General features: G+C 39.9%; 5 protein-coding genes and 1 non-coding gene across 12 annotated transcripts; 1 reads left to right on the forward strand and 5 right to left on the reverse strand.

The window, feature by feature from the left end:
- Positions 1-2,468: 2,468 nt before the first annotated feature.
- On the reverse strand, positions 2,469-7,241 carry BBS10 (Bardet-Biedl syndrome 10). Of its 2 annotated transcripts, none has more exons than XM_019960205.2 (2): positions 6,428-7,241; positions 2,469-5,842 (listed from the first exon to the last, which is right to left on the reverse strand). In XM_019960205.2, the coding sequence occupies exons 1-2, from the start codon at positions 6,610-6,612 to the stop codon at positions 3,862-3,864; spliced, it is 2,166 nt and encodes a 721-aa protein (XP_019815764.2). In that variant the 5' UTR covers positions 6,613-7,241; the 3' UTR covers positions 2,469-3,861. The 2 variants fall into 2 exon arrangements, with proteins under 2 accessions (XP_019815764.2, XP_019815765.2); XM_019960206.2 differs by having other exon boundaries at positions 6,382-6,570.
- Positions 7,242-10,743: 3,502 nt separating this feature from the next.
- On the reverse strand, positions 10,744-177,676 carry OSBPL8 (oxysterol binding protein like 8). 5 transcript variants are annotated; one of them, XM_070788839.1, is made up of 24 exons: positions 177,303-177,676; positions 112,627-112,735; positions 94,881-94,917; positions 86,097-86,234; positions 57,519-57,589; positions 50,559-50,636; positions 48,668-48,769; positions 46,990-47,193; positions 45,529-45,613; positions 43,849-44,020; positions 41,001-41,238; positions 40,256-40,440; positions 36,739-36,820; positions 36,360-36,458; positions 34,642-34,738; positions 31,772-31,870; positions 28,577-28,674; positions 26,656-26,745; positions 24,772-24,908; positions 22,580-22,765; positions 22,144-22,231; positions 19,258-19,363; positions 17,421-17,523; positions 10,744-14,940 (listed from the first exon to the last, which is right to left on the reverse strand). In XM_070788839.1, exons 2-24 carry the CDS (start codon positions 112,666-112,668, stop codon positions 14,808-14,810), a joined length of 2,670 nt encoding a protein of 889 aa, XP_070644940.1. In that variant the 5' UTR covers positions 112,669-112,735; positions 177,303-177,676; the 3' UTR covers positions 10,744-14,807. The 5 variants fall into 5 exon arrangements, with proteins under 5 accessions (XP_070644940.1, XP_070644942.1, XP_070644943.1 ...); XM_070788841.1 differs by lacking the exon at positions 94,881-94,917; XM_070788842.1 differs by lacking the exons at positions 94,881-94,917; positions 177,303-177,676 and adding an exon at positions 102,674-102,712 and having other exon boundaries at positions 112,627-112,716.
- Positions 177,677-186,319: 8,643 nt separating this feature from the next.
- LOC139182974 (uncharacterized) lies at positions 186,320-351,813 on the reverse strand. The gene is made up of 4 exons (XM_070788698.1): positions 351,772-351,813; positions 351,287-351,665; positions 350,654-350,749; positions 186,320-187,356 (listed from the first exon to the last, which is right to left on the reverse strand). The coding sequence occupies exons 1-4, from the start codon at positions 351,811-351,813 to the stop codon at positions 187,010-187,012; spliced, it is 864 nt and encodes a 287-aa protein (XP_070644799.1). The 3' UTR covers positions 186,320-187,009.
- Positions 219,693-219,751, reverse strand: LOC139183339 (U7 small nuclear RNA). Its single transcript, XR_011566934.1, has one exon. It is a non-coding gene; the product is annotated as a U7 small nuclear RNA (small nuclear RNA).
- On the forward strand, positions 351,716-452,144 carry ZDHHC17 (zinc finger DHHC-type palmitoyltransferase 17). Of its 2 annotated transcripts, XM_019960209.2 has the most exons (17): positions 351,717-351,904; positions 377,877-377,980; positions 381,368-381,490; positions 403,230-403,307; positions 403,929-404,073; positions 409,404-409,468; positions 410,105-410,267; positions 417,063-417,188; positions 432,477-432,619; positions 434,212-434,312; positions 439,087-439,211; positions 440,458-440,520; positions 443,048-443,141; positions 444,026-444,109; positions 445,299-445,456; positions 446,421-446,515; positions 449,303-452,144. In XM_019960209.2, exons 1-17 carry the CDS (start codon positions 351,812-351,814, stop codon positions 449,439-449,441), a joined length of 1,899 nt encoding a protein of 632 aa, XP_019815768.1. In that variant the 5' UTR covers positions 351,717-351,811; the 3' UTR covers positions 449,442-452,144. The 2 variants fall into 2 exon arrangements, with proteins under 2 accessions (XP_070644945.1, XP_019815768.1); XM_070788844.1 differs by lacking the exon at positions 444,026-444,109 and having other exon boundaries at positions 351,716-351,904.
- Positions 452,145-457,931: 5,787 nt separating this feature from the next.
- CSRP2 (cysteine and glycine rich protein 2) lies at positions 457,932-477,636 on the reverse strand. The gene is made up of 6 exons (XM_019960210.2): positions 477,522-477,636; positions 466,180-466,292; positions 463,372-463,540; positions 459,605-459,734; positions 458,865-458,958; positions 457,932-458,242 (listed from the first exon to the last, which is right to left on the reverse strand). The coding sequence occupies exons 2-6, from the start codon at positions 466,289-466,291 to the stop codon at positions 458,166-458,168; spliced, it is 582 nt and encodes a 193-aa protein (XP_019815769.1). The 5' UTR covers position 466,292; positions 477,522-477,636; the 3' UTR covers positions 457,932-458,165.
- Between the last annotated feature and the right edge of the window lie 99,080 nt (positions 477,637-576,716).

The following is a 576,716-nucleotide window of genomic DNA, read 5'->3' on the forward strand; positions in this document are numbered from 1 at the left end:
GGGTGAGAGGAGAAGGGGACGAGAGAGGATGAGATGGCTGGATGGCATCACTGACTCGATGGACGTGAGTCTGAGTGAACTTGGGGAGTTGGTGATGGACAGGGAGGCCTGGCATGCTGCGACTCATGGGGTCGCAAAGAGTTGGACACGACTGAGCGACTGATCTGATCTGATCTGATCTTAGTCACTCAGTTGTGTCCAACTCTTTGCGACCCCATAGACTGTAGCCTGCCTGGCTCCTTTGCCCATGGAATTCTACAGGCAAGAATACTGGAGTGGGTAGCCATTCCTTTCTTCAGGGTATTTTCCCGACCCAGATATCAAACCTGGGTCTCCTGTATTGCAGGCAGATTCTTTACCGTCTGAGCCAGGAGGGTTGGTACTAATCTCTTGCTATTTACAAAGCTCCATCCTAGCCTCACTCCCCCCAGTGCTGTGATGATGGGAAAAACATATTCTATTCCTTTTGGAAGGAAATGAGTAATTTCTGATAAAAGTTCAGGCTCAAATTGAACTCTTCCCTGTCCGTTTTAGTCTAAAACATGGATATCGTAACATTTCCAGTGTAACATGGTTAAACAACTCTTTGGCTAAAGCCATTGAAGGATGTTCAACTATTTAATGCCTATTGTTTTGGAAATAAAAATGGATTGTGCTGGCCCAATGAGAAAAAATAAGGGGTTCGTAAAAGTTATTGGGGAGAATGTGTTTGTGGACGGTAGACTGACATATAACTACAGAAAACAATAATAAAAACCTCAGTTGAGAAGCTTTTCTCTCCCATGGTATAGCAGATTCTGTTTTCCAAAGATAGCTGCCTCAGCATATCTCATCCCACATGCTGTTCCTATAAGGTGACATCGACATTTCCCATTGAGTGGTGGGACCTGTGTTCCCTCCCCTTGAATTTCAGCTGACCCTTATGGCTGCCTGAACCGACAGAATACAGTGAAACTTGTCCAGCTAAATCCAGGCAGCTCTCAGAACCATGAGAGGCAATGATTCAGTGATTCAAATCAAGTACAATTTGAATAAAATTTTTGAATGAATAAAAATATTCATCATGCAGCAATAAAAACAGAACACGGTCTTGATTTTAATCATCTTCTACATTTTCTTTGGTCTTCTTTAATTTTTATTCAGATTTTACTTTAGTTTTATCTATTTTTGTTGCAGGTCACCTCAAACCCTTTGTGGAAGTGGGTTTAACTATAACATAACCACATTTTTTGAAATGCTCTTTTATCTAACTCAGTAATGTGAACTCTCTAGTGTTATTCTGCAAAGGACAAGGATGACCCATGAAAGCTTTATCACCATTTTTGAGGATGTTTTTAATGAAAATAAAAAAGATCGCTTTGTATAGACCTGTTCTACATTTTCTGCTTCTTTCCCCTGCAAACAGATTCTTTTCCATGAAAGTTTGATAGAAATAATTAGGGCCTCATCTATGAGGACCAGAGCTCCCTAACAGACATTTATTGGCTACTACTATGTGGCAGATATTAGATTAGGTACCAAACACAAACATTCCCAGCTTACAAAGGGGCTCCTGGACCAGTGACTATTTATAGCTATAAATGCCTACCAAACGCAAGGCATGGGCATGCATGTTTTTGAATGCCTTCACTGATGGAGAAGTATTTAAAACAACAGCAGCAAAATAAAGCAAAGTTATCAAGAGACCTGACAGGCAATTTAAAAAAGTGAATGAAAAAAATGATACAATAATTTTAGAGTACATCTATGTATCTATGGATTTAGTATAAGAAAGAGAAATAATACATTCTCTCTATAATCACAGAAGTGAAACAGTGTTATCACATATAACATAATATGTCCAGAGTGGCTTGGCTCAGATGGTAGGCTAAGATGGTAAAGAATCTTCCTGCAATGCAGACCTGGTTCGATCCCTGGGTCAGGAAGATCCCCTGGAGAAGGGAACAGCTACTCATTCCATTATTCTTGCCTGGAGAATTCCATGGGCAAAGGAGCCTGGCAGGCTACAATCAATCCATGGGGTCTCAAAGAGTCAGACACAACTGAGCAACTAACACTTTTGCTTGCATATAACATAAACCTTACAAAAATAAAATTTTACTTAATATAAAAGATTTGCAGGGATGGAACGTTAGATTTTTGGGTGTCACCCTGTGCCAGGCTCATGCTGATCTTATGGATCACATTTTAGTATGTGTGCCGCCCAACTGAGCATGGGACGTTACTGTCTTTTAATATATTGTCAGTCATTGCTTTTTCAAGTTTAATTGTAATGAAATTTTAAAAATTGGTTTTCCTCCATTTAATTTCAGTCCAACTGGTGTCACTACCCACTACACATTAACCTTTAAGGAAAAGCGCCTGAAGGTAGGAACCATATCTATTTGTTTACCACAGCATATTCAGCATCTGGCACACAGCAAGCACTCAAAAAGAATTTGTTGAATTAGTAAACAGGAAACACATAATTAGAACAGATTAAAGAAAACAGTTTTATTCAACAAGTGCTTCTGAATACTCGGTATGAACTTAATACTGCCTGGGGTGTTACAGAGAACTACCAAAAGTAGAAGATATTGCCCTTATTCACAGCTAGAATCACAATATTTTTTTGCATTTATAAACCTTTAAAATATAAACATTAAAAAATTCATATTAGACATAAATATAGCAGTCTCTCGGTATCCAAGGGGGATTGGTTCCAGAACACACACCCAGCCCCGCCTCCCAGCAGACACTAAAATCTGTGGATGTTCAAGTCTCTTATAAAAAATGGCACAGCATTTGCATATAAGCAATGCACATAGTCTTTGTACTTTAAATCATAGATTTAGATATATATATACATAGATATAGATATATATATAATCATAGATTATAGATTACTTATAATCCCTAATACAATGTAAATACTATGTAAATAGTTGCCAGTGCACCTGGCAAATTAAAGTTATGCTTTTGGGAACTTTCTGTAAATTTTTTCCCTGAATATTTTCAATCCACAGTTGGTTGAACCCATTGATGTCCAACCCACAGATCAGAGAGCCAACTGTAACCCTCAAATTATCTATTACTACTGAACTATGGCTATGCATACAATACAAGAAAGCCCAACAGATACATGAACTATCTTGCAAGCTCTTAGAGAACAGGAGAAAATGATAGTATGATTTTCATATTCTTTTTGGAATTATTTCAACTAAAGAAATGAAAATAAATACAATCCACAAAATCCTATTTATGGTAACATATTCAATGGTGCATGAATGGTGAAAAAAATCTATCCAGGCTCTAAATAAGGGGACAATTAAAGTAAAAAATAATTTTACTTATATACTGTTTGAGAAAAAAGAATGAGACTTTTGCTATAGAAATTATGAGTAGGGAAAATGAATCATTTTCAATAAGCAAATAATATTTTATGAACTAAAGTAGGATGGCATTTGGAGACTTCATCCAAATGTGAAATTATTCTATTAACTAACTATAGAAAGGCAAGGCAGAAGGGAAGAAGAGTGAAAAAAGATACAGAAAAGTAAAAGGGAGCTATGAAAAAACACTTTCCCTCCAAACCACAGACTAACTCAAGAGCCGAGACACAGGGACACTGGGGGAAAAAAGATCCACTTACTCAGATCCTGGCTTCACTCAGCCAGACTTCCTCCTCAGAACTGTTCCATAATGAATGCAGTCTACAATATTCATATCTGAACGTCTGGTGGCCTCATGTACTTCTAAGACTTTAAAGTTCTGCTGTTTTCCTAACTAGGTTGAATTAACTTGAAAATCAGTGGTCACATGCCTGCCTTGTTTTATGGCTTGAGTTGGATTAAAACTCTGGTTAATAAAAAGCTTTCCATTTTATAGTTCCTCTTCTGAATCTTGATCATAAACTTCCTGAGGCTGTCTCTTAATACTGATTACTAAGTCAACAGTCAAAATGTTTGTCAAGCACTGAAGAACTGAAGTTAGTAATTGGTATTTACCAGCAACTGATTCCAAACCTGTTTGGTTGCTTATCATGGGTTGATTGGTTTGCAGTGCCTGGAGAGCTCTTACATATACTTGTGGAAAGCTGTAATTTCCTTTCTTAGACTTATACAAGATTTTGGGAACGCCTAAAATTGCATTGGCTATTATCCTACTAACCATGGTTTGTTCTGATTGCTGGCATTTTTTGGCATAGTTGAGAAGATAGTAATGCAATAAGATCTCAAAATTACCACCCACAGGCAAAACACAACCAGCTGGTATAGATGAGGAATAGTAACTTTGGGAAGTACACGTCTCTAGTGACTTATACCTCAGTGGTAAAATGCTGTCCTTTCTAGCAAGTTTTGCAACCTGTAAATTTTCATAAGAAATTTCCCTTCTGGTATTTTCTGGTTTTGAGTTAGCAGAATTACTCTCAATAAAGGGTTCATGGTCATCCATTATCCTCCCTTTGTTTGGGGATGAACATCTCAATGTTTCATCTGTCTGGTATGAATCTGTTACTGCCACTTTTGGTGTTGAACACAATACATTTTGCTCTAATTTGACGCTTGGAACTATCAAATTTGAACATACTTTTAAATTCGTTTGAGTTTTTGCCAGTTCACCTTTGTTCTTTACAACAGTGTCCTGATACGACCTTTGTATTGAGCTGTTAACTATTTTTGGTAACTCATTACTCTCTCTACTATTCTTATATATACAAGGACCTGAGGTACAACTTTGGTCACTGGTTTGTGTCACACAATTTAGATCAAGGTCTTTAAATGCTTGCCGAAGCATTTTAAACGCTCCATGTAAAGCATTCTCATGTTGTTCCACAAGCCCCTGCACCGGTGCACACAGAGCTATACAATGTGGTGCGAATGAACAGGTGCTCATCAAGCCAAGATGAACAAACCTTTTGGATCTAAGGATGAGGGGTTTACAGAATTTTGCCAAAGCAGTGTGAGAGAGTTCATACTGAGAAGAGGCCTCTGGTAGTACAAAGGGAGCAAGACCAATGACTCTCTGGATCAGAGAAAGTTCTTCAGATGATAGACACTCCACCACAGATATGCCATTCAGTCCCGCACAATAAATTACTAAGTCTGGTTGTTTCACAGTAGATAGGAGTAATTTTACATTCTGATTCTGTAAATGTTTCACTATTGCTTTTGTTCTTTCTGTAATCCAAAACTGAGATGTCTGAAACTGTGCTTCTGAATTTAGAGGAAACTCTGATCCAGAAATTGAAAAAAGAGGCTGAATGGTTTCTGTTACTATCACTATTCTTATGTCACCATCTGCTGGACAGTACACAGAAAAGTCTCTCTGAAGCACAAGCCCAGCTATGATCCTGGAATCGGAAACGGGAAGGCCAGTGACACCAACTTTCAACTCAACAAAACAGTCATCCACTAGCTCCAGTACTTCTTCAAACCTACTTTCACAAGCTGTACACTTGAAAACATAGTCACACATCAACTGAGACATCAAGCTGTGATTATTTCTTCCCACTCTTCCACAAAAGTATGCTCCTAAGAGCATCTCTAAAGAGCTCCTACACAATGTTCTTTCTTTAGTGCATGAAGAAAAGATGGACAAGAAGTGTCTACTTAAGTAATGGTCCATAACATAGTCTAATATTTGTGTCTGAAATGTTAGAAAAGCTTGGGAAATGAATTTCCACCGACAGCAATTTTTCCAATGCCTTCCACAGGTTTGAATATTTTCAAAAAGGAAAGAATCCTTTTCCTTGTCTGTGATCTCACGAAGTCCTCTGAGTAAATGGCAAAGAAAGATAATAAATGTTTTAGCACCATCTCCTGTTTTTCTTAGATGACTGGAAACACAGGCCACCATCACCCTGCACAAGAAAGAAAGAAAGCAACTCAGATTTTCAGAGGGCTGCCTTTCCACATCTGAATCAAGTTGAAAGCATGCTTTTACATCTATAAAATGAGAATACTATCGCCTTGATGTACTTAGTTTGTTTTTTCCCTTTTAAAATTTACTTAAATATAGGCTGAATGGTTTCTGTTACTTAAAAGGGAAAAACAATAGAACCACCATTGTGCTATTTAAAGATTCTAGGGTTGGGTCGAGCTGGAAGGAAAGGAGAAACGCTCTTTTCAGTTGTGGAATGTTCCCTAGGACAGTGCTCTAACTCTGAGCGTACACTGGTCTCATCCAAGGTCAGTTTTCTCCAGAAATAGCTCCCGAGAAGCCCTGACCTCTTTACCATCTTCCGGGTTATTGGACCTCTAGCTTCCACTGGCAGAATGGCTGGGCTTTTTCTGCTGGGCGAGAGGGAGAAGGTCAGTTTTCCCAAAGAGCAAAACCTTACGGACAAGAAGTCCAGGGAGATGAAGTGAGGTGTCCATCTGGAGTGCGGGACGTGAGTACCTAAGTAGAGGATGCTCTAAAGGGCTGCAGCCTGCGTCGCGGGTACCTGGCTACGGGATGCTCTAAATGTAGCGCCTTCAACAGGCAGCCTCCATCCCGGCTGAGCAGCACCTCGCCAGTGGGCTTGGTACACAGAACTTGCCGCCCTTCCGGCCCCAGGCAACCGCTCACGATGGTTTCTAGCACTTCCGCCACATGCAACGCCACCGTCACAGACCCCGCAGCGGCCATAGCCCTTCAGGTTCCAGCGGCCTACGCACGCCGCTTGCAGAAAACCAGGATTGCCTGGAAGGAATAGAGCGCGGGTACCGCCGGAAGCGGAAGGGGCGGGTAGAAGACCGGAAGCCGGGGCAACTAGGCTTCTTGGTTGGGCGAGGGTCTGCCGTTCCGCCCGTCCACCGGAAATTGCCCCGCAGTTCGGCCAGTAGAACTAGCGGTCCAAAAGCCCGCTAAGGTAGAAAAAAGGTCGGGGCTTTTCTGAAGCTGTCTCTGGAGAGGAAGCTGAAAGCCCTTCCCCAGCTCCCTAGGTGAATTCATTCCTTTCCTGGAGGCTTCAGCTGCCACCAGATCTCTCCTTTCCCAGGAGCTCGGCACGATAGTGGAGGGACTGGGCCCTGCGGCTAGAATTCGGTTCGTTTCCAACTGCCGTCAAAAATTCGTTCCCAAACCTCTGCCATGAGCTTGTGCATATCCTGTCCACATTCTGCACCAGCGGTTTTCTTTCGCGGTGTGGGCCAGATGAGGAGGGCCTGGCCACGGTCACCAGCTGCAGGCTTCATGCTTTCTGCAGGTGGCTTTGCCGCATTTCCTGGGCTTGAGTATCAACAACATGAAATCCTCGCCACCGCAATTTTCTTTTTCTTGAGCAGAGGTGATAAATGTGAGGACTTACTGGTAATCAATAGTATGCTTTAAAAACAGTGACCCAGGATTATTGCACACAATCCGACGGCAGGAAAAAAAAAATACTGTTAAGCAGAAAGAACATACTGTTTCGTACGTTAAGACACGCCCCTCTCTTTTAAGGATGAAATGGTAAAGAGCATGGGCTTAAGATTTACCTGTGTTTGTTGTGCCATTTACATCTGTGACATTCTTTGTCTCCACTTTTCTCATCTTAAAAGAAAAAATGGTGATATGTAATGGTGGCAGTGGACAGTTTACAAAGCTGTGGGATTTGGGGGGTATTTTTTTGGCATGGTGTGTCATAAGTACTAGGCACTCAACAAATACAACATACTCAACAAATTACCGTCAAGTGTCACCAGTGTAGGGACCCACTATTTCCACAAGAAAGGGATATTTTGTAAGGTTCAAAAGAATTATCAACCCAATACAACTATATAGGAGTTTGGTCAACATCAGGAAAATGACCTTTTAGATGTTTCATTGAGGTTGAACAGTGAGGGGCTATTTTCCCTATCCTTTACTCCTATGTATAGGACAGGAGACACCTGTAAGCCCTCCCATTCCCGGCAGTAAGACAAAACTAACTCGCTCTTAGCCACAAGCAACTGAGGGGAGCAAATACTGGGTTGGAGGATGAAGGAGGAAAACTAGAGGAATGATATCTTGTAACATATGTGATGTTGATGTTGACTCAGTTGGGACTAATAGATAATTTGTGGGGGAAAAACGTTTTCATGTGAGTTTTGTTATCTATGTTTATGTAAGCAAACCATTCAATATCATGGTAATCCAAGTCTATGCCCTGACCAATAATGTGGAAGAAGCTGAACTTGAACGGTTCTATGAAGACCTACAAGACCTTTTAGAACTAACACCCAAAAAAGATGTCCTTTTCATTATAGGGGACTGGAATGCAAAAGTAGGAAGTCAAGAAACACCTGAGTAACAGGCAGATTTGGCTTTGGAGTACAGAATGAAGCAGGGCAAAGGCTAATAGAGTTTTCCAAGAGAATGCACTGGTCCTAACAAACCCCTCTTCCAACAACATAAGAGAAAACTCCACACATGGACATCACCAGATGGCCAACACCGAAATCAGATTGATTATATTCTTTGCAGTCAAAGATGGAGAAAGCTCTATACAGTCAGCAAAAACAAGACTGGGAGCTGACTGTGGCACATCATGAACTCCTTATTGCCAAATTCAGACTTAAATTGAAGAAGGTAGGGAAAACCACTAGACTATTCAGGTATGACCTGAATCATATCCCTTATGATTATACAGTGGGGGTGAGAAATAGATTTAAGGGACTAGATCTGATAGACAGAGTGCTTGATAAACTGCAGATGGAGATTCATGACTGTACAGGGGACAGGGATCAAGGCCATCCCCAAGAAAAAGAAATGCAAGAAGCCAAAATGACTGTCTGAGGCCTTAAAATAGCTGTGAAAAAAGAAGCAAAAAGCAAAGGAGAAAAGGAAAGATATAAGCATCTGAATGCAGAGTTCCAAAGAATAGCAAAGAGAGATAAGAAAGCCTTGCTCAGTGATCAGTGCAAAGAACTAGAGGAAAACAATAGAATGGGAAAGACTAGAGATCTCTTCAAGAAAATTAGAGATACCAAGGGAACATTTCATGCAAACATGGGCTCTATAAGGGACAGAAATGGTATAGACCTAACAGAAGCAGAAGATATTCAGAAGAGGTGGCAAGAATACACAGAAGAACTGTACAAAAAAGATCTTCACGACCCAGATAATCAAGATGGAGTGATCACTCAGAGCCAGACAAGCTGGAATGTGAAGTCAAGTGGGCCTTAGGAAGCATCACTATGAACAAAGCTAGTGGAGGTGATGGAATTCCAGTGGAGCTATTTCAAATCCTAAAAGATGATGCTGTGAAAGTGTTGCACTCAATATGTCAGCAAATTTGGAAAACTCAGCAGTGGTCACAGGACTGGAATAGGTCAGTGTTCATTCCAATCCCAAAGAAAGGCAATGCCAAAGAATGCTCAAACTACCATACAATTGCACTCATCTCACACGCTAGTAAAGTAATGCTGAAAATTTTCCAAGCCAGGCTTCAGCAATATGTGAACCGTGAGCTTCCAGATGTTCAAACTGGATTTAGAAAAGGCAGAGGAACCAGAGATCAAATTGTCAACATCCGCTGGATCATTGAAAAAGAGTTCCAGAAAAACATCTATTTCTGCTTTACTGACTATGCCAAAGCCTTTGACTGTGTGGATCACAATAATCTGTGGAACATTCTGAAAGAGATGGGAATACCAGACCACCTGACCTGCCTCTTGAGAAATCTGTATGCAGGTCAGGAAGCAACAGTTAGAACTGGACATGGAACAACAGACTGGTTCCAAATAGGAAAAGGAGTGAACCAAGACTATATTGTCACCCTGCTTATTTAACTTCTATGCAGAGTACATCATGAAATGCTGGGCTGGATGCACAAGCTGGAATCAGGATTGCTGGAAGAAATAACAACCTCAGATATGCAGATGACACCACCTTTATGGCAGAAACTTTCCTCCTTGGAAAGAAAGTTATGACCAACCTAGAGAGCATACTGAAAAGCAGAGACATTACTTTGCCAACAAAGGTCTGTCTAGTGAAGGTTATGGCTTTTCCAGTGGTCATGTATGGATGTGAGAGTTGGACTATAAAGAAAGCTGAGCGCTGAAGAATTGATGCTTTCGAACTGTGTTGTTGAAGACTCTTGAGAGTCCCTTGGACTGCAACGAGATCCAACCAGTCCATCCTAAAGGAGATCAGTTCTGAATGTTCATTGGAAGGATTGATGCTGAAGCTGAAACTCCAATACTTTGGCCACCTGATGCGAAGAGCTGACTCATCTGAAAAGACCCTGATGCTGGGAAAGATTGACGGCAGGAGGAGAAGGGGACGACAGAGAATGAGATGGTTGGATGGCATCAGGCCTGGCGTTCTGTGGTCCGGGGGGTCACAAAGAATCGGACATGAATGAGCAATTGAACTGAACTGAATGATAGCAAGGTTTTTTTTCCTTATCCATCACAAAGGGGTTACTTGATTCGAGCAACGGACTATTACAAACATTTAAAAGTAAAGTGCTTTGATCAGAGTTCTGTTTAAGTGTACAGTGGAAAGAGAATGGACACTGAAGTCAGACCTGGATTCAAACTTGGGCTTGCTATCACTCTTATTATGTAGCTTTCAGAATGATGTAACTTCTATGAGCCTCAGATTCTTCATCTCTAAAATCTAACTTCCATTTATCTGGAGGTTATTATGGGTGTTCAAGAAGAGTGAATGTAAAACATCATGTAAAGCATACATTAGGGACTCTAGCTGTTAAATCCCTTCACCATCATTCACAACTACTCCCCAAATGACTTTTAACTAAAAACTCATTACTAGTTTTTAGTCACCATGTTATATTCAAAATCATTTGATCAGTTTGCTCTTTTTAAAAACTTTATTTAGAATGCCTAGTTGAAGTTAGCATCATTTTACAGATCATTAGAAAAATTCAATTCTTTTGTCTCTGCAAACATTTATAGTAGGTTAGGAGTAACAGATTAGAAATGTAATACATTACAAAACAGTTGCCTATGACTATCTGTACATTTACTATGCACCTTAAGGAAAATAACTTGACAGTGTGCTGTACTTACACTGCAAATAACATACTTTTATTCTGTTTTACAAAACTGACCAGTGTTTGAATTTATAAATGATCATTAAACAGGATATTTAACTTAGATGTATAGTTAACATGCTAAAAAGTAAAAAATTTCAACTGAAGTTGTGTGGCTCATCAGTTCAAATGTTTCATGGCATTTTTTCTTTAAATTTAATATTGTAAGTCTCAAATAATTTTTCATGATAAATTCAGAAAGAAAATTTTCTAAATATTTTATAAAGTATATTCACATTCATTTTGTCATGGGTTTCTTGTGGCTCTTCTAAATATGTTAATCATATTAAGGAGACACTGGTCCTATTCAATTTTAACAGTCCATCTTCAATTAAAACTGTAACAAAACAAACAGCATGTTAAGAGTGACAAAAAGTAAATTTAATATACTAAATTCACACTATAGGTACACAAAATAAAACCAAATTACATAATAGTGGCAGGGTACAGGTTAAAGAATCTTTTTCCACGTAGTCAAATAAGATAGAAGTTCAAATGTAAACTTAGTGATCTGTGTGGGATTCCTCCCCTCTCAGCTACGGTTCAAATTGGAAAATTTGGTATAAATGCTGATTTTAATATTTCTGTGCATTTAACATAATTCAAAATCATCTGCAGCATCATGCATGGCTCATCAAATGTCATTATCACTGTATGTCAAACAAAAACCCCCAAATATATTCACTGTTCACTGGAAATGTGAAACACTGGAAAAAATGGAATTTTACACATTTGTTTTCTTAAATATTTGACCAAGATATTCTTCAAAAAGTTAAAACTGCCTTCTCCACATAATTTTGTATACATATGGCACAAGTTGACATCCTAAAACAGTGTGAATTCCGTCGAAAAGGCACTGTTTAACAATACTCAGAATAATCTGACAAGTCTAGTTCAGTGATGTCTGAAAGTGAAGAATATATTTGAGATAGGTAAATGGACAAACTCTTATAAAAGTATGGCATTACTGTTTAAACATACTATAGCTATATAAAAGGAAATAAAGTGACACAGAGAAATGACCCTTTTATGACAATTAAGCCTATAAACACTTTGAATCATATTATAGTTCTGTAACACAAAAATGACAAAAAATTATTTTCTTAAAGGCACAAAAGCATGAATACTAAATGAGAGTTGTATTTTACAAGGCCAACTTTTTCAATGGAATGGTAACAAAAATTACACTGTACCTTTATAAGTAATACAAAAAAAGTAGTGATATGAAATACAAATGAAATATCTACTGCTGAAACTTACTTATATCACACACCCTAATTTACTGTCTTTTCTTGGGCCAGCTACCTCTCACTAAATGGTGGATAACTGAAGGCATAGTATATTTAATAACTAAAACAAAAATGCACATGTCAATAACTATTACTTATTTAAATTTTTCAGTGAAAAAATAAAATTTTTGATTAAATGAAAAAAAGAAAAAAAAACTGGTTATAGGTCTTAAATCCTAGAAACCATCATGAGACTCTCAGATAACTGGGAACTGTAAATCATAATTTTTATGAGTCCATGTGTGAAGGAAGATTAATCTCAGGTAGAGAACATTCAAAGTCAATTACATACATGGCTAAATACAAAGTTCATTATGTATTTTAAAGGATTCACATACTAAGCCTAGTATAAGAACTGATCTAAAACTAAGCCACCAATTCCTGAGTTTTGTATTCAGTTCACAGAAAGGAACTCATATAACTAAAAGCGTAAGACTATTAGATTAGACATATGCTTTTAGTGTATAAGAAACAGCATGAGTAACCCTGCTCTTTCTCATGAAATAGTTTTTGACTCCTGGGATAATAAGAACCCATAACATTTGCCCTAACAAGAAAAGTTTTAAAAATAAAGAAAACAACTCCCTCTCTAGTCTTAGAGGATAACCATACAAATAAAACACTAAGACCAAATGAAAGTAGCATACAAGTAGATAAGCCTAAAGCCCCAAAAGGGAGTTTACCAACAAAGAAACATTAAGTTTTCAGGGTTTAAAGATGAAATTATTATTGTGATCAGCCAATCAACTTATATAAATTAATTCTAATTTAAGCCATAAAAAAGGATCGAGTTGTACAATATTTACAAAATATATATTAATGAATAGGCAGTTGAGCATAATATTGGTAACAGAGAGTGAGTACAAAAATGATATCAACAAGTATGAAGTACAAACAAAAAACCCACCTGTTTAGTGTAGTCATACCTATGCTTATATTGGGTATAGGTATATCTTATTTACGTATAATCTATTTAAAAAACATTTTCACAATTATTGTTTTGCCAAAAATACATGAGAAATGGCTCCTCATAAAACCTAAGGAGACTAAAGATCACTGTATTGATTAGGAGGAACAAAGCAGGCTCTTCTTATCATTTTCAGTTTTTAATAATTTAGTAATCTTTCCTTTATTGTATGCTTAGCATGGCATAAACATTGACTATAACTTCACTAGTATCTCACAGTCTCTTCTTAGTCAAGGGCAAATGTAGCCAGAGCAATTATTTCCTCTCTGACCTTCATTTTCATTTCAAAATCTACTTTTGGAATTCTAAGATACATAAAGTAAAAATATTAAACTGATAAAAAATTTAGGGAAAATGTTTGCCTGAGCCTGAACAAAAGGAACCTTGAGGAACTGTGGTTTTGCCACAGACTGCAGTTACTGAAAGCAGAGAACAGAGAATTAAACTTCGGAACTTGATGCTCTTCTTAGATGCTCAACGTATTGCACATTTTAAAGAAACCAATTTTAAAATGCATAATTACCACCACACTAAGTGTCTTTTCTTATCACTCTTCTCTTATTTGGCTTTTGAAGTAAAATATGGGAGATATATGTATATATATTTTCTATTCTACTGTTTCACTGAACACACCAGAATCTAAATGAAAGCTAAAGAAAGGTTTTCATAATGAAAAATCACGATTATCAGCATTTTATATGCCCTACAAACATCTCTAGAATTTAGCCTATGTTATTGGACCAACTGAGTTTAAAAAAATAAAAAAGGACAGCAATCAAGTTTGACCACACTTTTTTCCAGCAAGTGCTTAAGTGGGTATTATATACGTACGATAAGAAAGATAGAATCAATAGATCCAAGTAGCTGCATACCAGTTTTCTGCTGTTGATATACACATATTTATACTTGTATCTATAAATATTAAATTCTAGGGATTAAAAAAATCTTGTGTAAACTTTTGAAAAAAGCAATTTGCCACTTTGTCTCAATTTGACCACACATTTTGTTTGTTTTCTGTAAGAAGACAGTCGAGCTGAATGCTTTGGAAATGATCTTTTTTTAACAGTACAGTGTGTTGAACTATTTATGCCTAGTATCCCATTATTTCCCATTCTGTAACTCCTTACTGATAAAAGTTTTGTGCCTGTTTTATGAAGAAAATAGATTGTTACATATATAAGATCGATAGTATTTTTGTTATGACTGACATTAATGCTATATATTTCATTACATGAACATACCATAGACTACAAAGATTACTGTTAAGGTATATATAAGACACAATTGTGTATACATGTGGATTTATTATACTCACATGTAGACACATTCTGACAAAAGCTAGAAACATTCTGGCACTTAACACATAGTTCACTTTAATAATCAAATAGAATAGCTCTTGTTTCAGGTTAAGGATAAAAGGTATGAAAAATCAACACTTCTACATTTATTTCTAAGGTTTTCAGTTTTATAAATATTGTGATGTTTTAATAAAGACCAAACCAACTTCAACATTGGTCCCAGGCCAAATCTGATCATTCCAGTTCATTAACTCAATTGTAAAGGACTTCTACTTAAACATGAAGTTTATTATGACTTGAAGCAAAATCAGGAGAAAAATGATGATGTAGTCTTTTTGTTGAAGAAAATAGTCCGTGGCAGGTGTGCTTGAAATTAAATGATTTCGAAGAGCCATAATATTTCTACAAAAATAAGGAACAATAAATGTAATAATTACTTATAAAAAATGATAGCAGAGAAATCACAATTTGATATATGGCCACATAATTCAACTGTATAAAATTCAATTGTATCCAGTTCCAACAGTTACCACCCCCTGAACAGGGAACTGATCATGCTATGTGGAAGCACTAGTAGGTTTTGCCTGAATCTGTACTGCACACTGTACCAAATGTATGACTTCATGATGTGTGTTAAGCATGGTTTCCCTGATGACTGTGGGTAAAACATCTGTCTGCAATGCAGGAGACACAGGAGATGCAGGTTTGATCCCTGGGTTGGGAAGATGTCCTGGAGAAGGATATGGCAACCCTCCAGTATTCTTGCCTGGGAAATCCCATGGACAGAGGAGCCAGGTGGGCTACAGTGCAAAGGATTATAAAGAGTTGGACATGACTGAGTGAATAAGCATGTCAAACATAATTCTTAAAGTTTGCAGACTTTAAAATATATCACCTTCTTTGTTATCACAGTGGTTTTAAAACAAAAATTTTGCTTCTCAGTTGGTCCACTAAGATTCTTTTATCTTTTTTTAGGGAGACAAAGGTAGAGATGGATAAAAATCCTTTATTTATCAGGAAAAAAACAAATTTTATGATATTTCTTACTTGAAGAAAGCTCGGTAGGCATTTCATATGCTAACAAAAATAAAATGTTAATTTAGTCGCAATACAAGCTTACATTATCCTCGTGCAACTCTAAATACTTTGCCTAAAACAAGCTGATTAGTGAAGATGTTTTGTTTTTATGCCTTCTTTTAAAGTGTTTTCCCAGTATAGAAGAAGAAAGGAGGCAAAATGAACAAGTAGGCTCATTAATTTATAAATATAATGAAATTAGGAAATGTGATCACTTTATATAAGGACTGATGATGCCAAGATGCAGAAGACATGCTCCCTGCTCTCAGAGAGCTCACAGTCTGACTGGGTGGAGTGGGAGCAGGTAAACAGACCCACAATCAGCAACTCTGTAGTACAGTGCGGAGAAGGCGATGGCGCCCACTCCAGTGCTCCTGCCTGGAAAACCCCATGGACGGAGGAGCCTGGTGGGCTGCAGTCCATGGGGTCGCTAAGAGTCTGACACGACTGAGCGACTTCACTTTCACTTTTCACTTTCATGCATTGGAGAAGGAAATGGCAACCCACTCCAGTGTTCTTGCCTGGAGAATCCCAGGGACGGGGAAGCCTGGTGGGCTGCCGTCTATGGGGTCACACAGAGTCGGACACACTGAAGTGACTTAGCAGCAGCAGTAGTATAGTAAAAGACTAATGGGAACCATACAAGCCAAGTGGAAGAGTTAGAAACTCTGTGCGGAGAGGATGAGTGATCAGAAATGTTACAAAAAGGGTAGCATTTGAATTATATTCTGAAGGATAAACAGGGATTTTCTTGAAGGGCAAGGTGGGAGGAAGGGCAGTTTAAAAAGTGGATTCACTGTGGGTAAAGATCCAAAGAAAAAAGTGTTAAGTCACTTAATCATGTCCAACTCTTTGCAACCCGATGGACTGTAGCCCACAAGGTTCCTCTGTCAGTGGAATTCTCCAGGCAAGAATACTAGAGTGGGTTGCCATTCCCTTCTCCAGGGGATGTTTCCAACTCGGGGATCAAAGCCAGGTCTCCTGCATTGCAGGAAGATTCTTTACCATCTGAACCACTAGGGAAACCCCTATATGAAAGGGCACACTATATTCTGGAGATGTGGGAAGTTTCATAGGACTAGAGCACAGGGTCAGTGTAGAGGAATGGCAAGAGATGAGGTTGAAAACAGCAACTAAATATAAGCTATAAAATCACCAAGAATAGAATAAATATCTTTAAAAAAATCCTCCAGAACAGTTAGCACTGAGTGCTGAATACACAAAAGCAGGTTGGCCAATATAAAAAATTTTAACATCTGTTATAGCAATGGGATACAACTAATCTGAACTTGTGCTGGCCTTAGTGATAGATAGGAACCTTCCCTTACAAGGAACTTCCCTAGGTGTTACAACCTTTCAGTGCTGGATCATCGGGGGGTGAGTGTGGGGGAAATGCAAAGGCAACACTCGAAGGTCTCACCCACTGTTATGAACATACTTTGGTATTTCAACAACTGGTACATTCCAATTAAAATTAGCCATGTACAAAGGACTGTGGAAGCCTTGACGTTCTCAAAAACCATCCCACTTCCACATTTAACTCAGCTACATTCCTATAGTATGCTACAGCAGTCAGATGAGATTCCAATTCTAGCCTCCAGATGAGACAAAACAACCTCCCTCTCTCCCCCAGTACTTCAGTGCCAAAGGAATTTCCTATGTTTCAGTAATCCGGTGTTAGAAGCCAGGGTTCTGGTTTAGCTTAGAAATGTTATAAAAATGTAAAGTTTGCATATGACTTCCTACGTAACAGGATTTTTAACTCCTCTGGACTCAAATGAATAGTCACTGTCAGTATAGATTACCTTTTAATTTCTTCCTGTGTTTGTTTAATAGATTCAATTGAAGTTTGAATGTCTCCCAGTTCTATCCCTTTCTTTCTTCTTGCACTTGGTTTTACTGATTGAGCTAAAAAGACATTGAGAATAAACACAGTGAAAATAGTGGACATATTTAATTATAAACAATTTACATTTCAGATTAATGATTCTCATGTAATAAAAATTTTCCTAGACATTATTTTTATGGTTTAGAGACTAACATACTACTCCTAATACTTGGGATTTTTGAAGTTTCAATCATAGTTCAAAACTAGAACACTATAGATATATGACAAGTAACCATAAACTAGTTAAATTTTGGGTTGAATCAGTTTTATTTTTTAGCCAATTAAAATAGACAAAAATATTTCTTTAAAAATACATATATTAATCTGGAGGAGGTATTACTCTTCTATCTCTTGCCTACTTGTAAACATATGAAGAAGTCAGCTTTTTGAGCACCCTTTTCAGTTTTTTAAAATTAAGTGTTAATGCCATCTTTATTTCCTTAGTCACCTACATTTTAAAACTTTTCTGTTGGTTTTAGTATCTCTTCTACAAATTTTTATTGTCAACCAACAAAGTGTATGGTATTTTTTTAATCCCTTCAAGTATCCATTCCTTCCTTTCCATTTTTGTTTAGATCTTAATCTCTCGCCAGGTCTCAGCTATCTCATTTGTAAACTTAGGATAATAATAATACTCAAAACTTACACGGTTGTAGTAATGTGTGTTTAAACATCCAGTTTGGCTATGTTAGGTACTGAATAAATGTTAGCTGATACATTATAGGTAATATAGTGGAGTGGATAAGACAATGAATTAAGGAGCCAGAATATCTGCATATATAACATATATATACTGCATTACAGGGTATATGACCTTGGGCAGGTTAACCTGTGCCTCAGTTTCCTTTACTGTGAAATGGGAACAACAGCATAAATAATATTCTCCTTTTGAGCACAATGGTACCACGTGACTCCTGCTTTTAGAAAAACTTTATTCATTTTACTCCTCTTTTATCTTGTCTACTCACCTGTATCCCTCAAGCCCAGATTGCTATCATCCATTAAAAATCCTAATAATTCATCAGAGTTCCTTTCCCCTCAAGAACCTTCCCTCAAACTGAATTCAGCTCCCTTTCCTTTAAACTCTTTACTATTTGTTATCTACTGATTTCTTAGCACTTACCATTTCTTCGTCTCTAGTATTATCTCTGTAAAACTGAGTTCCCCAGCTTTAGTGTAAGCTTAGTAAAGACTACGGCTTTAACAAAAAACCTTTATTTTCTCATAACATCTCAGACATTACCTTAATCTTTGATTACATCTCAGTGTAGTCCAAGACAGCTTATAAATTATGTGACTTGGAAATGGCACACTTGTTAATTTAGTTCATAATTTTGATACAGTTATATTTTTACTTGTCTGTGATTTCTAAACACCACAGTAACTTACTATGAGAATGAAAACCTTCTGAAGCATGGAACTGAACCCAAAACTCGAGAAATGGTGCCTGTGCTGAATCTAGGAAACCAACAACAGTTTTCCAGAAGCTAACAAGGCATAGGAGCTACTACTGCTGTGGTTCTTGATTTGCATGCTTCCCCTTTTTTCATTTCTACGACTTTACCTTGTGGCCTGGTTTTGAAATTTATCTATAATCTAAAAAAGCTTTTCTTGCACATCACCCCTATCCCCTACCAAAACTTACAAATCTTCTTGAGTTAATATGAAAACCATTTTAATATATCACAGTATAGTAATATCCTTTTAAAAATTTAGACTCTTTATAATCAATAGTCTGTAATAAATATTTTTACCTTCACTTCCAGACGAGTCCTGGATGTCAGGTTCTGGGGAGGAATAGCCTTTTGCCACTTTCTTCTGTTGCCTGGTAGGCTTATGCTTCATTTTTGGGACACTAACCTGAAAGCAAAAGATCATGTTCTTATGTGAATTTGTGCTGAATTTTGTAACTAAAGATCAATGTTGTACAACTGTCAAAACTGTTCATGGGCACAATACTTAGAAATAAAAACAAATATGAAACTTAACAGGATGTGATACACTTAACTTAATTAAATTTAACTTAACTTAATTAAAACTTAACAGGATGTGATACACTTATACAAAGTATTTCATGTTAATAGGAAATATTAATTTGGCACAAACATTGAAGAGTATAAGAAAATTTATAGTGAAGTGGTTTCCTCCCCACTGTTGATCCATATATACCCAGTCTCTCCCCCACTAAAAAGATACTCAATGCTATTAGTCTGTGTATCTTTCAAGAAATATTTTTATGCACACACAAATATGAATACAGATACCCTACTTTTCTAACTGCACAGTTAGTACATTTGGTATCATCAGAAAAGTGCATTGCCATTTCCTACTCCAGGGACCTTCCTAACCCAGGGACTCAACCCACGTCTCCTGCGTCTCCTGCATTGGCAGGCAGCCTCCTTACCACTAGCGCCACCGGGAAGCCCAAGTTAGCACCTCTAGTTGAATGCTAATTTAACAGTGCTACTTTAAGATCATGCCTGTTTCCAACATTACAAACATTCTCACCGAATGATGCTGGGTTTCCAACAAAATTATTTACCTAAAAGTTTTAATAATACCTGGATAATGTAGAAAGCATCTTACAATAAATGGAAATGATATTATTGTCATGCAGAGCATAATTTAAACTTACTGTAAATATCTGAGTAAATGTACAAAATTCAAAAGTGTATTTAACCATCAATTAGGACTAAATTTTCCTTAGAATAAAATATGTGAGAAGAAACTAGAAATAGAAGGGCAAGGCAATTTATATGCTTATAAAAACACAGAATCAGTGGTCTTAAGTCTTTATTCTCATCTGTTTACTGTTCTAAATAGGAATTATCCCCAGTTAACTATGCCTTGAAATAATTTTGCAAATCTTACTCATTGGCTTCAAATTGAAATTTGTATAATTTTATTACAGAAAATAAAAAACAAGGCAGGTTCTAGATTGAGCCTACACTGTGCCCTCATATTTTAAATCATGGAAACCTAAAATTTTATAACATTTAGAATCCAAATCCACATTCTTAGAGAAGTAGGTCAAATAGTAGTTCAAGAGACTGACATGGCCTGATGCAAAGATAAGGAGATTGATAAGGCCTGGTGAGAAGTTATTTAAAATGAGACAGGGAGTCAGTAATCTAACTCTCAGTAGACAAAGATTTAATGTGATCAGTAAACTCTACTGATAGGAAATATAGATGCCCTATATGTCGCTATCATGATAGTGTTGTTAAAGGAAGAAACAAAATTTAAAATTTAAAAAACATTCTAAATTGTGATAACATGTATATATGTATACACACACCTATATACACACACACACACATAAAAATTTTTTTTTGCCATTTTAACCATTTTAGGTGTACAATTCAGTTGTATTAAGTGCATTCATAATATTTTGCAACCATCACCACTACTTCCAAAACATATTCATTATTCCAAAGAGAAACTCTGTAACAATTAAGCAGTAACCCCTATTCTCTCCTCCCTTCAGTCCCTAGTAACCTCTTTCTATGAACTGCTTATTAGATATCTTATATAAGTACAATCAAACAGCATCAATCCTTTTGTGTTTCATTTATTTCACTTAGCATGTTATTTTCAAAGTTAATTCATGATGCAGCATGTAACAGAACTTCATTCCTTTTAAAAATGGCTGAATAAAAAAAAATAGCCTGTTGTAAACATATACCACATTTTGTTTATCCATCTGTTGATGGACACTTGAATTGTTTCTGCCTTTTGGCTATTGAGAATAATGCTGCAACGAACACTGATGTGCAAGTATATGTTTGACTCGGTTCTCAATTCTTTTGTAGTAGAATTGCTGGCTTATGCAATGTTAAGCTTTTTGAGGAACCACCAACTCGTGCTGCAAGCAGCCGCACCACTTCACATGCCCACGGGCAATGCACGAGGGCTTCAATTTCTCCACATCCTCTCAACACGTATTTTCTATTTTTAAATTATTACCATGCTAGTAGGTGTGTAGTGGCACCTCGCCTCCTTGCAGTTTTGATTCGCATTTCCCTTATGACGAATGATGCCGAGCGTCGCTTCATGTTTGTTGGACATGTGTCTATCTTCTTTGGAGAAATGTCTATTCAAGTCCTTTGTTCATCTTTCACTTGGAATGTTTGTTTTTGGTTAAGTAATGAGTCCTATATATACCCTAGGTATTAAACTCCTACGAGATCAATTATTGCAAATATTCTCTGTTGTCTTTCACTTTGATGTGCCTCCTTAGATGCACAAAAGTATTGATTTTGATGAAGTTCAATGTATCTGTTTCTTCTTGTTGTTCCTCCTGCCTTTAATGTCATTGTGTGTGTGTGTGTTTATGTATTGCTTAATTTAAAAACTATTCATACTAACAATAAAAAAGAATACAGGGCCAAATAAAAGATTATGAAGATTTACTCCTTTTTTCTTCTCAGAGTTTTATAGTTTTAGCTCTTATTTTAGGTTGTGAATCCATTTGGAGTTAGTTTTTGTGTATGGTTTGAGGTAGGGGATCCAACTTCATTCTTTTACATGTGGAAATTCAGAACTATTTACTGAAGACAAAGAAGCAAAGGAAGTGCAGGAGAACTAAAGGGAGGATGTTCCTCTAGGACTGGCAGTCTAATTACTTTTTGAGTACGTACCATTGGAGTGCGATGTTTCACTTTGGTCTGGATAACACCATCTTTTTCGTATTGTATCATATCATTAAGTGGGTCCCATGGTCGAGTACTACATAAATGAAAAAAACACCACTTGTTTAATGACTAAGCAAAGCACTCAAAAACTTTTTTAGAAACTTTCTGTTCTACAATTAGATTTTCAATGGTAATTATAAACTTAGCCATAAAACTAAGATCTGTTATATCTAATCTTCTGATCCTCAGCTTATTTTATAGGCTAACTCTTATCACAGAGTCAGATTTATAATGAACATCAAGGGCAAAATCTCATACTTTGTGTGTGCGTGTGTGTATGTATCACTTAATTTAAAAACTATTCATACTAACAATAAAAAATCTAGAAATAAAGGCAAAAAACTATGAGATATTATTTGTAACATACTTTTTAATTACTTACTCTGCAAACTTGTAATGCCATTCTCCTGTAAGTGAGTCAAGTTCAAATAACTTGCAAGTCCACTCTTCATTTTTTGTTTTCCGCTCTCTGGCAGCTTGTCTTTGAGCTTCTTCTAAAACATACTTTTCTTGAGTAGCTTCTGTTTGGTCTTTGGCATTTATGGCTCGAGTTACCCGCTGCCAGAGTCTAATTCATGTGCAAAAATAACATTGAGAAAACAACAGAAAATCAAATCTACATGGAGTAGGTTTGAGTCCCCCTGAGAGGAAATGATGCCCATGTGGGTTTTTGGCTTTGACAAAGCTAAAGCTCAGATGCTTAGAAACAAGTCAAGATATAAAAAGTAATGCCTTAAATACAGCAAGACAGTGGAGACTAATCTTTTTTCTTGGCAAGAGAAATTTATTACATGAGTTCTTAAATATACGGAAATAAATGGTGCTGACCCATGATGATACAACTCTAGTGAAGGCTCAATAATCTACATTTTTAACAAGCTCCCCAGATGATTCTTGTACATGCTGATTAAGATCCACTGGCCTCAAAGATACAAAAGTGTAATGTCATGTTTTTCAATCTTGGATGCAGCATTTGTCAGGGAATTTAAAAAATCGGAATCTATGGGAGTGGGCCCACGTATTATTTTTGTAATGTTTCCCAAGTGATTTTAATGTGCAGCCAGTGTTGAGAATCACTGATTTAACAAAAAAGACTACTTTTCTATTAGAAGTAAAATCTTTTCCCCTACTAAAGTTTAGTTTTATATTAGATACATAAAAATATATCTATATTCTACCCTTCTGGCAAGACAGTATGTTGGGGCTGAAAAAATAAAGGCTATAGAATCAGATAATCCTAGATGTGCCTCCTCGTGGCTGGGGAACTTACAGTTACTTACCTTGTCCAAAACTCACTTTCTTCATCGTAAACATATGTTAAATTATATCCATGTTTTAAAAATAGTTGTATGCCGTGGCAATGTTTCACTCTTGATGGAGAGCATCATGTGGTTATAGTAAAACAGAATTTTTTCTTTTAATGTGAACATTTTTTTAAAGTTGTTATTGAATTTGTTACAATATTGCTTCTGTTTTATTTCTGTTTATTTTTTTGGCCATGAAGCATGTGGGACCTTAGTCCCCTGGCCAGGGATCAAACCCTCACCCTCTGCACTGGAAGGTCAAATCTTAACTACTGGACTGCCAGGGAAGTCCCCTGAAACAGAATTTTTAGAACATGGCAAACTCAGTTTTTGAGTATAGAAGGAAAGTGGATGTAGACTTGAATCCTCATGAGAAGAGAATGATATGTGTGCAGAAACTCATACTGAGAAGTCAGCTGCATAATGTATATAAAGTACCTAGTAGACTGTCTTTGACACAGCAGCCCCCTTCTCCTAACACAAAGAAAGGAATAGAAGAATACAACTGAGCAGTATGTATACCATATTTTTGAGGTACTTCCCTAGTGTTTCAGACAGTAAAGAATCTTCCTGCAATGTAGGAGACCTGGGTTCAATCCCTGGGTTAGGAAGATACCCTGAAGAAGGGAATGGCAACCCATTCCAGTAAAGTATACCAGATTGAGCAAGAATTTTATGATTTAAGAAAAGAAATTATGGCCTTAATTATTCTCCAACCAATAAGTCCTCTAGAAGCTGCACATCCAGTGCTGTAATTTTTGTATTTTAGAAAATAAAACAAAAGTAGATTTTGTTCTGCTCCCTCCACCTAGAGTTTCACATGCTCAACCCGGGTTAGAAAATGGCTGGATAAAAACCAAGAATCATTAGTCCCGTATTTTTCTGTCTTTTTAGTTCCCTGATCAGGGACTGAACCTGTGTCCCTTGCACCGGGAGTGAGGAGTGTTAACCACTGGACTGCTAGAGAAGACCTAGTCCCGTAATTTTATGCAAGCAAAAAAAGTTTTGTTTTTTTTTTTTAAATAGGCCCTGGAGCAGATAAGAAGAGAAAGGAAAAAAATAGGAATCCTTAATTTAGAGCAGAAGAGCAACAGGACTTGTATTGTAATTACTTGATATTCACATACACCAAAGCAAAATCCTGTCACATCTCACAAACAGTAAACTACTTTGCTGAATTCAAACAGAAAAAAGTGATCACACTGTTGAGGGATTAAAAGAAAAAAAACTCTGGATTTTCATGAAGTTAACTGAAAAATGGTATACTTACTTCTCTGATTCAAAATCTCCCTGCTCTTCAAATTTTACAGTGTGCCTTATTAATCTCCACTGCTTAATGTCTGGTGTTGGATTCCAGAAAACCTCTGAATTATCAGTCTTTTTGTCAGTAATAAAAACTTCACTATCCTGTATTTAAAGATATTAAAAATTAATGTAAAGAATTATCTTTATTTAAAAGGGAATTATGTAGTTCAGTAATAACCATTTCTTCTTGACACTTAATCCCAGTAAAACACATTTCTAAAACAAATACAATAAGTACTTTTCTAAAAGCCCCAAATCTCTTGTTATGAAAACATTAAGAAAGCTGTGGTACATATACACAATGGAGTATTACTCAGCCATTAAAAAGAATTCATTTGAATCAGTTCTAATGAGGTGGATGAAACTGGAGCCTATTATACAGAGTGAAGTAAGCCAGAAGGAAAAACACCAATACAGTATACTAACGCATATATATGGAATTTAGAAAGATGATAACAATAACCCTGTGTACGAGACAGCAAAAGAGACACTGATGTATAGAACAGTCTTATGGACTCTGTGGGAGAGGGAGAGGGTGGGAAGATTTGGGAGAATGGCATTGAAACATGTAAAATATCATGTATGAGACAAGATGCCAGTCCAGGTTCAATGCACGATACTGGATGCTTGGGGCTAGTGCATTGGGATGACCCAGAGGAATGGTATGGGGAGGGAGGAGGGAGGAGGGTTCAGAATGGGGAACACATGTATACCTGTGGCGGATTCATTTTGATATTTGGCAAAACTAATACAATTATGTAAAGTTTAAAAATAAAATAAAATAATAAAAAAAAGAAAACATTAAGATTAAATATATAATACTTGTCCTTAAAAGTCTGGTTGAATAGACAAAAAGTTTGTGAGTTTTCACAAGTTTCACTTAATATCTGAATCGTCAAAGTAGCATAGTGTTTGCTATAGGTACTGTAGACCAGTATGAGGTGCTGCAGACCACCTGCGTATTCAATATACGTGGAAAAAGCTAAGAGCATTTCTTGCATTAAAAATCTGAGCACAATCTCATAAATTTCATTTTTTTAAAAAGAGTTCTATCTTTTTTCCAAATGATATTCAGATAAAAGTAAATTCTAAAAATAACAGAGCATTGTGACCTCTAAGTTGAGTTTCTAGGTCTACCTTCATTTTAACATCATATTTCCCATCATTTCTGATTATAATGCAGAAAAAAGCATATACTAGAGTTAACAGTTAGAATGCATTTGGCACTAGCATGATATGATCCTTTTTTTTTTATTAATTTAATAAGCTCCTCTTAGAAAAATTACATAAATGTGAATTTAGGTCATCAGAGAAGTAAATAAAAGCCACTGGTCTCAAAAAACATTGTATCTTTTCCCAGTTCCTCAGAAGGAACTAGAACTCTTACTGGAAATGCCTCTTCTGGTGAGAGGCAGTATACTGTGATGTGTAAGCACAGCCTTGGAACCAGAGTGTCTAGGCTGGGAATCTTACTTCACCACTCTGAACCAATTATTTAAATTCTCTGTGCCTCAGTGTCCTCCTCTGTAAAATGGGGACAAAATAATAACACTCACCTCATAAGATCACTATACTAAATGAGTTAATATAAGTAACATTTTTAAACAATGCACTCCATAATAAGTGATATAAAAATGTCAGCTATTTTTATTGATTTAAGGTTTTAGAAAGCTCAAATATTAAACTAAATATTACTGATAACAGAGCAACACCAAAATATTTAAGTTGAAGCTTACGTTGAATAGTCATGCTTTTAGAAATGGAATAAGTGAACTTATAAAATCTGATGTTTAATTTTTTCCCACTGAATAAAATTCTTTTTGTAAAGCTAAAATATAAAAATACTTACCCAATGTCCTTCCAAAGTAGCTAGTACTTCTTTTCCCAATTTTAGTTTACCTGATATTTGATTAACACAGTCACTACTACCTAGAAATGGCTTTTAAAAGAAAAAATGTTGAAGAAACATTTTACTTTTAATATATTTACATACAATGTAGACAAAAAAACAAAAACAAAAAACCAACCGAAAAAGTGACTGTATAACTATTCAGTGCTGTTGAGGCACAAATGGTGAAATACTGACTCAAATTTTAGTCAGATATATTCAGTAAAAATTTTAAATTTATTGCTGTGTGTAAACAGATAAAAGCAGACTATACAGGTCCAAGTAAACACGCTAAGAGAGCTAACACTGAAATAACTGGCTCGTGTCTTGGGCTCTCTCGACGCAAGACTGCACTCTATCCATGCTGCAGGATTTTACACAATAACAACTCAGTAAACATAAGAGACTAAGTCATATATTTAATAGGAACTCCTCCTTTAAAACAAACCAATAAAACAACACTCAATCTAAATACTTCTGAAATTCAATTAGAAGAAAAGACCTTTTCAGTCATGATTTTCAGTATCATTTGCCAAGAAGGAAAAAAATCAAAGGGCACTGCATCAGATAATACTTAAAGAGATCCTTCTTATTAGAGCAAAGCTGCTGATCTGCTGGATATCAAGATAGCTGATACTTACAACTAATATTTGGTTGTAAGCATTAAATAATTCATAGAAATATTTTTATCTAAAAATAATGCTGTGCTACATCAACAAATGATACTGTGAAAGGATCTTAAATTTCCCTTCCAGGCTGAGGCAGACAGAATTTTCCAAAGATGACCTCAATTATATCTCTCCTCCCTCCTCAGCCCACACACTCTTCCTCAGTGAGAGCCTGGCATCCATCCTCTCGCTGAGAAATGGTGGTCTATATCCCTTCCCCTTGCATTTAGGTGGGTTTGTAACTCTTCTACTAGTAGAGAATGGTGGAAATGATGTAATTTGATTTCTGAGGCTAGGTCATGGACAGCAATGTATCTTCTGTCTTGCTCACAAGGACACTTGTACTTGGAATCCTGAGCCCAGCAGAAGTCTAACTATATAAAAGTTCCCTTGATGTGAGGAAGACAAGATCACATGCTCAGATCTGCAGTCCCAGTCTTTCAGTCACTCCAACATTACTTACATGTCATCAGTCATGTAAGTGATGAGCTTTCAGATGTATCGAGCCCCCAACTGTTAAGTCTCTCACAGCCTGCGTAACTGTTGCCCCAGGCATCATGCAGCAGAGACAAGCCATCCCCAATATGCCCTGTCCAAATTCCTGGCCCACAGAACCATTAAGAAACAGAACACAGTTGTTTCTACGCTTGCAAATTTCAGAATATGTTAAGTCAGAAATAATAAGTAATACAAATCCTTCAATGTACACAGCTATAGCTCAAGCTGATACATACTTCTTTTCAGATATATATTTTTTGGTATTCTGTAAAGCAGTGCTTCAATTTACTAAGAAATTTCCATTCATTCTCTTCTTAAATTTCCTATGGACTTACCTGATAGCTCAGTTGGTAAAGAATCTGCCTGCAATGCAGGAGACCCCAGTCAATTCCTGGGTTGGGAAGATCCCCTGGAGAAGGGATAGGCTACCCACTCCAGTATTCTGGCCTGGAGAATTCCATGGACAGTATAGTTCACGGAGTTGCAAAGACTCAGACACGACTGAGAGACTTTCACTCACTCACTCACTCGCCAACAGTTTTATTAACTAAGAAAATCCAGCTTTCTATTGATTTGAATCTTCCAAGGCTGCCTTTTCATTAATTCTGTGTTCTTATATTTAGTTTTCAAATAGGAACAAAATTGCGCTCTTTGTTCAATATTTATAGCATAGCTCCTCTTTAACTAGGTGATACTTCCTATCATTCTCTACTAACCTTTAGTTTGAATTCAAGTATTGCACTGTATCCAGTTTTTTGACATGTAATATTGACTGTTCCACCAAGCTCCAGTGTCATTGTGCCATAAAGAATTCCTAAACAACAAAAAAAAATTTTTGACAAAAGTTTGAAGAGAGAGACACTGGCTTATCATAAGCAGAACTTTACAATTTAATCTCCTTCTAGTAGAAACTAATAATCCAAGAGGATTCTATCCTATCCAATAACAATCTATAATATAAACACAAAGTTGGTTCTGAAAGATTTAAAAAGATAATAGTTGATCCACATTATCTGCAGATTCTACATTTGCAAATTAATACTCTCACTAAAATACCTTTTTTTTTTTTTTAAAGCTGTACCACACAGCATGTAGGATCTTAGTTTCCAGTTCCCCCACTAAGCATCAAACCCATGCCCCCTGTAGTGAAAGTCAAAGTCCTAACCATGGAATTCCCTATTCCCACCAGGGAATTCCCTATTCTCACCAAAATAAGTTAGTAGTCCCTACCCAGAGCATTTTTTCATTTTTGCAGTCATTCATGGATGTGTGCAGAGTGGGTGAAATATTTGAATTGTCCAATGCGCACACTGGAGTTGAAGTCAAACAAGGCGAGATGCTGACTTCTGGTTTCACTGCTCATGCAGAGTCTTTTATGCAGTGTATTCAGTGCCACATTTTTGTACTTCTTGTTGGTGATTTTACTATTTACAATCCCCCAAACGTAGTGCTAAAGTGCTCTTTGGTGTTCCTAAGCACAGAAGACTGTGATGTGCCTTACAGAGCAAATATGTGCGTTAATGCTTGGTTTAGGCATGCGTTATAGTGCTGCTGGCTATTAATTCCATGTTAATGAATCAAAAACATATGCCACGATAAAGAAAGCAATCCTTGTCTCGAAAGAATCTGCCTGCAATGCGGGAAACCTGGGTTTGATCCCTGGGTTGGAAGATCTCCTGGAGGAGGGCATAGCTCCATTCCAGTATTCTTGCCTGGAGAATCCCCATGGACAGAGGAGCCTGGCGGGCTACAGGGCATGGGGGGTCACACATTGACTGAGCGACTAAGCACACAAATAAAAACAAAGTTATGTTTTGACTGGGTAATGAAAATACAGTGACAGAAGGCTCACGAGAACCTCACCATGTGTTTCCTCTAGGAGCAATAGTTTGGCATTCATTAATTTCACATTGGAGTGTAACAATAAGCGTAACAATAAGCATTATGGTGACATTATAAAAAGTACTGCAAACAACAATAATCAACTGTGTAAGATAAATTTAAAAATCTCCCCATTTTGGCACTTGACTAAAAGCTGGGGAAATTCTGAGTTTGATGAGTTAAACAGCCTGTGTGTATGTGTATGTTCTTGGACTAATTTCCATAGTTTGTATATTTTTACCATGTATGCACAGAAACTATATAAGCTCATTTTGCATAAATCATACTATAACAGGTCTTTCTTCAATTTGATTTTTTAAACAACATTTCAGATTGAATTTTTAAAAATTTAAAAAATTTCATACAATTTTTAAAAGATTATTTTCCATTTACAGTTATTACAAAATCTTGGTTATTTTCCCCATGTTGTATACACATCCTTGAGCCTATCTTACACCCAATAGCTGTGCCCTCTACTTCCCGACCACTAAAATCCACTCCAACTGGTAACCACTAGTTTGTTGTCTATATCTGCCAATCTGCTTCTTTTTTTTGTTGTATTCACTAGTTTGTTGTATTTTTTAGATTCCATGTATAAGTGATACACTGTATTTGTCCTTCTCTATCTGACTTTACTTCTTAGCATAATGCCTTCCAAGTTGGACTGAACTCCCATGGCAGTCTTTAATATGTAAATACACAATGCTAATTTTCAAGAGAGGAACAGACTATGCAATGTTTCCAAGTTATTTGACTATGGAATTCTTGCTTTATAAAATAATTGGAGACTACTGATTTAGGGAACACATCTTAGAAAATATATACAAAGGTAGAAAATAATAACTTCCTCATTCACAAGAGGCTATAATTTCCTTTTTTCCCTACAATATAAGCAGTGCTATGAAAAGTTTTCCCTGTTGCTATTTAGGTCTGGCATCAGGTATTTATCTACATAAAATATCATTTTACTTATTCCAAAATTTAAAAAATATATTTATCAAATCATGATTTCAAGTGTTTCACTTCCTGCTTATTTCAAGAACCACACGTGAAGCTCCAAGAATCATCCAGCCTCAGGCCACAAGCTGGCACTCTTGTGCTTAGTACCAGGTAGATTCATGGTACAATGGATGGGCTCAAATAGCCCAGAGCTTAGTCTCAGCATTCTTACTAACTAGCTGGTCTGGTTTTAGGTAAGATTCCTAACCCTTACAAGTTTTTTCATCTGTGAAATGAGGCCATATTAAGTAATTTCTATGTTGTCATGAATCAGTTCCTAAAATAGAGGATAATTACCCTAAAAGGCTATTTTTAAGAAATGGGTTGGAAAGGATGGTATAGGTAATGATGGAGCACAGTGTTTACGATGATGCCATACAGAACTACAGTACAGACTGCAGAGCCTGTGCTAACCGCTTTCTGCCTTGTTTGCTTGTCCATCAAACAAAGATAATATTACCTCATTTATAGGGCTACTGGCATGATTAGATGTGTTTATAAATGTAGAGTGCACAGAATAGTTGAATGCCTGTCCTGTCCTGATAGTTATTATTTACTATCTTTATCTGTACACTGAATAATGAGAGAAAAGCATAATACATTAATTTTTAAGAAATTGCCAAATAAGGATGAGAAAAAATTTTAAGGAGCCTGTTATAGTGAAAAGCAGTAAATTAACATTTAAGGAATGGGTAATGGTACAAAAAAATGAAAATCACTTGCAAAGATTCTGAAATAATAGTCTCATCAAATTTTGCAACTTGCAGATAAGGCAAATGAAATTCCATTATTATAAATTAGTCTCTACCAAACTAATATACATGTCACAGAAAGTCTATTGTGGTGAATTAATTCACCATAGAAGTATTCAGCAGATGATAACAATGATCTTGCGTATCTGTAAATCAAGGACACTTTCAAACAAAAGGCCAAGTAACTCCATCAATCTCAAAACATAACAAACTACAGTCAAATACATTTACTTAAAAAGAAGATTTAGGGGAAATCTAACAAGTATAGAAAATATTTACCTTTACAATGAGCATATGGCATTGTCATTACATAATCTTCACCTCTATTCAAGAAAGTTAACCGTGCCTCTCCTTCTAATATTGCAGATAATGAGTTTCCTGAAATAAATATTGCTTATTAAATTTAACAGAAAATAATTTAACCATTCCAAAACAAACTAAACATATTGAGGACATCTATCAGATATCTACAGTAGAGGGAAATTTACAACTTAAATTAGAAAACAAGAAAAATTCAAATCAGTGATCCGACTTTTGACCCTATGAAATTAGAAAAAGAACTAATTAAATTCCAAGTAGGTAGAAGAAAGGAAATAAGGATGAGCAGACATCAGTGTATAAAGTGGACAGATAATTCAGAAAATTAGGGAAGCCAAGAATTGATACAGACAGATCAAAATAAAGAACACAAATCAGGAACAAAATGAGCAGAATCGCGACAGAGCCTACAGACACTGAAAAGAGGGTAAGAGAATACTGTGGATGATTTTACAACAGTAAATTTGAGATCCCCCTCTCTGGCCCTTTTCCTTTTCAGATTCCCATTCTCTGTCCAGTGGCCATGGTTTCTTCGAATTCAGCGTTTGGTGCTCCAGGCTGGAAAGGCTGCAGTGTTTCTACCAGCTTACCCTGTTGACCGTACGTAACCTGAAGCTGAGAAGCAAGGGTTCATTCTGGGTGATTTCTGACCTATGACTGTGGACTCCCACTGAATTTGCCTGCATCTGCTCTCTCTTTAATACCTTCAGGCAGCTGCCTTTGGTATTAGGGCCAGAGGTAGAGAGAAGGATGGTCCAGGAGGGCTTTATTCAGGCATTGTTGTCCATATACATTTTTAACACAGTAAAACCACACAGATCTTTTGCATTCAACTGTATACATGTACTGGCTTATCATTAAATCATTTATCTTTTATGATATAGTATTCATAGCCATATTATATCTTAAAATAACTGTTTCCTTATTTTAGAGGAAATATGTGTTCTTCATGAGCAAGTTGAAAAATCAAAAGATAATTATCCATAATTCTATAATTCAGGTTAATCATGAAATCTTGATTTTTTTTCCTAAACATGAATGCATGTTTACTTTTACTTTAAAAACATGAATACTTTTAAAGTAGAGGTGACTCAGAGCATAGATGTATTCTGCTTTTCATTTAACATTGTATCATAAGCTATTTCAGATTATAGTGTACATTAGAATTACCTGAGGAGATTGTAAAAATTACATTCTTGAGCCCAGTGATTTTGATTTGGTAAGTCAAGACTGGGGTTCAGAATTCCAAAATCTTAACTCGTATTCTGATTATGAAATTGACGGTTCATGCATACTATTTGAAAAACAAGAGCAGCTGTCCCAAATGATGATAAATTATTTAACCCATAGCTAAGTACCTATATTTCACCTGCTCCACAAAATATAGGAAACCCATTTAAAAATAAATGGTTCTTAGGGCAAAGACTAGTGGTACAAGAAAAAAAACAGACCAACAGACCTGAGAAGACAGAACCTGAAATAGAAAATAATGACACTAAAAATCATTTATAAATAGACACTGAGAAAATTAATTGGCTTTTAGGAAAAGAAAGTTGTGTTCTTGCTTCACTCCATTCACAATATATACATCAAAGTAAATTCCAGGCAAATTAAAGATCAATGAAAGCATAAAAGTATAAGAATATATAAGTGAATTATTACATAGCTGAAGTGAGAAAGGATTTTTCTGTGACATCAAAAGCAAAAACCATCAAAGGAAAAACTGATAATTTAGTACATCAAAATGTCAAGAGGCTACTTGTTAAGAGGAATACACTCTGCCCAGATGTCATTAAATTTAGCTTAATTTAGATTCAAGAAAATGCACCAATTCCTAAAACAAAATAAATTATCAAACTCTCCAAGCAAGAAGTTTTTATATGAGGATGTCAATAACCAAAGAAGAAATGAAGAAGTTACCAAAAAAACTGCCCCTACAAAGTCTGAACTTAGTAAATTCTTTCAAATTACAAAGGAACAGATAGCTCTGATATACACAACTATATTCACTATAACACTGAAAAAAAGAAGGCTAGCTGCAAGTAATCCTGGAAAGTGTAGCTGGTACTCAATAAAAATTCTACAAGGGTAGAACACACATTCACAAAAGCTATCTACACTATAGCCAGGGAAGGGACATGAAGAGATGAAGGGTACAGTGGGGAAAAACTCAAATACATGCACTTTCAGAAGAAAATGATCACACTCTGAAACAAGCAGAATATAAAACTAGGCAAAAAAAATCAAACTCAAAAGCCAAACAAAAAGCATCAAGCGATGCTCTGCTTGTTTGAATTGTCACAGGTCTTAGATTAAGATTTCCTACTGTACATATTTCTTTATTTTCCTTTTTTTTTCTTTTACAAAAGTTTTTAGTAGTATATTACTTGACTCAAGGTAAAAATATCATTACTTTCAATATTGGACTCTGGACAAGTATTCTAACTATATTTAGATTCTCTCTCTCTCTAGTCAAAGACTAAATCAAAAGATCAACCCCTCAGGTACAGTGAGATGAAACAAAAAATCTTAGTAGAGCTAAAGGCAAAAGAAATATATTGTGGGCCAAAATGGCGAGCTACAGTGGACAGTCATTATTCTGTCTTTTGATAAGTGGTGTTTGCAGTAAATTTACACATAGATGAAACCTCTATTTATGAATGAGCAAAGAAAAACAACAAAAACGAAAAGGCATTATCCAAGGAAAACTGTTACTTAAAATGACACACAATCCCTTGCTGAAAACAGTACAAGACATTGTCTATATTAAAGCTCACCAGAAACTACTACATCCCAGAAAAGGGTATAGGTTGAGACATGGGTAGACTCACCGTAGAACTTGGACTTGGCCAGGATACTACCACTAAGGCAAAATCCATCTTTTCGGTTACTGACATAAAAGGCAGATATTGGTGGATGATGAGACACCTATTGGATACAAGAAACATACATGAAAATATAATAATTCTAAGCATATTACTGTGATATTATGCAAAGCTCAAGTCTTAGAAGTATATTCTAATAATGAATTAAAAGAAATATTTGGTAAGTATTTAACAGTAAAATTAAATACTGATGAGTGTAGGAACCAATCTCCAAGATGTGTCTCAAGGAAACCCACCTCCTGGTGTCCACAGCAGTAGACGAGCTCCCGGGTCAGTTTGTGTGGAAGTCATAGTATGTTACCTCTGAAACTGGGCTATAAGGCAGCGTGTATCTTGGTGTGTGCACGTCTCTCTCAAATCATTAGCTCTGAACAGCCAGCTTCCATGTTGTGAACAACTATGGAGAGGCCCATGTGATAAGGTACTGACCTCCTTGCAAAAGCCATGCGATGACCTTGGAAGCAGAAGCCTTCAGAAGATTGCAAAGCTGGCTGACATCCTGACCTCAACCTCAGGAGAGATCCTGAGCCAGAACCACCCAGCTAAACAGCTCTCAGATCCCTAACCTTATTATACGATGTAGTAAGTGCTTGTTGTCTTACGCCGCTGAGTTTTGAATTTGTTACACAACAATGAATAACTAATACAGTGCCTACTCTTCATGTAGATTACTGAATAGACCTAAGAAGCTAACAAAAGCATTAACAAATGTGTCATTTTAATAATTAATATTTTGATACATATACATCTTAAGGTTTCTAAAATGAGCCAAAGGTAAAATTAATCACTTCTCAAGCTTTTCAACTTAGTGAAGAATTACAGCAAACTAAAATGCAATCATTTAAAAAACTAATACAGATAAAGTGCTTTCAATCTGAGGAGTACATCAAAATTTATTGGGAAGATGAAGGTTTCTCAAATAACACATTGTATTCTCATCCTCCTTACATTCCCTATATTAAAGGTAAGCAGGCCAGAATTTATTTACATGAATATCTGGGAAGAAATAGGGTTGGAGAATTAAATTTAAAAATAATGAGGCAAAAAAGTGCAATATCAGGTTATCTAATTGTGAATGCACAGATTAGACTACTGTGGAGTGCTTACAAAGGCAGGTGAGTGCAAGTCGCTCAGTGGTATCTGACTCAGTGACCCCATGGACTAAATGGTCCATGGAATTCTCCAGGCCAGAATACTGGAGTGGGTAGCTGTTCCCTTCTCCAGGGGATCTTCCCAAACCAGGGATCGAACTCAGGTCTCCCACATTGCAGGCAGATTCTTTACCAGCTCAGCCACCAGGGAAGCCCCAAAAGGCCAGCAATGTAAGATAAATTTAGAAAGATACAGAAGACCCTGAATGTTAGAGAAATGGCTTTAAATTTGACTCAGGAATTGGAGAACCACTGAAGTATCCAGCCACAAAAACAAACAAACAAACAAACAAACAGCAAAGCAAGAAAAATAAAGACTCATTTTGATTACAGGATTCTATGAGTGTAAGAGTATGGTATTTAGTAGTTGTCAGTATTAAGAGGTTAAATGCTTATCAAATGTTCACTAATAAGAAAGGTTAATCAACAGTGAGTTTACTGAGTTAATATTTTCTCTAAAAAAAATCTTAACTTCCAAATCAGTTTTCCTTCTATAACAAGCATTTCTAATACCTGTTCAGCAATATAAAAAGTTTTGCTGTTTGTTCTGGGATGAATCCACAAACAACGGAAAGTCTCACCAAGTATAGGATTATAAGGTTTCTTCAGTCCCTAGTAAAAAACATACAAGTTTCAAATTATAAACATGGAAGATTCAAAGTACTAACTTAAACCAGTCAAGATGGGCTTAACTGTATCATCTGAGAATTATCCTTATAAAATTATAATGACATGAAATAAAACTAAATGACTTCAATCAGAATATAGGTCTAAACAAGTATTTTGAAATTTTGCTAACTGAAAGAGGGCTTGCATAGTAATTATTCATAAATAATCTAAGATAACCCCCCCAAAATATATAAGGCTAAAGAAAGTAAAACATAAACACTACCTTTGGCTTTTTATAGAATCCTGACAAATACCATTTCACTACTTTCTTCAAACGGAAATAAGGATTTTCTTCAAGAGCAGCCCTAAAAAACAAAATGACAACATGCAAAAATTTTATAGAACATATCACTAAGTCTCCCTAATATTAATGAAGCCAACAACTGAATATGAAATGATAGGAAAGTACACAATTCATATTTAAAACAGATGGTAAAAGTAACCATGTCAATCAGTATGCAAGAGTCATTTTGCATAATCTAGTTATTTCTCTCCCCATTTTTCTTATTATTTGATATATTGCCCCAGCCTCTGCTTAAGTAGTTTTTGAAAAGTCTCTAAACCAAGGTTTCTCAACTCGGGTTCTATAGAACCCTAGATATTGCTAGAGTTCTATTTGAAATTGTGATTGAAAAAAATAAAAATAGATTCTGAGATTCACACACTGCATGATCCCTAGCATTTGCAATGATGAAGCAATGGCCAAGCAGTCTTGCTAATGATTTCATTAGAAGTCTTTGGTCCTTTTGTCAGAAAAGGACCACGTGCACTTGATCTAGCCTATTTTCAGCTGGTGATGTTAATTAGAAGCGATCAATAGTAGCTGGTGAGCGCTATAGTACATCAGCCTCTTCCATGAAATTGCCTCTCTGAAGCACATGACTATGTCCCTTTTAGTCCCTAGTATAAAATGCAGAAATTTCAAATCACCAATATGGAAGACAAAATAACTTATATCAATCAAAAAGGTTTTAATCCCATCTTTAGACTTGAATCTCCCCTATTTGCTACCAACTGATTTTCCAGAGTTATTTAATAACTACCAATTTAATAGATAAAGAACAATTTTCATTTTAAAAGAGACAGTTGTAGAAGCTATGACTTACCTGTCCTCTTGCCCTTCTGCTATTGCTGGAAATAGTAAAACACTGATTGTGTTGTTTTTCAGAAGTCAATCTGAGAAGTTTCATACATATACATATACACACACACACACACAAACATAGCAATTTAACTATTTATACTACTCCCTTTAAGCATGTCTAAAGGTCCAATATGGTGAGTTTTGAGATAAAGTATGAGATGGAGGAGGCTAGGCCTAGGCTTGCTGACAACTGTGCAACTTAAAGTCCTTGAACTTTTCGGGAGTTTTCCCTCTGATTGTGCTCTTCTTTTCTTGCTTTAAATTCTCTTATTATGAAATTTATTTAAAACTTTACATGCATGTAGAATACACAGTTCAAACTCCAAAGCAATATAAAAAAGTATATAGTCTTGCCATTGCCCCATGGCTCCATGTTCTTCCTACTTAACCTGCCATAGGCAACTTTCTTTTAAAAATGTTTCTTTTTATGCACAGTTTTCTTAGAGCATAAAGAAGTAAATATAATATATAGCCTTTTTCTTTAAAAGGGAGAGGAAACAATGCCTTCTTTTGTACTTTCGTACTTTGCTTTTATTTTTTTTTAACATACACACACACATAAAATCCTGATGATCCCTCTAAATCAGTCTTAGTGTGATAAGCTCTTCCTTAGTGTGGATATACCATACATTACTTAACCAGTCAACTGTGGCTGGACACTTGAGTTATGTAATCTTTTGCTATTTCAAGCCCTGCTGCCACAATTTTGTATGTGTATCATTTTGTATATGTAGACTTGTATCTGTAGGAGTTATTCTCAGATGTAGGATTACTGGACAAAGGACTGAATGCACTGACATAATTTTGGTAAATACTGCCAGGTTTCTTTCAAAGGCACCGTGCAAGTCTGGATGAGCCAGCAGCAGTCTATGAGCGCCTGCTGCCCCTCACAGCCTCCCCAATACTTTGTGTTGCCTGAAGTGCAATCTCTCAATTTGGGGAAATGGGCATCTCTGAAGATCTTATTGTGATTCATCGGAACCTGCCTCATATTTTGAGAGAGATAAGTTTCTAGGTAGATAAAAAAGGAGAACTGAGGTACAAGAAAATTTAGATTTTTGGTCAATGAGATGGATGAAAAAATAGATCTTACTATGGTTTGAATTTGCACTTTTCTTATTTAAAGTTAAGTTTACATGTTTAAGGACGTGTCTCTATTGTGTGTGTTATCACTCAGTCGTGTCCAACTCTGTGTGACCCCATAGACGGTAGCCCACCAGGCTCCTCTGCCTGTGGGATTCTCAGACAGCAAGAGTACTGGAGTGGGTAGCCATTCCCTTCTCCAGGGGATCTTCCTAACCCAGGGAGTGAACCTGGGTCTTATGCATTGAAGGCAGATTCTTTACCACCTGAGCCACCAGGGAAGCCTTAAGAATCTGCCTGCAGTGCAAGAGACCTGGGATCGATCCCTGGGTTGGAAAGATCCCCTGGAGAAGGGAATGGCTACCCACTCCAGTATTCTTGCCTGCAGAATTCCTTGTTCCTATACTTCATTTTTAAACTTCCTGGTCATTTCTTCCATTCTTTTTTCTATTAAGTTATTGATCATTTTCATTCACTAGTTAAGAACTCTTTTTATTTTAGGGAGCTTAACACTTCATGTATGATTTAATTTGCAAAAATCTCCCACAGTTTTATCAATTATCCTTTGAATCAGCTTATGCTTTTTTTCCTTGCAATATTCATTAATAAACTAATTCACTAATAAACTGAATAAAGATACTGATGAAGAATCTAAAAATCCGGTCACAAGGCCAGAACCTTGTATCTCAGAAAACACAGCGCCTTGAAACTGCTGCTGGAATGGGGGCAGCAGGTGGAACCTTGAAAAGTATGGTTCTTCAAGAAACTGCTGGGAAGGAGGCAGGCAGATCCTCCTCTACCTCCTTCAGGCCTGCCTTTTTCAGAATTACACCCAGGATCAGCTGGCAGGAAGAAAAACAAAGAGAGTGGGGATTTATGCCATGAGCCAGCAATTGGCAGGGTGTTCCAGATGCAATAAGCTGCACACGCCTTATTGCGTACAGAGAGGATAGCACAGACACAAGCAGAAGCCCCAGCACAGGACCTGCACGAGGACTCAGGTGAGGAGAACACAGAACGCCAACCAGCTCTCCCTGTGCTGGGTTAGCACACAGGTCAGGGAGCCTGTGATGGCAGTGCTGTCAAGGCAGAGGCGGAATTCCTGTCTTCCTCAAGCTTGCGATCACCTCATTTGACCTCATAAATAGAAACATCACAGCAAAGCATTAAACTTACTTCTCATTAAGGTCAACTATACTAGTGGTGGAGAAGAGAGAACAGGATCTCATCAGAGCTGGATTTTGGTACAGCATAACATGTCTGACACTCTGCGACCCCATGGACAGCCCACCAGGCTCCTCTATCCATGGGATTCTCCAGGCAAGAGTACTGGAGTGGGCTGCCATTTCCTTCTTCAGGGGATCTTCCCGACCCAGGGATCGAACCCAGGTTTCCCGCATTGCAGGCAGACACGTTACTGTCTAAGCCACCGGGGAAGCCAACAACTGAAAACAGCACTCTGAAATATCTCTAAAACCACGAAGCATCTTTTAAGAAATGAGAATTTACTTACTCAGACAGGAAATCTGCATGATAGTAGTAATCTGAAAGTTTATCCAGGAAAGAACGGGGTTCCAAAATAAATGTAGGCAGGACCACCCTGGATAGATCCATACCAGGACGAACTTGTTTCAGCAAAGTCCAGATAAGGCTTTTATTTTCTTCAGACACAGTTTCTGTTTGCGATGCTTCCCCTGCCTTTTGCAATTAACAAATAATACTGAAATATCGTATTTATTTCAGAAGCATAGATATGTATGTAGATAAGACAGCTAGTGCAGAAAAAAATAATTCACTATAGGATTATTCCAAGCATTCTCAAAATGTGAAAACAATCCATTAGGCAATTAGTCAATAGCTATAAAATTCAGTAAAAGGGTAGTTGCAAGAGACACTAAAGTGAATGATATTTTCAAAGAATCCATTACAAAAAATATCATACTCTATTTAGACTATGTTTACTTCTATGCATTAGCAACAAGAAAGTTATAAATTCACACTTCCCTGCAGTTTACTTTGTATCTGGCAATAATATCAAGGAGTATCTTATTTCAAAAGAAAACCTGAAGAAAATATAAACTTTAAATTCAATATACTACATTGGCATTTGTATGAGTATATATATTTAGTGGTTTAAAGTAAGTATTATATGAATACTATTCTCTTTTAGGAAAATAAGCAATAGGTTATACAAATATCTTCAATTACATCTATAAATTCATAGAAAATAAAAATCCTTGAAAATCACAAGCTGTTACCTCTCCGAGTTCTTCATGGCTCTGCTCAGTGTAGGTAGTCTCCTTTAAAGGCTCAACAGGCTCAGGCTCAATGTATGAGTCATCCTGCCTTTCTGATGTGTCTGTGTCACTTTCTTCACTTTTCCCCAACACCTCATTGTCAGACTCATCATGCTCTTGATCATTTTCTTTATCAGATTTATCAGAATACATATCTTGGTCCTTAAAATGCTGTCGTTCAATTTCACTATCATTTAACCTTAAGGGAAAGAATTATTAGCAGGAAGGATAAAGGAGGTTAAGAATATTTAATTTTTAAGTAAGAATGATATGTAACACTTACTGAGAATTTACTATGTGCTGGACACCATTCTAAGTGTTTTATATATAGTTTAACTTACTTAATTGTAAAAATGCCCTATGAGATAAGTAAAATGATTATTCTCACTTCACAGATAATTGGGGGCGTAGAGAAACTAAAACTTGGAAAATATTAAAAGATGACACTCTGAGCTCTTGCTTCTCTATCCTTTAGGTCTAAATTTTTCAAAACAAAAATTTTAGACTATTTCTTGCTAGACTTTTTTCTTAGTTTTATAAACATCACTTGAATGTTTGAATCAACCTATCACTTCTGGTCTAGAGAAAAACTTCGGGTCAAAACCACCAGATTTTCAAGTGAACACAAATGAATTATGATTTTCTACCTGTAAAGGTCTCCAAATTCACTCATAGTAATTCCAAAAATAAAGGAGAAAACATATGAGGCAATTATGTTGATTTAATACTTGATTGATAAGTTTAACCCTGGAAAAAAATCCAGGAAGAATTAGAAATGGAAATTTCAGCTTAAGGAAATGAACTTTCAGCCTAAAATTGTTAAGCTGCTAATACCCAACCTTATTCTTACTTACATGATTAGGGTTGCTAGTCTGTGTAAAAATGAAATAATGAAACAAATCATTTCCAGAATCAAAATTTTTTAGAAATTTCTTATTTGAGAAAGTACCTATGTGTTTCATTTGTATAAAAATTTTATAAAGCTCTTTACAAATGACTACATGGTGCCATTATATATGACTGATACTTGAATAATGCTGAGGTAAAAACAGGCCCTAGAAGCGCCGTTTGATTCTTACTTTTGTGTCTATTTTTTAAAATCTTCCTATGTTTAGATTTTAATCAGAGAACTCCTAATACAAATTCACTTTTTAAGAATACTTGCTATTTCCTTTCTTATCCTTTACAATCACATGTTTTTAAAAAACATTAAGTCTAAAATTTCTGTCTTTGCTTTCTTACCATTTAGTCTCTCCTTTACCCCTCACAGTGTGGTTTTTATTTTCTTTTTTGTTTTATCCTCTCTTCCCCTTTGGCAAGCTATCCAGTTTCAAGACTTCATCACTTCTATTTGATGATTTCCCGTGCTTGCTTTTAAATGCTCGGCTGACCATCTACATGTCCAGAAACCACTGCTTCTTCAACATGTCCAATATTTATATTATCCAATTACATACAAGGAAAAGAGACTCAAATTTTTTTAATGAATATATATGTGGAGCAGATGAATTTTTAAGATCCCCACATAAGAGTATTTAAGGATTACCTGGTATTCAATAACACCAGGGGAAGAGGCCCCCTCAAAAATCCATTCCTGTATAAGTTGCACCTCCCTCCCCGACATCCTATCTCATTCAGGCTCCTATACGAGGATAAAATAAAGCTACGCTGCTCAGTCACTTCAGGTGTGTCTGACTCTTTGTGACCCTATGGACTGTAGCCCGCCAGGCTCCTCTATCCATGGGATTTTACAGGCAAGAACATTGGAGTGGGTTACCATTTCCTTTTCCAAAAATAAAGCTATAGGTTACATTAATAGATCTACAAAGAAAGCTTGTAAAAGATCAGGTAACGGTAGTTTTAAAACAGAGTAAAGAAAAATAGTTAAAAGAAAATGAAGAAAAAAGTTCAGTTCCGATTACAGGGAGGAGAGGAGAGCAGCAGCTTCACTTTGAGAATAACCTCAAAGCTGGTATCAGTAAGTGACTACAGAGAAGCCAAGGGTTGGGGCCAGGGAGGAAACGGGGAGGTCTATTTCTCTTGCAAAGCAACAGAAGAGATCTGAACCACAACAAACCTCTGAACCTCTTCTTTCCTTGGAGAAAATTCTTTTTACTATTAACTACAACAAATGCTTCAGGGGAAAAAAAAAACCACAAAAATATACAGTTCAAACTTGAAATACCATATAACAGAAGAATTCCACAAACACCAGGTACAATAAGCCAAGTCCCATTTAAAACAAAACAAAAAAAATACTGTTATAGAACAGCAATAGAAGGATGAATTACATCTCATTTTTATGAGGCAAGAAAGGCTTCACATATAATATTTGAAATTGAGATTGGCCTTGAAGAAAACACAGGAGTATGATAGAAAAAAAGCAAGGAGGACTAGAAATCGTTCTTAATGGAGGGAACACCGTACACAAAGACAAGATTGCTAGTATGGTTGTATTTAGGAAAGAACAAGTAAGTCACATTAGTTGGAATCAAAGAACTTTCTACACTTCATCACAGCAACTAAACAAATTTTAAACTAGGCCATAGGAGTTTAATGGAGTAGGAAATGGTAACCCACTCCAGTATTCTTGCCTGAAAGAGCCCATGGCAGAGGAGCCTGGTGGGTTGCGGTCCACAGGGTTGCAAAGGGTCAGACACGACTGAGTGACTGAGCAAGCACACAAAGGGGTCTAAAGCAGATGAGTTTCAATCCTAAATACAATACAAAAATTCTCTGCCTGCCGACTGACCTAGTGAGTAACACAGTCTTGAAAATAATCACCATATTAGTGGCAATATCTACTTACTGGAAATTGTCACCACTGTGGAGATTGTTAGCACGTAATAAGCCATACAAAGTCACATGCGTGCTCTCTGATGAGATGCTCAGGTCATGTTCTTTTCCTTCCCTGATCATCGTACGTTTAAGAAGACTAGAACATTTCAAAGCCAACTCCAAAGCATCCATCCAGCACCTTCCTAGAAGAATGCAGATTCAAAAGCGGTGTAACTCAAGGAACTAGAAAAACTAGCACCAACATAATTTATCACAGTTAACTTCTGAACATATTACTTCTCTCAAAACATGCACTGTAAAAGCTAATTAAAACATAAAATCCTTCCAGGACTTCTTAATGCAATTCTTCAGCATAATAAATGCTTTTTGCATTCTAAATATCTAGAAACCACTGGTCAATAAATAGCATTAATGCACATTAGGAAATACACTTAATCTAAAATAAGTGTACTTAATTTTTAAAAGTTTCTAATAGTATAATTTGAAGGTACCAAAAAGGTACATAAAATATACCTAAGAATTACGTTTCTACTAGGAAACAAACTAAAATAATATTTTGTTGTTGATAAGACATCTACCCCAGTTTTAGCACCTCAATTTTAAGTCAGAAAAATGCCTGTACAAATAATGTTATTGTCATATTAGTCAGGAGAAACATTAACAACTTAATTTTTTAATGTGTGGTTGACTATATTTTTTAAAATTTTATTTTATATTGGACTATATAGTTGGTTTACAGTGTTGTGTTTCCAGTGTACAACAAAGTGATTTAGTTAGACATATACAAATATCTCTTCTTTTTCAAAACCTTTTCCCATTTAGGTTGTTATAGATTGTTGAGCAGAGTTCCCTGTGCTATTCAGTAGGTCCTTGTTTGTTATCCTTTTTAAATATAGGAGTGTATACATGTCGATCCCAAACTCCCAATTTAGTCCTCCTCTCCTACTATTTTTGAAATTAAAATTCAGAACAGTATTAGCAGAAAAAAATGCTAATTGCTCTAAGAAGTCATATATATTTGTTTCAAGATATACTAAAAAATCAGCCAAATAAATCATTGTCATAATGAAAATGCATGCATATGATATTTTAATTTAAAAAATAATCATCTAGTGAAAGGAAACTTTAGAAGGTTACATGACTCCCTAAGCTAAGATGGTCTAAACTATAAAACATAAAAGTTGGGGGAAAAAATCCATTATCAGTTATTAAGGGTTTAAAGATACCTTGCTCTCATATAAGTTAAACCCTCCCTATGTTTGTCTCAGGAAGGAAATATTAAGTAATAAAGTACATAAGAGGAGCTCGCATTTGAATGTCTTACGTAAAGAAAAATAATGCGCGTGGTGTCTCATGTTAATATTTAGTGATAAAGTATAAATATGATTAAATGTGTTTCTAAAATGACAAAACTATGAATTACCAGAGAACAGACATGTCATGAAAGATGAGGTGGAAACCCCAGGCTGCTAATGTATCACTCAATTATACAACGCTTCCTTTCTATCAGATAGCCCTGTTTGTCAACCAAGTTGATGATATAAATACTTAGTGTTTTAAATAATTTGTGATTATAATACCTTTATTGAAATTCCATACCAAAGACAAATTTCCCAAAGGAAAACACAGTCATATATGAAATAAACCCTTAAAAATGAGGATCGAAATCCAACCCATTATTTCTATTTACCGTCTGACTCTGAAGTGGCTCGGATGATCAAATAACTGCTAGGTAAGGGCTGAGTTATGGATCCAACTGCTTCACCTTTTGGACCCTTAAAAAGCAAAATAACAAAATAAACGGTGTATAGTATTATGAGATCTCAACTTTATATTATTCATTATTACCTGTAATAAACTAAGTAAGGCACGGAGTATAATTTTTAAAAGCAAGCAAGCGTTAATTTCATGCTTCTTGAGAGCAAATGTCAAGTAGTCAGGAAACCTTTCCTCTTCCACCAAACTTAACTTCCTTACCAGAAAACTGAATTTATAGTTAACACTTAATATTATCTCTGCAGATGGTTTACATATTTTAAAAAAGCCTAAAATTTAACATACTAGACCAAATTTTAATTTAATGGAGAATTTCCACACTACAAAAACTACTAGCTAAGAAACACTAAATTTCTGGAAGCCTAAATAAACAGCTGGAAATATAAGAAAGAGAGAAATGAACTTTTACTAGGTCTTGGGAAAAATAATTTTTTAAGTTGTCAGATCAAAGAATAAACGGATTTTAAGAAGCATATACATCAGGAAGTAAGGAGGAACATTTAAAATGAAAAAAGTAGAAACAAATCAATATGATTTCAACAAATCCTACAGTATCCCCTTGTTGTTTTCAAATGGCTTTATAATTTATGGTCCAGGTCCTAGAACCACTATAGAGTAGGGCCATGAGTCAAATTGCCTGGTTTCAATCTAGTATGACTCCAAGAAAAATTACTTAAGTAACTTCTTTAGGCCTCAATCTCTTTATCTGGGTAATAAGAGAAATTTGTATCCTCCTTACAGGTAGAAGAATTTAAAAAAAAGATTCCATATAGTATGCTGAAGAGTCCCTGACACAAAGTAGAAATTTACAAACATTATTCTGTTCCTATTCATAGCAGTGACCACAGTCATGCTTTTCAGTTATAAAAGCGTTAGAGCTCCATCTTCCAAGAAAGCTGCCTCTTAAGAGTAAATAAGACCACTCCTGTTTACAGGCTTCCAGTCCCAAGTTTACATCCCTGCAGGAAAGACCACCAAAAGAAAAGGTAGCTTCTGTTCTAGGGAGTCTGACAAATTGATCAAGAGAAAAACAGTCACAGTAAACCAGATACAATATTACAAGGCAAAGCTCATAACTGCAAACTAAAAAACAGTGCAAACAATCCACACAGGCAAGAGAGAAAAGGGTACAACATAAATGTGGGAAACATTTTCCGGAGAAATTTTTAAGTCTGATCTTAAAGGTAAAATAAACTAAGCACTTTGGTGCACATTTCATTGTGGGCAGAGACGGAAGGAGGAACAATGTGACTGCAGACAGAAACAAAGCCCTAGCAGAGGACAGCAACCGCTAGGCGGTCACTCACTGATTTAGCTGAGTTCTACTTACAGATTGTCATCCTTATTTTTGCCTGGGTAACAAGTGCTTACTTACCTTCACTGCCCAAATAGACTGCTCCAAAGGATGGAAAAGTTTAAAACAAAAGCCATCCTTTTTTGATGGACGTTCAATGATCTCACAGGCATTCAGAAGGACTGTTCCTACCCACTGACCGTTTTTCTGGGTTTTATAGATCAGTAGCACACCAGGTTTCAACACACACCACAGTTTGGTCCAGCTCTTTAGGGTGCCACGAATCTACAAAAAGATAAGTTTATTTTCAGAAATAAAGGTCTGTTTTTCTGCTTCACAAGATACTAAATGAATAGAGACAAATACGGTGTTTTAATCTAAAATTTTCAAAAAAATGTACATTTAAAATTCACTAGATGTATATTTGTTAAGCTACTAATTAGCCAGCACTACAAATAAATGTGAAAACAGCATGGCTGCTACTTCTGCTGCTGCTGCTGCTAAGTCACTTCAGTCGTGTCCGACTCTGTGTGACCCCAGAGACGGAAGCCCATCAGGCTCCCCCGTCCCTGGGATTCTCCAGGCAAGAACACTGGAGTGGGCTGCCATTTACTTCTCCAATGTGTGAAAGTAAAAAGTGAAAGTGAAGTTGCTCAGTCGTGTCTGACTCTTTGCGACCCCATGGACTGCAGCCTATGAGGCTCCTCCATCCATGGGATTTGCCAGGCAAGAGTACTGGAGTGGGGTGCCATTGCCTTGTCCGGCTGCTACTTCTAAGGAACTTAAATTCTAGTGGGAGACTGCATCACATCAACAGTTTCAAAATAATCCTAACCTTCCTGGCCAGGTCAGGGGCCATTAAAATATACTTTCTTAGTACCAAGATCTGGAGCTTAAACACTTAGTAAGTAGAGCCAATATAAGTCCAAAGGTGTTTTCAGAATAACATGCAAGAAGACCTCAGTATTACTTCAACTATCAAGGAAATTATCACTAGACTCACATTTTGGTAAGAGAACTTTCCTGACAGATCTCACAAAGATTTTAGTTTGAAGGCTGTACCTACCCTTGGGGAAAGAGAAAAGCTTTTCAGGGCTGGGGTGATTTTTAGGTGAAAGCCACGTACTGAAACGTTCTGGGAGTCAGGGTCTTACAAAATCATTCTCAAAGTTAGCATTAGTCTAAAAAATTCCTACCAAATATCCTACAAATAACAGTGATACAGAGAATAGAGTGACTAGGATGATAGAAATGGAAATAAAAATAAGTAGGAATACCCAGAGGCTAAAAGAATAAGATATGGAAAAAAATAAGATATGGAAATAGCAATACGTATGTTTTTTGGAAAATTAAAGCTTTTCAAATGACAACTTTTACACTAACTTTGTCTCATATCTTCACCAAAATGCATATACACCAAGTCTACAACCATACTAAATGAGAATTTGAACAGCAAACAGAACATTTCTTCACTTCACATTGATTGGACTATGTCCTGTCATATATATCACAAAGCTTTTTAAAAGCACTGCTATCCATATTTGATGTTGCTGTCAAGAGAGCCAACATTAAGGTTCCTGCTCTCTGTTAAGACTGGAACACAGACCTTCTGGGATACAATTAATGGCTTCTTCGTCAGTGAAAAAAATCATCCTAGAGTTGTTTTTGTCTTACAAGCTTTTAGGCAGGTGCACTCTGGGCTTTCCTATGCCAGTTGGTAAATATCCAGCAATTTGAATTCAAGACAATACAAACCGACCTTCAGCCAATCAGCCATAACAATAACAGAAGGATCTGTGATTGTACTGAGTAACTCCTTTGTGGCTCTTTTCTTTTCTTCTCGGTAATTTTTCTTTTGTACCTATTTTACAGAAATAATAGAAAAATAAAAAGCTTCATTAGAAACAGGCAATTTCTTTTCAATTTTTTAACTTTATGGAATGTAAAAATTTTATACTGTAAAATAAAATTTTAAACCTCTTTTAGAATTCTAGCATCTTAGGACAGAAGAGCTTTTTTTTTTTTTTTTTTTAAAGAATTTTAACCCTTTTAAAGTTACACAATACATGAATATGAACTCATGGTAAAAATTTCAAACAACAAAAGCTAAAAACCATTTTTAATATACCCTCTCCTATTCTGACCCCCAGAATTGATCACTGTTAACCTTCAGGAAAACACTATAACATTCAGGAAACACTATACACTCAGGTCTTTTCATATACATAGCTTTTGTGTTTGCTTTTGCTTTTTCTAACACATAAAAAAAGGTTCTCCAATATTTCTTGGAGTATTTCAACTCTATTTCCATTCCTTGCCTACCTCATTCTTTTAACTGCTACAAAGATTCTTCCTATGAATAAAACAATAAGAGGTAACATTTACTGGACACCTTCTGTGTACCTGTCCCTACTGTTAGCACTTTACATGTACTACCACATTTAATACTTACAATAACCTTGAGGAGTAAGACTATAATTATCCTTATTCCCTAGATGAGAAAACTTGATACCCAGAGAGTAAACTGCTCAGTGTCACATCGCTAAGTAAGTCGTGGAAGCAGAATGCAAACAGAAGCAGACCGGCTCTAAAAGACACGTCTGAACCACCATGCTATACTGCTTCTGTAATGTTTCTTAATATACTCTCTGGCTGATGGTAATCTACTCTGTTGTCAGTTTTTCATACCACAAACAATGCTATAACTACTTAGGATGGACAATCTTGCTCTCTTTCCTGACACTAATACATAAGATATAAATAATTAAGAAACCACAACAGTGAAATTAATACATTCAAATTATCAAAGTTTTACCCTTCCTAAGTCACTTCTGAGATAATCTGGGAAAGCAGCAGTGGAGCAGCCTTATTATTTATTACTTTGCATTGCTTATGAATAGAAGATAACCTATCAGTGATTTTTCTTAAAGTAAAACACAAAATTTTCCTAGTTGCACTTAATGGTAAAGAGACTACATACACACAACAAAATTTTAATAATTATACAGTCAAAAAAAATTTAGACTTTGGTCTTTATTAATGTGCATAAGCGAATTAACAGATTTAATATATGATTATAAATGTAAATACATATGGGATCAGATATGGAAAAGAGGAGGGGGGTGGCAAAACAGACTGTATGGGAATCAAGAATCAATCAGAAAGCACGAGCTCCTTAAGCTCCAGGGTCTGTGGCCATTCTGGAAGGCAAGTCCGGTATTACCTATTTCTTAAGGGAAGCTAAAAGCCTGGACCTGTAATTGTTGGCTCAAATTTTTAAAACATTGTGTAGGTCAAACAAAATGTATCTACCTGTGGACCAAATTCAGCCCATGACCTAGCAGTCAGGAAACTCTAAGTTCAAAGGGCAGAGAGCTTCCCATCAGGAGTTCCACAGCACAGCGATGTGCTGGACTCAGGCCCAACTGTGCAGACATCCCGTCCTCAGCCCCCATCCCACGGAGGGCAGAGCAGCGCTGGGACGTCATCAGAAAGCCTTTTCAGCTGACTCCAGCATGCCACGCAAACACAAACATTAACAGTTTTTTTTTTTTTCCTTTAGGAATACAAATACTTCTTTCTTTATTAGCCTACTTTCAAAAGCACAGGTAAAGCGTAACATTAGTTATAAAATAACTGTGGAAACTAACCTTGAGAGATTCCTTTTTTGTAAGCTTGCTTGAAGCTGAACTGTCTTTCTCTGAGCCATTATAAAGTTTAGATTCAGACTGAAACCACACAGACAGGAAGAAAAGAGAAATAATAATTAAAATTGCCACTTATTCTCCACATACACATGGCACATAAAACTGATATTCAAATTATGTTTGTGACCTTCCCATTCATTACTGTGATTTTAGGCAAATATCAATTTTCAAATACTGATTTTTCTTATACAGTATTTGGGTTTGAAAACTAATCCACATTAAAGCCACAGAAACACAAAAATAAAAACTTGTCAGTAAATCAGCGTACAACGTAAGGTTAAACAAGATCATTTGAAATTCTCTGCATTCTGTTTTCGGAGAAGGCAATGGCACCCCACTCCAGTACTCTTGCCTGGAAAATCCCATGGATGGAGGAGCCTGGTGGGCTGTGGTCCATGGGGTCGCTAAGAGTCCGACACGACTGAGTGACTTCACTTTCACTTTTTACTTTCATGCCTTGGAGAAGGAAATAGCAACCCACTCCAGTGTTCTTGCCTGGAGAATCCCAGGGACGGGGGAGCCTGGTGGGCTGCCGTCTATGGAGTCGCACAGAGTCGGACACGACTGATGTGACTTAGCAGCAGCAGCAGCGTTCTGTTTTTCAGAATACTTCTAAAGAATATAGTTATTTTATACAAAATAATTCTCAAGACAAGCATATCCAAAGCAGTGTAATTTTTTAGACTGAAATATTCTAAAACCCAAAAAACTAGCAAATTGCTGCAAACACTGCCCTGTTACTACTCCTTCTTCAAAGGGAGTAAATACAAACATCTTCAGGAACTAGAACTGAAATACCCTCATTTGTATAGTGTTTAAAAAACAGAATTCCCAGCACTTCTTTCTAACTATCCAGTGCCTCGAAAAATAAATATTAACGCCTCAAACTTGTTTTCTGATTTTGCTTATACTTGATATTTCAGTTTGATCCTTGTAAGAATCTTGAAAAACAGGCATAACAAGTGGTTTTATCTCCATTTTACAAATCATGAAAGGGAGGCTCATGGACATTGATTTTCTAAATAATCAATCAATAGCAGGGATCAGAACCTAGTGCTGTTAATCCAGTCCTCTTTCAAGGAGACTACTTTCTTCTACCAGAGTAGAAGAATATAAAACTAAAAGCTGCTTCTATAAATACTGGAACAATAAAATTGAACATAATCCTTCACTGTCCTATGAATTTCATTTTTATCTATTGTTAGACAAGGTAGAAGGTACTTCAAGTTCACAGCATTACTCCTAGGGCCAAGAAAGTATATGGGACTTGATTTAAATGGTAGCTTTCAAGTGTTTAAATGGCCAGATCTGTATAATATCACTAGATGTGATCAAGGAGGAAGAACATTGGGAAATAAACTCCCTCACTCAATTTTAAGATCCATGAACACAAGGACCATGCTTATTCAACCATTGCAGCCAGATAGCACCTGGGGTAATTTGGGCTTTGCAGGTGGCGTGAGTGGTAAGAACCCACTTGCTAATACAGGAGACTTAAGAGACCTGGGTTTGATCCCTGGGTCAGGAAGAACCCCTGGAGAAGGGCATGGCAACCCACTCCAGTATTCTTGTCTGGAGGATCCTATGGACAGAGGAGCCTGGCAGGCTATGGGCCATAAGGTCGTGAAGAGTTGGACACAACTGAAGTAACTTAGGGGAGAAGGCAATGGCACCCCACTCCAGTACTCTTGCCTGGAAGTAACTTAGTAAAGCAAGGGCTCAATGAATACCTTCGGAATTATCAAAATGAAACTAGCATTTGCAGTTCATCTCTCTTAAAAATGCCTCTGCTATTTAGTACAAAATACGTACTATTATGCTGATGGTAAAATAAGTGGCTGAACTGGAAGGGAACTGTAAACTACACTCAATGTAGAAGGTGGGGATTAACCTAATTAAATTTTTGTTAAAGTTACTCCTTTGAGAACTGCACTTGAAACATTACACGGCTTACTTTCATGATGACAAGATATACTGTGATATCAAAACCATTTCACAAAAGTCATCAAGCCTAATAGGTCTCTGTCCTCTCCTTGCTGCTGGAAACTCAAAGATGACACAGCTACTGTCAGAGGAATATAATGGTTTCTATGTCCCACAGCTTAATAGGAAAATGTATATTATAATGTACTTTTTAGATATTATTAAGTAAAGAATTTCCATAGTGTTAACTTAAAAGTTAGTGAAAATGAACGGTTGTTTGACTCTTTACCAAGTACTGTAATAAATACTTTATGTGTTCTGCCTCTTTTAATCCTCAAAGCCACCTTATGAGACAGTAGTCGTTTCTTCTTCTGCTAATCAGGAAACTAAGACTAACAGATTAAATAACTTTCCAAAGTCACAGAGCCATAAACAGATGATCTGGGATTTGGACTCTGGTGTGCCTAATTCTCAGTCTCATGCTCTTAGCCCTCTCACCACATTTATTGCTCATCTTTTTACAACTATTCATATAGAATCTCAGACTCAAATTTAAGACTTGTCTTTATGAACAACAAGAAATCTATTTCCCTAGACATGGCAAGACTGGCTTGGAGGTTCCTAAATGATTCTGGTATCTAAGGGACCAGTAGGCCAAATGGCTACACCAAGAGCTTGCTAAATGACAGCACACGTACTTCAAAAAATCCTGCCAAACAGTGTAGCTAGTTTGGGGGAAAGAAAAGAAATCCAGTGACCAAGTTCTATATTCTTTTCAACGTAATACTAAGTCTCATGAACCAACAAGTTATCTTTTAAATATCAAGAATCATAAACTGTTTTTATTGGAAATATTTTATTAAACTAAGTTTCCTTCTTTGATAACCTTACTGACCACTGTCTTAATGACAACACGTTATGGGCTGTGTGACTATGGGAAGATATTCTCTTCCAGTCCTAATTGCCTTATTTATAAAATAAGGATATTCCTACTAACTCCTAGCGCTGCTTTGGTAATGAGGCAGTGTGCACGTGTTTAACACAGTACTTGATATGTATTGTGTTTCAGATTTGTGACTATCTCCTAGACTGCAAGTGCTGACAGAAATATAATCTTCAGATAAATGGAACATTAACATAACTGGAATACTTTCAACTTGCTTTGAAAACTAAAATACTGTAGACATAAGAATAATAGCAATTATGATGTTACTATGATTCTACCAGATATTTTGATTTGGAAAGGTATTTTTTTTAATATCCAGGTAAACATATTTTTTACAGCAAGTGATAGATGACTTAGCAAACCTACAGGCAAGGAGACTGATGACTGGAGAATCAAGTCAAAAGATCTCAGCTCAGAAACTCCTTATCCTTGTAATAGGATTCCTTTTATCCCACTAGAAATATTATTCATGCTCGTAATTCCTTACATTGAGATAGACAATTAAAAATTTATTTAAAAATGCTAAAAGGAAGAAGAGATGATCTGATTAACTGCCTTCTTCAATTCACTCATTTACAGGATGCATAAGAAACAGGAACTGCTTTTATTTCTAAAATGGTGGGGGCTGAGGTAAAGAAGGGTTGTGCCTATTGGTCTCAATTATGTATTTTTAAGAAATAACACTTAACTGCAAAATCAATGACCTAAATGACAGTATTGATACTTTTTGCATCAAATTCATAAAAGTATAAAGTTAAAATTATTTAATGGCCTCAGTTATACAGATCAATCATAGAAGGAATAACAAGATTTTGTTTTCCAAAGTTACTTGGGTAAGAACAAAATCTTCATAATTCCATGAAAATAAGGCTTGATATAAATGCATACATTTTAGGATTCTTCCAAAAAGTAATACAGTAGGATATATGTTAAACTATTCAAAGACAAGCTAGTGACTGTATCTCTTAAGGTAACAGAATAAACTGAGATTAAGAATCAATAAGATTCAGCTCTTGGAAAACAGAACGAGTACAATTTTACTTACACTAAATAGTTACCACACCAAGAAGCCCATTCATTCACTGTAGCTCTTTATTCAAAGGAAGAAAAATGAGTTCTCAAATACCTATTATTAACCAGGTACTTTGTCAGGCACTTACAGTATCACAATCTGTGAGTTAGATTTTATCTCCCTTGTACAGAGAAGAAAACTGAAGCCACTGTGAATTCTAGCTCTAACACTTTGACCCTTGGAGAGCTATCTAACTTCTCTAAGCTTCATTTATAAAATGGGGCCAATAATACCTGTCTTCTAGTATTGTTAAGAGTTAAAATGACACTTAGCAAGCTCTTAATACAAACTAGTTATTAATATCATTGTAATTAGCATCTAAGAAATCATAGGCAACGTATGACAATCAAGATTCAAAGTCACTTTTTTAACCTTAAGGTAGTCGGTGCTTGGTGTCCAGTAGACCTTTCTGAATAACAGCAATATTCTATATCTGAGTGGTTAAATATGGTAGCCACTAGCCACATATGGCTAGTGAGTTATTGAGATGTGGCTTGTGCAACTGAGGAACCAAATTTCTAATTTTACTTAAAGTTCATATACAATTCGGTGCTATTACACTCAAGGTGCAGTCTAGTTTCCTTGTTTTTCATTAATCCGCACTGCTTCCCTTTCCATGCTCCCTCTCCTTCCGACCCCTTCCGCTCCTCCCTCATTCTCCTGTTTAGAGACTAGGAGGCTGTGGCAGGTAGGGCCGGAGTTTAGGCTTCTGAGTAGGAATACCAATTAAACATACATTCACCAATGCTCGTATTAACTGCTTGAAAATAGGTTTTTAAAATTCCATAAATTTCACTGCATTTCGAACCATGGCAGAACCAAGACAAACTACCTCCTTGTTAAGTGAAAGTGAAAGTGAAGTCACTCAGTCGTGTCCGACTCTTTGCGACCCTGTGGACTGTGTAGCCCGCCAGGCTCCTCCGTCCATGGGATTCTCCAGGCAAGAATACTGGAGTGGGTTGCCATTTCCTTCTCCAGGGGAATCTTCCCGACCCAGGGATCGAACCCAGGTCTCCTGCATTGCAGGCAGATGCTTTAACCTCTGAGCCACCAGGGAAGCCTTGTTAATTACGCATCTTATATAAAATGATTAAGGCATTTCTCATGTGTTTCTCTTTGTATTTTATACATCAAAGTATGACACTAAACTCTCCTTATATACTTTTACCCATATTAAATATAGGATGGACTTTTATGTAATGAAAAGTTAAATGTGAATAAAATTTGTATAAAACATCATGGAATCCTCTGACTCAACCACTCTCAAGAATAGAACAAAAAATGTCTGGTTTTACAAGCAAAGCCTATTCTAAGAACAGCAGAGAATTCACTAGCTTAAGAAACAGATTTTCTTACAGTTATTGAAGTTTGAGTCCATAAACAAAAAAGCTTCTTCTGCTACTAAACCTGACCAGAAATAAGTCAAAAGTCAAATCCATTGACAAATTATAGAAAATCTAGTGAATTACAAACCCATAGGAAAGCCTATGCATCATCCAGTACTTCTCAAATTTGAATAGTACTCTTAGAGAAAAAATTCTCAACAGACCTAAGAATATATGTGTTAGTTGCTCAGTCGTGTCCGACTCTTTGTGACCCCATGGACTGTACAGCCTGCCAGGCTCCTCCGTCCATGGGATTCTCCAGGCAAGAATACTGGAGTGGGTTGCCATTTCCTTCTCCAGGGGAATCTTCCCGACCCAGGGATCGAACCCAGGTCTCCTGCATTGCAGGCAGATGCTTTAACCTCTGAGCCACCAGGGAAGCCTTGTTAATTACGCATCTTATATAAAATGATTAAGGCATTTCTCATGTGTTTCTCTTTGTATTTTATACATCAAAGTATGACACTAAACTCTCCTTATATACTTTTACCCATATTAAATATAGGATGGACTTTTATGTAATGAAAAGTTAAATGTGAATAAAATTTGTATAAAACATCATGGAATCCTCTGACTCAACCACTCTCAAGAATAGAACAAAAAATGTCTGGTTTTACAAGCAAAGCCTATTCTAAGAACAGCAGAGAATTCACTAGCTTAAGAAACAGATTTTCTTACAGTTATTGAAGTTTGAGTCCATAAACAAAAAAGCTTCTTCTGCTACTAAACCTGACCAGAAATAAGTCAAAAGTCAAATCCATTGACAAATTATAGAAAATCTAGTGAATTACAAACCCATAGGAAAGCCTATGCATCATCCAGTACTTCTCAAATTTGAATAGTACTCTTAGAGAAAAAATTCTCAACAGACCTAAGAATATATGTGTTAGTTGCTCAGTCGTGTCCGACTCTTTGTGACCCCATGGACTGTACAGCCTGCCAGGCTCTTCTGTCCATGGGATTTTCCAGGCAAGGATACTGGAGTGAGTTGCCATTTCCTTCTCCAGGGGATCTTCCCGACCCAGGGATCGAACCCGGGTCTCCTGCATTGCAGTCAGATGCTTTACCATTTGAGCTACTAGGGAAGCCCAAGAGTATATACAAGTACCCAATTTGAAAACTACTAATTTAGGGAACTCTGTCTTATTCTAAGAAACTGTCTTTCAGTTGCATGCTGCTATAGTAAAAGATATTTGGTCTTTAACTGTTAAAATGTACATGTTTTTGATAGTCATTTGAATGAACCCAAAACACTTAAAACTTAAAAAAAAAAAAGAAACCTGACTGTTTCTCCAGATGGAAGCCTCAGACTTAAGTCTGAGATGTGTGCTGTGGCAGACATACCACAACAGTATCACTCAGGAGAGAAGCCTGATTACCAATCGGCTGTATTTCCGAATAACCAACACTCCTAAACCAGCCCCAGGGGAATGTTCCTTTTCTCATAAATACTACCTGGTTTAGATATACCAACATGAACACATCCTGTAAAAATCTGGTAAGATTTTGGTGTTAGTCCACTCATCTTAAATATTAGAAAAATATTATGATCATATACTTGAGGACAATATGCTTACCTTGCTCTTTGACATAGAAAGTGAAGATTCATCCTTATTTTGAGAAATGTCTTCCTTTCCTCTTTCAAAACCTTTAAAAACATAGTCATTATTTCAGTATTACCACATTTGAACATATACAGGCAATAAAAAGCAGATACACATAAGTTATTCAATTTCAAATATACATTATACAATATTTGATATATATCAGTGCAAGAAACCTAGATTCAACATACAGTTTTAAACTATTATAGTTTAAAGACTACTAAGGGGTCATCTCTAGTAATTCTTTAGAATAAATCAAGGCTTACAGAGGTACTGGTGTCTTTCCCTGAACCCATCAACTTAAGATAAATACCTCTTTTCTCTGCTCATTCACTTGGAATGAATTCAGTGCTCACAGAATGTTTATTTCAGTTAGTTGTTTTCTAACAAAGAGCCAACCCAACATACTTTTCATGCCCCTTGTCAAACTGGAAAACAACTCCAGAATTGGTGATAAAAGAAGACTAGGGAAATGAATCTGAATTGAAGGACAGACTTTTTAAAAAAAAATCTAATAATGTGCTTACTGTGAGAATTAAATAAGGATGCCTAGAAAGCAATTAGCATAGCATTTGTGCACAGTATATATTCAATTAACATTGATCCTTAATATTATCATTGGCACTGACTACTGTTATAGAAATTCTAAAAGGATAAATATGAGTGCATTGGGATATATGCTCACATCTTCCCAATCATGTAACATTAATACAGCACTATGTATTCGTGTTAGTCACTCAGTGGTGTCCAACTTGTTGAGAGCCCAGGGACTATAGCCTGCCAGGCTCCTCATGGGATTCTCCAGGCAAGAATACTGGAGTGGGCTGCCATTCCCTTCTCCAGGGGACCTTCCGGACCCAGGTATCGAACCCAGATCTCCTATATCGCAGGCAGATTCCTTACCATCCTAGCCACCAGGGAAGCCAATATAGCACTATGCCAAAAGCAGTTAGCAAGTTAGTGTTGTACGGGTATATTCAGAGAAATGCTAATGCTGAGATTCGTGTGGCTGCCATAAGTGGAGCAGTGCCCATTTTATTGAAGCTCTGTCTATTTTTGTGGACAAGTAGCATTAACTGTTCTCTACAACCATTTGTCCTGAGTCCAATAAAGCCTATATAAAAATGTACAAATAATCATTCATAGAACAGTGCTTAAAAAGTTACCAGCAGTATCAGTGCCTGAAGCATTTAAAAATCACTTCTAACATATCAGTGAGACCATTTATTTGATTTATATTAGCTAAAACAAATCCATTCTATTTTCTTAATTCAATGATTTTGCCAAAAATTTTTTTTTTTTGGTAATATGAAAAAGAAATCTTTTTGTTTCCTTCTCCATCTTTGGTACAGAGCAAGATCAGGCAATTTTAAAATTGAGGAGGGGAAAAAAAATCTTATTAAATCTAACATGGAATTTTAAATGAAACTTAACAGAATTTGAAACTTTAGTGTAAAGCAAATCGAAGTTACATAATTCAGCTTAAAAATTCTAAAAATATTTATTCAGAGTAATAAACATAGGCAATTCTTAATATTAATGAATTAACATTAATTATTTCAAAGATCTAAATATATGTATAAAAGAACAAAGATTTTCTAAAAATATAATTATGAATGGAAAAAAGATAATATCTTCCTTTATTTTCATAAGAACAAGACTATTCAATTTCTCCAGTGTGGTTTTGGCTTCAGATAAATGTATATCAATGCATTTATTAGACTAATAAAATGGCTACTTCACTGTATCTATCTTCACATATTATTTTAACAACAGAACAGGAAATTAAAACAAAGTTATAAATCTGAATAGACTTTTTTTGAACATGCAAATATGTCTTGCAGAAAGTTTCAAATATTGGAAAAGGACACACAAAAACAAGACTAAATAAAAATCCCCCAAAATACAAAAAGAATAGGTCACTCATAAAACTAGGTTATGTCAGACCAATAAATGAATACCATTTTAAAAGATTTTCTATACCTCAAACTTGCAAATCATTATTTTAAAAGGTGGCCCTGATGACTTCCATATTATTTAACTGTATTTTTTTATTGTGACATTTATAAATAAAATCCTGAAGCCTATAATACATTATTGACCGTTATCAATAAAATGCATGGGTTTCCCCCCTGGCTCAGCAGTAAAAAGTCCACCTGCAATGCAGGAGACATAAGAGATCCAGGTTCGATCCCTGGGTCAGGAAGATCCCCTGGAGGAAGGCATGGCAATCCACTCCAGCATTCTTGCCTGGAGAATCCCACAGATAGAGGGGGCTGGTGGGCTAGATTCCACAGGGTCACAAAGAGTCAGACATGACTGAAGCGACTGAGCATGGCACACAGCACACAATACATTACTGACCATTATCAGTAAAATGCAGAACAGTTTCAGTTCATGACTTTTACCAAGTTTGCTCATTAGTGATATCAGGCAGTAAATTCTCTTCCTACTATCCTCCTCACTGCTACCACAAGATAGAAACCTACATCCCCACCCAAATGGCTAAGATTAAAAGGACTAGGAGCATCCAAATACAGATAAGACTATGGCACAACTGGAACTCTATTCACTACTGATGAGAATGGCATAATCACTTTGGAAAGCTATTTTACAATATCTGCTAAAGTTAAAAGTACTCATATTCTAGAACAGAGCAATTCTGATCCTAGATGTACTAAACAGAGATGAATGCGTTACACGGTCATTAAAAGACAGGTACAAAATGTTCACAACAGTTCTATTCATAATAGCAAAATCTGGAGCCAACTCAAACGACTATTAATAGTAGAAAAAATGAATCCCTTATGCTACAGTCACACAATGGAAAGATAAACATCAGTGAAGAAGAACCAATCACCACTACCTAAAACAACAAACAGAACACCGAGTGAAAAGAGCCACCTCTCGCCACCAAAAAAAAAAGCACATACCGTATGATTCCATTTATATAAAGGTCAGGAACTAGCAGGAGAAGGAAATGGCAACCCACTCCAGGACTCTTACCTGGAAAATACCACGGGCAGAGGAGCCTGACAGGCTACAGTCCACGGGGTCACAGGAGTCGGACACGCCTCAGCAGGATAAACAACAACGAGCAAACCTAACCTATGGTGGTAGAGGCTGGAACAGTGGTTGACTTTGTTGCAGGAGGGAACTGACTTGGGCTGGGCCTGAGAAAGTTTTCTGGGGACCTGGGGCGTGGTCACACATGTGGCTGAGTGCTGCGCTGTGCTTGGTTGCTCAGTCACATCCGACTCTTTGTGACCCCACGAACTGCAGCCTGCCAGAGTCCTCTGGGGGTTCTCCAGGCAAGAATACTGGAGTAGATACATAACTAAAAATTCAAAAAGTTGTGAATGAACTATGTGTAGGTTACGCCTTGATAATTTTTTAAAAAATTCATATGTGCTCTACTAGGTCGCTTTGGTCATGTCTGATTCTTTGCAGCCCGATGAACTGTAGCCCACCAGGCTCCTCTGTCCACGGGATTCTCCAGGGAAGAATACTGGAGTGGGTTGCCATTTCCTCTTCCAGGGGATCTTCCTGATGCAGGGACTGAACCAGTGCCTCTTGTGTCTCCTGCAGATGAGTTTTTTACTACCGGCACCACACTCTTTCCTTAATCTTCTAATTTATTAGACCGCTCTTGCTATGGCATCCTTTCTTACTCTATACCCCTTTAACATATCCTGCTCTGGGCCGATTCTGATTCATCCATAACCATGATAATTAAGAAGATAATTAACATAATATTAATGAAAACAATACAGCAACCAATATCCATTTGTAGGAACACTTGCAATTTTAAGACACTTTGATAATTTACTCCTAATCTTTAAAATCCAGCCCCCCTCACATATCAGGTATATTCTATATAACTGAAAAAACTGAGGCTTACAGAAATTAAGTAACGTGACAAATGTCAATAGGTGACAGTATCAGCGCTAATTTAAACTTAGATCTAACTTTAAAATTCATGGTGTTCTAGAATGTCAGAGTGCTTCTCGAGACTCAAGGCCAGCGTCTTCCGGGAGGCCGTGTTTAGACTGCATAAACACAGCTAGCTGTCTCCTCTGAGACGCAGCACTTGGTACACTTGCACTACTCTATTTATCGCAAAATATTTCAATTGCCTGTTCTCACGTTCACGTCCCATACTTGACTGGGAGTTCCTGAAAAGAAGGGTCTCGCTTCTTATTCATCCATTCAAATTTTGATAAACTGATCCAAAGATGAATAAAAATGGACTCTACTTTTACATGCAGTGGCTTTTTAAAATATGTGAAAAACGCATACTTCAGAAACATACATAAAGCATAATTTAATATATACAAAAACTATCTGCATAACCACCACCCAAATCAAGAATTACAGAATTGTCACCATCCTGTGAGAACCACCCCCTACGCCGCTCCATGCCATTCTTGACCCTATCTACTCTTCTTTCCCTCAGAAATAACTACTTTGACTTTTACGATTATGTACCAGCATGCCACAACTGGTATTTCATGCATTTTCACTGCTGATTAGAATCCTATTGCATGACTATATCACTATTTATCCATCTGCTTGTGTTGTTTCTAGTTTGTTCCTCTTACAAATATAGGTGATACAAATATTGTTGGCAACGCATCCCAGTATATCCATGAGTATCTCTAAGGGTTAAACCAGAAGCAGAACTCCTAGGCCTGAGTGTACGTGCGTCTTTAAGAACACCAAATTGTTTACCATTTGTTTATTTTCCCCCAACACTGTATGATAGTTCTCCTTTTCCCACATCCATGGTAACATCAATATTGACAAATTTTTTATTATTTTTGCCAATCTGTTGGGTGTGTCAATGGTAAATCAGTGAGGCTTTAGTTAGTGTGTTCCTGATCACTAATGATATTGAGTACTATCTCATATATTACCATTTTAATTTTCTCTTTGTGAAGAAACTCTTCAGTACATTAAAAAAAAAAACAAAACTCTGTACTTTTTCTTGATTTATATAGGAATTCATAATGTTTCCCAAATATTGGTTCTTTGCCAGTTATATTTATTACAAATATCTCCCCACTCTATGGCTTGTCTTTTAATTCTCTGCATGGTCTCTTTAGATGAATGTCTCTTAATTTGAACACTGCCAAATGTAGCAACCTCATTCTTTTAACAGTTAGTGCTTTTGGGTCTTAAGAAAGTCTTCCCTAAATCTGTGGGAAAATAGCAGAAGATATTTTCCAGTAATATAGTAGTAAAACTTTTTCCTACTAATTCAATGGAATGTGATTCCTGAATAAATTAGTACACTGTCCCTAAATTCTTATTAACAGATGAAAAATGCTATCATCACTGATAAGATATAACTTTTTATATACCTCATTAAAAATTGGTTCAATAACGTTTAGATATAATAAAGCAAGTTTTATACTGCTTCAGCCTTGTTAAAATCAGATTACATACACAGTATCTAAAAATGTAGATTCAGTAAATATTTACAAATATAGAATTACTGCATTAACTAAATTGAACACAGCCAAGAATTAAGAAATTGTACAAGAAAAAAAATTCAGAGAAGTCAAAATATACTAAAAAGATCTAACTATATACTAAAGCTTCTACAGAGTGTCTGTAAATGTCTTTGTTCAAAGTTTATTTCAATTTCTAGGTACATGGACAAAGGGTACCATTCTATTTTATAACTCTATCATACAGAAAAAGGTCATACCAATTTGTTCCTTAAGGTAGAAGTGACCAAAAAAAAAAAAAAAAAAAAGGGCGGGTGGATTTTCCTAAGGAAAATGAAAACGAAAAAGGGTTGTGGTCAAACCAGTAAAACAAACAAAGCTATCTTTAAATATCACTAATGTATAACCTCTCTTTCTCTAATGATGTCAGATAAAAACAAAATGTCCCAGAAAAAATTATATTTTTTACTTTTAACTTAAAAAAGCCACTTCTTTGTAGTACCTAATTCTATTCAACTATTCTACCTAGCTGATAAAACATATTAGAAAGCGCTTTTGTTTTAATATTATTGTTAGTTGCATTAAGAGGACTATGGAAGCATCCTTATGAATATGACCTTATCTATTTCAAGAATTAGAAAACAAAGCCAAACATCTACTTTTCCACTAAAAGAAATCTATCTGGATGACCTTCAATATTCTCTTTGACAAGAGAAACTCACAACTCTGTCTTAAATTAAATGAAGTAAAAACCAAACTTCTAAAACGTTAAGTTTTCTATTGTTAGGTAAGGTCACCTGATTATTCTCTACATTAAGTAGACTCATAGCATGAAGGTCAGCAAACACGTGCCAGCAAGCTTGCTGGCTTAAAAAAAGAAAAACAAGGAGCCAAATCCAGAAATGGAGCTAAGTCAACGTTGAAAAAGCAAGTAAGTATTCAACCACATTAAAAACTTGTTTGTTGTATTTTCAGTCACTTCTAAACAAAGACAAATAGTAAAATTTACAGCACTGTGAGAACGTTAAGAAAGAAACATGATAGCAACCACGCTACACTAAGAAGACTAAATACGGATTATGAATGCTGTTTAAAGCTTATGTTACTCAGGCAACAGTTCAGGACTATGGTTTCCAATACTTTTCAAAACATTGTTAGAAAAGAAAATGAAGTCAGTGAATTTATAATAATTTATTTAATTGTCCAAGTAACACTGTATCTCAAGAGAATGTATGTCCTACCTATCAGCATGAGTATTCACAAAAAGCTAAGAAGAAAGGCTAGTGTGAAAAATGAAAATATAATTCAAATTTCACAAAATGAGTGTCAGAAAATACATAAACAATTAAAACAAGCACCAGTTCAATCAATATTTGTCATGAGGATTAAAAGAACATTTTTATTTTAAAAGAAAAATATAACTTTAAAAGAGTAGATATGATTATGTAGCAGTTTAATATTCTGAAAAGAAAACAAAGATTGCTTATATCTTAACATCTACATCCAAATATTTTCTACAATAAATCTTTTTCAAACAATAAAAGATCAGTTAACAGCTACATCTCATTGACCAACTGTTTAACGTCTAAGTCATAGGTGTCAAATGTCTAATTTCATTTAATAAATTTTGCCCTAAAAATAACATTTTCTAAGCAAAAACTGATCATACATAAACACATTTAACAACATGAAGTAAGGCATTTCAAAAATTAAATTACACAGATAACTTCATGTTAGTCAGGACTTAATCTATTAAAGCATAAACTAAATGTCAATTTTCACAGTTACTATTTTGCTTGAGAATAGTCAAACAAATATTAATATTAAATATGTGGGTTTCATTTGCAGAAACCTCAGAACAACTGGTTTATTTATAGAATTTTATCTCAAATCTACAAAGGGCTTTATTTTTATCAAAGGGTTATAATATTAATTTCAATAATTAAAGTAAAATCTCATGCTATAAGCACTCAAGATTCATACTTCACTGAATCATTAGCTTTCAAGTTCAAGCATAAGGACACTGTAAAAGAAAATATGGAAAGCCAAGCCATATAGTAGCAGTTACTAAAATCTAACCTTTCATTATAGAATTGTTTTGTTTAAAAGAAAGCAGCTTTAAGACATTAAGATGTCCAGTTTATTTTAATGAAAAGTCTATAAGAAATTAAGAAAAGAATGCAAGATTAAACAAACCAACCTGGCAAAGAAGGAGAAAGTTCATTGTATCCTCCAAATGAAGCGTTCCGGACAAGCTTTCGGCCATCAATTCGTGGAGGAAATAAAACAGGCGAAACCACAGTACAGGAAGAAAACCTACGTTGTTGTGAGCTGTCTTCTTTCATGGCTTAAAAGGCCTATGTAATGTATACCCTCACCCAGAAGGCTAATTAGACCAGTATGGCAATAACAGGCTTTTCTTCACATCCAAATACAGCGAACCCACCAGCACAAACAAAGGACACACACATTTAACAGCAAAGGAGAAGGACCAGAGACCGTCAAATCAGCAATAAACAGATAGAGGCTGACAGAAAAGGCATTAAGCCATGCTGCTGGGTGTTTTAAAAGAAATGAGCTGAAAAATAAGGAAGGCTATTCCACTGTTTTACCTTTTTATCAAACAAGTAATGCCCTGCACCGAATTACTGCCTTAGTAAAACAAAAGCAAGATCAATACTTAGAGATTCAGATGAAATAATAAACTCAGTTTCTCTCTTCTCAAAATAACGCAATCCTCTTCTCATACTCATTATGCTTTTATAGTATCTGCCACACTTCCCACGTCTTCCGATGCTTTCCAGTTTTTGCTTACTTTAAAAATGGATATAACACTTGTTTATCTTTCCTGAAGCTTCTAGATTTATATCTAATCTACTGCTTGCTTTAGCTATGATTAAGAATTCATAAGGGAAGATATTCTTTCAAGTACATTTTTGATGGATTCCAATGGGTAACGCAGAGAATAAACATTTAAATTTTACCTCTAGTAGAGATACACGTGTCATTAAGACACTGCTAATGTAAACCATTAACACAAAAGATTAAAAGGATACCACTAATAATGCTGTATCTCCAATATGTTTCTCTGAAAAGAGATGCTATAGTTCCTCATTACATTTAAACTTTTCAAAACATATAATCAACCAATGAATATTTTCCACTTAAAAATCTTATTTAAAAAATACAATTTTATTATCACAGTAACAAATATAAATATCTTTTTTTTTTCTGGGTTAAAACTAAGTGACTAGGATGATCCCATATCATTAAATCTAACAGGAAAGTACCTCTAGCCAAAATGATACAGTATGTCATCTCTTTATATCTAATCTTTAAAATTCCAAGAAGACTTTCCTAGTTATATTAAAATCCATTTACTTTACACCTTAACTAAAGTTAAAAAGCTTTAAGTCAGTTATTTTCTTTCTATACCCTAGACTGGTTTTTCTAACCACAGTTCTTTCAACCTGGAAACACACCTTCTTAGACAACAACAGCTCAATTATAACTGACTTGGTGGTTCATTTTTACAGGCGCCTTACTGTAAGATCTCCGTCTCCTTCCTCATTATGCATACACTTCAAGGCTGGCTCTCCATTCATACACAACAGCATCCCGCAAAATCTAAGACTATTTCTCTTCAAAAGAAAGGACATTTAAACAAACTTAATTTCCTGTACATACTATTTCTTTGGCAAAGGCATTTAAAAATCAGTTAGTGATAAAAATGGTTTATGGTTGATACCCACAACCATAACAGGTTTTGGGTTTGGGAGTTTTCCCCCCACTTTTCTCCCTTGTCATGAAATATAAACTGCCATTTAATATAGGCATCAGGGAAATACTTATAAATAATTCACAGTGTTGCCTACCTCTTAAAGCATAAAGAATATAACATCACAAAAGGCATTTATAGTGCAATGGTTAAACAGGATTTGAAATTAAAGTTGCGTGGGTTCAAATCCTAGTTCTAACCTAGTTGGATACATTAGAGCCATTGACTTAATTTCTCTGTGTCTCTGTTTCCTCATCTATAAAATTTTAATAACATTATCTATATTACAGGACTGTTATAAGCATCAAATAGGATAATAGATGGAAAATCAAGAAAGGTTCCAGGTTAAAATGGTAGAATGAAGATAGTGACATAATAATGTATTCTCTCCTAAAACACGACAAAATTTCTAGGAGTGGAGTATTTTTTTAAAAAAAGCATACACAAGCGTGGGTGTGTATTCCACAAGTATGCACATAAGAGAGGACACAGCAACACATAACTTGCCCTGGAAAGCACGAGATGAACTTGCTGTCAGTTGTCCTGCAGGTTCAAGAAAGCTGAACCACACATGAGCGGTAAAAACTGAGAACCAACCCTATGGCAGCAAAAAAATCCTTCTACAGATAATTAACAGCACCACGATTAGGAATCAGACAAGCTACTGATATCAGCAACACTGGAACCAGGACAAAAAAATAGGCAATGTCTTCAAAACTAGAAGGAAAATGACTTCCAATTCAGAAGTACATATCCAGTCTAATTATCAATTACATATTAGGGTAAAATAAAACATTTTTAGATATGCAGGGTCTTAAAAATTTACTTTCCATGCATGTTTTTAAAGAATTTACTAGAATAATCATTCTTACCTAGGGTTCTACAATAGAATTGAGCTTAATGAACTAAAACATCCACTCTTTAAAATGAATTAACTCTTTTCTCCTATGTATCTATTATAGCTGTTGCCATGCACCATATTCTTGGGAGAATTGAGAAATATTCACCTATATTATATGTTATATGCCTTCCTCATTTCCCTCTCAGGAATTCCCTTGAGAAAGAATATAAAAGAATATATACTCTACCAAAAAGTGATAGCAAATCAAGGATACATAGAATACAGGAAATTAAAAGATGCTTGCTTGTTGGAAGAAAAGCTATGACAGACCTAGACAGCATATTAAAAAGCAGAGACAATACTCTGCCAACAAAGGCCAATCTAGTCAGAGCTATCATTTCTCTAGTAGTCATGTATGGATGTGAGAGTTGGACAATAAAGAAAGCTGAGCGCCAAAGAATTGATGCTTTGGAACTGTGGTGTTGGAGAAGACTCTTGAGAATCCCTTCGACTCCAAGATCAAACCAGTCAATCCTACAGGAAATCAGTCCTGAGTGTTCACTGGAAGGACTGATGTGGAAGCTGAAGTTCCAGTACTTTGGCCATCTGATGCGAAGAACTGACTCATTGGAAAAGACCCTGATGCTGGAAAAGATTGAAGGCAGGAGAAGGGGACAACAGAGGATGAGATGGTTGGATGGTATCACCGACACGATGAACATGGGTTTGAACGAGCTCCAGGAGTTGGTGATGGACAGGGAAGCCTGGCATGCTGCAGTCCATGGGGTCACAAAGAGTCAGACATGACTAAGTGACTGAACTGAACTGAGAATACGGGAAACAGGTTACTCAATATAAAGAGCTGTCATCATCAAAATGTCTCCTCCTATCACTGCACTATCTCTTTTTGACCAAAGACAAATTCTATGAGATTTACCAACATTCTTTCCTGATGTTGACATGTCCTGACAGTATGCTGGTGAGGTTTATTCTCTTTTCCTCATCTCCTGATGTATAGATAAACTGAGGAGACTTCAAATACATGGAAATGTCTGTTGTTTTTTTTTTTAAACTTTTTTAGAGCAGTTTTAGGTTCATAGCAAAATTGAGAGGAAAGCACAGGTATTTCCTGTACCAGTTAATGTATTTTGAAATTCCCTAACACTAAAAAGAACTAATACCTCTGAATATATTATCTTTGGTCTAGGGGTTCTTTCCATATTAAAATGGCAGGTATTTGGGCAGAGGCAAAAACCACAGCATGTACAGGATACAGTGACCAAAACCATCTCAAAGAAGAAAAAATGCAAGAAGGCAAAGCAGTGGTCTGAGGAGGCTTTACCAATAGCTGAGGAAAGAAGAAAAGTGAAAGGCACGGGAGAAAGTGAAAGATATACCCAACTGAATGCAGAGTTGCAGAGAACAGCATGGAGAGATAAGAAGGCATTCTTCAATGAAGAATGCAAAGAAACAGAGGAAAACAACAGAATGATAAAGACGAGAGATCTCTTCAAAAAAATTAGAGATGTCAAGGGACAATTTCATGCAAGGATGGCTACAATAAAAGACAGAACCTGTAAGGACCTAACAAAGGCAGAAGAGATTAAGAAGAGGTGGCAAGAATACACAGAGGAACTACAAGGAAGGTCTTAATGACCTGGATAACCACGATGGTGTGGTCACCCACGATGGTGTGGTCACTCACCTAGAGCTGAACATACTGGATCATGAAGTCAGGCGGGCCTTAGGAAGCATTACAACAAACAGAGCTAATGGAGGCAATGAAATTCCAAATGAGCTTTTTAAAATCCTAAAAGATGATGCTGTTGAAGTACTGCACTCAACATGTCAGCATATTTGGAAAACTCAGCAGTGGCCACAGGACTGGAAAAGGCCAGTTCTCATTTCAATCCTAAAGATGAGCAATTCCAAAGAATGTTCAAACTACCTTACAGCTGTGCTCATTTCACATGCTAGCAAGGTATGCTCAAAATCCTTTAAGCTAGGCTTCAGCAGTACAAGCTAGGTTTAGAAAGGCAGAGGAAGCACATATCCTGAATCATGGAGAAAGCAAGGGAATTCCAGAAAAACACCTACTACTGCTTCACTGACTAAGCTAAAGCCTTTGACTGTGTGGACCACAATAAACTGTGGAAAATTCTTCAAAAGATGAGAGTACCAGACCACCTTACTTGTCTCGTGAGACACCTGTATGCGGGTCAAGAAGCAACAGAACCATCATGGAATAACTAACCGGTTCAAAATTGGAATAGGAGTATGACAAAGCTGTATATTGTCACCTTGTTTATTTAACTCATATGCAGAGTACATCAAGTGAAATGCTGGGCTGGGTGAATCACAAGCTGGAATCAAGACTGCTGGGAGAAATATTAATAACCTCAGAAATGCAGATGATACCACTCTAATAGCAGAAAGTAAAGAGGAACTAAAGAGCCTCTTGATGAGGGAGGAAAGAGGACAGTGAAAAGGCCAAGTTGAAACTCAACATTCAAAAAACTAAGATCATGGCATCTAGTCCCATTACTTCACAGCAAACAAAAGTGGAAAAAGTGGAAGCAGTGACAGATTTTATTTTCTTGGGCTTCAAAATCACTGCAGATGGTGACTGCAGCCAGGAAATTAAAAAATGCTTGCTCCTTGGAAGGAAAGCTGTGACAAACCTAGTTAGTTAGTTAGTTCAGTAGATTAGTCGTGTCCGACGCTTTGCGATCCCATGAATCGCAGCATGGCAGGCCTCCCTGTCCATCACCAACTCCCTAAGCAGCATATTAGAAAGCAGATACACCACGTTGTGGACAAAGGTCCATACAGTCAAAGCTATGGTTGTTTCAGCTGTCATGTACAGATGTGAGTTCAGTTCAGTTCAGTTGCTCAGTCATTTCTGACTCTTTGCAATCCCAAGGACTACAGCACACTAGGCTTCCCTTTCTATCACCAACTCCTGGAGCTTGCTCAAACTCATCTCCATAGAGTTGGTGATACCATCCAACCATCTCATCCTCTGTCATCCCCTTCTCCTCCTGCCTTCAATCTTTCCTAGCTCAGGGTCTTTTCCAATAAGTCAGTTCTTCGCATCAGGTAGCCAAAATATTGGAGCTTCAGCTTCAGCATCAGTCTTGATTTCCTTTAAGACTGACTGGTTTGATCTCCTTGCAGTCCAAGGGACTCTCAAGAGTCTTCTCCTACACCACAGTTCAAAAGCATTAATTCTTCACCAGTTGGGCCATAAAGAAGGCTGCTGTGCTTAGTCGCTCAACCGTGTCCGACTCTTTGCAATCCCATGGACCGTAGTCCACCAGGTTCCTCTGTTCATGGGATTCTCCAGGCAAGAATACTGGAGTGGGTGGCCATGTCCTCCTCCAGGGATTCTTCCCAACCCAGGGATCAAACCCAGGTCTCCTGCATTGCAGGCGGATTCTTTACTGTCTGAGCCACCAGGGAAGCCCTAAAGAAGGCTGAGTGCCTAAGAACTGATGCTTTCCAATTGTGATGTTGCAGAAGACTCTTAAGAATCCCTTGGCCTGCCAGGAGATCAAACCAGTCACTCCTTAAAAAAAAAAAAAAAAATCAACCCTGAATATTCACTGGGAGGACTGATGCTGAAGATGAAGCTCCAATATTTTGGCCGCCTGATGTGAAGAGCCAACTCCTTGGAAAAGACCCTGATACTGGGAAAGACTGAAAGCAAAAGTAGAAGGGGGCAGCAGAGGATGAAACGGTTAGACAGCATCACTGACTCAACGGACATGAGTTTGAGCAAACTCTAGGAGACAGCAGAGGACAGAGGAGCCTGGAGTGCTACAGTCCGTGGGGCCTCAAAGAGTCAAACGCAACTTAGTGACCGAACAACAACAACAACAAAACCCACGAAAGGCCATAACAGAAAGAACCCCTAGATTCTCCTGCTGTGCCCAAAGAAAATGCCCAGCTTCAGTTTTTCTTTCTGTAGAGCCAAAAGATTAGGACAGGAGAAGGCAGCTCACTGCTCATATTAGAACTCTAATGAGTTCCCTGGACAAATTCCAGATCAGCTTTATTTAAAAAACAGATGACTGGCAAACATAGCTGATATTTTGAAATAATCTAATTCGGTAGCTGGAAAATCCACTTAAGCCCTATAAAGTTCCATATGCACATTCAGGATAAAATATATTGGCTTAAGTTATTATATTATAAGAACTATATAGTTTAATCTTGAATCTCAAGATAATTATCGAGGTTTTAAGAGATTTAAAATTCTTAAAGCAGCACGAAGAATTGGGAAAAGATCAAAATACTAAAAACAAACATCAGTCAACAAGAATTTAAGAAAGTATCACACCCAAACATGAACAGAACCACCACCTTAGAAAATGAACTAAATGTCTGACAGTGGTACTATACAAACTCAGCAGTGTTTCCCTACAGAGCACAAAATTTTAAAAATAATATAGTTGTTTACTATTAATTAAGCAGCTCAGTCTTAGCAAACAAGACTACTAATAACCTTTCAAAGGACATACAATTTGAGATGGCTGACAATGATCTTTGCTTTAAAAAAGAAAGCACAACAATAAAGCTCTCAATTTCCATCCTCCAAAGAGACAAAGTAAGTTCTTAACTGTAATTAGTAAAATTTCACTGATGAGTATATGGCACACAAAGCAATTTTATTTATCCCGCATTTATAATGAGAAAATTATTCTTGTAGATTCTCAGTACTAAATATGTTCTCAACAGCACATGCAAATGCACATACAAAATTAAAAGGCTGGCTTAAGATAATTTTAGACGGAAGAGCATTCTTGTCTATATCCACACTCACATCAGCAAGCATAAGACAGTACTTTCCTCTGGGTGGAAAGTTCTTTGTAATTATATTTGTATATCAAATAATCATTCATTTAATAAAAAATGTGATGAGCATATACTTTGGGTTAGAAATTATGTTAAGCACAGACAGTTATGATATAATACCCCCTAATTTCTGCTCTTATTGAGCTTTCAACATGTGTGAGTACATGGTCATTAAAAGTTGACTGAAACTCAGGGTCTATTCCCACAAAAGAAATGCTAAATGAGGTGCTTAGGTTTCTTTCTAAGACTGTTCACAAGAATCTATTTAACTGAAAATGTACTAAGAGCATCTATGAATGTAACCTTTATTAATACTATCTAAGAATTATACAGTAATAAGTTTTCAAAAGTGTTCTCACATATGTTCTCAATAGATTGAAAGAACAACAGTATCTTGGTTTTACAGGTATGGCTCAGACGGTAAAGTGTCTGTCTGCAATGCAGGAGACCCGGGTTCAATCCCTGGGTTGGGAAGATCCCCTGGAGAAGGAAATGGCAGCCCACTCCAGTATTCTTGCCTGGAAAATCCCAAGGACCCAGAGCCTGGTAGGCTACCGTCCATGGGGTGGCAGAGTCAGACACGACTGAGCGACTTCACTTTCACTTTCAAACTTGGAGGCATGGGCTTCCCAGGCTGTGCAGTGAAGAATCTACCTTCCAATACAGGATACGTAAGAGATATGGGTTCAGTCCCTGGATGGAGAAGATCCTGTGGAGGAGGGCATGACAACTCATCCAGTATGCCAGCCTGGAGAACCCCATGGACAGAAAAGCCTGGCGGGGTATAGTCCATGGAGTCACAAAGAGGCGGACGTGACCGAAGCGACTTAACCCGTACACGAACTCTGAGCAGTACAGGCTCAGAGCCACACAGTAAATGAGCGATACGCCAGTGAGAATCCAGCCACGGAAGCAGTGTTTACTTTCCCCCATCTCCTCATTCTGCTTTCCCTACGCCCACCAACACAAATACCAGCATCAGGCAATTTTGTGGTAAGCTGAGACTCAAAGAGTGGGGATAAAAAACCACCATCCCAGGGTCTGTGGTAGGAAGGGATAAAGCGAGAAATATCTTAATGATGGTGAAGAAGAAAGGAGAGCCTATAGGACAGAGACCACTCAATTGGATCGGCTTTCACATATAGGGACGCTTCGTAAATGAAGGACACAACTCAAAACTTTAAACATCTACTTCTCAAAAAATTTTCCACTAGAAAGCTGTGCAAATATCATGCTAGAAAAAAACTACTATACTTTTTCCTTCACTTTTTACTACACATGATAGCAAATATCATGCTAAAAAAACCTATAACTGAGTTCTCAAAACATAATAGATAAAAAAAATTCCACTCCTTTCCAGCCTTCTCTTCAAGCATGGGAACCATGTTATAAGACAGCACTGCTTACACATTGTTCTAGGATGGAAAGAATGAATATGGATCTCTCTTCCTTCTCTCTCCTGACTGATATTCAAATATTGGTGCCAATGCTCACATCATTTTACTTACCCACTAGAGACTCAATCCAACTCTATGGAGGCTTTGGAGTTGGATACAATTTAAATTATTGGCTGCCACACTCCAGATATTTCCTAATGATGAGCCTAATAAGGTCCTGAAGAAGCTATTTTGATTCCACAGTTGTAACCACATATCTAACTAACTTCACGGCCCATGACTCCATCCAAAGCACAAGGATTTCCTTATCTTTTACCCCGATATCCACAATCTCCTCACACAGGTAAATGACTATGTGAGGTAGGTAAACCACAGGTAAAACTACGGTTCCTAGATTTTGAATCTGTGGACCAAAAAAATTCCCCCTCCCCAAACTGTAGCACTGATATTACAGTTCTCAACTTGGTAAGACACAGTATTTTTAAAATCTAAATTCACAGCCTTCAATTCAGAAAGGGATGTTAAATATGATACAGCAGGAAGACCATCGTCTCATAATAAAGGGCAGTTCTGTAAACTGAAGGACGTTCCCTTAGTGAACACTCCTACCAGTGTATGTATTTTTCGCTTGTGCACAAGGAGATCAGCACACGCAGTGGCACCGGCCCACAGTCTATACACAGAAACAGGCTCAGCCTCTCAGACTGTGGGAACAAAGAGCAGGCGGAGGGCGGGGCATCCCATCAGAAAAGAGCCCAGAAACAAGCGCACATATTATCTGATAACCCTTTACTGTTATCTTAATAAATAAACTGTTATCTTAACAGCTGTTATCTTAATAAAGTAGGGAGGAAGGAATATATGAACGTATATGTTTATGCGGAGAAAAGCATCCTTTGTTGTTCTTAATGTTCATCTTACTGCTTTCTTAAAGAAGCAATTAATAAGGCCCGGCAAGGATAAGACAGACTCTCTTATCTTTGTAAAGATGCTTAAAACAAAGCTGAATTATTCATTCTCACTGAATTTTCAACAAATGATTTCAAAGTATTTCATATTTCCCTATGGGAATAGTTGAAGAACACAGATACTGCAACATTTAACAAGAGAGATTTATAAAAATATTTTATTCTTATTTTCTTAACATGCCAAATATTCCTCTTTCATTACATAATAGGTACTTTCATAGCTCTATGAAGCAATTATCCAAACACAAGGAATTTCAAAGCAGAAAACAAGTATGTCTTAAGATATAACTTTGGAAATCTAACTTATTTAGGGCTCAGAAACTCAGAGGAGAAAATCAATATAGCCTCTAATTTATACTCTTTCTAAAGAAAACAATTGACCAAAGCACAGCATCTAGGGGAAAAAAAGAAAGTGGGGGTGGGGAAAAAATTCAAGTCTTCTTTCAGGCAAAACAATTTTCATGAAATATAAGACATATATTCAGGAACACACTTGTTATGTGTGTCTGGTCTCATATAGTTTCAGAACTGATCCTAGAAACGTCTTACCAAGGACAGAGGAACTGCTTCGGTTCATGGAGGAAACTGATCTAGGTCTCCTTTTGTCTGAGCCACTCTAATGAAGCTACTCTGTGTTAGTCACCTGAGGTTATCCCAGCAGTGTTTCAGACTGTCACCTGGGGAAATCTGTACGACATCTTCACAATAGTAAACTCTCAGTTAAAGTTAGAAATATTAGATATAGACCCATCATGTCACATTCAATGCTGTCAGAGCACTCAAGGTGAAGGGACTTCACAGGTTTAAGATTTCCTAGAGGATAAGAGAAACACAGTACTCAGTGTAGACATTTTAACTCAAGCCTAGATGAACCAAACATGGCTTAAATTAACTTTGATAAAACTGATTAAGCAGGTAAAACTTCTAGTTTTAAAACGTTAAACACAAAATTAGCTTGAAATGGATTCATATAAATTTTGGCATGGCAACATTTTATATTCTGTCACAGAGCACTATAATTGAAAGATGGTTTTTTAAAAATAAAAGCATGAAAAGAGCTTTTTATGACCAAAGAACCAAGGGTGGCTACAAGATAAAAGTCAGGAATTCATCCAGTTTTGATGATAATCTCAAACGTGATCTAGAGGGAACAGAACATGCAGCTGTAAGATAAGCTATGATGTAGTCTCCAGGGTGCTGTAGCATCGTCCTTACTCACAAGTACAGGGGAAAAGGGAGACGACAAGCCTAACTAACTACAAGTCTGTCTTTCTTGGTAAACAATCAAAATACATTATACTCAAATCAGCATGAAACAAATGTCATCCTACTCAAGGGACTGTAATAATACTTAAGTTAAAACTACTTGAAATAAACTAGTACTTAGTCTTCAAACAAGGGAAAAAATCTGGCAAATGCACAATTTTTAGAATAACCTGATTCAGCATCATAATCTAAACATAAAACAAAAAGAGTATCTTGGGCTTTAGTGAGGACAGCCAGAGTCTCCCTAGTTTCTCCAAAAAACCAACCAAAGGAAAACTTAAAATGATGGAAGGAAACCACATTGCAAAAAACCAAACAAGCTATTTTTAAGGGAAAGTGACCCATATTAAATTGGTATGAATCAACATGTATAAAGGAGACTCAGCCAGAAAACAATGAGAATCTTTGCCATTGTTCTCACAAATTTCTAGCATCATACCATGCATAAAACAAAAAGAAAACAGCTCATCTGTAATTCACTCCAGTACAGTAGAAAAAACACCATGGGCTTGGATGGTCCTGAATTTGAAACCTGCCTCTGACATTTACTCGTTTCGTGAATTTGAACAATTTCTTAACATCCTCATTTTCAGCTGTCTCACTGATAAAGCAGACACAGTAATTGTGTTTGTATCTTGTGGGGTTGTTTCAAAAGTTAAATATAAGTTGGCATATAAAACTTTCAATAGTCAAACTCAGTAAGTGCTTGATAAATGGCAGGTATTAGTATGAGTCCAGGAAATACCACCAAAATAAATGCCATTTGAAATAAAAAAATAAATCTATCTACCTATCTACTTGCCTGGTCATCCATTCTCTCTCGTCAGGAAACAGGAGTAATACATGCAGGGTTCATGTCAGAGAAGGGCTTCCAACACATGAAGATCATCTCCAAAATTTCATACTCATTAAAATGTGAGCCTGTAACCTTCACAATGGCAGGGAGCAGCACATAAGAGGTGCTCAATAAAGATACTTATTCATTTATAAACACACAAGTGCTTATGTTCCAGGTACTATGCTAGGCATGGGGGACTATACATAAGCACATCCACAAGCATTTATTTACTACCAACAATTCTCTTCCTTGTACACCAACCCTGTTAGTTTTATCAGTTCTGTGTTCATCTGTAAGAGAGCCCTTGCTCCCACAGCTCTCCACTCCTGCACAGTGCTCCTCAGCTGTCCACTGACTCCAGCATTTCCTCCAACAGATCCTGCCCGCTCCACCAAAGCAGTCCGCCCAACTCATCCGTTAAGCCTCGCCTCCCTTACCAGTGTCCCATACGGACTCTGCCACCATTCTTTCGTTGCACACACCTAGCAAAGCCTACCATTACAGGAGAAAATCCCATACTAGGTCAGGCTGATACCAACTTCAGCATTAGTTGGCACACCCAATTCTGTGGTTCCTCCACTTTGCAGCTGGATTCCTAGTCCAGTCAATCCCTAAATCTTCACACCTGACTCCATCCCTGCCGCCTTCTCTGAAAACCTGCCTTATTGATTCTCCTAACTTCCTCCTATCGGAGAAGGCGATGGCACCCCACTCCAGTACTCTTGCCTGGAAAGTCCCATGGATGGAGGAGCTGGTGGGCTGCAGTCCATGGGGTCGCTAAGAGTCAGACACGACTGAATGACTTCACTTTCACTTTTCACTTTTATGCACTGGAGAAGGAAATGGCAACCCACTCCAGTGTTCTTGCCTGGAGAATCCCAGGGATGGGGGAGCCTGATGGCCTGCCGTCTATGGGGTCGCACAGAGTCGGACACGACTGAAGTGACTTAGCAGCAGTAGCAGCAGCAGCTTCCTCCTATAATATTTCTCTTACTGACTTTATCCTTTCAATGTCTGAATATGCTCAAATGTCTCATCTTACAACAAATCTTTCTGTCCTCTGTTCTTTTTCTTGAAGTGCTTCTGTCTTGCTGAGAGGCACTGTAAATCTTTCTGAGGTCTCAAACCAAAAAAATCTTACAGAAGCACTCTTGATCTGATCTTTATGTTGAGGCCATTTTTCCTACACCCTGGGAACTGAGAAGAATTTAAAATTTTATTTATATTGGCCCGCACTGGGTCTTTGCTAGGTTTGGGCTTTCTCAAGCTGCGGTGTGTGGGCTTCTCACTGCAGTGACTTCTCTGGTTGGGGAGCAGAGTCTCTAGGATGTGGGCTTAGTTGCCCCGTGGAATATGGAACATTCCCCAAGCAAGGATCAAACCCATGTTCCCTGTACTGGCAGGTGGATTCCCAACCACTGGACCACCGGAGATAAGCACTGGGGAGAGGATATTCCACAACAGAGAAGCAGAATAAATAAAAGTACAGTCTTCTGTGGAACAGGGAAGAAAGTCATCTAGCTGAGTTCGTGATGGGAAAAATACAAAATTAAATTGGAAGGGAAGAATAAGATCAGAAACACTAAGAGCGCTGACTACAACATTACAAAATCTGTAATTTATGCCCTCTATTGCTGGTTTCTGCTTGCTGATCCAAATGCTGCTGTACCAGATACACCTGGAAAACTTTATAAATGCACAGCCTCACCCTAGAGACTTTGAAAGGCTGGAGTAGAATCTGCATCTAATCAAAGAAAGCTCCAGGTGATTCTCAGACACAGCCACACCTAGGAGCCACTGCTCTAGGCGACAGTCAACCACTGACTTTTTGAGAATGGGAGTGTCATAAATGCAGATACCTTATGAGGTATTCAGTTACAAGCTTGAATAAAGATCTGTATTTTCATTTATAATTTTCTATTTCCATTTATTCATATCATTTCCCTAAGAGACCTACTTCACTGGATCCACGTGTTCTCTGCCCACATACATCCATAAAACCCTAATCTTACCACAGTCTCACCTTACAAAGTAATAATAATTTTCTGTTTGGTTGTCTTGTTAAGAAAGATGAGCCTTGTTATTGGAAGGCAAAGCCCTAAGAGAAGTTAGAATACTGTGGTACTATGTAATGTAGGTGTGGAGTAATAAGGACCTGACCTAAGATGATGATAGTTAAGAAAGACAATGAAGATAAAGACCAAAGCAGGGACAGTCTAACACTTCTAGAAGAATTGCAAAAAAATGTTCTTTGAAACTTTAGGATAGACAAAGATTTCTTTAGTTGGGATGTGGCAGGGAGCTTGAGTCATGGGGGAAAACCTGATAAATTGAATTTCATCAAAATTAAAAACATCTGTTCTTTGTAAGAAGTCATTTAGACAATGAAAAGGCATGCCAAGGCTAGAAGAAAATATAATGTATACAGTTAGCAAAGGAGGATGCTGAAATATATTTTTAAAACTCTTAAAATTCAGTAAGACAAGCAAGCAAGCCAAATTTTTAAATGGGCATAAATTCTAATCTGACACTTCAGATATACAAGTGGCCAATGAGCATATGAAAAGATGTTCCACACTTAGTCAACAGGGAAATGCAAATTAAAATCACAATGTGATATTACTATACACCCACTAGAACGGCTAAAATAAAAAATATCAAGGATATAAAGCAACAGAAATCCTCATACACTGCTGAGAGAAATGTAAAATGATATAACTACTTTGGAAAACAGGCCACTTCTATAAAGTAAAACACACTTATATGATTTCATAACTGTACTCCTACATATTACTCAAAAGAAAGGAAAAAAAATAAACTTCACATAAAGCATTCACGACCCAGATAATCACGATGGTGTGATCACTCACCTAGAATGTGAAGTCAAGTGGGCCTTAGGAAGCATCACTACGAAAAAAGCTAGTGGAGGTGATGGAATTCCAGTTGAGCTATTTCAAATCCTGAAAGATGATGCTGTGAAAGTGCTGCACTCAATATGCCAGCAAATTTGGAAAACTCAGCAGTGGCCACAGGACTGGAAAAGGTCAGTTTTCATTCTAATCCCAAAGAAAGGCAATGCCAAAGAATGCTCAAACTACCGCACAATTGCACTCATCTCACATGCTAGTAAAGTAATATACGTGAACTGTGAACTTCCAGATGTTCAAGCTGGTCTTAGAAAAGGCGGAGGAACCAGAGATCAAATTGCCAACGTCCGTTGGATCACCGAAAAAGCAAGAGAGTTCCAGAAAAACATCTATTTCTACTTTATTGACTATGCCAAAGCCTTTATGTAGATCACAATAAACTGTGGGAAATTCTGAAAGAGATGGAAATACCAGACCACCTGACCTGCCTCTTGAGAAACCTATATGCAGGTCAGGAAGCAACAGTTAGAACTGGGCATGGAACAACAGACTGGTTCCAAATAGGAAAAGGAGTACGTCAAGGCTGTATATTGTCACCCTGCTTATTTAACTTATATGCAGAGTACATCATGAGAAATGCTGGGCTGGAGGAAGCACAAGCTGGAATCAAGATTACTGGGAGAAATATCAATAATCTCAGATATGCAGATGACACCACCCTTATGGCAGAAAGTGAAGAAGAACTAAAGAGCCTCTTGATGAAAGTGAAAGAGGAGAGTGGAAAAGTTGGCTTAAAGCTCAATATTGAGAAAACTAAGATGATAGCATCCGGTCCCATCACTTCATGGCAAATAGATGGGGAAGCAGTGGAAACAGTGTCAGACTTTATTTTTGGGGCTCCAAAATCACTGCAAATGGTGACTGCAGCCATGAAATTAAAAGACGCTTACTCCTTGGAAGGAAAGTTACGACCAACCTAGACAGCATATTAAAAAGCAGTGACATTACTTTGCCAAGGTCCATCTAGTCAAGGCTATGGTTTTTCCTGTGGTCATGTATGGATGTGAGAGTTGGACTGTAAAGAAAGCTGAGTGCCGAAGAATTGATGCTTTTGAACTATGATGTTGGAGAAGACTCTTGAGCGTCCCTTGGACTGCAAGGAGATCCAACCAGTCCATCCTAAAGGAGATCAGTCCTGAGTGTTCATTGGAAGGACCGATGCTGAAGCTGAAGCTCCAATACTTTGGACACCTGATGTGAAGAGTTGACTCATTTGAAAAGACTCTGGTGCTGGGAAAGATTGAGGGCAGGAGGAGAAGGGGACGACACAGGATGAGATGGTTGTATGGCATCACCGACTCAATGAACATGGGTTTGGGTAAATTCCGGGAGTTGGTGATGGACAGAGAGGCCGGGCGTGCTGCGATTCATGGGGTCACAAAGAGTCGAACACGACTGAGCGACTGAACTGAACTGAAAACATTGTACACATAATGGGGTTATATCAAAAGACACAGAAGCCAAGTTTAAGGTTTGGAAAAGTTTAGCCTCAAAAAATCTAATGACTAAATTGACTGAAACCTTAAAAATATAAAACTCTGTAATTATACCTAGGTTCAAGTTTTAGCTCTACTACATACTAAATATGTAAACCAGGCAAGGAAATTTCCCTTACCAACTGCCCAGTTTCCTCATTTGTGAAACAGAGACAATGATTTATATACCATAAGGTTCTTATAAGAATTCCAGGAGCTAATGCATGTAAAAAGCACATAAAAGACATGAGGAATTTTAATCATTATTACTGTTAATAAGCTTTTGGAATTCTAATTCTTTCCATTCAGGAATTGAAATACTGATCTACAGTATAATACTTGAGTTATGGCAGACCTATCAAAGATATTTTCTATACATGTTAATTTCCAACTATTTATCTTCACAATAAGCAAGAGTTAATAGGTTTAGCTTATTTTAAACACATCTCTCACTTCTGAAAACTATCATATGGAATCATGGTAAACCAGAGGGAGATATTGTGCATTACAAAAACACAATAAGCTGACTTTAACAAAGAAGTACATTCAATATGTAATTCACACTATAAATATTAATTTACCCATAACTTACCCAAGAACATTTAGGTGTAAATCAAGATATATCTAATACTATGGCTGATGTAAATCATGAGGTCTATGATTTACTCCAAATATTCCAGCCCCACCCCCAAATAAATAAAATACAACAAAAGGTTAATAATTTCTTACATCTACCTGATGGGTTTATTAGTGTTAACTGCATTATTCTTACAAACTCCCTGCTTGTCTGAAAATGTTCATGATACATATAAATACAAGAAGCTTTAGTAACTAACCCCTTTGTTGTTTCATTAAATATCAAGTTAAAGGATTTCTCTAAATATTCTAGTACACAGATATATGAAACAGATGAACCATATTCATTACAGTCAAAATTCTGGTGCACAGAACCAAAAAAAAAAAAATCACATAAGTTGCATCCTTCCAGAACTTTATGTTACAGTTTTTTTACAATGTTATGTAAAAATGTTTCCATCTAATACTTGACTAGAAAAAATTTTCTACTGGAGTAAATTAGAAAATGGTCATGTAACTTACGATCAACCAGTTAATACTCATTTAAAAAGAAGTAACTAAAGCCTACCCCAAGGGATAATTCACACAGTAACAACACCAAAACCCAACTAATTATGTAGACAGTATAACATAACACTTAAGACTCGCTAGTGGCTGATTCATGTTGATGTATGGCAAAACCATCACAATATTGTACAGTATCCTCCAGTTAAAATAATTAATTTTAAAAAGTTTGATAATCTAAGTATGTATTGGCTTTTAAATACCAAATTTAAGTTCTTAGCTTTAAAAGCAGAAGTCTTTCCCCCTAGTTATCAGTAGTACTGATAACTGATTGGGGATCAGTAATTATCAGTAGTACCAATAACTGATAAGGAGAGTTCAAAGTATATGATCAAATAAACTTCAGCTAAGAAACAGAATCCAATTTAAAAAATGTATCAATTATGAATTAAAAATTATCATAATCACTGTAGTTTCCAAGACACTTTCAAAAGGTCTGCAAGGTCAAAACTAGTTTCCTAATACTCTTTTATTGTGCTGACGTTTTCACTAGTCGTGCAAAAGCAATGCTAGATGAGACCACTGGCACCTTGGCCCATATCAGAGCAGAGGCATCCGACCGTAGTAGTAGTCACTGACTTCTTCACTGCCATGCACTTGCAGTGAAAGAAGGTCGGTTTCACTGACAAATATCCTTGATAAAGCTAGACATAAATTAGAAAGATTTGCAAAAAATGTAAAACAGTAGTTCTCAGCCAGAGACAATTTTGTCCCACAAGGGATATTTGTCAAGATGGCAACGCACTCCAGCACTCTTGCCTGGAAAATCCCATGGATGGAGGAGCCTAGTAGGCTACAGTCCATGAGGTCGCAAAGAGTCAGACACGACTGAGCGACTTCACTTCACTTCAGGGCTAATTCTAGTTGTCACATCCAGGAAAACTGCTATTGGCATCTAGCGCATTGAGGTCAAGGATGCTGCTAAATACCCTGCAATGCACAGGATAGCTCCCCTCAACAAAGAATTATCCAGCCCAAAATGACAATAGGGGCAAGGCTGTGGGACCTTGGAGGAAAAGAATACCACTCTTCTCATTCTCACTCAACTCTTCTTTGGTGGGGAGGGGAGTCAGTTATTGTTCATAAAAATATGTGATTCATATTAGCCTATAATAGGTTTATTATTATAATTTGAAATGAATTAAGGGTAAACATTTTAAATAAATTATTATGTATAAAATAAGCTACAAGGCTATATTATGCAACACAGAGAATGTAACTGATATTTTATAATAACTATAAGTGGAGTATGGGCTTCACTGGCAGATCAGCTGGTAAAGAATCCACCTGCAATGCAGGAGACCCCAGTTCAATTCCTGAGTCAGGAAGATTCCTCAAGTGGGACAGGCTACCTACTCCAGTATTCCTGGGCTTCTCTGGTGGCTCAAATGGTAAACAATTCACCTGCAATGTGGAAGTTCGATCCCTGGGTTGGGAAGATCCCCTGGAGCGGGGCATGGCAACCCACTCCAGTATTCTTGCCTGGAGAATCTCCATGGACAGAGAAGTCTGGCAGGCTACAATCCATGGGGTCACAAAGAGTGTGACTGAGTGACTAAGCACAGCACAGCACATAAAAGGAGTATAATCCTTAAAAATTGTGAATCACTAAACTATCACACAATTGCACTCATCTCACATGCTAGTAAAGTAATGCTCAAAATTCTCCAAGCCAGGCTTCAGCAATGCGTGAACTGTGAACTTCCAGATGTTTAAGCTGGTTTTAGAAAAGGCAGAAGAACCAGAGATCAAATTGCCAAGATCCGCTGGATCATGGAAAAGGCAAGAGAGTTCCAGAAAAACATCTATTTCTGCTTTATTGACTATGACAAAGCCTTTGACTGTGTGGATCACAACAAACTGTGGAAAATTCTGAAAGAGATGGGAATACCAGACCACCTGATCTGCCTCTTGAGAAACTTATATGCACGTCAGGAAGCAACAGTTAGAACTGGACATGGAAAAACAGACTGGTTCCAAATAGGAAAAGGAGTACGTCAAAGCTGTATACTGACATCCTGCTTATTTAACTTCTATGCAGAGTACATCATGAGAAATGCTGGGCTCGAAGAAGCACAAGCTGGAATCAAGATTGCCGGGAGAAATCTCAATCACCTCAGATATGCAGATGACACCACCCTTATGGCAGAAAGTGAAGAGGAACTAAAAAGCCTCTTGATGAAAGTGAAAGAGGAGAGTGGAAAAGTTGGCTTAAAGCTCAACATTCAGAAAACTAAGATCAGGGCATCCGGTCCCATCACTTCATGGCAAATAGATGGGGACACAGTGGAAACAGTGGCTGACTTTATTTTTCTGGGCTCCAAAATCACTGCAGATGGTGATTGCAGCCATGAAATTAAAAGATGCTTACTCCTTGGAAGGAAAGTTATGACCAACCTAGATATAGCGTATTAAAAAGCAGAGACATTATTTTGCCAACAAAGATCCGTCTAGTCAAGGCTATGGTTTTTCCAGTGGTCATGAATGGATGTGAGAGTTGGACTGTGAAGAAAGCTGAGCACCGAAGAATTGATGGTTTTTAACTGTGTTGTTGGAGAAGACTCTTGAGAGTCCCTTGGACTGCAAGGAGATCCAACCAGTCCATCCTAAAGGAGATCAGTCCTGGGTATTCATTGGAAGGACTGATGCTGAGGCTGAAACTCCAATACTTTGGTCACCTCATGCGAAGAGCTGACTCATTGGAAAAGACCCTGATGCTGGGAGAGATTGGGGGCAGCAGGAGAAGGGGACAACAGAAGATATGATGGCTGGATGGCATCACCAACTTGATGCACATGAGTCTGGGTAAACTCCGGGAGTTGGTGATGGACAGGGAGGCCTGGCGTGCTGCGATTCATGGGGTCGCAAAGAGTCAGACATGACTGAGTGACTGAACTGAGCTGATACTTACACCTGTAACATACATATGTATATCAAGTGTAGAAAGTGTCAGTCACTCAGTCGTGTCTGATTCTTTGCGACCCCATGGACTGTAGCCAACCAGGCTCCTCTGTCAATGGGATTCTCCAGGCAAAAATACTGGAGGGAGTTGCCATTTCTTCTCCAGGGATCTTCCCAAGCCAGGGACTGAACACGGCTCTCCCATACTGCGGGCAGACTATTTACCCACTAAGCCACCAGGGAAGTCCACATGCATATAGCTGATAAGTACATCAACTATACATCAATTCAAAAAACAAAGTAAACATTTTTTTAAAGTTTCAGTTTTAATATGCAGTACAGTATGTATCAACAGGTTAATTAATCCACATAAAAATTCTTTGGGGTCTTCAGTAATTTTTGACAGTATTAAAGGAGTCCTGAGACCAAAAGTTTGAAAATCACTGAATTAAAAGAATGGTATAACTAACCAAATATTTTAGAGAATGTAAAGAGAATTAAAAAGTACTCCAAAGGAAAATGCACTCATTTGAAGTGTATTATGGATGACCAAAACAAAACAAACATAAACCTCTATAAAACCAAATAGTCAAAAAGAAAAATCATGATACACCAGCAAAGGACAGACCTGCCTAAAAAAACAAAACAATCCATACACACAGAGCCCACCATCAGTAACAACAAAAAACATTAAAAGTACAACTCCGTACCCGGGGTATGAGGACTTGCTGGACTGAAAGATGGCTGATACAAATCTTTGGTTGGCGTTGGAAAAGCCTCTTTCCCTTGGCGCTGACTCATCCTTCCTGGTGTCAGGTGTTGAGTATCGTCACTGTTTGCTACCACAGCTCAAGGAAAGAAGGGAAAAAGAAATTAGTACTTAAGTCACAGATTTACATAACAGCATAGTTAATAACATGGACTAGAACTGTGATTCGGAGAAGGCAATGGCACCCCACTCCAGTACTTTTGCCTAGAAAATCCCATGGACGGAGAAGCCTGGTAGGCTGCAGTCCATGGGGTCGCTAGAGTCGGACACGACTAAGCAACTTCACTTTCACTTTTCACTTTCCTGCATTGGAGAAGGAAATGGCAACCCACTCCAATGTTCTTGCCTGGAGAATCCCAGGGACGGGGAAGCCTAGTGGGCTGCCGTCTATGGGGTCACACAGAGTCAGACACGACTGAAGTGACTTAGCAGTAGCAGCAGAACTGTGATTGACATGGCCTCAATGGTTATATTCATTTCATCAACTCAATACTCTAATAATACTTTAATAAATTAAATTACTTTAATAAATAATTAATAAATGTTTTATTTTTAGTTTGCTATCAATTCAAGAGGAGTTTATAGTCATGAGTCAAATTACACACCTCATAAAAATGAAAACACATATTCTGATAATGAAAGGTCCTCCAAGGTTTACTATCAACCTTTCATTGCGTTATTGACTCTATATATTTGCCAACAAAGCAATAAGCAAAAGACAATGCAGAAGACATACAAATGGTCAACATACATATGAAAAGACAGTCGACCTCACTGGTAATGAGGAAACATTCCAGTTTATAGCAGCATAAAATGGCGTGGTGGTGGTGGGTTAGTCACTAAGTTGTGTCGAGCTCTCTGTGACTGGCCTGGACTGCGTGAACTCTGACCACGTGGACTGTGGCCCGCCAGGCTCCTCCGTCGATGGGATTTCCCAGGCAGGAATACTGGAGCGGGTGCCATTCCCTACGCCAGGGGATCTCCTGACCCAGGGACCGAACCCAGGTCTCCTGTGCTGCAGGCAGTCTCCTGCATTGCAGGTGAATTCTTCACCAGCTGAGCCACAAAATAGTATTTCATATGTGCTAGAATTTCTAATTTCCAACTTTCATGGAAAGTAGGTGTGATTCTTATTTTAAAGTTGGGGAAACTTGGAGGTTCAGAGATTGCCTTGCCTAAAACTAATACTGGTAATATTCTAACAAAGGACCATTTGGTTCAAAGTCTGGTTTCTTAAGAGCCTGCTGCCTCAATGATAAATCTAAATAGTGTTTAGGGCTTCTAGTCACCCGTCTGACCAAGCTACTGATAGAGGAAAGCAATGCCCAGTTCCAGAGAGGACAGAAAAGAAAAAAATACTGATTGAAGGAGCAGGACAAATTGTGAGCAAGTCCACAGTGCCCCAGGATCTCCATTCTTCGATTTTTATGTAACTGTGCTTTCAGTCTACAGAAACCTTAAGCTTTATCTTGAGAGAGAATGATTCTGTCTTCAATCTAGATGTAATTTCAAACTTAAGCAGAACTTAGGCTGATATTTTTAATCACCATATCTTTCAAGGAAAATTGCTTCTTTAACATTTTAAACAGAAATTACCTTTAACATAATCATTAATGTACTTTTGATGGTGCTAAAGTTTTCAAAATTATATTTTAGCTCCTTAAATTTTAAAGTAAAAATTCAAAAATACTCTTCACTTATCATCCAAGTAAAGTTACAAAGAATTTATTTTCCCATCAAATCAATAAAAAAGCATCCTACACTGATGACTACTAAATTTATCTCCTCCTAAACTCAAAAACTCACACATCAGTTGCCTGCCTGTATTACTTAACAGACATCTCAAATTTATCCACAACAGTCTTTATTTTGTTTATCCTCCAGATTTGCCTCTCTCCCATCTGTTTGGAGAAGGCAATGGCACCCCACTCCAGTACTCCTGCCTGGAAAATCCCATGGACAGAGGAGCCTGGTGGGCTGCAGTTAGTGGGGTCGCTGAGGGTCGGACACGACTGAGCAACTTCGCTTTCACTTTTCACTTTCATGCATTGGAGAAGGAAATGGCAACCCACTCCAGTGTTCTTGCCTGGAGAATCCCAGGGACGGGAGAGCCTGGTGGGCTGCCGTCTATGGGGTCGCACAGAGTCGGACACGACTGAAGTGACTTAGCAGTAGCAGCAGTAGCATCTGTTAATGGAATCACTATTCTCCTCTTCCAGTTTCTCAGGCCAAAAACTTTAGACGTATTCTTTGATTTTTCTCTTTCTCTCACATTTCATACTCCGTCAATCTGTGATATCTTTATCTTCAAAATTTATCTGGGATCCTCCTACTTCTCTGCACTTCCACAACTACTACCCTGTTCCAAGACACCATTACCTTTCCACGGATCACAGCAGCATACTTCTACCTAGTTTCTACCTGTATCATCTTGCTCCTTGCTTGTGTAGAGTTCATTGTCTGTACAGAAGCCTGAGCAATCTTTGAAACCGTGAATGCAAAGAAGTAAAACTTGAAAACTTTTAAGAGAATATAAATTTGGGGTAGGCAATGATTCCCTTAAAAAGACACACGAAACACTCACCAATAAAGAAAGCGCAAGGTGGGGGTGGGGATTAAGAATTAACCTAATCAAAAGATAAAAAGAAATTGGGGGAGGGGAAACCAAGAGATTTGTAACACATATAATTAACGAAGAGTTGGAATTCAAAATATGTTGAAAAAAAATTCCTGTAAATCAATTAGAGAAAGATCAAAAAGGTAAAAGAAACACAAGGGTAAAGGAATGCATCAAAAAGAATGCCTAAGAATAAATTTAACCAAGGAGGTGAAAGACCTGTACACTGAAAACTGTAAGAACCCGAGGACAGACACTGAAGAGCACAGATACAGATGGAGAGGTGCACTACATGATGGACCGGAGGAGCAACACTGAAATGTCTACACCTCCCAAAGCAGTGCAATCCCTCTCAAGATTCCAATGGCAATTTGTTTTTTAACAAAAACAGAAAAAACAATTCTAACACTTGCATGGAATCACAAAAGACCCCAAATAGCCAAAGCACATGGAATCACAAAAGACCCCAAATAGCCAAAGCAATCTTGAAGAACAGAACTAGAGGCATCATACTTCCTGATCTCAAATTATATTACAAAGCTATGGTAATCAGAACTCCGTGGCACTTGCATAAAAAGGCACATAGATCAATGGCACAGAACTGAGAGCCCAGAAATAAACCTATATGTATATGGTCAATTAGTTTCTGACAAAGGAGCCAAAAACATACAACAGGGAAAAGGCCAGTCTCTTTCATAAATACTGTTGGGAAGCCTGGACAGCCACACACAAGAGAAACAAACTGGACCTCTATCTTACTGTTACAAAAAAATTAACTCAAAATGGCTTAAGACCTGAAAATATAAAATTCCTAGAAGAAAACTAGAGGTGAGCTCCCTGACATCAGTCTTGGCAATGATTCTTTTAGATTTGACACCAAAAGACAATAAAGGCAAAAATAAAGAACTGAAACTACGTCAGACTAAAACATTTCTGCACAGCAAAGGAAACCATCAATACAATGAATGGCATAAAATGCTTGCAAATAGTATATCTGATAAGGGGTTAATATCCAAAACACATAAAGAACTCTTATAGCTCAATAGTCAAAGTATACATGAAAGGATGATCGACATTACGATTCATCAGAGAAATGCAAATCAAAAGCACAGTGAAGTATCACTTCCCACCTGGTAAAATCGCTATTATTAAAAAGATAAGAAATAATAAGTATTGATGAGGATGCAGCGATAAGGCAGCCCTTGAGCACTGTTGGTGGGAATGTAAACTGGTACAGTCATTATGGAAAACTGCATGGAGGTTCATGGGAAATAGGATGGAGGTTCCTCAAAAAGGAAACCTAAAACTACCATATGATCCACCAGTTCTACTTCTGGGTATTTATCCAAATGAAATGAGAACCCTAATTTGAAAAAGATACACGCAGTCCATGTTCATTGCAGCATTATTTACAACTGCCAAGATATGGAGACAACCTAACTATCCATCAATGGAAGAACGGGTGAAGACAATGTGGTGTATATATAGTCAATGGAATGCAACTCAGACATAAAACTGAGCTCACAGATAGAACAAACTGGTGGTTTGCCAGAGAGGGGGATGGGGTTGTGGTTGTGCAAAATGGGTCAAAAAGTACAAACTCCCAGTTATGAAATAAAGAAGTCATGTGGATGTAATGTACCGCATGGCAACTAGAGTTCATACTGTACTGCATATCTGAAATGTGCTAAGATAGTAAATCTTTTTTTTTAATTGAAGTGTGAGAGTGCAAGTCACTCAGTTTGTGTTCGACTATACAGTCCTGGGAATCTTCCAGGCCAGAATACTGGCGTGGGTAGGTAACCTTTCCCTTCTCTGGGGGACCATCCCAATCCACAGAGCAAAGCCAGGTCTCCCACATTGCAGGCGGATTCTTTACCAGCTGAGCCACCAGGGAAGCCCAAGAATACTGGCCTGGGTAGCATATCCCTAGAGTGGGTAGTCTATCCCTTCTACAGCAGATCTTCCTAACCCAGGAATTGAACTGGGGTCTCCTGCATTGTAGGTGGATTCTTTACCAGCTGAGCTACCAGAGAAGCTTCCCTTGTGGCTCAGCTGGTAACTGAACCATAGCTTATAATGTTTCGGGTGTACAGCAAAGTGACTCAGTTATGTATCTACCTATGTTCTTTTTCAGATTCTTCTCCATTATAGGCTATTACGAGAGTACGTTTCAAAAGCTGTCATTATAAGAAAAAAAACTCTGTAACAATCTATGGCGATGGATGCTAAGTAAATGTACTGTGATTATCACTTCATAGTATATACAAATATGGAATCATTATGTCACACACTGGAAACTAATACAATGTTGCATGTCAATTAAACATCTATTAATGTTTTTAATTAAAGAAAAATGGTAGGAAAACATGAACAATTAGTTCATGGAAGAAGAAATGCAAACGGCCCATAAATGTACAAAAAGATTTTGATCCTCCTTAGTAATAAGGGAAAAAAACAAATGAAGATCACAATGAAATAAATATTTTATACTCAGTAAAACTGAAAAAAATTAGTAAGTCTGATACTATCCAATGATGGTAAGGATATGGTCAGCGAGCCAACACACGCATTGCTGATGATAGAGTATGAACTGACACAAGCACTTTGGAAAACCACTTAGGTCTTATAACATTGAAGTTTAGCATAGTCTATGGGTCCCAAAATTCCACTTTTAGCTTTATACCTGGAATGTGTATACCAAAAGACAAGGATAAAAATGTTCATAGCAACACTGTTCATAATAGCAAAAATCAAAATAAATATTCATAAACTGAAAACAATATGGATTCATATATTGAGGTATACGAATATAATGGAATAGTATGTAGCAGTAAAAGCAGATGGTCTTATCTATACCCAGTAACATGGCTCAAACTTAGAAACACAACGTTAACTACAAAAAACAAGTCCTAGAAGATGACGTAGAGCGTGACGCCATTCTTGTAAAATTAAAACCCTAGTAAAATTTAGTGATACATATGTGACCTAAAAATAACCAAAAAATATATTTTTGAAAAAGCAACGAATAAACAAAAACAACAAAAATGAATTAACCATCACCCCTGGGAGGACAGGCACAGCCGTGAGAGATTCAAGTTCTTAAGTCAGTGGTGGGTTCACTATGTACTCACTGTATGAATGTACTTCATAATTTTCCTATGCTTCATATAATCTTTTGTAGTCTTAGTACATTTAAGGCTGCTTCAAATACATTATAAAGGGACTTCCCTGCTGGTCCAGGGGCTAGGACTCCACACTCCCAAAGCAGGGGCCCAGGGTCAATCCTTGGTCAGAAAACTGGATCCCACATGCAAGCAACTAAGAGCTTGCATGCCTCAGCTAAGACTCAGTGCAGGTAAGTAGATAAATATATATAAAATACATTATCAGAACAGCTAACAGAATTAGAGCGTGCTTTAGTATTTCATCAGAAAGACACACGTAAATAAGTCTTAAATAACTTGACTATATAAAAAAAGAAATACAAGTGCAAATTTAGTTCTATTCACCTCTTGCTAACTCCTTACTAAGGTATTACTGTTTATAATTTTGATAACGTTGAAATGAGAGGAGTTGTAGAAATAGCAACATATGGAGTATATTTCCTTATAAAAACCAGGAAGCCTATTTTTCTATTTGTTTTTTCTTACATCATTCACAAACATTAACTATACAGAAAATTTGCATAATATAAAAATCATTTTGATGCCCTGCATCATTCGCACACTAGTAGAATATTTGTGTATAAACTCAGGAAAGACAGTGACTTTTTTTTTCATTTGTATTCTTTGGCATAAAACTGACAATAAATACTTGCTAAATGCCTGGATCAATATTTGACCAATGAATCACTACAGGATTCCAAAACAGTCTCTGGTGATGTAACCACCAGCCTCCCTGTCTAAAGACAGCATTACAGTGCCTTCTTCTGGTTCCGCTTCGTAATGAAAGTAAAGCAAAGCAGCCTACTTTGCTGAATGTCATATTAAGATAGAAATTAATCACACTGGAATCATCCATAGTAATATAATTAACAAATCAGCTGCAACTTTTAAGGAGGATATGATTCTGTAACAACCATTCTTTTACTTTCTGAATTTAACTCATCAGTACAAAGTCAGGAGAATTTTACAAGCTTCAAAGTCTGGTTCTTGCCCTTAATCTAAGTAAAAACTACTAAAAAGAAGTTAAGTCTTTTAAAGTCATAAATGATCCCTTAGAAGAAATCCTAAATATGCCCTTACAGAGAAGATGGTATACCTTTTCTCAAATACATTAGTAATTTAAATATGTTGCTATGTATCTTTATAGTTTTTTCACTGAATAGCATAGATCCTAATGAAGAACTAAATAGAATTACATTTCACTCAAAATGATATATGGTCTATAGTAAATAACACAGCCACAGTCTTCTAATAGTTGGCAGAGTACAATACAAACTCTAATATATAAATTACAATATAAACTCACCTCTAATATATGTTATATATTTTAATTCATATGTGCTTAAAATATATAACTATAATGAATGTCTTCTATTTCAAGTATAAATTAAAGACCCCCATTTATAAAACCCAGGTCCTAAGAAGAACCACTTCAACTGATATTAAAAATGCAATTCTATTTCTAAAGTTCAGCAGTGACAATAAGTTCACCTGAGTCAACATCTAAATACATGAGGTAATTAAAGTAACTGAAAAATGCATTAAAAATATCTACCAGGTATCATAAGTAAGGCTGAACAAGAAAACGAAAACGTTTTGGGATGCGTATACTTTTTCTACTTCAAAAAACTTGTTTTAATTTTTTGTTATGTATTGGGGGATAGCCAATTAATGCTGTGGTAGTTTTAGGTGAACAGCGAAGGGTCTACTTTAAAATTTTACTACTCTAATAATGCCATGAACTACTCAATACTATGAATTGTTACAATTAGAATAAAAATGGAATTTTAGCATATTACTTTAAATTACCTCTCTCTTTAGAAAACAGAATTATAAACGTACTATATCCATTATCAGAGACAAACAGGGACTGATCTAGACCGAAGCGCTTTGCCATTATCTCGCTGGGTCCCCTTCTTCAACCAGTGAGGAAAACGAGCCCCAAAGCAGTCAACTGACTTGCAGCAGTCACACAATTATTTAGGAATAAATACGAAAACTTCCTGAATCAATATAATTTCCATGTGGGTTTTGAACAAAGTTAAAACCTTTGATTTATAATGCAGCAATGTTTTAATTGTTTGGTTATACTTAATTCAGTGAAATGATAGCTTTATTCTGATTTTTGAAAATCAGAAGATGGCTACTAAACTAGTAACCAATTCTAACTCCTTGGGTATACTTAAGATCTTAGCTTCAGACTCTTCATCTACAAAAATTAATGCTTTATTTAAATGATCTCTGAAGTTTCATTCACATCAGTACGTTTAATATGTCACAAAGCTTTGAAAATTACGTATTCACAGGTCTAACTCTCCTACTAGTATACAATGATCCTTAAAGCCAAGGCACATGTTTTATTCATTGTGTATTCCTCAAAGCTAGCACCATATCTAGTCAAAAACAGATTTTTTTAAAACATAAATTTAAAGGATGTAGTTTCTAAATCCCTAGATAAAACAGGCTTCACTTATGAAATTACCAAAGTAAAAATAATTTTTTTCATAACCAGATTATCTATTACATAAAAGTTCTGACAAAAATAAAACCGTATTTCTCACTTCATATGGCAGTGACTTTGTTACACCTTGTCCAGCCTCAAAGTAGTCTGATCTGTGCTTTGTGATGATTGTAGAAAGGATACTATAAAAAAACATTAATTCATGATTTAGGAATTATGAATTTATAAATGGTCAATTAGATAACTAAGTAAATAATCCATCTTTAGATAATTAAGATGTAAGTACACAAACACCATTAATCTCAGAGGGACACTGACAACAGATGGGTACTGACTGACCATTTATAGTCTTTCTATTTCAATGCCTGGAAACAAAGTAGAAGACTCAATAATCAAACGGAAATACCATATACCTTTTATAAGTACAAATCAAAATATTATCACGTCTGCAAATATGCCATTCAAACTTTAACTACTTACTTGATGGCCCAAGGACATCTTTGCTATCACCAAGAAGCTTTTAATGCAGGATAATTGAGCAGCAAACAAATAGAATCCAAACCAGGAAGAAGCAAAGTGTATCAGGATTGAAGCAGCAGTGAAACAAAAGGACAAGGAAAATAGCATTAGTTTATAAGTGGAAAGCACATGCTAATAATCATAATTTGCAAGGAATTTTCTTTTTCACACATAAAAAGACCCTGTCTTAGGCATTATCTAATGTCTGTTCTAATTTTGGAAAATGAAAGTAGAAAGAGAAAAATGAAATCACTCAAGTATTTTGTTTTGAAAATTACTCAAGTGAAAAATTACTTCCAATTACGATTCAAGGTATGGGTTAGGAGTGATTAAAAAATTATTTAGAAATGCAAAGGATAGCCAAAAGTTATTCATCCTTTAAATTCAAATGGTATAAAAATATATAACACTCATGCACTATTAAATATTAGTTCTGCATGTCATGAAAACACTTAACACTATGTAGAAATTCAGTCTGTTTGTTCTACAAAAAGAAAGAAGGAGTTTACTGAGCACTTAAGTCAAGCATTGTGCAAAGAGCTTTTATAGAGACATCAACAAAGCAGCAAAAACCAAAGAGAAGAACAATCAAGTTAAGTTAGACAAAACTTTCCTAGGACCCACTATTATCAAGCATAGCATCTAGAGCTACTAGTCTCCCGGCAGATAGAAGATCAAATTCTTGAACGATTAACTTGCAATCAACCAAAAGAAACAGGAAAAATTGCTGACTGTTTATCTAGTAACTATTTTAATAAACAATATGACACTACACATCACCCACAGACAAGTGTTTTGGTCTCCCTTGGCAGGAAAAGAGTCCTTAGTTCTCTTCCCTTCATGGATCTGTATCAGAACTAAAGCAACAACAAAAACAAATAATTCCCACTGATGACATTATTGTTTGGTCTTATTTAAAGGAAATGGGGAGTCTTACTTAACTGGTTTTGCATTCACCCTTCAAAAAAGTTGCAGTTGTTTGCTTTGGGTTTGTGTTTCCCAGAGGGAAAATAAGCTTGGCCCTGTTACTTCCTAAGTGAAGCTTATTTCACAATACGTAAAATTATGTTCTAATTCCTCTAAAAGCATTTGCTTTATTTATTTTTCGGTAGCTGCCCCTTTAAGCTCATTCTTCTACAAATGCATTTCAGTTTCACTGATAAAACTAAAAAAAAAAAAAAAAAAAAAATACAGTTTTAGGGACAATGAAGTAATTGTGCTCAAATCCTTATTACTGAAATGGCCATGTTATTATAGCTAGCAAGCATGTGGAAAGAGATTAAAACATTTGTGGCAGGCAACTTCTAAAATGACCCTAGTGATCCCCACTTTTTGGTGTATAATTCCTTCTCTTTGAGCATACACTGGATGTGCTGAATTGCTTCTAATAAAGAGAATACGGCAGAAGTGAAAATGTCATTTCCAAAATTAGACTGTAACAAGACTATAACTTCCCTTTTGTTTGGGGTCTCTTTCTCTCCTCTCACTCTCCCCAAGACAGATCATCTTGGGGAAAACCAGCCACTGAGTCATGAGGCAATCGTGCAGAAAAGCCCAAAAAGGAAAGGAACTGAGGTCTGCCGACCAGCCTTCAGTGAGCCTGAAGGTGGCTCTTCCATCTCCCCTGACACCCTCAGCAGCAGCTCCTTCCCCAGTCCACTGACCATATGAAAGGTTTTGAACTAGAGACAGCCAGATTCTCTCAGATTCCTTACTCACAGAAACTGTAAGGTATTAAATGCCTGTTTTCTACCACTTAACCTAGGGATGATTTGTTACATACCAATAAATAACTAAGACAATACTTTGGAAAATTGAAGGAGGTTAGGAAACTCACAGAGACAACTATGGCATACTTTACAAATGCTTCACAGGCATCTTTGGAAAAATCCTCCTGTATTGATACAAATAATTGTCAGCTTCCTTAGACTGACCTAAAGGAAACTTTAGGTAACTTCCTAAAGGAAAGCAATGGTTTCCTAAAGGTAACTTCCTAAAGGAAAGCAATGGTTCTAACCATATATACTTAGTCAAGAGTATTTAATTTCACAGGGCCAGTCACATTTGACGTTCTCAAGCTGGTCTTCTACTTAGGATAAAAGATTAAGTTCAATTTCATTGCAGAGCTGTATATAATTCTTAAATTATGTTGATTAAAAGCACTATGTCATCTGTGCAGCTGTACACCTTGCATTTTTACTAGCAGAAAAAAACCCTTAGCATATAAGCAACTTCTAAACAACTTATTTCAAAGTATGTTTTCTACAGTATTTGCTCAGGCATATCTGTGTCATATAAACCCGATTCTACTGGATTAACTCAGTATTTTTTGCAGACTGAGGCAAATCAAAGTAAACACTCTCTACTCTTATCATTGATCTATCATCTATCCATGGATCCACCCACCCAAATATTCATTCAGTACCTACTATACAGACAGGTATCATTTTAGGCACTGAGGAATAGAGCAGTGGACAACAAAAATTCTGCCCTTGTGGCAGTTACGTCTAGTGGGAAAGATAAAACAGTAACATAATAAACAAGTAAAATTTTGTTGTATATTATATAGTATAAACACTAAGGAAAAATAAGCAGAAAATGAAGACATATAAAATGTTAGAGAGAGGGCGTTAAAGTTTTAGATAGGGTGGCCTAAGGAGGCTTCACTACGAAGTTAACTGAATAAAATAAGGAAACGTCCCATAAAGACATAAAGGAGCAGAGTACTCCAGGGAGCAGGAAGATCAAGATTAGAGCAGAGGACTTGGATGGGAGCAAGTCTGGAGAACAGCGAAAAGGTCAGAGGACTGGAATACAATGCAAGCAGGAGAGCGGTGGATGAAGCCAAAAGAAGTAAAGAGTTGCAGGACTTTATGGCACCTAGTCAAGACTTTTGTTTTATTCTGGATGAGCTGGGAAGCCACTGGATGGTTCTGAGAAAAGCAGTAACATATATGAGAACGTTATAACAGGACTGCTCCAGCTGCTGGGTTGAGAACAGATCAGAGGGATGAGGGTATTATCAGTTCAGAAGTTACAGCAATATTATAGGGGAGAGATGATGGAAACTTGGACCAAGATGGGAAAAGTGAGAGGGACGAGAAGTAGTTAAATTCTAAATATATTTTGAAGATGAAGTCAACAGAATTTCCAAATAGGCCAAGTATGAGGTAAAAGAAAAAAGGAATCAAAATGAAGTCAAGCGTTGGACTTTGAGCACCTGGAAGGATGGAACTGCCGTCATCTGAGATGGAAAAGACAGTAAGACAAGCTCATTTACAGGGAGAAATGTAACTACAATCATCCCTTGGTATCCAGAGAGAACTGGTTCCAAGATATCCCCCACCCCCACCCCAGGGCAATACCAAAATCTGTGGATGCTCAAGTCCCTTATTTAAAATGGTGCAATATTTGCATATAACCCATGTACATGCTCCTATATACTTTATATCACCTCTAGGTTACTTATAATATCCAATACAAAGTTAATACTAAGTAAATAGTAGTAAATACAATGAAAACACTACAAATCCCACAGACGGAGGAGCCTGGTAGGCTGCAGTCCATGGGGTCGCTAGGAGTCGGACACGACTGAGCGACTTCACTTTCACTTTTCACTTTCATGCATTGGAGAAGGAAATGGCAACCCACTCCAGTGTTCTTGCCTGGAGAATCCCAGGGATGGGGGAGCCTGCTGGGCTGCCGTCTATGGGGTCGCACAGAGTCGGACATGACTGAAGCAACTTAGCAGCAGCAGCAGCATGTGGCAACTTCAAGTTTTAATTCTGGGACTTTCTGGAATTTTTTTCCCCAAATGTTTTCCATCTGCAGATGGCTGGATCCATGGATGCAGAACCCTCAGTTTTATATGGAGGGCCAACTGTCTCTCAGTTTGGAACAGGTTAAGTTTAAAATGTCTGTCAGACATCCAAGTCAAAATATCAAGTAGGCAGCTGGACATGCAGACCTGCATGAACATGTATGTGTACAGGGAATGCTTTAGGCTGGTAAGGAAATAGTATAAATTATGGTATGTGTGAGAGTTAGGGTATATGATCGGAATGGCTTCATCACAGGAGATTAAAAAATACTCCAGAAACAGGCACCAGAAAACATATATTTTAATGGAACAACAATAGAGCCAAGAGTTACTCTGAAATATTACAAACAGAAGCAGAAGACACAAGAAGACACTTAATCACTTCATCACTTCCCAGAAGGATGTGATGTAGATAAAAAGGCACTAAATTGAGACGCAAGTGAAATCATCTCTCAGAATTGTTTGCAAGTGACGCTAATTGGGAAACGAGATCTTATTAAAGATTACATATTAATTTTACCAAGTAACTGACATAACTGAAGACTTCTACACACCACTGGCCTACACACTACACTTCTTATTCTTACTGCTTTTAGGACTTGGGCTTACTTTGTGCAGTTCCATGTTGTGTAACACACAAATAAGACAATATGAAGATACTGATGTTGAAATGCTCTGTACAAGTACCTTTTACAGATGGCTAACAAATACATGAAAAGATGCCCAACATCACTCATTATCAGAGAAATGCAAATCAAAACCACTACGAGGTACCATTTCACGCCAGTCAGAATGGCTGCGATCCAAAAGTCTACAAGCAATAAATGCTGGAGAGGGTGTGGAGAAAAGGGAACCCCCTTACACTGTTGGTGGGAATGCAAACTAACACAGCTACTATGGAGAACAGTGTGGAGATTCCTTAAAAAACTGGAAATAGAACTGCATAATGACCCAGCAATCCCACTGCTGGGCATACACACCGACGAAACCAGAATTGAAAGAGACACGTGTACCCCAATGTTCATCGCAGCACTGTTTATAATAGCCAGGGCATGGAAGCAACCTAGATGTCCATCAGTAGATGAATGGATAAGAAAGCTATGGTACATATACACAATGGAGTATTACTCAGCCATTATAAAGAATACATTTGAATCAGTTCTAATGACGTGGATGAAACTGGAGCTTATTATACAGAGTGAAGTAAGCCAGAAAGAAACACACCAATACAGTATACTAACACATATATACGGAATTTAGAAAGATGGTAACGATAACCCTGTATGCGAGACAGCAAAAGAGACACAGATGTATAGAACAGTCTTTTGGACTCTGTGGGAGAGGGTGAGGGTGGGATGATTTGGGAGAATGGCATTGAAACATGTATAATATCATATAAGAAAAGAATCACCAGTCCAGGTTCGATGCATGATACAGGATGCTCGGGGCTGGTGCACTGGGATGACCCAGAGGGATGGTATGGGGAGGGAGGAGGGAGAGGGGTTCAGGATGGGGAACACGTGTACACCCGTGGCGGATTCATGTTGATGTATGTCAAAACCAATACAATATTGTAAAGTAATTAGCCCTCAATTAAAATAAATTTATATTAAAAAATAAAATAAAATAAAAAACTAGCCACTCTTCTTGGCTTTTGTTAAGAGAACCAAAATACTACTAAAATTTCAAAAAATCCAGGAACTTCTCAGCTTGTTCAGAAAAAGACCACTAAGGTATGATAGAACAATGTCCTCTCTCTGAGCAGCTCAGCATGTTTACCATCATCCTCTGAACAATGTCCACAGTCATCATCTCAATTTTTTTTATCATTTAAATAAATCTCTACTTCAGCAGAAAGCATGAGCTGACAAATAATAAAAGAGTAAAATGCCTAGAATTTTTTAACTTAGAATTCACTAGTATATTGTATACATAGTATATACTAACAGTACTTTAAAGAATGAAATATAGCTATTATCTAAATCTTTACTGATTTTAGCTTTAAAATTTCAGGAAAAGAGCATAATGCAAAAAATGTGATTTTATTTTAAAATATTTCTAAGTATTTGCCATGTCATCCATAATTAGCATAAAACTTAGGATCTTTAAGAAAGATAAAGGGAGAAGTAGAAACTCCTAATGGTGCCCTTCATTCTGAGAAACCCCTCAGTCCTAAACTATCTAGGACAGATGGCCACTGTCTGTGTATATAACACAGAAACAATACCAGGGGATCTATGCCTTGATTCCATTGCCTTTAGCACAGCAACTCCCCCTTTTATCGATTTGACTTAAGTTTGCCTGGAAAATCCCATGGACAGAGGAACCTGGCAGGCAACAGTCCATGGGTCGCAAAAGAATCAAACATGACTTAGCGACTAAACAACAAACAACAAAAAAATCTGTTGAGCTTAAGAGAAAGTCCAAATAGCTTATCAACCACTGATATGAGCAGAGTTCAAAATAAACTCGCAGGCAGATGGCACCTCTTTCCCCAATACTGCTGATCAAGCTGTACTCTTGAAGATTGCAGAAGCGATCCTGCTCCCAGATTCTGGGATTCTGGGCTCCCAGAAGCCACAATTCTAAAGAAGGGTTATATAAAGCATCTTAAGACTGCTCTCCTTGGCGTTATCTTCAGCTCTTAGAGTAAGCAACTTTAGTGAGGAATATACTATGCAGCTGAAATCTTTTTGTCCTATAAACAGGACTCATTACACTTAAAATGAACTTTTTCATATTCCTACAATCATCTGCAAAACACACATGTTCACATTTCATTCCTGAGTTTTGCAGGAGAGATTTTAAAGGAGTATTTTTCTGGGACTAGAGTTTATCACTGTTAGAGAATATGATCCAATCTGCCAGGCAGTTAGTTGCATTTTTGATACGGCAATTCCACTACTAGGAATGTATACTAAGATGATCATTCAAAATGTTTAAAAAGATGTGTTCAAAGATATTTATCACATCATTTATAGTAAATGATATACTTAAAACATGGAATTAAATAAATGATAATATATTCACATAATAAAATACTATGTAGTCATTATAGTTTGGTTTTATTTTTTCAGGGACTGAAAAACATCCATTACATATTGGCTTTTAAAAGTAGGTTATATTGAATCACTTTGTTGTATGGCAGAAATTAACACAACACTGTAAATGAACTATACTTTAGTTAAAATAAATTTTTCTTAAAGTACTGATATAGAATTTGTATGCTATGACCCCACTTTTATAAAATTTTATGTGTAAGATATACACGTGAATACACTTAAAAGTGAAAGTCGCTCAGTCGTGTCTGACTCTTTGCAACCCCCATGGCCTATACAGTCCATGGAATTCTCCAGGCCAGGATACTGGAGTGGGTATCCTTTCCCTTCTCCAGGGCATCTTCCCAATTCAGGGATCAAACCTAGGTCTCCCGCATTGCAGCCAGATTCTTTACCAGCTGAGTCACAAGGGAAGCCCAAGAATACTGGAGTGTGCAGTCTATACTTTCTCCAGTGGATCTTACCAATGCAGGGATCAAACCAGGGTCTCCTGCACTGCAGGTGGATTATTTACCAACTGAGCTATTGGAGAAGCCCTGATAGCTGAGCACTTAAGAAAGAGGCCACCAAAATAATAACAGTGGTTATCTCTAGAAAATAAATTTTATTTACTATATTTTTCTTTATTGTTTAATTATGCCACATTGTTATATATTATTTTTATAATAAAAAAAGATGAAATGTATTAACATATTGGGCAAATGAAAATGCAATTTTTAAAGTAAGCTTTTCAATTTACATTAGCTACTTTTTGTACTAACAGAATCATCTAAGATTAAACATAGAAGAAAATACATTTTAAGAATTAACTTGAAACCCTAAAAAAAAAAACCAAAAATGTTAACATTTTGAACATGGCACCATGTATTACTCACTGTCTCTTGAACTTCAGCAACTTTTGAACATGGCAAGATCTAAAAAAAAAGACAAATTTTCTCAGGAGTGATTTAACTTTGTATACCTGAATCTGAATCTGGAGAGCACTCACAGTTTATAGAAGGAATTAAGTGCTTCATTAGTCATTTAAAAAGTGGCAAAAAAAAAAAAAAAAAAAAAAAGATCAATAGTATGTTTACACTGAAACTAAACCTTTGAAAAAAATGTCCAAGACGTCAGGAAATTACAGAAAGAAAGTGAAGTCGCTCAGTCATTGTCCAGCTCTTTGCGACCCCATGGACTGTAGCCCACCAGGCTCCTCCATCCATGGAATTTTCTAGGCAAGAGTACTGGAGTGGGTTGCCATTTCCTTCCCCAGGGGATCTTCCCAACCCGGGGATCGAACCCGGGTCTCCCGCATGGCGGGCTTTTACCGTCTGAGCCACCAGGGAATCCCCTGGTGGATTCCCAGGAAATTACAGTCAACCTACCAATCTGTCAAGTCTTCTCTGGCATGTTTTGGGGCTTTTTCACAATTCTTAAACTCCTTGCATATATTTAATTATATCAGCCTTTCCACCACACAAGCCCTCTCTTCCTTTAGTTTCTAAAACACTCCACTGTTCTGGCTTCCTTTCTCCTAATTTCCCACCTCCATTCTGTCCTTCCACTCAATAAAACATGTGGGCTTCACCAATGCTCAGTCCTCAACTATCTGTTCTTTTCTATATGCTCTCTTACTGCAGGTTCCAGTCATATTCAAGGCTCATTTGCTACCTTTACTCAGACAACTTCCAAGTTTCTTCTTCAGACCTAGCCTATTTCCAAAACCTTATCCTAAAACATTGCTTACCTGTACGTTCAGACATTATTGCAAATTAACTTCTGGTTCTAAAATTCTGTTAACAAACTTTAGTATCTCCAGATCCCTCTATGCTCCTAGAAATTGCCAAAGACTCCAAAGAGTTGCTGTTTATATGGATTATACCTATTCATATTTGCTGAATTAGAAATTAAAGGTGAGAAATTCACTATCTTTGCTAGCTCATCACGGGCAAGTCACAGTGATAAGCCAAGTTGATAGTATACATACTTTCCCATAATCGTGTGGTGAAATGCCATTTTACCTCTGTAGTCTCCTCCCCAAAACCCAGTCTAATCATGAGAAAAGTATCAGACAAATCCCAGTTGAGTGACACTGCAAAATATCTGACTAGTACTCCTCAAAAATGTCAAGATTATCAAAAACAAGTCTGAGAAATTTTAACTGCTAAGAGGACCTTATGGAGATGTGATGACTAAACGTAAAGTGCTACCTGATGGGATTCACACACAGAAAAAGAATATTAGGTAAAAAGTAAGGAAATCTGAAACAAAGAGCAAAGTATGGACCTCAGGTAATAACGTATCAGGATGGATTCATTAATTGTATCAAATGTCCCATTCTAGTATGTTACTAATAGAGGAAGGAAACTGAGTACAAGCTATATGGAATTCTTTAGGTTCACAAGTTTTCTGTAAGCCTAAAACTCTTATAAGAAAACGAAGCTTATTTAAATTAAAAAACCACTGCTTAGGAAAAAAATCAAACTAAGAAAATTTGAAAACACAAGAATACACAAGCATACACTCCATTAGCCGGCAGAGCAATGACATTACACTTTATGCGGTCTTAGGTAAAAAGTGCACTAGACGTTCACGAGAAAGAGAAACAAAGCAAACAACATCAAGCACCATGGCATTACTACACAAATAATCCAGACCTCACAGACCTCTGAAAAGATCTTGAGTTCCACAGTCCTGGGAACGCGCTGAGAAAATCTCCAAACATAATGGAAATACAAAAGATTTCTGACTTGGAATTTCTTCTACTTTTTCAAAGTTAACCCTTTCTCCAATTTAGCTCCCCAAACTTATTAGAGTCCCACCATATACCTGGAAAATGTTTACATTATTCAACTTATAAGAGAATCAAGGATAACGTTTAAAAGTCAAAAAAAAAAAAAAAAAGGAAGACATACTAAGAATCTAAGCACTCAAACAATAGAAAATACTGAGTGATATTTTCCCACTTGGGCAGTTCAAACATTACAAATATTTAAGTGTATTTAAGTACTGCTATTAATTTATGCTCCTATTGAATTAACAGATATAAGTGATGATCATCAATGGCCATAAAATTTTTTTAAATTACTGATACATAAGTTTGTATGCTATGACCCCACTTATAAAATCTCATGCATAAGATATACTCATTAACACATTTAGGAAAGAGGCCTCCAAAATAATAACAGTGGTTACCTCTAGAAAATTAATTTTATTATATTTTTCTTTATTGCTTAAATATGCCACACTGGCATGTATTATTTTTATAGTCAAAAAAGATTAAATGTATTTACATATTGCTGCTAAGTCACTTCAGTTGTGTCCGACTCTGTGCGACTCCATAGACGGCAGCCCACCAGGCTCCCCCGTCCCTGGGATTCTCCAGGCAAGAACACTGGAGTGGGTTGCCATTTCCTTCTCCAATGCAGGAAAGTGAAAAGTGAAAGTGAAGTCGCTCAGTCGTGTCCGACTCTTAGCGACCCCATGGACTGCAGCCTTCCAGGCTCCTCCGTCCATGGGATTTTCCAGGCAGGAGTACTGGAGTGGGGTGCCATTTACATATTAGGCAAATGAAAATGGATTATATGCCTCCTGATGGCCATACACAACACCATCGATGAATTAATTTTGTTAAAAAAAAACTGAACCTGAATCTGAGCAAGCCTCAGGTTAAAACTGTCTACTGACCAATTTGCAAGAAATATAAGTAACTGAGGAACACATTAAATAATGATCATGGCAGAGAATCCAGATTGTGGGAAACCTACAGGACAGCTACCTTATTTCTTCAGTAAATTGAAAATAAAAATTAAAACTGAAAAGGAAAAATCAAAAACAGATGCAGGAGAAACTGAAAAGATTTTAAAAAGACAAAGTGACTTATCAACCAAGCCCAATACAAAGACAATAAAACTAAATTTAAGCAATAACTAAATATTTCATATCAAAGAATTACTCTTTTTTTAGAGTAAGAATGGTATTTATGGTTAAAGTTTTAAAGAAAAGTCTTTATATTTTAGAGATTATACTGAAATACTTATGAATAAAATGATGCATATGGGATTTTCTCAAAAAAAAAATATCAGGTGGGAAGGCAGGACTATACATGAACAAGACTGACCTGAACTAACAATGCTGAAGATGAGTGACGGGTACATGAGGGTTCATGATACTAGTTTATCTTATTTTTTAAACACGTTTGAGGGCGCTCCCTACTGGCCCAGCGGTGAGGACTCCGCCTGCCGGTGCAGGGCACATGGGCTCCGTCCCTGGTCCGAGAAGATCCCACACGCCATGGGGCAGCTAAGCCCACGGACCTCAGTTACTGAAGCCCAGGCGCCCTAGAGCCCATCCTCTGCAACAAGAGAAGCCACCGCAATGAGCAGCTCACACTGCAGCCAGAGAGCAGCCCCCATCTCCACACCTAGGGAAAGCCCTCATGCGGCAAGGGAGACCCAGCACAGCCAAATATGCACACATGCATTCAAAACTTCACATAATAGAGACTGCAAGGAAGGTCTCTATTATCATTCTTGCACGTGTAATTAAACTGTTATAGTTAGCAAATGGTTATTAGGAAGGTGAAGCTATTTTCATATAAAAGACAATGAGTATGTAGGTAATACATTGGTGACTAAAATGTCTAGTTATTTTATTTTACATAAGAAGATCTCTGCCACCTAAGAATTTACCTAATTTAGGAGCTTAATCTAACTGGCAATTCCTTAGGTGAGATGCCCCACCAGACTACCTGATTTTGGATTATTTGGCAATAGGGCCCACTTCACTAGGCTGGGATGCACCAGAGGTTAGCACTATGACGATGGTGGGTAGAATAATGGCCTCCCCAAAATGTCCACATCCCAGGAATTCCCTGGCAATCCAGTGGTTAGGACTGTGTACTCACACTGCCAAGGGCTCAATCCCTGGTCAGGAAACTAAAATCCTACAAGCTCAGCTTCCAGAAAAAAAAAGATATTAGAATCTGTGACTGTTTAGAAGCCTTAGGATCTGTGAATGTTACTTTACATGAGGCAAAGGACTCTGCAGATGTGATTAAGTTAAAAATCTTGAGATAGAGCAATTACTCTGGATTACCTGAGTGGACCCAAAGTAATTCCAAGGGTCCTGACAAGAAGGAGAGAAGAAGGTGAGTGTAGCAGGAGGTGTGACAACAAAGGCCAGAGGCTGAACGGGAGGAGGAAGCCACGAGTCAGTGAAAGACTGCTACCTCCAGGTCTCAACAAAAAGAAACGGACAGTCCCCTCAGAGCCTCCAGAATGAACACAACATCTTGCTTTTGGACTTCTAATATCCAGAGCTCTAAGATAATCGGTTACTGCTACTTTAAGACTACATTTGTGGTAACCTGGAGCAGCAAGGGAACCAGCACAATGACTTGAGGTGCCTTCTGAGAAGCGGAGCTTCCTATAACTACGTGACTTCATGCCGAGGCTGGATGACCTCAGTCAGGGGGTACTGTGGACAGAATCATTACGTTAGACAGACTATTGGACTAAACGATCTCTAACAGTCTCCCACAAAGACTAAGGGGGAGAAGTAGCCACAGGACTCAGAGGTTTGCAAAAGGCTCTGCTGATAGCACAATCTTTGTTAAAGTTGAAAAGAAAAGGCCTCTACGAGGCAATCCTGAGGTATATAAGCATTAGGAAACACTTAGCAGGCAGGTCTCAAAGGGTATTCAAATATTAGATGAGCATATGTACCAAATTTGGTGACCCATTTATTATAGATAAGAAACTTCACAGCCTTTCTCCCTCATTTCCACTTAGGGCTGAGAAGGGGGATCTAATAACAACCAAGTGCCATTGTACAAGAATACTTTGTGAGGATTAATTGACATGTGGATAATTTATCATTAGACTTGAATGCATAAATGTCTTAAAGGTCAGTTATTGAGAAACTGTGCACCAAAAATACTGTCCTTATAAATCCAGGAGATCTTTCCAATCCAGGGACGAAACCCAGGTCTCCCTCATTGCAGATTGTTTACCATCTGAGATACCAGGGAAGCCCCCAAACGAAAACATACAATATACTAAATCAATAATGGCAATGAAGAAACTAAATTAATGGTACGGCTGACCCTTGAACACGAGGGTGTGAACTACACAGCTCCACTTGCAGGCAGTTCAACACTAAATACTGCAGTGCTACAGATCAGTGGTCTGTTGAATCGCAGATACCAAAGAACCATGGCTCTGTATCAAGTGTCAGACGCTCCACCCCAACCCATCTCCAAACATTCAAGAGTCAACTACATTTAAACAAGAGAAAAAAATAATAACCTTTAAAACCTATGACCTGATCAAAAATAATACTTAATGTTACCAAAAATAGGCAATTTCATTAATTTACATGCCATATACACAAGCTGTATGTTGTCGTCAAATGTTACATATATATAGTAGCCATACTTCTTGGAATATGATTTAAAGTGCTCAGTAAATGCTAATAAAATATCAATTTTACTTTATGAGCACTAAATCATAGTAATCAGTAAAAATTCATCTAGTAAATATAAAACTCTAAGTTTCAGGAAGCTGGGTCATCTGTAGGCCCCTCAAGAAGATACTTACTCATTTACTACATTCTAAGAATTACTGAGCTAAATCATCTTCACCATTCTTTCCACTTCAGAAAACATGTGACTCAAAGTGTCCAATTTAAAGTAGAATCTTAAGAGTTTCTCAACTGAGAATTCCTAATAATACTACAAAGATTTCTACATGTTTTTAAATTTTTATTCTCTTCTAAAAAGTCATTTATATAATCAATTTTTAATACAACAAAAGATCTTGACCTTTAATAGACTTTATAACTTATTTTCCTCTGATAATAGCATAGTATACAAGATAGTCAAAAGACAGGACTTTACTTAATGTAAGGAATTTTTTTAATCTACTTCACTTATTTGGTTTACCTCAATCTATTAATAAATATTTGACCCCTGCATTTAAAGGATTTCTCAGTGGTTAATTTCCAAAGTGTTATGAGTTCTGCCCTTTTACAAAATATTTTAATACATATATTAAATGTAAACGTGTTCCAAAGTATATTTAGTATAAAGATTGAATTCATATTTTTTAGTATTTACTACCTAAGACATAAAACACTACCACAAAAACAGAACTATAAACAATAAATAAGCAAATGAATTTTTTTTAAATAGGAAGCATAATCTCATGTAGGAGAAGAAAACCGAATAAGTGGACACTAAAGTCAACTGAGTCCCAGCTTTCACCACCTTCACTAAGACTACAAGTAGTCTCAATCAGTACCTGTATCTCTCTCTCTTCTAAATCATCTCATATCCTGCGGCTCCAGATTCATCCTGTCCACTTTCATAAAACTATTCAGTGACATACCACTGTCTACAGAATCAAGTTCAAAATCCCTGGTCTGGCACTCAAGACTTCCATAAGTTTGGTCTCTATCTGCCACATTGATCATTATTCTTAAAACAACATTCAGTTCATTTCAGTCGCTCAGTCGTGTCTGACTCTTTGTGGCCCCATGGACTGCAGCATATCAGGTCTCTCTGTCCATTACCAACTGCTGGAGTTTACTCAAACCCACGTCCATTGAGTCGGTAATGCCATCCAAACATCTCATCCTCTGTCGTCCCCATCTCCTCCTGCCCTCAATCTTTCTCAGCATCAGGGTCTTTTCAAATGAGTCAGCTCTTCACATCAGGTGAGCAAAATATTGGAGTTTCAGCTTCAACATCATTCCTTCCAGTGAACACCCAGGACTGATCTTCTTTAGGATGGACTGGTTGATCTCCTTGCAGTCCAAGGGACTCTCAAGAGTCTTCTCCAATCCACAGTTCAAAAGCATCAATTCTTCTTTATAGAAAAAAGCATCAATCTTTCTTTATAGTCCAACTCTCACATCCATACATGACTAGTGGAAAAACCATAGCCTTGACTAGACGGACCTTTCTTGACAAAGTAATGTCTCTGCTTTTAATATGCTGTCTAGGTTGGTCATAACTTTCCTTCCAAGGAATAAACAATATTACCTTCCAATTTCTCTATGCGTTTCCCCTGAATAAACCCTGTGCAATTAATTTCGCTTTTAGCCTTGCCTCTTGCCATCCTCCCTTCCTAGAATGCTCTCCTTGCTCATTTTCAATCCCATGACCCCTATACCCTATTCACAGTTTGTGTTCTCTTAAGAAACCTTTCTAACTACCCCAGTGTACAGCAACCACCCAATTTTCACAACTTGTGTAACTATGCCTTATGTCCCTCATTTGACACTTAGTAAATGCTTATTACTGCCTTATCTATCCATCCCTCTATCTAGTCTTCTCAAAATAAACATAATTCAGACAGACTACATTTTATCTCTCTTAACATCCCCTTCACTGGCCACAGCACTTTGCACAAAGACTGCACTCAAAAGAAGCTAACTAATACTATCTTAAAAATTAGTACACACAATAAGGTTTTATACAACACTGCCACCACATACTGATATGTTGCTTTATATTTTCAAAGAACTTTCTGGTTTCACTAGATCATATTGTCCCTGTCAAGTAGGCAGGATGAGCATTCTTGTTTATGTATTTTTCATTGAAGTAGAATATTTGCCTCAATATTTTAAACAGTAAAAATGAGATTTAGAGAAACTGCAAATCCAAAATTACTCAACAGTGCAGGACTTTTAAAAATGTGTTTTGTTGCGTCTTCTGCCTCTAAATATTTATCTTTTTGGAGAAAAGGCTGAATATTAATAGTTATATTAACAATAACCATAGTAGCTTTTATTTACGGGGTATTTATAATGTGCACAGATGTGGAAAAAGGCATTTTATAGATACATTATCTCAATTAAAATCCAAGTAAATATTAAGTAGATAGTACTACTAATCTTTATTTCAAACCTGAGGAGAATTGGAAACCCTGAGAATGTAGCTAAGTGACAGAGCTCAGATTTTAACACACAACCAAGTATCTACAAAGCCCATGTTCTTATCCACCTCTCTTAAATCTAAACTAACTAGCTTAGGCCATGCAGTTCAAAGGTGATATTTCATTAATAGATAACTCAAAGTGGACCTCAAGATTAGTTTCGAATAGAGAAAATTTCAGCAGTTCATACTGAAATCAGTGGTATTACTGTTTCTAAAATAAGCTACAATATTTCACCGAAGAAACAATGAAGAATAAGAAGAAAATTGATCTCACTGCGTTTTAAGTAACTTGCTCTAACCTCTCAATATCAATAGAAATAAGAATAAAAAATGAATAAAACTTTAACAGTACAGTGCAGACATTCTGGTATAGAATTTAATACTATCTACTTAGATACTAAGTTTAAAAAGATAACAATAAATTTTAAGCAATTCTATCCAGAAAGACAGGTATGATGTAATCAACATGTTAGTGGCAAAGGAAAATGTTTAGAGATAGATCTCAGTTGCATCATTTAAGATGTAGCTTTTAGAGAACATAATCAACCTCCCTGAGCCTATTTCCTTGTCTTTAAAAGTGAGGATAAGCAAATATCTACCTTTAATGACTGTTGTGAAGACAGTCTGAAAAAGTGTATACTCAGAAAACAGCAATTGCTATTACTGATATTTATATATCATAACCAAAAGATTTAAAATATTTTAGCCAAAAATAAACCTTCAGGAAGTCCATCAGCTTTAAATAAGAAAATATTTATGATAAAGTAAATAGTATGTTCCAAGAAAGGCTTTCATCTTTTTTTTTTGAAGACAGTAAAAACAAAATAACCTACCATCAGTTTTCCATTTAAAATCGTTACGATAACCTTCTTCATAAACCAAGTTCTGTCCATGTCCATTTTATTCTCTATTAAGAAGCTATCATTTTAAAGTTTAACTTTTTTTGACCATTAAAGAAACAAGTTTGGACCAGAAATTCAGGAAAGGGTGGGACCAAGTTAACGCAAGTAAGCAAAACTGCATTTTGCTGTCAATCATTACTGATCCTACATTGGAGCCTGAACAAAGAACATGCACTAAATTAAAATTCACAAACATCTCAATTTAGTAGTGACTTTCAACTTCACAGCAGTATGAAAGAAAAGCTGGCCTCTGCATCATTCCAATAGTGTAACTCTGTCAAAGAATCTACCACCTAACAAGCCACAGAGCTATCAGCTGGCTACATTTTACCCACTGGCACCTTGACTTTAGGTAGTACAAACATTTCTAATAAAGAGTCTATAAATCAGTATTTAATGGCATCTTTAAAACTGCAACAGAAAAAATGAAAATGAAATGATCCTTGAGCAAAATGTCTCTATGTGTGACAAAGCATCATTTAATTTACCCCACTGGTTAATTTTTATTTTTATTTTTTTACTTATTGGAGAAGGTACACTTAATTTCAGAATACAATTCAATCACAGGCAGCAATACTTATTAAATCTTCACACTTCTATAGAAAGAGTATGTATGGCAACATATATTAAGAATTAAATCTTAATTCTTTCATTCTGTCCCCAGCTGCACAATTTAAGATTTCTGGGCATTTAATTTTTTCAATTGTGAATAACCTCTTGATTTCAATAAGACAAAGTTTCTTGAGGAAAACATGAACACCAACTATTCTATCAATATATCTTACTATATGGCCAGGAAAACAAGGAAAAAGAGGTAGGAGATAGGGTGGAAGTGGCAGGACACTGGGTTATGCTTCAACAAGCTTTAAACTACCTATAATTTTTATATCAACTTTTTTGGAAGTTCATTTTAAATACATTTTAAAAATAAAACGATGGCTTAAATCAAACACTTCCCAAGATAGATGGTAGTACCTTATTATGCTGTATTTGAATCACTCACCAAAATTCGGTCAGGTTCTCCATCTGCCAAACTTGCCTCCATAGTGAAAGAAGATAGGCTTACACTTCTCTTCCCATTAATGTTTAGCCATCCTGTAAACTTGGAAATCCTAGAAGAAGAAAACCATACACGTTAGTTCTGGTATAAAACTGTGATAAGTGAAAAATAAAACATCAAGTATATAAGGATGCAGATATCATTTTAGGCTGAGCTTATCAGGAAACATCAATAATGGAGAAACAGATTTTGACGTGGGCCTTGAAGAGTGTTAAAAGTTCAGAAAAAAATGAACGACACTATTCCAAGTGAAGAGGAAAAGCGAGAGCCAGGTTAAATATATGAGACTGTTCAAAATTTGAAAAGACGCCTAAACCTACTTATAATTGAGAAAATAAAATTAGATTCTTTCTCATTATTACATTGGCAAATACTAAAAAGTATGCTACCATCTGATGTTGGCACAAATGTAGGAAAACAGATGTTCTCAAACACTTTTGTGAATAGAATATAAATGGAAACAATTTAGGAGAGGACAATTTAATGAGAGAACATAATATAGAAAAAAACTTTGTGCTTCTGAATGTTTCATTTTTACAATGAACATCTATTATTTTTATACTTATTTTTATTTTTAATAGTGTTAGAATTATGCCTTCACAAGTCTTTTCCTTTGAGCTTTTTAACTAACAAAGCCTCCAAGATGAACTCCTATAGTAATTATATATATCCAGAAGTCTCTAATAATAATTCTTTCTTAAAGCAATTAACAAAATTAAAACTGAGAAATATGTAGATTTCTAGTCATTTCTTGGAGTTCCAAATCATTTTCTTGTTTTTGCAAGTATAAAAAGCTGCAGTGAAATATAAATACAGGACGACCATCCTGTGGATACGAGTCAGCATCTTTCTCCAGCCAACGCTGTCATTGTCCAATGGGTTCACAAAGTTGCCATGGTAGAAGGGATGAAGGTTATACACGGGCTCAGCAGTATGACCCTCCACTTACCAAGACAAATTTGGCTACTGCCACTGCTGAGTGCCAAATCTGCCTGCAACAGAGACCTACACTGGGTCCCCAATATGGCACTGTTCCCTGGGGTGATCAGCCAGCTACCTGTGACAAGTTGGTTACACTGGACTTCTGTCTCCCCTGGTGGCTCAGATGGTAAACAATCTGGCTGCAGTGGGGGAGACCCAGGTTCGATCCCTGGGTCAGGAAGATCCCCTGGAGAAGGGAATGGCAACACACTCCAGTATTCTTGCCTGGAGAATTCTACGGACAGAGGAGCCGGAGCCTGGAGGGCTACAGTCCATGTGGTCACAAAGAGTCAGACAAGACTTGGCAATTAACACACTATCATGGGAGGGGCAGTGCTTTATTCTAGATGAAACAGATACTTACTCTGTATACAGATTTGCCTTTCCTGCACAAAATGCTTCTGCCAAAACTACTATCCACAGACTTACAGAATGCCTTATCTACTTCCTTCTATTCTATAAAGCGCTGCTGATCAAGGAACTCATTTCACAGCGGAAAAAAAAAAAAGTGTGGCAATGGCCTAGGGAAATCACTGGTGTTACTATAATCTCTATCATCCTAAAATAGCTGGTTTGATAGAACAGTAGCATGACCTTTTGAAGACTCAGCCAGAACACCAGCCAGGTGGCAATACCTTGCACGCCTGGGCAAAGACCCCCCAAAAGTTCCATGTGCTATGAACGTCCAATATATGGTGCTGCTTCTTGCATACCCAAGATTCACAGGTCCAAGAATCAAAGGAGGAAACAAGTGACATCACTTAATGGCCCACAAGCAAAAATTGTGATTTTATTATTATCACAATGTTGTGTTAGTTTCTGGTGTACAGCAAAGTGATTCAGATATAAATACACACACACACACATTCTTTTCTGTTATGGCTTATTAGAGGACGCTGACTATACTCCTTCTGCTATCCAGCAGGACCTTGCTGTTTATCTATTTTATATAAAGTAGTTTGTATCTGCTAAGCTCAGACTCCTCATTTATCTGTCCCCCACTCCCTCTCCCCCTTTAGTAACCTAAGTTTGTTTTCTGTATCTGAGGCTGTTTCTGTTTCGTAAGTTCATGCCCTATTTTAGATTTCACATATAGGTGGCATCATATTCCTTTCTCTTTCTGACTTACTTCACTTAGCATGATAATCTTTAGGCCCATCCATGATGCTGCAAATGGCATTATTTCATTCTTTTTTACAGCTAAGCAGTGTTCTATCGTGTATATATACCACATCTTCTTTACCCATTCATCAGTAGATGGACATTTAGGTTGCTTCCATGTCTTGGCTATTGTAAAATGTAATTAGAGTTTTCTCCAGACATATATCCAGGAGTAGGATCCCTGGATCACATGGTAATTCTATTTTTAGTTTTCTGAGGAACCTCCATACTGTTTTCCATAGTGGCTACAGCAACTTACATTCTCACCAACAGTGTAGGTGGGTTCCCTTTTCTCCACATCCTCTCCAGCGTTTCTTATTTGTAGACTTTTTTAAAATAATGGTCAATCTGACCAGCATGAGATGGTACCTCATTGTAATTTTGATTTGCATTTCTCATACTTAGTGATGATGAGCATTTTTTCAGTGCCTATTGGCCATCTGTATGCCTTCTTTGGAGAAATGTCTATTTAGGTCTTCTTCTCATTTTTGTTCGGGTCGGTTTTTTGTTACTGAGTTGTTATCAGCTGTTTGTATACTTTAGAAACTAGGCCCTTTTTGGTCGAATTGTTCACAAGTATTTTCCCTAGTCCCTATGTTGTCTTTTCACTTTATTTATGGTTTCCTTTGCTGTGCAAGAGCTTACAAGTTTGATTAGGTTCCAGTTGTTTATTTTTGCTTTTATTTCTATAGTCTTGGGAGACTGACCTAAGAAAACATTGGTAACATTTATGTCAGAGGATGTTTTGCCTGTATTCTCTTCTAGGAGTTTAATGGTGTCATGTCTTACATTGAAGTCTTCAAGCCATTTTGAGTTTACTTTAGTGTATGGTGTGAGGATGTGCTCTAACTTCACTGATTTACATGCGGCTGTCACGCTTTCCCAGCACCACTCACTAGTAAAATGCTTCTGTCTCCTCTTCCCATGACCTTTGCTCTGCTGGTCTGGAGGTCTCAGTCCCAAAGGAAGGAATGCTTCCACTGAACTGGAAGTTAAGCCAGCCACCTGGCCACTTTAAGCTTCCCGTGCTTCTAAATCAGTGGGCAAAGAAGGAACTTACTCTGCTGGCCTGGGTAACTGACTAATTATAAGGGGAAATGGACTACAATGCCACAATGGTGCTAAGAAGAGTATGTCTGGTTACTGGAAATCCCTAAGGGCATCTCTTAGTACTGCCATGTCTTCTGATTAAATTCAACAGAAAACTTCAATAGCCCAACCTAGGCAGGACTACTACTGACTCAAACCCTTCAGAAACAAAAGTCTGGGTCACTCTACCATAAAGAACTATGGCTATCTGAGGTGCATGCTGAGGGCAAAGGAATACAAAAAGGGTAGTGGAAGAAGGAATCTATAAATCTCAGATCCCACTACATTACCAGTTACAGAAGTGAGAATTATAATTGTTTTGAGTATTTTTTCCTTATTATGAAGGTTGTATATGGTATGTTATATACGCTGTGTATACTTATCAAATAACTGGTTTCTTCTCTCTTCTTATCATATAACATAAGATACACTGACTTTACATCATAGTAGTTAATTACTCTTAACTTTATATCAATATTTAACTTACAGGATATCAAGGACAGTGAAGGTCACCCAGGGACTTTGCAACCTGCCCTGCAATTTCAGGCTTGCCAGCCCCCACAAGCACGTGAGCCAGTTCCTTAAAATAAATCCATGTCTTTCTTCCCCTCTTTCTTTCTGTATATACGTTTATCTAATTCGTTCTGTTTCTCCGGAGAACACTGACTGATAAAATAAGTATGCGTGTATTCATATCTTATCCATATAGACATAGATATATTTATCTCATTGTTCATTCTCACCACCTTCCGTATGCTCCTCTGTATCTCCTCTTCCACAAAAGCTAAAAGGATGAGAACTCCATTTTACAAATCTTTAATCCCAGAATTCTGTATGTGTTCACATTCTGCAAATGCAGTGCATTTACACAGCATTTGGAAGGCAGAAGAGACAGAAACAAAGCCATTCTTCTGAATGCAGGAGACACCTGGACTGTGACAGATATGAGGTTTTACAGTAATCACCGAATGCTCCCCTGCCAGCTCCCTATGCTGGCACTACCCGCAAGCCATAGCAGCAGCAGCAGTGAAAGCTGAGAACAGTCTTTCAAGCTCCACACCTACAGCTTTCCCAATAAGTTTTAAGAATCTAAATCCCCTTACTAGTTTTCCTTTTGCTTTAAGTATCTATAGTGATTTGTTCTCCTCAATGAACCTGGCCTGACGAGAGTTTTTTAAAACTAATAATGAAAATATATTGTTTATTAGATAGTAATCAGTGTGGAGAAGAAAAATTAGGAAGGGAGCAATTATATGACATGTACAGTAATAGGGAGAATTTTAGATAAGAACGAATCTGAGTCAAGATCTCAGTAACTGAGGGGGTGAGCTGCTCAAGTATCTAGAAGACCCTTCCAGGCAGAAGAGGAGACAGCAAACACAAAGACCCTAAGGCAGGAGCATGAGGCATGCTTAAAGAGCAGCAAAGAGAGCCTTTCTTGGTGCTTCCAACGTAGTGGATGTGAGTTTGACACCTGGTTGGGGAATAAGATCCCACATGCTGAGCAGCATGGCCAGAAGATTAAAAAAAACAGAAAAAGGTTTTTGAATTGGTTAACAAAGCAAAATTCACATTATGTAGTTTATAGGCACACACCCAAAACAATACAAATGGTACTTTATAATGCAAAAGGTGAGAGTACAGAATAAAGATAAAATATTAAAAAAATAAGATAAAGAACATCAAGAAGACTAATATGGCGAGTAGAATAAGGAAAAGAGCAATGGGTAATAAGAACAGAAAGATAACTATGTTCCAAATCGCCAACAGCCTCATAAGACAGAAGGACTCCGGCTTACTTACACTCTGAACGAGATGGGAAGTTATCTGTTGAAAAGAGAGCAGAGAAGTAATAGAATCTGACTTACGCAGGATTACTCTGGCTACTGGCTGAGAAAACATTAGCAACGGGAAGACCACTGCTATATAATGCAGGCGTGTGCCAGAACAGCAGCAAGCAATGTGGCAAACAGTGTTAAATTATTTAAGTATTTTGAATATGGAATCAAAAGGATCTGTTAATGAACAGATATAGGATGTGAATTTAATGAGAGAGACAGACAGAAGTATGTGTGGGGGAGTAAGACCTAGATGGTCTGTGTCCTGAGCAACAAGAAGAATGAAACTACCACTAACATATGTTGAGTACATTATAGGAAGACTTGACGAAGAAAGGGCTGAATATCACAGCTCCTTTTGGATATATTTACTGTGAGACACTAGTTAGACATCTGAATAGAGATATCAATTGGATATAGTTAGACCTATGACTGTGAGGTTAAGAAGTCAGGGTAGAAATGTAAACTGAGAGTCAGCATACAGATGGAATTTAAAACTATGAGACTAGTGAGATCTCCTTGGGAATCAGTGTAGGCAGAAAAGAGGATAGAGTACAGAGCTCTGGGGTATTCAATATTAAAGAATCAATATTTAGAGAATGAATAAATCCCAATTTTTGCTTTTCAATTTTCAGATCTACTCAATATCATTATTTTATGTAAAAACAAAATCACTCTATATAAAAAGCAAAAACAATTTTGAGAAAGAAGACCAAAGCTGAAGGTATCATGCTCCCTGACTTCAGACTATACTAAAAAGCTACAGTAATCAAAACAGTATGGTATTGCCACCAAAACAAACACATAAATCAACAGAACAGAATAGGGAGCCCATAAATAAACCCAGTCAACTGCAGTCAATTAACACAACAAAGGAGGCAAGAATATACAATAGGGAGAAGACAATCTATTCAATAAATGGTGCTGGGAAAACTAGACAGCTACATGTAAAAGAATAAAATCAGAATATTTCCTTACACCATATACAAAAAAAAAAACAAAAAACTCAAAGTGGATTAAAGATCCTGATGTTAGACCAAAACCCATAAAACTCCAAGAAGAAAACATAGGCAGAACACTCTTTGACATAAATCATAGCAGTATTTTTTGGATGTGTCTCTCAAGGCAAAGGAAATAGAAGCAAAAATAAACAAATGGGACCTAATTAAATTTAAAAAGCTTATGCACAGAAAAGGAAACCACTGACAAAAGGAAAAGACAGCCTACAGAATGGGAGAGATTCTTTGTAAATGATATGATCAATAAAGGGTTAAAAAGCTCATACAACTCAATACCACAAAAAATAATACCATCCAATTAAAAACTGAGCAGAAGACCTGAATAGACATTTTTCCAAAAAAGACATACAGATGGCCAACTGGCACATGAAAACATGCTGAACACTGCAAATCATCAGAGGAATGGCTGCAAATCAAAACCACAACAAAATATCATCTCAGAATCTGTCAGAATGGCTATTACCAAAAACCCCCACAAATTACAAATGCAGATGAGGATGTGGAGAAAAGGGAACTCTTTTATTCCCACGGCTCGTGAGAATGTAAACTGGTGTAGTCACTACGAAAAATAGTATGGAGGTTCCTCAAAAAACTAAAAATGGAACAACTATATGATTCAGCAATCCCATTCCTGAATATATATCCAAAGAAAATAAAAATACTAATTTGAAAAGATACACGCACTCCCATGTTCATTGCGGCATTACTTATAACAGCCAAGATATGGAAGCAACTTAAGTGCCCATCAACAGACGAATGGATGTTTATATGAGATTATATATCTATCTATATACATGATATATATATATATCTGTATCTTAATCTCTCTCTCTATATATACACATATATATACACACATATACACACACACATTGAAATGTTACTTAGCCATAAAAAGGATGAAATTCTGCCATCTGCAGTAAAATGGATGAACCTAGAGAATATCTTGCTTATTGAAATGTCAGAGAAAGACAAACACTGTGTAACATCACTTATGTGTGGAATCTGAAAAATAATACAAACAAATCTTCATGTAAAACAGAAACAGACTCACAGATACAGAAAACAAATGTGCGGTTTTCAAAGGGGAGAGGTAAGGGAGAAAAACCAAGTTAGTGGTTTGGGTTTAACAGATACAAACTACACAACAAGGATATACTGTATAGCATAGAGGATTATAGCCATTGTCTTATAATAACCTAGGATGGAATAGAATCTGTAAAATACTGAATCACTATGCTGTATCCTGAATCTGGGCGCTTCCCCTGTGGCTCAGTGGTAAAGAATCTGCCTGCCAATGCAGGAGATACAGGTTCGATCCCTTGGTTGGGAATAGCCCCTGGAGAAGAAAATGGAAACCCACTCTAGTATTCTTCCCTGAGAAATCCCATGGACAGAGGAGCCTGGAAAGCCACAGTCCATAGGGTCACAAAAGAGTCAGACACAACTTAGCAAGTGAACAACAATACCTGAACCTAATATAATATTGTAAATCAATTATACTTTAAGAAAAAATAAATTAGAAAGGGAGCAGGAAAAGAAAAATAATTGCCCTAAATTCCTCACAGATGAAACTAGGGAGGTGAGATGCTACTAACATGTCAAGAAACAAGTTCTTAGTATTTTCTTTGAAATCAAAGACTATAACTGAAAATGTATAATGAAAAATCCCCAGAGGGTGATTGACTGGAAGCTTAAAGTATAAGCAGACTTGTTTCCCCCGTTTCCCCCTCTTTTAAGAGTTTAAAGCTAATCTGAGAATAAAAAGTACATTTTTAAAAGTTAAAACAGTGATTAAACGCAGACCTAGTGGCAGTAGGCTCTAGGGAACAGCCTTGAAGAGAAGAAAGGCAGTCTCCTATTTTAACTCTTTCTAAACAGTGCATGTTGCTTCTATAACCAAAAAGAATGTCTAAGTTTTTTGTAAAAAGGTACGGTGCATCACAATCCTGAAGACTTCTTTCTCCAAACTGCCAAGCTAAAGCTAGGCCTGCATCCTAATTTAAACATGATAGCTGGATTCAAAGTTTAAAGACTCTGCTCCCTCTCTTGTTCCTTTGTTATCAGTACTCTAGATATCGTTTGGGGGCACTGGTGCCTCACTGTCTACCCTTAAACTAACAGAGTTCCTAGAGGAAAAAAAATGTATAAAAATCTTCTCTATTTTGGGCTTGAACTGTTATTCCAGTCACAGAAAAAATGAAGGAGCATCTACTAAGCAAGACTAATGACTTTAACGTATGTCATTTAACCATAACAACTTCTTGGCACTGTTGAATGATGGCTGTCTCTGAAGGCAGTTACAAGTTGTATAGATTAGATTGTGGCTCCTATTTCACAGGACGCTATTTTGTTTTGTTAAATGCTTAAGTTGTAAAAAGCAACAATGCCTATCAATGAACACACCATACATCTAAAGATTAGCACCGCCTTCTTATCACTGGAAACTAGGATTAAATTCAATAATCTTAACCTCATTCATTGCCAATTTGATTTTTAAAAAAAGACTGCAAATAAGAGTAATTTGGTCTAGTTAGTCTGAACTAACGTAGAGTATTTATAGTAGATTAAATCCTAAAGGAAAGTCTAATATAATGAGAAATTAATGATACAAATGTGACATCCCAAAAAGCTAGCACCAACATGTAATTCATAAGCAGTTTGAAATATATACATGTGCGTGTGCACACTTGCACACACACACACGATTGCTTTATTAGAGCAGCTTATCCAAATGGCTTTCAAAACAGTGTAGTACATATTTTTCATGAAATGTATTCACACTTTGGCACCTATGAATTATGTTAAGATGTTTTCCATTCTAAATATAACAACAAGAATGATAGTGATGGTTCTAATGGAAGACTGAGAGGCAAGCAAAAAGCTGGAAAGGGCAAGAGGGAAGCATGGTTAGAGTGTAAAAGGCAAATTACCCTACTGTGGCTGTACAACCCTAGGGAGAAAGATGAGAAAGATGTGTCAGGGAGACACACAGAGAGAAGAAATAGTCTGAGCTGTCAGACCGTGTCTTGGAAAAGAGAAAGGCATGGTAAATTACCTAAAGATATAAAGTTGAAAGGAGAGAAAAAATCTAGATGATTCCTCTTATCTGGATTTCTCTGGAGTATGAGGTATATAGGCATTTTCAAGCACTGCCCCTCCTAGAATACCCTCATTAAAAGTACCTCATTTCACAAACATGAGGCTTCCCTGGTGGCTCAGACAGTAAAGAATATGAATGCAATGCAGGAGACCCGGGCGATCCCTGGGTTGGAAAGATCCCCTGGAGAAGGGAATGGCAATCCACTCATGTATTCTTGTCTGGAAAATTCCACCGACAGAGGAGTCTGGCAGGCTACAGTCCATGGGGTTGCAAAGAGTCGGCAGTGACTGAGCCGCTTTCACATGTGTGTCTATTTCATAAAGTCACTATAATCTAGTTTGCATTTATCTAATGACTGCCTAACAACACATTAAAGCCCAATCAATTAGTTAAATTCTGAACTAGAAAGGCGTCCAAATACTTTTTATATCTCTGATTTGGCAAATTCATTAAACAGTTCAACTAGATGCACTCTTTTAGACAGATGTATACATGTGTGTATTTCAGATATATTTGGTCTTCATCCACCGTTCCTTGTTCAAGGCTCCTAAAACCTTTGGAACTTTCTAAGCACAAAAAAGGGGGGTGGTGGCAGATAATACTTGATCTCTTGTCCTCAGTCCCTGAAAACTCTTCCGGGAAGGTGACTTTTGGATCTCACCCAAGGGTAGGGGCTGTTTGCCAGGAGAAGCGACCATGTGAACAGAGGGTTGGAACTTTCAGTCCCACCCCTTGATCTTCAGGGAGGAGAGAAGGGCTTGAGGTTGAATCAACTACCATTGGCCAGTGATTTAGTCAATCATTACTATGTAATAATGCCTCCATAAACACTCCAAAGAACAGCTTTTTGGACCCCTTGTTTTCCAGAGAGCTTCCACCTCTGGGAAACAGACTCTGCCATGCTACCATGCTGAGCCCCAAGCTTCACAAGAACAGAAACTCCTTCGTTCAGGACCCTGTGCTGTGTACATGTTCATCTGGCTGCTGATTCATATCCTTAGATATTCATTTACATCACATCAGTAATCTAGTAAGTCAACGTATTTTCGAGTTCTGTGAGCCATTCTAGCAAACCAGTCAAACCCAACAATGGGGCGTGGGAACCTCTGACTACAGCCAGAAGTTCAGATAACGACTTGGACGTGCAACTGCATCTGAAGTGGAGAATGGGCCTGTGGGACCGAGCCCTTTCCCTCGGAATCCGACTCTATTTCCAGGTACGCAGAATTAGAAATCAGGAGAATTCTGACGTACTGGTGCTGTCGAAGAGTTAATTGCTTGTTGGATTGGGGGAGCCTACACACATACATGATGGCATCAGGTCTGGGAGACCTTTTCAGTCCATACAAGTGACAACGGTATTACTAATAAAAAGCACAAAGAAAAAGATAGTAAAGATTTTCTTGATTTGTTGCTTTACAAAATACATACTGTTGATGTGAAGTACAGACAAAATGATACTGTAAGCACTTCGCCCAGAGGAAAACCAGGAAACCACTACTACCAAATTTCTGACAGGAGACAAAACAAAGCTCCATATACTCAAAGCTATGGTTTTTCCAGTAGTCATGTACAGATGTAAGAGTTGGACCATAAAGAAGGCTGACTGCCGAGGAATTGACGCTTTTGAACTGTGGTGCTGGAGAAGGTTCTTGAGAGTCCCTTGGACTGCAAGGAGATCAAACCAGTCAATCCTAAAGGAATCAGCCCTGAATATTCATTGGAAGGACTGATGCTGAAGCTCCAATACTTTAGCCACCTGATGCAAAGAACTGACTCAATGGAAAACACCCTGATGCTGGGAAAGATTGAAGGCAGGAGGAGAAGGGAGCAGCAGAGGATGAGATGGTTGGATGGCATCACTGACTCAATGGATATGAGTTTGAGCAAACTCTGGAGATAGTGAAGGGCAGGGAATTCTGGTGTGCTGCAGTCCACAGGGTCACAAAGAGTTGGACACAACTTAGTGATTGAACAACAACAAAACAAATTCCATCTCCCATTATGTCTGGACCAACCACTAATATACATAATTCATAAAATATATGGTTTATAAACCCTTAATATCTATTGTTGCTTCACCATCATTTTATATGTCCTTTGTAGGACTCAAAACACATTCATTAAATATTTACTTCTTGTCGCATAAGAGACACTGTTCTAGATTCTGGACATATAAAGAATAAACATCCTGTCCTAGCTAAAAGACAGCAAAATACTACTATGATTAAATACTGACTAGCATACTACTGTGTAATGAGCCTTATGACGAAGGAATGTGCGGTCTGTACCTGCAGCAGCACATGCAGACATCAAACCCAGATTTCTGCAGATGGTGGAGCAAGAGTGCCCCCTACTCTTCCCCAAAAGTCCTTCTATGCCTCTTTATATTGAAAAAAACAGTAACTACCAGAAGGAAAACACAGAAATAAACCCAATTAGTACGAGCAAAGAGTAACAAGGAGTCTTTTGTAAACATTTACAATCTAAAGGGCTTCTTAAACAGTCTATTTTGAACTCAGGTTTATACTGTTTTTTAGGTTCATTTATTTGCTTTTAGATTTAGTCACAAACAAAACTAGTTCAATTATCTTTCAAATTGATATAGAATTCTACAAAAGAATAAAGTAAAAAGGAACAACTGAAGTAATATTAAATTATTGTACAGCTTATGATTTTTCTTAAAAATGCGTATGGAAGAGGAATAGATTAGAAAATTAATTTTCTAGTTTGAAGATAAACTGGTTACAGTAAGATTCTATCATATATATAAAACCCTGGACATTTTGCAGAGTTGGATACAGAGAAGAAATTATTTATGAATGACAGAACATAATTCAAAGTCATTTAAGCTTCCCTAGAGATATCAAGCCAACCTGCAGAAAGCTGCACTAAGGCCTCCCTTACTGTACATTCCTATTTCCCCTTTATTACTATACATTGCTATTTCCCCTTTAAAACTTGAAGGCAAGAAAAAATCATTCCAAAGCAAACTATGTAGCTCTATGTGTTTTAAAAGAAATCAGTTCACTTTAGTTCAGTCGCTCAGTGGTGTCCGACTCTCAGTGGTGTCCGACTCTTTGCGACCCATAGATTGCAGCATGCCAGGCCTCCCTGTCCATCACCAACTCCGGGAGTTTACTCAAACTCATGTCCATTTAGTCGGTGAGTCATCAAACCATTTCATCCTCTGTCATCCCTGTCTCCTCCCACCTTCAATCTTTCCCAGCATCAGGATCTTTTCAAATGAGTCGGTTCTTCGCATTAGGTGGCCAAAGTATTGGAGTTTCAGCTTCAGCATCAGTCCTTCCAATGAATATCCAGGACTGATTTCCTTTAGGATGGACCGGTTGGATCTCCTTGCAGTCCAAGAGACTCTCAAGAGTCTTCTCCAGCACCACAGTTCAAAAGCATCAATTCTTCGACGCTCAGCTTTCTTCACAGTCCAACTCTCACATCCACACATGATTATTGGAAAAACCATAGCCTTGACAAGACGGAACTTTCTTGGCAAAGTAATGTCTCTGCTTTTTAACATGCTGTCTAGGTTGGTCATAACTTTTCTTCCAAGGAGCAAAAGTCTTTTAATTTCATGGCTGCAATCACCATCTGCAGTGATTTTGGAGTTTAAAAAAACAAAGTCTCTCACTGCTTCCACTGTTTCCCCATCTATTTGCCATGAAATGATGGGACCAGATGCCATGATCTTAGTTTTCTGAATGTTGAATTTTAAGTCAGCCTTTTCACTCTCCTCTTTCACTTTCATCAGAGGCTCTTTAGTTTTTCTTTGCTTTCTGCCATAAGTGTAGTGTCATCTGCATATCTGAAGTAATTGATATTTTTCCTACCAATCTTGATTCCAGCTTGTGCTTCATCCAGTCCAGTATTTCTCATGATGTACTCTGCATAGAAGTTAAATAAGCAGGGTGACAATATACAGCCTTGACGTACTCCTTTTCTGATTTGGAACCAGTCTGTTGTTCCATGTCCAGTTCTAACTGTTGCTTCCTGACCTGCATACAGATTTCTCAGGAGGCAGGTCAGGTGGTCTGGTAGTCCCATCTCTTTAAGAATTTTCCACAGTTTGTTGTGATTCACACAGTCGAAGGCTTTGGCATAGTCAACAAAGCAGAAATAGTTGTTTTTCTGGAACTCTCTTGCTTTTTTGATGATCCAATGGACGTTGGCAATTTGATCTCTTGTTCCTCTGCCTTTTCTAAATCCAGCTTGAACATCTGGAAGCTCATTGTTCACGTACTGTTGAAGCCTGGTTTGGAGAATTTTGAGCATTATTTTGCTATCATGTGAGATGAGTGCAATTGTGCGGTAGTTTGAGCATTCTTTGGCATTGCCTTTCTTTGGGATTAGAATGAAAACTGACCTTTTCCAGTCCTGTGACTACTGCTGAGCTTTCAAATTTGCTGGCATATTGACTGCAGCACTTTCACAGCATCATCTTTTAGGATTGAAATAGCTCAACCGGAATTCCATCACCTCCATTAGCTCTGTTCATAGTGATGCTTCCCGACTTCACATTCCAGGATGTCTGGCTCTAGGTGAGTGATCACACCATTGTGGTTATCTGGGTCATGAAGATCTTTTTTGTATAGTTCTTTGTATTCTTGCCACGTCTTCTTTATACCTTTGCTTCTGTTAGGTCTATACCATTTCTGTCCTTTATTGTGCTCATCTTTGCATGAAAAGTTCCCTTGGTAGCTCTAATTTTCTTGAAGAAATCTCTAGTCTTTCCCATTCTATTGTATTCCTTTATTTTTTGCATTGATCCCTGAGGAAGGTTTTCTTATCTCTCCTTGCTATTCTTTGGAACTCTACATTCAAATGGGTGTATCTTTCCTTTTCTCCTTTGCCTTTCCCTTCTCTTCTTTTCATAACTGTTTGTAAGGCCTTCTCAGACAAGCATTTTGCCTTTTGCATTTCTTTTTCTTAGGGATGGTCTTGATCACTGCCTCCTGTACAATGTCATGAATCTCTAGCCATATGTTCTTCAGGCACTCTGTCTATCAGATCTAATCCCTTGAATGTATTTGTCTCTTCCACTATATAGTTGTAAGGGATTTATTTATGTCATACCTGAATGATCTAGTGGTTTTCCCTACTTTCTTCAAATTTAAGTCTGAATTTGGCAATAAGGAGTTCATGTTCTGAGCCACAGTCAGCTCCCAGTCTTGTTTTTGCTGACTGAATAGAGCTTCTCCATCTTTGGCTGCAAAGAATATAATCAATCTGATTTCGGTGTTGATCATCTGGTGATGTCCAAGTGTAGAGTCTTCTCTGGTATTGTTGGAAGAGGGTGTTTGCTATGACCAGTGTGTTCTCTTGGCAAAACTCTATTAGCCTTTGCCCCACTTCATTCTATACTCCAAGACCAAATTTGCCTGTTACTGCAGGTGTTTCTTGATTTCCTAGTTTTGCATTCCAGTCCCCTACCATGAAAAGGACATATTTTTTGGGTGTTAGTTCTAGAAGGTCTTGTAGGTCTTCATAGAACCATTCAACTGCAGCTTCTTCAGCATTACTGGTTGTGGCAGCAACTTGGATTACCGTGATATTGAATGGTTTGCCTTGGAAATGATACTGTGTTATTGAAAGGTTTGCCTTGGAAAAGAACAGAAATAGCAAAATACAAATGAACTTATTTACAAAACAAGCTCACAGAAACTGAAAACAAACTTATGGTTTCCAAAGGGGACAGTGGGAAGGAGATGAGGACTTAGGATTACCATCTGCACACTGCGATACATAAAATAAGTAAACAAGGACCTACTGTATAGCACAGGGAACTATATTCAATATCTTGTAATAACCTATAAAGGAAAAGAATCTGAAAAAGAATATACATATGTATTGAGTGTGTGTGTGTGTGTGTGTGTGTGACTGAACCACTTTGCTGTACACTTGAAACTAACTCATTATAAATCAATTACAAGAAATAGCAAGATAGCCCAGAGAAGAAATAATCAAGTCAGTAGCAACCAGACGCCAGCACCCAGTCTGTGGTCTCTAAACAACATTTCTCATTAAAAGAAACCAGGACTTCTTGAAGAAATGGCACATTCCAGATCTAAGACAACAAATCCACAAAATGAGCCTAGAGCATTTTGTATTTCAGAGAGCATGAAAGCTATCAAAAACACTGTTAAAGTCATAGAGTGAAGACTCAGGAGCCAAGTTGAAGGGGCCACCATCGGCCAAACAAGGGACAAGTTAAGTACTGGGAAAAAAAAATAATAAAGGGATATAGAAGCTTTGAAAAGTAGATTTAAAAACTTGATGAACTGATCTATAAATTTCATTGCACCAACCACCATAATATATTCTTTTCAAATATATACATATATTTCCAAACTTTACTACATACTAAGCCAAAATGTAAGTCTCAAATAATTTGCAAAAGGCTGAAAACATACAGACTGATTTCTGACCATAAAGCAATTAAGCTAGAAATCACTAACAAAAGGCAACTAGAAAATCTCCACACATTTTGAAATTGAGAAATAAATCTCTAAATAAGCTATGGATTGAAGAAGTAATCACAGTGGCGATTTAGGGAGCAATAAGGAAAATTAAATTTTTAACTAAATGATAAAAAACATTATTTACCAAACTTGAGGTGAGCAGAGAAAATTTACAGCTATAAAAGGCAGTTTGAAAATCAAATAACTAGTCATCTATTTCAAAAAATGTGAAAGGGGAGCAAATCAAACCTATGAAAGTAAAGGATGGAAACAAAAAAGAGCAGAAACGAATGACACAGAAACTAAAATACAAGAAAGGAAATCAACAAAGTTAAAAATTAGTTCTTTTAAAAGAGTAAAATTAATGAATGCTAGGCAAGACTAAACAACGTAAAAAAAGAACAAAAATAACCAAAATTATGATTGATAAAGACAAAATAGCAAATCCTCCAAACATCAAAAACATTTTAAAAACAAAATGTAAATACTTTTATACCAATAAACTTGAAAATTTACAATAAAAAAATTCCTAGAAAAATTCAGCTTAGTGAAACTTCTACAAAAAGAAACAGAAAATCAAAATAGTCCTAGTGAAACCATAATTTAAAAAAACTTTGCAACAACGAAACATTATCTATTATTCATGCATTCATTTGTATTTTTCTATATATAGTACTTTGCACAAAGAATGGTAATTACTATCGGTAATTACAATGACATACTATTGTAACTGTATGCACCATACAAGCAGGTTATATTTGCTGAGATGACAATGGTAAATTTCAGGTATTTGGCTTCAAGAACCTAAAAAATTAAAATAACATAAAAGGAACTTATTAGTCTATTAAACCACCCAAAACAAAAATGACAGTTTCTGCTCTCTTCTATCCTCTACACATGAACATGTGTGTGTGCTCAGTCGTGTCCAACTCTTTGCGATCCCGTGGACTATACCTGCCAGGCTCCTCTGTCCATGGGATGTCCCAGGCAAGAACACTGGAGTGGGTTGCCATTTCCTTCTCCAGGGGATCTTCCCAACCCAGGGATCAAACCTGGGTCTCCCACATTGCAGCAGATTATTTACCGTCTGAGCCACTAGGGAATCCCCTACACACTCTTCTATAAAACAACTCAGAGATAACAACTTTAAACAAAAAGCTGTAAGGCCCAAACTACAGGACATTTGTCTTGAAAAGTTTTGTTATGAACTTCCGGGCATAAAGAGACATGATGAATATCTTTAAATGAATGAATGAACTTGAAAAATACATTCTAATATCACACTAGTTCTAAAAGAAACAAACACCAGCAAATAGACTCCATTTATCCTCTAGTGCAGAGTTTTTCCTCCTACACAAAGAAGGGCAAGAAACACATTCTGAGAATACACATAAGCCTTATGGCAGGAGACCAGTCGTATATAAGAACAGCCTTATTTTATTCTCATTTGTGTGTTTTAGATTCGACAACTCACATTTACACATGCTAGTGAATTAGGCCTTTTTAAGAAATTAAACTATTGGTGAGCCAGGGTCCGTTCAGTAGCTGCTTTTCCTCGTCATTATAAGATAACGTGAAAGAAGCAATAGAGCAGCTAACATTTCGATGTTACTCTGCTCCAGAAGAAAGCTCTCAAAAGTGTAATGAGCTAGATAGAGCAAAACATTTCCTTCCATCACCTTACTGAACTGCCATTCTCTTCTGAAAATTTTTTCTTGCAGTCTAAGAATGCAACAAGGTTCAAAGCTTTCTTATACCCACTAAATCAGCACTTAACAGTGTGAATGATAATATCTGTAATTGTTCATAACACACATCTTGGGTTTTCACAGTAGCCGAAACTCAATTCCTAATTATGCCATGTATGACTGTAAAGGAGTGTAAATAACAAGACTAATGTTTCTGCCTACTAAAGGAAGAGCATCAAATATGGTGTGTGGCAAATGTGGAGGAACGGGAGCCTTCGTGAACTGTTGGTAGGAATGTAAAATGGCACAAACACTATAGAAAACAGCATGGTGGATCATCAAAAAAATTAAAAATAGAATTACCATCTGATCTAGCCAATTCCACTTCTGGTTATATGCCCAAAACAACTGAAAGAAGGATCCTAAATAGATATCTGTACACTCATGTTCATAGCAGCATTATTCACAACAGTTAAAACACAGAAGTGTCCACTGATATATGAATGACATAAAATGGAATTTAAGAAATCAGTCTTATAGGAGAAATTTCTGACACATACTACAGCATATATGAACTCTGAGGACTTTATGCTAAGTGAAATAAGTCAGTCACAAAAACAAACTAACAAAAATTGTATGATCTCACTTACATGAGTTACCTAGAGTAGTCAAAATTACAGAGACAAAGTAGAATGGTGGTTTCCAGGAGCTGGAGGAAGGGGAAATAGGGAGTTATTGTCCAGTGAGTATAGAATTTCAATTTTGCAAGAATGAAGAGAGTCCTGGAGACAGATGGTGGTAATGGTTGCACAACAATATGAATGTACTTAACTGTACACTTAAAAATGGCTAAATTTCATGTTATGCGTATTTTACCATAATTTTTAAAATTTAGGGCAAAAAAGTGGTGTGCAATTTTCCTATTTAGAAATACCATAATTAGATATCAGGTTTAAGACATTATCAACTTTCCTCAAAGATGAGTATGTCTAGTTCTGTTGAGAAAGAAATCAGTCCCGACGGTATTGTGATCCCTTTCCATCATGCACTAGTGATTCACACTGAATCACTTAAACCTGAAGATCTCATCTCATTTGTGAGTAAATGACCATGTCCTGGGGCTTCCCAGGTGGTGCTAGTGGTAAAGAACTCCTGCCAATGGAGGAGACATAAGAGATGCAGGTTTGATCCTTGGGTGGGGAAGATCCCTTGGAGGAGGGCATGACAACCCCCTTCAGTGTTCTTGCCTGGAGAATCCCACGGACAGAGGAGCCTGAGGGACTACAGTCCATGGGGTCGCAAAGAGTTGGACACAGCTGAAGCGACTTGGCACACGTGCATGACCATGCCTTTCCTGTTAATAGGCTGTCTTAAATCTTTCAAGTAAACTGGGCTATCAGTATGCTGCTTCTTAAGGACTGCCCATCAATTAAGTAGTTCTACAACTCAAAGTTTTAAAAGAAAAAAAAGTCCTAAATAAAAACAAACTGTAACACCTGAAAAAATGTGATTAGGGGTTAAAACACATGAACAAAGTCCTAAGCCAGTAATAGTTACAGTACTGACATACAGCACGTTCCTACCTTGAGTTTCCAGGAAGAAATTTCATCATTCCAACTGTGTCAATATGTATTATCTGCTCAAAAATTAACCATAAACTTATTTTCTATTTCTCTACAGGAAAAAAAATTTAAGAAGCAGGAGACAGTTTACTGTTTTGCTCTTTCTTTCAAATTTCTATTGTATCTCCTCCTTCCCTAAACCAAAGAAGCTGAAAGAATAAGGCCAGAGTTCATAGAGAATGTCGCAGCTATCCAAAGTCAAGAGGAATATTTAGGGCATTTAAACAACATGTATTTTATAGAAAGCTGATTCCCCACCCACTCATCTCCAAGACAAAGAAAATTCAAAGTAGCATACTTTAAACGTCAATATAGTATACCTCTTCAAAAACAGAAGTTTTTGAAGTATAGTATACTTGTATATGGTATACTATACCATATACTACATTGTATATGGTATACAATATAGTATACCAACTCAAAAACAGAAGAACAGTTATGAATATGGCAAAATTTTTCAATGGAAAAGCATGAGGATTTCACTTAAAAAAATTTATGACTACAAAGTAATAGGAAATAGACTATAATATGCTAACTTCTTTTAGAACACAAAATACAATATTTAGGGACTACAGTGAGTTACAATCATTCAAAGTATATTTGTAAATATTAAAGGACTGAGAGGAAAGACTACAAAATAGCCTCTGAGGTGAATGAATCTTTTAACTTTGTTAGCAGACTGTTCTTAAGATAAAGAAAACTGGAGACTCAGTAAGTTGTGGGAGAATGAAAGCGTCTATAAGCACCAAAGTGAAAGAAAGTGGAAGTGAAGTCGCTCAGTCATGTTGGACCCTTTGCGACCCCATGGGCTGTAGCCTACCAGGCTCCTCCGTCCATGGGATTCTCCAGGCAAGAGTACCAGAGTGGGTTGCCACTGCCTTCTCTAGGGATCTTCCCGACCCAGGGATCGAACCCACGGCTCCTGCAATGGCAGGCAGACGCTTTACCCTCTGAGCCACCAGGGAAGCCCCACAAACACCAAACCATGAACCAAAATTTTAAAATGACTATGAAAACAATATAATAGAAGGCATACAAATTTCAATGGATAAACTATGCACCGAATAATTTAAACAATCTGTAAAGGACTGTAAATATTTGTTAGGAATTGACAGAGTCAGCTCTTTTACCATCCTATTAACTGTTGATTGTACAACTACAAATTTAACCTGGAAAACTAAACAAGAGTTGTAAGAACAACCAGTTATTAAATACAAAAAAAATGTCAGGGATTTGCATGCTTCCATCTATCATTACTAATCTTCAAACAAATCCTGAAAAATGGGTATAAAGTCATTTTCGTTTTAAAAACAGAAAGGACAATCAGGGACTAATGCCTCCCAACACAAGTATATACTGCTGTGAAGAACTCTTGACCAAAGAAGGGGGGCGGGAATCAAACCTCATTCATAAGTTTCTGGACCTAACTGCAATTTATAAAAACTAAGGCTAACAGAAGAACACATTAAATGATACCATGGAGATTCAATATGCAAACTCCAGATTGTGAAAAATGAGAGAACAACCAGGCTTTTTCAATAAACTGCCAAGGGAGAAAAAATGTAGGAAAGACCTACAGATTAATAGATACTCCAGAAGTATATAAGCCATTGCAGGGAGTTCCCTACGGGCCAGTGCTTACTGAGGTTTGGGACGTTCACTGCCAGGACCCAGGTTCTGGGTCTGGATGATCTAAGACCTCACAGCTGTGTGCTGCACCCCACCCTATCCTGCCCCCCAAAAGAAGATGGAAACAGGCATATAAACCATTGCAGTGTATGAACCTTATTTGAATAGATACAAATAAATTATTAAAAATTTATAAATAAGAATGTAATTGAATACTGGCTGGACATTTGATATTATCAAGAAATTTTTTTTAGTATTTTACAGGTGTGAAAACATGATTTTGAAAAATATGTTTCTAAAAACAACGAGAAAAGAGAAAATACATATAAAATAATACAATCTCTGGATATTTAGAAAAGTGAAGAAAAAGAAAATGCACTTTTTAATCAACACTTATCCACTTTTTAATCATTACTTAAGTAATGAATTATTTATTACTTAAATAATAGTCCAAGTTCAAAATCTAAATTTAAGGTTATTTACTGGTGTATGTGTTAGTTCTAAAAGGTCTTGTAGGTCTTCATAGAACTGTTCAACTTCAGCTTCTTCAGCGTTACTGGTTGGGGCATAGACTTGGATTACTGTGATACTGAATGGTTTGCCTTGGAAACGGACAGAGATCATTCTGTCGTTTTTGAGATTGCATCCAAGTACTGCATTTCGGACTCTTTTGTTGACCACGATGGCCACTCCATTTGTGCTGAGGGATTCCTGCCCGCAGTAGTAGATATAATGGTCATCTGAGTTAAATTCACCCATTCCAGTCCATTTCAGTTTGCTGATTCCTAGAATGTCGACATTCACTCTTGCCATCTCTTGTTTGACCGCTTCCAATTTGCCTTGATTCACGGACCTGACATTCCAGCTTCCTATGCAATATTGCTCTTTACAGCATCGGACCTTGCTTCTATCACCAGTTACATCCACAGCTGGGTATTCTTTTTGCTTTGGCTCCGTCCCTTCATTCTTTCTGGAGTTATTTCTCCACTGATCTCCAGTAGCATATTGGGCACCTACTGACCTGGGGAGTTTCTCTTTCAGTATCCTATCATTTTGCCTTTTCATACTGTTCATGGGGTTCTCAAGGCAAGAATACTGAAGTGGTTTGCCATTCCCTTCTCCAGTGGACCACATTCTGTCCTACAAGACCTTTTAGAACTAACACCCAAAAAAGATGTCCTTTTCATTACAGGGGACTGGAATGCAAAAGTAGGAAGTCAAGAAACACCTGGAGTAACAGGCAAATTTGGCCTTGGAATATGGAATGAAGCAGAGGAAAGACTAATAGAGTTTTGCCAAGAAAATGCACTGGTCATAACAAACACCCTCTTCCAACAACACAAGAGAAGACTCTATACATGGACATCACCAGATGGTCAACACCGAAATCAGATTGATTATATTCTTTGCAATCAAAGATGGAGAAGCTCTATACAGTCAGCAAAAACAAGACCAGGAGCTGACTGTGGTTCAGACCATGAACTCCTTATTGCCAAATTCAGACTTAAATTGAAGAAAGTAGGGAAAACCACTAGACCATTCAGGTATGACCTAAATCAAATCCCTTATGATTATACAGTGGAAGTGAGAAATAGATTTAAGGGCCTAGATCTGATAGACAGAGTGCCTGATGAACTATGGACTGAGGTTCGTGACATTGTACAGGAGACAGGGATCAAGACCATCCCCATGGAAAAGAAATGCAAAAAAGCAAAATGGCTGTCTGGGGAGGCCTTACAAATAGCTGTGAAAAGAAGAGAAGCGAAAAGCAAAGGAGAAAAGGAAAGATATAAGCATTGAATACAGTGTTCCAAAGAATAGCAAGAAGAGATAAGAAAGCCTTCTTCAGCAATCAATGCAAAGAAATAGAGGAAAACAACAGAATGGGAAAGACTAGAGATCTCTTCAAGAAAATCAGAGATACCAAAGGAACATTTCATGCAAAGATGAGCTCGATAAAGGACAGAAATGGTATGGACCTAACAGAAACAGAAGATATTAAGAAGAGATGGCAAGAATCCACAGAAGAACTGTACAAAAAAGATCTTCACAACCCAGAGAATCACGATGGTGTGATCACTCACCTAGAGCCAGACATCCTGGAATGTGAAGTCAAGTGGGCCTTAGAAAGCATCACTACAAACAAAGCTAGTGGAGGTGATAGAATTCCAGTTGAGCTATTCCAAATCCCGAAAGATGATGCTGTGAAAGTGCTGCACTCAATATGCCAGCAAATTTGGAAAACTCAGCAGTGGCCACAGGACTGGAAAAGGTCAGTGTTCATTCCAATCCCAAAGAAAGGCAATGCCAAAGAATGCTCAAACTACCGCACAATTGCACTCATCTCACACGCTAGTAAAGTAATGCTCAAAATTCTCCAAGCCAGGCTTCAGCAATACGTGAACTGTGAACTTTCTGATGTTCAAGCCGGTTTTAGAAAAGCCAGAGGAACCAGAGATCAAATTGCCAACATCCGCTGGATCATGGAAAAAGCAAGAGAGTTCCAGAAAAACATCTATTTCTGCTTTCTTGACTATGCCAAAGCCTTTGATTGTGTGGATCACAATCAACTGTGGAAAATTCTAAAAGAGATGGGAATACCAGACCACCGGATCTGCCTCTTGAGAAACCTGTATTCAGGTCAGGAAGCAACAGTTAGAACTGGACATCGAACAACAGACTGGTTCCAAATAGGAAAAGGCATACGTCAAGGCTGTATATTGTCACCCTGTTTATTTAACTTATATGCAGAGTACATCATGAGAAACGCTGGACTGGAAGAAACACAAGCTGGAATCAAGATTGCTGGGGGAAATATCAATCACCTCAGATATGCAGATGACAGCACCCTTATGGCAGAAAGTGAAGAGGAACTAAAAAGCCTCTTGATGAAGGTGAAAGTGGAGAGTGAAAAAGATGGCTTAAAGCTCAACATTCAGAAAACGAAGATCATGGCATCCGGTCCCATCACTTCATGGGAAATAGATGGGGAAACAGTGGAAACAGTGTCAGACTTTCTTTTTGTGGGCTCCAAAATCACTGCAGATGGTGATTGCAGCCATGAAATTAAAAGACGCTTACTCCTTGGAAGGAAAGTTATGACCAACCTAGATAGCATATTCAAAAGCAGAGACATTTCTTTGCCAACAAAGGTTCGTCTAGTCAAGGCTATGGTTTTTCCTGTGGTCATGTATAGATGTGAGAGTTGGACTGTGAAGAAGGCTGAGCGCCGAAGAATTGATGCTTTTGAACTGTGGTGTTGGAGAAGACTCTTGAGAGTCCCTTGGACTGCAAGGAGATCCAACCAGTTCATTCTGAAGGAGATCAGCCCTGGGATTTCTTTGGAAGGAATGATGCTAAAGCTGAAACTCCAGTACTTTGGCCACCTCATGCGAAGAGCTGACTCATTGGAAAAGACTCTGATGCTGGGACGGATTGGGGGCAGGAGGAGAAGGGGACGACAGAGGATGAGATGGCTGGATGGCATCACTGACTCGATGGACGTGAGTCTCAGTGAACTCTGGGAGTTGGTGATGGACAGGGAGGCCTGGCGTGCTACGATTCATGGGGTCGCAGAGTCAGACACGCATGGGGTCGCAAAGAGTCGGACACGACTGAGCGACTGATCTGATCTGATCTGATCTGACTGGTGTACGTATCACACAGTATAAATAATTTGATTCGGAAAGCAATAATCGTTCTATATAAACAGCAACACTTAAAAAAAATATGCTCTAAACAACTGGAAACTGATTTAACTTCAAAATGTCTACTTTAAAATTGGGAAAAAAAATTTTAAACCACAATAAAATTGTGAATCAAGTAAGAATTAAATACTTTAGATCAAATTATGACGGGAATTAAAGGTGAATATTTACCTAATGCATAAAGAAATCATTTATCTTTGAGGGAGCATAAGAAATAAGAAAAATGGTCAAATGTAATAACATTTTATACATGTTTAAAAATACAAATTATAAAGGCAAAACGAACTAAAAAGTTAGTGACTTTAATGTACAAAGTATCCCTTCAAGCATGTAAGATCTTCAGACCTCACTCATTCCATCAATAGTTTTGAGCACTGAGTGTGTGCCACTGCTTGCTTTAGAAGCTTAAGAAGTGCCTTTTCTTGGAGGAGAGTTCTAACCAGTAGAGGGCATCAAAGAGCCTACTGGGGGCTGGAAATGCTCTGCATCTTGACTTCAGTAATGGTGAGTGAAGTGAAGCCGCTCAGTCGTGTCCGACTCTTTGCGACCCCATGGACTGTAGCCTACCACGCTCCTCTGTCCATGGGATTTTCCAGGCAGTAGTACTGGAGTGGATTGCCATTTCCTTCTCCAGGGGATCTTCCCAACCCAAGGATTGAACCCGGGTCTCCCGCATTGTAGACAGACGCGTTACCATCTGAGCCACCAGGGAAGTCCCTAAGTTACGGTATATACACATATAAACATTCATTGAGCTGTACACTTATAATCTGTACACTTCAGCACATGTAGGCTAGGCTGTACATCACTTTTTTTGTGAAAGCGCCTTCGTACTGCCTCCCATTGTTGCTAACTGTCCTTGTACACCACTTGGATGATCTCTGGGACAACCAGAAAGTGGAGGCTATGTGATGTGATGACAGACGCTCTAAGTAATTCAAGAGGAGAAGACAGATGCATACTTTGAACAGCCTATACCTTTAATAGCTAAACACTCAAATCACTGGGTTCTATTCACCAACATACAGCACAAAAGTACTAACTGAGTTTTCATATATTTCTCCATCAACTACGTAATTATGCTAGCAGGTACGAACACAACTATTTTTCTCTGCATCAGTGTTTCTCAACAGTCACTGGTGTACCAACACCACAATTTTGCCAAGTGCTACTAGTATATAGTCAAATTTTTTACTTGCCTTTATTTTAATTTTAACTCACCTTACCTAATAAAATCCACACATTTACCGGTTTAAGTCACAGGTTTTACTTTTTAAAAAACACTAATACTTCCCTAAAATTTAAAACTGTTCATTAACATCTCACACCACCATACCAAATACTGGTAGAGATCGCCACAAACTATTTCATCCCTATGTCCAGGATCAAGGCATGCACTTTCCCTATCTGGACGCAGCATGATGAGATATGCAGAATATTAGTAAACCCTATTTCAGGTCCACACCTCTAACAGTTGTGGACCTTTAGACAAACTATTTTGTATCTCTGTACCTCAGTTTCCTTGTAAATAAGATTATGAAGTTAAAATGGCCATTACTGAGATGTCTTTAAACTCTAACATACCTACCACCTAAAAGGCAGTAGCTGTACCGCTTGTCTAACTACCGCTGACATAATCACTCCGATATAAAAGGACACAAGTTGTAAGGCAGCACCTCAGCTTTAGGGCCATACTAGGACCTTCCTGCAGAATACTATATTAAGGGGGAAAAAGAACATGAGGTAACTTACAATAACTGTAACAAATCAATAAAGCACATTACCGTTTTCTAAGTTTTTTCACATTCACCTGAAATCTTTTACTCTGCAGGGTCAGTACAAATAGCTCCTAGAGAGGGAAAATATCAGTTCAAATAAGTAATCAAAGCAATATTTATCTATCTTAAATATTTTATTACAACTGAAATACATACATTCCCTCCTCCTCTCTCTCCTTCTCTTACTCCGTGCCCACCCCCCATCCTTTAATGGAAAGGCATTTTCACTGAGTGGATCTACAGATCAGAATTGAGCACTAGCTTCCGTGCTTAAACCACAGCTGTAACACATTGTCTGAGATTTCTAGTGTCAGTTCTCTAAAATGAAACAAGACTTTAAAACACTTGCAAACTCATAAGTTTAGAGAATCCTACTGTGTTTACAATTAGTTTCCCTATGTTTTCTAGTTATCCACACCAAGTCCCAAAGGAGCAATGTGGATGGGCCCAGATGGATGCCCTTAGAAGCAGTGGGTTACAACACAGAACTCTGAGCTTAGGAAACCCGTATATCTTATGGGCTGCATAATGGGTGGTAAGCATGCCTATCCTTTGCTCCAGAGGAAGAAAACCTCTGTCTTCCTAGGCTATTCATTATACAATAATCTTTGAAAAGATAGTCCAGAACAAAAGGCAGGCAGTTCTTTACTTGAAAGATATGCAGAAATGCAAGACACCAAGAAGGAATTGTATCCCAACATTCTTTTCATCCCTCTCTTCTCCAGTACAATGCCCTGTAACATTTCACCTTGTACTACAAAAGTATTATTATTCGTGATAGATCCAATCATTAGTGATTCACAAGCCAGTCCAAAGAGCACTTTTGCAAATGTCCACTGAGAGTAGTGATGAGCAGGATTTCTTCTGACTGTAAACAATCTGAAGAATCTTTTTATATATAAATCACACCTCATCAAGTTCAGTCCTTAATTATTGCATGTCTATTGCTTTGAAGTCAACCATCACCCCAAAAGACTCAGGGATCAAAATGGTGACACAGAAGCCCCCAGCCTCTATCCTCCCACAGGGAACAACAATTAGGCAGCTATCCATGAGCAAAAACAGCTCTGGGAAGGATGTGAAGTCCATGTAGAAAACTTCAGCAATGTAGTGGAACAAAAAAGCGGGGATGAGGGGTAAGGGGAGAGAACAACCCCGTTGAAAGGGAGGGAAGAAAGCTTCATTCTGCTTTTAGCATCCATCCCCTAGCCAGCACTGCTTAGCACGAAGGGGAATTTCCCCAGCGAGAAAGAGTTCCCCGTGCCAGGAAAGGGGCATCAGAGTGAGCAACCAGCTTCCTCAGGTTTTCTGGGCAATGCACGAAGTTCCCACTTCGATTTCACCCCAACTAAAGACCAGCAAAGCTGAGGCAGAGATGGCTAGGAACAAGGAAGAACAGCCGGGGTTACCAAGATCACCACAGTGTCAGCTGCCCTTCAAAGGACCTGAATTTTAAAGCTTTTCAACTGAAAAAAACCAACTGCCAGCACAGCTGCCATGGATCACCCGCAGATTTCACCAGCTTTGGTCCCAAGGTGTCTGTGTTCAGCAGCTCACAGCGGCCTGAGTCCCTCCCTGCTCCTTTCCCTCCCCTGCCCCCCACAAGAGCCCAGAACCCACCCCAGCAACCAGTCCAAGCCTCTGGCTGCACGACTGCAAGACGCTGTCTAGACTTCCGTGGCTGACCTCGGCCACCACATGCCTGCTCCAGCAAGAACCTCCAGTTGTGCACTTGCATGCCACTGGCATCAGTCACCAGCTGCTACTGTCACACGCAGGCCTGGAGACCATGTGGCCACGGAAAGTCATGTCCACACCTGGGCCCCCGCAGCTGGCCTGCACCACCGTGCTCACCTGCAGCCGGCCCCGCCAGCCATGCGCCTGCACATCCTGGCCCAGCCCCATCACGGGCCTGGACCGCTACCAACCTGAAGCAAGACGCTAGTCATGGTAGTGTTTGCTGACAGCCACGACCTCCCCGGGTGTCCGTGCGCCCACAGATGACCCCAACCCTTCTGCCTACCCTGGCATCCGCCCTACACGTGTGTCTGGAACCTGACCTGCCACTACAAAGGTACCTGCAGCTAGCTGATCCGGCACCTGAGCCTGTGCACACCAGTTAGAGCCACTACCACTGTGTGCCCTAGACCCTAGACCTGGGTCCGAAGGCACTTCTGAGGACCTCAAAGCCTGAAGCCTCGATAGATCTTTGCAGTGCTAGCCAAGGACGACACAGTTTTTAAGGCTGCGGATCCCGACAGCCTGAGCCCATGAGCCACCATGTCTCCTCTGGACCCAGTGCCACCCAGCGCCCCCATACTTGGTGCCACAGACCACTAGACTCGGGGTTCACACCACGCTTCAGCAAGCCCCTAACCACAGGTGAAAGTCTTCCCTTGCTGAAGTCAGTCCACCAAGTCATGAAGGGGCAACCAATTCTTCAAATACACAGATACTTACTTATGCAAGCTACAGGGATCATAAGGAAAAAGGGAAACGTGAATCCACCAAAGCAATACAGAAAACCTCTAATAACCCTGGTGGCTCAGTGGTAAAGAATCTGCCTGCAATGCCAGAGACATGGGTTCGACCCCTAGGTCAGCAAGATCCCCTGGAGAAGGAAATGGCAATCTACTTCAATACTCTTGCCTGAAAAATCTCAGGGACAGAGGAGCCTGGTGGGCTACAGTCCGTGAGGTCCCAAAGAGTCGGACACGACTTAGCAGCTAAGCAACAATAACTGGCCCCAAAGAAATGGAGATGCAGGAATTGTCTGACAAAGAATACAACATAATTATTCTAAAAATACTCAGAGTGTTACAGGACAGCACAAATAAAAATTTAACAATGTCATGAACACAATATAAGAACACGATGAGAAGATTCAATACCAAAACAAAAACAAAACAAAAAACCCAAACCACCCAATTTAAAAAATGGGCAGGAGATCTAATTAGACGTTTTTCCAAAGAAGACATATGAATAGCCAACAGACACCTGAAAATATCCTCACACAGAGCAATGAGAATCAAAACCACAATGTGGTATCACCTCTCACCTGTCAAATGGCTATGATCTAAAGTCTACCAATAATAAATGCTGGCAAGGATGTGGAGAAAAGGGAACGCTAGTACACTGGTGACAGGATTGTAAATTGGTGCAGCCACTACGGAAAACAGTATGGAGGGTCCTCAGAAACCTAAAAATAGAACTACCATATGACTCAGCAATTCCGCTCCTGGGTACTATCCAAAGAAAACAAAGACTAATTTGAAAACATACACGCACCGCCCCCGCCCCATATTCACTGAAGCATTATTTACAATAGCCAAAATACGGAAGCAACCTAAGTGTCCATCAACAGATGAATAAAGAAGATGTGGTATACATACACGATGCAATATTTATTCAACCACCAAAAGAATGAAACTGTGCCATTTGCAACAACATGGATTGACCTGGAGGGTACTATGCTTAGTGAAAGAAGTCAGACAAATACTCTATCTTATCACTTTATATGTGAAATCTACAAAAGAACACAAATGAATGCAAATTACAAAACAGAAACAGCCTCAGATATAGACAGAACAAAGTAATGGCTACCAGCGAGAAGAGGGACAAAATACAGGTATGGGAGTAAGAGACACAACCTGCTATAAATAAAACATATAGGCAACAAGGATATATTGTAGAGCACAGGGAAATATAGCCATCGTTTGTAATAGCTTGAAATGGAGTAAAATCTATGGAAATACCGAATCAGTATGTTGTGTATCTGAAACAAATAGAATATTATACATCAACTATACCTCAACAAAAATAAATAGATAAAAATAAAATATAGTAACTTAGGAGGGGAAAAACCCAAGATGTGAATTCACCAGAGAAAACATAAAAGAGAAACACAGGAATTTGGAAGGTGAATATAATCCCTAAACTGAAGAATTCAACAGAGCTTCAACAGCAGCTGAGAGTCAGAAGAATCTATGAGCTCACAGGCAGGTCACTGATAATTAGTCAGCTAGTGGAGAGGGGGGAAAAAAAAAACCACTAATGAAGAAAGCCTACAGGTCTTATGAGATTCCTTCAAAAGAAACTATGTATCACTGAAGTCTCAGAAGGAAAAGAGAAAAGGGTAGAGAGTTTATTTACAGAAACAATGGCTGAGAAAATTCCCAAACCTGGGGAAAAGATTTGAACATCAAGTTCATTAAACTAATAGGTCACCCCAAAATTTCAAACCAAAATTATCTTTTCCAAAAAGGGAACCCTCCTACACTGCGGGTGGGAATGCAAACCGGGTACAGTCGTCATGAACAGTAAGGAGGTTCCTCAAAAACTAAAAATAGAGCTACCATATGACCCAGCAATCCCACTCCTGGGCACATACCCAGAGAAAACCTTAATTCAGAAAGATACATGTACCCCAGTGTTCACCGCAGCACTATTTACAATAGCCAGGACATGGAAGAAACCTAAATGTCCATCAATAGAGAGATGGATAAAGAAAATGTGGAATATGTATACACAATGCAATATTACTCAACCATAAAAAGGAATCAAAGAGTGCCCCCACAACACACACTGAAATATTACTGCTGCTGCTGCTAAGTCGCTTCAGTCGTGTCCGACTCTGTGCGACCCCATAGACGGCAGCCCACCAGGCTCCCCCGTCCCTGGGATTCTCCAGGCAAGAACACTGGAGTGGGTTGCCATTTCCTTCTCCAATGCATGAAAGTGAAAAGTCAAAGTGAAGTCGCTCAGTCGTGTCCGACTCTTAGCGACCTCATGGACTGCAGCCTACCAGGCTCCTCCGTCCATGGGATTTTCCAGGCAAGAGTACTGGAGTGGGGTGCCATTGCCTTCCTCAACCATAAAAAAGAACAAAATAGTGCCATTTACAGAGATATCTGCACTCCCATTTTCGTTTGTGGCATAATTCACAATAGATAAAATATGTTAACAACCTAAAAGTTCAGAACAGAAGAATGGCTGAAGGAGGTGTGGGGACCTCCCGGCCCAGTGGCTAGGAACATGCGTTCCAGTGCAGGGACACCGGTTTGGTCCCAGGTCAGGAAATGCACGTACAAGGGGAAACTAAGCTACGTGCCACAACTCCTGAGTGTGTGTGCTCTAAAGCTTTCGCTCCGAAATAAGAGAAACCTCCACGCCACAGTGAGAAGCCCCTGTGCCACAACTAGAGAGAAACCCCACACACAGGCAAAAAAAAGGGTATTGGGTTGGCCAAAAGGTTTGCTCAGTTTTTTCCGTAATATCTTATGAAAATACCAGAAGGAAACTTTTGGCCAACCCAATATATATGTACAATGGAATATTATTTTGTCCATTAAAAAAAAAAAAGAAGGAAATCCTGCCATTTGTAACAACATGGATGGACCCTGAGAGCCAAGTAAAGTAAGTCAGATGAGAAAACACAAATCCTGTATGATCCCACTTATATGTGGAACCTAAAAACAACAAAGTCATAGGAACAGAGAGTAGAATGGTGGTAGCCAGAGGTTGAAGGTAGCCAGGGGAGAAATGGGAAGATGTTGATGAGAGGGTATAAACTTCAGATATACAAGCATGGTGACTATAGTTAACAACACTATACTGTATACTTGCAAGTGGCCATGATAGTAGAGTTTTAATGTTCTTACCATAACACCAAAAACAAAAGGGCAATTATGTGAGGTAAGGGATGTGTTAACTGACCTTTCTGTGATAAATACTTCATAATATACACATGTATCAAATGATCACATTGTACACCTTAAACTTATACAGCATTTGTTATATGTCAGTTATAGCTCAATAAAGCTTGGGGGTGGAGGGGAGCATGTTAACTTTTATTAACTCAAAAATAAATAATATTATTGAAACCTTGGCAGCATGGATAGTACCTGGCACACAGCTAACACTTAAAAAAATTCATTTAATGAATAAAGGAAACAAACAACAACAACAACAACAAAAAAAACAAAGGAAACAAAAAAATTTCTTAAAAGTAATTGACTTGAGGGACTTCTCTGGCGGTCCAGTGGCTAAGAACCCATGCTCCCAATACAGTGGTCCTGGGTTCAATCCCTGGTCAGGCAACAAGATCTCACATGCCTCAACTAAGAGTTCTCATGCTGCACCTACAAAAAGATCCCACATGCCAAAAGGAAGACCCAGCGCAGCCACGTAATAACTTTTTTCAAATTGACTCCATAGTTTAAATCACATATTCAAATAAGGGTATGAACTAAAGACAGGGGAAAAGCAACTAAAGTACAAAACAGACCAGTCTTACTAAGTGCTATTTTATGATCATGGCAAATCTATAAAGGCTGAAAGGTCCAAACCCAAGCTCAGCCAAGAAATAGTTAAAACTGCAAGGCTACACGAACCAAGGGCTTCCCTGGTGGCTCAGTCAGTAAAGAGCATGCCTGCAATGCAGGAGATCCGGGTTTGATTCCTGGGGTGGGAAGATCCCCTGGAGAAGGAAATGGCTACCCACTCCAGTATTCTTGCCTGGAGAATCCCAAGGACAGAGGAGCCTGGCGGGCTACAGTCCATGGGGTCCCAAGAGTTGGACACGACTTAGCAACTAAACCAAACCAAACCAACTAAGAAACTGTAATAATATTGGTTTTTTTTTCTTTAACCTGTCCATATTTACTTCCTCTTCCTGTGATAACACACTGAGCTCTTCCTTTGAGGAAAAGGTCCCTCCTCCTCCAAAGTAAACAATTGGTGCCCTGCCCTCTCCTAACAAACAGTAAGCAATAAACCCAAGCCAGGCCACTAAGTCCCTATCTGTCTCAATCTCTGAAAAATCTGAATCATGAGCAGAGTGATCACATGACTGGAAAAACAAAGAAGAACTATCTGTTGGAACGGAAGCTCTATAAAGACTACCCACTGCTTCCTGCTCTCTAGATCTCTGGAGCTGCTCAAGGGTCTGTTCTTTTTAAACTCAGTTTCTCAGCGTTTACTTTCAGAGTATGAGCTGGTCATTCTAGTGATTTACTTAAAGTAGTCAAAGAACCCTAAAATGGTAGACATAGGTACTATTTCAGTCACTTATAAGCAAAACAGGCGACCTCTGAATAATGAAACCAAAATGAAAGTTAACTTCAAAATATTTTAAAATGCATTTACAAAGGTGAAATCAATGTCAGACCTAGACTATAAAACACTATATATGCTATCTTAAGAAAAAAATACAATAGCATTATATTCACCCATTTGTTTCTGGCTAGGTGCCCTTACTTCATTAAATAAGATCCATTATATGAACATCATGCAAGACCAGGTTTTTATCAGAGTCAAAAGAAGAAAAGATTGTGTTTAATCAGAAATGTGATCTCTACCTCAATTTTGTTTGGATCTTACTACCCAAGGTGCTTCCTCTGGAGCTCCCGTTTCATATCTTCTCATCCACTATCAAATGCAAGATCTGTGGTCAACGGCATGACTAGTGCTAAGAGGAGAAACATCTAAAAATATCTATTCAAGCAGCTGACTGACATTTCCACTTGTCTGACTGCAGTCTTCATGAAGCAAACACAGGAATGCACACAAAGTGCTGATAAACTCCTCTCATGCCCTGGAGCACAGTCAATCTGCAACAACCTAAAAAGGGAAAGCTATTCACCTACCTCTACCTCGACACCTACCTGGTTTCTAAAATCCTAAGCTGTGTCTAGTGCTAAGCTAAGAAATGTCTTTCAGAGGAGAAACGTGATTTTAGTAGGAAGAAAAAAATACACATATATTTCTACTGTGGCCTCAGACTTTACTTTACACTATAAGTTAATTAAACTGCATAATCCAGGGAATTCCCTTTTGGTTCAGCGGTTAGGATTCGGCGCTTTCACTGCAGAGGGCTGGATTCGGTCCCTAGGGAACTAAGATCTGCCAGGCCGCATGTCTGAGGCCAGAGAAAAGGAAAGGAAAGAAAAAACAAAGAAAAAAATGCATAACTGAGATCCATCATCAACAGTTCCAGTATGTGAAAAGTGAAGAAAATGAATACAAAATAGGCAGAACATAAAAACCTCTGTCTGGTAAAGTATACAATATAATTGGAAGAACCAAATATACACATGCAATATGTGTATTACTGATTTGACAAACAGAAGTTTGTACATGATTGAATACACGTTACATTTACCTTTTCTCCTAATATGTTTACTCTTACACAAGGCAAGGAGGTTTAACAAGAAAAATAAAAGCATCTGGGCACTGTCCCAAAACCAAGAACCCAGGACTTTTTACATGTAGCCAGAAACTAGATTAAATGCAATCTGTATCTAATATTTTTCTTCAACATGTTCCCATGAAGCACACGCTATAGTTTTGGCAACTGCCATCAGAGTTCGTCAACATTTATGCTGCAGACTGCTTTAGGCAAGGCTGGGATGTTTCTGGTAAAGAGACAGGAGGAGGAAAAGGAGTATGTGAGGTAATTAAAAAGCGTTACAATTTCATTTCCTGTCAAGTTTCAGATTTGATATTTAAATACTTGGCTTCTGGTACACAGTTCTGCTACTGCAGCTCCAATTTGCTGACCTTCTCAAAAATAATATATATATGTACCAAAGAAATGTAGGACTGCTTATTGTCAACAACAGTGGCACAAAGGAAAAACCCCAAAGGCTAATTTCTTCCAGCCAGGTGAAAGTAGTTAACATCTTCCATAATGTAAACAGTATGTGCCCTGGCAGATACCAAACACAGAGCTCCTGCAGATGGCAACGTCTTTGAAAGCAGAAACTAACAAAGACAAATGAAAACCAAAAAGCAATGAGGCAAACACAAGCAGTGAGGGCAAGGCAGTGAAGTATGCAGAGTCTTTCTTCTATTTTCAAAATAATGTCTGGTCGGGAGATTTACACTCTCTCTAAAAAAATAGAAAAATAAAGAGTATGGCATTGGAATACCATGTATATGTATCAACGGAAGAGAAGCACAAGTCCAGGAATGGATCACACACACATGGTCAATTATTTTTCAACAAAGGTGCCAAGGAAATCTAATTTGAAAAACAAAAAAAGTACTTTCAATTAAAACTAGCTATTAGGTAAAAGGAAAAAAACTTGGCTCTTATACTAAACACAAAAATACCTCAAAATGAATTACAGACCTCAATATAGAAACACTGTAAAACTTCTAGAATAAAACAGGAGACAAAATGTTCACAACTCTGCAGTAGGCAAAAATTTCTTAAGGGACCAAAAGCATAAATCATGAAAGAAAAAACTAGTATGCTGAACTTCATAAAACTTAAAAGCTTCTCCTCTTCAAGAACAGTTAAGAAAACAAAAAGGCAAGCCACAGACTGGGAGAAGACAGGCACTATATATATGTATGACAGATAACTAAGATCTTGACTATATTTAAGAAAAAAAAGTTTAAAGTTAATAATAATAAGAAGAAAACACCAATTTTTAAATAGACAAAGATTTTTTAAATTTACCAGAAAAAGATACAAATAACCAATAAACCCATGAAAACGTGTTTGATACCACTGGTCACCAGTGAAATACAAACGGAAAATCATGAGACATGACTGCATAATCACTAGAATGGCTAAAACATTTCAACTGACAATGTAAGTTTTGATGAGGATGAGACGCAAACAGAACTCTCATACACTGTTGATGGGAATGCAAAATGGTACAGCCACTCTTAGACAATTACATAGGAAAAATGGAAATATATCCAAAGACCTGTGCATGGACTTTTCATAGCAGCTTAATTGTTTACAGCCAAAATCTAAAAACAAATCAAATTGTCTATCAACAGGTGAATGGTTAAACAAATTATGGTATATTCCATTCTATACAACTGAACAGTATCTAACAATAAAAAGAAACAACTTCAAACACACACTGAGCAAAAGAAGCCAGACAAGAGAATAGTCTATGATTCTATATATGTGAAATTCTAAAACAAAGACAATCTATAGTGGACAGAACCCAGATCAGTTATTGCCTGGGGAAGAGAGTGGGGAGTAAGAGATGTGAAGTGGGAGAGGGCACAAGGGACTTGGGAGACTGCAGAAAATGTTCTACATCTTGACTGTGGTGGTGGTTACATTTGTCAAAAGGCAAACTATATTCTTTAAGCTGGTACATTTTATTCTATGTAAATCATACCTGAATTTCAAAAAACTGTTGATGATGATTTAAGTGGTAGAGAGGATGAAAGGAAAGATTACAGAAAGAAAGGCAGAATGACATTAAAGCTATGTTTTTAAAGATCACAAAGTTAAAATTCAGCACAGCTAAAACTAGGACTGTAACAGGGAATTTATTTAATTTTAAAGAAAGGCAATTCCAAAGAACGTTCAAACTACCGCACAACTGCACTCATCTCACACGCTAGCAAAGTAATGCTCAAAATTCTCCAAGCCAGGCTTCAACAGTATGTGAACCGTGAACTTCCAGATGTTCAAGCTGGATTTAGAAAAGGCAGAGGATTCAGAGATCAAATTGCCAACATCCGCTGGATTATAGGAGAAGCAAGAGAGTTCCAGAAAAACATCTGCTTTATTGACTATGCCAAAGCCTTTCACTGTGTGGATCACAATAAACTGTGGAAAATTCATCAGGAGATGGGAATACCAGACCACCTGACCTGCCTCTTGAGCAACCTGTATGCAGGTCAGGCAGCAACAGTTAGAACTGGACATGGAACAACAGACTGGTTCCAAATAGGAAAAGGAATACTCAAGGCTGTATATTGTCACTCTGCTTATTTAACTAATATGCAGACTACATCATGAGAAACGCTGGGCTGGAGGAAGCACAAGCTGGAATCAAGATTCCCGGGAGAAATATCAAAAACCTCAGATATGCAGACGACACCACCCTTATGGCAAAAAGCAAAGAAGAACTAAAGAGCCTCTTGATGAAAATGAAAGAGGAGAGTGAAAAAGTTGGCTTAAAACTTAACATTCAGAAAACTAAGATCATGGTATCTGGTCCCATCACTTCATGGCAAATAGATAGGGAAACAATGGAAACTGTGACAGACTTTATTTTGGGGGGCTCCAAAATCACTGCAGATGGTGACTGCAGACATGAAATTAAAAGACGCTTGCTCCTTGAAAGAAAAGCTATGACAAACCTAGACAGCACATTTAAAAGCAGAGACATTACCAACAAAGGTCCATCTAGTCAAAGCTATGGTTTTTCCAGTAGTCATGTATGGATGTGAGAGTTGAACTATAAAGAAAACTTAGCACTGAAGAATTGATGCTTTTGAACTGTGGTGTTGGAGAAGACTCTTGAGAGTCCCTTGGACAACAAGGAGATCCAACCAGTCCATCCTAAAGGAGATCAGTCCTGAATATTCACTGGAAGGACTGATGCTGAAGCTGAAACTCCAATACCTTGGCCACCTGATTCGAAGAACCGACTCACTGGAAAAGACCCTGATGAAAAAGACCCTGATGCTAGGAAAGATTGAAGGTGGGAGGAGAAGGGGACGACAGAGGATGAGATGGTTGGATGGCATCACGGACAAGATGGACATCAGTTTGAGTAGGCTCTGGGAGTTGGTGATGGACAAGGAAGCCTGGGGTGCTGCAGTCCGTGGGGTTGCAAAGTCAGACACCATTGAGTGACTGAACTGACTGGTAAACTGGGAATAACTCACAGGATCACTATGAAAATTAAATGAGATAGATCTAACACTATACCTGAATCAATCAGTGTCAGTGTTAGTCGCTCAGCTATGTCCGACTTCTCTGCGACCCCATGGACTGTAGCCTGCCAGGCTTCCCTGTTCATGGAATGCTCCAGGCCAGAATACTCGAGTGGGTTGCCATTCCCTTCTTCAGAGGATCTTCCCAACCCAGGGATTGAACCTGGGTCTTTTGCATTGCAGGCACATTCTTTACTGTCTGAGCCACCAGGGAAGCTAGCTCAGAATAGTTAAATCTGTACCTATCTATTGGAATAGGAAACGGCAACTCACTCCAGCATTCTTGCCTGGGAACTCTATGGACAGAGGAGCCTGGAGGGCTACAGTCGATGGGGTTGTAAAGAGTTGGACACGACTGAATGACTGAGCACATATTTACCCAAGTTAAGTGTTAAGGTGAAACTAGGAAAATAAGTAATAATTACATAGAATAAGTAGCTTGAGGGGAAATAATTTTAGATACCAGTATTAAAAAGAGAAAAGAAAATGAATGGAAGGATGCAGGCAGAGGGAATAGCAATGGGCAGAAGAATGGCGGTGGAAGGAGCGAATTGTGTGTAGGAGATGGCAAAATTAGCGCGTCTGTGGCAGCAAGTTCATATACGGGAGTGACCAAAAAACCAGGGCAATTGCCCCATCTGACTCAAATATTCATTTAAAATTTACAGTAGGTTCCAGGATAGAAATGATACAATGATACTTCTCCTGAGAAAATATGAACACTTAACATTCATCAGTCTCTTGGAGGTTAGCCATAGTTCTTTCCTCCAAAGAGAAATAATTATTAAAATGTAATTATAGCTAAGCAACATAAGGACTTGCTGTGTAGCTGTCAGTGTGCTCTTGAAATTATGAAAGCCTTTTACATTTTCCAGAATCTGAATTCTGTAAGTGATTGTTATTTTGGAAAACAATACCAAAAAGTCTCCCCCCAAAACTATCAGCTACAGAGGAACCAGAGATCAAATTGCCAACATCTGCTGGATCATGGAAAAAGCAACAGAGTTCCAGAAAAACATCTACTTCTGCTTTATTGACTATGCCAAAGCCTTTGACTGTGTGGGTCACAATAAACTGCAAAATTATGAAAGAGATGGGAATACTAGAGCACCTGACCTGGCTCTTGAGAAACCTATATGCAGGTCAGGAAGCAACAGCTTGAACTGGACATGGAACAACAGACTGGTTCCAAATAGGAAAAGGAGTACGTCAAGGCTGTATATTGTTATCCTGCTTATTTAACTTATATGGAGAGTACATCATGAGAAACGCTGGACTGGAAGAAACACAAGCTGGAATCAAGATTGCCGGGAGAAATATCAATAACCTCAGATACGCAGACGACACCACCCTTACGGCAGAAAGTGAAGAGGAACTCAAAAGCCTCTTGATGAAAGTGAAAGAGGAGAGTGAAAAAGTTGGCTTAAAGCTCAACGTTCAGAAAACTAATATCATGGCATCTGGTCCCATCACTTCATGGGAAACAGATGGGGAAACAGTGGAAACAGTGTCAGACTTTCTTTTTGTGGGCTCCAAAATCACTGCAGATGGTGATTGCAGCTATGAAATTAAAAGACGCTTACTCCTTGGAAGAAAAGTTATGACCAACCTAGATAGCATATTCAAAAGCAGAGATGTTACTTTGCCAACAAAGGTCTGTCTAGTCAAGGCTATGGTTTTTCCTGTGGTCATGTATGGATGTGAGAGTTGGACTGTGAAGAAAGCTGAGCACCAAAGAATTGATGCTTTTGAAAACTGTGGTGTTGGAGAAGACTCTTGAGAGTCCCTTGGACTGCAATGAGATCCAACCAGTCCATTCTGAAGGAGATCAGTCCTGGGTGTTCATTGGAAGGAATGATGCTGAAGCTGAAACTCCAATACTTTGGCCACCTCATGCGAAGAGTTGACTCACTGGAAAAGACTCTGATGCTGGGAGGGATTGGGGGCAGGAGGAGAAGGGGACAACAGAGGATGAGATGGCTGGATGGCATCACTGACTCGATGGAGGTGAGTTTGAGTGAACTCCGGGAGTTGGTGATGGACAGGGAGGCCTGGCGTGCTGCAATTCATGGGGTCGTAAAGAGTCGGACACGACTGAGCGACTGAACTGAACTGAACAAGAATTATGTATCAAGGCTCATTACTTGAGAAGGTACAAGAATGCTATAATTATATTTCAAGAGACCTAAAGTGACCAAGATTAGGATTCTTAGGTATTCATAATTTTGAAATATTTTTACATGTATACACGTAAAAATGTTTAATAAAAGAGTGCAGGGTCTGCATTTTTATGACATTTAAACTAACTTAAGTATTTATTAAGATTTTATATATATGGCAGAATAATTCCTTTGTATATTTTATACACAGAAAAGTGTTTTTTCAATGCTTTGTATCTGGGACGTGCAAGCTGAGTCGCTTCAGTTGTGTCTGACTCTGTGACCCTATGGACTGTAGCTGGCTAAGCTCCTGTGTCCACAGGATTCTCCAGGTAAGAACACTGGGGCGGGTTGCCATGCCCTCCTCCAGGGGATCATCCAGGGATCTTCTAGAGACCCAGGGATCAAACCTACATCTCTTACATCTCCTGCATTGGTAGGCAGTTCTTTACCACTAGCCCCACCTGGGAAGCCTTCTGTCTAAAGACGTGGCCAAAATATTAATAATCTGAGCTAATTTAGTTGCTAGAATGAGGAACAGTCAGAAATGCAGAATGAGATGGCACAATGAGAGACATAATATTAAAGGACAATAATGCTGACCTTTAACCCAAGTAGCAGCAATGTAGCTCCAGTGAGGACAGCACAGCTACAGGACTGAATCCACTCTAGTCTCTTATGGAGAAAGCACCTTATATAGTGACAGTCAGCTGAAAAACAAGGCTTTATCTGCTTCACCCACCTCAGAGCTGTAACCAGTCAGAGACCGTGGCCCAGAGACTAAAGAATGACCTTATCTACGTTTGCTTTCTTGGGCCTGTATGTTATACATCAAAGTAATAACGGAGGTCTCTATGAAGACATAAAAAATTACTGATATATCAGTCACAAATGCTTGTCTCGTTAACATTCATTTTTCATGACAATAGGGTATTATATCATAAAATACTTTTCAAAGAATTTCCTCTATGTATACCAGAAAAGGAAGCTACTAAAGAAAAATAAATTAGAAAAAAATTTTAATAATAAGATTAGTGGTAAACTATTAGGCAAGACCCACCCCTATTTTCTGTTTTCACTTTTTATTGAAAGCAGATCTGGGGAGGCTAATACTGCTAAAGATTGTTTATTGTTTTTAAAATGAGGATTGTGAAACTTCTAAAATCAAACACCTCCAAAATAATTAAAGATAAGATGATAAGAAACATGAGAGCAGTCCTTTTATGTATAGTTCAAAGGCTTTATCACTGTAAATAGACTTATTTAGAGGTGGGAAATTTGCCCATGGTACATACTCAGGTTAAAGCTAGGAGGAAGAGGTTCAAAATTTAAAGGAATAAGAAAGTCTGTTGCGGGAAGCCCTGAGAGCTACTACTGGGTAAGTGGAGAGGACAAGTCACCCTGAATCTCTTACTTAGAGTGTGAAGCATTAGGCTGACCAAAACATGTGTTCTGTCTTCCCATAAGATTATGGACAAACTGAACTAACTTTTTGGCCAACCCAATATATTGGAAGCCAATCATAAAAGAACTATGCAGCCCAGCAGCCAGGTTTATAGAAAAAAGAACACATGTATCAGCAAAAACAAACTAAAGCTCTCCCTGGGCAAGCCACTGCTGGAGTCATTCGTTTTCTCAATTATTCTTTATTCTTGTGTCTCTGCCTTAATAAAATGCTACTTGAAAAAAATAGCTAATTGTTTAAAAAGAGTTTAAGCACAAAAATTCAAATATGAAAGCCAGAGAAATTCAAAATATATAAAAGTGACGAGAAAATATTAGAAAAACACAAGCTTAAGATTAGGAATACAAAGAGTCCCTACAAGTTTAAAGGACAAAGAACACTATGGATTAAAAAAAAGGTGAAAATAATTAAAAACAGAGAAAAATGAAAAGGAAATAAAATAAGCAACCTGAGACACTGAAAGCAGGAAATAAATGTAATATTCACAGTAAGAACAGAGCAATGCTAATTCCAAAGCCAAACCACCTCACTCAGAGATTCTTCAAACTGAGACTGCTCTGCCTTCTCAAGCGTTTTGTAAAAATTTTACTTAGCAGGTAATTGCAAAGTGGAAAGCCGGAGAGCAGAAAGCACAGCTCCTGCCTCAGAGCCACATCTCCTTTCCTCTGTTGTTGGTTAGTCCCTCAGTCGCGTCCTACTCCTTGTGACCCCGTGGACTATAGCCCGCCACGCTCCTCTGTTCACGGGATCCCAGGCGGAATACTGGAGTGGGTTGCCATTTTCTTATCCAGGGGATCTTCCCGACCCAGGGATTGAACCTCTGACTCCTGCACGACAGGAGGATTCTTTATCACTGAACCATCTGCGAAGCCCTTAGAGATATTAGAAATCTTCAAATCAATCACTGACCATCTCTAAATTTTACAGATGTAGAAACTAATCATAGAGGGATTAAGTGACTTGCCCAAGATCATGGAGCAAAAGAGACCAGAACCCCAGTCTCAAGACTCAGTTTGATGTTCAGAGAACAAAATATAAATTCAATGGGAAGAATTATTAAGAGTCAGCCTTTTAGATTTAATATGTATTGACTGGTGGAAAAAAACTGCAAAACAGCATTATAATCCCAATTGTGGTTTTTTTTTAACTATACACACATGTACATATACGGGGTAGGGGTGGGGGATTAGGGGAAGGAGGGACAAGGGGAAGAATACCTGGAAGAATAATCCCAAACTGATAATAAGCAGATTCTTCAGGACATAAAGTGGGGTCTAGTGGCAACAGAAACTAACTGGATGAGCTTCTATAGCTGTTGAATTTTACAGACAGCATATGTTGATATGTTTTTGGTTTAAAAAACATTAGACAAAAATATGTCACCAAGAAAATGCATCTCCAAATGGCTTAAGTCTGTCTTCAGCCCCCGCCCGCTCCCTCATGTGTATGCACACATGCACGCGCACGAGACTTGAAAGACAGGACTTTGTAACTGGGGTTGACCTTGAAATTATCTTAATTTGGCTTCACATTAAATGTGGTCTTCCTTAAGAATAGTATAACATTAACATGTTAGAATAATTCTAACAAGCCAGGGTCATTAAAGAAATTAAAAGTCTAAATTATAAAAGAATTACACTTAAAGAATTTTCCTTTATACCTGGAACTAACACAACACTAAATCAACTGTACTTCAATTTATTTAATTTTTTAATTTTAATTTTTCTTTAGATACCTAATAGTAGTAGAAGATGAATTAATACATTTGTAATGAATAAGAGTATTTGTAACTTAAAAATTACTTTCATATAAATACACACTAAAATGGTTTTAATCATGTTAAAAAAACCATCTTGGTAGGTTAAACATGCACCCCGCAACTTCCCTCCCGTAAGTTTACTATTACACTATGGCATTCCTTGCAAAATGGTAAAGACTTGAGCTCAGCCCTCTATGTAAATTATGAATTTCAAAATTAATAGGTCAAAACACTGAGATTTCATTAATATCATATAGTTCTCAATAGAACCATATGCCGGTTAGTTGCCCATCAAGGTTATCTACTTTTCCCATATTTTGGAATTTTAAATATCTCGCCAAAGAATAAAGAGTAAGTAAATTGTATTTTCTTCACTCCTTCCTCCCTTTCCCTCTGAACCCACTGAGACCTGGTGCCTGCCTCTGTAATCCCACTACAGTTACTCACACGAGGATCCTGCATCGCCAAGTGTAACGCTCCCTTTGCCATGCCCCTCCAAAGATGCTCCTGGCCGTCTAGTCCCTCCAACCGACCCTCTTCTAATTCTTTCCCTAGCTCTCTTCACTCTGCTACAGGTCTTGTAAACTAAAGAATCTCAGGGTTTCATTCTATTAGAACCTCTTCTCTTGTTTTCAAATACCCTCTTCATGCAGCTACTCCATATTCACATCACCAACTTAGAGCTTTACCCTATACCAAAATCATGTATAGTGACCTGCGGCAGAGGTTCAAAAACTTTAGGAAGCATCAGAATCACCGGCAAGGCTTGTTCAAAATCAGATTTCTAAGCTCCACTCCCAAAGCTTCTGATTCAACAGGTTTTAGTAAGAACCCGAGAACCTGCACTTCTGATAAGCTCTCAGGTGACACACCTTGAGACCATTGGCCTACAGGATTCTCCCTTGGATAAGCCATAGGGACCTTAACTTCAACACAACCTAACGAGTCTCCCAGCATCTACCCTGGTCGCTTCAAACCATCTTACACAGCACCCAGAGTGATTATGCTAAACTTGATCATTTCACGATCCCTTTGTTTAAAGTATTCTAATGGACCGTGAGACATAAATCAAAGTCCTTAACAAGACCTCTCAAGTCTTGTATGATCTGGCCCTTGCCTACTGAGCCACATTACTGTCACTCATTATTATTATTATTTTTTTTTACACACAGTGGACTCTTAGTTCTAGCAAAAGTCAAGTTCCTTGCTGTTCCAGGATATTTAAACAAGATGTTCTGCCAGAAATATTCTTCTTTTCCCTCTCAGCTTAAGTCACCTTCCTTGGGTCTCCTTCCTTGGCTCCCCTCCCCAACTAGGTCAGCAAAATCTTCTATCACCCTCTTATTTCCTCCTCTTAGCACTGTCCACAGTGGTGACTACACAGTGAATTGCACAATTAGTAGTTTACAATCTGTTTCCCATCCTTCCCCCACACACACACAGAGGTCACATGTCTATCTGCTTCTGCTGCTAAGTCGCTTCAGTCGTGTCCGACTCTGTGCGACCCCATAGACGGCAGCACACCAAGCTCCCCCGTCCCTGGGATTCTCCAGGCAAGAACACTGGAGTGGGTTGCCATTTCCTTCTCCAATGCATGAAAGTGAAAAGTGAAAGTGAAGTCGCTCAGTCGTGTCCGACTCTTAGAGACCCCATGGACTGTAGCCCACCAGGCTCCTCCATCCAAGGGATTTTCCAGGCAAGAGTACTGGAGTGGGGTGCCATTGCCTTCTCCACACATGTCTATCCAGTTCCCACTAAATTTTCCGTCCCTTGCATAATGAAAGTCAAAGTGTTAGTCACTCAGCTATGTCTAACTCTCTGCGACCCCATGGACTGTAGCCCGCTAGGCTCCTCTGTCCATGGGATTCTCCAGCCAAGAATACTGGAATGGACTGCCATTCTTTCATTCCCCATGCAGGGAGTGAACACGGGTCTCCAGCATTGCAAGCAGATTCTTTACCGCCTGAGCCACCACGGAATGACTTACACTCAAGTATCTGTTGAATTAAAGGTCTTGTAACATTCAATTATTCTGAACCCTCAAAAGGAAAAGTATTACGAAAAAGGGACTAGAGGCATTTTTTAGTATCCCTTAATAATCACAAATGAGGAAGCTTCATTAAACTCTATCCTTTGGGATTTTAAATTTTAAAAAATAATGCTTGAAAAGATAAAATGAAATCTTCCTGTCACAAGTTCTTCTGCAACAAGATATATAGGTATAGTATTGCTTATATCTGTACCAAGAGAGTACAGCACTGATATCCAAAAGCCATTCAGTAATATACGTTCATAATGTCCCCCAGTATAATTTTTGCAGAAAAGTTATTTTATGTGTAGACCTACATCAAAGAGTATACTCAGGCTTAGCAGCAGAACCGCTTTTAGTTCATACTAGGAAATGGGACAAGGTAGCTGACTGGAATTAAACCTAGATACAGATAACCACAAATTATATAATAAATATGAATATAACTGAGAATTATATTATTATGCAAACAAATGTTATATAGATTCTGATCTCCTTTCAAATGGAAAGACTACCACCTGCCTGCCATGTATAATTCATTCACCAACTCTGAAACACAGGCTACATCAGCACAGCACTGGCCTAAGTCACAGAGAACAAGTATAACCATTTAAAGGTGTAACTTTAACTAATTTAGAAGAATTTACATCCAAATAAAGGTTATCTCCATTAGAGTAGTCATTTTTAGACTATTTCAACTTGCCACCATACAAAACAACTCTAGAACTCCTCTCTTCTCATCACTTTCTTAGCTACCATACAAATGACACAAGAATAATAGGTGTCATCCTTTTGGTTACTGATTATTTTTAGCTGAAAATAGCATTTCTCATTTTGTTCCCTAATTTTGTGTATGAGACTCAGTTCAGAATGACTTCCCACTTTTTCCAAATATCAAATTCATTCTCAACAAATGTCATTTGCCATCAAAGAATATACGTAAAAGAATGAGGTTGAAGTCACTAAAGAAATATCAAAAGGATAGTTTCAAAAGTGTTTTTGAAAAACACTGACGTTACTCAAATCAATTCAAAATAACTCAGAACACATCAATCATCTCTTAGACATATAAGTTTTAATATGCTTATCTAAAAGCTGGTCACACATTTCTACTCCAGGCACAAATCAGACACGCCTGATCCCTGACTTCTGGTTTCCCTGAGTAACACATGATATCATGCAGAAGCACATTTACTATAAAGTACAGATTAAGAAATGCAATAAATTTTAGGAATAAAGTCTAGTGGTCTACTCTAACAACATGGCTTGGAAAGGCAGTACTGTATTCTGAAAAAAACACAGCTATAGAATGAGATAGGCTAAGTTCAACTTTTTGCTTGGCCTCTTGGCAGCTACATGATTCATCATGTTACTTGACTGAACACAGAGTCGGTACAACATCAAAAATTCTATCTGTAAAATGGGAATAAAATAATCTATTTCAGAGCTATTGTAATGACTATATTACATGATGCCCCCTAGCATCATCAAGGAATTCTCAAAAGAACCTAAGAGGCTATCTATTCCAACTCTCCATTTTCCTAAGACCCACAGAGTCTAAGTGCTTTGCCAAGGTCACAAAGTTACTTAGCAGGAAAGACAATACTTCTGGCAGGTTTTTATTTTTTCCCAGTGCATCTGTTTACTAAATCAGTTGGTGTTTGTAATGCTGGGTTGCAGAAGGCTGTGACACAGGGTCTCAAAGAGGGTTTCTGATACAATAATAAACCGAGGCCTCTTAAGGACAGTATTTGGAAATATGTCACTGGCCATCTATTAATACTTTAGCCCAATATATTAAATGTCTCCCTTGGATTTTAAGTCTTTATTTTTAAACTGAGATATTTAAAAATACAGCTACAACTACCTCATTCTATGTGAATTTGCTGTTTTCTAAAAGGTTCTTTTCTAAGGAAAATATGAACCTTGTTTTAAATCATGATACTAGAAAAAAGTGAATGTGTTTCTCATTAATTATGGTAACTGGCTATAATAAACCAAAGGACTTGCACCAGTTTCCTACAAGTAAATTCATATCCATATTTAAAGGTGGGGGTTTTTCACTAAGGATCAAAGTTTGAAATGCAAGACTAAAGTTAATCCAGAACAACCTCAAGGAATTTTATTACTGATTTTATTATTCAGTCCCCAAAACAATCTCTTCATAATTTGATGCAGCTAAGAATGGTTTTCTACCTTGGGCATGAAAGAAAAATGAGTGTCTGAGTGCCTAACTCTGGCCTAGATGTTTCTGGGTTTTAATTCAAGGTATAAATTACCACAACCAAAGTACTCATCATCTTTAATTTATCATGTAAGGTAACCAAGATACATAATTACACTTCCACATGCCAATTCAAAAAGGATCTATGAAAATTAACATAATTTTTAATACTTCAATGAAAAATGACTATCGAAAAAGACAAAGCATGTAAATAACTCATACTGAAAGACTTCCTAAAAGAAAACTGATCAATATGGTGACTATGAAAAAAATTCTTAGAGAATACCAAAAGGCATAATTTTCTGAATTTAATTAAAATCAATTTGTGTCATAGCCACAAAAATGTATCACTGATTAACTGGAATTTACAAACTTGAAGAGGTTAATTACTACTACTGTAAATTAAGTAGAAGCCACCAAAGAAAACCAAGTAAGATTCTGCTAGTTAAAACACTAATTATGTTAAGCAATCAACCTCTTAAATGAGTCTGTTTGCACACAGGAATTCTTCCTCAATACTGACAGAGTATTATTTTTAAATTTTTACACCCTAATCAGAAATTCTTGACAAAACAATGATAATAAACCTATAATTTCCCAAACTGAAAAACAATGCTAAAGATTCTATTTTAAAAATTCAGGAACAGTGAGAAGAAGTACCAAAACTATACACATAATAGAAGCAATAAAGTATACCATAATGAGCCAGACAAGAAGGACAGTGATTATAACAAGTATCTAAAAAGGAAAATGTTTAGAATACCTGAAAAAGGTAGACCAGGAGACATACAACCATGATCTAATCAAACGTCTGGATTCTAAAACCAAGAGTTGCACAGAATATGGAGAAAGTTCACAAAATAATCAGTGAATAAATATCAACTGCATTAGGAAATATTTACAGCTTTGATATCCCCTAGGGCAGGCAAATAAAGAAACTACACAAGAGCCGATTTCTTTTCTAAGCTACTTTAAATTTCAAATAAGCATGTACTGTGTAGGTTCCACAGGATCTTACATAATCAGGCCAAATCTAGGCGTTTAAGCCTTCCAAATCACAACCCTTCTGACAGGATTTCAATTTCAAAGTAGTCAGCATTTTAAAAATCTGGATTAAATAAACTTCTGATTGCAAGCGCATTAGAACTCTAATCATAAAAGACATCTCAGCAGTCAAAACCATCGCTGGAAAAGAAGGCATGACAAAGCCTCATGAGAGGACTGAGCACACTAACAGAGAGGTGCAGCAGTACCACGGAAGACGGGGAAACAGACGCCTAAACGCGTTTGCTCCCCATACATCATAGTCAATCAATTTCTCTAAAGCTTTGAGAAAGGAGACTGGAAAATAAAAACCAGAATAAAGTATACAGAATTCAAACAACGATGGGAAGTTTTTCTGAGTATAAAATAAAAGGAGATGAAAATTATGGCATTAGTGAATCACCCAGGCAATCTAAGCTCAACATTTAAGGTACCAAAAATGATTAGGAAGAGAAAGAAAGGTAATAGAGAAAAATATCAGTAACTAAGGAACCAAAGTAGATATCACAATTAAGGCGGAGAAGTAAATGAAAAAGAGTAACACCTCATCTGCCTTGACACAGCTGAGAAACAGAAAGCATATAATGAATAATCACAATGTGACAGGAATCATGGGCTTACAGGTGACACACCATTCTCTAGAGAAAAGATACTATTTTACACACAGTTCTAAATGGTCTCATTCAGTTTTCGAGGGACAAAGTGGAAGTGGCAAGAGAATCGTAATGACATGTCCAGGCTGGGGCAGATGACAACAGGAGAGGAAACAGAGAAACGAAGCAGCAAACAAGAATTCAAAAAGCACCCAAATTTCAGGACCAACTGGCAGAAAGACACAAACACCTCTACAAATCAACAGTGAAGAAATACCAATGTACATCAACATAGTATCATGATCACAGTTTTTATGAATAAACCTGCATTAACAACAACATAAAAAGATAGGAAAGGTCTCCAACAAAAGATGATGGACTAAATATAAATTTTCCCTCCAGTTATTCCAGATATCCCATTGACATAAAAACAGTTCATACAGAAAAAGAATAATAAGAACAAAGAAATTAACAGCAGAGATGGGGCAAAATAAGGGTCAGGAAATGGGAGTACATGCTACTACATGTAGGATGGGCTCAAGGATGTACTGTGCAACACGGGGAATAGAGCCAATATTTTGTAATAACTGTAAATTGAGAGTAACCTTTAAATTCTAAAAAAATTAAAAATAAGACACACACCGGAAGTGGAGATGAGCGGTACAGAGAGAAAAGTCAACAAGCTTATGAAAGATGAAATAGATATGAAATTGCTTGATACAACAAGCAGAGAAAGCCACGGCCTCATTCTATCCTATAGAATATCTATTTATATAAATTTATATAGAATATATCTGTTCTATATAAAAGGGTGGGAACCAATATATCTGACAGAATCCCAGAGAAGCATTATTGCAAAGTAAATAGTTCAGCAAAGGGTGGGAATAAATAGTGGGGCTAAAAATAGGAGAATTATATATTACCTGACTGATTGTTTAAGGGACAGCTCCATTTCCCAACACCCACCTCCAAGCAGCACCTAAACGACCGGCATTTACTCCCTGGCAAAATGACAGTCGGCCTTTCTCTGAAGAAAGTGAATACCCGTCTAGGGGATGCTATTGCTATTGCTATTGCTAAGTCACTTCAGTCGTGTCCAACTCTGTGTGACCCCATAGACGGCAGCCCACCAGGCTTCCCCATCCCTGGGATTCTCCAGGCAAGAACACTGGAGTGGGCTGCCATTTCCTTCTCCAGTGCATGAAAGTGGAAAGTGAAAGGGAAGTCACTCAGTCGTGTCTGACCCTCAGCGACCCCATGGACTGCAGCCTTCCAGGCTCCTCCATCCATGGGATTTTCCAGGCGAGAGTACTGGAGTGGGGTGCTGGCCCAGAGTAATAAATGCTTCTAACCTGTATATTGTCATTCTGCTTCTTTAACCTATATGCAGAGTACATCATAACTTATATGCAGAGAAATGGTGGGCTGGATGAAGCACAAGCTGGAATCAAGATTGCTGGGAGAAATATCAATTACCTCAGATATGTGGAAGACACCAACTTTACGGCAGAAAGCAAAGAGGAACTGAAGAGCCTCTTGATGAAGGTCAAAGAGAAGAGTGAAAACTCTGGCTTAAAATACAACATTTAAAATACTAAGATTACGGAATCTGGTCCCATCACTTCATGGCAAACAGATGAAGAAACAATGGAAACAGTGAGAGACTTTATTTTCTTGGGCTCCAAAATCACTGCAGATGATGACTGCAACCATGAAATTAAAAGACACTTGCTCCTTGGAAGAAAAGATATGACAAACCCAGACAGTGTACTGAAAAGCAGACACATCACCCTGCTGACAAAGGTCCATCCAGCCAAAGCTATGGTTTTTCCAGTAGTCATGTATGGATGTGAGAGTTGGACCATAAGGAAGGCTGAGGACCAAAGAATTGATGCTTTGGAACTGTGGTGTTGGAGAAGACTCTTGAGAGTCCCTTGGACTGCAAAGATATCAAACTAGTCAATCCTAAAGGAAATCAATCCTGAGTATTCACTGGAGGGACTGATACTGAGATTGAATTTCCAATATTTTGGCCATCTGATGCTAAGAGCGAACTCACTAGAAAAGACCCTGATGCTGGGAAAGACTGTCGGCAGAAGGAGAAGGGGACGACAGAGGACGAGATGGCTGGACGGCACCACTGACTCAATGGACATAAGTTTGAGCAAGCGCCGGGAGATGGTGGACAGGGAAGCCTGGGGTGCTGCAGTCCATGGGGTCGCAAAGAGTCAGACACGACTGAACAACTGGACAACAGCCTGGAACTTTGAGGGCCCATGGCCTGGCTCCCCTCCCCCTCAACACAACACTTGCCAACAGACAGGCCCCACTCAATAATGTCCTGTCCACGAAGTGCTGTGCCTAGAATTCCTATTCAAAGGAAAAAACCTAATACTGAAAGCAGTCCAAGGAACGGAGTGGGAGGGGGATATCCAGACCAGGAAGCTGGTCCTTCTTTCTGAAACATTAATGAGAGTCAACTAAGCATCACCAGGCATATAAGGAAAACTAAGTAAGAAAAAAGAGATTACAAAAACAAACATAAAAGCTGACAGGAGAAGGAAATATTTGAGGAAACACAAAATGCCTTTTAAAAATGTTACTTTGCATATTCTGAGACTAAAGAGAGCACTAAAACATAAAACAAGAAAAGAATGGCAGAAAAAGAGAACAAGAAAATCCATAGATTACCCTCTCCTCAAAAAATCAGCCCAATAAACTAGGGGGAAAAAAGTCACCTGAACATAGAGCTAAGAAAAGCACAAAGTACGAAAGCAAAAATAAGATGAGGATCAGTCCAAGCAAGAAAAATCTGCCTATGGTAGAACAAACAAGGAAACAGAAAGAAAAGATCAAAGGCAGAAGAGGATTTCTTAGAGTTGAACAATCTGACTCAAATATGGGGAATTGAATGCCTGTAACAAATACAACCAAAACAAAACAAAAACATGCACTCCTCGTTGAGTTTCCAGCAAAAAGACGAAATAGAGAATATCCTCAAAGTTTTCAGTCAGAATAAAGAACAAATCACCTTCAAAGGATAGGGAATTAGATGGCATCTGACTTCGAACCAAGTGCTGGAAGACAACCAAGCACTGCTTTCCAAAGTTTCAAAGGAAAGTCATTTGCAACCTACAATATTGTACCAGAGTCAGTCAGTTCAGTAGTTCAGTCGTGTCTGACTCTTTGCGACCCCATGGACTGCAGCATGCCAGGCCTCCCTGCCCATCACCAACTCCCAGAACTTGCTCAAACTCATGTCCATCGAGTCAGTGATGGCATCCAACCATCTCATCCTCTGTTGCCCTCTTCTCCTCCTACCTTCAATCTTTCCCAGCATCAGGGTCTTTTCAAATGAGTCAGTTCTTCACATCAGGTGGCCAAAGTATTGGAGCTTCAGCTTCAGCATCAGTCCTTCCAATGAACATTCAGGACTGACTTCCTTTAGGATTGTACTTGAACTATCAGTTAAATATGGAAACAGAATGAAGACATTTTATATATAGAAATTCAGAAAATTTGCCTCTCAAACACACTTTTTTGGAAGTTAGTTGAGGATGTACTCCAGAAAAAAGATCAAGTAAGTTTAGAAGGTAATGGCACCCCACTCCAGCACTCTTGCCTGGAGGATCCCATGGACGGAGGAGCCTGGTGGGCTGCAGTCCATGAGGTCGCAAGGAGTCGGGACACGACTGAGCGACTTCCCTTTCAGTTTTCACTTTCATGCATTGGAGAAGGAAATGGCAACCCACTCCTGTATTCTTGCTTGGAGAATCCCAGGGACAGAGAACCCTGTTGGGCTGCCGTCGGTGGGGTCGCACAGAGTCAGACATGACTGACGCGACTTAGCAGCAGCATCAAAACTATATACTGGTTTTTGTTATTTAGAGATGGACATAGGGACATCACAGCTGGGGTTGGGGGGATAAGGGAAATGTGTTTAGCAATAACAACCATAGCTACCAGTCTAGAAAGAAGAGAGAGGAAGAAAGAAAAAGTGGAAAATCCAGACAATGTCTAAGCTGATAAATTAGTGTTAAGTGTAGATTCAATAGAAACTATTTTATAAAAACAACATAGCTTCCTCTGTTGCATATCCATAAACAAACCTCCCCCATGAACTCCACCCATCTCCAAAGGGGAGAAAAATACCTTTAATTAAAGGTAAGCTTGTTTCAATTTAAAATAATTTCTTTCAGGTTAACTCCAGTTTCTGAGGTAGCGGTTCTCCACTGGGGATTTGCCCCCAGGGGACATCTGGCAATATCTAGAGACACTCTGGCGGTACACTGATGGAGTTTCCACTGGCATCTAACAGGCAGACGATATGGATGCTGTTCTACAGTCTGCAATGTACAGGAAACCATCATCACACAGAGAGTTATCCAGCCCAGTATGTCCACGAAGCCAAGCCAGAGAAACCCTGTTTCACAGGAACTCTTCAGACTTCTATAGAAAAACGTTTACAGTTTCTCTGTTCCTTATTCTTATGATGGTATTTGGATGTAGAGGAAAGCTTCTGTGGGCACAGGGAATGTCATGATTGGTCTGAATGTGGACCCATGGACTGCCCTCTGGGTCCTCATCAGCCTTTGAGGTTTGATAGAAGGCGATGGCACCCCACTCCAGTACTCTTGCCTGGAAAACCCCATGGACGGAGGAGCCTGGTGGGCTGTAGTCCATGGGGTCGCTGACAGTCGGACACGACTGAGCGGCTTCCCTTTCACTTTTCACTTTCATGCATTGGAGAAGGAAATGGCAACCCACTCCAGTGTTCTTGCCTGGAGAATCCCAGGGACGGAGGAGCCATGTGGGCTGCCGTCTATGGGGTCACACAGAGTCGGACACAACTGAAGCGACTTAGCAGCAGCAGCAGGGTCACAATGGCATACACTGATGAGGATGCTGCAACAGCATCCAGTGGGCCTCCTGACTTGGCCCCACCTCAGCTCCTGCTGGTATGGATATTCTTAGGGCCTCAGCTACCTCTCCCAAGCAGCCGCCCTCCCCACAACCTCTAGGATCTAGGTGGTTCTTCGGCTCACACCAGTCCCCGCAGGACAGGCGGGCTGGCTCTCACTCTGCTAACTTCTATTTCCTGCACTTGGATTATGTGAGAACTTCCAGATCTCTTTCATACCACGTAAGAAAAACAGGAAACTCACAGGGTGCATCTCCTGGTCTTGCTGTGCCTGAAGACACCATTGTCTTTGCCTGCAGCACTCTCATGTCACAGAGGGTCAGGACAAGGCAATGAGCTAGTTACATGGCTGTGGAGGTTCTGAGTGAAGCAGTCTGGCTCCAGAGCCTGTTCTAGTCTGCCTCTCTAGCTTTCTAAAATATTAGGTAGTAAGAAACTCCTTTCATGATCATTAATGAATATTTATAAAGCATTCACACCTTGCAAAACAGCCCAGGGGACTATTACAATTCCCCCACTATGATGCACAGCACTGTTTTTCTCTGCTTCTGGATTGTTGATCTTAACTTATTATAGTCAAAACAATAGGCAAAATTATACAGTAAGCAAAACTCGTTCTCAGAAGTGCCTCACCCTACTCTCCACTTTACAGTGTACCTGTGTCTTCACATCAAAGGAATCCCAACTCCTTATTCTTTTTTTAAAAAATAAATATTTATTTGGCTGCTCCAGGTCTCAGTTGCGACATGTAGGATCTTGAGCTGCACATGAGAACTCCCAGCTGGGGTATGTGGGATCCAGTTCCCCGATCAGGGATTGAACCCGGGCCCCCTGCACTGGAAGCGAGGAGTCCCAGGCACTAGACCACCAGGGAAGTCACCTCATTACTCATACAAAATAATAACATATTTTGTACTATGAATGAACAACATACGAAAGTGTTACTTCAACGGGACTATGTCTCCCCAAATCTATTCAGTTCGGTTCAGTCGCTCAGTCGTGTCCGACTGTTTGCGAACCCATGAATTGCAGCACGCCAGGCCTCCCTGTCCATCACCAACTCCCGGAGTTCACTCACACTCACTTCCAACGAGTCAGTGATGCCAACCAGCCATCTCATCCTCTGTCATCCCCTTCTCCTCTTGCCCCCAATCCCTCCCAGCATCAGAGTCTTTTCCAATGAGTCAACTCTTCACATGAGGTGGCCAAAGTACTGGAGTTTCAGCTTTAGCATCATTCCTTCCAAAGAAATCCCAGGGCTGATCTCCTTCAGAATGGACTGCTTGGATCTCCTTGCAGTCCAAGGGACTCTCAAGAGTCTTCTCCAACACCACAGTTTTCAAAAGCATCAATTCTGTGGTGCTCAGCTTTCTTCACAGTCCAACTCTCACATCCATACATGACCACTGGAAAAACCAGAGGCTTGACTAGATGGACCTTTGTTGGCAAAGTAATGTCTCTGCTTTTGAATATGCTATCTAGGTTGGTCATAACTTTTCTTCCAAGGAGTAAGCATCTTTTAATTTCATGGCTGCAGTCACCATCTGCAGTGATTTTGGAGCCCAGAAAAATAAAGTCTGACACTGTTTCCACTGTGTCCCCATCTATTTCCCATGAAGTGATGGAACCAGATGCCATGATCTTCATTTTCTGAATGTTGACCTTTAAGCCAACTTTTTCACTCTCCTCTTTTACTTTCATCAAGAGGCTTTTTAGTTCCTCTTCACTTTCTGCCATAAGGGTGGTGTCATCTGCTTATCTGAGGTTATTGATGTTTCTCCCGGCAATCTTAATTCCAGCTTGTGCTTCTTCCAGCCCAGTGTTTCTCATGATGTACTCTGCATAGAAGTTAAATAAGCAGGGTGACAATATACAGCCTTGATGTACTCCTTTTCCTATTTGGAACCAGTCTGTTGTTCCATGTCCAGTTCTAACTGTTGCTTCCTGATCTGCATACAGATTTCTCAAGAGGCAGGTCAGGTGGTCTGGTATTCCCATCTCTTTCAGAATGTTCCACAGTTTATTGTGATCCACACAGTCGAAGGGTTTGGCATAGTCAAGAAAGCAGAAATAGATGTTTTTCTGGAACTCTCTTGCTTTTTTGATGATCCAGCGGATGTTGGCAATTTGGTCTCTGGTTCCTCTAAGTCGCTTCAGTCATGTCCAACTCTGTGCGACCCCACAGATGGCAGCCCACCAGGCTCCCCCCTCCCTGAGATTCTCCAGGCAAGAACACTGGAGTGGGTTGCTACTTCCTTCTCCATAACAACTACACTAGAAATCGCCAAAGAACTCAACATCGACCATTCTACGGTCATTTGGCATTTGAAGCAAACTGGAAAGGTGAAAGAGCTTGAAAAGTGGGTACCTCGTGAGCTGACCAAAAATCAAAAAAAATCACTTCTAAGTGTCGTCTTTTCTTATTCTATGCAACAACAACACACCACTTCTCGACTGGATTGTGACATGCGAAGAAAAGTGGATTGCATAAAACCGGCAATGACCAGCTGAGTGGTTGGACTGAGAAGCTCCAAAGCACTTCCCAAAGTCAAACTTGCACCAAAAAAAAGGTCATGGTTCACTGCTGGCTGGTCTGCTGCCCATCTGATACGGCTTTCTGAATCCCAGTGACACCACTACATCTGAGAAGCATGCTCAGCAAATCAATGAGATGAATCGAAAACCGCAATGCCTGAAGCCTGCATTGGTCAACAGAATGGGCCCAATTCTTCTCTAAGACAAATCCCGATTGCACATTGCACAATCAACGCTTCAAAAGTTGAATGAATTGGGCTACCAAGTTTTGCCTCTTCTACCATATTCACCTGACTTCTCGCCAAATGACAATTCTTTGCAGGCAAAATGCTCCCACAACCAGGAGGAGGCAGAAAAAGCTTTCAAAGTGTTTGTTGAATCCCAAAGCATGAATTTTTATGCTACAGGAATAAGCAAACTTATTTCTCATTGGCAAAAATGTGTTGATTGTAATCATTCCTATTTTGATTAAAAAAGATGTTTGAGCCTAATAATAATTTAAAATTCATGGTCAGAAATCAGTGACTTTTGTATCAATCAAATACCATACCCTCACCCCATCAAAATGCACATACACATATTTCATAATTTTCACTGGAGTATGAGCCTTCTTTTAAGAAGCTAAGTAATCTGACAAACTCAGTTCAGTTTAGTCAGTTCAGTCACTCAGTCATGTCCAACTCTTTGCGACCCCATGGACTGCAGCATGCCAGGCCTCCCTGTCCATCACCAACTCCTGGAGCCAGTTCCAATTCATGTCCATCGAGTCAGTGATGCCATCCAACCATCTCATCCTTTCTCATCCCGCCTTCAATCTTTCCCCGCATCAGGGTCTTTCCCAATAAAGTCAGTTCTTCGCATCAGGTGGCCAAAGCATTGGGAGCTTCAGCTTCAGCATCAGTCCTTCCAATGAATATTCAGGATTTCCTTTAGGACTGACTGGTTTGATCTCCTTGCAGTCCAAGGGACTCTCAAGAGTCTTCTCACAACAACACAGTTCAAAAGCATCAGTTCTTCAGCACTCAGCTTTCTTTATGGTCCAACTCTCACATCCATACATGACTACTGGAAAAATCATAGCTTTGACAAGATAACCTTTGTCAGCAAAGTAATGTCTCTGCTTTATAATATGCTGTCTAGGTTGATTATAGCTTTTCTTCCAAGGAGCAAGCATCTTTTAATTTCATGGGTGCAGTCACCATCTGCAGTGATTTTGGAGCCCCCCAAAATAAAGTCTGTCTTTATTTCCACTGTTTCCCATCTATTTGCCATGAAGTGATGGGACCAGATGCCATGATCTGAGTTTTCTGAACGTTGAGTTTTAAGCCAGCTTTTCACTCTCCCCTTTCACTTTCAATAGGAGGTTCTTCAGTTCCTCTTCACTTTCTGCCATAAGGGTGGTGGTGTCATCTGCATATCTGAGGTTATTGATATTTCTCCTGGGAATCATGATCCCAGCTTGTGCTTCCTCCAGCCGAGCGTTTCTCATGATGTACTCTGCATATTAGTTAAATAAGCAGGGTGACAATATATAACCTTGACGTACTCCTTTCCCAATTTGGAACCAGTCTGTTATTCCATATCCGGTTCTAACTGTTGCTTCTTGTCCTGCATACAGATTTCTCAGAAGGCAGGCCAGGTGGTCTGGTATTTCTGTATCTTTAAGAATTTTCCACAGTTTGATGTGATCCACACAGTCAAAGGCTTTGGCGTAGTCAATAAAGCATATGTTTTTCTGGAACTCTCTTTGCTTTTTCGATGATCTAACAAATGTTGGCAATTTGATCTCCGGTTCTCTGCCTTTTCTAAATCCAGCTTCAACATCTGCAAGTTCTCAGTTCACATAATATTGAAGGCTGATTTGGAGAATTTTGAGCATTATTTTGCTAGCATGTGAGATGAGTGTAATTGAGTAGTAGTTTAAGCATTCTTTGGCATTGCCTTTCTTTGGGGTTGGAATGAAAACTGACCTTTTCCAGTCCTGTGGCCACTGCTGAGTTTTCCAAATTGGCTGGCATATTGAGTGCAGCACTTTCACAGCATCATTGCTTAGGATTTGAAACATCTCAGCTGGAATTCTATCACCTCCACTAGCTTTGTTTGTAGTGATGCTTCCTAAGGCCCACTTGACTTCGGACTCCAGGATGTGTGGCTCTGGTGAGTGATCACACCGTCATGGTCATCTGGGCCGTGAAGATCTATTTTGCATAGTTCTTCTGTGTATTCTTGCCACCTTTTCTTAGTATCTTCTGCTTCTGTTAGGTCCATATTGTTTCTGTCGTTTATTGTGCCCATCTTTGCATGAAATGTTCCTTTGGTATCTCTAAGTTTCTTGGAGATCTCTAGTCTTTCCCACTCTATTGTTTCTCCTGCGAACAGTGGCATCTGGCAGCCAAAAAAGTTATTTTAACAATGGACATTTCAAAAGGATGGATTTTAATTATGTAGATTTGTATGATTAAATGTCACTCATAAAAACTTTAAATATCACTCATAATAACCCACTCATACCAATTCTGTGCATTCGTTTTACTCTTTTAAAAAAGTATTAATTTTAAAAATTGTAACAAATCACCTTAAAATACAATTCCAGTTTAGTCTGAAATTTCCGAGTGAGAAAATGGCAACTGAATGAACAATAATGAATTATTTGCTTTACTCCACATAAAATAAAGGATGTCATTCAAATACACATGAAATGAAGCAAATCGAGGTAATCTTATTACAAACTGTATTTTCATCAAATCACGAAGTCAAAATAGACTGAGAAAGATCATAAAGGTCAAGACCCGACACAAGGGGCAACTGCCAGAAAACGACACAAGGCAGTGTAATGTGATGGCTACAAGGTCAGGTTCTGATGTGAAAAGGCGGGTTAAACCCTGAACTCAAAGCCTTTTGGCAAGTTCCACCACCTGCTACTTACCCTCCCTGTGACTCAGGGTTAGTTCAAATCCGGGCTCTCCAGCCTACCATTTAATCTCTCAGTGCTTGAGGTTTAAAAAGGGACAAGAAAATAGCCTGATTCAGGGGGAGGGGATGACAGTCAAGTGCATATGCAAGTACTGGATACACAGTTAGTCCTCAACACATATCAGTTACCATTATTATTATGACTAACCACTCCTACTAAGACACCTTCAGGAGCTTTCGATCTCCCTCTGAATCTATCATGTTTTTAACAATCCTGAATTAAAAAGTTTCCTTTTTATTTGAAAAGTCTTCAAGTTCAAAAACTGTTTCCTCTTTTTTTTTCCCCCAGTCCTTTGTGAATATGGAAGATGGTAGGTACCTGGCTTATTGTTTGAAGATTCAAGACTCTTTTTGGTCTTTTCATAATACAATTCCCTTTCAAATATTATACAAAGGACAGCTTGCTTTATTAATTTAAACACTGTAAAGAGTTCACAAAGTATAATGAAATTTTGAGATTCATGAAAGAATACACAGCTACTAGAGCAAAAAGCTTAGATAAGGAATGATGCAGAAGTCTATAAGACTGCTCACAAAATATTGAATTCTAAACTAAAACACAGCAGATAGAGACTCCTCATGGTTTACAGTCACTCAGATCACTAAAAACATACAGATGATATTTTCAGTAATTTTTTTTTCTGTAATAGCAGGAAAATGTACTTTTTTTTCTTTTTCACAACAGTGAATAGACAGATTGCATGACAGGCAAGCACAATTTCTTCAAAAACAAATTCTGTAAAGAAAGCCTAAAGGCTCAGATTTTTCAGTAACACATATCCCTTAAAGCTTTACAAATTTAAGGTATCTAACATTACCTGTGGTTTGTAACATTAAGAAGTAATACAGTTAAGCCTCATTTCTATCAGAAAACATTATGCTTGACTGAAAGAAAATTAAGTATCTAGAATTTAGATACTGGTAAATTTAAAGGTAACACAATGGGTCAATGCAAAGATAAGTAGATATCAGAGTCTGTGATAAATACATCAAAATATTTTTTAAAGCTCTAATGACAAATAAATGTTTTAAGTAATTTAACATTTGATTTCTCCTATCTGTTAGTACTGAAATAGGCACTTCCGGGGGGTGGGGGAGCGTTCAGGGAGAATGGATACATGTATATGCATAGCTGAGTCCCTTTGTTGTTCACCTGAAAATACCACAACATTGTTCGTCAGTTAAATCCCAATACAAAAGTTTCAAGTCTGGAGGGGGGAAATGAAATAGGCACTTTGACATACATTTTGTAATCTCATTTCCCCAACAACCATGTGAATAAGGATTATTCTCCTCTTTTTACAAATGAGAAAGCTAAGGCCCAGTGGTTTACCTAGCTTTCTTATATAAAGTGAAAGTCACTCAGTAGTGTCTGATTCTTTGCAACCCCATGGACTATACAGTCCACGGAATTCTCCAAACCAGAATACTGGAGTGGGTAGCCTTTCCCTTCTCCAGGGGATCTTGCCAACCCAGGGATTGAACCCAGGTCTCCCACATTGTGGGCAGATTCTTAACCAGCTGAGCCACAAGAGAAGGCCAAGAATACTGGAGTGGGTAGCCCATCCCTTCTCCAGAGGATCTTCCGGACCCAGGAATTGAACCCTGGTCTCCTGCACTGCAGGCAGTTTCTTTATCAACTGAGCTATCAAGGAAGCCCCTAATTTCTTGTATAAAATGCAGTCAGAAATCCCATCAAGTTTTCCAACCTCCAGATCAATGCTCCTGCTTTCACTCTACCATTGTCACTTCCAAAACTCAAATACTCTAAATTTCAGCTCTTATAAAGTGTGTCAACACTTTTATCAAGGAGAGGTAACAGAAGGGAAGAAGAAAAATTCATGTTACCAAAAAAGACTCACTGTGTTTAATCTGGCATGACTACCCAGTCCAATTTAATGCTTTGGTTCAAGCTGTCTGCCCCTTAGAAAACATCTGCTTATCATCAGATACACCGCTTTCAGTCAAGACTTAAATGAAAAATCACCTCTTCCAAGAAAGTTCCCCAGATGAAATGAGTTGCCTCCCTTCTTCGACACCTACATCATTTTTGTCAGCTCCTTCCTTGCACCTAATCTGGATTACATTATCACATACTCCTCTTTGCTTTCCAGTCATATATCTGGAACCACATTTTTTCATTCAATAACTCTTAAGCATTTGGAACTTCAATAGTTCTTGCTATCATGGAGAGTTTACATTGTTTCCACCTTTAACAACAAAAATTAACAAAAGGTAGAAGAGTATGATGTTTCAGGACAAGAACTCTTTCCTACAAGGTATCTGAAGAAAGCTCTCTCCTTGCAAACTTGGTAACATTCTTCAGGGAGGAAAAATCCTTCTATCAAGTGTTCCAGATGAGACCTTCAATTTCATGCCTTTAAGAGGATATATGAGGGGGTGAGGACCAAGCTGGAAGGAAGGATAGATCTAAAGTCTTTCAGAGGTTTCCAAAAGAAAATATTGACACATTAGTCCAGATAGCTCTTTCTGTGTTCCAACCACAAGGAAACTCTACTTCAATTTCCCTGCACACAGCCACCTTCACTAATGAAGTACTCAGAGACTTAATTCAAGTTGCATTTATGTATTATTTGTAGGTCATATTCATAAGATAGGACCTTTTTAATTCCTCAATGCTCCAAGATCATTGCAATAAAAGTTTTCAGCTTTGGATATTATGATGTAAATATTAAAATACAATACTTCAAGTATTATTAGGATAAAGATTTTCCAAAATAATATTAGATAACTCTAAGTATCATTTCTTTATTTTGTCATTTCATGCTTCAATTCAAATGATCTGCTCTTGAAGGATTATTTATAAACCAAGTTTAAGTGTACTAAGGACACTCATTAGAGAAATTATGCAATTAATTCCTTAAAAAGAGAGATGTTTTTATAATGCAAGTTTTGTAAATTCATAACTTTACCACTTTTTTCTTAAAACTAAAGCATAATTCCATTACAGAGTTGTATTACTTGTTTCTTAACTATCTTTTATGTCTTTTTCAACTCAAAAGAAACCTAAAAACTAGATATTACCAAATTTATAGGTACCATAAATGCTTTGTAAGAAACATTTGATTGCCTCTAAAAGGTCATAATATTCTAACTGGGGGAAAAAAAATCTGTGAAAAACCTTTTCACAGATCACAATTACAACAAATACTATGATTCAATAAAAGAGAAATAAACCATGACCATGTTTAATTAAACCAGCCCTTCTAAGCACCTGTGTACAATGTATTGTGGCTCAAACGGTTCACATGGAATTTGAACACAACTTAAGCTCCATAAAGACCTAAAAAGTAGTTCTTATGTTTCATCTATTCCCTTTTCCATTACTTTGAACAGGCATGTTGCAGTCATTCCGCACACAGTTACTAATGAAAAAACAAAAAAACAAACAAAAAAAAAACGGGTAACATTTTAAATTAGCTGTAATAGAGGACACTCTTCCTTCTCCAACCTGTTTCATAAAGCCAGCATGATCTTAAAAATTTCACTGCAAAACAGGTTCGAGCAAGCACAGAAATTCACCCTATTCTTTCCGTTTGATCAAGTTTAGATAACATTGGATGAGATAGAAGACGGAAACTAACAAAGAATTCACAATCCTTGGAATCTTAAGGGAGGCCAAAAAACAAAACAAAACAAAACTTTTAAATAATTATTTTTGAAAAGACCTATGCTGCTGCTGCTGCTGCTAAGTCGCTTCAGTCGTGTCCGACTCTGTGCGACCCCATAGACGGCAGCCCATCAGGCTCTCCCGTGCCTGGGATTCTCCAGGCAAGAACACTGGAGTGGGTTGCCATTTCCTTCTCCAATGCATGAAAGTGAAAAGTGAAAGTGAAGTCGCTCAGTCGTGTCCGACTCTTCGCGACCCCATGGACTGCAGCCTACGAGGCTCCTCCGTCCATGGGATTTTCCAGGCAAGAGTACTGGAGTGGGGTGCAGTGGCTCTAATTTGAAGCTAAGTTTCAGAGAAAGTTAATTAAAAACGAATAACCCTACCATACACAGTGCAATGTAATACTACTTAGAAGTCATTTACATCTTCCAGCATCAGAAAGACAAAAACCTCATTAAATTGTTTAAAATAAATATGCATATAACATCAATCGGGTAAATTTCTCCATCTATTTAAGTAGGTGGCTCATACGGTAAAGCGTCTGTCTACAATGCGGGAGACCCGGGTTCGATCCCTGGGTCGGGAAGATCCCCTGGAGAAGGAAATGGCAATCCACTCCAAAACTACTGCCTGGAAAATCCTATGGACAGAGGAGCCTGGTAGGCTACAGTCCATGGGGTCGCAAAGAGTCGGACACGACTGAGCGACTTCACTTTCCTTTCCAAGTTACCTATTATTTCAGGAAGTATTTAGACAAAATTAAGTTAGGTACGTTCCCCAATCGCAGATGTCTCTCATAAAGAGTGTCGAATGACTTTTGTGAATGGAAAATCTGCATATACTGTTGCTTCGGCTGGGCCGGTCTTGAGTGGATGGCTCAATGAACCAAAGGCAGGCTCTTTGTGAAGCTTCTTGGAACCCGATTCCATTCTCCAGAAAGGGATCAGACACAAACACTAAATTTAAAAGTACAGCAAAGGCTTTGCCTTCCTCCTACGCTACAAGAAGGCCACAGGAACTGAGGTTTAGAGGAACAACACCGTGGCGCTCGGCTCTCCCAAGGGCGGGCGCGGTCTGCGGTGCGCGCCACAGCCCTCCTCCGGGGCTGTCACAGGAAAACGGGAGCCTCGCCTAAACTGCATCAAGAGACAAAGCGCCACTCTCCCCGGCGCCAGGGCTTCCGGCGAGACCCCGCCGTCCGCCCAAGCAAACTTCGGGCGGGGGCCGACGCTCGGGGCCGTCCAAAAGACGGTACCGGCCCCCTACCCCTGCTGCGGCTTTGTGAGGTTGCAGACGCACTCACCGTGGGCCTCAAAGCACTCCATCCTCTCCAGCCTTTGGAATGTCCCACTCCAAGAGGGGACACAGGGACCAAAGGAAGCCTCCCCGGCGCGGGGTGCCCGCAGTCCCCGCCGGCCCGAGCGCAGAACGTGCGAGGCAGGGGTGCCGCCGCCCGGAGGGTGCGGACACAAGAGACCCACGCTACACTCACCGGTGCGCAGCCCCCAGAGAGGCGGGGCGCGGGCGGTCGGTTCCTGTGGGACCCCGCACGCGTCCAGTCGGACCCCAACTTCTCTCGGCCGCAGTCGCCGGCGGCAGCTGGGGCACGAGCCCAGCCCAAGGGCGCTGCCTCGCGGCCGAGAAGGCAGTACCCACTCGGCCCGCGAAGAAGGCGGGAACGCCGGCCCTACGGTCTGCCGGCAGGGGCGGGCCCCCACCTCCGTCTGCCGGCTACCCGCAGCGGCTACCGCGCCGGCGACAGCTATCGCTGCAGCCGCTGGGGCTGCCGCTACCACCGCCTCCCGCCCGGGAACACGTCGCAGCCTGATGCTGTCATAGGCCGCGCCGCCGCCGCTCTGGGCCTCTGGAGCCGCCAAGCTCCTTCACATTCGAGGACCCGCCCCGGCCCCGCCCCCTGTTGGCGGGCTCGGTCACGCCCCCTTCCCGTCACGTGACGACGTGCGGAGGCGGTGACGAAGCGTCTCCAGCTGAGCGGGCGTCGGCCGCGCGGGAGTAACTGTCAACAGCTGGTTCGGGCGGAGTCTTATCGCGGCAGAAAACGCCTCTGGACATCCTGGGGCGGGCTCGGGAAGCGAACCCACTCGCCCACCCCGCGCCTGTTGAGGCGAGGCCTTTGGGACCGGTCTTGCAGGGCCCTGCCTAAACTAAGGAGACTGTCCCGCAGAGCTCCCGGGTAGGACTCAGGGTCCCCCCAATTCCCCAGCCTGGGGCTTGCCTTAAGTTTTAGCCAAGCAAAGACAGACAGAAAGCATCGTGGTATCTGCCTTGGAAGGCAGTAACTACTTCCTATTTCTAGTAGCACGTCAGTTGTGGCATTTAATGTACTGTTTTCTTCATTAGAGATTTTTATTTTTGAGGAGAGATTTTTATTTTTGAGGAGAGGATGGTGCATTTCTTTCATGCTGAGATGAAAATAGTTTAGCAAAGTTATTTTGGTTTCTAGTCCTGTTCGGGATCCTTCGTGCCAGTTTAACAGTCATTTAGTTTTACAATGTGTGAGGTTGGTGACTATTTTAAACAGATACACAGGAATTTGACGATTCGTTCCAATTTTAAAATAAACCCTAATTCTTGATTTTTTTTTCAGGTGCATTAACTTTTGGACATAACCTTTTGCCTTCTCTTTTAACCAGAATCCAAGGAACTCGCACCTCAACCCAGTAATGAGAGAAAGAGTAAAGTGTCAGTGACCAAAAGACGGTAACAATACAAAAATAAGGGCGGTAGAAAAGCAGAAAGATCATAATCAAATTCTGTTAACAATGAAGGCACATGAAAAAGCTTTCACTAATAAGTAAACTCAGTTTGTAACTCATTTTTCCTTCTAACCCAGAACTAAGTTCTTTTCTTACGTGATTCTCATTACGTTTTCTTAAGAGGTCAAAAAACATTCTGATCAGCTGAATACTTTGAAATGAATAAGCAGAAGAGTTTGGCCTATATAATCCTTATTACTAAAATATTTCATAGAAACTCTAAAAACATCATGGAACTTAAGACTCACCATTATTTCATGTTACCCAAGAAAGAAAAGAAACTTTGCCAATTAAACTGTGCCATGCCACTGATTTTTTAAAGATGCATCTTAAACTCGGGGATGTTAAAATGTGAAAAAGAATGAGTCTTAGAATCTATGAGATATTGTAATGAAGTGGTGTTCCAATGAGGAAAAGGTTCTATAGGTTCTGTTCTGAAGTCTGAGAGATTGTAGTTGTGGTTCAGATAAATATGAGGGAAGTTTAGTATTCTGTGAATGACACAATTTCAGCAAAGCTAGTAATTCTGGAGTTTGTGAGCAGACTGAAGCCTGTCTTCTATTTTCTAGAGCAGGGGTTTTTGAACTGACTCAAAAGTCCATTTTACTTTTTAATGATAGGCTAGAATGGAATCTAAAAGATCAGAGTGTATATATAACAAGGGCAAGGATTCTGAAACTTTGGTTTCAGTTGTGGAGGAGGGTGCCTATGACCTGTGTTATGATTTAAACTGTATTTCTTATTCTGAGTTTCAGTCAGATAGATTTCAAAATCTATGGGCTTTCCTGATAGCTCAGCAGTAAGAAATCAGCCTGCCAAGCTGGAGACATGTGTTCAATCCCTGGGTCCGGAGGAAGATCCCCTGGAGAAGAAAATGGCAACCCACTCCAGTATTCTTGCCTGGGAAATCCCAAGGACAGAGGAGCCTGGTGGGCTACAGTCCATAGGGTCACAAAGTGTAGGACAAAACGACAAAACAACAGCAACAGGATTTCAAAAATAATGTTCCCAGAGCATAGATAAGATGCAAAATATACCATCTGGGCTCTTTGGCTTTTCCTTGACTTTGGGAACTGAGACTAAAGATTAGATGTAGGCAATGAATTGCCTTGTCTAGTCCTCTTCTGCCTCAACCCCACTTTCTTACACTGGCTGTTGAAAATAAAGTCATTTATTGAAATGGAAAGCAGTGTACTGGAATCAAGGAAGCTTAGGTTAATTAGATGTGACTAGATAAATTCAGTTCAGTCAGTTGCTCAGTCCTGTCCAACTCTGCAACCCCATAGACTGCAGCATGCCAGGCTTGCCTATCCATCACCAACTCCTGAAGTTTACTCAAACTCATGTCCATTGAGTCGGTGATACCATTCAACTATCTCACCCTCTTCTGTCCCCTTTGCCTCCTGCCTTCAATCTTTCCCAGCATCAGGGTCTTTTCAGATGAGTCAGTTCTTCCCATCAGGTGGCCGAAGTATTGGAGTTTCAGCTTCAACATAAGTCCTTTCAATGATTATTCAGGACTGATTTCCTTTAGGATTGACAGGTTGGATCTTCTTGCAGTCCAAGGGACTTCCAAGAGTCTCCTAGAACACCACAGTTCAAAAGCATCAATTCTTCAGTGCTCAACTCTTTATAGTTCAGCTCTCACATCCAGGTTTTTTTGCAAGGTGCCCAGTGTGGGGTCAAGCAAAGAGAAGAAGCAGCTCATGATCAAAAGACCCAAACTCCCTGATGGAAAGGGTTTTTAAAGGCAAGGTGAGGATCTCAGGGTGCCTGATCAGTTTGTGGACATCCTTCTGATTGACTGGTGGTGAGGAAACAGGGTGGTATTTGAGAGTCAACATTATAATCTTTCAGGTCCAACCAGTCTGGGTTCTATGTGCTGGGGGTCAGCAGTTGACTTCTTCCACCTGCTGCGAATTTTAGTATCGGCAAGACAGCTCAAGGATATGGCTTGGGATACTATCTGTAGCCCTCGAGGAGGAACTAAAGGCCCTTGACTTTGTTTTATGGCTAAACTATTATTTTGTTTTGCTTGACTGGTTTCCTTTGTTTCTGCATTTTCTCACTGCTCTGATTAAATCTGCTCTTTGGAATTTGGAGAAAGCTAAAACTTTTCTATAAATAAGAGTGGGAGAGAGGATTCCAGGGTCTGTCCCTGGAAAGTCTTCCAGGGTTCTGCTTGATTTCAAGTATATCTTTCATAATCTTCTGTGTTTTAACTACTGATCGGATCAGATCAGATGAGTTGCTCAGTCATGTCCGACTCTTTGCAACCCCATGAATCGCAGCATGCCAGGCCTCCCTGTCCATCACCAACTCCCAGAGTTCACTCAGACTCACGTCCAACGAGTCAGTGATGCCATCCAGCCATCTTATCCTCTGTCGTCCCCTTCTCCTCTTGCCCCCAATCCCTCCCAGCATCAGAGTCTTTTCCAGTGAGTCAACTCTTCACATGAGGTGGCCAAAGTACTGGAGTTGCAGCTTTAGCATCATTCCTTCCAAAGAAATCCCAGAGCTGATCTCCTTCAGAACGGACTGGTTGGATCTCCTTGCAGTCCAAGGGACTCTCAAGAGTCTTCTCCAACACCACAGTTCAAAAGCATCAATTCTTTGGCGCTCAGCCTTCTTCACAGTCCAACTCTCACATCCATACATGACCACTGGAAAAACCATAGCCTTGACTAGAGGAACCTTTGTTGGCAAAGTAATGTCTCTGCTTTTCAATTTGCTATCTAGGTTGGTCATAACTTTCCTGCCAAGGAGCAAGCGTCTTTTAATTTCATGGCTCTACTCACCATCTGCAGTAATTTTGGAGCCCAGAAAAATAAAGTCTGACACCGTTTCCACTGTTTCCCCATCTATTTCCCATGAAGTGATAAGACCGGATGCCATGATCTTCGTTTTCTGAATGTTGAGCTTTAAGCCAACTTTTTCACTCTCCTCTTTCACTTTCATCAAGAGGCTTTTTAATTCCTCTTCACTTTCTGCCATAAGGGTGGTGTCATCTGCATATCTGAGGTTATTGATATTTCTCCCGGCAATCTTGATGCCAGCTTGTGCTTCTTCCAGTCCAGCGTTTCTCATGATGTACTCTGCATATAAGTTAAATAAGCAGGGTGACAATATACAGCCTTGACGTATTCCTTTTCCTATTTGGAACCAGTCTGTTGTTCATGTCCAGTTCTAACTGTTGCTTCCTGACCTGCATACAAACTTCTCAAGAGGCAGATCAGGTGGTCTGGTATTCCCATCTTTTTCAGAATTTTGCAGAGTTTATTGTGATCCACACAGTCAAAGGCTTTGCCATAGTCAATAAAGCAGAAATAGATGTTTTTCTGGAACTCTCTTGCTTTTTCCATGATCCAGCGGATGTTGGCAATTTCATCTCTGGTTCCTCTGCCCTTTCTAAAACCAGCTTGCACATCAGGAAGTTCATGGTTCACATATTGCTGAAGCCTGGCTTGGAGAATTTTGAGCATTACTTTATTAGTGTGTGAGATGAGTGCAATTGTGTGGTAGTTTGAGCATTCTTTGGCATTGCCATTCTTTGGGATTGGAATGAAAACTGACCTTTTCCAGTCCTGTGGCCACTGCTGAGTTTTCCAAATGTGCTGGCATATTGAGTGCAGCACTTTCACAGCATCATCTTTCAGGATTTAGAATAGCTCAACTGGAATCCTATCACCTCCACTAGCTTTGTTCGTAGTGATGCTTTCTAAGGCCCACTTGACTTCACATTCCAGGATGTCTGGCTCTAGGTGAGTGATCACACCATCGTGATTATCTGGGTCGTGAAGATCTTTTTTGTACAGTTTTTCTGTGTGTTCATGCCATCTCTTCTTAATATCTTCTGCTTCTGTTAGGTCCATACCATTTCTGTCCTTTATCGAGCCCATCTTTGCATGAAATGTTCCCTTGGTATCTCTGATTTTCTTGAAGAGATCTCTAGTCTTTCCCATTCTGATGTTTTCCTCTATTTCTTTGCATTGATCGCTGAAGAAGGCTTTCTTATCTTTTCTTGCTATTCTTTGGAACTCTGCATTCAGATGCTTGTATCTTTCCTTTGCTCCTTTGCTTTTCGCTTCTCTTCTTTTCACAGCTATTTGTAAGGCCTCCCCAGACAGCCATTTTGCTTTTTTGCATTTCTTTTCCATGGGGATGGTCTTGATCCCTGTCTCCTGTACAATGTCACGAACCTCAGTCCATAGTTCATCAGGCACTCTATCTATCAGATCTAGGCCCTTAAATCTATTTCTCACTTCCACTGTATAATCATAAGGGATTTGATTTAGGTCATACCTGAATGGTCTAGTGGTTTTCCCTACTTTCTTTAATTTAAGTCTGAATTTGGCAATATGGAGTTCATGATCTGAGCCACAGTCAGCTCCTGGTCTTGTTTTTGCTGACTGTATAGAGCTTCTCCATCTTTGACTGCAAAGAATATAATCAATCTGATTTCGGTGTTGACCATCTGGTGATGTCCATGTATAGAGTCTTCTCTTGTGTTGTTGGAAGAGGGTGTTTGTTATGACCAGTGCATTTTCTTGGCAAAACTCTATTAGTCTTTGCCCTGCTTCATTCCGTATTCCAAGGCCAAATTTGCCTGTTACTCCAGGTGTTTCTTGACATCCTACTTTTGCATTCCAGTCCCCTATAATGAAAAGGACATCTTTTTTGGGTGTTAGTTCTAAAAGGTCTTGTAGGTCTTCATAGAACCGTTCAACTTCAGCTTCTTCAGTGTTACTGGTTGGGGCATAGACTTGGATTACTGTGATATTGAATGGTTTGCCTTGGAAATGAACAGAGATCATTCTGTCATTTTTGAGATTGCATCCGAGTACTGCATTACGGACTCTTTTGTTGACCATGATGGCTACTGCATTTCTTCAGAGGGATTCCTGCCCACAGTAGTAGATATAATGGTCATCTGAGTTAAATTCACCCATTCCAGTCCATTTCAGTTTGCTGATTCCTAGAATGTCAACATTCACTCTTGCCATCTCTTGTTTGACCACTTCCAATTTGCCTTGATTCATGGACCTGACATTCCAGGTTCCTATGCAATATTGCTCTTTACAGCATTGGACCTTGCTTCTATTACCAGTCACATCCACAGCTGGGTATTCTTTTTGCTTTGGCTCCATCCCTTCATTCTTTCTGGAATTATTTCTCCACTGATCTCCAGTAGCATATTGGGCACCTACTGACCTGGGGAGTTCCTCTTTCAGTATTTTATCATTTTTGCCTTTTCACACTGTTCATGGGGTTCTCAAGGCAAGAATACTGAAGTGGCTTGCCATTCCCTTCTCCAGTGGACCACATTCTGTCAGACCTCTCCACCATGACCCGCCCATCTTGGGTGGCCCCACGGGCATGGCTTAGTTTCATTGAGTTAGGCAAGGCTGTGGTCCTAGTGTGATTAGATTGACTAGTTTTCTGTGAGTATGGTTTCAGTGTGTCTGCCCTCTGATGCCCTCTTGCAACACCTACCATCTTACTTGGGTTTCTGTTACCTTGGGCGTGGGGTATGTCTTCACGGCTGCTCCAGTATTAACTATTACTAGCAGTATTAACTACTGCTAGTAATAGTTATTTGTCATGAATAACTAATGATTTTAACATACATTACAATTGATTGCAGCAAAATGGCATCTCAATGCATTACAGTTGAAAAATGTATGTTTTTTAGATCCTTTCAAATCTGATATTCTAGGATTTCAGGAGATAATCATTCAATCTTGCATTTTCAATGTAATCATAACATAAGCAGAAACTGTAATACATGATATTGCACTGTAACTGAAAAGTGTTAGGTAGCTTCCATTTTCTGTGTTGAGAGGCCCTGCAGCTTGCTACTCTTAAAATGATTTTAAGAATAGTATTTTAGAAGTAAGCCAGAAAGAAAAACACCAATACAGTATACTAATGCATATATATGGAATTTAGAAAGATGGTAACAATAACCCTGTATACAAGACAGTAAAAGAGACACTGATGTATAGAACAGTATTTTGGACTCTGTGGGAGAGGGAGACGGTGAGACGATTTGGGAGAATGGCATTGAAATATGTAAAATATCATATATGAAACGAGTTGCCAGTCCAGGTTCAATGCACGATACTGGATGCTTGGGGCTGGTGCACTGGGATGACCCAGAGGGATGGTATGGGGAGGGAGGAGGGAGGAGGGTTCAGGATGGGGAACACGTGTATGCCTGTGGCGGATTCATTTCGATATATGGCAGAACCAATACAATATTGTAAAGTTTAAAAATAAAATTAAAAAAAAAAAGAAAATATTTTAAACTAAAACTTTTTATTATAACTCTGCTATTTAAACTCCAATGAGAATCCACGTCTTTTGCCTAATGTTTAATTAATTATACATTTCTAAGAATGAAAAGTTTTATTTTTTTTCAAATCAGTTTAAGCCCTAATAAGCATGATAATCTTTCCCATAGAAAACTCTGACCTAGAATGTGAGAAATTTGGTTTGAGGGGTGTTGCTTTTTTTTTTTTGGTTTTGGTTTTTCCTTTGAAAGAAAATGTTAGCCAATCAATACCGTCCAACTCTTTGTGATCCCATGGACTGTAGCCCACCAGGCTCCTCTGTCCGTGGCATTTCCCAGGCAAGAATGCTGGAATGTGTAGGCATTCCCTTCTCCAAGGGATCTTCCTGACCAAGGGATTGAGTGCAGGTCTCCTGCATTGCAGCAGATTCTTCACTGTCTGAGATTTTTTCTATTAGCCTTCCATTTAGACACTTACATTACCAAAGACTGCTGATGAGGCTTTTAGGTTAAAATCGTAATTTTTCAAAGAAGATTGAGAGCAATTTCAGACATAAATAAAGTTTCTGACATTATCTTGAAGTCTGTGAAGTGGATTGTACTACTACTCTTGGTCATGTGACTTGCCAGTTGTTTGTGAGTAGATGTGACACATGCTAACTTTTAAAATTTTTCTTTAATATCTTCTTTCATTAGTCTTGAACTGCCTGCCATGAGCAAAGCATGTTCCAAGTAGTGTCTCAGAATGAGAAAAAATGTAGAGCAGACCTGAAATTGACCTTTACCCTGGAGCAATACTGCAGCTAACTTGCAGCTATAAATGTGAAAGAAGAGTAAAACGTAAATATTTCTTGTTCTAAATTACAGAGATTTTTGAAATTGTTATATAACATAACCTCACAGAGCACCTAAAGTGAATTTTAACCAACAGGTTAGTGGTTCAAAGACTAAATGCACTCTGGAACAATATGTAAACTTCTGTTTAATAAAATGAAATGATAGAGATCTACAAAACAGTCAGCCAGATATCTGATAGACATTCAAATAAAATTTATATTAAAAAGAAAGTCTACTTATAAAATCTACAGATTTCCTTGCAAAATATTTGCATATTGATTTTAAGCATTTCTGCTTACTCTTATTTATCTTAAGAAAATATCCCTCCAAAAAAGTTTGGATAATAAACTTTAAGATAAAGCATAGGCTTTGTTTTTGGCAATATTATGGACTAGGTATCTCATTGATTAACTGGCAATAAAGAAATTAGTAGGTCAAAGAAATTAAGTGAAGGCAGAAACTTAGAGAGGTGAGCAGATCCTAAAGCATGCTTTTACCATTTGGACATTGCCAAGCCCAGTTTACATGAGATTTTCTTTATCTAATAAGAGACAAAAGCCATGACCTGTCCTATGGGCACACACATACAGAGAGAGAGAGAAGTGTTCCAAGAATTATTTATTCAGTTTAAAGATGTACTAGAAATAAACTTCCCCCATAATAGCATATACACCCATCCCCAAGTCTACACAGAAAATTTACTGTCTTAAACAGAAACAGATTTAAAACAACTTCAACTACTGAAATTACCAAACACAGACTATAAAATATATAAAGTATATTGTTGCTGTTGTCCAGTAGCTCAGTCGTGTCCGACTCTGCAACCCCATGGACTGCAGCACGCCATGCTTTCCTGTCCTTCACTATCTCCCGCAGCTTGCCCAAGTTCATGTCCATTGAATTGGTGATGCCATCCAGTCATCTCATTCTCTGTCATCCCCTTCTCCTCCTGCTTTCAGTCTTTCCCAAAATTGGGGTCTTTTCCAGTGAGTCAGCTATTTGCATCAGGTGACCAAAGTATTGGAGTTTCAGCCTCAGCGTCAGTCTTTCCAGTGAATATTCAGGACCAATTTCCTTTAGGATTGATTGGTTGGATCTCCTTGCAATCCAAGGGACTCTCAAGAGTCTTCTCCCAACACCACAGTTCAAAAGCATCAATTCTTTGCACTCAGCTTTCTTTATGGTCCAACTCTCAGATCCATATATGACCACTGGGAAAAACCATAGCTTTGACTAGATGGACCTTTGTTGGAAAAGTAATGTCTCTGCTTTTCAATACACTGTCTAGGTTAGTCATAGCTTTTGTTCCAAGGAGCAAGCATCTTTTAATTTCATGGCTGCAGTCACCATCTTCAGTGATTTTGGAGCCCAGAAAAATAGTCTCTCCCTATTTCCATTGTTTTCCCATCTGTTTGCCATGAAGTGATGGGACTGGATGCCATGATTTGTTTTTTGAATATTGAGTTTTAAGCCAGTTTTTTCATTCTCTTCTTTCACCTTCATCAAGAGGCTCTTTAGTTCCTCTTTGCTTTCTGCCTTAAGGGCAGTATCAGCTACATATCTGAGGTTACTGATATTTCTTCTGACAGTCTTGATTCCAGCTTGTCCTTCATCCAGCCCAGCATTTCTCATGATGTACTCTACATATAAAACATGAATAAAAAATAAAAACAAGCTTGAAAATATGTACAGAGAATAAGAAACTATAAAAAAAGACTGCAGATATTTGAAAAAAATTGACAAGTTTAATTGTCAGTGGGCAAGTTTACTAGTCTATTTGACAGAGCAGAAGTATGATCAGGGAACTAGGAGACAGAGATGATGAAGTTATCCCAAATGCAACAGAAAAATATAAAAGAGATGTTAATTGATATGGAAGACATTATGAGAAAATCTAAACTAATTTGAATTATAGCTCCAGAAGAATAGGAAAGAGAAAATTGTGCAGAGGCAATATTTGGCAAGATAATGGATGAGAATTTCCAGAACTGATGAAAGACTCCAACCCACATCCTAAAAAAGTCTCTCAAATCCCAAGTGATTTAAAGAATAATAAATCCATGTTTAGATACATTATAGTGACACTGTAGAACACCAAAAACAGAAAAGAAAGCCATAAAAGTAGCAGAGGAAAAAAAAATACAGATTATCCTCAAAAGTGTCTGATAACTGACTTTTCATCAGTAACAATAGAGACCAAAAGGCAGTGGAATAATATCCTCCATGGGCTAAAAGAACATGACTGTCAGTCTACAATTCAATAACCAGTGGAAAGATCTTTCAAGAATGCCACAAGAATAAAGGCATTTTCAGGCAAGCAAGAGCAGAGTTTGCTGATAATAGATTCCCACCAACAGAAAGTCTAAAGAAGAAATATCTTTCTTCAGACAAAAATGAAATGATCCCAAATGGGAGGTCTGAGAGTTGAGACTGAAAGACATTTGAAAGTGGCACATATTTGCATAAATATAAAAACTATTGATTATGCAAAACAGTAAGAACTGTTAAAATTATTTTAATATTTTAAATGAAAAATAATCATCCATATGCCTAACAGCAGGATAAGTCCAATCAAATTCTCACTTTACAGTTACTATTCAATAGACCTCATTGGACCAAGTATGTCACCCATTTGTATTATTATTTCCACCTAGAATATGCCTTAAAAAGCAAAATCACTAAACATTTCCATTTTTTGCTCTTTTCTCACCCATATAGGCAAAATTATATTAATATTTTATTGGCATTCTCATTTTAAATAACTGTACTGGTGCTGCATTTTAAGTGTTTTTCTTCATAATGACATTCTTAGTTCAAATTTGCATAATGTACCAATGAAGATGATTCACTAATAATCAGGCTAAGAAATTAGCATATATTTAGGAGATCATGATTTGGAATAATAAAAAACAGAATTATTACTGTTTTTCACATAACTGAAGCATTAGTGATTCCCACCACAGAAGTCTAAAAATGAAGGTTCATCATAATGAATTATGTAATTACATATTCACAGGTTAATGACAATTAAATCTTGTTGAAAAGCTCTGCCTACTCTTTCCACCCACATTGCCTATTCAAAGTTAGGTGCATGATGTGACTTTTAATACATCTCTGGAAATAGTTAAAAATTTATGCTCAGGTGTTAGGGTTGACTCCTGAGTTTTAATTCAGCTCAGAGGGCACTCTAAGCGCCAAATAAATTTTTAAAAAACGAACCCATCTCTTTCTGATGACTACCCGACTACATATTACAAGTTTTAAATATATTTTTTATTCCAATTTTAGGAGAGTGTATAATAATGTAAAGATGGGAAACATAGGCCACACAATCCGTTAAGGTCCTAAAATTGTGGCAGCTATAATGCAAAGATGGTACAGGAATTATACTTCATTTTTTTCACCAAAACTTTACTCTCTTTCCCTCAGCCCCCATGATATTATTCAAAATATACTTTCTTCTATAATACTTTCTTAATAAAAGTGTAATTTCACTGCAGAATGCTGAAATGACTTTTATTTCTTTGTATCTTTTAACATATAAAAGATTACATATTACTACTATAGATTATTCCAGTTAACTTTGTTCAGCTTGTATGTACATATCTACAAACTTTCTGAGAGGTTACAAGTAATTCAGTTTGTTTAAACCAGAGTACTTTAATTCTTCGATTCAATAAGTTATCAGTTTTACCAGAACTGAGGCCCATTCTCTTTCAAAAAAATATTTATCAAGAATCTATATTACTCCACCTCTTTCCTGAAATGAATGAGAAGAGAGCAAGACGCCTCACCCTATAAACTAACAGTGTTTCAAAACTGTCCTTTCTGCTGTCCGCTGGAATGAAGGTGCCATATTCCAGCATTATCAGGTAGCAGCCATCTACCCACCCCTCCCAACAAGGACAGATCCTACTGACCTAGATGACTTCCACCAGATTCTCTAGGTAGGTAGTGTCTCTCCTACCCATCTAGAACACTGGAACCCAGAGGTGACAAAATGGAGAAAAAAAGCACCTACCCTATATTCCAGTAACATCTGTCCGGTGCATTCCTGTCAGGATCATCCCTTTGTTCTAGGTCTTGTTGATACTCCTCTCTACTTGTTTTCAGTCAGCTCCTTTGGGAACTTTACTTTTGTCTAGTGTTCTTACATGCACAGCTAAATGAGGCTCCCAGTCCCATTCCCCCTGTCATTTCCTTTAACCACAAGCCTCGGTAACCCCCGCTTAGAAATGAGCTGGAGTTGACACAGCCCCATTTAAGACTTTGTCTTTGAATGTCAGCTCCTTTCCAGAGATGGCTGAAGACTGCACCCCTAGCGGGCCTTCATTGTTGATTACTTCCCACTGTTTTTTGCTATCAGCCAATAGTCTTGGACCTGACATCATTTGCATTCTAACTCTGCCCTCCTTTCTTATATTGTTACAAAAATAGTACCCTATATAAACACAAGGATCTAATCTAAGAACAGGGAAAATTCTGGGAGATAATGACTTTTATTCACAAATGAAGGCAAGGAAAAGAAAGGCACTGTCACGGGTTAAAAGAGATGCATCAGACACACCAACCAAATGCAACGTATGGACCTCTGAGTCAAACAAACCACTTCCATAAGAAGACATTAATGGGATATTCCCGGGTGGCTCAGTGGTAAAGAATCTGCCTGCCAAGCAGGAGACCAGGGAAGATTCCCCTGGAGGAGGAGATGGCAACCCACTCCAGTATTCTTGCCTGGGAAGTTCCACGGACAGAGGAGCCTGGCGGGCTACAGTCCATGGGGTCACAAAGAGTTGGACATGACTTAGCGACTAAACAAAAACAACAGGGAAATTTTAATACTGACTTCATGTTCACTTCAGTTCAGTTCAGTCACTCAGTCGTATCTGACTCTTTGTGACCCCATGGACTGCCACACACCAGGCTTCCCTGTCCATCAGCAACTCCTGGAGCTTGCTCAAACTCATGTCTATCGAGTTGGTGATGCCATCCAACCATCTCATCCTCTGTCATGACTTGATGATACATGATATTAAAGAATTATGGTTTTAAGTGTGATAATCTATTTTTAAAATATCTCATTTCTTTTTTGTTTATTTATTTGGCTGTACTTGGTCTTAGCTGGAGCACATGAGGTCTTTGTTGCAGCATGTAAAATCTTTAGTTGTGGGATCTACTCTTAGCATGTGGGATCTAATTAGCATGTGGGATCTACTTACCCAGCCAGGGATCAAACCTGGTCCCCTACATTGGGAGTATGGAGTTTTAGCCACTGGACCACCAGGGAAGTCCCAAAATGTCTCATTTATTAAACATATTCTCAACTATAACTGTGCCCCCTGCTTTAAAAAAAAAAAAAAAAAACCTTTAAAACATGTAAGCTTCTTTTATCTACCTATAGGTGAGGCTAATGGGAATGTACTCTACAACTATTACTTATTTTCTACCCTTAACAAAATATAATAATTCTTTCCTCTTTATCATGTCTATAATTTTTCTGAGTAAAAGTATTCAAATCAAAAGCAACTCACACTACCTATTATTTGCTCCAAACCTCTGTTAAACTACTGTGAAAAGCCTAACATTATATAACCTGTGGCAAATAGATCTGATTGAGCATGTTAACATCTTTAAATTTATATAAGACAGTCTACAAATAAAGATTACTCTAGAGATGCTAACAAGCAGTTGTACTGATCTCCTTGGCACTCACATGATTTAGCCACAAGTAGAATTTGAACAGATTCCAAATGCACAACTGTCAAATTCATAAAAAGTAGCCCAAAATGTCAAGTAAGAGCTTAGGCTTTGCTTTGAATAGCACTGACATCTGAAAAGAAAATCAGAAGTATTCTGTTAATGTTTTATTTCTTTAATGCTAATATTTGACAAGAACTAAGTACTTTTATTTCATGCATAGAAATCCCATTAGGTTACTAGTGATAATTTAGAAACTGTTTTAAGTTAGTATGACTATTAGGTCCCAAAAAATCCCAAAAATCACTTCAATCAATGTTACAAAGTTTATTAATATAAATTTGACTCACCAAAGTAGTGTAGTGTAAAGGAGTTGAGCTCCAACTCTAAAATCAGACAGATCTCTATTCTAATCCTAACCACGTCATTTATAAGCTATGTGACCTCACCAGAGCTCTTTTCCTCATCTGTAAAGTGGATATTTTAAAAGCCTATTTTACAGTGTTGTTATAGGAGTCATAGAACTCAAGAAAAAGAAACTCTTACCATTACAATCTTTTGGAAATACCACAATCTATACAATGTTACTAGCTGTATTTTCACTCAACTCAATTGATGGAAAATAATACAGAGACTAAATACTCCACCAACTTTCCTTTGATACCAAACTTTTGCATCAACTGGCCTAATTCTAAGAATTACAAATGATACATAGATAAGCATAACTTCAGGCCATGGCAGCAGGTTTATTTCAGAATCTGGACAATCCTCATTTCAAATATAAGGATCTCACATGTAACGTAATAATGAAAGACATCTCTTCAGCAACCAGGTGATTGACTCAATTTCAGAGTTGTGTTCTCCGTTCAAGTAAGATTTCCCACCAGCTCTCTTACCATACATGGAGTCAACACTCTAAACCAGTCACCTCTTGCCAAACTCATTTCTTAAGTACAGTGAGTCATAGTAAAACAAAATGTATCCCTAAGCACAATGCATACATCTCTTTATTTTTTTTAATTTTGCCTTCCCATTTGCTTACCAACCCAGAATATGATTTTTCATAGTTGTAAAACTGACTTTTTGACCTCCTTCTCTAAAAGATATTAAATGTAAAGACTTGATGGGTTCAAGGTTTACATTTTGGAATACTTGTAGATGATGTAGTATATTTTTATATAGTATCTTTCATGATATTTGATGACAATTATTGACACTTAAACTGATAACTGAATTAACGATATGGCAGGCTTATCCTTACTTTATGAACTTGTGACTAAGAAGCAATTTGTATGACATTACTTTGATACTACAGAGATGTCTATTTCCTCTTCAAACATGAAGCTTATCCTTTAACACTCATTTAAAACCCTCATGTGAGCCAATAATTTCAATAACTGTAAAATAATTCTAATTTAATTATTTCTGCCTTATTCTGACATTCCTCAGTAAACTTCATTACTTGGAACACTTTGGTTATCCTGAAATATGGTTCCTATAGGAAAGGAAAAATAAATAATAATTCTTTGCTTTCAGTTACCATTTTCAAAGTAAGGATATTTTGGGGACTAATGAGCAAAACTGAATTGGGGTTTTAGATAAGATGAAAATGTATTGATCTGGAAAGGTGGAGATTTTTAATTTTAAAAAAGTGGCTAAGTTACAAAACTGTACATTAAGTATGATAAAACCACTTCAATTAAAAATACATATTTATATAATATGTCTATGCATGTATAGGGATAAATAAAGATATACAATAAACTGTTAACAGTGGTAAACATCTGGGTAGGGAATATGGTTGTTTTCATTTTCCTGGGTTGGCCAGAAGTTTTGTTAGTTTTTATCCATAAGATGGCTCTAGTAGCACTCAGTCGTTTTTAACTTCATTCAAAACAATTTTGTTAGCTTGTATTGTGACAGCTGTCATATCAGCAGGCGTTTTTTAAAAAACATCAAAATTGGTGGCTAAAAAGCACAAAACTACACAAAAGTGTTGTCATTGTTCTTCACTCAGTTGTGTCCAACTCTTTGTGACCCCATGGACTGCAGCATGCCAGGCTTCCCTGTCCTTCACCATCTCCCAGAGCTTGCTCAAACTCATGTCCATTGAATTGGTGATGCCGTCCAACTCAATGACTTTTTGTGTAGCTGTTTTAATATGAAAGATGAAAGAAAAAAAGCAACATTTTCAGCATGGGGAAACAGTGGAAACAGTATCAGACTTTATTTTGGGGGGCTCCAAAATCTCTGTAGATGGTGATTGCAGCCATGAAATTAAAAGATGCTTACTCCTTGGAAGGAAAGTTATGACCAGCCTAGATAGCATATTGAAAAGCAGAGACATTATTTTGCCAACAAAGGTCCGTCTAGTCAAGGCTATGGTTTTTCCTGTGGGCGTGTATGGATGTGAGAGTTGGACTATAAAGAAAGCTGAGTGCCAAAGAATTGATGCTTTTGAACTGTGGTGTTGGAGAAGACTCTTGGGAGTCCCTTGGACTGCAAGGAGATCCAACCAGTCCATCCTAAAGGAGATCAGTCCTGGGTGTTCATTGGAAGAACTGATGCTGAAGCTGAAACTCCAATACTTTGGCCAACTCATGTGACGAATTGACTCATTGGAAAAGACCCTGATGCTGGAAGAGATTGGGGGCAGGAGAACAAGGGGACGGCAGAAGATGGCTGGATGGCATCACCGACTCGATGGACATGAGTTTGAGTGAACTCTGGGAGTTGGTGATGGACAGGGAGGCCTGGCGTGCTGTGATTCATGGGGTCGTAAAGAGTCAGACATGACTGAGTGACTGAACTGAACTGATGCTTTATTATTTCAAGAAAGGTAAAAACACAAAAAAAGATTTGTGTGGGGTATGCAGATGGTACTATGACTGACTGAATGTCTCACAAGTGATTTGCAGGGCTTCTGTGATGGCTTGGTGGTAAAGAGTCTGCCTGCTAATTCAGGAGATGCGGGTTCGATCCCTGATCTGGGAGGATCCCACATGCTGTGCAACAATTGAGCCTGTGTGCCACTGTTACTGAGGCTGTGTCCTGCAGCTCGGGAGCCACAACTACTGAAGACTGCGCGCCCTGGAGCCTGTGTTCCACAAGAGAGAAGCCTGCACACAACTAGAGAGTGGCCCCTACTTGGTGCACCTAGAGAAAGGACCCAGCAGAGCCATAAATAAGCAAACAAAATATTTTTTAAAAGTGGTTAGTAAAGTTTCATGCTGGAGTCTTCTCACTGGATGATGCTCCACAGTCAGGTAGACCAGTTGAAGTTAATAGTTGTCAAATCAAGACATTAATTGAGAACAATCAGCATTACACCACATGAGAGAGAGCTGACATGCTCAAAATATCCAAATCAAGTGCTGAAAATCATTTGCACTAGCTTGATTGTGTTCATCACTTTGATGTTTGGGTTCCACATAGGTCAAGTGAAAAAAACTTTCTTGACTATTTCTGCGTGCTATTCTCTACTTAAATGTAACAAAAATGTTCTGTTTTCAAAACAAATTGTGATGAGCAATGAAAGTGAGTAAATACTGTACAGTAATGTGGAATGGAAGCAATCCTGGGGCAAGCAAAATGAACCACCACTAAGCACACTGAAGTCCAGTCTTCATCTGGAAAAGGTGATGTTGTATATATGGTGGGACTGGAGCTCTGTTATAAGCTCCTTCTGGAAAATCAAATGATTACTTCCAACAAGTACTGCTCCCAATTAGACCCACAGAAAGCAGCACTTAGCAGGAAGCATCTGGAATTAGTCAAAAGGGAATGCATGATTTTCCTTCAGGATAGCTCAAGATGACATGTTTCTTTGATGACCAGGCAAAAACCGTTATAGCTTGACTGGGAAGTTCTGATTCATCGGCTGTGTGCACCAGACATTGCACCTTCAGATGTCCATTTATTTCTTTATAAAATTCTCTTAATGGAAAAAATTTCAATTCCCTGGAAGATTGTCAAAGGCACCTGGAACAGTTCTTTGCTTGAAAAGATAAACAGTTTTGGGAAGATGAAAGTTGAAGTTGCCTGAAAAATGGCAGAAGGCAGTGGGACAAAGGGCTTCCCTGTTAGCTCAGCTGGTAAAGAATCCGCCTGCAACGCAGAAGACCCCAGCTCAATCCCTGGGTTAGGAAGATCTCCTGGAGAAGTGATAGGCTACCCACTGCAGTATTCTCGGGCTTCCCTGGTGGCTCAGATGGTAAAGAATCTGTCTGCAATGCAGGAGACCTGGGTTTGATCCCTGGGTTGGGAAGATCCCCTGGAGGAGGGGATGGCAACCCACTCCAGTATTCATGCCTGGAGAGTGCCCATGGACAGAGGAGCCTGGTGGGCTACAATCCATGGGGTCTCAAAGAGTCAGACATGACTGAGCAACTAGGCACAGCACAGCACAGCACAGTGAAACAAAACCGTGAATATGCTGTTCAATAAAGTTCCTGGTAAAAGTGACAAATGTGTCTTTTATTTTTAAATAAAAATTTAAATTTACATTATTTTTAATTTAAAAAAATGAAGGAACTTTTTAGACAGCCCAATAGATCCAACATTCTACTTTGCAGGTACTACCTTTATAATGACAAAAGCTTATTTAAAAAAAAAAATCACTATTTCCTATTGGGCCCACATACAGCTTTTGGACAATCATCAACACAAGTCTGTGCTTTCCAGCTTGGGAGGTTGCCAGGGCACCAGCCCAGCTGGTTATTTCTTCAGAGCCTCTCCTTGCCTGCGGATTTCCTCAGCCTGTGCCTCTTACCTGTGGCTCAGAAGGGCGACATTAGCACCAGGCCAGCACAGACTTTTCACCTTAGCAGTCATCACTAATTAACAACTTCTTTGTCTCTTGTTTGCCTTTGAGCAGAAATTCTATTTCTCCCTTAGATTTGTTAATGTTTGTTTCTTTTGTTTAGGTGCTCCCTTACCTGGCTCTTAAAATAGTAATAAGGTTCTTTTAGAACTTTAGTGAAGAGTAACTTCCATTTTTATTTCTGCCACCTTCTGTATGTAAGTTGAAAGAGCATTTTATTTAATTAGTGATTTGGGGAGATGAAAATAAAATCCACTGCATTCTTGCCATATTTTTCAAATCTACCTTTCCACAACAGATTATGTTTGGATCAGTTTCTCATTCTCAAACTCGTGTGAATCAAGCCCATGCTTACTTTCTAGATGGAGGTCTGGTGTCTCAGATGGTAAAGAATCTGCCTGCAATGCCAGAGACCTGGTTTTGATCCCTGGGTCAGGAGGACCCCCTGAGAAGGAATTGGTAACACGCTCCAGGATTCTTGCCTGGAGAATTTCATGGACAGAGGAGCCTAGTGGGCTACATGGGATCTCAAAGAATCAGACATGACTGAGTGATTAACACTTTCTGAGGCCTACACTTTCTTCTTTCCACTGTTGACCACACTGAGTGTGAAGTGGTGACTCTGCCTGTTAATCTGTCCTGCAAACTGAAAATTTCCGTTGGTATGTCATCTCCCATTTGGACTTAAGGAGGAGTATGGAAAATCTTGGTCATGACTGTACACTGAACTCATATTGTCCAAGCAGCTTTATCAGTAGAAGGTGTATTCTTTTGTTTTGTTTTGTTTTCCCTCTCTCTGGCTCCCTATCAACTGGTTCTGAATTCAGAAGAAAGTTAAGACATGTAAGCACCTATCACTGCCTAATCCCCATTATTGACAGGACAAGTCTATCCAAAAATGGCTGTTTAATAAGAACTTTGGTCTTGGAAAATAAAATCTTACCAGCCTGACAATAAGGGAATAAAGGATCCCAGGAAAGAACGATAGCAATTATCAGAGGATCAGTAAAATAGGAATTTGTTCTTTATTCGTGAATTCCTACTGTGTGTTAGGCAATGTTCTAAGTGGAAGTTTAAAGAGTTAGAATACTTTAAACAAAAGTTCCCTGGTACTCTGACTGTTCTGAGTTTTGAATTGTGATAATGATCACCAGCCAAGCAATGTTTTTTATTCAAAGACAATGTGATTCACTCAATATAACAATCATAACATTTGGGTGCTAATTACTTATCAATCAAGAGATTCCCATAAAATATCCAATTGAATCATCAAAACAAATCTGTGAGACAGAACAGAATAGTCTAGGTTACACTTCAGTTGAAAAACAAGTCAGTGGTTTAACTGAACACAGATTTATTTCTTGTTCCAAAAAATTGGCTTTGGCTGCAGACAACTGTTCTCCACATGGTGACATAATAATTCAGGCTCTTTCAACCTTGTGGGATCACCATCTTAACATGAATCTCCTTCTGTGATTGCCCCAGTAGGGGAAGAAAGACTGGGACTTTCATACAGGCCTTTCATGCCCTCATTCTAAAACAGACACATATCAGTTCCACAATATTTCATTGGCCAGACTGAGTCACATGGCCCCATCCAATTGCAGGATACACAGTCAATCCACTGAGTACCCAGAGGGAAAGAGAACGGAATACTAATTAACACTAGCAATGAATACCAGTAATGGTGGTGGTCGTTTAGTCACTAAGTCGTGTCCAACTCTTGCAACCCCATGGCCTGTAGTCTGGGGTTGTAGTCTTGCAACCCCTCTGTCTGTGGGATTCTCCAGGCAAGAATACTGGAGTGGGTTTCCATTTCCTTCTCCAAGGGATCTTCCCGACCCAGGAATCGAACCCTGGTCTCCTGCATTGCAGGCAGATTTCTTTACCAACTGAGCTACAAGGAAAGCCCATTAAGAGCTATTATTAATAGGTTTAATAGCATTGATGGTATTAATAGAGGATACTCTGATTCTAGAGCTTGTGCCTAAACTCTATCCTATATAACCTCCCAATATCACACAGGAAGCCTGGCAGAACCTAGCCAGCACTGGAGGATATTTCATTCAATTCACTTAAATGCAGTTCAATTCGAATCAGCATACATTTACTGAATGCTTTGTGTCAGGCATTGCAGTTCCATATGGAGAAGGTTTAGATTATTTGACCATACAGATCTATTCTTATAGGTATAAACAAATAGAACAACTGTAATGGTTAATTTTATATGTCAACTTGACTGGGCCACAGTGCCCAGATATTTTATCAAACTTAACTCTGGATGTTTCTGTGAAGATATTTCTGAATGAGATTCACATTTAAACTGGGGGGCTTTAAGGAAAGCAGATTTCCCTCCATAATGTGGGTGGGCCTCATTTGATCAGTTGAGAGCCTTAATAGAGCAAAAACCAACCTCCTCCAAGTGACAAGGAATTCTGCCAGTAGACTACTTTTAGATTTGAACTGCAATTTCTCTCTGAGTCTTCACAATTGCTTGAACCAATTCCTTAAAATAAATCTCTCTCTCTGTATGTATGTATGTATATATATATATATATATATATATATATATATATAAAACAAGATCCTATGCAAGCTCTATTTTGATTTCAGATAAAAAAGCAGAATCCTAGAATAACAGAAATAAGTCAATATTTATTATATTTTCTTTTTTTATATGTTACCTTTTCTTTTTCTTTTTTTGGCCATGCTGCATGGCTTTTGGGATCTTAGTTCCCTGACTAGGGATTGAACCTGGACCCTGGTAGTGAAAATGTCAAGTCCTAACCATTAGACAACCAGGGAATTTCCTATATTTTCTGTAATACAAGAAATTAAAAAAAAAAAAAACCACCTCTATTATAAAATACACAGATTTTTGCAAAAATCTTACCAGACTGAAAAAACAGCCAAAACAATCTGCCACATATAGGCCTTAGAATGTGGTTTTATAGTCTGTCTTCTTAGGGGAATGTTCTAATTATCTTCACAAATTCAGTGTTGTGAGAATGTGTGGCTAGGTGTTAACTATCACTTTAGAATAAATTCACTTCTACATTGCTGAGATGCTAACAGTCTACAATTATAATTTGTTCTCTGTACAAGATATTGTTTCTGAAGAATTTAGTTGCCCCCTGCTGGTCACACAAATTTTAGATTTCCTAAAAATATGTATTTCTCAGTAAATTGCATATGATGACAAACTTCTAAAGAGATACATTGAACTTTTCATCTAATGAATTCACCACAGGTTTCCAGTGCTCAATTGAGATAAGTTAACCCTTAGTTCTCTTAAGCATGATCCTCTTCTTTCTTTCATGTCATATTTCATGTCTCTTTAAATCCTTTTTGGAACCAAATGGGAATAACATCAAATTGAGAGGGATTAAAAAGCACTTGTTTCAGAATCTTACAAGCTGTGTTTTTATTCTATCTCTGCTACTGTCTCTCTGGCTAATCTTAGACAAGACACTTTAATTTCTTGATTCTTACTTCTTCATCTGCAATTTGAAGTATAACTGACATGTCGTAAACAACATATATTTAAAGTATAATTCGGTAAGTTTTGACCTATGTGTACAGCCATGACAGCATCATCTTGATCACGATAGAGGGCATATCTGTTGCTCCCCAAAGTGTTTTCACGCCTCTTTCCTTCCTCCTTCCTTCCGCCCCTCCCATCCTTCTCCTGTCCTCAAGGACTGATGTGTTTTCCGTCACTATAGTCTAATGACTGCATTGTTTCCGAGGAAAACAGAAATGTTAGGCTCAATCGTTTAAGTGACTGAAGGGAAATGTGTAAACACTTAAATTCTTTTAAACTTGAGACTTCCTGTTTGAACCCTTAGAGAGAAGTGTGATACAGGGGTTAGGGCCCTTAACTTCAGAGCAAGCAGACATGAGCTTGGGTCTCAGCTCTGTCATTCACTAGCTGTTATGACCTTGGGCAAATTACTCAATATCCTGACGTTCACAGTTTCCCCACATTTAGAGGAAGGCATAATAATACCATCTGTCCTCAAAAAGATGTTGTGAAATTGCATGCACAGCAGTTAGCTCAGTACCGGGCCTGTTCATACAATATACTCAACCAACTAAAGACAGTCACCTACCTTTAGACATTTCAGAGTCCTAACTCACATTTTAGGAAAAGGAAATGAGAACTCTGACCATGCAGACAGGGCAATCTTAAGGCAACAATTTTAGAAGTTTTATGTGAAGATTACGATAATTCACTGTGCTACACATGGTGTCCGTATGACTCTGACTCAAGTCCTTTTGATGAGCACCGCACTGGCTTTTCTTCCTCATAACTCTTTCCCCGAGTGTCATGTGTCCTTCTGTTACCATTATTCTATCCATACCATCCCCAAACATAGGACCTGACGATCACTGATTTGACAAATGACTTGGCCGGAGTAGAGTGAATGGTTGTCGTGTCAGATGACAGGCGCTGAAAACAGAGATAACTGAAGAAAATAAGTTATTTTTTGGTGACAAATGTTCTTTAATAGCTTTCTTCTCTATTTTTAAATACTTCTCTCATTCTTCTTGAGCCATTACACTTTACCAGGCTTACTTGATAAAGCTCTCTCTCTCTACAACAGAAACTATAGTTCCACTTGCTAGCCCAGCCCAGGGTAAGTTCTGGCTTTATGGAGGAAGTATCTTACAAAACTCTTCCATGGTTTCTTTTTTTTTTTCCATTTTAAAAATGTATTTATTTTTGGCTGTGCTGGATCTTCATTGCTGAGTGGGGGCTCCCCTCTAGCTGCAGTGTGCAGGCTTGTCATTGCAGGGGCTCCTCTGGTTGGGGAGCCTGACAGGCTCTAGGGCAGCATGTGGGCTCCGTAGTTGTGGCTCCCAGGCTCTAGAGCACAGGCTCAGTGTAGTCGTGGTGCATGGACTTAGTTGCTCTGAGGTATGTGGGATCTCGGACCAGGGATTGAACCTGTGTCTGCTGCATTGGCAGGTGGATTCTTTACCACTGAGCCACCAGGGAAGCCCGTCCCATACTTTCTTTCATGAAGTCTTCAGTTCAGTTCAGTCACTCAGTTGTGTCTGACTCTTTGCAACCCCATGAATCACAGCACACCAGGCCTCACTGTCCATCACCAACTCCTGGAGTTCACTCAAACTCATGTCCATTGAGTCGGTGATGCCATTCAGCCACCTCATCCTCTGTTGTCCCCTTCTCCTCCTGCCCCCAATCCCTCCCAGCATCAGAGTCTTTTCCAATGAGTCAATTCGTTGCATGAGGTGGCCAAAGTACTGGAGTTTCAGCTTCAGCATCAGTCCTTCCAATGAACACCCAGGACTGATCTCCTTTAGGAGGGACTGGTTGGATCTCCTTGCAGTCCAAGGGAGTCTCAAGAGTCTTCTCTAACACCACAGTTCAATAGCATCAATTCTTCCACGCTCAGCTTTCTTCACAGTCCAACTCTCACATCCATTACATGACCACTGAAAAAACCATAGCCTTGACTAGACAGACCTTTGTTGGCAAAATAATGTCTCTGCTTTTCAATATGCTGTCTAGGTTGGTCATAACTTTCCTTCCAAGGAGAGTCTTTTTAATTTCATGGCTGCGATCACTGTCTGCAGTGATTTTGGAGCCCCCCAAAATAAAGTCTGACACTGTTTCCCCATCTATTTCCCATGAAGTGATGGGACCAGATGCCATGATTTTAGTTTTCTGAATGTTGAACTTTAAGCCAACTTCATGAAACAGTGTCATGAAGTCTTAGCATTGCTTTATTAAAGATAGTCTGGAGAAATTATATGGGGTGGAGGGACGTGTCTCCTGCTTACAGTTCTTCCTATTTTGCAATGTACTACCCGGTGGCTCAGATGGTAAAGCATCTGTCTACAATGTGGGAGACCCAGGTTTGATCCCTGGGTTGGAAAGATCCACTGGAGAAGGAAATGGCAATTCACTCCAGTACTGTTGCCTGGAAAATCCCATGGACAGAGGAGCCTGGTAGGCTACAGTCCATGGGGTCGCAGAGTCGGATACGACTGAGCAACTTCATTTCATTTATTTTTACCTATATAAGTTTATTCATTCCTTCTTCCTTAACCTGGCTTCCTTCCAAGAATTAGAGTCTATGACTATAACTTATGTGCAGGTAGTTGATTTTGGGCAGAGACCTCAATGAATAAGAGTGAAAAAACTGGAAAACTAAATCATGGAAGGAGGGAAAACCAGTTCAAAACTAGATGACCAATCGAGACATTTCTGCAGGCAATCAGGGTTCAGTTTTCTAGATCTCCAAATAGTACTCTAGAATTCATGTAGAACTGTCTGCCTGAGTGAAGGGGAGGGCAGCATTTATCTACTAGTTTCCAGCTTGCACTGTCCAGTGTGGCAGAGAGACCCTAAGGTCTATTGATCCCTGCCTTCTGGTATTAGTGCCCTTCTTTAAGCTCCTATCCCTGTATGTAGGTGGAGCCTGTGAATTGCTTCCAGCCAATTTTTGTCATTGTTCAGTCACCAAGTCCTGACCAATTCATTTGTGACCCCATGGACTGCAGCAAACCAGGCTTCCCTGTCCCTCACCATCTCCTGGAGTTTGCCCAAGTTCATGTCCACTGAATTGGTGATGTCACCCAGCCATCTCATCCCCTTTCACCCTCTTCTCCTTCTGCCTTAAATCTTTCCCAGCATCAGGGCTTTTCCAATGAGTCAGCTCTTCACATCAAGTGGCCAAAGTACTGGAACTTCAGCTTCAGCACAGTTCTTCCAAAGAGTACTCAGGTTTGATTTCCTTTAAGATTGACTGGTTTGATCTCCCTGTTTGGTTATAGGGTATTAAGTCACTTCACTTCAGTCGTGTCCGACTCTGTACGACCCGTAGACGGCAGCCCACCAGACTCCCCCATCCCTGGGATTCTCCAGGCAAGAACACTAGAGTGGGTTGCCATTTCCTTCTCCAATGCATGAAAGTAAAAAGTGAAAGTGAAGTCGCTCAGTCGTGTCTGACTCTTAGCGACCCCATGGACTGCAGCCTACCAGGCTCCTCCATCCATGGGATTTTCCAGGCAAGAGTACTGAAGTGGGGTGCCATTGCCTTCTTCCTCCCACAATTACATTATGTGACAGATGCGATGGGATACATCACTCCCATTATTGTGTTACATTAGGAAAGAATTGATCTCATGGGCAGAATTGCTCTTTCTCACACTGCTGCCACTTTGAAGACACAAGTTGCTATGTTTTGAACTGCGTATGGAGAGAACCGCATGGCAAGGAACCCAGGTGGCCTGTGTAAGTGGTTGACAGCCTCCGGCTGACAGCCAGCAAAACCTCTGAAACGCACAGTCCAGCAACGGCAAGGAAATGAATTCTGCCAACAACCTAGAGTGTGGGAATGGGTTCTTCTTCACTTGGGCTTCCACATGGAAACACAACCTAATCAAATGTTCAACGTGAGACCCCAAAGTGGAGACTCCAAGCAAGCTGTGCCTGAACTCTTGACCCACAGAAACAAGAGATAGTATGTGTTGTTTTAAACTGATAAGTTTATGGGGTTCGTTACATAGAAACAGAAAGCGAATACAGATTTTAGTACCTAGTAGTGGGATGCTAATGTAACAAACACCTAAAAATGTGTCTGTGGTTTTGCAACTAAGTGATGAGTGGAAACCGGAAGGATGTTGAAGAGCATGATAGAGAAATTTAATCACCATGACTGGGGTCACCGTGACTATCAGGAGAAATAGGGACACTGAGGGTACTGTGAAGATCTCCGAGGCAAGTGAGGAGCCTGGGATTGGAAACCAGAGGAAGGAGAACGCTTGCACTGTAGCGACAGAACACTTAGTGAGACTTTCTCCTGCAGTTATGTTGAAAGCAAAACTTGTAAGTGGTGAATTTTGTTATATATAGTTAAGGTGATTTCAAAGCAAAGTCCTAGACGTGACACCGTTTTTGGTGCATACAGCAAAATGCAAAATGTCAGAAAGAGAGAATGTAGCAGAAATATTATTAAATAAAAAAGGATCAGGACTTGATGATTCTGAAAATCTTCATCTACCCCAGGTGGTTAAAAAATATTAATCCTAGGAAGTGGCTTCTGAACGTTGTCAGGAAATCCTGCTCTAGAGAAAGATACCCAGGAAGTAACTCTGCAACCTTTTGTTAAAACTTCAAAGAGACCAAAAGGTCACTGGTTTTCAGTCACACCAAAGACCATTTTAAGAGACAAAGGGTGTCTCAGATCCTCTCTTCCCAGATGGCGCTACTGGTAAAGAACCCACCTGCCAATGCAGGAGATGCAGGAGACGTGGGTTCGATCCCTGGGTCGGGAAGATCCCCTGGAGCAGGTAATGGCAACCCATTCCAGTATTCTTGCCTGGAGAATTCCATGGACACAGGAGCCTGACAGGCTACAGTCCACAGGGCCACAAAGAGTTGAATATGACACCGAAATCAGATTGATTATATTCTTTGCAGCCAAAGATGGAGAAGCTCTATACAGTCAACAAAAACAAGACTGGGAGCTGACTGTGGCTCAGATCATGAACTCCTTACTGCCAAATTCAGACTTAAATTGAAGAAAGTAGGGAAAACCACTAGACCATTCAGGTATGACCTAAATCAAATCCCTTATGATTATACAGTGGAAGTGAGAAATAGATTTAAGGGCCTAGATCTGATAGATAGAGTGCCTGATGAACTATGGACGGAGGTTCGTGACATTGTACAGGAGACAGGGATCAAGACCATCCCCATGGAAAAGAAATGCAAAAAAGCAAAATGGCTGTCTGGGGAGGCCTTATAAATAGCTGTGAAAAGAAGAGAAGGGAAAAGCAAAGGAGAAAAGGAAAGATATAAGCATCTGAACGCAGAGTTCCAAAGAATAGCAAGAAGAGATAAGAAAGCCTTCCTCAGCAATCAATGCAAAGAAATAGAGGAAAACATCAGAATGGGAAAGACTAGAGATCTCATCAAGAAAATTAGAGATACCAAGAGAACATTTCATGAAAAGATGGGCTCAATAAAGGACAGAAATGGTATGGACCTAACAGAAGCAGAAGATATTAAGAAGAGGTGGCAAGAATACACAGAAGAACTGTACAAAAAGAGATCTTCATGACCAAGATAATCACGATGGTGTGATCACTCACCTAGAGCCAGACATCCTGGAATGTGAAGTCAAGTGGGCCTTAGAAAGCATCGCTATGAACAAAGCTAGTGGAGGTGATGGAATTCCAGTTGAGCTATTTCAAATCCTAAAAGATGATGCTGTGAAAGTGCTGCACTCAATCTGCCAGCACATTTGGAAAACTCAGCAGTGGCCACAGGACTGGAAAAGGTCAGTTTTCATTCCAATCCCAAAGAAAGGCAATGCCAAAGAATGCTCAAACTACCACACAATTGCACTCATCTCACATGCTAGTAAAGTAATGCTCAAAATTCTCCAAGCCAGGCTTCAGCAATACGTGAACCATGAACTTCCAGATGTTCAAGCTGGTTTTCGAAAAGGCAGAGGAACCAGAGACCAAATTGCCAACATCCACTGGATCATCGAAAAAGCAAGAGAGTTCCAGAAAAACATCTATTTCTGCTTTACTGACTATGCCAAAGCCTTTGACTGTGTGGATCACAATAAACTGTGGAACATTCTGAAAGAGATGGGCATACCAGACCACCTGACCTGCCTTTTGAGAAACTTATATGCAGGTCAGGAAGCAACAGTTTGAACTGGACATGGAACAACAGACTGGTTCCAAATAGGAAAAGGAGTACGTCAAGGCTGTATATTGTCACCATGCTTATTTAACTTATATGGAGAGTAACTTATATGGAGAGTACATCATAAGAAACGCTGGGCTGGAAGAAGCACAAGCTGGCATCAAGATTGCCGGGAGAAATATCAATCACCTCAGATATGCAGATGACACCACGCTTATGGCAGAAAGTGAAGAGGAACTAAAAAGCCTCTTGATGAAAGTGAAAGTGGAGAGTGAAAAAGTTGGCTTAAAGCTCAACATTCAGAAAACGAAGATCATGGCATCTGGTCCCATCACTTCATGGAAAATAGATGGGAAAACAGTGGAAACGGTGTCAGACTTTATTTTTTTGAGCTCCAAGATCACTGCAGATGGTGACTGCAGCCATGAAATTAAAAGACGCTTACTCCTTGGAAGAAAAGTTATGACCAACCTAGATAGCATATTGAAAAGCAGAGACATTACTTTACCAACAAAGGTCCATCTAGTCAAGGCTATGGTTTTTCCAGTGGTCATGTATGGATGTGAGAGTTGGACTGTGAAGAAAGCTGAGCACCAAAGAATTGATGCTTTTGAACTGTGGTGTTGGAGAAGACTCTTGAGAGTCCCTTGGACTGCAAGGAGATCCAACCAGTCCATTCTGAAGGAGATCAGCCCTGGGATTTCTTTGGAAGGAAGGATGCTGAAGCTGAAACTCCAGTACTTTGGCCACCTCATGTGAAGAGTTGACTCATTGGAAAAGACTCTGATGCTGGGAGGGATTGGGGGCAGGAGGAGAAGGGGACGACAGAGGATGAGATGGCTGGATGGCATCACTGACTCCTTGGATGTGAGTCTGAGTGAACTCCGGGAGTTGGTGATTGACAGGGAGGCCTGGCGTGCTGCGATTCATGGGGTCGCAAAGAGTCGGACACGACTGAGCGACTGAACTGAACTGAAGCAGCTTAGCATGCACACAGATCCTCTCACTCGAAGAGCCTCTAAGAAGTTCAAAGGTACTGTTCCTCAGCATTAGGCTCTCAGCAGTAGCCACAGGTAGAGACTGAGTTATTCTGAAGCAGTCTATGCATTGTGTGGTTTCTGTCTCAAAGAGTGCACTCCACACCAACTTGGAATGAGAAGGACAAGGAGATAAAAAACAAAAGGACGCTGTCGGATCCTCTAAATTTTACTGACAGGACGTAGACTGATGAATCTGCTCATCCTCATCCATGAACACACGCTCCCTTCCAGGAAGAAGAGAGGATGACTTCGAGGGCTGAACCAAGACCCCAGGGGGTTCCGCCAAGAACCATGAAAGACTATTTTCAAGCCAAAGAACCTAATCAAGGAAACTCCCAACATTCACCTAGCTGTATTTCAAAATTCCAATGGACCAGGGACTCTTTTTAGCCTTTCATTTTTCCTCTTTATAAACTAGAATGCCTGTCAGTAATATTATTAATACATCTGTCCCAGCATTGAATGTTGGGCATCTTGGAAGCAGATAACTGATTTCTTTAGTTTCATTCTAAAGTGCACAGAAGAAGAGGAATTGTACTCAGGAACTATCACTTTTTCTGAGTCTACTCAAAACTGGCAGCCTTCCAAGCCACCCCAAGTATCACATATGATGGCTCATGGCACCTTTTTCTTAGTGATAAAATGCTTTTCTTCTCCTTCTCCCCTCCAGTGTTCCATTGGCTGAACCTAATCAGAAACCAATTGCTAAGGAATTCTGGGAAATACCATTTAACCTGGGTGTGTCCTGTGATTCAGAGTAGAGCTGGGGAAGGGCTGGGAGTGATAGATCTGAGAGCAAATAGGCTAATGACCATTAAAGAATCTAAACACCTAGAAATTTGCTACAATTCAGCCCTAATTTGGTTTCTCATGAAAGGTTCAGTTCAATTCAGTTTAGTTGCTCAGTCATGTCTGACTCTTTGTGACCCCATGAATTGCAGCACGCCAGGCCTCCCTGTCACCAACTCCCGGAATTCACATTCACTCAGACTCATGTCCATTGAGTCAGTGATGCCACGCAGCCATCTCATCCTCTGTCGTCCCCTTCTCCTCCTGCCCCCAATCCCTCCCAGCATCAGAGTCTTTTCCAATGAGTCAACTCTTCACATGAGGTGGCCAAAGTACTGGAGTTTCAGCTTCAGCATCCTTCCTTCCAAAGAAATCCCAGGGCTGATCTCCTTCAGAATGGACTGGTTGGATCTCCTTGCAGTCCAAGGGACTCTCAAGAGTCTTCTCCAACACCACAGTTCAAAAGCATCAATTCTTCAGTGCTCAGCTTTCTTCACAGTCCAACTCTCACATCCATACATGACCACTGGAAAAACCATAGCCTTGACTAGACGGACCTTTGTTAGCAAATTAATGTCTCTGCTCTCTCCTTTTCATTTCTATCCTGTTTTGTCAGTATCTTTTTACCTCTTAGGTCATTTGCTTTTCCTTTGTTAACTTGTCTGATTGAGAGGACCATTGTCTACCCTCAAGACAAATAATTAGACCATTTTTCTTTTTCATTACAGAATTTACCTATAACAGTAATATAGCCCTCTACTTTTTAATGTCAAACCATCTCTTCCATTTATGTTTTCCATTTTCCTTGTCCTTCAACTCTCTCACTATACTTTAGTCATGCACAACTCGTTTACGGAACTAAAAACCATTGAATCAATGCACAGATTTTCATTCATCAAGTTGAAGCAGTCCCTAAAATCTAATCCAGCTTATGTCAGGGAAACTCTTACAGTCAGGAGACTAAATTTGGGGCTATTTATGAGCTCTCATTTCTAAAATCTTCTAAACATTATTTGATCTCTTCCTGGGCACCTTCCCTACCACCAAGATCTTAAAACTACAGTTCCTCTCCATTTTCTATATCTATCCCATATTTTACCAGTTTCTGCTCTTCTAAATCAAAATAAGCACACCAGTTCCTTGCATCCTACACTCTCCAGTCCTAATCTAGTGAATGATATAGATTATGAGTTTAGATCACCTGATCACCTAACTATAGTGAACATAGTCATCGTTATGACTATGGTCATGACTATACTCATGGTTTTGTTAACTGGAAAGGATATTGTTAAGAAAAACAAACATATGACCTCAGCACTCAAATCCACACACTGCAACTAGACTGAGGATTCTAGTGCTGTTAAGCCCGTGCTCTAGTCTGTCTTCTAGAGGTTATCTTGGGATGGGGGCATCAGAATTCTAACCACATAAAGCTAAAGTTTAGATCAGACATCAATAAACCAGAGGATGCAATTAATTAATCCTAACTTTGACTCTCAAATTTTCTGCTACTTCAACTCAAGATAGATTTGAACAATTTCTGGATCGAGGAAATATAGCCACTTTCGTAGAGGAGAAACTTTCATTCTGCTTCCCAGTAGACCGAAGAAGGTTGGCCTGCGTGGGGCTGTTGAGGACTGCAGTTCTTACGTGTTTAGTCTCAAAGCCCATTTACGCTTTTAAAAAGTATGGAGAATTCCAAAGAACTTTTGTTTATATGGATGATGTCTGTGGATATTTGCCATATTAAAAATTAAAACTAGTGATTTTTAAAAGGTTATTGATTCCTTTAAAAATTAACAATAAGCCCATTATGTTTTAAGATAAATAACATATATTTCATGAAAATTAACTGTATTTTCCAAAATAATTTAGTGAGAAAAGAAGTACAAGTTTTACATACTTGTAAATCTCTTTAATGTCTGGCTTAGTAGAAGACAGTTCAATTCTTATATATCCACTTCTGTATTCTGTATGTTCTGATAATGGTGTTTTGGTTGCAATAAATGAGCCTCGCACACATATGTAATCAAAAAAGGAAGAGGCATTTGAATAGCTTTTTAAAAAGCTAATTGTGAATATAATTGTTTGCTTTCACACCACCAAAACCTTAACAGTGATAGTTTCCTAGGTTATCAGCAATGTAGAATCTGAAATTGTATGAATGAATGTTTGTATATTGTAACATCAATATATATTTGTGTATTATGGTGTGTCTTGAACTTTGAATGGATCTTTTAGTCCTACATTATTTTGTAATGTCATGCATTGGTCGTTTGGAAAATAGTTGTTCATTGAGTTATGCATATCTTCCAAATGTTGACACATTTCATTTTGAAATATCGAAAACTCACATTCATTAATGATATAACCACTCATCAGGACAATGAGACTCACAGGGATGGATATAAGTTTTCCAAAACTCTGAATTTTTCTTGAAAGCTCAAATTTTATTCATAACAAAAAATGCTGAAAGTTGTTTTCATTGAAGTTATAGACTTACTTTGTTAAATTTTGAGACAATGTCTGCCAAATACCCAAGTCTGAATACTATAGTTTGTCTGTCTCATTCTTTCAAGTAAAAATGATATTAAAAGTGGCTTGTTCAGCTCACAACTTGATTATATAAATCCTTTTCCTTGAGACAACCATTGTTCTTTGGTATGGAGCAGGAATGCTTTATGCATTCTGCCTCACATAACTTTTGAAAGACATGCAATCAAGGATTCAGATTTAACAAAGTTAATAATTTTTACTATTTTATCAAGCATATTCTTAAATTCTTTTTTTCTCCTGTGAGTACAGTCATTCCTTGGTATCTGTGGGGGTGGTTCCAGGACGCCCTGCAGCTGCTAAAATTTGAGGGTGCTCGAGTCTCTTATATTAAATGGCATAGTATTTGCATATAACCTATGGAATATCTTCCTGTATATTTTAAATCATCTCTGGATTACTTATAACATCTAACACAGTGTAAATACTATGTAAATGGTTGTTGGAGCAGCAAATTCAAGCTTTGCTTTTTGGAACTTTTCAAAAGAAAAACCTTTAAAAATTTCAGTCCATGGTTGATTGAATCTGTGGGAATAAAGAGTGGCTGATGACTGTATACGGCAATGAATAACACAGTGACTACTAACAGCTTGGTATCGCTGCTTTGATTTCTGTTAAGGCACTAAGCCTTTTAGCCAGCACTGCCTTTGTAACATGGTACAAATATCAACATAGTAAGGGGGGCAAATAACGTCTTAGTACTATTGTGAAAATAGTTTTGACGTTGCATAGTCTCCTAGGGACTCCATGGGGTCTGCAGGTCACGTTTTGAGAGCCACCAGTCAAAAACAAATCTAAATTCTAAGTGGTAGCAATTCATTTTTTTGCAAATTTTGCCCCTCTGAGTCAAGTCTGTGCTGTTATAAACAATCCTGGCCTAACTGTTCTCTCATTGATCTTTTCTGCTTGCTAATAAGTATGACCCATCATATTCTGTTCTTGGTTCCAACTCAGTTCCCCATTTCTAACCCTCCATTCTTCTTGCCAAAGTAAAGATTTCTTGCCTCCGTTTTTATCTACCTAATCAAATCCCACACTAATATTCTAATGATTTCCATTTCAATTATTTTGATCTTGTTCCAGTAATCAACCTAGCCCTTCAGGGTAGAATTTTATTCATTCATTTATTTCACTTATACATTTATTGATTAATTTATTTAATCAATGAATCAAGTAAGTTCATTCACTTTAAAATGAATTTTCTGCAAACCTACTATTTCATTTGTTAGAGAGATGGCGTTTGGTTTTGTCTTTAAAGGGAGAGATGATTTGAAGAAATGAAAGTTTAGGTTTCTCAAAGTATGTATAAGAAATAATAATAGATTTATGGAGGTAAAAAAAAAAAAAACCCTCCTCCTTGTTTGGGGAAAGGCAAGGAGGAGGATGCAGAAAGTAGAGTTATTAAGACAAGGCCAGAAAGTTAGTATATGGCCATCTTGTGAAGGTATTGGATGCCTGGAGTTCATCTGGTAAGCAATGGCGAGCTACCAGGGGTGTTTCAATAGAGGCAGAGGTAATGGGTGAAACAGGATCAGTCATTATTTGCCTAAGATTGTTTGGCAGCTATAGATGAATTTAGTGGAGAAAAGAGACTTGAGACAAGAAAAACAGGTTGGAGGCCTGAGCTAGGGTGGTGGCCCTAGAAATGGAGATGAGTGGAGATGGATTTTGAGAAGAATGAGGAAGTAAGTTCAGTAGGTGGTGGGGAGGGAGAAATGGTTTTCAAAAATGACTCGCATTTCAAGCATGGGAGAAGGTGATGCTCTTCAAAGAAATCAGGAAGTCAAAAAAAGAAAGGGTTTGTGTCAGGCAAGATGATAAATTCAGTTCTTTACCTGTGAGGAACTTAATTTTATAGCACTTACAAGAACTGGAACCTGACAAATATTAGAAGATTATGGTTATGCTAGAGCGGCTTTATAATCGTCTGTTTGCAATATAAATGTAAAGGGGAAAATGAAAAATGCAGTCAGTACTTTAGTTATCTGTAGTTTCTCATTAGACAAAAATAGCAGGAATCTATAGCTTTTCTGTGGTCCATATATCACAAAGATATCGCTCATAAAATTATATATATTTATTAAATGATTTGCAAATGTTATTTATTATGCTAAATCGAATGTCAATTAATCCTTGCAACAGCTCTTAGACATTACTATCTGGATTTTCATAAGAAAAGGTACAAAGAGATTAAACAACTTCTCCAAGTTCAAACAGGAAGTGATGGAATGACCTTGAAACCAGGTTCTGTGCAGTTTTCAAGTCCTTGTTTCTTCTCCTCTGTATAGCTAAAGTTTTTATGTGCCTTTCCTCCATTTTCCTTTTCACAGAATAAAAAGGGAATTGTGCCTTTTAACATGGACCATTGGTTGCTATGATATGATTGTATCCAGAGATTCCTTAACGCCACCTTAGGAGATCTGTGGTAAAGAATCCGCCTGCTAATACAGGAGACACAAGAGACGTGGGTTGAATCCTTGGGTCAGGAAGATCCTCTGGAGGAGGGCAAAGCAACCCACTCCAGTAACCTTGCCTGGAGAATCCCATGGACAGAGGAGTCTGGCAGGCTACAGTCCATAGGATCACAGAGTCAGACACGACTGAGTGTGCGCGTGCAAACACACACGCACACTCACAAGACCTGTCTTAGGAAAATATTCTGCTCAGGGGGCTCTCCCTTTTTATTTTATTTCCAGCTTTATTGAGATATGATTGACATACATCACTGAATAAGTTTAAGGTATACAGCAAATGGTACATATATTGTGGTACAATATATTATACATATTATGGTAATGTTTAGCTAGAATCCATTATCTCATACAGATAAAAGAAAAAAAAAAACAAAAAATATTTTTCCTTGTAATAACGTTTAAAATTTACTCTCAACAACTTTCCTATACGTCACACAGCAGTGTTAACTATAGCTATCATGCTGTACCTTACATCCCTAGTACTTATTTATCTTGTAAGTGGAAGACACCACCCTTATGGCAGAAAGTGAAGAAGAACTGAAGAGCCTCTTGATGAAAGTGAAAGGGGAGAGTGAAAAAAATTGGCTTAAAACTCAACATTAAAAAAACTAAGATCATGGCATCTGGTCCCATCACTTCATGGCAAATAGATGGGGAAACAATGGAAACAGTGACAGACTTTATTTTTGGGGGGGCTTCAAAATCACTGCAGATGGTGACTGCACCCATGAAATTAAGACGCTTGCTCCTTGGAAGGAAAGTTATGACCAACCTAGACAGCATATTAAAAAGCAGAGACATTACTTTGCAAACAAAGGACCATCTAGTCAAAGCTATGGTTTTTCCAGTAGTCGTGTACCGATGTGAGAACTGGACTACAAAGAAAGCTGAGTGCAGAAGAATTGACGCTTTTGAACTGTGGTGTTGGAGAAGACTCTTGAGAGTCCCTTGGACTGCAAGGAGATCCAACCAATCAATCCTAAAGGAAATCAGTCCTGAATATTCATTGGAAGGACTGATGCTGAAGCTGAAATTCCATTACTTTGGCCACCTGATGTGAAGAACTGACTCATTGGAAAAGACCCTGATGCTGGGAAGGATTGAAGGCAGGAGGAGAAGTGGATGACAGAGGATAAGATGGTTGGATGGTGTCACTGACTCGATGGACATGAGTTTGAGCAAACTTAGGGAGCTGGTGATGGAGAGGGAAGCCTGGCATGCTACAGTCCATGGGGTCACAAAGAATTGGACTCGACTGAGCGACTGAACTGAATTGAACTGATATGTTACTTCTATATTCCTAATTTATCCTTCCCTTCCATCTTTCCCCTTTGGTTACCATAAGTTCCTTTCCTATGTCTCTGAGTCTCTGTTTTATAAATGAGGTTAATTTGTCACCAGTTTTTTTTTAGATTCCACATATAAGTAACATCATATGGTATCTGTATTTGCCTGACTTACTTCACTTATGACAATCCCTAGGTCCATCCATGTTGCTGCACATGGCATCATTTCATTCTTTTAGTGGCTGAGAAGTATTCCACTGTATACATATACACCATCTCTTCTTTATCCATTCATCAGTAGATGGACATTTAGGTTGTAGAAATTTGTATCTTTTGACCATCTTCCTCCAATTCTGCCTTCCCTGACACCCTCCCACTTCTCATAACCACAAATCTGATCTCTTTTTCTTCGAATTTAGTGTTTTGTTTTTCAAGATTCTGCATTTGAGTGAGATCATATAGTATTTGTCTCTCTCTGCCTGAGTTATTTCACTTAGAATAATGCCCTCAAGGTGGATCCATGTTGTTATAGATGGCAGGCTTCCTTCATTTTTATGGCTGAATGATATTCTATTCTATGTATATACTGAATTTCTTTATCCATGCATTTGTGGACAGACATTTAGGTTTTTCCCATGTCTTGGCTATTATAAATAATGCTGCTATGAACATGGGGATGCAGATACTCTCTTCAAGTTAGTATTTTTGCTTCCTTTGGATATATTCCTGAAGTGGATTGGCTGGATCATATAGTAGTTCTATTTTTAAGTTTTGAGGATCCTCTATATTGTCTTCCCTGTGGCTGTACGGTTTACATTCTCACCAATAGTACCCAAGGGCTCCCCTTTCTCCACATCCTCACCAGAATTTTTCCTCTTATCCTTTGGATGAGGCTACTTTAACAGGCATAGGTGATATCACACTGTAGCTTTAATTTGCATTTCCCTAATGATGGGATGTTGAGCCTCTTTTCATGCACCTGTTGGCCTTTCATACATCTTTTCTTGAAAAATGTCTATTCAAGTCTTTTGCCCATCTTGTAACTGGATTACTTGGGTCTTTTCATTTAGGTTTTTTTGTTTTGGGGGAATTTTTTGGCTATTGAGTTGTGTAAGTTCTTCATATATTTTGGGTAATAACCCCTTATCAGATATCTGTTCACAAATATTTTTTTTCCCATTCCATGGTTGTCTTTTTACTTTGCTGATTATTTCTTTTGCTCTGAATAAGTTTTTTAGTTTTATGTAGCCCAACTTGTTTATTTCTGCTTAGGTGACATATCAAAATATCATTGCCAAAACCCATGTCAAGGAATTTTTTTCCTCTGTTTTCTTCTAGGAGTTCTATGGTTCAGGTCTTACATTTAAGTCATTAATTCATTTTGAGTTAATTTTTGTGAGTGGTGTAAGATAGGAGCCTATTTTCACTATTTTATATGTGAATATCCAACTTTCCCAGCACTATTTATCAAAGAGACTGCCTTTTCTCCATTGAGTGGCTCTCTTTCAATGGCAACTAATTTCCCCTCCAACTACTTTTGACTACTTTAATGGGCAACTACTTTCCCCATTGCAATGATAATTCCTGTCCTTACTTAAGACTGAGACAGCTATTAAGTAACAAAATTAATTTAATTTAAAAAAACACAATATAAGAACAGATATAACAATTTAAAATGTAGCTATGGTAAATACTGTCATTAAAAAATGATAAAGAGCTAGGTAAGTTCCTCTGAAACCACTATTATTTAAAAAAATTTTTATTGGGATATAGTTGATTTATAATGTGTTGGTTTCAAGTGTGCAGCAAAGTAAATCAGTTATATATATATATATATATATATATATATCCACTTGCTTTAAGATTCTTTTCCCATATGGGTCATTTCAGAGTATTGACTAGAGTTCCCTGTGCCATACAGTAGGTCCCTATTAATTATTTTATATATGCATGTGTGCTAAGTCTCTTCAGTCGTGTCTGACTCTTTGCGACCCTATGGACTGTAGTCCACCAGGCTCCTCTGTCCATGGGATTCTCCAGGCAAGAATACTGGAGTGGGTTGCCATGCCCCCCTCCAGGGGATCTTTCCAACTCAGGGATCAAACTTGTATCTTTTAAGTCTCCTGCATTGGCCTGTGAGTTCTTCACGACTAGAGCCACTGGGGAAGCCCATTTATACATAGTAGTGTGTGTATGCCGGGCTTCCCCAGTGGCTCTAGTGGTAAAGAACCTGCCAGCCAGTGCAGGAGACTCAAGAGAACATGGGTTTGATCCCTGGGTTGGGAAGGTCCCCTGGAGGATGGCATGGCAACCCACTTCAGTATTCTTGTCTGGAGAATCCCATGGACAGAGTAACGTGGCAGGCTACAGTCCATAGAGTCACAAAGAGTTGGACACAGCTGAAGCAATATAGCACAGATGCATATTCAGTATTGATATCCCAACTTTTCCATTCCCCCACTTTCCCCCCAGTTGCTATAAGTTTGTTTTTTACATCTGTGACTCTATTTCTGTTCTGTAAATAAGTTCAATTGTACCATTTTTTAAGATTCCACATATAAGCATATATATATATATATATATATATGGACTGGAAAAGGTCAGTTTTCATTCCAATCCCAAAGAAAGGCAATGCCAAAGAATGCTCAAACTACCACACAATTGCACTCATCTCACACGCTAGTAAAGTAATGCTTAAAATTCTCCAAGCCAGGCTTCAGCAATACGTGAACTGTGAACTTCCAGATATTCAAGATGGTTTTAGAAAAGGCAGAGGAACCAGAGATCAAATGACCAACATCTGCTGGATCATCAAAAAAGCAAGAGAGTTCCAGAAAAACATCTATTTCTACCTTATTGACTATGCCAAAGCCTTTGACTGTGTGGATCACAATAAACTGTGGAACATTCTGAAAGAGATGGAAATACCAGACCACCTGACCTGCCTCTTGAGAAACCTGTATGCCCGTCAGGAAGCAACAATTAGAACTGAACATGGAACAACAGACTGGTTCCAAATAGGAAAAGGAGTACGTCAAGGCTGTATATTGTCGCCCTGCTTCTTTAACTTATATGCAGAGTACATCATTAGAAATGCTGGGCTGGAGGAAGCACAAGCTGGAATTGAGATTGCCAGGAGAAATATCAATAACCTCAGATATGCAGATGACACCACCCTTATGGCAGAAAGTGAAGAAGAACTAAAGAGCCTCTTGATAAAAGTGAAAGAGGGGAGTGAAAAAGTTGGCTTAAAGCTCAACATTCAGAAAACTAAGATCATGGCATCCAGTCCCATCACTTCATGGGAAATAGATGGGGAAACAGTGGAAACAGCAGCTGACTTTATTTTTCTGGGCTCCAAAGTCACTGCAGATGATGATTGCAGCCATGAAATTAAAAGACACTTACTCTTTGGAAGGAAAGTTATGACCAACCTAGACAGCATATTAAAAAGCAGAGACATTACTTTGTCAACAAAGGTCAGTCTAGTCAAGGCTATGGTTTTTCCAGTGGTCATATATGGATGTGAAAGTTGGACTATAAAGAAAGCTGAGCACCGAAGAATTGATGCTTTTGAACTGTGATGTTGGAGAAGACTCTTGAGAGTCCCTTGGACTGCAAGGAGATCAAACCAGTTCATCCTAAAGGAGATCAGTCCTGGGTGTTCATTGGAAGGACTGATGCTAAAGCTGAAACTCCAATATTTTGGCCACCTGATGGGCAGAGTTGACTCATTGGAAAGGACCCTGATGCTGGGAAAGATTGAGGGCAGGAGGAGAAGGGGACGACAGGGGATGAGATGGTTGGATGGCATCACTGACTCGATGGACGTGGGTTTGGGTGAACTCCAGGAGTTGATGATGGACCGGGAGGCCTGGAGTGCTGCGATTCGTGGGTCGCAAAGAGTCAGACATGACCAAGCAACTGAACTGAACTGAACATATAAACAACTTCATATGATATTTGTCTGTCTGACTTACTACAATCATTATGACAATCCATAGGTCCATCCATGTAGCTGCAAATCGTATTATTTCATTTTTTATGACCGAGTAATATTCCATTTTCTATATATGCCACATCTTTTTATCTGTTCCTCTGTCAGTGGACATGTAGGTTGCTTCCATGTATTGGCTATTGTAAATAGTGATGCAATGAACACTGGGGTGCATGTATCTTTTTGAATTATGTGAAACCACTTTAAATTTAGACAAATAACAGAGAATGACCTTAATAGCAAATCAGAGCATTCATGTATGCAGGTCTTCCTCTACATAGGAAAAATAGAGGATGATGAGTCTTGGAAATTAACATTATGGTTGGATTTTCTCCCAGAGTGTGATGAGCAGAGAACCAAGAAAGGCACACCTATGCTTCATCTGTTACACTGAAAAGTGTGGCACTTGGTCAGTACTCAATGAAGGTAGGTCCCTTTCTGCAAAGTATTTCCACGTCTCATTTTTTCACCCTATATATTGAAAAGAAAATCCCAAGGAATAAACCGTTATTGTACTGCTACATAAGAATCTTTACTCACTGAACCTGACTAGATGATTCTGTAGCTTGGTCTCTGCATCCTGAATATTCTGAGTTTGCACTCTCTCTGTGGAAATTGATCACGTATTCCTCTGGCCATTGAGCTGTGATAGGAAAGATTTTCCTGCCTGGAGTCCAAACTGAGCATGCGTCTGGCATAAACAAAGACCCATGACACTTTTTGTTTGTTGGTTGGTTTTGGCCATGCCAAATAGCTTATGGGATCTTAGTTCCCTGATCAGGGATTGAACCCATGCCCCTGTATGGAAGTGCCGAGTCCTAACCACAGGACTGCCAGGGAAGTGCGCCATGACACTGTCTGTGTAATGTCATTGGACTGACACTACTGACTGTTGATCCCTGTGTCCCCAGGGCTCAGTGGTGACATTTTGTACTACAAAGACACATGTGTGTGTGCATGCTAAGTTGCTTCAGTTGTGTCCAGATCTTTGTGACCCCAAGGACTTTGCTTGCCAGGCTCCCCTGTCTGTGGGATTCTTCAGGTAAAAGTACTGAAGTGGGTTGCCTTGCCCTCCTCCAGGGGATCTTCGTAACCCAGGGATCGAACCCAGGTCTCCAACATTGCAGGCAGATTCTTTACCAGCTGAGCCACAGGAAGCCCCAAAATATCTATTCCAGTGCTGAATTTGAGAGAATTTCAAAGAAAGTCTCATGGAAAGTCTCAGCTATGAGGTGTGGTTTCGAGAACCGACCTCTTTGTGTAAGCGAAAAGTGGTTAGAAGGGACATGAAGAAAGCAAAAGCATGACGTAACCATGTCACACAAAGGAGATAGGTCTCCAACAAACAGCATGTTGAGAAAGTGAAAGGAAATAGGGTTAATTAGATCTTCAAAGTTCAGATGACAGAGGATGCTGACCAGAAAGATTATAAATTTTAACTACAAACTATTCAAGAAACATTTGTTTCTTAAGAAGGAAAGAAACTATTGACAAGTAAAACTAATATAACTTTGCCTAAGACATGTTTTTCTGCCTTTACTTCAGGTTCCTTCATTTTGTGAAAAGGGGAGGAAAGCAAAATAAATATTTTTAAAGAACAAAACAAAAGAACCCAAAATAGAATGGCATTCTGGGTAAGCCAGAATACCTGCAACACAAATTTAAATAGATCCAATATTTAATTCATTCCTAATATCTATATTAGAAATGTTCATTCAATAAACATTTATGAATTCCCTACCATATGCCAGACACTGAGGATACAGTATTTACAAGACAGATATGACCTCTAACCTCATGGAACTTGCAGGCATTAAAAACATGATTGCATTTATTTTTACCTTTATAACTTTGTAAAAACTAAACAGATAACTCTTGAGATTTTTTTTGCTGGGTGTTGGAGATACAAAGATTGACATCCACAAGGAAGTGAAAGGTAAATCTACCTGGCTGTGACCATATTACATTAGTAAAACTTTCCCAGTTGTCACCCTTAATATCCAATACTGCTGTCTCCTTTGCCCTTTGAGTTGGAGATCAAATCATCATCTCAATCCACCTGCACCAATTACAAAGTACAGACACTTACCATTGAACACTAACGGAGGAACCTGTGACTTCTCCCACTGAGCGAAATTTCTCTGCCTTATCGAACCTCCGCTGACATGAAACAGGCCTCATCATTTCTGTTTCAGAAAGCAGAGAGCTGCCTTCTCTTTTATCTGTGAGTTTATAGAACCCATAAGATCTGAAAATCCTATTTTAGAATATGGCATGGTGAAGAACTGAACATAAAGTACCTGATCCAATAGCTCTCTGTCTAGGACTTGTCTTTATGTGTTAAGAAGAGATTTATTTTTAAAAATGAGCCCCCTTATGGTTTAAGCTTCTTTAAGGCAATGTAGAGACAAAGGTAAGCTGATCACCCTGCCCTCAGGAAACATCAGAGGGACTGCTGCTTAGTCATCAGACAAACACAAAAGACATTCAGGTAACTAAGATCATAGCATCTGGTCCCATCACTTCGTGGCAAATAAATGGGGAAACAGTGGAAACAGTGACAGACTATTTTTGGGGGCTCCAAAATCACTGCAGATGGTGACTGCAGCCATGCAATTAAAAGATGCTTGTTCCTTGGAAGAAAAGTTATGACCAACCTTGACAGCATATTAAAAAGCAGAGACATTACTTAGCCAACAAAGGTCCGTCTAATCAAAGCTATGGTTTTTCCAGTAGTCATGTGAGAGTTGGACTATAAAGAAAGCTGAGTGCCAAAGAACTGATGCTTTTGAACTGTGGTGTTGGAGAAGACTCTTGAGAGTCCCTTGGACTGCAAGGAGATCCAACCAGTCTATCCTAAAGGAAATCAGCCTTGAATATTCATCGAAAGGATTGATGCTGAAGCTGAAACTCCATTATTTTGGTCACTTGATGGAAAGAGCTGACTCACTGGAAAAGACCCTGATGCTGGGAAAGATTGAAGGCAGGAGAAGAAGGGGATGACAGAGGATGAGATGGTTGGATGGCCTCACTGACTCAATGGACATGGGTTTGAGTAAGCTCTGGGAGTTGGTGATGGACAGCGAGGCCTGGAGTGCTGCAGTCCATGCGGTTGCAAAGAGTCAGACACGACTGAGGGACTGAACTGAACTATCCCTCTCAAGTCCACCCCTCTAGAAATAGATCAGGACATTCTCAAAGCACATGTTCCTCCACTGATGTGTACTGAGAACTTTTCGATTTCTGCCAATTTTGGAGCTATATAATGATTAATTGTACCGATTAGCTGACAATCATCACATCAGGAAATCCAACTGCCAGTATTGGTAATGAGACAGCAAAAATTTGAGATACATTGTTTTTATGTCATTTTGGTCATAAATAACCTAAGAAATTGACTCCGGTCTCCTCCAACTAAAAGTATAAAATTCAAATGTTATTTCCTAAAAGATTCCATGGACACCCAAATTTAGAAATGTGTGTTTAAATAAAATAAAAAATTTTAAAACAAATGTTCCATGGATTGCTTTTGTTAAAAATTGGTGGAATCAAGAGAGAAAAGTGATCCATGCATGATGTGCCTATAAACTGGCTTTCTGAAAGCAAAAACAAAGAGGAAATTCTGATTTGAAGTCTTTGTTGACTTCTTTAGTATAAACACTCCCACCATGGCCAATTTCAAGCTACCAGTCTGAAATCACAGAACATACAGTTGGGGAGAGATGTGCCCAGTCAGCATGCCCAGTCAGCTCTCAAGAGCCTGGATAAGCCAGCTCCAGAAATCAACGGTTGTCACCTGAGGGAAAAAATAAATATTCATGTCTGACTCTTTGCGACCCCATGGACTGGAGCCCACCAGGATCCTCTGTCCATGGGAATCCCAGACAAGAATACTGGAGTGGGTTGCCGTTCCCTCCTCCAGGGGATCTTCATGCCCCAGGGATTAAACCTGGGTCTCTTGTATTGCAGGCAGATTCTTTACCATCTGAGCAATCAGGAAAGCCCCCAATATTAATTTACTTTCTGTCAAACAGCCCAAAGACTACATTGTTTCTGGTGTAGTTCCTAGAATATCCAATTTGGAGAATTATTCTTAATGTTGGTTTTAATACTTTATGAAACTAAACATTCCTTTTATAAGTCTTTTCAGTGCTTCACACTTTGATGTGATTTAGGTTTTAATATGGCAACCAATTTTCCATAATGAGAAATATAAAGGTGTGAATGTTTATTAGTAAGACAATGACATTAAAAAGATTTGTGCTACTTGTCAGTAAAAACGTTTCTATTCCTTCGGTTGAAGTAAATTTATAGCCCTCTCCGTGACTGTCCACCAGATGGCAGACATTTTGCAGCCACTTTGCAAATAAGGCATATTTGCATTTCTGCAAGGCCAAACAATACTTTTTGAAGATGTTAAAGGAAATAACGAGCACATTTGATTAAGCAACAACACATGCGGGAGCACATTTGCAATTTGGATTGTTCTCTTATTTTTCCCCTTCCAGTCCACACCTCTCTCTGGGGTTCCAGAGGGTATTATCCAACCAATTGTTCCTGGCATTTTCATTCATGGAAGTATGTGAATTTGAACATGGCTAAACTGAACTTTTGGGAGACTTCCGATTGGTCCCTGATGGGCCGCTGGCTAAGACTCCACACTCCCAATGCAGGGGGTCCGGGTTCCACCCATGGTCAGGGAACTAGACCCCACATGCCTCAGCTGTGTTCACACGCTGCCAGTAAAGACTGTGCATGCCACAACTGAGACTCAGCACTGCTGATAAATTATTTCATTAACATTAGAAAAAACCCTGAACTTTTTGATCTTTCCCTCTTTTCCAATTCTGCTTTTCTTTCAGCCTTTTCTTCCAGCTGCTCATCCCAGAAACCTAGAAATTATCCTTGATAATTTCACTCTTGTTACCTTCCACATCTAAGTGTTAGTTGCTCAGTTGTGTCTGACTCTTTGAGACCCCATGGACTGTAGCCCCACAGGTTCCTCTGGCCATGGGATTCTCCAGGCAAGAATACTGCAGTGGGTTGCCATTCCCTTCTCCAGGGGATCTTCCCAACCCAGGTCTCCTGCATTGCAGGCAGGTTCTTTACGGTCTGAGCCACCACAGAAGCCTCTGGCATCAAATCCTCTTGATTCTCATCTATCATCTTTCCTGGAGATGACTGCCACAGCCTCCTAATTCATCTTCCTTCTTATATCCTCCACACAACAGAAGCAGCATTGTTTTAAATATGTAAATCTGAGAACTTGTTATCCTCCTTTTTAAATCCTTCAATGGCTTCTGTCAACTTAAAATTTTTTTCTTTCGCTATTGACTTTTTTCCTTTAAAGTGATTTATTTTTTTACTTGCTGTGGTAAAGTCTCAGAATGGACTAGTAAATGTGAGCAGGTAAAAGTCACAATAATGAATTACAATGTCCCCCTGGATACAGCTACTTGGTTTGGGGTGCACTGCAAGTGATCTCCACAGAAAATAAACTGTTGCTTCACTGTCCTTGGACTCACCATCCACATGCCACGCATTACAGGAAAATTATCTGCTTGTCTACCTCAGGAAAATGAAAGGCAGATCTTAAGATCTCTTGAAAGAAATTGTGATAGGAACTTTGATATGATGGTTAGATCTGAAGACAAGAATATTAAGTGCTTCTGACTAGAAGAGGTTGAGATAGACCTGCTTCAGCCCCGCGGGGAGGGTTCTTCAATGTTTTGGCTATCTGCAGCTGTGTAACACACCGCCTCAACTGCATAGCGTGGAGCAGTGGTCTGTACTTAATTATTATCTCTTACAGTGTTGGGGCTGACGGGACTTCAACCCCCTAGTCTCTCGGGGGGGTTGAAGTCAGACAGCTGTGGCTGGAGTCATTCTGAGGCTTCCTCATTCACGTGTGTGTGGGAGGATGTGGGCTGTTGGCAGGGACCTTAGCGGGGCTTTTGCCTGGAACACGTACACATGGCCTCTCTATGTGGCCTGGGCTTCCTCAAAACCACTGATGCGAGAACACAAAAGTCCTGCCACTTTGGCCCAACCGACTTGGACAGCTACGGCTTCCTAGGTGGTGCTGGTGGTAAAGAACCTGCCTGCCAATGCAGGAGACAGAAGAGACGCGGGTTTGATCCCTGGGTCAGGAAGATCCGTTGGAACGGGGCATGACAACCCACTCCAGGATTCTTGCCTGGAGAATTCCATGGACAGAGGAGCCTGGTGGGCTGTAGTCTATAGGCCGACACAGAGTCAGACACGACTGAAGCGACTTAGTCTGCACACACACGGGGCAGCTATGGAGAGTCATCCTAGCTCCAGAGCTCCCTGGGGCATTGACCAAGGCTGTCATTGAGGCTGAATCACAATTTGACTTCTCCTTCATCCACTCCAGCTTCCTTACTTCCCCTTCTCTTCCCTTCCACGGGTGTTAATACACAGGCACTCCTTAATAAATGTCATGCACATGTCCTCAGTTTGAGTCAGTTCCTGGGGAACCCAGCTTGCAACAACATGGGGCCGTAAACTCAGGAGGGAAGTCTAGCTAGAGAGAGCTAAATGAGCTGTAACCAATGAGCACAGCCAGTGTTGGTGCCAGAACTTTCAACTGGGTGCCTTGTGAGCAGTGTTCTCTTCTGTGTGTGTATATGTGTTTACATGGGGAGGGGTGGAAGAAACGAATTCACTTTGGGGACTTATTTTGAAGTTGCTTATATACAAGTGTACTATGACTTAGATTGTATATTTATCTTTAGGGTTTATCTGGGAGCTGATGGAGGTGTGGGGATGAGAAGAAAGTTCCCTGCATGCACTTAGACATCCCCTCACCTCAGCTCCTCTTAGGATTGCCATCCGAGGTTGGCTGAAAGAGTTGAGACATTCTCCCGAAAGTCTTGTGAAGAACTGCGGCCCTTGGCATTGGTGCTGGTGTTCTGTGGCCAGAGATGAACAAGAGACTCATCATGGGGCAGATCTAGGGCCTGCTAGAGGCACAGGAATCACTGCATTCCCTGCCTGGACTAGCATCGTCCAGGAGAAGGATTCACTTGATCACTTTAAGAAGTTTGTTGTTCTACAAACAAAATGCTGGAGAGGGTTTGGGAGAAAGGGAACCCTCCTACACTGTTGGTGGGAATGTACATTGGTGTAGCCACTGTGGAGAACAGCTTGGGAATACCTTAAAAAACTAAAAATAGAGCTACCATATGATCCTGCAATCCCATTCTTGGGCATATATCTGGAGAAAATCGTAATTCTAAAGGATACATGCACCCCGACGTTCATCGCAGCATGATTTACAATAGCCAGGACATGGAAGCAACATAAATATCCGTCTACAGAGGAATGAATAGTGAACACGGTGATGGCATATTACTTAGCCATTAAAAGGAGTGAAATATGACATTTGCAGAGACAGGGGTGGACCTAGAACGTTTTGCAAAGCAGAAATAGAGTCACAGATGTGGAAGACAAACTCAGGCTTACCAAGGGGGGAAGGTGGGGCAAGATTAATTGGGAGATTGGGACTGACACAAACACCCTGCTAGGTAACTAGTGAGAAACTATCGTACAGCACAGGGAGCTCCACTCAGCGCTCCGTGGTGCACATATGGAGATACATATGCGTGTATACATGTGCTGCGCTTCGTCTCTCAGTCAGCTCTTTGTGACCCCACGGACTGTAGCCTGCCAGGCATTCTCCAGGCAAGAATACTGGAGTGGGTTGCCATGCCCGCCTCCAGGGGATCTTCCCAACCCAGGGATCCAACCCAGGTTTCCCACATTGCAGGCAGATTCTTTACCATCTGAGCCCCTAGGGAAGCCTGTATATATACAAATGTATATGTATAACTGATCACTTTGCTGCGCAACTAACAGAACATTGTAAAGCAACTATAGTCCTATAAAAATTAATGGGAGAGGGAGAGGGTGGGAAGATTTGGGAGAATGGCATTGAAACATGTGAAATATCATGTATGAAACGAGATGCCAGTCCAGGTTCGATGCACGATACTGGATGCTTGGGGCTAGTGCACTGGGATGACCCAGAGGGATGGTATGGGGAGGGAGGAGGGAGGAGGGTTCAGGATGGGGAACACATGTATACCTGTGGCGGATTCATTTTGATGTTTGGCAAAACTAATACAATTATGTAAAGTTTAAAAATAAAATAAAATTAAAAAAAAAAAACAAAACAGAGCCAAGAGAGGGAGCACTTTTGGAATGACAATTTGAAGGGAACTGTGGACTAAAGAGTGAAACATAGGAAAAAAACAGGAATAGAGGGGAATTTCCTCAACTTGATAAAGAAAACATACCAAAAGTCTGTAGCCAACAATTCAGTTAATGATGGAAGTTTGACTGCTTCCCCCTAAGATCAGAAGCAATTAAAGCATATTCACTATCACCACTCTTCAAAATGCTAGAAGTTACAGACATATGTACTAATATGATTCTACTTATATAATAGACCAAAAAAGACAAAAATTATGGAAAGGAAGACTAGATTAGTGGTTTCCAGGGGATAAGGTGAAGCTGGTGGTGCAAGGGGAGTAGTTGTCATTATAAAAGTCCTTGTGATGATGAAAATGTTCTGTATCTTGATGTAGTGATGTCAATATCCTAGTTGCAATATTATACTATAATCCTATAGGATGTTACCATTTGGGGATACTGGGTACATGGGATCCCTGTATTATTTCTTAGAGCTACATGTCAACGGTTATCTCAGAACAAAATGTTTCATTTCAAGCAATAAAAAAATTATAAAATAAAAAAAATTAAAAAAAATAATTGTAAAAGAAACTTCTTGGAGACTGGGAATCTACCAAAACTCAGAGCATCAAAACCCATTATCTCCCAAGTATTAGCATGGCTTACTCTCTCTTTTTCTTTTAGGTTTTTGCCAAATATCACCTTTCAAAGAGGCTTCCTTGACCATTAATTCTATTTAAACTAGCACCTCCATAACTCTCTCCCTCTATACTGCTTTTATTTTCATCATGTTGCTTGCAACCACCAGACACAATTTTCTGTATTTACTTGTTTATTGACTATCTGTCTCATGAGAATCTAGTTCTAGAAGGGGAACAAATTGGTCTATTTTTTTTTTTTTATTACTGTCTACTGAGAACCACGCAATAGCAACAACTTAACAGATATTTGTTGATTGAAAGATATTTGTTGATCAAAGATTTCAACTGTCTTAAATTCTAGAGAGGGAGTTATAGATGGTGAATATCTTCTGCCCCATGGTTTGCAGAACAGATGAAATTGGAGACTTGAAGGGGAAGTGGAGACCCAGGATGGAGAGCCTCTTCTGCTTTCCGCCTGCTGCTGGGGAACCTGGTTCCAGTCAGCTGTCAAGGTCCTGCCACGTCGTTGCCCTTGGGTTCTGTGAGACAGTCTCGTTCCTCATAACACATTCCATTCTTCCTCCTCTGTTTCAGCTGGGTCTGTATCAACTGCCACCAAAGATTCTAACAAACAGACTTTGAGAAAGTACGTTTTAGCTTTGCCTTTTTCTCTCAAACTGCCCCTGACATTTTTCAGAAAAGCAAAGAGAAAGAGATGTTCTTTCTTCTCTTATAAAGAATTAGGCGCATGTTATTGATAAGCACTTCAGTAACATGAAGGTCAGGGTTAGGGTTTTGTTTGTGTTGGCTTGGTCTCTGCCACTCCACGAGGGCATGCAGGATCTTAGTTCCCAAACTGGGATTGAACCCGTGCCCTCAGCAATGCAAATGTGGCATTCTAACTCCTGGGCCACCAGAGAATTCCCAAGGTATTTCTGATAAAGGCTTGAATCTAGGATGTTCACAAAAGTACCAGCCTTACTTTCTTTTCAGTTTGGAGATACCTGTAAAAACATATAATCTTGTGTTGTGTTCTGCTACTATAAAACTGTCTCTGCAAGATATTTATACAAAGGAATCTTTTTAAAATTTATTTTAATTGGAGGCTAATTACAATACTGTAGTGGTTTTGCCATACACTGACATGAATCAGCGATGGATGTACATGTGTTCCCCATCCTGAACCCCCCTCCCACCTCCCTCCCCATCCCATCCTTCTGGATCATCCCAGTGCACCAGCCCTGAGCGCCCTGTCTCATGCATTGAACCTGGACTGGCAATCTATTTCACATATGATAATATACATGTTTCAATGCTATTCTCTCAAATCATCCCACCCTTGCCTTCTCCCACAGATTCCAAAAGACTTCTTTACATCTGTGTCTCTTTTGCTGTCTTGCATATAAGGTCATCGTTACCATCTTTCTAAATTCCATATATATGCATTAGTAAACTGTATTGGTGTTTTTCTTTCTGGCTTACTTCACTATGTATAATAGGCTCCAGTTTCATCCACCTCATTACGACTGATTCAAATGCATTCTTTTTCAAAGGAATCTTTTAAAGACAGACAGACTTGCAGAAAGATTGCTTTTGTGTCCTCTGAAAAGTTTCCCTGCAACCTCCAACAGTCTGCAGTTCTAATTGGTTATCTTAATAATTTGCTTCCCTAGTAATTATTTTAAAACTGATATCTCTACTTTTTAAAAGGCAATGAGATATTTATGAGGTTTCTCTGTCAAGCCAGGAGAAGAGTTTTAGAACGTCCTTTTTCCTCCCTTTGTGCACAAATGAACAGCACATCTGTGACTCTTTTCTCACTCAAACAAAAAGGTGAGTGCTTCTGTCTCATTATCTGGGACTAGTCAGGGCTTCAACTACTTCCAGTTTCAAACTCATTCTTATCACTAACATCCAGTTTATTTTAATGTTGGGAAAAATATTTGAATCCCGTGGGTCTTTATTTCCCAAACAATATTAAAAGATGAGTGTTTTCATTCCTGGAGTATAAAATTACTTCTTATCAGGATCCTAGGGGTCGAGCATGACTGCTACTTAAAGAAAAAAATAATTTGATTTTTGAGGTCTCTTTGGGAAGCAGGAAACACTCTGTAGAATCCGTTTGTGGGGAAAGCAAACTCACTTTTGGTTGCACATCCAAATATCTTACCTGGTGTGCTTGAATGGTGTCTCCTGGGTTTTAAACATCTGCTTGGTTCTAGGTTGTTTGTACAGGCCTGGGCACCAAAAAGCGAGGAAGGAGACTAACACGTTGCTGGTGAATTGCAACCTTGCATCTTTGATGAAATTGGGCCAGGGTCTCCCTTAAACTAAAGATGCCTGCTGCTGCTGCTGCTGCTAAGTCACTTCAGTCGTGTCCAACTCTGTGCAACCCCATAGACGGCAGCCCACCAGGCTCCCCTGTCCCTGGGATTCTCCAGGCAAAGATGCCTAGGATTTCTCAAATGTGTGGGGTTTTTTGCCATGTTTGTGCAAAAAAAAAAAAAGGAGTTTTATAATCTCTGTTTTTTATGCTCTTGGTCAATACTGATTCACCTACCTAATCACATTATGCCAGGTAATTAAGGCACAAAACATTGATATATATTATATATAATATACATATAAACATTGTAATATGTAATATATATACTATATATAAAAACACTGTAATATGTAACATATTACATATGTTATATACATATGGGGAAATATTGGGATATATATTATATCACAAAGGTAATCTGATTCACAGGCTCTGATTTCTTCATTTGCTTCTAATCCTTACAGAGCACTCTCTTCACTTTTCCCAATTTGCTAAGAAGTGATATTTCTTTCCTTAATTGCTTTTCTAAATTAACTTTTGGGTTCTGAATGCAGTTTATTTAATAACAGCTTGTAGTTCAGTTCAGTTCAGTTGCTCAGTTGTGTCTGACTCTTTGTGACCCCATGGACTGCAGCATCCCAGGCCTCCCTGTGTATCACCAACTCCCAGAGCTTACTCAAACTCATGTCCGTCATGTCGGTGATGCCATCCAACCATTTCATCCTCTGCTGTCCCCTTCTCCTTCTGCCTTCAATCTTTCCCAGTATCAGGGTCTTTTCAAATGAGTCAGTTCTTCATATCAGGTGGCCAAAATATTGGAGTTTCAGCTTCAGCATCAGTCCTTCCAGTTAATATTCAGGGCTGATTTCCTTTAGGATGGACTGGTTGGATCTCTTTGATGTCCAAGGGACTCTCAAGAGTCTTCTCCAACACCACAGTTCAAAAACATCGGTTCTTCGATGCTCAGCTTTCTTTATAGTCCAACTTTCACATCCATACGTGACTACTGGAAAAACCATAGCTTTGACTAGATGGAATTTTGTCAGCAAAGTAATGTCTCTGCTTTTTAACATGCTGCCTAGGTTTGTCATAGCTTTTCTTCCAAGGAGCAAGCGTCTTTTAATTTCATGGGTGCAGTCACCATCTGCAGTGATTTTGGAGCCCCCCAAAATAAAGTCTGTCTCTGCTTCCACTGTTTCCCCATCTATTTGCCATGAGGTGATGCGAATGGATGCCATTTTCTTAGTTTTCTGAATGTTGAGTTTTAAGCCAACTTTTTCACTCTCCTCTTTCACTTTCATCAAGAGGCTCTTTAGTTCTTCTTTGCTTTCTGCCATAAGGTTGGTGTCATCTGCATATCTGAGGTTATTATTTCTCCCAGCAATCTTGAGTCCAGCTTGTGCTTCTTCTGGTCCGGCATTTCTCATGACGTACTCTCCATATAAGTTAAATAAGCAAGGTGACAGTATACAGCCTTGACATACTCCTTGCCTGATTTGGAACCAGTCTGCTGTTCCATGTCCAGTTCTAACTGTTGCTTCTTGATCTGCATACAGATTTCTCAGGAGGCAGGTCAGGTGGTCTGGTATTCTCATCTCGTGAAGAATTTTTCACAGTTTGTTGTGATCCACACAGTCAAAGGCTTTGGCATAGTCAATAAAGCAGAAGTAGATGTTTTTCTGGAACTCTCCTGGTTTTTCAATGATCCAACAGATGTTGGCAATTTATCTCTGGTTCCTCTGCCTTTTCTAAATCCAGCTGGAACATCTGGAAGTTCACAGCTTATGTATTGTTGAAGCCTGGCTTGGAGAATTTTGAGCATTATTTTGCTAGTTTGTGAGATGAGTGCAATTGTGTGGTAGTTTGAACATTCTTTGGCATTGCCTTTCTTTGGGATTGCAAACTGACCTTTTTCAGTCCTGTGGCCACTACTGAGTTTTCCAAATTTGCTGGCACATTGAGTGCAACATTTTCAGAGCATCATCTTTTGGGATCTGAAATAGCTCAACTGGAATTCCATCACCTCCACTATGTAGTTTGTAGTGATGCTTCCTAAGGCCCACTTGACTTCACATTCCAGGATGTCTGGCTCTAGGTGAGTGATCACACCATTGTGATTATCTGGGTCCTGAAGATCTTTTTTATAGCTCTTCTGTGTATTCTTGCCACCTCTACTTAATATCTTCTGCTTCTGTTATGTTCATACCATTTCTGTCCTTTATTGAGCTCATGTTTGCATGAAATGTTTTCTTGGTATCTCTTTTTCTTGAAGAGATCTCTAGTCTTTTTCATTCTATTGTTTTCCTCTATTTCTTTGCATTGATCACTGAGGAAGTCTATCTTATCTCTTCTTGCTATTCTTTGGAACTCTGTGTTCAAATGCATATATCTTTCCTTTTCTCCTTTGCCTTTCACATCTTGTCTTTTCTCAGCTATTTGTAAGCCTTCCTCAGACAGCCATTTTGGTTTTTTGCATTTCTTTCTCTTGGGGATGGTCTTGATCACTGCCTCATGTACAGTGTCACGAACGTCCATCCATAGTTCTTCAGGCACTCTATCTATCAGATTTAATCCCTTGAATCTATTTGTCACTCCCACTGTATAATCGTAAGTGATTTGCTTTAGATCATACCTGAATGGTCTAGTGGTTTTCCCTACTTTCTTCAATTTAAGTCTGAATTTGGCAATTAGGAGTTCATGATATGAGCCACAGGCAGCTCCTGGTCTTGTTTTTGCTGACTGTATAGAGCTTCTCCATCTTTGGCTGCAAAGATTATAATCAATCTGATTTCGGTATTGACCATCTGGTCATGTCCATGTGTAGAGTCTTCTCTTGTGTTGGTGGAAGACAATGTTTGCTATGACCAATGCGTTCTCTTGGCAAGACTCTGTTAGCCTTTGACCTGCTTCATTTTGTATTCCAAGGTCAAATTAGTATTCCAAGGCCAAATGACAGCTTGTAGCTTCCTATATATTTATATGCCATCAGCAGTTAGGTACCCATTTATTGAAGCTTCTCTTAACCAGTCCCTCATTTAGGCATGAAGTCTCTGGACAATTCCCTTGGGGTTTTTTTTTTTTCTCCTTTTAAAAAAATGTTTTCCAATTATTGGATTCTCAAGGCTACATTGCTAGTAGATGAGAAAGCCAAAGTTCAAACCAGGCATTCTCTTTCTTGGCCTGGAACCTCAGTCAGTATAGCGTTTTTATAGAAGAGTAGACAGGGAATGAGCATGAGGCAAAACACTGCAGACAGGGCAGAGGCTCCAGTGCGCTTGTTCTCAACACCAGTCCAGGGCTCCTCATGGAGCAGGCGGGGTACTGTTCCCACCGAGTCTAAACTATACTGCTCACTGCAGGACAGGCCAATAACTGAGATATGAGTTCTTGGGGCAAGGAATACCGACTTCATTCCAAAAGCCCAGCTAACCAAGAAGATGGTGGGCTCATGCCCCAAAGAACCATCTTGCCAGCGTCAGAATTCAGACTCCTTTTATACTAAAAGGGGAGGAAGTAAAGTCAAACACTTCCTGGTTCCCATCAGCCTCCAGAGGGGATGTGTTAATTTCTTCCTCCCTACAGTCATTCACGAGTGGGCCTGTTAAAGATGTTTCCTGTGAGCTAAACAAAGGTATTTTAGCTTAATGCTCATTACCTGGGAGGCAGAGTTCCCAGAGATTGGCCATTATGTATAACTTAAGCTTATAGGCAACATCTCTCTAGTGATTAACTTGTAATAGAATACAACATATTCTTCCCTATTACAGTACCATAGTCACATCAATTTATACCATAGTTAAATCTTCAAACTTTATTTTTGTACACCTTTGGGTCCTCATGAAAATGGAATTTTTGGGTAACATATTTTTCCAAAGTTCCCGAAGTAGGGCATGCAGGTTGGTATCCCTCTCCCAAGCTGGGAAACACACCCGTGAGCATGTGCACAAAATCCATATGTTGAAGCCCTGATCCTCAGAGTGATGGAGCTGGAGATGGGCCTCTAGGAAGTCATTAGGTTAGATGAGGTCACAAAATGGGGTTCTCACGACTGAATGAGTGTCCTTATAAGAAGGGGCCAGAGAGCAGGCTACTAGCCTCTGCATATGAGGGCACAGCAAGAAGCCAACCAGCTGAAAACCAGGAAGGGGGGCCTATCCAGACACCAAATCCACGAGCACCTTGAACTTGAACTTCCCAGTCTCTACAACTGTGAGAAATAAATGTCTGTTATTTAAGCCATCTCACCTATGGTATTTTAACTCCCAAATAGACTGAGACAATAAGAAAATTGAGTAGATTTAGAAATGCATTTTCCCACAGAAAAATGGATTTAAATAGTAATTCACTTCTGAGGGGAGGCCACTAACTGAATTCATAATGGAGTGGAAAGAGCAAGTATTTTTAAATGAAAAGACAATGTTTTAAAAAACTGTGGCAATTTTTTTTTTCCCAATGAAACAGGAAAAATAGGCATTAGTCTGTGGGTCAGGAGCCATGGGTTCAGTCTTCTGCTCTTTGCGGTCTGGCTGTGTGAATTTAACCAGGTCATTTTACCCCTCCAGCCTTCAATTTCTTCATTTGTAAAATTAAAGAGTGAAAGAGGTTACAGTAAAAAGCATACTTTAAACAGTGTCCTTCCCATTCCTATACCCACTTGAAGGAACTGAAGGAAGCTAATTAGAGAAGGAAACTCTACTACACTGTGGCTATGAAAGGCCCTAACCTCATACACAATCTCTGAAGAACATTATCCACAAACAGCCTCACTAGAAGTCAATTAGCAGAGAAGCCGGGTTCTGATGTTCCTGGAAACATGCAACCTATGGAGATAAAATGGAGGCACCTCTAATTCCACCCGACTTCCCTGGTTGCTCAGATGGTAAAGCGTCTGCCTACAATGCAGGAGACCCGGGTTCAATCCCTGGGTTGGGAAGGTCTCCTGGAGAAGGAAATGGCAACCCACTCCAGTATTCTTGCCTGGAGAATCCCGGATGGAGGAACCTGGTAGGCCACAGTCTATGGGGTCGCAAAGAGTCGGACACGATGGAGCGACTTCACTCTCACTTAATTTTACCCAGTTTACAGAAATGAGAGCTTCAGAGGATGAGGTGGGTTTCAGGAAAGAGAGCAAACCTCTTGCTTTGAGTCATTTCCTTACTAAAGGTCTCCAGGAAGTAATGGCATGTCCAGAAATTCTATTTAGGATGGGTTAGAGGCTGCATACTGGTTAGAAGATAAGCCTTAAAGCTGATTTTATAAAGCTGCTGCTGCTGCTACGTTGCTTCAGTCAGGATTTCCTGGGATTTTCCAGGCAAGAGTACTGGAGTGGGGTGCCATTGCCTTCTCCGGATTTTATAAAGTACAGTATATCAATCAGACTGAGGAAATGTCAAAGGTCACCATTAAAGAATTGGGAATGAGGACACTGATGAAATTATGCGGTGAGCAATTCCCCAGGTAACCTTCGGCTCTGCCATTGCTGAAAATAATGGGATAGAAGGAGGAACGCTTGAATAAAGGAGACATTTCTTTTTTTTTCTTCTTAGAAACTACTTGGAGAATAGTATAGGGAAAGTGCTGAAGACTCAAGCTCAGAGCAGCTGACAGCTATGCCATCCTTCCTGTCTCACTTGGTGTCCCTCGAGTGCCTGGAGTAGGGAATTGGGACCACGGAAGCCTCAAAGTTAATGTACATCATGGTTAATTCCCGTCTAGTGGCTGGACAGAGAGTTTTGCAGGTTTTGGCAGGGCCCAGTAACATAATTCTTACTAATACAGTGAGGCCAGAGTTCCAGCCCTGTCAGGGTTACCCCTTTGGCAACTGGTGTGAACAACTGCCCAGATACTATTCTCTTTCTGTGGCTGAACAGTGGATGGAAATAGGTTTAACTTGTTTCTTGTGAGACCTCTGACAGCTAGCTGAAACTTCGGTGATTCTGACAAAACCACAGCTCTGGCTGAAAACCAAGATGAAAACCCACTGGAGCTATCCAATGAGAACACAACCTACTCTGGGAAAGGGGGGTACAAGGACACCCTCGGGGACACAGGTCTACCTGGAGAGTTATATTGAGCTGTGAGCAAAAAACAAATCCTTCTGACAAGAATTGCAGCTGATTAAGAACTACTGGGGAAAAGCAGAGTCTGAACTGAGAACCACCTATACCACCGCCCTGAGATTGTTGGATAACTAATGCCATAGCCAATGCGGCTAATCCAGAGAGTGATCTTTCATCTGAAAATGGAGACTACTTCCATAAGGTGATTATCAAAAATAAACTATAGACGATTCCCAAGGAGCTTCCCAGAAGGCATTAGATATGAACATGGAATCAGATCAGATCAGATCAGTCGCTCAGTCGTGTCCGACTCTTTGCGACCCCATGAATTGCAGCACACCAGGCCTCCCTGTCCATCACCAACTCCCGGAGTTCACTCACACTCACGTCCATCGAGTCAGTGATGCCATCCAGCCATCTCATCCTCTGTCGTTCCCTTCTCCTCCTGCCCCCAATCCCTCCCAGCATCAGAGTCTTTTCCAATGAGTCAACTCTTCGCATGAGGTGGCCAAAGTACTGGAGTTTCAGCTTTAGCATCATTCCCTCCAAAGAAATCCCAGGGCTGATCTCCTACAGAATGGACTGGTTGGATCTCCTTGCAGTCCAAGGGACTCTCAAGAGTATTCTCCAACACCACAGTTCAAAAGCATCAATTCTTCAGCGCTCAGCCTTTTTCACAGTCCAACTCTCACATCCATACATGACCACAGGAAAAACCATAGCCTTGACTAGATGAACCTTTGTTGGCAAAGTAATGTCTCTGCTTTTGAACATGCTATCTAGGTTTGTCATAACTTTCCTAAGGAGTAAGCATCTTTTAATTTCATGGCTGCAGTCACCATCTGCAGTGATTTTGGAGCCCACAAAAAGAAAGTCTGACACTGTTTCCACTGTTTCCCCATCTATTTCCCATGAAGTGATGGGACCGGACGCCATGATCTTTGTTTTCTGAATGTTGAGCTTTAAGCCAACTTTTTCACTCTCCACTTTCACTTTCATCAAGAGGCTTTTGAGATCCTCTTCACTTTCTGCCATAAGGGTGGTGTCATCTGCATATCTGAGGTTATTGATATTTCTCCCGGCAATCTTGATTCCAGCTTGTGTTTCTTCCAGTCCAGCGTTTCTCATGATGTACTCTGCATATAAGTTAAATAAGCAAGGTGACAATATACAGCCTTGACGTATGCCTTTTCCTGCTTGGAACTGGTCTGTTGTTCCACGTCCAGTTCTAACTGTTGCTTCCTGACCTGCATACAAATTTCTCAAGAAGCAGATCAGGTGGTCTGGTATTCCCATCTCTTTCAGAATTTTCCACAGTTTATTGTGATCCACACAGTCAAAGGCTTTGGCATAGTCAATAAAGCAGAAATGCAACCTACTCACCCACTCGACCTTGGGCTGGCTCTTAGCTCTTCTGTAGTTTACTGTGAAATCCTGAGTAACCCAGAGTTCGCCTGCATACTGGCTGAAACCACTTTTGGTGAAGCCATTATGGAATCTGAGGTACTGAATGAAAACTCAGACAAAAACACCCTCATCACGCAACAGCTTAGAGACAATCTAACACTATGGACCTCAGACAATGCAGGAGAAGAATGTGAAGTGCAGAGGGGACAGAAAGCTAAATGGATAGTGTCATCTTCTTTTCCTTCAAGAAAACTTGTTACACATCTCCATTGCTCATTCCACTTGGATTCTCTACAGCAAAGAAACCCATTAAGTATATGGAACTACTGAAATTTTACGATGTATGGACTACACTTCTTAGAGTAAGTATTTTACTTACATGGATCAATCTCATGACCATCTCTTCTTTAGATGTAAATGATATGCATTAAGTGTTGTATGGAATAAAATGGGCATTTTAAAACTAGGAATAAGTGGAATGTAAGACAGACTTTCACTGACTCCCAGAACCACTCCCAGAAGGAGAAATAAGATACTGAGTCAGGCAGTTCTCTGCTCTGGTCAACAGGTGGCAGCAGAGTAGCTTGGATGCCAACTGAAACAAAGGGTGGAAATCGATACTCAGGATAAAGGCAGGCTTTGGGTGAATGTGTGGGGAGACAGTGTGACTGGTGGTTTATATTTGAATACGTCTTAACTCTAAACTGTTCATTGGTTGAAGCGAAGAACATTTCCAGGTACAACTAAAAGTTGGTTTCCTCCCTGTAAAGTGGATATAAAAGTGGTATCAGCTTCCCTGGTGGCACAGTGGTAAAGAATCTGCCTGCCAGCGCGGGAGATGTGGGTTCCATCCCTGGTTTGGGAAGATCCCACATGCTGCAGAGCAACTAAGCGCATGCCCCACAACCCCTGAGCCTGTGCTCTAGAGCTGCGGAGCCTCAGCCACCGAAGCTCTCACTTCCTAGCGCCTTTGCTCCACAAGAGAAGCCACCGCAGTGAGAAGGCCGCTTGCTGAAGCAAAGACCCAGCATAGCCAAAATAAATAAAATTACTTTTGAAAAAGTGATGCCTACTCCATAGCATTGTTGTGAGCAGAGACGAGTTGATCGTGTAAACATAACCATGCAGACGACAGAGTAAATGCTCCATAGATGTCAGTCACTGGGACTGCACAGTCACCGTGCTGCTGCTGCCGCCGCTAAGTCGCTCCAGTCATGTCCGACTCTGTGCGACCCCATAGACGGCAGCCCACCAGGCTCCCCCGTCCCTGGGATTCTCCAGGCAAGAACACCGGAGTGGGGTGCCATTGCCTTCTCCGCAGTCACCATGAGGCACGTGTAATATCAGCAAGTATTAGTGGATACACAATCGGACAGGGTGCTCACAAGCCCGATACTCCTAACTCAGAGACGAGTGCCAAAATACCCATAGTGCCGTTTGGTAAGGGAATAACCATGTATACTAGTAATGGAACTCTTTACAAGTGCGTAGCCTCGGGAGTTCATTGAAACGGCATCTCTCTGGGTATCATTAGAGCTCATATGTACGTCGCTGAGTCTTTCCAGAGAGGTGTATAAGTATTACAAACCCAGACAAACTTATCTGGATTTATTCCTCAGATAAGAATTGTGCAGTCCCTACCGTGTTCAGTTCTGCCCACACACAGGTGTGTGGCTCTATGAACACAATTCTAGCATCAGCCACAGTGCCACTTAGAGAAAGGGGCTGGAATTAGTCTTGCTGTTTTAAGCTAGATATTCAGGGGACCAAAGGAGAACTCTGGAGTACTTGCTCAACCATCGAGTTGCAGTTCCCCTTCTTAACTTTGACTCTATGAGTTCAGATCTTAGGAGAGGGCTTCTTCCTGGCTTCCTGACTTTTATAACAATTTTTCCTAAGAATATAACTCAGTCACGGACCCCAGCTATTACCTTAACAATCTGCCTATACATTTCTCCCCTCTTATCTTGATACCCAAACTATGCCACTGCTCCTCAGATGTGAATGAGATTCTGCTTCGAACCCCTGGAACAACTATAGATCCCTCTGGAAAAACTCCCGCTGCCCCTCTGACAAATACCGCCATAGTCAGAAAGTGAAAGTGAAAGTGAAGTTGCTCAGTCGTGTCCAACTCTTTACGACCCCATGGCCTATAGCCTACCAGGCTCCTCTGTCCATGGGATTCTCTAGGCAAGAATACTGGAGTGGGTTGCCATTTCCTTCTCCAATAGTCAGAAAGGTGGTAACAATAGTAACATCCATTCTTTGATGTGGACCCCAGCACGGGTTAACCCTGGATTCCCCACACCACTTCAGACCCTGTTATTGGGACTACTGACAGGCCAGCAAAATCTGGCCAAGCTGCCAGGTTAGCCCTCCCTTTCCTTGCCCATTTTCATCTTCCTTCCCTCTCGGCTCAGAAAGCCTTATTCAATGCGGACAGGAAGAGAAGGTTGGCATGGGGTAAGAGAGAAGCAGACATGATAAAGAAGAGGAGGAATAAGAATACTTTCAGCTCTGAGATGTTAATGCTACAAGTAGGAAATGGGAAATAAACAAAATGATCTTGAAATTTTAACCTGAGGGGGAAAACGTAATTTCATGGCAGTATGGAAATAAAATGGGATTTAGCTGTGCTTTAGTCCTGCCTCTTCCACCTACAGGTTAAGTGACTTTGTGCAGGCTCTCGAGTCTCAGTTTCCTCATGCATAAATTGGGGTCATAAAAAGTTTATTGTGTAGTGTTGTGAAGATTAAATGAGATAAGCCATGCAAAAATGCTCTGTTTTGGGGTCATTGCTCTACTGCCAATGGTAATTCCTAGATTAGAAGTTGAAAAGTAAGCCCTGTGGGCTGGATTTGGCTTAGAGATGTTTCGTTTAACTTTGTATCGGGAGTCTCCGAGACTACCCCCAAGTTCAATGATTCAGCATATAGTCATACTCATGGCTATGACTTCTCACGGCAAAGGATACAAAGCCAGATCAGCAAGTTTTGAAGGGTCCTCTCCACGGAGTCACACAGGACATGCTCAACTGCCCCAGCAGTAAATGGTGACAACACATGAGAAATGCTGCCAGCCAAGAAGATTCTCCGAGATTTAGCGCCCAAGGTTTTACCGGCGGCTAGTCATGTGGGCAGGCTTTGCCAGGCACATACGAAAATCCCATACTCCCAGAAGGAAGGCAGGTGCTGGGCACAAGCCATATTGTTTGCAAAAACAGTTTAGCCCAGTGAGTCATTATTACCGGTTCTAGGAAAGCTGGGAGCAAAATTCAAGTTCCTAGATGCCAGCCAAGGGTCAGCTATGTAGGTAGGAGGCCTTTCTAAGAAAAAGCAGTCAGGCCTGATACGTTAACTCATTTTTTTCACACAAGCCTGAGCAGTGTTTGCCCATGTAGTACTGTTTCTTTCTCTATTTCTCTCTCGTCCTTCTTCCCTCCCTTCCTTCTTTCCTCTTTCCTTCCTTCCTTCCCTTCATTGCCATCCTTCAGAACTTAAGAAGTTTTACCCAGGATTTCCAACTTCTTGTGAAAAATCAGATATGTGGTAACAATAGATCCATAGGCCCACATGGCAATGATTGATACTCCCCTTTAAATAAGGCTTAAATTAACCCTGGTCTTCACCACTGCCTGTGGTTTTCCCCACAGTTGTGTGCCAATTGCCTCTTAATGTCATGCTTCTGTGACTCTGGCCATGGGCTGCTTAAACCAGGAGTGGCCAGCCGACCAGAGTACAAGTGAAGGAAGCAGTCACGTGGAACACCAGTGAGTCGAGTTCATGAATTCCTGCTGTTGATGTCCTCAGAAATGTCTTAAATCCAGGACTCCTCCCTGGCGCTTCCTATTATAACAATTCCTTATGGGTATTCTTGAATTGACATGACAACACTTTTATTGTTATATACAATAACAATTTTATTGTTCACCCTTTTATGTCAGTTAACTTCAATCAGTTTTTGTTCCTATCCACTTGAAGATTACCAACTAGAATAATGATAATATATCAACAAATAAAACATTATATGTATTCTACTTTATCAGTGTTAAGTTATTATCATCCCTGCCAAGACTTGTTAGAGTGAATTAACATATATCAACAGAACGGCAAACCTTGTTCAAAGGAAAGAGATGCAATGAATACTCAAGAAGGTCTACACATGAATGCATCCACTTATTTACTAACTTAACAAATGTTTGCTGAATACCTACCATGTGTACAAGATAATGTTAGGCATAAAAATTTATTTTTACATTCTAGGACCTAGAAAAGTACCTGGTATGGAGTCTGGATTTTAAGAAATATCTCCTGACTTAATAAATAAAGTTCACCTAGGAGATCAAGAAACCCAAGGCTAGAGATAATGAAATTAATTTTGTTCAGTATGAAAAGCGGAAACTGAAAACAGTATTTTTATAGGAGTATGCTGCATGCCATCTAACCAGATAAATGTTCTAGAACCTGCTTTTTGAGTTCTAGCTATCACACTGGCACAGAGACTAGCAACAGAGGAGGACCTGAAACTATTCCAAGGTTCCATTTTATTAAAAGCAGAGAATTTGAAAATTTCTTTGCTTATCTCCATGATAATTTCATTCCTTAGAAGACAGAGGTAGCAATTAGGGGGACTAGATATTCTAGATATGACTTTTACTAATAAGGAAAAACTGGTATGTAAAAGCTATAAGAATATCAAGAAAAAATATCAAGAGCTCATATCTTATCAGAGCTGGACACTGGGAGTGGAGTTTGAGTTGTAAGTTTTTAGTTGTAAGTGGTGGGAATCCAATTCCAATTGGCTCAGGCACAGTTGGATCCAGGTTTTCAAATGAAGTCACCAGGAATCAGTATTTCCCTGTTGGTGTTATTTGTTTTCCTGGGTTCTGACTTCATTCTCAAGACAGGGTCACCTCTCGCAGTGGCAAGATGATCTCTAATAACTCTGAGCTTATGTCCTATGAGGCAATCAACCTCATTAGAAAAGAACATCTTTTCCCCAGTAGTTTCCAAGAAGTCTTGAATTTGAGCGTCACTGGAAAAGCTTGTGCTCTGGGCCCATCCCTACATCAATTATGTGACCTGAATGGGGGCTGGGAATAGGTACATCCTAGGAATGTGTTAGGTCTGAAGCTGAGGAGGTAAAGTTGGCACAAATCAAAACTGCAAAGGAATGGTTCCATGAAGGAAAAGTAAGGGTCCCTGCTAAGAATCGAAGGTGTTAGGGATTCATTCATTCATTCATTCAACAAAAATATTTACTGAGTGCCTACTCCGGGAGTTGGTGATGGACAGGGAGGCCTGGCATGCTGCAATCCATGGGGTCGAAAAGAGTCGGAGATGACTGAGCAGTAACTGAACTGGACTGAATGTATGTATGCCTATTTTATATTCAGGTATATATAACAGTGAATAATATAGAAGAAGTTCCTGCTCTATAGGACATTACATTCCAGTTGGGGTGAGGGAGAGAAACAACAAACAGCTGCATTATTAAACTATGTTGCGGGACTTGGTGGCGGTCCAGTGCCTAAGACTCTGAGCCCCCAGTGCAAAGGGCCTGGTTTGAACCCTGGTCAGGGGACTGGGTCACGCATGCTGCAGCTGGGAGTTCACACGCCACAGTTAGAAGGTTCCACATGCCGCAACGAAGACCCGGCACAACCAAGACCCGGCACAACCAAATAAATAAGTGTTTAAACAAAAAACCACGCCATAGTCCAGGTGATTATGTGTGCTACGAAGAAAAATAGCACAGTACATGTAAGAGGAACGGAGATTGCTGGCAAGAAGGGTGCTGCAAGTTTATGCAGGGTTATCACTGAGAAGGGGACATGTGAGCCACAGCAGACAAGACAATGAACTCTCTGAATATCTGGGTGAAAGGGAAAGAAAAGAGCAGTGCGTGTGTGAGTGAGCCAGGGGAGAGCAGATGAGGTCAAAGACTGTAAAATGTCTCGTAGGCTACTGATTCTGATTTTACTCTGAGTTGAGAAGCTACTGGAGTGCTTGAGCAGGTTGGTGACATGCTCTAGTTGACATTTTAAAATGTAGATCAAAGGGAGAAAGCAGGAGATGAGGTAAGAGATTAGTGTAATAATCCAGATTAGAGATACTAATGGTTTAGACCAAGATGATAGCAGTGGACCTGGTTAAACGAGGTCAGATGCTGGGAATATTTTCAAGGCAGTGGATTTGGGGCGGGGTGGGAGGGAAGTGAGGGAAAGTATCAAGGATAACTGAGATTTTTGAGCAGGGTGATTGGAAGCCTGGAGTTGTCATTAACTGAGATGCAGAAAACTGTGGAAGCAACAGGTCTCGGGGAACAGGAGTTCCACTGAAGACACATTAAATGTGAGGCACTTTCAGGATTCAAACTGGAGGTGTTGACAGGCAGTAGAATGTATGAGCATGGGATTCGAGTGAGAGTCCCTGGCTACAGAGTTATTAGTATATAGGTGGTCCCTGTCCTATTCGTCACTCAGTTGTGTCCGATTCTTTGCAACCCCATGGACTGTGGCCCACCAGGCTCCTCTGTCCATGGGATTCTCCAGGCAGTTATGTCCGATTCTTTGCAACCTCATGGACTGTGGCCCACGAGGCTCCTCTGTCCATGGGATTCTCCAGGCAAGAATACTGGAGTGGGTAGCCATTCCCTTCTCCAGGGGATCTTCGCACCCCAGGGATCGAACCTCTCCTGCATTGCAGGCAGATTCTTTACCAGCTGAGCCACCAGGGAAGCTCAAATATGTATTTACTTGGCGGCATTAGATCTTAGTAGCGTCCCACAGGATCTTTTGTTGCAGTGCGGGCTTAGTCGCTCCATAGCATGTGGGACCTTAATTCCCTGACTAGGGATCAAATCTGTGTCCCCTGCATTGCAAAGCGGGTTCTTAACCACTGGGCTACCAGGCAAGTTCCTGTAGGTGGTATTTAATACCATAACACTGGATAAGACCACTGAAGGAGAGTGTGGAAGATCAACAGTTCCAAGAGCGAGGTACTTCAGTGTTTAGACATTAGGGTAATGATAAGAAATTAGCCAAGGAGACTGGAGGCTGAGAAGCAGCAGCCAATCTTGATAAGGGCTGAAGAGAATGAGAAATCCTGGAAGCAAAGGGAATCCAATGCTTCAAGGAGAAAGAGATCACTCTGTCAAATGAAGGGAGGTCAAGTGAAAATGACTGACCTTTGGATTTAACTCTACGGAGGCCTTGACTTGAGCAGTTTAAATGGTGTAAGGTGAAAAAAAAAACAAAACCCTATTGGAGTCTCTTCAAAAGAGAATGAGAAGAAAGGCATTTGGAGACTATAAATGTTAAAAACAATAAATGTTAAAAACAAATACAACACAGTATTTCCACGTGTTTTGCCATAAGAAGGAGCAGAGAAATGGGGTAGTAACTAGAAGAGGGATATCAAGAGAAGCTTTTTTTTTTTTTTTTTAATATTTATTTACTTATTTTGCTGTTTCAAGTCTTAGTTGCAGCATGGAAGACCCTCAGTCTTCACTGGAGCATGCAAACTCCTACCTGTGGCAGGAGTCTATCTAGGACCCTGACCAGGGGTCAAACCCAGGCCCCCTACATTGGAAGCAGAGTCTTAGCCACCAGACCACCAGGGAAATCCCGGTTTCTTGTCTTTTTTATTTATTGATAGAATGATTCAATGGGGAGAGGAAACTGGTGATGTAGTAGGGTGAAGGCAGAATTTATGGAGAAATGTTCTTGAGGAGACTTGCAAAAACAGCAGATGTCCACTACCAAAACATATGGGAGACTTTAGAAAAACAGATTTCTAAAAGCCCAGAGTAAAGATAACTGGTTTTCCGACCAACATCATTTAAAATGGACAGCAGATTAAAAAGAACGAGAACAGCTGAGGGAGGGTGGGAGTCTGATGAGGCGGCATGATTCTGGCTTGAATCTCAGTTTTGATCCCCACTGGCATTCAGATATGCCACATGTGTAGTGTCAGGGCCAGGGGTCTCCTGGCAGAGAATTCATTCTAAACGGGGAGAATGGAGGGCTCTTAAGTTTGGACCAGTAACTGGCCAGATGGGAGGGAAGACCAGGACCACACGGTGTCTGTCTCTCTGAACTAGCCTCTGGTTCATACACCAGAGAGGAAGACAAGAAACGAGAGCTCTGCTTCAATAAATTATGTAAGATACCAGGATCACAAGACAGTCCTATTCTGCTTCTCGTCCTCTGTTGATGCTAACATACCAGGGAGAAAAACTCTGTTCCCGCTTTGGTCCACAAGGCCTCGGAGCTTTCAGAACTCTAAAAACTTCCCCGCCCCCAACTGTAACATTCTATAAGCAGCCCTGATGGCTGAGGCAACAACAGAGGCCTCATCGCTCGGTAACAGTGGGAACCAGCTTTAAGAGCAGGAGAGACTTTAATAGTTGGCAGCTTCAGAAGACAGTATCCTCAAGGTGGATTGCCCCTGCAGGAGGGGCGGTGGTCAGGCACCAGCAAGCCCCTTCATGGGAAGCAGCGGCTTTGGCAGCAAGTGCCACGGATGGGGGCCAGGGTAGGAGAGGATCGTGGCAGACACGGCTGGGAACTGACATGACTTGCTCATAAGCACCGTCTGATCATCCATGAGCTTCCTGAAGGCACCTGGATGAGGCTTTGAGAATAGCTACTACTACTACTACTACTACCACTACTACTACCACTACTACTACTAAGTCGCTTCAGTCGTGTCCGACTCTGTGTGACCCCACAGTCGGCAACCCACCAGGCTCCGCTGTCCCTGGGATTCTCCAGGCAAGAACACTGGAGTGGGTTGCCATTTCCTTCTCCAATCCATGAAAGTGAAGTCGCTCAGTTGTGTCTGACTCTTCGAGACCCCATGGACTGCAGCAGATGTCCCAAATAGAGGTGTGGGTGAAAGTCAGAAACAGTCCTGCTTATTATTGTAATATAGTTTCACTTTTTCCATAGGTTGGTGTGCCTAGGGAAACACAGGTTATAAGAAATCACAATCACAAATAAAGCTGATGAGGAAGAAAATATTTTTAAAAATGCATTGGTCAAACAGAGAGGGCTCTGTTGAGATACATGCTGATGATATAAAGGGGTGTGCCTAACTATCACACATATGAAGGGAAAAGCTCAAGAAGGAAAAAGTATAGAACCATCTGAAGTTGAGGATAATAAAAACAATTCAGTGAAAGAAAAAAACATTATGTTTGGAGCAAGAAAATGATGTAATGCTGACAGATGGCAGAGAAAATCTAACTACTTGATTGCTGCTTTATTTCTTCTTCTTTTTTTTTTTTTTAATAAAGGAACTGGCTCTCAAAGTGGGAGGTGGGCAACATAACTAAGCATGATCTGATTGCATGGAATGACTATGAGAGAGCCACCTCATTATTCCTGCTTTTCTGTATTTTCTGAAAATTTTACAATGAGCATTATTTTTTTTTTTTACTTAATATTGAAGTAAAATATTTACTTAAGTAATTTAAAGTAATTTAAATTACATAATTTGCTTAAGCAATTTAAGTAATTAAAAAAAGATTCTTAACATTTTATTGAAAAACAAGGAAATAAAACAAGGCTTAGGTAAAAGACTTACAGATCAAATCAAAGCTTTAGATAACGCCAGGTCCCCGATTCCTTAGCTCCTGGAAAAGCACAGATGTGATAATAGGGCAAGAGATGCTGGTCCTCAAGCAGTGGTGGAGAACAAACAAAGTTGCCAAAAGATTATATCTACTGACTTTTGGTTTGTAAAGCAGCTGTGTGTGTGTGATTCTACCGCTATGTCAGTTACAGGCCAGGCGTTGAACTAGAGCAGGGCTGGCAAACCATGGCTTGCAGGTCAGTTTCAGCTCACTGCTTGTTTTTGTGCTAAGAATTGCCAATTTAATGGTTTGAAAGAAATCAAAAGAAGTTTTCACATCATGTAAAATTTATGTGAAAATCATTCAGTGTCCATAAATCAAGTTTGATTAGAACACATCCACGCCCATTTGTTTCTATATTGTCTATGGCTGTTTTATGCAACAGTGGCAGGGTCGGGTAGCTGTGACAGAGGCTTACGACCTAGAAAGCCTAAAATAATTATTATTTAGTCTTTTACAAAAAAAAAAAAAAAGAAAATCACCAATTCCTAGGCGAGATGCATACCTGATGTTACCTCTAACCCGTGGTTCTGTGAATGTCTGTATTTCATTTCTCTCCAGATCCTGCCCAGGGAGGGGGGCTGGGTAACCACACTTATCTCCATGATAAAATGGGAGCTTAGAGCAACTGCACAAGTCACTTAAAAGCTACAATCCAGGTCTTCTGGCTTTCAGTGCAGTGTTCAGGACGTAATAAAATAGTTGACGCTTATTACATTCTTAATTTGTGCCAGGAACTGCTCTACATACCTTACCCATATTAACTTATCTGAGTTTCATGATGACGCTGTGAAATATGTTCTATTATTATTACTCCCATTTTACTGATGAGAAAACGGAGGCACAGAGTGATCTAGTCACTTGCTGAAGACCACAGAGTGTACGGGAGGAGGTGGAGCCAGGGTCTAGGCTAGAACAGCTGGTTTTAGAGCCAGAGGGCTGAACCACGACTCTTCATCCTTCTGGGCCATCCGACACTGTCCCATTTTATTACTCTGAACCAACAGCAAACCTGCATGCTGGTGAAAATGCAGTCAGGTGATACACTGTCTATAGAGGTATATAGAAGTACACTGTTTAACTAAGAGACAAAAGGTTTACAGTATTCTGAGTGGGAGTTCCTCGGAGCAAAGGGATTTGTACTAGAGCCTTAAACTGTTTGTTCCTTTTTTGCCTATTGTCTTATATTGCAGGTTACAAATACAGGAAGTGGATTTACAGGTTGTATTATCTGATTTGAACTAAGTAATCCTCTCAAAATAAGAGGATTGCCTGAAAGAATCCATACAAAGAAACTGTGTAGTGAGCCATTTATACTAATAGAAACATGGGCATATTTTGCAGGTCCATTACGTGTAAAGTGAGAGGGAATCCTTTGTGAGCCAAAGTGAAATAAAGCAGTTGAAAATCCGAGCAGATCTAACACAGGTAGTCTTATTGCTCTCTTTAGAAACATAATTAATAGTATACAAGATGTTTTACAGTCAAAACAGGTGGTGGCCACTAACCCACACACACAAGGTCAAGTTGAACCCTTGGACAGTGACCTGGATCACGGAGTTCAGTAAGCATTGATACTAGGAACATTCAGTTAGGTGTTTGGGCCTGTTCATATGATACATAACAATTTCTATCATACTCTTTGTTTTGCAAGTGTAACAGAACGTGTCCTTTCGGTGTTGGAAGCAACCCCCCAGAAGTTATTTACAATCATTCTAAACCAGTGTTTCATGGAGTATGGCCGGAGGACTAGCACCTTAACATCACCTGGGAACAAGTTAGGAGGGCAGATTCTCAGACCCCACCCCAGATTTACCAAGAGAGAAGCTTTTGTGGGGCCCAACAATCTATGCTTAAACAAGTTGTCCAGATGACTTTGTTTATAACGTGAGAACCATGTATTGTGTATACCTAGGACATTTAAATTAGAAATAGCTGGGAAGTCTTTCTCAATACTCAAAGCTAATGAGAATTGAAGACAGGCCACTTAAAGTGAATCTACTTAAATCACAGTTTTACAGTCCTGGTGTTCAAAGTAAGGTCCAGACACTAACCATATCAGCATTCATGGGAGATTGTTAGAAACGCAGAGTCCGGGGCCCCTTCTCTGATCTAACCAAATCATAATTTGTAATTTAACAAGATTTTCACGTGATCCCTATGCGCAGTAATATTTGTGAAACTGTGTTACAGGAAATAGTTCTTTTTTAACATTTCATTGAGAATTAACTTTTAAAATACTGATATTTTTGGCTTTTCTTTTGGACAAAAATTGAACGACTGTATTATACAACCTTCTTCCCCACTTTACATCTGAAATTTGTGGTAGTATCAAAACTTCTGTAACAAAAATAATTTGAGGGCTTTTTTATTTTCCAAAGGCTTTTTTCAATCTTTGATGATCATTCTCCTTTGAAGGGCTTATCATCATCCTTGCTTATTTTCTCTCAGTACGTGCACATCAATCGAGTCTAACGCCCCCCTTTTCCTTGGTTTTTACGTGACCCAGCAGTTTTCCAACACTATGGTCACTGACTTTATGAAACATACCTTGTTTTTAAAAGCTCCACAGACCACTTTGATTCAGTTTCCATGACGTTTGCGGATGTTTACATCCAACACTCAGGGAAAAGCTGCCTACAAGCTCTTTGACAGGATGGGTGGGGATGGGAGTGAGTGCTGAGGATGTTTGGGTGGGCATGGACTTTATAGGCAGCCAGCTCATTAGCTAACTATATCCATATCATGGTAACTATTGCTATTTTGGGTAACATTGTACCTGGAATGCTGTGACAATGAAAAGTCAAACAACAATGACCCAAGCATATTATCTCTGGGCAGTGAAAGTCCAAGTAATTTTTATATTTCTTTTGTGGTTGTCTATATTTTCTAAACTTTCTGGAATGAATGCATATTATTTTTGTTACCAGAAAAAATCTTGTTATTTAATATTTTAAACTGAGGTATAATTTACATTCAGTAAAATGCACAGAGATCTTAAGCATTCAGTTTGAATTGCTGAGTAAAACTGTATACTCCCATGTAACCACCAATCCAAACAACATAGGTAGGACTTATTTCCATCACCCAAAAGGTTCCTTTGTGCCCTTTTAAACCAGAAATTACCCTAATATATCACTCCTCCTGTAACACACACACCACCCCAAGACAGTCTAACCTCTAGTGTGGTTACAGTGTGGTACCCTGGAACAGCACGCTATGTCCAGATTTTAGTAAATACACATTTTTGTTGGGCTCAAGCATAGAGCTTAAGCATACAGAGGGAGTCACTGCTGCATTCTGCATTTCTTTCCATAAACTCCCCTTTGTGTGTCTCTAATTCATACTTTTAGTAGAAAATGAGAAAAAATGTTTTCCTTCCATAATTTCCTCTCCCACACAGTCATTCTCTTTTCTTTTTTCCTTCCTGCCTTGAAACAGCTATGTAACTGCCCTGCAGAAGATTCCATTAAGATGAAAGCTTCGTCCTTGCCAAGGCAGAATTAAATAAAGCCTGCTTGCCAGCAACTGGGACAGGAAAAGGTGTATCCCCTCCCCTGTCCCCCACATTGGACCCCACCCATACCCACACCTGCCTCTCAAACATCTCTTTCTTATTGCTCTGGTTTATGGTAGCAATAAAAAACAGTAAAAGTAATGCAGATTAAAAGATGATAAGGTTTAAAACACATAAAGGACTTTCATGAAGATTATCTTATTTTGTTCAGTTCTTCTGCAATACCCCTTGAGTTCTGTGGGGAAATACCAGTATTTGTTAATTATTTCCTTTGTTCATTCCCACAACACACGTTTACATATGTAGATACCACGTGCCAGGGGAAATACTAGGAACTAAGGAACAGTGGCAAAAAAGGAAGAGTCTCTCACAATGTTTATTATGCACTGGGGGAAATGGATGAGCACGTAGGCAGTTATGACTCAGGGTGCAACAATCTGTGCAGGAGCATTTTTACCCCAGGTTAATTATAACACTGCAAAGGTGGAAACAACCTGTGTGTGTGTGTAAATATGTGGGTGCACGCATGGGCACGTGTGTACTCAGTTGTGTTCGACTCTTTGCAACCCCACGGACTGTAGCTTACCAGGCTCCTTTCTCCATGCTGTTTTCCAGGCAAGAATACTGGAGTGGGTTGCCATTTCCTACTCCAGGGGACTAAGATGTCAAATTACCGTGCAGCTGCTTAGTGGAATGTTTTGTGGCCATTAAGAGCTATTTTTTGGAAGATATATTTGAGGATATATATTAATAGGCATGTGTTACTTTTATAGGGTTTACCTGGTGGCTCAGATAGTAAAGAATCTGCCTCTAATGCAGGAGACCCAGGTTCAATCCCTGGGTCGGGAAGATCCCCTGGAGAAATGAATGGCAACCCACTCCAGTACTCTTGCCGGGAGAATCCCATGGACAGAGGAAGGAGCCTGGCAGGCTATGGTCCATGTGGTCACAAAGAGTAGGACATGACTGAAGTGGGTAATGCACACACACGTGTTATTTTTATAATCAGACTTTTTACATTGTAAGCTAAAAAACACAAGATTGTTACAAGTATGCTAGCGTACTAGCCAGCACCTAGGGATGGTAATATTTATCTACAACTGTACTTTGTGTCTGCAGCCATGAAATTAAAAGACGCTTACTCCTTGGAAGGAAAGTTATGACCAACCTAGATAGCATATTCAAAAGCAGAGACATTACTTTGTCAATAAAGGTCCGTCTAGTCAAGGCTATGGTTTTTCCAGGGGTCATGTATGGATGTGAGAGAGAAAACTTAGCACTGAAGAACTGATGCTTTTGAACTGTGGTGTTGGAGAAGACTCTTGAGAGTCCCTTGGACTGCAAGGAGATCCAAGCAGTTCCTCTTAAAGGAAATCAGTCCTGAATGTTCATTGAAAGGACAGATGCTGAAGCTAAAACTCCAATACTTTGGCCACCTGATGCAAAGAACTGACTCCTTGGAAAAGACCCTGATGCTGGGAAAGATTGAAGGCGGGAGGAGAAGGGGACGACAGAGGATGAGATGGTTGGATGGCATCACCGACTCAATGGACATGAGTCTGGGTGGACTCCAGGAGTTGGTGATGGACAGGGAGGCCTGGTGTGCTGCGGTCCATGGGGTTGCAAAGAGTTGGACACGATTAAGCAACTGCAGTAATACCTTGATACTCTGAAATAGCAAGATAATACAATTTCCTTTCTTTCTTTCTTTCCTTATTAGCTTTTATACACTGGTTTCTGTTGGGGCCCTCCATTTCCTGGGCTTCTGTCTCCACATGGAAGACTCTGTTCACCTCCCCTGCTGTCTGTCCTGCCTCACGTCCTCCCCAGGGAGAAGTGACACACGTGGCTAGTGAGCAGCCCACCAGAGCCCCGTCCTCTTCCTCCTGGGTGCGCCTACACCTAAGGCACGGCGTATGCAGCTCTGCTTCCCTATCTGTGAATGTATTGGCCAGAGCCTGCCAGTGCTTGAGGCCAGTGATGGAGGGGCTAAGTCTGCCGAACTCATGGGTGAAATATTGGGACACCCACCCTCCAAGCTTCACTCCACCTTCTGTGTGACAGAATCTGTTAATGCCCCTTCCCCCGAGCCCCTGCCACTCTGAGCTCACCTGCTGCGGCTGTGGTGACAACTCCCATCCTGTAGGGACAACTCCTGCATCTCTTCACTTCTCCGTGGGCACTGTTAGTTGAATCACCAGAAGCAAAAGTGCAGAGAGGTTGACACCATCTTCAGCTAGTGGGACAAGCCTTCCTGTTCTCCGATGGGATAATTCAAAGATGGGTTCCACATGGTTGCTCAGAAGGTTCCCCAAGGGAATTGGCACCATTTCTTCCCTGGCTCTTTTCCTTTCTTTCTTTCTTTCCCCTGCATCCTTACTTTACTTTCTAGAAACACTTCCCCACAAACTTCTTGGACCCAAATCTTGTCTCTCAGAAGAGAAGGTGGTATTTCAACCCTCATCTGTCTGAAGTTTTGTTTAAATTTTTGTTTATTTGGCTGTGCTGGGTCTTCACTGCTGCACACAGGCTTTTCTCTAGTTGGGGTGAGAGGGGCTCCTCCCTAGTTGGGGTGCAGGGGCCTGTCATTGCGGTGGCTTCTCTTGTGGAGCACATGCTCTGGAGCACAGGCTCAGGAATTGTGGTGAATGGGCTTAGTTGCCCCACAGCACGTACAATCTTCCCAGACCAGGAATCCAACCCACATCCCCTGCATGGGCAGGCGGATTCTTAACCACTGGACCGCCAGGGAAGTTCCATCTGACTCGTGCTTCCATGGCTCAACCTCCAGTTATGAAAGGTAAGGGTTTAATCCTGTCTCCTCACCCTCCCTTCCCCATTCACACATATATGCTTTTCCAGTTCTGTCTCAAATATAGTTCTATAACCTGTGTTACAGTAATTACTCTTTGTTACTAATAATGTAACTAACCTTAGCTAATCACATCATTATGGCCATAAATAGAAATCTAATCTGTTTCGCATGCATCCCACACAGATTGTGTCAGGAAAACCCCTCTGACACAGTCAGCACAGCTGACAACCTGCCAGTCTCAGTTTTCCTTGGTGGTGCTGCTTCTTCCACCAGCTCCACTCTAGACTAGTTTCTGTCTGACCAGAATTAAATTTCAATTTTCTCCGGTCTGCTAAGTCAATTACCTCTCCAACACATGATTTCTAGCAAGTGAAAGACTTCCTTCCATCCAGTTTTCAGATGGACATTACTCCCGACTATCTCCTTAGTAATGTCATAATGCCTCTGTGGGGTGTGGTGGTTGATAGAATACTTTCACGAATGTCTTCCCATGTAATCCTTCCATCACTTCGGTGAAACAGAGGTCGTTACTTTCATTGTGCAGATTCATTTAACACAGGGTCTGATGAATGCCAAGCCCTGACAAGCCACCTTCACAAATAACTCATTTGTGTGTGCGTGCATGCACATGTCCAGCTCTTTGTGACCTCACGGACTGTAGCCCACCAGGCTCCTCTGTCCATGGAATTCTCCAGGCAAGTATACTGAAGTGGGTTGCCATTCCCTTCTCCAGGGAATCTTCCTGACCCAGGGATCAAACCTGTGTCTCCTGCGTTGGCATGTGGATTCTTTACCACTAGCACCAACTTGAGTCCTCAAAACAACTCTAGATAAGAAGAACGATTACCATCACCATTTCACAGATGGAAAAATTGAGGCACTGGGATTTACTCAAGTTCATTTAACTAGTATAGAGTAGAGCTAGGAATCAATACAATCTGATGATCTTAAAATATTTTATGATGCAGATGAAAATGTTAAATAACAGACTAAAAAAGTAATTTCTAGAGTCAGCTAGTTGACAAAGGTGTCAGAGCAAAGCCTTGATCCCAAGTTTTTTTTTAATTCCATGTCTAAAATGTTCTTCAAATTATGACACAAGGTGGGTGTTACCACTGCAGCTCATAGCAGACCAGGAGCATGAGCTGCGGGGAATCCTGCTCTCTCAGCATGGCTGTGACTGGTGCATTTGTAAGTAAATCTTCAATTCCATCTGCAACTGTTTACTTAGGTTGGATTTTTAGCAGCTATATTTACTGGATTAAAAATATATGAGGTCCATGTTGATATATGGCAGGAACCAACACAATATTGTAAGTATCCTTCAATTAAAAATAAATAAATTAAGAAAAAAGAATATATGAGGAAATAACCTTTTTTAAGAATTTTAAACAGTTTGCTGAATAATTTGCCAGAAAGATTTAAACTCATCTGTGGAATAGGAAACCACACCACTACAACAATTGATGCTCTCTCTCCTTCTCGATTTTAAATCACAGATGGAAAATCAAAGCTTACCTCTCACAAATTTTGAAAAAATTAGATAGAACACTTTTTGACTATTAGCCATTAGTACTTCTTGTTTTAAAAAATATCTTTCAGTTTCTAAAAGTAAGAAATTAAAAGTAAATCAGAACAAATACCAAAATGCTTCCCCGGCTCACAAAAAAGGCTTTCTTCTCCTTTGTGTTTATCTAAAGACCTCTAAGGCTTTGCAAACTGAAGTCAAAATGATGCAGTGAAATATAAAAACACAAAAATCCTCCAATTCAACCAACCTAAGACTTCCCCTTTGTCTTCTAGCAGATTCCAGTGTTTATAGTCTTTATTTCTCTTAAAGAATAAATTCCCACAAAATGTTTCTTACTGTAATAATTACTACAAGTATCCTATATATTTTCTGGACTTCTGACTCCTATTTGGCTATTAGGCAAAGCCCAGTGTTTACTGATGAAAATATTCTTTGGCAAAGCAGCCCCAGGCAGCTTAAACAAAAGGGAGCAAGTGTTTGACTTGAACTAATAAAAATTATCTGAGTAACTTCTGGCAGTTCCATAAGTCGCTATTGTTGAATCGTGAAGTCCTGAGCAGAAGATCAAGAAACAGCTGGAGGCACTAAAAGGATTTTTCTAGAAGGAGGGTCCTTAGGCAGAATGTTGTCCATGGTGAATGCCACTTTTTATAAACGGTGAGCAGTCTGAGTCAGGTTACTAGGATGCCAATCCCCCCTTTCCCCGCAGCAGTGACCCAGCCCGTGGTCTTCCTCCTCTCTGGGATCCACGTGGATGTGCACTGCAGGGGGGTACTAGGTGTCACCAAGACAGAGTCCCAGTTCAGCCCATCACCCCAGCAGCTTCAGCCAGACTCGCAAATGCAGCAGATGTGGCTGCATTTATGAAACCAACCCCCAGGAAAGACTTTTTTTCTTGATAAAAATAACTTTTCTTGCACTAACCAGCACATGGAGGGTGCTAAGGGAATATTAACAGCATTTTCTGAAAGGAATTCAAGACATGGAGAGCTTAAAAAAAAAAAGTAGCTTTGGGGCACATTTTTATAGCTGGATAGAAGGCTTCAATGCAGAGCTATAAACCAAGTATTTCAGCAGTATTTGCCAGTGGCCTGCCTGGCTTATGACCGACAAAGTTCCCTGGTAATTGAAAACAGAGAACTTGAGCTCTGGAATCTGACAGACATGGATTGACTTCCAGTTCCAACACTCTTTGGTAAATTGTTCAATCCCTCTTTTAGTTTGCTCATTCATATCAAATGGGGACCAGAGATATTAATACCTCACAGAGTTTTTGTTAAACAAAACGAGAGAATAAAATGTTTAACATACTGCCTGGCAAGCAGTAGGCTCAGTAAGTATTTGGTGCAGTTATCTTGGCCAAATCCAATTCATTATGTCTATCAGTCTATATCCTTGTATGAAGGTTGCTGTATGGTTACTAAAAAATATAGTCTTTTTAAAAATTGAAGTAGTTGATTTACATCATTGTGTTAGTTTCACATCTACAGCAAAGTGATTCACTTATATAGATGTGCTGTGCTAAGGTGCTTCAGTCGTGTCCCGCTCTTTGCGACCCTGTGGACTGTAGCCCACCAGCCTCCTCTGTCTGTGGGATTTTCTCAGCAAGAATACTGGAATGGGTTGCCATGTCCTTTTCCAGGGGATCTTCCTGACCCAGGGATCGAACTCAGTCTCCTGCACTGAAGGTGGGTTCTTTACCACTAGCACCATCTGGGAAGCCCAGATATATGGATATTTATTATATATTTTCAGGTTGCTTTCCATTATAGGTTATAAAAAAATGTTGGATATAGATTCCTATTGTTGCTGTTTAGTTGCTAAGTCATGTCTGACTCTTTTGATCCCATGGACTGCAGCATATCAGGCTTCCCTATCCTTCATTATTTCCTGGAGTTTGCTCAAATTCATGTCCACTGAGTCAGTGGTGCTATCTAACCATCTCATCTTCTGCCAGCCTCTTCTCCTTTTGCCTTCAATCTTTTCCAGATCAGGATCTTTTCCAATGAGTCGGCTCTTCACATCAGGTGGCCGAAGTACTGGAACTTCAGCTTCAGCATCAGTTCTTCCAATGAATATTCAGGGTTGATTTCCTTTAGGATTGACTGGTTGGATCTCCTTGCAGTCCAAGGGACTCTCAAGAGTCTTCTCCAGCACCACAGTTCAAAAGCATCAATTCCTCTGCACCCAGCCTTCTTTAGGGTCCAACTCTCACATCGGTACATGACTACTGGAAAAAGCATAGCTTTGACTATATGGACCTTTGTAGGCATAGATCCCTGTGCTATACAGTAAATCCTTGTTGCTTATCTATTTTATATACAGTAATGTGTCTCTGTTAATCCCATACTCCCAATTTATCCCTCCACCACCCTCCTTTCCCCATAAGTCAGCCATAAGAAAAGAATGGAATAATGCCATTTGAAGCAATCTGGATGGACCTAGAGATTATCATACTAAGTTAAGTAAGCCAGACAGAGAAAGACAAATATCATATGAATTCACTTATATGTGTAATCTAAAAAATAATACAAATGAATCTGTTTACAAAACAGAAACAGACCCACAGACATAGAAAACTATAGTCTTTTAAATACCAAGAGAGACACGGGCGTGACTCAGATGAGCTCCTGAGAGAAATGACAGAAATGAATATTTTTTGCTTGTTTTTTTGAACATAGCAAGTCATAAATCTCAGCTTGTGAATCATCACTCTGTTGTCTGCCAGAGGACAGAGAAACCCAGCTTAGCAAGAATCAAAGTGACAGTCTACAAAGCTCTCCTGAGAGTGGGTGGTTCTTATTTCTTCCCCGGAGTGCATTGCCAGTGTCCAATCATGAAGGAAAAGTCCTCAGAGTTTAAAAATATAATAATATTAATGATTAAAAGAAGTGGGCAACAGCATCAGAAGTGGGTTCTGAGTCAAACTACAGGGATGAAGTCCCCAAAATCCTGTTCTGTCATTTCATTATTTGAAAAATTTACCTTTTTGCACTCTTTTCTAGTCTTCCTTGCTGTGCCCCTCAGATGGAGGTGAGAGAACAAGGAATACACGGCAGGAGGGCATATATGCTAATAAAACTTCATACGCTTTGCTGCATCACAAGCTTGTTTTGTTGGTTGTATTTCAATATAATTGGCTTCTTTGTAATCCTATATGTTATGGTTTGTGCATTTAAAAATACTGTTCTCAGAAAGCATTCATAAGCTTCACTGGACCACCAAAGACCATAAAGTGTTTAGAAACTGGCCTAATTCCTCGTTTATGAGTCAGGTCTTCCAACATTAGAAAATAGCTGTTTCCCCGAGCTTTCCCTTTTCTAGACTCACAGTTCCTAGTATCCAGTTTCAGGACAAGTCCTCAGGAAGTTGCAGCCTGGGAGGTGAGAGCCTCCCACTGGAGAGATGGAGCAGGCCGTGTGAGACCAGAGAGCAGAGTCTGCTTCCTGTGCGGGCAGCAGACCATGGGGAGTAGAGAAGGCTGACAGGAAACGGCTGGTATGTCAAGAAAGCATGCCACAGGTCTGGGTGTGTGTGGAGGGTGAAGGTGGCAGTAAACAAAGCTGCGGAGGTGCCCCAGCTAGTGGACATCGCTCAGAGGGGAACGGAAGTGACATTCGTCAAGCATCGTGCTGGCCAGCTTACGGGCATCACTGGCTTTATTTTCACAGCAAGCCAGTATGGTGGACATTAACATGACTGGGGAAAGTCAGTTAGCTGGTGAGCATGTTTTGGGGTACAGTGGGAGGAGTTCAGATGTTTGGGGGTGGGAGTGGGGCTGGCAAGAGCCAAGCAAGACCTTAATTCTAAAGTGACTTGAGGAATTAGGCAAGGTGCCAAGAAGCACGGGAGCACAGCAAACAGCCAGAAACCACTGATCAGAACTGGTACGGCAGCACTGAATTGTATACATTACCACGTGGGAAGCTGCTATATCGCACAGGGAGGTCAGCCCGGGGCTCTGTGACAACCTGGAAGGGGGTTTGGGGGTGGTGGTGGGAGGGATACTCAAGAGGTAGGGGATATACTATACTTGGCTTCCCAGACGGCACCAGTGGTAAAGAACCCACCTGCCAATGCAGGAGACATAAGAGACTCAGGTTCAATCCCTGGGTCGGGAGGACCCTCCGGAAGAGGGCATGGCAATCCACTCCAGTATTCTGGCCTGGAGAATCCCATGGACAGAGGAGACTGGTGGGCTACCGTCCATAGGGTCGCAAAGAGTCGGACACGACTGAATCAACATAGCATGTACGCAGGATGTACGACTGATTCACATTAATGTACGGCAGAAACCAACACGACAGTGTACAGCAATTATCCTCCAAATGAAGAAAAAAAAGGAAAAACAGCTGGGCCTCCAAACAGTACTTGGCTTTCCAGAGCAAAGAGAAGCGCACACTGACCCTTACATCTGCGTCTCTGTGCCTTTGCTCACGCTCTTCCTTCCGGCTGATTTCTACCAGACCCTCCTCCATGACACTCAGACTCCAGCCTCTGCATCCTTAAGTAGACCATATCCCTGCCAGCTGATCATCTGTCTTCAGTGACTCATTTGACTTATAACACTCTTCCTTGCCTTTCATTTAGTTATTTTCCCCTCTCAACCTGCTATAACTTAATAAAAAATTAAAGCATTCTTCTTCAACTGAGATTGTCAATGTACCTTCAAGATCACAGTTAAATGACTAATGAGAGTGCCAATGAGTATATTTCTAAATCAGTTGCTATTCAAGAAAAATGCCATACTGATATTTTAAGTAGTCAATAAAGTTCTGGAAAAGATGAATGTTTTCATCATGTACTTTTCCCTCAAGTATTTTGAAACCCATTTGTGCAAAGCTATTGTTTTAAAAAACTTAATATCGGCTATCCTGTATGCAAAATACTTATTGGATAAACATTAATGAGTCTGAAAGGGTATATAAAAGATAGGATTCATCTTTGGTGTATGGATGCAAACACCAAATAAATAGTGACAATTCATTTCAATTCAAGAAGCATCTACTGAACAAATGCTATTAACAGAAGGTACTCACTAGGGGAGATAAGTCAGGTATGTGCTCTGCCTTTGAAATGCTTTTCATTTAATGGCAGAGACAAGCATGATGCATAATGTCTTGTCCACAGAAATGCTTACGGAAGCTTAGTGTTAAATAGTAATGCCTTCTTTCTAACTAGAAATGTTTTCTCCAAGCCAGGCTTCAACAGTACATGAACCATGAACTTCCAAATGTTCCAGCTGGATTTAGAAAAGGCAGAGGAACCAGAGATCAAATTGCCAACATCTGCTGGATCATTGAAAAAGCAAGAGAGTTCCAGAAAAAGATCTATTTCTGCTTTATTGACTACACCAAAGTCTTTGACTGTGTGGATCACAACAAACTGGAAAATTCTTCAAGAGATGGGAATACCAGACCACCTGACCTGCCTCCTGAGAAATCTGTGTGCACGTCAAGAAGTAGCAGTTAGAACTGGACAAGAAACAACAGACTGGTCCCAAATCAGGAAAGGAGTATGTCAAGGCTGTATATTGTCACCCTGCTTATTTAACTTATATGCAGAGTACATCATGAGAAATGCTGGGCTGGATGAAGCACAAGCTGGAATCAAGATTGCCAGGAGAAATATCAATAACCTCAGATATACAGATGACACCACATTTATGGCAGAAAGCGAAGAACTAACGAGCCTCTTGATGAAAGTGAAAGTGGAAAGTGAAAATGCTAAGTCACTTCAGTCGTGTCCGACTCTGTGCGACCCCATAGACAGCAGCCCATCAAGCTCCCCCATCCCTGGGATTCTCCAGGCAAGAACACTGGAATGGGTTGCCATTTCCTTCTCCAATGCATGAAAGTGAAAAGTGAAAGTGAAGTTGCTCAGTCGTGTCCGACTCTTAGCGGCCCCATGGACTGCAGCCTACCAAGTTCCTCCATCCGTGGGATTTTCCAGGCAAGAGTACTGGAGTGGGGTGCCATTGCCTTCTCCGGAAAGTGAAAAAGTTGGGTTAAAACTCAACATTCAGAAAACTAAGATCATGGCATCCGGTCCCATCACTTCATGGCAAATAAATGGAGAAATAGTGGAAACAGTAGCTGATTTTATTTTTGGGGGCTCCAAAATCACTGTAGATGGTGATTGCAGCCATGAAATTAAAAGACACTTACTCCTTGGAAGAAAATTTATGACCAACCTAGACAGCATATTAAAAAGCAGAGACATTACTTTGCCAACAAAGGTTTGTCTAGTCAAAGCTATGGTTTTTCCAGTAGTCACATATGGTTGTGAGAGTTGGACCATAAAGGAAGTTGAGCACCAAAGAACTGATGCTTTTGAACTGTGGTGTTGGAGAAAACTCTTGAGAATCCCTTGGACTGCAAGGAGATCCAACCAGTTCCTCCTAAAGGAAATCAGTCCTGAATATTCATTGGAAGGGCTGATGCTGAAGCTGAAACTCTAATACTTTGGCCACCTAATGCAAAGAATTGACTCATTTGAAAAGACTCTGATGCTGGGAAAGATCGAAGGCAGGAGGAGAAGAGGACAATGGAGGATGAGATGGTTGGATGCCCTCACAAACTCAATGGACATGAGTTTGAGTAAGCTCCGGGAGTTGGTGATTGGCAGGGAAGCCTGGTGTGCTGCCGTCTATGGGGTTGCAAAGAGTAGGACACAACTGAGCGACTGAGCTGAACTGAACTGAAAACCATTCATGGCATCTAATATAAACATAAACATTTACTATAAAATATTTCTAATACATTTCAGATGGTCATTGCTGAACTCAAATATTTTCCTTAAATTTTCAAGATGGTAGGCCTTGATTAGATACCATATAGTGTATGTCTAATTCTTTTTGTAAATTACTAATTGATTTGTTTATTCAATCTGAAAGGTTTTATTATTAACAATCTCTTGGATTCTACCTTTAGAAACAGTGTGAGCGTTATAAGTCAGGTTGGTTCTCTAAGCCTTAGTTGGATTGTAAATGGTATTCTGGGCCAAATAATGTCCAAGGCGTCTAACAGCTCTAACATTTCTGTACTTCATTGGCACTTATCAAGAGAGGCCCACTCTGCTTATGTAGCCCATCACGCAGGTTCACAATGGTCATTCAGTTCTATAATGTTTGCAATATCCATGTAAGGAAAATGCCATGATGCTTTAGATAGAACCCTACTATAACATGACTTGATGTTTGGAAAAGTATGTGTGTATGTATTGTCATTGGTTGAACCAAAGTCTGAAAAATGTTCACATATTAATAAGATAAATGTTCTCTAAAGATTGTTAGTTGATTATGCAGGTGTACCAAAAAGACTTTTCTTGAATTAATTAATTCTCCTGCCTATATTAGCATATGAACTTTCAACCACACAAATGAAAATTGCTCATGTGTATTTTTCCACATGAGAGATGGAAAGAGATCCTTAATACTGAGGCAGCCATAGCTTTTATCATCAGCATTTTTTTATTGGATTATAATTGCTTTATGATGTTGTGTTAGTTTCTGCCAGAATATTTTAAAATACATTCTTCAAATGTAAGTTATGAATAGTTTGAAAAGTGATGGTTCTTTCTTAAGAAGCAGTTCCTTTGAATTAAAATATTGTGTGCATCGGAATAAAATGGGATTTAAACTGCACACTTGAAGAGATTTCTTGGCAGAGCTTTACAAGTGTGAAACAGTGTGCAATAGCATTAGCTCTTATCGTGACGATTCTGTAAGATAAGACTCTTCAGGATGCTTTCTTTTTTAAAAAATTACAAGCTCATCGCTGTTGATGGCAGCAGTTTCAGTTCAGTGCCTTATGTTTTGGCTTCCCAGGTGGCTCAATGGTGAAGACTCTGCCTTGCCAGTGCAGGAGCTGCTGGAGACATGGGTTCAGTTCCTGAGTTGGAAAGATCCCCTGGAGGAGGAAATGGCAACCCACTCCAGTATTTTTGTTTGGAAAATTCCATGGATGGACAAGCCTCGTGGGCTACAGTCCGTGGGACTGCAAAAGAGTTGGACACTACTGAGTGACTGAGTATGCATGCAGACCCTATGCTTTGGTCACACCTTAACCTTTCTTGCAATGAAAGTGAGTCCTAGAGGAACACACAGGCAAAGCCTGGTTAGATGTGTAATAGTGAGTAGGGAGCAAGAAGACTCTGCGAAGCCCACTGGGCAGGAAATGCCAGGGAACTGCAGCCTTCCTCACTGCCATCCCAAGTTCACATAAGACTGTATTGCTTCTTATCCAAGACAGTCCTGATCCCTAGGACAAGACACCTACAACTGCCAGGTGCTTAAGGGCGAATGCCTGTGCCTCTTAAAAAGGGGTGTTTGAAGCTGCAAAACATGTAAGTGCAATGATGACAAGAAAGTGTAATTTACTGAGGTGCGAATATGCCCCGGGCTCCCTGGACGGCTCAGAGGGGAAAGAATCTGCCCACGGTGCAGGAGACACAGGAGACGCAGGTTCAGTCCCTGGGTCAGAAAGATCCCCTGGAGAAGGAAATGGCAACCCACTCCAGTATTCTTACCTGAAAAATCCCATGGACAGAGGAACCTTGTGGGATATAGTCCGAAGGGTCGAAAAGAGTCAGACACGATTGGGTGATTCAACAGAAATATGCCATAGGCATTATAAAAATCTTAACAAGCTAGAATCTCCAACAGAATGATTCTTTATGGCTTGCACATTAAATTTTTTTATTTTACTTTTTAAATTGTTTTGTTATTGTTGCACTGCACAGCATGTGGGATCTCAGTTTTCTGATGAGGAGTCAAACTGAGCTCCCTGCAGTGAAAGCTCAGAGTCTTCACCACTGGACCACCAGGGAAGTCCCCCAAACTTGCACACTTTTGTACCATTTTGCCCTTCATTGTTTTCCCCCAGAAAACACTCACCAGAGGAAAGAACAACAACAAAAAATGAATTTTTGTTCAAATGATATTAACACTCAATCATCATTAGTGGAAACAACAGCTCTAAAATATCAGCATGATATTAGATAGTCCAAAGGTACTTGCAAATGCAGTGTGAATATCAGACTCTCTCAAAATTTGGAGTCCTAGTGATAACTACATTTATTGTCAATTGAAGTAGATAAAAAATAGCCCCAGAAATCCCCCCTTTGTAGGTCAGTGTTCACTGCTGAGTCTGGTGTAATTATGTAGACCAAATGAGCTACAGCTTGAGCTAATAACACCCTACGGAGTACTAGAGAGCTGTAATTATACAACAACATAATGCATGCTTGGCAAGATCTGCAGTACTGGGGAGCCTACTGTCAAAGAGCATCTGGCAGAGTTAAAAGTCCAACTTAGGGGTGAAATTGGTCTAGACTGAACTAATTCATGGCATTGTAGCTCAAGCAGAATAAGTTATATGCCTATTAGACAAACCCTATGATAATGAAAACATCTAGAAATAGTGCAAAGTCATCTAATCACATGACTTTAAAACAGAGCATTTCCAAGACTGAACATTCGCTACGTACCATGCACCATGCTGGGTACAGGAGATTTAGAACAAAACAGGAGGAGGGAGAATTCCTGACTGCTAATTGTTCATAGTTAGGACATAGGGAGAACTTGTGTTTTCACAGAGAGATGTACAAAGTATAACGAATTAACAATGTCATTGACAGCTCTGCTGTCTTTAGTGATGACCTACATTAAATCACTACTCTGTTGTTTCATTACGTTTCCTTTGAATCTCATGTTCTTCCTGTAATTTTAATAGAATTACACAGGATAGCCTTCATACAGACCTTTTTGTTATGATTTTCTCCTTCCTTGCTAAGTCATTATATTTTACCTTGAGTCTTGTCTACTGTACAAAGGGCAGCTAGGCTAATCCCATTGTTACAAATTTGTCCTTCCAAATGTCCCATGTAATAGATACAGAGAAGTCTGTTCCCTTTAATACTATTAATCTTAGTGTTTCTTCTGTATGCCTTACCTCTGAAATCCATCTAGCTTACAAAAAGCTTTATGTAGAAATCTATTTGGTGGTATTTAAAGTACATATAGTTGTATATTGCCAAACGCCATACTTTTATTCTGATAGAAATTACTCAAGTGATTTCTTGGACTTTTTAGGTGGCAAAGAAATTTTCATTCCAATTGATTTGATCATTTTCAGGAACTTGTTTCTAAAGACATGTAGATTTTTTGTGAATCGTTTGGGAAATTTCCAGGTTCTACAGCCACGTGTTTGCATGGAAACCTTGTCTAACTTTTCTACACTGGACCATAATTTTATTTTGTGCCTATTGTTCAGTTCAGGGAGTGGTGTGTATGTTCTGATGCAACTAATCTCTTGAAGCTCTTATTAAGCAACAAACTTGGATCATCAGGTAAAAGTGATCACTTTTGACTTAGCCGCTTTTGATAGGTCATCATTTAGGAAACTATTCAAGAGATTTTTTTTCTTCTTCTAATTCACGCACTTAAATGTTCTCACTGTGAGTATTAGTGAGACTGTTAAGAGGTTATTAAGTATGACTATTCAAAGGAAACCCCAGAATATTGACTACTGTACTGCTTGCTGAGATAAAGCAGTACAAGTGGTCCTACCCTTCTGTAACATAACACATTCATGAAAGTCATAATTATATGACTAAAAGGACTGAGCATATGAATTAGGAAGCCAACAATAATTGTAGATATTTATTAGGCAGAACTGAATAAGCTGACTGTTGAAATGCAAAGCAGATTTGCCTGTGCCCTTAAACTAGACCAGCCAATTATTATAGTGTGATCCACAAGCATTCTCTTCACTGTTCCTTTTGCTATTGGGAGCTCACTGGATTATTGACTTTTCCCTATCTACTTATATAAAAGAAAGTACACAATTTCTTTTTTATCCTTTTTTCCTTTCTTCCTTCTTCCCTTCCACCTTCCCTTCCCCTTGTTTTTTTCTTTTCTTCAGATAAGAATCCCAACTGAATCAACAGAAAGGTTTAGAACTAATGAGAGAATTCAGCAAAAATGCCAGATACAACAAGATCCACTCACAAAAATCAATAGTATTCTTCAGCATCAGCAATTGTCAGCTAAAAATAGAACAGAGTCTGTGATGTCATTCATAATGGTGATCAACACTATAAACTGAATTTAACCAAATAAACAATGTACAAGATCTTCAAGATGTTTCAAGGGTACAAAAGCCTAAATAAGTGGAGTGCTATATCACGCTCATGGAAAGGATAGCAACAATGTAAGGATGTCAGTTCTCTAAAATTAGTCAGTAAATTCAACCTCAATTAAAATTTTAGTATGACTTTAAAAAGTGAATTCAACATACTTATTCTAACATGTATAAGATGACTAAATATATTATGAATAATTAAAGCAATTTTGAAAAAGGGCAATGAAAGGGGTGACCTCAGAGAAAGAACTGATAAAGTTTTAATAGATTAGGGAAGTGTCATTTTAGGGAAAAAAATAATGCTGGATTCTTAGCCTATAACAGCATTTCTCAACCAGTGTTTTCATTACTGTCCTCCGAATAAAACTTTTTAGGTATATTTTCCCCCTGATTTTCCTCCATTACCAATACAATTTTAATATCATGGATACAGAATATATCTGTTTATGATCCTTGAAGGGCTATGCGTGTGCATGTGTGGTAAGTCACTTCAGTTGTGCACAACTCTTTTCGACCCTATGGACCGTAGCCTGCCAGGATCCTCTGTCCGTGGGATTCTCCAGGCAAGGATACTGGAATGGGTTGCCACTCCAGGAAGATCCTCCTTCAAGGATCTTCCCGACCCAGGGATCAAACCTGTGTTTCGTTTGTCTCCTGCATTGACAGGCGAGTTCTTTACTACTAGCGCCACCTGTGAAGGGCTATAAACAATTACAGTATCTAAGTTTTTTTTTTTTTTTTACCCTCTAAGAACAAACTTCACTTTCTTGGGAGTGCCATTACCCCCATTAAGAATGCATGTTTATGCCATATACAAGGGGGAAATCCAGTTGGATTAAAGTATTAAATGGAAAATCTAAAAAGCTAAAGGAAAAGGAAAAAAGAAACATGTATATTATTTTTCTTGCTTTGGAGTGTGGAAGAACTTCTTAAACCAACATTCAAAAACACAAACTCTAAGATAAAAAATAAATGGATGAAAAAGACATTAAACTTAAGAACTTCTCTTTATCAAAAAATGTAATAGGTGAGGTTCATATACAGACCACAGATTGGAAATGATATCTGAAACAAGTAGAGGAATGGCCAAGATGCTGGAGTAGGAAAACAATGAGCTCCCCTCTTCTCATGGGCAAACAAAAACTACAACTCTTTACAGAGCAACTATTGATTAAAATTACAGACGTTCTTCCCAAAGAGTGAGGGATCTTAGCCCCACACTGGGCTCCCCATTCTGGAGGTCCTGCACCAGGAAGATGAGCTCCCAGAACGTTTGGATTTGAAGGTCAATGGGGCTTCATTTGGGAGAACCAAAGGGCTATTGGCTAGGACTTTCCACTACAATCAGATAAATTAAAGAAATAAAAGGAATTCACATTGCAAAGGAGGCAGTAAAACTGTCACTGTTTGCAGATGACATGATACTATACATAGAAAATCTTAAAGAAACCAACCACCAAAATGTACCAGAACTCATCAATGAATTCGGTAAACTTGCAGAATACAAAAGCAATATACAGAAATCTGTTGTGTTTCTATGTATTAACGATTAACTACCAAAAGAGAAATTAAGAAAACAATCTCATTTACAACTGCACCAAAAAGAATAAAATATTTAGAAATAAATCTAACTAAGGAGATAAAGAGCTGCACTCAGAAAACTATAAGGTATTGATGAAAGAAGTTGAAAGGGCACCAACAGAAGGAAAGATGGACTGTGCTCATGGATTGGAAAAATTAATATTTTTAAAATGACTACTCAAGGCAATCTACAGATTCAGTGTAATCCCTATTAAATATCAATGATATTTTTCAAACACAAATGACCCTGAATAACCAAAACAATCTTGAGAAAGGAAAACAAAGTGGAGTATCACATTCCCTGATTTCAAACTTACCTCAAAGCTACAGTAATCAAACCAGTATGGATCCAGCACAAAAACAGGCACATATGTCAGTAGAGCAGCACAGAGAGCCCAGAAATGAATCCACTCTTATATGGGCAATTAATCTACAACAGAAGAAGCAAGAATATACAATGGGGAAAATACAACCTCCTCAATGAAGTATGTTGGGAAAACTGGACAGCTACATGCAAAAGAATCAAACTGGCCTACTTTCTTAGACCACGAACAAAGATAAGCCAAGAATGATTTAAAGACTTAAATGTGAGACCTGAAACCACAAAACTTAGAGAAGAAAACATAGGCAGTAAACTCTTTGACATCTATCTGAGTAATTGTTTTTGATATGTCTCAGGCAACAGAGACAAAAGCAAAATAAACAAATGGGACTACACCAAACTAAAAAGCTTTCATGGAGTGAACTATCAACAAGGCAAGAAGGCCACATACTGAATGGCTGAAGGATGTGTTCTGCTTGGATAGTGGGATGGGCCCCTAAAAAGGGAATAAGGGTGGGAATCAAGGATGAAGGAAGGAGATTAAACAAAACTAAGAAAGGGCCCTTGCTAAGAAATTGATGATGGGAACCTCCCACGAGTATCTAAACTTTCTCCACCATAAATCCAAAATCCCAAACCCAGTATAGATTGTACCACATTCCAGCAAACAACCCGAAATGGTCTGAGACATGTGAACCCTATTTCCAACCAAGTTGTGACCAGCCTTTCCTGAGCCTAATTTCCAATCTGAATTCTGAGTTCTGTATTATTTCACAAAGTCACACACATATCCTAGGATATGCATTGCTTATATATTCTAATGGGTCTTACGATGGCAAGAGAAATGAAGGTGGACTCAAGGATGAAGAAGAAAAATAAAGCAAAACCCAATGAGAGGGAACCCTTGCCCAGACTGAAGATGGCAGTATGCCATGAGTAAATGAATTCTCTTTACCTTAGGTTCAAAACCAAAAATTATAGATTTGATCATACTCCAGCAAATGACTTGTAGTGGTCTGAGACTTGTGAACTCTGATTTCAACTGCAACTTAAATTGTTTTCATTCTTTTTTTTTTTAAATCCTTGAGCTCTGTTGTCTATTTCCTACGTCACCACTTCCCTTAGAACTAGTTATTTTGACTTTCTGTTCTCTCTGAAGGACTTTATATCAAACTTGTCCCTTATTTTCAAAAATGTCTTATTATCTCAGAATAGGATCATCCTAGTTTTTCAGGGACCAACAGCCAGCCCTGATTCAGCGGACTTGGCTAGCACTGTGGCCAGGCTGTTCAGGACCTCCAGGCAGTACCACTTCATGTACAGAAAGCTTCTTGGGTAAGCAGGCGTCTCAGCACTCATCAGGGGTACCAAAGTCTCTCCTGGATGTTGTGAGCAACTCGCTGGCTAAGACAGTGGTGGTGGTAGGTGGCGGGCAGCAACTGTAATGTGGGAGATGGAGGGTGAAGGAGCTGGGGGAGAAGGATAAACAGAGAGGAGAGAAGGAGGTGAGTATGAAAGAACCCAAAATTTGCTTCTCATCACAGTTTATCAGATTCAGCCTTCAATATGTTAATTTCAGAGTACACGTGTGTTGGGGTAGGAAGGAGCCACACTTGAGTGACCTCAGGGCATCAGGACAGGAAATAGAGAATCTGACTAGCTCTCTTGGAGTTAGATATCCATCCAAGTGGTAGGCGTGTGGGCTATAGAATGTTGAGAGGGAAGGTTCTTCCCTCACCTCACAATTACAAACAAAGGAAAAGATTTAAAACACTAGAAATGTATAGTTTATACAAGAGATCCTGCCAATTTCACATACCAGCTACTGACAATGTGGTTATTTATTGTTTGATTTTAAACTTGTTCCTACCATTCTGTGCCAAGAGCTGCAAGATCTGATCAGTAAAAGGAGGAATAAATATTTTTATGTATACCACACAACAACAAAGTGATATCCTCATATGCTCAAAGATTTGAATAATACAGAAATTTATTTCTCTCTCACATAAGAGTTCAGGCACGAGCAGTTCAGGGATATTATGATGACTGTACTGTCAGATCCCAGCTTTCTTTTAGTTGGTTTTTCTACCATGTCTAGATAGTGAGCTTTAAGAGAGATGGTTCATAATCATCACCATCTCTCTGATCCAAGAGACAGAGCAAGACACAGGATATGGAGGAAAGAAGGAAGATTCTCTCCTTCCCTTTCCTGGCACAAATTGGGAATCACATCCAACACTTAGCTCACATCCCAGTGGCCAAAACTTTATCACATGATCACACACCTAGCTGCAAGGGAATCTGGGAAATGTAGTTTTTATGGGGTTAATCTAGGCCAACCTAAGATTTTTCTTACTCTCAAAGTAAAGAAAAACACATGTTTAGTGACAACTGCCAGTCTTAGCCATGGTAGAATATTCATAAAAAGTTCGACCTGAGATTTTCTTTTGTCAAGGGGAAGGCAATGACAAGAGCTTACTCTTTCAATGATGAAAGCCAGGTAATGCTGGTGGTAAAGAATCTGCCTGCCAATGCAGGGGATGCAGGAGATGGGGGTTTGATCCCTGGGTCAGGAAGATCCCCTTGAGAAGGAAATGGCAACCCACTCCAGTATCCTTGCCAGGAGAATCCCATGGATGGAGGAGCCTGGCAGGCTACAGTTTATAGGGTGGCAAAGAATTGGACATGACTGAGTGACGGGGCACACACACACGCAAACACTCACACACATATGAAGAATTCAGTTCAAACAATACAAATGTCTGACATTAAGAATTCAGTTCAAATAATACAAATGTCTGACATTATTAAGGATCCCTGTCCTTGAGGAACTTAGAGCCTCACTCAGGGACATTAGAATACACATCAATCATTTAGATCTAAAATAAAATTTTAAATTAAGTATACCCAAAGTGCCATGGGTAGACAAGCATGGAGAATTTATCCAGATATGAGCTCTTTGAAAGATGCCCACGCTGAATGCCAAAGACGAACCAAGTCTCAAAGGAATAAACATATAAAGAGCTATAGAAATCAAATGTTACAAGAAATTTTCCACAAGAATTGTTTGTAAATGAATAACTGCAGTCTGCTTTCTTCAATGGAGTGATAAGCTCACCAGCTGTCCTGTTATGCTCTGTGCCATGTTCAGCCTCCCAAGGCTGCAGAACATTTCGGTTTTGCTGCTCCTGTATCACAGCCTTTCAGGAGCTGAGCCGGCTAACATGGGTCTCCTCTGCCTTTTACAATCGGAACAGTTGAGTGTGTGTTGGCTCGGCTACTCAACAAGTAAAACCTCAGGCAGGACAAGAATTGACTGCCGCCCTGGTTTCACTGGTGACCACTCTCGCCTGCTAATACAGGATCTCAGTGTTCTGAGATCTGTAAGGGTCCTCCCTGGCCCAAGTACTGACGAAGATCTCCAGGTGTCTCTCCCACCTGTTCCTCAAAACAAGGCTGGTCAGTCAACTAGAGTAAAGGTCATCTTGTTTCCACCCTCTTACCCCAACCCTTCTCCACCAAGTATGTCCATGTCCTTCCCTAGACAGAACTGATCTGCAAGATGCTGTGGTCACTTCTGCTGCTTGGGCCTGCTAGGCATTCCAGTCAGGGAAGGCCTGGCTGTGCCAGAGTGTGGAATTTTGTCTTTCTTCTTTTAAGAGCCTCCCAACACAGTGCCGTTGTCTCGCCGGTTTTCGTGAACGAGCCATTTTCACTGAGTTTCTCTGTGCCGGTCACCCCCAGCCGCTGTGTGGAGTGAGTCTGCGGGGCCTGGGGGATCTGCTAGCAAAGGCACCACGTCCTACTCACCACGTGCCCTTGCCGTCCCACCGCTCTGACGTCTATTCCCTTTCCTCGGGGATTGTTTCTCTCCAGAGGACTCTGTCACTCCTGCAGATTCCTGCAGCCCCGCCCCTAAGGTTCACCTGAGGAGCGCTGAGAGCTGAGTCCCACCGGGCTTCAAGAGCGGGACAGCTTCCAGCAGCACGGTAAGGACAGGTGAGGCCCGTGTTATACTACACGCCTCACTTCCGGACACTACCCCTGAGCCGCAACTCCTCCCCGCAACCCAGCTGTAAATAAAAGTCTCATTAGAAACCCCGAGCCCATCAGCTTGCTGTTTGAGCAGAGAACAGTCACGGAGAAGAGGAACTCTTCTCAGAGCAATACGATGTAAAAAATATTTCCCGATGGGTTCTCCCTTTTCCATAATATGGTTGCCTTCCCCGTAGACAGCCCCTTTGCCATCCCAATCATTCTAATTTGTGTGTGTGTGTGTGTCTGTGTGGTGTGTAAAAGTGATTTGGAAAGAGAGAAGCATGTAATATGCACACAGCTTGTGGAGGCCAACTAAGGGAAATAGAAAGCCTTTCCCGTATCGGGTGAGAAGAAAAGAGGAAGCAAAGATCATACCCGTGAATGGGCGTGTCCAGGCCCAATGAGAAAACAAAGAGCCGGCCTAGAGGAGCCCACGAAGGCTAGGGAGGCAAGAAATAAGCATATTTCAAACTCCTTTTTTCTAAAACACTAATGGGCCTTTTGGGTGAGTGGCACTGACTTAGTCAGCTCTCCACTTCCATGACTACCTGTTGTCCTTGTAGCCAAAGCTGTAGGTATCTGGCTCTTGACAACAGCCTGCCCTTCTATATTTGGTATTAATCGGAACAATGTAGAAATTAGAGTAATCTGCATTGGTTTAACAGTATGAATTCATAACTTTCACCGGTGGCATAGTTCATGCTGGCAAAGAAAAATTACTTGACTCACTTGGGTGATTTGAAAAGTGAGTTATCGGGAAAGCATAAGCACTGACTCCCAAGGGGGGCCCATTAGCATTGTCCCAAATGGCAACAGTTGCCAGAAGTAAATTGCAAACAGTGACTTTGCAATCAGCTGTGAGCTCTCAGAGCCCAGCGTCTGCGGGCATTTAAACAGGAGCACTTCTGCCACATATTCTTTCCAAGGAGATATTCCAGGATTTATTCAGCCAGTCAGGACAAGCACCCTTAGCTATAAAAGAAGTAAATAATGATTTAAACAGTTTGTCTTATTGCTGGTGAGAAAAAAAGCATTGTATTAGTGAATTCAGCATCTGGAGCTAAATACATGATTCCCTTCACGCAAGAGTGTTGACTAAAAATGATGCACGACTTGAGAGTTTCAAGTTAAGTTTTCTTTGGGACAAAATGATGGCTGCAGCCCGGGAGACAGCACCTCAGAAAGCTCTGGGAGACTGCTCCAAAGAGGCACTGGGTGGAGGTGAATATGTAAGGTTTTGGTGAAGGGGGAGTTCAATGCAATCAAGCACTCATTTTACAAAAGGTTTTCTGCTAGTCACAAGGATCTGATGTCATCATGAAGAGATACAGTGCTTTTCTAAATATGAAGAGATGCAAAGATTGAGATCATGAAATCAGTTCCTGAAAACATCTATCTAAAGACCTGTCCCACCAGGTTCCCTGGGGCTCAGAGTGCCTCACTCCACCCTGATCTCCCTCAGGGGGTGCTAAGGTCAACAGCTGCAGCAGAACAGGGGTCACTCTCCGCAGAGGCAGATGGCAAATGCCCTTGGTGGTGGGTCAGTCCCTGGCAAATGCTCTTGTGTGTGTGCTAAGTAGATTTAGTCGTGACTCTTTGCGACCATATGCACTGTAACCCGACAGGCTCCTCTGCCCGTGGGATTGTCCAGGCAAGAATCCTGGAGTGGGTTGCCATGCCCTCCTCCAGGGGATCTTCCTGACCCAGGGATCGAACCCGTATCTCTTCTGTCTCCTGCATTGGCAGGCATGCTCTTTACCACCAGCACACCTGGAAAGCCCCGCAAATGCTCTTGGCGAGTGCCCATTTGTAGTTGGCAAAAGAATAAAAGCAAATTTACCTGTTTTGAAGCTTTGCTTCCCCACCTCCCTCCCTCACGCCTGAGGATTAAGAAGGACTGTACAGGATGCTTTACCAGAATCTGAATCTTTTAAATCAGCACAAGAGATAATGGTCTTTGACTTTCATCAATGATCTATATTCCTCAAATAGAATTAGAATGGCTTCCCATATAGAAAAATGTTGACTGGACGCAAACGTTATTATCTGGGTATTGGATTCAGTGATACCAAGGGCTTTCCTCTGTTGACAAAGGTTCCTTCTTCCCAGGTTAGTGTTTCATCCTTTTACTAACATAAATGTAATTATACAATGCCTCTGAAGCACTGTTGGGTTTTCTGGTGGGTTTGACACTTTAGTCTTTTTCTTGATTTGTTTAAGCCAGTGACCATTTCTTTCGTGGTATCATTTCTTTCACAAACACTTTCCTTTTGTACCCATTAGTAAGCAGAGACTGAGCTTCTCTGGTAGCTCAGTGGTAAAGAACATGCTTGCCAAGGTAGGAGACACGGATTCTATCCCTGGTCGATTCCCTTGGACTCTTTTTTTTCCCCTTATGTTGAAATGGCTTCTTTCAACACTTTTTCATCACAGTGTAGAAAGTGACTTTGGGCCTCCTAATCACGGGTGAAAACACATCCCTTCGGTAGGATGTGCTCGGGAGACACAACCGCAGCGTTCACTGCACACTCTGCTGCCTTCTGCCTCTTCCCGCCACTCCCCCAGGCAAGTCAATGCAGAGTCCATCATCCATCCCTGTCTTCGCGTTGATTTTGTGACTGGAGAGCTGGTATAATTCACTCTGATTCGAGTTTGGCTTTGTTTGGAAAACATAATTTTTCCCCAAAGCGCTTGAGCTATTTTGAATTGCTGTAGTGGGGAGGGAAAAAAAGTGCTCCAAAAGAGATTACTAATTAATGTGCATGCTGTGGACAAAACTATACCTGGATCCGCAAAACGTCTGACTTCATGTTCAGCTGCTAATGGATTTCTGATATTCCTTTCACTGTGACTGCTCGAGTCCTGATCATCATACTTGAAATCCGTTTCTTTCACTCGTCTCCTTATCTGTGTTGATTCACCTAAGTGAATAGGCTATTTTCCCCCAGAGTCCTCTTTATGCTCCCTTTCAGGGGTTTCTCAGTTCCCGCCAAAGAGCTTGGATTCCAGTCATTCATGCTTCCCCTGGGCCTTTGTTGGCCCTAGAAACTGAGTTTCCCTACCCGTCTTCTTTCTCCCTCTCCATTCTTTCCTGATTCCTTTTTCCTTTTGGTCTCTCCTGCTCTCCTCTATCTCTGGGAGTTGTAGGCTGTTGCTGCTTCCACGGTCTCTTGTCCCTGCACCTTCACTCGCCTCCAGTTGCACAAGTGAGACCTGGGTAGCATTCTTCTAGCTGAGTGAGACTTCATAGCCAGCACAGGCAGTGAGGCTACAGAGTGCTTGGACCTGAAGACTGTAATTCCTATATGTATATGTATGTGTGTGTGTGTGTGTACAAATATATATATGTACATATACATATATAATGTTGGGAGACCTGGGTTCAATCCCTGGATCTGGAAGATCCCCTGGAGGAGGGCATGGCAACCCACTCCAGTATTCTTGAGAATCCCCATGGATAGAGGTGCCTGGCGGCTACAGTCCATGGGGTCACAAAGAGTCGGACACGACTGAGCAACTACGCGCAACACAGCATATATATACACCTTTTTGTTTTGCCACACTTGTTGCACATGTGCTCGTAGTTCCATGACCAGGGATGGAACCTGCATAAAAGGAGTCTTAACCACTGGACTGCAAGCCAAGTCTAGCCCTGTGATTCTGAATCTCTTAAGAAATGATAAGGAGTCCAAGCTATGCTCCCCCAAACCAGATCCAATATTTTTGTCAGAAAAAAAAATTCTTCCATCTCTTTAGCTTTCTTGGGCAAAGTATAATTTTCAAAAATTTAAAAATTCATCTTCCATACATAGAATAGACATGTGTCAAAGATTTATTCAAATCATTAACAAAAGAATCACTAAGATGGTAATGCTGATTTAAAGAACATTTGAGTAAATGAGTATTTAAAAACATTAGAGAAAACAATTTTGGAATAAGATTTGTTAGAATAGATATAAAACTGGTTAATAGCCTACAAGGCAATAAAACCATAAATGTGAGATAATCCTTCCTCTAGATGGAAATCGTTTACACCTCTCCTAGAGGGAAAAAAAAAAGCTAAAGGTTTAGATGCAATTTCCCAGAATCTGGGATTTTAATCAATACTAGATGGTGAATCAAAAGTGTATTCCCTTAGAGGCTTAAATAATCCTTGGGTGGCCTGTTAAAGGTTAGCAATGAAAAGACATGCTGCCTTTCCTATGCCTTATTTCTAAGTTTTGGATTTTTTTTTCTTAATGCCTCATTTTAAAAATTTTAAAGTAGCCCAGGTGCAGGGATTAAGCATCCTAGGCTATGTAACTCAACTGCAGATGATAACTAATTTCTTGACACATCTGCTCTAAGGCTGTGACCTACTTCCTAAGAATATAACCTACTTCATAAGAATGCCGGTCGTGGTTAAGGTATCCTTCCAAGTATAGTGGAGCAGTGCCAGAATGACACAGATGTGATCCCAATGGCATATCAACATGTTCCCTTTAAATCTTGTTGGAAAGGAGACACTTGTGGAGATTGTACTCAGCTGGAACAAATGTCACCACTGAGCCCGGCCCCAAGTAAAGATGAGAGCATTTGTTGAGTTTGGAGAAGTTGGGAGAGCCGGATCACCTAGGTCCTTAGTCGCCATAGTAGGGCGTTTGGATTTTGTTCAAAGTGCAGCTGGAAACCGAGGAAAGGTCTGAGGCAGGAGGAGGAGAGTGTAGTTAAGTCTTGAGTTTTTAAAGGCTTGTTCATGTGGTTTTCCTTACGTTCTGCAGCTTATTCATCATAGAATCCCAAATGCAGCCCAGTGTCATGTATGCAAAGGATTACATTAGATTGCTTCAACTGGGAGACTAAGTTAAAGGATAAGGTTAAGCTGTAGGTTCAAACGCCATGGAGGTCAGTTATTTGGGGGCTGTTTCAGGGTCACAGATGGCTACTTTGTAATCATGACAGTTGTAGTAACACCATGTATTTGTTTTGCAAATGCCTTTTACCAGAGTGAAGTCTGGATAATTCTGTTCATAATCCAGTATAAATCTGTCATCACTGCTAGAGATTAATTGCAAAGAAATACGCACTGTGGTTCATCAGTAACATCACTGTTACATAAAAGAAGATAACATATGTTTAGGGAATTTTACTGCCAGTAAGTATGAAGCTTAAAAGATGATCATATTGAGAACTATCAATGGAATATTCTGTTTATATAAAGCAGACCAATCTGGTTTTTTTTTTTTTTTGAAAGGAATACTTCCAGGAAATAACTACTCCTCCAGGAAAGTGTGGGCATAGAGTTTTGGTTAAAAACATGACCCTGGAGCCAAAAACACACCTGACTTTTACTCCCAACATTGCCACTCATTAACTGGGCTCTCTTGGGTGAGGTATTTCCTCAATTCTGATTTTTGGAAAATAATACCCATGTCTGTAGCTGTTGTGAGGATCGAATGAAATTCTGTCTTTCCTTGAGTCTTCTCAGCATCGAAACTCTTTCTGTCACAGATGTTCCTGCTTATGAGTTTGGGGCGGGACAAAGATGGCCCTATAAGTGACGGAAGTGCTCAGAACTTGGTACCCTGGGTTTCCTTGCAGCAAGAGCATAAGCATCAACCTTGGGCTTCCTCACTCAGCTGTAGTTCAGGTTTGGTGCTGGAATGAACGGCATGGGCGGGAAGGGGCTGGGAGATCTCTCTAGAGGCACCGCAGCAGTGGCCGTGGTTGCAGCGGTGGCCACCAAGTCAGGGTTTTGATCCGGCAGTGACTGTGTAGGCACACCGGCTGCAGGAAACCTGGCTCCAGCGTGGAAGTGGCGTCAGTGCAAACCCAACCATCCAGTGCTTTGGCACAGTGACCGCAGTTCCTCATCAGCCCACTTCTGTGGTATGACTCCTAGAAATTTATCCAAAAACCAGATTCTCCAAGTTTTCAGGCAATTCTATGAGCAACTAATAACGCTTGATTAAACTCTTTTGTAGTGTAATCCATCCAGAGTTAGCTCCAGTTCCTGGCTACCTAGAACTGTGGTTGGTTTACATTCTACACCTATCCCCACAGCACGGTGACTAGCAGAGAGTACACAGCAGACAGGGCTGTTTGTAGCAGTTAGGGGCTTCCCTGGTGGCTCAGGTGGTAAAGAATCTGCGCATAATGTGGAGACCCGGGTTCAATCCCTGTGTCAGGAAGATCCCCCTGGAGAAAGGAATGGCAACCTGCTCCAGAATTCTCACCTGGAGAATTCCATGGACAGAGGAGCCTGGCAGGCTACAGTTAATGGGGTCACAAAGAGTCGGACACGGCTGAGTAACCCAGTTTCACTTTCTCATCAGCAGTGTGCTATGTTATAATGAAGTTTTAGTGATTTTGCTCCACATTTAAGAGCTGTATTTAATATTGCCTTTATTGGTATATCTTTTTGAAATGGTCTATATTCTGAATTGCATCTTGATGAATCTAACACTCTTTACTAGACTCTAAGCTTCTTGAAGGCAGAGATTGTCTTGTTCAGAACTGGATTATTTTCTGCCACAGTGCTTAACACAGGCAAACTCTCAGTAAATATTTGTGGAGGAGGTACCTCATGAGCTTATCGATAAAACAGAGGTACCATCGCAGGGTTCTCAGGATATTCATCTCAGGGTACTGACGCTGAAGCTGAAACTCCAATACTTCGGCCACCTAATGCGAAGAGATGACTCATTGGAAAAGACCCTGATGCTAGGAAAGACTGAAGGCAGAAGGAGAAGGGGATGACAGAGGATGAGAGGGTTGGATGGCATCACTGACTCAATGGACATGATTTTGAGCAAACTTCAGGAGATGGTGAAGGACAAAGAGGCCTGGCGTGCTGCGGTTCATGGGGCTACAAAGAGTTGAACACAACTGAGCCACTGAACAACAACAACGATCTCACAGATTGGACAGATCTCTAGGTGGCATTATCTCAGTGAGACAGTTTAATTTAGGATTGGTTCTCAACTCCAGGAACTCAAAATTGCACTTAGCTGATATTGATTATGCTCTTGGATGTAGACTCAAACTAAACAAACTCATAAGAGACTGATGTGTAAACCATATTTATTTCCACTAAGAAATAGAACTGAATTTCTGCTCACGTATTCATTTAATGCATTTTAAGCATTTACTGTGTGTCAGGTATCGCTCTATCTTTGTATAAACAGTGAATAAAACAGACAAGAGGGTTTCCCTGGTGGTCTAGTGGTTAAGAATCCACCTGCCAATGCAGGGGACCCAGGTTCAATCTCTGGTCTGTGAGGATCCCACATGCTGTGGAGCAACTAAGCCTGGGAACCACACCTGTTGACACCCAAGCACCCTAGAGCCTGTGCTCTGCAACAAGAGAAGCCACAGCCATGAGAGGCCCGTGACCACAGCCAGAGAGGAGCCCCTGCTCGCTGGAACTAGAGAACGTTCTCAAGCAGCAACCAAGACCCAGCACAGATAAAAACAAATAAAATTTCTTAAAAAAAAAAAATGCCATTCTCCCATATCATCCCACCCTCGCCCTCTCCCACAGAGTCCAAAAGACTGTTCAATACATCTGTGTCTCTTTTGCTGTCTTGCATACAGAGTTATCATTACCTTCTTTCTAACTTGCATATATATGCATTAGTATACTGTATTGGTGTTTTTCTTTCTCTCTGTATAATAGGCTCCAGTTTCATCCACCTCATTAGAACTGAATCAAATGTATTCTTTTTAATGGCTGAGTAATACTCCATTGTGTATATGTACCACAGCTTTCTTATCCATTCATCTGCTGATGGGCATCTAGGTTGCTTCCATGTCCTGGCTATTATAAACAGTGCTGCGATACGAATCGCCAGTCCAGGTTTGGTGCATCATGAGACAGGGTGCTTGGGGCTGGTGCACTGGGATGACCCAGAGGGATGGGATGAGGAGGGAGAGGGGTTCAGGATGGGGAACACATGTACACTCATGGTGGATTCAAGTCAACGTATGGCAAAACCAATACAATACTGTAAAGTAAAATAAATAAATTAAATTAAAAAAACAGACAAGATTATTACTATCATGCAATTTGCACAATTATGTCCACAAATAAATACATAGTTGTGGATAGTGGTAACTGTTATAAAGAAAAACATAGGCTACATGGACGAAAATTGTTAGGAAGGAGTGTATGCTGTTTTAAACTGGATAAAGGGAAGGAGTCCCTCAGGATGGGACATTTCAACAGAAACCTAAATGAGGTGGGGGGAGAAAATGCCAGAAATAGGAGGTATTATATTTAAAGACTCTCAGACAGAGATAATCTTGGGAGTGTGTTAGGCAGCCTCTGAGATGGTTCTCAATGATCTGCAGCTAGTGGTATTCACAGCTTTATGAAATTCCCTGGGCTGAACGTGTAACTAGATTCTAACAAGCAGAATGTCACAGAGGTGATGGAACATCACTGCCAATACTAGATTGCAAGGAACAGCGGTTTTTTCTGGCTCTCGTCGTCTCACTATGCAGAAAAGAATGAATATGAGAGGCCTAAGCCCTGGGACGGGGGAGCCTGGTGGGCTGCTGTCTATGGGGTCGCACAGAGTTGGACACTACTGAAGTGACTTAGCAGCAGCAGCAAGACAACTATCCCTAGAAAGGCCAGCTTGTGAGACTGGCCCTTGGCTGGCATCTGGGCACTTGGCTGGTAAAGAGTTCCCCCCGAGGATGTAAATCTTTCCTTAATTGATAAGGGGTGCTCCCTACACCTAGACTGTTTTTGTAAATAAAATGCTTATGCTGAACTGCTGCCTTCCTCCTGGGAGACTGGGATTTTAGTAGACACGGAGAAGGAAATGGCAGCCCACTCCAGTACTCTTGCCTGGAAAATCCCATGGACGGCGGAGCCTGGTAGGCTACCGTCCATGGGGTCGTAAAGAGTCGGACACGACTGAGCGACTTCACTTTGACTTTTACTTTCAAGCAGAAGGTGCTTGTGTGACCAGGCCCGTAAAATCTCTGGGTGCTGGATCTTTAGTGGGCTTCTCCAGAAGCAGAAACATTGCACACACACCCTGCTGCATGGTCTTTGCTGAGAGATGAGGGGAGCCGTGGGGCCCCCTGTGAGAGGGTGAGCGCATCAGGCAGCCTACATATGGATTCCCCAGAGTCTGTGCCTTTTCCCTTTATGACCTGGCTGTGTGTCCTCAGAATCTTGGTGTCAGTGCAACCACAGGCACGCCTCATTTCATTGCACTTTGTCTCATTGTGCTTCACTCCACTGCACTTTGCACATAATGCAGGTTTTAAAAACCAATTGAAGGTTTGTAGCCAACCCGTGTCGAGTGAGTCCACTGGTGCCTTTCTCCCAATAGCACTTGCTCGCCTCGTGTCCCTGTGTCACAGTTTGGTAATCTTGCAACGTTTCAAAACTTTTCATTATCATTATTATGTTTGTTATGGTCATCTGTGATCAGAGGTCTTTGATGTTACTGTTGTAATTGTTTTGGGGATGCCAAAAACCATGCCCATGTAAGATGGCAAATTTAACCAATAAATGCTGTGTATATTCAGACTGCTCCACCAGCCGCTGTTCCTCCGTCTCTCTCCCCGTCTGCAGGCCTCCCTATTCCATGAGACACAACAGTATTGAAATTAGGACAATAATGACTCCACAACAGCCTCTAAATGTTCAAGTGAAAGGAAGTGGTGTACACATCTCTTCACTTTAAATCAAAAGCTAGAAATGATTAAACTTAGTGAGGAAGGCACAGTCAAAGCCAAGATAGGCTGAAAGCTAGGCTTCTTGCACCAAACAGTTAGGCGAGTTGTGAATGCAAAGGAAAAGTTCCTGAAAGAAGTTAAAACTGCTGCTCCAGTGAACTTACAAATGATAAGAAAATGGAACAGTCTTATCGCTGATAGGAAGAAAGCTTTAGTGGTCTGGATAAAAAAAGTCCAAACAGCCACACATCCCCTTAAGCCAAAGCCTACTTCAGAGTAAGGTCCTAACTCTCTTCAGTTCTGTGAAGGCTGAGAGGGGTAAGGAAGCTACAAAAGAAAAGCCTGAAGCCAGTAGAGGTTGATTCTTGAGGTTTGAGGAAAGACACCATCTCCGTAACACAGAAGTACAAGGCAAAGCAAGTGCTTATGTAGAAGCTGCAGCAAGTCCTCCAGAAGATTGAGCTAAGATCATTCATGAAGGTGGTTATACTAAACAATATATTTAAATGTGGACAAAACAGTCTTACACCAGAGGATGATGCCATCTAGGTTCTCACAGGTAGAGAGAAGTCAGTGACTAACACCCCAGCATCAAAGGACAGACTCAGGCTCGTGCAGCCAGAGACTTCAAATTGAAGCCAGTGCTTATTTCAGTTCACTTCAGTTCAGTGGCTCAGTCATGTCTGACTCTTTGCCACTCCATGAATCGCAGCACGCCAGGCCTCCCTGTCCATCACTAACTCCCGGAGTTCACTCAAACTCACGTCCATCAGGTCGGTGATGCCATCCAGCCATCTCATGCTCTGTCGTCCCCTTCTCCTCCTGTCCCCAATCCCTCCCAGCATCAGAGTCTTTTCCAATGAGTCAACTCTTCGCATGAGGTGGCCAAAGTATTGGAGTTTCAGCTTTAGCATCAGTCCTTCCAATGAACACCCAGGATTGATCTCCTTCGGGATGGACTGGTTGGACCTCCTTGCAGTCCAAGGGACGCTCAAGAGTCTTCTCCAACACCACAGTTCAAAAGCATCAATTCTTCGGCGCTCAACTTTCTTCATAGTGCAACTCTCACATCCATACATGGCTACTGGAAAAACCATAGCCTTGACTAGATGGACCTTTGTTAGCAAAGTAATGTCTCTGCTTTTGAATATGCTATCTAGGTTGGTCATAACTTTCTTTCCAAGGAGTAAGCGTCTTTTAATTTCCTGGCAGCAATCACCATCTGCAGTGATTTTGGAGCCCCCAAAAATAAAGTCTGACACTGTTTCCACTGTTTCTCCATCTATTTCCCATGAAGTGATGGGACCAGATATGCCAGCAAATTGGGAAAACTCAGCAGGGGCCACAGGACTGGAAAAGGTCAGTTTTCATTCCAATCCCAAAGAAAGGCAATGCCAAAGAATGCTCAAACTACTGCACAATTGCTCTCATCTCACACACTAGTAAAGTAATGCTCAAAATTCTCCAAGCCAGGCTTCAGCAATACATGAACCATGAGATCAAATTGCCAACATCTGCTGGATCATTGAAAAAACAAGAGAGTTCCAGAAAAACATCTATTTCTGCTTTCTTGACTATGCCAAAGCCTTTGAAACTGTGGAAAATTCTGAAAGAGATGGGAATACCAGACCACCTGACCTGCCTCTTGAGAAACCTATATGCAGGTTAGAACTGGACATGGAACAACAGACTGGTTCCAAATAGCAAAAGGAGTACGTCAAGGCTGTATATTGTCACTCTGCTTATTTAACTTATACACAGAGTACATCATGAGAAACGCTGGACTGGAAGAAACACAAGCTGGACTCAAGATTGCAGGGAGAAATATCAAAAACCTCAGATATGCAGATGACACCACCCTTATGGCAGAAAGTGAAGAGGAACTAAAAAGCCTCTTGATGAAAGTGAAAGAGGAGAGTGAAAAAGTTGGCTTAAAGCTCAACATTCAGAAAGTGGTCATTTACCATTCCCCAAATCCTAGGCCCCAAAGAATTATGCTAAGAGCACTGTGCTTGTGCTCTGTAAAGGCAACAACAAAGCTGGATGATAGCATCTGTTTACAACATGATTTACTGAATACTTTAAGTCTACTCTTGAGAGCTAGTGCTCAAAAAAAAAAAAGATTCCTTTCAAAATATTATGGCTTATTGACAATGCACACAAGAGCTGCAAAGGAGATAGTGAGATTACTGTTGAAAGTGAAAGTCTCTCAATTCTTTCTGACTGTTTGTGACCCCATGGACTATACAGTCCATGGAATTCTCCAGGCCAGAGTATTGGAGTGAGTAGCCTTTGCCTTCTCCAGGGGATCTTCCCAACCCAAGGATCTCCCGCATTGCAGGTGGATTCTTTACCCTCTGAGCCACCAGGGAACCCCAGACTACAGTATAGCGTAAACATAGCTTTTATATGCACTGGGAAACCAAAAGGTCAGTGTGACTCACTTGATTGTGATATACACTTCATTGTGGTGAGCCAAGTCCACAGCATCTCCGAAGTATGCCTGTAGGTGGTGAGTCTCATGAGTGCTTTGAGCTTATCCCTGAATGTGGTGGTGGTCTTGCGGATCCCCAGCACCCTCACACCAATGAAGAAAGCTGCCACAAGCTGTCCTATGGAGTTCCTTGTGACAAGGAGCTGAGGGAGGCCCCTGGCCTATAGCCAGTGAGGAGGAGCTGAGACTTTTGGTCCTGCAGCCTGTAAGAAACAGAGGTCCACCCGAGTGAGCCTGGAGCAAACCCTCCCTGAGCTGAGCCTTCATTTCCTTGACCAGGGGATCTTCATGACCCAGGGATTGAACCAGCAGCTCCTGCATTGCAGACGAATTCTTTACTGCTGAGCCACCAGGGAAGCATATGAGTCGAGTCTTCAGATGAAAATCCTGTCATGGCCAACACCTTGACTGCAGCCTTGTGAAAGACCTTGAACCAGAGGCACAACCTAAGCTGTATTTGGGTTCCTGGCCTACTGAAACTGTCAGATAATAAATGTTTGTTGGGAATCCCCTGGTGGTCCAGTGGTTAGGATTTGGTGCTTTCAACACTGGGTCCCAGGTTCAATCCTTGGTTGGGGAACTAAGAATTTGCAGGCTGTGCACAACAGCCACAAAATAAGAAAATTTGCTGTTTTTAGCCTTCAGGTTTTGGGGCTTCCCTGGTGCCTCAGACAGTGAAGAATCTTCCAGCAATGCAGGAAATCCAGGTTCAATCCCTGGGTTGGGAAGATTCCCTGGAAAAAGGAATGGCTACCCACTTCAGTATTCTTGCCTGGACAATTCCATGGACAGAGGAGCCTGGTGGGCTATAGTCCATGGGGTTGCAAAGAGTCATACACAACTGAGCAACTACGCACATGCACATGCACGCATGCAATAGATAACTAGTACATCCAGTACGGCTGGAATACAGGGAGCGGGGAGAGTGTGGTAGGTGATGGCCTCAGAGAAGTAGGGAGGCCTCGGACCACACAGGGCATTCTGGTCCATGGTGAGGATTTAGGGTTTTATTCCATTAGAGGATTTGGAGCAGGGAAATCTGATCAGCACATTGTGTTCTGCCTGCCAGTGCTTTCCCACCTTGGCTGCATTTTGGAATCATCAAGGTGCTTTTCAGAAAAACCTATACTGAGCCCCTAAAGGAGATCAGTCCTGGGTGTTCACTGGAAGGACTGATGTTGAAGCTGAAGCTCCAGTACTTTGGCCACCTGATGCGAAGAACTGACTCATTTGTAAAGACCCTGATGTTGGGAAAGATTGAGGGCAAGAGGAGAAGGGGATGACAGAGGATGAGATGGCTGGATGGCATCACCGACTCAATGGACATGGGTTTGGATGGACTCAGAAGTTGGTGATGGACAGGGAGGCTTGGTGTGCTGGTGTTCATGGGGTTGCAAAGAATCGGACACGACTGCGTGACTGGACTGAACTGAACTGATGCTGAGCCCCACCCTCAGAGATTCTGGTTCAGTGGGCCTCAGGAGAGCCTCCAGTATCATTATTTTTAAAAGCTCTGGAGGTAATTCTGATGGACAGCTTGTGCTGAGAACCAGGTATGCTTTAGGGCAGCAAACCTATGTGGGAAGCCAGAGAGGATCACTTGCTAAGTAGGGAGTCAGAACAAAGAGAGTGAGTTGCACATTTTTTTTTTAAGTCTTTATTGATTTTGTTACAATATTGCTTCTGTTGTTTATGTTCTGGTTTTTTGGCCAGGAGGCACATGGGATTTAGCTTCCTGACCAGGGATGGAACCTGCACACCCTGCATTGCAAGGGGAAGTCTTCACAGCTGGACTGCCAGGGATTTATCACCTATTTCTAATGTCTAATTATTGATCCATATTAGGCAGAGCTGGTGTGTCTAGAATAACACTCTCACTGCTCAGTGCTGGAGAAGTGGCCACAATTGCTCAGCCCTTGAATTGTCCCTTCCTATGAGAGCTGTCATCCATCTGTTCTGTTCACATGAAGCACATTATGGATTAGGCTTCAGGTTCAAAGAGACCAATTCAACATAGCAAAAGTAAATTGACACGACAAAGAGTTGTTTTGTCTTTCTGTTGAAGACAAATGAAGACAAAAGAAGACAAATGAAGTTTTCATGCTACCTGGCTCCATTCTAAAAAGAATGGATCTAATAATGGATCTGTATTATATGACTCTATAATTGATGTGTATATAAGAGAACACATTAGGAGACATGTCAAGATGATCCGCTAAACCGTGGCTTCTGAAAACTCATCCCCCATAGTGAGAAGCCCAAACATTAACATGCCAAGTCAAACAAGACAAAAAATCACTTTCACGGAGCTATAGCAATTTTGGATTTTTATGTTTATTGTAGTTTCTGTCAGTTATCCTTTATATTGGGGCTTCCCAGGTGGCGCTAGTGGTAAAGAACCTGCCTGCCAATGCAGGAGACTTGACACATGGGTTCAATCCCTGGGTCAGGAAGATCCCCTGGAGAAGGAAATGGCAACTCACTCCAGTATTCTTGTCTGGGAAATCCCAAGGACAGACAAACCTGGCGGGCTGCAGTCCACAGGGTCACAAAGAGTTGCACACGACTGCAGCAACTCAGCACACATCCTTTATATTCTTGGCTAAAGAATCTTAAGTTCTGATCAGTACAATAACAATCTTGATGAAAATATAATTAAAATTTTAAATGAAATTTTATTTAATTGAAATGTAAAACCTTGATTTATAATGTTTCATAGTAAAAACCTATGGCAAGGATTCCCTGGTAGCTCAATGGTAAAGAATTCGCCCGCCAATGCAGGGGACACTGGTTCGATCCCTGATCCAGGAAGGTCTACATGCCGTGGAGCAACTAAGCCTGCGGGTCACAACTATTGAGCCTGCACTCCAGAGCCTGGGAGCCACAGCTACTGACCCCGTGTTCTTCAACTGAACCCACACGCGTAGCTCCTGGAGTCCACACACCTGAGTCCGGGCTCTGCAACAGGAGAAGCCCAGAAAAGGCCACGCAGCAATGAAGACCTCACACAGCCAACAATAATAAACTCTTAGGCTTTTTGAGGTAGGGATGAAGATAATTATGTTTGCTTCTCTCCCCTGTTTGTTGGGGGCCTGAACAGAAAGGAGGTTCACTTGGGGGAAAGTGCTGACAACGTTTGTAGGACCAGAAAGAATGTTCTTACACACACGTTAAAAAGAAAAAAAGATGACAAGTTCAAAAGCATTAAATCCCAAACCATTTGTTCATTCAGTCAATTCATTCAACATTGAGTGTACTGTATTAATATGCCAGCACTGTTCTTGGTGCTAGGCTATAGCAGTGAAAAGTTCACACAGGGTTCTTCATTACAGACCTTTCTTTGCACGGTGTGTGTGTGTGTGTGTGTGTGTGTATGTGTGATAATAAAAGTCAGGTGGTAATAAATGCCATTATGATAATTAAACAAGATGGTGTGACTGCGAGGTGGGACTGGAAGGGTAGGGGACGGCCACTGTTGGCTGAGTGGCCTGTCAGATATCAGACTTACTCCAGAAAGCAACTGTTTGACCCAGAGAGCCTTAATTTTTTTTTCTTTTTTAACTAATTGCCAAAGAGCAGGGGCCAAAATGTTGTGTGGAATGGATCCAAGGCATTTAGAAATAGCATATATTTATTTATTCTCTTTATGTATTTTATTAAACTTTCCTATTGAATTACTGTGTGACTTCTCCCCTGACTGGACCCAGATAGACACAAAATGAGATGTTGATACCTATGGAAAAAAGATACAAAACTCACTTGCACAACTACAGTGAGAAGATCGATCCCAAACTGGTTAATGGCTGTCATCAATTTAAGAGTATTTAAAATTAGCCATTGTTCAACAAAATGTAAATGCCTTGAGAAGCTTATAGCTCATACATGAAAGAAACTTGATTGAGGTTTTCCCAAATTTGACAGCAGTCGTAAAAATTTATACATATAATTTACAAATTAGTGTATAAATATCACTAATGCTGCTGCTGCTGCTGCTGCTAAGTCGCTTCAGTCGTGTCCGACTCTGTGCGACCCCCATAGACGGCAGCCCACCAGGCTCCCCCATCCTTGGGATTCTCCAGGCAAGAACACTGGAGTGGGTTGCCATTTCCTTCTCCAATGCATGAAAGTGAAAAGTGAAAGTGAAGTTGCTCAGTCATGTCTGACTCCTAGCAACCCCATGCACTGCACTAATAAAGAATTATAAAACTGAAAGAAACTTTTATTTATTTATTTTTAAATTTTATTTTATTTAACTTTACAATATTGTATTGGTTTTGCCATATTAAATATGAATCTGCCACAGGTATACCTGTGTTCCCCATCCTGAACCCTCCTTCCTCCCCATACCATCCCTCTGGGTCGTCCCAGTGCACCAGCCCCAAGCATCCAGTATCGTGCATCCAATCTGGACTGGCGACTCGTTTCATATATGATATTATACATGTTTCAATGCCATTCTCCCAAATCTTCCCACCCTCTCCCTCTCCCACAGAGTCCAAAAGACTGTTCTATACATCAGTGTCTCTTTTGCTATCTCATATACAGGGTTATTGTTACCATCTTTCTAAATTCCATATATATGCGTTAGTATATGGTATTGGTGTTTTTCTTTCTGGCTTACTTCACTCTGTATAATAGGCTCCAGTTTCATCCACCTCATTAGAACTGATTCAAATGTATTCTTTTTAATGGCTGAGTAATTCTCCATTGTGTATATGTACCACAGCTTTCTTATCCATTCATCTGCTGATGGACATCTAGGTTGCTTCCATGTCCTGGCTATTATAAACAGTGCTGCGATGAACATTGGGGTACACATGTCTCTTTCCCTTCTGGTTTCCTCAGTGTGTATGCCCAGCAGTGGGATTGCTGGGTCATAAGGCAGTTCTATTTCCAGTTTTTTAAGGACTCTCCACACTGTTCTCCATAGTGGCTGTACTAGTTTGCATTCCCACCAACAGTGTAAGAGAGTTCCCTTTTCTCCACACCCTCTCCAGCATTTATTATTTGTAGACTTTTGGATCGCAGCCATTCTGACTGGTGTGAAATGGTACCTCATAGTGGTTTTGATTTGCATTTCTCTGATAATGAGTGATGTTGAGCATCTTTTCATGTGTTTGTTAGCCATCTGTATGTCTTCTTTGGAGAACTGTCTATTTAGTTCTTTGGCCCATTTTTTGATTGGGTCATTTATTTTTCTGGAGTTGAGCTGTAGGAGTTGCTTGTATAGTTTTGAGATTAGTTGTCAGTTGCTTCATTTGCTATTATTTTCTCCCATTCTGAAGGCTGCCTTTTCACCTTGCTTATAGTTTCCTTTGTTGTGCAGAAGCTTTTAATTTTAATTAGGTCCCATTTGTTTATTTTTGCTTTTATTTCCAATATTCTGGGAGGTGGGTCATAGAGGATCCTGCTGTGGTGTATGAAAGAAACTTTTAAAACTATAATAAAAATAAACTTTGCTCAACTGTTTGGAGAAAGATCAAATTACTTCTCAATTCTCTCCAATTGAAAAAGTATGAAATATTATATGAAGAGATGATTAAATAGTGTGTAGTCAAAAAAGACAGAATAATAGGTGCGTCAAGCAGATAATCAAAATTAGTAAGAATATTATATCCTTTGTATTTTATAATATTTGTAGTATTTTTCAGCTTTCTAAAAGTTTATAATGTGTTGTGGTATCCTTCTCATTATAAGTAGGTATTTGCTAACATTTTATTCATAATTGTGTATTCTTTTGCTTAAAGAAGACCCCCAGTTGTATAAGGTTGTTCACAAGCCTACACGAGCTCCATCTTGCCCACTGCCCCCGCCGTCTGTGTGCTCAGATGCTTATTCCCACTCCCTTGAGAAATTTTATTGATAAGGTGATTTGCATCTATGAATAAATAGTATGGAACAGAAGGAAAAAGCTGACCTCTAGTCTTGTTTTTTGAGGATAACTGCTTTACAGCGTTGCGTTAGTCTCTGCTAACAACACAGTGAGTCAGCTCTGTGTCCACACGTATGCCCTCCCCCTTGAGCCGCCCGCCCCCGATCCTGCCTATGACCGCTGGTGCTGATGAATTTTAGTTCCCAGATTCTAAGATCCTAAAGACTTCCTCCCTGTGAAAGTGTCCTCACCAAATGTGAAAGAGGAAAGTCAGGTAAATTCTGCCACATGTTGGGCAGTCCAGCTTTTGTGCACAAATGTTAAGCGCAGAAGGGGCTAAGCTGGTGCTGGGCTTTATGTGCAGTGTGATTCCATGCTGGGGTGACTGTACACCTCACACCCCTACAAAGGTCAGAACAAACATTTTCAAAGTATCAGAATCCTGATTTTTCTGATGCCTGAAATTCGAGACATTGAAAGACGTCATCATCAAAGAGACAAAGCTTTTATTTCTGCAATGAAGATTAAAGCAACAGGTAAGAACATGCAGATTACTCTCAGGGAATGTAGCCTATAGTTCGAAAATGACAAATAACTACAACTGTATTCTTTTCTTTACAGCTTTTTAACTTTGCTGAGAAATAAATGCTAAATACAGTAGTGTACATGTAAAGTCTACAGTGTAACGATTTGATGTACATATGCATTGTGGAGCAGTTACCAAGATCAAGGTAAGTAACACATCTGTCACCTCATGTAGTTAAAGTAATTAAGAGTGTGTGTGTGTGTGTGTGTGTGCATGTGTGTGGTGAAATGATTAAAATCTACTCTCAGTAACTTTCAAGTATACAGAACCATATTAAATGACTACAGTCATCATGCAGGACCTTCTTTTCATAACAAAAATTTTTTGAACTGTCACCTCAATTCCTACTCCCTGCAGCCCTGGCAAACACCATCCTAATTCTATGTTTCTATGAAATCAGTTTTTGATTGAGGGGAGAAAAAGGAAGGATCGGGGAGTCTCTTTTCTATGTAAACAGGGGCAGTGAGCACATTGGCGCTGATCCATTTCTTCATCCAAGTTCTGCCTGAAGTCTGGTTGGAGAAGCCTGCTAAAGCACAGGGAACATTTTTAATAAGAAAAGAATGCATATATGTATTCATTATGAATAGAAATAGCCATAAATATGCAAAGGGAGAAAGAAATCCATTAGGAAATACTTATTGCCAATCCTCTAAGGAACATGAGATGGAAAATTCTAATGAGCTTACCATAAAACTTCCCTGGCTCAGAGACGTGACTTTTCTGAGTTCCTTCATATTTCACTGTATCTCTGGTAAAGGTAAGAAGATCTCTTTACTCTTTGTTCCTTATTTCTATTTGCAAGGAAGTAAACTGGTTGCATTTTCTTTTGAGAGATTGCAGTGTTTTGTTTTTTTATTGTCATTCTTGAGAAAAGACATGTAACTTGTCCCTTTTATATTTGACAACTGTTTTCTTGTGGAGAACAGATACTTATGGAGAAAGCGTCTAGTCCTGAGATAGCAAATAAATCTCTCATTTCTGTAATTATGGAAATATTCCACGCTACAATATTCATATCTTCTACTGTCACTGTACTTTCTGAGACAAAGTTTTGTATAAGTAATAAAGACAGAGGGCCAATCCTTCAATAATAAAGTTTTATCTGACTGTGAGTATCATTTTATGGCTGAAAAGCCTTGCAGTAATCATCCAGTTTAAGCTCAGAGATTGAGGACCATGAAAGTCTAAATATTTATCCATTGGTAGCAAAACTGAAACTAGAACTAAATTAATTGATTCCTAGCCCAGGGTTTTTTTTTTTTTTTCACCACACCAAGTGACTTCATGTATTTGCCTCATTGTTTAAAAGACCATGATTGTTGCTGCTCTTGTTGTTGGGTTGGTAAGTCACGTCCGACTCTTTGTGGACTGTAGGGTGCCAGTCTCCTGAGTCCTCCACTATCTCCCACTTGCTCAGATTCATGTCCATTGAGGTGCTGATCCAATCTAACCATTTCATCCTCTGCTGCCCCTTCTCCTTTTGCCTTCAATTCTTCCCAATCTCAAGGTGTCACAAGGGGCCTGCAGATGGCGACTCATTGCAGGCAGACAGAAGTTTGAGTTTTGTGTCTTGGGTTAGTACAACATAGTCCAAAAAGATGATATTAACTATCCAACGTCCCATTTTCATCTTTTCAGTTCAGTTCAGTTCAGTCGCTCACTCTTGTCCAATTCTTTGTGACCCCATGAATCGCAGCACGCCAGGCGTCCCTGTCCATCACCAACTCCTGGAGTTCACTCAGACTCACGTCCATCGAGTCAGTGATGCCATCCAGCCATCTCGTCCTCTGTCGTCCCCTTCTCCTCTTGCCCCCAATCCCTCCCAGCATCAGAGTCTTTTCCAATGAGTCAACTCTTTGCATGAGGTGGCCAAAGTACTGGAGTTTCAGCTTTAGCATCATTCCTTCCAAAGAAATCCCAGGGCTGATCTCCTTCAGAATGGACTGGTTGGATCTCCTGGCAGTCCAAGGGACTCTCAAGAGTCTTCTCCAACACCACAGTTCAAAAGCATCAATTCTTCGGCACTAAGCTTTCTTCACAGTCCAACTCTCACATCCATACATGATCACAGGAAAAACCATTATAGCCTTGACTAGACAAACCTTTGTTGGCAAAGTAATGTTTCTGCTTTTGAATACGCTATCTAGGTTGGTCATAATTTTCCTTCCAAGGAGTAAGCGTCTTTTAATTTCATGGCTGCAGTCACCATCTGCAGTGATTTTGGAGCCCAGAAAAATAAAGTCTGACACTGTTTCCACTGTTTCCCCATCTATTTCCCATGAAGTGATGGGACCAGATGCCATGATCTTCGTTTTCTGAATGTTGAGCTTTAAGCCAACTTTTTCACTCTCCACTTTCACTTTCATCAAGAGGCTTTTGAGTTCCTCTTCACTTTCTGCCATAAGGGTGGTGTCATCTGCATATCTGAGGTTATTGATATTTCTCCCAGCAATCTTGATTCCAGCTTGTGTTTATTCCAGCCCAGTGTTTCTCATGATGTACTCTGCATATAAGGTAAATAAGCAGGGTGACAATATACAGCCTTGACGTACTCCTTTTCCTATTTGGAACCAGTCTTTTGTTCCATGTCCAGTTCTAACTGTTGCTTCCTGACCTGCATACAGATTTCTCAAGAGGCAGGTCAGGTGGTCTGGTATTCCCATCTCTTTCAGAATTTTCCACAGTTTATTGTGATCCAAACATCAAAGGCTTTGGCATAGTCAATAAAGCAGAAATAGATGTTTTTCTGGAATTCTCTTGCTTTTTCCATGATCCAGCGGATCTTGGCAATTTGATCTCTGGTTCCTCTGCCTTTTCTAAAACCAGCTTGAACATCAGGAAGTTCACGGTTCACATATTGCTGAAGCCTGGCTTGGAGAATTTTGAGCATTACTTTACTAGCATGTGAGATGAGTGCAACTGTGCGGTAGTTTGAGCATTCTTTGGCATTGCCTTTCTTTGGGATTGGAATGAAAACTGACCTTTTCCAGTCCTGTGGCCACTGCTGAGTTTTCCCAATTTGCTGGCATATTGAGTGCAGCACTTTCACAGCATCATCTTTTAGGATTTGAAATAGCTCAACTGGAATTCCATCACCTCCACTAGCTTTGTTCGTAGTGATGCTTTCTAAGGCCCACTTGACATCACATTCCAGGATGTCTGGCTCTAGGTCAGTGATCACACCATCATGATTATCTGGGTCGTGAAGATCTTTTTTATACAGTTCTGTGTATTCTTGCCACCTCTTCTTGACATCTTCTGCTTCTGTTAGGTCCATACCATTTCTGTCCTTTATCGAGCCCATCTTTGCATGAAATGTTTCCTTGGTATCTCTAATTTTCTTGAAGAGATCTCTAGTCTTTCCCACTCTGTTGTTTTCCTCTATTTCTTTGCATTGATCGCTGAGGAAGGCTTTCTTATCTCTTCTTGCTATTCTTTGGAACTCTGCATTCAGATGCTTATATCTTTCCTTTTCTCCTTTGCTTTTCAATTCTCTTCTTTTCACAGCTGTTTGGTCCACTGGAGAAGGGAATGGCAAACCACTTCAGTATTCTTGCCTTGAGAACCCCATGAACAGTATGAAAAGGCAAAATGATAGGACACTGAAAGATGAACTCTCCAGGTCAGTAGGTGCCCAATATGCTACTGGAGATCAGTGGAGAAGTAACTCCATAAAGAATAAAGGGATGGAGCCAAAGCAAAAACAATACCCAGCTGTGGATGTGACTGGTGATAGAAGCAAGGTCCGATGCTGTAAAGAGCAATATTGCATAGGAACCTGCAATGTCAGGTCCATGAATCAAGGCAAATTGGAAGTGGTCAAACAAGGGATGGCAAGAGGGTATGTCGACATTCTAGGAATCAGCAAACTAAAATGGACTGGAATGGGTGAATTTAACTCAGATGACCATTATATCTACTACTGCAGACAGGAATCCCTCAGAAGAAATGGAGTAGCCATCATGGTCAACAAAAGAGTCCAAAATGCAGTACCTGGATGCAATCTCAAAAACGACAGAATGATCTCTGTTCGTTTCCAAGGCAAACCATTCAATATCACAGTAATCCAAGTCTATGCCCCAACCAGTTATGCTGAAGAAGCTGAAATTGAACGGTTCTATGAAGACCTACAAGACCTTTTAGAACTAACACCCAAAAAAGATGTCCTTTTCATTATAGGGGACTGGAATGCAAAAGTAGGAAGTCAAGAAACACCTGGAGTAACAGGCAAATTTGGCCTTGGAATACGGAATGAAGCAGGGCAAAGACTATTAGAGTTTTGCCAAGAAAATGCACTGGTCATAGCAAACACCCTCTTCTAACAACACAAGAGAAGACTCTATACATGGACATCACCAGATGGTCAACACCAAAATCAGAATGATTACATTTTTTGCAGTCAAAGATGGAGAAGCTCTATACAGTCAGCAAAAACAAGACCAGGAGCTGACTGTGGCTCAGATCATGAACTCCGTATTACCAAATTCAGACTTAAATTGAAGAAAGTAGGGAAAACCACTAGACCATTCAGGTATGACCTAAATCAAATCCCTTATGCTTATACAGTGGAAGTGAGAAATAGATTTAAGGGCCTAGATCTGATAGACAGAGTGCCTGATGAACTATGGACTGAGGTTCGTGACATTGTACAGGAGACAGGGATCAAGACCATCCCCATGGACAAGAAATTTCATCTTTTACTCAACCATTTAATGTGCCAAAAGTATTTTTTGCGGTCTTCATTATCTTCAGTCAACTCCCAGGTTTCCTTTTCATTTGTTTTTCTTTTAGTTTTTAAAATCTTACACCTAGAACTGGAAAGCAGGATTAGCATGGAAGGCAGAGTGTTATAGAAACAATAAAAACTGCAGACCAAAAGCACTGACTTTAGACTGTCTCCAGAGGATGGTTTGTATTTGCATCAACAATGTCCACCTTTTTTTCTTTCCTTTTTTTGTTTACTGGGGAGAGGTTGAGTTTTGCAAAGTCCTTCATCTTGAGCATGTTCAGCAACGATTTGATTGACTACAGTAAGTGGCGGTGGAAGATGCTAAAAGGCCTTCTCTCCCACATGCAAGTACCCAGTGGATAAATGTATAGGTTGTGTTCTGCTCAAGGGCATCAGGCCTGGCAGGTTGCAAATGAAAGTGAAAGTGAGAGTCACCAGTTACATCTGTCTCTTTGTGAGCCCATGGACTATTCACTGCACGGAATTATCCAGGCCAGAATATTGGAGTGGGTTGCCTTTCCCTTCTCCATGGGATCTTCCCAACCCAGGGATCGAACCCAGGTCTCCCACATTGCAGGAGGATTCCTTACCAGCTGAGCCACCAGGGAAGCCCTGGCACATGGAGGCCGACACCAAATCTGTGCCCTTGTCATCAAGCTCTATGCCCTGGAGGGACTGCAGTGGCTGAGAGAAGAGATAGCAAAGTTTCTCCAAGGTTCAGTGTTAGACTTCATTTTAGTATCGTCCTGATTCTGTAGGCTCCTGTGTAAAAGTGAATGGTTCCAGGACCAGATTGCCACAGACAAAACATTGAAGAAACCAAGAAACATACTGAATCACATTATGTATCCCCCTGCAAACTTAATCCCCAACCATGTCTCGTTTATATTCACTCTTTTTTTTTTTTTTTTTTTTTGCCATACCATGTGGCATGCAGAGTCTTAGTTCCCCTACTTGGGATAGAACCCATGCCCCCTGCATTAGGAACATGGAGTCTTAATCACTGGACTACCAAAGAAGCCCCTTTTTATATTCATTATTTATTTGTTTAAATTAAATATCAAAGAGTTAATATAAGGCAATAATCACATTTGTATAATGAGGAAAGATCTTTCAGTCAAAACTTAGGTCTTAATTATGGAAATCATATGAGTAAAATATTATTAATGTAATGAGTGTGGGGAAACCTTTGATTCTGGTTCATATTTTATGTGACACCAAAGAAATCATGCTAAAAAGAAGAGAGAAGAAATGCTCTAAATGTAGTCAGTCCTTCAGCTGCTGGTCAAATATCTTGCATCACCAGAGAACCCATACCCAGTTAATTGTGTAGGTATGCAATAAATACAGAAATATGATAATTTAGTGGAATGAGAGATTGCCCATTTGGATTCAAGATCTTTTAGGAGATTTTTGGATTAGGAAAAATATCCCTAATGCTTTTCTAATTGCATTTTGATTTTACCCAGCAACATACCAACTCAGCGGTGATTGGTTGAAACACTGAAGATTTTGTTTTTCCTAATGCCTGTTGCTCTGAAGCATAAACCCTTGCCTTTTCTTATGTTGTTTTCTATGGCTGGAACTCTTTCCCCATCTCTACAACCTAAAATCTCAATTGTCATTTCCTTTAACCAGCTGTCTTTGACTTTCCTAAAATGAGTTAATCAGTGTCTGTAATCCTACCTTCACACTTTATTCATGACTATACTTTAGCTCTTGGCAATGTAAAAATTAACAAACAGAAATCTCAATTATAGTAGATTTCAGAGTGCAGAAGAGGGAGCTCCCATCACCTATGGTGACAGCAGAGCCCAACAGGAGAAGAAACACTTCCTCTTCTTGCCTGGTAAGAGATCAGCCAATGAGAAATGGTCACAACTCAGTCAAGGAAAAGCCACCGCACTTCTAAGTGTAAATTCCTCCAATGGACTGTTTCCTGTAGCTCACCTGACTTCCTGACTTCCTTTTCCTGTTTACAAAGGAGTCCTTCTCTCTGTGCTAGAGGGGATTTGCATACGGCTCACCATGACTGCAGATGCCCAAATTGCAATTGTTTATTGATCCTGAAAAAACTCATTTTTGCTGGAGAAATAAGTGGCAGTCTATTTTGTTTTAGATCAAAGCACTGTAGCAGTTTGTTTATGACTTGCTACCTATGAGATTATGAATTTTCATTGTTGTTGGATGAATAATGCTTTGGCAGTGCTAAGAGAAAATATTTTCATGTAGTTTGATGTTTTCAGAAACGTTGGTAGCTAAAATAAAAAATAAAAGAGTAAATTAGTATATTTTTGGTTGTGCTGATACTATATGAAAACACTATAGAGAAAAATATTAGTGTGGGGAGGGGCAGTCTGTAGGACTGAGCTTTTAACCTGTGAATGATGCCATCTCCAGGTATACAGTGTCAGAACTGAGCTGAATTACAGGACACCAGGCTGATGTTTGAGAATTGCTTGGTGGTGCTGGGAATACCCCAGGCATTGGAATGTGAGGCAGAATCTTTTGTGAAAATCAAAGTTACAACATGTGTTACAACAGGGAAATGTGTGGAAATTAGAGAAGATAAAGGGACATTGTTGAAAACTGAAGCAAAATCTAATGAGATTTTATAAGGATATCATCATTAGGACTTAGTACCTAATATTCTTCATTTTGAACTGTAGTATTCGAAAAGACTCTTGAGAGTCCCTTGGACTGCAAGGAGATCAAACCAGTCAATCGTAAAGACAATCAACCTTGAATACTCATTGGAAGGACTGATGCTGAAACTCCAATACTTCGGCCACCTGATGTGAAGAGCTGACTCATTAGAGAAGACCCTGATGCTGGGAAAGATTGAAGGCAGGAGAAGGGGACAACAGAGGACGAGATGGTTGGATGGCATCACTGACTTGAAGGACATGAGTTTGAGCAGGCTCTGGGAGTTGGTGATAAACAGGGAAGATCTGGTGTGCTGCAGGCCATGGGGTTGCAAACAGTCAGATACAACTGAGCGACTGAACTGAATATTCTTAATTAATATGTAAATTGTCATAGTGAAAATGGCATTACTGTATATTTGCCCACATCAGGGCACACAATTTTAGGGATCAATAAATTAGATAAACTTAACAAGATTAATGGGCTTCCCTGGTGGCTCTGACAGTAAAGAATCCGCCTGCAATGCAGGAGACCGGGGTTCGATCCCTGAGTTGGGAAGATCCTCTAGAGAAGGGAATGGCTACCCACTCCAGTATTCTTGACTGGAGAGCTCCATGGACAGAGGAGCCTGGCAGGCTACAGCCATGGGGTCGCAAAGACTCAGGCATGACTGAGTGATTAACACTTTCAACAAAATTCTAAATGTTTTATCAATTAAGGTTTAAAGGCGACTTTACAACATGAAAGCTTTACAACTTTCTGCAAGATGTAATGCACTATTACAGTACCAAAAAAAAAAAAAAGAAAGTAATGGGACAACATCATCAAAGAAGAACAATTTATTTTAAAAGCTTGAAGAAATAAACATAGCACTTCTCTGTAAGCAAAGTGAATATGAAGGAAAAGTCACATGGTCTATTTGACCTAGATGTAACTTTTACATGAGAAAAAAAGCACAGTTATCTGCAAACTAAACTTCTAGTTTCCTTTTGAGAATAAATTGAGAGAAATCATGTCGTAGATAAGACCAATCGTGACAGGCAGGCTGGCTGGGCATTTAGCTAGACAACATTTCTCAGTCTCTTTTGCACTTAGATGTAGCTGGGTGACTGAGTTCTAGCCGATAACTGAGTTGAGGTGAGGTATACCTCCAGGACTGGCCCATAAGACCTTCTCATGTCCTTTTCCCTTCTTCTGGTTTGATGGAGGTGAACACGGCAGCCTCGGAAGACGTGAGTTGAAGATGAAGGAGCCACAGGATGGGCTAGCAATTAGAGGAGAACCGTCTGTCATCGGGAACACTTATTCTGGACTTCCGTATGCGAGAAATAAATGTCCGTTGTGTTTGAGCTACTGTACATTTTGAGGTTTGTTATGGCAGCTAGTGTTACCTTAGCCACTATAACAGGGGTCTGTAAATTATTTCTTAGTGATGTTGGCACACTTAAACCTAGGTTAACCTAATGCCCCACCCACAAAAACCACTGCCATATGCTGCCTTGATGTTGCCCTCCAATACAATCCATCCCCAGTATGGATACAGGCCTCTGGGAAGAGTGTAACTGAATAGGGTACGTAATACCATGAGCCCTTACACCTCAATTCCTTATCTATTAAATGAGCATCATAAGCCTGACCCTGTGGGCTTCCCAAGTGGCACAGTTGGTAAGGAATCCGCCTGCCAAAGCAGGAGACACAGGGGACACGGGTTCGATCCCTGGGTCAGGAAGATCCTCTAGCATAGGAAATGGCAACCCATCCCAGTACTCTTGCCTAGGAAATCCCATGGACAGAGGAGCCTGGTGGGCTGCAGTCCACGGGGTTGCAAAGAATTGGATGTGCTGAGCGCATGTGTGCACAACTCACCGGGACGCTGTCCTAGGCAGAGTAAACATTCCACTGGGGACAGAGGCATTCAGACACCAGGAAGTTGATCTCTTCTAGAATCAAGATGCTTCACCAGACATAACCCTTACCTCAGAGACTGTTGTGAAGATTAAGAGGTGGTATATGAGAATTTCTCAGCAGTGTTAATATTTAACGTTAGCTCTTATTAAGATCCTGTGGGGGAAATGTTTTTGTACCTGTGTGTTTTCCCCCTTTTCTTTTTGTATTTCTCCTTTCGGATTCTCCTCTTTTTAGATTCCACAGCAGAGTCTCTGAATTATCTCTCATGGAACTCCATGTGTTAGTGCCAAACACTGGGTGTGTGTGAGTCCATCCTCTCGTGCTAGTCCAAGAGACATCTCCCAAGCTCTCTAGGCCTTCCTCCAATCCCAGCAAAACGAACAGTCTTGATTCAGCTGAAGCACCAAGTTCCACTGGCACTCAGGTCCACAGCTCCAGAAATGAATATGGAATGATTTGGGGCTCAATCCCTGGGTCAGGGAGATCCTGGGAGAAGGGAATGGCAACCTGCTCCAGTGATGTTGCCTAGAGAATTCCATGGACAGAGGAGCCTGGCGGGCTGTAGTCCATGGGGTTGCAAAGAGTCAGATGTAACTGACTGATGAACACTTTCATTTGCAACCTAGTGGTGGTTACTGCGGCTTTGGTAAGTAGGCGGTATAGGATACCAGATTTTGGATGTCTTGCTGTCTCTACCTGGAAGACTACCATTCATAAATATCCAATTTCATCCTCAGTGACCTCAACCTCACGGAGTTAGGCAAATATATTATTTTAGTTAAAAAAAAATAGCTACTACCAACTGAATATTCAGAGAAGGCAATGGCACCCCACTCCGGTACTCTTGCCTAGAAAATCCCATGGATGGAGGAGCCTGGTGGGCTGCAGTCCCTGGGGTTGCTAAGAGTCGGACACGACTGAGCGAATTCACTTTCCCTTTTCACTTTCATGCATTGGAGAAGGAATGGCAACCCACTCCAGTGTTCTTGCCTGGAGAATCCCAGGGATGGGGGAGCCTGGTGGGCTGCCGTCTATGGGATCGCACAGAGTCGGACACGACTGAAGTGACTTAGCACCAACTGAATATTAGCTGTGACCCACATACTGTTATAACAATTTTGAGATTTTCTTTACTGCTTGAGATAAATGGGAGTGTTTCCCAGCATTCTTGGTCTACATCACTGCTATTGATCCAGGTGTTTAGGTCAAAATCCTGAAGGCATCCTAGATTCCTTACTTTTATTATACCTTATATCCATCAGCAAATCCTATAAGCTCTACTTACAAAATATATAATTTCACTGTTTTCTTACTTTTTCATGGTCACCACTCTAGTCTAAGGCTGTGTATATATCTCTTAGCTAAGCTACTGCTGCTGCCAAGTCGCTTCAGTCGTGTCCGACTCTGTGCGACCCCAGGGACTGCAGCCTACCAGGCTTCTCTGTCCCTGGGATTCTCCAGTCAAGAACACTGGAGTGGGTTGTCATTTCCTTCTCCAATGCATGAAAGTGGAAAGTGAAAGTGAAATCACTCAGTCGTGTCCGACTCTTAGCGACCCCATGGACTGCAGCCTACCAGGCTCCTCCATCCATGGGATTTTCTGGGCAACAGTACTGGAGTGGGGTGCCATTGCCTTCTCCTACCTAAGCTACTGCTATAACCCTTAACAGTGCTTCTTCTATTTGCCCCCTAGAGTGCATGTTTACAAATGCACAGGGTAGCACAGGGTTGTTGTTGCTGGGCCTGGGCTTTTTCCAATTGTGGCGAGCAGGCGAGGGTCACTCTTAGCTGTTCTGCACGGGCTCCCCAGTGCAGTGGCTTCTGGTGTCGCAGGACACAGGCTCTGGACACGAGGGCTCAGTAGTTGCAGAAACATAGGTGGGCTTAGGCGCTCAGTGGCATGTGAAATCTTCCCGTGTAGGGACGGAACCCGTGTCCCCTGCATTGGCAGAGGGATTCCTACCCACTGTACCACCAAGGAAGTCCCCCAGTCTCTTTCGAATTAAATAATGAGCGTCTGTTTCCTGTGACTGGTACATTTCTTGGTGTGTGTACAAGCTCAGTCATTATTGACTCTTTGCCACCCTATGGACTGTAGCCCGCCAGGCTCCCCTGTCCTTGGGATTCTCCAGGCAAGAATATTGGAGTGGGTTGCCGTGCCCTCCTCCCCGGCATCTCTTATGTCTCCTGCATTGGCAGGCAGGTTCTTTACCACTGCACCAACCTGGGAAGCCTGGTACACTTCTAATCACACTTAATATCAATCTTAACAAGGTCCTTGTAAAACTTAACAAAGTCCTTAACAAGGCCCACAAGCCTGGATGATCTGAGCTGCAGCGACCTTCGCTGACTCTTCTGAGGTCACACAGCATTTGTGCACTGAGCTCTTCCTTGAACTCACTGAGCTTGCCCCTACGTCTGGCTTTTGTGTCTGCCGTTCTTATTTCCCTAGATCTGTGGCACGGCTCATTCACTTTTATCCATGTCCCTACTCCAATACTGCTTCTTCAGAGAGGTCTTCTCTGACTGCCTACCTAAATTAGTACTCTCTGTCACTCTGATTCCTTTATTTTCCCTTATCTGTCTTCATTATACTTAATATCTATCATTTTAATATACATTTGGTTAAAGCACGTCATTGCAAAATAAACTCTCTGTTTTGTTAATTCTCTATCCTCAGACAGTCAGACATGTCTCAGCACATAGCAGGTGCTTCATATGTACTTTTTCAATGGATCCCCATTTGAAATACAATTTCAGATACAATTTGAAACCTTATTGTCTGTCTCTGGGAGTCACTCTAGCCTGGTGGGATGATTCCAGCTCTGTCGTCAGAGACGTCTGGGCTCAAATACTGAACTTACCTTTTACTGCTCAATCTGATACCTTGTCCATAAAATCAAAACAAACAAACAAAAAAAACCCCACAAAATCTTCCTTGCCAAAGTTAGTGACCATTGGAGATAATACATATAAAGAACCTGGCACAAGTAATAAAACATAACCAAACTACAACCAAACCACCACAGGAAAGCAAGAATCTATCTCTTCCCCATCTTGGACTGCGAGGAGATCAAACCAGTCAATCCTAAAGGAAATCAGCCCTGAATATTCACTGGAAGGACTGATGCTGAAGCTGAAGCTCCAGTACTTTGGCCACCTTATGCACTCAAAACAGCTTTATAAAGATAAGACATTTGTATTTAGACTGAGAAGCTTCACTATTGTCTTCTCTGATAATGAAGGCAAATTAGTCAAAACAGCTTTGTTTTGGGAGCTTACTATTCTGATGCTTTGTGCTAACTTTAGTTAGTGTCTTCCATAAATAATATTGACTTGCTAATACTTGATACTTTCTAGGGTGCAGGGCAATAGGCATTTTATATATACTGATGGAAGTATTAATATAAATGGAAACAATCTTCTTGGGAGCTGCTTGGCTTTAGAGAGTTCTTGAAAAGTTCATATTTTGATTTCAGTAATTCTACTTACAGGAACATATTCAAGGGAAATAATCAAGCTTTGTGTGATTAAGTCTTGTCTGCTGCTGCTGCTAAGTCGCTTCAGTCATGTCCAACTCTGTGTGACCCCATAGACGGCAGCCCATCAGGCTCCCCTGTCCCTGGGATTCTATAGTGATACAAATAACTTCTCTCTGGTCGGCCGAAAACCATATTCTTCCCAACTACCCAACCTCCCCAACCCTCCCATTCCTATCAGTTCAGTTCAGCCTCTCAGTCGTATCCAACTCTTTGTGACCGCATGGACTGCAGCATGCCAGGCTTCCCTGTCCATCACCAACTCCCGGAGCTTACTCAAACTCATGTCCATTCAGTCTGTGATGCGGTCCAACCATCTCGTCCTCTGTCATCCCCTTCTCCTGCCTTCAATCTTTCCCAGCATCAGGTCTTTTTCAAGGAGTCAGTTCTTCGCATCAGGTGGCCAAAGTATTGGAGTTTCAGCTTCAACATCAGTCCTTCCAATGAATATTCAGGGCTGATTTCCTTTAGGACTGACTGGTTTGATCTCCTTGCAGTCCAAGGGTCTCTCAAGAGTCTTCTCCAACACCACAGTTCAAAAGCATCAGTTCTTCAGTGCTCAGCTTTCTTTATAGTCCAACTCTCATATCCACACATGACTACTGGAAAAACCATAGCTTTGATATCCCTATGGATAAAGCAAATTTTGCAGTCTTTTGTTAAATTCACTTCAATATTCTTTTACTTTGTAAAAATTTGTGTTTCTCTGACTTCAAATTGGTTGTAACTTTTTAATAATTTCCTCATTAAAAATATATAATAATCTTTGACATCTCATCACTTTGTATCTATGAGAGTCTTGACTTTACCTTTTTTTTTGAAAATGATTCTTAACAACTACATAAACTTTTGAAAGATGGAAGTTCTATATTTTCTAGTTTCACTTTCTCACTTTCAAATTATCCATTTAAATCTATCTTCTGCACTGCACTGCAAACCAATATACACATATCTTGCACTCATCAATCCTATATTGAAACCATTCTAAAAAAGATCAATCAGAGTGAATGCTTTTCAGTCTCATCTTGCTGCAATTTGCTGCATCGATAGTGTTAAATCCAAGTGATATTTACTCATGGGACAGACAAAGGCTCTATCTCATGGCCTTATTTATGCAACCCAAATTCTTCCAGCCATATAAGTTCCTGACTATGGTTTCAGTATTTTATGGAATTCTTTCTTTCTTCTCTTTTTAAATCCTGGAGGATAAAGCCAGAATGAAACAGTGCAGATGTCTGTACAACCACAAGGGTCCCTGTTTCTTTGCCTATAAAAGTGCCTTATCCTGCTAGGGAGAACTGCCCCAGCTATGCAGGTATCAACCCTAAAAGCTTTATACTTCTGAAAAATAATGTAGTTTTCCCCCCATAATCTCTTACAATTTTGTAAAAAATTCTGTTAGTTTTAATGCCCTTTTTTTCAGACAAAACAGTGCTTCCCTGGTGGTTCAAATAGTAAAGAATCTGCTCACAATGTGGGAGACCTGGGTTTGATCGGGAAGATCCCCTGGAGAAGGGAATAGCTACCTGCTCCAGTATTCTTGCCTGGTGAATTCCAAGGACAGAGGAGCCTGGCGGTCTATGATCCATGGAGTCACAGAGTCAGACACGATTGAGCAACATTTTTTTTTAGATGAAATATCCCAGAGCTTAGTATTCAGATTTATTCACTATCTATATTCACTCAGTGTAAACAGATAAGGTAGGGGCCCCTGAAGAAAAACAATCAGACATAGATTTCTTGATATAAGAGAAACCATTTTTGGCCTAAACCATTTTGTGATCTAAGCCTGCCACAATGTTTGCCCTTAAACAGATCTCAATAATGATCTTCAGGGAATAAAAGAAAAAAAAAACTACCACATGACAAGTAAGAATAGCAAAGATAAAAAATCAGTTGTAAGCAAGCTCCCAGTTTGGTTTCAGGAGTAAAGATTAGCCTGAAGCACTTTCTTTAGCTGATCTGCAGGAGTTAACCCTTCTCAGGAATTCAACCACCACCCTCAACAGGAACCTAACAGGAACCTGATGAACTTTTCTGACCTTCCTGGCTTCAATCAGCTAAAGCTCTGTTGACCTTTGCCCCAAATTAATGCTGAATTCTTCTCTGCTCAAGCCCCCTCATAAATATGCATGTTCAATTCAGTTCAGTTGCTCAGTCGCTCACTCTTTGTGATCCCATGGACTGCAGTACACCAGGCTTCCCTGTCCATCACCAACTCTTGGAGCCTACTCAAACTCATCTCCATTGAGTTGGTGATGCCATCCAACCATCTAATCCTCTGTTGGCCCCTTCTCCTCTAACCTTAAACATTTGACAGCATCAGGGTCTTTTCCCTGAAGAAGTCGGTTCTTCGCATCAGGTGGCCAAAGTATTGGAGTTTTAGCTTCAGCATCAGTTCTTCCAATGAATATTCAGGACTGATTTCCTTTAGGATGCACTGGTTGAATCTCCTTGCAGTCGAAGGGACTCTCAAGACTCTTTTCCAACACTACAGTTTAAGAGCATCAATTCTTCAGTGCTCAGCTTTCTTTATAGTCCAACTCTCACATCCATACACAACTACTGGACTAGATGGACCTTTGTTGGCAAAGTAATGTCTCTACTTTTTAATATTCTGTCTAGTTTCATCATGACTCTTTTTCCAAGGAGTGTCTTTTAATTTCATGGCTGCAGTCACTATCTGCACTGATTTTGGAGCCCCAAAATTAAAGTCTGTCACTGTTTCCACTGTTTCCCCATCTATTTCCCACGAAGTGATGGGACCAGATGCCATGATCTTAGTTTTCTGAATGTTGAGTTTTAAGCCAACTTTTTCACTCTCCCTTTTCACTTTCATCAAGAGGCTCTTTAGTTCTTCTTCGCTTTCTGCCATAAGGCTAGTGTCATCTGTATATCTGAGGTTATTAATATTTCTCCCGGCAATCTTGATTCCAGCTTTTGCTTCATCCAGTCCAGCATTTCTCATTGCTCAGGTCAAAACTAGAGTCATCTTCATCTCCACTCTCACACCTTTCTCCTACATTCAACCCATCAGCAAATCTTGTTGGCTCGAACCTCAAAGTGTGTCAAGACTCACACCACACCTCACTACTGCCACTGCCATCACCCTGTTTCAAGCGTCCACTGTCTCTTGCCTCTAGCCAGCTAATCTCTTCACTTTTGTACTTTCCTCCTACATCTATTCTCAACACAGCAGTGAGGACAATCCTTAGTAAAAAAACAAGTCAGATTATGGGATCCCTTTGCTCAAAACCCTGTGAGGACTGTCCATCTCTTTCAGAGTTAAAGTCAGAGCCCTTAGGCTTTCAGGCTGCACGTAATCTGCCCTGATCTCCCAGTAGAATCTGAACCTCCCCTCTCATTTCCTCTTCTGATCTCTCCTGCCTCCTTCTTTGCCACTTACTACAATACTAAGCGTACTCTCACTTAGAAGTGTTTGCACTCCTGATCTCTCTGTCTGGAAGCTCTTGTGTTCAGGCATCTGCCCGGGTTGCTCTCTACCTTCTTTCAGGCCTTTGTTCAGATACCATTTCTCAATGAAACCTTCCTTGACCTTCATTTCTCACTGAAACCGTCCTTGTAATTATGTAAATTACAACTGGCCCCAAGCCCTACTTTCTGGCCTGCTCTGTCTTATCCTTTGCTTTTCATTTCTTCATAGTACTTATTAACATCACCGGACATTCCATGTACTTTACTATTTACTTTCTATCTCCCCAGGGAAGGCTATTTACAACACAAAGTTGGCTATGCTTCTCTCACTGAAAGGCAGCATAACCTTATGTTTATGATTCCAGGTTCTAGAGTCAGACTGCCTAGACTGAGCACTGGTTCTATCACTCAATATTCTGTGCCTCTCCTTGTTGTTATTGCTTTAGTTGTGTCCAGCTCTTTTGTGACCCCCATGGACTGTAGCTTGCCAGACTCCTCTGTCCATGGGGTTTTCCAGGCAAGAATACTGGAGTGGGCTGTCATTTCCTTCTCCAGGAGATCTTCCTGACCCAGGTATAGAACCCATGACTCCTGCATTGCAGGTGGGTTCTTTAGCACTGAGCCACCAGGGAAGCCTCCCCTTGCTCACCTATAAAATGAGGATAGTAAAAGTACTTTTCTCACAGCCTTGTAATAAGGTTGAAATAGGACAATTGCATATAGAGTGCTTAGAACAGTGCCTGGCACAGGGAAAATGTACAAATGATAATTAATAATAAAATTAATGATTCAGTTCAGTTCAGTTGCTCAGTCGTGTCTGACTCTTTGCGACCCCATGAATCGCAGCACGCCAGGCCTCCCTGTCCATCACCAACTCTGGGAGTTCACTTAGACTCACGTCCATCGAGTCAGTGATGCCATCCAGCCATCTCATCCTCTGTCATCCCCTTCTCCTCCTGCCCCCAATCCCTCCCAGCATCAGAGTCTTTTCCAATGAGTCAACTCTTCGCATGAGGTGGCCAAAGTACTGGAGTTTCAGCTTTAGCATCATTCCTTCCAAAGAAATCCCAGGGCTGATCTCCTTCAGAATGGACTGGTTGGATCTCCTTGCAGTCCAAAGGTTAGTGGTAAATAATGATAAACCTTGCCTTGGTTCCAGGGCATGAAGGATAGGGCAGATATTTGGCAGTGTTTCCTTTTTGTTTCCCTTTTTATTCTTTTTAAATGGCTGGTATTAATTTGGTAATTAGGATGGATAAGTGCGTATTGACTCAATAGCTTCACCCACCCGTAATACTTGGGCTCTAGTGTCTAGAGAATATTCAAGTAGAAACTTGGCTTCCCTTGCTCCTCGGGGCAAATGACAGAACACAGCTAACAGCAGCACCTGAGTTTTATACATTCACAATCGAGGCAATGAGAGATGGACTTAACTCTTTGGGGTCTCCAGTTCATTGGCCCATTAGCCCAACACAGGCCAGATGTCCACCCTCAGTCTAATCAATTATTGCGTAGACATGGAGCCTTGAAGCCATAAAGGCATGGAGTCATCATGGGGCAGCTCCTACTGACATAATACGGATGAAGTGGGCAGAAGCAATTTCTGAAATAAAGGAATGAGGAGAAGGAAATGTCACAGGTATCCATGCAATGGTACGATATTATGGTGGAAAATGTTTGAAGTTTTCCAGTGTTTATCAGCTTTCATTCAAAATTGGGAAGATGTACCCATAACAGTTTTGTATATTTCAGCTTCTTCAAAGATACCCCTTATCTTGAGTATTCTAATTTCTTGAATGTTTTGCAGGTCAAATCCTGCTCTTAGAGAAAGATATACAATTGAGTCAATAAGTTGGGTTTTTTGTTTATTTTTTGTCTTTATTCCTTTCTTCTGTATTTAGATTAGACAAAAACTGAAGCTACATCAGTAATTGTATGATTTGGAAGCTGATGTTTCTATATATTTTTGCTAATTAATGAACTTTAAAAATCTGAATTTTTGGTAAATGTAAATTAAGATTTACTATTATCTTTATGAGTCCATGCATTTGGTGTCCAAGCCAGCCGGGCAAGTGTTGCACAAGTATTGCAATTAAACAAAAACAAAACAGTCAAACTACTCTCTCCCCTCTCAGAAATTTTATAGACAATAAGCTATATTATTATATATATTATATATTTCACCTTGCTCAACATGAGCTTGTGTGTTCCTCCATAAAGACTACCAGACTGGGAGTTATCAGTCTCAAGATCTAGAAGCTACACTCTGTGACACTAGACAAGTTCCAATTGCTCTGGCTTCAGAGCTTTGTTTGTAAAATAAATTGATTGGAGTAAGTCTAAGGGTCCTCCTGACTTCAAAAATCTCATTTTGCTAATGGTAGGTCTCAGAGCATGTGGGTAAACACTTATTTACAGGACTAACACTCTAAAAGCAAGAGAGTAAAAATAGGAAAGAATCTTGAACTCTAAGATACAAACTGAACTCAGTTTGTAACTCAGTTACCAAAGCAGAACTCAGTTCATTTGAAGTTGCTGCAGTTGGGAGGACAGTGCCTTAGCAGAATCCAGAGAGAGGCATCAGAGAAAGATTATACAGGATCTGGAAGGTCTGGACGGCTGCCCAGGCGGCTCAGGGGGAAAGAACCCGCCTACCATACCGCAAACACTGAGGAGCGGGTTTGATCTGGGCGTTGGGAAAATCCTTTGGAGGGGAAAATGGCAACCCACTCCAGTATTTTTGCCTGGGAAGTCCCATGGACAGAGGAGCTGCAAATAGACACGACTGAGCATAAGCACGCACGGGGCTCTGGGCTCAAGGGTATTATGGCTGGTGTTTCAAAGTGGGCGGCAGATTGAGACTGGGAAACTTCATGAAATAAAACTTTAGGATTGGTGGGCACAGTGAGGTGAGATGAGTCTTCCTAAATAAACGATGGTTTGAAGAGGGAGACTGTTGTCTCAGATAAACTGATTTGCAGTGATTTCCTGCAGCAAACAGTGGAGTTGTTTATTGACTTATGGTTTTATCTTCTCTGAGCAAAGCTTCCTGGAACAAATATCTGTCATGTTGACACAGGTGGTCTTGGTTTTTAGACCTTCCAGTTATATCATACTGATGCAGGTGGCCACAGCTCTCATGAACTTTAAGTTGATGAACAAAGTAGCTGGTAACAGAGAAATGTTTGATGAAAACTCTACTCCTGGCTCTTGAGTTTCATATTCATGTATTCAACTTCCTCCTTGAAAGTTCTTCTTGAATGTATTATATAGTTCTCAAATTCCTATAAAATAAATAAATTGCAAAGAGAACTCTCCTTGATATTCTCCATTTCAAGAAATGGCATCACTACTTACACAGCTAGGTCAAAACCCCAGGAGCCTCTTTTGTTCTCATACCTCCCACATAAGTCTTGTTGGTTGGACTCTGGAACTCCAGAATATGTACCAAATTCAACCACTTAATATCTTCAGTGTTAAAACTCTAATTCAAGCCATCATTATCTCTTGCCCAGGCACAGATTCACTACATAAAATGTCATGCCAGTCCTTCCTTTTACAAGAAATATGCATGTTTTTTCCCGTGTCAGGGCCCTTGTACTCGTCTCTCCTGTGTAGACCACTGTTCCTCCAGATCTTCCCACAGCTCCTTCTCATTGATGAGATCCTTATCGTGAGAGCCTTTATTTCCTTAGAGATGACTTTTCTGAATCACCCTAACTACAGTTGTCCTCTCCCTGCCTGTTCACATTGCCATATTTTAATTATTTATTTTATTTGCCATATCCTTCTCCAGGGGAGCTTCCCGGGATTGAGCCCAGGTCTCCCGCATTGTAGGCAGATGCTTTACCATCTGAGCCACCAGGGAAGTCTATTTTATAGTAGTTAGCAATTCCTGAAACTTTATTTTTCTACATTTTGTTTCCTATTTCTTGTCTGTCTCTATCCACTGAACATAAACTCCATCAGAGTAGAGATCCTACCTCCTAGATCCCAGGCCCTGTATGCCCACTACCTTGAATAGAACTTGGCATATAATAGAGTCTCAAGAAATAATTTTAAAAGATTCAAGAAAACATTTCCAGCAAAAAAACAGATGAATAAATGGAAGTATGTATTAATATATTAATTATTTTAAAAGTGATAATCATTTAGTGATAATATAGTCAAAGATGCTAAGAATGTAATTGCTCTGCATTAATGGTGTAACATATTTTGTTTGTCTCATCACTTAAATTATGTTTATCTCCACCTTTCATTTAGTGAATCCCAATGTTAAGCAATGATATTTGTTTCGTGATAGAACTGAGTACTATCTGATTCATAATTGGTATTTTTACTGGACTACTTAAACAGGCAAGAAAAGGAGAATGGTTAGTGATGAGAGATTCAGAGAACATCTGAATGGCTAACTAAGTAGCTCAGAGCTAAAATCAAAATCACTAGGGAAGCTTAACTTAAAAATTAAAAACCTCCCTGACTTAATAGTACTCATGTGTTTCTTTATGTAGTAGCTAAATGTTAAAACAACTTTCTGGGGTTTTGCAAATATATTTAAAATGGTATTTCTTTATATAATAAATAGCAAAGTTCATTAAAAATAAAATATACTAATTTTTAAATACACTCTACTCATGAAACATAAGGAAAGCTGGTTTTCACTTGATGGAGAGGGGGTAGGTTTAAGGCAATACTCTGGGAAGTAACCCCGGCTATGGTCTAATGTTACTGAGTTACATGAGTCAAGAAACCATTGTATTGTAGTATGAGGAAGCAAATGTTAGTGAAAGCTTAGGAAACAATAATAAAGATGTGTCTGAAAGAGCTGATGGAGGATTCTGGAAACTTGTCTACTTCATAGAAGCTTCCATAGATTGTGAGCATATGTTTTAAGCCACAGAATCAGGCCAGAAACTCCTTAACAAATATGAATTGAGCATCTACTCTCTACCTGGCACTGAGCTGGTGATGAAAACATAAAAATTAAGGGCGTGGTTCAGTTCAGTTGGGGGGAAAGCTATATTCCTTGCCTTTCAAGTTTGTGTGTGTGTGTGTTCAGTCACTAAGTTGTGTCAGACTCTGTGGCCCCATGGACTGCGGCCTGCCAGGCTCCTCTGTCCATGGGATTTCCCAGGAAAGACTACTGGAGCAGACTGCCAAAATTTCCTTCTCCAGGGGATCTTCCCGACCCAAGAATCTATCCCACATCTCCTGCATTGTCCAGTGGGTTCTTTACCACTGAGCCACCTGGGAAGTCCCCTTCAAATTCTTATTAAGTGACCTATAGAGATGAAGATATAAATGGGGTCCAAGTCATAAGGCTCTTGTCCCAACCTCAGAGGTTTGCACTCTATTCTGAAGACAACGAAAAGCTGTTGAAAGATTTAAGTGGCAGAGTGGTACAACTAGCTTTCCATTTTACAAAGAATAATAGATCTGTCAAAATTTTGGAGGATGTTTGTGGTTAGGAGGTTGGTAGTGGAGGTTAGGGAGAGGGCAATGGCAACCCACTCCAGTACACTTCCCTGGAAAATCCCATGGATGGAGGAGCCTGGTAGGCTGCAGTCTACAGGGTCGCTAAGAGTCGGACACGACTAAGCAACTTCACTTTCACTTTTCACTTTCATGCATTGGAGAAGGAAATGGCAACCCACTCCAGTATTCTTGCCTGGAGACTCCCAGGGGCGGGGGAGCCTGGTGGGCTGCTATCTATGGGGTCGCACAGAGTCAGACACGACTGAAGCGACTTAGCAGCAACAGCAGCAGCAGTGGAGGTTAGAGGCAAAGAAATGGAGAAACCCTTTAAAAGGCTGCAGCAGCAAACCAACCAAAGAGTTAAAGGTGGCCAGAACTAAGATAGCTGCACTAGAGATGGAGACACACAGGCCAAAATACTACTAAGGATATGGAATTAATGGTGTTACCCGTCGCCAAAGGGTTGGTGACTTCTCAGTGGGTCCTTTGCCTGGAGTTGCAAACATCAAGTAAAAAAAGCAAAAACCAGTTTCAGAATGGCAGAGCAGAAACTTCATTCCTTTATCAGGGAATGAAGAAGGGAGAGTTCATACTAGAAAAACACTTCTTCCCCAAGATGAGAGGAATAAGGGACTTCTAAGAGATAGTGGGAGGCAGACAAGTTATCAGCGTTCTAGAAAAGGGGCGGAGAGTTCCAGGGGCAGAGGAAGTCCACTGGGGTGCGTGCAGCCTTCCATGCTTCTCTGCACGTGGCAGCATCTGCGCCTAGCGGGGTATACGAATCCTCGCCTTTGGCAGAGATCTTAGCATAGTGATGAAGCAAAGGTAGATTTCAGCACCTTCGGGGCTCATTTGTACAGGTGTTTCTGTGGTCAAGTCAGAACCAGTTCAGGTTAGTTGACCACAGCATATCTCTTAAGGAACAGCTGTGAAACATCTTCGACAACTACCAGGAGCCTTGGAAACACATAAAGAGATAAATCAATCCAGATCCTTTAGCTCTCAAGGGCTGGTATGGATGACAGAGTAACTCAGTGAATGGTTTCATAAAAGAAAGTGCAGAATTACAAAAAGGGAGGAGTCAGGGTTGAGACTGGTTTGACAAAGAGAAAATGAAAAGCTTGTCAAAAATATTTGTTTTATTTTTATTTTTTTGAAGTTTTATATCATGTATGTTTATGTAATCTTTATTCCAAACAAGCATTTTAAAGAAATCTCAATTGTATTCCCCCCCCTCCCAAATTTACTACTGTAAATTGTGTTTGAGATTAGGAGTCAGCAAACAGTGAGAAGGGAACTTTTCTTAATTACAAGCTTCCTTATCATTCTACTTAAGATTTTGGAGTAAATTAATTAACATTTTTACAAAAATACTGGTAAAGCTACCTGTATTTTATGTATATACACCAAGTAAACTCTGTGTGGTTGGCAAATACTTAATTCTCAAATTTAAAAAAAAATAAATTTATTTATTTTAATTGGAGGCTAATTACTTTACAATATTGTATTGGTTTTGCCACACATCAGCATGAATCCACCACGGGTGTACACGTGTTCCCCATCCTGAACCCCCTTCCCACCTCCCTCCCTGTACCATCCCTCTGGGTCATCCCAGTGCACCAGCCCCAAGCACCCTGTATCCTGCATCGAACCTGAAATGGTGATTCATTTCATAAATGATATTATACATGTTTCAATGCCATTCTCCCAAATCATTAACTCTCAAATTTTTAAAAAATGCTCGGAAAAAAAAAAATGCTCTGAATGTGAGTCATAGGTAGTAGTGATGAGGGTATGCACACTGGTTTACACAGACAAACTCTAAATTATTCATATTAGAAATGTTCTATTCATATTAGAAATCTTTTCAAATTATCATATTCTAAGACATGATATGTCTCAGATGACCATTATATCTACTACTGTGGGCAGGAATCCCTTAGGAGAAATGGAGTAGCCATCATGGTCAACAAAACAGTCCAAAATGCAGTATTTGGATGCAATCTCAAAAACGACAGAATGATCTCTGTTCATTTCCAGGGCAAACCATTCAATATCACCGTAATCCAAGCATATGTCCGAACCAGTAACGCTGAAGAAGCTGAAGTTAAACAGTTCTATGAAGACTGGAAGAAACACAAGCTGGAATCAAGATTGCCGGGAGAAATATCAATAACCTCAGATATGCAGATGACACGACCCTTATGGCAGAAAGTGAAGAGGAACTCAAAAACCTCTTGATGAAAGTGAAAGTGGAGAGTGAAAAAGTTGGCTTAAAGCTCAACATTCAGAAAACGAAGATCATGGCATCCGGTCCCACCACTTCATGGGAAATAGATGGGGAAACAATGGAAACAGTGTCAGACTTTATTTTTCTGGGCTCCAAATCACTCCAGATGGTGACTGCAGCCATGAAATTAAAAGATGCTTACTCCTTGGAAGGAATGTTATGACCAACCTAGATAGCATATTCAAAAGCAGAGACATTACTTTGCCAACAAAGGTTCGTCTAGTCAAGGCTATGGTTTTTCCTGTGGTCTTGTATGGATGTGAGAGTTGGACTGTGAAGAAGGCTGAGCGCTGAAGAATTGATGCTTTTGAACTGTGGTGTTGGAGAAGACTCTTGAGAGTCCCTTGGACTGCAAGGAGATCCAACCAGTCCATTCTGAAGGAGATCAGCCCTGGGTGTTCTTTGGAAGAAATGATGCTAAAGCTGAAACTGCAGTACTTTGCCCACCTCATGTGAAGAGTTGACTTACTGGAAAAGACTCTGATGCTGGGAGGAATTGGGGACAGGAGGAGAAGGGGACAACAGGGGATGAGATGGCTGGATGGCATCACTGACTCCTTGGATGTGAGTCTGAGTGAACTCCGGGAGTTGGTAATGGACAGGGAGGCCTGGCGTGCTGCGATTCATGGGGCCGCAGAGTCGGACACGACTGAGCGACTGATCTGATCTGATCTGATGAAGACCTACAAGACCTTTTAGAACTAACACCCAAAAAAGATGTCTTTTCATTATAGGGGACTGGAATGCAAAAGTAGGAAGTCAAGAAGCACCTGGAGTAACAGGCAAATTTGGCCTTGGAGTATGGAATGAAGCAGGGCAAAGACTAATAGAGTTTTGCCAAGAAAATGCACTGGATATAGCAAACACCCTCTGCCAACAACACAAGAGAAGACTCTACACATGGACATCATCAGATGGTTAACACTGAAATCAGATTGATTATATTCTTTGCAGCCAAAGATGGAGAAGCTCTATACAGTCAGCAAAAACAAGACCGGGAGCTGTGTCCTAATTGCAAAATTCAGACTTAAATTGAAGAAAGTAGGGAAAACCACTAGATCATTCAGGTATGACCTAAATAAAATCCCTTATGATTATACAGTGGAAGTGAGAAATAGATTTAAGGTACTAGATATGATAGATAGAGTGCCTGATGAACTATGGACGGAGGTTCGTGACATTGTACAGGAGACAGGGATCAAGAACATCTCCAAGAAAAAGAAATGCAAAAAAGCAAAATGGCTGCCTGAGGAGGCCTTACAAATAGCTGTGGAAAGAAGAGAAGTGAAAAGCAAAGGAGAAAAGGAAATATATAAGCATCTGAATGCAGAGTTCCAAAGAATAGCAAGGAGAGATAAGAAAGCCTTCCTCAGCCATCAATGCAAAGAAATAGAGGAAAACAACAGAATGGGAAAGACTAGAGATCTCTTCAAGAAAATTAGAGATACCAAGGGAAAAACATTTCATGCAAAGATGGGCTCGATAAAGGACAGAAATGGTATGGACCTAACACAAGCAGAAGATATTAAGACGAGGTGGCAAGAATACACAGAAGAACTGTACAAAAAGATCTTCACCACCCAGATAATCACGATGGTGTGACCACTCACCCAGAGCCAGACATCCTGGAATGTGAAGTCAAGTGGGCCTTAGAAAGCATCACTACGAACAAAGCTAGTGGAGGTGATGGAATTCCAGTTGAGCTATTTCAAATTCTAAAAGATGATGCTGTGAAAGTGCTGCACTCAATATGCCAGCAAATTTGGAAAACTCAGCAGTGGCCACAGGACTGGAAAAGGTCAGTTTTCATTTCAATCCCAAAGAAAGGCAATGCCAAAGAATGCTCAAACTACCGCACAATTGCACTCATCTCACACGCTAGTAAAGTAATGCTCAAAATCCTCCAAGCCAGCCTTTAGTAATACGTGAACTGTGAACTTCCAGATGTTCAAGCTGGTTTTCGAACAGGCAGAGGAACCAGAGATCAAATTGCCAACATCCGCTGGATCATAGAAAAAGCAAGAGAGTTCCAGAAAAGCATCTATTTCTGCTTTATTGACTATGCCAAAGCCTTTGATTGTGTGGATCACAATAAACTGTGGAAAATTCTGAAAGAGATGGGAATACCAGACCACCTCATCTGCCTCTTGAGAAATCTGTATGCAGGTCAGGAAACAACAGTTAGAACTGGACATGGAACAACATACTGGTTCCAAATAGGAAAAGGAGTATGTCAAGGCTGTATATTGTCACCCTGCTTGCTTAACTTATATGCAGAGTACATCATGAGAAATGCTGGGCTGGATGAAGCACAAGCTGGAATCAAGATTGCCGGGAGAAATATCAATAACCTCAGATATGCAGTTGACACCACCCTTATGGCAGAAAGTGAAGAGGAACTAAAAAGCCTCTTGATGGAAGTGAAAGTGGAGAGTGAAAAAGTTGGCTTAAAGCTCAACATTTCAGAAAACTAAGATCATGGCATCCAGTCCCACCACTTCATGGGAAATAGATGGGGAAACAGTGGAAACAGTGTCAGACTTTATTTTTTTGGGCTCCACAATCACTGCAGATGGTGACTGAAGCCATGAAATTAAAAGATGCTTACTCCTTGGAAGGAACGTTATGACCAACCTAGATAGCATATTCAAAAGCAGAGACATTACTTTGCCAACAAAGGTCCATCTAGTCAAGGCTATGGTTTTTCCAGTGGTCATGTATGGAGGTTAGTTGGACTGTGAAGAGAGCTGAGCACCGAAGAATTGATGCTTCTGAACTGCGGTGTTGGAGAAAACTCTTGAGAGTCCCTTGGACTGCAAGGAGATCCAACCAGTCCATCCTAAAGGAGATCAGTCCTGGGTGTTCATTGGAAGGACTGTTGCTAAAGCTGAAACTCCAATACTTTGGCCACCTCATGTAAAGAGCTGACTCATTGGAAAAGACCCTGATGCTGGGAGGGATTGGGGGCAGGAGGAGAAGGGGACGACAGAGGATAAGTTGGCTGGATGGCATTACCGTCTCGATGGACATGAATTTGAGTAAACTCTGGGTGTTGGTGATGGACAGGGAGACCTGGCATGCTGTGATTATGGGGTTGCATAGAGTCGGACATGACTGAGTGACTGAACTGAACTGAAGACATGATAACTCAAAATAAACTTGGGGTTGAATCTATTTACATTTTAAGAATATTTTTTAACGTGTGAATTTTGCCAACTGGTATTTTGTAATGCAAGTAATTTAGAAGTCTTTGCTCATTAAAAAGTTTTTTTAAATAAGTGTGCACTGATATAAATGTTCACTATGTTATTAGTGCATAGAAAATACACTGGGTCAGTGCGAGGTGAAGCTCATAAACCTGGAAATAGGGTTTCAGTTAATCATATACTTACAATATCTATAGGAAATGAATGCACTTATGGATATGCAAAATCATAGAAGACAGATTTATTGACTGGGGAATCCTGTTTAGGGTCGAACTGATTGCATCAATATTTTCAAAAGATGGGAATTAATAAACAGACAAAAAGATGACAATAAAGGCAAGCCAGGTCCCAGGACTTAGGTTGCCTCATTCTGTGGCGAGTCAGAGCCTACACACAGCACTCAACTGTGAGCAGCTCCAACTATTTCTCCCGGGAGAAACTTACAGAGGGCAATCCCTCCACTGTGACAAGGTTTCAAGACCAAACTCCATTTGCAAATAAGTACACTGTTGTCACTTCAATTTCACTGTTATTCAAGTTGCTTTGGGGGTTCTGAATCAGACTGAGGGAGGCTGAAAGGCTCTGAAGCCATCTTTAGTACCCCACTGTACAGTTGCGTGTCTCAGGATATCTTGGAAGCCCTGAGGATTTAGAGGAAGATGCCTTTATTTCCAGGACATTTGTATCAGTTATTGGCATAGTGTGTGTGCGTGTGTCCAACTCTGTGCAACCCTATGGACTGTAGCCCGCCAGGCTCCTCTGTCCATGGGATTCTCCAGGCAAGAATACTGGAGAGGGCTGCCACGCTGTCTTCCAAGGGATCTTTCTGACCCAGGGGTCAATCCCAGGTCTCATATTTTGTGCATTGGCACTCAGGTTCTTTACCACTAGTGCCACCTGGGAAGCCCTAATGGCGTGGTACTTTTATAAAATTATTCAATCTTTCTTTACTTTGGTTTGCTTATCTGTAAATGAATATAATAATATCTTGATCTTAGTTTAGTTATTTGGATCAAGATTGAATATGTAAAAATGCCTAGGATACAGCAAGCAATAACTAAAAGCTGGTACAGCTAAATGCATTAAATACGTTAAATCATTTTGTCACCCTCCCTCCTAAATTTCTTTACTACTTTATTAGTTTTCTATGCTGTTATAACAAATTACCACAAATTTACTGAGTTAAAACAACACAAATTTACTATATCACAGTTATGGAGGTCAGAAATCCAAGATAGACCTCACTGGGCTAAAATCAAGGTGTTGACAGAGCTGAATTCCTTCTAAAGCTCTAAGGGAAGATTGGTTTTTTTTTTGCCCCCCAGCTTCTAGATACTATTCTTGGTTTGTGGCCTCCACTAGCAATTATTTCACTTGTACCTTTGCTTCTATCATTATATCTTCTCTGCTGTGACAATTCTTTCTTCCTCTCTCTTTCAAAGACCCTTGTGATTACATTGTGCCTACTGGATAATCCCAGATAATCTTATAATCATCCCATCTTAAGATCCTTCATTTAATCACATGTGCAAACTCCCTTTTGGCATGTATAATAATATATTCACAGGCGTATTAGTAAGAGCCAACAGAAGATATATATCTACATATCTTGGCAACTCCTTATCATAAGGTATATAGCTCTATCTAACTTATATGCAGAGTACATCATGAGAAACACTGGGCTGGAAGAAGCACAAACTGGAATCAAGATTCCCGGGAGAAATATCAATAACCTCAGATATGCAGATGACACCACCCTTATGGCAGAAAGTGAAGAGGAACTCAAAAGCCTCTTGATGAAAGTGAAAGTGGAGAGTGAAAAAGTTGGCTTAAAGCTCAACATTTCAGAAAACGAAGATCATGGCATCTGGTCCCAGCACTTCATGGGAAATAGATGGGGAAACAGTGGAAACAGTGTCAGACTTTATTTTTCTGGGCTCCAAAATCACTGCAGATGGTGACTGCAGCCATGAAATTAAAAGACGCTTCCTCCGTGGAAGGAAAAGTTATGACCAACCTAGATAGCATATTCAAAAGCAGAGACATTACTTTGCCAACAAAGGTTCGTCTAGTCAAGGCTATAGTTTTTCCTGTGGTCTTGTATGGATGTGAGAGTTGGACTGTGAAAAAGGCTGAGCGCCGAAGAATTGATGCTTTTGAACTGTGGTGTTGGAGAAGACTCTTGAGAGTCCCTTGGACTGCAAGAAGATCCAACCAGTCCATTCTGAAGGAGATCAGCCCTGGGATTTCTTTGGAAGGAATGATGCTAAAGCTGAAACTCTAGTACTTTGGCCACCTCATGCGAAGAGTTGACTCATTGGAAAAGACTCTGATGCTGGGAGGGATTGGGGGCAAGAGGAGAAGGGGACGACAGAGGACGAGATGGCTGGATGGCATCACTGACTCAATGGACGTGAGTCTCGGTGAACTCCGGGAGTTGGTGTTGGACAGGGAGGCCTGGCGTGCTGCGATTCATGGGGTAGCAAAGAGTCGGACATGACTGAGCGACTGATCTGATCTGATCTGACCTATCTTTCTATCTATGCATCTAGATATGTAGGTATATATCTTCTGTTGGCTCTTACTAATACGCCTGTGAATATATTATTATACATGCCAAAAGGGAGTTTGCACATGTGATTAAATGAAGGGTCTTAAGATGGGATGATTATAAGATTATCTGGGATTATCCAGTAGGCACAATGTAATCACAAGGGTCTTTAAAAGAGAGAGGAAGAAAGAAGTGTCACAGCAGAGAGGATATAATGACAGAAGCAAAGGTACAAGTGATATAATTGCTAGCTGGAGGCCATGTGTCCAAAACATGGACATCACCAGATGGCCAACACCGAAATCAGATTGATCATATTCTTTGCAGCCAAAGATGGAGAAACTCTATACAGTCAGCAAAAACAAGACCAGGAGCTGACTGTGGCTCTGATCATTAACTCCTTATTGCCAAATTCAGACTTAAATTGAAGAAAGTAGGGAAAACCACTAGACCATTCAGGTATGACCTAAATCCAATCCCTTATGATTATACAGTGGAAGTGAGAAATAGATTTAAGGGATTAGATCTGATAGAGTGCCTGATGAACTATGGACAGAGGTTTGTGACATTGTACAGGAGACAGGGATCAAGATCATCTCCGAGAAAAAGAGAAGCAAAAAGGCAAAATGGCTGTCTGAGGAGGCCTTACAAATAGCTGTGAAAAGAAGAGAAGCAAAAAGAAAGGAGAAAGGAAAGATATACCCATTTGAATGGAGAGTTCCAAAGAATAGCAAGGAGAGATAAGAAAGCCTTCTTCAGTGATCAGTGCAAAGAAATAGAGGAAAACAACAGAATGGGAAAGACTAGACATCTCTTCAAGAAAATTAGAGATACTGAGGGAATATTTCATGCAAAGGTGGGATCAATAAAGGACAGAAATGGTATGGACCTGACAGAAGCAGAAGATATTCAGGAGAGGTGGCAAGAATACACAGAAGAACTGTACAAAAAAGATCTTCACAACCCAGATAATCACGATGGTGTGATCACTGACCTAGAGCCAGACATCCTGGAATGTGAAGTCAAGTGGGCCTAAGGAAGCATCACTACGAACAAAGCTAGTGGAGGTGATGGAATTCCAGTTGAGCTATTTCAAATCCTGAAAGATGATGCTGTGAAAGTGCTGCACTCAATATGCCAGCAAATTTGGAAAACTCAGCAATGGCCACAGGACTGGAAAAGGTCAGTTTTCATTCCAATCCCCAAAAAAGGCAATGCCAAAGAATGCTCAATTGCACTCATCTCACATGCTAGTAAATTAATGCTCAAAATTCTCCAAGCCAGTCTTCAACAATATGTGAACCATGAACTTTCAGATGTTCAAGCTGGTTTTAGAAAAGGCAGAGGAACCAGTGGTCAAATTGCCAACACCCGTTGGATCATCAAAAAAGGAAGAGAGTTCCAGAAAAACATCTACTTCTGCTTTATTGACTATGCCAAAGCATTTGACTGTGTGGATCACAACAAACTATGGAAAATTCTGAAAGAGATAGAAATACCAGACCACCTGACCTGCCTCTTGAGAAACCTGTATACAGGTCAAGAAGCAAAAGTTAGAACTGGACATGGAACAACAGACTGGTTCCAGATAAGAAAAGGAGTACGTCAAGGCTGTATATTGTCACCCTGCTTATTTAACGTATATGGAGAGTACATCGTAAGAAACACTGGGCTGGATGAAGCACAAGCTGGAATCAAACTGCTGGGAGAAATATCAATAATCTCAGATATGGAGATGATACCACCCTTATGGCAGAAAGCAAAGAAGAACTAAAGAGCCTCTTGATGAAAGTGAAAGAGGAGAGTGCAAAAGTTGGCTTAAAGCTCAACATTCAGAAAACTAAGATCATGGCATCCAGTCCCATCACTTCATGGCAAATAGATGGGGAAACAGTGTAAACAGTGGCTGACTTTATTTTTGGAGCCTCCAAAATCACTGCAGATGGTGACTGCAGCCAGGAAATTACAAGACGCTTACTCCTTGGAAGGAAAGCTATGATCAATCTAGATAGCCTATTAAAAAGCAGAGACATTACTTTGCCAACAAAGGTCCATCTAGTCAAGGCTATGGTTTTTCCTGTGGTCATGTATGGATGTGAGAGTTGGACTGTGAAGAAAGCTGAGCACTGAAGAATTGATGCTTTTGAACTGTGGTATTGGAGAAGACTCTTGAGAGTCCCTTGGACTGCAAGGAGATCCAACTAGTCCATCCTAAAGGAGATCAGTCCTGAACATTCATTGGAAGGACTGATGTTAAAGCTGAAACTCCAATACGTTGACTACCTGATGCAAAGAACTGACTCATTTGAAAAGACAGTGATGCTGGGAAAGACTGAAGGTGGGAGGAGAAAGGGACGATAGAGGATGAGATGGTTGAATTGCATCACCGACTCAATGGACATGAGTTTGAGCAAACTCCGGGAGTTGGTAATGGATAGGGAGGCCTGGAGTGCTGTAGTCCATGGGGTTGCAAATAGTCGGACACGACTGAGAGACTGAACTGTACTGAAGAATGTAATCTTTATATTTGCATTGTGTGCATGCATGTCCAACTCTGTGATGCTATGGACTGTAGCCCACCAGGCTCCTCTCTCCATGAGATTCCCCAGGGAAGAATAGTGGAGTTGGTTGCCATGCCCTCCTGCAGGGATCTTCCTGATCCAGGGATCAAACCCATGTCTCTTAAGTCTCATCATTGGCAGGTGGGTTCTTTACCACTAGTGCCACCAGGGAAGGCCTGAGACTGAGTGACGGAGCTGAACTGAAGGAGTTGCCTTACTTATGTATGTTGGCATGTCCAAAATCTGCAGTATGGGCTGACAGGCTCAAGACCCAGGAGAGAGGATGGTGCTCATAAATCTAAAGGCAGTCTGTTGGAGAATTTTCTCTTGTTCAGGGAGGCTAGTCTTTTTGTTCTATTCAGGCCTTCAGCTGATTGGATGAGACCCACCCACATTTGGAAGGCAGTCTGTGTTCATACATGTAAACATTAATCGCATTCAAAAACACTCTCCAATTTGACACATAAAATCAACCATCACAACAGGTTTCAGGGATTAGGATTTGGACATTTTGGTGCATGGCAATTATTCTGCCTACCAGAAGCGTCTCTCTTGATATCCACATTCTGACCTCTGTGCTAACTACTTAATCTCTGAAAACAAGCTATCCCAGTTTCTGCTTATAAGGAACTCACATTTGCAGAAGAGGACACATAAATTGATAAGTACAATACAATAGAGTAGGTGTAATGATACAGCTCTGCACAGTATGTCATGGTAATACAGAAGAGAGGCATGCAGTTCAGCTTGGGGGTGGGAAGCGCAGGTGGAGAAGGTGGGGGTAACAAAGAAAGCTTTCTAAAAGGGACGATGTTTAAGCTGAATTGTTAAAAACATGTGGGAGTTTAAAAAGGGAAAAGGCATTGCAGGCAGAGGAGTCAACCTGAGCACAGAGAAATCACTATTCCACTGATTCTATACTCAACTAGTAACTTTCTCATTTTAATTTATAATAACTTGAAATTTTTTTTTTCTGTAAGGGAAGAACATGTTGGCTGGAGAACTCAAGGCCCCAGTTCTCCTGGAAATAATATTTCTAAGTGTAAATGAATACAATGGCATTTAGTTGTATATACACATCTTTGTGGTATGGTGGGCACCATTGGATCTGGCCTTTGTTTCCTCCCAACAAATCGATTTTAGTTCAGAGATGTGGTGGCAGTATACTCAGGGAAGGTGAGGCCCTCCTTAGTCCCAGGGGACAATTCGTAAGTGTTCTAACTCAGTGGGAATATCCATTCCTTTTTGTTGTGAGGTGGCTCAGACGGTAAAGCGTCTGTCTACAATGCGGGAGACCGCAGTTCGATCCCTGGGTTGAGAAGATCTCCTGGAGAAGGAAATGGCAATCCACTCCAGTACTATTGCCTGGAAAATCCCATGGACAGCGGAGCCTGGTAGGCTACACACTCCATGGGGTGGCAAAGAGTCAGACACGACTGAGCGACTTCATTTTCACTTTCACTTCTGTTGTGATTCGTTTAAGGAAGTCATGTGACACAGTTGTGGCCACTGAGGGACAAAAGAGAAAAGAGAAGTTAGGTGGGGGCACTTCTGGAAAAGATTTTCCTTCCTCACAGAAGGAGATATATATGGGAGAAGCTCTTAGCTCTTCTATCTGGCTTGCTTTTTGACTTTGTTGTTTGAGACTGTGATGTTTGGAGCTGAGGCAGCTATTTTGTTACCATGGAGAACACATTATGACATACCAAACATCCCAACAGAAAGCTGAAGAGAGCCTGGAACCTAAGTGACATCACTGAGCAGCTGGACTAACGGCGCTGGATAGAGGCCAGATAAGACTGCATGCTGGGTGCCTTTTAGACGTTATCTTGCAGGATAATCAAACTGCATTATCTACATTAATGCCTTCTACATTATTTATGAAGGAATATTTGTCTTTTTAGCTTTTCATAGTCTAATGGGCCAGACTCCAGGAGAATGTAAGGAAATGAAGGAGAAGTCCATCCTGAGAGAAGATTTATTTATTTCAAACATTTTCTAAGGCCTTTCTTTAAAAGACTAGGTTTGGTACTTATCAATCAAGAGAAATCACCTCACCTAACATTCTATCTGCCTTTCTCCTCCAATTTTTGGAACTCTCTTGTTCTGATCATTTCTTAGATATTAAGGAAACTTTTGCTTGTAGAATTTTTGTACGTGACCATTATATTAGAAAGATTTCAACTGTATATAAAATTGCTGTTTTTAAAGACATACAGAGATGTTTAAATTTAGAAACAATATGGCTCATTCTTCCTTTTGATCATAAATTTTGATTTATATTTCTTCACAACAAATTACATCTTCTGTGAGATTCTCTAAAAAGTATGCGGTTTATACACACATCTTTACACTCATGAATTTCACTGGTGTGAGTTAACAAATTGACAAATAGATAATGAATAAAAGAACTACAGAATATATTTCGAACTAAAAGGAGTATTCCATTCAGCACCTCTTGTTATTTTTAAACCGTGTTTTACTACCGTTAAAGTACAGTAAGTGGGCTGGGCTGTTGTTGTGCATCCTTGCATTACATATTGGTTTACAGCACATGGAAGTAGCAATTATTCTCACTGCTGTGAAGTGCTTGTGCTCTGCTCACTCAACGTGTAAACATTTCAAATTACAGTACATTAAGATGTCAATGACAAAAGGGAACATTCTAAAAATAAACTGATTTTTAAGCATTTTATAAAATGACTAACTCTTTCTTTGCCAGGGAGCACATACTCTACAATTTCTTCAGATGCTTCTTAGAAACTCCCGTGAAACAAAGAGACACACCTCTAATTAGTCTTTATTGGTGGGTTAGTTTCAAGAAATAACTCCCTGATTCTTTGGCATTCATTATTGTAGAATTAGACTTGCTTTTCAGACAAGGATAAAACTTGGATAACAAGGATAAACGAATGTATACGTTCTTGATTTTCCTGACAACCTTTTCATTTCCATTTCTGGTTAAAGCCAGACATTGATCTTATATCTTTAAGCAGAAACTTAGTGATTCTCAGTTCTCATTCACAGTATAAAGTAAATGTTCAAAAAACCCCACTTCTGTGTGTCCATAGTGCTACTTTCCCATGGCTTTGCCCCCATGATAGCAAATTTTCTCTGAAGTGCCTGTGTATGAGTAAAACATTTCACTACCATTTTTAGAATCTTCTGAAGCCTAATAGATTTGACAAAACACTCCCTTTTCTGGATGGCTTATGAAAATATCGTTTAAGGCAAACCTGATCCCTGGTGAGCTCAATGTTTTGGATTACCTTACTCAGAGAAGAGCTTTAGGAATTTGTTCTTTCAACAAATATTTATTGAGTGTCTGTGATGGGATGGATACTACAGCTACATCAATGACCAAGACTAAGCGGGTTTTCTGCTTTGCATTTCAGCCTGGAGGGGAGGGGATGGGGAAGAGGCATGTGTAAGGGAAAGCAAACGACTTGTGTTAACTAAGGCCTCTCTGTGCCAGCTCATGTACTGATTACTATCCATGTCTGCTCACGCACAGTTTCCTCACGGAAACTCTATGCAGAACGGATTTTTATAATCATCCACATTTCACCGATGACACCCTGGGACTTAGAGGAATTTCTAACTTGCTCAAGACTGGACAGCTTATTTATAAGCAGCAGAGCTAGGAATGCAACCCCAGCTTCCCCGAATTCAAACTCTTCCACTCAAACACTAGGCCAAAATGACTCTCTATAACCTCAAGGTGATATCTGCCAATAAAAGAAAACAGACTTGTTTTTTCTTACTTGAAAATAAGATGTTTCCTTCATATTTGAGTCGAAGTACTTTCTGTATGCACGTGGCAACCTGACTGGATATCTTTGGGCTTAAGTGTTATTCTGTCTCACTGTTAGCAAGTGGGTTGTCATCTTAAAATAAGCCAACCAGAGAGGCCTCTGGTACACAGATTAGATACATGCATATATATAAAATTATACACACACACAGATTTAGTGTGTGTGCCTAACTGGTGGCCTAGATGGTAAAGAATCTGCCTAAAATGTGGGAGACCCAGGTTCAATCCCTGGGTCGGGAAGATCCCCTGGAGAAGGAAATGGCAACCCACTCCAGTATTCTTACCTGGAGAATCCCGTGGACAGAGCAGCCTGGCGGGCTACTGTTCATAGGGTTGCCAAGAGTCAGACACAACTGAGTGCCTAACTGCTGCTGCTGCTGCTGCTGCTAAGTCGCTTCAGTCGTGTCCAACTCTGTGCAACCCCATAGACAGAAGCCCACCAGGCCCCACCGTCCCTGGGATTCTCCAGGCAAGAACACTGGAGTGGGTTGCCATTTCCTCCTCCAATGCATGAAAGTGAAAAGTGAAAGTGAAGTCGCCCAGTCGTGTCCGATTCTTAGCGACCCCATGGACTGCAGCCTATCAGGCTCCTCCATCCATGGGATTTTTCCAGGCAAGAGTACTGGAGTGGGTTGCCATTGCCTTCTCCTAAGTGAAAAAGTTGGCTTAAAGCTCAACATTCAGAAAACGAAGATCATAGCATCCGGTCCCACCACTTCATGGGAAATAGATGGGGAAACAGTGGAAACAGTGTCAGACTTTATTTTTCTGGGCTCCAAAATCACTGCAGATGGTGACTGCAGCCAGGAAATTACAAGACGCTTAGTCCTTGGAAGGAAAGTTATGACCAATCTAGATAGCATATTCAAAAGCAGAGACATTACTTTGCCAACAAAGGTTCGTCAAGTCAAGGCTATGGTTTTTCCTGTGGTCATGTATGGATGTGAGAGTTGGACTGTGAAGAAGGCTGAGCGCCAAAGAATTGATGCTTTTGAACTGTGGTGTTGGAGAAGACTCTTGAGAGTCCCTTGGACTGCAAGGAGATCCAACCAGTCCATTCTGAAGGAGATCAGCCCTGGGATTTCTTTGGAAGGAATGATGCTAAAGCTGAAACTCTAGTACTTTGGCCACCCCATGCGAAGAGTTGACTCATTGGAAAAGACTCTGATGCTGGGAGGGATTGGGGGCAGGAGGAGAAGGGGACGACAGAGGATGAGATGGCTGGATGGCATCACTGACTCGATGGATGTGAGTTTGAGTGAACTCCAGGAGTTGGTGATGGACAGGGAGGCCTGGCGTGCTGTGATTCATGGGGTCGCAAAGAGTCGGACATGACTGAGCGACGGATCTGATCTGATCTGAAGTGCCTAACACACACATACATAATTATATATATAATGGAAAATGTCAACAGTATGTGTAAACAAAAGGAGAAGTTTTGAAAAGATATGAAAACAAACAAAAAAATCAAATGAAATGCTAGAAGTGAAAAATCTGATGTAAATTACAAAGAATTTATTTCACAGGCTAAAAGGCAACCTGGACACAGTGGAGAAAATAGTCACTGAACTTGAAGACATTTAGGTCACTAGACATCACTCAAATTAAAACACAAATAGAAAAGAGAGATTAAAATAAAAAAAGATTACAACAACTAAGTCCTTTGGAACAATACCAATTATCTAAAACATATAATTGGAGCCCAAGAAAGAGAGATGAGAGAGTAGAATAATTTCTAATAAATTTTCCAAAAAATTTTAAAGACATCAACTCACAGAACCAAGAAACTCAGTAAACTATAAGCAACATAAATACAAAGAAAACACATATATGAATATTATAGTCTAACTACAGTATCTTTAAAGTGCTTAAAGAGAAAAAGTCACCCAAATGATTTTTTAAAGAGAAATACAAAGTAAAGACATTTTTAGATAGAAGATGAGAGAATTTGCTGACAACTGATCTAAACTACAAGAAATAGTAAAATAAATCTTTGGTCTAATTGGAAATGATATCGGATAAAAGCCAGACCAGCAGGAAAGCTTATTATATTTTTAAAATTTTTTCTTACTTTATATATGTATATATAAAATGTATACTTCATAGATAGATAGACACAAATTATAGTAACTTGCAAAAACTGCCAAGAAAATCTTATGGAAAATAGGGTCCCATTTCCAAGGACAAGAAATAGCCACACAGTAAATTTATAGAATGGGCTTCCCTCGTGGTTCAGTGGTTAAAAAATCCGCCTACCAGTGCAGGAGATCTGTGTTCAATCCTGAGTCAAGAAGATCTTCTGGAGAAGGAAATGGCAGCCCACTCCAGTTTGCCTGGAACCTTGTCTGGAAAATTCCATGCATGGAAGAGCCCGGCAGGCTACAGTCCATGAAGTTACAAAAGAGTCAAATGCAACTTAGCGTCTAAACAACAATGACAATTACAGAATGCTTACAGAATGCTAGGAAGAGTGGTATGGAGTCATTACGAATGCAACTTGGGTGTTAGCGGGAGCGCCCTCACCCTAGAATCCTGAATTCCACAAAGGGTTGACTCAAACCCTCCATTTCCATGCCTTACATTCTTCTATTCTCTGCATGTTAGCGTCTGTCTCTTTAGCTCTGCTGTGACAATGACTCAAGCTGGGTCACTGCCCATGCTTCTGTTCCCCTCCCATTCCAAAATTACCTTGTACAAAAGGCCGTATCCAGTAACAGAAATTTTACTCGAGATAGGAGCCTGCATATCCCACTTCAAAAAACTGAAAACTTAGACCATTCCTGCTCTGAAATGCTCCTTGTGTATCGTGCTGCCAAGGTTTTCTCACTGGCTTGCTCACCCAGGTACCACTCAGCCTTCCACCATCACATAAGCTTCTCTCTTTGTCCTGACACCTCTCTCATCCTTTTCTATTTTCTTTTCTGTTCCCTCTCAAGAGCTGAATCAAAATTTTCTCATGTTCTCATGCAGAGAAGCTTAACCACTTTTCTCATTGCTTTGACTCCTGTCCAATCTCACATTCATCCCGGAACAGCTTTGTTGCATAACTGCAGGGGCCTCACTTACTTTGTCGTCCATGTAAATGGGTTTGTGCAGTGCACGGCGGAGCAGCAGTATGTGGCAGCCCGACCTTCACTTTATTAAGGTAGTTTCTTAACCAAAGGCTGTTCTGGTGTCAGCTGTTTCACTAATAATCTCCCACCTACATTACATAAAAGACCTACAAAATTTTTTTAGAAAATTGAACAAGTGGAAAGCTATGCTATACATTGGATGGAAAGTCTAATGTAAAAATGTCCAAGTGTCATGAGCTCTAATTAAGATATCAACAGGTTCTTCCTTTTTTGAAATATGACAATAATGTTTATACCTTGGAATAACTGAACAGGAGAGAATAGCAAAACAATTAATCTTTTGGAAACAATGAGAACAAACATTAGACCCTATAACGATTCACTAACATGTGTAACTGTCATCTGTATAGCCACCAAATTAGCCAGTTTCCCATCTAGATAACTGGTTACTTTTGTGGACATCATAGCTCACTTGGTAAAGAATCTGCCTGCAATGCAGGAGACCCCGGTTCAACGCCTGGGTCAGGAAGTTCCCCTGGAGAAGGGATAGGCTACCCAGTCCAGTATTCTTGGGCTTCCCTTGTGGCTCAGCCGGTAAAGAATCTCGCAATGCGGGGGACCTGGGTTCAATCCCTGGGTTGGGAAGATTCCTCAATCTAGAGAAGGGAAAGTCTACCCACTCCAGTATTCTGGTCTGGAGAATTCCATGGACTGTAGACTACATGGGGTCCCAAAGAGTTGGACACAACTGAGTGACTTTCACTCACTTAACTTTGTGGACATCCAAAGCGTCTCTTTTCCCTTCTTTCAATAATGTCTTCCCCTTCTTCAGCTACCGGTCATCACTGCCCAACTATGTATCCCATATGGTTTTGTGAAGCTGCCAATCATAGGACCCTACTCCCTGGCCTAACGGTGGACACGCAACACAGGCAGGACCAAGCAGAGTATAATATCTTCTTGACCATGATGGTTGGTCCGGGGATAGGTAAGTGAGTCAAGCCACTCGTAATTTTCCCTGGAAATATTCAAAATGAAGCTGAAAAAATATCTTCTCTTTTGGGAACGATAACTGGGATGATACAAGCCCCAAACTGCTGGCAGATGGGTTTTTCTGCCAGTGGAAAATAGCCCATCTGTTATAGCAGAGAATGAAGCCAAGTAGAAGTAAGTAAACATGAGACGGAGTGAACAAGAAAGAAAATCCTGATGGTACTGAGTCCCCGTTTGAATTTTCGAAGCTCCAGAACCTATCTGGTTCCTGAAGGTCTTCTGTCAAATCTCAACATTTTCCTAGTATATTTATAATAATATAGACATAGCTATAGAGATATAACTGTGGGGAATATTTGGCCTTTCTCTGCCCACCTCTCTCCTGGTTACCCCACCCAGTAGAGGAAAGGAAGAGATACCACCCCGATTAGTTAGGACCCCAGACACATTGAGGGTTATGACTTATTATTGGGTGATTTCACTCTTAGTGATGGTGATTATTGTGGGGATGGCATGGTGGTGACAAGAGGGCTCATCTTTGTAATAACAGCACTGCTCCTGGGTGTGCCAAAAGTGCCTGGATGTCCTGAAGTTATCCTAGTTATGATTTTCCTCTGCAGGTGAGGTGGGGCTCAGTGTCTAGGAAAGGAGATGGTAGAGAACTCATAGCTGGTATGGAATAATAGAATCTGAGCAGACAAACTGCACGAGTTATTTTACACAAACTCTAAGGGAGTTTTTACCAAGGGTGGAACTCTCCTTTCCTGGGAACACTGGGACTTCTTATTGGGGGAGAATCTGGGCATTCTATCTTAGCTTTAAGCTGAATTCAATTGCATACTTCTCTGGGTTATCATTGAACTCAGGTGACGTGTGTGTGCTCAGTTGTGCCCAAGTCTTTGTAACCCCAAGGACTGTAGCCCACCAGGCTCCTCTGTCCATGGAATTTTCCAGGCAAGACTATTGGAGTGGGTTGCCATTTCCTACTCTAGGGATCTTCCTGACCCAGAGATCTCTTGCATGCGTCTCCTGCATTGGCAAGCAGATTCTTTCCCACGGCACCATCTGGAAGGCCTGTCTCCTAGGTTATGCAAGGATAAGACCTCCCAAGTATGCCACTCTGTTGACAGCGTGCAAGGTTCCCATTCTAAGTCTTCCTGGCTTTCTGCCAGCCTCGCATGCATGTCACCTGATCTTCCTCCCCTCTCCCTAGGGAGCTTATGCCACTCTCTTGCGAGTCTTTCTTCTGTCTTGGATATTTATTCATTGATTTATCTACTTATTCAAACCTATATTTAATAAGTACCTACTATGTGTCAATTATTGTTCCAGTTCTTCCCAGGTGCTTTTAGGTTGGTAGGAAGACAGACATGGAAACACTTCAATACATAATTGTTAAACCCAGCCCCATTTAGCAAGGCCATGATCTGGCTGGCCTAGCAACCTTGTTTCAGTACCTTAGTGTTTCTTATCTTTTCTTTCCCGTGCTATTTACCAAGTTCCCTCCCAGGGGTGTCATCAGTTCAGTTTAGTCGCTCAGTTGTGTCCGACTCTTTGCGACCCCGTGAACTGCAGCACGCCAGGCCTCCCTGTCCATCACCAACTCCTGGAGTCCACCTAAACCCATGTCCATTGAGTCAGTGATGCCATCCAACCATCTCATCCTCTGTCGTCCCCTTCTCCTCCTGCCTTCAATCTTTCCCAGCATCAGGGTCTTTTCCAATGAGTCAGCTCTTTACATCAGGTGGCCAAAGTACTGGAGTCTCAGCTTCAACATCAGTCCTTCCAATGAACACCCAGGACTGATCTCCTTTAGGATGGACTGGCTGGATCTCCTTGCAGTCCAAGGGACTCTCAAGAGTCTTCTCCAACACCACAGTTCAAAACCATCAATTCTTCGGTGCTCAGCCTTCTTTATAGTCCAACTCTCACCTCCATACATGACTACTGGAAAAACCATAGCCTTGACTAGACAGACCTTTGTTGGCAAAGTAATGTCTCTGCTTTTTAATATGCTATCTAGGTTGGTCATAACTTTCCTTCCAAGGAGTAAGCGTCTTTTAATTTCATGGCTGCAATCACCATCTGCAGTGATTTTGGAGCCCCCCAAAATAAAGTCAGCCACTGTTTTCACTGTTTCCCCATCTATTTTCCATGAAGTGATGGGACCAGATGCCATGATCTTCATTTTCTGAATGTTGAGGTTGAAGCCAACTTTTTCACTCTCCACTTTCACTTTCATCAAGAGGCTCTTTAGTTCTTCTTCGCTTTCTGACACAAGGGTGGTGTCATCTGCATATCTGAGGTTATTGATATTTCTCCCTGCAATCTTGATTCCAGCTTGTGCTTCTTCCAGCCCAGCATTTCTCATGATGTACTCTGCATATAAGTTAAATAAGCAGGGTGACAATATACATCCTTGACATACTCCTTTCCTGATTTGGGACCAGTCTGTTGTTCCATGTCCAGTTCTAACTGTTGCTTCCTGACCTGCATACAGGTTGCTCAAGAGGCAGGTCAGGTGGTCTGGTATTTCCATGTCTTTCAGAATTTTCCACAGTTTATTGTGATCCACACAGTCAAAGGCTTTGGCATAGTCAATAAAGGGGTGTCATGGGGATACTTAATTCAGTCTTCTAGTCAGAGGCAAATTCTAGTAACTCAAACACTTCTCGTATCTCTGCTTACAAAGCAAAGGAAGAACAACTGTCCCCAGCTATAACATAGTGCCTTCCTCTACAGACACACCAGAACACCAGAACCCCGGCCATAATTCCAGAGAACCTGGCTTTCTCTAGGGCAAGGATAGGAAGTTGGGAGAATTCGGCAATGCTGATCTTGTGTTCACTCTGGTTTTAGAAAAGGCAGAGAAACCAGAGATTAAATTGGCAACATCTGCTGGATCATCGAATAGCAAGAGAGTTCCAGAAAAACATCTATTTCTGCTTTATTGACTATGTCAAAGCCTTTGACTGTGTGGATCACAATAAACTGTGGAAAATTCTGAAAGACATGGGAATACCAGACCATCTGACCTCCCTCTTGAGAAATCTGTATGCAGGTCAAGAAGCAACAGTTAGACCTGGACATGGAACAACAGACTGGTTCCAAATAGGAAGAGGAGTACATCAAGGCTGTATATTGTCACCCTGCTTATTTAACTTATATGCAGAGTACATCATGAGAAATGCTGGGCTGGAAGAAGCACAAGCTGGAATCAAGATTGCCAGGAGAAATATCAATAACCTCAGATATGCAGATGACACCACCCTTGTGTCAGAAAGCTAAGAAGAACTAAAGAGCCTCTTGATGAAAGTGAAAGGGGAGAGTGAAAAAGTTGGCTTAAAGCTCAACATTCAGAAAACTAAGATCATGGCATTCAGTACCATCACTTCATGGCAAATAGATGCGGAAACAGAGGAAACAGTGGCTGACTTTATCTTGGGGGGCTCCAAAAGCACGCAGATGGTGATTACAGCCATGAAATTAAAAGATGCTTACTCTTTGGAAGGAAAGTTATGACCAACCTAGATAGCACATTCAAAAGCAGAGACATTACTTTGCCTACAAAGGTCCATCTAGTCGGGGCTATGATTTTTCCAGCAGTCATGTACGGAGGTGAGAGTTGGACTATAAAGAAGGCTGAGCACCGAAGAATTGATGGTTTTGAACTGTGGTGTTGGAGAAGACTCTTGAGAGTCCCTTGGACTGCAAGGAGATCCAACCAGTCCATCCTAAAGGTTGGGTGTTCATTGGAAGGACTGACGTTGAAGCTGAAACTCCAATACTTTGGCCACCTGGTGCAAAGAGCTGACTCATTGGAAAAGACCCTGATGCTGGGAAAGATTGAAGGCAGGAGGAGAAGGGGACGACAGAGGATGAGATGGTTGGATGGCATCACTGACTCAATGGACCTGAGTTTGAGTAAACTCCAGGAGCTGGTGATGGACAGGGAGGCCTTAAATGTTGTGGTCCATGGGGTCGCAAAGAGTCGGACACGACTGAGTGACTGAACTGAATTGAACTGATCTTGCAAAATAATTTTTACTGCCCTATCAGAGATAGCAATAGCAGGGCAATAGGAAGACATGTGACCTTGAAGATAAACGACACCAGTGACTTCACTGCTGGTTGTTGAAAGTATAATTCCATGCGTAAAGTTGCTCTCATAAAATTGAATTCAGCAGTTCATTTATATTAGTACTATTAAATCTTTGGGTTTCCCTGGTGGCTTGGTGGTAGAGAATCCTCCTGCCAATGTAGGAGACATCAGATTAACCCCTGGGTCAGGAAGGTCCCCTGGAGAAGGAAATGGTAACCCATTCCAGTATTATTGCCTGGGAAATCCCATGGACAGAGTAGTTTGGCGGGCTACAGTCTACAGGGTAGCAAAAGAGTAAGACATGACTTAGCAACAAAACACATATAATCTATGTAGATTAAAAAATGCCTAATCTTTAAATTTAAGTTTCATACACTTTTATTTATTTACTTTCCTCTCATACTTAAATTGATTATCATCCTAAAATATCACATGCTCTGACAGTGGCAAAGAGGCATGATTTAATTAGTGTTTAATTTTATAGCACAGTTTAATTGTATTTTCACAGTTTAATCCATTCTTTTATGGATTTTGCAGTAATGAAAAATTGTGGCCGAATTTAAATATATATATTTTATTGTAAAAGTAATATATGCTTGTTGTACAAACAGAAAAAGTCGAGAAATAAAAAGAAATCATCCTATTCTTTGTTCTCCAGTCCCACTTCCCGGAAGTTACACTGTTTGATATGTGTTGTTCCAGGTGTTTAAGCATGTACAGTTGTTCCCCACAAATGAGCTTATGCCTGTACACACACACTCTTATACTTAGCTTTTTCCTAACAATCTGTCCATGTCACACACATATTTCATAGTATGGATGCACTGTAATGCATTTAACTAATAATGTTTATCTACTGAAATACAATTAAAATACAATTTCACTATTACAACCACTGCTACAAGTAACTCTGTAATATATATTCTTGCATACTTATGTATCTATAAGGCTGCTGCTACTGCTAAGTCGCTTCAGTTGTGTCCAACTCTGTGTGACCCCATAGATGGCAGCCCACCAGGCTCCCCCGTCCCTGGGATTCTTCAGGCAAGAACACTGGAGTGGGTTGCCATCTCCTTCTCCAATGCATGAAAGTGAAAAGTGAAAGTGAAGTCGCTCAGTAAGTGTCCGACTCTTCACGACCCCATGGACTGCATCCTACCAGGCTCCTCGGTACCTGGGATTTTCCAGAAGAGAATTCCTGGGTTTATGTAAAAGAAAGTTGAGGGATTAACCATTTTCAAGCATCAGTGAGTTCAGGGCTTACTCTAGAAGGCTATTGGAGAAGGAAATGGCAACTCACTCCAGTATTCTTGCCTGGGAAATCCCATGGACAGAGGAACCTGGTGAGCGACAGTCCATGGGGTTGCAAAGAGTGAGACACGAATAAGCAGCTGTTGCTGCTGCTGCTGCTGCTAAGTTGCTTCAGTCGTGTCCGACTCTATGCGACCCCATAGACAGCAGCCCACCAGGCTCCCCTGTCCCTGGGGTTCTCCAGGCAAGAACACTGGAGTGGGTTGCCATTTCCTTCTCCAATGCAGGAAAGTGAAAAGTGAAATTGAAGTTGCTCAGTCGTGTCCGACTCCTAGCGACCCCGTGGACTGCAGCCTACCAGTCTCCTCTGTCCATGGGATTTTCCAGGCAAGAGTACTGGAGTGGGGTGCCATTGCCTTCTCCAGAATAAGCAGCTAAGCAACAACAACTAGAGGGCTATGCCTTAGCCTCCAATTCTCGGCTGCTGTTCTCTGCTTAGGTTCCTCCTCAGGTGGGCTCTCCCTGAGTATAAAGTAGAAGAGATGACGGCAGCAGTATTGGGCTTTACTAGAAAGCTCCTAACAGAGGCCAGGTGACTTCCTAATACTGAGAATATAAAGATGTTTACGATATCATCCCTATTCTTTTATTTCATTCAATAAAAATTTATTATTAAGGTCATTTCCAGAGAATTCACCTTTATCCCCTTTACTTAAACTAATTCATTTTCTTGGAGGATTTTTGTTCTCTACTACATAGAACCATTACAGTACATTCCAGAATATATTTAACTTTTTATGTTTTCACAGAGGCATATTTCCCAGTTTATTTCATTTGCACTTGCCCAAGAATGCATGTTTTCAAGCTGGATTTAGAAAAGGCAGAGGAACCAGAGGTCAAATTGCCAACATCTGTTGGATCATCGAAAAAGAAGAGTTCCAGAAAAACATCTACTTCTGCTTTATGCCAAAGCCTTTGACTGTCTGGATCACAACAAACTGTGGAAAATTCTGAAAGATATGGGAATACCAGACCACCTGACCTGCCTCTTGAGAAATCTGTATGCAGGTCAAGAAGCAACAGTTAGACTTGGACATGGAACAACAGACTGGTTCCAAATAGGAAAAGGAGTACGTCAAGGCTGTATATTGTCACCCTGCTATTTAACTTATATGCAGAGTATACATCATGAGAAATGCTGGGCTGGAGGAAGCATAAGCTGGAATCAAGATTGCCAGGAGAAATATCAATAACCTCAGATATGCAGATGACACCACCCTTATGGCAGAAAGTGAAAAGGAACTAAAAAGCCTCTTGATGAAAGTGAAAGAGGAGAGTGAAAAAGTTGGCTTAAACCTCAACATTCAGAAAACTAAGATCATGGCATCTGCTCCCATCACTTCATGGAAAATAGATGGGGAAACAGTGGAAACAGTGTCAGACTTTATTTTTTGGGGCTCCAAATCACTGGGGTGATTGCAGCCAGGAAATTAAAAGCCACTTACTCCTTGGAAGGAAAGTTATGACCAATCTAGATAGCATATTCAAAAGCAGAGACATTACTTTGCCAACAAAGGTTCGTCTAGTCAAGGCTATGGTTTTTCCTGTGGTCATGTATGGATGTGAGAGTTGGACTGTGAAGAAGGCTGAGCGCCGAAGAATTGATGCTTTTGAACTGTGGTGCTGGAGAAGACTCTTGAGAGTCCCTTGGACTGCAAGGAGATCCAATCGGTCCATTCTAAAGGAGACCAGCCCTGGGATTTCTTTGGAAGGAATGATGCTAAAGCTGAAACTCCAATACTTTGGCCAACATATGTGAAGAGTTGACTCATTGGAAAAGACTCTGATGCTGGGAGGGATTGAGGGCAGGAGGAAAAGGGGACGACAGAGGATGAGATGGCTGGATGGCATCACCGACTCGATGGACATGAGTTTAAGTAAACTTCGGGAGTTGGTGATGGACAGGGAGGCCTGGCGTGCTGCGATTCATGGGGTCGCAAAGAGTCAGACACGACCAAGTGACTGAACTGAACTGAACTGAATCCTAATTGGCTGTTAATTCAATGTGCATTTTTTTCATATTTAAATACTTTTACTTTTTTAGAGCAATTTTAGGTTCACAGCAAAATGAAGGAGAAGGTACAGAGATTTCCCGTAAATCTCCTGTGCTCATACATTATAGCTTCCCTCAATACCACCATCCCTCTTTAGGGTGGTGTACTTCTTACAACTGATGAACCTACATTGACATACATCACCACCCAAAGTCCACAGTTTACATTGCAGTTCATTCTTGGTAGTGTAGTCTATGGGTTTGGACAAATGTTAATGACATGTATGCACTGTGATAGTATCAGAGAGTATTTTCAATGCCGTAAAAATTCTCGGTGCTTTGCCTGTATTTTTCTCACCTGTAGCCATCTCCCAACCCTGAACAACCACTGATCTTCTTATTGTCTCCATAGTTTTGCCTTTTTTAGAATGTCATATAGTTAGAATCTTATAATATGTAGCCTTTTAAAATTAGCTTCTTTCACTTAGTAATATGCATGTAAGTTTCCTTAATGTCTTTTAATGGCTTGTTAGCTCTTTTTAGCACTGAATAGTATTCCATTGTCTGTATGTATATAAGTTTTCCATTTCCTACTGCAGGACATTTTGGTTGCTTCTAAGTTTTGGCAATTATGAATAGTTTCTGTAAACATCCATATGAAGGCTTTTATGCGTAGACATAAATTTTCAACTCCTTTGGATAACTACCAGCAAGCATGATTGCTGGATCTTATGGTAATGGCATGATTCATATTGGAAAAAACTGCCAAACTATTTTCCAAAGTGACTGTACCATTTTGTATTCCCACCAGCAAGGTATGAGAGTGCCTACTCCTCCACATCACCGCTGGCATTAGGTGATGTCAGTGTTCACTATTTTGACCATTCTAATAAGTATGTAGTGAAATCTCATTGTTGTTTTAATTTGCATTTCCCTAATGACATATGAGGCAATGGCACCCCACTCCAGTACTCTTGCTGGAAAATCCCATGGACAGAGGAGCCTGGTAGGCTGCAGTCCATGGGGTCACGAAGTGTTGGACACGACTGAGCAACTTCACTTTCACTTTTCACTTTCATGCATTGGAGAAGGAAATGGCAACCCACTCCAGTGTTCTTGCCTGGAGAATCCCAGGAACAGGGGAGCCTGGTGGGCTGCCGTCTCTGGGGTCGCACAGAGTTGGACACGACTGAAGTGTCTTAGCAGCAGCAGCAGCAATGACATATGATGTGGAGCAGCTTTTCATAAGTATATTTGTCATCTGTATATCTTCTTGGGTAATGTGTCTATTCAGATCTGTGGCCTATTTTTAAATCATGTTATTTGTTTTCTTGTTGAATGTTAAGAGTTCTTTGTTTAATTTGGGTAATAGTCTTTTAACAGATGTGTCTGTTGCAAATATTTTTTCCTAGTCTGATGCTGGTATTCTCATGTTTATGACATTACTTTTCACAGAGCAGAAGTTTTTTAATTTTATTAAGTTTGGTTTATCCATTATTTCTTTAATGTATCATCGTTTGGTGATGTATTTAAAAAGTCATCACCATAAGAAAGGTCATCTAAGTTTTCTCTGTGCTATCTTCTAGAAGTTTTTATAGTTTCCATTTAGATCTGTCATCCATTTTCAGTTAAATTTTGTGAAGACGATAAGGTCTATGTCTAGATTCACTATTATTTTTGTGCACATGGATGTCCAGTTGTTCCAGTACCATTTGTTGAAAACAGTATTTTTGCTCTGTCATAATGCCTTTGCTCATTTGTCAGATAAATCGACTATATACTTCTGGCTCTGTTTCTGGGCTTTCTGTTTTGTTCCATTGATCTACTGGTCTAGCCTTTCACCAATAACATTGTCTTGATGACTATAGCTTTATAGTTAGTCTTAAATTGGGTAGTGTCATTCTTGACCTTTGTACTATTCTTTCAATGTTGTATTGACTATTTTATCTTTTGTCTCTCCATATATACTTCAGAATCATTTTGTCAACATCCACAAAATAACTGATGCTGAAGCTGAAGCTCCAATACTTTTTTCACCTGATGCAGTAAGTTGATTCATTGGAAAAGATCCTGATGCTGGGAAAGATTGAAGGCAGGAGGAAAGGGGGGTGACAGAGGCCAAGATGGTTGGATGGCATCACTGACTCAACGGACATGAGTTTGAGCAAAGTCTGGGAGATAGTGAAGTCCAAGGAAGCCTGGAGTGTTGCAGTCCATGGGGTGACAAAGAGTCGGATGCAACTTAGCGACTGAATATCAACGCAAATAACTTGCTGGGATTTCAATTGGGATTGCATTGGATTTATATATCAATTTGGGAAAAACAATATTGAGTCTTCCTACCTATGAGCATGAAATCTCTCTCCATTTATTTAGTTCTTTAATTTTGTTCTTCAGAGGGTTGCCGTTTTCCTAACATAGGACTTGCACATATTTGTTGTGTTTATGCCTTGTTATTTCATGCTTGTAAACTGCACTGTGTTTTGAATTTCAAATTCTACTTGTTTCACTGCAGGTATCAGATCAGATCAGATCAGTCACTCAGTCGTGTCCGACTCTTTGCGACCCCATGAATCGCAGCACGCCAGCCTTCCCTGTCCATCACCAACTCCTGGAGTTCACTCAGACTCACGTCCATTGAGTCAGTGATGCCATCCAGCCATCTCATCCTCTGTCGTCCCCTTCTCCTCTTGCCCCCAATCCCTCCCAGCATCAGGGTCTTTTCCAATGAATCAACTCTTCGCATGAGGTGGCCAAAGTGCTGGAGTTTCAGCTTTAGCATCATTCCTTCCAAAGAAATCCCAGGGCTGATCTCCTTCAGAACGTACTGGTTGGATCTCCTTGCAGTCCAAGGGACTCTCAAGAGTCTTCTCCAACACCACAATTCAAAAGCATCAATTCTTCGGCACTCAGCCTTCTTCACAGTCCAACTCTCACATCCATACATGACCACAGGAAAAACCATAGCCTTGACTAGACGAACTTTTGTTGGCAAAGTAATGTCTCTGCTTTTGAATATGCTATCTAGGTTGGTCATAACTTTCCTTCCAAGGAGTAAGCGTTTTTTAATTTCATGGCTGCAGTCACCATCTGCAGTGATTTTGGAGCCCAGAAAAATAAAGTCTGACACTGGAAGGCAACTGATTTATGTGTATTAATCTTGTGTCCTGCAATCTTGTTATAATCTGTTATTAGCTCCAGGGGGTTTCTTTTTGTAAAATCTCTGACAATCATGCCATCTGCAAACAAAGACAGTTTAATTTCTTCCTTCCCAAGCTGTACACATTTTAGTCCATTTTCTTGTTCTATGGAATTAGCCAGTATCTCCAATATAGTGTTTCAAAGGAGCAATAAGAGGGAATATCTTTCCCTTATTTCTGATTTTAGTGTGAAAGCTTCTAGTTTCTCACCACTAAGTATGATGTTAGCTATATCATACATTTTTTTAGTTTTTAAAATCAAGTTGAGGAAGTTCTCCCTATATTGCTAATTTACTGAGAGTTTTTATGATGAATGGGTATTGGATTTTGTCAAGTGCCTCTTCTTCATTTATTGATATGATCTTATTTCTCTTTTTTAGCCTTTTGATGTGATGGATTATGTTAATTGATTTCCATTGAATCACCTGAGTGGCTGGGATAATTCCAATTTGGTTGTAGGCCATACTTCTTTTTATATATTGTTGGATTCAATTTGCTAGTATTTTGTTTAGAATTTTGGCATTAGCATTCATGAGAGAAATTGCTCTGAATCCTTCTGTTCTTGTGTTAATAACATCTTTGTCTTATCCTGATATTAGAGGAATGCTAGTGAATTAGCACTAGAATGAATTAGGAAGTATTCTTTCTGCTTCTGTCCTCTAAAAAAGATTGTAGAGAATCAGTGTAATTTTCTCCTTAAATGTTAGGTCAAGGTACACTTTTAAAGTACAGTTTGAAACCCTAAAGACTCCACCAGAAAATTACTAGAGCTAATCAATGAATATAGTAAAGTTGCAGGATATAAAATCAATACACAGAAATCCTTTGCATTCCTATACACTAACAATGAGAAAATAGGAAGAGAAATTAAGGAAACAATTCCATTCACCATTGCAATGAAAAGAATAAAATACTTAGGAATATATCTACCTAAAGAAATGACCTATATATAGAAAAATATAAAACACTGGTGAAAGAAATCAAAGAGGACACAAATAGACGGAGAAATATACCACGTTCATGGATCAGAAGAATCAATATAGTGAAAATGAGTATACTACCCAAAGCAATCTATAGATTCAGTGCAATCCTTATCAAGCTGCCAATGGTATTTTTCAGAGAACTAGAACAAATAATTTCACAATTTGTATGGAAATAGAAAAAACCTCAAATAGCCAAAGCAATCTTGAGAAAGAAGAATGGAACTGGAGGAATCAACCTGCCTGACTTTAGGCTCTACTACAAAGACACAGTCATCAAGACAGTATGGTACTGGCACAAAGACAGAAATATAGATCAGTGGAACAAAATAGAAAGCCCAGAGATAAATCCACACACCTATGAACACCTTATCTTTGACAAAGGAGGCAAGAATATACAATGGAGAAAGGACAATCTCTTTAACAAGTGGTGCTGGGAAAACTGGTCAACCATTTGTAAAAGAATGAAACTAGAACACTTTCTAACACCATACACAAAAATAAACTCAAAATGGATTAAAGATCAAAACGTAAGACTAGAAACTATAAAACTCCTAGAGGAAAACATAGGCAAAACACTCTCCAACATAAACCACGGCAGGATCCTTTATGACCTACCTCCCAAAATATTGGAAATAAAAGCGAAAATAAACAAATGGGACCTAATTAAAATTAAAAGCTTCTGCACAACAAAGGAAACTATAAGCAAGGTGAAAAGACAGCCTTCAGAATGGGAGAAAAGAATAGCAAATGAAGCAATGGACAAAGAATTAATCTCAAAAATATACAAGCAACTCCTACAGCTCAACTCCAGAAAAATAAGTGACCCAGTCAAAAAGTGGGCCAAAGAACTAAACAGACATTTCTCCAAAGAAGACATACAGATGGCTAACAAACACATGAAAAGATGCTCAACATCACTCATTATCAGATAAATGCAAATCAAAACCACAATGAGGTACCATTTCACACTAGTCAGAATGACTGCTATCCAAAAGTCTACAAGCAATAAATGCTGGAGAGGGTGTGGAGAAAAGGGAACTCTCTTACACTGTTGGTGGGAATGCAAACTAGTACAGCCACTATGGAGAACAGTGTGGAGATTCCTTAAAAAACTGGAAATAGAACTGCCACATGACCCAGCAATCCCACTGCTGGGCATACAAACCGAGGAAACTAGAATTGAAAGAGACACGTGTACCCCAATGTTCATCGCAGCACTGTTTTATAATACCCAGGACCTGGAAGCAACCTAGATTTCCATCAGCAGACAAATGGATAAGAAAACTGTGGTACGTATACACAATGTGATATTACTCAGCCATTAAAAAGAATACATTTGAATCAGTTCTAATGAGGTGGATGAAACTGGCGCCTATTATCCAGAGTGAAGTAAGCCAGAATGAAAAACACCAATACAGTATACTAACACATACATATGGAATTTAGAAAGATAGTAATGATAACCTTGTATGTGAGACAGCAAAAGAGACACATATGTATGAACAGTCTTTTGGACTCTGTGGGAGGGTAAGGGGGGGATGATGTGGGAGAATGGCATTGAAACATGTAAATTATCACATGTGAAATGAATTACCAGTCCAGGTTCGATGCATAAGACAGGGTGCTCTCGGCTGGTGCACTGGGATGATCCAGAAGGATGGGATGGGGAGGGAGGTGGGAGGGGGGTTCAGGATGGGGAACACATGTACACCAATGGCGGATTCATGTCAATGTATGGCAAAACCAATACAATATTGTAAAGTTAAAAAAAAAAAAGTACAGTTTGCATTTGGAAATTATGTGGTAGCTTATGGTAAAACAGCTTGAATCCTAAGCATTGTGTCTGGAATTATCACAGTGGGGAAAGGAAATGTTGGATCACATAGAAACCCACCCTTGCTTTGTTTCAGAGCACTCCTTTGATGATTCTATTGATAAAACATTTACTGAAAACCTACTACATGACAGCAAGCATTGCTCTGGGTGCTTGATAATTAATTAGTTAATTACACACGAACATTTATACACATATATACATATACGTCGGAGAAGGCAATGGCAACCCACTCCAGTGTTCTTGCCTGGAGAATCCCAGGAACGGGGGAGCCTGGTGGGCTGCCGTCTATGGGGTCGCACAGAGTTGTACACCACTGAAGAGACTTAGCAGCAGCAGCAGCAGCATACATATATGTGAATAAATAAGTATCCATTTGTTTAAAATTAAAATTCTTTGTTTTGACATAATTTCAGATCTTACCAGATTTGCTGTGGTAAGTGAATACAGAATTGCTGCTGCTGCTGCTGCCGCTGCTAAGTCGCTTCAGTGGTGTACGACTCTGTGCGACCCCATAGACGGCAGCCCACCAGGCTCCCCCGTTTCTGGGATTCTCCAGGCAAGAACACTGGAGTGGGTTGCCATTGCCTTCTCCAATGCATGAAAGTGAAAAGTGAAAGTGAAGTTGCTCAGTTTTGTCTGACCCTCAGCGACCCCATGGACTGCAGCCTTCCAGGCTTTTCCATCCATGGGATTTTCCAGGCAAGAGTCCTGGAGTGGGGTGCCATTGCGTTCTCCGACAGAATTGCTATATATCCTTTACCCAGATTCTTCAAACATTAACATTTTATTATTTTCTCTTTGAGACTTTGTCATAACGTTCCATTATACTTAAATACTTCAGCATAAATTGCCTAAAAACAAGAGCATTCTTTCATATAATCATAAGGCAATGATTAAAATCAGGAAGGTGGATTGATACAAAAGTACTGTCTACTATACAGATCGTATTCAAATTTTGCCAGTTGTTCCAATAGCAACATACGTTGTCTGCTATAGCAACATAAGATTCTGGGTCATATATTGCATTCAATTTTTATTTAACTCAGACTAATTTCGCACTCTTCCTTTGTCCTTCATGACAGTGACATTTTTAAGGAGTACAGGCCATATATTGTAGAATGTCCCTCACTTTGGGTTTGTCAGATGTTTCTGCTTCATGATTAGATTCAGGATATGACTTTTGGTAGGAATATCACAGAAGTGACATTGGCTTCTTCTCAGTGCATCATTTCAGGAGACACATAATACCAATTTATCCCATGTTCCTATTTTTAAAGTACTTAGCATCTAGGACTTGTGACAGCACACAGAGAAATAATTCTGGTATAGTCTGATCATCACAATAAGTCAGATGTACATGTATGTAGACATATTCATTCATTCTTCATATTTTCTTGGCTTACCATTTTGCTCCAGCCATTTATGCTGGAGCCAACTATGGTTGGCCATGGTCTGTGTCAACTGCCTGGGACATCTCTTGCTACTGCTGTAGAAATTCTGTGCCACCGCCACCTGGGATGCCTCCAGAAGCCCACCCAGCTGTTTCAGCACAGGTACAGACTGCGAGGTGGAAGGAGTTGACACTGAACGGTAGAGCCAGAGAATCAACCATCAACTCCTCCATGTCAGACACTGCTGACAATTCTGAGGGACAATTTACACAGCTCTCCAAAGGCTCTCATCAGGACAAAGCTCCAGGTACCCAGAGTGATGACCAGCTCAAAACCTATGCTCGTAGACAACAGAAAGACTTGGAGGCTGGGGGGTGGGGTGGGGGAAGGAGAGGGTTGGACGCACTGAGAGAGTGGCACTTACATATATACAGTACCATGTGCAAAATCACAGGTAGAAAGTCAAGCACTTGTTTATGAACTAAGGATGGCCCTTGAACAGTGTGAAGACAATGGCAGTTATAAGACCTGTAGATTGACTTATTTTTGTTAAGGACTCATGAAGACTTTCTTCCCAGGCGGCACAGTGGTAAAGAATCTGCCTGCCAGTGCAAGAGACTCAAGAGTCATGGGTTTGATCCCTGGGTTGGGAAGGTCCCCTGGAGAAGGAAATGGCAACCAGCTCCAGTATTCCTGCCTGGAAAATTCCATGGACAGAGGAGCCAAGCGGGCTACGTGAGCACACATGCATGGCAGGGCATGAAGACTTAAAGAAAGGATAGACCCATGTTACCAGCACTTAACTCCAGGCAGACTATGAAAATCAGAAAGCCTCTAAGGCAGTACTTAAAGGGATGCTTATTTTTTGTATCCACAAAGCAAACTGTGTTGATAATCAGATCCAGGACTGAGCTGGAAGGTCACAGAGCTACACAGAAGACTGAATATACTGTCTTGACAAGTCTTCTATGCTAAAGGCAGGGCCCTAGAAGGGGAAAAAGCAGAATCCTGACACTTCCAACAGTAGCATTTAGGTGAACAAGCCTGAGAAATTGTCAAAATGTCTTGTGAAGTCTGTGTTGGTACAAGTAGCTTCCTCTGCTTTGCTTAAGAATAGCCTCCCTTTTCTGGAGACCTTACAGTAAACCTGTATGAAGTACCAGACACAGAAACAAAGATCTGTAAGACCTGGTTAATATTTATTTACCTGAAGGAACGGAGGAGTGAATCCTCAAAGTGCCAGACCAGGGAAGGCAAAGAAGGACAGCAGAAAACTCACTGAGGTTGAAAACCATCTGGACGTGGAAGGACGTTTCATGACGTGGCAGGACACATGAGCTAAGTAATATATTGCTAGGATGGCTCCTTAGACCTTGGATAGGGTGAAGACGTACAGGAAATGAAGCACAGACTCTAGAAGTGCCTTGACTGCCTTGAGGAAGGTGTCCGAAGGCTCAGAGAGGTTAGAATGTAAGAAAAATTTATAATATTATACCTAAGAACACACCATCTGACCATGTTCTCTGTAAGAGCCTGGTGGGTGCACCCATCTCCAAGGCAGTAAGAAAGTCGGTGATGAGGGTACCATTGACATCTCCAAGAAGCCCAGTGGCAGTTATCCATTACAGGTGACAGAGAAGAGATGCTGCTATGGGACTGGGTTCCTTAACATTATTTGGATTGATAGGAATCCAAAACAGTGGAGGCCAGATGGTAGCACTTAACCTACAGAAGGAAAGTGGACATAATTGTGATAATGGGCTGCAAGGCCAGAATGACAACCAGAATATTTTCATCCACAGAGCTCAGTAATAATGACTAATAGACCCTGCTGCTGCTGCTGCTGCTAAGTCGCTGCAGTCGTGTCTGACTCTGTGCAACCCCACAGACGGCAGCCCACCAGGCTCCGCTGTCCCTGGGATTCTCCAGGCAAGAACACTGGAGTGGGTTGCCATTTCCTTCTCCAATGCATGAAAGTGAAAAGTGAAAGTGAAGTCGCTAAGTCGTGTCCGACTCTTAGCGACCCCATGGACTGCAGCCTACCAGGTTCCTCCATCCATGGGATTTTCCAGGCAAGAGTACTGGAGTGGGTTGCCATTGCCTTCTCTGTAATAGACCATAGTGAGTCTCAAAGCAAGTTAAATGAACATCCACTAGGGTGTTACTTGATCTGTATGTGTAGTCACAAAAAAAGTCAACAGCTGGTTAACATTTCCTACTGTTGGGGATCTTCCCAGCCCAGGAATGGAACCTGTGTCTCCTGCATTGGCAGGCAGATTCTCTACTGCTGAGCTGCCAAGGAAGCCCATATACTTACTGAGAATTATTTTAATTTTATTTTAACCCAGGATAAACTAGATGACTTCTCAAAGTTCTTTAAAGGTTAAAGTTATTAGTCAAGAACTAGAGTCATCATTTATCATAATCAGGATTTTTCTTTTTTTTCCAACCTGGGCTCCATAGACTATGCTGAGAAAGTCCTGAACTCTCTAATATTTATGCAAAATTGTGTGTATGTATGTTTGGAAATCTGTAGTTCCCACTGTCTTCTCATAATTGACTAATCTAATGGCAAGTATCCCAAAAGTTGAATTTGAGATCAATCTCAGGGGATGAAATTAGGAAAAAAGTCTTGCAATGAATGAGGTAACCAATCGTAGAAAGAACCCAAACTCACCACTAAGGGGTGGAGGTGTCAGGGAACTCTCAGGTTCAGAAATCTGAGAATAGTCTCCAGAACAGCAGTTCCCAATCTTTTTGGTGCCAGGGTCCAGTTTCGTGGAAGACAATTTTTGTACCGACCAGGGTCAGGGGGATGATTCAAACACATGACATTTATTGTGCCCTTTAACTTCTATTATTACATCAGCTCCACCTCAGATCATCAGGCATTAGATTAGAGACTGGGGACCCCTGCTCTAGTACCTAATTATATTAGTGGATTAAAAGCTGAGTGAGGATGGAGGAAAACTTTCAGCTGTGGGGGATTTTTGAAATGTCCAGATGGTCAGTTAAAACTGCACTACAGATTTTCTCCCTTAATACCTGTTTAAAAAAAAAAAAAAGGTCTAGAAAATTCACCAATTTAGCAATCAAAAAATGAAAGTGACATATCCTAAAGTTAAAAAGAAAGAAATAAAAAAAAGACAGGGACACAAAGGAGCATAATACTCTAAAACAAAGCAGAGAAGAATGAGTGAGGTTACTTCTTAACTGTGCCCTTTCATCCACCTACCTAACTCAAGCTACACTGATAAAGACAGCAAATATCTGAGATTCACACTAATTGGCAGAGAAACCAACCTAGTTTGGTTTCGTGTTTCATTTTGTGACTGTTGTACATTACTAGAAATAGCTGCAAGAAAGTCTGGTGAGGTAGAGAAAATGAACCATGGAGCTGAGGTTTACAGTGAAAGTGAAAGTTCTGGGACTTTAAGATGGGGGGACAATCTGAAGTCTCAGGGCATTTCCTTATGGGAAAGAGATCAGAGATATGAGCTAGAATAAACTTTCAGCAAAGATAACATAACCCAGGTTTTCTCATGCAGGCTGTATCTGCCTCAACAGGGCTTTTGTCTCCACCACCATTTCCTCAAGGAAAGGAAAAGTAAACAGAAGAAGAAATACTCTGTCCTCAAACAGAAACTAAGAGTAGAAATGAAACTGGACTCAGATATGTAGGGAAGAACGTAAACACGACAGAAACAGGATTCAAACCCAGGTGGTCTGACTAGCCTGGGAAATCTGGATAGAAGAACGTTTCCTAAGCAGTATAAATCAGCTGAACCAACTTTAGTTGGTTCTTAGGTATAAATAAGTCAATGAGAGAGGAGCCCCTGGTTGCTGATCTAATATCTTGCAAGCGTGCATGCATGTGTACTAAGTTTCTTCAGTTGTGTCTGACTCTTTAGTGACCGTATGGACTGGAGCCCGCCAGGCTCCTCTGTCCATGGGATTCTCCAGGCAAGAATACTGGAGTGGGTTGCCATGCCCTCCTCCAGGGCATCTTTGCTACCCAGGGATCAAACCTGCCTCTCCTGCAGCTCCTGCACTGCAGGCAGGTTCTTTACCGCTGAGCCACCCTGGCAGCCTGATCTGATACCGTAGGGGACGTAAACTAATCAGGATACATCTGTGCAGTGATGGGACAGGAGCTTGGGGAAGAGGTCAGGGGCAGCACTGCCATGGACCATTATGAAAGCAGCCCGGTCACAGTCTAGGCCTGTAAGTTACCACGCATCCAGACTGTCCTAGTGAAAGTCCTCGTGTGTGTGTGTGTGTGTGTGTGTGTGTGTGTGTGTGTGTGTGTGTGTGTTAGTTGTTCAGTTGCGTCCGATGTTTTGGGACCCCATGGACTGTAGCTCACCAGGCTCCTCTGTCCATGGAATTCCCCAGGCAAGAATACTGGAGTGGGTTGTCATTTCCTTCTCCAAGGGATCTCCCAGATCCAGGGATCAAACTCACATCTCCTGTGTTGCAGGCAGATTCTTTACCATCTGAGCCACCAGGGAAGCCCTCATGTAAGTTTTCTCTCTTAATATCCTCCTGAACAGGAAACCTGGCAGAGGTCCAGCATAGTGAATGAGAGCACTGAGCTAACTGGGACCTGGGACTCTCGATCAGACTGCTTGCATTTGTACCTGGACAAAAGTCTCGAGCAGCAGAATACAGAGAAACCATAAGGGACTAAAATTAACTACGCGTGCAGCTAGGGCAATTGTCAAAAATAAGACACAAACAGGCCATAAACCAACTGCCATTTTGGTGGTGTGGGGAGCAGAGTATTTCGTATCACCCTTACACACAGTACCACCAAGGGGGTGAGCAGACCACCTAAATCCCCTGTCCCCCAGCCCATCCCACCAATCAGCCCAACACTTATTCCATTTAAGAAACCAGCCTGACCTCCTGGGAGAGCAAGCAAGGGCACTTGTTACTTGAATTCACTTCCTCCTGATGTGGGTCCCAATAAAGCTTTGCCTGAAGCCTGGCCTCTTATCAATTTCTATTGATTAAAGGGTCCAAGGACTCTGGTCAGTAACCGCACCTCATCCCCAAGTTAAACACATGTCAAATTCCACATACTCCCTTTAGTTCTCTAATTCGATCTTATCTACACTAATGGGACAAGAGGAAAACTGAATTGTTGTGGCAAGAATTATTTCTGTCCATGTTAAAATGTGTCTGAAAGCAGTTTGGAGCACCAAAAGCAGAACCCTAATTCTGTTTAACTCTGCATAATAAGTGTAGGAATCAGAACCAAAATTCTTGGTTTGGGCCAGGACCAAAACAATGAAAATCAGCTCAGACCAAAACGAGAAAAAGCAACTGTGCAGGGAGAACAGACACTGATAAAACCAGCCACAAAGTTAACAGAGATCCTATTTTTACCCCCAACCATGCAGCGTCTGTAAAATGCCATATTCACCCGGCTCCGAGAGATACTTTTCTCTTGCCAATGATGCCCAGACATACTTTGCTTTTTTCTTTTATTACTAGACTACCCAATTACTGAGCCGCCCTCTCCCACTGACAGCATCCAATCCCGGGTTACCCCTCTTTCCCAAATCCCGCCTCAGAAACAGCGTCCAATCCAGAACCGATCCCGCTCACCCAGACCCTACAGACCTCCTCTGGCGGGAACCTAAACCTCACAGAAGATGCTTTCTCCTACCTTTCTGAGCGGTATCCAAGCTTCCTCTGGAGTGCCCTCCCTCCTGATTACAAATAAATCTGATACTGTCGGATTGCAGGCTTCTTCCTGATTTGGCTTTAACACAAAACAGGTTAGTATCAGGATCCCTACGAAATAATGCTTCTTGCTATATCGTTCTCTGAGCAGTTTAGATTTTCGATTTTTAATAGCTAATAAATACTTTTCTATAACAGTGCCATCAGCACATTTCTAAAACCCAATCCCCGCTACCCACCATGGAGCCCTAATATCCGTTTAAAAATGCCTTTAGTCATTTTCTCTGGTTCGCATTTCAGCGAATTCAGTTTAAATAACTTCAGTTCTGAATTCCTGGATTACATTAAAATGTAGCAGATGGGGACGTGCGGGTTTTGAGGGCGTTCATTTTAAATGTGGTTATTCGTGATTCAAGACCGGTGACGGCAGTTTGGGATCATTTTAAAAAGGCTTCTTCAGGAAGAAATCCCAAGCTTTATCCGTGTTTTCCGGGGTGTCCCCCCCGGAAGCACCCCTGCGGGACGATCTTTTTGAGGGCGGAGGAAGGGGTGCGTCTTTCTTTTTCCAGGAGCGATGCACATCTGGATTCAAGCCTGAGCGTCCCAAAGCTAGTACCTGGAGCGGGGTGATGGCTGCACCCCAGGTCGCTGAGGACGGGTCCCGGGGGTCTCGGATCGGGACAGCGGGATTTGCTGGCGTGGGCTATCCCGACTGCCAGGGCCCCCGAGTCCCGGCTGCGCGGCTCCGGAGCCCTGCCCTCGTGGCTGCGCCGCCTCAAGATTTCCCACGTGAAGGACCGGGTTACCGGCTTGCGGGGCGGCCGAATCCCCCTGGGAGCCAGAGGCTCACAGCTGCAGGAGGCCAGGGCCCGCCCCCGCGCGGCGGCGCCCACGCCCAGAGCCTCAGGCCCGCCGGCCCCGGCGCAGTGCAGCAGAGCGCGCTCTCGCGCGGGCCGGCCCGACACGCGCGCACGCGCGCAGGGACCCGCGCGCTCCTAGGGGGCGGGGGCAGAGGGGGCGGCACGGGGGGAAAGGGAGGAGGAGGCGGCGACCGCGTCGCCTCCGGCGGGGCTCGCGCTCGCCCTCGCGCTCGCCCTCCGCCTCGCCCGAGCCCCGCGAGGGTGAAACGCTTTCTCCCGGCATGCAGCGGGAGGAGGGATTTAACACCAAGATGGCGGACGGCCCGGATGAGTACGAGAGCGAAGCGGGCTGCGTGCCCCTTCTCCATCCAGAGGTGAGGAACGGCTCCGAGCGCAGTCCTCGGCCCACGGTCCCCCCGGCCCTTCGCCCCCGGACGCGCGGCTGGGCCGTGGCCTGCGTGTGTGGGGTAGTGGAGCGTGCCGAAGTTGGGGAGGGCGGGCAGGCAGATCCAGGCCCGAGCGGGCTGTGAGCGGATAACGGAGGAGGAGATAGCGGGGCGGGCCCGGCCGGGGCGTGCTCTGGGACGCCGTCCCTGGCTGTGCCTGGAGGGCAGAGGTGGAGGTGTTGACGGGTCTCCTCTGTCGCTGCGCTGCTTGCCGGTCCGGTGGAGACGGGGGCCTGGTACTGGTTTGGAACCGCAGCTTGAGCTCCCTAGTTCTGCTCAAGCTTCCCCGCGGGGGTGGGGAGAGAAGGAAGCGCGTTTGGTTTTGATTTCTTCAGTTTCCCTTCACCAGAGTGAACGACCGTGTCTATTCTTCCCATTTGGCTCTCTGGAGGTGTGTAGAGTACAAACACAGTTTCTTGGCCAAAGTGATGTCCTTCCTGTTATGCCATAGGCAGCACCTCGGGGCACCTTGTTTTGGATGTCCGTATTTTAGCGTTTATCCTTAAACGATTAAAAAGAGAGGTCGAAACTTTTGGGAATGGACCCACGCTCACAGTAGCTTGTCAAAGTATCTTGTTTTTTCGGGGAGCAGGAGCCAGAAGAGGATAGTGCAACACGTTTTCCCATCACATGAGTATCTTCCCTGTAAGTAAACAGTGCTCCGCTCCAGGATAAGTAGCATTCTGTACGTGTTTATGTCTTAGTTTATAACTGAGGTAGTGCTCATTCAGGCCTGGAAGCGATTCTTGATGCATTCCGGTTTTAAATGATCCACAGTGATGTGCGGAGGGCAGCGGCAAAGCTTCCTGAAAAACTCGTATAGTTTTTATGAGCTTAAGGGATGAAGACAATCTCTGTGTTGTGGTAGGCTGAACAAACATGGAAGCCTCTAACTGGTTATCATGCATTAGAATGATTCTGTTTATTTCTGCAGTTGAGATTATACCCTGTTTATTGTTTGTTGTTTAGCGGTTAAGTCCGGTACAAACTTTTTTGCAACCCCTTGTACTGTAGACCTCCAGGCTCCTCTGATCATGGGATTCTTCAGGCAAGAATACTGGAGTGGGTTGCCATTCCGTTCTCCAGGGGATCTTCCCCTACCCAGAGATCCGACCCACCTCTCCTGCATTGGCAGGTGGATTCTTTATCACTGAGCCAGGAGGGAAGCCCATAGCATGCTTATATTACTTAGTAAAATATAAATACAAGCACTTACCCATGTTATATACTAATACTCATCACCTTCTCATTTGTCACTTTGACTTAATCAAAAACAGTGGGACAGTTCCTTAGGCATATACCTGGGCCACTCAGTGAAAAGGCTATTCTGTTCTAACAAACAGAGATGTACAATAAAACTAAACGTTCTTTTTTTACCAAATGGTAAAAAAAAATTCTCAGAATTGGCATTGGAGACATCTCTCTTTTAGTTCACGCTTCCGGCCCTAAAATTATATCAAGAAATAGACAAAGTTTTCAGAAGATGCGCTGAAAATGTTGCTAAGGAATATTTCTCATCACCTATTCCTGTGAAAGTATTTTTAAATACATAAATACTGATTCTGTGTGTTTTAACATAACTCTTCTCTCTTCATAAACTTTTGCTTTGTGAAGTAGTTCATTGTTTGGTACTTTAGGAATAATTTCAACAGGCGACAAATCCAGAGATTGCTTGGTGTAATGGAATGGCCTGTAGGCTTGAAATTCAGAGACCAGGCTTCAGGTTACCATTTAATTGACTCTTAACTAGAACATCAACTTCCTCATCAGTGAAAGTTGAAATACATGACAGTTACCATTCCTTTTTACTTGGCAAACACGGGGTTCGCTTAGTTTAGGTATTTTGAGTCTCAAGCTCATAACTCTTAATACCAGAGCTATGGTCCTTCTGCATTTTTCCTGTGGTTAGTTTTGCATTCACACCTGGTATGCGAAGAGCCGACACATTGGAAAAGACGCTGATGCTGGGAAAGATTGAAGGCAAAAGAAGAAGGGGGCAACAGAGGATGAGGTGGTTGAATGGCATCACCCACTCAACGGACATGAGTCTGAGCAAACTCCGGGAGATAGTGAAGGACAGGGAAGCTTGGCATGCTGCAGTTCATGGGGTTATAAAGAGTTGGATGTGACTTAAGGACTAAGCAATAGACCTGGGATATTTCTGCGTGTGTTCTTGGGCAAGCTACTTCTCTAAGTTTTAGGTTCATGATTTTTAATAATGGGATGAAGTAATAATTTTAATAAGCTATAATAAGGATTAAGTGAGAGTGTGTCCTTTTTTGTTGGTAAAGTAAGCAGTGTCTTCATTCTTCCTTGGAAAGAAACTGAGCAAACCTTTATTTGCTTTGGTGAGAAATAGGATAATAGTACCTTTAGCTTGCCTAACACAGACTTTTGGCTAGACAAACTTGGGTTCCAATTCTGGATTTGTAGTAATGAGCCAAGTGACCTGAGACAGGTTCTTAACCTCTTAAAGCCTCAGTTTGTTCATCAGAAAATGGAAATGCTGCCTAGTTCATTTGGCCTTAAGGGATCAGGCTTTGTTGAGCTTTGTTGAGCTTTAAGAACTGGCACATTGTAGGTGCTCAGCTAATGTTTCTCCTTTTTCCAACCAGAAGGAGAGTGGTGTTATATATTTATTTGATTTTGATAAATCGTTTAGAAACTTGTTTGGGTTTTAATTTAATGGAATAGGATCTTGCAGGAACAAGTTTATTTTACTTTTTATGTTCAAATTTAGCACTGTGTCACAAAAATTGTTTCTCACTATTTGTTGAATAGATCATTTGTGAGGTAAAGACAGTATTCCTTAAATCTGTTAATATGCAGACTGCTCACTGTTAAAACCTTTCTTAGGGGATTATGTAAGTAGATGAACAATGAACCCTCCTTTTTAGAAGTATTTGCTGTGAGAGAACCTTACTTTTCAGTTAATTAAATAATCCATTCATTTAGTAAGTCATTTAATTATTTGTTTATCTTGAGGCTTCGGGATATTCGTGATAAAGTCAATGTGAAACAGTATAGGATACTGGTTAAAAGCCAAGACTAGTGACAAATGGAAAATCTAGATTCTGCCTCTTACTGTTGTCATGGTCAAATTACATTTTATGCTTTTATGAAATTAGGTTCATAGTACCTACCGCTTAGAGTCCTTGTGAGTGAGAAGTAGAATGATGTTTATAAAGCAGTCATCGCAGATCTAGGCACGTAGACTGCCAACCAAATCTAAAGGGCCTTGGGCCTGGACGTAAAGTGAGTACTGATGCTGTTGACTTTTGTTTTCTGATGAGATAGACTTTTATTTTAATGGAAAAAATTAGAGGCTATTTGGAAAAAGATAAACTGATTATCAGGGGATTAGGGTGCTAATCCCAGCTCTTCTACTTTAGGCTAGTAGACATTTAAATTATATTTTGTTTCTTTGCTTTTAAGATAAAGAGGCTAGACTAGATCCTGTCTTCAGATTTCGTCAAACTTTAATGTTCTGATGTATGTTGTGATTTTTCAAGGTTGATAGGCTTGATCATCTCTCTGCGAGATGCATAGCACTGTGCTAGCTTTTATGGGTGAAAATGTAATGAATAGCTTCTGCTGTCCAGAAGTTAATAACCTAGTTGGGAAGATAGCCGAAACCAACTAACTGCTGAAAGAGGAAGTGTAGCCAGTTAGTAAGTTTGGATTCCCGTTATCTAAACTGGTTAACTTAAGCGGAGAGATGGATACCATACGTTGGTCTGTAGATCCAGCTGACTTGCTGTCTGTCACCAGCCTTCCATTTCACTTGCTAATACGTCCTCAGTAAGCCATCCCTGCTCTCTCATATGATGAGGCCATGATACTCCCTTCAGGCAGAGCATTATCATAAGGGCTCTCTGTTTCAGCAAGAGCTGACTTAGAGCTTTGAACTCGATTGCCTAGATTACGTAGAACTTTCATCTCTTGATTGCTTCCTTTTGTTTTCTTTCTCAATTTCAAAACTTCTGTTACTGCCTTTTCTCTAGTGTCTCGTTGTTTTTAATGCTGAATTTTCTTGCTTCACATTACATTTGTGTATATTCATGTCTCATTTTTTCTTTGTTTAGAGTATTAAACTGAAGTACTGAAAATTGGTTTTCTTTTTCTAATGGGTTACTGGCACATTCTTTCCCTTCAAAACAGGTCTTTCTGTCAGTCTTTAGGATCTGATCCCTTTTTTTATTCAGCAAAAATTCAGCTATAGGCCATATACTTGTAATTTAGATTTAAAAATACTATACCTTAAGCATAGTAACCACTGAGTCAATATACATAAAATGAAAATGCAACTGATCGGTGACCTCATAAACTGTGGCAAAGCCAAAATTGAAAATTACTGATCTGTAGAACAAAAAAATTGCAGTTGATTGTGAGAAGTGCCATCTTACTGTTTTGATCACTGTTTTTATTTAATTTGTGAGACTTATCCCAAAAATTTTTATTAAGAGTGGACTGACTGTTCAGTAGGTAAGTATAGGAGTGTATAGGTTGCAAGTGCTTCAGTTCAAATCCTAGTTTTCCACTTGCTACCCATGTGACTCTGGGCAAGTTCCAGAGTACTGTGTTCCAGTTTCCCAGACTAAAATGGGGACATAATAGCTGCTGTGAAGATTAAATGAGAAAACGTATATAAAGTTCTATGTCTGGCACTTGGTAACACAATGCATGTTAGCTGTTAATGTTGTGATAAGTTAGTAAAGATAAAGAAAATTGGTTGTCTGGGGTTTGAAGAGAGGATGGGCAGGCAGCTTTTTATTATAAACGTTTCTTTGCACTATTTAATTTTCTTAAGGGCTTCCCATTCTCTCATAGTTCAGTTGGTAAAGAATCTGCCTGCAATACAGGGGTCCCGGGTTTGCCTTGAGTTGGGAAGATCCCCTGGAGAAGGAAATAGCAACCCATTCCAATATTCTTGCCTGGAGAATCCCATGGACAGAGGAGCCTGACAGGCTGCAGTCCATGGGCTCAAAAAGAGTTGGACATGACTTAGCAACTAAACCAACACCAAGGGCTTCCCAGGTGGCTCAATAGTAAAGAATCCACCTTCCAAGCAGGAGACATGGGCTTCAATCCCTGGGTTGGGAAGATCCCCTGTAAAAGGAAATGGCAGCCCACTCCAGTATTCTTGGTGGGAAATCCCATGGACAGAGGAGTGTGGTGGGCTATAGTCCATGGGGTCACAAAAGAGCTGGACATGACTTAGTGACAAAACAACAACAATTTTCTTAAAGATGTGTGCTTTGATCTAAGAGGGTTTATTGAAAAGCTAAGTATGGTCTTCATGCTTTGATAGACCACAGAGTAAGTCATTATAAAATAACAAAAGATCAATTGGCGGCCTTCAGGCCCCTCTGGATAGATGAAGGTGCACCTGTGAGTGTGTATTTTGTTAAAATTTTAAATGCATTGTGGACCTCCTTTCCTCTAGAGAGTATCTTGAAGGGTGTCTTAGGGTTGGTTAGTCAGTTAAGGTGTCTTGATGTAGACTTTAACAGATGTAGTCTTTAACAGAACTCCCAACAGGCACGTAATCCTTAAAGATGTTATTTCAATATCAAGGTTATGTGAAATTCTCTTTCAAAGCATCATCTATTTCTAATATTATTTTATAATTAGATTCTGTTACAGATAGATAATTTAAGAATAAAATATCCAATAGTTTAAACTGTGGAATTTAAAAAATTGATTGAAGACAGTATTGTATTTACAAAATTTGCACGTAAAATTCTCACCCAGTGCAATAATTATACATTTGTAGGATGATATCTTCTGTTAAATTCTCCTTAAAATAGAGCTGCTGCTGCTAAGTCGCTTTAGTCGTGTCCGAGTCTGTGCGACCCCACAGACGGCAGCCCACCAGGCTCCCCCGTCCCTGGAATTCTCCAGGCAAGAACACTGGAGTGGGTTGCCCTTTCCTTCTCCAATGCATGAAAGTGAAAAGTGAAAGTGAAGTCGCTCAGTTGTGTCCGACTCTTAGCGACCCCATGGACTGCAGCCCTCCAGGCTCCTCCGTCCATAGGATTTTCCAGACAAGAGTACTGGAGTGGGGTGATATTGCCTTCTCCTAAAATAGAGCTATAGGCAGCTAATTTGAAAGTAGAGTGAAACTTGAACTTTCTGTGAGATATTATGAAAAACTTAATTTCCTGAATTATAGAGGGTTAACAAAATATTTTTTGTTTTTGTCTCAGTTGTTGATTTGCCAAATGAATTACTTTGACTTTTTAGGGTTAATACATATTAAATATGATAGAATCTTTCTTTGATAAATCAGAATATTATAGTGTCTTAGGCCCGTTTTTCTGATTATCGACAATTATTATCGAGGAGATGGAAACAGTAGGGCTGAGTATACCTGAAGGGTTTTTTTGTATATATATCAGATAACTTATGTTTTTTTCTCAGTTGTTTTATACTAGGAACAGTCAACTGAGAAATATTAACTAATGTTTGAGAAGTTACTGTACCCTCGTTCAGGTTTTTAGAACAACTTTCTAATTATGAATATCTATTAATTTATGAAAGATTTAATGAAGGATGAACAAAATCAGTGACCAGAACTATTCTCATTCTTGTTAAAATAAATGAATGGATGAATGAATGATTGAATGAACAAACCGTTCTGTGACTGAAGAAGTTGCTTGTCGTGTTAGTTAGAATCCTTGGACTGCAAATGTCACCAGCCTTTTAAAAATCTCCTTGGGCAAAAAACGGAATTTCCTCGTTCACATAGCCCACACTTGGGATGCCAGCAGTGCAGCTGAGCTCAAGGATAACTGGAACCTGAGCCGAGAATGACACCAAGACAGTCTTCTCTCTCATCTCATCCCTGCCTTTCAGCTTCATTTTCTCCTTATGCAGAGTAGGTTCTGTATTCTCTGCAGTGGGGACATGGATGCCAGCATTATATCTAAAATCTCAGCTAACCATTAGAGAGGGACTGCATGTCTTCCTCATTCCACACTGGAAAGTGGAATCAGGTCATCCTGATTTAGTTTATGTGCCCACTCCTATGACCATGGGAGAGAGCGTAAACTTGGCCAAGGTTTCTTGCTTGGAATCAGGGGAGGAACAGTTTCCATAAAGAAGGAATGCTCCAGGGAAACTTTCTGTGCTCTGTACTCTTAATGTGAAGAACTGTTTATTTGCTTTGTTCCAGTCTTCTAGTTTTTTACGTACTTTGGGACTCTGTAATTACACTGCACTCATTGTTAACAGTAAATGTTCTAGTTGAGCTACTGAATAGCATTCTGCATGAATAATCCAGACTACGGTTGGGAAACATTCTCTGTAAAGGCCAGATAGAAAGTATTTTCAAGTTTGTGGACTATGTAGTCTCTGGAGCAGCGACTCAGCTCAGTGGTGATTGTATGGAAGCAGTTGTAGGCAATATGGGATTGAATGACTGTGCTGTGTTTCAATAAAACTTTATATATAAACTTAGGTGCTGGGCCAGATTTGAATTATAGGCTCTATTTGCCAGCCCTAGATCTAGATAATGTGTAAGAACTCCAAGACATTTATGTTAAAATATATATTTCAGTGCATTAAATCCCATTCACTGCTGGTATGCAGTAACTTCATCTCCCATCAGCCTGGGAGATGGGTTGGGTAACATAAGAATGTGTGTGTCTGTGTGTGTGTGTCTCTCTGTGTGTGTGTATTAGAACCTTAGGGAGGACTTTGTTAGAATACACATGCTTCCATATACACTTTTCAAAGTTTCTAATTTAGTATTTGGGTTTGTGGTACGTATGTTTTGAAAAACTTTCAGAGGTGATACTATAAACAGTCCTATACTTTATCCTCCCCTCTCTGACACACACTTGATATGTGGGGAAAGTTTTATTACTTGTTTTTCTTTTTTTGTGCAAGAAGGAAGAAGGATGCTAACTTGAGATTTAAGGTATAAGGCATTGTATTGTGTGCTTTTCATGTTATTTCCTCAGTCTTCTGATAATCACAAGTGTAATTGCTAACAGTTATCAAATTATAACTATGAGCTAGCCACTGCCCTAAGCAGTTTTGCATATATGTTCATTCATTTAATTCCCACACCTTTTTAAATACATCTTTTACAAAGGAGAGGATTGATGCATAGAGAGGGTACTTGCTGGTAAGTAGCAGAACTGAATTTGAATTCAGGGCTTCCCTGGTGGCTCAGAGGTTAAAGTGTCTGCCTGCAATGTGGGAGGCCTGAGTTCTATCCCTGGGTCGGGAAGATCCCCTGGAGAAGGAAATGGCAACTCACTCCAGTATTCTTGCCTGGAGAATCCCATGGACGGAGGAGCCTGGTGGGCTACAGTCCATGGGGTCACAAAGAGTTGGACAGGACTGAGCAACTTCACTTTCACTTTTCACTTTCACTTTCAAGCTGCTTAAATCCAGTTGCCCCTTTAGTTTTGTGCAGCAGCCTGTGATAGTGATGATACAGAATTGATTGAATAGCTGGCTGTGATGGCAAATGTCCTCGATATTATAAAAAATATTTTTAATAGATTGATTTTTAGAATAGTTTGAGGTTCGCAGCAACATTGAGCAGAAAGTACAGAGAATTCCCATATACCAGGTGTCAACAACTTGCACTGGAGGTGGCATGCTTGTTAGCCATGGAACATGCATTGACCCTTCGTTATCATCCAGTCTGTACTTTACTTCCGGTTCTCTTCTGGGTTTTAATACGGGTTTTGACAAATGAATAATGACCTGTATCTACTATTACAGTATCACACAGAATAGTTCCATTGCCCTGAAAATGCTCTGTATTCTGTCTCCTCATCCCTCTCTCTCTGCTAACTCTGGCAACCTCTGATCTTTTTGCTGTCTCCATAGTTATCCCTTTATCATAATGTCATGTACAGTTGACCCTTGAACACATGGGCTTGAACTGTGTGAGTCTACTTCCGCATGGATTTTTTTTTCAGTATTAAATATTACAGTACCATGTGCATCTTGTGTGTGAATCACAAGCTGGAATCAAGATCTCTGGGAGAAATATCAACCTCAGATATGCAGATAATGCTACCCTAATGGCAAAAAGCAAAGAGGGATTAAAGAGCTTCTTGATGAAGGTGGAAGAGAAGAGTGAAAAAGCTGGCTTAAAACTCAACATTCACAGACTTAAGATCATGGCATCGGGTGCCTTCACTTCATGGCAAATACATGGGGAAACAGTGGTAGATATTATTTTCTTGGTCTCCAAAATCACTGCAGATGGTGACCACATCTATGATGTTAAAAGACGCTTGCTCCTTGGAAGAAAAACTATGACAAAACTAGACAGTGTATTAAAAAGCAGAGACATTACTTTGCTGACAAAGGTCCGTCTAGTAAAAACTGTGGTTTTTCCAGTAGTCATATAAGGATGTGAGAGTTGGGCCATAAAGAAGGTTGAGCACCGAAGAATTGATGCTTTTGAACTGTGGTGCTGGAGAAGACTCTTGAGAGTCCCTTGGACAGCAAGGAGATCAAACCAGTCAATCCTAAAGGAAATCAATCCTGAATATTAATTGGAAGGACTGATGCTGAAGCTGAAGCTCCAATACTTTGGCCCTCTCATCGAATAGCCAAGCCATTGGAAAAGACCCTGATGCTAGAAAAGATTGAGGGCAGGAGAAGAGGGTTAACAGAATTGAGATGGTTGGATGGCATCGTCAACTCAATGGACATGAGTTTGAGCAAAGTCCAGGAGATGGTGATAGACACGTATGTCCATACTGCTTGGTATGTTGCAGTCCATTGGGTGGCAGAGTCAGACATGATTTAATGACTGAACAACGAACAACAATGTGCATCTTACAGTTAGCAGCATCTTTGATTCTGAGGAATCCTACCTCCAAAGTTTAGAATAGCAGTTGGCACAGAGTTAGCTGTTACTGTTCTACAGTCTTCCCTTTCTTTCTGCTGTTCAAGATTATGAGAGAGAGAATTGTTCAGCGTTGTTGAATCTGTTTCTACCTTGGAGGTTTTATCTCCCTTCACTGTGATTATAAATATGCATTAATCTTCATTCATAATTCTGTAATTTTTATAATCATGAATAAAATGTAGACATTATTTTCTAAGGAAGTTTTGCTTTCGATTTAACACTTGATATGATACTTGTTATTTCCTTACTTGTCTCCTTTTTTCCTGAGGATAATTGAATGTTGTTGTCTAGTTGCTAAGTCCAACTCTGCAACCCCATGGACTGTAGCCCACCCGGCTCCTTTGACTATAGGATTTCCCAGGCAAGAGTACTGAAGTGGGTTGCCGTTTCCTCCTCCGGGGGATCTTCCTGACTCTGTACCCGTGACTCTTACATCTCCTGCATCAGCAGATGGATTCTTTACCACTGTGCTACCTGGGAAACCCTACTGGTATCATACAGTGTTATAAAATTTACACTTTTTCTGAATACACTTTTGCCATAGTTTCATCTTAGCACATAATGATCTTTCCCATTATAAAATGTCTAGATCTGCCTTATCCAGTCTGGTAGCCACCAGTGGCTTGTGGCTATTTAAACTGATTAAAATAAAAATTTGAGTTTGTCAGTTATATTAGTCACATTTTCAGTGTTTTATTAGCCACGTGTGGCTAGTGACCAGTATTATAGATAGCACAGAAATATAGAATATATCAGTAATTGCAGAAAGTTATATGGGACAACACTGGTCTGTATGGTTTTTGTTTTAATTTATATCTTTTAAAGCTATTTTTTTAACCACATAGCTATTTTTATTGAGACATATTGTATTTATAAATTACACATTTTAAATGTTTTAAGTTAATGATTTTCTTTGAATTAAAAAATTTTTATATGGACATAATTACAGATTCACATGTCATTGGAAGAAAAAATGCAGAGAGATTCTGTGTACCATTTTATATAGCTTTTTCAAATGGTAACACCTTGCAAAATTATAATACCACATCCGAGAAATTGATATTGAATCAGTGAAGTTACAGGATATTTTTATCACCAGAAAGATCTTTCATATTGCCTTTGTATACCCATACCAATCTATTCTCCCATGTCTATAATTTTGTAATTTTAAGAATTTTTAAAAATGAAATCACGTGTGTATTCCTGTGAGACTGGCTTTTTTCATTAGATTAACAGTTTGGGGATTCATGCAGGTTTTAGCATGTATCAGTAGTTCATTCCTTCCTGTTACTGGGTGGTATGTGGATATACATCCGCATTGTTTCCAGTTTGGGGTTATTATAAGTAAAGCTGCTTTAAGTATTTGTGTAAAGATCCTGTGTAAACGTTAAGTTTTTCATTTCTCTAGGATAAATACCTAAGAGTACTGTTACTGGGCCATATGATAGTTGTATGTTAAAATTTTTAAAAAACGGTCAGACTGTTTTCTGGAGTGGCTGTACATTCCAACCAACTTAGTGGTGTGTGAGTAATCTGATCTCTCTGCCTCCTTTCCAGCATTTGGTGTGGTCACTTTTTAATTTTAGCCCATTTTAATAGGTATGTGATGGTAAGGCATTATGTTATTAATTTACATTTCCCTAGCAGCTAATGGTGCTGACTTTGTTTTCATGTGCTTATTTGCCATCTATATCTTCCTGGGTTAAATATTTCTTTGTATCTGTGTTAGTTTGCTAGAGCCACCATGATAAAACATCACATATGAAACGTCTTAAATAATGGAAATTTATTTTCTCATTTATTTAGTTCTGGAAACAAGGAATCCAAGAACAAGGTTGGCAGGTGTGGTTTCTTCTGAGGTGTCACTCTGCTTAGCAGATGGCAGCCCTCTTGCTGTGTCCTCAGCGTGTCTGTTTCTGAGTGTGTACCTATCTCTGGTGTTGGCATGTCCACATTTTATCCCTGGAGTAGAAAATACCCATTCCAGTATCCTCCCTGGAGAGTCTCATGGGCAGAGGAGCCTGGCATGCCCATGGGATCATGGACAGAGGAGCCTACAGTCCATGGTGTCGCCAAGAGTCGGGTACGACTGAGCGACTGACAGGACGCCAGTCACGCTGGACTAGGGCCCACCTTGATGACGTCATTTTAACTTGACCAGTTAGGGCTTCAGCGGATGGATTTGTGGGGGGACACTGCTGCTGCTAAGTCACTTCAGTCGTGTCCGACTCTGTGCGACCCCATAGACGGCAGCCCACCAGGCTCCCCCGTCCCTGGGATTCTCCAGGCAAGAACACTGGAGTGGGTTGCCATTTCCTTCTCCAATGCATGAAAGTGAAAGTGAAGTCGCTCAGTCGTGTCTGACTCTTATGACCCCATGGACTGCAGCCTTCCAGGCTCCTCCATCCATGGGGTTTTCCAGGCAAGAGTACTGGAGTGGGGTGCCATTTCTCCTATATATATTTAAATTTTGATTAATTTCAGTTTATAAATTTTTCCTTTTATGGATTGTGCTTTTGATGTTAAGTTTAAGTTCTCTTTGCCTAGCAGTAGATCCAAGAGGTTTTTTTGTTGTTGTTGTTCAAACAGTTTATGGTTTTACTTGTAACATTTATGTTTAAGTTCAGGATCAATTTTGAGGTTTTTTTTTTTGTATGAAATGTGAAAATTAAGTTGAACATTCCACCCCCCCCCCCATAAATGTCCAGCTGCTCTAGCACCATTTGTTGAAAAGCTTATCATCCCTCCATTGAATCAGGAGAGCATATTTGTATGTTTTCATTTCTGGGTTCTGGATTCTGTTTCATTGATCTATGTATCTGTCTCTCACCTAGTACTACACGGTCTTGATTGCTGGAGCTATGTACAAAGTCTTGAACAGACTGCTTCTTTGTACAATTCCTTTTTTTATTTTTGAAATTATTTTAGCTGTTTTAGTTGCCTTTCCATATAAATTTTGTATATGCACTCAGTTGTGTCCGACTCACTGTGACCCCATAGACTGTAGCCCGCCAGGCTCCTCTGTCCATGGGATTTTCCTGGCAAGAATACCAGAGTGGGTTGCCATTTCCTCCTCCAGGGGATCTTCCCAACTCAGAGACTCCTGTGTCTCCACTTTACCACTGAGCCACCTGGGAAGCCCTGCATATGAGTTTTATTAATAGAATAGTGTTATATATACATACAGAACATCTTGCTGGGATTTTGATAGGACTTGCTTTAAGTTTATCTCTCCGTGTGGGGGAAATTGACATCTTAACCGTTTGTAGTCTTCCAGTCCGTAAATATGGTATGTCTGCCTATTTATTTAGATCTTCTTTGATTTCTTTCATCAGTGTTCTGTGTTTTTTAGTATAGAAGTACTGCATATGTTTGTTTATGGTAATTTCTATCCTCTCGTGCCCACTTACGGCATCTCTCCAGCAGTTCTCTATTCATACTTCTACCTCATCAGTTTTTGACTCTACCAGATCATTTCTACTAGCAGTCATTTCTCCCATCCTAAAAAAATCTGAAAACCCAAACTGTGTTTTCCTTTGATTCCTCTTCTTTTCTGCCTACTGCCCTACTTCTTTGCTCTTCCTTGTATCAAAACTCCAAAGATTTGCCTGTGCTTGCTGTTCCTCGTTTCTTTCCTTCCATCTTTTCCTTAATCAGTTGTGGTCTGGTGTGTGCCCCTACCCTGTTAAAGTAACAGGAAATCTATATTGCTACATCCAGTGGTTGACTTGGTGACTTTTCAGCAGGATCGATATTCTAGATAAATTTTTTTCAGTTTGCTTCAGGGAAATGCAGATGAAAACAAGATAAAATTTAGTACCCATCAGATTCCTCCAAAATTAACCTGGTCAGTCTAAGTATAGTATAGTCATATGGTAATTCTATTCTTAATTTTTTGAGGAATCTCCATACTATTTTCCATAAGTGACTGTTTCCGTTTACAGTCCCACCAACAGTGTACGAGGGTCTCCTTTTTTCACATCGTCTTTGACATTTATTATATCTTGTCTTTTTAATAGTAGTCATTCTAAGAGGAAATGTAAAGGGAAGAGTATAAAATATATGAATACTGTGATTACAGACTACCTAAAGATATATAAATATTTGGGCAAATAAAGATTATATAGCACTGTCAAAGGAAATTTACAAAATTAGGTTACATTAAAAGCTAACACATTTTAAAAACACATGAAAGTGAAAGAAAGTGAAAGTTGCTCGGTTGTGTCTGACTCTTTGCAACCCCATGGACTATATAGTCTATGAATTCTCAAGGCCAGAACACTGGAGTGGGTAGCCTTTTCCCCTTCTCCAGGGGATCTTCCCATCCCGGGGATTGAACCCAGGTCTCCCACATTGCAGGCGATTCTTTACCAGCTGAGCCAACAAGGAAAGCCCAAGAATACTGGAGTGGGTAGCATATCCCTTCTCCAGCAGATCTTCTTGACCCAGGAATTGAACCAGGGTCTCCTGCATTGTAGGCGGATTCTTTACCAGCTGAGCTATGAGGAAAGCCCTAAAACAAAACACATACTCGTCAAGGTCATCAAGAATAAGTAAAGTTTGAGAAATTGTCATACCCAAGAACAGCCTAGGGAACTGTGACAACTTTAATGTGACACCCTAGATGGAATCCTGGAACAGAAAAAGGACATTACCTAAAAATTAAGACAATCTGAATACAGTATGAAAAGTGAAAGTGAAGTCGCTCAGTCTTGTCCTACTCTTTGCGACCCCATGGACAGGTTCCTCTGTCCATGAGATTTTCCAGGCAAGAGTGCTGGAGTGGATTGCCATTTCCTTCTCCAGGGGATCTTCCCAACCCAGGGGTCTCCCACATTGCAGGCAGACGCTTTACTGTCTGAGCCACCAGGGAAGCCCTGATATAAATAAAGTATCAGTTCAGTTCATTCAGTCGTGTCTGACTCTTTGCAACGCCATGAATTGCAGCATGCCAGGCCTCCCTGTCCATCACCAACTCCCGGAGTTCACCCAGACTCAAGTCCATCGAGTCAGTGATGCCATCCAGCCATCTCATCCTCTGTCGTCCCTTTCTCCTCCTGCCCCCAATCCCTCCCAGCATCAGAGTCTTTTCCAATGAGTCAACTCTTCACATGAGGTGGCCAAAGTACTGGAGTTTCAGCTTTAGCATCATTCCTTCCAAAGAAATCCCAGGACTGATCTCCTTCAGAATGGACTGGTTGGATCTCCTTGCAGTCCAAAGGACTCTCAAGAGTCTTCTCCAACACCACAGTTCAAAAGCATCAATTCTTGGGCGCTCAGCCTTCTTCACAGTCCAACTCTCACATCCATACATGACCACAGGAAAAGCCATAGCCTTGACTAGACAAATCTTTGTTGGCAAAGTAATGTCTCTGCTTTTGAATATGCTATCTAGGTTGGTCATAACTTTCCTTCCAAGGAGTAAGCGTCTTTTAATTTCATGGCTGCAGTCACCCTCTGCAGTGATTTTGGAGCCCCAAAAAATAAAGTCTGACACTGTTTCCACTGTTTCCCCATCTATTTCCCATGAAGTGATGGGACCGGATGCCATGATGTTCGTTTTCTGAATGTTGAGCTTTAAGCCAACTTTTTCACTCTCCACTTTCACTTTCATCAAGAGGCTTTTTAGTTCCTCTTCACTTTCCTCAGTTAATGGTAATGTTGATTGAATTAAAACAATTGTACCATAGTAATGTTAGATGTTAATAATAGTGGAAACTGGGTGTGTGGAATAAATATGGGGACTCTTCATTGGTTTTGTAAATCTTAAACTATCCTAAATAAAAATCCTAAAAATAAAATTATTTATTTTTTTTAAGAGAGGGAGAAAAATACACATATAGGCATTTGTTTATCAAATGTCTGTGGAAGGGAAAAAATATGCCAGATTTATGTATATTGTTATATACACGTGTATACATATTGATTAATGCTAGAAGGAAATGAAGTGAAAATCAGCTTTTTATAGAAGCTGATAAATATTCTCCTCATGTAAAATCTGTTGGAAGCAAACAAAGTGAGTTTGAGACAGTGGTGGTTCTGCAGCATAAAGAGAACTTATGCCTCAAGTTGGTCTGTTTTCAAAATGAAAGTCGTTTTATCTTAACCGGGCATCTGGGGCCACAGCGGAGCACAGTATGTAAGAGGCCTCTAACTGAAAAATTGATGTGAGATCTTTCCATTGTACTACCAAATCATTTTTGTCCAGTCTTCCCTTAAAGAGGGTACGTCAAATGGATTAGTGAGAAATTCCATCTTGAGTGGCACTGTTAACTAGATATATTTTAAAAAGAAAGTTATTTTATAATTTTGTGGTGGCTATTACTTTTCTTTATCCTTCATTGCTCACTTGTTTGTATGTTTTATGCTTGTGCTGTCCTTTCATTATTTATTCTTTAGAAAAAAATCCTCATGATATTCCTAGAATTTCGTTCATCACTACCTAGGTTCTAAGAAGGTCTCACATTTGGCTCATCAGTTTTGGTTAGGACTTAAAAATAAGTCAATTGTGCATAGAGATGTTCTTTCCTTGCTTCTTCTTGTCAGTAACCCTTGGTATTGTTCTATACATTTTATAGAATTAAATTTGAGCAGCTCAAAATTATATAATTAAGTATAATTAGCTTCTTGGTTCAGAGTTCACCCTGTCACAGTGACACCTGACAGCAGGCGTTTGCGCCGTGTAGCTCGTCAGCGTGCGGTGGCGCCCTGACACGAGCGCGGGGTGGCGCCCTGCTGGTTTTCTAACGCACCCGTGTGTATGAGTTAATGCCCCAAAGGCAGACAGGGAACACACACGTATGCGCTCTAGGAGTTCACTGAATTGATTCTGTGCTCCAGTTCTCTCTCTCTCTCTCTCTCCCTCTTAGTTTGGAAATACATTGATAGTAATTGAGAATTATAGTGTCTTCTCATACCTGTATTTGCCATTGTGTTTTGCCCTCTTTGAATTATCTTCATATTCTTTGCCCATTTTTCAAAGTGTTGTTACTCATGCTTTTCTCAGAGCTTTTTTTTAAACATTAGAACTATTATTACTGATATTCTTATATTTAAAATTTTAATCTGATGGAAGTTATCTAATGTAAGAACTGAGATGGGAATCTTAGAGGAGGAGTCCTTAGGCAGATTGAGGCCTGGTCCTGAGATCTGATTGCCTCTTATCTAGGAATCCTGGAAAGTTGATCTGCAGCTTACCTGGTCTTGCATTGATCACTCAGGAAAGTCCTCGAGCTCTTTTGAACAAGTTATTGCTTGGACCTGGTAAGCAGCAAGCACGTGGTTTTATGTCCAGGATGGGAGCATCCAGAAGGGCACAGAGACGCCCTGAGTACAGGAGGGCACGTGACCTCCTGTTCACTTGGAGAATGCTGTAGCCATCTCCCCGTGTGTTCTCAGGGAATACGTTGCTGACCTTGGAAGCTTCCCCCTGGGAGCATGCTGCTCTGAATTCTGCTTGGTGTGGCACTGCCTTTTCAGACAAGTTTCAGCATCATCTGCCATTAAAGAAACTATATCCTTGGCTGTATTTGTTGGCGTTTTTCTGTCACACACACGACCATTTTGTGTTGGAGCTTGTTGAATTTCTTTTTAAAAAATCCTAAATGGCTGGTTTGTCTGCTTATACCATTTACTCAGTCAGGTATTCTAAGGGATCCCAGGTGGCGCAGTAGTAAAGAATCTGCCTGTCGTTGCAGGAGACACAAGAGACATGGATTTGGTCCCTAGGTTGGGAAGATCCCCTCGAGAAGGAAATAGCAACCCCCTCCAGTATTCTTGCCCAGAAAATTCCATGAACAGAGGAGCCTAATGGGATCACAAAGAGCTGGACATGACTGAGCATGCGTGCACAACCATTTGCTGAATAACATGCCTTTCCCTCTTGATCCCAGTTCTCCTTCTCCTAACTGCCCTGTTACTGCAGCACTCCTAGATTTTCATTGGCTTGCTTTCTATCTCTTGTAATTAATGATAGGACAAGTCCCTGCCCTTACTGTTCTTTCTGAGCATTCCTGAACTTACTCTGTGCATGTTTGTTCTTTCAGATACACTCTGCCATAGAACCAATTCTGGGAGCACCTTTTCTTATAGAGCACTTATAAAAACATCTGTATTTGGTGGGTGATAAAGTACTGTGCCATAGAGGATTCTTTGGTCAGTGCTGCCTCCCTCTTTGTTTTAAATGAATTTAATAGGAGAAGGCAATGGTAAGCCACTCCAGTACTCTTGCCTAGAAAATCCCATGGATGGAGGGCTGCATTCCATGGGGTCGTTACGAGTCGGTCACAACTGAGCGACTTCTCTTTCACTTTTCACTTTCACGCAATGGAGAAGGAAATGGCAACCCACTCCAGTGTTCTTGCCTGGAGAATCCCAGGGACGGCAGAGCCTGGTGGGCTGCTGTCTGTGGGGTCCCATAGAGTCAGACATGACTGAAGCGACTTAGCAGCAGCAGCATTTTTAAAAAATTAACTAGATTGCACACACTTAATTAGTTTGTTAGCTATCCACCCAGGCATGTGGATAAACACATGTTATGGAGTCTGTTGTACAATGTCACGAACCTCCATCCATAGTTCTTCAGGTGTTCTATCAGATCTGATCCCTTGAATCTGTTTGTCACTTCCACTGTATAATCATAAGGGATTTGATTTAGGTCGTATCTGAATGGTCTGGTGGTTTTCCCTACTTTCTTCAATTTAAGTCTGAATTTGGCAATAAGAAGTTCATGATATGAGCCACAGTCAGCTCCTGGTCTTGTTTTTGCTGACTGAATAGAGCTTCTCCATCTTTGGCTGCAAAGAATATAATCAATCTGATTTCGGTGTTGACCATCTGGTGATGTTCATGTGTAGAGTTTTCTCTTGTGTTGTTGGAAGAGGGTGTTTGCTATGACCAGTGCGTTCTCTTGGCAAAGCTCTATTAGCCTTTGCCCTGCTTCATTCTATACTCCAAGGCCAAATTTGCCTGTTACTCCAGGTGTTTCTTGACTTCCTGCTTTTGCCTTCCAGTCCCCTATAATGAAAAGGACATCTTTTTTGGGTGTTACTTCTAGAAGATCTTGTAGGTCTTCATAGAACCGTTCAGTTTCAGCTTCTTCAGCATTACTAGTTGGGGCATAGACTTGGATTGCTGTGATATTGAATGGTTTGCCTTGGAAATGAACAGAGATCATTCTGTCATTTTTGAGATTGCATCCAAGTACTGCATTTTGGACTCTTTTGTTGACTGTGAAGAACTGAACATGGAACAACAGACTGGTTCCAGATTGGGAAAGGAGTACATCAAGGCTGTATATTGTCACCATGCTTATTTAACTTATATGCAGAGTACATCATGCAGAATGCCAGGCTGGATGAAGCACAAGCTGGAATCAAGATTGCCAGGAGAAATATCAATAACCTCAGATATGCAGATGACACCACCCTTGTGTCAGAAAGAGAGAGCCTCTTTATGAAAGTGAAAGAGGAGAGTGAAAAAGTTGGCATAAAACTCAACATTCAGAAAACTAAGATCATGGCATCTGGTCCCATCACTTCATGGCAAATCGTGGGGAAACAGTGGAAACAGTGTCAGACATTATTTTTTTGGGCTCCAAAATCACTGCAGATGGTGACTGCAGGCATAGAATTAAAAGATGCTTGCTCCTTGGAAGAAAAGCTGTGACCAACCTAGACAGCATATTAAAAAGCAGAGACATTACTTTGTCAACAAAGGTACATCTAGTCAAAGCTATGGTTTTTCCAGTAGTCATGTATGGAGGTGAGAGTTGGACTATAAAGAAAGCTGAGCACCAAAGAATTGATGCTTTTGAACTGTGATGTTGGAAAATACTCTTGAGAGTCCCTTGGACAGCAAGGAGATCAAACCAGTCAATCCTAAAGGAAAATCAGTCCTGAATATTCATTGGAAGGACTGATGTTGAAGCTGGAACTCCAATACTTTGGCCACCTGATGTGTAGAACTGACTCCTTGGAAAAGACCCTAATCCTGGGAAAGACAGAAGGCAGAAGGAGAAGGGGTGACAGAAGAAGAGATGGTTGGATGGCATCACCGACTCAATGGACATGAGTTTGAGTAAGCTCTGGGAGTTGGTGATGGACAGGGAAGTCTGGCGTGCTGCAGTCCATGGAGTTGCAAAGAGTCGAACATGACTGAGCGACTGAACTAAACTGAACAGATGGAGCCTACTGGGGCTTCCCACGTGGCTCGATGATAAAGAATTCACTTGCCGCTGCAGGATACTCCGGTTCAGTCCCTGGGTCGGGAAGATCCCTTGGAGAAGGAAATGGCAACCCATTCCAGTATTCTTGCCTGGATAATCCCATGGACAGAGAAGCCTGGTGGATTATAATCCATGGGGTTGCAGAGAGTCAGAATCAGCTGAGCATGCACACATGGAGTCCCGTCATCTTGATGTGCAAGCCAGTGTTTGCCTGTGCCTGCATATGAGTTTGGGTTTTATCTTACGGATTTCTCTTAGCAGCAGTGTATGGCAGCTGAGCTCGTCACAGTTCTCATTCCTGTCACCTATTTCAGCAGCAAGTTTTGGAGATGCTTTCTGTCTTGCCAGTTCTGTTCAGCAATCCTAGGACTATAAAAACCTTTGTGTGTTAATTTAAGACTCTTTTTAGTGTCTGTAATTGCCTTATTCCAATATATAAAATAATTTCATTGTGTGTTACCTTAGAAGGGATCTTGGAGGACTTCTGATCTAGTAGTTTTTCAAGTTTTTTTTAAAGCAGCTGAATCTTTTTTTTTTTTTAATTAAAGACATACTATGTAAATTCCCATATATCTAAAAAGAGGCTAAATAATAAAGTGCTTTGTTTAAGAAGGGAGTGAGTTGAGTGGAGCTGAAACCATCATGCTCTTTGGTGCCCTGTTGTGGTCCTTGAGGCACCTCAGAGAAACTCTCAGCTCATCTTACTCGTCTTCCTCTTTCTGCTAATAAGGGACCTGAATCCTGCTGTAGTTATTTGCCTTGCTGGGTTGTAGCCTAGATAAGAGAGTGGCAGACTTTCGATTCAGTACTCTCCCAGTCAAGGACTTTTTATGTTATACTGTGCTGCTTCTAACGGAATAACTGTATTCTTAAAAGTTGTGATGACCTACATATGTATTTTGAAATCAGTATTACTTTCCTTGGCAGAGAAACCAATTAAATTGTCTCTCGGTTTTCATTCAAATCAAGGAAAAATTATAAGATTTTAGTGTTATTAACAATTTGTATGTTGAAAATTTATCAGATGTATAATAGCAAATTTATAATTAAAAATTAATATTATCTATACACTTATAGGTGATATTTGTTTACATTAGCATATTATTTTTATTTTATATTTTTAAAGTTTAAAAATCACAGCTGTTGCTCCTAGACCTAGTGATAGTGGTGTTTATCTTGATAGAGAACGTTGTCATGTCAGATTGGCAGGGTACTAGTTCCAGAAATGAATCAGCTTCCAGTGTGATTTAAAATGAGACAAATAATTTAAATTCTATATTATTACTTTTTTTTTTTTTTTTTTTTAAGTAAAACAGGTTGGAGAGTTGCTTAAACACCATTTCTTCTACCTTTTTAGTGGGAATAACTCGACCTCTTAAGAATTACTCTAGCCGCCGCCGCTGCTGCTAAGTTGCTTCAGTCGTGTCTGACTCTGTGCGACCCCTTAGACGGCAGCCCACGAGGCTCCCCTGTTGCTGGGATTCTCCAGGCAAGAACACTGGAGTGGGTTGCCATTTTGAAAAGTGAAAGTGAAGTTGCTCAGTCATGTCCGACTCCTGGTGACCCCATTGACTGCAGCCTACCAGGCTCCTCTGTCCATGGGATTTTCCAGGCAACAGTACTGGAGTGGGGTGCCATTGCCTTCTCCAAGAATTACTCTAGGGATATATGTAAAACCATCTTTCAAAAAATCTTATTTCCTTTACTGAATAGTAGGAAATTAAAAATCAGATAATTATCATAAAACAAATACTGGTTACAGGTTTAACTTTTAAATGTTACTGGAAAAAAGTCTGATTTCTAGTATATTGGAATATCCCATTTGGCACTGTCAGTAGGATAAAATGGATAGAAGACAAACTGAGAATACAGTTTGCTGCTGCTGCTGCTGCTGCTGCTAAGTCACTTCAGTCGTGTCCGACTCTGTGCGATCCCATAGATGGCGGCCCACCAGGCTTCCCTGTCCCTGGGATTCTCCAGGCAAGAACACTGGAGTGGGTTGCCATTTCCTTCTCCAATGTGTGAAAGTGAAAAGTGAAAGTGAAGTCTCTCAGTTGTGTCTAACTCTTAGCGACCCCATGGACTGCAGCCCACCAGACTCCTCTATCCATGGGATTTTCCAGGCAAGAGTACTGGAGTGGGGTGCCATTGCCTTCTCCAGAGAATACAGTTTAATCATATATAATAGCAGGTCTCTGGGATTTTTATAAAAATGAAATTAAAATCACATGAAAGTATTATAGTAGTAAGCCTTAAAAAGACATTTATTTAATGAATATTTGTTATTTGCCTGTAAAAGAACATGTTTGTCCTTAGTAAGAAAAAGAACAGCAGTTTGCCCTAGCAGATTTTCATGTTGACATAGGTTTTAAAGTTATATTATTACTTTTTGGTCCTTATGTTGTGTTTATTTAGGTTTTAGCTTAGCTCTTGCTTCTAATCTTTGCCTCTGCGTCTTATCTACTTTGTCCTTCCACTTTGGTTTGTAAAGGCCTTGAGAGCAAGAGACCATATTGGGTATTTGCATCTTGGTTTGCAATACTGATCCAAGCCACAGTGGTTTGTTGTTGCTCAGTTGCTAAGTTGTGTCCCACTCTTTGTGACCTTAAGTGACTGTAAGCGACACAACTTAGTGACTGAACAGTGAACTGTATAGCATGCCAGGCTCCTCTGTCCTCCACTACCTCCTGGAGTTTGCTCAGGTTCATGTCCATTCAGTTGGTGATGCTATCTAACCCATCTTATCCACTGCCACCCCCTTTTCCTTTTGCCTTCAATCTTTCCAGCTTCGGGGGCTTTTCCAGTGAGTTGGCTCTCCATATCAAGTGGCCAAAGTATTGGAGCTTCAGCTTCACCAACAGTCCTTCCAATGAGTATTCAGGGTTGATTTCCTTTAGGATTGACTGGTTCTATCTCCTTGCAGTCTAAGTGACTCTCAAAAGTCTTTCCCAGCACCACAGTTTGAAAGCATCAGTTCGGCACTCAGCCTTCTTAGTGGTCCAAGACTCATATCCCTATATGACTCCTGGAAGAACCATAGCTTTGCCTATAGCAACCTCTGTCGGCAAAGTGGTGTCTCTGCTTTTTAATATGCTGTCTAGGTTTGTCATAGCTTTCCTTCCAGGCAGCAGGCGTCTTTTAATTTCATGGCTGCAATCTCCGTGTGCAGTGATTTTGGAGCCCAAGAAAATAAAATGCTACCAGTTTTCCCCTATCTGTTTGCCATGAAATGATGGGAAAGGATGGCTTGATCTTAGATTTTTGCATGTTGAGTTTCAAGCCAGCTTTTTCACACTCTTCTTTCACCCTCATCAGGAGGCTCTTTAGTTCCTCTTTGCTTTCTGACATTAGAGTGGTATCATCTGCATATTTGAGATTGTTGATATTTCTCCTGGCAAGTCTTGATTCCAGCTTGTGATTCATCTAGCTTGTAATGCATCTTGATGTTCTTGGTTCACATACTGCTGAAGTTTAGCTTGAAGGATTTTGAGCATAACCTTGCTAGCCTGTGCAATGACTGCAATTGTATGGTAGTTTGAATGTTCTTTGGCATTTCCCTTCCTTGGAATTGGAATGAAAACTGATCTTTTCCAGTCCTGTGGCCACAGCTGGTTTTTCCAAATTTGGTGACCAATTTGAGCACAGCACTTTAACAGCAGAAGCCCGTGGACAGTGTGAGAGAGCCACAGTGGAGCCTGGTACAGAGGAACAGCAGTGAGCAATACTACTAGTAATGTCTATATTTAAAATTTTGATGTTTGGGTAGTCTTTTTTGGGGAGGGGTTTGATTTTTAAAAGATAATTCATTTTGATTTTTAAGATTTTGATTATGGAATTTTTTGAAACCCACTTAAACTTTGCACTGGCCTTACCCTGTCCTGGCTTGTGGGTCCCAGTACATTGTAGAGGGTTTTGTTTATTGCAGGCTTTCGGTACATGTTTTGTTGAATATATTGTTCTATTCTGCTTGTAAACTATGGCCAGGTTTTACTTTTCTTCAGATGTCTTACAGTCCTGTAGAAAAGTCAGATTCAAAAGTTTAAAAAGTTATTTTCCCTATGGTAGGGGAGAATAATATAAAAATATTTAGAAAAAAGGAAGATCAGTGTTACTGATCTGAGAAGTGTCTTTCTCTTGTGCCACTGAATATAGAGTATTGAGAAGTTGAGAACTGGAATTCAGTGGAGAAATTTAATAGAAAAGTTTTAAAAAAATTAAACTGGGTAAGTCATGTATTGGTTAGCTCCACCAATTATTCAGACTGTTGCTTACACCCAGCATCGTGTACCTGCTTCTGTTCACATTTAACCAATTGTACTTTAATGGAGTCCAAGAACAATCTCTCAAAAAAAAATCAGTTAATAAACTATATGCAGTATGTATGTTGTGGATCTTGGCTTAAGACTGGTGTCTATCTTCTTTCTTCTGCAAATATGTATTTGTGATTGTTATGGTTGTGTTTTAATATTGGCGATAGCATTTTCGTAAGCAACTAAGCTTGCTTTGTTGAAAGGTTATATTAAGCAGAATTTATTTTTGTGAAACTTTTAAATTTTTTGTTGTTGAAAATATTCAGCAGTATTGTTGGTAGTCTTCTAAATGTATGGTCCAGACAAATCAATTTTGGAATTTTTCATAAGTTGAATGGCTAAAGTGAGCTGAAGATAATAGCCTTTTTTCCTCCAGTGAACTACCATTAAATTTGTATCACTAAATTTCAGTGGCCAAGAAAAAATGAATTATTCTAAGGATTTAATTCTTTCCAAATATCTTGTTATACTTTATCTTTTCATTTGCATGTGTGTGTACCTATAAGAGAAAAATATCAGAATCATAGAGATTTGAATGGATGATAGTAGAGCCAAACATGCTCAGTTTTTGTTTTCATGTAGAAGTAATTGGATCTTAGTGCTATATACTGAAGAAATTGACTATGCATGGCGAATTTGGCATTTTAAATGGAAAGTTGCACATAGTATATAAGCTTTAAATGGATATATTGATAATATTCTATAAGGCTGTTTAAATTTTTATTTAAAAATTAGTTTCTTTAAGGGTGTTGACATTTGTAGGATTACTTAAGCGAATTTATAGGTGGTGCAGTGGTAAAGAATCTGCCTGTCAAAGCAGGAGGTGCAGGAGACAAAGGGTTCAATCCCTGGAACAGAAGGATCCCTGGAGTAGGAAATGGCAACCCACTCCAGTATTCTTGCCTGGAAAATCCCATGGAAAGAGGAACCTAATGGTCTACAGTCTATGGGGTCACAAAGAGTCAGACACGACTGAGTAACTAAGCACTCACAGAGTACTCCCATTTTTCTTTATTCACCTAATAGATGCTTAACAAGCTCTCAGTGTGAAGGAATATAAGAAAAGGTGATATCTGAGATTAATAAAATAATGTCCTGGGTTTCTTTTTTAGGACCTTAGTTTTTATTTGGCAGGTGATGAAAGTTTTGATGTAGAACTAGAGGTTGTTCTGGAATAATAGAAAAATTGGTCAGAGAGAATGAGAGTTGATTTGATGAAGTAGAGTTCTGTGGAGCTAAAGATAAATTTCAGTGACTAATTTGTCACTAATTTAAAGTCTTACAGCTGTTTATTTTGAGAGTTTGTGTAAGGGGTATATCTGTTTGAACATGCTTTTTCTCCAGAGGATGGACTTTAGCATAAGGTTAATATTTTAAATAATGAACATTCTTCAAACAGCACAGAAGCAATAGTAAAATACTGAAATATTTTCTGTACTTTTCTCATTTCTTCTGTGTAATTTTTTTTTTCTTTAACAGGAAATCAAACCTCAGAGCCATTATAACCATGGATATGGTGAACCCCTGGGACGGAAAACTCATATTGATGACTATAGCACATGGGACATAGTTAAGGCTACACAGTAAGTTTTTTGTTGGAGTTGTCTTTTTCTTTGACATCTGTTTTTACGTCATCAACTGGGTGAGGTCCAGTTGATAAGCCTTTCAAGTAGACTCTTCCAGGGAACCACCCTAAGTAATGACTCCTCTTTGGGAATGAGGCTTTGAAAGAACTCCTTTCCTGTTCTGCTCACTATGATACCAGTACCAGGAATATAACATTCTTTTCAAGGCTGCTGGGAGCAGAGGATGGGACTGTGGTATTTTTTAAAAGATTTTTGTTTATTTATTATTTCTAGCCTTGGCAGGTCTTTGTTGCTGGGTGAGGGCTTTCTCTAGTTGCGACAGTGGGGGGGTCCTCTCTGGCTGTGACAGTGGGGGGTCCTCTCTGGCTGTGGCAGGTGGGGGTTCCTCTCTGGTTGCGACAGTAGGGGGTCCTCTCTAGCTGTGGCAGGAGGGGGGTTCTCTCTGGTTGCGATAGTGGGGGGTCCTCTCTAGCTGTAACAGGTGGGGGGTCCTCTCTGGCTGTGACAGTAGGGGGTCCTCTCTAGCTGTGGCAGGTGGGGGGTCCTCTCTGGCTGTGGCAGTGGGGGGTTCTCCCTAGCTGTGACAGGTGGGGGGTCCTCTCTGGCTGTGAAGTGGGGGGTTCTCTCTGGTTGCAATAGTGGGGGGTCCTCTCTAGCTGTAACAGGTGGGGGGGTCCTCTCTGGCTGTGACAGTGGGGGGTCCTCTCTGGCTGTGGCAGGTGGGGGGTCCTCTCTGGTTGCGACAGTAGGGGGTCCTCTCTAGCTGTGGCAGGTGGGGGGTCCTCTCTGGCTGTGGCAGTGGGGGTTTCTCCCTAGCTGTGACAGGTGGGGGGTTCTCCCTAGCTGTGACAGGTGGGGGGGGTCCTCTCTGGCTGTGAAGTGGGGGGTCCTCTCTGGTTGCGACAGTAGGGGGTCCTCTCTAGCTGTGACAGGTGGGGGGTTCTCCCTAGCTGTGACAGGTGGGGGGTCCTCTCTGGCTGTGAAGTGGGGGGTCCTCTCTGGTTGCAATAGTGGGGGGTCCTCTCTGGCTGTGGCAGTGGGGGGTCCTCTCTGGCTGGGGTGCTCCGGCTTCTCATCACAGTGGCTCCTCCTGTTGTGGCGCGTGGGCTCTAGAGCCTGCATGAAGCCTTCAGTAGTCGTGGGCCATGGGCGTCGTTGCCCTGTAGCACGTGGAATCTTCCCAGACCAGGGACTGAACCCATGTCCCCTGCATTGGCAGGCTGTTTCTTACCATTGGACCACTGGGGAAATGTGGGAGTGTGGTATTTTAAAATACCACAAAATCCTCTGTTCTTCCTGAAAGTCTTCCTGTTTTTCTTGACCAAAGATACCTTCGGTAGCTGAAAGTCTTGTTAACTTTTTTCCCCTAGATTCTGAAAAATCTGATGATGTTTAGTTGCTGAGTCGTTTTGGTAGCCCACCAGGCTCCTCTGTCCACAGGATTTTTCAGGCAAAAATACTGAAGTGGGTTGCCATCTCCTTCTCCAGGGGATCTTCCCGACCCAGGGATTGAGCCTGCATCCTCTGCATTGCAGGGGCATTCTTTACCAGTGAGAGGAACTTTTCAGAAAAGCCCAAAAACGTGGATACTGCCGGTTGTTTCATCCTTTCACGGAGGCACCCTTTCTGAAGTTCTTAGTCCACTGGTACCCTGCTTTACGCTGCGCACACAGTCAGAACCAAAGCACACCCTGCCAGCTCTCTTCACCAAGCCAATTGTACTGCTCTACGTGAATTCTTCCTTTTCAAACCTTGCTTCTATTAATATATCCTTTCTCTCCTTTGTCATTAATCTCACTCTCTAATGCATGATTTCCATCAGCAAATATACTCCAGCATCTTTCATCTTAAGAAAAAAAAACACCTTTCTTTATTCCTCAAATACCCTCTAACTATGTCTGCGGTCTATGATTTCTACCTTTTAAAACATTTATTTAAAGTTTGAAATGTTTCAATTCCCCAGGTAAATATAGAGAAGAATATAACTGTCAGATGAAGCAGATGCTAACATTTTGCTGTAATTGGTGCAGGTTGCTCAGCATCCTTTTTCCCTTATCTCCCCAAGGAAACTTCTCTTGAAATTACTATGAATCATCCTCATGAACATTCCTCTGTGCGTGTGTGTGTGTGATTCCTCTGCGCGTGTGTGTCTTCAGTTGCTCAGTCATAGTTTACTTAACTGGGCACATGTAATAAACAGTTTTCCGAAAAAGAACAGAGAACTGAAGGTGCTGCTGTCATCTCTTGTGAATTGTGGAACTCCTGGTCTTTGCTTAGGTTGACTGACTTTGTGCATGCATGCGTGTGTGTGTGTGTGTGTGTGTGTGTGTGTGTGTGTGTGTACATATGCAGTACGGAGCCAGTGTAGGTATGCATTAAAGCAGTGAAGACTGCTAAACGTTCGTGAAGTGTACTTGCTTCCTCTGTGAACTGTGATGCGCATGTAGCCTCACCGTTTGCTGCGAATGGTCCATTACTGTGTCGCCTCCCCCAGCCTCACCCTGGGGTGTGCCTTGCCCATTTTGGAGGCCATTCTGATTAATATGGTCGAAGCTCATTTAAAGTTGTTTTTGTGTCGCATATTTCCAAGGATCCAGTATTTTGTTTTGGATAAAGTTAATGGTTTTTGAGCCTCCATGATGGATTCTTGGTGATTTGTTGTATTATTCTTTGCATTTTTGCTTATGCATAAAAATGTCCATGTTCTAGCATTTTGAGAAATATATATGCAGCCACACAGTGACCTACACAGAAAGAGAGGAAAAGGTTAAGCTCTGTGCACACATCTTTCTTCTTTATTAAATTAACTTCTTTTCTTGAGCTCTTCAGTAAACTTTCTCTTATGTCTCATTGACTTAAACTCACAAGACCCTTCCTCACCCACCCTACTTCCCACCTCCACACTTCCTTTTTTACTTGCCTTTAGGAATACCAAAGCTAAATTTCTAAATAAAGTATCTTAAAGTTGTAAGACATCCTTTTCTTTTTTTGATGTTGTTCTAAATCAATGATAAACTCTTTGTTATTGCTTGTTTATGACAATATTTTAACATAATTGTATGTGTTTTTAACAAGCTGCCTTGTGTTTTGTGGACTAGTGGTGATACTAGTGAAAACAAACAACTGATAGATATTTTTATTTATAGTGCCCTGCTCTCTCCTACTGGATGAGTTACTGCGTTAGAGAAGAGAAATTTAAAGTTATAAAATGGGTTAGTAAAAGCTGTTGGAATATTGATATTTCTAAAGTAACACTTTATATTGAGAAAGCCTTTTTAGTTTCCAGGTATCAAAATGGAGCATCAGTTTCTTCTAGAAATGTTATTTTCAGCTTTAAATCTCTTGTCAAATAGTAGTAGCAATCATGTTTTCCTTCTTTTTAAGATATGGAATATATGAACGCTGCCGAGAATTGGTGGAAGCAGGTTATGATGTAAGGCAACCAGACAAAGAAAATGTTACACTCCTTCATTGGGCTGCCATCAATAACAGAATAGATTTAGTCAAGTAAGTATTCTTTATTTTTAAGTAATTAGTTGTTACTACAAAATTATTGAGAATAATTATAAAATATATAATTTCTAAAATTCATAGCTTTTAAAATGTAATTTCTGTATACTTTTTTTTTTCCCAAGAAAAAATTGTTTTTAATGTATGTTGAATGTTTATGTGATGGATATTTTGCTTAGTGCTTTTCCATGTATATTTTAAATCTTAATTCTTGAAATAACCTATGTGAAAAATAACAATTTTTACTACTGTCCTAATGATTTGGAAACTGATGCATAAAGAGGTTAAATATACTACCAAGTGACATTTGGCTGTTAAAGGTTGGCGTCTGAACTTTTAACTCAGGCAGTCTAACCTGTAGCTCACATTCTAAATATGAATTCTATGGAAAGAGGGAAAGGGAAAACAGGAGTTACAAAGATAGTAAGTAATAACCAAACTTCATATCAGCATAAATGAAGAATACCTTATATACTCAGTATACATTATTTTATTACTTTATTTTTCTGCTTATTCAGTAATAAAAGTTAGATAAGCAGGAGTCAGAATGATAACAAAGTCTTAGTAAATCTGGCTTAATAGTCTCTGGCAATTTGGGCCTAAGATCTTTAGATAGAGACATGAATCTGAAATGAACTACTTGCAGATGTGCCTTTGAAGTACAACATGCAGACTCTAGAGATAAATATGATGTTAATATCAAGTAAAAGAATTTTCCCTTAGAGTACTAAAAAAAGATTAAGCAAGTAATAATTAAAGCATTGAACTCGGTGAATCACTTTCTTCTGGAGAGCATGTTTCCATCTTATTTGTTCTTTTCCCCCTTCTTAAACCTCTAACTTTTCCTCTGCCTGCATGGGGTCTCTTGATGTCTAAATTCTGTTATTGATTGTCAGAAAATGTTTTTATTTCATCTTCATTTGTGAAGGATATTTTCAGATGGCATAGAAATTTAGATTGGCCATTTTTGTTTTATTTTTGTTGTTGACTTATTGAGAGTATCATTCCACTGTTTTCTGGCTTCTGTTACTACTGATAAATCAGTCTAAGTATTATACTTTTAAAGGCTTTGCTTTTTTTTTTCTTTCTTTTTTTCTGACTGCTTGTAAGTTTTTTTCTTTCTGGTTTTCTGCAATTTCATGATGACATTTCTAAGTGTGCATTTCTTTTATTTACTCTGAGATGGCAAGAAAGTCTTGATTCTGTGGATTGATGTCTTCATCAGTTCTGGGAAATCTCAGCCATTATTTCTTCAAATAGGGCTTCCCAGGTGGCACTAGTGGTAAAGAACCCACTTGCAAGTGCAAGAGGCACAAGAGACACGGGTTCAATCCCTGGGTCAGGAAGATCCTCTGGAGGAGGAAATGGCAACCCACTCCAGTATTCTTGCCTGGAGAATTCCATGGACAGAGAAGCCTGGTGGGCTGCAGTCCATATGGTTGCGAGGAGTTGGAACATGACTGATGTGACTTAGCATGTACGCATTTCTTCAGATACTGCTTCTGCCCCGTTCTCTTTTTGGCTCTTTCTGGAACGCCAATTAAATGTATGTCTGGCCTTTTCATCATATACAGTGTCTCTTACCCTGTCTTCTATGTGCACCATCCTTTTTTCTCTGCTTCGTTCTGAAAACTTCTGACTTACCTTCCAGTTCTTTTGTACCCTATGTGTTTTCTGCTGTTAGATCTATTCAGTGAGTTCCTAATTTTGATTTTTAGTTCTAGAATTTCAATTTTCTTTTAGCTTTATTATTTGATTCTTTTGTTGCTGAAATTTTCCATCTTGTCTTACATACTTAAATATATAGTTATTATATAATCTGTCTGAGAAGACAGCATTGGGAGCATGTGGGTCTGTATCTGTTGTATTATTCTTTTGTGTTCCTGTTTTATCTTTGAATGTATACTAGATATTATGTTTGAAAACTTAGTTGTTGAATAGTTTGAGGCCTAAGGTGAGAAGATACCATTTGTTTTTATTAAGCCCAACTTTAAGGCTTTAGCTTTTCTGGAGCACTCAGGTGGCTGACGACTATGCTAGAGCAAGGTTTAATTCTGGTTCTTAACTGCTCCTACAGTTAAGCTTTTGGGGTCCCAGCCCTTCTTTTGCTTTGTCTGCTGAGGTTGCCTCTGGGCCAACTCTCCTGCTTCAGCAAATTGTCTCTAGGGCAGTTTTAACCTTCTCCTGAATCTTAATCTCCTGATGAAGGTGAATGCTCTTAATCTTCTTAAGTTTTATTTTTAGGAAATATTTCTTGTATTTTGTTGAGCTTTTTAAAGTTTTCTTTAATTGAGTTGGTTCAAATTACCTAGCCTTCTGTAGGCTCTGTATTTCTTTTTAATTACTGTTATTTTGATCACAATCAGTTCAGTTCAGTCACTCAGTCGTGTCCGACTCTTTGCAACCCCATGAACTGCAGCACGCCAGGCCTCCCTGTCCATCACCAAGTCCCGGAGTCCACCCAAACCCATGTCCATTGAGTCAGTGATGCCATCCAACCATCTCATCCTCTGTCGCCCCCTTCTCCTCCTGCCCTCAATCTTTCCCAGCATCAGGGTCTTTTCACATGAGTCAGCTCTTTGCATGAGGTGGCCAAAGTATTAGAGTTTTAGCTTCAACATCAGTCCTTCCAATAAACACCCAAGAATGATCTCCTTTAGGATGGACTGGTTGGATCTCCTTGCAGTCCAAGGGACTCTCAAGAGTCTTCTCCAACACCACAATTCAGAAGCATCAATTCTTCAGCTCTCAGCTTTCTTTATAGTCTCACTCTCACATCCATACATGGCTACTGGAAAAACCATAGCCTTGACTAGACGGACCTTTGTTGGCAAAGTAATGTCTCTGCTTTTTAATACGTTGTCTAGGTTGGTCGTAACTTTCTTTCCAAGGAGTAAGCGTGTTTTAATTTCATGGCTGCATCACCATCTACAGGGATTTTGGAGCCCAGAAAAATAAAGTCAGCCACTGTTTCCACTGTTTCCCCATCTTATTTGCCAAGAAGTGATGGGACCGGATGCCATGATCTTAGTTAAGCAATTAAAAAAATTAAATAGTACTTAAAGTCTTACAATGAAAACAGCAGCCCCTCCCTACCTTTTAGTTCTATACCCCCGAGGTAACTATTTTCAATACTTTAGATGTTTCTTTCATTATTGTATTTTATATTTTTATGTTGTTACTTTTATGTAGAAAGTTATCTTCTTTACACAAATGATAGCAAATGCTTTTCAGCTTTCTTCATTTAATTTTTGTTTCTTGAAGATTTTTCATATCAGTACAACTAGAGCTACATCATTCTTTTTAAAAAGCTGCATAATATTCAATTGTATGGACTTTATTTAATGGTTTACCTATTGGTGAACATTTAGATTGATTTTAGTGTTTTTACTATTTCATACAGTGTTGTGATTAATACCCTCTTCACATAGCATTTTCTTATGTTTGTGTATATCTGTAGAATTCTTATGAGAAGGAAACTTGGGAGGATGAATTTTATTAAATATTGCCAAATTTTGTGCTGTTTCTTGGCTTATCAGTTATTTTATTTTGACTTTCTGTTTGGGGATAGCCAGATGTCCTAGAACACCTCACTGCTAATACTTCTTCCTCTATCTGCTGTTACAGTTTTAGTTAAATTACTGTGTAAAGTTTAAACTGTTGTGCATATGTACATTCCCACTGATAAGCCCAGAAGTGTTCAGTGATCCATTTTTGTTCTTGTAGAATTTTTATTTTTGTCTGAAGTAATAGTTGCTTTTTTCCCCTCATTTGTTTAACTTTCTGTATATCATAACTGATTGTTCCATACTGTTAAATAGAACTGTAAAAACCATCTGTGTGTACAAACAGTATCAGATAATTTATTGGTTCCTTTTTTGGTGGAGTGGAGAGGATGAAGTCATTTCTGAATTTCTCCATCTTTCTGTTCTAGCAAAGACTGTTTGCTCTTGAGAGCTGCATACAGCCATCGTCTCAAGACGCACCTTTGCATGCATTCTGCTCTTGAGAGCTGCATACAGCCATTGTCCCGAGATGCACCTTCGCATGCATTCTGCTCTTGAGAGCTGCATACAGCCATTGTCCCGAGATTCACCTTCGCATGCATTCTGCTCTGGAGAGCTGCATACAGCCATTGTCTTGAGACATCTTTGCATGCATTCTGCGAAATCCCTTTGCTCCATTGTTGGTCTCAGTTTCCTGCATCTCACATGCTTCTATCTGTTGGTTTACTCTCTGCTCTTAGTAGATAACTAAACTTTCTGATAACTTTCTGAGAGAAGGAGAGTGCTTGGGAGGAAAATGTTTTGAAGTTACTATCTCTTATGCCCTTAAACCTTATTGGTTGGTTGGCTGAGCATAGACTTCTAGATTGAACTTTTTTCCTCAGAATTTTAAAGCATTTCTTGATTATGTTTTTGCTTCAAGTGTTGCAGTTGAGATATGTTTGATCTTCTGTTGATCAAAAAGTCACATTTGTCTTGTGTAAAAATAGATAAGAAACTCTAAAATGAGAAATGCAGACATAAAGTCTTGATGTTGTCTGGGTTATGGATTGTTCACCACTTATGGACAAGTGAGGTTACAGAATAAAGTCAGTAATTGTAGAGTGGGTTAATAATTATAGTGTCTGTGTATATTATATCTTCAGAGGGGTAAACTTAATTTCTTACAATACATAGTCTAGCAAGTTACTTTCCTAAAATAAACATAATTGTGAGTAAATACCATTTTCAATAGCAAGTAGTATTTATAGCCTCAAGATTTTTACTTTTGAGTGTAGAGATACACCCTACTTTAAAGCTAAAGCATATTACTATTTCATGGATACTAGCAGAAGATACCGGAGAAGGCAGTGGCAACCCACTCCAGTACTCTTGCCTGGAAAATCCCTTGGATGGAGGAGCCTGGAAGGCTGCAGTCCACGGGGTCGCTGAGGGTCGGACACGACTGAGCAACTTCACTTTCACTTTTCACTTTCATGCATTGGAGAAGGAAATGGCAACCCACTCCAGTGTTCTTGCCTTGAGAATCCCAGGGATGGGGGAGCCTGGTGGGCTGCTGTCTATGGGGTCTCACAGAGTCAGACACGACTGAAGTGACTTAGGAGCAGCAGCAGCAGAAGATACATGATTCTGGTAGAGACAAAGGCCTTTGTTATTCAGAGTGCAGCAAATAGCATGACCATCTTATTTACATAGCTCCCTCTTGCTCCCTAGGTTCTATAGGAGCAGCTTGATATGGTCCAGGTGGATGTAGCACACACAGTGGATATTCATTGCCTTTTTTTTTAAAGCAGTATTTAAGATTTATTTTGCTTTATAACAACAAAGTATATTTATTTCTTCTTTACTCAGAAAATAGAAATATGAAACATTGACACTAATTCAAAATTGCATCTCTTTCAGATATTCCAGTTTAATCATTGATCATACATTGACTTTGTAGATCATATATAGATGTAATGTTTTCAGTTTGGAAAGTCTAGGCATGACTACAGGGTCTGTAACAAAACAAATGAAATGCAACTAAATATGACAAAAAAGACAAACATAAGCCAGCTATTAGAAAGCTTGAGTCAGGATATTAGAAAAATATTCTAATAACTTTATTTTTAAGATATAATTGTATTTATTTATTTAAAAGTATTTGTTTTTAATTGAAGGATAATTACAGTATTGTGTTGGTTTCTGCCATGTATCAACATGAATCAGCCATAGGTATACATATGTCCCCTCCCTCTTGAACCTCCATCCCACCTCACACCCCGTCCCACCTGTCTAGATTGTCAGAGTACCACGTTGAGTTCCCCAAGTCATACGGCAAATTCCCACTGGCTCTCTATTTCACATATGGTAGTGTTCATGTTTCTATGCTGCTCTCTTTGTCCCAATCTCTTCCTCCCCTCCTTGTCCCACCCTCTTCCTCCCCTCCTGGGTCCACAAGTCTGTTCTCTCTGTGTGTCCATTGCTGCCCTGCAGATAGGTTCATCAGTACAATATTTCTAGATCCGCTATGTATGCATTAATGTATGATGTTTGTTTTTCTCCTCTGACTGACTTCACTATGTATAATAGACTCTCAGTTCATCCACCTCATTAGCACTGACTCAAATGTGTTCCTTTTATGGCTGAGTAATATTCCATTGTATATGTGTACCACAGCTTCTTTATCCATTCATCTGTCAGTGGACATCTAGGTTGCTTCCATGTCCTAGTTATTGTAAATAGTGCTGCAATGAGCACTGGGGTACATGTGTCTTTTTCAGTTACGGTTTTCTCAGGGTATATGCCCAGTGATGGGATTGTTGGGTCATGTGGTAGTTTTGGAGAAGGAAATGGCAACCCACTGCAGTACTCTTGCCTGGAGAATCCCATGGAAGGAGGAACCTGGTAGGCTACAGTCCATGGGGTCACAAAGAGTCGGACACGACTGAGCGACTTCACTTTCACTTTTCACTTTTCATGGTAGTTTTATTCCTGGTTTTTTTTAAAGAAACATCGTACTGTCCTCCATAGTGGCTATATCAATGTACATTTTCATAGTCAGTGCAAGAAGGTTCCCTTTTCTCCACACTCCCTCCAGCATTTATTGTTTGCAGATTTTTTGATGATGGCCATTCTGATTGATAGGTGATACCTCATTATAGTTTTGATTTTCATTTCTCTAATAATGAGCAGTGTTGTACATCTTTTCATGTGTTTATTAGCCATTTGTATTTCTTCTTTGGAGAAATGTCTGTTTAGGTCTTTTCCCCACTTTTTGATTGGAATGTTTGCTTTTCTGGTATTGAATTGCATGAGCTGCTTGTATATTGTGGAAATTAATCCTTTGTCAGTTGTTTCAGTTGCTATTTTCTCCCATTCTGAGGGTTTTTTTTTTTTTTTTTTTCCCACCTTGTTTACACTTTACTTTGCTGTGCAAAAGCTTTTAAGTTTAATTAAACTATACTTGTTTATTTCTGTTTTTATATCCATTACTCTAGGTGGGTCATAGAGGAACTTGTTTTGATTTACGTCATCACGTGTTCTGCCTCTGTTTTCCTCTAAGAGTTCTATAGTTTCTGGCCTTACATTTAGATCTTTAATCCATTTTGAGTTTATCTTTGTGTGTGCTGTTAGGAACTGCTCTGATTTCATTCTTTTACAGGTAGCTGTCCAGTTTTCCGATCGCCACTCACTGAAGATAGTTTTCTCCATTGTATATTCTTGCCTCCTTTGTCAAAGATAAGGTGCCTGTAGTTGCATAGATTATCTCTGGGCTTTCTGTTTTGTTCCATTGGTCTATATTTCTATTTTTGTGCCAGTACCATACTATTTTGTTGACTGTAGCTTTGTAGTGTAGTCTGCAGTCAGAACAGTTGATTCCTCCAGCTCTGTTCTTCTTTTACAAGATGCTCTGGCTATTTGGGGTCTTTTGTGTTTCCATACGAACTGTGAAATTTTTGGTTCTAGTTCTGTGAAAAATGTCTTTAGTAATTTGATAGGGATCTCATTGAATTTGTAGATTGCTTTTGGTAGTATAATCATTTTCACAATATTGATTCTTTCAACCCAGGAACATGGAATATCTCTCCATCTGTTTATGTTGTCTTTGATTTCTTTAATCAGGTAGGTTTATGCATAGGGTTTTTTGTTGTTGTTGTTGTTGCAGTGGTAGATGGGATTGATTCCTTGATTTCTCTTTCTGATTTTTAGTTGTTAATGTATAGGAATGCTAGTGATTTCTGTGTATTGATTTTGTATCATGTGACTGTACTAGAGCAGATTAGCTCTATTAGTTTTCTGATAGTATCTTTAGGGTTTTCTGTGTATAGTATCATGTCATCTGCAAACAGTGAGAGTTCTACTTCTTTTCCAATGGATTCCTTTTATTTCTTTTCTTTTCTGATGGCCATGGCTAGGACTTCCAAAACTATGTTGAATAATAGTGGCAAGAGTGGGCACCCTTTTTGTTCCTTATCTTAGATGAAATGCTTTCAGTTTTTTACCATTGAAAATGTTTGTTGTGGGTTTATCATTTATGTATGGCCTTTATTATGTTGAGGCAGGTTCCCTCTATGGCCGTTTTTTTAAGAGAAAGTTTTTATCATAAATGGGCACTGAATTTTGTCAAAAGCTTTTTCTGCATCTATTGGGATTATCATATGGTTTTTGTCCTTCAGTTTATTGATATGGTGTATCACATTGATTGATTTGTGTATATTGAATCCTTGCATCCCTTGGATAAACCAAGCTTGGTCATGGTGTATGATCTTTTTAATGTGTTGATGGATTCTGTTTGCTAGAATTTCACCGAAGATTTTTACATTTGTGTTCATCAGTGATATTGGCCTGTAATTTTCTTTGTTTGTCATATCTTTATCTGTTTTGGTATCAGGGTGATGGTGGCCTTGTAGAATAAATTTGGAAGTGTTCCTGCCTCTGCAGTTTTTTGGAAGAGCTTGAGAAGTATAGGCATTAGGTTTTCTCTAAATGTTTGATAGAATTTGGCTTTGAAACCATCTGGCCCTAGGTTTTTCCAGAGATTTTTTACCATAGTTTTGATTATGATTTCCTTGTAATTAGCTTGTTCATAGTTTCAGTTCCTTCCTGGTTCAGTCTTGGAAGATTGACCTTTTCTAAGAATCTGTGCATTTCTTCTAGGTTGTCCATTTTATTGGCATATAGTTGCTCTTACGATCTTTTGTATTTCTGCATTGTCTGTTGTAACCTCTCCTTTTTCATTGCTAATTTTGTTGATTTGATTCTTCTCCCTTTTTTTCTTGATGAGTATGGCTAATGGTTTGTCAATTTTGTTTATCTTCTCAAAGAACCAGCTTTCAGTGTTTTTGGTTTTTACTATTGTTTCCTTCACTTCTTACTCATTTATTTCTGCTCTGATTTTTGTGGTTTCTTTCCTTCTGCTACCTTTACGGATTTTTGTTCTTCCTTTTCTAGTTGTTTTAGCTGTAAAATGAGGTTGTCTATTTGGTATTTTTGTTTCCTGAGGTGGGATTGTATTGCTGTGAACTTACCTCTTAGACCTGCTTTTGCTGCGTCCCATAGGTTTTGAGTTGTGTTTTCGTTGTCATTTGTTTCTAGGAATTTTTTGATTGCCCTTTTTATTTCTTCAGTAATCTGTTGGGTATTTAGAAACATATTGTTTAACCTCCATGCGTTTGTGTTTTTTAAAGTTTTTTTCCCTGTCATTGATATTTAGTCACATAGCGTTGTGGTCAGAGAAGATGCTTGGTACAATTCAGTTGTCTTAAATTTACTTAGGTTTGACTTGTGACCCAAGATGTGGTTTATCCTAGAGAATGTTCCACGTTCGCTTGAGAAGAAAGTGGTATTCTTCTGCATTTGGATGGAATGTCCTGAAGATATCAGTAAGGTCTCTCTGGTCTAGTGTGTCATTTAAGAGTTGTGTTTCCTTATTAATTTGCTGTTTTGATGATCTGTCCATTGGTATAAGTGGGTGTTACAGTCTCCAACTATCACTGTATTACTGTCAGTTTCCCCTTTTGTGTCTGTTAGTGTTTGCCTTGCATATTGAGGTGCTCCAGTGCTGTGTGTGTAAATATTTACAATTGTTATGTCTTCTTCTTGGATCCATCCCTTGATCATAATGTAGTGTCCTTCATTGTCTCTTGCTATATTCTTTATTTGTCTATTTTGTCAGATATGAGGATTGCTGCTCTGGCTTTCTTTTGATTTCCATTTGCATGGAATATCTTTTTCTATCCTCTTACTTTCAGCCTGTATTATCTCTGGCTCTGAAGTGGGTCTCTTCAAAGCAGCATATATATGGATCTTGTTTTTGTATCCATTCAGCCAGTCTGTGTCTTTTGGTTCAAGCATTTAATCCATTTACATTCAAAGTAATTATTGATATATATGTCCCTTTTGACCTTTTCTTGTTTTTGATTTGTTTTTGTAGGTCTTTTCCTTCTCTTGTGTTTCCTGCCTACAGAAGTTCCTTTAACATTTGCTGTAAAGCTGGTTTGGTGGTGCTAGATCCTCAGCTCTTGCTTTTGTGTAAAGCCTTTGACTTCTCCATCAGTTTTGAATGAGATCCTTGCCTACAGTAATCAGTTGTAGATTTTTCCATTTCAGTACTTGAAATATATCCTGCCATTCCCTTGACCTGCGGGGTTTCTGCAAAGATCAGCTGTTAATCCTATAAATATGATTAACAGCTTTCCTTTGTGTATTACTTTGTGTATTTCCTTTGTGTGTTACTTTTCCCTTGCCGCTTTTAGATTTCTTTCTTTGTACTTAATCTTTGTTAGATTGATTAGTATGTGTCTTGGCATGTTTCTCTTTGGGTTTATCCTGTTTTGGGAGGACTCTGCTTCTTGGATTTGATCGGCTGTTTTCTTTTCCATGTTAGGGAGGATTTTAACTGTAATCTCTTCAATTTTCTCAGATCCTTTCTTTTTCCCTTTTTCTTCTGGGACACCTATAATTTGAATGTTGGTGTGTTTAATATTATCACACAGGTTTCTGAGACTATCCTCAATTCTTTTCATTCTTTTTTCTTTATTCTGCTTTTCAGTAGTTATTTCCAATATTCTGCCTTCCAGCTCATTTATCTGTTCTTCTGCCTGGTGCTCTGCTGTTGATTCCTTTTAGAATGTTTTTAATTGCATTAATTCTTTTGTTTCTTTCTGTTTATTCTTTATTTCCTCTAGGTCTTTGTTAAATGTGTTAATTGATTCTTGGATTTTCTCCATTCTGTTTTCGAAGTTTTGGACCATCTTGACTATCATTACTCTGAATTCTTTTTCAGGTAGTTTGCCTATTTCCTCTTCGTTGTTTGGTATTGTAAGTTTTTAACTTGTTGCTTCACTTGTGCAATATTTCTCTGTCTTTTAATTTTTTTCTAACTTACTGTGTTTGAGGTCTCCTTTTCTCAGGCTTTAGGGTCGTATTCCTTGTTCTTTTTGGTTTCTGCCCACGGCGGGTTAGGTTGGTCCAGTTGTTTGTGTAGGCTACAGGTTGGGAAGACTTGTCTCTGCGTTCTGGTTGGAGGAGGTGAGCTTTTTTCCCTCTGATGAGCAGGGCTGTGTGAGGAGGTATGTTTTAGGGTGTCTGTGGGAGGCCTGTCTGCTGATGATTGAGTTTGTGTTTTTGTCTTGTTTGTTGTTTGGGTGAGGTGTCTTGTGCAGGGTGCTGCCGGACCTTGGATACGGGTAGAGACTTTTGTGGGAGTTCTCACAAATTAACACTCTTGGGGCTAGGAGTTCTCTGGCAGTCTAGGGTCTTGGACTCAGAGGTCCCATTCCAGAGGCTCAGGCCTGATCTCTGGTTGGGGAACCCAGATTCCACAAGTTGTTTGTTATGGCATGAAAGGGGATTAAAACAAAAGACAAAACAAGAAACAAAGGAAAACCCCCAGACAAATGGGAAATACAAAATCAGACAAATAAAAGCAAAGACAAAGGAACATACACATACACACACATAAAATTAAAACAGCCCAAGGAAAAGGAAGTAGAAGAGAGTAACCCGGTGACAAAAGGAAATAAAAAATGGCATCGACCAGTTACAAACAAAACTAAAACACAAGCCAAAAAACAAGACCAAAGCAGAGTGCCAACTGGGGAATAAAGCAGTGAAAACAAAGCAGACTAACAAACATGGTGAAATAGAGGAAGGAGGACAAGAAAAAACCCACAGAACCAGGAAAGGCCAATGAGTAGGTTCAGCTCAGTTCAGTTGCTCAGTTGTGTCTGACTCTTTGCAACCCCATGAACTGCAGTACACCAGGCTTCCTGGTCCATCACCAACTCCCAGAGTTTACCCAAGCTCATGTCCATTGAGTCAGTGATGTCATCCAGCCATCTCATCCTCTGTCATCCCTTTCTCCTCCTGCCCCCAATCCATCCCAGCATCAGAGTCTTTTCAGATGAGTTCATTCTTCCCATCAGGTGGGCAAAGTATTGGAATTTCAGCTTCAGCATTAGTCCTTCCAGTGAATATTCAGGACTGATTTCCTTTAGGATGGATTGGTTGGATCTCCTTGCAGTCCAGGGGACCCTCAAGAGTCTTCTCCAGCATCACAGTTCAAAACCATCAATTCTTCAGCACTCAGCCATCTTTATAGTCCAACTCTCACATCCATACATGACCACTGGAAAAACCATAGCTTTGACTAGATGGACCTTTGTTGGCAAAATAATGTCTCTTCTTTTTAATATGCTGTCTAGGTTGGTCATAACTTTTCTTCCAGGGAGCAGACATCTTTTAATTTCATGGCTGCAATCACCATTTGCAGTGATTTTGGAGCCCAAAAAAATAAAGTCTGACACTGTTTCCACTGTTTGCCCATCTTATTTCCCATGAAGTGATGGGACCATATACCACGATCTTAGTTTTCTCAGTGTTGAGTGTTAAGCCAACTTTTTCACTCTCCTCTTTCACTTTCATCAAGAACCTCTTTAGTTCTTCACTTTCTGCCATATGGGTGGTGTCATCTGCATATCTGAGGTTCTTGATATTTCTCCTGGCAATCTTGATTCCAGCTTGTGCTTCATCCAGCCCAATGTTTCTCATGATGTACTCTGCTGCTGCTGCTGCTAAGTTGCTTCAGTTGTGTCCGACTCTGTGCAACCCCATGGACTGCAGCCTACCAGGCTTCTCTGTCCATGGGATTCTCCAGGCAAGAACAGTGGAGTGGGTTGCCATTTCCTTCTCCATTGCATGAAAGTGGAAAGTGAAAGTGAAGTTGCTCAGTCGTGTCTGACTCTTTGCAACCCCATGGACTGCAGCCTTCCAGGCTCCTCCATCCATGGGATTTTCCAGGCAAGAGTACTGGAGTGGGGTGCCATTGCCTTCTCCCGATGTACTCTGCATATAAATTAAATAAGCAGGGTGCCTATATACAGCCTTGATGTACTCCTTTCCCAATTTGGGACCAGTCTGTTGTTCCGTGTCCATTTCTAACTCTTGCTTCCTGACCTGCATAGAGATTTCTCAGGAGGCAGGTCAAGTGGTCTGGTATTCCCATCTCTTGAAGAATTTTCCACACTTTTGTGCTGATCCACATAGTCAGAGGTTTTGGCATAATGATGTTTTTCTGGAACTCTCTGTCCAGCGGATATTGGCAATTTGCTCCCTGGTTCCTCTGCCTTTTCTAAATCCAGCTTGATCTGAAAGTTCACAGTTTATATACTGTTGAAGCCTGACTGGAGAATTTTGAGCATTACTTTGCTAGTGTGTGAGATGAGTGCAACTGTGCGGTAGTTTGAGCATTCTTTGGCATTGCCTTTCTTTGGGATTGGAATGAAAACTGACCTTTTCCAGTCCTGTGGCCACTGCTGAGTTTTCCAAATTTGCTGGCATCTTTGTGCAGCACTTTCACAGCATCATCTTTTAGAATTTGAAATAGCTCAACTGGAATTCCATCATCTCCACTAGCTTTGTTCACAGTGATGTTTCCTAAGGCCCATTTGACTTTGCATTCCAGGATGTCTGGCTCTAGGTGAGTGATCACACCATTGTGGTTATCTGGGTTGTGAAGATCTTTTTTGTATAGTTCTTCAGTGTATTCTTGCCACCTCTACTTCTGCTTCTGTTAGGTCCATACCATATCTGTTCTTTATTGAGCCCATCTTTGTATGAAATGTTCCCTTGGTATCTCTAATTTTCCAGAAGAGATCTCTAGTCTTTCCCGTTCTATTCTTTTCCTCTATTTCTTTGCATTGATCACTGAGGAAGGCTATCTCTCCTTGCTGTTCTTTGGAACTCTGCATTCAAATGGGTATATCTTTCCTTTTCTCCTTTGCCTTTTGCTTCTCTTCCTTTCACAGCTTTTGTAAAACCTCCTTGGGCAACCATTTTGCCTTTTTGCATTTCTTTTTCTTGGGGATGGTCTTGATCACTGCCTCCTGTATAGTGTCACAAACCTCTGTCCATAGTTCATCTGATAGGCAGTCTGTCTATCAGATCTAATCCCTTGAATCTATTTGTCCCTTCCAGTGTATCATCGTAAGGGATTTGATTTAGGTCATACCTGAATGGTCTAGTGGTTTTCCCTACTGTCTTCAATTACGTCTGAATTTGGCAATAAGTTCATGATCCGAGGCATAGTATAGGTAGAAGCATATAAAGGAAATAAAAGTAGGATTAAAATAAAAAAGTTCTCAAAAGCTTAAAGAGATTTAATAATAAATCAACAGTCATAGCAACAGAGAAGAAAAATCCAGAACCAACTTCAGAATGCATCAAAATATAAGAATGATAGTGTTTTCTCTCACATCTCAGCTGTCAGCGTTCTTGCCTTGCTGTAAGTCCCACAGTCCACCTCCACCTCCTTAGGTTGGTTTTCAAAACTAGGCTGGTCGCTGTGCCTGCTGTGGGGACAGCTCAGACTCTCATTTGGCCCTACTCCTGCGTGTTTGGCCTCCAGTGTCCGCAGCTGCCAGAGCTAGGTTGTTTTATTTTGTGGGAACTCTCATTATCGTTTTATATGTTCCATAGATGCAGAGTCTGCCTTGTTGATTGTGTGGATTTAATCTGTAGTTTGTACAGCTGGTGGAAATGTTTCTGTTACTCTTCCTTAGCTACACTGCCTCTGGAGTTCAATTGTGCCTTTAGCTCACTTCTGCGTGTGGTCATCCACAGGCGTTTGCTCCTGAGACTGCCCTTTGGGACTTGGGTCTGCCTCAGAGAGGACCGGTGTGGAGGTGGTGCAGCTGCTTGGATTGCAGCGCCAGGCATGCAGGGGAGCTGGCGGCCATGGGCACAGGAGATATGGCACTGTTAGGGATTTTTCTAGCCTCTGGCAGCTCTGCCCCTGTGAGGATTGAGTGTGGAGCTGGTGCAGCTGCTTGGATTGTGGGAACCCTGGCAGTGCCAAGTAGGCAGGGACACTGGTGTCCTCAGGCACAGGAGCGGTGGCACTTTCTGGTGGTGGTGGTGGTGGTAGTGACTCAGTCATGTCTGACTCTTCGTGACCCCCGTGGACTGCAGCCCGCCAGGCTCCTCTGTCCATGGAATTCTCCAGGCAAGAATACTGGAGTGGGTTGCCATGCCCTTCTCTAGGGGATCATCCCAGCCCAGAGACTGAACCCAGGTCTCCTGCACTGCGGGAAGATTCTTTACCATCTGAGTCACCAGGAAGGCCCTAATAATCTTTTTTTGTAGCTTCTGGCAGCTGTTGTTCAAAGAGTTTCACTGGCTCGTCCTTCTCTGTTGCTTGGCACAGCTGGCGCTCAAAAGACCCCCCTAGCTGGGATCCTTCTCTGTTGCTTGGCACAGCTGGTGCTCAAAAGACCCCACCCCCTGGCTGGGATCCTTTTGTTTGCTCCACAGATCAGGCACTCAGAGGTCTACCCGCTCTGGGGGTCTTTCACTATTGGCCAGCTGCCAGCACAGGCGTGTAGGAAAAGAGAGGCTACAATTTTGGCCCCACACCCTGCGCATGACTTAGCAGTATTGCCTTGCCTCCACGGCTGTGATCTCCATCATGCCCCTTCCAGCTGTCTCAGTGCAGTCCACAGCAGACCTCACCCTAGGATTGCTCTCCAGTCCGAACACTTCAGTCTCAGCTGCCACCCATTCCAGGAGACTTGCATCCGTGTCTGGGGTATGCAGGGCTGTGGCAAGGATTGTCTGTGTGGTCCTTACTCCATTCAGTGTCACAGACCAGCTGCTGCACTCTCCCATCAGCCTCAAATGCCTCCCTTCTGTCTGAAACAGTTGGTCTGATGTGGGGAGTCTGCCCCCTGCTTCAGTTCCCCACCCCTTGGATGGAGGTCCAGTCCTGCGCACTCTCCCTTTTTTCCCTTCCTTCCTCCATCTTACTGAATGTGTGTGAAAGGAGTCTATTCCCTCCAGTGGGCAGGGACTCCTGTCTCCTCTCAGCTGGTATTCTGTGAGACCCTGGCATCTGAAGATGTTTTCCTGGTGCACCTGTGGAGAGAGATGCACTCCTGCGTCCGCCTGCTCCTCCACCATCTTCTCTCTCATCCCCCCTTTTTCCCCCTAGTGTTTTTATTTTTAATTTAGAGACTAACACAGAAAGCATGGCTTTGTCAGCAACAGTGTGACTACCAAGAATTTAGATGCTCCCTTTTGGAAACAACTTCAAATACAAATATCATTTTGTTCAAATGTTTGCAGCACATAAGGGACTTGTATCTGGAACACACACAGAATTTTCACAACTCGTGAATAAGAGACAACCCCATTTAAAAATGGGCCAATGATTTTGAAGGTATTTCTCAAAAGAAAATTTATAAAAGGTCAGTAAACTCAGGAAAAGTTACGCAGCATCATTAGTTACCAAAGAAATGTAAAACTAAAACCATGGTGAGTACCACTTCACACCCACTAAGAGGAGTATAATGAAGAAGATGGACAATAAGCCTCAGCAGGAATGTAAAAAAAACTGGAATCTCAAACATGGCTGATGAGAATGTAAAGGGGGCAGTCAGTTAGGAAAAAAAGAACTTTAGAGCAATTATTTTACTTTATATGTATGCAGGAAAACTGAAAAGCTATGTCCACATAAAGTTTTTAAGCAAATGTTCATAACAGTGTTCTCCATAATAGGCAAAAAGTAGAAGCACCGCAAATGTTAATCAGTGAATGGCGGATAAACAGAATGTGTGGTCTGTCCACATGATGGAATATTATTCATCTGTGAGTAAAGCACTGACACATGCTACAATGTGGATAAACCTTGAGAACATGCTCAGTGAAATAAGCCAAACACAAAAGCTCATTAGTGTACGATTCTGTTAATAAAAATCCAGAATAAGCAAATAAAAGAACTGAAAGTGGACTGGTGACTGCCAGGGGCTGGGGATGGGGAGGAGGGTAGAGAGAGATGCTCACGGGTTTCTTTCAAGATGATGGGAATTTTCTGGAACTGAATAGAGCTGATGGTTAAGTACTAAACATCAGTGAACGGATTGTAGAAATAAAAGATGAACTGCTCCTCCCATTAGTCACTGGCTTCTTCATTCATCAGGATTGCAAAGAACGTCAGGATCCACACCGAGCAAGTCAGGAGTCAGTGGGCTGTGCTATGGGGTCACGCCTCAGGCCCGCTGTGGGAGCAGGTCCTAGCAGTTAGGGCAGCTGGGGACACAGCAGGTGAAGCGACTTAGGTGCCATCTCCATGTGATTCAGTGTGAGAACAATAGGTTCCTCCTCAAACTCTCAGGGCAGCAAACTGGCACCAAATTGTACAATCTCTCTTATTTTAACTCTGGGAGATAGTAAAGGACAGGAAAGCCTGGTGCCCTGAAGTCTGTGGCATGGCCAAGACTCAGATACAACTTAGTGACTGAACAAAGAACAACAGTCTCTTAACTTGAGAATCAATCTAAAGCAGTTACAAAAGTGACCTTCTAGAAGTGAGCCAAACTTTGCATGAACTGGCTGAAACAAGCCAGGTGACTCTGGTTTGGATGAAAGGTGATATGCGGTAACAGATTCTGTAGAACCTTCCTCTTCTCTGTCTGTAAAGCTCACCTGAGATGGCTGTGACAGTGATGTGGAAGAACAGGGAGAGACCGCTCCTCACCAGGCTCCTGAGCATATCAGTAATCAGCTGTACGGGAAATATAAGGAAATAAAAGTTGGTATTCTTCTAAATTGTTCGAATAAGTACTTGGGTATGAAGCTGTACAGCGTGTACTGGGAGAGTAGCCTGTTGTCTGGGTACTTCTGCAGGATGTCGGCCTCCGCGCTTGGCGGGGGACTGCCGGTGGCCCACGTGAACAGTCCAGCTGTCTACCCAGTGTCCCCCCCCCGCCCCCCACTGCAGCATCTACGCACGAGTGTCCGCACCAGGCTGCAGTCCGTGGCTCCTTGGCTGCGCCCACTTGATCAGTGCCCCCAAGCCTGGCTAGGCGTGCCCCAGTGTGGCCGCGGGCCCCACCTGGTTACGGTCTAGGAGTGCCGGGCGGTGCCTGTGGGGGTGACCGCTCGGCAGCCAGGGCATGCGCACCAGCGTTGGGCTGCTGGCTGGTAATGTGCTGGCCCGTGGATCCCACCGCTGCTCTGCTTGCCGCGCGGTCTCCAGTCTGCTCCGCTCCCTCCTCTTGTCATTGCTTTCATAGTATGGAGGAAGCAAGGTTGCTCTTTGTTCCAGAGGGAGACATTACCTCATCCTCAAGGTTGCTTGATGCACGCACAGCTCTGAGAAATGTCTTATGTGAAGAGTGGTTAGGACCTTGCAGTCTTCTCATATACCCAGCAAGACATAGGGGAGCACCAGAGACCTATGGAGAAGTGTCTTATGTTCCGTCAGGATGTGTTAAAGAAACGTACCGCAAGCAAAGTAATTGGGTCACTTTCATGATGATAAGATTAAAGTAAGTATAATTTGGAATGGAGGAGACCTTCACCTAACCTGGATTTCTCATATTTCTAATGTTTTCACGTGGAAGTCTTTGAACTGTTCCTTAAACTTTATCCTGATAGAATGAACTAGAAAGGTATAGTGCAGGTTTTTGGCTTTAGCAGTCTCCTGTTACCTCAAGATTCTTCATTAACAAGAGATGGTAATGCTTGCAGTCTCTGATTTCAGTTTGATTTCAAGTCAAGGTGTTACTAGTGAGTATGGGGCTTTGTTAAAAAAACATGCAGCTTATATTATAAATTCTGTGTGTGTGGCTTACTCTTCTCTGGCAACATGTAAGTTGTTATTCTTTATCCTCCACTTTGTGAAAGTTTACATCATTGTACATTGATATGGTCCTTTTATAGCTGTTGTACTTTGGGGAGATTTTTTAGTTTATCTTCTAATCCTTCTTTTGAATTTCTAATTTTATCTATTGTGTTTTCAATTTGGAGCATTCTTTGTTGATCTCTACCTCTCACCCCACTTTAAAAAAATGTTTTGTTCTTAAGTCATGAGTATTATATATTTTTTTTTGGAGGATATTAATTATTTGTTGCTCAGTTGCTCAGTCATGTCCAGCTCTTTGCGACCCCATGGACTGCAGCACAGCATGCTTCCCTATTCTTCACCATCTCCTGGAGCTTGCTCAGATTCATGTCCATCGAGTCAGTGATGCCATCCAATCATTTTGTCCTCTGTGATCCCCTTCTCCTCCTGCCTTCAGTCTTTCCCAGCATCAGTCTCTTTTTTAAGGTTTTCTTCTCTGTATATTATTTATTTGGAGCTTCTGTTATTTTGGTCTCCTTCCATATTTGAAGTTTTCTTCAATTATCTGATCATGTTTGACCATTCATACTTAGGAGAGACATAACAAAAGTGATTAGAAGTTGTGGAACTTATAGAGTTCACAACAGGAACCTCCCAAATGTCCCTTCAGCACGGAAACTTTCATTGCTACATTTTCAGTGTCTCCTGTGTTTCTGTGATGTAATTCCTTGAGTCCCTAAACTTCTCTGGTGAAGATGCACTGAATACACCTTTTGGCAAATACTGAATGGTTGAATGTTAAAATCAGCAGGAGCATGAGAAGTTTAAGGACACTAGAATCAGTCTAATTTTAATAAGAGTTTCAGTTATCACTGTAATATTATTGAAAATTTGAAGTCACATTCTAAGAATACATCGCACAAAGAAAACTAGTATAGTCTTGTTGGCTGCTTGATTGCTTCCATGTCACTAAAATGCCTATGTGTGTGTCTGTGTTAGTTGCTCAGTCGTGTCCCACTCTTTGCAGCTCCGTGGACTGTAGCCTGCCAGGCTCCTCTGTCCATGGAATTCTCTAGACAAGAATACTGGAGTGGGTTGCCATTTCCTCCTCCAGGGGATTTTCCTGACCTAGGGATCAGATCTGGGTCTTTTGCATTGCAGACAGATTCTTTACTGTCTGAGCCACCAGGAAAGCCCAGAATGTCTGCTGCTGCTGCTAAGTTGCTTCAGTCGTGTCTGACTCTGTGCGACCCCATGGACTGCAGCCCACCAGGCTCCTCTGTCCATGGGATTCTCCAGGCTAGAGCACTGAAGTGAAGTGCCATTGCCTTCTCTGCAAAATGCTTGTGGTGATGCTAAATAAATACTTTCAGTGAGAATATAAGTTGGAAAACAATAATTTTTCAGCAACTTATATTGACTTTGAACCACTGTTTCTGTTTACAGTCCAGCTTCTTACCTCTTCCTTTTGTTGTAACTCTTACCTTTAATCCGTTAACCTTTCTAGGGTTTAAAACATATTCTGGCTTGCTTCTCATTGGTGTTTCTGAAGACATTTGGGTTTTAGCTCTTTGCTTTTCCTCTTTCAGATATCTGTTGCTGTCTCTTATTCACTGATACTCTCTTCTCATACGTAGGGATCATTAGTACCTGCAAGTACATAATAACCTTCTTATAGTATTGCAAGGAGGCTTAGGTTTAACAGTAAGAATTACAAGATTTCAGAATTTTGGAGCTTTGAACAAAGATCTTCAAGCTACAAAGAATAACATATTATAAAAATATGATGTTTTTCTTCCAGAAGTTTACACAATGAAAAAGATGATAGAAGTTATTAGCATGCAGAAAAAAAGTTCCCCTATCGTTGTGAAAAAAAAGTTGTACTCTAGAACTTTGGAAATGACTCTTTGCCATAGTCCTAGCGTGAATTTGAAGTGTGAGTAAAAATACCTCTCAGGGATACAGCTATATTAGCTATAGAGAAGGCAATAAAATTACTTTTAAAAAACCACTCTAGTTGGAATTTTTAAGAAAATATTTCCTGTCAAAGCAGTTCTTTGGCAGTGCTGTACTTCTTTTTGGGCTCAAAAAAAAAAACAAACCATTTTTAATTATTACATTGAAGTCTGCTGAATATCTCAAGAAAGTTTAGTAGTATTCGAATATTTGTGTTCAGACTGTCTGATATTTTGGACTGAAAATATGTTAGTCTGGAAATACTTTTAAGTTACTTCAAGCTATTCTATAGGATAGAGTGGAATTGGGCACATCATTGCATAATGCCTTAAAAGCACCAACTTAAGTATACAAAGAAGAATATTTCTGAATCAAGCTCATAAGTATGAATGTATTAAATGTGTAGAACTATGAGCATTAAGAGTGAATGCATTAGTGGCCTAGAGCAGTAATTGCTTAGAACAGCTTAAAGAACCTCAGTAATATACATACGTCAAATACTTGCCATCAAATGCCTTGAAATCATTTGTATTCAAGATTCATTGCATTAATCAGTTTGAAAGCAAGCATTATATAAACAGCTAGGTCCTGTTCTTTTCAGAGAATATCAAGATGTTATGACATTTAATTTAGTAAGCAATGAGGTTGCTCTTTTTAAAGCAACATAACTTTAAAAGCATCACACACAAAAAAAAGCATCATGAAAAACCTGTGTTACACTTTACAGTTTAGAAAGCTCCTTCACGTACACTGTTTGATTTAACCCACAGCAGTCTTGTCAGGAAGGTAAAACGGAGCTTTTGCTCGTGGTAGGTTAAGTGTCCGGCCTGCTCTACAGCTGTTCTGATTCCCAGAATTCTACCTGATCCTACCAGGATCCAAATCTTGTGGCTGTCGGACTGCTTTCTTTTTTATATGATGGTAGTTTGGCTTTGCTATTCTTTTTTATAATTAAAAACACTGTTTTCCTTTTACTTCTGGAACAAACAAGACAGATATGTTTCATATAAAATTCTTCTAATATATTTTAAAAACTCACAGAAGACTGTTTATTGTCAGAGGCATAAACTAGCATGAGATCTAAAATAAAGAATTATTTATTTATTTTTTGCATAATTTCTTAAAATTGAACATGGAAATTGTCTTAATTATTTAAAATTTTGTCTTATAGATACTATATTTCGAAAGGTGCTATTGTGGATCAACTTGGAGGAGACCTAAATTCAACTCCATTGCACTGGGCCACAAGGTTTAAATTTACTTCTGGATTTTTTTCCTCTTTTAGCAGTCTATAACTAAGCAACTTTTTAAAAGAATGATATGCTGAAATGAATGGGAGAACTTGTTATGCTGATAGTTAGTGTCAATGATGTACTCATTTACTGCTGTCCAGGGCTACTTGTATTGAAAGCAGTTTATTGTCCGAAGTGTCCTTTAGGAATTAACCATGCTGATATTAATCCAGTTAATTTTAAGATGGGGTTAAACTTTGGCATACTTTTGCAGTTTATATATGTTTACAGTCAAAGAAGTGTCTAGTTCATGGGACAATTAAGGTCATATTGGAATAGGATTAATAGAATATAGTAACTATTTAAAGAAGTTTAAATAGTTTTAAGCTAAAAAGTAAACTAAAAAAGTTTAAATATTTAAAGAAGTTATCAGTATAAATTTTCAGAGACTTTTATACCAGTTAAGACTTAAGAACATAAAATCCTAAATGTGTCTTGACATATTTGTTTTAAAATAACATAAAATAAGGTTTTTCTAATCTTTTCTACCATTACCCTATTTTTTTTTAAAGATCTTTCCAGAGTTTCTTGTTTGAAATAGCTTTATATATTTAAGTGTTTATTCTTTTACGTTTTAGACAAGGCCATCTATCTATGGTTGTGCAACTGATGAAATATGGTGCAGACCCTTCGTTAATTGATGGAGAAGGATGTAGCTGTATTCATTTGGCTGCTCAGTTTGGACATACCTCAATTGTTGCTTATCTCATAGCAAAAGGACAGGTAAAAAAAATCACAGTGGGGTAGATTTTAATCAAACTTTCTTCATGGTTTGAATACCTAAGATCATTGGTGTTAAGAAGTGTAACAGTCTAGTGATGTTAAAATAGTACTTTCTGATGAATGAAGAGAGTAAATAAATGAGCTGTTTATTGTAGTTAACATAAAAATACAAAAAACAGTTATGATCCAGGTAATGATTTGTTAAGTTGGGTTTTTTATTTCCAGTAGTGATAGACATGAATTCCAGAAAGTAAGGGAGACAATTTAGGTTGTCTATTTTCCCCGCTTAATTACACCCTTTGAATATATTATCTGAATTCATTTAAACTGTTCTGAACATATTACTGGTTGTTTTCTATATTAAGTCCCTCTCAAGGGGGATACGTTCCTCACTCATTTTCTGTTTCTGATCTATAAAATACTGCTTCTTACACGTCCGAAGAATTCTCATGATTTAAGTGGTTCTTTCTAGTTACTCCTGAATATGTAGTGACTGTAATCATTTTAAATATTATCAATTTATGTGTACCATGATTTTCTAATAGCAAATGTATTTTGTTAAAAGTTATATCACTTAATTTTTCTTTCATGAGATATTTTTTTAGTTGTACTTAAACATTAGTTTTATAGCTAAGGATCTTATCATAAAAGTAAGATAAGTGATTTTAATTCAGTGTTGTTAAAATATATTTGTTATTTTAATGCAAAACAGTAGATTCAGGATTTGAACGTATTTATTTTATGACTCCTCTGAGGTATTTGCTGTTGACGTGCCAGTCAGTGATGGTTGTGTGTTGTACACTGTTGTTAAGAAAAGGAGGCTGAGGCTGGGTAATTGTTGAAAGGGGGAGTTTTATCATCTGTTGCTGTGTTAAAGACTACCCCCTAAATCTGATGGTTTTAGAACAGCACCCACCATTATATTTCACAGTTCTCTGGGTTAACTGGGCTTGGCTGGGTGGTTCTTCTTGTGATGATGGCAGGGGGGACTTATATAGGGGCTCTGCTGAGCTGGAGAATGGCTCACTTGCATACCTTGTATCTTGATAGGAATGGCCAGAAGGCTGGGCTCACTTGGGATTCCAGACAGCGAGGCCTCTTTCTTTCTCTCCATGCAGTCCCAGAATTTCTCCTGCACAATACCCCTCCATGCGCTCTCTCGAGCAGGGAAACTTGGTGGTGCAGAGCTCCCCAGAGAGCAAAAGCAGAAGCTGTCTGACTTTTTAAAGGTTTTGAACCAGCATGACAACATTTCTGCTCCATTCTGTCAATTAAACCAAGTTACAGGGCCAACCTATGTTCATTGTGGGAACACAGGTTTGCACACCCGAAGAGGAGGTTTATTGGAAGCTGCCTTTGGAGACCAGCTACCAGGAGGGATCACCTTTGTCCTTACAGTTCCTTCTAGACTGGGGATAAAAGCAGTAGATGGCGCTGTTGCACACGCCATTGTCTTTAGTGGCCTTCTCTATTACAGACAAAGTTTACAAGACATGTTCACCTTTTTCCTTCCAGTTTTTAAGTGGGTAGGAATAGTGGAGTAAAGTTTTGACTCTTTTTGTTAATCTATTGATTTTTGAGTTGTAATCATTTTAACTCTGGCATTGTATGAAGGCTATAAAATTCTTAAAGGGTAGAGTTTTTTGTCACAGTGCCTTTTGTGCAGTAAATGCATGATGATGTTAATGAATGTCTGACAGATAATTCGTTTTCTTTTTCATGAGTAATTTTTTTTTCCTGCTTACAAAAGTAACATACTTACTGTAAAGTATTCAAACATAATAAAAAAGTATGGCTTAAAGAATGAAATCTCACCTTCCTTTACTTCCTCACCCCCATTGAGATCTCTTCCTCTAATGGTTTACTATATATTTTTCCAGAATTTGTCAATGTATATGCTAAAATATTATAGGAAGAAAACCCCTCTAATGCACATTCCATTGTACTTTAAATGGGTTCCAAAGTCCTTCTCTGGCCTGTTGAGCTACGTGTGGTCAGCCCTGGAAGCCTGTGATCCCATCTTTTGTCGTCTCTCCTCACACACTACTTTTACCATACCTGTCTTGCAGTTCGCTGAACAGCTTTGATGAGTTTTGTTATAAGGCCTTTGTGCCTGCTCTTCTTCTGCTTGGTATTTCTTTTCTCAGTCACACAGTTCGCTCTCCTTTTCCCTCTCACTTTAATCAGGTGTTTGCTCAATTTTGGTTAGTTCTGATTAGTTCCCAATTATAAGCAGTAATAAAATTATTGTATTTCTAATTCCTTCTTATTCTTCTCCGTCTAATTTTGTCATTAGTCAGTGATATTGTTTTTCTTAATGTTAACTTTGTTCTGATAAATATAACTTATATTTCTGTTACTTGATTTTTCAGCTCTAAATAATATTCTTTGACTTATAGCTATTGTAGGGTAGACACTCATTATACTTTCTTTTCAGCCTTTTCCCACCCCCACCCCCCCATTTTTTATTAATTGTGCCAAATTTACATTCTTAGAACATATAACATTTCCATTCAGTTTGTCATTCTATTCATCACAATTGTTTCATATTAGTTATACTGTTAAATATATTCAGTGCTCACTACCAATTCTTTTGAATGATTTTCAGGGGAAAATGCTAAGTAATGGAGCCCTGTTGATCATGGAATTCCCATAACCTTTTGATCTGGGCTTGTTAATTCTTCCTAATAGAGAATACTCATACGTCCAGGCTGAACTTGGAAAAGAAGTACCAAGTTTTAAATCCTGACCCAAAGAGAGAAAAGGTTGATTTTCATTTTTCTTTTAGTACTCTAGAGGTGTGGCATAGTTTTACATTTTTTATTTATTAACATTTTTAATACTGTCACTTTTTAAAAATGATAATGCAGAGACTTAGGACTAAGAAGATACTTAAACATAAGGATTTACATGTTTGTTTTAATTGGACATCAAATTTAGTTGAGCTTTCTTAAAACCAGGGCAGTAAAGGAAGTAAATCAGTGACAGTACTTGACTCTCATGTAAGAAGCAAGGGAGTTTGTCATTTCTTCAGATAAGTTTTTTTTTTTAAGATTTTTATTGGAAAAAAAAAGCCATGTATAATGTAAATATTGAGTGAGGTTACATGAAATATTCCCAGCAACACCTAGAATAAATTTAGAAATGGATTTGTAGTGATAAGGCACAACATTTAACTATAGTTTTCATGAGACAGACTAAAACTAGTGATGTCCAAGGAGGATACGTTATCACTTGTCAAGATAGTGGTTCTCGGCTTTTTTTCTCTTTACCTCAATATATTTGGACATTTGAGACATACTCCCATCAGTAAGAGTGGCTTACAGAGAACGGTACATAGAGTTATGAAGTGTTTCACAGTGCACTCACTGTAGCTGTGCTCTCTCCGCTGGGTGGTAGATTAGATAACATATGTTGGATAACAGCTGCGGGTTTGATGGAGTCCAGGAATGGGAGATGGGGATGGGACGAAGAGGAAACAGTTTTTATTGAATGTCTGTTATGTTCCAGGCTATAGGATTAGATTGGCTTACACGCATCATTCCATTAAATCATCACAGGGATCTTATGAAGCCATTATTTGTATTCACATTTGTGGATGGGGAAGCTGAGGTTCAGAGAATTAAAGTAATTTTGCCAATTTTACAGTTATTAAGTGGTGGAGCTAGGAATTCAAAATCATGTCTGTCTTGTTCTAACGCCCATGCCTTTCCCAAGCTTAGAAGAGTAGATAGGTAAACTTGTCTTTTCATTTAACAGATGGTTTTTGATTATTCTCCGTGCCCAGAAAAGTAGATACAAAGATGACTTTAAAACAATTTTGATCTTTAAAGAAGTCCTGTTCTAGTTAATGAGACAGATGCCTCAGGTACATAGCAGAATCAAGTCAAATTGATTGCTGGAGTGGGTCAAGAGAATTTTAGGGAAATGAAACGAATAGAATCCCTGATACATTAGCATGTCTTGAAAGAAGATTTAGATAACTTGAGAAGAGTTTGGGTTGAATAGGTTGTAGTTTTAATTCTAATTTGCTAAAAAGAAAAAAAGAACTAAGCAAAAGGGAGAAAAAAGAGTGCCAAGGAAAGCAAAAAGCTGGGTAGGAGAGGAAAAGTAATCATGGTTTCTACATAACTTTGTTGGGAATAGTATTCATATGTATTTATAATAATGTAAGTATCAAATATTTATAGAACCTGAATTACTATCTCTTCAGAGGAAGGAATAGGAAAGGTACATGTCTGTGATGGGGCAGTGAGAAGAAAGAGAGAATATGCCATTTTACATATTGAGGTTATGTAAAATATGGATATTGAGGATAATGCCTAAGACTGAAAAATCAAAAGGTGCCAATTCAGGTTTTTTATTTTAAGTATGTGGGAGTAAAAAGCACAACAAATAATGAGTTTTAAAAAAATGAAAATGGTAGGGAGTAAGACAGTGGATTGCTTTATTACCTTGCTTTTTTACCACAGACTTTGTAGAGTTAGTTAATTCTAAAAATATTTATGCATAGTGACATAGTGATAAAAAGCATTTTAAAACAAAGAACAAATTCAATAAATTTTAGTAGATTCAGAACATTTGACTCTTTTAAAATTTATTGAATTTATTCTTTGTTTTAAAATGGCTAGAAATAAACATGGCACCCCACTCCAGTACTCTTGCCTGGAAAACCCCATGGACGGAGGAGCCTGGTAGGCTGCAGTCCATGGGGTCCTTAAGAGTCAGACACGACTGAGCGACTTCACTTTCACTTTTCACTTTCATGCTTTGGAGAAGGAAATAGCAACCCACTCCAATGTTCTTGCCTGGAGAATCCCAGGGACGGTGGAGCCTGATGGGCTGCCGTCTATGGGGTCGCACAGAGTCGGACACGACTGAAGCGACTTAGCAGCAGCAGCAGAAATAAACAGGGTTTTATTATTCTCTCGTATCATGAATTAATATAAATAAGTTTTTCAGAGACATAAGTCATTTATTTAATCTATCCATTGTGGGTGAAAGATCAAGAGTAGGTCAGATCTTTAAAAGGCTGAGTGAAGCATCTTAAAAGAGAAAACTATAAATGGAAGTTAATTAAATATTAAGTATATGTTTATATTTATAAATAAGTAACTTATACAGATATTTATATCCATATTAATTTGAATGTTTAATAATAATAAATATTGAATAGTTTTATTTTAAAGTTAAAGAAAAAGTTTCATAAATCAACCTTGATTGACTGGTGTTATCATGTTGGCTTCTTTTGTGATGTGTAAATTATGTTTTTCTAAGTACATTTGGTAGGGACTTAGAAATTTTTACTGTCTGACTTTTTACTCTATCAGGATGTAGATATGATGGATCAGAATGGGATGACACCTTTAATGTGGGCAGCTTATAGAACACATAGGTATGTAACCATTATAAAATACTTATTCAGATCATCAGCATGATAAAATGTAAAACAAGTGATGAGAAAAAGCAATTAATGTTATACTTACTAATATTTAAAATTCTTACAATGAATACATAGTATATAACACAGATTATCTTTTTGGGTATTTTGAGTCTTTATGTTTACCTTTATGTTGGTAATTGTAGTATCCTTAAGGTAGTCTTAAGCAGTTTCCAAGAATGGAAGATGCTACCTTCTTATTAAAAGTATAACTCATTTTTTATATGACTTGCATATTGGCAAGTTTAACATTAATAAGTTGCCTTAAATCATTTTTGGAACAATCTAGATTTAAATTTAAAATTTTAATTGTTTAAGTATTTAAATATTAATGACATTAACTCCATGATGTAGAATATAAATATCAGGACCAAGTGTGCTCTCTCTTGGGACTAGTTTACGTTCTGTGATGTAGAACATACTTAATTCTTCATGTTAAAAATGTCTCATTACTCATTATAAAGTTGTTGAAAATAGGTTAGAATAGAAGCGTTCCAAGATGGAATATAACCAGTCAGTTTAGTGTTTGTAATGATTTCTATAATTGAAATTAGGGTTGTTGTTGTTGTTGTGTTTTTTTTTCCTTTTCAGTGTGGATCCAACTAGATTGCTTTTAACATTCAATGTTTCAGTTAACCTTGGTGACAAGTATCACAAAAACACTGCTCTGCACTGGGCAGTGCTAGCAGGGAATACCACAGTCATTAGTCTTCTTCTGGAAGCTGGAGCTAATGTTGATGCCCAGAATATCAAGGTAAAAACAGCCTTTATTGATTGTGCTTTGTGAAATGTGATTACCAACATTGGAATTCTTCAATAGAACTTAGGTGTTTTAATAGACTGTCAGAGGTGGAAGAAACTTACTTACCCTTAACCCTTTGCTTCCATGCAAGAATTTGTTTTGAAAAACTAATTTATTTATTTTCGTCTTTTAGTATTGAAGTATTTTTCATACTTTGCTGACCTTTTCATTAGTGAATTCTTACTGACTTTTATCTCTTTATAGCTGAATAGATAGTTTTCTGGTTTCTTTAAGAAGATTATTGCACTAAGATCCCACATGTGGCACCACGCAACCTAAATAAATAAATAAATAATATCATTGCAGAGAATCACAGGTTTTTATCCCAAGTATGCATAATAACTTTCAGTAATTTCTTGACTTGGTTATTAATTGTCTTATTTTTATAAAGGTCAAGACCTTTAAATTTGATAATCACCTTTATGATATTTATAGGAGAATTTCTCTCCCCTAAATGCTGGAGTGATCCAAGAAAAATGAACCCAAAAAGTATACAAAATGTTAACATTTACACTCTGAGCATTTTAGAAATTTATAGACATTTTTATGAATACCTACAAGACAATCTATTGATAATCTTAAATTTTGGTTAACCATTTTCAGTGTTAAAGCTTGTCTTTTAGCAACAGACTTTTTATGTGAAATGACTTCAAAATTTTAAACATCTTTTAATAATGTGCCTTCTTAAATAACTTTGTACTCATTAACAAATGTTGTTTAATTTTGACTATAAGCCATAGTATTTTCTTAGTCATGCCTCTTAAATTTCTGAGGAATATATGCTATTTAAATATGAAAGGAATTTGAACTGCATAATAATCTAAAATGGCAATCAAAAAGTTGGTTATCTCCTGCTGGATCAGGGCATCTTTTTATGTAGCAGTGAACAGTTCTTTCTCTGTTTGATTACTCTGAAAAGATTAAACTACTAAAATAAAATAGCTTAGACTAATTTATTTATGATTACAACCAATTTTTAGAAATGAGTCTCTGAAAGTACTTATTTAAAAGTTAATATCAAATATCTTATTGGAAGCGCTAAGAAATTGAGAAAAGCATGTATTTTCTTTTACCTTTTTTCAATTTCAAGTCTTTTTGTCTCTACCCAAAGTGATCAGAATGGTCTAGTTACCTGCTGGTAAATTTATGGAAGGAGGACAGTCAACTTACCCTCATGTCTGACGTGTGATGAGCACTCTTCTAAGTTTTGTTGACCGAATGAAGATTCTTGTCTTGAGCTTCCCCCCTAGGCTGGTTTTCATGACTGTGCTGGCATACCTCTCTGCCACTTGTGAAATCATAGAGAGAAATTTTTGCTTTTTGAAACATTTTAAAGTAGGAAGTTCTGAAAAGTTCGTAACATCGTAATCAGTAAATTAGGCTGATCTCAAGGCCTGTAGAAAAAGAAAGGAGGAGTTTGACTAAACCTAACCAGTATCCCTATGAGAAAAAATTAACGAGATGACCTTATGTTTTATGATCTGAATTGCTTTAGAGTGTTATTTTTCTTCTCTTAGCTACTGGATAGCCATTCCTAAAGATTTCCAGTATTTAGTGTTATATTTTAACCAGTTTCACTATGGCAAATAGTGTATGTCCATAGACTTTGCCAAGAATCATATAGGTATGTTGAAATTACAGTAGTACCAAAGAGTTATGACAAAGTGACGGCACAGCTTTATAATTTGAAACTAGTAGTATGTATTTTCAGAGTGTTTAAAATTATCTTTTCTTAGCCATATAAAAGTTTAGATAACTTCCCTTCGGTCATGAACTTTTAGTATTTGAGATGTGGTTTGTAAGTTTAATGTCTTTTCATCTTGTACTCAAAATTAACCATTGTATAAACTTTTGATAAGCTTTTGGCTTCCCAGGCAGCTCAGTGATTAAGAATCTGACCGCCAGTGCAGGAGACTGGTGGGCTACCATCCATGGGGTCACAAAGAGTCAGACATGACTGAGTGACTAACACTTTCACTTTCATACAATTCCCAGGTGTAGAACATAATGATTTGACATTTGTACACCTTGCAAAATGACCAACATGTCCAGTAAACATCTATCACCATCACAGCTGCAAATTTCTTTTTTCCTGTGATGTAAACCCCTCAAGATTTGGGCTTCCCAGATGGACATAGTGGTAAAGAACCTGCCTGTCAGTGCAGTGTGCCTAAGAGACACAGGTTTGATCCCTGGATCAAGAAGATCCCTTGGCAGTGAGGGAGGGCTTGGCAACCCACTCCAATATTCTTGCCTAGAGAATCCCATGGACAGAGGAGCCTGGTTTGCTACAGTCCAAAGGGTTGCAAAGAGTCTGGACACAACTAAAGTGACTTAGCACGCAGATGATGCAAACCCTCAAGATATTTACTCTTAGCGACTTCTGAATATGCACTAGGGCATTGTTAACTGTGGGCTTCGCTAGTGGCTCAGTTGTAAACAACCTGCCTACCAATGCAGGAGATGCGACTTCCATCCCTGGGTTGGGAAGATCCCTCTGGAGGAGGAAATGGCAACCCCCCCCCAGAATTCTTGCCTGGAAAATCCCACGGACAGAGGAGCCTGGCAAGATGCAGTCCATGCAGCTGCAAAAGAGTTGGACTTGATTTAGCAGCTAAATAACAACAACAATTATTAACTATGGTGTCATGCATTATAGCCTCGTGACTTCTTTTTTTTTTTTTTAGAACTGGCAGTTTATACCTTTGACTCCCTTCGCTAATCTCCCCAACTTCCCACACTGTCTATCTCTGGCATTCAGCAGTCTGTTCTCTGTATCTATGAGCTTGCGTTTTGTTGATGTTTTGTTTTTAGATTCCACATGTAAGTGGTATCATAAGGTATTTGTCTTTTTCTGACTTATTTGAAGTGACACTGTTTTTAAAGGAAATAAAATCTAAGGAGTTGCTTCAGTTGCTCAGGGAGCATTTATACTTTCAGAGTAAAAGCAATCTTTTTAACCACACTGGTGAAAAAGTAGATTTTTGTTTAAAACTGTAATTTTAATGTGATTAAAAGGGTGAAATAAGTATCAAATACTTTTTCTACTAGAATCTGGCATTCCTATTATGTTGAAGTCTAGTCACCTGCTAGTGGAGCGCGTTCATTCATCCAACAAATGTTTGTTCAATGCTGGGCAGTCAGTGCTTAAGATAGACAAAGTCCCTATTCTCTCAGAAAATTACACTGTATTAAGGAAATGGACGATAAGTAAATTAACAGACACACACACAGAGGCAAATGTGGTCATGATGAGGGCTAAGGGGGCTGTGTCAGGTGAGAGTGATTTGTGAATGCCTCTGAGACACGTGATCAGTTAGATATATGAGAAAGTACGTTTCATGTAGAGGAACCTACAAGTGTGAGGCCCAAGGCCAGGAATAAGCTGGTCATGTTAGAGGTGTAGAAATGACAGCTTTGACCAAGCAAGAGTGGCTGAGAGAGATAGGTACCAGGCCATGATAAAGTACTTTAACTGTATTCGCAGTCATGAGAAGTAGTTGGAAAGATTTTTGTAGAATTGTTATGTAATCTTTGTGTTTAAAATATTTCTTAAAGATTATTTTGTTATTTGGAGAATATATTGAAGAATTAAGAAAATGAAAGGGGATGTATTAAGATCAGTTTGGTTCTTGTAATAAATCAGGCAAGTGATAATGTTACTTTTGCCTGAGATTGAAGTGATGGAGAAAAATGAATGGTTTTGGAAATGATAATTTAGAGCAGAAAAGAAAAGGTAGATTAAAAATGAAGGTGAAAGAAAAAACATCAATGATTCAGTTTTGGCTTGAATAACTGAGTGTCCTGTGATACATGTTGAAATTGTGAAAATGGAAGGAAATAAGCTTTTTTTGGGGCAATAGAACTTGGTTCTGCTTTAGTCATATATAATTTGAGATGGTACCTTTTAGCTATGTGGAATGTCACATAGCTATGTGAAAAATTTGTTAAATAAAAAACCAACCTAGATTATTTGTCCTGGAATTTGACAGATTAAGTTGATTTATAGCTGTTTATTTTTCCTTTTTTCATTTTAAGCCTTGAGAAAGTCTGGTTGATAAACATGAATTGTACCAAGATGGAGCCTGTAAATCTGGATATGGTTTTACTAGCTAATAAAGTTACATTCTTCAAAGAATATGAAAAATTATACTTTATGTTATAGTATTTAACTATTGATTGACTCTATTTCTTCTAAAATAGCTATTTCCTAAATAAAATAAAGCATAAGTTTCTTAGGAATCTGTCTTTATATCCTTGTAAATTAGTTATTTCACTGTTTCAGTTCTTTTAATATATAAACAAATGATTCTTTTATCAAAATAATAACTTATTTTGGAGATATTATTAAATGATAGGTAACTTTAAAATGACTAATTTTATCCTTAGAAGGATTAGGAATGACCATATACCCTCAATTAGAGGTTCTTAATCTGGGGCCCACCAGTGGATTTTGGTTAAGGGGTAGGTCCATGAGCTCTAAAATTGTTAATGAATAAAATATCAGCATTTTTCTGGCGAGGAAGTTGCCAGACTTTCATCAGACATGCCTTAAAAGAGTTTAAAAACCATGTCCCTAATTAATGGTTACAAAGAATAAATCTTCTGAGGTAGTAACAATAGTGGGAGAAAGTGATTTGGGATACTTAAAGAAACATGACCTATGCAGTAATCCCTTTTCATGGTAGCATCTCATTTGTGGATTTAAAAATATGTTTCACCTCCTTACACATGTTTTTGGTTGATAAATTCAGATGAATTGAGTTTGGGGAGGGTAATTAATCTTGAGTGCTGCCTATATATTTATATTTTTTTCTTTCTAAAATTATCAAAGGACATAATTTTTAGCTTGTGCAAAATGTAAAATTCCTGAGCTTTGTTAATTAATCTATTGAAAGACTTTTGTATGGTTTCTTGAAAAGAGCTAAGAAACTATTTTCAGAAAATAGTTTTCATTACCTCTTAGGTACCCGACCTTGATGGTCTCCAAAGGAGAACTTTCCTTAGTTTTAATAATGAAATTCAACCTCACTTAGGCAAAAAGTGATCTTCCACCTTCCATAGTGTTTATCTCACCAAAACCCCTGAAGAATATCTTTTATTACTAGTTAGTTACATACTCTAATACTCCATGATGCTTGTTACTGCTCTTGTTATTATCACTTGCTATTTTGGCTAACACATGGAGTGTTCAAATATAGACTTGACTTGGAACCTTGGTTTTAGTAGAAGTTTTTAAATTAATTGCTTGTTTGTTTTGCCAGCTGAATAAAAGAACTGTACAAAAGTAGTCAGATGACTAGAGGAGTAGTTGAAAGATTTCTTAAAGCTCCCTCCATCTTTTTATCTAGGCAATCCTTAGGTGTCACATGGCCCTCTAGTGGAAGGGGTGCTCAGCTGGACCGAGGCAACTGCAGGATATTCTCTGGGAGTTGTTACCCAAGGGATTGCTTTTATTCAGGTAATCTTTCAGTTTGGATTAATTAGCTGGTTCTGACAACCTAGGTGATAGAATTTTGGAATAGGTAAGGAGACATTTTAAAGTAAATATCCCTGTTTGTGGAAGATTCACCTAAGTTAGCCCATTTCTTATTAAATACTATTGATCTTTTTATTAAAGGATTGGTTAGCCTTTTTGTTTTTATTGTTGTGTTGTTATTGCTGTTGCTCTTGGTGGTAGTGGTGTGTTTATTTTGTTGTTTGATTCTTTATTTTTCAGTGTTTTTTTTTTTAAATTGAATAAACTATATTCCATATTTGATTAATAATTATCCCTCTTAAGTAAGGCACCCAGGCCTCCTTATTTCTTTATTTTCATCCAGTTTTTAAAAATAAAATTTCAGTATTATTTCCCCCATTTTTAAAGCAATTTTGAATATTCATCCTTAATTCTTGAAATTTTGGCAAACAAAATTATTTTTTCTTTTTAAGGAAGTAGATAAAAGTGGAGACTATGAAATAGAATAAAAATGTAGGTATATAACTACCAAAAGGAGAAATATGATTTTTAATTAATAAAGGCCTAAAGAAGCATAAATTTAGAATTGGGGACACTCATTTCTCGTTTCTTACTTCCTTTAAAACATTTTAGTTTTGGTCATTTATACTTCCTGGCGTTCTTTTTCTTGCAATTAAAGGAAGCTGCAAGTCTCTAACATGAGATTAACTTTTTTGTTACTGCCCTAGTTCTCTTTGGAAGTTTCTGGATGGGTGAATGAATTTAACATGATCAAGAATACCAATATAATAGTAGTAGAAGTGGAAGTTTTCTCTTTTTCTTCTCTCTTCTCTTCTTTAGACTTCTTTCATCACTAAAATTAAACAGAGAGATTTCTGGCAGTTTGTTATTACAGCAGGATGGTTTGTAGCAATAACTATTACTAATGAAACCCTTAAAGAATTTAGAATAACTGCATAAACTTAGTGATAGCCTCTGATCCAGCAGGTGCTAAAATACCTACTTTTTGATTACTCTCTAAAATAAGTTAAAATGCAAGCCAGAAATAGTCTATAGAATAGGATGTGTAAATATATTTTCTGACTGTACCTTAAGTGGAAAAACATAAATATATCATTTAGAGTCTTTAGTAATTGACTTTGCCAGATGTAAAAAGAATGTTAATGAATTAATAGTGCTGTCCGTTTATCTTTGTGGAAGTGCTTTAATTTTAGCTAGTAGCTAAAATATTCTACTTTTTCTTTGTTTTCTTTTTTTTTAATGTGAATTTCTTCTGCTTATATCATCAGGGCGAATCAGCACTTGATTTGGCAAAGCAGAGAAAAAATGTGTGGATGATCAACCATTTGCAAGAGGCACGGCAGGCAAAGGGATATGACAATCCATCTTTCCTTAGAAAGCTGAAAGCTGATAAGGTAAATCCATGATTGAAGATTTTCAACAGATAGTCTTTTTAAGTAAAATTCATAAGCATATTTTCTTAGCATGTGTATAGGCTTTAGTTTTGGCATTGGCCAGTGTAGTTTTAAAATATTATTTCACCCAGCTGAATAAAGGTAGACACCGAAGTTTAAGAAGGATGGGTGCACGTGAAATTGTTTAGATGCCTGTTCAGTACTAACAAACTTTAATTCAGCGAGCTTTTGTTAAGTTTTTATAGAGAGATAATAAAACTTTTCCTTTTAAGTGTATTTGTTAGTATAATAATAAATTGTGAAAAATTTTAGTCCTTATATATTTTGAAACTACTTACGTCTCTATAGTTAATTTAAGCTTTCCATTCTTTTGTAGTATGTTGTAACTTTCATTGAGAGAGAGAAACTTACTATTCAGTTCTCTATAGAAAGCTCATTTTAAATCTTCCATAAAATCTTCAGTTTTAAGCTGTTTGATTTTTGCCTTAGTTGCCTAATTGTATGATTTCAAAACTAAGAACATTTTCCCCAAAAGAAGGATCTGTATTCCTTAAAAATTTATTTCCTTATAAGAAAAAATTAGCTGACTGATAGTTTTTTTGGTATATCTAAATAAATGATGAGATATTTGATAACTTGTCAGTAATCACAATTTGAATGGCATGGCACCCCACTCCAGTACTCTTGCCTGGAGAATCCCATGGACAGAGGAGCCTGGTAGGCTGCAGTCCATGGGGTCGTGAAGAGTCGGACATGACTGAGCTACTTCACTTTCACTTTTCACTTTCATGCATTCGAGAAGGAATTGGCAACCCACTCCAGTGTTCTTGCCTGGAGAATCCCAGGGACGGCGGAGCCTGGTGGGCTGCCGTCTGTGGGGTCACACAGAGTCGGACACGACTGAAGCGACTTAACAGCAGCAGCAGCAAGCCTTGGGTATCATATATGTCTTATTCAGGCGGTTCTAATGGTAATACTTTTTATATAAAGTTAACACTGATCTATTTGTTACCAAAACAAAATAAGTTTGGGGTAAAGGGAAACAGATTTGAAAGCATGCCTCATTGATACATAGGATTTAGACTTCCTTGATGTCCTAATGAGCTGAAAAGTCCATTGGTCCATTACTTAGACATCAGAAGAATTAGATTTGTAGTTTATAAACTTGGCCATTTTCAGCCCCATATTTGAGGCCAATGAGCAGTTTTTGCATGTCATACCATCTTTTCATTTTACTATTTAGGTATGATATTAAAATAGTTAATTATTTATTGAGTGGGCTCAAAAGTTTCTTCTGGTTTTTCCATACAGTGTTATAGAAAAACCACAACAAACTTTTTGGCCACCCCAATACTTTGATGTTGCTCTGTCCTCTAGGATTTAGAGCAGTTTTGCTCAACAGGGTAAAAAGTGGCTAATTTCTCATAATAACTAGGCCACTAATAAAAATGTCTTTTGTTACTCTGGAACATCTCATTATGTTTATGCTTTCATTTGCTTAGTTAAGTTTTAGATGTTTATAAAATTATTTATTACAGCAGTAATGAACTATATATCACTGTTACGTGTTTGAATACAGTTTCTTTTAAGAAGAGAGCTGCATTAAAAAGTTCTGCACAATTTTATTAACATTTGCATATATTATTGTGATCAGTTCAGAAGTTGTATATTCCTGGTTTTTTTGTTTTAGCTTTTTGCATTAGTAGCTTTAAAAATATTATGTAATCTAAAGCAATCACTAGATAAAAATTCATGATTTCATGAACTGGGGCTTTGTGAAATTAAATATTTGCATTTGTATAGACTATTCTCTTTCCATCTCACATTAGAAAAATTTAAATTATGAACATGACTTGATTTGCTAGTCTGTGAAGTATGTTCTGTATTTAAAACTAAACAAGAAAACGCCCAAGACTCAATAGCTTTTTACTAAAAATAAGTCAGCCCAAAAGGAAAAAAATTATTTTTGGACACTGATAGTAGACAGATATGAAAGGAATCTTGATGAGTTATAAGGAAATCTCTCAATTAGTGTTTCTCAACATTTAAAAACCCAGGATCCCTTCTGTTAGCAGTGAAAATCTCACAAGTATTACTCTCTAATGTTTTTTATTAATTATGTGAAAATAAATCTGGGAAGATGGAGTAGATGTAGTTTTCCCTATTCCTTCCTTCCAAGTACAACTAAAAAACCTGGATATTATGTACAAAACAAATATAGGAAGACTGAGGATGGAGAGAAGAAGCCAGAGAGTTAGGGAGCTAAGGATCCAAAGGGTAACGTGGTGGTGAGTTCCCTCCTTTTTCTTTTTTTGCTTCATATTTTCCAGAAGAGAAACTGACAAAGCCAACAACCCAGGATCATGAATGGGTACAGACAAAAACAGCTCCCCCAAAGGCTTGCCCTTAAGCCAGAGACCACAAAAGAGACAGCGTATTTGGCAAGGTAGAAATTTTTAGAAAATAAATTTCTGCTACAGCCAGAAACAACAGAAAAAGCTGTGGACCCACCCTGACTCATACCAGCAAAGACCCAGCTTTCCAACCTTACCACGCTATAATGATGGGCCCCAGCTTCTCTCCTGGGGTGGTGTCAGGGAAGGTCGAGTAGAGAGCCGGGATTTTTGTCCCCACTGGCTGTCAGTGAGGTCCCATCCCCTGCTGTGTTAGTGGCGATCACATAGGAAACAGGAATGAGGCACTCCCAGCCAGGGAGGGCACCCATGGAGGGGGACCGGGGACTTGGGAGCCCCACCTCTGCCCATAAATACTAAGGAAACCCCTCCTCAGTGTCAGTGAAGGCCCGCTCGGCATCCTGGACTTCACCTCACCTGCCAGTAATGAGAAGGTGTCCCCCTGCCTGCATCAGAGGAATCCACACGAAAGGCTTAAATACGACCCAGTGTCTCATAATACCCCAAACGTCTAGGTTTCAAACAGAAGTTGTTCATCAACACAAGAATCAAGATCTGACTGAATGAAAAGAGAATCATTAGATGCCAATGTAATATCGAAGATGTTAGAATTATGTGACAAAAGATTTTAAAACAATCATCATAAAAAGCCTTCGGTGAATATTTATGAACATACTTGAAACAAGTGAAAAATAGAGGCTTAGTGAAGAAATAGAGATATAGAAATAGACTGTAAATAAGAACCAAATGGAAATTGTAAAACTGAAAATTAAAATAATCAAAAATATTTTAAAAAGTCAGTGGATGAGTTCAACAGCAGAAGAGAAGAGAGAAGAATCAATGACCTTGAAGACAACAAAAGGAGATAAACTGATGAAAACAAACTAAAGAGAACCTTAGGGGCCTGTGTTTATAACAGTATATCTGACACTGATATGATTGGAGTTCCAGAAGAAAAGAGGGTGGGGCTGAAAACGTGCTCAAAGATACAATGGCCAAAAAGTCCCCAAATTTGGCAAAAGACAGACTTGTAGGTTAACAAGTAGAACAAACCCTGAACAGAGTAAACTCAATAAAATCCAAACCAAATGTATCATAGTGAAACTTCTGGAAAGTAAAGACCAAGAAATAAAAATCTTAAACACCCCTTAGCAGTAGGGATAAAACCAGTAACAGTGGATTTCTATTCAGACGCTGTACAGGCAGGAGCAGCTGCTGCACTTTCCAAATGCTGGATGGAAAGAATTATCAATTCAGAATCCTATGTCCAGTGAAAATATGTTTCAGGAGTGAAGGAGAAGAACACATTTTTAGATAAAAGAAAAGTCAGAATTTGTAGACCTCAGTCCTGCCCTGAAAGTGGCTAAGAGACATTCTTTAGAGAGACGGGAAGTGATAAAAGAAAGGCTCTTGGAACATAATATCAAGTAAGCAAAATTACAGGTAAATACAGTAGACTTTCCTTATTCTGCATCTTCCAAACTATGTTTGACAGTTGAAACAAACATCGCATTATTTTGCCGTGGATCTAAATGCATGTAGAGAACTGATTTGAGACAACCTATATTGTAAACGGGTGAGGACAGAGGAATAATAACGGAGGTAAGGTTGCCACACTTCACTTAGATTGGTGAAATGATGACACCAGTATACTGTGAGAAGTTATATTTATATTGTACTTAGAATAGCCACTAAAAAAGCTATTCAAAGAGATACAAATTCTGAAAAGCTTTTATAGATAGTTATGAAAAGTTTTTCAGTAACTCACAAGAAGGTAGGAGAAAGAAAATGGAAACAAAAACAGAACAAATAGAAAACAAAACCGGAGAAGGCAATGGCACCCCACTCCAGTACTCTTGCCTGGAAAATCCCATGGGCGGAGGAGCCTGGTGGGCTGCAGTCCATGGGGTCGCTAAGAGTCGGACACAACTGAGCGACTTCACTTTCACTTTTCACTTTCATGCATTGGAGAAGGAAATGGCAACCCACTCCAGTGTTCTTGCCTGGAGAATCCCAGGGACGGGGGAGCTTGTTGGGCTGCCGTCTATGGGGTCGAACAGAGTCGGACACGACTGAAGCGACTTAGCAGCAGCATCCTAACATATCAGTAGTTAGAGTAACTGTTTGTTTGCTAAGTTGCTTCAGTCACATCAGGCTGTCTGTGACCCTCTGGACTGTAGCTCTCCTCCGCCCATGGGGTTCTCCGGGCAAGAATCCTGGAGTGGGTTGTCATGTCCTCCTCCAGGAGATATTCCTGACCCAGGGATCGAACCCTTATCTCTTAAGTCTCCTGTATTGGTTCTTTACTCCTAGCGCCACCCGGAAAGCCCAGAATAGCTATACATGGTCTAAATATACCAATTAAAAGATATCAGCAGTGTGGATTATCCATGACTCAACTATATGCTGTCTGTGGAAACTCACTTCACCTACAAGAATATTGGAAAGTTGCTTATATAGGCAAGTAGCAGAATAGAAATGACGTATGATTCCAAAAGCAGGCAAAGACAGTACACAAAGGAAAATTCCAGGCATATCTCATTTTATTGCGTTTCACAGATATTTCTTCTTTTTTTTTTAACAAGTGAAGTTTTGTGGCAAGCTGCATCAAGTAAGTCTTGTTGGTGCCAGTTTCAACAGCATTTGCTTATTTCATGTCACATTTTGGTAATTCTTGCAGTATTTCAAACCCTCCACCAGCAAAAAGATTATGACTTGATGAAGGCTCAGGTGATGGTTAGCACTTTTTAGCAATTTTTTAGCAATATTTTAAAATTAAAAGATATGCTTTTTTTTAGACATAAGGGTATTAATAGACTACAGTATAGTGTAAACATAACTTTTTAAAATTGAAATATAGTTGATGTCCAATATTATGTCAGTTTCAGATGTACTGCATAGTGATTTGACATTTGTATACATTATGAAATGATCACATTAAGTCACATTTATATATATAGGATATATCCTATATATAGGATATATATATAGGATCACATTTGTTCCTATATAAATGTGTTATAATATTATTGACTGTATACTTTATGCTGTGTATTACATCTCATGGCTTATTTATTTTATAACTGGAGATTTGTACCTCTTAATCTCTTTGAGCTGCAGCCCCTTCCCCTCTGGTATCTCTGAGTCTGTTTTTGTTTTGTTTGTATTTTTAGATTCCCCATGTAAGTGAGACCACGTGGTGGTAATATTTGTCTTTCTCTGATTTATTCCACCTAGCATAATACCTCTCAGTCCATCCATGTTATCACAAATAGCAAGACTTCATTCTCTTTAATGGCTGAGTAATATTCCATTATATATGTAGATCACGTCTTCTGTATCCATTCATACATCAATGGGCACTTAAGTTGCTTTTATATCATGGCTACAGTAAATAATACTGCAGTGAACACTGAGGTGTAAATATGTTTTCTGTTTAGTCCTTGGGTTTTCTTTGGGTAGATACCCAGAAGTAATATTTCTGGGATGTGCGGTAGTTCTGGTTTTAACTTTTTGCAGACCCTCCATAGTGCCTGTACCGATTTACAGTTACACCAGTAGTTGGCAAGGATTTCCTTTTCTCCCACTCCTCACCTGCATTTGTGCTTTTCTCGTCTTTTTGATGGTACCCACTCTTACAGGTCTGAGGTGGCATCCTGTTTGGGTTTGGTTTGCGTCTCTCCGCTGAGTGGCCGGCGTGCCCGTTTCTGTGAGCGCTGCACTGTTGTGGTGGTTGTACCTTCGCAGTATAGTATGAAAGCAAGGAAGGTGATGTTCTGGCTTTGTTCTTCTTTCTCAAGATTGCTTTGGCTATTCAGGTCATTTGTGTTTCCATACAAATTGTAGAATTGCTTGTTTTAGTTCTGTGAAAAGTGCCTTGGTATTTTGATAAGGAACACATTGAAACTGTAAATTGCCTTGGGTAATATGGTCATTTACAATTTTAGTTCTTCCAGTCTGTGAGAATGGTATGTTTCTCCATTTGTTGTGCCATCTTCAGTTTCTTTTATCAATGTCTTAACAGTTTTCAGAGTACAAATCTTTTACCTCTTTGGTTAGATTTATTACTAGGTATTGTATTCTTTTTGATGTACTTGTAGATGGGATTGTTTTCTTAATTTCTCTTTCTCATGGTTTGTTATTAGTATGTAAACCAACAGAGTTTAGTTTTAATTTTATATCTTGTAACTAAATTCACTTATTAGATCTAATAGATTTTTGGTGATGTCTTATATATAGTGTCATGTTATCTGCAAACATTGACAGTTTTACTTCTTCCTTTCCAATCTGGATTCTTTTTTTCTTGTCTCACTGCTGTGGCTAGGACTTCTAATACTGTGTTCAATAAAAGTAGAAGAGTGTGCATCTTTGTGTTCCTGATCTTAGAGGAAATGCTTTCAACTTTTTACTATTGAGTATGATGTTACCTGTGGGTTTGTCATATATAGCCTTTTTTATATTGAGATATGTTTCCTCTATACCCACTTCTGTTGAGATTTTTATCGTAAATGTTGAATTTTGTTAAAAACTTTTTATGTATCTACTGAGATAATCATATGATTTTTATTCTTCAGTTTGTTATTGTAGTGTATCATGCTGATTGGTTGGCTGTTTGGGTGGCCCCAGGTGGTGGTAGGGGCAGTGCTTGGGGTGTGCTGCCCGGATGGAGGGTGGGGCCAGGTTCTGGGGACCAATAGGCTAGAGGGAAGATTCTAAAACGCTGCTTTCCAACCCTAGTGTTAGTGAAAGTGAAAGTTGCTCAGTTGTGTCTGACTCTTTGTGACCTCTTGGACTATACAGTCCATGGAATTCTCCAGGCGAGAATACTATAGTAGGTAGCCTTTCCCTTCTCCAGGGCATCTTCCCAGCCCAGGGATTGAACCCAGGTCTCCCGCATTGCAGGTGGATTCTTTACCAGCTGAGCCACCAGGGAAACCTAGTGTTATTAGGGTAAAAGAAGTTCCCCAAAATAGCTGCCGCCAATTTTTGTATATGTAGGGGTCTTTTATTTGCTTTCTGCCACTCCAGAGGACTCTTCAAGCTCAGCTAGTACATCTGTTCCAGGCTTCTAACGATTGCCTCTTTGTGCTAGTACTTCGGAGCATCTGAATTTTGCCAGTGTCCTTTAAAACAGAATCTCTGTTTCCTGTGGACCTCCAGCTCTCCTGAAATGGATCCTGCTGGTTTTCAAAGCCAGATGTGTGGAAGCTTTTCTTCCTAGTGTAGGAGGGGACCCCTTGGCTGGGGAGCCCCACATAGGGCTTAAACCACTTCTTCCTTGGGGAAGACCTCTAGGATTGTGATTCTCCTTCCATTTGTAAGTCCACTGATCCTGGAGATGTGAGCTCGGATTATACTGTGTTCACCCCTTCCTGCCATCTCATTGTGGTTCCACCTTTATTTCTTTAGTTATGGTAAATCTTTTCTGCTAGTCTTCAGGTTATTTTCCTAGAGAGTTGATCTGTAAATGGTGATAAAGTACTTGTATGCTGAAAAATTTTAAATGCCAATGAAAGAAATCAAGAATGATCTAAGTAAGTGGGGAGACTTATTGTATTCATGAATTGGAAGATTCAATGTAGTAAATATATCAGTTGTTCTCGAATCCTGGCTTTTTTTTTTTTTTTTTTGGTGTAACCAAAACTTACTTGGAAAGGCAGTAGACTTAGAATACCTAAAACAATTCTGAAAAAGAAGAATCACTGCCTGCAGTTTTAACACCTGCTATATAGCTTCAGTTGTCAAGACTCGGTAGTCTTGTTGCTGGAGGAATAAAATAATCAGTGAAACAGAATAGAGAGCCTAGAATTAGAACCATGAACAGTGCCCGCAGATGTTTGACAGATGTGTAAAAACGATTCAGTGGAGGAAATATAGCCTTTATAACAATTCATATTGGAACATCTGGACATGCATAGGCAAAAAAATAAACCTCTACTCAGACCTCATACGGTATTAATAAATTAACTCAAAACTGTTGAAGACTTAAATGTAAAATGTAAAACCTAAAAATCTAGGGCTACACAGAGATTTGACATAAAACATGATCTGTAAAGGTAAAAATTGATCATTCAGATTTGAATCAAAATTAAAACTTATGTTCTGTGAAAGACCTTGTTATTAAAATGAAAATGAAGACTACAGACTGGGATAAAGAATTTACAAGCCACATATCCAGCAAAGGGACTAGTTTCCAAGATATATTAAGAGCTTTCAAAACTCAAAAGTGTAAAATCAAATAATCCAATTAGAACACAGTTTAAAGAAGAGACATTTTTACCAAAAAAGGTATAAAGTGACAGGCACATGAAAAAATATTCCAACATCATTTTAGTCATTTGGGAAATTCAAATGGAAACTGCAGTGACTTACTGTTATGTACCTATCTGAATAACTGCAGTAAAAAGTTACAGCACCACCAGATGCTGCTGAGGATGCTGAGAGACTCAGACATTGCTGGCAGACATGTAAAGCAGTACAGCACCCTGGAGAGCAGGTCAGAACACGCAGTACCATACAACCCAGAAATCACTCTTAAGCGCTTATCCCAGAAAAATGAAAACTGACGTTCACGCAAAGATTTGTATGTGAATGTTCATAGCATTCATACTCATATATTCATAATATTCATTCATATGTTCATAATAGACCCCAAATGGAAACAACCCCAAAGTCCTTCGGTGGGTGAATGATTAAACGAACTAACACATTCATTCTGTGAAATATTCCTCAGCAATAAAAAGGAATGAACTAAATGGTATGTGCAGTAACCCAATGAGTACCCAGAAAATTATGATGAATGAAAAGCCAATCCTGTAATATTACGTACTGTATAATTCCATTTATATAAAATTCTTGAAATGACAAAATTATGGAAATGTAAAACAGATTAGTGATTGGCAGGGGTTTATATGGGGATGAAGGGTAAGGGATGAGGGAAGTTGCTTTAAAGGATGGAAATATTCCTTGTAGTGAGGAAAATATTCTACATCTTAATTCTGTCAGTGTCAGTATCCTGGTTGTGATATTATAATACTGTTTTGCAAGATGGGAACTCTGGATAGTGAATACTTGGGATCTGCCTGCATTTTTTATTAAAACTGCCTGACCCACATCTCACATCATACTTAGTGATGAAAAGCTGAAAGTATTTCTTTTAAGATTGGAATGCCCACTCTTGCCAATTTTAATTCAACATTTTATTCCTGGACACAGCAGTTTAGAGAAGAAAAAGAAATTAAAAGAATCCAAATTGGAAAAGAAGTAAAGCTGCTACTGTTTGTAGGTGACATTATGCTATATGTGGAAAATCCTAAAGAGTCGGGCACGACTGAAGCGACTTAGCAGCAGCAGCAGCTAGTGGAAAACTGCTAGCGCTCATCAGTGAATTTGATAAGGTTACTGGATGCAAATCTAATATATAGAAATCTGTTGCATTTCTATACACTATCAATGAAATATCAAAATGGGAAATTAAGGAAACAATCTCATTTACCATTGCATCAAAAAGAATAAAGTACCTAGGAATAAACCTATCTAAGGAGATAAAACACCTGTACTCTTAAAAAAACTATAAGCTACTAATAAGAGAAATTGAAGATGACCCAAACAGATGGAAAGGTATATGATGTTCTTGAATTGAAAGAATCGGTATTGTTAAAATGACCATACTACCCAAGGCAACCTGCAGATTCAGCACAATCAACTATCAAATTACCAATGGCATTTTTCTTTGACCCAGAATAAAAAATTTTACAGTTTCTTTGGAAACACAAAAGACCTGGAATAGCCAAAACAATCTTGAGAAAGGAAAGGGGGAACTGGGAGAATCATGCTCCCTGACTTCAGACTATACTACAAAGCTATGGTAATCAAAACAGTATAGTACTGTACATGTACAGTCCAGATGTACATGGACCAGTGGAATAGGACAGAAAGCCCAGCAAGAAACCCATGCAGTTAGGGTCAGTTATCTACAACAGAGGAGGCAGAAATATACAACGAAAGAAAGACAGGCCCTTTGAGAAGTGGGTGCTGGGAAAACTAGACAGCTTCATGTGAAAGAATGAAATTAGAACTTTCTCTAACACCATGTATAAAAATAAGCTCAAAATAGATTAAAGACCTAAACGTAGAACTGGATACTGTGACGCTCCTAGAAGAAAACATAAGCAGAACACTCTTTGACATAAATCATGGTAATATTTTTCAGATCCATCTCTAAAGAGTAATGGAAATAAAAACAAAAAGAAACAAATGGGGCCTAATTAAACTTAAAAGTTTTTGCAAAGGAAAGCATAAACAAAACAACCTGTGGGATGGGAGAAAATATTTGTAAATGATGCAAGGGATTAATTTCTAAAATAAAAAGCTCATAATAAATAGCTTAATATATTAAAAAAAAAACCCAATCAAAAAAATGGGTGAAAGACCTAAATAGACATTCCTCCAAAGAAGACATCCAGGTGGCCGTGAAAAGGTGCTATTTATCACTTATTATTAGAGAAATGCAGATCAAAACTACAGTGAGGTGCCACTTCACACCAGTCAGTATATATTTGCATGTTCCCAGATTGGCAGCAGAGCACCCTGTCGCCTAATCCCACTCCCACCTGTGTTCCTCTTTCTCCTGTGTGCTCAGTCATGTCCGGTTCTTTGTGACCCCATGGAACCTGTAGCCCACCAGGTTCTTCTGTCCATGGAATTTTCCAGGCAAGAATATGAAACAGGTTGCCATTTTGTCCTCCAAGGGATCTTCCCAACCCAGGGATTGAACCCATCTCTCTTACATCTCCTGCATTGGCAGGTGGATTCTTTGCCACCACTAGTCCCACCCGGGAAGCCCACTAATCAGAATGGGCATCATTAAAATGTCTACAAATAATATATGCTGGAGAGGGTGTGGAGAAAAGGGAACTCTCCTATGCTTTTGGTGGGAATGTAAATTGGTACAGTCACTATGGGGAACAGTGTGGAGGTTCCTAAAAAAACTGAAAATAGTTGCCATATGATCCAGCAATCCCACTCCTGGGCATATATCCAGATAAAACTCTATTTCAAAAAGATACATACACCCCAGTTTTCATAGCAGCACTATTTATAATAGCCAAGGCATGGAAGCAGCCTAAATAAGATAAGAACGGTATATATACACAGTAGAATATTACTCAGCCATAAAAAATGAACTAATGCCATTTGCTGCAACATGGATGAACCTAGAAACCACATTAAGTCAGAGAAAGACAAATATACAAGATCACTTATGTGTGGGATCTTAAAAAGTAATATAAATGCACATCTTTACCAAATAGAAATACACTCACAGACATAGAAAAGAAACTTACGTACTGTGACCAGAAAGGATAATAGCGGGTGGGGGGAGGTAAATTAGTTATTATATATATATTATATATAGTTATATAAATACACACTACTCTGTATAAAGTAGATAAACAACAAATGCCTACTCTATAGCACAGGGAAATATGTTCAGTGTCTTGTAATAATCTACAATGGTAAAGAATCTGAAAAAATATATATATAAATATTCCTTTATATGTGTGACTGAAATTACTTTGCTGTGCCCCTGAAGCTAATGCAACACTGTAAATTAACTGTACATCAGTTTTTAAACCATATTAAAAATTGCAATTATTTAAAAATAAAAAGTGTAATTAAAGAACTGGATTGAATCTGGGTGGTAGAGTCACTTCAAAATCCCTTCAGATTTACTATATAATTGAAAAATTCTGTAATCAAATATAAAATAAAATTTTCTGTAGCTATAAAAGCAGCATATCACTGTTACATCTTTACAGTATTGTAATATGTGTATTAAATGGCAGCTTGAAAAACATCCAGGAATCAAACATGTAGGTTTTTCACCAGGTGAAATGAGCTGATGTTCATGCAAAAGATTATATGTAAATGTTATGATGGCTTCATTTACAGTCAGAAACTGGGGACCAGCATAGTCTCTCAGGTGGGGAGTGGATAGCCAGGCTGTGTTAAAGTCTGTAATGGAATACTGCTCAGCATTCAAAAGGAACTTACTACTGATACACGAAACAAATGGATGAATGTCAGATGCATTACCTAAGTGAAAGAAACCAGACTCAAAAGACTGCATTCAGTATGATCCCTTTTATGTGACATGCGTGCAAAGGAAAAAGTCAAAGGACAGATATCAGACTATGGGTGACCAGGGCTGCGCCTCGTGGCACAAGCTGTTGTGGGGCTTGCTGGGGCTGTGCTGTGTCTCGATATTCATGCTTGTTACGCAACTGTATGTTCATCAAAACTCACAGAAGTAGACACAGAAAAGGCTGAATTTCACTGTATATAAATTGTCTTAATTTTTAATAAGGACAAACATGTGCCCATTGCTGGGGTGAAACAAATGTCTTGACTAAAAACAAACCAGATTAAAGATAGTTTTAGAAAATACTTTTTCAAATGCCACGCGTTCACCTTCTGTCGCACCTTTATGCACCCTTACTCATATACTCTTCCCAATTATATGTTCTCTAATGTCTTGATACAAAATTCACACATAATAGAGATAAAAAAGAAATTGAAAGGATGACATTTCACAACAGCATAAAATTAAACTCTGAAGTTGATATGTTTACTTATTAGTCTAAGTTAAAATTACACAATTAGTTCACTATATGAATTACAGTGACTGAATTGGGGAAAATAGTCATTTATATGAAAAAAGTGTTTATTTCATTGAGGCCAATGGTATGAAAGGGGTGCTAAAAAAATCTTGGCCTTCAGAAAGGTAAATATTCGATGAGGAGAATAATATTTACACTCTGAGCTTTGTTAGATCACAACTGTAGTATCTAATTTTGTCTTCTAACATAACTCACTCATCTCACACGCTAGTAAAGTAATGCTCAAAATTCTCCAAGCCAGGCATCAGCAGTATGTGAACCATGAACTTCCAGATGTTCAAACTGGTTTTATAAAAGGCAGAGGAACCAGAGATCAAATTGCCAATATCCGCTGGATCATGGAAAAAGCAAGAGAGTTCCAGAAAAACATCTATTTCTGCTTTATTGACTATGCCAAAGCCTTTGACTGTGTGGATCACAATAACCTGTGGACAATTCTGAAAGAGATGGGAATACCAGACCACCTGACCTGGCTCTTGAGAAACCTGTATGCAGGTCAGGAAGCAAGAGTTAGAACTGGGCATGGAACAACAGACTGGTTCCAAATAGGAAAAGGAGTACATCAAGGCTGTATATTGTCACCCTGCTTATTTAACTTATATGCAGAGTACATCACGAGAAATGCTGGGCTGGATGAAGCACAAGCTGGAATCAAGATTGCCAGGAGAAATATCAAGAACCTCAGATAGGCAGATGACACCACCCTTATGGCAGAAAGTGAAGAGGAACTAAAAAGCGTCTTGATGAAAGTGAAAGAGGAGAGTGAAAAAGTTGGCTTAATGCTCAACATTCAGAAAACGAAGATCATGGCTTCTGGGTCCATCACTTCATGGCAAATAGATGGGGAAACAGTGTCAGACTTTATTTTTCTGGGCTCCAAAATCACTGCAGATGGTGATTGCAGCCTTGAAATTAAAAGATGCTTACTCCTTGGAAGGAAAGTTATGACCAACCTAGACAGCATATTGAAAAGCAGAGATATTACTTTGCCAACAAAGGTCGTCTAGTCAAGGCTATGGTTTTTCCAGTGGTCACGTATGGATGTGAAAGTTGGACTGTCAAGAAAGCTGAGTGCCAAAGAATCGATGCTTTTGAACTGTGGTGTTGGAGAAGACTCTTGAGAGTGCCTTGGATTGCAAGGAGATCCAACCAGTCCCTCCTAAAGGAGATCATTCCTGGGTGTTCATTGGAAGGACTGATGCTGAAGCTGAAACTCCAGTACTTTGGCCACCTCATGGGAAGAGTTGACTCATTTGAAAAGACTCTGATGCTGGGAGTGATTGGGGGCAAAAGGAGAAGTGGACGACAGAAGATGAGATGGCTGGATGACATCACCGACTCGATGGACATGAGTCTGAGTGAATTCCGGGAGTTAGTGATGGACAGGGAGGCCTGGTGTGCTGTGATTCACGGGGTCGCAAAGAGTCGGACACGACCTAGTGACTGAACTGAACTGAACGTAACTCGAAAGACTTAATAGCTGCCTACAAGTCTGTGAAGGGCTGTTACGTAGGAGAGGCAATAGACTGTGTGTTGCTCCAAAGATATGGTTGTAATAGCTGTTAGAAGGAAGCAGACAGGTTTTATACTTACGAGTATTTCTAACAGACCAGTACAAATATAAAATGGTACTACAGCTGAAGTTTTAAGCCCTGTACTTTGATATGTGTTCAGAGGCACATCATCTCCATTCTATGATCTCTGGGACTCTGTAAATAAAATTGATTTTATTCTTTTACTTTGGTATTTTAATATACTATTTACATGTATCATTCAAAGTATCTTCTCCAGGTTAAACATACTGTTTTCCTTATCTGATACAGCTGTTGGACCTTCAGTCATTCTGGTTGCCCTTGTCTCCTTAGATGTCAATGCACTTGTTAAAATCGGGTAGGATTATCATAAACTGTTTTTTAGCCCATCCATGTGTTAGCAGGTGGGTATCTGACTGTATAAACCCACTCTTATAACTTCTGTTCTCATTTTCCACAACTTCAACCAAGTACTTTTAAATTGTTTATTTAATACCTCTTTCTAGAAGACAGACTAGCACCTTGAATACTTTCCGCACATAGTAGGTGTATTTGATAATCTCACCCCTGCTTTGTGTTTTCACAAAGGTGACAGTGATTCACACTGAGGTTACTTGAAACATGAAAAACTTTGTGTTTTTTTTTTGTTTGTTTTCTGTCCAGGAATTTCGGCAGAAAGTAATGCTGGGAACGCCTTTCCTAGTTATTTGGCTGGTTGGGTTTATAGCAGACCTAAATATTGATTCTTGGCTCATTAAAGGGCTAATGTATGGTGGTGTTTGGGCTACAGTACAGTTTCTTTCAAAGTAAGTGTGTTGTTTTTAACTGTATTTTTAACCAGAAAGGTAAAAATCATAATTTGCACCTGGCTATTAATGTTATATTAATAATATAAAATGTATATTTAGAACACTGCCTTCATGTAACATGTTTGATCTTAATGTTAAAGAATTTTTGGCAAATTTATATCTGACATCTTTAACGTTTTTAACATTGTTGTGAAAAATGACTGTAAAGGTACTTTTAGTGACTAAGTCTAACATTTTTAAGGCTAAAGTACAGTTTTAAAACATTTCAGTAGACATGAATGCGAGTTCGCTGAACTCTGCATGTAATATATTGCTTATTTCTGGATAAGTATAATGCCTGAGCTTACCTTTCCATAGAAATTAAATTTTCTTTGGTCATAGGCAGTATGCAAGAAAGAGGTGTAGTTGTAGCACAGGGGACATCTAAGCGTATGAAGAGTCTAAGCCTATGAAGTGGGCTCAGTTATTTTTTAAGATTTTCTCCTTTGTTCTCTAAACATTGTGTTTGTTCTGTTTGCTTCTTTTCCTTAGATCCTATCGCCCTAAAATTGCCCATCCAGCAAACTAGGAAGTTATTTATGATCCAGAATTTCCCACCTAATTTCCATTCCTTTAGTACTTTGTCTTTACCAGAATTTCACAAGAGAGTTCTGAAAATAATTCACAGAGATGAGAGTGAATGGTAGTGCACCAGTGTGGTAACTCTCAGGAAGAAACTTAATCTTATTTTAGTGTTTACTTTCACCAAGAGGTGTAAGTAAGAATTCACCAATTCTGCCTTCTTAGCAAGTACATGGATGGCTGATCCTGCTTAGTGTTTAATAAAATTTATCAGCGTTTATTTTTTCCTGAATTCTAAATGCTGTAAATAATGACCTTTAATTCCTCCAAACTAGCTTGTTCATTCTCTTTGAAAAGATGTGCTGAAAGCTTAGTGGGAATGTGAGGTGAGGAGAAATAATGATGCAGTGAAAAACTCAGGGATTGCTTTGGGCTTCCCTGGTGGCTCAGATGGTAAAGCATCTGCCTACAATGTGAGAACCCAGGTTCCATCCCCGGGTTGGGAACATCCCCTGGAGAAGGAAATGGCAACCCACTGCACTACTCACCCCACTCCAGTACTCTTGCCTGGAAGATCCCATGGACGGAGGAGCGTTGTAGGCTCCTCCATGGGGTTGCAAAGAGTCGGACACAACTGAGCGACTTCACTTCACTTTGCACTCATTTGTTAAAATTATAACATGCCTTTGGTGAGTAGTAAGTTGGATGATAGAGTTACTATATATGCTAAAGTGGGTTTTTTATTTAAAAGAATAGGAATACAATGAAATTCTAAAGTTGGAAAGTATATAGAATAAAATTCTAATTCTTGATGAATTAAAAGTAGCTTCAGACTTGAGTCATTTAGCTGTGCCTTCATGTGTTACTGATCACCATGGAAAACAGCCTTCGTATTTAAGCATCCTGAATTTCTGGGTTTTGTTAAAAGTTTACTATGCGGAATAGATGTAATTTTCATTTAAATAAATAAATAGTCATTTCTACAATGAAATATAGAGTTCACATTTTATAAAACTTGTGTTTTACAGATCCTTTTTTGATCATTCAATGCATAGTGCATTGCCCCTTGGAATATATTTGGCAACCAAATTTTGGATGTATGTGACGTGGTTCTTCTGGTTTTGGAATGATATCCTTTGGTCATAAAGGTCTTATCTAAAACAATTTTTGTTTGTTATTTAAACAAATGTTTAATAATTTAACATAGCTGAGCTACTCACTATATACTAGAATAAAACAGTTTTATTAGAAAAATAAGTATGAACTAATGTATTTTTAAATGTTTCATATTTAATAAATTGCTTTTCAAAGCTGCTTTTAATAACATCAGTAGTAGTAATAATATCAATAGTAGTGACCATTAATTGAGTTTTTTAAGGGCATTTTCCTAAATACTGTGTGTTCCATTTACTACACATCCTATTACGTTTATATTGTTGTCTCAGTTTTATAGATGAGAAAACTTAGGTTTAAACAGGTTAATCTGTTGTTTTTTCCCAAGATCACACAGCTAGTCTCTAGTAAAGTAGAGTAGAAACACATATTTGTCTGATTCTCTAACACATTCTGCACCTTTGTCCTGAGTTGTGATTTTCATGTTTTAGTGTCATTTTCTCTGCATATTTTCTTACTGTCACACTTATTACTGTTCTGCCATGATAGATAGCAGTTAATTTTCTCTTTTGCTTATGAAAAGCCTTTAGTGGTGTATCTTCAGATGTTTGCTAAATTCAGCAAATTATTTCGATGTACTGTTTTTGTTTGCTTGTTTTTTTTGATGCACTTTTAAAAAATAGTATAATTTGACATTGTACATTTGTACGTGCACGTGTGTACATCTAAGAAATAAGGACAATGTCAGCTTTTGATGTTTTAATAGAAAAAATCAGTAAGACGGCCTGTTTCATTATAATTAGGGTACATGTTTGATGTCTTAAATCATTCTTCAGAACATTACTATCAATATAAAAAGTATATGATATTTTAAATGGTATGCAGTATTCAGTGACTTTTAACTGTTCTGAACAATATTAATTATTACTGATACCTGATTTCACTTCACAGTCTTGCATATTATAATATTGCATTCTTTTTGTTAAGTTGTCCTGTGTATTAGACAAAAACAAAATATGCTTATTTCTTTGTGAAACTGAGCCGCAGAATTATAACTGTGCTTCTAATTCTTAATTTTCACAGCATTATAGGATTACTTTTTAAAATACTTTCTTAGCATAGTGTCTATTGAAATGTTTTCACTTGCAGTTTTTACTAGCTCATTCTGGGCCTGTATTACACTTTGATATAAAAATTGTTCTTCAGAGATTCATTAAGCATTAGAATTATCTTATTGGATTATTTAATGAGTAAAACATAACTGCTCATTTTCAGTACCTCATCTATTTTAAATTTATAAAAAGCACTGACCTCTGAAATGACTACTATTCCAGACATATTTTCTAACTTGGCTTCCTAAATCGGACAGTAAGTTTAATATTCCAAAAAAATAATCCAATTCACATCTCAAAATATTTTAGACTGTTGCTGTACTGTTAATCTGTTTGCATATAAGTAGAGAAAAGCAGGATAATTAGTAAATTACAAATAGTGAAAACTTTATGCCAGAGAGTTTTATATAGTCCATATATCAACTTTTGCTTAGGAACTTCAGATGGCACTTAAGCACTATACTTGGAGACCATTTTAAACAGCAAAATCACCAACAAAAAGCACACAAATGCTAAACAAGAAGGCAAAGTATTGGCCTTGTTTAGCTCAACTGGAAATGTGTGCATAAGGCAACTCATGTTTATTGTTACTTTGCACATATTCACAAATGACTGCAGAAGCATTCTAAATATTGGTTTTGGGTTTACAAATAAATTTTAGTTAGTAGACATGAGGGTCAACTGTATATAAGTTATTTTAGTTTCTCATATGTTACTCATCTTCAGTGTTTTTGTGGTAATAATGAGTCATATTCATATAAACCATTTGTTATAATAAATTCTATTTGATTTATAGTTCTTCAGATATATTATTTTACTTGGTTCTCAGAACAGTTCTTTGAGATTAAAAAAAAAAAACTTACAAATCATAATGCTGTTTTCTAACTGATTGAAAAATTGAGGTTCGTAGAAGTTGTATGCTTTGCTCAAAGTTACATAGCCAGGTAATTATTGAGAGTCTGGTATAGAACCCAGTTCTTTGACCTGATACAGTGTATCTTCAAATGCCCTATATTATACACTGACCATAATTTTTACAAGGAAATAATAAGAGATCAGATCAAAGGTTTATTTACAAAGAAGTTTATCATTGTACCATTTATAGGGAAAAAATGGAAATAACCTGAATAGGAGGATAGATTTATCAGTTACCCGACATGTGGTAGACAATAAAATATCCGTTAAAATGCTTTTCTAAGACTTAGTGATGTGGGCTCATACTTGTAACAAATAAAAAATACAAAATTGTATTTACAGAGAGATTCTAATTTTAGAATGTGTGAATGATAAGAGCTGGAAGTGAGCACATGTAATTTTAGCTGTGGTTATTTCTGGTAGTGAGGTTTGTGATTTTCTTGCACTTTTATTTGAAAATTTTGTTCATACTTCTTCTATAATTATCATACAACTCTAAAATTCATTGTCATAAATAATATAGTCTACTGTTTATTGTGTTGACAAACTTTTGAAATAGGTTATTAGGAATTCTGTATCTAAAAATAAATTACTTTTCAATCAGGTCTTAAGCTTCTTAAATCAGAGGTGGATGTGATCATTGTTCCCATAATGTTTAATGACTCAGAATATTCTGTAGAGTACTTTGGAGAGGCAGGATAGCATATGTAGTAAGAGCCTAGGTTTAAATACCAGCTCCATCTCTAATCCATTCTTTAATCTTAGACTGCTTGATTAACCTTTGCCTCGGTTTTGCCATGGGGATGGCAGCAAGCTTTATCATTGGGTTTTTGTGCAGCCTAAATGGCATGTGGGCTTCCCAGGTGAGTCAGTTAGTAAGGAATCTGCCTGCCAATGCAGGAGACATGGGTTTAATCCCTGTGTTGGGACGGTCCCCTGAAGGAAATGGGAGCCCACTGCAGTATTCTTGCCTGGGAAATCCCATGGACAGAGGAGCCTGGCAGGCTTCAGATCATGGGGTCGCAAAGAGTCAAACATGGCTGAGCGACTGAACAACAAGAATCTGATAGATATATTTATTACATATGTTAGCAGTTTTTGAAACTGTTACAATAAAGATTCTGCACTGAAAAATGCCACCATTCAGCATTCTTGGCACATAACATTTATCCAGCTATATTCTTAGGCTTTATTTATTTTTTATTTATTTATTTTTTGGCTGTTGAAAGAGCTGGAAATTTGGCTTTCTGTGTATTCTGTGCTGGCTGTTCCCATGGATTTTGGAGAATGAGGATGGTGGAAGGTGGAGGTAAACAGGGGACTGGAGCAAGAAAATCACTTTTATATGTGGCAGCTGGTATTAACTACTCTTTCTTCTTCCTTTTTGTTCCTCCTGTATTTTAAGTGGTTGGGTGGTGTTTTGGTATTTACCAAACAAAGACAGGTTTGTTTCATTCACGAAACTGTTCTTTCTTAACCTGTGCTTCCATGAGAAATGTAGAGAGTGTGTATACATAATAATGTCTAAAAATCTTACAGCATATTTATATGATACTTGTACTACATAAAAAAAATTTTTTTAAACACGAGAAAAGCATACACTTTTTTTCTTTGGTTGCATCCTGCAGTCTGTGGGATCTTAGTTCCCCCACCAGGGATTGAACCCAGGCCTTTGGCAAAGAGAGTGTGGAGTCCTAACCCCTGGACTACCAGGGAATTCCTAGCATACATGTTTTACTAAATCTTTTTTTTTTTTTAACATGTACTTAGGGGTCTTCATAAATAATGAAGACCTAACAAATGAGCAGAGTAGGAATCTCCATGCCTTTTAGACCAATAGTACATTTGTGAAGAATAACAAGTCAAAGATCTGGGCTGCGGCAGTCAGTTGGTGGGAGTGTGGCCCGCAGACGTGTGGGAGGATGGGTGGGCGGGAACGGTTAGTGCAGTCAGCATGTGAACAGACGCCTGTCATCAGCGTCCATCCCAGACTTCTGTGAGAGGCCTTTCCTTTCTTTCCTGGTAGAGGGACGGCACCATTCTCACGGGCACTTTCGTGGACAGCTTTTATACCTGTGTTAAATCTTGGAAATGGTGTGTTTTGTGCCTCAAAAATGTGTTGCTCTAGCAACATTGCTTTATTTTTCCCAGTGTTATTGAAAATAGTCTTTGATTCTTCACTTAACATTTATAAATGCCTGGTACATTTATTATGTTTTTATTAGGAAGGAAAATGTAACCAAAGATAGTATTTCTGTTTTAAGCAAGTTTATAAATACTTTTTCTAAAATTAAAGTCAACTTGAATGTGGGAAAAAATGGCAATGAAGAGAATGTAAAAACAATCTTCTAAATATATGGGTATGATATCTAAATGTTTGGTAGATTTTAATGAATATAGATAAAGTGATATGCTAATTACTTTGGACATGAGACGTCCCTCGTTTTTGTCAAAAGAAGTAATGATCATTTAAAAATAATGTATTCACTGACTTTAAAAAAGTGTCAGATAAACTTACCCTACGTGATTTAAAATTTGTAAGCAGTTGACGTTTTTTGCGTTTACTTATGAGCACAATGGAAAATGTATTTGTTGTGATGTAATAGGCTAGCATGTATAGATGGAATTCATTTTGATGTAATAAACCATCTTGTACTTTTTTCTAGGTTTCTTTGTATGTGTGATAAAACCTTACAGATTATAAGTTTACCTATAGTAATAACTAGTTTTCATTGCTTCTTTAGATTCCTTAACTTTAGGCACATCTCAATTTTCTATTTATCCATCTTCCATTCCTTGCCAACAGTATTGCACTTTTCTACAATTTTGGGAAATCTTGGAAATCAGATCCAGGGATTATTAAAGCCACAGAAGAACAAAAGAAAAAGGTAGCAAGATACAACCTAACTAGTTACATGTGTTTTATTGCCAGATTATCAGTATTTTTAGCAGATACGAGAGTACAAAGAAACTGGGAATTTCAAACCAATCTGAGATTATGTATAGAGTTGGTGCTCTTGAGATGCCTGGCCTTACACTTCCATGACATTTTAAAATGGCACTTTAAAATTTCACGTTTCTCTCCTTTCTAAGGATTATGATTGTTTTGAGGGACTAATACAGTATTTTAAACATCTCTGTAAAGCTTCAGCAAATAAATTTGCATTCATTAAATAAATGCTTGTTAAAAGACCGTGTAAACTAGAAGGCCAGAAAACTGGTTGATAGTATAGGTAAATTGTTCTAATAGCTAACATATTTGTATATATGACCCAGGGCACCCCTCATCTATGGCCCAGGTACTTAGGAAGCCGAATTTATAATCCAAAGAGGTCGTGTTAAGTAGAGAATTAGACCAGAGGCAGTTAAATTATTTTAAGAGTTGTTTAACCCAGTCCCTGAAAACAGAACAAATCCTGATGAGTTATTCTATCCACAGTTGATGAAAACACTAGCAGTTTCTTACAGTCTACCCCTCTCTATGCTGCATAAAGAACGCTGCTCTTACGTTCCGGTATTCTTCAGACATTTACTGCTAATTGATTTGCCAGGTTTTCTTAAGTCATAGTCTAGCTCTGAAGAGTCGAGTCTTTTTTGGATTCAGGTTTACATTTATCTCTTAATCATCAAAACCCATGCAGACTAGTTCTTACATAATTTAGTTTTATTCCCGTTAAGTTTAGGGTTGCTTCATTCATATATCCAATAAAATTTCTGTATTCAAATTATAGTAAAATAACAGAAGTAAGTGAAGAAATTTATTATTTTCAGCTGAAAACCTTGGTTAAAACTAAATGTGTGTTTGTTGATACTCATATAAATATTCTTATTGAGTATAGTTGGTTTTCAGTGTTGTTTTCGTTTTGGGTGTACAGCACAATGATTGAGTTGTGTATAACCGAATCACTGAGTTTTATATATGTAATCTGAGAAATAAAATATTCTTTTTCAGATTCTTTTCCCTTATAGTTTATTACAAAATATGGAGTATACTTCCCTGTGCTGTGCAGTAGGTCCTTGTTGGTTATCTATATTTAGTAGTGTGTATTAATACTCATATTGATGGAACAGTAGTTGATGAATATTCTGTTTTGAATGAAGTTTTTGTGTTTTTTTTTTTTTTTTAATTCACAGACAATAGTTGAACTTGCAGAGACAGGAAGTCTGGACCTCAGTATATTCTGCAGTACCTGTTTGGTAGTATTTTTTTCTTTTTCTTCCCTCTCTCCTTTTCCCTCAGCAGTGGCATAGCATAGAGAGTTTGGGAAACCAGGACAGTGTCTTTCACTGAGCACATTTCATGATCCCCCAGCCAGAAGGCTTTTAGATCATGGGACAGGAGGAAAGATGGTGAAAAGATACCTTCTTCCCAGTGTTCTTGTTCCCCCTGATGTTATACCTTAACTGCATTTCCGACTCAGTGTTGCCCTTCATTTGTATTCATTCTTTTTTTCTCAGGATGTAATTCAACAAAAAACTAATTAATAAAGTATTTAAATCAAAAGTTGACTGATTCCCTAATATGCTGTTATCCTAGTTTCTTATGTTTAAAGGCCATGATGGGAAATTAGGTAATCTGTAAGACAACATCAGAGCAGTTATCCATCTGTGTTAGAGTCTTTATGCAAATCAGAGCACTCTTTTATCATTGACGGTAAAAGTTATCATATTCAGCCAGGTCATAGGTGATAGTACGGTTTTGTGTTTTGGTGGTTTTCTGCTAGATTTTTGTGATTAGTTCCTGTGGAAAATGTATGGACTGCCACAGCGTTTCTGTGGCATATAGTGTTCCTGAGTAAACCATGTTTCTCTGTACGGAGATGGGAATGTCCCCAAATCATTGCTTGAAACTATATGGTCTTTTATACCTGTAAGTTATACACTACAACTGAACTAACATCTTAATAATAATGAAATAATCGACTTAGTTGAGGATTCTGGAATGAGTTTTTGAAACTAAGCTCTAGTTCTAAAGATTCTTTTAAGTTTGACTTAACATTCTTTGACAAACAGTTATGATTTTGGATTTTCACTATACTGCTTTATTTTGGGTAACAACTTTAGAGTACTGATTCTTTTGTATTTTAAAACATGCTTTAAAAAGATTTTTGTTTCTGTGCTTTACAACGGGTGATTTGTAGAATTGTATTCTTAATGTTTAGAACATTTTTATATTCTACTATTCTATGAACATATTATTCTGTTCCACAAAGTCAAGTATACATTGCTGATGTTTTTGCCATATGTCAAACAGATTGTTTTACATAGAGTTGCTCAGTACAGTTTCATTGTTAAGTAAATGCCTGATGGCAAGAACAAGACTACTTTTGTCATTATAGCATAAATGTTTTCATTATGTTTTATGTTAAGATAAGCTGTAGTTCTGGATAGATAATTTGGTATTGTAAAATCAAGAGCATGTTGTGTTATAAAATGATTCAAATTGACAGAGGTATTTGTAATTATATGGATATCCTTCACTTTGACAAATAGGTGAGAAGACATACGTAAATCAGAATTTCCTCAAAATGAATTGCTTGTGTCAGTTTTTGTGCAGAATCCCTTCATAACTGTTGCTCAAAGAGGAGACTTAGCTGAGAGCTGCAAGTTAGGGTAGAAGTTGTTTGATCTATCCTACTTCTTTCTGCTGATAGATTTAGTCTCACATCTGTGGTGAAGAATAACTTAGCCTTTTCTTGGGTCCACAGATTATCTTAGTACATGTAGGAGCCACATACTGCACCTATGCCTTTTTCTTAGTGCCCTCAGAATCATGTACAACCTTATGGAGAGTGCTGGGGAAATGACAGTGCTTTTGTTGAACCACCAGTGAAGGGTATTATGAAATTTGCTTCTAGCAAGTGTTTTTCCTGTAGCTCTTGTCATGTATCCAGCGTTGGGACTAACAGCTCTTTGAAGATCACTAATGAGTTCTTATATTCACTTGACCGCTTTAGAGTAATGGAGAGAAAATCATTTCACAACATTTAAAACAGAAGGCATCATGAAAATGAATTCTTTATTGCCTGTCAGGAGCTGTATAATGTATTTTTTGTTTTTTAGAACAAACAGGGACTGCCTAAACTTCACAAGCATGTTGTATTTTCTTAGATAATGGTCTTGCAGTTCAGCAGGGAAAAATGCTGTACCTTAATCTGAGATCCGAGGAGGCTCTGAAAGATGCGAGCACTTACTGGGTCGTTTGTTTTGTTTTTTTTTGGTTTTTTGCTAGATATGTTAACTCTGGGAAGACATTAATGATTTGAATTTTAAGAGCTGCTTTTATTCACTTCTAACGACCTTCCTGTTACTAAGGAACAGTCATTTTATTAAGCAGCAACCAGTATCATTCACTATGATAGATTTTCATTAAGAAGCCAAAATAGTGATATTTGAGGAATTTCAGGGTTTTGAATTAAATATAGTAACATTCACTGCAATAACAGATTGGTATTTGATTCTTATTTTTGTAAATTGATGGTTCTGCCCCACCTTAGGAGTTTGTGTGTGTTTGTTTGACTGTCCACACAGCAGGTTTATATTTTAGTGTAGCCTTTGGCATCTTTGTTGTTGCAGTTGAAATTTTATTAAACAAGAATGATTTTTGATTGGATCTATTCTTTTGGAAACCTTGTCTTTTTCATAATTGTATTCTGAGAAAATGTTCAGCTTTTCTGTCTTAGGTCCAGCGCCTTTTGTAATCTTTTCACATGCCTGTTGACAGATACGGAAACCAGTAAGGTCCAAACACTGTGGTGTGTGCAACCGCTGTATAGCGAAATTCGACCATCATTGCCCATGGGTGGGGAACTGTGTCGGTAAGTTTTACTAGTGATTTCTAAATATACTGTTGATTTATATTGCTCTAGGTAACTAATGGAGTACAATATTAAAGTAGATGTAGAAGCTTCGTTCTTGCACCATGCAACACCCCTCGTTCCCCTAATTATTTCCTTGTTGGCGGTACATCAGCTCAGCTGTGAGAGAGGGGAAAGACATCATAAAATCAGTGTCTAGGAAAGACTGATATAATTTCTTTATCAGTTCTCTGTGGTGCCTCCTCTTTCTTGTTTTCTCCATTGGACAGCAGTGAAATCGGTCAAGAGGCAGCTTGTGTTGTCTTTTAGTTAAACTAGAGAAAGTTAGACAATTAAAAATTGCTACAAGATTGCTATGTACAGAGGCAAAGAAAAATGACAGATAAGAACTCTGCATACCTCAGTGTTGAGAACGGCACAGTCTAAGGAAGTGGACTAAGTGGCCTGAGAGATGACCATGGAGATTTTATGAGGGACAGTTGGGAGATGTTACAAAGATTGTATGACTCCTGGAGAGAAACCTTTAAAAAGCTGGATTATAAAGTTTATAAAAGTAAAGATAAAATAGGGTTGTTTAAACCTCAAAACACACAGTGGAATCAAAGCTCAATATTGTGATTGTTGGTTCATTAAGACTTTTGACTTCAGAATGCATTTCACTGCAGTCACTACATCTTTGTGTGTAATTGTGAGCATTCTTTTATTTAAAGCCTTTCATTAAAACAACTGTTTTCTCGACGATCATTTTATAAAATAACGTATGCGATTATTGTCCAATGTGTATCTCACTTTTCATGGCATTTCCCCACCTCAACCTCATCTCTAAGTATGTGTCTGGTTGTTTCTTCTTAGCTGGAAGAAATTGCTTCTGTTTTGTTCTCTAGGTGCAGGCAACCATAGATACTTTATGGGCTACCTGTTCTTCTTGCTTTTTATGATCTGCTGGATGATTTATGGTTGTATTTCTTGTGAGTACAGTTAGTACCTTTTATCTTCTTAAAGCAAATGTTGCAAACTTATGCTTTACCATATTAATAAAAAATACGATAATGACAAATGTCTTTTAACTGAGGCAATTCACTACAATGAAAAAATAGTAGAGAACTATCAAACATATTCAGTAGAGTATAAGCAACAGAAGTATCAGTTAATTATCTTTTAATAGGCTTTGAAAAGCTTCTGGGTAAAATACACCAAGATTTTTCACATTGCATGCTTGCTTTACTTTAGTAGTTTGTAAATTTTTTGATTATGCTAATTGCTCTTTCTTATCAAACAGCTGGGAAAATATAGTTGAAGTTCAGTTTTCACAGAACTTGAAATATTTTGAAGAGTAAGGTATAATTATTGTCTATTGGAGAATATTTAAAAGGTTAAAAATAAGTTATCATTCACTGATTATATGGTTTAGTATTTTAGAAGAAATAATAGGCTTTTATTGCACTGAGAACAGAAAGAATTTGAATGAAAATATTAGTTACTGTCCTTCAGGGCTTGTTGGTACTCAGCGTGAAGACGTATTAGATACTGACTTGAAAATAAGTCTTGGATGATTTCCTAGTCTTCCTACTCCCACAGATATTAAGAATATTTATTATTAATACCATAATGAAAAAGGAGGCTAGTTCCTCAAATAGAGATGAACAGAGAGAAAGTTTTGATCAGATATCTTTACCTAATTTCTGGCAGTCCAACACCCCTAAGAAAGAGCATAGTCCAGCAATAACATCAGTTCTTTTTGGCAGTGGCTCTCTGAGTAAATTTTGTTTTGGAAAAAGCTCTCCTTCCCAAGGTGATCTTGTATTATATGCCTTCCCTCCAAAGAAGTCTCACATGTATATATCACCTTATCTTTGTATAAAGGATGTGTTTTTATATATTCTATGTATGCAGTACCAGTCAGATAAAAACTGTTGTTACAGGACAGGCTTGTTTGTTTTTAAGGTTGGCTGCTGCTTTCTGTTCTTTATGTTTTTTCATTAGGGGATAAGGGAATTATGAGTACAAAAATACTTGCATTGAGAGTCATCAGTTAAATTAAATTTAATTTAATTTAATTCTTAGGTCATGTTTTCTAAGTGGTACCTACCACAAAATCACCCACAAGGGGCTTGGATGATTGTCAAGTAAATCTGAGTACCTGTGCTCTGATTTTAGACTGGGGACTGCACTGTGAGACCAGCTACACCAAGGATGGATTTTGGACATACATTACTCAAATTGCCACCTGCTCACCTTGGATGTTCTGGATGTTTCTGAACAGTGTTTTCCATTTCATGTGGGTGGCTGTATTACTCATGTGTCAAATGTATCAGGTATGTGCAAATGAGTTATTCTTTAGTGTGCCGAGAACTCTTAAAAATTCACTCCTTGCTTAAAAGACGATAGTGTATCCTCTTTATAACCACTCCTACTTTTCAATAGTTAAAATTCTTTCAAGAGTTAAAATTTTCAGTTTGCTGTTCCTTTCTTCTCCCCTCTGTCTTTCCACCTCTCCTCCATCTTCTTATATTAGGAACTTCTGACTTTCAGTACTACTCTTAACAAAGCTTATTGTTTCTGTCTTTGCTGATTTACATACTGTGAGCTTAGATTAATGGTGCCATTAATTTTGTATGTGTTTTAATAGTAATATTTTATTACCTGCAAATATCAGTATTTATTCAAGAGGTTTTTTTAACTTAATTTTTAAAGTTAATTTAATTAAGACTTTTTTTTTCTTAATTTAATTAATAAAACTGATACACATGGATTTTCTCTGTGTGTGCTCAGTCATATCTGACTCTTTGCAACCCCATGGACTGTAGCCCACCAGGTTACTTTACCCAATGGAATTTTCCAGGCAAGAGTATTGGAATGGGTAGCCATTTCCTTCTTCAGGGGATCTTCCTGACCAGGGTTCAAACCTGCATCTCTTGCATCTCCTGCATTGGCAGGTGGATTCTTTACCACTGAGCCACCTGGGAAGCCCTTTCCTTTTAATTAGGATTTTTAAAAAATCTCCTGCTTAAAGGAGCTGATGGAGTAGAAGTATGTACATAATGTCCATCTCTCCACATACACAATGCCAGGTAACCTGTTTAAAAATTATTTCTCTATTTAACTAGCTGCTTTTCATAGAGACAGATGATCTCTTGTACATTAGCTTGATGTCTCCTGACGGAAAACCAAAAGCAGACTTCATCATTTTTTTTTCCATCCTAATCCTGGGAATTAATTTTCATTTATTTTATATTAAATATTCAGAGACTTAATGGTTTGCTCTCTTTTGCCTCTTAGATTTCATGTTTAGGTATTACTACAAATGAAAGAATGAATGCCAGGAGGTACAAGCACTTTAAAGTCACAACAACATCTATTGAAAGTCCATTCAAGTACGTACATTTCTGTGGATTTAATATTTTCTCTTGAAGTTCCTTCAAGAAATTCCTTACTAACTAAACTAAGCAAATATCTAATGAGTACATCAAAGAGAAGTATTTTCTTTTAAAGTGGCAATAAGATAGGAAATAGGGAATATTTCTTTTACTTAGCCATGTATAAAATAGCTTGTAAAACATAAATACCAAGATTTCACTTTTCCCTTTAATTATACAATTCAAACTTTATTGACCTACTAACATTTAGTATTTGTTCTTTAACATTTCCATCAATTTATACATTTTCATTCAAAAATGAATGTATCAAGAAAATTGAAATAAGATTTTTAGAAATACAATTGCTTGAAATTCGTTCTTTAGGGAAATTTCTTAGACTCTCGGGCAGCTCCTTTTTGCTTCAGATTACATATTATTTTTTAATGTTTATTTGTTTATTTGCCTGCACTGGATCCTCAGGATCTTTAGTTGCACCATGTGAACTCTGAGTTGCAGCATGTGGGATCTGGTTCCCTGACCAGGGATCAAACCCAGGCCCCCTGCATTGGGAGCGTGTATTCTTAGCCACTGGACCACCAGGGAAGTCCCAGATTACTTATTTTATTTGCTGTTTGAATGACATAAAAATTTCCACACACCTAATTTTCTTTTTTCTTTTTAACTTTAAGTGTAATTGACATACAACATTATATTGGTTTGAAGTGTACAACATAATGGCTTGATGTTTGTGAACATTGCAAAGTGATCACCATTAAAATCTAGTTAACATCTGTCCCCATAAATAGTTGGAAAACTTTTTCTTGTCATGAGAACTTGTAAGATCTGTTCTCAGCGGTTTTCAAACGTGCAGTAGGACACAGACTGTCGTCAGCATGCTCTACGTTGCACTCCCAGGGCTCTTTATACAGAACTGGGAGTCTGTATGTTCTGAACCTCCTTACACATTTGCCTGCCCCCACTCCCAGTCTCTGGCCTCCACAGTCTGTTCTCTGTATCTCTGAGCTCAGGTTTGTTTATATTCAAAGTGAGTGAGATAATGTCATATTTGCTGACTTCACGTATAGTGCCCTCAGGGTCCATCCATGTCATTGCCAATGGCTGGATTTCCTTTTTCTTTACAGTGGCTGGATTTTGTTTGATTGTGTGTGTGTGTATCACATTTTTAAAAAAAAACCATTCATCCATCAATGGGTGCTTAGACTGTTACCGTATCTTGACTGTTGTAAATAATGCTGCAGGGAACACGTTGGGTGCATATATATCTTTTCAAGCTAGTGTTTTCATTTTCTTTGGAAAAGTACCCAGAAGTGGAATTGCTGAATCGTATGGTGGTCCTGTTTTTAATTCTTAAGGAACCTCCATACTGTTTTCTGTAGTAGCTGTACCGATTTATGTCCCCACCAGCAGTGCACAGGGTTCTCTGTATCCTCCCCGACTCTTGCTTTCCTATCTTTTTGATAATAGCCATTCTAACAAGTATGTGGCAGTATCTGTCTCATGGTGGTTTTGATTTGCATTTCTCTAACAATTAGTGTAACGTTGAATGTCTTCTCATGTCTCTTGGCCATCAGTCTATTCAGATTGTCTGTTTTTAGTTGGATTATTTGCTTTTTTCTTTTGAGTTGTGTGAGTTCTTTATATAATCTGGATATCAGCCTTCTATCAGATATATGATTTGCAGGTGTTTCCTCCCGTTCAGTAGGTTGCCTTTTCATTTTGTTGGTGGTTTTCTTTGCTGGGCGGAACCTTCTTAGTTCAATGTCGTCTCATCTATTTTTGCTTTTGTTACCTTTGCTGTTGGTGTCAGATTCAAAAATTCATCACCAAGACTAACGTCAAGGAGCTTCCCATCTCTGTTTTCTGTTTTCAGTTCATAAATTCAAGTCTTAACCCATTTGAGTTAATTTCTGTATATAGTGTAAGATAGTGGTTCAGTTTAGTTCTTTTGCATGTGACTGTTCAGTTTCCCCAACACCATTTATTGAAGAGATTGTACTATTCTTTTATTTATATATGTATATATTTTGAAATTTGCATTCGGTTTGGAGTTAAACAGTAGTTTCCTAATAATATGAAATATTTAAAACTTTTTGAGTTTTACTCAAACAAATTGTCTGCTACCTTCAAGCTTTTGTGGTGCTGTTAATTGTTGCATGCTTTTGGAAAGCACGCAGATCTTTAAAAGAAAAAATAATAGAGCCAGTTGAACAGTTTTGAGAATTCTCCCATTGGCATAATAATTACATAATGTGTAAAACTAACTGCTTTTCCAAAGGTATTCTTGAAGTTTCTAAAATTCTTGAATTCTAAAATTCCAGGAACTTCCCTTGACATTTCTTTTTTTAAATTGTTACTCTTAGGTACACTCTCACATTTATGCTATTTTTTATTTATTTTGTCTTTTACTTTCTCAGTTTTGGATATAGTTTGTCTCCTTGCCAAAGAGCTACCAGTCAAGGAAAGGTTTTATGAAAATTTTTATTTTACATAGGAATGAGAGATGGATGTTTGAATAACTTTAAAATATAATAGTGTAACCCATGGTATAAGCACAAGAGAAAAATCAGTGTTGTCAGAGCTCTGAAGAAACATGAATGTATACATATCTTAGAGTTATAAGCAGATTTTTTCTGACAAAAAATCTGAGTATTGAAGTTTGGAAAAAATATATTTAACATTAAAATTATGTTAAACTCATATTAAGTTACTATACTAATAGACTATTTTTTTCTTTTTCTGTTTGTTTCTGTGTTTTGTTTTGTTTTGTTGCCGGGGGGTGTTTAGCCATGGATGTGTAAGGAATATTATAGACTTCTTTGAATTTCGATGCTGTGGCCTCTTTCGTCCTGTTATCGTGGACTGGACCAGGCAGTATACAATAGAATATGACCAAATATCAGGATCTGGGTACCAGCTCGTGTAGCAACATCTTTATCCTTTGAAGCATATTGCTGAGTGGTGCCTGAAAATTGTGTCTGTCCGTGTCTCTCTCACACTCGAATCCACATCCTTTGAACAAATAGCATGCTATGTAGGGCTAACAGTGAACTTTACAGTCTTTTTTTCAACACTTTTATTAACGAAGGTAAACATGGACAGAACACACTGCCACTTCTGGGAAGAATAAAGATCTTAAAAAGAATTTCAATGGTTCTTAATGTGGGAATTCACAACATATACAGCTTTTTGGTTTTGTTCTCATAACATTTTTCATGAGGAAAGAACGAACTTATTCTGTTGACAGACATGGTTTACTGATCAGAAATGTTCGAGTCTAGCTAAAACTAAATTTATGGTATACAGCTAAATTTTATAATGCAGTCTACTATTAGTATTGCATTTAATTCCAAGAGAGTTGTCTTAAATTGATTCAGACTAGTATTATGTACGTGTTAGAATGTACATGTAAATACTGTGATGAAAATCATGTGGTTTTATTAGGGATCTACTGTAATGTGTCTTCAGAGGCACAGGAAAATAATGTTCACCAAAAAAATGTGCTAACAATATTTTATTGCTATCAGCTGTTGAAGTGCTGATATATTTCTAGTTCAGTGAAATAATTTGTAGTAACCTTGCTCTAAGGTTTTATGGTCTGATAATAAAGCACTTGCATGAGTATAGTAAGTCATGTTATTTTGTTCAACTTAAAAGCCCTACTAAGTGCATGATGCACCTCATAGAATGTATACTAGCACACACTATCCAGTAAAGCATAAATTAGAATTTAATTTGATGTGCAAATAGTCCAATTTTTAAGAGTTGAGCTATTTTCAAGTTAATGCAAAATTCTCAGTAATAGAGATAAACGGATATACTGCAAAAATAAATTATAGACAAAATAATGGGAGTCTAGCTAAAGTTGGAGCATGATTTCTGTACATAATAGACGTGAATAAAAGAAAAGCTAATGGTATATTCTGGTTTTTAAAAAATGACCTATCAGAAAGAATTTATCTCTAAGGTTGTTTCAGTTTTCCCAGCGTTGAATGTTTTGAAATTTGTTAATGCTGTCTGAAACAATTTCAGAAAGATTTTCTAATTGTTAAACATGATGCACTGATCAATTTTTGTTGCAGCATTTCCATACTCTCATGGTGAACTGTTAGTCACTGCTTCCACAAATACTGTTTACAGAGTGAGACTTGGTGTAGTCCTCTTTAAGTGCTGTAGCAAACTGTGGTTCAAGCAACCTGTGGGAAATGTGTGAGAGGGGATAGGCCAGGGGAGAGTGGGAAGAGGGTGGCCAGACTGATGGCAGATCCTAGACCAGTGTAAAGCTTGTGTATCTGTATATAAATAATTTATCGAATAGTTTGCTCTTTGTGTCTCTATGTGTTCGTGTATTTAAAGCTGCTCATTTCATTTTATCCAACCAAAAAGAAAAGGGAGATAACTAATGAGCTTCTAGTGATGTTCAATACTGCTGTTAATAGGCATTATACCCTGCAAGTTCACTGCATGTCTGATGCTTGGTAAAATTAGTATTCTCTGTAAAATGCAGATTACAGGTATTAAAGCAATCTAGTGGTAAACCCGCCCCTTGCCTTAGTAAGAGGAGCAGCGAAATGTATATAGTTGACGTTCAGTATTTCCAAGTACCATTTTTATATAGTAGTTTCTTTGACCATAAGTCATACATCAAAAAGATCACTTAGTGTATGTGAGTGTTTTAATATTAGAAAATTGGCATACGTGCTTTATTTTTGAGAAGGGAAGAGATGGGTGTGGGGTGGCAATGGCACCGTGCCGTTTTGTCATAGAGTGCACACAATTGGATAACTTTACAAATGCCTCTGCTAGTTTTGACTACTGATTGGGGGAAATTTTAGATACTTTTTAAATTCAAAGTTATTTATAAAAGGCTAGAATTTGTTTTAATTTTTTGTATTTTGAGCCACTTCACATGAAGACTCAGTTGCAATTTTTATCGAAACATTTTTTATTAACAGTCAAATACAATGGTGGTTTTCTCAGAGTTTGAATGAGAGTGTTGTTACCATGTTCTTTCTTTATGGTACAATATTCTTTTAAGTGTGAAAGAAATGTCTTTCAGTTAAATAGAAAAAAAACCTGTAGATGTATACATGGAAAATATTAGCAATGTTAATGCTTTAGCACTAAACCATCTCAGCACCAGTGAAATCTATAACTCAGAAATGGTCAGATGGTCAGGAGCCAACTATGCAGCAGCGTACCTTCTGAGGGTTTTATAGGTCCTAACGTTTGGAACCAGTTTAACCCCATTCTAAAGTTGTGTATAAGGGTGACCCTTTGAGGAATAGTTCATATCAGCTTAATTGGATACTTTTAGCAAATAAGAACTTACTTCTCAGCTCTAAACATGAATTACTTCTTTGGAATTTTTTTCCTTATTTCTCTTGTTCCCAGGAATATATTTGAAATATTAATAGGCATAAAACAGCATCATTATTATACTTAAGCTATGAATATTTTTATTTTATATTCTTTATTTATAACTGTGCCAAGTATTATTTTGCTACTTAACGTGTTATTCTGTGGAAAGAAAAACCTGTAAAGTGTTTAATAAATTAGCTCTCCTTACATAAATTAAAATCTGTCAAAATTTTGTAAAATATTAATCAGAATAAATATTGACTCTTAAGTGTGTGTGTGTTTGTTATTTTGCTCAGTTCACTTCAAAAGATTGATGAACTGCTGATCCTGGTACCTGTGATATGAAAACGTTATTCTGTATGTTTATATCTGGGTCAACTAGGAATCAAGTGGCAAAACTAGAAATTGGCAAAAGTAGAAGGTGGTAGTATTGTTAAGACAAACACAACTTTCATTCTGTGCATGTGTGTATATGTGCGTGTTTGTAATTAATTCTTTTAAAATAAGAGAGTATATTTTTCTTTAAGAATTTTAGATTCCATAGAGTTAACTAGGATTCTCAGGAACTGTATGAATCCCCAAGATTTAAATGTAAGTGTGTCTAGAGACTCTAGTAAAATATGGGAAACCTATGAAACATTGCTCTCAGTTACTTGAGAAACTCTGCATGATAAGGAAAGCTTTATTTGGGAATTTACAAAGCAAAAAATATGGAACAAGCCTTTCCTGCTGATCACATGATTGTTTACGGTTTAATTGAGAACCCCATGGTATTAAACAAATAGATTGGCCTAATACTCATTTCATAATTATTTTACTGTATCGAAAGTAATGCCTCCAGAGCTATTAGAACTCACGTAATAATATTTTAAACAAGTACAAATACAAAAGGAAATTGTACAGTAAGCCCTCCCCTGTCACTCTGGTTAGGTCCTTTCTCTTTATTATCTTCTTGAGTGGATCCCCTGGTCCTTCCCAGATTGGTAGCTTGCACCTGTGATGTGAATGTCTGGTTCTAAGAGTTTATGGAGATAATTAGAAACAAGTACATACCCGGGCAAGAAACATTAGCTTCAAGTCAGAAAGTAAACCTTAAATTTTATCAAATTTTTGGTATAAGAGTTTTAAATATCTTTATGTGGCTTTTAAAATAGAAAAATCTGTAATTCCAAGTGGAAAATTCATAATGTCCCTTGATCTAGGTCAGCTAAGTCACCAACTCAAGGAAATCATATGTGTCTCTTAGAAAAGTTTTTGCCTTTGAATTGAAGTATGAATGTTTTGCTTAGATAAATTTTACCAGAATATCTCTGTCATCAGATAAGAGACTGGTATTGGGAAATACTTTTTAAAAAAATTAATATGTTTATTTTAATTGAAGGCTAATTACTTTACAGTATTGTGGTGGGTTTGCCATACACTGACATGAATCAGCCACAGGTGCACATGTGTCCCCCGTCCTGCACCCCCTCCCTCCTCCCTCCACACCCCGTCCCTCTGGGTTGCCCCAGAGCACCAGCTTTGGGTGCCCCACTTCATGCGTCAACTTGCACTGGTCATCTGTTTCACATATGGTAATATGCGTGTTTCAGTGCTATCCTCTCATGTCATCCTACCCTCGTCTTGGTAAGTGCTTTTTAATACATGGCAGTGTTTCTAGTACTAAAAAAGAGGGACTATTCCATCCAAAGCATTAGGAAGCCTCATTGCTACTAATGCTGTTTCTTGGATCTGTAGTTTTATAGTTTTCATCAACTTTGGAAAATTTTCAGTCATCATTTCAAATATTTTTCTTCCCCCGCATTCAGCAGACTGCAGTTACACACATTTGAGACTGTCCTATGGCTCAGTGATAATTCATTTATTAAAATTCTCTTAAGTTCGCTTAAGTTCTTTTCTGCACTGTCTAGTTTGTCATCAGGACTATTCAGTGTATTTTTTTTATCTGCTACATTATAGTTTTCACCTACAATGCTTTATTTGAACCGTTTTTACATCTTCCGTATTACTACTTAACGCTTTCCAAATAGAATACTGTTACAATTAGCTGTTTTAATGTTGTTACCTGCTAATTATCACAGTGTATATCAGGTCTCAGTTGGTTCTGATAGATTTTATTATTCATCATTATGAACTATTTTCCTGCTTCTTTGCATGCTCGGTAAATTTAACTTTTTTAATTATTTTGGAACTTTTATGTTGGAGTATAGCCAATTAACAATGTTGTGATGGTTTCAGGTGGACAGCAAAGGGACTCATCCATACATATACAAGTACCCATTCTCCCCAAACCTCCCCCTCATCCAGGCTGTCACATAACATTGAGCAGAGTTCCCTCTGCTATACTGTACATTAGGCCCTCCTTGCTGGTTATCCATTTTAAATACGGCAGTGTGTACATGGGGATCCTGAACTCCCTAACTAGCCCTTCCTCCCACCCCCAGCAACTATAAGTTCTTTCTCTAAATCTATGAGTCTGTTTCTGTTTTGTAAATTTGAATCATTTCTTTCTAGATTCTGCATATAAGGGATGTCATATGATATTTTTCCTTGTCTGTCTGACTTACTCCACTCAGTATGACAAGCTCTGGATCCATCCATGTTGCTGCAAATGCCTGGTAATTTTTGATTGGATGCCAGACACTAGAAACTGAGTACTGGGTATTTTTTATTGCTGTAGAAATTCCAGAGCATTGCTCTGGGATGCAATTATTTGGAAACTTTGATCCTTTCAAGTTTTGCTGATAAGCAGGGGTTTTTAAGGCAGGGCCAGAGCAGTGTTCAGTTTAGGGTTAATTGTTCCCCATTACTGAAGCAAGACTGTGTGTTCCATCCAGAGTTCCGAGTCACACTTCCCGAGCTCACTGGTGAGAGCAGGCACTATCCCCAGCTCTGTATGAGCACCGTACGCTGTTCTGTCTAAACCTTTGAGATGGCTTTTCCATACTCTTGAGTATTACCTCACACGCAGGTTCAGTCCAGAACGCAGCTGGAGACTTCACGTTGGGGGCTAGGCGGGGCTTTACGAATGCCTGGGGTTCTTGCTCTGTGCAGCTCTCTGCAGCCCCTTCCACTCTAGCTACCTTGGTCCCTCGGACCCTCAGCTCTGCCTCCTCAACTTGGGGTGCCTTTCAGCTCCCTCATTATTCCCCCTCCTTGCACTATAGCCCAGAAGCTGTCAAAAGAGTAATAAGCTTGCTAATCTCAAGGCTGACCTCATTTTCCCCTTAACTATCCTTTGTTGCCTATTGTCAGTTCTCAAAATCGTATTTTTTTTTTCATGTAATTTGTCTTTATTTTTGATTGTTTGAGGTGAGGTGAATCTGGTTCCTGTCAGTCTCAACTTGACCATAAGTCTGAGCTAATGTATTTTTTAAATTTTTTAAAAATTTCCTAATATGGAAAGTAATGACAGATTTAACTGTCATAAACAAAAGCTCTTTGCAGAGGGGTGGGGGTGGGGGGCTCAGTAAATGAAGAATGTAAAGAGGTCCTGGGGTCAGAAAGTTGGAGAACCAGTGGTCCAAGCCATCATTTCCCAGTGTTGTTCCTTGAGATGTTAGTGGTTCCACCAACAGTTAATTCCATGCAAGGCTTTCTTTAAGTTAAAACAGACTTCTCACCTCAAGATCTCAAGACTTCAATATGCCGATGTGCACTGTGAATCTAAAGGAACATAGGTACAGACAGAGATGGCTGTAACGCTCCCTAAACTTGATCATGAAAACTTTTTAGGGATCGCACTCGGGTCTCATGCTTTGCAGGCAGATTCTTTACCATCTGAGCCACCAGGGAAGCCCTTCTGAGCTGGAGTTGTCAGCAGATGTACCAAAGCAGCACAGGGGCCTGAAAATATCCCAAGTGTGTCATTTTTAAAACAAAAAGATTGATATTTACCATGCAACACTTTAATACCACATTTGGATTAATTTGGGACTACCCTATTGCTCTACTTCCAAATGATGAAAGTGATGCCTCTCAGAACAGAGCCTGCTCAAAGCCAAATTTCTGTTTCTACTCCTGGAACCACTGGAACCTTTATAGTTTTGGAGTAGCTGTTTTGCCATGGCTCCCAATTTAAGAATAAGTTTAATTCTGAGTTGGGGGGGGGCGGCGTCTAAACTTTAAATTTCAAATTATCAGGTGCCTGACGACTTCATGTATTTTCCTCGTGAATATCTGTTCGCATCTGCAGTACAGATTGGGAAACCTAGTAGCATTGGGAATGTTGGTTCTGTGGTTAAATTCTGATCATCTCTAGCACCGAAACGTTTAGTGGCTTAAAAAGGCACTTTTGTTCACAGATCTGCAATTTAGTCAGAACTCAACAGGAATAACTCACTTTGCACCAGTTGGTATCCACAGGGATGGTTCAAAAAACTGGGCACTGGAACAGTCTGCAGGCTGTTGGTGATACTGTCTGACGAGGGAGATCTTAGCTGAGGTTATGGCTGTAACAGCTACACGTGGCCTCCCTGCCAAGAGTAAGCATCTCAAGAGAAAGAGGCAGGCAGCTGTGTTGTCTTTTCTAGCCTAGTCTGGTCCATTATATATACTGTTAAAAATGAGTCACTAAAGTTGGGTAATTAATTAGACTCCCATCTTTTGATCCAGCTGTCAAAAGAATTTGTACACATTTGAAACTGCCACAGAATTTCAATTTATTACATAAGTCTTCATAATCCTATATCCTTTATTGTTTCGATTTTTACTTATTTCTTTTTGGCTGTGCTGGGTCTTGTTGCTGTGCAGACTTTCTCTAGTTGTGGCAAGCAGGGACTACTTGTTGCAGAGCACAGGCTCTAGACAAGCAGGCTTTAGCAGTTGAACACGCAGGCTTTAGAGTACAGGCTCAGTAGTCGTGGTACATGGGCCTAGTTGTCCTGAGGCATGTGGAATTTTCCCAGACCAGGGATCAAACCCATGTTCCCTGCACTGGCGAGCAGGTTCTTAACCACTGGACCACCAGGGAAATCTGTCCCTTATTGTTAATTAACTTCCCCAGCCCGCTGTCCCCTTTCTCACAGTGAAACCTAACTTATGGAACATGCAAAGTGTTCAAGGCTGTGATGTAAATAATCATGAGTTGTTTTCACCTGGTACATCCTCAACTAGCCTTTTCCCAGTAAGTTTCTGACTTTTTCCCTTTTCTTGAGGTTATGTAAGATTAAGATATATTCACACACTAGGCTGGTTCAATTTTATAATTACACATTACAGAACAATTTCACACCCTGCTGCTGAAAAATAAAGGGTTGATTGAGTCTTTGATAATGAATTAAAAGTTTCTGGAGAAATAATGAAAATATACCACATATAGTCTAATATTCGTTTTCTCCTTGAGCCAGCTGAATGTGCCAGGACAATGTAACATTCTTTGCTGATTTTGCAGAACTGAAATTTGCAAGATAATCGCCCATTTCGTGGATTAGTAATTCACCATCTATCAGATGAGAGTGGGGAGTCTTAAAAAAAAGTCACACTAAGCCTCAGATTCTGTAGTTGTCTATAGGTAGCTATTTGTAATTACCTAGATAAATCCAAAGAATTTTTAAGTGTTTTGTTTAACAGTGTGCCCTCGCTGGGTCAGTGTGCCTTTCTGAGAAGCTTGTTCAGAAGGGCTTCTGTGGCCTCACTCCTGGAGGTTCTGCTGCTGTGGGGCCTCGGAACCTGCCTTCTGATACTCTCCGGTGACTGGTGCAGGTTGTCTAGGAGCCATGTTTTAGGAGATTGCATCCAGCAGCAGAAGTGCGCCCCCTGAGCTTGAGGGGGCGGGCAGGCAGGGGTTCTGCACTGCTAAACGCCAGCTCTGAGGCGCGGGCATGGTGGGCCTGTTGCCTAGCAACCCTCACTTCGGGCACACTTGCCGCCTGGAGAGCCATCCTTTCCAACAGCTGTAATGCAGAGATTAACCTGGTGAGTCAGCCACGTAATGGGGTAGGTAGATGCTTGTTAACCAATAAAAATGCAGGTGGGGACCCACTGGTTAGTTTTACCCTAGCCAGCATCACAGCAGTCCTCCAAAAGGTTAACTGAAAGACACTGAATACCCAAATCAAGCTGGAGTTTTATTTAAAATGTAAAAGAAATAGTTCTTGAAATACTGATGAATAAAAGCAAAAAGATACAGTGCTGTCTTCCTACTAGTCAGCCAGCCTATCCAAGTACAGGGCAACATACAGTACTTCAGTACTGCAGAATTTCACAGTAGTTTAGTATTAGATTATCTGTGCCTAGATTGTGTAGAGATTCTCAGTGTGTGATCTTTCTTGGTTCTGGGTTTGCACCTCTACTGAGCATGAACAAGGGCCCCTGCTCCTTGGCCGTAGCCAAATCCCTTGGGCCCGAAGTTCTTCGCGTAGCATCCTACAAAAAGAAAAGGGAAGAATTAGTGCAAGTCCATTAAGCTTTGCTGCTGCTGCTGCTGCTGCTAAGTCGCTTCAGTCGTGTCCAACTGTGCGACTCAGGCAAGAACACTGGAGTGGAGAATCCGAGGGACAAGGGAGCCTGGTGGGCTGTTGTCTCTGCTTTGCTAGCACTGCTTAAGACCCATGTATCAACAAACCTCTGTAAATTATAAAAACCTGCTGGCTCTGCCTTACAGTAACTATCTTAAAGCTGCAAATTTAAGTCTGAGTGTTCTAGTTCGCTAGGATTCAGCTCATAGTCGCAACTGAGTTGCAAGTTGGGACCAGACTAGTTATATATTTGTCTATTACCTTCATATATTCATATGTTTTGCTTAAAACATTTAAGTTGAAAGAAGACTGCTGTTTATGTAGAGGCGTTTTTAATGGCCGTGTCCTCAAGAATGTTCTGTGGTTTTCTGTTCTCTGTAAGCATCCCTAGATCTTTTCAAATTCCCAGTGGCACTATGCCCACCTTTTCCCCACTTTTAAAGTATTTCCCCCCTGCTGGTGACATTTCCTTCACTAATAGCCAGTACAGGATATTCATATGGACAGCAGTAACTGAAGTTAAATTATACCTTTACAATAGATTTCACCTTCTTTCTCAGTCAGAGTTGTTGACTCAAGACTCTTCCCGCACTTAGCACATCGGAAACAGTTTTTGTGCCAGGGCTGGAAGAGAAGAATGAGTAAGTTTAGGTGCTGGAAGATCAACCCCACATGGGCTCCTGACTGCTGTGGGTGAGCCCCAGCCAGGCTAAGACCAGACTCTCCACATGCTCGGCTGCCTGCAGAGGTGCTCAGTTCAAACTTCATCCACAGAAGACACGGAGCGGGAGCTGTGCCACAGAAGGGCCATTTCCCTAAGAGCTGTCCGAAGGCTGGCTGCAGGCACAGTGGGCTCCCTGTAAAGACCACCTCCTCCGTGGTTGAGAACACAGCAGCTTAGAGAGGAGATGTGCTCGAGCAACTCTTCCAAACTGCATTAGCATCAGGTGCCCTGATGCTTCCTTTCTTGTTTTTTCCCTTTCACCACACTGAAAAACCTGTGCAGTCCAGGTGTGTTAAAAGTCTTGTTTTATTCGTTAACACCTTCATAAGTGCCCCCCCATAAAAACAAGTTTCTGTTAAACATGGATGTGATCTGTCAAACAAGGGGATCACTTCAAAAAATTAATGATTCAGATGGAAATTTGATTAAGAAAAAGTTTAGTTCAAGGCATTTATTTATAAGGCAGAGTGCCTGAGTGGGCCTTGAAGGGACCTGGGGGAGAGAGGGAGCAGAGAGCGGGCTTACTGACTCTAGACAGCACCTCACCTTTCCAGCTCCAATGATCTTCTCGGCAGCGTATACGGAATCCCCACATCTGGAACACTTCTCAGCACCTCCATATTTCTGAGCAAATTTAGAAGTGTTTGGATTTGTTGTCGGCCTGTGAGGTTGAACACTTGTGGAAGGGGGAAGAAAGGAACTAGGTAAGATTTCCCAAAAGGCTCTCAGAAGCCACAAGGCAGACACAACAGAACTCGAATGTAACTGCTCTACTGTCCTTGGCTGGAGGCCTCCACAGGCCAGGACAGGGCAAGAAGGAAATCCCAGGGGCTAGCCGTCTATTTATAGGCTCATTATCATTACCAAAAGTCAGACAAGGCTCCAGACGTAAGTATCTGTCCCTCTGAGTCTAAACTCATCAGAATTCATGGAATCCTCAGCACTAAACACTTAAGCTACCTACCATAGCATGTATGTGCACCCCACATTCATATTATTATTATTGTTCATATAACATTGGAATTAACAACTAGCTTCTTCACAAAAAATAGAAAAAAATCAGTGGTAGTTTAAGCAGTCAAGTTTCTGCATATAGGCAGAATTATGAAAATTAAGTATGTTTTATGGATTATTTAATTCCCCAATATATTGGGGGAAAGTATAAATAGCAGATAAGACAATAGTTAGCATTCAGCAAAGGGTAGCTAAGTGTCAGTTTTTCCACGTAGGAAAACAATCTTGTCCTAGTTATATTTTATTAACTTACGTTTATATTTTAAATGAAATGTTTATTGAGAAATACCGCCTTTTCATAAGACAGTTTATTCAAACTTCACATGTATTGTTAATATCTTCATCTCCAAGTTTCCTACATTTCCACCCACCTAAATTGTTTCATCGGAGAAGGCAATGGCACCCCACTCCAGTACTCTTGCCTGGAAAATCCCATGGACAGAGGAGCCTGGTGGGCTGCACTCCATGGGGTCGCTAAGAGTCGGACACGACTGAGCAACTTCACTTTCACTTTTCACTTTCATGCATTGGAGAAGGAAATGGCAATCCACTCCAGTGTTCTTGCCTGGAGAATCCCAGGGATGGGGGAGCCTGGTGGGCTGCTGTCTATGGGGTCGCACAGAGTTGGACACGACTGAAGCGACTTAGCAGCAGCAGCAGCAAATTGTTTCATGCACAGAATTTCTTGAATCATGTTTGATGTGACCACTGGAAATTTTATTCTAAGCAACAAATACCAATTCACAGTACTAATTCACAGGATTGAACTGTCTGTAAATGGGCATATTTTTAAAACTCCACCACCCACTGTATGTATATATATATATATAGTCAGCCCTCTTTATCCACAAGTTGTGCATCCACAGACTGATGCAGCCTCAGACTGAAAATATTCAAGAAAAAAAATTCCAGGAAGTTCCAAAAAGTAAAACCTGAATTTACCACATAGCAGCAACTATTTACATAGCACTTACATTGTAATAGGTCTTGGGAGTCATCCAGAGGTGACTTAAAGGTACCTGGGAGGATGTGTGGGCGACATGCAAATACTACACCTTTTTGTGTAAAATCTGAGCGTTCTCGGGTCTTGGGATCTGTAAGGGTGCTGGAACCAACCCCCTGCAGATACCAAAGGACACCCCCACCTACTTTGTGATCTTTAAAAGCTATTCACTGTATCCAACACTTGTAGTTACGTGTTCTCCAAGAAAAATTTCCAGATCTGCCAGTCCTACTGAGAAGAACTTGACGTGGATTATCTTCCACCTTCCTTCCAACAACCTCGGAAGGGAAAGTCGCTTAGTCATGTCTGACTCTTTGCAACCCCATGGACTGCGACCCACCTCTGTCCATGGGATTCTCCAGGCAAGAATACTGGACTGGGTTGCCATGCCCTTCTCCAGGGGATCTTCCTGACTCAGGGATCAAACCTGGGTCTCCCACATTGCATGCAGTTTTGGCTTCTTCTTTTACCATCTGAGTCACCAGGGAACTAACAACCTCAGGTATGGTTAATTGTTACCTTGAATGTCAGATGAGGAAACATGGGCTTATGTGTTGAATAACCTGCTGAAGGGCTAGAGTATTAGTAAATTGGTGAGCCTGAACTAAAAAAATCCAGGTCTGCCCAATGAAGATGTCCCTGCCCCAAGTGCTGCCTCGTCAAGAAATTCTCCCGGAGCTGTGTGCGCCCCACACCTGTTGCGCTGACCACATGGGGGCCTTCCAGACCACAGGTGCTCCCAGAGTGCAGTCACTGAGAGAGGCTTCCAGAAAAGGAAAGCCTACACCTAGTCCTGCTGGATGCATGGCACAGGGCCAGGCTAACACAGGGAAGAGGGGAGGGCACAGATCACACAGGCCAGCTTGGAACATTGGCCAGTTACTGGAGGACGTGGGAAGAGCAGACACAGAGGAGGGAGGGGCCACTGGTCCTTGTGGCTTTACCACTATGGCCACAGTCACTGACTCACTCTGGGGTCATGGATGAGCTCTGTTTAGGGGGAAGCTGGACAGATCTGTGCTTGAAATAAAATCTTGGGGAACAAGAATGGATTTTAACAAGTTGGAAAAGAGCAGAACAAGAACAGTGAACATTAACGAAGTCAGAGGTAAGCTGGCCTTCCTGCAAGTGACGGCATGCAGCAGTGAATGAGTCAGTCCTGGTACAGCTGACGCCCAGCAAGGCACCATGGCTCAGAGAGCAGAAGAAACGAGAGAGAGGTGGGCTTCGATGCAGAAAGGAGCACAGGTTTGGGGCCAAGAGGACAAATGTTCAAATCCTGGCTCTGCTACTTATCTGTGTGAACTGAGCCTTAGTGCCCTGTCTATAAAACAGGGACAAAGTATCTAAACTCAGAGTTACTATGAAGATTATACAGAATGAACATACATGTTCAGCAGACATTATTTCAAGCATACCATAATGCCTTGTGCTTAAGAGTATAAGCTTTGGAGTTACCCTGTTCCAGGCTCTACAGTTAACTAGCAGTGTGACTGTAGGCAAATCACTTAATTCTGTCTTACTTTGTTCCTAAGATGGGAAGCCCTACTTTATAGGACTGTGAGAAGTATATGAGTTACCATATATTATTGCATCGTGTCCAGTCTAGAGTAAGGGCACAATTAATGGCCTTGTCCAAGGGAAAGGCCATCTTACAGGATTATTACACCACTTTTGGCTTCTTCAGTATAAAAGTGGATGTGAAAAATATGAAGTTCAAATGAGGGAATTATTGGGTCAACAATAGGAATAAGTTTTATGTGAAGAAATTAGTCTCAACATGTATCACTAAAATTTAGCAGATTTATTAGCACTTGGCTTACTTGGGTACTGACACCTTTAATAGCAACTCATCTCATAGAATCAAACACGGGAAATAATTTCCAGTTTTAAGTAAGCTAAAGAAAAGTCACTTCTTGGTGAGGAAGCATTCTGGCATGGAGGGAGTGACTGAGGAATCGTCGCCGACTGCGTAACTGCACAGGAGAAACGCATCTCCTGATTCCGACACTACATCTGACGTCTTTGAAGCGCTGTGAAAGTAGCACTTTTGAGAATATCATGACTCCTTGATACAGCTCAGAATGCTATAAACCGGGACTGCACATCACTAGAATAATTAGAGCTTTGCCAGGTCCAAAACTGTCCATTATTTCAAGCTTAAAGAACAGCAGTAAATCTGAGTCATTGTCTTTGATTATTTCAAGCTAAAAACCTGGAAACACCCAGGTTCCGCTGCTCATCAAGCCACATGAATGGCCACTCCTCCTCCCTGCCGGTCCGAGGCCTGACTCACCTCTCGGGCTTGATGCCCAGCCTCTCGCCCCGGTCCATGTTGAGGGTGCCTGCGCCCTGGCCGTACCCGTAGCCTTTTGGCCCGTACTTCTTTCCGTAGCAGGATTTGCAGTAGATTTCTTCATCGTGAATTGCCACTGTTGTACTATCTAAATTCTTCCTGCAAACCACTGAGGGGGAAAAAGTTAGACTTAAAAAATGTGCCCAAAATGCCTTTTTCCTTAGAACAATGATAGGGCTGACACAAAACTTAGAAAAGGGAAAGGCACAGGCTCTCATTCCTGCTTTATTCTCCGACGGCGTCTGGACTGCTCAGTTATCTGTGAGAACGATCTGCCTTCCTCCACCTATATGATGGTTTGCATTAGAAATACATTAGAATGTTAACATCCTGAAGCCTCAAACTTTGTGGTAGGATCTGCCTCCCAGGCAGGAGGGAGAGAGGTTTCAGAGGTGACTGTGATTCGTGCACAAAAGCACCAGAGCTAGCGCTTTGTGCCTAGGCCTTTGCTCCTAGCCCTCAACACTCAGTCTTTTCATCCCCTTCATCCAAGTATTGTTAAAGAACAAAAGGGCAGGAGTGCCTTGACAGGGGGGAGGGGCTGCCTCTGCAGCTCCTCCTCCCCCAAAAGCACCTCCTGGGATGAAAACAGTTTTAAATCCAGAATTCTAGTTTTCATCACTAGTCTGGAAGGGAAAAAACAGTCTTCTCGCATCTCACCACCAGCTTCTCCAGCAGTGATAAGTAACGTCTGAAAATCGTCAAGTGGTTTCAAGTCTCCCTTCAGTCCCAGAGGGGAACACATTCTTTCTTGATGGATTTCTTAACCACAAGACATTTCCACGTATCCCACTTCATAAAACTGCCAAATGTCATCAAGTTTTATCCAGACATTATTTCACTTTCTAAAACTGCAATTAAGCTGGAGAAAAAAAACCAACTGTGAGAAAGCTCACTGGTAGCACAGCTGGGCAGCAGGAAAGCCCGCCCTAGTGCGATAGAGGAGGGGGTCCCCCCCTTTAAAGAAGAGATGGAAAGAGGAGAGACAGAGGGGCAGGGAGACGTGGCCAGCTGGCTGCTTCAGGGCAGAGCTGGATGGTGAAGTTTCTGTTCTCTTAGACTGAAGTCTTCTCTGGTAGAACAGAATGCTATCATCACCTTTGAACCTTGATGCTGAGGCTCAAGTACTGACATACATATGTCTGCCTAAAGACAGAGTGAACCTAAAATTGTACACTGCTAAAGAACAAACACCCTTCACAGAATACACAGAAAAAAACTTTAAACACGTATGTATGAACCAGAACAAGTTTAAGTATATGAAATTTTTACTGGAGAACCAGCCCCTCCCCCTAAGGCCTCATCTGCATTCTATGCAGTAAAATTCTAGGTCTATAAACTACTCTTAAAAGGCTTTAGTCAGCAGAGGCAAATATTAGGAAAGAGTAATAAAAATGACCAGTGATGACCTTGACATTTAATAAACACTGGCTTGATTATGGTGCAGACATCATGGCTTAACCTAGAGGAAACTAAGAACAATTTTTCAAGTATTTGCATTTCCTCTTTGTTCTTACACTCTCTTGGTACGAAGCTATGGAAAAATTAGATTCCTTTAAAAGAAAATTAACTTCTAAGAGACGAAATGGTTAAACCAAATCTGAGGAATGCGAGCTGCTATGGAGGCGCACAGAGCACACACTCATATGCTGTTTGTATTCTGTGTAGCTGCAACTCTCTCGTCTGTCTCTGACTGCCTGCAAAGCAGTTGCTGTATAAAAAGGTCCAGATGCCTTCAGTGTTGGTGCCTAGAAGGAAAAGGATGACTAAAATTTGTGAGGGAAGTTCTTTCTGATTATTCCTTATTCCAACTAATTTTTTTTAAAAAACATACAGAACTCCTAACAGTAGTTGTCACTGCACGGTACTCTAGAGATGGCAGATAAGCTGCACGGATGGGAAGGTTCCTCATGTGACAAATCCTTCATTAAAGAAAATTTGTCATTTGAGTCAAGCTGATTAACGTTGAGTTTTCTGAAGCAGCTACTCTCCCGTTTTAAGACTGAAGACTTGGTGGTCCTCAGAAGGAGTCTGCAGCGTGGCGGGTGGGGGGCTTCTCTCCTATCCTCTTTCTCTCCTTATCAGGTACTGCTCCTCCATGGAGCAGTTGGGCATGTGCTGTTTCATGGGCTACTTCCTGTCTTCATCAGACACTCTGCTCATTCTCCATCCAGAAACAACAGGAATTCCCCACAGATTCTATGGTATTCTCATTTCCTTAGTTCCTTTCCCTCAAATTTAGGACATCATTAACAAGAGAGAACTGTATATATTCACTATCAGAGAAGTCAGGATCTGAGCTTCTAGACATGTGAATTTCAACGACTGACATGCTGAGAAACCCGCCAGTAGGTTTCAAAGAGGAGGAGGTCGGCCAGGACGAGAAAGCCGGAGCGGACAGGGAGTGAGCCGTTCATCCGGGGATTGGAGCCAAGCCCCGGGATGCGCCAGGGACTGTGCTGGACGCCAAACCACAGACACCCGCGCGCTCTGGGTGTGGCAGGGGAGACAGACGTGATAACTGATAACGTGCATGGGAGCCGAGTGGAGGGGAAGTGCTGTGGGGACGCAGGCTGAGTGTCTGGCTCGCTGTCCTTGCTGGGAGGCTGGGCGCATGCACTGTCCAGGAGGACAGACAGGCAGAAACCACTGGGACTGCTGGTGTCAGCTTTGTTAACAGAAGCAGCCTCTTCCTGAAGTAGGTGAATGGAAGCTCCCACACGCGAGTCCGAGCTCAGGGAGACTCACTGCACAGGAAGCAGCAGCGGTGGAAGCTCCGGCCGTCACACTGCACCTCCTCGGCGTGGTACACGGTCCTCCCACAGGCCCCGCACTTGTTGCCACCTCCCCAGACAGGCATCCTGCGGAAGAGAGCATCGTTAGGACGGGCCCCTACCCGACGAGACGCCGCACAGGTTCCCCGGAGGGCTGTTTAGACCCGGGGGACAGCGTTCATTTCTCTATAACCTGCCCCGACCACACCTTTCAAAGACGGGCGGGTCCTCCACATAACCTCATCTTGCCTCCCAAATTATAGCTCTTTCACTAGGAAACGGGGTTGTCACAAACAGGTTTTTTTCCTGCTACAGGACAAAGGACAATACATCAGTGCAGGTCGCCAGGCACAAAACAAACCGCCACCCGCATCCACAGGCTTTAAGAAAGCAGTGTAGGGAGCGGAAAGGCAAACACCCCACCAAGGCAGCCAGCTGTAATGAACTGTTTGAAAACTCAGCTGAAGGGCAGAGCTTTTTGTTACATGTTTACTTCATTGTAACACTGCCAAACTCTTAACCATTTAACATACACAAACTATGACACACTTTCTAGGGAGGAAGCAAGTGCTGAATTTGTGTATCTTCTGTAAAGTTACGGGAGTTCACAGCATAAACAGTTGTTTATCTGACTAGCACAACTGCGTGGGTGGAGCCCGGCTGTAACCACAACAGATCTCCATCCAGATGGCGACCATATAAGCTTCTGTGCCTCACTAATCCAGTGTCCTCCGGTCCAGCCAACAGCTGGCTATCCCTTTCTGATGGGTCTGTCCGTCCATACAAAATATGTTGCCAGTCCCCTTCCTGGTGAAGTGAATTCTCGTTGAGTGTGTCAGAAAAACCTCCTAAGTAGTGTGGCCTGATGGGGCTTCCCAGGCGACTCAGTGGTAAAGAATCCACCTGCCAAAGCAAGAGACTCTGGAGACCTGGGTTCGATCCCTGGGTCAGGAAGATCCCCCGGGGGAGGAAATGGTAACCCACTCCAGTATTCTTGCCTGGGCAGTCCCATGGACAAAGGAGCATGGCAGCGTCGCACAGAGTGAGACACGACTGAGCAACTGAGCACACACGCAGTGTGACTTGTGGCAGAGCAGCTGGAAGCTGAAATCCTTGGCTGTCCTGCTATGATGTAGGGCGGCGTGTTCTCATCTCTCTCAATGACTTGGTCTGCTTGGACCCAGTTTAAAATGCCTAGTTCTGAATGGCCAACCTGCTCGACTGCCTTTGCCAGTTACAGTTGTCCTGTAAAGACAGCATGTTATGTCAGCCCTGCAGTACCTACAACACAGTATCTAAAAACACAGTACCAGGATCCCTTTGGCTTCCACCGTCATTTCCAGACTTCCCTTCAGTCAGTGGCGTTTGCAGCCCTTGTCTGTTGCGTCCCCTTGGATGAGCGGCTGGCCTCGGTACGAAGTGTTCACAGCTGGCTAAGAAAGCTGGGACATCCTGACTAACTCAAATCTGGCCAGAAAAAGAAGGGACAGGGACAGCTTCTTAAGCAAAACACTGAAGAACCTTCAGTCTTAAGATTAAAAAGGAGGATGGAGAAAATTCCCATCCCACTTACCATCCTACACCATTTAGACCATCCAGAACGCAAGGCTTCCTGAACACTGAGGTGAGGTCTTTCCACAAGAAAGCCTGACAGAATTAATCACCGTGTTGGGCACCCTGCTGGTACCCAGCCTTCTCTGACCCCTCTTCTGGGAATACTTTCCTCAGATTCTCTCCAGGGAAGCAGCCATCTCTTTCTTGGCACATGTGGTTTAAGAGACTTACTAAATGCAGTTTCCTGGAGACAGTCCACGGTGCTTGCTACCAATTCAAGACAACATGCAGGTAAGCATTTAGAAACCTTTCCACAGTTTTATGCCACAACAATCAAGAGCACGACCAGTGGACTCATCTTGTTGGACAGAGGACAGACAGACAGTCGCTATTTGGAAATTAAAGAGAATGGTCCTTTATCACAGACGGTTTGAGAAGCCCTGGGTTAGAGGGGTTTGACTCTACCCTCCACTCCAGGGTTGGACATGCGACTCGTCATACCGGTCAGATCACTGCATCCCCTGTGATGACTGGTTTAGGACCAGGCACAGGACCCCAGGCCAGTTCAATGGAAGTGAAACCTGGTCTTTGGTTTACAACTAACTGGGCGAATGCAGGAGGGGCGTTGCTAGCAGCTGTCTGCAAGAAAACTTAAGAATGAAGCCAGCATAGAGGAAAACAGAGAAACTAGATGCTTTTCAGCTTCACCTTGTTGTATCCCGTGCTCTTCAGTTATATGAGCCAATAAATTCCCTTTGGGAGATAGAGCCCCTGGTCTCAGAAATAAACAGCAGCAGCAACACACAAAGAGACACACCAAGGCCTGACTGATGGGACCAGTTATCACTGTCTGTTGGCCTCAACTTGCAGAAAGCCTATTTCCCTTGTTCAGACAGGAAGAGATTAAGTCCTGGGGTCCACACATGTTACCAGGCTCCTGTGAAGGCATCGTATAGGATCGATACCCAGCACCAATGGGATATATCTGCATGCTGTCCTTTGCTGCTAAGTCGCTTCAGTCGTGTCCGACTCTGTGCGACCCCATAGACGGCAGCCCACCAGGCTCCCCCGTCCCTGGGATTCTCCAGGCAAGAACACTGGAGTGGGTTGCCATTTCCTTCTCCAATGCATGAAACTGAAAAGTGAAGTTGCTCAGTCGTGTCCCGTGTCCAACTCTTTGCGACCCCATGGACTGCAGCCTACCAGGCTCCTCTGTCCATGGGAGTTTCCGGGCAAGAGTACTGGAGTGGGGTGCCATTGCCTTCTGTCCTTTAGTAGTTGCATAAATTCTCATTCCCGTCCCTGCAGACAGATGCTCCGTTGTTTAAATCCACAGTGAAACCTGAGCCCGACTGCAGAACTTGACACAGAGCTTGGCTCCAACAGCCCTCCCTGGCTTGAGCTTGGAGCAGAGTTAATGTAATGACCTTGCCCCATGGCTCCAAAGTTACCTGTGTTCTGGAATGCTCACAGATACAACAGACATCTGCTGGAAGTAACCCCATGATTCTGAGGTATCCAAACACCAAAGCCAGACTTGTAGGTAATGATGCTGTAGTGACTTAAAATTGGATCCCAAACATCAACAGCCTAGCTGGCTTTTAAAATACATTATTGGCAAGGCCCTTCTCTGGTACCACCAATGTGTATCATATTTACTTTGGAGCAATCACCTGTCAGGAGCTAGACTTCTATCAAGACTAACACTGTCCTGGGTTTTCTTTGAACAGCATCTAAAAATACATCAAAACTAACTTGTCACTCTATGTTTCTCTCTGCTGTAGAGCAACTCGGGACTTTTAAAAAAGGAAGAATATCCTCCCTTTTCTTATGCAATTCAGGGTTATATAAATTCACTTCTTATAAGTCAAGTCTGATTCCTGCTGTACACACCATGCCAGTCAAAGGTAAGTAGTCATCTTTTGGGGAAATACCTATCCAATAGCTATTCAGCTTAGCATTTTAAGAACTTCTTCCTTTGGGGGTGGGGATCACAGTTCTGTCTTCCCCCCACATCATCTACCAGAGTATTTGGCATATGTTAAAATACATAATTTCTATTGTTTTAAAAGAATCTTTCCGTTTTCAATTTGTTTGTACACTTCCCGATTCGATCTTTTGAAGACAGCGGTAGCACTGCCCTACTTTTCTCCGTCACATTCTTGGATTCTCAGCACAATTTCCAAATCATTAACTTTTTAAAAATTGCACTCAGCTTAAAGGCTTTGCTCAGGGTTTCTGAATAATGCTCCCTGTGGGCCAGGCTAATAGGGCATCCTCAGAGAGAGCCAGCTGGATTTATGTTTATTGGTTAAGCTGGATAGTGGGTAGCTGGGTGTATCTTATGTTATTCTCTGTTTCGTATATCTGAAATATTTTGTAATGGAAGGAAAGAAGGAGGGCAAAGAAGGAAGGGAGAGATGAAGGAAAACATTGATTTAGACAGACCTGGGTTAATTTCACTATTATAATGGTTGTGCAATCTTTGGCTTTCTTATCTGCAAAAGAAGGGGGGAAGGTAACCCTCTACCTCACAGAGATATTGTGAAGATAAAACACAAATACATAAATTTTTTTCTTGGCAGATATCCAGTAACTGGCAGCTTGAGGATGGGGGAGCATCTCATACTGTCCACCCTGCCAGGAGTCTTCCTAGAGGAAACCCCCTGACCAGGACCCATAGGACACAGCTCAGAGCAACAGCCGTAAAGAAAAGTCACCTGATCAGTCACTCATAAACCTTCTGGGACGTTACAATGCACCACAAGTAAATGGCAGTTGGCACTCGTGGGGACTATGAAATTAAGTTTGAATTTACACCTTTGGGTGTACCCCTCTGCACATTTGCTAAATCTGGCAGAGGGAATGGGACCATCTTCCATTCCTGTCACTCTTGGCACTGCTATGCATATATTAAAACACACACAAACGCAAAGCTTCATTTTTCCTGCAAGCTCCCGGCTGCACTGCTCCACAACAGCTGACATTAATCACAGCAGACTGGATTTGCACTGAGCAGTCTGCATGCCTTTCCCTGATCCTGTGCATTAATTTACAGAATGGTAAGAAAATCCCACGTTACACACACCTTGCAAAAGAGGCCACACTGGGGCTAATTCCGGTTTTTCATCTTGTTCTTTGGTTCTCATTACCGGAAAGAGTTCCAGCACTAGGATTTATCCACTGTGCTGGATGAAAAAAACTTGATCTTCATCCAAATACCTATGTGCAGTTTCTCTTTGCTGCTTCTCGCTAGTCTAAAGGCACCACACCCAGAACCCATAAGACTTAGCCCAAGAAGAAACTTACTGTCTAAATCTGAGTCACCTTGTGGTAAAGTTAGCTCATTCTCTAGATAGCCAGTGGCCAGAGGCATCATTCTCCCCACCTGTGCTGCGCTAACTGCCTTATTTTAGGATCTGAATGACGCAAACCCATGAATTTCAAGTCTCCATGTCACCACTTGCAATTTAAGTTAATTGCTCTGATGCCGAGTGAATTGTTCATAAACCTAGATTCTAAATGCTTCCAGAAGATCTGCCATTTTACGACTACATGCAGGTCTTTGTTATTATACTAGAATCTTTGTTATCATACTATAATAACTTCCCAAGAGGACAATCTACTATAAACCAGTTTCATTTTGAGCCACATCCAGACAGGGTCACTTGTTAAAGAATATGTAACTGTCCCCAAACACAGTGGTTTTTAAAGAGGCCAGAGTTTGAGAGCTGTAAATAATTGGAAATTAAGCTTCACGAGCATTCATGTATGAATGCCCATTCTAAAATTTTCTTCTTCGACCCAAACTACCTTCTTATTAGTCTACATCCCTTATCTGAGTGAGACTGCATCTGAGTGATGGGCTCCTTCTACCAAGGCCAGATCCTCAAGCTGGGCTTCAGGAGAGCTCAGCCTCAGGGTGAACTAAGAAAATGGATTTTGGAGTCAACAGTCTCACTTCCCTCATGTGCAAAAGGAGGACAGCAGTGCCTTTCATATAGAGTTGTTAAGAGAATCAGATGAGAAAATGTCCTTCTAGTCAGCATCTAATCACTGGTAGCCTTTACCATCGGTATTTAGTCATGTTCAGTCTTTGTTATCAATACTCATCTCCTACCCATCTCAGAGTCCATCCATTCCTTCATTACACCCCTAATCCCTCTAAAACATCAGGAAAACTGACTTCCCTCCCTCATCCAGTTAACTCCTGACTTCATTTCTGAATCTCGAGTAATTCTGGCAGCACAGGAGCAGCTGATAAAGACTAACGCTGCACTGTTTATGCAGCTCTCCTGCAGACCTATTAACTCAGCATCTTACAAGCTGTATCCTGGGTCGGGAGCAGAGGATAGAAGGGTAAAGGGAGAGTGCCAGTTTCTCAGGGAGTTCTACTTTGGTGGTAGAGGTATATAAACAAGTAACAGCAAAATAACATAACCCAAAGCCCAGACGCACGCAGAAGGGGTTTGGGAAGTCTGCTGATAGAGGGATGCCAGGATAGTTTCATCTTGTTCACTGATACGGGTTCCTGCAACTATGTTGAAAAAAGATTCCAGAGATCAGTCAAGGTTCTGAATTCAAGATTATTATTTTATGTCGGCCATAGAAATTGCAGTGCACATGCTGCCTCTACGTCATTCCTGGAGGAAGAGAAAGTGTGGGACTCAGAATCAGACACTTGTAAGCCTGAAAGTCGGTGATCAGCTCTGCTATCTTAACCAAGTTCCTGATCCCCTGAGCCTTTATGTCTTCAGCTACAACTTGGAAATGGATGAGCAGTCTCTCGTAGGACGACTGTTAAGGATTTAACAAGATATTAATAACATTAGTAAAGTTCCTGGCAGAGAGCCTGTGCTCCATAAACGTGGGCCTCCTTTTCCTTCAGGAGCACCAGTGGGCCTGAAATATGGTTAGCAGATGTTCTGGGGTTAAGTGACTTGCTCAGATCAGTGACCTCCAAAGATGCAAATCTAGGTTCAACCACTCATGTCTGACTCCAGAACCACAAGCTGTCCCCCAAACTCTAGTGTCTGATTTAAGGATGGAGAACATTCAGATCACTGGAGCGTGAATTGTAACTTACACCCAGGGATGCCTTCCATTCTGCCCAGTGTCTTCATCCAGCCAACTGGCAGTTAAGTGTCCTCTCTGCTAATCTCACACCCAAATGGCTGCTCTCAGCCAAAAAGCACTCTACCACTCCTCAATGCTCTCCCAAGTCCATCCTCCTCCTGAGGGAAACCTCCCTTCTGTCTAAAAGCACTCCTGTGTTCACCTCACCCTCACCATTCATTACTGCTTCTATATCTTGTTGCCACTCATGTCTTCAACTCGGAGGACAGCAAAATCCTTGACACAGATTTGGAGACAAGCTGCCAAATCACCCATTAGAATACAACTACGCTCTCAGCTTGGTCACTCTGACCTCCGTCTGCCAGACCTCCATCTGTCCAGAATCTGTGCAAACGATAAGATATTTAATTACTCAGACAATTTAATGTTTGTGTGGTTTTTACATACAGTCAGACTGAGATTGATCTGCCAAGACTACTGTTTATTTGCCAAAAGATCTTAGGTTGGTTATCTGATCTGCTCATTTTCTCATTTTAAAAATGGAGATACTGCTTATTTACATCATAAGGCAGTTTTGAGATTGGACGATATTTGTAAAGCACTTAGAATAATGTCTGCCATGTGATAAGTAACAATAATTAGAAATAGTTATGTAAAGGTTGGGGCTTCCCAGGTGGTAAAGAACCTGCCTGCCAGAAGATGCAGGAAACACGGGTTCAGTCCCTGGGTGGGGAATATCCCCTGGAAAAGGGAATGGCTACCCACCCCAGTATTCTTGCCTGGAAAATTCCATGGACAGAGGCATCTAGTGGGCTACAGTCCATGGGGTCACAAAGAGTTGTGGATGCGACTAAGAAAAATCAATCAAATGTAAAGCTTACTATACTTATGTTAAGTAGTTTACTTATATTAACTTACTTAATCCTTGTAACAGCTGAGGATTATCATTATCATTATCCTCATTGTATGAGTGGGAAAGCTGAGGTATAGATTATTAAGTGGCTCATAACTGTGAAACCAAAAATTACCAATTCAAGTTAAAAATACCAATGAAATTTAAATAGACTGTATTGAGTTTACTTGACTGATGTTTCACTAAAAGTAAACCACGGCTAGCAACACAAAACAGTAGTGACTGACATGGCCTATTAGCACAAGTTCTTTTTTTTTTTTTTAGATTAATGTATTTTTATTAAAAAAATTTTTTATTGGAGTATACTTGGTTTACAATGTTGTATTACTTTCTGCTGTAGAACAAAGTGAATTAGTCATAGATGTATACAGACAGATGTATCTCCTCCCCCCCCCCACCCCCCACCTCTCTAGGTCATCACAGAGCACCCAGCTGAGCTCCCTGTGCTATAGCGCAGCTTCCCACTAGTTGTTTGATACGTGGTAGCGTATATATGTCAATGCTACACTCTCAACAAGTTCTTTTAAATTGGGTGTTTTCTGTCCTGCTGTGGGAGGGGTGAGGATTTGATTCTGTTTTTCTCTTCTGGAAAAGACGCCACAATGAAACCTTACTGGGAAGACATCCGGCTGAAATGTATTCAATGGTATGTGTCATCTTCTTGTTAGTCGAGGACAATTAGTAGCAGTGTTGGCACAATGAGATGAGTAACAAAGGAACCTGATGTCCTTTGCGAATGGTTTACAATACACAGCTTTTGGTTCTTCCTCTAAGACTTACATTAAAATGTTCAACAATCAGAACGTGTGCCTGGCTCCTCCACAATCCATTTTGAGAAAACTCCCCTAAGTCAAGGTTCTTAACCCGAGGTCCACAGAGTCCCTGAAATTCTGAGGATTGGTGAACTTAGTACCATGTACTTTATGTACTTAAAAAGTTTAAGAAGGGGTCCAGAGACTTCACTAGACTGCCAAACTGTTCCAAGACACAAAGAAGTTAGGTAGTACCATCCTGAGTAATCGAGAACCCAGGTGCAGGGAACCCCATCCAAGAGAACACAAGGGATGCCAGGCAATACCAGCCCAGGAAATGACACAGTTGAGGAAACCTGCAAAAGGGAAGAAAGCTGGCCTCCAAGCAAGGCCTAGGCAATACTGTCCAAGTCAGCACTCTCCCAGAGGAGGCTTTCGCTGATAGCCATTTACCCCTGTGTTCAACAAAGTACAGAATGGTACAAGGAACGGCATGCCTTCTGAGAACCCCTGCAAGGTAAGTGCTACAACACCCATTTTATAAGATGAAGTAACAGACCCAAGAGTAAACTAACTTGCCTAAGGTCATCAAAGCAGTGGGTGCTGAAGCTGGGATGTGCATTTGGGCCCAACTGGTCAGTCCTGTCCTTCTCACCATGCTATGCCTCCTCTCCTGCAGTGGGCGTGCTCATCCTGCTCATCTGATTTCCCTGATTTTTGACAGAGAAGAAAAATTGGAGGCCCAGATCCCCACATTCAGTGGCACTGAGGTTTCTCAAGCTCTTCCTTTATTACTGCCAACTTTTACTCTATGCCATCATTCTTGCTGTTTTAATGTAAAATAGAGTTTCCTCAAGATCCAAGTGAGTTGGCGGTTTCATCAGGACAGACTTCCAAAGAGTATGGCTTTCAGCTCAGGATTTGGCACATACCAGTATTAATCAGTATTTGTGAATACATTTAGAGGAATCCATTAAAAAATTCAAGATAGAAACTGTAGCTCCAAGCTGCTAATACTTACGTGGCTTGAGTCCAATTAAATCTTTGTTCTCTATAATTGCAATCTTACTCAAACTTTCATTCATTCATTCAGCTAACCAGTACTGGTTCTGGTCCAACAGTGTTTAAGATACCCAAGCAAAGTTCTGTGAATTTCAAAGACTCGTGAGATGCAGACCCTGTCTCTACCTAACTTCACTCTGAAAGAGAAAAGGAAACTAGAATTCAGAGTAGAAAGAACCTTGAGAAATACTGGTAAAGTATCAGAGGAAATCAGTTTTAGAGGGCAATGACCAATGAGATAGTGGGGGGAGACCACAGAGGACTTATTAAAATTTGTTCTAGTTTGGTATGCAGTTTTTAAAGTATGTCTTAAATACATACAGTTTTAAAGTATGTCAGTCTGTAACCTTCTGAGACAGTCTGTGGAGTGTGTTTCTCTCTAAATACTCCACTTCTTACCTAATACTTTCTCAGTGAATTCTGAGATGAGGCATCAAGAACCTGAGTTTCATTAAGTCCTGAGACTAGTAACTAAGGCCCTCCCACCCTGGTGGAGATGAAATAATGATGTTGACCGCCCTCCCTCCGCCCCCCCTCCCCGCCCCTCGCCCCTAGCCCCTCGCCCCCAACTTCAATAGACTAAGGCTTGGACTCTGTTGACCTATGTCCCAATTCTATGCTGAATTCTCCTTTGCTCAAGCCCCCTCATGAATATGCATGTGCCCTTAGCTTAAAACTTCCCCAGTTTTGCTTGTTGGGGAGACACTGCTTTAGGAAAGTATTCTCCTTCCTTGCTACAAGTAACAATAAACCTTCTCTCTCTCTCTCTCTCTCTCTCTCTCTCTCTCTCTCACACACACACACACACATAGAGTATGTGAAATTTACCCTTTTAGAATCTATTGCCCAGCTCTTTCCTGAAAATCTGAGTCAAATTATAACCAACTCTGTGGCTGTCCTATTTGAATTCTTGGCATTTTTATAAGTAGAGCTTTAAAACAGGTTAATTAGAAAAGTTAAGAATTATAGAGGCCATTTTTACTGCTCGAGTTAAAAAATTACCCAAAATAAAAAGTATTTATAAAATGAAAATGAAAAACAAGTCTGGTCTCTGGACCGCGAATAAAGCAGCTTAAACATTTTGAGTAACCATTTAAACAGATACCGTTCTACAAAAGTCCAGGCTGGGAGGTGGGGGTGGGGCAGACGTGGGTGTCTCCTGACTCAGAAAAGCCCCCTCCCCCCTCCCCCCTGGGGGCTGCCTACGTGGAGTTCTGGAACCGCGGTTGTGATTTTCAGAACCTGTTGCAGAATTTACAAGCATTCTTGCTTTCCCGGTTTGTACCTGAATTGTAGAAAGTTCCGGAAAAAGCTGGGACAGATCGATATGACGTTTCACTCCCGTTCCTTCAACATTTAAGGTTCGGAGCTCGGTGGGCAGAGGCCACCGAACAACAGGGCTACCAGGAGCTCTGTACCGCAACAGAGGAAGCATTCTGGGTTCAACCGGCTATGGGAGCCCCCTGCTCACCCCCAGGGCTCCGAACCAACCCCTGGGAAGGTCGTCCTCAGCGCACAGCACACTCGGGGCACAGGAGACCCCAGGACTCGGATTCCGCCCTCCTCTTCGCGGAGAGAGAATGCGCCACTGGAGGAGCGGGCCCAAGACTACTAAACGGCGGATTAGCAGCCACGCGAAACTCTCGACCCTACCTCTCTCTCCCGGAAAAACCGGTATGGAGATAACGCACCATTATTTCTCTGCCCAGGGGACCCGGGATCCGAGAGCAGGTCTCGGGCGGCCGCGGGGACCAGGGCAGGTGTGTGGAGGGGTATGGCGGGGATCGGGGCGCAGGAGTGAGGAGGATGAAGGGGGTACCAAATGGGGATCGCGATGGTAACATCAGAGGAGATGGGAGGGGGCGCCCGCAGGGCGGCCTGAGGGTCCCGGGGGGCTAAGGGGGACCTCCATCCCCAGGATCGGCGAAACACCCCCATCGCCTTACTCCGGTTACTCACTCAAATCGGAAGGAGGACCACGCTGAGCGTTCGAGAACAGGTCGCAGAAACCGCGGCGGGAGTCTGGCAACCCGGCGGAGAGCGCGGGTACCTTTTAAAGCCCCCGTGGGCGTGGCCTCTGTGCACCCCGCCCCCACCCCACAGCGCCCTGACGCACCGCGCCGGTACCTCTTAAAGCCCAAAGGGTGTGGCCTGTGTGCACCACCCCCGCCTCGCGGCGCCCCGCCCCGCCCCCCCGGGCGGCCTCCCGGGCACGCTGCTAGGACTGGGGGCGTCTGGCGGGAGGGCTGCGCGTGGCGGGTCCCCGGGGTGAGGCCGGAGAGACAAAGGCAGAATCCCGCCTTTTCCTGCTGCATCCCGCGCGCCCGGTGTCCCCCACCGCACTGGGACCGTTCCCGCCGGTTTCCTCTTCACCCTAGCCCCTGAAGCCCGCGGTTTCCAGAGGCGCTCAGGAGTTGGGAAAGGAGACCGCCTCACCCTGACGCGAGGCCGGACGCCGGGACGGTCCCGTCGGGAAACAGCTTTTGCGACGTGCCGTTCCTACCGCGGGCGCCGGTTCTCCTTCAGGACGGAGCACTCCAAGGTCGAGGGGTTTCCAGCAGTAGAAAATCGGCCAGATCGGGGGTTTCCACCACCCCCTCCCTTGCCTTATCGTTATAAGTAAACTCAAAGTGATCAACTTCCCCAATGGACAAGTATCCTGTGGCCCGATTTCCAGCTTCTGGGAATTCGCGCAGCCTTCCTGTTCTTAAAGAGCAAAATTTCTCATCTAGACTAAATAAATGACGTTACACAAAACGCCTCATTACCCAAGTGTTTTGCTTTTCCCACCACGGTTGCACACACTGCTGCGGGGGTCGGGGGGGCAAACCCAGCCCGCAAACCCGGGCGCCAAAGGACCCTGCTGCGTCGGTGTCGGAAAACCCCAGGGACGGCAGTGACAACCGAGGCGACCTGATACCGGACCTTACAGTCTGCTTTATTGTTTCAGGTGGAAAGAAAAATAAACAATGGCATCTCTACCTTGTTCACAATTCTAGGCTACTAGAGACCTCTGTGCCGGCAGCGATGATCCCTGAGAGTTGGTGTTTGGGAAAGTGGAGAACTCCAAGAGGCAGTGACCAAGGCTTTCCCTCAGGTCACAAATGCAATAGCCTCCTCTAGTGCAAAGCTTCTCCAACTCCACACTGTAGGCATTTGGGGTTGCATGATTCGTAGCTGTGGGGGCTTGCTGCACATTGTAGAATAACTCCACCGACATGTCAATAACACCCTTCCTTACACACTGTAATAATCAAAAAGTCCCCAGACAGTGGTAAGTGCCCTCCTGGGAAGGGGGCAGAGGGCATTGGTTGAGAACGCCACCATGGTATATATCTGCATGTCAAAGTGGCTTATAGTATTATTATTGTTTTATTTTATGTGCTGGGACCAATCCAGGATAAACCCATTAAAACAGCAGCGTTATTCTCTGTCCACCCAGTACTGTGCAAAAACACGTAGTGGTGATTGACATCTCCTGATATTGTCTTGGGAGTCTGGAAGTATTCCTGCCTGCTGTGAGTGTTGCTAAATATGGTCAGCCCCTATTTTCATGACATCATCTAATGTAACAGTGACTTGACTCCTGGGGCCAACATGAAGAATCTGTTTTTCAGATTCTATATACCCTTTAACTCTGCTGCTTACAGTATTTATTTTTTCTTGCACTGGTTTATGTCGTGTTTCTAACTGAATGAAGCCATAAGTGAATTTTGATGCCACACTGGTTTTCAGTAAATTGTTGTCCTTTCTCAGTTCTTTTGGGTTCTTTTTGTTACCTCCAGGCCTGAGCTATTTGCTTTCTGATATGCTCATGTCATCCCTAAACTTGTCAGTTACCTCCTAGCATTTGAAGTTGAGGGCTTCTCTGATAGCTCAGCTGGCAAAGAATCCACCCGCAATGCAGGAGACCTGGGCTTGATGTTGGGAAGCTCCCCTGGAGAAGGGAAAGGCTACCCATTCCAGTATTCTGGCCTGGAGAATTCCACAGACTGAAGTCCATGGGGTCGCAAAGAGTTGGACACAACTGAGTGACTTTCACTTTGCTTCTGACCTTAAAAAGTATTTCTGCTATCTGTCTATGTATTTGTCTGAGTGTATTTTACAGTGAGTTTGGGGATAAAGTGCAACATTTGATTTTTAATCTATATTTGTACTGAACTATCCACATTTAAAAAATATTTTATTTCTCTTATATTAAACATTTCCTTAAACTGTTGACTCTTTTCAATATAAATGCTGGGAATTCTTTCCATTAATTTAGACAGAGTGGCACAAAGGAAATCGTGTGAGCTTCAGAAACAGATGTGGTTTCAACATACAGCTCTGACACCTACTAACCCTGTGAGCTTGACCGAATGCTTGTCTTCTCTGTATCTGTTTCTTTACCTGTCAAATGATGATAGTACACGCCTTGTAGCATTGTTGGGAGAGTTACATCAGATGATGTATGTAAAATGCCAAGTATCGCATGTGGCGCCTGGTGAACACTCAGTAAATGATGATAGTTATGTGAAGCAAGGATATCTTGATGTCCTCTTCTGTCTTCAGAAAGAAATAGAAGCCAGGCTTTGCTGATGGTTCATCTTATGTTGCCCACAAAGGGTTTGGTAGTAAGAAAGTATGAAGTATCTTCCAAAACCATTAAGAGACTGCCAGTAGAAAGTAAATTGTCAGCCTGGGAAAGAGCTAGTGGGAGAAATGTGCCCTCACAGAGAAGAATAGGCCTTTCTTAATTTCCATATGGTCCTAGTCTGCTTGACTCCTTCCACCTTATTATAAGAGGCAAAATTGAAGGTTAAATGTATCCAGCAGGGTGTTTCTTTTTCCCAAGAAAGGCAGGTTATACTTGTATAACAGCTCCTTCAGTCTCTGGAACCCATTAACCAATTTTGAATCAAAGACCTTTATCAAGGTCGCTGTCCTAAGGCAAGTTGAACCTAGGCTGCCTTTCTTCATGACCTTGTGCTTCAAGGTCAGATTTTTCAAATATTTTTATTCTTTTTATTTCATGCTACTTTTTCTTAACAAAACTCTGAGCCAGATGAGTGTGTGAATATAAACATAAGGCTTCTTTCTTTTAAGGCAAGGATTCCTTCCCAGAAGCCAGCTAGGTGGAAAGGAATCTTTTAGTATTTGTTAAATGAAGGAAAAAAATATACATTCTCTCATTTTGCTTATCTACATGCTTAATAATAAAAAAGAAGCAGATATTCCCACCTCATTTTGTTGCCAAGATTTAGAAGCCATGGTAAGAATTAAAAATTACCCATACTCAAAAATTACCCCTATACTCTGTGAGGCACTGTCTGGCAGAGACTAAATAATGTAAGTTTTATACGCTTAAAATCTGAAAGGTAGATTAAAATATGATTTTTGACACTTACCATATTTGCTTTTTTTAAAACTTTCTTCAAACTCCCACTTTCTTTAATTTGGTTATTTCTTAACCTTTTCCTTAATGAATACTACAGTATTTCCCTTCACTGCTGTTACCTTCTGTTGCAGCATTATTTAAGTTTTCTTTTCTACAAGAGCATTCTTGCTTTTCTAGCTCTGCTTGTGTGTGTGTGCATGCATGTATGTATGCGCACTCAGTCAGGTCTGACTCTTTGAGACTCCATGGACTGTAGTTCACCAGGCTCCTCTGGTTTAGACTTTCTTACTGCAGCAGAGTTTTTCTAGCTCTTCTAGTATGAAAACTACCATTAAATTTAGCCTTTGAGTCTGTCCATTTCAACCATCTTAACCCCTGAGATGTCCCATTATAGTGTTCTCCTCTTTCAGGGGGTGACATCACCTTCTCCCTCGTTCTAATTCCCATTCACCAGCCAGCACTGCCTGAGCCTTCCTCCACTTTGCCTCGAATCACCATATTTCCCCCCATGTTTATACTTGCTGTCCCTAATCTCAGAAGATCAGGTGCTTCTCCCACCTTATCAAGAATATCCATTCTGCCTGAGCTTTTCATTCTTTGGCATGCTTATATTACTTTGCTCTTCAATTTCTCTATTTCTACTGCTTCCTTCCCTTTCTATCAATAATTACAAAAATGCTCTCTACCCCATTTTTAAAAGTTGACAGAAACTTCCTTGAGTTTTGTAGGAGGTTTTGGTGGCTGTCTCACTAGCATCCATTCCCCTTTTCCCAGAGGCCCAGGTTTCTGTTTGGAGGTCCCTGTGCTTTCAGGGAACAGCCTCCACAGCCCTGACTTGGGGTGGCGCTCTGGAGCCAATCTAAGCCTTCCAACCCCTGGTTTGCATGGCAAGTCACGTGACCTCAGCCCATCCAGTCAGAGGGAGTCTCTGAACTCTGTTGGGATGTTGAGAGGGAGCCATGCTCTTCAGTCTGGCAAGTTCTATGCACACACATGGGGCCTAGAGTTTCTACAGTCATATTTTTCTGGTAGGAAACCAGCCTGAGGATTCAACACAAAGAGAATCAGAGAAATAGAGCCAGAGCTCTGAACAAACGACTCACAGAGTTTGTCTACCTGCAGGGTCTTTTCATTTGGCGAACAAATGAGTTCCCATTGATGTTTGTTTCATTTTGAGGTGGGATTTCTGTAACTTGCAGTTAGGACTCTCAACTGATTGTGGTGGTTTGAAACTATGTCCACACATTCTTTGATTTTTCATTCGGTGGCATTTAATTTCCCCTCTCCTTGAGTGTGTGGTGGTTTTAGTGACTCACTTCTAGAAAATAGCATAAAGTCTATGATTCTCAGCCTACATCCTGAAAGGCATTGTAATTTACTCCTATGTCCTGCCACTCCCGTCCCTCTCTCTCTCTGCATCTCTGTCTCTGTCAGATGGATCACTGCTCTGGGGAAGCCAGCAGCCATGTCAGGAGGACACGCAAGCAGCCCGTGGAGGGCCCACATGGTGCAGAACAGAGGCCTGCAGCCAACAGACTCCGAGGAGTTGAAGCCTTTTGCCAACAAAAACATGAGTGAGCTTGGAAGGAGATTCTACAGTCTGTCAAGCTTGAAATGACTCCAGCCCTTGTTGCAACTTTGACAGCACCCTCTTGAGAGACCCTGGGCCTCTCACTGTGGTCACGGAGAGTCCCCGATTGCCAAACCAGTTACCATCTTTCAGTGCTGACCCTGTTTGACCTCTCAGTTATGAGACAATGTTGAATGAATATGTGATTGTGTGTACACTCACAAAATGGAATTTTCTAAGAAAGGTCACAGTTCTAAAGTTTCACACAAATGTTAACGTCTGTCTTAAGAGCTTGTTTTGGTGAGAAATGGGAATGAATTCTCAAAGCCACAACCACTAGGAAACCTATTTCTTTCCCCCCAAAAGAATTATCTCATGCTTGGTAAGAAACACTAGATAATTTCAGGAAAATAAAATGTGTATATATATATATATATATATATATATATATATATTCTAACTTTCATATAAATTTTTCTATTGCTACAGATTGTATAAAAGTAAGTGTATATTTATCCAGTAAATTTCAATAAAAAATTTTAGAATCTGCAGTAGTGCTTATCAAAGTATTTTGATTTTTTTCCCTTCTGTTCAGAAAAAGACTAAGTAGAAAATTAGTCTAGTTTGGGATTTAAGAGTGAGCATTTGGGTATATATTTCATTTCAAATATCATTAAACAAGATTTCCATATGTATTTTTATCGTTGAATAAAGCTTCAGAGAAAGCCTCATAAAAATTTCCAGTTAAAACATTATATATATATATATATATATATATATATATATGTAATGCTTCTCTGGGAAATGATGTAAGGAAAGTTAACAGGATTCTGGAAACAATGCACAGCGCTATAATTGACCGGCGCTTAATTACTTACTTACGGCATATGCCTGCTAGGACTTTTGTGTAATCTTCATATATGGGATTAAATGTCATTTGTAAAATGAACCGTTTCTTGCAAAACAAAATAAAAATTGTCATGTTCCTGCAGCTCTCACCTCATAAGAAAAATGTTGAGCTGTAGAAAAAAGGTTAATATCTGAAAACACCCCAACTCCTATAAATTCTATATTTATATGTCTATAGGGAAAACTGACTTACCTTTTACTTTAAATATTATTGACTCACACCGTTCCAAAGACTGTGGGAATACCTAATTTCCATTCCTAATTCTTAAATAATGTCATATGTTCAAAGACTCAAGCTTTGATTTATTTGTCCCTATGTTTACTTAGTGGAAGACTTGTAGGGCTGCAGCAGAAACAAACCCCACTGACCTGTTAATGGCTGGGTATGAGCTCAGATATGAATGTTTATATGGACTCAAGAAACTGTCTAAATCCTTTGTAAAATGGCAGTGGGCTACCCTGGAGTTATCTTACTCTTCTGTTCAAATTCAGCTATAAAATCATAAATAGGGAAGGGCCAACACATACTCCATTGGCTGGTCTTCAGGTTAACAGCATATATTGCAACCCAATAAAAATAACTATTTATTGTGTGTGTCAGTCACTCATTCACGTCCGACTCTTTGTGACCCCTCCAGGCTCCTCTGTCCCTGGGATTTTTCAGGCAAAAATGCTGGAGTGGTTTGCCATTTCCTCCTCCAGGGGATCTTCCCAACCCAGGGGTCGAACTGGAGTCTCCTGCATTGGCAGGTGGACTTTTACCACTGAGCCACCTGAGAATGTCCCTTACATGTCAAACATTACAGAAATATTTCTTCTGGTCCAAAGAACAGCCTTGTAAAAGCCATTATCTTTCTTTCCACTTTACAATTAAGTAAAGTGAGAGACTTGTGGAAATTGAATAACTTTTCCCACAGTCACATAGCTAGTAAGTGGCAGAGCTGGGATTCAAATCCAGTCTGGATCCGAAGCTCTTTCCATTACCAAATGGAGCCTTTCGACAATGGTTCTTTGCTGTCATAAGAGAAGAGCAAAAAGAACTGTCCCTCTTTGATGGCATTACAGACTGCTAGCTCCCTGGGAGCAAGTCTTCATTCATACAAACCAAACAGAAACCTCTGTCGCCTGAGGAGATGCTCCACCCCATAGCCAACTGGAGTGAAGGCTACAGTGTTTGGTCATGGCACCATGACTAAGTCAGCAGGTCTTCACCCAGGGGAGCATCTCTGGGGATGGGCCTGCTCTGGGGGATGGAAGTGGATGGAAAGAAGAGGCAACACATTAAAAAGACATCACACTGTGGCTCTTTCTTGGGCTAAAGCCTCCCAGATGATGGATGAGTGTGTTATGCAACCATGAAGTTTAACTTGGAGCACTGCCATTTTTGTCCATCTTCTCATTGGGATGCAAGCGTGGAGTAAATTCCTTATATGGAGTGGGGATAAGGAGATTGACATGTGGTCTTGCCTCCACTGCTCTCCATCTGGGGAAACGAGTGAGTTATTTAACTTCTTTGAGCATATTTTCCCAAGTCTAATTGATTGCTCGGTTCCCACTGAGCTCTAGAATTCTCTGATTCTACTAGTAGCAATTATATAATATTTCTTGACTTGTATTTTTTGACATGAAAAGGCCTTCACAGGTATTAATTAGGGTTCTTAGTTGCAGACCACAGAATTTCTGAGAGGAGCAGGGTTGCAAGTGTTGCTAACAGAGCCCAGAACAATAGCTGAGCCCAGCACAGTGTGAAAGGAGACGCCATGTCTGCCCATGCTCACCTCTCAATGGCTATCATCCTAGAGACTGAGAGTAGATCTGCCATCCCTGAGCATGATCATCACTTCATGTCACTCACTTGCCTTCCAAATCTGGCTCAGGGAATGTATCTTCCATCTGGGTTTGGTGGAAACTCAGTTATTTGTGGAAGCCAGGCTGCAAGGGAGTCTTGGAAATGTTTGGCTTTCTAGCCTTTGGGCTTCTCAGGTGGTGCAGGGGTAAAGAATCTGCCTGCAATGTGGGAGACCCAGGTTTGATCCTTGGGTAGAGATCACTCCAGTATCCTTGCCTGGAGAATCCCATGGGCAGAGGAGCCTGGCGGGCTGCAGTCCATGGCGTCACAAATAGTCGGACACAACTGAGTGACTAACAGTACTACTACCAGTAGTCTCTGGAAGATGGAAGGCTGGGTTAGAACTTGAGTGGGTGTCGAGTGAGCCTGTGTGGAGTGCCTGGCTCGGCCTGTTCCATGACTGAGTGCAAAAAGAGGAGAAAAAAGCATGCACATACCATGAGCCCGTTAAATATCTATGTTAAAAATACCATACCAAAAAAGTCTGAAGCGGTATGCACTAAAATTTTGGTAGTATTTTGCTTTAATCAGAAATATTGCTGTGTTTTTACTGCCTTTTCATTTCTCTCTGTTGGCTGATACTTCTAGCAAGAATGAGTATTTCTTGTGTTTTTTCTTAAAAGAATGATGCTTATTGTTTATGGTCTTTTGATTCTATGTGACATAGAGGTGGTATCCTTTTTGTGTCCTGTAGATATGGGTCTTCAGGATACTGGCCACGGAATTACACCTGGGAAATGACTTTGAAAGGCGTGTAAATCATTATTCAAATTTAGGTCATGTCAAATTCCTAGCTACTTGAACATATGTTAATAAAGACTCAAAGACAACATAGTAATGATAGGGAAGCAAAAGTGGGATCTCAAGAAGGATTATCATTTGGAGTATTTTTTTTTTTGTCCTCATCACACTGTCATTGCCATTTTTCATTGCCATGTATCATATCATATCAATGAAAGATATGATACATGGCCATTCTTCAAATGATAATTTTTCTTATGAAGCGATATCTTCATAAGAACATTATCACTTTATAAGAACACTGCATTGTTGTAGAACATTGTATAGTTGTTATCTGTGCATTAACAACAACACAGTGTTGTTAACAAGCAAAGATAAGTATGAACCACTAATCTTTTGCAGGAAGATCCCACAGCTGTATGTATAGGAATGGTGGCAAGAGTATGGAAGATAAAATTGAGAAAGGCAGTGGAGGTTAGACCATGTGGGTTTCTGAATGCTGTGTTAAGCGACACAGAGAATTTCCTGGTGGTCCAGTGGTTAGGACTCTGAGCTTCCACTGCAGGGAGTTCAGGGTTAGATCCCTGGTCAGGGAATTAAGATCCCACAAGCCATATGGTACAGCCAAAAAAAAAAAAATACAGACTCAATTCAGATCTTATCCCCTCTATTTCCCTCAGTGGATGCTGAGTTTTTTCAATCAGGAAATGTTAAAATATACTCAACATAAAACACAAAGCCAAACTCTGACCTTGAAACAATAATTATAAGATTTTCAAATCAATAACTGTGATTCATAAAAACTTGCTTAAGTTATTCCATTGATTAAATGCCACAGAGAATGCTGTGAACTATTTAGGTGTTAGATATCTACAGTGCTTGTCTTCTAAAAATACTCAATTTGATTAATGTAGTTAATCTAGTTTTTTAAAAACACTTTCTGTATGCAAGATACTTTGTTAGCCTCTGGGAAATACAGTATTTAAAGCTTTCTGTTCTCAAACAGTTTTGCAGGTTACAAGAGCCAAGGCAGTCACAAAACCTCCCACTAAAGAGCATAATGTGAGACACGTTACATACAGCAACACAGGGGCCCCGATGGGGAGCAGCTACTTCTCCAGCCTTCTGGCCCGCCAAGCAAGGGCACACAGCAGCGTTCCCCAGGTTTGGAGAAGGCTGCCAACTAAAGACACACTGCTACTAGAAGTCGGAAATCCACTTGTCAACACTGGAGGTAAAACACGAGGTGTGTGGGTAAGGACCACCAGCATCTTCTAGGAGGTTAATTCTGAGGGTGGGGGGATGCAGGAGTCTTGCTACCTGAGGGGGGATGTGGTGCTTCAGCTGAGCCTTAAAGAGGTAGGGCATCTACAGATGTGGGCAGGGAAGAGTTAGAGCACAAACCTAGACAAGGCAAAGTTCAGGATACTTTAATAACTCACTGGTATAACTCTATCCTATTTGTTTTCCCCCTCTGACACTATTTCTTATTTTTATTACTGCCTAGAATTTCACTGTGTTAACTCTTTGCTTCACCCAATTCTCTAAATACCTAAGTTGTTTTCAAGCTTTATTATAAGGGATACTCATTTTATCAATTAAAGTATATTCCACAAATACAGTGATGGATCAAATATCTTCCCTTACAGAGTTGACATTTTAGTGAGGGAGCCTGTAGGAACACAACAGTGGTGGATCAGTCAGGCTGCAGTAATTCACACGTCCTCCACCCTTGAGGTCCCTGCAGGCAGGGCACTGGTTTCTTTATACTTAAAACTCCTATAACTATCATACCACCTAGTCCTTAATAAATACTGGTAACATTGGTGAAGTTAATGGAGAAAAGCCCTAAGTAGAGTATGAAAGGGGTAAGAAGAACACGAATTTAAGTTCTTATAAAAGAACCATTGTGATTAGCAGCATTTTTTTCCCTCTACAACTTTATGTCCTGAGGCATGAAATTTATTTCTCAGGCTTCTGTAAAGTCTTTAGCATAGGATGAAACATATTCCATTTCCTTAAGATATAGTCAGCTAAGGTCATATCTCCTTTACTGACATTATAATATACAAAATAAAATTCCTCTTTAAATTCTAGAAGCCAACTTCATGTCTTCACCTCCTGCGGCTTCACAGAAACACCTGCCCAGGCTTTTTGGCTTTCTCTGGAGTTATATTCCGGTCAGCAATGGCTTGTGTAACATTTTATCTTGCTAGGTTTTGTCTCTCACTAAAGCAATTCATGAATCATTCTTGTTGGTTTCCGAGTAGGTTACAGTATGAGCTTATTTGCATACAGAGCTAAGTCCCCGACAAATTTAGGAGATGGCCTTTAAAATTTATCCCCAAACTTCTATTTCATTGCTAAGATGCCATTTTTAATATCACTTCCAACACTACCAATTCCTTTTTTTTTTCTCTTCCACCAAAACTTTGACTTTTTTTTTCCAGGGTCATTTTCACAAAGCAAACAAATTTTTATTACTACAAAAGCTACTGAGTGATGAGCAGCAAAGCAAATTAGGGTGTGGATTATGGGCAGTGGTTTGGGTTCATTCATTAGCTGAGTGACTCACTTCCTGGGAATGGACACTTACTCCAGCAGAACCACAAATTATTACAGCAATGAAATATCTTCTGAGAAATAGCTAACATTAATAATAAACTTACAAAAGCCAAGGGTCTGCTCCAGTATTTCCCAAACTAGCTTCCAAGGAGCAATAAAGTTTCTCAAGTTACTAATAGATGTTTTAAAAAATAAATGGCTCTGTGGTCAAATCAGTTTGGAAAACACTTCTTATTTTTATCTTCCCCTTGGAAGAGTCATAAAATACATTAACATGTTATAGGTCCGTCCCTTGGACTGCAAGGAGATCCAACCAGTCCATTCTGAAGGAGATCAGCCCTGGGATTTCTTTGGAAGGAATGAGGAATGATGCTAAAGCTGAAACTCCAGTACTTTGGCCACCTCAGCGAAGAGTTGACTCATTGGAAAAGACTCTGATGCTGGGAGGGATTGGGGGCAGGAGGAGAAGGGGACGACAGAGGATGAGATGGCTGGATGGCATCACTGACTCGATGGATGTGAGTCTGAGTGAACTCCGGGAGTTGGTGATGGACAGGGAGGCCTGGCGTGCTGCAATTCATGGGGTCGAAAAGAGTTGGACACGACTGAGCAACTGATCTGATCTGATCTGAACCTTATTTGACTATAAACATCTTTCACACACCACCTATTAACAGCTCAAATGATGAATGACAAATGTTTGTGTGCTCAGTTGTGTCTGACTCTTTGTGACCCCATAGACTGTAGCCCGCTGCGCTCCTCTGTCCATGAGATTTCCCAGGCAAGAATACCAGACTGGGTTGCCATTTTCTTCTCCAAGAAATCTTCCCAACCCAGGGATCAAACCCCTGTCTCTTTTGTCTCCTGCATTGGCAGGCAGATTCTTCACCACTGTACCACCTGAGTACTAATGGTCTAAGAAATATCACTTGGGAAAGATTCACCTACATGGTTTCTATGGAGTTTATTACCTGGATTTACCAGATAAAAGGGCACGAACAGGTTTGTAGTTCTTGTACATGTCTTCCAATGGATTCAAACAACACTATATAAGGACCTTGACTGCATTTCTGTGACTGACAGGTTTTGTCTTGATTATCGGTGTGATTAACATTGTATTGCTGATTTGTAGATGAACATCATCTGGGATTTAGTTGAATAGTATAACACAGCTGTTCTCAAAGTGTGATCCCTGAACCAATATTTCAGGATTATTGGAGAATTTGTTAGAGATGCGGATTCTCAGGTCCCATACCTACTGACCTAGGAGCTCTAGGGGAGGGTCCAACAACCTGTGTTTTAACGTGTGTTTTAATGTGCTCGATTGCTCAGTCATGTCCGACTCTTTGTGACCCTAATGGACTGTAGCCCGCCAGGCTCCTCTGTCATAGGAATTCCCCAGGCAAGAATACCAGAGTGGTTTGCCATTCCTTTCTTCAGGGGATCTTCCCCACCAAGGGATCAAACCCATGTCTCTCATGTCTCTGCATTGGCATATGGATGCTTTACCACTGTGCCCTGTGTTTTAATAAGCCTACCAGTTAACGCTTGCATACAAAAGTTTGAGAATCACTTTTTCACACAGTTTAAAACTTCCGCTTTCAGCATATAACATGGAACAGGGACCAGATTTATCTATCCTCTTACCTGAAAAAAAAAAAGGAAATACTGGACAAAATGTATGAAACAATGGTTTTCAGACATTGGACATCAGGCAGCTCAGGACGTCATCCTGAGAAGTGGAAAACAAATAAAATGATCCCTACAACTGTTCCAGCTTAGCATGTAGAGAGAGATTCTAGATGAAAGGAAGAGGAGGACCCCAGGAAGGGCCTGCTTCTCTCACTGAGTAACGGAGATGGAGTTGAGAGTCCAGGGAGACCAAGGTGCCTAGATTTTCCTAGTAGAACAGCAGATAAAACTACACAGAAAGAAAAGTCTAGAGAACTGCAGATGCTCCTCCTGAAATCTTCAGCTGAATATTGACAAAAGCAAGAGCGTGAGGAAAAAAATTAGTAGATCATTGGTGAGCTTCAGGACAACCTTGAGTGATCAAATACACTGATCAGGGACTGATCAAGTCCCTGAAAGAGAAGGGCAGAAAGAATATTTTAAAATATTGACCAGAAATTTTCCAAATTTCATGAAAACCATGAATCTATAAATCCAAGAAATTCAACAAACTCTAAGAATAAGAAACATGAAAGCCATACCAAGGCATATTGTAATCAAAATATTTAAAATTAATGATAATGAAAAACATCTTAAAAGCAGTCAGAGGGGAAACATCACAATCTATGCAGAGGGGAAACAAAAGGAAGAATGATCACAGATTTCTTATGGAAAGCAATGCAAGCCACAAGATGGTGGGTCAACATCTTTAAAGTACTGAAAGGAAAAAAAATCTGCCAAGCTAGAATTCAAAAACAAACAAACAAAAAATCTTTCAAAAAGGAAAGTTAAATAAAGTTACTTTCAGGCATATAAAAGCTGGAAGAATTCATCACAGAAGACTTGAACCAAAAGAAATGTTAAAAAACATTTTTGTTAAAATGTTAAAAAAATGTTAAAATGTTTAAAAATGTTTTAAAAATGTTAAAAAAAAAAAACATGTTCAAACAGAAGGAAAATGATACTAGAAGGAAATCTGGAGCTACTTAAAGGAATGAAGAGCTCTAGAAACAGTACATAGGTAAGTAGAAAAGACCATTTTTTTCCTTATTTTGAAAATCTGTCTAAAAGATAATCAGTTGCTTAACAAGAAAATAGTGCAATGTATATGATGTATTATAGGGCTTACAATGTAAGTAGAAGTAACATACATGACAATAGCATACACAGAGGTAGGAAAAGGAGTGTCCTATTGTAAGGTTTTTATACTCTGATCAGATCAGATCAGTTGCTCAGTCGTGTCCGACTCTTTGCAACCCCATGAATCGCAGCACGCCAGGCCTCCCTGTCCATCACCAACTCCCGGAGTTCACCTATACTCACGTCCATCGAGTCAGTGATGCCATCCAGCCATCTCATCCTCTGTCTTCCCCTTCTCCTCCTGCCCCCAGTCCCTCCCAGCATCAGAGTCTTTTCCAATGAGTCAACTCTTCGCATGAGGTGGCCAAAGTACAGGAGTTTCAGCTTTAGCATCATTCCTTCCAGAGAAATCCCAGGGCTGATCTCCTTCAGAATGGACTGGTTGGATCTCCTTGCAGTCCGAGGGACTCTCAAGAGTCTTCTCCAATACCACAGTTCAAAAGCATCAATTCTTCGGCGCTCAGCTTTCTTCACAGTCCAACTCTCGCATCCATACATGACCACAGGAAAAACCATAGCCTTGACTAGACGGACCTTTGTTGGTTTATACTCTGAAGTGGTACATTATTTCTTGAAAGTTGACTGTAATAGACATATACTGTAAACCCTAAAGCAACAAAAGGAAATAACCTTAACAAGCTACCAAAGGAAATAAAATGGAACCATAAAAACACTCAACTCAAAAGAAAGTAGAAAAATATTTTTTAAAAAAGGAACAAAGAATAGATAAGTCAACTAGAAAACAAATTGCAAGATGGCAGATTTAAACCCATCCATATCTGTAAACACTTGGGCAAATAAACCAGGTTTTTTGCCCCCCTGTACTCTTCAGCAAATAAACAAGTTAACTTTTTATCCCCTATTAGCATTAAATTTCTCTCCAAAAGCAGGGCAGTGAAAGATTAGAAACTTGAACTAATCATAACAGCAAAATGATTTTGGCAGTGATTCCTCTTCTGACTTAGCGTATCACAGAAAGATGACTAACAAGTTCAGCCAAGAGACACTGAGCTGAAGGCACTTTTCATTTCTTTCTTCTCAGAGCGCTTACATAACTCAGATCGCTATAGCATAGCAACCCAGGCACAGAGTATTCAAAAAGGGATTTCTTTCTTTCAAGCCTGGGGCTTAGCAACACTATTAAAAGTACTCTCCTTTGTCTGCCTGGGACTGAAGGACACTCTGCAGACCTTTCGGGCCACTCTCCTGTTGGGTCCTTGGTGTTGCTCCTTTGCTGTCCACTGTTTGGGGATTACCTGGATATGGCCCTTGGCCTTATCCCGCGTCCTGCTTCCTCATCTGAACACTCTTGCTGCTTTTCGGTTCTACCTTCCCCAGGCTTATCCTGTCCAACGATGTGTCTCCTTTGCAGAACACTGTCTCACCTGCTGAACTCATTCACTTAGTTCATTCGTGTTCATTCTTTAGATCTTAATCCATAAGTCCGCCAATGTGTCCTCTACCTGCTTTCCAGATTCTTGTCACAGTTTGAAATTATGTACTGTGGAATGTGATTGTTTGGATGGCAGAGACAGAAGAAAAGACATTAAAAGTGCTCATATTCTTCGCTTCTTCAGCTGAAAATAGTCCAATCTTTCATAACTAATGGGTTCATCCCTTCCCCCCATCCCCCACTGTGTAATGGTATTCTGACCTTTATTATGCAGATGAGGGTGATACGTGGAGAGAAAACTTGAGAAACAGGTAAGCCTGGAAGATCTAGGCTGGGGGGTGGAAAATACTAGAGGAGAGGGGAAAGTGGATCCCAGACAAAGCGAGCTGAGGCTGGAAAACTGAGGGATAGGCTGCAGGGGCATGAGTTCGGGTTGAGAGGACTTTGGGGAGGAGCTGGAGAGCAGGGTTGCCGAGAGGCAGTGGGGTGATGTTGGATATGAGAGACAGGGAGAGGGAAGGGAAAAGGGATCGTCAGGGTGTGCGTCAGGACTGCGAATCGAATCACACTAGGCAAGCTTTGAGAGGCATCAGTAAATGGCAACCCACTCCAGTGTTCTTGCCTGGAGAATCCCAGGGACGGCGGAGCCTAGTGGGCTGCCGTCTATGGGGTCGCACAGAGTCGGACACGACTGAAGCGACTTAGCAGCAGCAGCAGTAAGGATAGAAATCGCTTTTGGTGGAATTTTGGCTGCTGTGTTTGTCCCCAGGAGTAGGACAGCACATGGAGACTGGACTGGACGGGAAACTGCCGTGGAGCGTGGCTAGAGGGCTTTGGCCGCCAGTGTCCAGACTCCCTGGGGTAAGGCAGCCCCTCTTTCCTCTGGGGCCTGACCTGCCTCCCCTCTCTCACTGCGCAGGCGTCTCCGGGAACCTGCCTAGCCCCACCGCTAAGGCCTCACGTGTGACGCTGGCCCCGCCCACCAGGCACCCATGTGCCCTGACCAGGAGCCGCTTAGGGAAGGTGGCCTGGTGAGCTTCGTGCCCAGGTTATTTGTTGCAAGAAGAGAAACACTCTTCTTTTACTAATGGATTTCAGTGTGAGGATGAAACCAAACACAGGTAAAAGCAGGGCTGAAATAAGGGGAGGTACCAGGTACCAGTCTTATTTTTTGAGCCCCTATACCAATCCCCCGGAGAAGGCAATGGCACCCCACTCCAGTACTCTTGCCTGGAAAATCCCATGGATGGAGGAGCCTGGTAGGCTGCAGTCCATGGGGTCGCTAAGAGTCAGACACGACTGAGCAACTTCACTTTCACTTTCCACTTTCATGCAATGGAGAAGGAAATGGCAACCCACTCCACTGTTCTTGCCTGGAGAATCCCAGGGATGGGGAAGCCTGGTGGGCTGCCGTCTATGGGGTCGCACAGAGTCGGACACGACTGAAGCGACTTAGCTTAGCTTAGCTTATACCAATCCCCACCTCAACTAGCCTTTGGCTTGTATATTACATGAATCAATAAACACCCTTTTTTTGCTTACGCCAGTGTAAGTTGGGTTTTTGGCTACTTGGAGTTGAAAGGGTTCTAAATTATATAATATTCGACTCGTATCTGTATTACATCTGATTCAGGCCTATCTCCTTGACTGAAGTTCATAGGGACAGTGTTTGTGTCTTTTTGGTTGTTGTTATCTGTTCTATTCCTACCACCTTGTACAGTGTCTGGAATGTTTGTGGCATAAACCATTCTTTTAAGTGCATCCTGTATAAACACATTGTTTTGTGACTGGTTACTGTCTGTTTCCCTGCTAAATTGTAAACTCTCTGAGGACCAGGAATTGTGTTTGTTTCACTTGTCTTGAGCTCCCAGCCTAATGCACAAGGCTTGGAATATATTAGGTATCTCATGAATATTGGCAGAGTGAATGAACAAAATATGGGAAAAAATATGAAGTCAAACCAGAGTAAGGCCCATCATGAAAAGGCCGATTTACTCGGGTTTTAGAAATTGGTTTCCCAGATATAAGTATTGAATGCCTATGAAGTGAAACCTTGATACTTTATGACAGATTTGGAAAACTGAGAATGAATCAATCTAACTAATATTCTTTCTTCTCCCCTATTTTATATCATCAGAAGAAATGATGACTTTTGTCTCGCTAAACCATTATGCTTCTGTGACCTAAGAAGGCCTAAGCAGATGTATGACTTAAAAAACAAAAGAGTGGTTAATATATGATTATCATGTAGTTTAAAAAAAAAAAGTATCTGGAGGAAAACAACTGGTCACTATGGTAGTTACAATATCAGACATTAAGGCAAAAATTCAAGCTTCATGAGCTCTCCTAGATCATTTGAAATTCTAAATAATAAAAGACAAAGCCATAAGTATTCACTAAAGACCCTAGAAAGCCCACAAGGGATTCTAATCCCCACACATGGACCCATAGAAGCAATCAGTCTATTCTGAGAAGAGGAAGAAAACTTTTTCATCATTTCCTCTCCCTGTGTAAGTGTATGATTCAACAAAGAAAATGGAGTTTTCTGGAAAGAAACCTGGGTGGTGTGAGTTCCCTAAACTGTCGTTAGTGATGGGGAGGAAAGGCTGCGATTCCAGGAAAATAGGGTTTTGGCCCGGGTATCTTTTTGTCGGGGCAGTGATGGTGAACAAGCTCCTGATACGTATGTCCTTTCTCCAGCAAGACCAAACCAAACCTCTGAACCAGAGAACAGTAGAGGACAAAATTTCACAAGTTTGTGATAGTTTTCTCTCATCTGTTTTTCCCCCTTGTTAGATGAAATGGCCCATTAAGTTCATAAAGTTGAGCACACCATGCACAAAATCTCAGATTTCTTAGGTTGATTTTATCAACTAATTAATGCAGAATGTTCTTAGAGATCACAGGAGTCAACCTGCATTCTAATGCGCTCTAGAGAATAAAAAAAAATTTAAAACAAGAACTTCAGTTTTAATGAACTCATGATTAGAAACACGTTTGAAAGAAACAATTAATATTCATTGTGGGGCTTCCTTGGTGGCTCAGTGGTAAAGAATCTGCCTGCCGATGCAGGGAACACAGATTTAATCCCTGATCTGGAAAGATCCTTCATGTCACAGAGCAACTAAGTCCGTGCTCTGCAACTTTTGAACCTGTGTTCTAGACCCCGGGAGCTGAAACTCCTGAGCAACAAAGACCCAGCACAGCCATAAATAAATAAGTGAAATCATAAAAAAATATTCACTGTGGTGAATTAATAGGGAAAAAGGACTGAACTCAGAAAGAAAGCGCGTTTCCTTCTTTATGTTGACTTTTAAAGTGAGGATTTGAGAATTCACACGACATGGGAGGAAGTCAGTGCTGCTTGACATCCGGACAAAAGAAATGAGTGGCGTTTAGCTACCATCCAGCTTGATTCTGCCCTCCACAGGAATCAGTTATGAACCTGTAAAGTCTCTCTTTTGGCTAAGCAACAGGAAAAGTGTGTTGAGATTAGATCAATAATGCAGTGATGTAGTGGATAGTCTACTATAGTATCATAGTATAAATACCTGCTACAGAGTATACTTCTTCATAATGGTATTTACTATAATAGGATTTTATTTGTACTATTAAACTGATAAGAGTATCGATTATTTTAATATTACTTTATTTCCTAAATAGCTAGTATGACATGAATACATAGTATTTGAACCAGATATATCATAGGTGTTCATTAAGAATTGAAATAAAAGGGTAAAATGCTGATTCATTATAGCAAGTATTTTTTCTTTATTTTTTCCTTTCTTTATATATTGAAGTATAGTTGATTTACAATGTCATGTTAGTTTCAGGTATATAGCACAGTGATTCAGTTATACACATATATATTCTTTTTCAGATTCTTTTCCCATATAGATTATTACAAAATATTGAGTAGAGTTCCCTGTGCTATATATCAGGCCCTTGTTGATTATCTGTTTTGTATCTACTAATGTGTATATCTGTTAATCCCAACCTCCTAATTTATCCCTCTCCCCCTTTCTCTTTGGTAATCATAAATTTGTTTTCTCCGTCTCTGGGTCTGTTTCTGTTTTGTATCTTTTTTTTTTAGATTCCACATATAAGTGATATTATATTTTCTTTGTCTTTCTGCCTTACTTCACTTAGTATGCTAATTTCTAGGTCCATCCATGTGGCTGCAAATGGCAATATTTCATTCTTTTCATGCTGCAGTCCATGGGGTTGCAAAGAGTTGGACATGACTGAGTGAACTGAAGTGAATGGCTAAGTAAAATTCCATTTTATATATATTCCATATATATATATATTTCCATATATATATATATATATATACACACACACATATACAGGCTTCCCAGATGGCACTAGTGGTAAAGAGCCTGCCTGCCAATTCAGGAGACTTAAGAGATGCAGGTTCGATCCCTGGGTTGGGAAGATCCCCTGGAGGAGGGCACAGCAGCCCTCTCCAGTATTCTTGACTGGAGAATCCCATGGACAGAGGAGCCTGGTGAGCTACGGTCCATAGGGTCACAAAGAGTTGGACACGACTGAAGTGACTTAGCATGCACCACATCATCTTTATCTTTTCCTTTGTTAGTAGACATTTCATGTCTTGGGCTATTGTAAATAGTTGTTTTACCAAGTACTAATTATTTCTCTAAATTCTTATCTGGCTTTTTAGGTAAGAGTAATCTGATTTATTTAATGTGTTTATCTTTTCACAGTGATGTACATGGAGATCCCAAAGATGTCTGGAACCCATTTAAGAGCTTTCTTAAATTAACTTACTTTATAATTTTAATAGCCATGGATGACGAATTTAGCTCATGATTCTTCCCATGTTTCATACATAGGAAAGATTATTTCTCTATGTGTCACTTTCTCAAGGTGAGTTTTGCAAATTAAAGACAAAAAATCTGATCAAGTCATTTTATCATCAGTTAATACTCTTAATAGAGAAGGAAATGGCAATCCACTTTTATTCTTGCCAGGAAAATCCTATGGAGCCTGGCAGGCTACAGTCCATAGGGTCACAAAGATTCAGTCATAACTGAAGTGACTTAGCACATAAGTAACAATACTCTTAAGTGTGGATGCATAAGATAAATATAGGGAACAGTAGACTAGTTGGTTATCCAATTATTGGAATTCTTTTTTTTACCAGAATGAATCTTTGAGTTGCATTTTTTAGAGAGCCTTGAGAGTGATAGCACTTTTCCTCTTAAACTTACAGTGATCCTGGAAGTTTGGTATCCCTGATTTTAATCACATGCGTGAGTGGTGTAAGACACTTGAGACCTGTGGCAGATTGCATTCTCCAAAGATGCTCGCCACAATCCACCCCTTACAATGGGATGCTGATGCTCCTCCTGTTAAGAAATGGCATCTCTGTTTCTTCTTGAATCTGGTGGGCCTGTAACTATGGAGGAAGTGACCCTATGTGACTTGTGAGGCTACCTCATAAAAGGCTATGATACAGCTTCCACCACCTTGTTCAAAGAAGGCAGGCCACACAGAGAGGCTGTGTGTTGGTGCTCCAGACCACAGCTTTGGCTGACATCCTAGCCAACGGCCATCAGCAACAGGCCATGTGAATGAAGAAAGATAAAAGGTGACTCCAGTACCCAAAATTGTCAGGCTGCATGAAAAACAAGCTCCAAGAGGGAACTTGCCCCTTGAGTTGAGTAAACCTTGAGAATTATGAGAGTTAATAATAGTAAAATGATTGCTGTTCTCCTAAGGTACTAAGCTTTAGGAAGACACATAGTGTGACAATAGATAACTGGAAGCAGACAGAATGAAGTTCTCTTCAGTTCCCTAGGTTAGCTTTTGTGGTGTAAGATTTCACAGCATTCTCTGTGGGAGGTTTCTTCCCAATCACAGACCATCAAATCTTATAAAGAGGAGTCAAGACTGAACGAGTGAACTGCTAATTACATAATTAGCAATCCATGATCATCCTGTCTCTCAGGGTGATCAAGACTGTTGGGAAAACTACAAAAGCCTGACAAAATTAGAGGAATAGTTTAAAGAAAAAAACAAGCATATCAAAAAAGTGAGTTACAAACAATTTGAAAAATATAGTATCATTTTTGGTATAATTTTTTTTCCCTGTACATAACTGAGCTCATTGAGGGAATAAATTTTTGTGTTTATTTTTTTTCCATAATATACACTTAAAGGTCCATATGGACCTTTCCATATGGTTTTTCAAGTAGTCATGTATGGATGAGAGTTGGATCATAAAGAAGGCTGAACACCGAAGAACTGATGCTTTCAATTGTGGTGTTGGAGAAGACTCTTAGAGTCCCTTGGACTGCAAGGAGATCAAACCAGTCAATCCTAAGGGAAATCAACCCTGAATACTCATTGGAAGGACTGATGCTGAAGCTCCAATACTTTGGCCGCCTGATGTGAAGAGCTGACTCACTGGAAAAGACGCTGATGAAAGATTGAAGGCAAAAGGAAAAGAGGGCAGCAGAGGGTGAGATGGCTGGATGGCATCACTGACTCTATGGACATGAATTTGGGCAAACTCCAGGAGATGGTGATGGACAGGGAGGCCTGGCGTGCTGCAGTCCATGTGGTTGCAGAGTTGGACAAGACGCAGCGACTGAACAACAACAAAACCTAGAATAGTGCGTGGCACCAAGGCTCAATAAAAATGTGTTGAATGAATAAATGAATGTAAACATATCTGGCAGAATGAAAACCAGACTGTACTTCTGACAGAATTCTGTGTGGTTTTTCTTTTTTGTTTCTTCTTTGTTTTTCCAAAATTCACTACCACAATTACGGATTGTGTGTAAAAGATCATAATGTTCTATTTTAGAAATAATAAAAGCTTTCAAATACCTACATATAAGCATACCGTCAAATATTTAAGCAAAATATCCTCTTAGGAAAGAAAAAAAATTCATCATCAGAAAAATCTCAAGAGAAGGCTTTGCATTGTGTGGGCAGGGCCAGTTATAAATACAGACTTCTTTAGTTACTATTTGAGTGCTCCACAAAGTATCATAGAAAGAGACTTCTGTCAAGGATTGAATAAATTATTCCATTTATTTACTGTCATATTATGATCTCTTTATTTAGGCCAGCTGGGACTCCTTTTGTCTGCCAATGTAAAAACATCAGATCAGCAAGTTATACCAAAAAAGGCCCCGAGAGAAAGTCTCTTTCCACTACGTTTGTTCAGTTTTAGTATGGAAAACAGATTTCAGTTTGCTTGCCAAGTCTGATTGACTGTACTGGTGATTACCTATTATGCTGTGTGGAGAAAGATCCTGAGGGTGTGCTTAGCAACATCTGCCGTGGATCAGGTATAGAGGAGAAGGGGCCTGATTGTCCTGTCAGCAAGACGACTTGGTCGGTTACTGTTATGGAACCCATCTTGCACCAGGACCTACTTCTTTATAAACTCTTGGGCCTAATTAACTCCTCAGGATGAGTTCAAAATGGGACAGGCAGAACAGTGCTCCCCAAAGAGGTCTACCTCCTACCCCGAGAGCTGGGGTAACAGTCATGTTTGACTGAACGGAGCGAGAAAATGATTGCTGATGGCAACCTATCTGGCAGTCCAGTTGGACATCTCTTCCCATCAGATCAGATCAGATCAGATCAGCCGCTCAGTTGTGTCCGACTCTTTGCAACCCCATGAAGCAGCACGCCAGGCCTCCCTGTCCATCACCAACTCCCGGAGTTCACTCAGACTCACGTACATCGAGTCAGTGATGCCATCCAGCCATCTCACCCTCTGTCGTCCCCTTCTCCTCCTGCCCCCAATCCCTCCCAGCATCAGAGTCTTTTCCAATGAGTCAACTCTTCGCATGGGGTGGCCAAAGTACTGGAGTTTCAGCTTTAGCATCATTCCTTCCAAAGAAATCCCAGGGCTGATCTCCTTCAGAATGGACTGGTTGGATCTCCTTGCAGTCCAAGGGACTCTCAAGAGTCTTCTCCAACACCACAGTTCAAAAGCATCAATTCTTCGGTGCTCAGCCTTCTTCACAGTCCAACTCTCACATCCATACATGACCACAGGAAAAACCATAGCCTTGACTAGATGGACCTTTGTTGGCAAAGTCATGTCTCTGCTTTTGAACATGCTATCTAGGGTGGTCATAACTTTCCTTCCAGGGAGGAAGCGTCTTAATCTCACGGCTGCAGTCACCACCTGCAGTGCACTGCTACGTGAATGTTATGTTACATGGCAAAGGGGCAGATGGAGTAAATCACTAATCAGCTAGCCTTCAAATAGGGAATGGACCGTGAATTATATCCAGGTGGGCCCATTCTAATCACAAGCGTCCTTCAAAGCTTGTGAGAGACAGAGGAGACAAAGAGGGAGCTGCGGCTCTGGAGATGAGAATCAGAGAATCGGCAGCATGGCGAAGGACCCTGCTTCACCTTGTCAGCTTTGAAAAAGCAGAAAGGGAGCCAAGAGCGAAGGAAAGCGGACTCAAGAAACTGGAAAAAACAAGGCAAAGGAGGCCCCTCTTGAGTTCCCAGAAAGTAATGCGCCTGCCAGCATCTCGCTCTTAAACAGGTGGGATCCATGTCCTATTTCTAACTGTAGAGAAGAAAAAATAATTTTTCTTCTAACTTTCTGAGACCTGTATTAAAAGACATTAACAGGAGAAAAACAAGCAGAAGTTTATTAACATGTATACCTCAGGAGATGGGCTTCCCAGTTGGCACTAGTGGTAAAATGTATGTTTAAAATAGTGACAAAATTATAAAAAGAAACTTACAAACCTATAATCATAGTGGATGACATTAATATCCCTCTGTCAGCAATTTATAAAGTATATTGGTAGTAAGAATATCAAGAATTTAAAGGTAGTAAGAATATCAAGAATTTAAACAAAATGATGATGAAACTGGGTCTAATGGAAATATACATGTCCATCCAGTCAGTGATGCCATCCAACCACCTCATCCTCTGTCATCCCCTTCTCCTCCCACCTTCAATCTTTCCCAGCATCAGGGTCTTTTCCAATGAGTTAGCGCTTTGCATCAGGTGGCCAAAGTATCGGAGTTTCAGCTTCAGCATCAGTCCTTCCAATGAACATTCAGGACTGATTTCCTTTAGGATTGACTGGTTTGATCTCCTTGCAGTCCAAGGACTCTCGAGAGTCTTCTCCAACACCACAGTTCAAAAGCATCAATTCTTCGGTGCTCAGCTTTTCTTTTCTAGTCCACCTCTCACATCCATACATGGCTACTGGAAAAACCATAGCTTTGATGTGATGGACCTTTGTTGGCAAAGTAATGTCTCTGCTTTTTAATTTGCTGTCTAGGTTGGTCATAGCTTTTCTTCCAAGCAGCAAGCATCTTTTAACTTCATGGCTGCAGTCACCATCTACAGTGATTTTGGAACCCCCCACAATAAAATCTCTCATTGTTTCACCATCTATTTGCCATGAAGTGATGGGACTGGGTGTGATGATCTTAGTTTTCTGAATGTTGAGCTTTAAGTCAACTTTTTCGCTCTCCTGTTTCACTTTCATCAAGAAGCTCTTTAGTTCTTCACTTTCTGCCATAAGGGTGGTGTCATCTGTGTATCTGAGGTTATTGATATTTCTCCTGGCAATCTTGATTTCAGTTTGTGCTTCATCTAGCCTGGCATTTTGCATGATATACTCTGCATGTAAGTTGAATAAGCAGGGTGACAATATACAGCCTTGACGTACTCCTTTCCTGATTTGAAACCAGTCTTGTTCCATGTCCAGTTCTAACTGTTGCTTCTTGACCTGCATACAGATTTCTCAGGTGGCAGGAAATGAACTGATTTAGCATGCACATATCTCAGAAGATAGCCAGGAAAATGAGTAATTAAAAGAGGCAGCTTTATGATTCAGGATTAAATACCATTTTTATAGGGAAAGGGGAGGTGGGGTGTATACCTCTTAGGGGAGAGCAAAGAATTCTTATGAATGATAAACAGGCCCTTGGGAGTACAGATGGGAGACAGGACATCTTGTGACAAAGTCTGTCTGAGTATGACGTCAGCCACTAGTCTCCTCCCCGGCTAAGGAAACTCCTGGGGAGGGGAATTTATAACAGTTGAGTTCCTTTTGGAGGTTCTGTCCTTAAGCAGATAAGAAAAAAGGGGAGATCAGAAAAAAGCCTCTCCCTGCCTTTGCTGTTTTGCAAGTACCTACAGCTCAAAATAATAAGTATGCCAAAGTAGCATATTTGGGGGAGGCATATTCTGTTACCTTTCATAACATCCAGAACGGTGAGATGAATTTGTGTTGTATAAGAGACCAAGTTTCTGGTAATTTGTTACAGCTGCAGCAAAAAAGTCATATACAAAATACGGGTTAGTCTGCCTTTGAAAAGGAAAATGCGTATCCACAGTCTCTCTCCCCAACTCGTGACTCACTGGTTGTCTGGACACCACCTTACAACTCATGGCCAGTTTCCTTGAAGAACTTTAGGGTCAAGTCTCTCAACTTAATATGTTGTATTTAATTGTGTGAGAAGCACGCAGGTTTTATCATTGCTGTTAAATGATCAGTTTAATTTCCCTTTCTTGCAAATAAGTCTTGTCTATCCGGTAAGACCACATTCATTGAACAGTTGTAGAGCAATACAAAGTCATTTGAGAGTGCTGTGCTTTGTAATGTAAGGGGGGAGAGATTAAAACTAGCTAGAATTATTGGCAATGGCTTTGGAAACAACTAAAATCACTAATATTGAATTTTTAAAAAATAGTTACTATTTATTAAGAACCAAATATTACTTCACATACATGATCTCATTTACCTTTAGAACAACCTTCAAAAGAAGGAACTGCTGTTTCCATTTTACAAATGGGGATAGCAAGCCTCAGTTCAGGAATTAACTTGTCAGAGTTTTGGTAGGGCTGTGGAAATTCTCTTATTGGTCAGATAGTTCCTTTGGGGTAAAACGATTTGCCCTGAGGCCGGCTATTCTCTCAAATCCTGAGCTTAGTGACATATTGCACCTTTTTGGAGGAGTTGCCTCTCCCTTCAGGTTTGGGAATATGCAGATGATTTTAATTTCAACAAATAGGACTGGCTTTATGAAGCAGCAGCACTAAGATTTAATTATAACCAAAGCAACGGCTACAGCGGTGCTTCTAAAATTTTCTCACATTTTAGAAGCACCTGGGAAACTTTAAAATCCCAATGTCCAGGCCACAGTGCACGCCAGTTAAATCCTAAACTGTTGGAGTGGAGTTAGACTTTTTTTTCCTTTAAAACATCCAAGGTGATTCCAAGTTTAGGAGCTCCTGATCTACAACCAGGGACTTCATTTGTGGTACTGATAGCCCCACCACATAACTGGTTTACAATATGCAATATTCAGTTACATAAGCACACCCTTAAAAAAAAAACTATAGTTTATTATGCTCTATCACTATAAAATGAGGTCCTCCAAGTTAGAAGCTTAATAAAATCAGGTTCTCTTATCTACAGATTCATTTGAATGGACCTCTGAGTTTGGTGAAATTTGCTAACTTTTTTCTTAGTATACATATTTTCCATTCACAATTCTAATGCCTTTGTTCTATTTACACAAAGCAAAGGCATTCTGTATTTGCATCACCGAAATATGTTTAAATAAATTCTGTCTTCCTAGTCTTTTACTATTAAGGTGGTCATATTATATTGACATTAAGACAAAAACTCAGAAGCAGGAAAACCTTTTAAAATGTAGTGTAAACAAAGGAAATCCAAACAAAGACACTATCCGCCTCATGGTCTGGAGTAAAAAATTCAGGAGTCAACGGGGCCAGGCAGGAAATCTAAATAAATAAGATGGACTCAGGTTTTTAATGAGAGAACAGGAGAGACAGTGAGAGACAGCAAGGAGAGGGGAGAGAAAGTGGGGTAGAGACTTTCCCCAGCACAGAAAAGGGGAGAGAAGAGGGAGGACAGGAGAGGAGAGGGAAGGAAGGAGGGGTGGAGAACAGAACCCTGGATGTCCATTGTTGCCACACGTTTCAATTTTTTGAGAAACTAGAAACCAGGCCTTTTGAAGTGTGTGTGTGTGTGTGTGTGTATATATATAATTTAGTATCTGGTCAAGAAAATTTAAACTCTATGTTGAAGGACAGGTTGTAAGAGCGAGCAAAGGGGTGAGAACCCAGGGAAAAAACCAAGTTCGTTATCTATTTGAGGAAAACTGGTGAAATTATTTACTTAGGAGGTTTTGAAGAGAGCGGACATTTTAATAAATACTTCTGCCTCTTGCTTTATTCTAGTCCTTGTCAAACTCAAAACAGACATTCCTTTTTTCCCCTTTTATTATTTGATAAGCACATGCAGACCAAATTGACTTTCTTTGACCTACCCCCCCCCCCCCGGCCCCGCCCCCGCCCCCGCCCCCCGCAGCCTGCCCCAACCCCTCTTCCATTCTCCTTCTTTTGTGTCAGATGCTTTCAATTGCTTGTGATAATAGACTGGCTACAGCTGACTAGCTCTGAGGAGCACAGAGATGAGGCCTCACCTGTGATCCACAGTGCCTAGAAGCATGAAGACTTTTTTTTTTTAATTCACTGGCCATTGACTTTGAAAAAACGCCAATTTCTCAGCGAACACGCTGCCTTTTCCTTTTAGCTCCACCCTCTGTTCATTTCCCTGGAGTTAGTGGTGAGCTCTTAACTCCATAAAATAAGTGACAGTCAAACAGACCAGTTTATTTCAGCCCCTTCTGTTGTAAAGATGGCTACCAAGGGTGAAAAAACAGTGGCCATAGTAGCTATCATTTCTAACATCTCGGAATTGGATAGCTGGTGGCCATAAGAACACAGCGGGACACGCACTTCTTGCTCCGCAGGCGGATGGCTCCGCCCAGGCCCCGAGCTGCCGTGGGAGGCGGACCGCCTCCACCCTTCCCCCCCCCCCCCCCCCCCCCCCAGCCGCCCCCCCCCCCCCCCGCCTGTGTTCTGGTCCTCCCACCGAAGCTCCTCCCAGGGACACTCCTCACAGCTTTCCGGGCCTTTCCAAATTTGCTCCTCTGAACAGTATGGTGCAATAGGCGGGGTAGAGATTATGATTCCATTTTATAAATTATTAATCTAGGTGGCCATAAGGGTGGTGTCATCTGCATATCTGCTGCTGCTGCTAAGTCGCTTCAGTCGTGTCCGACTCTGTGCGACCCCAGAGACCGCAGCCCACCAGGCTCCCCCGTCCCTGGGATTCTCCAGGCAAGAACACTGGAGTGGGTTGCCATTTCCTTCTCCAATGCATGAAAGTGAAAAGTGAAAGTAAAGTCGCTCAGTCGTGTCCGACTCTTAGCGACCCCATGGACTGCAGCCTACCAGGCTCCTCCATCCATGGGATTTTCCAGGCAAGAGTACTGGAGTGGGTTGCCATTGCCTTCTCCTCTGCATATCTGAGGTTATTGATATTTCTCCTGGCAATCTTGATTCCAGCTTGTGCTTCTTCCATCCCAGCGTTTCTCATGATGTACTCTGCATAGAAGTTAAATAAGCAGGGTGATAATATACAGCCTTGATGTACTCCTTTTCCTATTTGGAACCAGTCTGTTGTTCCATGTCCAGTTTGAACTGTTACTTCCTGACCTGCATATAGGTTTCTAAAGAGGCAGGTCAGGTGGTCTGGTATTCCCATCTCTTTCAGAATTTTCCACAGTTTATTGTGGTCCACACGGTCAAAGGCTTTGGCATAGTCAATAAAGCAGAAATAGATGTTCTTCTGGAAATCTCTTGCTTTTTCCATGATCCAGTGGATGTTGGCAATTTGATCTCTGGTTCCTCTGCCTTTTGGAAAACCAGCTTGAACATCAGGAAGTTCACGGTTCACGTATTGCTGAAGCCTGGCTTGGAGAATTTTGAGCATTACTTTACTAGTGTGTGAGATGAGTGCAATTGTGGCAGAAAGTGAAGAGGAACTAAAAAGCCTCTTGATGAAAGTGAGAGAGGAGAGTGAAAAAGTTGGCTTAAAGTTCAACATTCAGAAAATGAAGATCATGGCATCTGGTCCCATCACTTTATGGGAAATAGATGGGGAAACAGTGGAAACAGTGTCAGACTTTATTTGTTTGGGCTCCAAAATCACTGCAGATGGTGATTGCAGCCATGAAATTAAAAGATGCTTACTCCTTGGAAGGAAAGTTATGACCAACCTAGACAGCATATTCAAAAGCAGAGACATTACTTTGCCAACAAAGGTCCGTCTAGTCAAGGCTATGGTTTTTTCAGTGGTCATGTATGGATGTGAGAGTTGGACTGTGAAGAAAGCTGAGCACTGAAGAATTGATGCTTTTGAACTGTGATGTTGGAGAAGACTCTTGAGAGTCCTTGGACTGCAAGGAGATCCAACCAGTCCATTCTGAAGGAGATCAGCCCTGGGATTTCTTTGGAAGGAATGATGCTAAAGCTGAAACTCCAGTACCTTGGCCACCTCATGCGAAGAGTTGACTCATTGGAAAAGACTATGATGCTGGGAGGGATTAGGGCAGGAGGAGAAGGGGACGACAGAGGGTGAGATGGCTGGATGGCATCACCGACTCGATGGACATGAGTCTGAGTAAACTCCAGGAGATGGTGATGGACAGGGAGGCCTGGTGTGCTGCAGTTCATGGGATCGCAAAGAGTCGGACAAGACTGAGCGACTGAACTGAACTGGATCTCTGTGGCCAAAGTTTCAAAATATATTCAAGGTCAAGTAGCTAGAAGCTAGAATTTTCCATCTTGTTCAGGACCTTTTTGAGGTAGAGAGTGCACAAGGCAGTTCCATTTCTTGGGACTCCCAATATCTTTAAAAATGGAGAAATGTCCAAACCAGATCACATTTAATTTTAAACGTTTACAGTTAGCAAGCCATTTTTAACATGATTCCCCACCCCCAAAGGTGACTGTAAGTATAAGCTAACTTGGAGGTAGTGGCTAATGTCTACACTTCAGACTTAGCCCTCTCTCTCTCCTGAATAGTTTAAACTTTTTTTATGTTGCGGGCGTTGGGCTCTGGAACAGAGTAGGACCCAGAAAATCCTACTCAAGTGGAGCTTAGAGTCTTAATAGGGAGAAGGAGCAACAAACAGAGAATTAAGATAATCTGAGATAAATAGTCAGTGATATGATGAGTATGAAGACTGAGCAAGGAATTTGCAGCAACAAGGAGGGACCTAGAGATTGTCGTACTAAGTGAAGTAAGTCAGACCAAGACGGAGAAATAGCATATGACATCTCTTATATGTGGAATGTACAGAGACTCACAGACTTCAGAAAGGGGACTTTGGGAAGGTCATGCACATTGCTATATTTGAAATGGATAACCAACAGACTTATTGTATAGCATATGAAACTCTGTTCAATGTTATGCGCCAGCCTGGATGGGAGGGGGCTTTGGGGGAGAATGGATACATGTATATGTATGGCTGAGTCCCTCCACTGTTCACCTGAAATGATCACAATATTGTTAGTTGGCTGTACCCCAGTACAAAATCATTTTGGTGTTTAAAAAAATTTAAAAAAAAACAGGGCAATAAGAAAGAGGAATTCAGTTCAGTTCAGTTGCTCAGTAGTGTCTGACTCTTTGTGACCCCATGAATCGCAGCATGCCAGGCCTCTCTGTCCATCACCAACTCCTGGAGTTCACCCAAACTCATGTCCATCGAGTCAGTGATGCCATCCAGCCATCTCATCCTCTCTTGTCCCCTTCTCCTCTGCCCCCAATCCCTCCCGGCATCAGGGTCTTTCCAATGAGTCAACTCTTCGCATGAGGTGGCCAAAGTACTGGAGTTTCAGCTTCAGCATCAGTCCTTCCAATGAACACCCAGGATTACCAGTAGGTAAAGCCAGTTTTTCACTCTAATAAAGCATTGGCTTGAGGGTCAAATTTTTATGAGCTGTTTCAGGTCATCTAGCAGTCTCAAGGATATTAAAGAATGCCAGTTGCCACTGATCGACACAAGCTCGCAAATGCAGATCTGCACACCTGAGGGTACAGACGTGGATGTGGGCAGTGTCACTGTGATGTAACATGACCGATTAACAGTAGAACAAAACAGGAATTTGTTGGATCTCTCCAAGGAAGTTACCTGTACAGCTATAGGTGTGCTTAGTCACTTAGTCGTGTCAGACTCTTACAACCCCATAGACTGTAGCCTGCCAGGCTCCTCTGTCCATGGAATTCTCCAGGCAAAAACACTGGAGTGGGTTGCCATTTCCTTCTCAAAATTATACAAATATTAACATTGAAGTTGCCATTGCTAAAGCAGTTTGAACATTGACTTTTGTGATAACCTATGATTGAAGCCTGTGGCCCCTACTATTGAATAATCCCCAATGAAAGCAAGATGTCAGTCTTTAAGGACAGATTTTATTTTTGGCAGGAGCCAAATCTCTTTCAGGGTGGGGTGGGCAATTCTGGATAATACTATTTTGGTTTACAAATAAAATTTGAAGCAGATCTAAAAGTGTTTCGAACAGTGAAAAAGGGGAGGTGTCTGTTTTGAAAAAAGTGTGGTTATTTTGAGGGCAACAACACTTTGTTTAAATATATTCAGATATATTTTTCATAAGTCTTTCGTGTATGCAATATGATGCTTCTTTTTTATAGTGGCTTTTAAAAAAATACATAGGATTTTAGAAATTGAAGTATAGTTAATTTACAATGTTGTGTTAATTTCAGGTGTACTGCAAATGATTCAGTTACGTGTATATAGTCTTCAGATTATTTTCCATTAAAGGTTATCACAAGATTTTGAATAGAGTTTCCTGTGCTATAGAGTAAGTCCTTGTTGTTTATCTGTTTTATATATAGTAGTGTGTATCTGTTAATCCCAATCTCCTAATTTTTCCCTCTCTTCCCCTGCAACATAACACTTATTAATTTTTGACTAGACAGAGATTTCTGGTAACCAGGAGCTGGTTGCTAACAGGTTAATACTCATTAATTTTAGTTCTTTTTTGTGTTATTTCTAACAAAGCCCACTAATGAGGATTCTGTCCCTTTATTATTCATTATAGCCTTAAATGAAGGATTTTTTAGGTTTTCCCCTGCTCACCACCTCTGACTTTTTCCAGACAAGATTCCAGAATCTTAGATCATAATGAATCGTAATGAAAACTGGAAGAAATAATGTCTCCCTGTAAACACCTCATTGTTTTCAAGACATTTTCACACTCAGTTTTTTTAAAGCACCATGCAGTGGGCAGAGGAGAGGTTATTATCCTATTTTACAAATGCTTAAATGGAATTTTTCAAAATATAGAAATATATACAAGGCTACATAACTGTGTCCCAGAAACAAAGCCTGCACAGTTCCACTTAGGTTCTACAGATTCTCTAGAAAGAAACTTTGCTATAAAGATTGAAGAGATGGCTTGGGAAAATTCATATCTGATTTGAAAATTCAGGATATTTTTGTCATGTTTATCAGAATTTACCCAAATAACTTGAAGAATTTTGTGTGTTTGTATTTTAGTGTTTTCGAAATCATGCAGCTATTTTTAAACAATTTGGTATTTATTTTGGATTCTAATCCAGAGTGTGTTCACCACTGCAGTTTTCCATTGGTCAGCTACTTCTGTGTTAGCTGTTTATCATGACTGTGCTCAGTTTAGGAGAGATTTGAGAAGGACATCTCAGTAATTACTGGTATTTTTGCTATTCAGCATTTGACAGATACTTTTTAAAGAATGCTTCAGGAGATAATACTACTGATGATCACTCCACTGAAATTATAGCCTTTGTTAAATCACAGGAAAACCATTCTCTCTTTCTCTTTTTTAACATAAAGCAGCTCTTCTAGGTGCTGGAATGTATAATTTAAGGCTCTGACTACTTGTTATTTTTCCAAAGCCCTTTCACATATGTTATCTCTATATAATCCTGTGAGTGGGAAGACTATCTAAGCTACAATTCCTCCAGTTTTCAGATTAGGAAAAAAAGAGGCTACATTTCCCTGTGTCAAGTAGACAATTAGTGGCAGACCAAGGACCCTAAGTCCCACTTGGCCTATCAACAGTGCTTTCTGTATGTTGACCTAAGGGAAGAGTGATGATTATGGCCAACCATATAGCATTTTAATATTTGAGGAAAAGAACAGTCAATACTGCTTCCTTCTCTGCCCGCTACCAGCTCCTTTCCATCTTGATCCGTAAGAAAAATTCCTTGAATCTTAGATCTTAGGAACTCCTCTTTGATTTAAACCATTGGCTCCTTTCTCATCAGAGTCCTTGTTGTCTATAGTATATATTTGCCTCTTGGTTTATATTTAATTTAGCTCTCAAGCAAGACTTTTCATCTGGTTTTGTTTTATGTATTTAACTCGTGTTGCCAGTTAACAAGGTATTTATAGGTAGGGACTGTATTTTTCCATGTGCATTCTTGAATTCAACCATTAGTTCTATTTCTTTTTCAAGGTATTGAGTTTGACTTTGTAAGATGTATGTTTAAAGAAAGACTTTTTCTTTCCTTCATCTTTCTCATCAGTTAGTCATCTTCTCCTACCAGAAGGATGGGCAGCAAGGACCACTGCCAGACGCCGGATTCCGTTCACATGCCACACTTAATTTTCTTCATAGTGAAAGCATCTCCTTTTGTTACCAATTAATGTCCAGATTCGAATGGTGAAGTTTCAAATGACTATTAGCAGGACCGGCTGCATTATTTGTAGAGTCCAGTGCTGAATGAAAATGTGGGTCTCTTTGTTCAAAAAGGAGGGGCAGTGCCATTAAAGGTACTAAAATATGAAGTTTTCTTTAAAAAGATTTTATTATAAAGCATAATAATGATAAATGATGTATAAGTAACAACATAAACTTATAAATTGCAAAAAATATTTTTTGGTGTCAAATTTTGCATATTAAAACAGTACATTCTTTTTTTCAGATTTTTCAAAATCTATTTATTTTTACCACATTTACTTCAGATTGTTGAAATAAATAGAAAATTGCAAGTAACATGGCAGCTCCTTTTGTATCTCTTTCCAGTAATTCCCTTCCATCTCAGATGTGAACATTATCCTGAGTTTGGTGTTTGTTGTCATCATGTTTTTATGTTTTAATGATGTCTTTATAAACTTAGAAGGTTGTGAATAACTTTTTGTAGGTGTTCATAATTCAAATTAACTGGTTATTACATTTTAAAAAATGTAGTCTTCGTTTGAAATTTCTAACTGTAATGGTGTGTTTTTTAAATTTCTGTTTTTCTTTTAGTTTTTGTTTTATGCCCTTTGAAGCTTTGTCATCAGTGCACGTTATTATGTTTTCTGAGGGACTTGATTCTCTTTTATTATGATGCAGTGATCCTATTTTTCTTTCTAATACTTCTTGTTTCAAAGTCTGCCTTGTCTGATGTTAATATAATCAGTTCTGTTTTATCTTAGTATTTTCATGTTTTGTTTTCCTTCATCCTTTTATCTTTAACCTATCTGTGTCTTTATACGTAAAGTAGGTTTCCCACAGCAATCATATAGTAGGATCTTGTTTTTTCTGCAGTGTGACAGTCTTTGTCTTTTAATTGGAATATTTAGCACCATTTACATGCAATTATTGAAATGAAACTGAAAGCGTTAGTTGCTAAGTCATGTCCAGCTCTTTGAGACCCCATGGACTGTAGCCCACCAGGCTAGTGTGTCCATGGATTCTCCAGGCAAGAATACTGGAGTGGGTTGCCATTTCCTTCTCCAGGGACCTTCCTGATCCAGGGATCGAACCCACGTCTCCTGCATTGCAGATGGATTCTTTAGCATTGAGCCACCAAACAGTCGTTATTGATATTTATATCTTATATTTATATTATATATATAAATTATATGTTTTTAAAAACTTTATATATATATAAAGTAAAAAGATATTTATATCTTGCTATTTGGTTTCTATTTTTTACATTTGTTAAAACCGTACTTTATTAATGTGATATCTTGATTGCTCATACAATTTTTCTGGCTCAGTTCAGTTCAGTCACTCAGTTGTGTCTGACTATTTATGACTCCATGAATTGCAGCATGCCAGGCCTCCCTGTCCATCACCAACTCCCGGAGTTCACTCAGACTCACATTCATCGAGTCAGTGATGCCATCCAGCCATCTCATCCTCTGTCGTCCCCTTCTCCTCCTGCCCCCAATCCCTCCCAGCATCAGAGTCTTTTCCAATGAGTCAACTCTTTGCATGAGGTGGCCAAAGTTTCTGGCTCAGTGTTCTGCAAATTCAGTGGATTACCAAAATTTAGACTGTTAGAAGTCATTTGTGGCAGATAATTTTGTTTGTAATACTGTGAAGGATCTTTCTGCTGATACAACAGTTACTGGAACTGTTAAAAGTATTTTCTAGAAAGTGACAACAGAGCGATGAGTTTCTGATAAATTACCCTGATATAAATTTTAGTACACCTGCAGCTGATGCACTAATTTTTCTGAAAAAAAAACTTTAGAATAATTTATCAAAAAAATAAACTTCATACAAATAAGTTTTATGTAAGTCTCAATTTAGTTTTAAATGTAAATTTAAATGGCATTTTAATTTTTCTCTGGGATTTCTTATAACTTGTAGAGGTCATCCGATAAACCAAAAGGGACTTTATGATTATGTATCATTGAAAATATTCATTTATTAATTCTGTGATATATCTTTGATTACAAGATGAAAAATAATTTTAAAATTGTTTTCCTTTTCCTTGTTAATATTTGGTTCAGCAAAAGCTTCATAGAAAAATAGTGATTTTTCTCATTGAATGTGACAATTTTTGAGTTTTATGTCCATTTCTAAGCCTGTAGATATTTGCTTTGCAGTATTGCAGAGTTTTCAAACCAGAGTTTCGAAACTCTTTAAATTCTAATAATTCCCTGCTGAGCTCTAGTTCCCTGTCCATGTGTATACTTTTTAATTTTGTAATAATTTACCCACAAAGTTTAGCACCTGAGTGTGGGCAAGTATGCTCTCAGTGCCTCAGGGAGAGTTACATGGCAAAGGGGCAGATGGAATAAATCAATCAGCTAGCCTTCAAATAGGGAGAGTTAGTACTTGTGCAGGTGGGGCAAGGATGGGCTCTGGACAGACAGACAAGCGGGCTTCCACTGCAGGACCTGGTGCTGCCTCTATCCGTTACTGACCTGGGTTCTTGGCCTCCTTAATCAATTGACATTGATAAGATGCTAGGTAGGAAATTCAAGCCAAGTTTTATTGGGGCTCCAGCTGTAGCGGGGTGGGGGCGGGGGCAGGGGGCAAGAATGAGAAGCAAGTCCCTTTTATTGCTTGCTCCCTGACTGGGGGTGGGCAGCTGGTTCCGCACATGAGGTGAGGGGCGGTCGGGCCCGAAGAGTGACTTAGGGGGTTGTCCACCCCTTTCATGGTGTTGTATTGGGGGAGTAGGGGGTGCATGAGCAGTACCCTGTTTTTGTTCCCGACTCTTCAGAAGTGGCAGTTGGGCTTTTGGTCTTTTCATATTTTGTTGTCCATGATTTGCCTCAACTTGTAAGCATGCAGTTATTTTTAGTCCCTTATAGTTTCTTTGTCTTTTGTTGCTGGAGGAGACGTGTGTCCAGGTACAAGCAGTGCTGCAAAGGGTCCTGGGTCCCAGCCTGTCTCACATCCAAAGCTGCTTCTTTCTCCTGTGGCTGTTGCAGTGTCAGTCTGGGCCAGGTGCCAGCCCAATCCCCTCCTTGGGCCCGGTGGCTCCCCAACACTGCTCTGTATGCCTGCTGCCAGCCATGCCCATGCATCTGAGCCCTTTTATGTGGGGGCTGCTGCTGGACCATAACTGCTTGCAGGCTTTACTCTGCTCACACGCCACTGTTCCATCAGACTTTTCGATAGAACACAAGTGCAAAAAGAAAATATTAAGAATTTTAAGACAGCAGAACAGAACATTAAACCAAATGCAGGCCTGTGTAGGGCTTCCCTTGTAGCTCAGTTGGTAAAGAATCTGTCTGCAATGAAGGAGACTGGGGTTCGATCCCTGGGTTGGAAAGATCCCTAGGAGAAGGAAATGGCAACCCACTCCAGTATTCCTGCCTGGAGAATCCCATGAACAGAGGAGCCTGGCAGGTCACAGTCCATGGGGTCGCAAGAGTTGGACACGACTTAGCGAGTACACCACCACCACAGGCCTGTGTAAATGGACAGATGATATGCCCATCAGTCCAGGTGGACAGTTAGGTCTTTCCAGGCAATTGCTCTAACCCTAAAATCAGAGATTATGAAGTTAGAAATCGTCAGTGTCCACTGCTCTGCCTGGCTTTGTGACCCTGTCCTACATCAACCCCACCCACTCTCTTCTCCAGGCCTGCCCCTTGAAAGCTTACAGGCCTCAGTCTTGGACACCACCTCCCCTTGCCTATCTGCTAGCACTGCTGGCTTTGAGGCTATCAACCCAGTTTATCAGTTAATCCTGTGTATTGCCTTTCCTCTGTTGCCATTTCATGAACTCTTATTTATTTCACTGTTTTTTTGCCCTTCATTCCTGATGCCTGACATCACTTGGCAAATAAAATATCTGTATGCTTGGCTTTGCCTCAGGCTCTGCTTTCAAGAGAACCCAGATTCTAACAATCAGAACACTGCAGCTTAGAGATGGGATTTTTGGTTAGGCTTATTTTACTCACCTGATGGTTAACTAGACCTCTAACCATGCTGGTAGCCCCGTTTTCAGACACCAATATTCATTCATTCAACAAATACTCATTGAGCACTTTGTGCGAGGCATAGAATAGTAGGAAACAAAACACACCAATTTCTGCCTTTTGTGTTGCTCATATGAAAAGTGTTATGGAGAGCAAAAAGTAGGGGAGGAAGCTGTGAATACAGGAGAAGGTTTATAATTTAAATAGGTCATCAGGAACAACCTCACTTGAACAGACTTGAAGTTTAGAGGGAGCCATGTAGAAACTTGAGAGAAGAGGATTCCAATCAGAGCCTCGGACAAATGCAAAGCCTTGGGGTGATAAAGAACTGAGTCTGGTTTGGAAGCAACTCAGAGCCAGCCCAGCTGGAGGGCAGCGGTCAAGGACAGATTGATAGGAGATGAGGTAGAGAAGCAAGGTCAAATGGAGTAGGACCTTGGTGTTTACAAGTGAAACACTGACAGATTTTCTGCAAAAGAATGACTTGATCTGCTTGATTTCCAGAGGCAACAGAATCTCGCCTATAGAAAGCTGTCCAACTGGACTGAATTCCATCCTGTGAGCACTGGTGGTGCAAAGGTTTTGATCTGGAAGACTTGAATACATGCAAAATCATTTTCTTCCCTTAGCAAATTAAAGTTAGCAGTAGCATATACAACTGGGTACCACAAACTTAAACAGTTTTCCTAGTTCTTGCTCCTGGCTCTCAAAAATTTTTTAATAAAACTTTCTAATTTTTTTGATTTGAAAAGCTGTTCAAACTTTACTACTAACATTGGTATGATACTCTTTGATTTCTTGTTTAAAAACGCCTCCTGAAATATATTTTTATTCAGCAATAAATATAAATTACATACACTATTGTCTTTATTCAAAAGAGGTCTTTTGTTTACTGGTAGAAATACTTTACATCAATCACTGCCTACATTCTTTGATGACTGGCTTATGATGTCGTACACATAATCATTCTCATTGTTTGAAAATGCATAGTTTCCACCCATTTGAATCTGTATTTTGACTTTCTTTCCTTTGTTTTGCAATCAAAAATCATTTTCTTGTTAGTGAAGTATGCAAGTAGCTAAGAGGTAGGGCATGAATATAGCATGAAATTTTATATAAAATCAGTTATTCTTTGCCATAATGAAGTCAGGATGGCATTAAAATAGCTTTCCAGTCAATAGTGGTTTCCTTCAAAGTGTTGAAGATCATTTGAAACAAAGTCACTGAATCATTCAGAGAAGACATCTTTCCCAAACCAGTAAATAAGTGCTGACCACAAGCAATGGACAGATATTTGTGCCCTGGAAGGCACAGTTCAACTTGTATGAAGATGCTTTCCCAAACTGCCCCACTCCCACCTACTCCTTCCCAACTTTCTCTTCGTCCTTCCTTCTTCTGTTATATTCTGCTCCCTTCCTCCAAACCACCCACCCTTAAAAGACTGCCAGGTTGTATCTGGGCAGAGAACAAGGTCTAGATGACAGGCTAGACAAGTCGTTTTAGTTGCCTATGTCGTTTCACCGTAAGCCTTGTCTAAATGCTAGTGACACATTCCCCAGTGCCCAGAGAATGCTTCTACAAGAACAAAATGTTCTCCTTGCTTGGCCAGGTTAATGGCCTGTGAAATCTGCAGTGCAAAATCCTTTGAAAAGGATATAAAATTAACTCATGCTCTCGCACAATTATATTTCAGTGTAGCAGTCGAAAATGTATTTTCCTCTTAGGCTTACTACTGTCAACTCCATGAGGGCAGGGATAAAAGTCTTTGTTTGCTCTTCTTTCCCTGGCAATAAATGAGATGCAGAGTCAGCACTCAATAATTAATTCTTTTTTATTATTTATTTTAACTGGAGGATAATGGCTTTATAATATTGTGATGGTTTTTGCCATACATCAACATAAATCAGCCACAGGTCCTGATCCCCGCTTCCGCCTCTCTCCCCACCCTACCCCTCCAGGTCAGAGCACTCAATAAATAAGTCTTAAATAAGCAAAGAACAAACTTTTTATAGAGCACTGGAGTAATTTTAAGATACTCGGTTTATTAAAAACCTGCCTGAAAGGAACCAAGTGATTTAGACATGGATGTTAAGAAGTGGTTGAATCTGTTGGCTAATATCTGTCAAAAAGAACAAATTAGTACCATGCCATGCTCAGTCACTCAGTTGTGCCCAAACCTTTGCAACCCCATGGACTGTAGCCTGCCAGGCTCCTCTGTTCATGGGATTCTCCAAGCAAGAATACTGGAGTGGGTTGCCATTTCCTCCTCCAGGGGATCTTCCCAACCCAGGGATCCATCCCAGGTCTTTTGCATGGGTAGGCAGATTCTTTACCACTAAAACTGAAGTCTCTCAGTCGTGTCTGACTCTTTGCCACCCCATGGACTGTAGCCTACCAGGCTCCTCCCTTCATGGGATTCTCCAGGCAAGAGTACTGGAGTGGGTTGCCATTGCCTTCTCCAGGGGATCTTCCCTACCCAGGGATCGAACCTGGGTCTCCCGCATTCCAAGCAGTCTCTTTAACCTCTGAGCCACCAGGGAAGCCCCTCTTTACCACTAAACCACCTGGGAAACCCCATGTGCACAAACCTGAATAGTCAGTTTTGGCAAATGGCCTGTAGTATTCAGGTACATTGAATAATACTGAATCATTAAATGCAACAGATTGCATTTTTGTTACATGGAGGAATATTTGACAATCAACTCATCTTGGTGAGCTCATAGGGTGGGAGTCCCATTTAAAATACAACATGAAGTCGTGATGTAGTTCATCGTGTTATTTTTTTGCCCTAGCACAGCCATTCACCATGCCTCTCTAACTGCACTTGAGTGTGTTTAACATGCTACTCATCATGCCTACTTCAGCAGAGAGATGTGATTCCAGCTTAGCCTACTAGAGGAGCTTGTTACCTGGGCTATAGTTTACTAGATTAGGGATAGGCTCCTGAGCCAATCAGAGACGATAAAATATAATGATACATCTAGTGAGACCCTGGAAAGGCGATCCTTCCCCTTTCCCTCCAGAACATTGTTATCAGGGTACTGGCTCTAGCTGTGCTGCCGTGTGAGGGAAGAGTCTGACGATAATGAAACTAATGTGGAGGAGAGTGGAACTGAGGGACTCAGAGAAACAAGGTTGAATTTGGGCCATGGTAATGTAACTTCTCAGGTGGCTCAGTGGTAAAGCATCTGCCTGCCAGTGCAGGAGATGCAGGAGACATGGGTTCCATCCCTGGGTTGGTAAGATATCTGGAGAAGGAAATGGCAACCTGCTCCAGTGTTGTTGCATGGAGGATCCCATGCAAGATCCATTGGAAATCCTGGAGGGATCTCCAGTCCCATGGTTGGAGAAGCCTGGCAAGGCCGTAGTCCATGCGGCTGCAAAGAGTTGGACATGACTGAGTGACTGAGCAATATAACTTTTACTCTTGAGGAGTCTCTACGAGCCATGCCTCTCTTTGGACTTTACCGTGATATGAACCAATAAACTCAATACTTATTAGAGTCAGTTTATATTGGGTTTTTGATCATTTATAACCGAAAGTGTTAAAACTAATACATATGGTTGGGGGGGGGGAAGTCTACTGAATCCTTTTTTAAATTCCTAATATACTTGTGCCTTTTTTTTTTTTTTTGTCCCCTGATCAAAGTTGCCAGGATTTTTTTATTTCTGTTTTCTTAGCTTTTCAAAAATTACTGGCTTTTGGTTTTGTGTGTGTGATTTGCTGGTATTCTTTGTTTCCTATTTTAATTATATTCTTATTTTTATTTCCTTTCTTGTACTTCTCTGGTCTTTCTTTTGGTCAAAACTTCTTTTTTGTGCCTTTTTTCCATTTGCTGTGTTGACAGCATTAATTTTCAGTCATTTGTCTTTTTCCAGTCCATGCATTTAACTGTGCAGATAACTAAGTACTTTAACTGCATCACATATGTTTTAATATATGATATTTTCATGTTATACAGTTTTAAAATGTTTTATAATTTCTATTTGACTTATACTTCTTGATCCACAGATATTTTACCATTATATTTTACATTTCCAAATGCGGGTATTTTGGGAAGTTATATTTTTGTTCAGTTCAGTTCAGTCACTCAGATCAGATCAGATCAGTTGCTCAGTCGTGTCCTACTCTTTGTGACCCCATGAAGCGCAGCACACCAGGCCTCCCTGTCCATCACCAACTCCCGGAGTTCACCTATACTCACGTCCATCGAGTCAGTGATGCCATCCAGCCATCTCACCCTCTGTCGTCCCCTTCTCCTCCTGCCCACAATCCCTCCCAGCATCAGAGTCTTTTCCAATGAGTCAACTCTTCGCATGGGGTGGCCAAAGTACTGGAGTTTCAGCTTTAGCATCATTCCTTCCAAAGAAATCCCAGGGTTGATCTCCTTCAGAATGGACTGGTTGGATCTCCTTGCAGTCCAAGGGACTCTCAAGAGTCTTCTCCAACACCACAGTTCAAAAGCATCAATTCTTCAGTGCTCAGCCTTCTTCACAGTCCAACTCTCACATCCATACATGACCACTGGAAAAACCATAGCCTTGACTAGACGAACCTTTGTTGGCAAAGTAATGTCTCTGCTTTTCAACATGCTATCTAGGTTGGTCATAACTTTCCTTCCAAGGAGTAAGCGTCTTTTAATTTCATGGCTGCAGTCACCATCTGCAGTGATTTTGGAGCCCCCCCAAAAATAAAGTCTGACACTGTTTCCACTGTTTCCCCATCTATTTCCCATGAAGTGGTGGGACTGGATGCCATGATCTTCGTTTTCTGAATGTTGAGCTTTAAGCCCACTTTTTCACTCTCCACTTTCACTTTCATCAAGAGGCTTTTGAGTTCCTCTTCACTTTCTGCCATAAGGGTGGTGTCATCTGCATATCTGAGGTTATTGATATTTCTCCGGGCAATCTTGATTCCAGCTTGTGCTTCTTCCAGTCCAGAGTTTCTCATGATGTACTCTGCATAGAAGTTAAATAAGCAGGGTGACAATATACAGCCTTGACGTACTCCTTTTCCTATTTGGAACCAGTCTGTTGTTCCATGTCCAGTTCTAACTGTTGCTTCCTGACCTGCATACAGATTTCTCAAGAGGCAGGTCAGGTGGTCTGGTATTCCCATCTTTTTCAGAATTTTCCACAGTTTATTGTGATCCACACAGTCAAAGGCTTTGGCATAGTCAATAAAGCAGAAATAGATGTTTTTCTGGAACTCTCTTGCTTTTTCCATGATCCAGTGGATGTTGGCAATTTGATCTCTGGTTCCTCTGCCTTTTCTAAAACCAGCTTGAACATCTGGAAGTTCGTGGTTCACGTATTGCTGAAGCCTGGCTTGGAGAATTTTGAGCATTACTTTACGAGCATGTGAGATGAGTGCAATTGTGTGGTAGTTTGAGCATTCTTTGGCATTGCCTTTCTTTGGGATTGGAATGAAAACTGACCTTTTCCAGTCCTGTGGCCACTGCTGAGTTTTCCAAATTTGCTGGCATATTGAGTGCAGCACTTTCACAGCATAGTCTTTCAGGATTTGAAATAGCTCAACTGGAATTCCATCACTTCCACTAGCTTTGTTCGTAGTGATGCTTTCTAAGGCCCACTTGACTTCACATTCCAGGATGTCTGGCTCTAGGTGAGTGATCACACCATCGTGATTATCTGGGTCGTGAAGATCTTTTTTGTACAGTTCTTCTGTGTATTCCTGCCACCTCTTCTTAATATCTTCTGCTTCTGTAGGTCCATACCATTTCTGTCCTTTATCGAGCCTATCTTTGCATGAAATGTTCCCTTGGTATCTCTAATTTTCTTGAAGAGATCACTAGTCTTTCCCATTCTGTTAGTATGTTCTATTTTTAATAACTTGTGAATAGGCTGAGTATTATGCTGATTTTTGGAGTAGTATTGAGATTTGCTTTGTGACTTAGTATAAGGTCAGATTTTATAAATATTTTATAGGTTTGGAAAATTGTGCTCAAGATTCATATGTGTATTTCCATTAGACCAAGTTTCATCATCATTTTGTTTAAATTCTTGATATTCTTACTACCAATATACTTTATAAATTGCTGAGAGAGGGATGTTAATGTCATCCACTATGATTATAGGTTTGTAAATTTCTTTTTATAATTTTGTCACTATTTTAAACATATATTTTAGCTATGTTGCTAACTAACAACATGTTCAGGATTGTTATATTTTTAGGTGAATTGTTTATTTGTCATTATGTAATATTTTGTCTTAAAATCATATTTATGTGATGTAGCTACACTAGGTATTTCCTGGTTAGTATGTATTTCTTAATATCTTTTCTAATTTCCTTTCTCTGAATTTTTCTGTGTCCTTTGCATTTAAATATTTTCTTTTGTCAATAACATATGCTTAAAAACAATTAAAAGTTTTATCCATTAATGGTCTAATCACTAGAGGAAAGATCAAAGAATATATAACTGAAAAGCTAACATAGGATAAAAATGGAATAATGAAAATACTTGATTAATTCAAGACAAGTGAGGAATAAAGAAACAAAGAACAAATAGGACAAATGGAAAACAGTATGATGAAAAATTTGAACCCAAAAAATCAGTAATTTTAATAACTTGTAATTCACATTCCAAGTAAAAGAGAAAGACTGTCAGAGTGAATTTAGAAAAACCCAACTGTATTTTCTGGATTCTTTCTTTTTATCAAGTGAGATCACCAGGGAGCTCAATTTGGACTGTCTCACTCTAGTCTATAAAATGCTTGCTTTCTGCAGAGCTATAATATTATTCTGTCTGCTTGCAATGTTGGTTGATATAAGAGATGACCATATAAGGAATTTTTCTGTATTATCTGTAGACCCCCTGATTAAAGACCTGACATGCTATGTGGTTCAATGTCTCATATAAGATTTCAGGTAATAAATCCCTCCTAGAAAATGTATGGTTTCTTGACAAACCACAAACTTTCTCTTACTGGAGTTATATAAAATATTTTCCTGTCTCATGTGTGGTAACTTAAGGGTAAATCTTATGATTGTTTTTAGTGATGATCCTTAGTGTCGACTTTGGATAAAATTGCTTACTCCTTCTAGTTAACAAGCACAAATGGAATGAGGACTAAGCCTGTTTGGAGAGAAAGGAAACTAATGGTACAAAGATTTTAAAAAATGGTAATGGCAGATATATAAACAAAATAGTCACATGATAATGGGGTCAGCGTTGTGATAGAGGTTTGGGTAAAGTCTTAGGGGACTCAGGCGGAAATCACTAATTTTCCCTGGACTGGGGGACCTGTGAAGGCTTCACAGAGGGGGTGACATCTGAAGTAGGACTTTAAGCAAAAAGAAGATTTTATCTGAAGGAGAAAAACATAGAAGAGTGCAGTGCTGTCCAGTAGAAAGCAATGCAACCACATAGAAAATTCAAATGTTCTGGTAGCCACATTAAGAAAGTAAAAAGAAACAGATAAAGTTAATTTTAATTATATGTCTTATTTAATCCAAGGTATCCTCTAAATTATTACTTTCCACTATAGTATCAACATGTAATAACTTTTAATAAAACATTATGAATGAGAGATTTGCCATTACCTTTTGGTATAAAATACTTGAAATTCAGTATGCATTTTACATGTATGCTACTGCTGCTGCTGCTGCTAAGTCGCTTCAGTCGCGTCTGACTCTGTGCGACCCCATAGACGGCAGCCCACCAGGCTCCCCCGCCCCTGGGATTCTCCAGGCAAGAACACTGGAGTGGGTTGCCATTTCCTTCTCCAATGCATGAAAGTGAAAAGTGAAAGTGAAGTTGCTCAGCCGTGTCTGACTCTTAGCGACCCCATGGACTGCAGCCTACTCAGCTCCTCTGTCCATGGGATTTTCCAGGCAAGAGTACTGGAGTAGGGTGCCATTGCCTTCTCCTTTTACATGTATCAGATCAGATCAGTCGCTCTCTTTGCGACTCCATGAATCCCAGCACGCCAGGCCTCCCTGTCCATCACCAACTCCCGGAGTTCACTCAGACTCACGTCCATCGAGTCAGTGATGCCATCCAGCCATCTCATCCTCTGTCGTCCCCTTTTCCTCTTGCCCCCAATCCCTCCCAGCATCAGAGTCTTTTCCAATGAGTCAACTCTTCGCATGAGGTGGCCAAAGTACTGGAGTTTCAGCTTTAGCATCATTCCTTCCAAAGAAATCCCAGGGTTGATCTCCTTCAGAATGGACTGGTTGGATCTCCTTGCAGTCCAAGGGACTCTCAAGAGTCTTCTCCAACACCACAGTTCAAAAGCATCAATTCTTCGGTGCTCAGCCTTCTTCACAGTCCAACTCTCACACCCATACATGACCACAGGAAAAACCATAGCCTTGACTAGACGAACCTTGGTCGGCAAAGTAATGTCTCTGCTTTTCAACATGCTATCTAGGTTGGTCATAACTTTCCTTCCAAGGAGTAAGCGTCTTTTAATTTCATGGCTGCAGTCACCATCTGCAGTGATTTTGGAGCCCAGAAAAACAAAGTCTGACACTGTTTCCACTGTTTCCCCATCTATTTCCCATGAAGTGGTGGGACCAGATGCCATGATCTTCGTTTTCTGAAGGTTGAGCTTTAAGCCAACTTTTTCACTCTCCACTTTCACTTTCATCAAGAGGCTTTTGAGTTCCTCTTCACTTTCTGCCATAAGGGTGGTGTCATCTGCATATCTGAGGTTATTCATATTTCTCCTGGCAATCTTGATTCCAGCTTGTGTTTCTTCCAGTCCAGTGTTTCTCATGATGTACTCTGCATATAAGTTAAATAAATGGGGTGACAATATACAGCCTTGACGTACTCCTTTTCCTATTTGGAACCAGTCTGTTGTTCCATGTCCAGTTCTAACTGTTGTTTCCTGACCTGCATACAAATTTCTCAAGAGGCAGGTCAGGTGGTCTGGTATTCCCATCTCTTTCAGAATTTCCCACCGTTTATTGTGATCCACACAGTCAAAGGCTTTGTCATAGTCAATAAAGCAGAAATAGGTGTTTTTCTGGAACTCTCTTGCTTTTTCCATGATCCAGCGGATGTTGGCAATTTCATCTCTGGTTCCTCTGCCTTTTCTAAAACCAGCCTGAACATCTGGAAGTTCGTGGTTCACGTATTGCTGAAGCCTGGCTTGGAGAATTTTGAGCATTACTTTACCAGCGTGTGAGATGAGTGCAATTGTTTGGTAGTTTGAGCATTCTTTGGCATTGCCTTTCTTTGGGATTGGAATGAAAACTGACCTTTTCCAGTCCTGTGGCCACTGCTGAGTTTTCCAAATTTGCTGGCATATTGAGTGCAGCACTTTCACAGCATCATCCTTTAGGATTTGAAATAGCTCAACTGGAATTCCATCACTTCCACTAGCTTTGTTCGTAGTGATGCTTTCTAAGGCCCACTTGACTTCACATTCCAGGATGTCTGGCTCTAGGTCAGTGATCACACCATCGTGATTGGCAGGTCAAATGTCACCTCTTCTTTGATTATTTTCACTGCTGCATAGTGTATATTTGTTGTTGTTCAGTTGCTTAGTCATGCCCGACTCTTAGCGACCCCATGGACTGCAGCACACCAGGCTCCTCAGTCCATGGGATTTCCCAGGCAAGAGTACTGGAGTGGGGTGCCATTGCCTTCTCCTTTTACATGTATAGTATGTCTTAATTTTGACTAAGCATTTTTCATGTGCTTTCTAGCCACATGTGGCTAGTGGGTACCACACTGGATAGTGCAACACTAAAACATTTTCAAAGACAGGAAGCAGATGTCTGAGAAACAAATAAGCCGATGTGGTTAAAGCGTGGTGTGTGTGTGTATGTATACATGCACACATGAGTGTGTTTTGGGAGGGAGTGGTGAATTGAAGAAAAAGGAACCAGAAAGATAAATTGGAGCAAGAATATGAAATATGTTTGACTTGATGACATTGGAACCATTGACAGTTTTCTGCAAAAGAATGACATTTTCACATCTGTATTGTAAAACTCTGATTCTGGAGGCAGTGTGAGAAACAGATTTAAGAAGGGATGGAGACTGCAGGCCAATTAAGGGACATAAATGATGTTCATTCAAGAGACAATAGAACTTAGTTCTGCAGTTTTCAGATGGTTGAGGAAAGGATTGGAAAGATGTTTTCCAGTTAGTGTGAACAAGACTTGGTTATCATTGGACATGGGAAATGAGAGTGAGTGAAAATGATGTTAGGTTTAAGTGTGTGCAATAGTGTGAATACTATTTAGTGAGAGAATGAAAAGCAAAAGCAAATTTGTGCAAGGGCAGTAATTAGTTTGACCCATTTTGTGCATACTGAGTTGAGATTTGCAGTAGGCATTTGAATACCAGAGCAGTACACTGTTCAGTGGGAAACTGACATCTAAATTTAGTACAGTGTTCATCATAAGTGCAAGTGTTTTGAACTGACCAAATTATTTTAATTATCTCATGTGGAAGAATGAACATGTTAAAATTTCCAAGAAAATATTGAAAGAATAGAAGAATATTGAAGAATAAGTGTAGGAGAATATTTTGGCCAGCTAATAAGATAGGTATGCGTTAAAATATATTTAAACTGCCATAATCTAACTGGATAAAATAGGCACAAGAAAAGACACTGTCTAAAAACATAAGGAACACTCAAAAGATAACAAACCCAGAATTTAGAAGTGTCTATTTATACAGGTGTATGCCAGGAAAGGGGATCAACAGGGAGGTTGAGGTACTTTGGTGACAAAGCAAGAAAGGGTGGGGAAGAAATAAGCTAACCTCTCTCTCTTTCTGAGCTTTGACCTTCTACCAGTGCCCCATCCAGGTCAAAGCTGACTTAAAATCAGGAAGTAAGGGGACTGGGTGATGTGGATCCTAGGGGTCAGCTTCCTAGGTTGCAGTGTTGGGCAGAGAAGAATCTGGGGGAGTAAATAAGGCTCTCTAGCACACATGGAAAATTAATATATGATATCTGGGATTTCAGTTCATTGGAAGCAGGGGAAGATTGTAACCATTGGAAGAGAATGATTGGATTGCATAATTAAACAAATAAATTTAGTTAGATTAAAGATCTAAATGTTAAAAACAGCATTTTATAAATCTGGTTGGGGGAGGCCTTCCTAAGCAGGAGGGGAAACGATTTTTTATAAAGGGATTATTTGCATATATATACATTATATACGTACTTATATACATATATATAACAAGTTTATGTATATGTGAATTTCATATTTATGTATATAAGTTATAAATGCAAAAGTTATTATAGGCAGGTCAAATGTCACCTCTTCTTTGATTATTTTCACTGCTGCATAGCGTATATTTGTTGTTGTTCAGTTGCTCAGTCGTGTCTGACTCTTTGCAATCCCATGGACTGCAGCACACCAGGCTTCCCTGTCTTTCAGATTTCCTGGATCTTGCTCAAACTCATGTCCATTGAATTGGTGATTCCATCCGACCATCTTTTCCTCTTTCATCCCCTTCTCCTCCTACCCTCAGTCTTTCCCAACATCAGGGTCTTTTCTGATGAGTCAGCTCTTTTCATCAGGTGGCCAAAGTATTGGAGTTTCAGCTCCAGCATCAGTCCTTCCAATGAATATTCAGGATTGATTTTCCTTAGGATTGACTGGTTTGATCTCTTTGCAGCCCAAGGGGTCTCAAGAGTTTTCTCCAGTCCCACAGTTCAGCACTCAGCCTTCTTTATAGTCCAACTCTCACATCTATACGTGAATGTTGGAAAAACCATAGCTTTGACTATACAGACCTTTGTTGGCAAAATAATGTCTCTGCTTTTCAACATGCTATCTAGGTTGGTCATAACTTTCCTTCCAAGGAGTAAGAGTCTTTTAATTTCATGGCTGCAGTCACCATCTGCAGTGATTTTGGAGCCCAAGAAAATAAAGTCTATCACTGTTTTCCATTTTTTCCCCATATATTTGTCATGAAGTGATGGGACTGGATGCCATGATCTTAGTTTTTTGACTGTTGAGTTTTAAGCCAGCTGTATATACCTTTGATTAATATTAATTGCACATAATTATAACTATTTGTGTAGCAAGCTCTCCAGCATAAGATTTTTCTGTTCATTCTTGGGAGTCAGACTGTCCGATGATCCTATGGGATGGGCAGATCTTCCAGATATGTGTTTATATAAGGGACAGAGGACCATTCTGGGGGAAAACTCAACTTAAGGAAGGAAAGCCAAGAATAACAAATTGTGCTACATAATATTCTTGGTTCTTACAAAGCAGGTCATCTTGACCTGATGTCTGTATGCTGATTCTTCCTCTTCCTCCTCACCTCCAGACCCATGTTCTGTATTGAATTCTGGGGCTGGGATTCTACTCTGCCAGTAGAAAGCACTAGAGGGAGATAGGGATGTGAAAGGAGAGAAGAGGGGTTGCTCCAGTTTGCCCCCTGTTCTGTGGTCTAACTACTAACATCTCACCCAAGCACAACATCTGAGTACCAGTCTCTCTCAGAGGTGCCAGAAGCAGTAGGGTGACACCCCTCCTCAAAGTTCGAAGGGTCTCTGAGGGTCTCTCTGCTCTGAGGGTCTCCTCCAAACTCCTAGGCTATGAGAATCCCACACTTCCTGTTTCCCCAGGGCACGGCTGATGGCAGATTTCTGCAGCTACTGTGCTGTTCCCTTGGTGTCCTTTTTCGCTGTTTGGTTCTCCAGTACCTGTTTAACCAATTCCCTATTATGAATTCTGTTAAGATCACTAATAATGGCTGCTGTTTTCCTACTGGAGTCTGACTGATCCACACTCCCCCTCAGTTCTCCATGAACCTACACATGAATCTGAGAGGATGGAAGTGACAAATGGAAAGATAGTTTTCTGCAAGAACAGTAGTGTTTTGTATCCCTCCTAGAGAGACTGGCACAAGAATGTTCTCTGCTTTTGACCACAGCATCTTCCCCAGAGTCTCCTGCAGGAGAATTCTCTGTGAGACTATGTGGAATCACTATGAATGTTTAGAGTTTAATATAGCAGTAATCAGTGGAGAAGGTCAGGGCTGGAGGAGACAAAAATCTGGCTGATATCTGGCAGGTAGAGGCTAAAGTAGGTTTGGCCAGTGAAACAAGAGAGGTGGGGCTTTGGTAAACTGGAGAACCATCACCTTGTCAATAAGGGACAACTACTGCTCAGTTCCAGCCTATCACTGCCACTTAGGATCGCAGGGTCTGGATCGCCAACATTTTCAGGAAGGCTCAAAGTCGATACTTTCAGGTAAAATTAGTTAACATGTGTGCTAAGTCGCTTCAGTTGTGTCCATCTCTTTGTGGATGGTCTATGGATTGTAGCCCGCCAGGCTCCTCTGTCCATGGGGATTCTCCAGGCAAGAATGGAATGGGTTGCCGTGCTCTCCTCCAAGGGACCTTCCCAGTCCAGGATTCAAACCCGTGTCTCTTATGTCTCCTGCACTCGCAGGTGGGTTTTTTACCGCTAGAGCCACCTGGGAAGCCTGCATCAGTTAGCAACTAATCTAGATTTTAAAAAGGTAACTGCGCAGGTCAAATATTACACATGTCAAGCAGTATCTTTATGTCCTTATAGACTATTGGTCACTATTTCTAAAATCTTTAGGAGCTGATAAGATTTATTCATGAGACTTGTGGGGGCCTTAGGGATACTTAACGATTTGGGGAGATGTCTTTTGCAAGACACTTGATTCTTAAAATTGTACGTGGGTAAGAACCAGTGATGCACAATTTATATTTAATCATGAAACTTCTTTCTTATATGGTGAGCTCCCTGGGGGGGCAAGGCTTATGTCTGATTCATCCTTGTATTTCTAGCCCTTGGCATAATTCCTGGAATATAGTAGGTGTTCAATAAATTTTGATGAATGGATGAGTGAGCTAGTTACAGAAAAACTAATGTAATGGAAAAACACCAGTTGGAAATTAGACTAATGTTCTATTCCTGGGGTTGCCATTAGCTGTGTGACTTTGAGAAACCACTTAACTCATCCAAAATTAATTGTCATCCATAGAGTGGAGATACTAATACCTAACCTTCCAAGGTTTTCTTTTTTTTATATATATATATATATATAATTTGTTAAAAAGCTATTTTCCAAGATATTTTATTGTGTATTTTCAATTTAATAAGATAATAAATGTGAAAGTGCTTTGTGGCGGTGTTAACTAAGAAAGCGGATTGGGGAGGGGTCCACATGTTTTGTCCTCCTTCAGTAGCTGTAAATCTATAGTACAACTGGGACTAAAACCTTGAGACAAAAAGCCCTGGTTCAATGATAGCTTGCCTGTCAGTGCTGACAGTAAATAATATATTGTAAGAAAATTCTCTTACTAAATTATACTGTATTTTCCCCAGAATGACTCTGCCCTGGTGAACATTTACATGCCATTCAATGAGGAAAACCTTCCATGTTACCACATTTGCACAGCTCAAATCTCTTAAAGTGTTTTTAAAAGGATATATTTTTTATTAAATTTCCTTTTCTGGAATATCTAACCTTATGATTTGAGAAAATAGCCCTCTTATGAAATGTGCTTTTTGGACTCCTTCCCAGAAGCCACTTACTTTTCCTATCCTCATATTATTTGAAGTAATGGAACCAGTGCTTTCATGGAATGCCAGGACTTAATGTGCTCGAGGTGTTTATGTGATGGAACGGGCTCTGGATGCTACCAGAGAGAAAGCCGCTTCCTCCTCATTCCTTCACTGCTAACTTTCTGTTGCCCCTGCTCAAGGCCCCCATGGCGTCTCCAGTCACTATTAGAGCCCCGAGGCCCCTCTGCCTTTTATTTCTCCCCTGTGCCTGCACTTGGCTGTCACTCTTCAGCCAAATGTGAGTTCCATCCAGTGACAGGGGAGCGAAGGTTAATTCACTACAGAGTGTACAGATTCCAGGAAAACAAGCTTCATAGAGTTAGACTGATTATAAGTACATATGTTTGCCATCCAATTAATTCACTTTGACCTAACTAGGCATAACCATTAGGCTTTTAAAGAAAACTTCTGTTGTACTTCTATAGATTTTGCACTTGTCAAGTCTCCACAACTGTGGGAGTTAATTCCATAAAATAAATACATCTGTATCTATAAATTAGATATGTACAGATTATAGTTATAGAGATATACATGTACAGATGTTGATATATAGATATATATAGAACCAACTGTTGGAGAAGGCAATGGCACCCCACTCCAGTACTCTTGCCTGGAGAATCCCATGGACAACAGAGCCTGGTGGGCTGCAGGCCATGGGGTCACTAAGAGTCGGACATGACTGAGCGACTTCACTTTCACTTTTCACTTTCATGCATTGGAGAAGGAAATGTCAACCCACTCCAGTGTTCTTGCCTGGAGAATCCCAGGGATGGGGGAGCCTGGTGGGCTGCCATGTATGGGGTCGCACAGAGTCGGGCATGACTGAAGTGACTTAGCAGAACAAACTATATATATAGAATTATATATATAAGCCAACTATATATATATATAATTATCAAGACACATCCTATTCTATATATCTGTATGTATGTATCTCCGTCTCTACACACACACGTATATCACACTGGCTGTATTTTTCTGGAGAATCCTAATACAAAATCATAAAAGAAAAATATATAATTAAATTTCATCAAGATGAAAATTTTTACTCTTTGAAAGATACCATGAAGAAAATGAAAGTCATGATACAGAATGGCTTATGTCACACACGCAAATATATATACACACACACATAAAATGACAACCGACTCCAATATTCTTGCCTAGAAAATCCTATGGACAATAAAGCCTGGTGGGCTACATTCCATAGGCTCACAAAGAGTTGGATAAGACTAAGAACACGTGCATGAGTATACATTAAGGGGACCCGTATTCAGAATATATGAAGAATCTTAAAACGCAATAATAAGGCAATAATAAATGACCAAGATCTGAACAAGCACTTCACAAAGGACGCGTGTGAATGACCAATAAGCACATCAAAAGATAGTCAACATTAACAAGAAAAAGAGGAGAAAGCAGATAATGTAATTAGCATCAAAGATAGAGCCAGACACTAGTGAAAGCGGTGGGGACAGATTTTACCAGGCAATGCTATTGCAGTGGGAAAGAGTCCAGTGTGAAGTGAAGTCAGCACTGACTTGTGCAAAGGTGTTGGGCATTTTAAAGGGAGTGTGAGGGAGCAGGGAGGGGGAGCAGTATGGGCTTGAGCAGGTCACAGAGGGAGCAATTTATGAAGAGCAGAAAGAGGGGTTAGTTGACAGGACCAGGCCATCGGACTTGGTTAGTCAGCCCTTACCCAGAGGAGAGATGGACCTGTCGTATCTTTACCGCAGGAGGCGGTGGTGTTGATGAGAGTCAGGACCCAGTGAAGCTGGGCCCAGTCCTCCCGCGGGGACTGGGAGCAAGATATGAGTTGTCTCCTTACATGTTTGTCTGTCAAAGAAATGGCTTTTGGGTCCTAGAGAAAACAGTTATAGGTGGTAGATTTATATCCCAAAGCATAGAGGAAGCATTTGTTGTTGCAAACTTTCTAAAGAAACTTCTCTAAGAGATGATTCAGAGGTCTGTCTGCCCATCTCCATGTTAAGGGGGCGTGGTCGTCCTAGGGACGGGACGTTGGAAACTAGGCTGGCGTTCACTCAGGGGTCTTAGTGTGGGGTGGGCAAGGTTGCTTGTGGGAGGAGTCTGCTGTCGTTTTAGGGCAAAGATGAGTGCTCAGAGAAGCTGACCAGAGTGTGTTCAAGGAGACAGTCTTTACTGTTAGTCGTTAGGAAAATGTGAACTAGCGCCGTCGATGAGATAGCATCGCACGTCTAGAATTGCTTTTAAAAAAATATGACAATCGCAAGTGTTAAGGATGTGGGGCAAGGGTTGCCATGGGGAATAAGAAGTGGTACAAATTCTTTGGAAAACAGTTGGATAGTTTCTTGTAAAGTTAAGCATATAGTTACCATATTGCTGAGAAATTTTGATTCTGTATATTTACCCAAGAAAAATGCCCATCAGAAAATAAACGGTAAATGAACTGCATGTATCCATGCAGTGGACTCCTACTCAACATTAAATGGAGCAAACTACAAATACCACAGAAAGATGAATCTCAAAATCATATTACCTGAAACAGCCAGTTGAAAAAAATGATGTACTATGATTTTATTTATATGAAACTTTACAACATGCATTGGGCTTCCCTGGCGTCTCACAGGGTAAAGAAGCCACCTGCAGTCAGGAGACCCAGGTTCGATCCCTGTATTAGGAAGATCCTCTGGAGAAGGGAATGGCAACCTACTCCAGTATTCTTGCCTGGAGAATTCTAAGAACAGAGGAGCCTGGCAAGCTATGGTCCAAGTAGTTACAAAGAGTCGGACACAACTGAGCGATTAACTCTTTCTTACACAAAGTGCAAACCAACCTATGATAACAGAAAGGACTGCCTGGGGAAAGGAGTGGAGGGAGGGATAAATTTCAGAGAAGCAAGAAGAAGCTTTTGGAGGTGATAGAGATATTTAGTATCTTGATTGGGATGATAGTTTCCTTTGAAAATTCATAAAATCATGTATTTTAAATATATGCAGTTTATTGCATGTAAAGTCTTAGAAAATAAAAGGCTAAATAGCCATTGATGGAAATATATATTTAGCACCTTTATTAAACTGAGGGACAAGAAAGAATTTTGCCTGTAATTGTGGTATATAGATCACAAATTGCAAACATTTTCTATAAAGAGGGAGGTAGCATATATTTAAGGCAGACCACATGCCACTTCTGTAGCAATTTTTTTCTTTCTTTGCCTCTTTTCTTTCTTCTTCATCCTTTCCTTCTTTGCTTTCAACACTTTAAAAACGTGAAAACCATTCATAGCTTTCAGACCACATAAAACAAGCTGTAGACAAGGTTTATTTTAGCCCAAGAGGGCCAATACAATCATCATTTATTCATAATTCATTTAATTTTAATATTGAATTTTAAAAATGGACTCACCTTTAAGGTCTCTTTGGGTAAGTGACAATACATTTGGAAGGCTGATGAGGCAGACGGGCCTCGTCTTACTGCTGGGTGGAATCTCACTTCTGGGGAGCTGAAGTGAATTTCCACACAGTAAGCCAGGGCCACCAGACTTTAACTGGCACGTTCCACTTTAAGGAAGATATAATAAATTGGGAAGGAAGAATAAATAGCAACCCGCTCCAATATTCTTGCCTGGAAATTTCCACGGACAGAGGAGCCAGGTGGGCTACTGTTCAGTTCAGTTCAGTCACTCAGTCGTGTCTGACTCTTTGCGACCCCATGAACTGCAGCACGCCAGGCCTCTCTGTCCATGACCAGCTACTGTTCAAGGGATCACAAAGAGTCGGACATGACTGAGTAACTAAACACGATGTTAATATACCACCTTTCTGGTGAAGAAGGATGGTCATTTTTCATCATGTTTGTATTTCTCCTAAGGAGTCTGTAAATTTTGTTGGGCGGGAAATAATCAACATTTTAGAGATTTTATAGCTGACCAAACCAAATTTACTTATTTTATCTTCACAGTGAACTCTAGCCTTAGAATGCTTAAAATCTGATTGTCACCCCAGAACCTTCTTATTCGGCTTTCCTCATGGCTCAGACAGTAAAGTATCTACCTGCCTGCAATGTGGGAGACCTGGGGTCGATCCTTTAAATAATCTGAACTTTCTTCACAGTAAAATGCATTTTTAATCATTAAATGAGTTTGTAGACAAGCAACATTTATAGATATTTTATATTAAATCCTGAACTACAGGTATTTGAACTACAGGAAGTAGGTCTGTAGCACTCTTTTGCACTGTCTCTGTCACCAGAAAGATTTTCAGTATGAAATTCTGTAGCACGTGTATAGCATATGCAGTGTACTTTATTGACAAACATGGTATAATACTTTATGCTCACCTTTTCCCTCATGATTTATTTATTTATTTTCATTTGGAGTATAATTGCTTTACAGTGTGTTAGTTTCTTATGCTCACCTTATTTTTAATAAAAGAAGAAAACAATCATGCAAAATATCTTTAATTTTCCCTATAAAAGTCAGATACCATCTTTAATATATCTTAAACCAATTCTTTAAAATTAGTAAACAGTGGAATCAGAATTCATTTTCTTTAATTTGAAAATTAAAGAAAACGAAAATGCGTAAAAGGCAATTTTTCATCCTAGAAAATTTGTGTTCATAGATAATGAACAGAATGTTTAGAAAGTTACACAAGAAGTTACATATCCTCAGTAGAATAAATTACTAGATATATTTATATGAAAACCCAGTGTAGCTTTGTGTTATTCTATGGCAGAAACCAACACAACATTGCAAAGCAATTTTCCTACAATTAAAAAGGTAAATGAAGAAAAGAAAACCAGTATTCTTATCTACCATCTCCCTTCGATTAAAATATGAAAATCAAAATCACGTGTTGGAAGAGTGAGTTACATTGTTGGCTGTTTTCTTGATGTAATTTCTTGGGCATGTACAAAGCTAGGGATAATTTATCTAGTTTATGCATAATAGTGTTTTCCCAAGTAAGTTCACGCAGTTTCAGCAGGAATTCATTTTGGGCTAACTGCAGTGGTTAATAAATCATTAGAGAGAATTCACGTTGTGATAGGTGTAATTAATAATCAGACTTTCAGACTCATTCTGTAAAGTCTTTTAAATTACATTTCTAAAGCAATAGGAATCAAATTAGCAGTAATCAAATTACTCACATTTCTAAAGCATATATATATTTGCAGGAAATATAAATTGTATTGAGGAGAAATATCTTGGAAGCTAATGGTACCTTTTAAAATGGTTTTGCACTTTTCTCTGACTTGCAGGGTAATTTGCTGCAGAAATTGGGTTAAGCTATTGGAAATGTGTGTGTGTGCATGTGTGTGTGTGTATGTGTGCTTGGTGATTTAATTCAGAAGAGAACAAAATAGGAAAAATGGCAAATACTGAAAAAATTTGAAAGAAGTTTCTGAGTTTAAATCTTATTAGGAAAGAACAAAAGGAAAAATGCATTGCAAGATATTTATTGGGGCATGCTTTGAAGAATCTTATGGTTTTATAATCCTTTCTTTCAAAATATACATTTTAGAGCCTCCTAGGAAAGCTGATTCTTCAAAATGCATTAATAGATCCATCCCACCTTATGGAAAATTGGTGTAGAGCAGGTAAAGGGTACCTTTCTTGATAAGGGTTGATTCATCTCTCTCAGAACTTGGTTGGTCCATGAAAATTTATAAGGAAGACATTCTGGTGAGAATTCTGATATCTCTTGTGTGTTAAGCTAAAGACAAAAAGGCTGCCTAGTAAAATCAGATGGGTTTCCCTGGTAGCTCAGATGGTAAGGAATCTGCCTGCAATGCAGGAGAACCAGGTTTGATCCATGGGCTGGGAAGATCCCCTGGAGAAGGAAATGGCTACCCACTCCAGTATCCTTGCCTGGAAAATCTGTGGACAGAGGAGCCTGGCGGGCTACAGTCCTTGGATCACAGAGAGTTGGACACGGCTGAACGACTAAGCACAAAAATCAATGATAAATGTAGAAACCACATTGTATAAAAGTACACATGCATAAATGGGAAATCCTAGCATTTCAGATCTGTTATCACCCTCTGCGCTCTAGATGGTCTGAGACTCTGGTGGCTTTGTCCAGGGCTGGTGGCAGCATGTCAGATTTTCAGGCAGCAGAGCACGGCATGTGACGTGCTGCTGAATTTGCTTCTTGATGTAAAGACACCAAGGGCAGTCACTGGCATCCAGGAAAACTCTGTTCTTACAGGCAGTGTCTTCCTATGGCTTGGGGCCTCCGGGAAACAGGCAGCCAGTATCACTGGTACTGTTTCAAGATACCCAGATGTCAAGTTATCTTAGAGTACACATACACGCACACATTCACATTTCGTGCAATTTAAAGAGAGAAACCTTTCCCATCACCTCATCATGATGGAAATTTTACACATTATAAACAAATACTAGATAATGAAGGAAGACTTGATTATTTACCATAGTTTTTAATTAGGCTAGAGAAGAAATAGTTGTTGATTCAAATTTTAATGCAAGCATTATGTCTGTAAGTTTAACAAAACAAAAACAACACAGAACCTTGAACCAGGTATCCTCATGCTCAGATGACAACTGAACAACATGAGAGCTAATTTCAGCACGTGTTGAACCATAAGTAGGCATAAAAATGTCGACATCACAATTCCCTCATGCAGAACAAAATCTTACAATGGACCCTAAGAGCCATCTGTGGGAAGCTTGGAACCTTGGCATTCAAGGTCTTCAGACTGCCTAGAAGGGAGTGTACCACCAACATATTTGTCCTTTTGACTCAAACATCTTGTTTCTTTATTTGCAATTTTAAATATACTGTGGTATTTCATATCCATCCACACAAATGTCAAGGCTTCTAAACTTTTAAAAATCATACTCCAAAGGAAAGAATAATGATAGGAAGTAAATTGTAAGACAGCTTTGAGAAAGACAAGGAATAAATCACCCCGCCCCTGGTACATATTTTCCAGTACATGACTGGTAATTTTTTTTAATAACACAAGAAATAATACAGGCATTGGCAATTTTGACAAATGACTTCAGAGTCTGCCATGGAGTCAACTGGATAAAGGTGTGTATGTGGGGAGTTTCCATGTAGTTTTCTTAAGATCAGAGATATTTCCTTGTCTCTATTCATTCATCCAATTTAAAGTATGACTCAACTTTGCTTAAGGTGTAACACATTTAATACATATAATCACACAGAGCTAAACTAAGTGTTGTTACACTGAGTATAAAATTTGTTGTTGTTGTTCTTTAGTTGCTAAGTCATGTCCAACTCTATTGAGACCATATGGACTATAGCCCACCAGACTCTTCTGGCCATGGGATTTCCCAGGCAAGAATCCTGGAGTGGGTTGCCAATTTCTTTCTCCAGAGTATCTTTCCTACCCAGGGTTTGAACCCATGTGTCCTGCATTGCTGGTAGATTCTTTACCACCGAGCCACCTAGGAAGCTGAGTATAAAATTTAAGAACACTAAAAAACCTCTTATTGCTTCCTATTGTATTTTAGAATGAGTTTAAAAAGAAAACCTCAGCAACTCAGGAGCCTGGCTGACAAGGTCCCACATGATCTGCCGTGTTCACCTCACCTTCTGCACCTCCTTCCCTGTGCTACAGTGACACTGATTGCCTGTCAACAGAACGTACGAAGCTTGTTCTCACCTCAGGGCTCTTGTTCTTGCTGTTGCTCCTTTCCCGTAATCTTTATGTGATTGGCTGGCTTTCATCATCTAGTTCTCAGCTCAGAAACTGCTTCCCAGAGAGGCTTTCTTGCCACCGTAGCTGAAGCAGCTACCCCCACTGTCAGCTCCATCCAATCAACCCAGTTTTATCTCCTACGTAGCACTTTTCATGATCTGAAATGATTTACCCTTTAGACACTTATTAATGTCTAGCTCCAGCCTGCCTACCTGAACTTCTTCAGTATAAGCCTCATGAAGGCAAGGACTTTTCTATTTCATCACATTGACCCCAGGACCTAAATAAATGGCCTGGTGCAGAGTGGAAATAGGATAGTTGAGTGAATTGAGACTAAATGAGTTAGGACAGCTTCTAAAGCATTAAATGGTTTCAGAGTTACTTTTATCACTCATTCATCAGACTACACAGTCTTTCTCTAGGCCCTAACCCTAAGTAACTTGCCAGCCTGCATTAGTCAGAATGAGAGTTTAACTTACCCTTCTAAGAGTAACAGATCTCTAACAGTTACAGGAGAGAACCTCTATAAGCTCGGTGGCTCACAGCATGAGTTTCTTTCTTGCTCTCACCACACTGCAGTGTATATTTCTGGCTGATTGGCATTCATGTACTCAGCTGGGCACCTGGGCTGCTTCCATCTTGGGGCTCTACCTACCTCTAGAAATCCTGTCTTCATTCAGTTCATAGGTGGGGATTCAGATTGGAGAGAAGATGGACATTCATCTCAACAATTTCATTCACAAAGTGCTACCTGTCACCTTGCTCTTGTTCCATTGGCCATGTTCCACCATATAGATCACATGCAACTGCCAGAGACACCAGGGAAAGGAGTGGAGCTGTAAGCCAGGAGAAAAGGAAATAGAATTTGATGAATGCTGTTAAGGAGTCTTTTGGACTGAGGTAGCTCTCATGGCCCTCAAAGGCAACAGAAATCTAAGCCTGTAAATGCCCCAAGGTTATGAAATCAAACACAAAGGACAACCACTCCCAAACAGCCAACTCAGCTTTAGCTACAGTCAATCAAATCATTTCCTGTCTTTGCTTCCACATTGTCTTTGTTGAAGGTTTCCCCTTGATCCTGTCTGTGGAGCTGTCCTAACCACTTGCGGTTTGGCATTGAGATTCTAGTCAATTTTTGTTTAATATACTCTAAAAAAATTTAATATGCCTTAGTTTATCCTTTAAAACACACACAGCATAATCCTTAAGGAAAGATTATCCTCTTGCCTGCATCTTTAGTTATGGTCCAAACTCTTCTTAAAGAACCAGAGCCTTCCTTTTGGGTTCACCTCTGGTTGTAGGTACTGATTCAATCAGTTGGTGCTCCTCTCAGATGAACCCCCTATGTTCCTGAAATCTTGTTTGCTTTTATTTTCTGTTACCAGGTAATGTTCTTGATGTACTTATTAAACTTTTATTTTTCTGCCTGTGAGCATCTGATACTGGTTTTCTTAGTCTTGGCCCACTTCCCCTTGGTCATAGATTCCTCTAATAGCTTGTGCCTTCCATCTGTATTTTTCATACCCCTGACTCCTCACATCATGTCTGCATTAGCTTTGTACAGTTCTATCACCCCTCTAAAGCTCAACATTCAGAAAACGAAGATCATGGTATCTGGTCCCATCACTTCATGGCAAACAGATGGGGAAACAGTGTCAGACTTTGTTTTTTGGGCTCCAAAATCACTTCAGATGGTGACTGCAGCCATGAAATTAAAAGCTGCTTACTTCTTGGAAGGAAAGTTATGACCAACCTAGATAGCATGTTGAAAAGCAGAGACATTACTTTGCCAACAAAGGTCCATCTAGTCAAGGCTATGGTTTTTCCTGTGGTCATGTATGGATGTGAGAGTTGGACTGTGAAGAAAGCTGAGCACCGAAGAATTGATGCTTTTGAACTGTGGTGTTGGAGAAGACTCTTGAGAGTCCCTTGGACTACAAGGAGATCCAACCAGTCCATTCTGAAGGAGATCAGCCCTGGGATTTCTCTGGAAGGAATGATGCTAAAGCTGAAACTCCAGGACTTTGGCCACCTCATGCGAAGAGTTGACTCATTGGAAAAGACTCTGATTCTGGGAGGGATTGGGGGCAGGAGGAGAAGGGGACGACAGGATGAGATGGCTGGATGGCATCATTGACTCAATGGATGTGAGTCTGAGTGAACTCCAGGAGTTGGTGATGGACAGGGAGGCCTGGTGTGCTGCGATTCATGGGGTCACAAAGAGTTGGACATGACTAAGCAACTGAACTGAACTGATCACCCCTCTCATCCTCTGCGTTGGATCATTTGCATTCAGTTCACTCCTCTTTGCAGTCTTTCCACTGGGAAAACTTTCCATACACTTCATGTTAACTGCATCGCCTTTCCCACTAAGAAGTCTAGACAGTACTTTAAAACTCCCTTTTATGTTGTAGCATCATCTTTATGACAACTGATTGTCACATTCTGGGTAGTTTCCCATAGCCATTTACCAAAGCTTGCTTTTATAATAGCTTTGTTGTGGTAAAGGGGCTTGAGTAATTCAATGAAGCTATGAGCCATACTATGCAGGGCCATCCAAGATGGATGGATCACGGTGAAGAGTTCTGACAAAATGTGATCTTCTGGAGGAGGAAATGGCAACCCACTCCAGTATGCTTGCTGTGAGAACCCCATGAACAGCATGAAAAAGCAAAAAGATATGACACCAGAAGATAAGCCCTGCCAGTCAGAAAGTGTCCAAAAAGCCATTGGGGAAGAGTGAAGGTCAATTACTAACAGCTCCAGAAATAGTTAAGAGGCTGGGACAAAGCAGAAGCCATGTTCATTTGTAGATGTGTCTGGTGGTGAAAATAAAGTCTAATGCTGTAAAGAACAATATTGCATAGGAAACTGGAATACCAGGCCTGTAAATCAAGGCAAGTTAGATGTGGTCAAGTAGGAGATGGCAAGAGTGAACATCTACATCTTAGGAATCAGTGAACTAAAATGGATGGGAATGGATGAATTTGATTCAGACGACCATTGCATCTACTACTATGGGCAAGAATTCCTTAGAGGAAATGGAGCAGCTCTCATAGTCAACAAAAGAGTCTAAAATGCAGTACTTGGGTGCAATCTCAAAAATAACAGAAATATCTCAGTTCATTTCCAAGGCAAACCATTCAATATCACAGTAAACCAAGTGATATGCCCCAACCAATGATGCAAACAGGGCTGAGGTTGACTGGTTCTGTGAACAACTACAAGACCTTCTAGAACTAACACCCCCAAAATATGTCATTTTCATCATAGGGGACTGGAATGCAAAAGTAGGAAGTCAAGAGATACCTGTAGTGACAGGCAAGTTTGGCTCTGGACTGCAAAATGAAGCAGGGCAAAGGCTAAGAGAGTTTTGTCAAGAGAACACGCTGATCATAGCAAACACCCTTTTCCCATAACTCAGGAGATGGCTCTACACATGGACATCACCAGAAGATCAATACTGAAATTAGACTGATTATGTTCTTTGAGCCAAAGATGGAGAAGCTCTATAGAGTCAGCAAAAACAAGACCTGGAGCCAATTGTGGCTCAGATCATGAACTCCTTATTGTAAAATTCAGACTTAAATAGAAGAAAGTAGGGAAAACCACTACTTCCTACTTTTGCATTCCAGTCCCCTATGATGACCTAAATCACACCTGCTATGATTCATGGGGTCACAAAAAGTCAGACATGACTGAGCAACTGAACTGAACTGATGATTATACAGTGGAGGTGGCAAATAGATTCAAGGGATTAAGACTGGTAGACACAGTGACTGAAGAATTATGGACAGAGATTCATAACATTGTACAGGAAGCAGAGACCAAAACCATCCTGAAAGAAAAGGAATGCAAGAAGGCCAAGTGATTGTCTGAGAAGACTTTACAAATAGCTGAGAAAAAAGAGAAGAAAAAGGCAAGGGAGAGAAGGATAGATAATACCCAGCCAAATACAGAATTCCAGAGTATAGCAAGGAGAGATAAGAATGCCTTCATAAATGAACAATACAAAGAAATAGAGGAAAACAATAGAATGAGAAAGACTAGAGATCTCTTCAAGAAAATTAGAGATACCAAGGGAACATTTCATGCAAAGATGGGCTCAATAAAGGACAGAAATGGTATGGACCTAACAGAAGTGGAAGATATTAAGAAGTGGTAAGAATGCACAGAAGAACTGCACAAGAAAGGCCTTAAAGACCTGGATAACCACAGTGGTGTGGTCATTCACCTAGAGCTGGACATCCTGGAGTGTAAAGTCAAATGGGCCTTAGGAATCATTACTATGAACAAAGCTAGGGCAGGTGATGGAATTGTAGCAGAATTATTTAAAGTCCTAAAAGATGATGCTGTTCAAGTGTTGCCCTCCATATGTCAGCAAATTTGGAAAACTCAACAGTGGCCACAGGACTGGAAAAGGCCAGTTTTCATTCCAATCCCAAAGAAAGGCAATGCCAAAGAATGTTCAAACTACCATATAATTGTGCTCATTTCACATTCAAGCAAAGTTATGCTCAAAATCCTTCATGCTAGGCTTCAGCAGTATGTGAACTGAGAACTTCCAGATGTACAAGATGGGTTTTGAAGAGGCAGAGGAACCAGAAATCAAATTGCTAACATTTTTTGGATCATGAAGAAAACAAGGCAGTTTCAGAAAAACATCTACTTCTTTTTCATTGACTACACTAAAGTCTTTGAGTGTGTGGATCATAACAAACTGTGGAAAATTCTTAAGGAGATGGGAGTACCAGACTACTTTATCTGTCTCCTGAGAAACCTGTATGCAGATCAAGAACCAACATTTAGAACCAGACATGGAACAACAGATTGGTTCCAAATTGGGAAAGTAGTATGTCAAGGCTGTATATTGTCACCCTGCTTATTTAACTTATATGTAGAGTACATCATGTGAAATGCTGGGCTGGATGAATCACAAGCTGGAATCAAGATTGCCCAAAAAATATCAACAGCTTCAGATATGCAGATGGTATCACTCTAATGGCAGAAAGTGAAAAGGAACTAAAGAGCCTCTTAATGAAGGTGAAAGACAAGAGTGAAAAAATTGGCTTAAAACTCAACATTCAGAAAATGAAGATCATGGCATCCAGTCCCATCACCTCATGGCAAATGGACAGGGAAAATGTGGAAAGAGTAACAGACTTTATTTTCTTGGGCTCCAAAATCACTGCAGATGGTGACTGCGGCCATGAAATTAAAAGATGCTTGCTCCTTGGAAGAAAAGCTATGACAAACCCAGACAGCATATTAAAAAGCAGAGACATTACTTTGCTGACAGAGGTGCATATAGTCAAAGTTATGGTTTTCCCAGTAGTCATATACGGATGTGAGAGTTGGACCATAAAGAAGGCTGAGGACTGAAGAATTGATGCTTTCAAATTGTGGTGTTGGAGAAGACTCTTGAGAGTCCCTTGGACTGCAAGGAGATCCAGCCAGTCCATCCTAAAGGTGATCAGTCCTGGGTGTTCTTGGAAGGACTGATGCTGAAGCTGAAGCTCCAGTATTTTGGTCACTTAATGTGAAGATCCTGCTTGTTGGAAAAGCCCCTGATGCTGGGAAATATTGAAGAAGGGGAAGGAGACAGCAGAGGATGAGATGGTTGGATAGCATCACCAGCCCAATGGAGATGAATTTGAGCAAATTTGGGGAGATAGCGGAGAAAAGAGGAGCCTAGAAGGCTGTAGTACACAAGGTTGCAAAAAGTTGGACACAACTTAGCAACTGAACAACAACAACAGCAAAAATTATGAAGGGGGAATACTGTGTGTGTTTGGAGTTAAATAGATCTGGATTTAAATTCATATTCTAATTTAAGTGAATCATCCCATGGAGATGGTGTTGATGTTATCATACGAATTTATTTTGAGGATTAATTAAAATAAGAGTGCTTAGTATATAGTAGTTTCTCAATAAATATTAGTGGGTAAATCTGCTGCCCTCATGTATTATTTCATAGATGGGAAATGGGATCAGTAACATAAGGCCTGGCAAAATGGAGCAGATGACTAATTTGACATTATGATGGCATGTAGTCTCTGAAGGAATGTTTTGCTTTGCAAATGAGTAGTCAAGACTTAGGAGCTGGTTTGGTTCCTGAAGTCTGCAATCTGACAGTAGCAGACTAGGTGCTGCAAGAAGACCCAGGCCCCCAAGCACAGGTCTGCACAGGCTGTGCACCGCCCAACTCGGGGGGTGCCGTTCCCACAGCCAGTGATGTGAACGATACTTCTGGAAGCTGTCCAGTGAAACAGTCCTGGGCAACTTGGATTTGCTTGAATTAATTTTCATGATATCCTCCATAACAATTCAGTGAGATAGATTTAGGGTATGCCTTAAATTACTCAAACTCTGCTTAATTATATTTGCTTATTTTAGAAATATAAAACATGATGGTAACAGAGAATCAATCATAAATGTTATTTAATTAAATTTAATTATTTTTCAAATGTAGAGCAGGCTGTCAAGTTAATACAAACTCATTGATCAAGTGGAAGAGAGAATTAGAGCATTTTTGTTCTTGATAATTCTTATTTGATAGTCTTTGAAAACAAGACATAGAATGGCAGATTTGCATCAGTCTGGTGCTACAAATGAAAGGTATTTTTCTCCTCTTGTTTGTTTTTTCTAACTTACTCCCCAGTTGAGGCTCCCCTATAGCATAGACATGATTTCCCAGACCTGCTTAGACAAACACCATAAGCGAATATGTTTCAGATTTACAGATATTAGTAAACTGAAATATCATGGAAAAAGTGAGAGAGTCAGTTCCTAGGCAGGTTGATAAGAAGTCTGGGGGTCCTCAAGGAGAGAGGGGTCTGGAATTCTCAAGGAGGAGGAAAGGACAAACTTTTTTTTTTTCTCTGCATTCCTTAGTCTTAGTCACATAAAACTTTTTTATTTTTGTCTTTAGGCCTCTAACTGATGGTTACACAACAAGCAACTCAGTTTAAACTCTGTACTAAGGATTATATAACAACAATGTATCCTGCTTGAGGACAGTTTCTCCTTCCTGAAGACCTTCTGGCTAATCCTGTTATCTTAAAAATGTAAATTATGGGAGTTGGTCTAGTAAGATCTTTACAACCTCCAGACATTCTTTTGATTCATTGTAATAACTAATTAAAAAGTATATAACTCCATTGTTAATACTAGTGAGGGGGCACTCTTTCTGCCTCCTTCTGATGTCTATGTCAGAAGCTTTCTCTATGTCTTTTATACTTTAATAAACTCTGGCCCCAGATTGAATTCTCCTTCGGAGGCCAAGAATCCTGGCGTCTTTCATGGTTTAGCAGCAACCTTTCATCTTGGAGGCTCAGCCGGGATTCTTCAGGAGAAGATAAGGATGCTCGGAGCTCTAGTTCTTTGTTCTCCTCAGTTCAGTTCAGTCTGGACACTCAGTCGTGTCCAACTCTTTGCGACCCCATGAATCGCAGCACGCCAGGCCTCCCTGTTCATCACCAACTCCCGGAGTTCACTCAGACTCATGTCCATCGAGTCAGTGATGCCATCCAGCCATCTCATCCTCTGTCGTCCCCTTCTCCTCCTGCCCCTAATCCCTCCCAGCATCATAGTCTTTTCCAATGAGTCAACTCTTCGCATGAGGTGGCCAAAGTCCTGGAGTTTCAGCTTTAGCATCATTCCTTCCAAAGAAATCCCAGGGCTGATCTCCTTCAGAATGGACTGGTTGGATCTCCTTGCAGTCCAAGGGACTCTCAAGAGTCTTCTCCAACACCACAGTTCAAAAGCATCAATTCTTTGGTGCTCAGCTCTCTTCACAGTCCAACTCTCACATCCGTACATGACCACAGGAAAAACCATTGACTAGACGGACCTTTGTTGGCAAAGTAATGTCTCTGCTTTTTAATATGCTATCTAGGTTGATCATAACTTTCCTTCCAAGGAGTAAGCGTCTTTTAATTTCATGGACACATTTTCTGCTGTACTTTACTAACTCTACGGTGTGCTTCTGTGAATGAATGACACGTCCTGTGCTAAGCAATTGAGGGGCCCTGCTCTGCCGTTCCGTGGTGATGTCATACGGCTTACGGCAGAAACCTGTTGGGGTTTATACTGGCCTGCCAATGCCAAGAGGCACCCAATGTCTCCTTCGGGGACCAAACAGAAATGGGCAAAGCGTGAGGCCCAAACTCTCCTTTCTTGGTCAAACTTTCTGGTCTCTTTGACCATTTCATAACTTCTTGGGAATTAGAACTACTAACCTGTCGAGTCATAGACTTTCAAGGGACTTGTGACCTATGTTGTTACTATGTACTGTTACTTAGGTCCCAAACTTGGATTGGTAGTCAGGTCGCCTAGCCTCGCTAGGAGTCGAAGGTTCATAAGCTAGATGGAGCTCTAGCTCCAAGAGCATCTCTGAGGTTAAAGGTTGGTGCTAAGTCGCTTCAGTCGTGTTCGCCTCTGCACGACCCCATAGACGGCAGCCCACCAGGCTCCCCCGTCCCTGGGATTCTCCAGGCAAGAACACTGGAGTGGGTTGCCATTGCTTTCTCCAGTGCATGAAAGTGAAAAGTGAAAGTGAAGTCGCTCAGTCGTGTCCAACTCTTAGCGACCCCATGGACTGCAGCCCACCAGGCTCCTCCATCCATGGGATTTTCCAGGCAAGAGTACTGGAGTGGGGTACCAGAGGTTGAAGGTTACTCAGATTGGAAGTACAATGAGTTTCTTCCTTTGGTGATGCTAGCTCTTAGTGGACCAGAGGAAACTTTCCAGTGGCTTTTGTCCCAACTCCGTAGATACTCTTTCTGTGGAATCTGTGGGAATGAAATGGAAGGACTGGCCCTAATAACTCAAGGACAAAAATAACTTTTTCCTCACTGGCCAGCCCTTCACCATCTCTTTTGCTGTTGCTTATACTGGTGTGTTGACGCTTGGAAGGAACATCTCGGTTTTATGTTCGTACCAGTCTTACTGAGGTCAGGAATATACTCAGGGTCCTGCACAGGCACTCAGGTGATGAATGTTTCCCCTAGTGATCTTAGCTTGGGAGGCATTCCAGAAGGGTTACTCTGACTGCACCCTGGGTGGCATCAGAGGCAAGCAAGGTTTTAATGGAGAGGAACTGGACATCAGTCTGGGATGCCATCACGTCTGCCCCTGGTGCATCCCACCCCATCTCGGTAGTAGAACCAGGAGGGATGAGTACAGTGCCTGCGTCAGTGAGGGACGGACTAAGTCGGACCAGGGAAGGAAAGCTTCAGTGTCAAGTCTGTCTACACCTCCATCTAGAGCAGGGAGGGACGCCTCTGGCAGAAAGATGGTGCTGGTCACTTTTTTTCTCTTACAGATGGGAGCTAACAATTCCAGCCTCACTCCTTCGAACTGTATCCTGAAAAACTGGGATAGATTTGATCCCCAGAGCTTAAAGAAGACATGCCTGATCTTCCTATGTGATACCGCATGGCCATGGTATCCATTGGAGTATGGTGAACAGTGGCTGGTTGCAGGGTCTCTTAATTATAATACTGTTTTACAATTAGACCAGTTCTGTAGAAAATAAGGGAAATGGGTAGAAGCAGCATATATATTGCCCCTTTTCTCTCTGCAAGATATGCCAGACTTATGCCCTAAAAAGGGTACAGATTTGGGTGTGAAATCTTCAGCTCTCCCCGTCCTAGTTTGCCCCTGTACCAGGGGCTCCAAACTGAGCAAACTGGAAGTCAGAGAACCCCCCACAAGAAGGGTTGCCTTGGTGTCAGTGAAAATGCAAACTGAGATTCAAACAGCACAAGTAGAGGTCCAAACAACCCCATCTCAGTACGACCTCAGACTACTCTGGTTTCAATAGAAACTCAGACCATTGAAATAAGAGAAGCTCAGACAGCAAAAACTAAGGGTGAAATATAGGATGAGATGGAGGACAGGAAACAGAGAGATAAAGAAAAGCAGGTTTCTCCAATCTATCCCTGGAATCATGTGTGCAGAACAGCCAGAGAGGCTGAGAGCCGCACAAGCTGTTGCCTCTTCATGAAGCACCCACCAGGAGAAATAATCAGTCTATGAGAGTTAATAAGCCCTTTTCTTATCACGAAATACAAAGAATCAAGGAGGATCTGGGAGACTATTTAGAGGACCCAGAAAAATATATTAGAGCTTTTAAAGGTGTTACTCTGCTTTATGACCTTACTTGGAAGGATGTGATGTATATCTTGGGACAAACGCTGACTCCTGACTCAAAAACTCGAGTTTTGGGGAAAGCTGGTTGCTTATGGAGATGAGTGGCTTGGTAATGAATCAGTAGGGAACAGAGAGGATGAGATAGCTGCCCTCCCCACTGGGAATCAGGCGGTCCCAACTATTGAACCAGACTGGGACTACAACACAGCTAAAGGAAGATGGGATCAGAGTCATTTTGTCAGATGTATTCTTGAAGGACTCAGGCGAGCAGGTGCTAAGACTTTAAACTATGCCAAATTGGCGAACATAGAACAGGAGAAGGAAGCTCCTGGTAAATTCCTAGATAGACTGAGAGAAGCCCTTCGCAGATTGGCTGAGATTGATCCCAAAAGTGAAGAGGGAAGAGTCATCTTAAAAGATAGATTTCTCACTCAGTCAGCTCCAGATATCCACTGTAAGCTATTAAAACAGGCATATGGACCAAATCAGTCTTTAGATAATCCGTTACAACTGGCTCAGACAGTCTATTATGGTAGGGAATATGAGGGAAAGAAAGAAAGGCAGAAAAAGACAAAGGAACAGGCAGAAGCCCTCGCAATGGCTATGAGAACTTCTTAAACAGCCTGAGAAAAATGCCCAAAGGGACCTGGGTGAAAAGGGATGGGCTTGCTATTACTGTGGAAAGGAGGGGCACCTCAAGTGGGATTGCCCTCAGGCATCTAAGCCGCCCCCGGCTCCATGTCCGGTCTGCATGGAGGAGAGACTGGCCCCAGAGGCGTAGGTTTCGGGGGTCAGACTCTCAAGACAACCAGGACTGAAGGTGCCTGAGGGTCCCCACACAAGCTCCCATCCTAATTACACCTGAGGAACCCCGGGTATTAATAACTGGGGGGGGCCAATCCATCCCCCTTCTGATTCTATGTCAGAAGCTTTCTCTATCTCTTTTATACTTTAATACAACTTTATTACACAAAAGCTCTGAGCGATTAGGCCTCATCTCTGGCCCCGGATTGAGTTCTCCTCCGGAGGCCAAGAATCCCAGCGTCTTTTGTGGTTTAGCAGCAACCTTTCAAAAGGCAGCCTGTTATTTGAAATGATAAGTTCTCAGCAGAGTAACTGGTATGGACTTACATAGTTACTGTCCCTGCCACCATGTGGTTATGAATGTTTTACAAATTTTTTATTTAATCCAAAGAAAACAAATTACGACAGTTCCCTCCTGCATAGTCAATTAGAGGAGCAGATGTAACTGCTCAGAGGCAAGATCTTTAGGGAGCCATTGCCTCTGTTACCAAAATGAAAATGGGACTGGGTTCTTGGGGCTTCCTACTTAAGTCCTCTAATTACATTTACCAAAGAAAAAAAATTTTTTTAATATGACTGCTGCTTTATTGGCAAAGGTTTAGAAGAAACTATCTAACAGTCTATTAAAGATGAAGCCAAAATGATTAGATGTCATTTAATATGATTCTTTTACTTCTTTAGCTGTCAGGGTTTGTTTGTTTTCTTTCTTGGCATGGGGGATGGGTTCCTATTTTAATTTTCTCAGTCTAAAAAAAATGAACATGCTGCTACTAAAGCCGGCTTTGCTATTTGTCCCAGCCTTCAGTGTTTTTACAACCCCCGGGTATCTGACTCTGTCTTACAGATTCAATTTAACCAGAGAAGAAATAACTTGAAGATGGCCTTGTTAATCTCTTATGTTATCAAATTAATAAAAGGTCTCATCCATGTGTGCAGCCCCTCTATTGTCCACATTTTTATTAGGAACGAAAATTTCTTTTCTCTAGCTTGGATTTGCGTGTGTTCTGGCCTTAACCAAGCTCTCTTCGTTTTCTAAATAGGAACTTCATGCGCATGAAATTAATGACAGATCTGATTAAGGTGATTTGCATAAATTAGACATTTTTATTAATTTTCGAGGGCTTATCTCTACAAAAGAGGACCTATAAATTTGGATGCTAATTAATCCAGGATTACCTTTGTTAATGAACATAAGCACATATTAAGCTTTCTAATGAAGCAGAGGGTGCACACTTCTGGGTGAAGACACTATACTATAGGTGCTGACAGAAATAAAAATTGTGATAGTTCACAACAGAAGATAGCTCATTTATATTAAGAATATTTTTGTCAGGCTAATTTTTTTTTTGATCAATTAAAGCAAAAGAACAGGTGACATCTTTCCTTTGAAGAAAGAGAGATTTGAAAGGAAAAGAATGTCTCCTGTTGCTGAAATAAAAGTAATATGAATAGCTCATCCCAAGGAGAAACCACTCTGCATTTTTAATTGGCTCCTGATTACAGTGGTCTTGCTCTTCAATTGGCCTTAATTTAGATTTATTTTCCTCTGTATTTCTTCAGTCCCTGTAATGGGTTCTTATTATATTTGGTTGTCTGCATTTTTTTTAAGATTTGTTTTTCATTGGAGACTATTTTTAAATGTTTTTATTGAATTGCTTACAATATTGCTTCTGTTTTATGTTTTTTTTTTTTTTTTTTTTGCTACCTGGCATATAGCTCCCTGACCAGAGACTGAACCCTCACCCTTTGCGTTGGAAGACAAAGTCTTAACTATTGGACCATCAGGGATTTTCTTGTCTGTATTTTTTGTGTATTGATACGTTTCCCTTTTAAACACTTTTTATTTTATTTTGGAGCATAGTTGATTAACTGTGCTGTGTTCGTTTCAGGTGTACAGGAAAGTGATTCCTCCACATGTTATATATCCACACGTGTCTATTCTTTTTCAAATTCTTTCCCCATTTAGGTTATTATGGAAGATTGAGCAGCACTCCCTGCACTATACTGTAAGTCCTTCTTGGTTATCTGTTTTAAATATAGCGGTGTGTACATGTCAATCCCAAACTCTCATTCTATCCCTCCCTGCCCCACCCTAGCTCTCTGCAATTTATTGATGCTAAAGACAGATGTGGAAAACTTGAAGCAGGTCAAAACAAAGTCATTCAAGAAAATTACAAGGTCTAAAAAGAGAGTGCATGGCCAGCCTGAATAGGATTCTGAAGAAAGTAAAATTTTTCTCGGGATTCAATCTTCTCTCTCTGTAGGACTTTTCTTTTTCTTCTTTTGCTTTTCCCACATGCCCATGTTTCATTTTCTATTTTTCTTTTACATTCTTCCTAAGGCATCTCCTGTTTATCCTCCCTCAATTCTCAGGGTGGGCCTGCTCTAACTAGGAATGCCCTATGCTCTGAACAGTCCCCCATCTCTTTCCCTCCATCACACCTACTTGTTCTGTGGTCCAGGGTTAGCTCAGGACCAGACTCTGTTGATGCGAAGAACAGAGTCAGAGGAAATATTGGCTAGAATGAAATTGAGAGAGTTTCTTTCCTTAAAGCAGAAGCATGTTGCTTTAGTCTCATGTTCAAGTTCTGCCTATAACCCTTTCCAGATATTGAGTGGAGTCATTTCAATTTCCATGGCCTCAGTTTCTGTCTCCATAAAATGGGGCTAATTGAGAAATTCGAGGAAGACGATGTAAGAGCAAATATTTGAGGGTGTACTACATCTGTCAGTATATGAGTGTGCTATATAAGTTAATGCAGCATCTCATGGACCACAGTGCACGTTACTATGCTAGTTAATAGATGGGGAAGAAGACACGTAGAGATGTTGATTAATATAAGCCATCATCTCTCGTGTCTGGAATATAGCAATGGATTGACTGACCTCCCTTTCTTTCCCCCTTCTTTCTGCTCAGTCTATTCTAGAACACCACAGGCAAAGTGATCCTGTTAAAACTTGATTTAGATCTGGTCCTTCCTGTGCTCAGAATCTTCTGGTGGCTTCCCATCTTACCGAGAGCAAAAGCCCAAATCCAGCCTGTGTGTGAGGTCCTGGTGACTGGCTTGCCTCTCTTTACCTTGCTTATTCCCATCAGTTACACTGCTTCCTTGCACCCTCTCATCCTCCCACCTTAGGAGCCATCCTGCTGGCTCCTTCCTCTGCCTGAACATTTCTCTGCCAATTATCACCATGGGCCCCTTCACATTCTTTTCTCAAAAACCACCTTCTCCTCATTCTGCTTATCTAAAATGACAGGTTTGTACCCTCAAGACTTTTTATCTCCCTTCTCTGCTTATACTTTCCCATTTAGCACCTATCATAGTCTAAAATTCTTGTGGTTACTTATTTGTTCATTCTCTCTCCCCCCGCATTAGCTCATGAGTTCCCTGAGATAAGGAGGGACTTCTGCTATGTTTGTTGCTTTATCTTTAGCTGGCAAATTATGGCTCAATAAATATTGGCTGAATGAACGTACTAACTTTCACCCCTGTGTCATACAACCAGTAAGAGATAAGACTTGATCTCAGGCTGATTTCAAAGCCTTAACCATGAAACTTTATTGCTTTTCAAACTGTAAAATACTAAGTAAATGATAATTCTCATGGGTCACTTAGGAGATAATGGTGGAGTATGGGAAGAACTCATGTTCCACTTGCCTAAGCTGAGAGTCTGGGTGGATTTGATTGCCTGAATAAATAGCTCAGTGGTAAAGAATCTGCCTGCCCATGTAGGAGCTATAGTAGATGCAGGTTTCGATCCTTGGGTCAGGAAGCTCCCCTGGAGGAGGAAATGGCAGCACACTCCAGAATTCTTGCCCGGAGAATCCCACGGACAGAGAAGCCTGGTGAGCTACAGTCCATAGAGGTGCAAAAAAGTCAGACAGAACTGAGTGAGTGAGTATGCATGCTATTACCAAAGCACTGGTTGGGAGTGTAGGGCTCACAAAAGGGTAGGCTGAGGTTCCCTCCAACCACTGTTTTTCTTTCATATCTCTCCTGTCCAGTCACATATGGAGTGGCTTAGGTAAAGTCTAGTCTGGGAGAAGACCAGACTTTGAGTCATAGTTGCTATGACAAGATCAGGGCAATTATAGCTGCCACTCCCTGCTGTGCATGTTTCTAATCCATTGTTCTTTCTCTCCCTTCCCTGCCTTTTACTTTCCCTTTCATCCAGTTTTCCCAGTTCTACAACTATTCCATAGCCTGAGGATGGCACTCCTGGTTTTTGCCTTGCTGTGTTGGTAGCATCCAAATGAGGAGACTGTTGATCCAGTCTGGACCAGATCAAGCCTCCCTAAATACTTCCCAGCTCTGAAATTACGTATCTGAAATCTAAAGTACTTGTACATTAATAAAATGCTGTGTTCACACTATGTCCCAAACTCAGAGACTGAAACCAAGGGAGAAAAGAAAATTGAAAGGCCAGGCATTGGTCTAGAGGTGGAACAGATTAAAGGTTGTATAAGGCCAGTTGTGTCTTTTTCCACCATCGGGTGGTCTGCTCCCTACTAGTCTTATTTGGAACCCAGAAGCACTCAGTCAATAGCCTGTTCTCATTCTCAGGGATTTCCTACTGCAAAATTGCTTTGGGTCTCATAGTCCACTGACAAAGCATTTTCTCTCATGCTTGAGTTATCTTATTAGGGCTCTTTTCCCAGCCTGGTACAGATGGAGCCACACACCTGACTTTAGCTGTTCACCCTCCTGGGTCTCTGCTTGCTTAGTAGACATTTTTGGTCTAGCTCTAGCTATTCAACAGTTTGTAAACCATTAACCGAAACTATATTAAAGTTCTGGAGAAGGCAATGGCACCCAACTCCAGTACTCTTGCCTGGAAAATCCCATGGATGGAGGAGCCTGGTAGGCTGCAGTCCATGGGGTTGCTAAGTTGGATATGACTGAGCGACTTCACTTTCACTTTTCACTTTCATGCACTGGAGAAGGAAATGGCAACCCACTCCAGTGTTCTTGCCTGGAGAATCCCAGGGATGGGGGAGCCTGGTGGGCTGCTGTCTGTGGGGTCACACAGAGTCGGACACGACTGAAGTGACTCAGCAGCAGCAGCATATTAAAGTTCTAAGGATCAATTCCTAGGATTCCAACGAAGGGTTTCTTTATAACTGCTACAAGAATAGTCATTTTTGGAGGGAGGAGAAACTGTAGAAATTTTAGGAAATCCAGATTAGAAATTTTTAGGGAAATGTTTCAGGTGTAACAGCAGGCAAAAAAATTATGGCATGTCCATATGCTTTTCTAAACCTTGAGTTCACTCAGTGTATTTTTAACATCAAGGAATAAATGATCTGATCTCATCTTTCTTAAAGAGTGGGGAGCCCCTTCTTTTGTGACCTTCTGGTTTTTTGCTTTTTTTTTTTTCCATAAAAACTTCCATTATGGCCACAGAAGACTGGTGGCTTTGACATTCCAGAAGCCTTGCTCCATATGAGAGTGGTGCGAATGGTGTGAAGTGAAGCCTTGAAGTGAAGTTCTGCTGATCTTGGTGTTGGTCCAGGATCACTCATATTGCAGACTGTTCTTCTGATATTACTTTTTTCCATTGCTTGTAGGCACCTCTGATTCCTTTCTTGACTTCTTAGAAACTAGTTTTCTCTAAGAACAGAAGAAGAATACAATGATACATTCTCACTTGCAGTTGAGTAGTGACTGGAACCAGGAAAGAGAGAGACTGTGGTGAAAGCAATAGTTAACAGTTTTAAAACTTATGACACCACAGGCACCACAGCAAAGTACTTCTGCGTTATCTTACGTTGTTATTGTTGTTCAGTCACTAAGTCGTGTCTGATTCTTTGTGACCCCCTGAACTGCAGCACACCAGGTTCCTCTGTCCTCCGTTATCTCCCTGAGTTTGCTCAAACTCATGTCCATTGAGTTGGTGATGCCATCCAAGCATCTCATCCCCTGCCGCCTCCTCCTTGCTTTGCCTTCAATCTTTCCCAGTATCAAGGTCTTTTCCAATGAGTCAGTTCTTTGCATCAGGTGGCCAAAGTGTTGGAACTTCAGCTTCAGCGTCAGTCCGTCCAAAGAATATTCACGGTTGATTTCCTTTAGGATTGACTGGTTTGATCTTGCAGTCCAAGGGACTCTCAAGAGTCTTCTCCAACACCACAGTTCAAAAGCATCAATTCTTCAGCGCTGAGCTTTCAAGATAGTCCAACTTTCACATCCATACATGACTACTGGTAAAACCATGGCTTTGACTAGATGGACCTTTGTTGGCAAAGTAATGTCTCTGCTTTTTAATATGCTGTCTGGGTTTGTCATAGCTTTTCTTCCAAGAAGCAAGTGTCTTTTAATTTCATGGCTATAGTCACCATCCACAGTGATTTTGGAGCCCAAGTAAAGCAAATCTATCACTGCTTCCACTTTTTCCCTTTCTATTTGCCATGAACTGATGGGACCAGAGGCCATGATCTTAGTTTTTTGAATGTTGAGTTTTAAGCCAGCTTTTTCACTCTCCTCTTTCACCTTCATCAAGAGGTTCTTGAGTTCCTCTTCACTTTCTGCCATCAGCGTGGTATCATGTGCACATCTGAGGCTATTGATATTTCTCCCAGAAATCTTGATTTCAGCTTGTGCTTCATCCAGCCGGGCATTTTGCCTGATCTACATTGCATATAAGTAGAATAAGCAGGGTGATAATATACAGCCTTGACATACTCTTTTCCCAATTTGGAACCAGTCTATTGTTCGGTATAATGTTCTAACTGTTGCTTCTTGACCTACATTCAGGTTTCTCAGGAGACAGGTAAGGTGGTCTGGTATTCCCATATCTTTAAGAATTTTCCACAGTCTGTTGTGATTCACTCGGTCAAAGGCTTTAGTGTAGTCAGTAAAGTAGAAGTAGATGTTTTTCTGGAATTCCCTTGCTTTCCCTATGATCCAGTAAATTTTGGCAATTTGATCTCTTGTTTCTCTGTCTTTTCTAAACCCAACTTGTACATCCGGAAGTTCTTGGTTCATGTAATCTAGTTTGAAGGATTTTAAGCATAATCTTACTAGCATGCAAAATGAACACAATTGTCTGGTAGTTGAACATTCTTTGGCATTGCCCTTCTTTGGGACTAGAATGAAAACTGACATTTTCCAGTCCTGTGGCCACTGCGGAGTTTTCCAAATTTGCTGACATATTGAGTGGGCTTACAGATGAGAAACTTGTCTTACAGATGAGAAAACTGAGAGCCAGAGATTTTTGTTTTGGTTTTTAAAATACAATTGATTTATAATATTTCAGGCAAAATGATTCTTTATGCATAAAAATACACACACACACACACACATATATACTTTTCAAATTCTTTTCCATTATAGGCTATCCCTAGATATTCAGTACAGTTCCCTATGCTATACAGTCGGTTCTTGTTGTTTATCTGTTTTATGTGTAACAGTTTTTCTGTTAATCCTCAATCTCCAATTCATTCTCCCCCTTCCCTCTTTGGTAACCAGACATTTGTTTTCTGTATCTGTGAGTCTATTTCTGCTTTATAAATAAGCTCATAGGTATCATTTTTTAGATTCCACATATAAGTGATATCACATGCTCTTTGGTTTTCTCTGTCTGACTTACTTCACTTAGTATGACAATCTCTGGGTCTATCCATGTTTCTGCAAATGAGCCAAAGATGTTAAGTACATCCTCTAAGGTCACCCAGATAGTTAGCGATGTGGCTTCCTTTCACCTAACAAAAAACTGTGTGTGTGTGTGTGTGCCCTTCCTGTATTGAGCAACAAACCTTCCGTTTGGCTTCTGGTTATCTATTATGGAATTTCAGGGAAATTCCTGTCTAAGGAATTCTTGCTCTCAGCCTTGTATGGATCTACCTTCTTCCTATTTTTCTCCACTCTTCCCCTTCCTCCCCCACAGGCCGCAACACCATAGTACAGTAGAAAGAGAAAGGATTTTGGAAACGGGCAAACATTCAATCTCCACTATGCAACTTTTCAAAGATAAGACTTGAGGCAAAAACTTCAGTCCTGTGAGCTCTAATTCCTCATATTAAAAAAAAAAAACAAAACAAAACAAGCTCTTTCATAGAGTAGTTGTAACGATTAAATATGATAATGCATGTGAAACTTGAATATTCTGGCCCTTATTAAGTCACCTAAAGTTTCTACTTTGTGTAGTGTTCCATTTAATAGGAGATACATCCATTTCCAAAAGCCCTAAGAAATAGCACAAATCATTGTGTGTGTCTAAAAAAGAAAGGTGCAGTCTCCTTATTCAACATCTATCAAAACTTCCTAAAAATTCTCTTCTCCCCTGAGTACCAGTTCACAGTGTAGCCACCCCAATTTTGGCCAAAAGTATTAGTTCTTCCTCATTTCTCTCTCTTCCTAATGTCCCAGCCCCTGTCCAGCAGGTTGACTGTTCTGTTATCTGAAGTTTGATTGAAGCATTGCCTCAAACTATTTCTAAAGCAGGTTTGCTGGGACAAATACACGCAAAAGCAAAAATCTCCCCTTTTTTCTCTTCCTCCCCATCCCCCTCCATTCATCTCTTCCTACTCTGTTATCTCTAATAGCTTTTTTTTCCTTTTAGTCTTATATTTTATGATCTGTGTCTAATATTCAGATAGACTATGAGCATTGATTTAGTTAGGAATGCTTTAGGCTGCAAGAGGCAGAAAATTTGACTCTGAGTGGCTTAAAAAGAAGTTGTTTTCTTACAAACAGAATGTCAAGATAAAAGAAACCAGCTGTTGGCGTTGGTTTAGCAGCTGATCCTTTTGTAGAGCCAAAGTCTCTGCTCAGCTAAGTCTTTCATCTCATCAAGAAAGCTTTCCTAGAATTTGAGCAAACATTTTTATATATGTTATTAAACTATATCAAATGGCAACACCAAGCTTCAGGAAGCCTGGGAGCTGAGAAACTTCATAGGAGAGGGGAATCCAAAGAAAGCAGGTTGGGATCAGGTCTCATGTCTGCCATGCTCCTTAAAGATAGAAAAAAATCCTGTTCAATCCTTCTTTGCTTTGCCTAGTGCCATTTCTGGAACATAGAAAGTGAAAGTGTCAGTCACTCAGTTGTGTCCGACTCTTTGTGACCCCATGGACTGTAGCCCATCAGGCTCCTCTGTCTGTGGAATTCTCCAGGCAAGAATACTGAAGTGGGTTGCCATTCCCTTCAGGTGATCTTCCCGACCCAGGGATTGAACTTCGGTCTGTTGCATTGCAGGCAGATTCTTTACCATCTGAGCCACCTGGAAAGCCCTGGAACATAGAAAGTGCTCAATAAATATCTGTTAAATTGATGAATTTATGAATAAATAAAAAACGAATGGATGAATGACTTTTCAGCTGCCAAAAGCATGTGAGGCTTTAGGAAGCATCCTTTAAAAAAAAAAAACAACCTGAAGTATATTTGATTTACAATGTGTCAGTTTCTGGTATACAGAAAAATGATTCAGGTTCTTTTCCATTACAGTTTATTACAAGATAGAGTATAGTTCCCTGGGCTATGTAGTAAGATCTTGTTTCTTATATATTGGTAGTTTGTATCTGCTAATCGCAAACTCCTAATTTATCCCCTCCCCCTAAAACTTTGGTAACTATGTTTATTTTTCATGTCTATGAGTCTGTTTCTTTTTTTAATAAGTTCATTTGTATCATATTTTAGATTCCACATAAAGTGATATCATTTGGTATTTGTCTTTCTCTTTGACTTCATTTAGTATGATCATTTGTAGGTCCATTTATGTTGCTGGAAATGGCTTTATTTCATTCTTTTTTATGACTGAGTAGTATTCCATTATACATATTGTATTTCCTTTATCCATTTATCATTTGATGGACATTTGGGTTGCTTTCATATCTTGGCTATTGTATATAGTGCTGCTAAGAACATTGGGAGGTGTATCTTTTTGAATTAGAGTTTTCTCTGAATATGTGCACAAGACTGGGATTGCTGAATCACATGGTAACTCTATTTTTAATTTTTTAAGGAACCTCTATGCTATCTCCCATTGTGGCTACACTAATTTACATCCCCACCAACCATGTAGGAGGGTTTAGAGAGTACTCTTTACAAGACTGGCTGGAGTTAGACTGCAGTGTAAAAAATGTTCCATGCTGAAATCAGGAGAAAATGGTTTAAATAGTCTAGACTCTGATTTTTAGAAATTCTTCAGAAGGTGTAGAAAGTGTTGAACTAAAACAGATATTTCTCCAACAAAGATAGGTACATTCAGCATCAGCAGAAAATTACAACTCAGGGTCTATAACTATGGAGAGCCAGTTGCAAGGGAAAGAGGCCACTTACATAGAAGGGACAAGGAAGTTGGAAGGGCTATCATAAGCAAAACGTCCATGAATTCTTATTGGCTGAGTCCTTGTCGGAAGAGAAGAGGAGTCTGTCTTCTTCCCATTGGGCTCTGCTGTCTTCCTGGGGCATGAGAGCTCCCCGTTCTGGTCTCAGGATTCTATCTGATTGAACTTCCATGGACAGAGGAGCCTGGCGGGCTACAGTCCATGGGATCGCAAAGAGTTGGCCATGACTGAGCAACTAACACTCATGTCTGTTAAGTTTTTACAAAAGGCTCAAAGGGCATCCTATGAGTTTTGTTAGTTATATGACCTTTGTATAGTTATACTGCTGCAGGATAATATATTTCTAGAAAAATTTGGAGGAATTGATGATGATGATCTGAACTGGATACAATTATGGCTTTCTTTTGTGTGCTTCATCTAAAGACTTATTTGTTTTTTAACCTAAAAGTTTTAAAGTCATAGAACTGATGATAGGCTGGGAGAAATTTACTGCCCAGTGAAGACCCAAGTAGTAATGTCCACATGAAGTCAGTCCCATTTGGCTTTATTCAGTGATACCCTTGAATCTTAGAAAAGTCTCTTTATGCATGAGGATTGCCCTTTTTAGAAGCATACAGGCATACTTTTCATGAACTAGCCTCATTCCCAGCTCTGTTCTATGTCTTCTTTGCTTTCTCTTTCTTTTTTCTCTCACTTTGTTATATGTATCTTTAGGAGCTTTCTTACACCCATCTTGAGTAAGGCAGGATATAAACCACGAGTTAGTGACCATGGATAGTACTATTTTTTATGACCATTTCTGAAATGAAGAGCTGTAATGATTTGTATTTTTAATTAAGCCTATTCAGAACAGGAACAAAACTTAATAGAACTGACATCAAAGGGAATTCAAAGTGTTAAAGATTGCACTCGAAAATATATTTGGGCTTCTTTGAAATGTGACATATTGTGAGTTCAATGGTGGTTTGTAACGTAATGCCAAGCTGTGAGTTTGGGCACCTCATATGGTGTTCATATTTATGACAGGCAAATCTGTTGTTTTCATGATTGCCAAACCACCCTCCCCCATCACTCACCCTAATGTTCCTTGGGTGATTAAAAATGTATGATTATTTCATTTGAATTTTTGCCTTCAATTATGTATATAGGAAAATAAGAATACTTTTCATAGGATTGATTGGAGTCTATGAAACAGATGTGAAATAAACCCTGCTTTTAATTACTGTTTGTTAGATGAGAAATTAATCTAGCCATGCCTTATTTTAAAAGAGTTAGTCTGGGGGGCAATTCTGTACTTAGTGTAAATTCTCAGTCCGCATTGTGAAGTGAGTAGTACTGAAAACTTCACAGGTGGCTTAGTGATCGATGCGCAAAGGAAGAGAATTATTACAACACCTTAACTGCTTGCAGATGTCCTGGGTGTTGGAATACACGCTGCCTGTGTCTCTTACTACCGCCTAGGCTTTTAATTTGTAATGATTTTTTTATCCTTGACAGGACTGTCTGTAAATAAATCCAACTGACTTTTTAATTTATGACAGAGAATTTCAACTGGAGGGATGGAAATCTGTCCAAAATGGGAATTGACACAAAAAGAATAAATTGTTTTTTAATTTTTATTTAGTGGATCTAAGGGAGTAGGGTTGAAAAGTTAAGTGGAGAGGAAGTAAAATCAGAATTCTCTTTTTCATCATAGAATTGCTCTGGAAACTGCATTTAAATCTAGCTTCAATTTAAGCATCAGTCTTTGAGTATCATAATCTTGCTGTCAAATGAGATTTACCAGTGTCATTTTTCAAAGGACGTTTGTAAAGCTTTATTTCAGAGTAGTTGGTGAAGCTGTTGGGACTTCTCTTCTTTACTCTGTTGACTCTAGCCCCATAGTGTTAGCAATTGTATGACAGTACAAAATACTCTGCCTCATATCACAGAGGAATATGAATTCTATAAACCATTAAAATACTGACAAAACCCCCTAATGGAGTAATAACTCTAGGTAATCACCTTCAATGGTTAACACCACAGAGGGGCAATAGAAAATTATGTGACTCCTATTGGAAGTTTATAATATCACCCATGATGTATTTTTTGGTCAAAAAATCAGTCTTATTAGATCAAGCTTTAGGTCTAACTAACAGTTTATAGTGAATAAAGGGGATAAAGAGATGTATAAAAAGACACTACAGGAATTTATTCACCAAAATCCAGAATGTGAAAAAATCTATGAGACAGTCTTGTTTCTCTGACAAACAAATTGCCAAGAAAAAAAAGAGAAGGAAGCTACAGATGAAAAGAGACTTACTGTGAATATCATACAAAAACATTATGAACCTCCTTGTTTGGAATCTGATTTGAAAACACCAACTGTGTTTTTTTAAATGGATATAATTGAAGAACTCTGAATGCTGACTGATTATTTAATAATATTAAAGAAATATCAGTGATTTTAACATGCATTGAGATTGAATGCTATAAGTCCTTACCTTTTAATGTATAGTGGTAGCAGTGGTTTAGTTGCTAAGTTATGTCCGACTCTTACGACTCCATGGACTGTAGCCCACCAGGCTCCTCTGTCCATAGGATTTCCCAGGCAAAAGTACTGGAGTGAGTTGCCATTCCTTTCTCCAAGGGATCTTCCCGACCCAAGGATTGAACCCAAGTCTCCTGCTTTACAAGTGGATTCTTTATCAACTGAGCCACTAGGGAAGACTTTAATGTCTAGAATTTGCTTCAACATAATTTGGGCAGGGGGAGACAGGTGGTTTAAATGAAAGAAGATTGGCTGTGAGCTGATAATTAGTGCAACTTAGTGATGCACTTGGTACGGGGGATTCGTGGTATTCTTCTTCTGCATTTGTGTTGGAATTTTCCAAAACCAAAAGGAAACAACCTAAAGTTAAAAGTCCCTGCAGCACACACACACACACAAATACACACACCTTGCAAGATCTCAGATTCTATTCTGAGAATTTCAAGCCTTGACATGGAGTACTCTTTACCTCAAAGCCTTTCTTAATGTCCTCTCCAAAGCTGACTGTATTATCTGGCCTTGGTTTGTATCCCTGTAGTCGTCTTTGCCAACTCCTCCTGTTGTCATCAAGTTGTAATTGCTTAGTCACCTGGGGAGTGGAATGATATGTACATGTTTTAGTAATTGTATTTATTTTTGACTGTGCTGAGTCTTCGTTGCTGTGTTGGCTGCTGTTTAGTTGAGGTGCACAGGTTTCTTAGGCAGGGCCTTCTCTGGGGGCAGGGCACGGACTCTAGGGCTTCGGTAGTTGGGGCACACGGGCTTGGTAGTTCTGACTCCCCGGCCCTAGAGCACAGGCTTGGTAGTTGTGGTATACAGACTTAGTTGCTCTGTGGCACGTGGGATCTTCCCAGATCAGGGGGTCGAACCCAAGTCTCCTGCATTGGCAAGGGAGCCACCAGGGCAGCCCCTGGAATAATACTTTTGAATAAGCTTTCTGTGTCCCATCTGTATTCTTACCCCTTGGCCTTTACTTTACTCAGCCAGCTTAAGTATCTTTTGTTCATGGCCTCAGGGAAGGGGTGGTAGACGAGACACCAGAGACAAAAAAGAAGTGATGGTTGACCTTTGAGTTTCAAAGCCTGGGCATCACAGAGATAGGAAGGACCCGTGGAGACATAATAGATAAAGATGCGATGAGTTCGAGAAGAACTAACTCGTAGCTAGGATTCCCTTGCTGGAATATGGGATGAGATGCAGGGAACAGAGCCTAGTGGGAGTAGAGACTGATGGGCTCCAGGATGATATGCCAGGTCTGGAGGGTTCCCAGACAAGCCTGGAGTCTGTCTCCAGAGAGAGCTTGCCCACATCTGACCATCCTCTAGAGTGAGCGCTATTTGGCACCAGCACCAGGGAGCTGTGTGAGAAGGCCCAGTCTCATGCCAGTGCAGATTGTACATCACTTGCGCTATCCTCCTCTTCAGTGCTGGGTCCCCTCGTATGGGGGACAGGATGGAGATCAGTTCAGTCGCTCAGTCATGTCTGACTCTTTGCAACCCCATGGACTGCAGCACACCAGGCCTCCCTGTCCATCATCAACTCCTGGAGTTCACTCAAACTCACGTCCAGTGAGTCGGTGATGCCATCCAACCACCTCATCCTCTGTCGTCCCCTTCTCCCGACTTCATTCTTTGCCAGCATCAAGGTCTTTTCTGATGGGTCAGCTCTTATCAGGTGGCTAAAGTACTGGAGCTTCAGCTTCAGCATCAGTCCTTCCAATGGATATTCAGTACTGATCTCTTTTAGGATTGACTGGTTTGATCTCCTTGCAGTCCAAGGGACTCTCAAGAGTCTTCTCCAACACCACAGTTCAAAAGCATCAATTCTTCGGTGCTCAGCTTTCTTTATAGTCCAACCCTCACGTCCATACATGACTACTGGAAAAACCTTAGCATTGACTAGATGGACCTTTGTTGACAAAGTAATATCTCTGCTTTTTAATATGCTGCCTAGGTTGTTCATAACTTCCCTTCCAAGGAGTAAGTGTCTTTTAATTTCATGGCTGCAGTCACCATCTGCAGTGATTTTGGATGTCAAAAAAATAAAGTCAGCCTTGTTTCCACTGTTTCCCCATCTATTTGCCATGAAGTGGTGGAACTGGATGCCAAGATCTTAGTTTTCTGAGGGTTGAGCTTTAAGCCAACATTTTCATTCTTCTTTCACTTTCATCAAGAGGCTCTTTAGTTCTTCTTCGCTTTCTGCCATAAGGGTGGTGTCATAACAGCTTGGTTAAAATCCAGTCTCTCTTATTATTGACCAGTCCTAGGTTGAAGATGTAGAATATGGGTTATAGAAACCCAGATGAGTTAGACACACCTTCTCTCCTCGCTGGCAGTGCTGGAGGAAGGGCAGGCTCTTGCTCTGGGAGATGAGGGGTGTCCCGTGAGGTTATTGGAGGCTCCCACTGCTCATCTTGGTAAGCAGGTTTGCCCTCGAGAGGAAAAAGGGAGATGGTATGAGCATGCCCAGTATGTTCTTCCCAAATTTATCAGAAACAGAAATGCCTATATTTACCTTTCCTACAAAATTGGGCTGGAGAGCCAGCAGAGTTAATGTTAGTTGTGCTGCTCTTGACAGTAAAGGAAAATCAGAGATGAGGAAGAGGCTGTCCCCTCTCACAGTCAGCAATCAGCACACCACCTAGTGATTATCTGACAGAAGATAGCCATCTGCACAAAACTTTGCTCAGTGCCCAATCAACTGGTCCAAGAGGGCTAACCAGCATCTCCAAAATCCCAGGACCCTTGGAAACGCTACAGTGGAGATTGTGAACATCACCACCCAAGGGGTCAGTGGTGGCTGTAGCTGGAAGGTTGAACTCTCAGTTACCCTTGAAAGTGGTAAAATTCATTTCCATCTTTGTGTGTATATGTATGTGTCTGTGTGTGTGCCTTCACCAAAAGTGTATAATATTTTTGAGGGCAAGGATTAGACTTTATTTAAAATTGTATTAGTGTCTATAATGTAAAGTAGGGACCCAATAAATATTTACTAAATTCCCTTATAGTGATATTTTATTAATGTTATTTTTACCAATTAAACAAATATCTTGGTTACTGAGAGCAAATCCACTTGTCTTCTGGATTAACCCCACGATTATGGCCCCGTGTACACTCACTTCTAGATTGCCATCTATTATTAATTTCATAAGTTAACCTTTGAAACAGTTACTGTCTTGTAGTGTTAAGGATGACTTCATTCTCTCCAGTAATTGAAATATTATTTCTAAATTTATAAATTAAATTTACAGCATTCAGTTAATGGATGCTATGCATTTATCAGTACTTTTTCCCTTTCATGCCCACGATCTATGGAAATTGAATTGTGTTCTCAGCATGTTTCTAAATCAACAGTATCAGCCAATAAATCATAACTATTCATGTCACTTCTTGAATTGATAAAGAATTTTATCAAGTTAGAAAAATACTGTGCTCAACTACCTAATTTTATAGGTGATCTCTGCTTTCTAAAATTAAGTTTCCTTTTCAAGTTGTACAAAATCTCATGTATTATTTCATCTTGCAGTGACACTTATCAGTTATTGGCCACTCAGCACCAATACCTCTTCCCACTTACACGCTGATTGTATTTAGGGAAATTAATTCATTTCATCGTGTTTTGGACTGGTGCTAAATGCAGATATTTGCTATGCCATTATGGACTCTGAGGTGGTTTCTGGAGGCACCTTCTATTGAATCCTTTTTCCTTATCGTTCAGGAACTACCTAGTAGATGTAGGCCTATGATGGTATCAGAGTTTCATGCAGCTTTAAGTCTTGAGTAGAATTATGCCAGGTTGGTGGAGATTGTTGGAGCTGTTATATGCCAATGATAAAATCTGGGCACGGTTGACAGCAGTTTCAACTGCAAAGACCTTCTGGAGTCACTTGGGTTTATTCACTTCAAGACTGTTTTATCATCTCTTTCTTCCAGTTTGTGGTTCCCCCATATTCTTTTAATTAATCCTTCCCTTTGTGTTTATGTTTGCCAAGATAGTTTCTGTTGCTCACTACCATAGAAGCTTAACTAACTTAGCTTAGACGAAAGCAGGACGAAGTGGAAGGAACACTGAGTTAAGGGTCATGGGTTAAGGGTCATGAGTTAAGGGTCATGGGTTAAGGGTCATAAGTTAAGGGACATGAGCTATAGTCTTGGCTTTGCAACTCACTTTCTTTGAGACTTAGGAGGAAAAGCCACTTACCCTCTTTAGACTTCAGTTTCCTCATCTGTGAAGATAATAGGCTAATATTGAGGTTCCGTTTTTAAAAATACAGATTCACAAATCACATTGTTACTGGTTAGGGACCACTATTAGGAAATAACAACACAACATTCTAATTAAGAACTTTTTTTTTTGAATGGCTTTACTTTTTTTAAAATAGCTTTACTTTTTTTAAAATAAACTATTTATATTTTCTAATTACAAAAGGAAATAATTTAATATATACTTGTGGTAAGTTTAGAAGACACAGAAAACTATGGAAGTATAATGAGAAATCACCTAATGCCATAGTAAAAATGAAGCCCTAATCTCAAGTAACAAATTTTTATCAAGTGAAAAGATTTTAATTGATTTTCTCTCACTACAAAATTAGGACATTGGTATTAATATTTAACTATATTTATAGAACTTATAATGAAATACTAAATCAACAAACAATGTATAAGATAGGTTGCTAGTGGGAACCTGCTCCCTAAAATAAAAAATTTTATAGAAGTTTCACTTGATGTTGCAACATACGAGGTGCTATGAATATGTCACATACATTAATCCTTGACTGAGCATTTAGTCTGTAGCTCATCTCTTGGGTGGGGTGACCAAATATTAGAACAGATTTCTACAACAGAGAGTAAAGAGTAAAGGGGCATGTAACTGCAGGTTCTTGGAAAATATTACCTCAGTTCACTGGGGGTATTTATAACACAGCCAGCCTCAAAGATGATTGATAGTGTTGGTTTTAGGTCCAGAGAGTGGGAAATGCTGACACATTACATTGAAAATAAAATAAAGCCCATTCAGCAGATGTTGGCTGTGGGGAATGAATCCTTCTTTCAGAGGGCTTGATCTGTTGTAAATTTGAGATATGAATATACAATCTCTGGTTTGGGAGTGGTTGTCACTGAGTGCTTCCTGTTATTTCTAGGCTCCTCCTCATCTCTGGTTTCATCAGATTTGGGTTAGCACTCTCAGTGACCTGGGGATGGCACAAATACTGACTTCCAGTTACTTCAGATCGCAGATTCAGACTTTGTGGTTGTTATACTTGACCGTATAGTTCAATGCTGTAGAAACACAGCATCTAAGGACATTTGACAGTTTTCCAGATACTTCAAATGATTTCTACAATCAACTCGGATGCTATTAGATCCTTGCAAAATCTACTTCGAGGTCATAATATACAATCTGTGTGTCGCTTGCTTGACTACCGAGATCAAAGCACATCCAGTTCATTTGGCCTCATATAGATAACTTAGTCTCTTAGAACTGATGGACCACTTGGTTCAGAGTCTTTTCTGAGACATTTACTTCAACCAAGCTGATGATTTTTCACTTCTCAGATTCTTGCAATGGTTTTCCCTGTCATTCAGATGAAAACGTTGTAGAATAGCCTGTAAGACCTCCCACGACCTGGTCCTGTTTTTCCCTTTCTTCACCTCCTTCTGTCTTCCTGGGTTCACTTCATTCTAGGCACATCAGTTATCTTGTTCTTTGAACTCTTGACTGTCTCAGGGACCTTGCCCTGCCTGAGGAAAGAGGCCTCTAGCACCCTCCAAATTCTGTGAAGGAGTTCTTCTCTACTACTAGAGTCCACCACCAAGCCACACCAACAGATACTGCATCCTACTGCTGTGAGAACCAGAGGGTCTGGTCTGATGGTGGGTGGTAGGCTGCATAGTTGCCGGAGCGTTGGTTACAGGATCTTTGTGCCAAAGTTGACTATTATTCATCCAGCCAGCCTCACACCAGTTTGCTGTGCTGGAGCTGGTCCACCCTGTGTACTGGTACCATCCCAATAGGGTAAAGTACAGCATTGCTGCCCACAAATGGTAGTGACTAATATTCGCTGAGCACTTACTATGTGCTAAGAACTTTGTTCACTTAATACTCATAACAGCTCTGTGAGGTGGGCACTATATTATCCACATTTTATAGGTGGTCAGGACTGAGTATTTGAAAGGGTTAACTTGTTTATACAGATAACAAATATAGAGACTGGATTTTAACCAAGCTGATATGACACCACCATTATGGCAGAAAGCAAAGAAGAACTAAAGAGCCTCTTGATGAAAGTGAAAGAAGAGTGAAAATGTTGGCTTAAAGCTCAACACTCAGAAAACTAAGATCTTGGCTACCTGATGCGAAGAGCTGACTCGTTTGACAACACCCTGATGCTGGGAAAGATTGAGGGCAGGAGGCCAAGGGGACGACAGAGGATGAGATGGCTGGATGGCATCACCGACTCAATGGACATGGGTTTGGGTGGACTCTGGGAGTTGGTGATGGACAGGGAGGCCTGGCGTGCTGCGGTTCATGGGGTCACAAGAGTCGGACATGACTGAGCTACTGAACCAAACTGAAATGAACATGATTCCAGAAGTCATTAACTTAATGGCTCCAGAATCAACTCATGATGTTGGGTTCAAGTGGGAAAGAGCTCTTTCTCCCACCGTTTTGTCACTTTAAGCCCAATGTATTCATATCATTTTCAGTTTTAAAAATAGAACGATAATTTCTTCAGTTATCACTTACTAAATTGGGATGCATCTGTCAGGCTCTGGGCTAAAATCAGCATCAGAACTAACCAGGTAATGATTAGAATTGATGTCACATGTAGCAAAATGCAAAAAAGGTTGCCTGCCTGTATGATCTAAATGAAAAAAAAGATGACGATTCATTAAGAAATGATTCATGGTTAGAATAGGAACAAATGTGAAATCAGCTCCCTAGGCCCTCCCTCTTAGCAACATTCCCCCTGCTGCTGCTGCTAAGTCACTTCAGTCGTGTCCGACTCTGTGCAACCCCATAGACGGCAGCCCACCAGGCTCCCCCGTCCCTGGGATTCTCCAGGCAAGAACACGGAGTGGGTTGCCATTTCCTTCTCCAATGCATGAAAGTGAAAAGTGAAAGTGAAGTCACTCAGTCGTGTCTGACTCTCAGCGACCCCATGGACTGCAGCCCACCAGGCTCCTCCGTCCACGGGATTTTCCAGGCAAGAGTACTGGAGTGGGGTGCCATTGCCTTCTCCGAACACTCCCCCTAGCCCCTGCCAAAGTATAGTTAAAACACCTTTTAGTTCAGTTCAGTCATTCAGTCATGTCCGACTCTTTGTGACCCCATGACCACAGCATGCCAGGCCTCCCTGTCCATCACCAACTCCTTGAGTTCACCCAAACTCATGTCCAGTGAGTCGGTGATGCCATCCAACCATCTCATCCTCTGTGGTCCCCTTCTCCTCCTGCCCTCAATCCTTCCCAGCACCAGGGTCTTTTCAAATGAGTCAGCTCTTCACCTCAGGTGGCCAAAATATGGGAGTTTCAGCTTCAGCATCAGTCCTTCCAAGAACACCCAGGACTAATCACCTTTAGGACGGACTGGCTGGATCTCCTTGCAGTCCAAGGGCCTCTCAAGAGTCTTCTCCAACACCACAGTTTAAAAGCATCAATTCTTCAGTGCTCAGCTTTCTTTATGGTCCAACTCTCACATCCATACATGACCACAGGAAAAACCATAGCCTTGACTAAATGGACCTTTGATCGCCAAGTAATAACTCTGCTTTTTAATATGCTGTCTTTCCTTCCAAGGAGTAAGCATCTTTTAATTTCAAGGCTGCAATCACCATTTGCAGTGATTTTGGAGCTCCCAAATATAAAGTCAGCCACTGTTTCCACTGTTTCCCAGTCTATTTGCCATGAAGTGATGGGACCGGATGCCATAATCTTTGTTTTCTGAATGTTGAGCTTTAAGCTACTTTTTCATTCTCCTCTTTCCCTTTCATCAAGAGGCTCTTTAGTTCTTCTTCACTTTCTGCCATAAGCGTGGTGTCATCTGCATATCTGAGGTTATTGATATTTCTCCCAGCAATCTTGATTCCAGCTTGTGCTTCGTTTCTCATGATGTACTCTGCATAGAAGTTAAATAAGCAGGGTGACAATATACAGCCTTGACGTACTCCTTTTCCTATTTGGAACCAGTCTGTTTTTCCATGTCCAGTTCTAACTGTTGCTTCCTGACCTGCATATAGGTTTCTCAAGAGGCAGGTCAGGTGGTCTGGTATTCCCATCTCTTTCAGAATTTTCCACAGTTTATTGTGATCCACATAGTCAAAGGCTTTGTCATAGTCAATAAAGCAGAAATAGATGTTTTTCTGGAACTCTCTTGCTTTTTCCATGATCCAGTGGATGTTGGCAATTTGATCTCTGGTTCCTCTGCCTTTTCTAAAACCAGCTTGAACATCTGGAAGTTCGTGGTTCACGTATTGCTGAAGCCTGGCTTGGAGAATTTTGAGCATTACTTTACTAGCGTGTGAGATGAGTGCAATTGTGCGGTAGTCTGAGCATTCTTTGGCATTGCCTTTCTTTGGGATTGGAATGAAAACTGACCTTTTCCAGTCCTGTGGCCACTGCTGAGTTTTCCAAATTTGCTGGCATATTGAGTGCAGCACTTTCATAGCATCATCCTTTAGGATTTGAAATAGCTCAACTGGAATTCCATCACCTCCACTAGCTTTGTTCGTAGTGATGCTTCCTAAGGCCCACTTGACTTCACATTCCAGGATGTCTGGCTCTAGGTCAGTGATCACACCATCGTGATTATCTGGGTTGTGAAGATCTTTTTTATACAGTTCTTCTGTGTATTCTTCCCACCTCTTCTTAATATCTTCTGCTTCTGTTAGGTCCATACCTTTTCTGTCCTTTATTGAGCCCATCTTTGCATGAAATGTTCCATTAGTATCTCTAATTTTCTTGAAGAGATCTTTAGTCTTTTCCATTCTGTTGTTTTCTTCTGTTTTTTTGCATTGATTGCCTAGGAAGGCTTTCTTATCTCTCCTTGCTATTCTTTGGAACTCTGCATTCAGATGCTTACATCTTTCCTTTTCTCCTTTTCTTTTCGCTTCCCTTCTTTTCACAGCTATTTGTAAAGCCTCTTCTGACAGCCATTTTGCCTTTTTGTATTCTTTTTCTTGAGGATGGTCTTTATCCCTGTCTCCTGTACAATGTCACGAACCTCCATCCACAGTTCATGGGGCACTCTGTCTATCAGATCTAGTCCCTTAAATCTATTTCTCACTTTAGGTCATACCTGAGTGGTCTAGTGGTTTTCTCCACTTTCTTCAATTTAATTCTGAATTTGACAATAAGGAGTTCATGATCTGAGCCACAGTCAGCTCCTGGTCTTGTTTTTGCTAACTGATAGAGCTTCTCTATCTTTGGCTGAAAAGAATATAATCAATCTGATTTCGGTTTTGGCCGTCTGGTGATGTCCATGTGTAGAGTCTTCTCTTGTGTCATTGGAAGAGGGTGTTTGCTACAACAAGTGTGTTCTCTTGGCAAAACTCTCTCAGCCTTTGTCCTGCTTCATTCTGGACTCCAAGGCCCAATTTGCCTGTTACTCCAGGTGTTTCTTGACTTCCTACTTTTGCTTTCCAGTCCCCTATGATGAAAAGGACATCTTTTTTGGGTGTTATAGAAGGTCTGTAGTCTTCATAGACCTGTTTGAAGAAAACACCTTGACTTTTGTCATTTTGTTTGTTTTTCATTTTGGACTCCCTGGTGTGATTTCTTTTGAAGAAAGGGTTCTGGTACTCAAAAAAAAAAAAAAAAGATGAAAATCCAAAATCCAGAGAGCTATTATTAATATTCCTTCCTTTTCCCTTTGTGGGTTGGGTGTGCTGAGGGCCAGTGAAGAATAAATCAGTCTCTGGCCTCATGGGGATTCTGCCAACAGGAAAGTATGTTTTGACAAGGATGAACACAGAGGCCTGGTTCCCTCCGCCTTCTGGACAGAGGTGAACTTTCTGGCAAGGCTGCCTTTGAAATGGTTTTTTTCAGGTTCCTCTTTTAAAGTACTGGAATAAACAAAACCCTCCTTTAAATTCTTTCTATTGTCTTTCATTGTTTCTATTTTCTCTGTGGATAAAAATAAAGATGATAAACAAATCCTAGCTCTTGCTATTAGAAAGAACTAGTTTAAAAACCTCAAGTTACCTTCACATAGAGCAGTGGTGTGCTTTATTGTGGCCACATGAAATTCTGATTTGCCAAAGGGGTTGTGACTCAGTCTGAAGCTCCCTTAGGCCTTGTAGATTTCAGGTGGTACAGTGAGTGAGGAATTCTGTTGCAACAGCTGCTGTGCTTTCAAAACTGTGAGAGCAATATTTCCTTAGGATTCCCATAAGCCTTCTCTCCCATCCCCATATTAGCAGTAAAAATTATACTTAAAGAGGAAGAAATTATATGCAGATATAAAATGAAAGTGAAATGATTTTATTACCTGGCTCAGTACTTCTCCAACTGAGTGATTTATGAGTCCAGAATAAAAGGTAGTGACGCAAGTATGTGTAAATACTTATTTACATTTTTAGATAATGAGTGCAACAGGTGCCTTGTGAGCAGTGAGTAAAATGTTGACATTAGAAGAAAGAACTCTCAGCATATTTCAGAGCATAAACCACTGGGAAGAGTTTGCTCACCCTTCATTTGTTAGAGGAGTAACAGAAAAATGATTTCATAATAATGTCTTCTGTTCCCATGGTTGGATTGTCTTGCATAGGTTAGTTACTGAAATGATCTTTTTATGGTTCCAAGCTGATACCCAGTAATTATCAGGCCAACTGTTTCTTTCTTTTTTTTAAACACTATCTTTCTATTCCGTAGCCTGTTTTTCCTTCAAAGAGGTAGAAAATGAATTTCTCAGTGCCCGGATCTGTAACAACTCACAGTAAACTCTAGAAGTGTTTGCTGAATAAATAAATGAATGGAGGCATTTCACAGTACTGTGAAAATGAGCAGGTGGGAGCATTTATTTGAAGTCTATTACTTCATTACTTTTGAAATAGAATTCTATTTTCTGAGTTTGGTGACCTTTCAAAACTCTGGATAAATACAGAAATTCTCACACTTTATTCCCACTGATTGTTAAATTTATGGAAGGAACAAGTTATTTAGACAGGAACCATAAACCTCCTGAGGTTTAAACTTAGAGATAAAACTAAAGTAGGTCAGGGCAAATGTGCAAGGTCTAACTTGCTATATAAGTTTTTACGTTTGTCCAATTTGAAGTGTGTTTATTTTTGATTTAGGTTAACCCTTGAAGGGCTCTAAGGTGCCCCCAGAGGAGGCTGAATTCTTCTCCCTACTTTCTGTAAAAATGACCACTTTGAAATAGGAGCCCAGCTGGAGAATTTATCCCTCCCTGCAGACATCTATTTCTGGAACACAGCTCTTAAAAAGATTATGTCTCTAAGAGGGGACCGGACTGCTGATAATATTTCTGACTTCAAAATATGTCAATGATAAAAATAGGGTTCAACAGATGGAGCTGAGGTTTGTTGAGCAGTCATGCAATACTTTCATAGAGAGCGATCCATACTGCCATACCAACATGAAATATAGATTATGATATATTGACTTGACATACTGTAAACAGATAATTTATCAGAGTTGAACATTAACCTCAGAAAGGATCTCAGAAATCTGGTTGTGCAGGAATTCTTGGAATCTATATCCCAACTTCTCCCTAAATTATTGCATGCTATAACTTTATCCCCTTATGAAATGCCATATCTAAATTTAGAACTAGCTGTAAAAGTTGAATAGTTCTTTCTTACAAGGAGTTGAAAGTCCTTTCTCTATGTTTTTCTGGATACTACTTCGCATAGACACTTTTTGTAGGAATCAAAGGGGTGGGGCTAGGACTGGAGGGTAGAATTTACAGAGAGACTGATTTTTTATTACTGTCAAGAAGAATTTTCTGCTGGTCAGAATGGTCTTGGCATGGAGTGGGCTGCTTCATGGTCACAGGGAGAACAAATTACCCATTGTGGAAAGCCTTGAGTTAGACTGTACAATCAATGGATAGGAATATTATAGAGAGATTCAAGCATCTGATAGGTGTATGGGGTAGATAATACTTAAATGTTAGTCGCTCAGTCATGTCTGACTCTTTGCAACCCCATGGACTATAGCCCACCAGGCTCCTCTGTCCATGGGATTCTCCAGGCAAGAATACTGGAGTGGGTTGCCATTCCCTTCTCCAGGGGATCTTCCTGATCCAAGGATCGAACCCAGTTCTCCTGCATGGCAAGCATATTCGTTACTGTCTGAGTCACTAGAAAAGACAATACTTAAAGGGCCCATCTAATCCTGAGATAGTATGATTCATTTTATGATACATGTCTTTAGATATCTCTTCTAGACTTCATGCAACACATATCAAATGGCCTACTTGACATCTTCACTCTGATGTCTCAAATTCAACACACCTGACGGCAAACCCTCGATTTCTTCTTTCACTCCTGCTCATCCAATGATCGTTTCTTCTTTTTCAATAATCTTTACATCAGTCGATGGCCCCTCTAGAGCGCAGTCAGTAATTCTTTGAGAACTCTTGTACAGCTTCTCATCGTACCTTGTGTTTCCTTTGCCTGGAATGTTACTCTTCATACATGGGCATGGCTCACTCCTCTTGTCCTTGGTCTCTGCTCAATGTCACTTCTTCAGAGAGGCTCACCTTGACTGTCACCCCTGAATGTTATTTTCTATCCCCTTACCCACTCTATCTTTCCATGAGAAACTAGTATCACCACATATTTATTTACCCATTTAATGATTATTGTCTGTCTCTCCAACTAGAATTTAAGCTTCTTTAGAAAAGAGAATTTGTTATATTGACTGCTATTTTTTCAGTGCTTGAAACCATTTCTAACCTATAGTAGGTTTTCAATAATATAGGATGAATGATAATAGAGATTTAATCCAAGTGGGAAAATAAAGAGTGAAAATGTTGCATAAACCATGTATAAACAGGGCAAAGAGAGAGGAGAGGTACTTATGACTTTTTCATAGTAAAGGAAAATAAATTAAGGGCTCTCATGCCTCTTTACAAAATTACTCTCCCAAAGCAGCAGTCTTCCTATGAACTGTACATACTCTTTAGTATGCATGTTCACTCTTGGCCTTTGCAAGCCTCACCAGCCTTGACTGTGCCGTTTCCTTAGACAGTATGGATCTCCAGACACACCAGATACCAGGGCTGGTAGACACTGAAGAAGAGATGTCCAGAGGTGAGGAGCAATCATTGAGTTTACCTCTCAGTCAGTCATATAAATGGAAGACAGATCTATCTTTCACATCTAGAGGGCAAATAAAGTCTTCCTATTTCTTCTCCCCTCAAGTAAGCTCTTCCTCATTTCAAATGCTGGGACTAGTCTTTCTTACATGTATGAATTATTAAATTTCAGAGTCTTTGTTTAAGCACAGCAAAACTCCTTCCTCAAACATGAATGGGATGACAGGATCACTGTAAGTTTTGTCACTAAAAGTGGTAATTTCTTCCCTATTCTTTAATAAAATAGTTTTTGTCCTGAATAATAATGACTGGTGATTTGCATGTTTTTCTAAAATTAATGACTATATTTTACATTCATTTCTCAGCTGCTTTAATAACAGAAAAATGGATAGTCTCAGAGTGAATATATTTCAAATCTTTTCTATAATACACAACAAGAGTTTTAAATGCTGGTGGGGAAAGCAACTCATTTTATTTTGTTTTTTGAAACCTGAATATATCATCTTACAGCTGTCATAAAATTAAAACGTGCTGAGAACAAATTTAATGGTAATTATTTATTTTAGTTTTAAGAGGCACTCATATTTTAATGAGAAATGCCTTAGAGAAAATAAAGAAAATGTCTCTAGATTCCTCAAGGAATAAAGCTGCTTTTTTTAAAAAAAGTCACACTTAGGCTTATGCATTGAATGGAAGGAAGGATGCGATAAATCCATGGTGCCTTCTGGAATGCAGTTTAGCAACTCATAAAAATCAGACTCTGACTCAGTATTCCCATTTGTAGGCTCTTGCCCTGAGGACATATAAGAATAGAAAGATGTAGGCACGTGAATGTTTCTTATAAATCTGTTTTTAATATATAATATTTGGAAACATCCTGGACATCTATCAATAGGGGTCCGATTAAGTAAATTATTGCACATAAATGCAATACTATTCTTAAGTCATTAAACTTGATTTACTGTTTATTGACATGGAGAGATGTTTGTGACATAGTGTTGAGTGAAAAAAGGTGAAAACTGCTCTAAGCATGACTCCATTAATATAAAATTATCTCCTCATTAGAAAGATATTCACTGAAATGTTATAAATGGTTATTTATAGATAGTGGGATTTTGGTGCATTTTTTTCCAGGTATTTTTTGGTTTTTAAGTTTATATTGTATGTGTGTATAATTTTAATAAAAACAAAACAAATTCACAGATGAATTTCTTATAGTAAAATTTAATTAAAATATACTACTTAGAGCTACCTAACTGGAGTCAATTTGGCATCTGTTTGTTTAATAGAAAGAAATTTAAAATAATATATAATTTATTCATGAAAATAAAAATTTAAAAAGCATTTAAAAAAATGGTCTTCCAAGGTTCCATATCTGAGGACTGTGTAGGACTGTAGTACATATCTGTTGAAGAAAATCTGCATGTAAGGGGGAAAAAATATGATCTAAACAGCATGACATGGTATGTCATTTAAACCCAATCTGGAAGAAGATATAGTCACAAAGTAATATTCCTAGAATTATAAAGATATTTTCACTTCCACTACCTTCTCATGAATATAATCTGTCATATGGATGTTTTAGAGGGGGCTCTTTCAATGCTAGCAATGAACTGGGGAGACCCTGGAAGCATATTCTGGTAGTGGAACTGAAGACAACCCCCGGCACTCAAAACCTTTCTTGTGGTGAGCAGTGCTCAGCTGAATGATAAATTTACTCCTCTGATTGCCACTGATTGCTATACATACTGCTACATACATATATGACGTGAAGTGAAGTGAAGTTGCTCAGTCGTGCCCGACTCTTTGAGACCCCATGGTTAGTAGCCTGCACCAAGCTCCTCTGTCCATGGGATTTTCAAGGCAAGAGTACTGGAGTGGGTTGCCATTTCCTTCTCCAAGGAATCTTCCCAACCCAGGGATTGAACCCAGGTGTCTCACATTGTAGACAGATGCTTTACCATTTGAGCCACCAGGGAAGTCCATTTGGAAGCTCTTAAACATATTTGGAAGCTCTTAAACTGTACAGCTTTTTTTTAAAGTTTTTTTTTCTTTTATAAGCTGTAAACTTATAAAAATTTGTGAATTTA

Source organism: Bos indicus, chromosome 5 (genome assembly GCF_029378745.1).
Source record: "Bos indicus isolate NIAB-ARS_2022 breed Sahiwal x Tharparkar chromosome 5, NIAB-ARS_B.indTharparkar_mat_pri_1.0, whole genome shotgun sequence".
Taxonomy (NCBI): domain Eukaryota; kingdom Metazoa; phylum Chordata; class Mammalia; order Artiodactyla; family Bovidae; genus Bos; species Bos indicus.

Coding starts and splice junctions, on each gene's coding strand:
- BBS10 (XM_019960205.2), bottom strand. CDS start 6,612: ATGGCCGCTGCGGGGTCTGTGACGGTGGCGTTGCATGTGGCGGAAGTG. Junction 5,843..6,427: donor TTAGAGCATCCCGTAGCCAG/GTACCCGCGACG, acceptor TTTCTTGTGCAG/GGTGATGGTGGCCTGTGTTT.
- CSRP2 (XM_019960210.2), bottom strand. CDS start 466,291: ATGCCTGTCTGGGGAGGTGGCAACAAGTGCGGGGCCTGTGGGAGGACC. Junction 459,735..463,371: donor CTGGGCATCAAGCCCGAGAG/GTGAGTCAGGCC, acceptor CCCTTCCACAAG/TGTTCAACCTCACAGGCCGA. Junction 458,243..458,864: donor AGGTGAAATCTATTGTAAAG/GTATAATTTAAC, acceptor TTCTTTTTGTAG/GATGCTACGCGAAGAACTTC.
- LOC139182974 (XM_070788698.1), bottom strand. CDS start 351,813: ATGCCGGGAGAAAGCGTTTCACCCTCGCGGGGCTCGGGCGAG. Junction 351,666..351,771: donor CCTCGCGGGGCTCGGGCGAG/GCGGAGGGCGAG, acceptor CCCGCCCCCTAG/GAGCGCGCGGGTCCCTGCGC. Junction 187,357..350,653: donor CTTGGATACCGCTCAGAAAG/GTAGGAGAAAGC, acceptor TTTTATATGTAG/AGTACATCATGAGAAATGCT.
- OSBPL8 (XM_070788839.1), bottom strand. CDS start 112,668: ATGGAGGCAAGTTTGGCAGATGGAGAACCTGACCGAATTTTG. Junction 44,021..45,528: donor AGCCACTTCAGAGTCAGACG/GTAAATAGAAAT, acceptor GCATTCTTCTAG/GAAGGTGCTGGATGGATGCT. Junction 22,232..22,579: donor TGGCATTACAAGTTTGCAGA/GTAAGTAATTAA, acceptor TCATTTATGTAG/TACTCGACCATGGGACCCAC.
- ZDHHC17 (XM_019960209.2), top strand. CDS start 351,812: ATGCAGCGGGAGGAGGGATTTAACACCAAGATGGCGGACGGCCCGGAT. Junction 351,905..377,876: donor TGCCCCTTCTCCATCCAGAG/GTGAGGAACGGC, acceptor TTTCTTTAACAG/GAAATCAAACCTCAGAGCCA. Junction 444,110..445,298: donor GATTTATGGTTGTATTTCTT/GTGAGTACAGTT, acceptor CTCTGATTTTAG/ACTGGGGACTGCACTGTGAG.